The 535,745-nt window shown below is 40.0% G+C and overlaps 9 protein-coding genes, 1 long non-coding RNA gene, 1 other non-coding gene and 3 pseudogenes across 32 annotated transcripts; 8 read left to right on the forward strand and 6 right to left on the reverse strand.

The window, feature by feature from the left end:
* Window positions 1-360: 360 nt before the first annotated feature.
* Window positions 361-112,555, reverse strand: B4GALT6 (beta-1,4-galactosyltransferase 6). 8 transcript variants are annotated; one of them, XR_003516971.2, is made up of 14 exons: window positions 111,996-112,555; window positions 90,034-90,150; window positions 83,819-83,932; window positions 65,891-66,015; window positions 59,624-59,740; window positions 53,723-53,910; window positions 50,146-50,268; window positions 49,764-49,865; window positions 42,932-43,082; window positions 28,539-28,689; window positions 27,188-27,293; window positions 26,138-26,312; window positions 24,594-24,711; window positions 361-575 (listed from the first exon to the last, which is right to left on the reverse strand). XR_003516971.2 is itself a non-coding variant. In XM_027576514.2 (9 exons), exons 1-9 carry the CDS (start codon window positions 112,108-112,110, stop codon window positions 49,117-49,119), a joined length of 1,149 nt encoding a protein of 382 aa, XP_027432315.2. In that variant the 5' UTR covers window positions 112,111-112,392; the 3' UTR covers window positions 48,320-49,116. The 8 variants fall into 8 exon arrangements, 1 of the variants encoding a protein (XP_027432315.2); XR_003516968.2 differs by lacking the exon at window positions 361-575 and adding an exon at window positions 20,418-23,071 and having other exon boundaries at window positions 26,138-26,249; XR_003516967.2 differs by lacking the exon at window positions 361-575 and adding an exon at window positions 20,418-23,071.
* Window positions 16,868-23,689, forward strand: TTR (transthyretin). Its single transcript, XM_027576516.1, has 4 exons — window positions 16,868-17,021; window positions 18,122-18,252; window positions 20,276-20,411; window positions 23,425-23,689. The coding sequence occupies exons 1-4, from the start codon at window positions 16,953-16,955 to the stop codon at window positions 23,530-23,532; spliced, it is 444 nt and encodes a 147-aa protein (XP_027432317.1). The 5' UTR covers window positions 16,868-16,952; the 3' UTR covers window positions 23,533-23,689.
* LOC113912989 (protein phosphatase 1 regulatory subunit 14B-like) lies at window positions 68,492-74,176 on the forward strand. The gene is made up of 3 exons (XM_035723966.1): window positions 68,492-68,706; window positions 68,844-68,895; window positions 73,758-74,176. The coding sequence occupies exons 1-3, from the start codon at window positions 68,492-68,494 to the stop codon at window positions 74,106-74,108; spliced, it is 618 nt and encodes a 205-aa protein (XP_035579859.1). The 3' UTR covers window positions 74,109-74,176.
* Window positions 112,556-148,894: 36,339 nt separating the features above from the next.
* On the forward strand, window positions 148,895-149,823 carry LOC113912788 (RNA-binding protein 3-like). Its single transcript, XM_035723945.1, has 2 exons — window positions 148,895-149,452; window positions 149,771-149,823. The coding sequence occupies exon 1, from the start codon at window positions 148,957-148,959 to the stop codon at window positions 149,425-149,427; it is 471 nt and encodes a 156-aa protein (XP_035579838.1). The 5' UTR covers window positions 148,895-148,956; the 3' UTR covers window positions 149,428-149,452; window positions 149,771-149,823.
* Window positions 149,824-213,737: 63,914 nt separating this feature from the next.
* TRAPPC8 (trafficking protein particle complex 8) lies at window positions 213,738-301,712 on the reverse strand. 7 transcript variants are annotated; one of them, XM_027576494.1, is made up of 29 exons: window positions 301,078-301,709; window positions 294,058-294,252; window positions 285,636-285,725; window positions 284,648-284,822; window positions 281,696-281,849; window positions 279,485-279,578; window positions 278,386-278,639; window positions 277,928-278,043; window positions 277,067-277,217; window positions 275,057-275,157; window positions 273,680-273,785; window positions 258,577-258,708; window positions 253,994-254,218; window positions 252,952-253,060; window positions 251,050-251,244; window positions 250,077-250,207; window positions 247,803-247,877; window positions 247,180-247,306; window positions 246,610-246,764; window positions 240,133-240,575; window positions 236,713-236,860; window positions 234,415-234,511; window positions 233,157-233,225; window positions 233,010-233,068; window positions 230,777-230,950; window positions 227,329-227,430; window positions 223,910-224,055; window positions 215,733-215,822; window positions 213,738-214,785 (listed from the first exon to the last, which is right to left on the reverse strand). In XM_027576494.1, exons 1-29 carry the CDS (start codon window positions 301,232-301,234, stop codon window positions 214,551-214,553), a joined length of 4,305 nt encoding a protein of 1,434 aa, XP_027432295.1. In that variant the 5' UTR covers window positions 301,235-301,709; the 3' UTR covers window positions 213,738-214,550. The 7 variants fall into 7 exon arrangements, 6 of the variants coding, with proteins under 6 accessions (XP_027432295.1, XP_027432299.1, XP_027432297.1 ...); XM_027576498.1 differs by having other exon boundaries at window positions 301,580-301,698; XM_027576496.1 differs by lacking the exon at window positions 301,078-301,709 and adding an exon at window positions 296,597-297,247.
* Window positions 219,377-220,880, forward strand: LOC113912780 (annotated as a pseudogene). Its single transcript, XR_004819614.1, has one exon. The product of XR_004819614.1 is annotated as a tubulin alpha-1B chain-like (transcript).
* On the reverse strand, window positions 291,086-291,461 carry LOC113912990 (annotated as a pseudogene).
* A 21-nt stretch (window positions 301,713-301,733) lies between the features above and the next one.
* Window positions 301,734-336,117, forward strand: LOC113912781. 2 transcript variants are annotated; one of them, XR_003516960.1, is made up of 3 exons: window positions 301,734-302,829; window positions 331,927-332,064; window positions 333,341-336,117. It is a non-coding gene; the product is annotated as an uncharacterized LOC113912781 (long non-coding RNA). The 2 variants fall into 2 exon arrangements; XR_003516961.1 differs by having other exon boundaries at window positions 331,927-332,012.
* Window positions 336,118-356,674: 20,557 nt separating this feature from the next.
* RNF125 (ring finger protein 125) lies at window positions 356,675-402,768 on the forward strand. Of its 4 annotated transcripts, none has more exons than XR_003517105.1 (7): window positions 356,675-357,060; window positions 373,213-373,366; window positions 378,079-378,173; window positions 380,498-380,588; window positions 388,323-388,430; window positions 402,266-402,501; window positions 402,663-402,768. XR_003517105.1 is itself a non-coding variant. In XM_027577156.1 (6 exons), exons 1-6 carry the CDS (start codon window positions 356,897-356,899, stop codon window positions 402,443-402,445), a joined length of 792 nt encoding a protein of 263 aa, XP_027432957.1. In that variant the 5' UTR covers window positions 356,675-356,896; the 3' UTR covers window positions 402,446-402,762. The 4 variants fall into 4 exon arrangements, 2 of the variants coding, with proteins under 2 accessions (XP_027432957.1, XP_027432958.1); XR_003517104.1 differs by having other exon boundaries at window positions 402,266-402,542; window positions 402,663-402,731; XM_027577156.1 differs by having other exon boundaries at window positions 402,266-402,762.
* LOC113913455 lies at window positions 402,580-402,682 on the reverse strand. Its single transcript, XR_003517226.1, has one exon. It is a non-coding gene; the product is annotated as a U6 spliceosomal RNA (small nuclear RNA).
* A 7,007-nt stretch (window positions 402,769-409,775) lies between the features above and the next one.
* RNF138 (ring finger protein 138) lies at window positions 409,776-447,271 on the forward strand. Of its 3 annotated transcripts, none has more exons than XM_027576792.1 (8): window positions 409,782-410,050; window positions 410,622-410,822; window positions 427,307-427,472; window positions 428,672-428,787; window positions 440,285-440,341; window positions 441,168-441,279; window positions 442,786-442,893; window positions 444,905-447,271. In XM_027576792.1, the coding sequence occupies exons 2-8, from the start codon at window positions 410,713-410,715 to the stop codon at window positions 444,971-444,973; spliced, it is 738 nt and encodes a 245-aa protein (XP_027432593.1). In that variant the 5' UTR covers window positions 409,782-410,050; window positions 410,622-410,712; the 3' UTR covers window positions 444,974-447,271. The 3 variants fall into 3 exon arrangements, with proteins under 3 accessions (XP_027432595.1, XP_027432593.1, XP_027432594.1); XM_027576793.1 differs by lacking the exon at window positions 409,782-410,050 and adding an exon at window positions 410,163-410,293; XM_027576794.1 differs by lacking the exons at window positions 427,307-427,472; window positions 428,672-428,787 and having other exon boundaries at window positions 409,776-410,050.
* On the reverse strand, window positions 422,274-423,229 carry LOC118356271 (divergent paired-related homeobox-like). Its single transcript, XM_035723964.1, has one exon. The coding sequence runs from the start codon at window positions 423,227-423,229 to the stop codon at window positions 422,693-422,695; it is 537 nt and encodes a 178-aa protein (XP_035579857.1). The 3' UTR covers window positions 422,274-422,692.
* A 9,779-nt stretch (window positions 447,272-457,050) lies between the features above and the next one.
* Window positions 457,051-457,972, reverse strand: LOC113912863 (annotated as a pseudogene).
* Window positions 457,973-479,153: 21,181 nt separating this feature from the next.
* MEP1B (meprin A subunit beta) lies at window positions 479,154-501,472 on the forward strand. 2 transcript variants are annotated; one of them, XM_027575212.1, is made up of 15 exons: window positions 479,154-479,296; window positions 481,090-481,108; window positions 481,998-482,048; window positions 482,133-482,176; window positions 484,040-484,118; window positions 488,484-488,601; window positions 489,562-489,740; window positions 490,336-490,554; window positions 491,172-491,324; window positions 492,632-492,847; window positions 494,875-495,318; window positions 496,826-497,005; window positions 498,211-498,337; window positions 498,969-499,173; window positions 501,302-501,472. In XM_027575212.1, the coding sequence occupies exons 1-15, from the start codon at window positions 479,231-479,233 to the stop codon at window positions 501,311-501,313; spliced, it is 2,112 nt and encodes a 703-aa protein (XP_027431013.1). In that variant the 5' UTR covers window positions 479,154-479,230; the 3' UTR covers window positions 501,314-501,472. The 2 variants fall into 2 exon arrangements, with proteins under 2 accessions (XP_027431013.1, XP_027431012.1); XM_027575211.1 differs by having other exon boundaries at window positions 479,158-479,296; window positions 501,299-501,472.
* Window positions 501,473-535,745: the final 34,273 nt, after the last annotated feature.

Here is a 535,745-nt window from a genome sequence, read left to right on the forward strand (position 1 = left end):
GTATTTGAGGGAGTATATGGAAATTCTCTATACTCTCCACTCATTTTTCTATTAACTTGAAACTGCTCTAAAAAAAATAGAGTCTAGGGGCGCCTGGGTAGCTCAGTCGGTTAAGTGGCTGCCTTCGGCTCAGGTCATGATCCCAGAGTCCTGGGATCAAGCCCCGCATCGGGCTCCCTGCCCAGCAGGGAGCCTACTTCTCCCTTTCCCTCTGCCTGCCGTTCTGCCTACTTGTGCTCTCTATCTCTCTGTCAATTACAAAAAAAAAAAAAAAAAAAATCTTTAATAAAAAAATAGAGTCTATCCATTTAAAAAAATTTTTTTTAATTTCTAGATTTTTCTCTGTGGTTGATCCTCTCATAGATTTAATTAGGGACCTTTCCTGAACTCAGAGAACACATAAAAACCTTGATGTAGACCGTCCCATTCAGGTGTTGGAAAGGCATCCTTGAGTAGAAGAAGGTGGAGCCCAGGGAATCTGTTTCATTCACAGCTCTGGTTTCCTCACTGAAGGTTTGTGTGGCCTTGACTGGTAGAGGGCAGGTTAATTGCCCAAATCTTTCTCCACTTGTCATCTGTAAAATGTAGATTAGAAAACAAGACTATTGTAAGGATAAAAGGCACAATGCCTAGCACCCAGCAAGCCTTCCACTGATGCTCCCTGGGTACTACCCTGTGCAAGCTGCTGCACTCTCTGGACCTCAGTTTTTGAATCTGTAAAGTGGGAAGTTGTAAGGGAGATTATTGAGGTACCTTCCAGGCCAGCCATTCTAGGTTTCCATAATGGAGCAGCTAAAGAACAAGGCCTGGCTGAATGAAGGCAACACACTGAAACTAGGTATTATGAGCAACCATTCAAGTGGGGCAGGGGGGGAGGAAGGGATAGATATTTACTGAGAGCTCGTTCTTTGTTAAACTGGTACTTTCCACATCTTGCTTCCTCCAATCCTTACCAATCCCCTATTAACTCTCTTTCCCTGAGGAGGAACTGGAAACTTCTGCACTCACCAGAGAAGGTCGTAAGGGCAGGGTTTGAACACAGGGCTGTCTGACCCAAAGCTCATGTTCTTTCCTCTACACCATGCTACCCTTATCTACTTCGGGGAGACCCCAGCTTGTCTTCCACTTGCGGCAAGAAGAGGCATGGAGGTCCTGGGAACGACTTCACAATAACATGTGACTGCCTACCAAGATGTTCTCTGCAAGAACAGAGCATAATGAATCCTGCTTGCGAATAAGAGCAATCCCTAAGGTAAATAGAGATACAAATAACCAGAGTTCACAGCCACAGTGATGCCCCAGCAAGACAGCACTGAATGAGCGTCTGCTCTGTCTTTTCTGAGGAGTGTTTTCTGAGCCACCTCTCACTCCCCATTCCCTGCTGATCCAGCGGTTCCAGCCCTAGAGGCAGGAGGAAGCTGGGAGGAGAAGACCAATCTTCCTGAACTCGAATGGTAAGACATGCCTCCTTTTGTACATACATCATTTTCCTCGTAGCCCCCGACCCCGCACTTTCACTCATCTAGTTGGCCCCCTGTGGACTTGAAATTGCAACCCTTACACATTCACATCCAGATTATCCTTCTCAAAGGAAATCCACCATTGTCAAAATCCCCAGATAAACCATTTTTTTATACTGCTTTCGCTGAAAGTTCAAGCTCTAAATTGAAAGAACAAGCAAAGTAAAGTTGATGGCTTTGAATATCAAATCTCAGCCAAGAATCCAACCAAACGTTGTACCAGGGCTCCAAGGATGTCCCCTGCTTCCCAGCTCCCAGCTGCTCCCAACCGCCAAGCCCATTCCTCTTCAGAAAGTCATGGGCCTGTGCAGAAAGCCCCAGAAGGAGCAAGGAAGCCACTTTCGAGCAGGAGCCGCCCCCTCCCGTGAGCCCAGCTCAGAGCAGACTGGCCGCCTCTGAGGTTTGGGTCTTAATCTCTGACCCGGTTCTAAAAGCTGCACCCGGGGGAGGGCGGGGGGAGCATCTAGCACAACTGTGGGGCAAAATCAGGAAATAAGCAGCAAGAGAAAGCCAGAGCGCGTTCAGAGCAACTGTGCCTGAGGGTCCTAAATCCTGCACAGTGAGCCTGGGGACTTTAGACCCCTTCTTCCTAGGATCCCATCTTTTTTTTTTTTTAAGATTTTATTTATTTAGAGAGAAAGAATGAGACAGAGAGCAGGAGAGGGAAGAGGGTCAGAGGGAGAAGCAGACTCCCTGCTGAGCAGGGAGCCCGATGTGGGACTCGATCCCGGGACTCCAGGATCATGACCTGAGCCGAAGGCAGTCGCTTAACCAACTGAGCCACCCAAGCGCCCCTAGAATCCCATCTTGATCGGCCTCCCAGCTAAGGGTGGGGGGCATATTGGGGCTGACTCAGTATAGCCTTTTGTAGAAGAGTGACCCTCCTCATTTTCCGCCAGAATACTAGCAAGCCACAGAACAAGAGACACCAAACTAGCAGGATGGATGAAATGGGGGCATAAGGGAAGAGGGGAGAGCCAGGAGGGAAACATTGAGAAGGTGAAGATGGGGTCTAGAGAGGCAAGGATTCATGGAAAATCCCCTCTCAGTCCTCGGTCTTTCTGGATCTTCAGATCTTCTCTTTTACTCCAGCCCCCCACCAAAAAGCTTTCCTCCACAGAGTCTTCTTCAAACCCACAACCCAACATCGGCACCTCTCCTTTTCCCAAACATATTGGGCAATTTTATTGTGAACTCCCAGCCGAGTTCTTTACACCTGCTTCCGGTTTCTAGTGTGTGGACCTGGTTCCTAACACACTTTGCCGGCGAGAGGTTTTAGATGCTTGAGAGCAAGGTTATGTTTGAAACTTCGTCTGCAGCTTCACCACAAGATCTGCATCGTTCACTGAACTCCCTCCACCCGCACTCTGCCCTAGACGGAGGGGGGCGGGCATTAGCAGAAGATACCTCAAGACTTCCCCCCTTAAGACCACCCACTGTGGGCCTCATAGATCGGGCAAAGGACCTGCCAATCCTTGGCACAAACTACTAAAGGTGATTGAAGTTGTTATGTCATCTAGAAATGGGTTACCGTTTGTCACAAAAACACATGCACATTTGATTTATAAAATACAAAGTCTTTTCGAGGCAATGCTGCCTTTTTACTAACCTTTTGTCATAGATTTTTTTTTTTTTTCTAAATAGAGGTCCAGGTGCAAGAAATTTTTTTACCTCAAAAAAAAAAAATTTCTATGTCATATTAGAAAAGTTCTGATCACTGAACCACAAGCCAAATGCTGCATTTCTCCCCATTCAGTCGGGCAACATTCTCCTAACTAGAGCCCAGAGTCCAGATTCCCCATTTCTGAGCTCAACCTGCTGCAGAGTCAGTTCCTTTGAATGGATATTTTTGAGTTGCCAAACAGAAGCTTCTGAAATCACAGAAGCTCAAAGCCCAGGACAAAGTTTAAATGCTCTGATGCAACTGTCACCCTTCACCCATTTGCTGGGAGCAGTGTGATCTTAAGCAATACAATTTAACAGCTCTATTTTAGCTTACAATAAACAGCAAGGTGCAGTTCCAATCACTGTCCCTCCACAATGCTGATTATTCAGAGGCCCCTCCTTGCATGGCTGGCAGGAAACCATCAAGCTTCATCGTATTTCCCGCCATTAACAGAAACAGTAGGGCTCCTCTCCTTCCTTGATTCACTCTCTTTATTTCCACAGACCATGGGGAATGATAGCCATTTTTAGTATATGTGCTGCCGAAGTGAGCACAGGGGAATGATAGCCATGCAGCATAGTGAGCCCCACTGAAATAAACAGACACCACTTGAATGCCCTGGTACCTACTTATACTTCTACATGTGTCATAACCCAAGAGGCAACTACCAAGATAACTAATATTCCAAGTTCTGATAGGACTTCCATATTTGATGATGACAGGGATGGCATTTGGGACAAAAGTGAAATGGGTCTTACTGAGTTGCAATAGAGTGATTCCTACCCAAAAAGCTGGGACCTGGACCTGGAAACAGCCACGGGTTTGCAACTTCCTCTTAGAGTATTCACAACAAACCGAGCCAAAGATTGAATTGCTTAAACAAAAGATAAGGCAAACATGTCAGTCTGCCCATCCACCTCTACCAACTAGGCCAACATCGTGAATTACTGTGTGCCCATTAACTCTGCTGCCTCTCAAGAGAAATACTTCTTTGCTTAGCAGCCCTCACAGCCACGGGGGATCTGGACAGAGTTGAGGATGACCCTAGCATAGAGAAGTGGGGAGATACCTGGACGGCTTAAAAAAAGTGGTAGCACCAAAAATTCAAGCTGTCTCCTTTGTACAAGAGCCCCTGCTAAGTTTTTTCATCAATATCCCCTCAGCTGGCATGGCCAACAAAAAGGTTTCAAAAATCAACCAGGAGCAGGCATGTCTCACTTCTTCATATTTGTAACCGTCTTGAAAAATGGGCAGTGAGTTCACAGATGCCATGTGGACAGGCCTTGAGGTCTCCAGGTGGAAGCTAAGTGAGTGAGGGACTCTGGGGGATGGGCATGATGCCAGATGGGGTGGCTTACCTGTCTCAGGAGCCGGTTTCAGCCCCACAGCACCTGCAGGAATGGGGATAAGAGATTGCAGATGCTGGGGGCCGGCTGCAACTGTGTTGTTGGGAAAACTGCTAATCCAACACCACCAGCCACAGCCGACTTATCTTCATCAGGACTTCGGAGCGGGTCTCAGAACTAAATAGTGGGAAGAAGGCCAACTGCAGTTATACCTGACTCCAATAAAGCTATGGATATATTCATTTTGTTTTTCTATGCAGACATTTGTCCCAACTGAAGAATTATAGTGTTGGCATGAATATGCATTAAAAGAATAGAAGCTGAGCTGTGTTCCAAGGGAATTGTATTGACTATACAGGCAGCTAATGACATGGTTTACTTCTCTAGAAGAATCAGCACTCATTTTCAGAGTGACCTTGTAGTTTAAACTCTTTAAATTGAGAACACAATGAACAAGCTCCTCTGCTGAATTCACAAGTAACTAAAACACAACAGCAAAGCAGCACTAAGCCACTATCTGGGTAATTCTTCTGCCTGCTGAAATGTGGGTTGATCATTGTTCATGCATCAGTCTCCCTAAGCTGCTAATATCTGCAAATAATTCTTTCTATACCGGTGTTAAGACACCCTGACTCAGTAGAACGCATATGTCATAGATTATTTGCTTAACCTCTATCAACACAAAACTTTGGCAAAGAGGTTCTCATTTGCCTCATCGACACCTGGCTAAATGGATTTGTTTCTGAACAAGGTTGGAGGTCATCAAAGACGGCAGGTCACCACCCAGCCTAGCCCTTTTAATGTACCTAGCCAGCCCTGAAGCTTTCCCCTGTTAACTGACACTGTGAGAATTTGTGGTGTTGTCTTTGTGGTGTTCAAAGAGCCATAGAGTACTATGACTCCAATGTGTGATCAACTGACTCAAAAATTTTATCTTATAAATAAAAAAACCCTGAAGTCTGGAAAGATTAAGGGACTTGGCCAAGGTTACCCACCTAGGGGGTGGCAGATCTGTTAAAGAAAGCGGACTCTGGACTCCAAGGCCCAACCTCACTCCTGAACATGAAACTTCAGAATACAGCATAACCACCTGGAGATCTTGTTAGAATAGATGGTTGGGCCCCACCCCCAGAGTTTCCGATTCAGTATGTTTGGGGTGACTCTCTAAAATTTACATTTTAACAAGTTCCCAGGGAATGCTGACACTTTTGGTCTGAGGCCCAACACTTCAGGAAACACTGATCCAGGACGTGTGGTAGGGAAGAAGTTTCTCCTCTGACCCCAAAGACACAAAAGATTTCTCTAACAACTCAGAATAAAGCAGTTTGCTCCCATTTCCAAATCTGTTCTGAGGTAAGTAAAAAGTGAGGTGAAACTGTCTTCTAGAGTGCGTGTTCTAGAAGCAATCCAATCTCAAGGGAGCAGCCTGTCCTGCTGAACCATAGTAAAGAAGTTTTGGATTTGAGTCCATCATCAAAGATGAAGAAATGAATCCTCAGGCAAATACAGAAGCTAGTTAGAGGTCCATGGATGACCTCTGGGTGAAGATGGGCCCAGGCAAGCAGGCAGGGAAACAAAGGTACAGGTCAGGGGATGCAACCAGGAGCACGGGAGCTCAAACTCAGCCTGGCTCCGTCTGGCACGTGCAGCCAAGAACATAGGGAAATGGCAGTTAGATTGTTTGGCCAAGATCAGAAATGGCAAAAGTCAGTTATAGAAGGCAATGCAAGTGTTGATTCACTGAGAGAGAAAGCAAAACCTAGCTGCAGCTGGAAGTGACCTCGTCCGTTTATGGAATCATTTGAGAAGCATTTATTAGGCATTTCCCATGTGCACGTCCCGCACGAGGGACTGCGGATGCAAAGAGTAAGAAGGCATTGCCTCTTCTTTCAAGGCACTGTTGTTTCTGGACAGAGAAACTGAGTACCAAGTCTGACAAATGTCGTAAATGTTCAAGAGAGGTAGAAAGCACTTCCCAGAAGTAAACTTCTGCCTGGGAAAAACCTCTCTTTCAGGCTTTTCTTCCTTTTATCACTGACTGAATGTTAGTTGACCCCAGAGTTCCATTCTCGAACCTCTCATTGTTAATGGCTATCAGTGACCTCCAAATGCTGAAATCCAACCCAAATGCTCATGACTCTGAATCTCCAGCACCAGCCTGATTCCCACCCTCACCAAGCCCCATTTCCCAGGCTATTCCCAACCACCATCTGGACATGGACATCTGGCTCTCAACCCCTAAAACTCCATATGCCCCAAACTAGATTCACTTTCTTTCATATTTCTAGCTGTAATAGTGAAGAATTTGATCATCTAAATAGCCTCCCAAGCTAAAGTACTCCAGTCATCCTTGACTCTTCCTTCCCATTCATTTTCCATTCTTAATGGCACCAGAATCTCTTATTTCTACCTGCATAACTGTCTTTCATCTGGCTTTTTCTCTCTATGACCATGGCCTTCCCCAGCACTTTGCTAGGTTCCCAAAGCTCCCTCTTCTCTGAAAACTTCTGCCTCAAGCCTCACCCTCCATATAGGGTTGTCTTTCACACACTAAAAAGCCTCTGGGAGCTTTGTTTGCCCCCTCAGGCAGTTAGCAGTCTGCAGGAGAATGGACAAGGAGGGGGTAGAAGGGCACAGGGTGACAGTCACAGGAACTATCCGGTGCCCAGCTGGTGTTTGAAGAACCACAGCAATAAATGAAAATGGAGAAGAGCTAAGACTTCGCCATCTCTGAAGGCCACGCAAAGGACACTGGACTTTACTTGGCTGGCCACGGGGAGTGAGAGAAAGCTTTTGAAGAGATTGATGTAATCAGAGGTATGCATTAAGAAGATTAGTTTGGCAGGAGCTTATAGAAAAGCTTCCATGGAAAATGGATGAGCAGTGATGTTGCTGCAGAGCCATCTTAGTAGGGCTCAACTTGAACGGTCTCTTTGCTCTCTGCCTTTAGATATGCAAATACTCTTGTTCCCTAAGTAAGACCTTCGGTTTACTACACTGTTATTTTTATTCACTGCCCTATGTCTTTTCTGTCAGAGAGACACTCTCTTATCTTCTTAGGTTCTAAAATGGAAAATCATACCCCTCCATCTTCCTCAACACCCTGTCCCTCTGGTATCTTCCTGCTTAACTCTGTCTGTTGAACAGTGTCCCTTCCTTCTGAACCAGTGACACCACACCAGCCTGATTACTACTGTAGCATTGTAGGAGGTCAGTTCTCCACTTGAAGCCCAGCTGGCCTTCTCCCTCAAGGGCATTACCTGGGTGGATTTGCCAGTTCATGCGGGCCAACCAACGTCCAAAGTCAACTGTGTAAGCTCGGAAACACTGTTTCATCTAAAATCTCAGAGGTGGGACTTTTGGTGACCAAGTTCACAAATGCTGAACTATAAATAAACATTTCAGTGTAGTGATATTCCATAACAAACACAATGGTCACACAGGTCAGGATGACTAACATGTCTTCTATCTTCATGGGGAGCCTCCAGAGCACTATTCTTTACCCCAGGGTAAGTCCTGTCCATAAAACTACAAATATTCCATCCAAACAGCCAACATTACAATTTCCTTCCACAACTAACCAATCCGAGGGATGACTGCCATTCTCTTTCTCCACATATGCCAGTGGACTCCATTAGATTACAGCCAAGCGGTGCTGGACTGGGACTCATTCTGTCTCTTTGCTTGGGTTCTTGACCTCATTGTGCATAAAATTACATATAGAGGAAGTCAATAACATCGAAATGATACTCGTGACCAATGACCAGTGAGTTTTCACATGGACCTCCTAGTGGCAATGAGCCCCCTGACCTCATGGGGCAGAGTGCTCCAAGCTCACTATAATCGAACATCTTCTGAAGGTGAGCCAACGGGTCCCATCACAGAGGGAGGTATCTAAATCAAATACCTTAAAGTTGCTTATAATTTAGTTACTAAAAAAATATATGTGGGGCGCCCGGGTGGCTCAGTCTGTTAAGTGTCTGCCTTCGGCTCAGGTCATGATCCCAGGGTCCTGGGATCGAGCCCCACATCGGGCTCCCTGCTCCACAGGGAGCCTGCTTCTCCCTCTCCTCCCCACCTGTGCTCTCTCATGCTATCTCTGTCACTATCTCTGTCTCTCTCAAATAAATAAATAAATAATCGTAAAATATATATATATTTACCCATTTGATGGGAAGCAGCATCATTATAAAGATTTTCAAAAATTATCAGGAAGGTTTACGTTCTTGCTTGTAAGTAAAACTCAAACTTCTCAGGAAAGCACTGAAGAGCTTGCACAATCTAACTCTGAACTGTGTTTCTGGCTCATCTGCTTAGGCTTCTACAATCCATCATCCATACATTAGACACTGCTCTACTCTTCGTTCTCAGTCCATACCTGATACTCTTCCACTTCTGCACTTTGGCTCACTCTGGTTTCCATGGAGCTTAGTCCTAACAGCTCAGTGCTCAGACCAGCTCCCTTTTCCTTCACAAAGTAGGCTCCAGGGGCCCAATAGAATCGATAATAGCAACAACAAATATAACCAAACACTTATAACTAGGTTTCAATATGTCATGGCTGAAATTCCCAATCCATGTGTAACAAATGGAGTATACAGAATGCATAGGGATGGTCCCCTCTGCCCTTCGAGTTGCCAGGTAGGGCCTGGGGAGCTGGATTCACTAGGATCATCACCTCCAAATGGAGCAGACTTTTCCATTTACCCTAAGTGCTGTTACAGATCTTATCATTCTTACAGGAGTGGAAAATTGGCAGAAACACAGCATCAGAATCCTCTCCAGTCCGGACTCCATCAGACTTCAGGCTCTGGAATTCTTCCTACCCCTCGTGACCTGCTTGCTCTGTTGTCTCCTTTGCTATTCCATTGTCTCTTTCCTGGTCTTAACCTTTCTGTCTAGCCCTTTAAAACTGATGCTTCCCTCAAATTCTATGCCCAGTCCCTAATCCTGGATTTCAAATTTTCCTCTATTCCATGTACCACAGTATGTATGCCACTAACTTCTCCTTCTGCCCCATCCAGCATCTGCCCCTCAAATGCTTCCTTACTTGTATGGGAAAGAAATCACACACACTGCTCCTTTTCTCTTACCTAGATTATATTTATCTTTGATGGTAAGCTTAAATCTCACTTCTTTTTTTTTTAATTTTTTTATTGTTATGTTAATCACCATATATTACATAATTTGTTTTGGTGTTTAAATCTCACTTCTTACAGAAGCTTTCCATGAGCCTGAAAGTGACTTCCTCCTTCTCTGAATAAGTACCTACCTCATCAACTGTTTTCCATTGAATGGGAAATATATTTTCTTAATAATTAAATTATAAGCAACTTTGAGGGGGTGCTTGGGTGGTTCAGTCAGTTAAGCATCTGGCTTGAGCTCAAGTGGTGATCTTAGGGTCCTGGGATGGAGTCTCATGTCACATCCAGTTCCTCACTCAGTGGGGAGTCTGTCTCTCTGCCCCTCTCCCCCCATTACTGTCTATCTCTCTCTCTCTCTCTCTCTCTCTCTCAAATAAATAACATCTTTAAAAAATTAAAAAATAAATTATAAGCAACTTTGAAACATATGAACAAATCTTGATATTTCTCATGGAGATGACTAGCACATGGCACACATTCAGAAGATGCCCAATAGTTGCTTGTTTTTTAATCAGTTGATGAACATAAAATATCCCTATATTACTCATATTTCCAAAATTGAAAGATACATAAAAGTCACCAAAATATGGATCCTGAGCCATGGATCCTGGATGATGGCTCAAAGCTGATTCTAAAGGTGATATGGGTAAAGAGATAAAATCAGTTGAATAAATCTTTATTAATTCTAGCTGGTACAATGGACCCAAACCGCAGGGCAGTCTCTTGGTGAACTGAGCTAAGCTATCAGGAAATCACAAAGACATGTTTGGAGAACAAAGTAGTCTCTTCCATACTATCTTTCCAACAAGCCAAACCCTGATTCTTGCTTCTCTTTCACAGGATATGGCCACATAGGCCCATCCACGGGGCATGCAACCTCACACCTGTTTTGCTACACCAGCTGCATGAGAGCTGCAGAGAAAAAACAGAGAAACACCAAGAGAACTGCCAGCCAGATCAGAGCCTGGAATCTCTCCTGTCTATACCTCTCTCCATCATAAGTAGGGTTGGGTGAACTTTGAGTGGCTCTAGAAACCAAAACTCTAACTTCATCTAATAACTGCCTATGGGTAAAATCCTTAACAAATGTGTGATTGCTGAGGCAGATATGAACTTGGACCCAGGCATGGGTGTCTTGACTTCTAATCATCAGAGCTACTGACATAAGGTAAATTAAAGTCCCCCACAGAGAGACGGGGTCAGTTCTCGAACTTGGTGTGGGGCTGCGGGTGCTGCTTTCGATGATACAGTCCTGAAATACGGCAGCATGCAGGATAAGAGCTGTATAAGATTCTTATACTGGGGAGTTCCCAACTGTTTTTCCCAACTAGGTTAGGCACTGAGATTCAACCATGAAACTAAAATTACAATTAATAAAAAGTAAAATGTGGTCTAATTCATGTAACCTAGCTAATGTTTGCTTTGACCTGCATGACTGTCCACATGGACAATGAAAGAAGGGAAGATGAAAAGGCTTTTTAGTGGAAAGACATGGCAGGTAAGGTAGACACAAGCAGTTTGAGCACCAGAAAACTATACTCTATGGTGAAGTAAGGAAACTTTTCTAGGCTAGTCAGTAGTTTGGATAAAATGTTTTCAAAAAAATTAGTCAAGTTCCTTTGCTGTAATTCCTTGCTTACTCAGCAACCATCTGACTATTAATTAAATTGGTATTATGGTTTTAAAATGAGTCTTTTATGGTTTGCTTACCTTTAATCAAACCCACAGGGCTTATTCACCTTGAAAGGAGCTAACAGAATTGAATTCTCTACCCCGGCAAAGATCCAGGGCCCCGCCCCACGCCCACTCCTTCCCCTGAGACCCAGTCCAAGTACTTGGCCGGCCAACTCTCCACTCTGGCTAATCAGCTTACTTGCAATAATATTAATAAGTATTTCAGGGTCAACAGATTCCTGGCTAGCAGTTCACAGGCACCCTTAGAAACTCAATGAAGAAAAAAAGAGTTAATCTATTGTACTTTAAAAATATTAATAAATAAGTTTGTTCATTATAAGGGAGAGAGCAGAAGAACCTTAAATTAAGAGCAGGCCTGAGTTGTCTATTAACCACTGCGTATTCTATAGTAGGAGGAGGGCTGTTGTCATCAAATTAGTCTATTTTACCTCAATTAAACATCTACGCCATAGTCCCACGGTCAGAATGTGAGGAAAAACCGTATATGGCTAAGAAAAGACACAAATGAAGAATAAATGTCTCAATAATGCACCTTTTGTTTTCTGGCAATGGATCCTTATTGCTGCTAATATTCGCCCTAGAGCACAGTTTCTGCAGCAACCACTTAGCACTCCAGGAATGTGGTGACCTTCGACCTTAACTCATCCCTTTTGGTGGATCGCCTGTAACCACCTTTCTAAAAGAGCTTTCACAAACTCAAACTAACACGGGAAAGGCAAGCCCTCTTATCGTAGGGCGCCTGTGTTTATCCATGTGACCCTCAGTCATCCTCACAGATTGCCTCTCAGGCAGGAAACACTGGATTTTTCTTGTATTTGTCATTGCCACTTGTTCCGACAAGCGCTCCTTTGACTGAAAATGCATTTCCACTCTTCTTCTCTGTTTTCCTTCCTCCTTGCTCTTCTCTCACCTAAGAGGCACTGTAAGCTCCTTCTCCTGAACTCTCTTACGTTTCCTTTAGACCATCTTCCTTTGATGTGTAGGTCTCTGCCAACATTTTTCTTTTTATGTTAAAAATAACCTCCATCTCTGTAAGTTTACCGATGGTTCAACAATCAAATGCAGGCTACTCCTTGTACTCTGCATGACTCCACTTTCCCTCCACCTCCTTGTCTTGTTCAAATTCGAATTTTATTCATGATTTCCAGATCAATGACAGTTCAGAAGGCAAGCAAGTCCATGTGGCCAAGGACAAGATTGGAGGGCACACTAATGCAGTGAATGACAGAATCGACTATTAAATGGTGTCAATAGGATGGAGTGGAAGATAGAACAGGATGAGATGATAAGACATAAATATAGGTTCCCATATTTAGGTTAAAAGTTATAAATGATAACCACAATTGGATAGCGCCTCATACCTGCTAGAATGACGGTCATCAAAAAGAAACAGTGTGAGCCACAATGTGGAGAGAAGAGAACTCTTGTACACTGTTAGTGGGAATGTAAATTGGTTCGGCTACTAGAGGAAATAGTACGGAGGTTTCGCAAAAATTTAAAAATAGAATTACCATATGATCCAGCAATTCCATCTTTGGATACATATCTGAAGGAAATGAAAATCTGATCTCAAAGAGATATCTGCATTTCCATGTTCACTGCCGCATTATTCACAATAGCCAACATATAGACACAACACAGGTGCCAGATGACAAATGAATGGATAAATAAGATTGGTATGTAAATACACGGGATTGTTATTCTGCCAGGAGAAAGAAGGAAATCCTGCCTTTTGTAACAGCATGGATGGACCTTGAGGGCATTATGCTAAGCGAAATAAGCCAGACAGAGAAAGACAAACACTACATTGTATTTCTTATATGTGGAATCTAAATTAAAAAGAAAAGAAAAAAAAAGTCGAACTCAGAAACAGAATGTAGAAAAGTGGTTGCCAGGGCTGGGAGGTGGGGGAAATAAGAGGTTGATAAAGTACAAATTGCAGCTATAAGATGAATAAAGTCTAAGGACCTAATGTAAAACATGGGAACTTGAGTTGATAACAGTGTGCTAAGACAGTAGAACTTAAATGTTCTCACCCCTAAAAAAGATAAAGGGCGCCCGGGTGGCTCAGTCTGTTAGGCATCTGACTTTGGTGCAGGTCATGATCTCGGGGTCCTGGGGTGGAGCCCCTCGTCAAGCCCCGCGTTCAGCTCCATGCTCAGCGGGGAGTCTGCTTCTCCCTCTGCCCCTGCCCCCACTTATGTGCTCACTCTCTCTCTCTCTCTCTCTCAAATAAATAAATAAAATCTTTTTTAAAAAATGTAAATATGTGAGGGATGGATGTAATAATTAACTAGATGGTGGGAAATCCTTCCACAATGTGTGCATGTATCAAATCACCACAGCGTACACTTTAAATACTTTACAACTTGTCAAGTATATCTCCATAAAGCTGAAAACCAAACAAAATAAAATTTATACATGATAAAAGCATAAGGCAATGGATAATATATGGTGATTTTAGATCATTGTGACGAACAGGTCACAATGGGTAGCGTTATGATGAGGGGGCAGTCAGAGCTACTACGGTACAAATGCTCTCAGGGTTCCCCTTTGGCAGTGGAGCACCTTTGCCAAGGCAAGTAAGGGTCTCAATGACCCATGTGTTGGCCTGATCCCATCCGGGTCATGTGTCCCCATCAGAGCATCCCATTTGAAGAGAAACAGTGGCCAGTGGGAGTATGTCAGAGGGGGAAGTTCTGGGTGATACAGGTTCCAGAAACTGTGTCTGAAGAGGAATCATTCAAAGAAGTGAGAATATCTGTTTGGCAAAACAAAAGACAAAAACAAAAACAAAAAAACGAGCTGTGATTCACTATCTAAATGGCTGTTGGAAGACCAGCAATGGCTAACCCAAGTTGCCAAGAGGCCAGGTGGGAACACAGATGAGACAAACAAGGGCATGTGTAAGGAGAGAACTAAGCTTGAGCCCGATAGTGCCACAGGAAGTGTCACCTAGCCTCGGAGCTGGAGGGAGGCCGAGGGAGCGGTGATGTCTGAGAGGGAGAGCCCACTGTCATGTGTGAATGGGCGCCTAAAGCTGCCATCTTTTCTGATTTTTCAAAAGAAGCTAGAAACACAAATTTTTATGCAACACGTCTCAACTTTTAATTTTAGCAACTATTTCAAAATATTTAAAGCAACATTGCACAGCCCATCCATACCATGTCTTATGGGCGGCTGACGGCCCAGGATGGCCAGTTCACAGTGTCTGCAGGAGACAGTTCTAGGTTTCAACAGAACGTAGTGCTGAGATACAAGATGGACTTGGGATACGAGAGAATTTTCAAACATGTTCATAGTCAGGAAACAGGCCCTCCATCTAAGTTCTGAGCAACAGGAACAAGTGAAGAGAAAATTGGATGACAATATATAAGAGATGTTAGAGAAAGGGACTTCTCCTTAGCAGAAATGTTGAACCAAATTGTTATAACTATCCTTGACCCCAGAGCAGTGGTTTACAGTTTACAAAGAGCTTTTTTATCATCTCATATTAAAAATTACTAGAAAGGTCTTTTGAAGTAAAATATTAGATATTTCCATTTTACAAATGCATAAGCTGAGTATCTGAAGTATTAAATAACTCAGAGAAGGTCATCCTGGAAATGGGGTTGTAGAAGTAGGAATTGGATGATTCAGGTTATCTTTCTCCAAACTCAAAACTCTTTCCAGCACCACTTCGGAGTCAGACTCTAAGGCTCTAAAGATTCCATTTCTAAAAAAAAAAAAAAAAAAGATTCCATTTCTAGCTGGGCTCAGAAACAGATTTGCTCATCGTTGCTTTCCTGTGATCACCCCACCCTCCCCAGGTCTTTTGCGCATTTCCATATTCCTGAAATGCCTCCCTGTCCTTCCACTATTCCCTGAAAGCCATTGTCCTTCATGATCACTTGTCACCTTCCTTTCAGCTTGAATTCTGTCAGCTATGGGAATGCTCTCCCAGCCCCCGCTGCTCCAAACTGGACCTATCCTTGACATGTATTTGTCCAAAATTGTCTATCTTCTCCATGTCTCTGTAAGGACAAACCCATCCTAATGAATCAATGAACAAAGCCACAAACACATATATGTGCATTCATATACCCGAGTTGATACTTGATCAATGAATCATCGAAGAGTGATAATTTCTGGGTGTGTAAATTGGGAGGAGGAAGAGATTATGCTATCGACCACAACTTCTAGTTCTTACAGTCTCCTCTACTCCCTTCAAGAAATTTGATTGTGATTCTTTTTTTTAAATAAGCTCTAAGCCCAACATAGGGCCCAAACTCACAACCAAAAGATCAAGAGTGGCATGCTTCACCGAGTCAGTCAGGTGCCCTGGATTATGATTCTTGAGATTTAAAAGCCAGCTGGGTAGCCTTGTTTCTACACATCAATGCAGGAGAAGCAGTAAAAATATCTGGTTCTCTGGGTGCCTGGGTGATGCAGTCGGTGAAGCAACTGACTCTTGGTTTCAGCTCAGGTCATGATCTGAAGGTCGTGAGATCGAGCCCAGTGTTGGGCTCCCTGCTCAGTGGAGAGTCTACTTGAGATTCTCTCTCTCTCTCTCTCTCTCCCTTTGCCCCTTCCACTTATGCTGTTCTCGCTCTCTAAAATAAATAAATAGATAAATAAATAAATAAATAGTTAAAAAAAAGAATATCTTGTTCTCTGTATTTCAGGCTTTTTAATGCTAGTTTGAAATATATCATTATTTCTTGGGTTGAGATGAACCTAGTCTGGGAAGAACACAAAAACCAGTGGAGAAATTGCTGAGTAAGCAAAGCTTCCAGATGACTTAGTTTGGCTAAAATGTAGGCTTTTTATTTTTATTTTTTTAAAGATTATTTATTTATTTATTTGACAGAGGGAGACAGTGAGAGAGGGAACACAAGCAGGAGGAGTGGGAGAGGGAGAAGCAGGCTTCCTGCCGAGCAGGGAGCCCGATGCGGGGCTCGATCCCAGGACCCCGGGATCATGACCTGAGGCAAAGGCAGACGCCTAACGGCTGAGCCACCCAAGCACCCCTAAAATGTAGGCTTTTTAAAATATAAGCACTGCAAAGGGTTTTTCCTCTTGACTCCTGGACATATAACAAGGGCACTGATGTTTTCTAATGCACTGTATTTAACCCCCTGAGGCCGAACATCATTCCGTGTGAAATAAATTATTACAACTTGCATCTAGCATCTAAAACGAAAGACAAAATGTATAGAAAGTGAAAAAAAAAAAAAACCATGCAGAGAAATCTGTAAGGGAGAGGAAAAAAAAAAATTCCAAGAATGTTGCTGCCTCCCGCCAAGCAGGGAGAAGAATATATTTGTTTGGTTTTGTGTGTTTTGTTTTGGTGATTTAGCTGGTCAGTGACCTGCTAAGCATAAGAATATTTCATAGAGCTAATGTTCCTATACTCTAATCTCTCTAGGCAAGGTTCATATTTGTGCGAGTTACTTATTCTCTCTTTGTTGACTAAGTCAATAATCAGAATCAGCAGGTTTGGAGTCAGTTGGCAGGGATCAGCAGCATGGCTTGGGAGAAGTGAGTATAAAAGCCCCAAGAGGAGGGCGGCCCCCACACAGGCCCTTGCGTTCTCGGCAGGATGGCTTCTCATCATCTGCTCCTGCTTTGCCTCTCCGGACTGGTACTTGTGTCTGAGGCCGGCCCTGCGGTGAGTGTTTGATTCTGCCAAGTCCTTTTATGCAGACCCTTAGGTCCACTAGATGAAGTAGAAGTGACTTCTTTCAGCTCTGCCCGCCGCCTTTTGTTCCTAGGACAAGGGCACCCCGCATCGACTTTTAAATGTCATTGATTCAAACTTCAAAATGAGTCAAGTTCAGCAGAGCTCACGGAACCGGAGCTGGGACCCTGGGTGCGCCCCGCTATTGCTTTGGTGCACTGGGGGTTACAGGGCCTGGTTCCTCCGCTCAATTTCCTCAGATAGATGGTAGAAATAAAGACGTGATATTCGCGAAGCGACCAATATCACATTTTCAGAAATGCGTCCTTTTATAAGGTTTATTTCCCTTCTACTAATCAAAATGTCTTTATTGATTAATTTTTGAAAGGCTTGGCAGACAACATTCTAGTCAAATACCAAATTCTTAAGTCCTCTGGAAGAATTGACTAATGCTATTAAATGGGTCATGATATAGTCTGACGTGATTTTACGACTAGTAAGAGGGAATGACTACAGCAACAGCGGACTCAAGTGCTCTCGGAGAGAAACTAATTCTTTGGGCCTGTGGCACATTACGTCTTTTCAGTAATTCCACTCCAGTAGCGAGGCTTCACAAAGCAACTGTTCCCAGAGGGCTTATTTTCTCCCTTAAAACTCATTAGCCCCGTCCCGGTCGATCGCAGCACGTCCGGAGGCAGAAGCCAGCCTGGCTTTGGGAGCAATCGAGTCCGGGCCACACTGAGAAGGGGAGCTCATTCCCTCTCAACGCTTATATTGCTGGAAATGGAATTGGCGTGTACGTCTTGCCTTGTTCCAGATTTCAAACACCATCAAGGATAGATCCTGGGCGCCTGGGGGGCTCAGTCGGTAAAGCGTCTGCCTTTGGCTCAGGTCATGATCCCAGGGCCCTGGGATCGAGCCCCACATTGGGCTCCTGGCTCAGGAGGGAACCTGCTTCTCCCTCTCCCTGCTGCTCCCTGTGCTTGTGCTCTCTCTCTCTCAAATAAAGAAAATCTTAAAATAAGAAAAAGAATAGATTCTTTCACTCTTACCAGTTTTGTTGACCTCTCACTGGCCTTCTCTATGCCCAGGGCACTGGCGGATCCAAGTGCCCTCTGATGGTCAAGGTCCTAGACGCCGTCCGAGGCAGCCCTGCTGTCAACGTGGCCGTGAAAGTGTTCAAAAAGGCTGCTGACGAGAGCTGGGAGCCCTTCGCCTCCGGGTAAGCTGCCCAACAAGCCCAGTCCCGGGACCTCAGTCTGGCTGCTCATTCTCCCGCCACTTGTTAGAGAGATTGCCTCACACCATTCACGGAAGAATCTTCGAGTAGATTGAGAATGCAGGTAGGGGTCAAGTAGGCCGTGGGGAGGACGCCCTCCTCTTGCTTTGCTTCACCGGGAGTGCCCAGAAGGGACAGACCATACAGGGAAAAGAAGGAGCAGTGATCCACTGCCTTCTCAGGTCACAGACCACTTTAAGAAGGTAAGGAAAACTATGTTCTCCATGCCCAGATCTCACACACACACACACACACACACACACACACACACACACGTATATACAATTTCAAGAGTATCACAGATTCCCCGGTGCCCTTGCAAAACACTCAGGCTGAGTGTCCTTGGCTTGGAATTTTAGGCAAGATGTACAATTTGTGTTACTTTATTAATGAAAAGAAAGGAATTGAGGGACAGCCCTGACAAGGCACGCGTCTAGTTTATCCAGATCCTCCAGAACCCAGTACTTGTGCCTAACCACTCATGGAACACCCAGTCCGTGCCAGGCTGGAGCCTGGGGCACTCAGTAACAAAAGGACACAGACGAGAAAGATACATAAGCAGAGCACAGCCACGGACCATTCACCCAACACCAGGTGCAGCAGTGATTCTCACCTTCCTCGGGCACTGTACAATTTTCATAGTGTTTACCCACCTCCCTTAGCAAGAATTTCAAAGAAAATGCGCATTAGTAAACCTAAACCAACTCACGGAATGAATGAGCAGCCAAGAAACCCTCAGCACCAAACGATACTGCTAAGTGCTTCTGTCTTCAGGAAAGAAAATTTCTGTGGGTTTTAACTGAATCCCAAGAACCACACTGGGATTCGTCACCCATCGCTGGGAAGACCATTTTCGTTGGTGTGGTTTCAATTGAGTTTTTATTTGTGAATTCATTTATGTTTATCTAAAATGCCAAGCACGATGTGGAAAGTACTTAAGAGAATATTCTCAGCAAGAGATAGAATGAACACCAAACATATTCAGATGTTCATGTGAATCTTTTTTTTTAAAGATTTTATTTATTTATTTGAGAGAGAGAGAATGAGAGACAGAGAGCACAAGAGGAAAGAGGGTCAGAGGGAGAAGCAGACTCCCCGCTGAGCAGGAAGCCCGAAATGGGACTTGATCCCGGGACTCCAGGATCATGACCTGAGCCGAAAGCAGTCGCTCGACCAACTGAGCCACCCAGGCGCCCATGAATCTTTTTTTCTTCTGACAAGATAAATTAAAAAAAATGAAATATTTTCTTCCTAGAAAAGAAGAAAGGTGGAAAGGCAATGATCAGAGTTAGTAAAGACAATTTCCATTTTTATCTGTCAGTTTTTGAGGTCTAATGGAGGGCAATTTCTAACACCAGCAATGGAGCTGGTACCTCTATAGAAACAGAAGTTGCCTAGTTATTTTTTTTTAAAAGGAGTTGCCTTGTATTTGTTGTTACCAAAGGGTTATGAAAGACATTAAATATATAAATAATTTCAGGTACAGGCTCCTTATTATACTTTGGGATTCCCCCTGTGTGTTCAAGTGATACGGCCTCTGAAAGACACCCTCACACTAGGAGGGAAAGGGGTAAGACCCTGGTGTCATGGGAACCACAGAGTCCAAGAGGCCTTGGCCACTTCCAAGGGGTAGTTACGAACCTTCACCCAAACACCAACCCTGAATTGAAACGACCGTTTTTGAGTTGAAACATACCTATACCTTCTGTTCTCCTAAGAAAAATCTAGAATAAGCTTTTTGAAATCTTTCTGACAAATTTCCTGTCAATTTCAGTCACTAGAATTTCACCTTCCCTTCCTTCTCCTTTTCCTGAATATGTATACTTATATAAATGTATTTCCCCCCACATACACACTGCACATGTGTAGTGTGTGTGTGTGTGTGTGTGTGTGTGTGTGTGGTATCACCTTGCCATGGTATTCATTCCCCTAATGTCTAACTTAACCTGTAACTTTTACCTTCTAGGAAAACCAGTGAATTTGGAGAGCTCCATGGGCTCACAACTGCTGAGAAGTTTGTAGAAGGGGTATACAAGGTAGAATTAGACACCAAGTCGTACTGGAAGTCACTCGGCATTTCCCCATTCCACGAATATGCAGAGGTGAGAGCGTAGAGACACTCGAGTTGCTTTTTAGTATTTTGTTTTGTTGTTGTCGTTGATCCCAGGCAATGCCCAGTCTGCAGTCACACGCCATGGAAATGTCATAAGGAAAGCACCGAACTAGCACAGATTCCCTTTCCTATTTCTACAGCCAGAAAGCTATAGAACTCTGAAAAGCAAAGTTTATTTCTAAGTTTGGTGGAAACTCATTTAGTAACATGACCTGAATTGACATGAGGCTCCTTATTAACTTCTTCAGTTCCCCCTGACTAGGAATGGTTGCTTGCCAAAGAACTGTTAATATGTTGGATGACTAGCAGCCCTCCAGACCCTACCTAGGGTGCCCTGTAATGAAACAGAGATGTACCATTTTACTTCTCTAAAATCTGAAAAAAAAAAAAAAAAAACCCACTTCATTCCAAAACACATGGCTCCCAGAGGTCTGGAGAAGTGTTTGGGGCTAATGCATATATAGACAGCGAATTCAAGATAATAATGGCAACATAATAGATAACACCGGTCGGGCATACACCACATGCCAGACTGCTGTCTTTTCTATATTTAACCGATTCAGTCCTCCTCCACAGCCCATTGGAGTTGTTATTATTATCCTCATTTTACAGAGGAAGAACTTGAGGCACCGGGCAGTGAAATAACTCGCCCAATGTCTAGTAAAGGGATGAAGAGAAATAATGACCAACAGGGCCCAGACTGGTCTTAGCCTCAGGGGTGCCTCAGCTTTCTTCCTGTAAGAAGTCAGGCTAAAAACAATAATAATAAAGCCACCTTTGTAACCCTTGGTTCACACTCTAAGTTTTGCTTATGAGGCAGTAGGAACCTCCAAGTGATCCACGGGCCCAATCTCAGTGCCTCCTCCTTCTCCATAAATCCTTAAGTCATTTAAAACAGATGGTTGACATGGAAAGAGAATCCAGAACTCTGGTCAGAGTTAAAGATCAAATAATTGCATCAAAAATAGCTCAGCATTAAAGGGAAGCATCCTCTCTGCTTCAGTTGACATCAGATGGTTCTTTGGGGCGACAGTGTTGCCAGAAAAACCATAGGGGCCTGACTTCTGGGGCTCCCCATCTACCAAGAAGCTTGCCTTTGGCTGCTCCTCCTAAGTGGGGCAGCAAGACAAAGAGCCTAGTTTAGATGGTGCAGGGCTTAGAGGTGCCCACCACAAATCATTTGCGCCTAGACTCTCAGCCTCTACCCTAGAACACAGGATCAGGCCCCTTGGAACCCTTGTCTGCCCTGGGCTCAGCCTAATGAGAAGATTCACGGCCGTAGGGCCCACGATGCATTGCTACTAGTCATTAGATGTTAGCTTCCTTGTCTGTTCTTAGTGTTAGTGTTCATTCAACCAACATTTGGAAAATAAAAGCTTTCTATGTGTCCAACATTCTGCTAAATGCTAGAAATTCGTAAGCGAAAACACACGCCTGCTCTGGGGGTGGAAGGAGAGGGACTGATGTCAGGCATACTAAGTAGGACCATCAGCCCAGTGGATATGGGAAGTTAGAGAGAGCAGGTAGGCAAGCGCGAGTCCCAGGGCCTCCCCTCAGTGGTTGGTGCTGACGGGTCCAGCCATGAGTCCCTCCCCTGCCAACTTCTTCTGACCAAGACCCCCAGACAAATGCTGTTCTTCCGCATCAGCCACCTCCTCCCTCGCCGGAGACCCAGGTGGCCCTGTTACACTCACCAAGAGAGCTGGGAAATTACCTGTGGAACTAGTCGTCCTCTTCACTTCGTGGGATTTTGAGCACCGATTATGCCATTTACAGTTTTGAGGAAGAATCAAGGGGAGCTGGAGGCCAATGTCAGTATTAGAGGGAAGAAGCTTTTCCTGGGTGATGCCAGACACTTGGCCTTTAAGGAATGCTTTTTCTCCTTCAGAGATTCTTAGGTGATTGTTACCTCCTCTTGCCCTCAATGCTATTTTTATTTTCACTATGGTTCAATCAGATTTTTTTTTTCTCCTGTCCCCAAACAACCAAGGCTTCCTTTTGCCATATTAGGAACAAAACACATTTACCCAAGATGTGTCCAAAGCTCAATCCAAGGCCTATATACAAAATAAGTAAAATTAAAAACCTCCTCACCATCCCCCATCTCTCTCCTGAACCAAATTCCTCCTACTTGTCTCACTGGCGCCTAGACTATTGCAGGCCCTGAGCCTCAGAAGCTCTACTAAACCTGCCTGAAGTACATGACTAACTGGAACAACACTTTGGTCAACAATTTGTCCAATTAGGAAGCTCAAACGAGCTCCAACCCATGCGTGTATTTCAGAATTCCCACGTGACCTTCCACAGTCTGCTATCGTAACTAGAACCCGACACTGCTTTAATTCCATATTTCATTGCTTGTTACACATACAAACACATTCTTGTTCTTCGTGTTAGAAAATGCAAAGGAATAGAGGGAGGAAAACCTCTGGGTTTGGGGACAGAAGCCTTAACTTCTAACCTGGCTCTGTCCTGTATAAACTTGGGCCAAACACTAACTCAGAGGTCTGGTTGACTTGCCTGTAAAATGGGAAGAATGTTCCTGCCAGCTCTACAATTCCAGGTCTCTGATGTGTGGTGAGAGTTGCAGTCACTGTTCTTCAGTCTTCAGGCCACCGAATGCGGGTTACTACCTCCCTCCTCCTTTTTCTACCAAGAAAATCGACAAGAGCATTTAGGCTCTCTGTGATTCCCCTCAGTCAGGCTAGCGCCACCCAGATTTTTAGCATGAATTGGCAAAAACAAACAAAAATGAGAGAGAGACAGAGAGAGACCTGATTATACAGGCTGTAGAAAAGAAATCTTGTTCCAGGGGTTGCACCAGTCTCCCATGGAGTCTTCCCAGCATATTTGGACTTTTGCCTTTTGTTCAATCGGTTCCAGAAAAAGAAACCCTAAGATAAAATGAATTAACTTGGCACTGGACTTCCAGTGGTCTCCCTCTCGGTGACTCACATTTCTAGGCTCTGATAGAAACGGACCCTGTCTGTGCTCTCTCGTAGGTGGTGTTCACAGCAAACGACTCTGGCTTCCGCCACTACACCATCGCGGCCCTGCTCAGCCCCTATTCCTACTCCACCACAGCCCTCGTCAGCAACCCCAAAGAGTGAGGGACCCCGCCTTGGGTGGATCTGAAGGAGAAAGGACAGGATTTTGTGTAACCAGTAGTATTCCATTTTTATTAAAGCAGTGTTTTCACTTTATAAGCTATGCTAGAAACTCGGGCAGAGACAATAAAACATTCCTATTAAAGCACTTCTCATTTCATTTGAACTCGCTTTTTTATTCCCATGTTGTCCTCTCAAAAAAAAAAAAAAAATTTTTTTTTTTTTTTTAATTTAAGAGAGAAGCAAAGGAACTCAAAAAAGTCTCTGGCTGAATTCTGGAGGGAAGTCCCAGTTCTCAATGTCTTTCAAGCTAAGCATGTATTCGACATGGTCAGCAGCCATTAAAAAAACACATTCTGAAAAGGAGAAAGCTTTTGTGTCCTCTAACATTCAGTGAATAGCAAAAGACAAATTCTCAGGACCCACTTCTTTATTCTGTGCATTCCCTTTAAGTGCTTCACTGATTTTGAGGGCAGCGCCCAGCTGTACAGGGCCAGACCTGCAGTGACTCATGCTCTCCGATCCGGTTCTGACCAACAGCAGCCCGCAGTCAAGTGACTAGAAGATGTAATCAGAGAACCCTCACACCCCCAATTCACTCAGACTCATCCAAAATTCATGTACCGAGAAACCCTACATGCCAATTGCTATTTTAGGTGCCCTGAACATAAAGAAAGAGATCTAGTGCCCGCATTTCAAGAGCTCACAGACTTTGGAGAAGATGACGATGTCAACGTGATTTCACTGAGGCTCGGGTACAAGGCTCCGCGAGAGGAGGAAAGAGGGTGTAGCAAACAGCCAGGAGAAGTCAGACGAGGACACCGAATAAATTTCACTTCTGGATCTTGGCGGTTTACCAGCCAGGAGAGCGAGGGGTTATTCTAGGTCGAGAGAGCAGAGATTGCAAGGCCCAGACAGAGTGAAACAACGCGGTAAGTGGAGGGAGCAGACGGAGGTTGAGGACGTTGACGGGTAGGTGGTAGTAAGATGCGCGAGGCTGTGCTGTCTTAATAACAATCCCAATCTCCGGGACTCCGCAAAACCACGGTTTATTTCTCACTCACACCAAGTCCGATGAGGGAGTTCTTCGTCTGCTGACCTCCAGGGTGGCTTTCCTCCAAATGGTGACTCAGGGCCCAGGTTTGCTTATCTTGTGGCTTCAAGGGACACGCAGTCGGCTGACTGGAGGAAGAGAGAAAGTATGGTCTTCATCCTCCCATGTTGCAGTGACGCACAGGATTCTCATTGACATTTCCCTGGCCGGAATTTGTCACATGGTCTCACTTAGACACACCGAGCGATCTAGTTCAGTTCCTGGCTGGGAGTCATGTCCCAGAATGACTGCATTCTGGAGAAAAGCACTAATCTGTGTTGGTCAAGAATCATCTCTGCCACAGTAAGGTTAGGACGAGAGGGAAAGGAGACTGGAGCGAAAGCAGGCTTTAGATGCCACCTGCTAGAGCTGCAAATTCATCTTCCAGACAATATGGATCCAAGCTGGGAAACTTGGCACCAGGTGTACCCCATGTGGCTGGGGCAGGGATAGTTACTTCTGGGGCACAATCTCCAACCAGGGTTCCCCAGGACAACCTGGGTCTGACCCAAGGTTTAGGCCTAAACATACCTAAGCAGCCATTCCGTTTTCTGTCAAATTCAAATCTAAAATCTTGCCGTGCTCTAGCTGGCTGGGTAGAAGGAGGAAGAAATTTGAAGAAAGTGGAGTGTAGGCTTGGACTTTTTAACATGGATTCATTAAGCTTTGCCCCAAATCCATGTGGTAAAATCAATGCCCCTAATTCTGTTAACGAGATTAGCAAATCCTTTTTCTATGTATATTAGGCTAATCCACATCAAATTGCCATTTTTATAGATTAAATGGTCAAATATTGGGGCGCCTGGGTGGCTCAGTTGGTTAAGCGACTGCCTTCAGCTCAGGTCATGATCCTGGAGTCCCTGGATCGAGTCCCGCATCGGTCTCCCTTCTCGGCTGGGAGTCTGCTTCTCCCTCTGACCCTCTTCCCTCTCGCGCTCTCTATCTCTCATTCTCTCTCTCAAATAAATAAATAAAATCTTTAAAAAAAATAAAAAAATAAATGGTCAAATATTAGCAATTTTATAAGATTCAATCTAATACTTAAAGTGATTGTATTGGTCACTGACCTGCCTGTTATTTAATAAAATGCTACATTTCAATTTGGCCGCTGTTAAATAGCTATGGATTTTTATAGCCCAAGCAGATTGAAAATATGAATCTGTCATATATATATCTCTGAATTGAATTTAACTTTTTAATGTTCCTGCCTCATTTCTTCTTGGCATCAACAAATTGAATCTTGCCCAATGAAATCAACTCAATTTGACTTCCAGTTTAACGTTCAGCCTTCTCCTTCCTTTCTGAATGTTATCTATCTTCTGGAAGCTATGTAGCATCTTGGCACAAAGTGGAGTGTGTTGTCTGGTCCCTGAGAGTCCTCTGTCCCAGCTGCATCCACTGAAATGATACTTTCTTCCTTTGCTCTTTGTTATGTGTTAGTATCTTTCACGGCCACAGTTATGGGTTGAATTGTGCCCCCTTAAAAAGATATGTTGAAGTCCTAACACCCAGTACCTGTGAATGTGACCTTATTTGGAAATAGAGTACAGAGGCAGAGAATGGAGTCACAACCAGCCGTAAGCCAAGGACACCAAGGATTGATAGCCATTGACAGAAGTCTTCTCCCCTACAGGTTTCAGAAGGAGTGTGTCAAGTTGACACCTTGATTTCGGACTTCTGAGCTCCAGAACTGTGAGACAACAAATTCCTGTTATTTTAAGCCACTCACTTTACAACCCTGGGAAACTAATATAGCCTCCTATGTAGGGTATTCTTCCAAATTTTATCCTGGGTTTGTAATCAGTGAACTATGTCATTCTGAAAGTCAAAATCTATACTTAATATTTCTTTAGATTTCTTTTTTTGTTTAGTGATGCTGAACATATTGTCTTGTGCTTATTGGCCATTCAAACCTCTTGCGAACTGCATGTCCACATCGTTTACCATATTATGCAGGGGGTCTGTTTAGTCAGTATTGATTTATAAAAGCACACTATATTTGAAAGACATTACAAGCTGTATTTGAAAAGTAGTGTGACACACAGAGGAATAGTTATCTAAGTTGTAGAAAACCACATGAGCTGAGATACCTTGTTGGAAGTTGGTGTGATAATTGCAAAGAGGAGGGTGGGAACTGGGTCGTCACAAGCAGAGAGATGAAAAATCGTGGGGGATCATTGGGTGGGTAAGTTCAAGTTATAGAATCACTGAATGCTAGGTTTTAGAAGTCTTTTCGGGACAAGAAAGCTGAGCTACAGAAGGTTAAGTAAATTGCCCAAAACCATGCAGAGAGCTTTGGAAAGCCCTGCAAGGCAGAGAGGGAGATTTGTCACAGGAGTCCATGGGTTCCTGATTAATTCCGACCGTGAGGAGCTGCTCATCCAAACTCTTGAAATAGCAGAGAATGCTAATAAGAAAATTCTGCCAAAATCCACAAAAGCAACAATATGTGCTTCTAACATATCAACCTTGGTGGACTCCCATCAGCCCTACTCTCTTTCCCATAAAATTACCCAAGAGATTAGAGTATCTTAATTAATTCCACTCATGGCCTTTCCCACTCACCAGAAACACACGCATCTCTCACTTCCCTAAAACCAGAAGGATCTTCATCATGTTGTATCAATTTCCCAATAACCTCAGAAATAAGGATGTGGCCAAAGATTCCACCCTAGGATGGATAAAGTAGAGGAGGTGCACCATGGTGATTAACTTTATGTGTCAACTCGGTTAGGCTACGGTACCCAGTTTTTGGTCAAACACCATTCTAGATGTTGCTGTGAAGGTATTTTTTGACATGATTAACATTTTTTTCCCCTCCAGCTTCATTGGGATATAATTGACATATAACATCGTATAAGTTTAAATATAAAACATAAGGATTGATAAACATAGGTCCTGCGAAAAGATTACCACCAGGAGGTTAGTTAACACATTCCTCACTTCACATGGTGATCTCTTGTGTGCACGTGTGTGGTGAGAACTTTTAAGATGTACTCTCTTAACGACTTTCAAGTATATGATACAGTATTATTAACTCTAGTTACCATGCTGTACATTACACCCCCAGAACTTACTCATCTCATAATGGGAAGTTTGTACCCTTTGACCACCTTAGACGTGATTAACATTTAACTCAGTGGATTCTGAGCAAAGCAGATAGTCCTCCATAATGTGGGTGGGCCTCATCCAATCAGTTGATGGTCTTAAAAAAAAGGCCCCTAGAGGAAGAAGGAATTCTGCCTGCAGACTGCCTTTAGACTCAAGATGGCAACATCAACTCTTCCCTGGACCTCTAGCCTGCTGGCCTGCCTTGCAAATTTCAGACTTGCCAGCTCCCACAATCACATGAGCCAATTCCTTAAAGTGAATCATTTTCTCTCTAGATATATATGTATATTTAAATATAAATATAATGGAATTTTATATTAAATATAAGTGTGTTATAAGTCGATGTGTGTGAATGGGTGGAGGGTAAATGTAAACAACAGTGTCATTTAAAGGCAAGATATTCATTCTCATAAAATGTCCCTGCCCTTTTTAAAAATAGAAAAAAATACTGCTATGCTCTCCACATAAAGCATATTCAGATGAACATAGTTTGAATGAGACATTTATGTGCAACAATCTATTTCAAGATTAGCTCTGTTTAAAGACTTCCCTGGGCCGTGTATCATACCTTCAGGGAACCAGAGATTACCATTAAAATCAAAGAGACGTCCTGAGCCTTTGAAGCCAGACTTCACAGGTAAAAATTATTAATCTGGTCACATATAGACGAACTGATTAGTACATTTCCACCCACCATTTAACCTTTCTGGTGTTTCAGGATGCTACACTGCTAAAGCCAGGAGACTCATCTCTAGGGTAAAACCAGCCACTTGGCACTTTGAGTAGCATAGGAGAAAAGGCATACTTTTCCAGTGGTTTCCAGTATAAACCAAGAAGAGAAACGGAATATTCACTGCGCTCCCTCAACACATGTTTGTGTCTCTCGGCATCCTCTTCTCCTCGGGGCTCAGGGCCATGCTCTGCATCACGAGGACGTGGTTGGGGATTGATGCAGCCTGAGGACAAGAAGGGAAGGATCAGAGAAGAGATAACGAATGAATGGGGTCGTATAACTTCCCACAGTGGGAAGGCGAAAGCTGTGGACATGAGCCCAGTGAGGTTAGTATCGCTGCAGAACAAAGACCAGAGCAGGGAGGCCAGCCTGATGGACAGCAGCCAGCGTGCGAGGCTCCTTCTGTGCCACCCCAAGTGATCTTCAGTGCAAACAAGCATAGAGGACTTGTTCCTCTCATCCCAATGCAGGGTGTGAAGCAGAGAAGTGGCATGATTAAACTGGAATGCCAGATTATTGTTTCTCATTTAAGAAAAAAAAATCTATGCCCTACTGTGTGTGTGTGTTTTATTCCAGTATAGTTAACATGAAGTGTTACATGAGATTCAGGTGTACAACACAGTGATTCAACACTTCCGTAACTGAGCTCAGTGCTCCTCACGGTAAGTGTACTCTTCATCTCCGTCTTGTTTCACCCATCCCCCGCCCCCCTCCCCTCTGCTAACCATCTGCTTGTTCTCCATAGTTAAGAGTCTGTTTGATTTTTTTGTAAAGATTTTATTTATTTATGAAAGAGAGAGAAAGCACGAGCTGCGGGGGAGATGCCGAGGGAGAGGGAGAAGCACCGCTGAGCAGGGAGTCCGATGCTGGGGCTTGACCCCAGGACACTGAGATCATGACCTGAGCCATCCGGGCATCTAAGAGTCTATTTTTTAATTTGTCTCTTTTTTTGTTTTTGTTTCTTAAATTCCACATATGATTAAAATCATACGGTATTTGTCTTTCTCTGACTCACTTATTTCACTTAGGATTATCACCTCTAGGTCCATCTATGTTGTTGCAAATGGCAAGATTTCATTCTTCTTTATGGCTGAATAATATTCCATTTGTGACTTTTGTGTGTGTGTGTGTGTACCATTTTTTATCTATTCATCTATCAGTGGACAATAATTTGACTATTGTAAATAAAGCTGCAATAAACATAGGGGTGTATATATCTTTTCAAATTAGTGTTTCATATTCGTTGGGTAAATACCCAGTAATGGACTTGCTGAATCATGTGGTAATTCTATTTGTAATTTTTCGAGGAACCTCCATACTGTTTTCCACAGTGGCTGCACCAGTTTGCATTCCCATCTACAGGGCATGAGGGTTCCTTTTTGTCCACCCCCTTGCCAACACTTGTTGGTTTCTTGTGTTTTTGATTTCAGTCAGTGTGACAAGTATGAGGTGATATCTCATTGTGGTTTTGATTTGCATTTCCCTGAGGATGAGTGATGTTGAGCATCTTTTCATGGGTCTCTTTGCCATCTGGATGTCTTCTTTGGAGAAATGTCTGTTCATGTCTTCTGCCCATTTTTTAATTACATTAGTTGGGGTTTTTTGAGTTGTATAAGTTCTTTCTATATTTTAGATAATAACCCTTTATCAGATATGTCATTTGTAAATATCTTCTCCCATTCTATAGGTTGTCTTTTAGTTTTGTTGATTGTTTCCTCTGCTATGCAGAAACTTTTTATTTTGATGTAGTCTCAATAGTTTATTTTTGCTTTTGTTTTCCTTGCCTCAGGAGACATACCTAGAAAAACGTCGCTATGTATGCCCTGTTGTTTTAACTTCTCATTTTGAATTAATTTTCACCTCAGAGAAGTTGGAAAAACAGTATATAGAGCTCCTTACCCAAATTCTAATGCTAACGTCATACATGATCATAGTACAATTATCAAAACTGGGAAAACAACATTGATATAAGGCTTGCTAGTGGCATCCAATCTGTAAGTTTCTCAGTCTTTCCTTGCTGTATTAGATTCCTGGAGCTGCTGTAAAGTACCATAAACCAGGTGGCTTAAAACAACAGAAATTTATTGTCTCATAGTTCTGGGGCTGAGAAGTCCAAAATCAAGACATTGGCAGGGCCCCGTGCCTTCTGAAATCTGAAGGATAGGATCCTTCCTTGCCTCCCCTCTAGCTTCTGGTGACTTGCTGGTAATCTCTGGGGTCCTTGGCTTGCAGCAGTGTGTCTCCAGTCTCTGCCTCCTGCCCAAATCCACCAGGAGCACTTTGATGTAGTTGAACCCCTTGTGTTTATTACTCCTTCCAGCCAGAGAGAACACGCACCATGGGGAACCATAGAGTGTCTCACTGAGAGTGTTGGAAAGAACTATTATAGGATTGGGGCTTTAATTGGATGAGTTGAGAAAGAGTCTAAGGAAGTAGGACTTCATCGAGATTGGACGCTGTCTGAAAGTGAGGGCAGTTCTATGGGTGTCACAGAGGTTTATCTGTAGGGAGGGCAGACCAGAGAAGAGAAAGAACTGTAATTGGTAATAAAGCAGAAGCAGTGACTCCTTTCAATAGAGGTGAGGTTTGGTGCTTTGTGGGTTTCACTGTGATTTTGGTTTTTGTCTTCGTCATGGTCTCAGAGCAACCTTGATGATGTTGATGCTCTGTGATACTATCATGTCCAACGGACCACTGCCCTATGGTGAGCACCAAACTAGCTTGGGATAACACTGAGGCCAGTTCCCCCATGCGTGAGCTGCTTCCCCACCGCCCCCCTTTACCTCCATGTCTATAGAGGTATTTAGAATAGAAAATCAGCAGGTAGCAATGCTGGCTTCATTGTGGGAATGGGGAGAATTAGAGGAGCCTGTGACGTCTCGGGCACCCATCAATGGCTAGCAGATTGAGTGGATGAGCCAGCAACTGAGCTCAGGAATATGGGCAGAAGAGCAGATTCGTAGGCAGAGATGGTGAGTTCAATTTCAACCATGTTGAGCCTGAAGTAACCAAGCCACTTTTTAATCTCATACCTTGGGAGTTGGCATTGTGGGCACACATATAGGCAGAAAACAAAAATCGCCAATATTAAAATAACTCCAGAAACATTCAGATAGCACCTGTCCAACAGGGACATTTAGAGTATTTATGCCTTAAACTACATTTTGTCTGCAGAGAGAGTGCTTCCTAGGAATTCTGAACCTCATCCAAACCCTCATCTTTTTTAAATTTTATTTTATTATGTTATGTTAATCACCATACATTACATCATTAGTTTTTGATGTAGCGTTCCATGATTCATTGTTTGTGCATAACACCCAGTGCTCCATGCAGAACGTGCCCTCCTTAATACCCATCACCCAGCTAACCCATTCCCCCACCCCCCTCCCCTCTAGAACCCACAGTCTGTTTAAAACCCTCAATTTTTACAGCCATTCCTTCCTTCTACTTCCCAGTTTGTAGAACACACCCCTCCCTTAGCCCCATTCCTTCTTATTGCCTCTCAAAATGGAAATAAGCTCCCAATCAATTCCATTTCCCAGCTTCCCATTCACTGTGGGTTAGAGCGGCCCCAGTTAATTTAAAGCCAAGGCAGATGGCAATTCATCTTTGGCAATCAATGCAAATGCTGAAGGTCTGTTCTGGAACTGCCTGCAGCTAGCAGGGGAAGAGGGGCTCCATGTAGCCTGCTTACATAAACGCGGGACATGCAGCACTTCCCTCCAGGCTCAGCAGTCATCCACCTGCTGGCCCTGCCATTAAGGTCACTCCCCAGGAGGCCAGAGGCTGTGCAACCGGGTGTCAAGACTGCTGTGGAAAGCAGGGGTGGGCTGAGGGAGAGAACCCTGAGGCTGGCCTCAGAGCCCCAGGCAGCTTCTAGATGACCCGCGCTGAGCTGAATGAACACTGCTCCACAGCCTTCCCTGGCAAAGTGTTTTCGGAAAAGACATTGGAACATATTTTGAAGTATCTGCCGAGCAGGGTCCAGCACATAGTCAGTGCTCAGTAAATATTTGCTGCAGGATAAGTGAACGGCTTGACTCTGAGCAGACAAACAGTTCTCCTGTGAGCCCCTACAAGGTCTTGGGGTTTTACCCGGATGTTTTTTCCTCTCATATGGACATGTGAGAAATGGCACCATGACCTATCAATCTACAAGAAACGGACCAGTTTGTTGGGAAACACTGAAAGACTACCAGATCCTGGTTCAAAACCTGAGTGCCAAGATTCTGCCTCCTTGAACTGATTTCAAGAACTTAGTCACTGGGAACGTTTAAAAATAGAAAACAATCTATTTAAAATGTTCTTCTGCCTAGGGTCCGGGCCAAAAGAACAAAAGGGTCCCTTCATTCAAATTATAACTAAAGACTATTATTGAGTGGGTTTTGCTTCAGCATCCTGAAAGGCAGAGACCCACAGCCGTTCCAGGCCAGCCCACAGAGAGGCATCATGGGGTGGGAGCCCTGCATCGTGGGGGGTCAGGGCCCGACGCAGAGCTCGCGCTCATGAGCCTGAGATCAGGACCTGAGCCGAAATCAAGAGTCAGGATCCTGCATAAGAATTTGGCATCTTGTCAGGAGTAAAGGCCCTTCCTGCTTAGGGCAAATATACAGGAAAGTCCATGAAAGACCTATAATGAATGCAGGGGCAAATACACAGGAAAGTCCATGAAAGATCTATAATGAATATTCCAACATCCATTCCATCCATTCTGCTTCCTTTGAAGAGCAATGGAAATGCTCCTGGAGAAAGGAGTGGGTGCAAGGAGTTTATCTGTCTAAATCAGTCTCATCATCTTTGCCCCCATGTTTAGTTTAGGGGTGCTCGGGGACCTAACATAGTCTGATCAGAGGGAAACCTGGGACTTCTCTTTCACGGTGAGATAAGAATGTGACGTCTCCCCTGGAAGAGCCCGGGAGGTGCTGGTAGGCGTCCTATGAGGGGTGATCTTCAGGAGGGAGCCAGTTCCAGAAAGGCAGAAAGCACAGCTGAAGCATTTAATATTTCTTGAATTTTCACTGGCATTAACCAATACTTTATTTTTTAATTGCGTTTGAATCAGGGTTTTTTAAATCAATTTTTCTTTATTTATAAAAATAGCTTTTTAAAAATTATATATACTTTTTAAAAAGTTTTTTTAAATAAACTTTGAATTTTAGAACAATTTTGGATTTACTGATTTATTTATTTTGCTACTTGTGACCAAGAATGTCTCAAGGGGCGCCTGGGTGGCTCAGTCAGTTAAGTATCTGCCTTTGGCTCAGGTCATGATCTCAGGGCCCTGGGATAGAGCCCCATGTATAGCTCCCTGCTCAGTGGGGAGTCTGCTTCTCCCTCTCCCTCTGTCCTTCTCCCGCTCATGCTCTCTCTCTCAAATAAATAAAATCTTTTTTTTAAAAAGAATGTCTCAAATGATACAGCTGTAGAAATACCCATTGTCTCTTGGTAAGAGAAAAACATGTACCAAAAAAATCAGTAATGGTTCCAAAACAGGCTTTCTACATATTATTAAGTTGAAAGATTCAATCCCATGATTTGAGAAAAAAGTTAGCAGAGTTTTTTCAAAGATAATTATTTTATTATACTTTATGAAAAGAATTTAATGTTCAAGAAACTAAAATTATAGCAACACATAGTTGTACCACAATAGAATGTTCTTATTAATAGAATGCTATAAACATATTTATATAAAATTGCAATCAATGTAAAATTTTCTTTTTTTTTAAGATTTTATTTATTTATTTGACAGAGAGATAGAGAGCACAAGTAGGCAGAATGGCAGGCAGAGGGAGAGGGAGAAGCAAGCTGGGGACATGGGGCTTGATCCCAGGACCCCAGGATCATGACCTGAGCTGAAGCCAGCTGCTTAACCAACTGAGCCACCCAGGCGCCCCATTTTATTTTCATGCTTTAATTATGTTATCATGAACAATTTCTCATATTTCCATATAATCTTTATAATTTTTATTTTTGAAAAATTTACACCACCTTCAAAATGTAATATACTTAGTCTCAATTTTGAGGACTTGTAGTTAGTGCTACAATGAACATCTTTATGAAGCATACAGCTTTTTGCTTCTGTTGAATTGAGTGACCTAACATTTTCTAGAAGTATCTAACTCTTAGATGACGTGGAGCCTTGGGCATCAAACTGCCTGGGAAGTAGTCTTGGCTTCACCATTACAAGCTGTTTGATCTTGAACAGATTATATCAGCTTTTTATGCCTTGGTTTTTTTCATTTGTAAAACGGGAATAACCACAGCACCACTTCCAAAGAGTTATTTTAAAGACCAATTGTCATAATACATGTGAAAAGGTTTAAAACAATCCACAGAACATATTAAGTTCTCAAGAACTATGATATATTATTTGGAGTAATACTGGAGTACGAACATATTAATGTAAAAAATTCTATAACACTGAAGCCTTACCATTTCTCCTTATTAGAAATATTTTACCACTTTAGCAGATAGATCATTATGTCTCATGATTGCTTGAATTTTTATTTTTTGACTACAAAGGATGAACATTTTCTTGTATTTATTTTTTTTTAAAGACTTGTTTATTTATTTTAAAGAGAGAGAGCACAAGCAGGAGGGGCAGAGGGAGAAGGTCAGAGAATGTCAAGCATATTCCACACCCACCTCGAAGCCCAACACTGGGCTCAATCTCATGACCCTGAGATCGTGTCCTGAGCCGAAATCAAGAGTCAGACACTTACCCGACTCCACCACCCAGGCACCCCTATATTTATTTTATTTTTAATGTGTATTACCTATTCCATTTAATAAGCCATTTTTTAAAAATATGTCTAATAGTCTGAAAGGTCTGACTCATTGATTCATTTTAGGCATGTGTATTAGTGTATTAATGTATTGTCGTTGGAACAAATTACCAGAAATTCAGTGGCTTAAAACAATCCAGATTTATTCTCTTACAGTTCCAGAAGCCAGAAGTCTAAAATCAAGGTGTTGGCAGAGCTGTGTTCCTTCTGGATGCTTGGCCTCAAAGAGTGGTTCTCCTTGCCTTTTTAAGCTTCTAGAGACCACTTGCATCCTTGGCTCATGGCCCTTTCTTACAAGGAGCCTTGTGATTATACTGGGTCACTCAGATAATCCAGGATAATTTCTCCATCTCAAGATCCTAAATTTAATCACATCTGCAAAGTTCCTTGCACAGATTCTGGGAACTAGCACGTGGATATCTTTGGGGGGCAGGTGGGGTGCATTATTCAATCTATGACAACCCACATGTATTGGTTCTTACACACACACACACACACACACACGTGTGTGTGTGTGTGTGTGTGTGTGCTGAGCACCTGTGCTGGGTGCTGGAGCCAGACGGATGAAATAAGACACCAAGTCTGTTTTCAGGGAACTCATGTTATTACCAGTGGAGATGGGCATGAAAGAACTGAGAGAAAGAGAAAGAGGGGAGGAAGGAGGGAGGGAGGGAGGAAGGAAAGTAGAGAGAGGGAAAGAAAGTCAGCACTGCAGTAAAAAGACTGAAATGCTATGGCAGCCTAACAGAAAATCTTGCCCGGATTCCTGGGGGCCCAGAGGCGTCACAGAAGAGGGGACAACTGAGCTTGTCCTTAGAAACCAAGTAGGAGGCACCAAACAAATAAGGGAAAAGCCATTCCTGGGGAGGAGACTGAACTGAGATGTGTGAGAACATTAAACAGTCCGACAAAGGCAAGCAACTTGGTTTCATTCGAGGCAGGCTATTTCATACCAAGTAGCAGAGGACAGATGGCCTATGCTAAGACGTTAAAGAACCTGTGGGTAAAGGGGAAGCTGTTGTCAAGGTAAAAACAGGCAACGAACTGATCTGATCAGTGCTTCAATCCGTCCGCGGCTGGGATAGACTGAATGACGGGAACCTTACAATGGCCTGGTGGAGGAGTGGTAAATTCCATTTATCTTTCTTTTTGTTTTAATGGGCACCTAATACAATAACTAGAAAGGAAAAGAAATGAACTGGATAATGTTAAAGTTCCTTCCTGACCTAAAGTTCTGTGGCATCACAATCCCTATTCAATTGGTTCTCCCCGTGGGACTGGTAATTACAATACTTTAGCTACTAGGTATAGAGTAAAAAAAAAACTACCCTTACTCCCAGGACTTACAAAAGAAGTTTTTAGATAAGTAGCTACTAAAAAGTGTTATTAAAAAATTACTCAATTATTTCACCCGATGTATACTCCAAAGCCTTTGGATAGATTTTATTTCCTTACAAAAGCACACTATAAAAGCAATACCATATTCCTTATAACCTAAAAGCATCAAAACCCTTCAGACCACAGACTCAGAAAAACAATGTTTGTTGTTCTTTTTTTTCTTAATTTTAATAAATTGTTGGACTTTAAGGTTGATTTCTAGAGTCATGAATTAATTTCTACAAAGGTTTTCATAAGGCATATAAATTTCTGGGGTTTGTAAAATTTCTCATCCACTTCTTATTCCACGTCTTTAGACCCTCCAATTTCCTTTAACCACTTCCATGTTCTGATATATCTCGGAAGAGCAGCACTTAACTTTTGCTCTTCTGCCACTGAATCTCTTTCCTGTGACTTCTCAACAGATCCCTACTTTGACTCCTTCAAGGGTGGTTGTGAGGACCAGTAATGAGGTATGACCTGAGACAGGCTTAGAAAGTACCTGGGCATCATAAACATGTAGTGTGTGAAATATCTACATGATCTTTGTGGAAACTGAGCACATTATCCTATGAAATAGTCAAAAACTTGTCAAGATAATGGTCTTTAATTAAATAGTCTATCATAATGGAGCACCTGGGTGGCTCAGTTGGTTGAGTGCATGACTGTTGATTTGGCTCAGGTCATGATCTGAGAATCGTGGGATCGAGCTCTGTGTTGTTGGGCTCCACGCTCAGCGCAGTCTCCTTGGGATTCTCCCTCTCCCTCTCCTCTGCCCCTCCTCCTGCTCACGGACATGCTTTCTCTCTCTCTCTCTCTTTTTAAAGATTTTATTTATTGGACAGAGAGAGACACAGCGAGAGAGGGCACACAAGCAGGGGGAGTGGCAGAGGGAGAAGCAGGCCTCCCACGGAGCAGGGAGCCCGATGCGGGGCTCGAGGACCTGGGATCAGGACCTGAGCCGAAGGCAGCCACTCAACAACTGAGCCACCCAGGCGCCCCTCTCTCTCTCTTTAAAATAAATAATCTGTCATAAGTCTCCAGCATCTTTCTTCAGAAATAATAATAATTTATGGCCCAAAAGGAGAGAGGGAGGGCCATGGGCTAAGGCACCCCCACAGGTTCTACCTGAGCCTGTTTTGGCCTCAAGCAGTGGTTTTCCCAAACTTCAGTACCCATCAGCTTGGACCAAGGTCTACATCGGTGTGAAAAGTCCCGTGAGTACATCAACAGCAAGGTCCCATTGATGACTTAGGATTTACCGCCATGGTTTTCAATCCCAACTGCATTTTTGAGTCACTTGGGAATATTTTGAAGCATTCCCATACCCAGGCTCCAACCCAGACCAATTAAATCAATTCTCTGGAGGTGGTGCCCAAGTGTGATTACAGTTTAAAAAACTCCCCAATCAACTCTAATGTCAGTCAGCTTTGAGACCCACCAGCTGAGAGTATCGTCCATGTAAACAGTTCCCAAACCGTGGGAAATCCCTGCCTCAGCTTCCCAGGACTCCCGAGAAAAGGACCGATGGGGGCCAGATATCTGGGTGATTGTTCCAGAATATCCATAGCTCTTGAAATCCAACTCAAACCAAAGCTGTACTTGAAAGATTCTACATTCTGTTGTCTTGGGAAAAGTTGTTTGGAAAAAAACCAAACAAACTGAATCCATGCTCTAAGGGCCGTAACTGAAAAAAGTGTCACTTAGCACGTATTTATTGAACTCCCATGAGGAGTGCCAGGTAAAGATGAAAAAGAAATGGTTCTTTGTCTTCAAAGACATCTCACTCCAGTGGGGCTATTTTTATGTAGGTTTGAATACCCTTGATTATGAAAAGCTTGTCACTCTGATCAAGGTAATCAAACTTGATTTTAATGAGGTCAAAACCCTTTCTAAAAGATAAATGAAGTGTCTCAACAAGGGGTTCATTTAAGAAACACAAACTCAGCCCAGCTATCTTGAATGACGAGGGATTTATTTAAGGATTCATATGTATCTCGGGGAGCACAAATGGAACGGACACAGCTGGGCCTCACCAGGGACCGGGTCTGGAAAGCCAACAGGAACTAAAGTAAGTACCTTTTTATCTATTTTTGAGGTGCATGATTCCCAACATAGGTCTTCTTCCTTCTTGATGCAGACCAGCTTCTCTGCTCACCTAAGGAAATTTGGACTCAGTCCCCATCCCCAAATTAACTGCCTCAGTCCCTGTGTCCCTTCACATTCCTGAGAATCTGGTTGGCCTGGTTTGTGTATTATTGTGCTTTCTCTGGGCAAGGCTCTATCCACCCTTTGTCCAGTGAGCAGTGGCGAGCAAAGCTAGAGGGGGTGAGGAACTCCCCTCTTGAGGAGGTGGTTGAGGCGGTTTTCTGGGCAAGGACCATGAGCGGGGCTGCTAAACCCGCTGATATGGCCACAGAGGAGAAGTTATCATATTTGTCGCATTAACAATACAAACTAAACTGTCTACAAAAAAGAAAAATGCACGGTAAAAATGGGAAGAATAAAAGTTAAGCCTATAAAACATGCAAACACTGTATTAGCGACACTTACATAATGCAGCCATGATCAAACAAGAATTGTTTTCTTTATACTTGCTAAAGTTAATCATTAGCTAATGAAGAACAAACTCACTAGACAACATTTGCTCTGCTTTGCCCCAATACAGTTTTTTAAAAGATTTTATTTATTTGACAGAGAGAGAGAGAGAGAGAGCACAAGCGGGGGAGCGGCAGGGAGAGGGAAAAGCAGAATCCCTGCGGAGCAGGGAGTCTGATGTGGGGCTCGATCCCAGGACCCTGGGACCATGACCTGAGCCGAGGGCAGATGCTTAACGACTGAGCCACCCAGGCGCCCCTGCCCCAATACATTAAATTTGTTTCTGTTGAAAATCGATTTTAGGGTTTGCTGTAAATTCATTTTTTTATTTTGCAAAAATATTGACACAATGCTGGTTCCTAACTATATAAAATCACACTGGAAGAATCAGTCTCACTGTCAACCCCGTGGCCTTCACCCCACTGTTCCCCTCCCCTACACAGACCACCATTTTTGTTAGCCTGCCAGTGACTCTTTCGTAAAAGAGAAGCAAGCACACACATATATTTTTAGCTCCCCTTCTTTCATTCACAAAAGGCAGCATTTTATATAGTGTGTGAACCTTATTTTTTCCCCCCCACAGGACACTATCGGGCTGGAAACCAGTACAATCAGAACATAGAATTTAGGCCCCCTCTTTTCTGGCTGCAAAGTGCTTCAGTGTGTGGGTGACTAACTGCTTAGCTTCCATCTTTTGCTATTCTAAATAACACCTCCACGAATAAACTTGTACACGTTATTTCACATCTGTAGAGATGTATCTTTAGAATAGATGCCTAAAAAAAAGCTTTCTGGGACAAAGGGTAAAGGCTTTAGTAATTTTGCTGGATATTGCTGAATTCCCCTCCACAGGGGTTGTGACAGTTTGCATCCGATGTATGAGAGCACTTGGCTCGCCACAGCCTCACCAATCGTGTTGGTGAGAACTTCTGGATTTTTGCCAATCGGATAGGTCAGAACTGGTACTTCCACGTAATTTTCATTTGCATCTCTCTTACTGTGAGTGGAGTCGATCATCTTTCATATAGGGCACTTTACCTCTCTGGTAATAAAATTCTTAACTTTGAGGTCATCGGAGACTCACATGTAGTTGTAAGAAATGACGCAGAAAGATCCCTGGACCCTTTCCCCATCCTGCATGCAGTCATAATGCCATGTCACAGCTACCATAGTGACCCACAGTCAAGATACAGAACCGTTCCTGACCTTTCTTTGTAGGGGACATTGCTAGGAGTTGGACAAGATGGGGTGAATGCATTCCACTGACTTCCCCCACTAATTACCAAACAACAAAACCCCACCAGAAGACTGAAAGGTGGAGTAAAGAAGGCAAACTCCCAGGGGACACGGGGGCTTGACGAGAAAAAACCCAGGTGTGAGTTCTGGGAGTTTTGTTTTGTTTTGTTTTGTTTTCTTGCTCCCTCAGTATCCCAGCCTGGGTGCTAGATAGGTCTGCAGCCCAAAAATGCTGATAGCAGCCCCCCCACCCCTCTCCCCCGCCAAGCAAAGCCTGTTCTCTGTAGCCCAAGAGCCTAGAAGAGCACAGGCCATCAGGCAGACACCTTTCCAACATACCCGTCTATTCTCCAGAAAGCACTCCAGAAAAGCCAGGGCCATCTCCACCTAAACTGGCAATCATGTCCCCTCCACTCCCCACCTCCCCCTTCTCCATGGTAGAGGTGAGGCTCTCCCTCACAGAGCCTGTGGATGCAACTCTTTGGGAACTCCCCCCTTCTATATGACCTGTCCAAGACTTTCTCCCTTTTCCTACTGGGTTTCCAAGAAGGTTGTAAAATTCTTTAGAGGCAAAAGGGTGGCCTCCATGAGAAGCCCTTGGCAAGCATTTCCCTTGTTTGGCTGTGGCCTACATAGGGGAAGGAACTGCCTTATTCGCTCTCATGTCCTCAGCACAGCACAGTGCCTGACATAATAGCAGGTGCTTAGTAACTGCCCAGACGTACTGGGGTTGGAGAGACCAGAAACAAGGCTGCCAGAAGTTGCCAAGCAGGTTAAAAGACTGGTTAATTACTCTATGCAAAATGACATTTATACAAGGTCAAGGGATAAGAGAATAATGAAGGGGAAGTCTGGTTACCATGGTGACCCTGTTCTGCCTGAACAAAAGCATTCACAGGATTTCATAAGGACTCCAGGGAAACAAATCGCTGCCATGATTTTTTCCTGATTCTAACAACAGTGGTGGTGGAAGAGAAGAAAGAAGGAAAAACAGGTGAAGAAAGGGAGGAGGAGGGATAACTGTGTAAAATAAAGCCCTTAGAAATCAACTAAATGCATTTTTAAAAAGCGCCTCAGATAGAAATTATGTTCCACAGGTAAATTAACACCTTCTCTCTGGTATGAAGTCAAACAGGTGTTTCTAGCATCTACTCTCATTCCTTCTTTAACACAGTATAGTGTCTTGTGGCATTTATTTTATGGGAAGGATGACTTTCACTTTCCAGGTTTTTTTTTTTAATTTAATAAAAATTTTAGCAGTGAATTCTTCACTATTCTATTTCTTTTATACACTAATCTATAATTATTTAAAAAGATTTATTCTCTACCTCAAATTAATATACTATGTTAAGTAAAATTAAAAAAATAAAGATTTATTATTTGAGAGAGAAAGAGTGGGGGGGGGAGAGGCAGAGGCAGAGAATGTCAAGTGGACTCCCCGCTGAGCTGGAGCCCAATGATGTGGAACTTATCTCATGACCCTGAGATCAAGACCTGAGCCAAAATCAAGAGTCTGACACTTAACCAACTGAGCTCCCCAGGCACCCCTACATTAATTTTCTAAAGCTTAGTACTTTTAAATTTTAAAAATGTGTTGAGTAAAAAGATGGGCCTGGCTCCCTATTCATAGGTAGGTCGAAATGCATCTTGATGATGGCACTTAATAGTCCTAATTAAGGCACTGATCCTGCTGAACACAGCTCTGAGTAGGTAGGACATATGGAGTAATAGCGTAATTTAGAATGCTATGGAGCGTTCTGCCCTAACAGATGGCCAACAGTGTTGCCCTGACGGGATGGTCATTCACTGAGCGCTGTGCAGGATGCCAGGTATACAACAAAACCAAACGGCACCGACCACTGCCCTCAAAGACCTAACAGTCTTTGAGAGAAAAAGAAAACGCATAAACAAATTTAATAGCATAAGACACGCTTTAATAGTGCAGTACCGTAGGGCAGGAATGCAAGAGAGGGAGTGGCAAATTTTACTTGGGTCGGCCAGAGACAGCTTCCAGAGTAGCTTGAGTCTTTTTTTTTTTTTTTAAGCAGGCTCCAAACCCAGCATGGAGCCCAAAGTGGGGCTTGAACTCACGGCTCTGAGATCAACACCCAAGCCAAAATCAAGAGTTGGACACCCAACCGAGCCACCCAGGTGCCCCAAGAGCTTGAGTCTTTAAGAGATAGGTAGGAGACCCTCTGGTGGATGAGGGTAGAAAAGGTCAATGGGAGTAGTTCACGGGCAACTGGAGAATGAAAGAGGGTGTGAGAGGGATGGGCAGGGAGGTGTTGGTCCTGCTGAGGCCAGCAGAAGCCAGATCATTCAGGCTCTGCTCTGAGCAGCAGAAATATTTGGATCTTTTTCTAGAAGTAGGCAATGGGGAGCCACTGAAAGATTTAAAGCACGGTAGTATTTCAAAAGACAGAATTTCGTGTGTCAAGATGGAAGACAGATTCAAAACAGAAGGCATACCTTTGCAGTAAGACAAGACCAGGAGGATCCATGCAGTTGTTGCAGACACAAAACACCCTACAGACTGAAGAGGGACTTCAGAGGTGGAAATAACACGTTGATTGTACGGAGGAGAAAGGCGAGGGTGACTCACAGATTTGGCCTTGAGTTCCTAAGTGGATGGTAAAACAAGAGGAAGACCAGGTTTTGAAGATGGATATGATAAATTCAGCTTAGGACATACTGAGTTTTGAGTTTCTGTGGACAAGCAGGTCGAGATGACCCCTAAGTTGATAATGTGGGTCAGGAGCTAAGAATTCTCAGCTGGACATTTGGCTTGAGAGCCTCCTGCTTATACTTAGGGACACCACGAGGTTAAAGTTCTGTGAGTATATCTCCTGCTATATGTGGCTGTTTACATTTATCTAAGAGTTTAAAAAATCCAGTTCCTGGCTCATGCCAGCCACATTTCAAGTGCCCAACAGCCACATGTGGCTAGAGGCTACCACACTGGACAGCACGGTCCCAGAACATTTCCATCATTCTAAAACATTCCACCGGACAGTGTTAGCCAGTGGTCCTAGAAACTGAGTTACTGATCAGAGAGAAGAGAAGGGAGAAAGAATGGAAAGCAGAGGAGGAAGGGTCTTCCAAGGAAACTGGGAAGAAATAGGTGAAAAAGCCAAGCCCAAAAGCCAAGGTAGGATAAAAAAAGCAGTAGAGGCCCACATGGCATTTAATTTTTTCAGTCACAATACTGAGAGAAGCTACACGTTACTGAATGCCTTCCATAAGCAAAGTATCGTTAACAGGTGCTTCCACACTGTCTACCTAAAATCACACAAACCTCTGAGCAAACGGAGCCTGATTCCCACTTGCTACATTTCTCCTCATGACTATTACTGCTAAAATTTAATTTTGCACCTCTGCCAGTTTTACTAATTGTTTACATGCACTATCATGTATACACAGGGTAATCACTAACTTCATTTCCTAATGGAATCAAAGAATGCAATATTATCTTTAAAATATGATCCAAGATAACCTGCATGAAAGAAAAGCTTGTTACTCTTGAGCTGAAAACTGACTTAATTATAAGCAAAGTTTTTGCTCAGCATGTCAGACACTGGGCTCAGTTCTCTGTTAGGATTAGCTTATTTAAGTTCTTCAGCAATCCTCAGGTAGTTCCTATCATCCTCAACTGTAAGATCAGGAAACTGAAGACCACGGGGGTTTAAAATTTTGCTAAAATGTCACAGTGAACAATGGGGGATCTCTGAATTCAAACTCAGGTCAGTCTGATTCCAGAGTCTTTGCTTATAACCACTGCCTTCCACACAGTCCTATTAAAAGTTAACTGTAAATCCTCAAGATTCATTGTAGACAAACAATGATCTCAAGTATCCTTCTGATGCATAGGGTATACAGCTAAGAAACATTCTGTGCCTTGGGAAAAGCTTCTCCTATAAAGATGCTCTATTGGCCTAATACTGACTTAGTAAAATATAAAACCAGTGTTTGCAGAGGACACAATTGAGCACCTCATTTCATAGTACATAGGTTTTTCAGTTGTTTCCATGTCTGTTTTATTCACAGAAGACAGTAAATTCCACTAGTGTAGGTAATGTCTGATACTTCTCGGAGATCAAAGACTTCAACTGATGGAGTTAGGAGGATGAAATTAGCAACAGAATTCAGGTCCACCAAAATATGTTATAGGAATGTGTTGAGAAAGATACAAGTTTTATTTTTACAACCTATATATTTTTCTTTTAATTGTAGTATAATTTTGAGTGATATAGCACTATGTTCTCTGAAGGACCTTAAATTAAGAGCAATACAGTACATGCTCCTCAAGAATAGCCTTCTCTAAATAAAACAATTTGGGTCCAGAATATCTCCACAACCTTAAATCCATGTGTTTAAGACAGGACAAAAAAAAAAAAAAAAAATACATATATAAGATTAAACTGAGCTGGCATGTTTCATCAGAGGACACATTAGTACCATAGGTAGGAAACTGAGCCAGACTAAGCCAACTCAATTTTACGGCTCTGCATGATTTAAATGACTAAGTGATTATGATTTCACGATTGGCTTTGTGACATACAGTGTCAATATCCTGGTAGCTCATACTATGCATAAAAATTAATAATAATTCATTACACAAATACTTTGACAAAATTCATGATCTCACATTCCAGGCCCAGATACAAATCTAGTCCCTAGATATTATCTGCCTTAAAGATCTTCAATACTACTTGAGACCTAGAAAACAAGAAGGGGATTGACCACCAACACACCAGCTTAGTTTACTCAAGTTTGTAGGCAGAAGAAATGTTAAAAACGACTCCCGGGGCGCCTGGGTGCCTCAGTCGTTAAGCATCTGCCTTCGGCTCAGGTCATGATCCCAGGGTCCTGGGATCGAGCCCCGCATCGGGCTCCCTGCTCTGCGGGAAGCCTGCCTCTCCCTCTCCCACTCCCCCTGCTTGTGTTCCCTCTCTCACTCTCTCTCTCTCTCTGTCAAATAAATAAATAAATCTTAAAACAAACAAACAAACAAAAACGACTCCTTAAATATTCTTCTTGATACAGTAGTTTACTAACTGTACTGATGAAAAATATTTAAATATTACTGTGTCTTTTCTGAGTTAAAAACTATGAGATCACTAAATGTATTTAAACTGTTGCAAAGGCAGATGCAGGGTGGCTTTATGCTTCTGTTGCCATTCTCCTGCGACCAAGGTATTCATGAACAGTTTGCCTCAAAATTAGGAAAACGAACACAACAAAAAACCCAGGTAACCCCCAAAAAGTTCCTGAGCAAAAATAATTACAGTGTCACACAGAGTCTTTAGAACATTATATTTCATAAAAGACAATGATAAAAAAGTACAAACATTTCCATGAGGAGCAAAAAAAAAAAAAATGAGTACAAGAAATTATTAGCATTTATTTCAGTGCATTTATGTAGAAGCCTTTCAGATCTAATAAATAAAATAATCTTAAGTACACTTCCTCTTTCTGATAAACAGTATGGCCATTTTAGATCTCTCAATTGGCATACTTGTAAATACAAGGCAACAAATCTAGAGTACTAATATTTGTCTGAAAAGTACACAGAGAAATATAACAGATACAAGCAGAGGCCAAATAAAATGACACAAAATCTGCTTTCACTTGTAGGAAGCCTCCAAAAGAAGGACAATATCGTATTGGTTGTTTTTCCATTTTGCTTTAAAATGGATATCAATATTTTGGTTGGAAAAGGAGTCTAAGCAAGTTTTTAACACATAATTATGTATTTGCATAATACTGTAAATAAGCTTTCTGATCGAACAGGTTTTCACAAAATGTGAGCAAATTTAAATGCAGATTTTAAAAAACTACTCATGTGTACACTTTTCCCTCTCTTTTCTACAAACAGGCCCATTAATCATTACTTCTTTCTCGAGGTGAAAGGCACGACGTAACTTTCCCAGTTAGTGCCATAGGGACCTCACAATAGCTCCATGTCCACATATATGTGTTTCTTGACTTTGAAACTAAGAAATACAACAGATAAGTTATCAGAGGATGTCTTTATAATTTTAGAAAGGTTTCAACTTGCTTGATTTGATTTGTTCAGAAATAAAATACTTTTTCTGTTGGCATACCTCGCATTGCACTTGATACAGAATAGGCAATCAATACATGTTCCCTAAGAAATCTACCAAACATAATGATAAAAAGAATTTCCATTTGCAATGTATTTGTTAATTTTTATGGAACAGATTTATTTTCATAAAATGAAGATAAATGAGCAAAACTATCACTCTTCTGGAAACATATAAGTCATTCTTCTATAGGCAAAAAATCGATTCTAGGTATGCACTTAAAAAGCAAAACAAAACCAAAAAAGGGGGGAAAGCAAAAAACAAACTAATGAGATGATTTTCACAGGATGACATATCATATTCAAAACTGAAGAGAGCAAAATAACATTGCTCACTCATAAAACAAAAATGGCTATTAGACTTAATCTAAGAAAATAAGGCAGATTCTAGTAGAACTGAGTTCTCCTGAAACTGTAAAATGTGTATCAAAATGAGGATTCCAAATGTGGGCAGCTCCACATTAAAAAGCAAAAAATACGTTTTACGAGTAAGACTCAGAAACAGCCCTAATTTTCCCCACAGTTAAAATATGTTAAGTATTAAAAAAATATTTAAGTATTATTGGGTTAATTACGCTCTTATGCCCCTACTGTCTTGTTAGTGATCACAAATGTTAACATTCCCAACCAACTTTCATTTCACCAAATTAAAAAAACTGCATTGGCTATGAGACCAAAATGAACAGATATACACATTCAGAACAAATCTCTTACTTTTCAGAAGGTTTGATTTTTTTGTGACTTTGAGTACCACCAAAAAAATGGAAGATAAATATTTTGGAAATATTGCTAGAGAAATAAATATGGAAAATTCTGTATGCTATCATAAGGGAGAGTGATCAGTTTTTTCAAAGTATAAGAATTTCAATTACATTATGATTTTGTTTGTGGTCATCTGTACTACTAATATTGCCATAAAAGATGATACTTCAAAATTAAACTTAAACCTGAGATAAATAACCATATTTCTGTTTTAGATGAACAAACCATGAGGCAAATATTATCCCAACATCCCTCATAGATAGATTTCTATTGTTCTTCATTGTTTTTGAAGATTCACTTCAATAATTTTTGTTTTAAATTTGTGAAAATATTAAGATATTTTCCAGAATCTTTGGTTAACTATAGTTGATAATTTTCAAAGTAAGGATATTGTTTGGTTTTGCCATGAAAACTTCATCCAAATTTAAGATCAAGTAATATATTGGATGTCAGGTAGTGAGACCTGTTCTCAGAGAAGTGTCCTAGAACATCAATGCATTTAAATAACTGATTATATATTTTAATATAATTCTATTAAATCATTTCAGTGAGGCAATTTTAAAAATATCAGAAATGTAATTTCTTAAATGTGGAAAAAAAAATAGTTCTAATAAACCTGGCCAACATTAAAGGTTCCCTTCAAAAACCTGAAATTCTATGAGTCTGAGAATTAAACTTAAAATTTGTTTTTATCTACTAAGCATTTATCTTCATAAAAATAGAACATTTAATTTCTTATCTAATATTATAATTCATTTGTATATTGTAAGTACTACTGGGTTTTCCATAGCTCATTCTTTTAAAAAAATTGTTTTGATTTTTTTTTTAAATGAAAATTGTTTTTTGGCTCTTCTGAACTAGAAATAATGAAAGTGCTGTTCACTATAAATTAAAAAAAAAAATAGAGTGTACAAACACACACAACCTCAGGAAGATTTTTTGAGGCACAAAATTCCTGACAATTACACCAAAGATACATGAAAGACAGTTAATTAATATAAAGAGGTCCTTTATATCATGTTACGTCACAACGTTTAAGATTCTCTTGGTAATACTCATGCAATGTGCATAAACAATATGGTTGTGATTTAGCAAAATCTGATGGGATTGCAAGCAAGGAAAAAAACAGGTAATCCTGGTAGGAAGGAAAGTGGTCTAAGTCCTTTCTTCTTACCCTGTAAAACCCTACGAAAGCGATGACTTCTTCCACACAAAAGGCTGAAAGTCTAAAGCTCAAAACTAGTATATAACAGTTTACTGTAGGAATTGGCTGTCAATTATTGACAGTTCCTTCATTTCACACAAGGGTTAACCTTTGTTTAGTGACATAAATTTGCATTGTTTTCTTCCATGCAAATAAAAAATGTCTATAAAAGTCCGATAAAGGCATAACCAATTACATGCAAAACTGCAACACATCTTCTTTTTCAACAATTTGAACACGTTAATTTACATCACATATATACAAAACAGAATTTGTTTAAACAGAAATAAAGCATTCTCTTGAATTAAATTATATATTTTAGTATAAAAATTTTCTCTTTGTAGGGAGCGCTCTTAACTTCCATATTTCAGCAAGGGCATCGGGTGTCTGCAGGGCTCGCCGTGGGGGTGTGTCTCACAGAAGAGGATGGGTGATGGTCTCTAACCTCACACTGTAAACAAGGGCTGCTGGCTCTTCTCACGTAGCAGGGCACCATGACACATCCATTCCCTGACCTCCAGTAAGAGCAGACTCCCAGTTGATGATCCAGCACTGCAGTCTATTTTGCCATGAGAGCTACTTCTTTTAGTAGTCTTCAATTGGAGCTAACTCTGGCATGAGGTTTACAGAGATATTTGTATACAACCTATCAACCAGTATTTTTGGCGTATATATTAAATTGTTCAACCCATCAATGTACTGACGTTCTTTTGAGTATCTTAGTAATTTATACCTATGGTGTTAGAGAAAAAAATGAAAAACAGCAACACGTTCAAAAAGAAAAACTGACAACAAATATGCTCAAGGCTGTTCTTATTTAAAGCATTTAAAGTTTTTTCAATTTTTACTTTTCATAACATAATTAAAAATCTTTTAAACCATTAACTAAATTAGCATTTTTACTAGTCTTAAAATGCCTCCTGAAAAAATTATTTTGTGCACTTACAACTTAGACATCCTTAAGAAATAAAATGTTTTATGAAATAATATATCTTACGTTAAGGAAACACTTTTTATGTGAATAGCTAACCGGGCTCTTTAATATAACATCAATACATATGTATAGCTCTTTGAAACAAGCACAAAAATATTTTACTTCTATAAAGAAAAATAAGATCAACAGAAAAGTCCCTGCAGAAGATTTTTTGGGGGCTGCAATGTTTTTTTTAACAAATCTTTCATACATCAAGTAATTCTGAAACCTTGTTATCTGAAGGTGATAGTAAACTTACCGTCCTAAAAACTGGACTTCACCTCGATGGTGATGAGGAATAGACTTGTATTTTCCCAAGTCTCCCTCTGGTCTTGTTACATTATATCCAGCATAGTGAACTCTACAATACATAGAAATAAAAATATAAAGGAATAAACTGTGACTAAAAATTGATTACATGAGTTCAACTTGAAATGCAAAAGAATGCTATCATTAGAAAGAGGTCAAGAATTTCAGAAGGCACTCTTAATGAAGAAAGGCAGAAACACAAAGTAGGATTTAGAAACCTCAAAAATTTTCCATCCCAAAAAATCTTTTCTTGGAATAGCAAAGTGCAATCTAACTAATAGAACGGAAATTTATACAAATTCTATTATTAAGCAATTTATACCTCAACATACCTGTTCCAAAGGTCATCATCTTCTCCTCCCCATCCCCAGAAGGCATTAGGAAAACCATTGATCTTTCTAAATTGTTCCACTGTCAGTCCACTTACACCACCAAAAAACTCTTTATATGGAAGACTAAAAGGAAAGCAGAAGACAGCATTCTAAAAATGAAATCAAAACAGTTTGCCATCTGAAATCAAGTTTTCAGTCTTAATGTGCGCTTTGCAAAATATATTCTTATTTTCCATAGAAACAATTGTTCTGATTGAATCATTTTCTGGGAAATGTGAAGTACACCAAAAAAGAAAACATTTTCACAGTCTAGCAAAACTTCTAAATGTGTTAGGTAAAACACAGTGTAAAACACTTGTGGTAAATGAAATTTAATATTCAGTATTGTTACTTTGTAAGACTCACAACCCAGTGTTCAAAAATTGATAAGACTTCCACATCAAAGTAAACTTGATTAAATACACCAATAGTTGTCCATGCAATGTTAGATGCTGTTAAGCTAATAAAGTGTTCTAAATTGACTGAATTATAAATGTAATTTATTATGTACACCAGGATAAATATAAATTAGTAAATACAGCTCTAGCATTTAATTTTGAAATGACTAGCTGCCTGTTCCTGTAATAATCATACCTGTTTGGTATGATACCATAATACTCATGGATGTTTACAAATATATTATTTTTGATGTACTAATATTTAAATAAATGACTTTTTGATTGAGATATAATAAACTTACAACACTGTATTTACTTTAGGTGTACAACATAATGATTTCACACCCGTATATATTGCAAAATGATTACCACAATAATCTAGTTAATATCCATCACCACACACAGTTACAAAAGTCTTCGTTTTCTTGTGATGAGAGCTTTTAAGACCTATTCTCTTAGCAACTTTCAAATATATAGTGGAGTATCATTAACTCTAGTCACCATGCTGTACATTACATCCCCAGGGCTTATTTATCTTACAAGTGAACTGTGTACCTTTGAACCCCCTTCAGCCACCCTCCCCACCCCCACCCACCACTTTTGGCAACCACCAATCTGTCCTCTGCATCTATGAGCTTGTTTGTTTGTTTTAGATTCTACGTATAAGTGAGATCATACAGTATTTGTCTCTCTTTGAGAAATGACTACTACACTTTCAAATCTGGATTTATTTTCCTTACCTTTCCCTAACTCATACTCCAAGGAATTTGTCAAACTAAGTTGTTCCTTTAGATATAGATTGGTTTTCTGATCTCAAGATAGCATCCCTAGACTTAGTTCTGAATAAATTCCTGTGCCCCCAAACGTGCTAATGGGAAGCGGCAAGCCAGGGCTCCTACAGAGGCCAAGTCAATGTGGGAGGCCAACAGGGAAAACATGACCATGCACAGCATCCAGAAACCAAGCTAAGGGAATCCTGGCCAGGACGAGAGCAGAGCTGCCTCAGAGAAGGGGAGAGAGCAGATCTCACTGTTTTTGTGGGAGGACTCTCCTCTCACTCCCTGTAGGGAAGAAGTGCTGGGTGTCAGCTGAGGTCCGGTGTGATCACAGAAGACGGGAGAAGCAGCTCCTGCATGGAACTCACTGGGTGCACAAGAAAGCGATCTTGGCCCCACTGGCCAAAGGCACCCAAAGACAATCACAGTGTCCCAGGAGCTGCACAAGGCTTACATTTGGGAAGTAAGGATTCTAGTTATGGCACCAGTTGGGGTTCAGTAGGGCTGATAAGCATTCATGGCACTGTTGGGTTTCCCATGCCAGTTAGATTATTCTTCCCTAGGCTAGTGGTTTGGGAGAAACCTGAGATTAGTAGATAGGAAGATGTGTATATGTGTGTGTGTGTGTGTTTTCATTAACGTGTATAAATTGGCAAGCACATTAATTCCACTTATTGTTTTGCTTAAGTGCAAACAATCGATTGCACTATATCCAGAATGAAGAAAGAGTAGGTAAAAGGAAAGCATAACAAATTAACTAAAGAAGAGAAAACAGAAGCTCAACAAAAAATCCAGTAGGATTTCTCTCACACTGACCCAGGGGAGGGAGTCACCTATCTGGGGACCAGAGCTTTCTGGTCTGCAGCCACCATAGTGTGGGTGCCATTATGGGGCAGCGATGCTCCATCAGGCTTCACCCATGGCCCAAAGTCTACCCACTACCAGCCCTACTCCTTGATCTGCTGACATTCTCCCTCAGCTACATTCTGATTTCTACTCAAACTTCCAAGATACCCTACTAACTCTGGGATCAGTCTAGGTAGACAGAAGTTATCATATACAGTGATACTTAATGTTTTTAAGTAAGAGAAATTAATTTCGAATTCTTAGTTTATATGACCTATATGATGCTTTTTAGTGAAAATCAGTTACTCTGAATCTAATTTAACTAAAACTGAGTTTCCAAGAACCAGGACTAAAACCCACATTCTGAACTTGGATGATCTTCCCCAAGCCCACGGTAACACTGGACTTGGGAGTTCAGATACTGTAATAATTAAGAAAAGGTTTTCTCATTATAATGACCAGCAAAAAAAAAAGAAGAAGAAGAAGAAGAAGAAGCACTCCTTTCCTGTTCTAGTGCTGATTCACCTGGTCATGTCCTTGAGACTTTTGGCCTCCCCCTACTCTGTAGGTCGGGCAGCAGACAAAACTGTGACGTAGGTAACATCTCCCCTGCTCCAGGCTGTTCCGTCTTCTCTCCACTTCCAATAGCCAATGAGAACTGTGATGACATGCATGCTTCAATGTCAACTTAAGTTACCGTTAGAGCTCCAATGACTGTTTATGTTTCAAGGTATGTGCAGTCAGAGAGCAAGAAAGATCTGCCTCTTATTATTAAAGGCAAGACAAGAACCTATAACTTAGAAAGAAGACACACTGCAGAGAAAGGGCCTCCTTCGCACTAAAACAAGTCACTGGAGAAGGAGAAGCAGAAGGGAGCTGCCACAGGGCACCTGGGTGGCTCAGTCGTTAAGCGTCTGCCTTCGGCACAGGTCATGATCCCAGGGTCCTGGGATCAAGCCCCGCATGGGGCTCCCTGCTCAGCCAAGAACCTGCTTCTCCCTCTCCACTCATGCTCCCTGCTCATGCTCTCTGTTGCTATCTCTGTCTCTCTCAAATGAATAAATAAAATCTTAAAAAAAAAAAAAAAAAGAAGGGAGCCACCATGTGCTACGTGCACCTATGCAGGGCAGGCCCAGTGTGTGTGATCTCCTACAGCCCTAGGGACGGACTCTATTACTCCGATGGACGAACAAGAAAACCAACACGCAGAGACAGAAGGAACTAACCAAGTCCTATCACTGGTAAGTTGTGGAACCAGAAAGTTAAGTCTCCATTTGCTTGACACGGAACCCAGGTTCTCTTTCCCATCAACCCACATGCAAACCTCTGCATGAGGAAGCACCTAGATGGCGGACAAGTGACTCTATATCCTGGCTCCCTGTGAGGACCAAGTGGAGTGAAAGATACTCTTAGGCTTTTAGGCCCTCTCAGATCCGGCCACATTAAGAGAGCTACCACTTCAACAACATGATTTTGTAAGTATACTGTCTGCTATCAGGAGGAATGCATATTACTCACATATACATGTATTTATCCAGCTTTGCTGCAAAATGACGTGGCATTTCTCCACAACCATAATAGTTACGGTCATTTTCGGGTAGATGATCCACATCATGGAAGATGACGCAGTCCCAGACACTGTCTTTCATGGCCTCTTTGAAGCCCACATTGAAGAGCATTGCACGGTTAAAAGGCTGTGTGCCAGTCTTCACAAAGGAAAACAGAAATGTAGTCAGGCTTTGTCATCTGACTTTTCTCTATGGTTTTCTAAACTTGTTGAAGCATGGTCAAATAATAATAGTAAATACATCCAAATCAACTAGATAACATAAAAAAACATACATCATGATCTTCAAATATACTGTTTAGATTTACTTACTCCATTCTTTTGTACTTTGGTTACATATAAGAAAACACTGTTATCTAGTGTATTCATAGAACATTTCTGTTTTACTTCAAATACATCTGAATACAGATCATTTATGACCGGGAGAAAAAAATAAAACCATTAAAAATAATATAGGTTGTATTTTTTAGTGAAGCTTTCCCTATGTGTCAAGGCTAAGAGAAGCATGAAGTTCACTGGGACTGAACAAGCGGTAGGGCCTCCGCTTACGGAACACGGCCAGCGAGAGCAAACTCTACTGTTAATGCTTACAATAAAAACATTTTTAGAGACAAAAACAAGTGGAACTTATTACACAAAACCCACTTCCTTTATTACAACCATTTTCCTCTATTATTAAGAAAAATCTAGTAAAGTGCCCAGGCAACAAACACTTCCTATTTTTATTATCCTTGCTTATGATACAGACCAAGAGCACTTTAAAGGACAAGAAGATGGGAACTTATTACACAGAACCCAACTTCCTATGGAATGTCCACTTCCCTTTATTTATGAGGGAAATTATATGAAGGTGCACTGGCAATTAAATCGCTTCATTCTATATCTGAAGGAAATTAAAGAACAATTACCCACGCCTTGGCAGTATTTCTCAAAATCATTTCCAAACTAGACAACAAAACAGGACGATGACAGAAGCAAATGAGATACACAACACAGTCATCACCAGAGGGCTGCCTCAGGATTGAGAAATGACTAATTTTTAGTCCCGAGTCCTGCACTAACTTGAGGTAACAGAAATCACTTTACTTTTTACAGCTTCCTTCTTCACCAATGAAAAAGAGAATAAAAAAGAAAGGGAGTTAAATTATAGTGTCATGTGTCATACTGGCACATCAACATCAGTGTGAACAAACTCCTTCCCTTTAAGGTTTTAAAAATCGTTTTTTATTAAATGTGGACATAATATTTTATGGCTTATAATCAAAATAGTAAGTTCCATGTTTAACCCATCTTCATCTTCCCAAAGCAGAGCATCTCACCTCCTCTAGTAGTTTATTCCAGTACTTCTCTCCATATTGCAAGGTATTGAGAGTTGACATTTCCTGGTTTCATTAACATTAGACATTGTCTACTGACTTCGTACCATGGTAACTGAGGATTCCCACCACCACACTCACTGCCCCCCCATCCATTTTCCCAATATAGTTATACCATAATTTTTGGCTAAACCAATAGTATTTACATCATTAGGACTGTATAAATATTTCTTGAGTACAGGGGCGCCTGAGTGGCTCAGTTGGTTGGGCGTCTGCCTTCGGCTCGGGTCATCATCTCAGGGTCCTGGGATCGAGCCCCACATCAGGTTCTCCGCGCCAATAGGGTGTCTGCTTCTCCCTCTCACTCTCCCTTTCTGTTCTCCCTCTCTCTCCCTCTCAAATAAATAAATAAAATCTTTAAAATATATATATTTTTCTTGAGTGCCAAGTGAATTATGATTCTGTTTTCTTTTTCAAGCTGGGATTAATAACCAGCTTCCGTTTTCTTAGTTTTCTAACTGTTATTACTCTGTATAAAAGCCCCAATAGATATACCTTCTTATTAATAATTGATGTAACTCAAACACATCGCATCATTTATCAATTCTTTTTCCACCCCCCCAAGCCCAATCCCAAGTCCCACTGCCCCGGATTCTTGCTCCAGTCTGGACTGGTCTGACTGTGGGCACCTCTCATCCTAGGACTTCTTCGTTCCCTAGCATCACCCCTGTCCCTGACTTGGCTTTCTCCCATTTGCTGAGGCATGTCCTTCAGCAACTTCCTAAGTAAGGGTCCATGGAAAAAAATATATGTATATTTTTAGTCAATGAATGCTGGAAAAATGCAATCAGTCTACCCTCATACCTGATGGACATTTTGGCTGGGTAAATATTTCTAGATTAAAAATCACTTTCCCCTAGAATTAATTTATTTTATTTTATTTACTTATTTGTCAGAGAGAGAGTACATAAGCAGGGGGGTGGCAGACAGAGGCAGAGAGAAAAGTAGGCTCCCTGCTGAGCAAGGAGCCCAAGGTGGGACTCGACCCCAGGACCCTGGGATAATGACCTGAGCTGAAGGCAGACACTTAAGCGACTGAGCCACCCAGGCGCCCCTCCCCTAGAATTATAAAGGCATGGCTCCACAATCTTCTAGCTATCAGCATTACTAAGAAGGTTCCTATGATCCTGATATATAATCACTGGAAATTCTTCCTACAGAACCTTCTTGATACCTTCTCAATTTGTATTCTAAAATTTCAAAATAACATGCTTCACAGTGGATCTATATTTTATTCATGTATACATGTGAGTTCCTTCTATCTGAAGACATGTCTTTCCTTCTGGTAAATTTCCTTGTATTATTTCTTTGGTCATTTGTCCCCCCCATCCCTCCTCAGTTTTTTTCTGCTCTACTTTTCCAGAACTCGGAGTAGCCAAGTCTACTGCTAACTATGAGCAGGGAATTGTGACAGCACCGCACAGAAGCCTTCTCTCTGCTCCGGGACGTCAGGGCCTCAGCTGGAGGATCCGCCCCCAAGGGTGCTCGCTCACACAGCCAGCAAGATGATGCTGCCAAGCTGGTTTCCCCTCCACAGGGCTGCCTGAATGTCCTCATGACCTGGGAGCTGGCTTCCCTGACAGCAAGGGATCCAAGAGACCAAGGCAGAAGCAGCAAGGTCTTTCATGACCTGCCCTCAAAGTCACATGCTGTTGTTCTTCCAGTTTGGTTGCCCCTGCAAGTCAGCCCATATTCGTTGCAGGAAGAGACCACACAGGGGCCTGGTTACACAGTGGCAAAAATCCTTGCAGGCCATCTTGGAAGTGATTACCCCCGTGACATACTGGTACTGACTGATCTTAATTTCTTATGTTTTGGTTTTATTTTAGGAGTTATTTTCTTAAGTTTATCTTCCAGCCATTCTATTCAAAGTTTTGTTTTAGTTAGGGCATTTTCTTTTACAATAACATCCTTATTCTGACCACTCTTCCTTTATGATGTCCTATTTTTGCAGATTCATTATCTTTACTCTCTGTGGATACTGATTATCTCATCTCTCCTCACCAGAACAAGGGGCCTTGCCTTGTTGTGTTCACTGCTGTATCCCCAATGTTGAAAGAAGGAAAGGGCTTTACGGAGGTGATAAAGCAATGAGCTGGCCTCTTCCTTTGGAAATTTCTAAATATTAGATTAGGCATCTTTTCCCTGGGGCTAATCTGTTTCTCTAACAAAGACACTATTCATGCCCTGCCTCAGTTGGAGGGGCTGGGGGGATTCATACCTAACTGCTGGCTTCAAAAAACCAGACAGAGAAAAGGTCCGAGGGTCCCTAGGGTCAGTGTGCAAACTTACTTAACCTCTCTGTTCTGAGGCCCTCCAGCTGAGCTGGACCAGCACAGTCAGGACTTTCTCTGGTGTGGTTTCTCCAGAGGATAAACTTAAACTTTCATTTTTTACAAGACACAATGGAGTAATCACCTGGCAACATAAGCAAAGATGAGGAACTGGGAATTTGTTTTGTAATCAAACTTTTAAACAATCCTGTTACTTTAGCCCGGGAATTCAGTCCATCTGTGACATCTTTCAACTGCTAGGATCCACAGGACTTTGTCCAGCAAACTGACACAATGTTTGTCACAGTTACCCTCAACGAGCACATGGGTTTGAACACCCTCTGCTCTATGAAGGGACCCATTAGTGCCCCATCTGCTTCCTGGCTTCCAGAAATGTGCTGAACTCCCTCAACGACCATCTCTTTGTCCTTCTGGTTAAAAAACTTTTTTTTTTTAAGTTTTTTCTTTCACTCTCGTTTTTAGGAGTTTGAAAAGGAGAAGTGGTAAATATGTGTACAATCTTCTATATTTAACTAGGAGTTCCAAGCCTTTCTTCAATTGCTTAGCACTTCTGGGCACCAGTCCAGCAGAAAAATCACTCTCCTATTTCATATGTGGTAAAAACGTTACTACCTCAAAACCACCCACTATTAAATACATGGGCCTGAATTAGTATTGATCAAGGCTGAGATTTAGACTTAAGAGGTTTGTAAAATATGGATCTTAGTTGCTTTGTAAAGGTTGCTTCATCACATACACAAAATAATTCAGTGTTGCTGGACTCTCAGAAGAATATGCCCTCAAAAACACAAACACGGTGCCCTCTTCCATAGCTCAGTTGGTAGAGCGGAGGACTGTAAAAACAGACGCAGACAGCTGACCTCCCAACACATGAGGAGACTGAAGTTTCAAAAAAGGAGGCTAGCAGTTGGTAACTCTGACTTAGAGGTTTTTTAACTATGGCTACATGAAAGAGGCTAAAAATTTTGATTTATTATCAGGTAAAAAAAAATCGATTTTCATAGTATAGGTTGTTATATTAAAAGGTACATATGCATTGTATGTATCATTGTGCAGGAACAAATTACCTTAAAAGGGTGATCTATATACAGAGAAGTATATGTTGTAATAAATACCGAGTATTTCCAGGGGGAAAAATAGAGGCAAAAAGCTAAGAGCCGATCTAGAATAAGCCACAAAGGAACTGGGAAAACATATCATATATAATAATCTTAGGAACAAAATTTGAGTATGTTCCACAAAAAAAAAACAAAAACACAGAAGCATCTAATGATACAAGCCTGGTCACTTTCTGTATACTGATAAGTAAGGAAATCCATTTTTAGTCAGGTTTAGTGTGAGTAAAAAGAAGGAATATCAGGATAAAATGAGGTTATCAATGTCAAAACCAAAAGTACCCAAATTACAATATATTTGAAACACAAACAAAATGCACCATTTTAGAAATGCTACCTAAAAATCACTGATAAAATTCAGCAAGTACCCTAGTGCTTGGGAGGTGGGGTAGTGGAAAGATGAGGAAAGAAATCCAAGATGATACTTTAAGTATAAAACTAGGTAATGACAGAAGTGGAAAAAACCAAAAGTATGGTAAATATCCTCAAAGGTCTCAAGTAAGACTGAATGAAATTGTATATATGGAATACTGAGACATGAATAATAATTATAGAGAAAAAATCAGCTGATAATATAAAGAATAATTCAAAAATAATGCTTCATTTTAGTAGGTAAGACATGATGATTAAAAATTACAGGAGCACATCAACTGATAAATGGATTAACAAAATGTGGTATATGTAACATGCCCAATCCCAAATGAGAATTTGCCCAAATATAAAACCAAAGATTCACCTTAAGCTAAACATTTTTAATCCCACCATATCTAAGAGTTTATTAAGTTCCAGTATACTCAGTTACCATTTTGAAAAATATTCTCACCTAGAGACGCCTGGGTGGTTCAGTCAGTTAAGCGTCCAACTCTTGATTTCGGCCCAGGTCATGATCTCATGGTCGTGAGATCGAGCTCCACATCAGGCTCTGTGCTGAGCATGGAGCCCACATGAGATTCTCTCTCTCTCCCTCGATCTCTGCCCCTCCCCCCCACTCATGCACATGCTCTCTCGCTCTAAAAAAGATAAAATTAAAAAAAAATTTTTTAAATTAAAAAGAAAAATATTCTCACCTGTTCAATGACATAAAAGGCAAATTCTAGCCTCTGCTTCTGGAGCATTGGAATCAGATGCAAGAAAAAAATTGGAAGATGTTCATGGCGATTACGGAAAGGAATGAGAACTGCCACCTTTAAAAACAAAATAGTCACATATGTAAATAAATAGAGCAGCAAGCCCTAGAGGTAAAGATAAAAACTGATCCTTAAAAATTTCTGAAGGTTTAAGGGTGCCTGGGTGGCTCAGTTGTTGAACGTCTGCCTTCGGCTCAGGTCATGATCCCAGGGTCCTGGGTTCGAGCCCCGCATCGGGCTCCCTGCTCCGCGGGAAGCCTGCTTCTCCCTCTCCCACTCCCCCTGCTTGTGTTCCCTCTCTTGCTGTGTCTCTGTCAAATAAATAAATAAAATCTTTAAAAAAAAATTTTCTGAAGGTTTTCTAAAAGTCCTACCTTTATGGATTTTTCTCACCAGAGATCAACAGTGAGAAAACACAGACATGGCCCTTCCCTTTGTGCCACTTAGGGTCTTGTGAACCTGGGGAGGTATATGTGGGCTCTGAGGGCCACTCCTTAGATTATGGTCTTTATTCTAGCAATACCATGGGAGATCTTGGAAAGATTCATTCAGAGTGATAAAATCCCATTTGGGGATGGGCAAAGATTACCATGGAGAGTAGAGTGGAGAAACCCCAAAACAGATTCAAGGAGCTGGTTAGGACATTAACGCAATTAGTCAAGAGGCAATGGTAGTTAGAACTGAGGGGAGGGTGGAGAAGAAGAGAGGTACATGATTTTTTTTTTTAAGATTTTATTTATTTATTTGAGAGAGAGAGAATGGGAGAGAGAGCACGAGAGGGGGGAGGGTCAGAGGGAGAAGCAGACTCCCCGCCAAGCAGGGAGCCCGATGCGGGACTCGATCCCGGGACTCCAGGATCATGACCTGAGCCGAAGGCAGTCGCCCAACCAACTGAGCCACCCAGGCGCCCGGACATGAATTTTTGAAACATTTAAGAAGTAAATTAACAGCACTGGTTTGTGGATTGGATAGAAATCAGGGGAAGGGATGTGTCAAGAGTAACTTCTAGGTCTTAAAGTAGATCATAAATAATAAATTCATGGTTTTTCAACTGAATTTAAAAGAGATTCCAATTGAATATCTATTATCCTACATGTGGCTTATCTGCCCTAGAGTTATATTTGAGAAATATAAGGGCTATATCATAGAAGTTTCGTAATTATATTAACATCTTTCATTTAATCAAAATGCACAATTAAATTTTTGATATATGTTTATTTCAGTGGTAGGATAATACTGAGTTTAAAATGAAATTGATAATAAAATTACATTAAAATGTTAAGCTTAACAAAAAAAGTACTGTAAGCATCAGCAAAAAGAGAAATTTATCCTTTATAAACAGCCAAAGAAATGTGTTTCTTACATAATCTAAACAAAAGAAAAAACACATATATGGACATTAAATGGTTTCTCAGTAAATCAATATTTCTTCTAATAGGAAAAAAAATGTATTGGGACTCTGAAAACCAAGATTAAAACACATCTATATAAAATGTGTTCATATAAATTAAGAATAAATGAATATTATCAGTCACCACATATTCAAATCCTCTATTTCCTGGATCCAAACTTTGTCATACAAGCTAAGTTGCCCTACAATTTAGATTTTGCCCTTTAAAAAGATGAAATGTTTTCTAAACATGACTTTTCTTAGCAATTTCTGAGCTAAGCTGGGTTTATTGTAATTGTGAGTTTTCTAATACAAGTTGAAATTAAATGTTTTATACAGATTATAAATCCCCAAATCACTGGATTTTCAAAGAACAGTCAAAATATACTTAAATTACAATGTCAATGTGTCACTCTATATTCCAATTTTAAAATACAGTCAACCTGGTCATAACAGAAAATCTTGTAGGAACATTAAATCTGGGACTTCCTGAAATTTCACTTAATCAAATAATTTTTACCAGTGAATAAGTGCAAATAATTGAAAGGGCGTAGGTTTAGGACCTAATCCTCTTTGTAAAATCAGGACATGACATTAGATATAGTCAACAGAAAACAGTAGCATTTACTTGTGTATTTTACATTACCGGGATCATAAATGAGAGAAATTTTTCAGTTATTAAAATAGTTTTATTTTAAAAACCCCACAAAAGATAGTTTAGCAAAACTGAGAATGTCTAATCTAGAAACGCCACCCCTAATTTTCCCTTAAATGCTGATGAGGTAGCAGGAAGGCACAAGGGCCTCTACGACACTGTTCTCCTCACGTTCACGCTGTTTCATATTCAGTCTGTTGGTAGGAACTCAGAGGCTCTGGTGCCTCTGCCAGCCCCACTCTGGATCCCATTCCCGTCTGACTCTCCCATAAGGCACCTCTTGAACTGAGAGGCTCCCAGAGCAAAGCTACCCCACATCTAAGAGCCGCTTCCACCCTCCCAGTGACTGGGGACCTGCTGGTGGGAGTCAGTGTCCACTGCTGATGCAGCCATACTATCCCCAAATCAATACCACTCCCAAACCCATTAGGGACCCCTAGGTTCACTCTTGGGAGAGCAAACTGCTACAAAAAGTCAAAGGAGAGAAGGGAGTCAGATGGCGAGAACAGACTCCTACCACCGGCCTTATCTGAAGCGAACAGCGTGATAACTTCTGCAGGAATAAGCATCAAGCTTGCCCTTCCTCATTTTGAATTTGGCCACAAGTTAGCCACCTAGGACATAATGTAAATGGGCCATAAAAGCAGTTAAGGAGAATTATAGATATTTAGGAAAGAAGCTATTAAACGGCTGCTGAGTCCATATTAATTAAATACAATTACGGTGAGTGATGAGTTGAACATATAAGAATAAACAAAGACAAAGTCATAGTCCCTAATTCAGTCATTTGTTCAATGAAGCATTTAAAATATCAAGAGCTGGTTTTCTTTCTTAATCTTATAAAGAAACTGAGAATATTAGAAAAGAAATTACCAGTGTCTTGGCAAATTCAAAATAAACTAAATTGTTGTCTTAATAGCAAATAAATGTCCATATTTTAATGAGACGGCTATCAAATATTTTGACTATGCCTAAAGCAAAGTTTTTATTAAAATAAAGCTAAACAGTATTGTAAAAATTCATTTGGCATGTCCCTTCTTGTGGCTGTGGAATGACATTCTTAACAGTTTACAATTTATCATCTATAAAATGAAGATCTCAGTGTTCTGCAATAATCTATTTCGAGGGTTAATAACCTCTATTTCAGGACATTTCTTATGTGTACCCTAATTTGCTGTTTGAGCCACTCTCTTGTTGATGCACTTCCAGGGGAGACACACAACATCTGGTCATTATCTTCTGCAAAATAACACTTCATCTTCATGAATCTCTCCTCACCACCTCCTATTCAAGCAAAATTATCCCATTCAGTTTGAACTCACTTTAAACCACTAATCTTACTGAATTTATGCACCTATTTTTCTCACTTGCTTATTTTCTCTTATACTCCACCATGAGGAGATGAGCAAGAAAAGTGTTTACTACATACATTTTCCCCACCAAGTATTTGTCCTACTTTCAAACTTCAAGCACACCAGCAGCTCCGGTGTCCCTAAGCGACCCGACGTCACACTTTGCCTCCAGCCAGGGCGCACTGGTCTCTGCCACTGCCAAGGACGTACACAGCAGAAACCGCTGTGCTCTCATTCGCCTGCAGGGTTTCCAGCTCCCTCTTCCTCAGCCACCCCATTTCCAGTGTCTACGGAAGCTTCTCAAACAGGAGGCACTTGATAAAAAAGGCAGGTTCTTGTCCCTTCCCACCAATAGCATCGGAATGTCTGAGCACTACGTTCAAGAATCGTCATTTTTACCAAACACCCTGGGTGGTTCTGCACAGGTGGCTAAGACTCATCTCTGAGCCATCGCGGATGAGAAACAGAACCCCCCCCCACCTCTGAGCAGACACGCGCCACGGGTGGCTGCCTGGTTCTTTAAGCCTTTAGGTTTTAGACAGAAGAGGTTCAGACCCTCCCCACCCCAACCCCCAGAATGGAAAGGCAATGTCACAGGTGAACACTTCACTTTTACTGGTAGGAAAAGCATCACCATCTTCCCCTTCCAACCCCCCTTTCCAACCTCCATAAGGCCTCCAAGGTGGGCTGAATTTTCCACTTGAACCTCCAGTTTGAAAAATACCTGAGAATTGCTGAAATCACTAGATTTAGAAGATCTCAATTCCAATTAATTGGCCATCAATGAACTCAGTGGTATTTTTTTTTTTAAAGAAAAAGAACCTCAAATAATAAGAATCAAGTGGGTAGCACATGTTTAACATAACATGTTTCTCTCCCTCTCACTCAGCTCTGTTCCAAGACTGGAATGGGACATTAGGAGAATGTAAACAGGTTGGGGGCAGGGGGAGGAGGGGAAGAGTCCTTGCTTAATGAGTTAAATATGGCAAGTTCAAGTCACCTCTGAATGATGTCCAAATTTCCTCTCCTACCTTTAGCTGCATAGCTCAGAACTAGAAACTGTATTCTGAGAAGGGCTTGTGTCAAGTTGCAATAAGAGCAGCATTACCATATGGTTCCTAAATAAAATAAGCTTATTTTTAGATCCTTGAATTAGCTTTCTCCTGGGAACTCCACTTCCAATACTGTTACTTAGTCATTCACATGCAGTTTACGGTCTACTAAAATCTTTAAACAGGAACTACTTCTGTGTGTGATATACCTTTCTCCCAGGAAATGAGAAGAAAACAAACCATAAAACTTAAAATCCAGTGTCTGATATAGACCAATTAAGAAAGAACAAGAATACTTAATTTTTTCAATCCCGAATTATTTCATATTACCACACCGTGCGCACCTGAGCAGTATACTGTACCCCACGTAAATACTTCTGAGGGCCAGGCTCCAACGCTACCCCACAGCTGTTGTGATTGATTATGCTTTTATTCTCCCATTAGCATTCAATATACACACTCATCACCCAAGTAAGAAAAATCATTTATTTGCCTAGGACATTTTTTAAAGGTAGAACTGTGTAAATTAGGCCCTATTTTATCTACAAGTGTGAGAAAAATCAATCATGAAATATGAAGATTCACTTATTAATAGAATCAGACCAGACAACTGTAAAATAAATGTATTTGCCAAAATTTGTACTGGAATCCATTTAAGCAGCCTTACAACTTGTTTGAGGCAAAAAAAAACACATTTATTTAATAATTTGTCACAAGGCATTTATTTACCTCATAACCTCAGTTAAACAAAACTGGGTTTAGTGCTTACTTTAGACAAGATAATATCTCTGCGTTAGGAATGCAGATACAAATAACACACTCCCCCAAACACAAAGAGTTCAAGGCCAATTAAGTCAGAGGGCTTTTATCTAAATTCTTCTCAGCAGTGATTTTTGTGTAGGAAAAGACAAATATTTTAGAAAAATACTAATACTGAAGAGAGGAATTGAAAACTCTTCCCAAATTAAGGCTATATCACAATCCTTGAGGATAGAACGTTTGATTTAATCGTATGTACTTTTCACTTGAATTATGTGAATGCTACTTCCTACTCAAACATAACCACCTTACAGGAATATGCACTCACTAGCCAATTTCACAGTACTGTGAGCAACTCTGATTTAAATCATGGTTTTCAATTTATTTTAAGCAGCAGAGGCAGACCCATTCCATTCTAGTTTTTCAAACAAAACATTAATTAAAACTCTGACATGTGTCAAAAAGATAAAAAGCTAGTGCTCTGCCTTCTGAAACAGAGGAGAAGGACCCAAAGTTTTCCTTTTTGTGTCCCACAGGGAACTCTGAGCCACCTCTTTTAAGATTCTGGGGCTTTGAGGAAAGCCAATGTGAGCCCCACCTGGAAATCATGGTTCCAGGACTTGGTGGGGCTAGGCCGGCGGGTGACAGTAATCATTAGGGATAGCAGCACGAGACAGAGAAAGAGGGAAACAGGAAAACAGGGGGAAAAAAAATCTGTTTTCCAAGCCAATCTCAAATGAGGTTATTTATTAGCAGGATCTCCAAGAGACAGCACATGAACGCATATTTTGTAAACACATAGGTATGCTTAAAGTCTTCACAAGTAACACTATTAAATCATACTTGAACTGTGAATACCTACACATTAAACACAAAACTTCTGAGGTCTTACATTTTCAAGAGACAAATACATTTCACTGTATATTCTGAATCAAGCACACTTTTCCTCACTCAGACGCATAGTAACAATTACATTACTTATGAAAAAATTTACCTCACCTTCCATCTGGGTTTACAGTCTTTAGGCCTCCAGTGACCTCCTGGCTCAATATCTAAATCCTTGGAGAAGAGTTGATGAATTTCATCAAAACTGATTTCACTTACATTGACATTGAGGAATCCCCCTAGAAGGTCAAACACGTGAAGAACTGTTTTAATATGAAGCAAGACAAACAGCAGTCAGTAGGGTGATGGCATAACTTAGTTGCCAGGACAGTACAGTTTATTCCTCTTATCACCACATAATTGTTAGTATCACCCCCTTTTGGTTGTAGTCTGGATGATACATTATACCATCACTCCACTCTCTTTGGTAAATCAGCCAAAGTAAATCAAATTGTTGAAATCTTTTGCTCTGAGTACTACAGTGAATATTTTACTATTCTTTGGGAAATGTTTGCATGTCATTACAAATTAGCTTATTATTGTAATTTTACAACTTATTCAAGTCTTTTAAAACTACTCTTAATTTCAACATAATCAACATAGGCAGCATGAGAGCACAGTACATAAGAGTTAATTAAGCAGTTAGATTGGCAGGGAGCCGCCGAATCCTACGTTCTGTGCACTAGGGACATGACTGAACTTCTCTGTGCCTCAGCCTCCTTCTCTGTAAAAGCAAATGGTGATACCTGCCTCCCAGTGTGGTTACATCCACTAGATAAAATAGCACATGTGAAGGATCGAGCACAGCGCCAGCCACAAAGGTATGCACTCAACAGACCTTAGCTATTATTACTCTCCTCTACTTCACTCACATTTCTTGAGAGAATTTGCAAACACAACTCAATAAATTTATATTTTTAGCACCTACCCAGTATCCCCTTGATATGCAAAACTAGAAAACTATAGGCTTTTAAGATATTCCTGGTCTACTAGGCATTCGCTCTCTGAATTAACAAATATATTCCTGGAGGTGTTTTTACTAGTAGCTTCTCTGTTGTATACCACTGAAATAGGAATGACTCTTGGATGGAAAGGCATTCCCATTCACTCAATCAAAAACAGAACTAAGAAGTTACAGAACTAAGTTCTGTCTTACTCTTCATCTCATGAAATACGTACCAAGAAATGAGGTTTCCCACTTCAAGTCCTCTGAGCCTGATTGTGGCCCTGATTCCACATATAAAATCCTCAGCTCCTCTTGGAGAGAGCCTTTTCCCTTCCTCCTGTTGTTCTATATTCTAAGGCTTCACAGCTGCCTCTCCTTCCATCCCTCCCTTCTTCCCAAGTAGGCCGGAATACCACCAGCTTCCACTAAGCACTGAGGCATGCCAGAGAGAAGTATTTCAAAATACAAATGTCTACATTTCAAAGGGTAAGCTGGGAAAAAATGTGCAATCTTCTCATGTCTGCCAGTTCTCCTGACAATGTCTGTGGTCTTTTACAACCAAATACCCAACCTTTCTTATGACAAGATTCACCTAAAGGAAAGAGTAACCTATGAACTTGCAGAGAAAGGGCAGGTCACGACGTGAGACTGATCAGCCTAAGTACGGACTCCGCTGACAAAAACAGAATCTACCACTGTAATCAAATAAAATTCACACAAATAAATCTGATGAACTTAATGGTATGTGTGATTGCTAAAATGATAGTCATTAGGCTAAATTATAGGCAGTTTACAGAAGTCACCGAAGCTGGGATTTTTCATGCACCATGACACCGATTTCTTTGCCTATTTTCCAGCTTGACAGGACCTGGTCCAGCGGCAATCATCACGGTCAGCAGCTCTCTCCAGTCTCATTTAGGTTAGCTCTCATCTCAAACACGCATGCACTGGCAAATTAGGCAAGCCTTCTATCTCTCTCCTCGCTGGGGAGGGCGTCCAGTGGCCACCACTTTCTCTAATGCTCGAGGCACCCAGAGTTCACTTCCCTTCCAACTGCCCCACCACGCACATTCCTCAGAGTCCCTCAGCAGCCTTCCCATGTGGCTTTTTTTTTTTTTTTAATTGCTCTTTCCTCTGAAATCCCAATCTCTTACTGGCTGAAGGCCAAAGACGACCCAGTGGCATGACATTGTCATGCCAGGGGTCACAGCAACATTACTTTTGGGGGGGGAGGGGACAGGTCTCCAAGACAGGACTGCCACACTGGGAACACTGAAAGTATGATCAGAGAGAGAAGAAAAAGAAACATGAATTTAGTGGGGTGGGGCGGAGTGTGATGGGACAAACAACTCTGTTTTTCGGAGTTGCTACCAAGGCATTTCAAAGTATGATAATCCTACTCACACCTACCCAGAGTCCCAACATTTAGACAAGGACGTGACTTAGGATTCCTGCCATAAGTTCCTGCTTTGCTTTTCCCATGGCACCTTTTTAAATAATCACTTACAGTTAAGGCCACAAAAAAGTGAAGCGACCTCTGTCCCAGCCACCCTGTAAGTGACAGGTGCCGGCTCCCCTGCTCTGTCTCCTGCTCACTCCGCCTGGAACACGGGACTGCCCTTCCTCCAGCTCACTGCACCCCTTGCTTCTGGGATCTGTAAGTAATTACATCTTGTGACTCGACTTCCTTTGTGGGGCTGTACTGAAACTAACTTCAGTCAAAACTACCCCATGGGTTTGGGTTTCACTTCCCCAAAGTGGGAGCTCGAATGCCGAGGGAGCTATCTGCCAACCCCATGTGGCAGCAAGTCACAATCTGGGTAACTGGCAATGAGGACGAGACTGTGGGTGCAGTGCATATCCCCATACAAGGCCCCGGAGCTGCAAATGGCTTACTAACTTCCTCTCCCAGACCACTCATCTCCCTGGAAGGAGCCCCCGCTTGCTGGCAGTCTGTGGCACTGCTGTGTACCGCGGCGGCCAGGTATTGCCGCAAATCCCCACCCTGAATTGTCGCTGCTGTAGAAGTCAGACTCCCCTGCAAAACCAACCCCCAGCAGGCCCCACCTGAGGTAGGTGTATTTCCCATGAGTCTCCAAACAAGTCCCTGTTGTGTGTCAGGTCTGGAGGTAACTGGCAATACTGGTATGCGAAGTCCCAGCACTGGGCCAAGGTGAGTTAATACCCACGAACACCAGGGCTCTGCCTCCTTCCTCCAGGCAGGGACAGGGGACGCGGGCTATCAGATCCTAGGAGCAAGGGGAGTTCCCTCAGGTTAGTGCCACAAGGGGAGGCTGGCTGCTGGGCCTACGGCGTTCATGGTCGGGACTGGGGTGTGGAGCCTGGAAAGCCAGCCCCGACACACAACAGAGGCAGCGCTGCATGGGGCGTCGTGCCACACCTCCCACACTGCCTCATTCCTGGCTGCTATGGCCAACGGACCCCCAGCCCCATGGGGTATCAGGAGCCCACTTGTGGCGTGGTACAGCAAAACGAATTCTCACTAAGGGCGGGCCCCTGAACACATGGCAGCAGCTCATCCCCAGTTCCCAGAGGAGGCTGGAAAAACTACCAGACACTTGCAGGACCCCTGCTCAAATGGCTTGTGGGGCATATCATATGCCTCATCGCGGCTGCTCCCTTCTTGAGGTTTGGGACACACCAGCTAATGTCGCACTGGTGGAGGTGAACCCCGACCACTTGGAGGGTCGGTCGGGATAACCTAGAACAGGGGTAGCAGCATATGAGTCAGGGAAGAGGCAACCTCCGTCCCAGGTGCTCCCTATTACTATCCTTCCAACCAGAACGTCCAACCACCAGTGTGAAAAGAAAGAGACAAGTAACTATACAGGGTAGAAATGCCAAGGTTTTCTAGAAAAATCTGCCCATGGGGAGGGGGAGAAGGATGCTAATTGGCTCTTACAGGTCTTTGGAACCGGCTCCGAGCTGTTGATTTCAGCAGTTGAGATGTCTGACCTGGCCAGATTGGCCAAAGACCCCAAAATTCACAATTTGTACAAAAAACAAAACAAACCACCCAAGGTACTGAAGTCCTATTTTATTAGAGACACCCTAGAGAAGACTCCGGACTTGTCACCACAGCGACAGCACTCCCAAATGAATTGGGCTACCAAGGCAGGAGATGAAGACAAAAAAGGGAAGAGATTCTCAGGAAAAGACCTCCCCCACAAGCCTCCAGAGTCCACAGGGATAAGGAGAAAGCAGCTCTGCCTCTCCTAGCTTGGGTTTCTTCTTAAAGCTCCCCTCCGTGCCTCAATTATAAGGCTGTATTGTTATAATTCACTGCAGCATAATAGGCATTAGACCACATCAATGCTGTAGCTAGACATGAAAAAGATAATTTTCCCGAAGGCCAAATCTTGTTCGCCAATAAAGGCAAACGGCCCCTCTGCCCCTTCAGCTAGGAACCCAACAGAGGGCCCTAGGAGTTATAAAGGCTTCCAAGCCTCTTACTCTCCCTTGAGGAGTGGCTCCTCAACTAAGCTCCCTCCCACATACGATGACCAGCAGGCCCCTCTGTATGGGCAACTCTGGAGATCAGGGGTCTCTACTTTTGAGACAACTCAAATACAAGTCAGAAGCCTTTGCTCAGGTGCTGTGAGCTCTTCAAAAGACTGCCAACCCACCATGAGGGCAAACGCCATCACCACTTAGAATGTCCCAGCCCTGGTGGCAGGATCTGGGGTCCCATACTCTGACCTCTAAGAGTGGAAGCTGCTAAGGCCACTGCCCGAGGGACCCAGCAGTTCCCCAGAGCTTGTCTCTCTTCTGGGGGACAATCACCCATATATTTCTCTAATTATCCACTAGGACACACATAATAGTCCTCCATTCAAGCCTTCCAACAGTCTTCATATTTTTATACAATAGGCAGAAACTGGAGCTCATTTTGGGGGCCAATATAATTGCTAGGCATGTTACCAGGCTCAACAAAGGCTGTTTCCTGAGTTAGTGGCCTACCAAGCTCATTTACCGACCCTGTCCCCATTTGACCAGCAGAAGGGCCCGCCCCCATGCACCCCTATGGCTTTGCCTGGCCCCTCTCTATGCTGCTCAAGTGCTCTCATGCAGGACATTTTGCAGCACACTACGTGATACTTGGCAGGAGCCCCCCCAGTTCCCTTTGCAATCTTCCATGTGCCCAAGCACCAACACCACATGGATGAGTATGATCTCCACCTTGTCCCAAGGAGAACAACCCCCACGGTCTTGGGCCTTAAGACCCAACCATCCAGGAGGAACCTCCAACTTATCTTGGCTTCCCTGATTAAGCAGTTCATGTCCACTGTGGGTACAGTGCGCTGGGGCCGTCACACATACATAGCTCTCTCTATGTGCACTTCTTCACTCAACCTCCAATGCATTTGCCTCCATGCCAGCCCCCAGAGTCCTGTCTAGTCATACCAATGTACTTTAGACTTACAAATCACTGAACACAACACCCCGCAACCATCTCTCTGCTCCCTCACGTCAAAACCATGTAGAATCCAGCCCCTGAGCTGAGGTCTGCTGCTATCCCTCACTGGAACTGGGCTAGGTGCCACTGCACGGGGCACAAAACAAATTAGTAAAGACAAATACCAACCTGTCAGCCGCCCTGCCGAACACACGGGGCTGTGACACCAAAGACTAGCCCTGATACAACAACATGATTCTCTAGCACAGACAGTTCAGATAACGGATAACCATTCCATTTTAGGTTACCTACTGACCAGGGAAGGAGCTGTATGTGCTGGAAAGGGCCCCACCTGCTACAAGTATATTAATAATTCTGGAAAACTTCAGACAAATTTACAAAAGATGGCCCAACAGGTACAAGTATTCCATAATCTCATCCAAGTGTTTCATCAAATACCTACTTTAACCTTATCCAGAGGCTTTGGTTTATTTTCTTGGTTGGACCCCAACAAATGGTGAGGGCGGTCACAGACAGCATTTCAAATTGTTCTTTGTCTATTGATATTGTTGACTGGATTTTTGCTTTGCTCAAGTATTTCATGCACTGGGTGACCAAAACCCTGCCAGTGGTTAATATCGTCACTGTCCAGATAGTGCCTATGATTTTCCCTAAAGATTAATGCCTAGGCATCACAGGGTCAATTGTGATGAGAAAAACAACTATTGTTCTTCCGAAAAAACAACTCTGTTTTTCTGAATTGTTTCCTAGGCATTTCAAAGTATGATAACCCTGCTCACACCCAGAATCTGGACACTTAGATAAGGACATGAGTTTAGGATTTCCGCCATAAATTCCTGCTTTGCTTTTGCCAGGGCACTTTTTAAAATAACCACTTAGAATGAAGCCCACAAAAAAGTGAAGCAACCTCTGCCCCAACCACCCTGTAAGTGACAGGTGCTGGCTCCCCTGCTCTGTCTCCTGCTCACTCCGCCTGGAACACAGGACTGCCCTTCCCCCAGCTCACTGCACCCCCATGCTTCTGGGATCTGTAAGTAATCACATCTTGTGACTCGACTGCCTTTGTGGGCTGTACTAAAACTGTAACTTCAGTCAAAACAACCCCATGGGTTTGGGTTTCACTTTCCCAAAGTGGGAGCTCAGATGCTGAGGGAGTTACCTGCCAATCCCATGTGGGTGGCTTGTGCCTCCTCATTCAGCAGGTCATAATCTGCATATTCTTAAAACACCAGCTCCCCCTTCTCAACACATAGTACTGGGGCAAAGACCCCAGGCACAGGAAGTGAAGAGAAAGGGGCATATTACAGAGAATGGCCAGGAAGAGGCACTGAGCAGATGAGCTACTGGTGATGTGGTTTCCAAACAAACCTCAGGAGAGAAAACCTCTCAAGGTGAGTCTGTGGTCAGGGAGGACAGGGGGTCCTCCCCCCACTGCACCCACTGAAGCTACTTTCACCTCCTCTACATACTGGATGTCCCCTTCAGGTCCCACTCAAAGAAGAATTCCAGTGCTTTGAAACCAGGAGAGGACACATCTCTCTTTCCTTGTAGAGAAGTAAGCAATCAGCCAGGCTAGCCCCCTTTATTTCATTTGCTGAGATTTCAAGGGCAACTGGGGAGGAAGGACCCACTGAGCTCCACAGAGAACCCCCAATCTTCACACCGCACCTGTGCTAATCAGAGCTCTTCCAATGAGAACGTGTGCTCGTTCCCCAATTAGAAATTAAAAGCTCAAAAAGTAAATATATTTGCTGATATCAATGTATCTAGTAGTGCCATCAAATCTTGATTTTCACCGTTCGGAAGGCGGAACTGAGATTAGAAAGAAAAAAGCAGGGCCTCACCTGGGGTCAAGTGGAAGAATGAAAGTCAAGTGTAAGCAGTCCATTAGTCCTGGCAACAAAGCCTGCATGCCAAACTCTTTATGTGCGAGAAAAACTTAGTTGCATCATTGGTTATACTTGACATTCACTACAACCTCTTAATGCTGAATTAGCAAAACATGCAATAATGCCACACAGTTTGGAAACCTAAATGGGCCTGGGGACCGTTAGGTATGTGCAGGCCCAAACCACGGGCAATTGGTAGTGTGCACTGTAAGGTATTGCATGACATTACTTAGGATATTACTTTTTCTATTAAAATATAATTCTTAAAAGAATAGTCAATACATATGGATTACCCATATTTACATTTTTTCTTACATTTCAAGTAAAATTTAAGGCATATATTATCTCTAGCCAGAGAGTTGTTTTCCCTATAAATCAACAGCTTTCCATGACTACTTCACTCGGCTTAGGGTCTATTATCTATTTTTTGGTATCTAAAGCCTAATTCTGGATACCCTGGCTTTTTATCACCACTTCACCCTCAGGGTTTCAAATGGCACAGCCCAACGATCTGATGACAGTGTTGAGAAAGACCTGAATTTCCTGAAGAAATATCCCATAGGATGACTCCAAAGTCAAAAAATGACTTTTATGGCAAGAGAGCACATTCTCTCCCCGACCCTCTGGGCTGCACAGCTCGAGGCTATTTGGTTACATCAGTCATCTTGTCCCTAGTCACCCCACTGCCCCCTTTGGAGCCAACACTAGAAACCCCCTGGGCCTGCAGGCAAGGGCCCGGGCGGCGCGGACGACGAGGGCCCAGTGAGGTGCAAAGGGAAGGTCACGGTCAAGTACGACCGCAAGGAGCTACGGAATCGCCTCAACCTAGAGGAGTGGATCCTGGAGCAGCTCACTCGCCTCTACGACTGCCAGGAAGAGGAGATCCCGGAGTTGGAGATTGATGTGGACGAACTCCTGGACATGGAGAGTGATGATACCCAGGCTGCCAGGGTCAAGGAGCTGCTGGTTGACTGTTACAAACCCACTGAGGCCTTCATCTCTGGCCTGCTGGACAAGATCCAGGGCATGCAGAAGTTGAGCACACCTCAGAAGAAGTAAGGGTCCTGGACCCAGGTGAACGGTAGCTCCCACAGGACAATCGCTGCCTCCCGACCTCGTAGCAACAGCAATACCGGAGGGCCCTGCGGCCAGGCCTGGTGCCGTAAGCCGGGCTCCCCGTGCCCCTGGCCCAGGGGCCTCTTCCCTGCCCCCTCAGTTTTCCATTTTTGGGGTTTTTTATTGTTATTAAACTGATGGGACTTTTTGTGTTTTTATATTGACTCTGTGGCATGGCCCTTTAATAAAGCTAGGATATGCCTTTGGCGCCAAAAAAAAAAAAAAAAAAAAAAAATTCCCTATTCCCAATGGGGAATTACTTAGGCTTCTCAACTTCCGGAATTTTTTTATTTATTTAGAGAGAGCATGCAAGCAGGCGAGGGGCAGAGGGGGAAGGAGAGATTCTCAAGCAGACTCCTCACTGAGCATGGAGCCCGAGGCGGGGCTCAATCTCACAACCCTGAGATCACGACCTAAAACCAAGTGTCAGACACTTAACGCTGCCCAGGCACCCCCAAATCTAAGTATTCTTTTTTTTTAAAGATTTTATTTATTTATTTACATATATATTTTTTAATATTTTATTTATTTATTCATGAGAGACAGAGGGAGAGACAGAGGGAGAGAGGGAGAGAGGGAGAGAGAGAGAGAGAGAGAGAAGCAGAGGGAGAAGCAGGCTCCCAAGGAGCAGGGAGCCCGATGCGGGACTCAATCCCAGGACCCTGGGATCATGACCTGAGCCGACGGCAGACGCTTAACCATCTGAGCCACCCAGGCGCCCCCAAATCTAAGTATTCTAAACACAGGGTGGTTTTTAGCCGTGTATGACCAATGCCTGGACACCAGACGGATGAATGAACGAACGAATGGATGAACGAATGGGTAGGAGGGGCAAAGCTGGCCGTGTCCAAATTCTGTCTCACCTCTCTTTCTTCTGCTTCCTTTCTACCTGTGTCCCCACCCGCTGGCTCCATCAGGTGCTAAAATGCGCCTATAAGACATTTGTGCAAAAGGTGTCCCACATGTAGATGACCCAAAATAACAGCCCCGAGCCAGCCCAAGTTCTCATCCCCTAAACCTGCCCCAACACAGTTGTTAACACCCGATTTCCTCCCTTGCTTATGGTTTTCTCCCGCTTGATTCTGAATGATTAACTGAAACCTGCAGGTAACAGTCTGCTTTTTGTCCCCACCTTTGCCTTCTAACCCACCCAGTGAGCCTTTGTTCCAGCCCTGAAGGTCTCACAGCCTTTATCACACTCTTCCAAATGGTTTTTCTAGTCCCTAACTGTTGAGAAGCTGACAACCACCTCTAGTGTCACCATCCACAACTATTACTTATTTCCTCAACTCTGACACATGCACTCATTTATGTTTTAGCATCCTGACATAGGGACATACCCCACAATGTGTGCATTTAATGTACTGCTTCTTCCTTGTTCCCAAAAAGCCATCATAAAATTAATGGTGTGTCTTATCAAGAAAATACGGCATGTCAAAAAAAAGGAAGAAAGAAAGAAAAGAAAATATGGTATGTCATATACTCCTCTTATGATGGCAAATGTGTTTTCTGGAACCATTTCATTACCAAGAAATTTCCGTATGTGGCACCTCAGTGGTTTTTCTAGAATACCACCCCACTCCTCAAATGAACAAGCGTTCTTCCTTTCAAACTGTGTTAAGTGCTCACTTTCCTAGGTCTACAGTCTTGGAGCCAGGGATAAAAGAAGGTATTCCACAGACTTATACCTACACTTTACAAAAAAATGTTTACTTCCTTCTTTCATAAATTCACCCCCTCTGAAGTTTATGATTTTTAATCATACCACCTTTTTTTTTTTAAGATTTTATTTATTTGACAGAGACACAGCGAGAGAGGGAACACAACAGGGGGAGTGGGAGAGGGAGAAGCAGGCTTCCCGCCGAGCAGGGAGCCCGATGCGGGGCTCGATCCCAGGACCCTGAGATCACGACCTGAACCGAAGGCAGACGCTTAACCGTCTGAGCCACTCAGGCGCCCCAATCATACCACCTTCTAATATCCAGCCTTGTTTACTGACAGGGAGGCACTCTCTCCTCCCGGTCCATCATCCTTACAAACCCAGATCTGTATTCACCCCCTAAGCATCACTGTCACCTAGAATGATGGGCAGTGTCAGAGTTGAAAGCCAGTCAGCTCTGGCTTCAAGTTCTCTCTGCTCTATCCTCACCTTTCCCCCACCTATCTGGCCTCTAATCAAGCAGCTCACTAAATTTGGTGGTATGGCTAAGAATCAGCAGGCATGGCTGTTTAGAATGAAAGTTACTGGCCCCATTCTCAAAGCTGCTGTATCAGTAGACACCCCTGGATCATGTTTGCAGCCACCCAGCTCTATGGGAACACGTTTCAAGTGCTTGAACTGCTCACCACGAAGTCCTGCCTTCCACAGGAAGAAGCTAGAATCTACTCTCCCATCCTCTCTAGCAGACAGGAGCAGTCACAGGACCACCTGCACCAGCAGGAGTATTTAAATCAGAAGAGAACACCAGGAGGACGTGGGCACTTTACAAAACTACCTTTTGGTAAAAGCAGTGGCAGAAGCTTCCAGCTTTAGGGGCACCTCTGGTCTTCAGACCTGAGCACCGTGGTGGAAACTGTGACCTCTGCTGAGTGAAAGAGATGCCTCACAGGAGTCTGGGCCTCATCGTGGCTGCTCAGCCTCTAACCCTAACTCTGGGCCACCCAGGTTTTTTGAAGACTGCCCGATATCTCTTCACAGATTCCCTTTCCCCTTACATCAAGCCTAATTGTATTCTGGGGTTTGCAGCCAGGAAACCTGACCTTCTCTATGGATCTGGGGTTTGGCCTAGAGGCTGACGTTTTTTAACCAGTATCCCAAGCTGATTCTGGTATAGATGATCCCCGGACCACACTTAGAGAAACACAGCTCCATGAGCCCTACCCAATCACAGCCCCTTGTAAGAGGCTGAATGTTTGTGTCCTCTAAAATTCCTACCCTCGAAATCCTAACCCTCAATATGATGGTACTAGGAGGTAGGGCCTTTGGAAGGTGATTAGGTCATGAGGACAAAGCCTTCATAAATAGGATCAGAAGCTTTAGAAAAGAGATTCCAGAGAGACCCCTCGCCCTTTCCACCACGTGGGGACACAGTCAGAAGATGGCCATCTGTGAACCAAGAATCAGGCCCTTCAGCAGACACTGCATCTGCTACAGCACTTTAATCTTTACACTTCTGGCCTCCATGACTGTGAGATACGTACTGTTTAAGCCATCCAGTCTATGGTATTTTTGTTTTAGCAGCCCAAATGGACTAAGCCACACCTGTTCACTCACAAATACTCTTACTTCTCCTCCCTTCCTGACACCTGATCAATAACTGTCCATGCTTGAATCCTCTACCCAATAAATACCACTAAAGAAAATCACATAAGCACATACACTAATGTCATCATAAGTGATAGTTACCTAATACATTGCCTTGAACACAGTAATCCCTCAACAAAAACAAGTGTCACAATATTTGTGCATTTTGACCCCCCAGGGTGGGGGGGTGCTTTCTTGGCTAACCAGTTAGTCACCTTTAACTTGTGATTAGCTGACTCCACTCTTCATTCCCTACAACTTTTTATTTATTTTTAAGATTGTATTTATTTTTGACAGAGAGAGAGTGTACAAGCAGGGGAAGAAGCAGGCAGAGGGAGAGGGAGAAGCAGGTTCCCCGCTGAGCAGGGAGCCCGATGTGGGACTCGACCCCAGGACCCTGGGATCATGACCCGAGCTGAAGGCAGACGCTCAACCATCTGAGCCACCCAGGCGCCCCTACAACAACTTTTTAAATATCTACTTCTCCCTTTCATGCTGCTCAGTCCTTCTTGGTCAACCTCTCATATGTATGTGGCCTCCCACCTCATTAGGACACAGAAGCAACAGGCTCGAACCCCCTTAGCTTTCTCCACCTCATCTCCAAATGAAGTGTACTCTTGCCTCAGGGGAGAGGCGGTTCCTACTTTCCAAGGCTAATTCCTCGACCTCAGCATATTTCTGTTTCCTGTACGTGTCTCCACAATCTGGCTCCGTGGATACTTCCCTCCTGCTCCCTTATACTTCCCATCTCGTCTCTCTGTAATGCCTAAAACTCGCTCAAGTCCCCATCTTCCCAAGGAGTTCCTCCCTTGCCCTCACCTCCTCCAGATACCTCACCCCCTTCTGCTTCCTTTTCCCACCGAACTTTTTTTTTAAACCGACTAGTTTTTATACACCTTTGAGTCACTTCTCCAGACAGTACCTGTTGCCTCCTACCCTACCTTATCCTACTCTACTGAGACTGTGCTTGCTGTGGCCCGTACTTTCTTCATGCCAAATTCTATGGCTCTTCACAGGTCTTCCTTCCACCTGCTTTGAGGTATGTCACAAGACAGAACACCCCCTCCTGGAAACTCTCTTCTCGTTAGCCTCTGGGACACTGTTCTCTGACTCCTCTCTGCCCGACTGTTTCCCTTCTTCTACAGACGGATGCCCCCGTCCCCCCAGCAAGTGCAGGTGTTCTCCAGGGACCCACTCTCAGCATTCTGTCTCACTTCCTCTATTTCCAGCCTGGATCTCTCTGATGAAATTCAGACCCCACATCAACTCTCCTGAGCTCTAAAAAGAACAGGCCCAACACTAACTTCCTCATTAACTTCCCCATTCTCCAAATGTGATGTTTATCCTGCATTACTTGTTTCAGTGACAGGTGCCAAGCCAGAAACCTGCTCATGAACCCTGATCCCTTAGTTGGTCACCATATCCGGCCAATGGCACTCCTGGAGCCTCTCCTTGGTGCTCCGTCCTCCCTCCAATGCCACGGTTTCGGCACATGCTCTTGTCATTTCTCTTGGCCTCCTCAGAAAGCTCCTCACTGGGCTTTCAGATTCTAGTATTTCCCCACTCTTAGCCATTTTTCAACTTCTCATCAGAATAATCTTTCTGAATACCATCTTAGTCACATTATTCATCTGCTTAAAGCAGTGGTTTTTGTTTTTGTTTTAGCCTTCTTTGCCCCCAACTCTTTGAAAACTGTGCACCCTCACCCTCCAGATATGCACAGAGGCCATAAATCAACCCTTGGCATATAGGCTCAGGGGCTCTGCTCCCTCTGAGGCCTATCTCATGGATGCCCAGGGATTCACGGAACCCACACGGCCCTCAAGGCCCCTCACCTCCCTGTCCAGCCTCACTTCCCACACACCCCACCAAGCACCTACCCTGGTCACAGCAGACCACCCTCTGGTCTTAAAACACAGAACCCTTCGTGCTCTGACACCTACCTCAGCTGCCTACTGAACGATCTCGCAAGACCCAATTACAACACCCCTCTCAATGACATCTCCCTTCTCCTTCTAGAATGAACCACTGACTCCTTCCATCACACAATAAACCATTCATAGCAATGAGCACACTGCCTTTCTCTGAGCATGTTACCTGCGCTGGCTGGTAGACACAGGATCATAGTTAGCTTTGCTTCTCCTCTGCCTGTCCCTGGGAACAACCCAGGGCCACTACATGTGGTTTACTCCAAAATGGCTCCCATCTCTCGTTTAACAAAAACACATGCATGATGCTTTGTCACATTAAGCAGTCTTTGAGCTTCTCTTTAAGTGTATTTATTTACCTTCTCCCTCTTTGCTGATTTTCATTTGAATTATTTAAACTCATCTCAAAAAGTCCTTATAGCTTTTGTTATGTTCCTAAGTCTAGCAACTATTGCAATTATCAGGTTTAAACCCTAAAGAGAACTATGCCACAAACAGTAAGGACAGAATACATGAAAGTTGCCGCAAATGTATTCTATTTGAATTAAGAATTAAAAGATAGGAAAACTCTAAGTAAGTCTACCTTTATACTGCCAAGTATACAAATGACATTTTCTGGCTCTACTTTACACAGAAAAATCAAAACATCCACGCTAAGCACTTACTATTTTTAACCTCTAGATAAAGTGAAATTTCTACTTTACTTTGTTAGCATGCAGTCTCACATAAATTTTAAAAAAGCTGAAAGTGGGTTAAGCCCTCTGGAGAATCTACAAATACTAACACTGACAAAGAAGTCATTCATATTGTATAAATAATGCACATTAAAATAGATTTTAGAGTGTAATTGATTGAAGGTAAAATATTGCTGAAATCCATAAAATCAATTTTATCTGAATTCCAATTGGGAAAGTTCCAACTTTATGGCAATCCAGTGCTACTAGTGCCATTGTTACACTAGAGAAAAATTTTTAAAAAAAGTTATAGCTAGATAATCAAACACCAATTCTAAGCCTTAACTTCACTTCTGGTGAATATAGGAAAATTAAGTATCATTCATACTTGGACAGTTTTCATCGAAGGAGATCTTCTTCCTACACAGACTTCCTTTAACTATTATTTAGGAAAGTATTGTATTCAATTATTTTGTATGATATTATAATAAGATTTTACACTAGGTATTTTAGTACGCTGTTCTCTATTATGGATGGGAAATAATCCTATTAAAAATAAATTAGGGATGCAGAGCTAAGTATAGAACCCCTTAACTCCACCCATTTCTCCTAGGTTTCTCATTTCCTTGATCATTACAAAGTCTGGTTCCCTCAAGGCAGTGAGAAAGAAAGGGAATATCACACTAATGTCTGTCAAGCTTCAAGCTTGTATCCTTGCAACACTGTGAAGTTGATATTATAATCCCATATTTTACAGATAGGTAAAGTGAGGCTCTACTTTGCAGAGGTCACACGACTAAGTGAAGGGGCTCTCCAGGATGGAAGAAGTCTCATTACATTGGCTGTACCCACAACCCCTTTCTAAGCAGTTATTGGTATGTGGTCAGTCTTCTAATTGGACACAGGGTTGGTGCCAGACCCAAAGCCGGGAGCCCATGAGGAGGCCTTCTGTGACAATGTGACAAGCTGGCTCGCCAAACCAGCATGGTTCTCTCTGGTGAAGAACGCAAGACTGATGGAAGCAGTGACAAGGAAGAGTGGAAGCAGTGACAAGGAAGAGTAGCCCCAGGACATTCAGAGAAAAGGCAGCGCCCAGCAGCCCTGACACGACCTCACTAGGACTAGCACTACTGGGACAGGAGCAATTACGAGTTATGGGCCTGGAGGAGGACAGGGCAAGTAGGAAGGCCTGGCAGGCAGATGCTTTTAAACAGAGTTTAATTAGTACCCATAAAGCAGTAATTACGAAAATGGCAACTACACCAAGAACAGAAAGATTTCCTAAAACTATAAATCCTTGAATATGGAAATTATGAAAATGAAATTATTGTAACCAATATTTCAACAGAACGTTACTTAGTGGTTTCAGTCCTGCACAGACAAAAACACTCATTTTTAGAAAACCAAGGCTACAATAACAAAGTAATGACATACACAGCCACAAAAATCACAGCTTCCTTCTCTACTATAAGACAGCAAAGAGACAGCAAGATTAGAAGCCACTGAGAACTTTAAATACCCATGCCCCGTCAGGTTAATAAAATCACTTAGGGGGTGGGACCAAGAATTATAAAAGTTGCCCACGTTCAGTAGAGCCAGGATCTATTCTAGATCAGCAGGTCTCAAAGTGTGGCCTAAGGGTGACTAGCACCTAGGAACTCGTTAGAAATGAAGATTCTCAGACTCTCCTCGAGATCTACAGAGTCTGAAACTCCGACAATGGAGCATAACAATCTGTATTTTAAAAGACTACCCAGCTGATTCTGATGTACCCCAAAATTTGAGAACCATGGACTTGGATGACAATGAAAGGTGACTCTTTTTGATTATAGCTATAGAATGTCAACAACTTACCAACAATAAACTGAAAAAAAATCCTACAAGTGACAGGTGAAGGCTAATTTCCTCAATAAAGAATATTCGTGTAAAGACATGAAAAACACATTCAGATACTACTTTAGAACCCAAGGGTAAACAAGCAATTCACAAGGATGTTCATTTAAGTTTTAATTATATAAAAATTAACATGCAAGCTTATATAGAAAGCGTGTGCTTAAAATTAGGGGAGGGAATAAACAAAGGACAAAATGCCAGAATGCAAGCCCTGCAGCTTCAAAGCAGTTACAGTGGGCTTTTCAATGAGGACGCATTGTCTTCATAATTTTGAAAAAAATACACATTTAAAATTCACTATCTTGATCTCTATCCCATATTATACACAAAAGTTAAATACAGGGATGCCTGGGTGGCTCAGTCGGGTAAGCATCTGCCTTCGGCTCAGGTCATGATCTCAAGGTCCTGGGATGGAGCCCCATGTTGGAAAAGCCTGCTTTTCCCTCTCCCTCTGCTGCTCCCCCTGCTGATGCTCCCTGCTGATGCTTCTCCCTCTCCCTCTGCCCCACTCGTGCATGCTCTCTCTCTAGTGCTCATTCTCTCTCAAATAAATAAAAAAAATCTTTAAAAAAATGGTAAAATTGTTAGAAGGAAATAAGAGTATTTGTATGGACTTTAAGTAATAAGGAAAGCTTTCTTAAGACCAAAAAGCAAAAACTTTAAATAACATCACTGATACACTTGGAAACACTATAACCTTAAACTTCTATAAAAGATTCCATAAACAAAATGAAAAGACAAGCCAGGGACTTTGAAAAGCTGTTACACCACATACAGCAGACAATAGGTCACTGTTGGAATATATGTAAAGAACTTCCATCAATTAATATGAAAACCTAATTAACTAAGATGGAACTGATAAAGCACACGACTGAGTCACAGGAGAGAAAATGCAAAACTACTCACAAACACATCAAAAGTTACTGGAGGGGTGCCTGGCTGGTTCAGTCGGTTAAGTGTCTGACTCTTGATTTTGGCTCAGGTCCTGATCTCAGGGTCATGAGATGGAGCCCCTGCGTAGCATCTGGCTCAGCGCTCAGTGGGGAGTCTGCTGGAGATTCTCTCTCCCTCTCCCTCTACCCCTCCCCCTACTTGTGCTCTGCTCACTCTCCCTCTAAAATAAATAAATCTTAAAAAAAAAAAAAAAGCTATTTGAACCCACTAGTAATAAGAAAGGTGAAAATTCAAACAACGAGATATCACTTTTTATCTAACAGATTAGAAAAAATATTTTTATCAGATTAGCAAAAATTTTAAAGTCCATCCACATCAACATGGTACATTCAAGCTTTGCTGTTGGGGATATAAACTGGTCCAGCTGCTTTGGTGCTAAACCAAGCCAGCCTATATAGCAACTCCAGTTCTAAGTCTGAACCCCCAAACACATATGCACCACATGCAGAGAACCCTGTACCCCGCTGCTCCCTATAACAGTACTTTGTGGTAGCAAAAGAGTTGAAATAACCTAAATTTCCATCAGTAGAGAAAAAGGTAATTGAAATGTGGTACATTTATTCAAAGATGTACTATACAGTAGCTAAAAAAAATAAATAGATCCGTGTATCAAAAAGCAAGCAACTTATAAAAAGAATTATAATTTTAAGACCATTTATATAAATTCTTAAAACCTTTGCAGCATTAAAATTTTCTATCTAACCATCTATTTATGTAAAAAATAATTTTAAAATAACCTGTAAGAATACATATCAAACTCACAACAGAGGTTACATGCTACGTAACATGAACATTAGCACCCACAGTAATGATCTGAGCGTGATGTGCTCAAACCATGTGGTTTTTATTATTTTATTATAACACAAGCAAAGAGTTAAGTCAAAATTAAATGACACTTACGCATATAAGGCAGTTTCTCTGGGCAGGGTAGATATGGTGAATATGTGAAGTTTTCCGGAAGATATGTTGTTGTTTGAACAAGATAATCACTTGAATTATTGCCTTCAGGATAATCTTGGAGAGAGAGGAAAGAAGTTACAACCAAAAAACTGCCTTTTGCTTTGCTCCTAGTATGAAATATGTCACTATCACTGTCAGAAGACCTACAATATGCAATCTACAGAGGTACTTAAAAGCAATTATCTATAAAGAACCAGAAAAAAGCAAACGCAGCTGCAGAGGCTACTCTCCCATACACCCTTCACTGCTACTGGAAAGGACCTCTCAGCATGATTTCCCAAGGGAACTCGGGGACAAGTCTAGAGAGCAGCCTGGACTCATTTATGCACACATACAGAGCAGGCTCATCTGCAACCCTATGAGAACACCTGCTCCCATCCCTCCCCCCAGCTGAGCAAGATCAAAAGGGACTAGGAAAGTACACCAGGGAATCCCCTCCACTATCAATGGCCAAGGGTATCCTGGGTGACCACAGAGCTACAGCACAATGTTTCTAGTAAGCACCAGGTTGAGGGGTGGGAGTAATGTTTTCTCACCACCCTACACTTAAGAATGAGATTTACCCACTCAACTTCCGTAACGCAGTCCGTTTTAAATCTTTAAGTTCCCAACTCATAGGCTGCAGTCCTTGGGGAGCCCTGAGCTGTGTATTACATTAGGTCCGTCATCTTTAGATACTGCAAGTTTTACGGCATGGAGGGCACTGGTTAGAGCGCCACAATCAAATGTGGAGTTCAAATCCTTGCTCCGACATGTACGAGCTTTGTGGCACAGGGCAAGACGATGTAGTTTCTCTTCTCTGCTTACCGCATATAGCCATTTTCAGATTTCCATAAGAGAAATGCACAAATTGCTTAGAACAATCCCGGGCCCATATACCTATTCAATGGCTGGAGCTCTGAGCGACTGGTTCAGAGCAGTGCACATGACTTAACCCAGGACATTCAGAACCTTAGAAATTTTGAACTTGGAACCAAAAAGCTCATGTTTCAGCCCTTTCTGGAACAAGGTTCTGAGATGCAAGTCTGAGAACCATGACCAGCCAGTTTCCTCTATGTCAGAGGAAGCCAAAGAGAATGAGACCAACGTGCAGTAAGAGACAAGACATGGAAACAGCTGATTAAACGAGTGTCTGTGTCCTGGATCATAAACCACGTACCCACAGGAAATGAAGCTCTAGCAGACACTTTAGGAAAATGCAAAGGCATCCTTTCAACCTCGGTAATCTGCTCTGTTGATGGAGTTATTCCTATCTGAACTGGTCTGCAGGCAGAGATAAGAAAGAGAACAGGCATATGACTTGAAAGAGAGGCCTGTCTGCCAGTGACCAGCAAGCGAAAGGCGAAAAGTAAAAATCACACACCTTACTACACTGTAAAAGCTAAACCCTCTCCCTAGGGAAAGATGGTAGAATCCTGGCAATTGAATATGAAGTATATGAGAAGAGTCAAAGAACACTAAACACTGACCCTGCAAACCTTCTGCCTGACATAGATATTCACTATCATCAAAATGGACTTGACAGGGGGTGCAGCCTGGGCTCTAGGGCGGCACTTCCAAGCGAAGGCACGCCTGCTGGAAGGGACCCTGCAGAGGCTGCTATGCAGATGGTAAGGGGTTCTGGCACCAATGAGGAGACAGAAGCTGGAGGAGAAGGTCCAATTCCAAAGGACTGCATGGAAATCCCAGTTATGAATTTGGCAGGGCATGGGGAAGGTTTTAAGATAAGTGTATTTATTGCCAGGAAACCCCAAGATGATAAGGAGGGCCAAATGATGTACAACCGCTAAGGCCTATTCCAGGAAATGGGAAAGTGGGAAAGCCCCAGGGACAGAATTCTCCCAAGAGCTCTCTCCAGAGCAGCCCTAGAAAGCACTTCACAGGAAAATCCTCCAAGCCAAAGGGGTGGGGGCGTTCAGTGGGCAGTAATTGTTTTGTAAGCCCAGGGACACACCAAGAGCATAGAGACCCCTCTAGTAGTCCATACTCTGTATGGCCCCCATATACATCTGAAAGATTTAAAGATACTGAACATAAAATAAGTGTAAGTCCATTAAAGTTCTGATTCTTTCCTTAAGATGCTTTTTAAAAATATATCTAGATATAAATCAAATTTCAAGTTATATTCAAAAAATTTTTCTGCATTTATGGGGACTCCTACTATATTAGGTAGACAGTATAGTCCATGCATTGGTAGGCTCTAAAAACAGAAGATAAATAAGGTTGTCCCTGGCCTTTATGTATTCTGAAGGTTCATTTTCTTATAATCCTGAGGCAGACAAATATTAACATTCTCAAAATTCTCAAGTATTTCTTAATGTCATGTAGATAACTTTAGATAAGAGTATTTTCTTATTTCACATAATTTATTATTTCTTGTAATAAATGTTTGGGCCCCTTCTCTTAGGCATATGCTATGATTCTACAAATCTACATCCAACTCACAGAAATTGTAAGCTCTCTAGATATTTCTGCAAAACAAACTGTTAAGAGAAGTTCCCCCTGGGGAGGCTGGTGGCAGCAGAAGACCTAGAGGACTGTTTCACTTTTTATTTTAGTGCTAGAATGACTGAGTCTTTTACAAGAGAACCCATGTATCACTTTGATCAGTTTTTAAAGGACTAAATTAAGAAAAAAAAAAAAAACTCAAAGACATGGAATAACAGATATTCACTTCCTTTAAATAAAAAGTTTTGGACCTAAATGTGTTATTCTTGGCTAAATCATTACAAATAATCATAAGAATCAACTCACTGCCAGACTTACAGAAAAGTCTCTGCATTCCTTGGGTACTGGGTCCAGTGGTGCTTATGTCATCCCAGTGTATTATGTGTAAGTCTATTCATTCACCCCTGCCACTAGTCTGAATATCTCTTTTTTTAAATCAAATTGCCTTTGATTTCCAGTATCTAACAAAGTATCTACAACATGGTAAAAACTTACTGTAAATGAACACTTCACAACTGATCATTCAGCCAAAAATAATTTAAGCTTTTGGAGACTACACTATAATAAACCCACAAAATCATTATTCCCACAAAAGTGCTTGGGTCCATCAAGTATAACCACTGCTTTCAAAACCAGGAGTTTTAAAAGGTTATGCATGATAGATGCATTTGAGACAGATCTACCACAACTGCTTTAAAATGTAGACATTATTTCATCTAATGAATGGATGGATGAAAACAGAATGAGTTCTGGGCCCCCAGAACTTCTTCCTCTTTTCTAGAGCCATACCTGAAGAAAAGAGAAACACAGAATGAAAACTGCTGGACAGGTCCCCTCCTCAGCTCTCACTGGAACTTATATCACTTATAGGAAAAGGAGAATTGCACCAAATTGGACTCTCAAGGGCTTTGTTCTTCCTGCAAAGGGCAGCTTAAAGCAGGTACAGAAACTCAGTGAGAATTCTACTCTGTTTACCCCTGGCTTGCTGTGTCAGTCTGGCAGTGTCTGAGGATTCGGACCACACAGCCATCAAATGAGGAAGTGTGCTCGGCTATTTCTAACCAACCTACCAGTTCTAACACTGCATGACCCTTATCATCTGCTTCGGTAATTATTCACTGATTACATCTTGTTTCCTTAATTTGACTAACTCCATAGCTACAAGGCAAAGCATCATTTGATTATAAGAGTATGTGATTTCTTTGCAAAAATATTATATGTAGTATCTATTTACACTTGGTGCTTCAGAAAGTCAGGTACAAGATTAAAAACCCCTTTTTGAAATCAAATGTACTTAGAAATATCACAACCTATTGCCATCAAGTGTTAAATTTTAAATGAGCCAGTACATGTTAATCAAGTCTCCCCTAGAGTTCAATTAGCTCTTAGTACCTTATTGGCCATTATCTCCTTGTTGACAGATTATACCTATATAAGTCTGTGCAGAAATAAACAACTGCATTATAAGTAACTATGTATGCTTCCAACTCTCTCAAAGCCTTGAGATCCTCATACAAAGGGAGGATGTTCTTCTTAATGCTGTGTCTCCAAGTATCTAGGTAAGAGTACTGACTACATAAATTGTTCAATATACATGAACACAGCAGAGTCTCACAGTTGCCTACTCAAACTCCATTTTCCCTTTCTCCTTAGGTAACAGAATCCCAATTTCATTCAAAGCACCAGTGTACCCAGCTCAAAGACTGTAATTTACAGTCCCTACAACAAAGTCCTGGCCAATGTAATGGAAGCAGAAATACCATGTGAAACTTCTGGGAAGTCTCCTTAAAAGGGTCCCTCTGTTCTTCTTCTCTCTTCCTTTCCTCCTCCTTACTAACCCAAGTACAAATAGAAAGACTGGAGCCCCACAACAACTTTCGAAGACTATAAAACTCCATGACAGAGCAGAAGATGGAAGGCGTGTGGAGACTTTCTCCACCACGGCCCCAGACATCCAACTTGCGGCTCTCTTTTACATTAGCACATAGAGTCTCATGGGCTTAAGCTGCTGCAGCCAGGACTCTCTTACAACCAAACCTAATTCCTAGCTGATGGACTATCTCCTGAGAACAGTTTTACCACCAGTAAAGGAACCATGAGAAAAGTTTTCAAAGGTTCATAAAAGTAAGCCAACTCTAATCAAAGTAGGTAGTGGTTGTTTGGTCAGTACTGAAACTATGAGTTGGTAAGGGGAAAAGAGAATTTCCCTTTTTCTTGTCTTCCAGTTGTGGGGTATAGGTCGGGGGGAGAGTTTGTCTTGACCCAGTAATCAATTCTCCTAATCAAGCTCAACTGAGTTCCCACATAAAACTTATTCATGCCCCAGGAAAGGAACTCAATTATGCACAGATGTCCCGCACTCCCTTATACGAATACAGTAATCTAAGGATGCTGAGTATTTCTGTTCAGTTGAGTGAACTTTTAATGAACACTTTCACAATCAACTTATTCAACCAGGACAAGTCCTGAAGAAGCTTTTATAATGTTTAAACTGCTCCTAACATCGACCTACTATTCCAAAGACCAATTAAAGCAGAAGACCAATTAATGAAATTTTTTACAATACTATTAAAATATCAGGTACAATGAAATTCTTTCTAAAAGAAATTTTTTTCAACTTAAAGGGAGAAAACAAGAGTGTTTTGATTTGTGGCATCATAAAACAAATCAGGCAAATGACCAGAATGGATTTTGCAGAAGCATGTGCGAAATTAAATTAAGAATCAATTTGATACAGTCGTGAATTTTTAGAAGGGTAAACTATTACTTACCTTAACATACATTTTAAGAAAAAATATCTATGGTTGGCAGATAGGGGCTTCCCATTAGTAGTGTGTGTGTGTGCGTGTGTGTGTCTGTGTGTGTATCTGTCATTTACAGGGGCACAATGGCGAAATGTTGACAGGAATGAAATCTTTAACTGTTTAAAATGAGAATAGAGAGGATGCAAGAAGTGACAACCAGTTACTGAAACCTTTAAGTAACATCTAATAACACTTCAGGAGACACTGCAGAAACACTGCCCCATGGGAAGCTGAGCATTCTTAAATGGTAGTTCAATCTATCTGCATCAATTCTGCCTTCATTCAATCACTACTTTGGCCTATTACTTGGTTTTAACCTCACGTGATTCTGATGGACACTATACTTCCAGATAATATTTTTAAAAGACAAGAGCAGCTACGGATTTCCACTTTTATATAATTTCTCCTTAAGCCCCCTAAAAAGGCCATAAAATTATTAAGAATCTTCTATAATTAAAAACAGTAAGTATTTCCTAAACATAGTTGGAAAAACATTTTAGGAGTTAGAATGGGCATAAAGAGAGATGGCAGAATGACTAATATGGATAAATTTTTCTCTTTGTGGTTGATTTTTCTTAACTATGACAGGGGAATTGAAAAAAGCACAAGCTGCTTTTTGTATTTTATGTTTGCAGGAATTAACTTTAAAATAAAGAATTAACTTAAGTATCTTTGGACAAAACACCCATCACCTCGGTGAGAACACCTTTACATATCCTAAAACATGGAAAGCCCTGGCTCAAGCAGTAAAGGAATGTCCCAGGACGCTCAGGAGGGGATACCTTTATCTTTAACAGGAAGGCGTCTTAGAGGCAGACCCAGGGCCTGAGAGACGGGGGCTTACTTTTGCCTACAAAGGTAAAGAGTAGAAACAAAGGACGCTTAAGAAGCAAGCAATCTTACCTGTGCCATTGAGGGTAGTGTTTTTATTTGTGTAGAGCCTGATCATATGCCCTATTGTTTTCACATTTTCTCTCAACATTATTCCTCGAGCTTGTACCATGAAGAGATATGTGTTGGCTACAAAGAAAAGAGAAAATATCATAACTCAGTAAGCTTTTCTTTAATTTAATAAAATAATATTCAGACTGGGTAACTGCCCAATAAACCCAAACTGACTCAATTAGCATGTCCAAAGGGAAAACAAAAATATAAAATGACTATTTCCCATTATCAAAAACTTATAAAAACAGGGGTGCCTGGCAAGCTCAGGCAGAAGAGCATGCAACTCTTGATCTTGGGATTGCAAGTTTCAGCCTCATGTTGGGTGCAGAGATTTCCTAAAAAAAATAAAATCTAAAAAAAAAAAGAAACCAAAAAAACAAACTTGTAAAACTTTTTTAAAACAATAAAAATGAAAAATTCAAGTAGTAAAATCCATCAAATAGAATGAGACTAAATGAATATAATGAATTCCTTTATCCATAAGTGATTTTCTACCATAAAATATACTTACAAATTTCAAAAAGGCATTTTATTGCAAATATACAATCATATAGTATACTTTCTCTAATTCTATATTAACTCCCTCAAATCCAAAACTCCACAAGGGCAAGGATTCCTTATCTAATAGTAAATATATCATAAATCACCCTAATATCTAGTATAAATATGAATCTTGCAATGATCTTGTAAATTCTCAGTGTGTTTGGGGAAGGAGAGTTAGGGGGCAGAATGACCTAGAATCACTATCTATTTTGGTAATTTCTCTCCACTGAGTTAATTACTTAGAAGTTTTACACTCCCTTTCAGTCACAAATCCACCTACCAGGATTGTAAAAGCAGACAAAATCAAAATCAATGTGTATTTTCAAGTTGGTACATTTAATTCTTTGTGCTAAGTGCTTCAAAACTAGGCCCCTAATTTCTTCCTTTGGGAGAAACTGGTAAATTGCCAAAGATGACAAACATCTCTGCCTCTTGAGATGCTAGGACTCCTCAAAGCAGCTCAGAAGTAATCAAAAGATCCTTTCTTTCTCGGTCCTGATTCTGTGAGCACAATGCATAACTCTGGACAGCTTGCTGAATCTCAGTTTCCTCACCTAAAAAGTCGGTATTGCATTAGATGTTCTCTAAAGGCCTTTCTACTCTCAATTCTCCAAGAATACAGCCAAAAAATCATAAACTCCACTCATTCAAGAGGAGGAAGATCATTTTCATGGCAAAACCAAAAAACTGCAAGTCTCAGTTAATGACTTTCAATTTTAAAATAAGCTGCCCCTGAACACTGTAATGACACTCTCAAAAAATGAATGTTAAATTAAAAAATCTCAAATGCCAACTAATTTTCTGGGCCCTGCTCTACTTCCTTGAGATGCTACAGAGAGATAAGCAAAATGTGATGTTTACTACAACCTTTCCCATTTTTTAAAAGATTTTATTTCCTTATTTAAGGGAGAGTGAAAGAGAGAGAGAGAGTGAGAGTGCACAGCCACGAGTTGGGGGAGGAGCAGAGGGAGAGGGAGAAGCAGGCCCCCCGCTGAGCAGAAAACCTGATGAGGGGCTCCATCCCCAGAACCCCAAGATTATAACCTGAGCTGAAGGCAGATGCTTAACTGCTTAACCGCTTAACTGACTGAGCCACTCAGGCACCCCTCTCCTTTGCCATTTTTATGTAAATTTTAACTTACTCAAAGTACAAAAGACAGAATAAATAAAACTAATACAGAAGCAGAGTACAGTAACACTTCCCCTTTTACAGTCAATCCATAACAGAGAAAACAACAGAAATCCAAGCTTCAAATAAGTTTTAACCTCAATCATTTTTAAGAGCATGTCTACATCCTCTCTAGAAAGCAGTCCTATAATTAGATATAACTTGTTTAGGTTTAAATTTATCACACCAATGGGGCTACAAATAAATACAAGCTTTTATTACATTTTTGTTCTTGAGTGGACTTTTAAGAGAAAGAAGAAAAGAGACAAAGTGAAAAATGAAAACAAAAAGAACAGCCAACCCAAAATGTAGGAAAACATTCAGTAAAAGCCAACTAAGATTAGCAAAAGCCAAGATATAAAATTCAACTGAAATGATGCAGGGAAAACCATCAAATAGAAAACTAATGCCTACTGGTTTACAACACCTTGGATCATTGAATCCTAAAGTTATATATGAAATTTGTTCTCAGTGATCTATTATCTTGTAACATTTTTTTCTGCACCAAACCATAGAGAGGACCTATCATGGGGCAGCAGAACGAAGCAGCTGCAAACAATACTGGTCCAAGCAAGGATCTGCTAGGTAAGAATATCAGTGCACTTCCATGTGTCCTGGAAACGGAATTTTTAACACACCTACTCATATAAAGAATATTGTCTGACATCGTGAAGCCAAGTCAGATTTAAGCAGCAAAGAAAAGATCTGGTATAGAAAAGAATCATCAAAGTCAAATTATCCTAAAAACTTCCAAAACGTAACAAACCTGTTACAGGAAAAAAAAAATGACTGATGGCAACTGTGACAATGGTGAACCATTTACCAAAAGAATGCATTTACTATTCATTAGATGGATGGAGATAAAATTAAGGAATGCAAGACACCAAGCTCTCCAAAATGAGAATCTATTAGTTTATTTTAAATCATTTACAGCTAATTGAGTTACATTCCTTAGGTTAATGGTCCTCATGGGTTTAATCCCTAAAGATCAAAACCCATTAGGGAATGAAGCTGTTTTGTTTAAATAAAGTCCTTGTTAACAGGAAGAATGCAATGTGTCCAAGTATTGCAAGGCACACTAACCTAGCATGAGAATGGTTCCAACTGTCTGATTTCTAAACACCCTAAACTGTTAACCCACACTCAAATAACTGTATGACCGCTAATTACCATTAATATAAAATGTAACGTCTTATTGGCAAGCCAGCAAGTTAGAGGAAATCTTTGTCTAAAATTTCTATTCCAAGAAAAAGAAATTGCATTTCAGAAAACAGGGAAATCTTTCTCAGCTTTGCCCTTTGGTACTGAGACAATGCAGAAATACACTAAAAACTACCACTGCTTAATTAAAATCATGCCCTGTTCTCTAATCTAGTTAATTTGCTATACGCCCCTGCTTTGTGAGACATAAATTTAACTTATTTACCTAGGTCTGCTTTTGGGCGGTGGGGGATACCTACAACTTATAAAAAAAAAAAAAAAAAAAACCTCAAAAATCAAGTTTACAACAGCTTCTAGGCATCCTACCCTGGGTTTGTGAGGTAAGCGATTTATGAACTTGCCTTGTTCTCCGCTTAAGAAAACTAAGGAATGCACTTGCTAGTACTGTGTCTCCCCATCCCTTTCCACATCCAGCTTTGTTCAGTGAAAAAAGTATCCCAGCAAGGAGAATGTGACAGTCTGCACTGATCTAGAAAGCTTTCCTGAGCTTCAAAGGCCTCGGACACAACATGCCCCTGGTCCCAATACTATGAGACACTGCCGCAGGTCCGTTAACAAAAAGTAATCCAGTGAGGAGATTTTGAGAGGGAGATTATGTTGGATAGGTACATTGGAAGTGCAGGACTGGAGTTACGAAAGAAGGGCAAGAAATACAATTTGGGGTGACATCCATATAAGAGTGGGAACTATGGTGGTGAATTACCATAAGGAAAAATTATCCAGAAAAGGTATAAGAAAGTGAAGTTCAAATACATGAAAAGAGACCACAAAGAGGGTCACAAAGATAAAAGGCCCCAAGATGAATTAGTCTGAGCTTGAACACAGTGAAGAAGAGGAAGTCGTCAACCATATCAAACACCACGGAGGCTACAAAGGCTAAAAAATAAGAGCTTAAAAAAATAAACCACTAATACTTGGTACATACTCTTTGCCAGGCATCCTTAGAAGAGCTTTACATATACTAACCTAATTAATCCTTACAAGCAACCCTATAATGGTAGGTACTAATATTATTCCCATTTTACAGGTAAAGAAATTGGAACATGGAGTTAAGTAGCTTGCTCAAGGTCACATAGTTATTAGCTGGTGGTGGAGCCAGAATTCAAACGCCCCAGCGGTCTAGATTTTTACGACCATACAATGTAGCCTCTTAAAAATACTGTTAGGAGATGACTGTCAATCTTTAAAAGAAGAGTTTTTGGAAAGCAATGGAAACAAAAGGCAAGTAGGAAAGAGTAAAGTGGATAGTGACAAAGTAAAAGCAATTTTAAGAGAAGTGAGAGCAAGGTCAAGGAAGTTTTTTTTTAGACAGGAGAAATCTGAGCATGACTGTGGCCTAAGAAGAGGGAAGAAAGGGTAAATTTAAACTTAAGGCACTGGAAGAAATAGGAGGAAGGATGGAAAAGAACACTTCCAACAAGGGGACAGCATAAGCAGAGGCTCTGGGGTGCACGGGTGCACAGCACATCCAGGAGTAAACAATCTGACTTGAGTAGAGTTTGGCAGCAGTGAAAAATAATTTGTAAAGGTCTAAGTGGATGGATGGTGTGAAAGAACAGGAGAAAAGAGGGGAGAGGACTTGAGGTCATTGTGAAGATGAGAGGCAATGTCAACAATAGTGAGAAAGTGCCAGAAGGATAAGGTTAGAAGACTATAGTCTGGAGAGATGCAAGGGAGAGCGGATCACAACTACGAGGACCTGACGTGGCCACACAAGGGAGGATGGAAGACAAGGACCAGACTGCCTGACAGCCACCAACAGGAACATCCGTGGAGGACGAAGTGGGGCGGGAAAGTCCTGAACTGAGCACAGGCTTACCTAAGAGACACTGCAGTTCTGCTGCAGACCACCACAAGAAAGCACATATTGCAGTAAGTCAAGTCAAATAAATGTTTTAATTTCCCAGTGCATATAAAAGTTTACGCTATAGTCTATCAGGTGTGCAATAGCATTATGTCTTCAAAAGCAATGTACATACCTTAATTTAAAAATACTTTATTGCCAAAAAAATTTTAATCATGATCTGAGCTTTCGGCAAGTAATAATCTTTTTGCTGATGGAAGGTCTTGCCTCTTGATGGGAGTGTTGGTGGCTGTTGACCAATCAGGGTGGTGATTGCTGATGGTGGGGTGGCTGTGGCAATTTCTTAAAATAAGACAACAATGAAGTTTGCCACATCGAATGAGTCTTCCTTTCATCAATGATTTCTCGGCAGCATGCTAATGCTGTTTGTAGCATTTTATCCACAGTAGAGCTTCTTTCAAAACTGGAGTCAATCCTCTCAAACCCTGCCACTGCTTTATCAACTAAGCTTATGAAATCCTTTATTGTCATTTCAACAATCTTCACAGCATCTGCACCAGGAGTGGAAGCCATCTCAAGAAACCATGTTCTTTACTCATCCATAAGAAGCAGCTCCTCATCTGTTCGAATTTTCTCAGGAGATCGACAGCAATTCAGTCACATCTTCAGGCTCCACTTCTAATTCTAGTTCTCTTGTTCTTTCCACGACATCTGCAGTGACTTCCTCCACAAAGTCTTGAATCCCTCAAAGTCATCCATGAGGGCTGGAATCAACTTCTTCCAAACTCTTGGTAATGCTGATATTTGGACCTCTTCCCATCGTAAATGCTCTTAATGGGATCTAGAAGGGGGAATCCTTTCCAGAAAGTTTTCAATTTACCTTGCCCAGATCCATCAGAGGAATTATTACTATGTATGGCAGGTAAAGCTTTATGAAATGTATTCTTAAATAAGACTTGAAAGTCAAAATGACTCCTTGACCCATGAGCTCCAGAATGGATGTGGTTTTAGCAGGCATGAAAATACCAACCTCATTGTATATCTCCATCAGAGCTCTTGAGTGACAAGGTACATTGTCAATGAGCTGTAATATCTTGTAAGAAACCTTTTTTTCTAAGCAGTAGGTCTCAACAGTAGGCTTAAAATATTCAGTAAACCATGTTGTAAACAAACGTGCTCTCACTGAGGCTTTGTTGTTCTATTTCTAGAGTAGATTTAGCATAATTCTTCAGGGTCCTAAGAATTGGGGAATGGCAAATGAGCAATGGCTCCAACTTAAAGTCACCAGCTACATTAGCCCTACCTAACAAGAGAGTCCACCTGTCTTTTGAAGCTTTGAAACCAGGCACTGACTCCTCTTCTCTAGCTATAAAAGTCCTAGATGGCATCTTCTTCCAACAGAAAACTATTTTGTCTACATTGGAAATCTGTTGTTTAGTGTAGCCACCTTCATTAATTAACTAGACCTTCTGGATCACTTGTTACAGCTTCTACATCAGAACTTGCTGCTTCTACCTTGCTCTGTCATGTTCTTTCTTTAAACCTCATGAACCATCCTCTGCTAGCTTCAGACTTTTCTCCTGCAGGTTCCTTACCTCTCTCAGCCTTCATGGAATTGAAGAGATTTAGGGTCTTCAGCCAGGGCCGGATTAGGCTCTGGCTTCAGGGAATATTGTGGCTGGTTGGATCTTCTAACCAAACCACTAAAACATTTTCCACCTCAGCAATAAGATTTTTTCACTTTCTTCACTGGAATAGCACTTTTAATTTCCTTCCAGAACCATTCCTGTAGGGGCACCTGGGTGGCTCAGTCGGTTAAGCGTCTGCCTTCGGCTCAGGTCATGATTCCAGGGTCCTAGGATCGAGCCCCAGATAGGTCTCCCTGCTCAGCAGTGAGTCTGCTTGTCCCTTTCCCTCTGCTCCTGCTCTGTGTCTTTCTCTCCCTCAAATAAATAAAATGTTAAAAAAAAAAAAAAAAGACCATTCCTCTGCATTCACATCTTGCAAGACGCCCAGCCTTTTGCCTATCTCGGCTTTCACATCCCTTCCTCATTAAGCATAATCACTTCTAGCTTTTGATTTAAAGTGAGAGACATGTGACACTTCCTTTCAGGTGACCAGTTAGAGGCCACTGTAGGATTATTAATTAGCCTAATTTCAATATTGTTGTGTCTCAGGGAATATAGGGAGGCCCAAGGAGAGGGAGATTGATGGGGAATGGCCGTTCAGCGAAGCAGTCAGAACACACACTTTTATCGATTAAGTTTGCTGTCTTATAGGAGCACAGTTCATGACACCCAAAACAATTACAATAGTAACATCAAAGCACACAGATGACCATAACAAATATAATAATAATGAAAAGGTTTGAAGTATTACAACAATTATCAAATGTGACAGAGACGTGAAGTGAGCAGATATTGTTGGAAAAATGGCAGTAATAGGCTTGCTTAATAGAAGATTGCCACAAAACTTCAATTTATAAAAAATTCATTATCGGCAAAGCACAATAAAGTGAAGCATAATAAAATGAGATATGCCTGTACTAACTGCCAAAATCATGCCAGGATGCAGAATGTTGGTGGGCAGAGGCTTCTAAAGAGAAGGGAGGGGCCCCTGGGTGGCTCAGTCAGTTAAGCGTCCGACTCTTGGTTTCAGCTCAAGTCATGATCTCAGGGTCATGAGATCGAGTCCCTGTATTGGACAGGTGCCTGTTAGCATTTCTTGCCTTCCTGGGCTCATGGTCACATCACTTCAGTCTCTGCCTCCATCTGTACATTGCTCCGTGCACAGCACAGAGTCCACTTGAGATTCTTTCCCTCTCCTTCCCCCTCCGCCCCTCCCTGAATGTGTGTACGCATGTGTGTGTGCATGCGCTAACAAATAAATAAAATCTTTTTTTAAAAAAATAAAGAGAAGGGAAATAAATTAACATTTATTGAGTACCTACATTGGTCTTGTATAAATATATGTAAATATACATACATATAATTATATTTAATTCTTAAACCACCTGGATGTAGCAGGTTGAATGGGCCCACCCCCCAAAAAATATGTGAATCCTAATTCTCAGAAGCTGTGAAAACATTATCTTATTTGGAAAAGGAGTCTTTGCAGATGTAATTAAGGATCCTGAAATGAGGAGATCATCCCGGATTATCTAGGTGGGCTCTAAATCCAATGACAAATGCTCAGATAAGAAAAAGGCAAGGGATATTTTACACACACACACACACACACACACACACACACACACACACACACACACGCACAGGAAAGCAATCTAAAGTGGAGGCAGAGACTGGAGTGATGTGACCACAAGCCTAGAAAGGCAAGGAATGCCAAAGCACCTGAAGCTGGAAACAGCAAGGAAGGATCCCCCTCGAGAGCCTCCAGAGGGAGCAAAGTCCTGACAACACCTGATTTCAGACTTTGGCCTCCAGAACTACGAGATAATAAATGCCTATTGTTTTAGGCCACTCCGCGTTTGGTAATGTGTATGGCAGTCATAGGCAACTAGTACACCACCACATGGTGTGGGTATAATTTTTCCCCATTTGAAAGATCAGAAAACAAACTCAGAAGTGAGTTGCATAGATAGAATTTAGAAATACTCGGATTCAAGGACAGGCCCGAATGTCTGAGGGGCAGCAATGTGGAAGAAGCAATAGTTGAAAGTCATAGAGGAGAGGGAGGGGCAAAAAAAAGAAAGAGAGAGAGAGAGAAATCTTCACTGTAAAAAGTAATGAGGTAGTGAGAAAGGAGGGATAAGCCAGATCTCAACTGGTGAGAGCAGGAGGAAATCAGGAGGAGCACTAAAAGGTTACAGGACAGAAAGCAGTCTCCCATATTAGCTACAGAACATATAAAGAAATAATGTGGAAAAAAAGCAAAATACCACTTATACATGCCCCTGGATATTACCATAGATATCTGAATCTCATATCTCTGAATCTCTCAAACTCACAATAATCTTCTACGGATCTGTTTCAGATGCCTAAAGGTTTTCTTCTACTCACATCTAGCCCTTGTTCAACTAATTCCCAGAAATGACTCATCCAAGATGGTAAAGCTAAACGTATTATCTCTGGTAATAATGCTGTAAACCCCAGGATTAGGCCAGACTATATATGAAATATTGTTCATACTTTGCCTAGGACCAAAGTACTGCTTGGGTTAAAAACAAAAAAATAACAAATGTCTAGGCTGTGCCAGGCTGTAAAACAAACGATTCACTTTATGTCAAAGTACTACTGAAGCAGAGTATCTGACCATGGTGACAATTAATTCAAAGCCAGGTATGGGCTTAAGGCAATCTGTAGTGCAAATAAATACCAACCTATAATAACCTCCCCCCCATCTTTCAAGTGAGTCATGGGCTGACTGATGAATAAAGAGAATGAAAGAATTCTGCCTTCAGAATCCCATTTTATCAAGGAATAATGAATTCCACGATTATATACAGTATAGATCTATTTCAGATCTTAGCCAAGAGCTACAGCTTTGCTGATGTAGACACTAAAAATTAACAAGAAATTCTTTACAACTGGTGCTTTCACCATTTCCACTCTGCAGTTTAGCAGTTTTAAGTTATTTCTGGGAGATTATTTGTGTTTGAATACTGATCAAAATTAAATATTTTTAAATAAAATTGGACTTTTTCAACAGTCTTATTAAAGACGTTCAAGGTGGAGACATGTGTTTGTTCAATAGGTATTTACTGAATGCCTACCGTTTGCTGAGCAGTACCAGAAACTAAGGTGTCCGGGGTGTTCCTCTGTAAAAACCAAAATCCTGAAGAAGCACAAACTGCCTAAAACGTCAGAAGTACTTTCAAAACAATCAGATTGTCAGTTCAGGCTAGTTTACACTTAGCTGATAATTCTAAAAAGAGACCCCGAACCTGCCAATATGAAAACACTATCTTAACACAAGATACCGATCTGCTCTGTCATGTGTTAGTTCACTCTTATTCCCTTAAAATAAACACCTGTTTCTTTAAAGCAGGACAGGAGCTTAAAGAGTTAAGCATTACACCCCACACGGTAGAAAAGTAAAATTAGGAGGAAATGAGGGAATTGAGGAAGAAGAATACAGGGAACTAAATAGATTTTTTTAAAGCCAGTCAGTAAGGAAACTTACTTAATGAAATTACAGACTAAAAGATTAAACCATAAATAAACATACCCAGAAAACATTACAAAATTGTTGAAAATTAATGATTTCAGAGTACATAAGGTGAATGTGAAATGAATCTCTACCCTCTTAAGAATTCTATCATGAGAAAAAAAGTGGTATATGAACTACATGTTTTACAATCATTCCCAATTTCCTTGTGTTTCACAATTAAAATACCTTTTGAAATTTCAACTTATTTATTTTATGAAGGGAAAATGACTCTCAAATAAGCAGGAGAGAAGGGGACACTGTGGGAAATGAATTTCAAAGATTTCCAAAGCTAGTGGGTGCCTGGGTGGCTCAGTCAGTTGAGCGTTGGACTCTTTTGGCTCCAGTCGTGATCTCAGGGTTGTGAGATCGATGGGCTCCGTGCAGAGTCGGCTTGAGACTTTCTCTCCCTTTCTCTCCTTCTCCCTCTGCCCTCCCGCCCTGTGGGCACGAGCTCGCTCTCTCTCTCAAACAAATAAAATTTTTAAAAAAGACTTCCAAAGCCAGAGCATATTTTCAAATCAATAAACAAGGCACCTTATAATTCTCTGCCTTAGGTCTCTTGATTCAAACAAAAATAAAGTCCAATTTCTCTTCCTCTGAGTCAAACTGGAAATTGCAGAAGTCATAATTTCTGAGCTATTAACTTAATTATCAGGAAGGCAATATATATATAATGGTTTCAGTAAAATCACATTAACACCAGCAAGCCTAAAAATATTTAAAAATAAAACAAGACGTGGTGCCTGGGTAGCTCAGTCGTTAAGCATCTGCCTTCGGCTCAGGTCATGATCCTGGGGTGCTGGGATCGAGCCCCGCATCGGGCTCCCTGCTCGGAGGGGAAGCCTGCCTGCTTCTCCTTCTCCAACTCCCCCTGCTTGTGTTCCCTCTCTCACTGTGTCTCTCTCTGTCAAATAAACAAATAATCTTTAAAAATAATAATAATAATAAGACATATTTCAATCAAGATGACAGTTTACGGTAACAAATCTCATATATCTACCTACCTATTAACAATATTACAAAGGGACTTTCCTAGCCAAATGCTATAGGAAATGTTTTTAAATTGTTGGCTAAGATGCAGGGCTATATGCTTTAATCACTTTTACTGATCTTATTAAGTAAATTACAATGTGTCTTTCTAATAATTAGAAACACTAACAAGTTTTTTTTTTTTAGATTATTTATTTATTTATTTATTTGAGAGAGAGAGAATGAGAGATAGAGAGCATGAGAGGGAAGAGGGTCAGAGGGAGAAGCGATGTGGGACTCGATCCCAGGACTCTGGGATCATGACCTGAGCCAAAGGCAGTTGCTTAACCATCTGAGCCACCCAAGCGCCCCTAAACACTAACAAGTTTCTGATCAACCTCTAACTCAATCACAGAGTCACTGCACACTCACAAAGAAACACGTGGTCCTGGTTGTCTTAAAGGATGTTTTGTCCATTCTGTCCGTTTCTATTCTGGAGGAAAAAAATTCTTCACCATGACAGCCATCTCTAGCTCCAGTAAAACATGATGCTACAAACAAGTCAATCTGGTTTTTAAAAAGGTTACTTCTATGAAAGAGCAAATGATCTAAGATGATTAATTTCCAAAAAGAAACCTATCTAGCACTTGATTTTTTTTAACCCACCAGTTGGGTTATAAAGTTTATAAAGAAATAAAGTTCCCAGGGTCCAGAATTACCTAGGATGTGTATTAAAAATGAACCAAAATCAGAATTAGCATCTCTGGTAATAAAACCTAGGAAATAAGTTTATTTATGCAAACTACCTTAAGTAAGGCTTAAGCTCATTTATCTTTGAAAAACACTGCTTGTAGTAATTCTTTAAACATAACATTTGTAACAAGCAAAAAAAGTAGAAATCTTCCTTTTATATTAGTTTAACTTATATTAAATAGACCCTCTTTACACAGCTTTCTAATTTGTGCACAGTTCATTCAGACATAGCAGAATCTATATTTACCTCCTATTATGATGGTATCACACAATGATTTGGTGGAGCCAAAGACTTTTACTAACTCGAGTAATTAATCATGAAAACAAAGATGAAAGCAAAAAGCCATATTTATTATGCCTCTGGAGAAAAAAAAAGTTAATTATAAATTTCAGATTTAAAATTATTAAGTATGTTTTCCTAAACATTTTGCTATGCCACATAGCCAAAAATATAACTGCTGACGAACACCCTTGAAGCTAGCTTTCCTATTTTAACTGAGGAGCGTTTTTGCTGGAGCTTTAAACCAAACTTTGCCAAGTTCTGGTATGACCAAAAACAAGTATGCTCACGAAACATAACAAATCAAGGTGGCCCGACACAGGATTCACATACCAGAGAAAAACAAAATTGGGGTGTTACCTGAAATTCTCTAGTAAATCCAAGACACCAAGTAAAAATATCTAATACTAACTGGAGTAAACTCTTAGTTTTGCAAAGGCATGTTAATGGCATTGTAAATACTTTCAACCTTGAACTGGCCTGATCTTCAACTCAAATCACATTACCTGTATAGTATTGTCTTTGTTGTTATTCTGACAAAAGGCAGAAATGGAAAGAAGCAGTCTTTTAAATACTAAATTACCGCGTCCTCCAGAAATTAAAAAGAAAAAAGAAAAGAAAAACAATCAGAGGGAAAAGAGGGTGGAAAAGGATGGCAGCGATGGCAGGGGCAGGCTGCTCTGGTTAACCCGGCGGACTGCCGTCGGGGGCAGTGCTAACGAGCCAGCGCGGTCTAAGGCAGCAGGAAAACTGACCAGAAGGAGAATACTGTAAATGCAGAAATCAATGCTCTTGGGAACTCTCAAACGTGACCCACGAAAACCAAGCTCTAGATAAATTACTGCAATGCACCTTTCCACTGTCTCACTGCAGCCTCCCCACCCACCTCCCCACTTACCGAGGTTAAGACAAACATGAAACGCAGGCTTGAAAGGGAAAGGGAGTCACAAAAGGCAGTGTGGGTGGGGGTGGGAGAGACAGGTGGAGGAGCAGGTCTGCCCCTAGGCTGGGTGAGCAAGGGTGCTGCAGAGCTGAACACAGCCTCACTGAGTTTAAGAGGCCATCAGATGTCTATCCAGTCTCCTGAGCACCTTCTCCAGCGCTAATAGGTTGTCATCTACCCTCGGCCTGATGAGGCACCTATGAGGCTCTTATTTCATTGTTTATAGCTTAGTTAGAAGGGTTTGATTTCTTAAAATCTGCCTCTTTGTAACTACCCTCACTGCTACCTGACGCTATCCAAAGAAAGGTGCATCTCTCTCTTCTACGTGTTCCTTTAACCTAAAGAGCAGAGAGCTCATGTTTCCCCCAAATCATCTTCCAGGGCAACAATGACCAGGGCCTTCAGCTCCAGCACAGTGGAAGAGTCAGCTACCCCAAGGTGTACATTTCAGCTCTTCCCCAAAATTGTCTACTTCAGCTCTTCCAACAACAACATGTGAGACTGGGGCAAATGACAATCTTTGGGAAGCTGTCTTGCCTTCTCTCTCTTTACAACAAGGCTATTATTCCATGAGCATGGGGTTTGGGGTTGTGGCAGGGACAACTCTATGAAGCTCCAACAGTGGACAAAGCAGCAGACTACATTTGGAATCTTTCTCCTGGGACTTCTTTGCTTTGGCTCCAGAGACACCACGGCCTCTGTGTCCAGGGTTCCTGTGGCCCCGAGCCCCGGAACAGAGGATCAAACCTCGAGGCTCTGGTGGGGAGACCAGCGGCCACAGTTCTGACTACCAGAGCTGAAGGTCTACAAACCCAAGTGCCTGATAAGCTTTGTAGTACATTCTGTGATAAACAGGCTGGCCACAGGATGGGTTAGGAAATAATCCACCCTATATAACAGTGTCTCAACAGAAAAACCCATTCCATTCCCAGCTAAATTCCAACTACTATTTGGAATACCTACCACACCTACCATACAGAGACTACAAACCTAGATTAAGGGTTTCTCTTTTAAAAGTATCCACAGACATGGTTATTTTTGCCTTTCATAAACATTAAAAGGCAGTATGATAAACACTGCTACAGAATACATATATCACTTTTCATATTCTGCCATGTTGTTTTTTTTTTAAAGATATTTTTTACTTATTCATTTGAGAAAGAGAGCACAAGCAGGAGGGAGAGGCAGAGGGAGCAGACTCCCTGCCGAGTCAGGAGCCCGAAGTGGGGCTTGATCCCAGGACCTGGAGATCACGACCTGAGCCGAAGGCAGATGCTTAACCATTGGAGCCACCCAGGCGCCCCTCTGCCATGTTGTTTAATAGACCTCAAATTTATTCATGAAAGGATAACATGAAGAATAGTATTTAGCATTGTCAGATTTCAATGAATCAATTTTCCCTCCAAAAATACCGCATTTCCCACAAGTCCACAGGATTTAGATTCACTTATACTGAACCAATATAGCTTGCGTTACATATGGTGCTTAAGAATGGCAATCTGACTAGGGTCAGAAGTCTCTAAGAATACCTCCCATTCCCTTGAATGTAGACTAGACTGAGAGACTCTTTTCTAAGAAAACAGGGCAGGGATGCCGGGGTGGCGCAGTCGGTAAAGTGTCTGCTTTCTAGCTCAGGTCATGATCCTGGGGTCCTGAGATCGAGGCCCACATCAGGCTGCCTGCTCGGCGGAGAGTCTGTTTCTCCCTCTTCCTCTGCCCCTCACCCTTGCTCGTGCTCTTTCTTGCTCTACTCTCTCTCTCAAATAAATAAAATCTTAAAAAAAAAAAAAAAGAAAAGATGGCAAAAGTGATGGGGTCATGAGCTGCCCTATGGAGAGGCCCATGTGGCAAGAAGGGAGGGAGGCCTCCAACTAACAACCTGCAAAGAACTGAGACCCTCAGTCCAACAACCCTCAAGGAACTGAATCCTGCCCAAATCCACATGGGTGAACCACAACCCTGATCAACACTCAAGTGTATGAGGAGTGTATCAACACTCAAGTCTATCAATACTCTGTAACCTAGTGAGAGACCTTGAACCAGAGGCATGCAGCCAAACCATGTCCAGATTCCTGGCCCACCACGTCTATGAGATAATAATATATTTGTTCTTTTAAACCCCTACATTTGGGGTAATTCACAAAGTTACAGATAACTAATATACTGACCAATCCAATTTTCTCCAGTTTCTAATTCCCAACCCGTCCCTCCATATTCTCCCAAGGTATCTAACATATAACATCGCAATGGTATTGATGAGTCAGGTGGTAAGAGAACAAAGGAGCTGCCATACCAAGAGAAGTGATTTAATCAGAAACATTCAGCCACTCAACAATTCTTTACTCTGTGGACCAAGGCAGAAACCAAATCTTTTTTTTTTTTTAGATTTTTTTTTTAATTTATTTATTTGAGAGAGAGAAATGAGATAGAATGAGCATGAGAGGGAAGAGGGTCAGAGGGAGAAGCAGACTACCCGCTGAGCAGGGAGCCCGATGCGGGACTCGATCCCGGGACTCCAGGATCATGACCTGAGCCGAAGGCAGTTGCCCAACGAACCGAGCCACCCAGGCGCCCCAGAAACCAAATCTCTTAACTTAGGTTAGGAAATAGTTCACTCTATACTAAGATTTGGTCAAATAAACTGAGCCCCTCACTCTCAACAGATAACTCAGATACCTACCTAATCAAGTATGAATTCCCTCAATCTCCTCCTCCATATTCATCTAATTTTATCTACCGCAAACATCTTTTTTTTTAAAGATTTTATTTATTTATTTGACACTGAGAGACACAGCAAAAGAGGGAACACAAGCAGGGGGAGAGGGAGAAGCAGGCTTCCCGCCAAGCAGGGAGCCCGATGTGGGGCTGGATCCCAGGACCCTGGGACCATGACCCAAGCCAAAGGCAGACGCTTAACGACTGAGCCACCCAGGCACCCTGCTACCACAAACATCTTCATGTCCTCTTCTCCCATCTCCAAAATCAATGTACCTATATACTTGATTCCACTCTCTCTACCTGCTCTGATTCTAATCTTGTTCCCTTTAATCCATTCATACCAGTACCACCTAAATATTTCTGAAATGAAAATCTGATCGCATCACTCTCCTACTTAAAATTTAAGCTCAATGGTTTGACATTGTCCTCGGGCTAATATCCAAGTTCTCACACCCAGTTCACAAGGATCACTATTACTAGACCCATATTCATCTCTCTGGCTTCAGCCCACACTCCCCTCTGCACTCTATGCTTTAGCCCCTACGTTTGTTTGTTTGTTTAATTTTCCATTTCTCCCTCACCTCTTAACCTTCAAATCTTCCATTCCTGCATAAAATATTTTTCCCTCAAGCCTTTTAATTACCTAATTTAAGCTTCTGGCCTCAGCTTCATCTTCATCTTCTCCATAATACCGAAACCGGTTTAGTGCCACCCCACAACCCGTGTAGCAAATGGTATTTCACTCTACTCTAGAGTATTATTCTTCAGTTGTGAGGATTTCTCACTGTCCATATGATCTATGAAGACAGGGACCATGTGAATCCTGTTCGATGCTGAACCACAGTGCTTTCTGCAGACAAACATTTGCTGTATGAAAAAATAAATGAAGTCTTCCTAGATAGATCACATGTCGTAATCTGTTCCCTTTCTCAAATCTTCAAACCCTGTCCTCAGGCCTTAAACCTTTCTGTAAGCTCAGGTCTTCCCATCTTGTAAGGCTCCTTAGATCCTGCTTAGCCCTTCTTCCCACTAAATAAGGCACTTTCATGTGACCTTTGATATACTACCCAACTCAAGGCTATCTGACCAGTCAAAACAAAAATTGCTCTTGGAGTAGCTGTCATGGACCTCCTACTTACCAAACTGGTAATTCTCCTTCCAAGCATTAACCCATGTCAACACTTGTCTTGCTAATCATCATTTTTCTTTCATTCATTCATTCACAAAGGCCTCACTTCACTCATATCTCTCTTTCCCTTCATTTTCCTGTTCCTATCTCTCCACTTGCCCTAAACTGTTAGATTGCATCCATGGCTACCTTCTCTTCAACTTCCACAAGCTCTCCTTGAGTGGCCACCCAAAATTCCCATGGTGTCAACCATAATGACTTCCTATTTGGGACTGGTAAATGAAAAGGGTAACAGAGTCTCCTGGGAAACTTTTCAAAGTATACTTGGGGCTCCTCTATACTTTGATTTAACCCCTATCATCCCACGTTAAGAGTGACTCAGTGAGTCACTTCTGCTTGCAGAGTTAGTTTTATCAGTCAGGTGTGTTGGGAGAGAAATAAGTAAGGACCATTCACCTACCTGCTGAAAACAGCCAAATCTCTCTCCTGTCAGACATTTCTCCTGGGCTCCAAGTCCTTATGTCCATCTTCCTACCTACTGACAAGTTCTTCCTGGATATCCCACAGGCATCCTAACTCAATTTCTCTAAAGCCAAAATAGTTCCCTCCAAGCACATGCCTTTCTCTATTCCCTACGACCAGCCACCTGGTTGTCTAAGCTAGAATACAAGCATCATCTTATAGCTTCTCCCATTCCTTCAATGTCACTACTCCGATCCGCTCAACTCTGCCCAGATCCAACTATGACCTTAATCAGGTTCTAATCTTCTGAGCTACTGAAATAACTTCCTACCTGGTCTCCTTGCCACTGGTTCTGCCCTCTATCACCATGCTCCATGTTAAAAGAAATGCTGTAAAACAAAGGGTTGCACCATTCCCCTTTTCAAAACTTCTGATGTTTCCTACTACTCCCAGGACAAAAATCTGAGCATCGGATGAGTGACCAGCAAAGGAAGGCCCAGAGGAAAGAAACCCACATCAAAAGAACCCCTGAAAGGAGCCATGTAGGTCAGAGAACTTGGTGAGGAAAAAAACCAAGGACCTTTGAAACACAAAGCAAACTGTAACAGCTCAAAAAGAACACAACCAGGCTTACCCAGCCAGGGCCAGGAGGCTGAAGGGCTATGATAAGAAAGCTGCAGGGCAACTTGCCACCTTCTGAGCTAGCCAAGAGAAACCCAGGCAAAATGTCAGGGAACTCTCAGCAAGGACCTAACTAAGCCACCCTCTCCCCTAACACCTACCCTTGCACATACCCACACACCCTGACCACCCATTAGCTACACTAGTACCAGCAGAGCACAAACCGCCTAGAGGCCCAAATAACAAAGCACTTGCCAGGTTATTCCTTAAAGGGCCCATAGGAATCCAGACCAAAGTGCCCCAACCAGATTCCACATCTACTCAAAGAATAAAACGGTCTGTCAGCACATCTAGGAAAGGTCAAAACCTCTGGTGAGTCACATAGATGTGAAACCCCACTCCCAATGGAGTTATGCAATCTTCTCCACAATACTAACCCGTTGATCATAGGCACATCAACTTTTTTCTTAATCGTAGACAGCTTTGATAAACCTTTGTGAGTTAAGACCAGCTTCTGCCAGGAATTTCAGGGACCTCAACACCAAAACACTAGGCTGGGCAGGGGAGTCCCAAGACTTTTTCTCAACCTGGCTGATCTGCCACCCCACACCCTAAGTGGTAGCCAGAGGGAAATACTCCTATTTTCTAAGTACCATGCTGGTCATGCTGTCCCATTGCTTAGTCCAGATAAATCTTCATCCTCAATGGCCCGCTCCCTCTGGAAATCCTTAACCAGCCCTCACTCCACAACGCAGGCGTTCCAAGGACTGGCTATAGCTCTTTCCTGGTGCTCCTCCCATTGTAGCATGAAGGAAGTATCTGTGTCTTAGTCATCTATCTTCAATGTCTAGCCTACCTGTGATACTCCACTTGTGTTTGCTGAATGAACTCATAAGTCATAAGTTCATCTTCTCCTACGATGCCTTAGAAGGAAAATGTAATTATATTGTGTTGGAAGTAGCACTGAAACTAAACACTAAATGGAATTCCACTCTCAATCCAGCCATGTCTAGACCTTGGCGGGGGAACTGCACTCATTTTTTGCAATCATGCACAAAGGTGAAAGAGAATGAGAAACAACTAATGGCTCCTGACTCTACCAGGTAGGCTAGGGAAAAATCCGCCTTCCTGGGGGAGTGGGTGTCTGCAGATCAGTTTTCCTTGTTATTAAAGTTCCTAATATAAAGACTATCCCTGAGTTTCCTACATGAATTAGAAATTTCAAGGAAAATGTTTCAAATTACTCTTAAAATAATTCTTAAAATAAGCTTTGAGTTCGATGGGGCTCATTGTAGAGTAACACCCAAATAGACAAAAAAGTGTGGAACATGAGAAAACATTGAAAACTAAACAGACTATGCCGTTTACAACTGTGTGGTACTACCTGCTCAGAGGGAAGAGAGAGGGGGAGAGAGAAACACAGGTGAAGAAGGCTAAGGAAGAGGGACTAAAAGTGAGAAAAGGACTGCTTGGGGGAAGGTGCATGACAAAAATAGGTCTCTGGACAGAAAATGTAGGAAAACAAAATTAATGTCTACACAACAGGTTGATGTGGATGGAATAATATGGACTTTTTAACAGAAGACATTTGAAACATTTATTTAGGATAAATAAAAAGTGCTCTTACACCACGTATATTTTAGTCACAAGTTTTGCCCCAAGATGGAAACATGAGTTCTTTCAAGAAGTTTCTCTGTACATCTAATGTAGATTAGTTATAAGAATTTAGTTAGTTTGGGGTATATCTCATTAAGAAGAAATCTGTAATGAAAAGGGAAGTGTACATAAAGCATTTCTGTAGCATACCAATGTACTATGGTTATCCTAAAAATCAACTTGTGCACTGATTTTGCATTATGAGCGGCACTAGCCATATTTTTCATAAACTATCACTTTTACTTTAAAGAACTGACAAACTTGGTTATTTGAACTCCTGTATTTGATCTACATTTTCCCAAAAATGAACAAAGTGAGCCGGGCACTTCAAAAAAAAAAAAAAAAAAACTGACAGTATTTGTTGCCAATGATAAAATTTGAGCTTTCAGGCAAACGTGATTTTTGGAAAACTGCTTCCCAATAAAAGAGAAATAAGGGGAATTTTTTTTCCTGCTAAATAATACTGGCTTTGGGAAATAGATACAGCTTAACAAACTGATAGCACTTTATAAGTTTTGGTTTTCATTCTCCTTACTGGCTTTAATCATTTTTTTTAAGTTATAAATTTTAAGACCCACAAAAACAGTAGCTTAAACCGTGTCAACCTAATTGCCATAAGAAAATTGCCAAATTTTTATGACATATCAGTGATTATTCTATGGCAAACACTAAACTTATACATAAGTGAGAAAAATGTATTAGTATTTCGTATCAACTGAATTTTAAGAATCTACAGTTAATATATCGAGGCACCAAGGAAAAAAAAGGAGGACTACCAAGTAACAGAATTCTGATTTCCTTTGGTTAACTTTTTGAGTAACACAACTTCAACAAGTTACCCAAAATACCAAGAGGGTAAAAACACTGTTACCTAACTGCAAAAAACCTTTTTCTGCAAAACCTTTCAAAGTTGAATGTCTGATTAACTAACGTCACCCAAAGATTTCCAACCTTTAAAGAGCTACCTGACAAAGTAAAAACGGCTGTAGAATGAAGAGTTAATTTGTAAGACTGCCCAAATCGCAGAGGACTTTAAGAAAAGCCAGCCAAATAATTTGGCTAACTACTCTCAAGTCCACTGAACTACCACTGTCATTTCTACTACAGGCTCCCAGGGCTTTTTATTTTGCCTAAAGAAAAATCCGCATTAAAGGAAAATAGTATCTTAAAATATTCATACTTGCTTGAACTTTAACATCAAACTCCTATTTTGGAATACATCAAGGTTTCAACAATTTATGTCTTCTCAAGCATCATTATCTTAGTTTATACTTCTTACTTGAATCCAAAAATTTGATCAAGAAAAAGTCACATAGTAATTCTGTTCTAGGAAATGCAACAGTTTCCACGAGGTTTGCATCTTCCTTCTCCTCTGCAATTCATTACGATAATCTATTATCACACAAGACAATGCCCTGATACTAATTCCATCTCAAAATTCTGCACATGTTTTCACTGTATAAGAGGCCATACATTTTTGGCTGACCCAGGGAGAAATGGTTGGCTCAAAAGACTACTAGTGTCTAAAAAGAAGTAACAGGAGATACACACTATTACTAAGGGAACATTAAACTTACACTTTACAGTAAATATGTTAACATTAAATATATACCATAAATATTTAACATTAAACACATAATAACCAGGCAAAACTCAGAAAAAGTTTTGGAGATGCGACGTGTTTTAATATCCATACGAAGTTCTTATTTTTTATTCATTAGAATGCCAGAGTGGCACCTTTTCAACCAAAGGGGACTGAGTAATTAGAATATCAAATAAGCCAATTCAAGTAGATTATTTAAAAAGTATATCTGGCCCAAAATATGATAAATAGGTTAAAATGTTAAACTACAAACTATCCTGTGTAACTGTCATTTTAGTCATTATATTATCTCAGAAATCATCCTAACAGGTAGCAGAGTCTACCTATCCTTGAAAAGCAGACTGAAGAACGGAGCATTGTTTTCACAAGAAAACTCATCGCCTAAAAATTCCTGAAGTGTGGCACAAATGTTCACTGACCCCATTCTAAAAAAGTGACCTAGAACACAAGAATACATACATTCTTGAACTCAGTCACATTCCCTGGTGTTGGTTTCTCCTTCATATTTTTAAACCAGTTATTATATCTGAGGGTGTTTGAATAAAACTACGACTAAGCATCGAGTTTAGCCTTAAAGACGTGATATTAAATGAATAAAGCTGTCATGAATACTCAAGAAAGCGACCAGGGCATCCGGGGTCACCACACCTAATTTTGCTACGTCCCTTTAATGCAGTCTTTGAAGTTATTTAAACCGGCACAAACGAAACTCACGTACCAAAGCCATGCCCCGAGCAGTTTATCTGACACGTCTGAAATAACATTTTAAATAAAATGCTTTCTGCGGGGCCCCTGTTTATGCACCTTCCAAATCCCCTAAGGAAGACCCTGCATTTCCTTCGGTGTGGCCGTGGGAAGGGAGGGTGTGTCTCGGTGCTTACCGATGCCCGGAGCCACATAGACGAAGTAGAGGCAGGACGAGGAGAGCGAGAAGAAGAAGATGAAGGCGAGGAGGGAGCGATTGGAGACCCGCATCATCCGCTTGAGCACAGACATCTTCCTCTTCCCGGCCAGCAGCTCAGGCTGCGCTCTCAGGCCGGACTTGGGGGCACCATCCAGGCCCTAAACTTCCATGAATGTGCTAAGAACCCCGAGACTGCAATGGGGTCCGCGCGGGGAGGACCTAGGGGAGAGGGCCAGAGCGGGAAGGAGGAATGGGGAGGGAGCGGACGGAATGAATGGGAGGCCGGAGAGCCGGGGGAGGGGAGGCGCGGGAGGCAAAGAGGAAGGGGTGGAGGAGGGAAAAGGGAGGCAAGGCGCGGGGGGTGGGGGGGACCGGGGACCGCAGGACCTGAGGAGGCCCTGGAAGGGCAAGGACGCGCCTTTTATCCGCCCGGCAGCGGCGGGAGGAGGGGCTGCAGGTGGGGAGAGGCGCGGGCTGCGCGCCGCGGCGCCCCTGCGGAGAGGGGCAGCAAACTGCAGCACGCCCGGGCTTCCCCGCGTCCGCCGGGGTCCTGGACGCGAAGCCCCCGCGCTCAGGAGGCGGCCCGCCCGCGCTCGGCAGGCCTGCGCCGCCGCCTCGTCCGGGCCGCGGCGTCTCGTGCCTGCGCGGGGCTAGCGTGGGCGCCGGGGCCGCAGTCGGCGCGCGCGACGCGCGGGGGCCCGCGGGGGCCCTGGGGGCCGAGGAGCTGAGCGCTCGCGGGCGCGCAGCCTCCTCCTCATGCCGCGCCGGGCCCCGGCGCCCCGCGGCGGCCGCGGGAGCAGAGCGCAGGCGAGGGCGGCGTCCCGGCTAGCGGCGAGCGCGCCCCGACTCCGGCTCCTGCCACGGCCAGCTGCCCGCCCGGCCGCAAGGGCGGCAACCGCAGCAACATTACCGCCGCCGGCCCAGGGTGAGGCGCCCCCGCCGGCGCCGCCCCCACTCCGCCCCCGGACACCAAGCGTTGAGCAGCCGGGCGACTCGCGCTGCGGGCAGAGCCGAGGAGTCCAAAGAAGAGGAGGCCCGCCGCCGTCGGAGCCGCGTCTGGGTCGCAGAAGGGGGCGGGCCTGAAAGGGCGGGGGAGCCGCGGAAAACCGGGACGGGCGGGCGCGCCCGGAGACCCCCGCGGGGCTCCGCGCCTGTGCTCGAAACTGCAGGCGGCGCTGCCCGGGCACCGGAGAAAACCTGGAGGCCCCCACCCGCCCTCTCCCCTCCCTTCGCCCCAAACACCGCGCCTCCTGATTGGCCGGCGCCGCACCGCGCCGAGCAACCTGCCCCCTCCTCCCCCCACCTCCTCGCGCCTCGACCTGGGCCGCGGCCGCTTCCTGCGTCACCGCCGTCCCCGCCAGCCCCGGGACCCCAGCGCCGGTCGCGCTGCTCGGAGCCGAGGCACGGGTCTTGAGCCCCGGGTACGCACTCCCTCCTAGGGATCGATAAAGAAGGATGATGTACCTGGAGGGAAAAGGGTATCTCGAGGAGGGAACTTCAATGGTGTAATTTCCTCCCAAAATACACGCTCCGGGAACAAGATTTTTTTTTTTCGTCCCAGATTAATGAAACCTTCCAACCTTCCATCCCGTACTTCTTACAGAAACATACTGCCAGGATGTGTTATGGATCTACATATATCCCTTATAATGGGACTCGCCTTCTCATCTGAAGGTGAGCCCTGGGTAGTCCTACAGTAGCTCTATCCATTCAGGCGGGGCGGAAAAGACTTCTTTGCAGCCAATTGGCCGTTCAGTACTGCAGCACCAACCAGCTTCAATAGGCAAATTGTTTTAATTCCCCTCCTAGGCCTTGGTCTCCCCTTTGTTCAAAAACTGCTTCTTCCTGCTAGCTGAATAAATTAGTCCGGAGCCTTAGTTTAGCTATCTCACAGTTTGCCAACGTGTGTGTGAAGGTGGTTCAACTAATCATGTAGGAAGTGGCTGGATGCCCCCTACCGCCATTATTTGCTCAGTATTTCCAGATGCAGCGGTGTTGACCCATCACTGATTGCCAGCAAATCTGGCACTTTCTTAGCAAGACACCCCTACCTTGGATCGTCTCTTAAATACTACTATGTTACATGGAGGATGAAACACCTGGATTTATAATTCACTAAGGTCTTTTACTAAGTGTGAAATTCACGGCAAGCTACTACCCTCTGCAAGCCTCTCTCCGTGGCCCTCAAATGATGGGTGTGAGACCACCTTGCAAGGCTGTGTGTGGGGTTAAATGGGGTAACTGTGTAAAATGCCAAGCACTATCTCTGGCACATAAGAGATTTCCTCATATCCCATTAGACAGTTGACTGAATGGAATTGCCAAGTTCAAATTCATTTTTTAATATTTAGTTTTTTTGGAATTCCCTGGCTGATTGGATATTTAATGTGAAAGGAAATGACACTATTCTGTAACATTTTTAGATACTTAAGGGGAATGTGAAATACAAACGGAGCAATATTAAATGAAAATAAACCACACTTTAAAAAAAAAAACCTATACAAAAGAAAGAAATCCATGAATGGTCCAGAAGCAAAGAGTTTCCCTCTCAGACCCTGCTGACTTTTCATCTCTCTATTCCATGAGTTCAGCCATCATGCTGGTTTAGCAATGGCCAGGTCTCAGGCAAGGTTGGCTTTTTATAAGGAAAGTTTACTATGTAACTAAGAGGGAAGTATTAACATCGTAGAAATTGATTATTAATCTTATTGTAAGAAATCTGACATCTGTGTATAGATGTGCCTGGCTGGCATAGACAACTGCCATGGTTACTCTTTCAAGTTCACCACAGTACTTGTTAAAACTAATTGGTTGCTAAGAGAGTAAATCCTAAAAGGTCACATCACAGGAAAAAAAAATTGTAACTATGCATGGTGATAGAGGGTAACCAGATTTATTGTGGTCATCATTTCATAGCATATACAAATATTGAATCATGCTGTACCCCTGAAACTAATGTAAGATTATATATCAACTCTACCTCAATAAAGAATCAATTATGGAAAAAAAATTTCAAATTAAAAAAAAAGAAAAAGGAAAAGACTGGTTGGCTCTCCCCTGGAGTACAGCAGTGTACCAGAAAACCAGCTCAGTTGGTACACCCATTAGCACTCATCACTAGTCAGAGGCAGCCAAGCCTCTGGTGCCAGGGAGCCTGAGGTTGAATCCCAATCACTCTCTGATCAAGTGACCTCAAAGATAATCATACTACCTATTAAGGTTGTTGTAAGGGTTAAATTAAATGAGTTAATGCCTCTAAAGAGTTTGGGGGAGCCTGGTACCTAGTAAGCACAATTCAAATATTTGCTAATTTTTTTTAATCTCTCTTTTAGATCACACTCTGCCAACAGTAAGGGTGATGCTGGTCTTTTTCTGTTTAAAAACCAAATTTCCTACTGAGTCACCCATGATGTTTCTGGCCGTCTGAAGGATACCTCACGGTCTCAGCCCATTTGTAAAGCCAAAATCCATGAATACTCAGAGCTCAAGGAACGCTAACCAAATCTTTCCAAGCCAGATTATCAACTGATACTTCCTCAGGAGCCAGGTAAAGTCCACAGCAGAGGAATGGCCTTGCAGAAAGTTTCATTTTATAACATCAAAGTTTAGTTTTATAATATCAACAGGACTTTAAACTTATAATAATAAGACAAAACATACAATAGTAAGACACAAGTGCATCTCATTTAATTGCTGTGTTCTATATTTATTACTATCATGTGTTCCTTTTACTGTTTTCTGTCTATGAGAGCCCCCATGCTCTTAAATGTTGCGGTATCAAACTGAGTAAGTTAAGTTTTAACTAATGGTTTTCTATTTATATTAATCAGAAATATATTACTGAGATTGTGATTACAACAAAAAAGAAAAATGTACTTGTTTGATGAGGTGGATGACATTTTACTTGGTCCGTGCTGAGTGAGGATAAACAATATCCATGAAGTGTTTTGGATTTGCTCACAACCTTGGTAGTATAAAAATCAGTAAGTTTTTTTTCCCTATAAATTGGGGGGAGGGAAGGAATGAAAGAAAGCACATTAAACCTCACTTTTATGATCAGTTAGGGTTCAGACCTCCATATTACAATCACTGATTAAGTATAGTAATTTTATATATTTAAACACAGGGTCTCAGCACCTGAGATTCAGTTAAAGAAAATTGTTGGGTTGATGAATTCTACTTAGACAGGTGAATTTTTTTTTACTTACATAATTGAAATGTAGATTGTATAAGAGTTAGACATTGGCATGAGCTATAAAATGGAATAAATATTCCAAAATATTGTGGCACAGAAACTTTTTTTTTCTTTGAGCCCAACAAGGGGCTTGGATTCACCTCCTTGATATCAAGACCTGAGCTAATATCAAGCTAATATCAAGATGCTTAACTGACTGAGCCACCCAGGTACCCCCAGAAACTTCCCTTAAATAAAGCCCGTTTCCCACTGATTTCCATAATAAATATAGTCAGAGTTCTGCCGAGAAAAAAACATTAGTCCCTATATCTTATTTAGGTTATAATAAAGAAACTTTAAAATAAATGTCTTACATTTGAGAGCAAACAATCACTTTAAAGCCAGACTTTAATAATCCTATATATATGAGATAATACAATCTTTATAATAATACTTTATTGTGGTTAAAATTTAAAAAGAAAACCACTGGAGTGATAAGAATCCCTACTTCAGCAGTTGCCCCAATTTCATACCCCTCTCAGATTGCATAGCCCTTGCATCTGAAATCCAAAATCATTCTTTCTCATCATAAGAATGCATTATAGCATATTCAAACCACCTTCCCATCATTTTCACAAAATCCCTTTGGCATACATTTAGCAAGTATTATTATGTCACTTGCGATGAGGAAACTACAGCTCAGTCAGGTACAATGTGTGGCCTGAGTTCACATGGTAATGAGGTAGCAGCAGAGCCGGGAGGAGAGCTGAGATGTTAGCAGCCTTCCCGTGTCCCTTCCACAAACCACACCAGCTCCCGTCTTCACAGGGATTGCTTTGCCTATCAGGGCAAATGTTTTATTTAGTGTACTTTTCAAAGTTTTCTAGAAATAAATAGGTGCTCTCCATTTCTCAAACTATCTTTACTGATTTTGTCTCCAACATCTGTGTCACGAGGTATGTTGATTGTACTACCTGGTACATAAAGTTAAGGCCCCTCTGTCTGGCTCAAGCAACTGATAAGTCACAATGAAAAATTAATTTTTCATTATCCCTTCTTTCTCAGCATAGTGTTGATTTATTCAACAGATGGCTAGTTTTGCCTTAAAGAGACTCTGAGCTGCCAGGCCATGCCCCTGACTTAGCCCCCAGGCTAAGTATAGATGGAGAAAATCCTCTGCCCATGGCAGATGGAATTAGATTCTGTCGGGAAAACCAGACATTAGAGGTTGGGGAACGACAATGAAAAGCCAAGACAGAAGATTGAAAGAGCAGCTGAGTCACATACAAGGTAGCGCCTGGTGCCTTCCATGGAAAGGGATGTGATTTCAGCACCCATCAGAGTAGTTGTAGGAGGCTTCCTCTTCCTGCTTGAGGCTTCCATCTCCCAGGTCCCATGCAGACCCCTGAAAGCTGAGGGAAATCCAAGTATCAGCACGCATATAAGCCAGATGCATAGGACATGTGGGCCTTGTACATACCAGCTGAGCAACCCAGCCCTTGAGAGAGTCCTTAAACCTGGCTACTGAACAGACAAAACAATAGCCACATCCCCAGAGCTGCCTTGAATTCTAAACAGCAGTTAGTCCTGAGTAACTCTGAGAGATACCTTTCTTACTGACACACACACATATCCATGTTAAAAAGAAGGAAAAAAGAAAACCACTCCTATTACTTGACACAGTTCAAAAGATTCTGCTTTTTGTAGTCAAAATAGCCCATCCTCAGCCATTTAATTTTTAAAAAATCATTTCCTGAACATTACTCTATTTTGATGATATACAGTAGCAGCTCAGAACCTTGTATAAAAACAAGGCAATAAATAATTATTGAATGAATAAATCAACACACTTTTAACTTTTTACATAATTACATATATTCTTCTGGGTAGCGTGACAAGGAGTACAAGTTGGTTCATCTTAACTTACCCAGAGCATTTTATCAAAAGAGCCATCTTCATAGGTGAATGAATCATAAAAGTAGAAGATAAAATGAATAGATAAAAGCTAGTGTACTATTAAAGTGTTCTTCTATCATATCAAGAATCTTATACCTGTGGCAGCCAAAAGCAATAAAAAAAATAGAATTTAAAATACAGAATAACCTTTAATGAAGGACATTAGTAGGTAATTTTCTATCCATTTTTTTTATCCTGTTTAATATCACAAGGCTCAGAGGATTTTCTCCATCTATGCTTTTAGTGACTAAATCACCCTGGGGGGGGCAGGAAACTAGTTTTAGAGTTTAAATGGCTAAATATTGAAGTGAGAAAGAAAATTCAGGTAAATTTGATAAAGGATTTCAGTGCTTCTGTGTCTGAAAAGGGAATTTTGGAATGTTGACATCCTGACTTAAACTAAAATTCACAAGTTCATAGTCACCGGAAGGATTTAAGTCACTGTAATAAGGGATGTAAAAGCATAAATTTAAATATGTCAGAGTTAACCAAAAGAAAGATGGAAGCCAGTCTTTTCAGCCTAAAAAGTACAAATAATACCAATTCACCATGACCAATAAGAAATGTCCCAGAAATGCAAGAACCTAGCAACATTAGGCAAATTATTAACATAATCCAACATATTAGGCCAAAGAAAAAAAATTAGTATCTTATTTTCAAGTAGGTGATTGTATAAATATACTACAATTTAATTACCTTTCCTGTTATTTATTAATGAAAATTGCTTTTCAATTTGATCCAGTTACAAATAAAGCTAGTATAATGCACACATTATAAACAAAATTTTGTGCATTTCTATTGGCTATATACCTACTAGTCAAAATTCTTGGCTTCATGATATGGATATGCTCAGATTTCAGAAATAATATAACGGCAACCAATTCTCCAAAATGGTTTTACCAGCTTACACTCCCACCAGTAGTGTTTGAGGGTTCAAGTTCCTTATGTTTTCACCAACACTTGGTGTAATCAACCCTATTAATATTAGCATTTCAGGTTGAATATAGTGGTGTCTCATTTTGGTTTTAATTTTCACTTTCCCAAGGACTAACAACAAGATCGAGCAATTTTTCAAAACGTATTGGCATACAATATCTCCTATAGAGGCTAGAAAAGCATTTGATACAATCAAGCAATTTCTGATGTTAAAACTTCTCATAAAATAGAGATAAGAGGATATGGTTGTTTTTTTGTTTTTGTTTTTTTTAAGTAGGCTCCTTGCCCACTGTGGAGTCCAATATGAGTCTTAAACTCAGGACCCCAAGAGCTGAAATCAATTGGACATTTAACCAACTGAGCCACCCAAGTGCCCCTGTTCTTGTTTTTTAAAGACCAGGAGGCATTCTTATGATTAATGTAGAATCATCCTCATTCAAATCATGAATAAGACATGGACAGGCAAGAATTAGGCAATGCACTTGGATGAGACTATGAAGAGGTAAAAATAGTGAAAATAAAGTGAGAAAAATTATTGCTATTTATAGGTTTGTGACCACCAAACAAAGCATTAACTGGAAAACCTGTTAGATCTAATAGGGAAGATCAATAAAGAGCCAATGAACACAATATACACGCACTTAACCAGTTTAGCCTGGAGATACAGTCCTAGGAATCAGAGCTCTAACTGAACTTAGTTATATGAGGTCCTCTAGTTCCTATGGGGAAGTATTTTAAGTATCATACTGAAGCAATTTCTCAATCCTCTCAGCTTTTAGCAATGTTTAAGATATCCTTCAAAATGTTAAAAAAGACTTCTACCAATCTCCTAATTTTCTTTATTCTCTGCTTCCTCAAGCATTTCCTTGAAAGCATCACAAGTGACCAGAAAATCTGTCTTCTAACTTAGCTTCTGACCCTCCTTGTTCCTTTGTAGTAGGTAAAGAAAGCACTGTGGCACCATAACTTTGGAAATCGATTTATGTCAAAATTATTTACCAGAACTCAAAATGCAGGAGAAGCTAGAGCAGAGAAAACAATGTACATTGTAGAACCACTCCTCTCAGGATGACTGGGATATCACTCATTGGTTACATTTGGTAGCAGTGTAGTCCCTTAGTACCTCATGGGTTAAACATATGATGGCACTCAGAGCATAACCCTATAAACATAGCACCCAGAGAAAAACCCTATTAACAGGGTAATATGATAGATTATTAAATATATAAATGTATTGTTGTACACATAGCATATTCTATCTTTGAAAATATAAAGACAAATAGCAAGTGGGAAATGTAATGTACCTTATTATATTACAAAATGGGAAAAATTCAATCAACTTATCCCACACAAATATTAACCTATGAGTTAACCACAGCCCAACTTGCTGGGGCATTATCAGAGCCTAATTGACCTAGGGGAAAGGAAATTCCCAACTCCAGTCAGCTCTAGCCTTCCATGTGGGAGAAGAGAAATACCCACATCCAGCCTAAGATCTCAGTTGATCTACCAAGTTCCCAACTTGATCTATAGATTCAGTGCAATCCCAGTCAAAATCCCAGCAGGTTATTTTATGGATATTGGCAAACTGATTCTAAACTTTATATGAAGAGGTAAAAGACCCAGAAGAGCCAACACAATGTTAAAGGAGAAGAAGAAAGTTGGAAAGCCCACACTACCCAACTTCAAGACTTACCATAAGTAAGACAGTTTGATATTAGCAAAAGAATAGATAACTGGATCAGTGGAACAGAATAAAGAGCTCAGAAATAGACTCACATAGATATGGTCAACTGATATTTGACAAAGGAGAAAAGGCAATAAAATGGAGCAAAGATGGTCTTTAACAAATGGTGCTGGAACAAGTGGACATACACATGCAAAAAAAAAAAAAAAAGTAGACACAGACCTTATACTCTTCACAAAAATTAACTCAAAATGGATGAGACCTAAATGTAAAAGGCAATGTAAAAGGCAAAACTATAAAACTCCTACAAAATAACATAGAAAACCTAGATGCCCTGGGGGATGACTTCTTAGAACACTAAGGGCATGATCCATGAAAGAAATAATGGATAAACTGTATTTCATTAAAATCTAAAAACTTCTTCACTGCGAAAGGCAATATCAAGAGAGTGAGAAGACAAGCCACAGCCTGGGAGAAAATATTTGCAAAAGATACATCTGATAAAGGACTGTTATCCAAAATATACAAAGAACTCCTGAAACTCAATAATATGAAAACAGAAAACTCAATTAAAAAATGTACTGAAGAACTTAGCAGACACCTCTCCAAAGAAGATATACAAATAGCAAATAAAGATATACAAAATGCTCCACGGCATATGTCATTAGGGAAATGCAAATTAAAACAAGATACCACACACCTATCAAAATGGCCAAAATCCAGGGGCACCTGGGTGGCTTAGTCGGTTGAGCATCAACTCTTGATTTTAACTCAGGTCGAGCCCTGTGTCTGACTCTGCACTGGGAGTGGAGTCTGCTTAAGAGTCTCTCTCTCCCTCTCCCTCTGCTGCTCCCCCTCCCCCTCTCTCTCCCTCTCTAAAAAGCAAAAGCTAAAACTAAACATACTCCTATCATACAATCCAGTAGTCATCCTCCTTGGTATTTATCCAAGGGAGTTGAAAACAGGTCCACACAAAAACCAGCCCACAGACAATGGAATATATTATCCCAGATTGAAAAGAAATGAGCAGTCAAACCATGAAAAGACATAGAGAAACCTTAATGCATTACTAAATGAATATGACCTAGTGAAAGAGCCAATCTGAAAAGGTTACCGGCTGTATGATTCCAATTATATGACATTCTGGAAAAGGCCAAACTGTGAAAATAGTAAAAAGACCAGTAGTTGCCAGGGGTTGGGAGGGGGAAGGGGATGAATAGGCAGAGCACAGAGGGTTTTTAGGGCAGTGAAAATACTCTATATGATGCTACAATGGTGGATATATGTCATTATATATTTGTCCAAACTCATAGAATATGCAACACCAAGAGCAAACCCTAACGTAAAAACTATGAACTTTGGGTGATAATGATGTGTCAATTGTAGGTGCATCACTTGTAACAAATGTACCACTGTGGTGGGGGATGTTGACAATGGGAGAGGCTATGCAGGTGGGGGCGGGGGTATGTGGGGAAATCTCCGTACCTTCCCTTCAATTTTTCTGTGAACCTGAAACTGTTCTAAAAAAAATAAACAAAAGAGGCACCTGGGTGGCTCAGTCAGTTAAGCTTCTGACTTCTGACTTTGGCTCAGGTCATGATCCCAGCATCCTCAGTTTGGGCCGCCTTGGGCTCTGCGCTGCGTGTGGAGCCTGCTTGGGATTCTGTCTCTCCCTCTGCCCCTCCCTGCTCGCACTCTCTCTCAAAAAACTAAAACCAAAAAATTAATTAATTAAACAAAAAAGCAAAGCTTCTAAAATTAGGGCCAATTTGAAAATGAGTGCAACTCCTATTCAAAATCAAGTGTTTTATTAAAATAAATTTGCTTCCAGAAAAATGGAGACCAAAAAGAAGACTTAAGAAATGGAAAGGATAGAGGAATTCAGTATTATAAAGATGTGGATTCTCCCTGACTGTGACCATGAATGTTGGAGAATGACCAGGTTAGAGAGTTACAATCACTTATTCTAAAAATAGATGGTTTGAGACAGGACACACAGCAGTAAATGTGCTTCCAAAGCAAAAGACAACTCCCTAACTATAATATTTATTATCACTGCCAATTAATGTTTCTAGTATTCTTCATCTGACAAGGCATGAAAAATATGGCTACTGTCAAGGTGAGAAAAACAGATTAATCTATCCTTAAATAAAGAAAGTCTTTCCTTCAGGAAGCAGTAAGGTAAACAGGAAGTATTTCTAGACTAGTTCGCTAAAACATCTGAGGTAGAAAAGGTCAGCACTCATAAACAAGACTTGCCTTCCTAGGTGGAAGCATTATTGCTTGCACTAAGTATAATACTCCTTTGCTTACCCAGAACATAGATGTGTCCAGGGAAGACTGGACCACTTTGAACACACCATCCTCCTCAGGACTATGGTATACTAGGTGGGGACTGATTGCTCAAGTCTCTCCAGGCTCGACTGTGGGTTGAGAGAGCCTAGGTACGAAGGAGAGGATGTGAAGTGACTTCAGCTAGAGCCCTTGAGTATACCCCTGGTCAAATGAAAAGCATGTATAGGACTTCTGTTCACACAGATCATTTGCAGCAACTGGCAATTATTACTTAGTTGGTTTTGTTTCTGGTCCTGTTGTAAGTTTTCTTAGAATAACTTCAGTAAAAATCTTCCCTATTTTTGCTGTATGATAAAAATAGCTTAACCTAAAATCTCACTTGATCAAAACAATGAGCATTCAATGTGAAACTGATAATACAGAATAACAAATAAATTTGACCCCTCCACATGTGAGTTACCAGTCATCCCCAGACCCCATATGTCTTTAAACTGTTATCAGTAGAATAATTTTACCAATACGAATTGCATTGTGATTAATAAAGATATTTAAATATTCTTGATTGAGTTCCGGGTCTGCTTGTAAGATAACATTAAAGTCTCTTGGGAGCCTTCCTCATGTGTTAAGAACCAGGCTATCCAGTGGAGAGGGAATATTGATCTGATGAAATAGAAGTCTCATTAAAGTAAGATGGGAGTGACTTTTTTCCTATTTTTAGGAAAAATCTTTCTGGTAAGCCCTTCTCCACTCCCACAGAGAAAGGGGCTAAAACGATAAAAGTATACATGTAGCAGGAGGTGACTTGTTATTAAAAGCGAGTCTGGCAAAAGGTGGTTTCCAGTTTAAAGCAATGAAGTAAAAATAACTCTGCCACCTCTTCTCCCTGAAATCAACTGAAAATAACAAGGAATACAAGAAAAAGCCTCAATGATGCAAGAAAATACCTAAAATTCTGAACAATGATATATGAAGAAAGCCTGGGAATGTTGTCTGTCAGTCACGGAGAATGCTATAAGCGACTACCCAATGACCTACTCAGTCCATTGGGACAGCTCTCAGAGCGCCCAGTTCCCTCGGTGGTGGTGGGGCGCCTGAGCAGCAAAACAGTCACCATCTCCTCTGGAAGGAGAGGTGGTGTCTAGGCTGCGTAAGGAGCTTCTCTCCCCTCTGTTGACCATGTGGCAGGGGAAGTATTCAACCAGCAAAGCACAGGCGCACCATTTCTCTAAGAAGCAGGCTATCAATGTATCCTGTGGAGGCAAAACCCTGGATGACCTGCAGCCCTGAGCTGCCAATTTATATATGTTGACGGTTGTGAAAGCTAAGTCAAAGGTAAACATCCTGGAAAATTGTATCACATGGAAGTTCATGAAAAACCAGTGCAACTTCTCCTAACTTGCATTAGAATTATGCCACAGGGCAAAGTGGTAAAACAGTTTTCATCCGCAACGTCTTGTAATGCAGCTGACTCACGGGGGCATTCCCTGGCCCTTACCTCCTACCAGACTGGGAACAACTCCATTCCAAACAGAAATAGCCAAGAAGGGGCCACAATAAAACACAAGAAAACCAAGAGGAAAAAGAACATGATATAAGAAAGGTAGATACAACCACATACCAGAAAGATTATACCATAAATGAGGTCAAGATAGATTTTTTTTTTAATTCCAAAGAATTTTTATACACACACATTTATCTGGGATATATATAGTGAGAGAGAGATACAAGGGCTCAAGAAAGCAGATGCAAAATAATCTGGCAGAGCTCAGGATAAAAATGAAAGAGAAGAATAATACCATCACAAAAATCATATCCATATGGAGGGCAGAAATAACAGAATAACAGATATTGCTGAAAACACAAAAATGTGAGATAACAAGCTTAAAAAAACTGAGCAAAGTGAAATAATAAAGGAAAAAGTAGATATGAAAGACAGGCAATAGAATTCATCACCTGCACATTCGGTGTTGCTGAAGAAGAAAACGGAATAAATGCGACAGAAAAAAATTCAAAAATATAAATGAACAACCTAAAAAGAAAGAATATCTCTATTCATTATAGATTTTTTTTGGCTTTATTCCTATCAAATCTTGCATTTTGATTAATCAAGTTTTATTTCATTACGTTTCCCCCTTTACTGTTTTCTACATTCTGTTTCTATAACTTGATTACCTTCAAATTTTCAACATGAATATTAAATTTTTTATTATTTTTAAGTAATTCTAAAATTATCAGGTCTCTTTCTCAAAGATCAAGAGCAATTTAACTTCTCCCCAAACAGCCTACTTTCCATATAACATGCCATGCCTACCATTTTATTTTCATTGTTTTAAAACCCATCAAATGTCTTTTTTAAAGAAATTGTTGTTGCTGTTTTTAGGATTAATACATATTTTTTTCTGACATATTTTACTTCTCTTCTTACCATGGCTTCTTGCATCAGCTGTTTCATCTTCGTCCATGTTCCTTCTTAAGTATATCCTTTAGAGTCCTTACAGTAAGGGTCTGTGGTATTAAGCTATCAATCATTGTGTGTATAAATGTGACTTTATTTTGCTAAATGATTGCTAGCTTGGCATAGAATTATAGGTTGACAGTGATTCTTCCTTCAGCCTTTGAAGGTATTGGTTATTGTCTTATGGTATCTATGGTTGCTATTTGACTGATTATCATTCTTTAGTAGATAATTTTCCCTCCATCACTATTAGAATGTTCTCTCTTTGGGGATGTTCTGTGGTTTCATTATTATGTGTTTGAAATATGTTCTTATTTATACTGTTAGGGATTCAGTATGTGATGTCCTTCTTAAGTTCTGGAAAATTTGCAGTCATTAGCTCCCTGAATATTCTACTTCCCCATTCTTTCTATGTGCTCCTTCAGGAAGTCTGTTTGGCATATGTTGGATCTTCCCATTCCCCCTGCCTGTCTTTTAATTTGTCTTTCAGTTTTCCATCTCTTCATCTTTGAGTCTGCTTCCTTCTGAGTTACAGCCTCAGCTGATATTCAGTTCAGCCATTACATTGCCTTTCTAGTCTTCTTTTTGATTTTTTCAAAGTGTTTACAATGGAAGGGATGCCTCTGTCTTGTGAACTCAGTCTACCATCTTATAGGAGGTTGAAGACTTAAGTCAACATGTTCAAAGTTCATGCCATGTCCCAGAAGAAAAATTAATACGAACTAATCAACATTGATCAGTATACTCAGTAAACAGCAAAAAAGAGTCTCTGGACATTCGAGCAAAAAAGGTCAAGTCATTACAACAGGGAAAAAATTAACTGGCTCCAGACTTCTCTACCGAGTTGTTGAATTCTATAATAATTTTCAGAAATCACCAGGGGGGACAAATGTCATGCAATAATTTTATACCCATAGAAACTGTTATACCCATAGCATAAAGGCAACAGGTACTTTCAAATGTGGAAGAAGTCAAAAAGTATACTTCCCATGAGCCCCTTCTTGAAAAATCTGCTGTATAGAGAACTTCAGTTAGCAAAGAGCTGAATGAAGAAATGATGGTGGAGGAATGCTATGACCATTGAATCAATACAGACTACTACAACTAATAAACTCAGCTGCCAAAACAATAAAGCAGAGTAGAAATTCAGAATTAAATTCAAATGAATATGGAAATTCAATATATATATAAAAGTGGCATTTTGGGGGTGCCTGGCTGGCTCAGTCAGTAGAACATGCTACTCTTGATTTTGGGGTTGTGAGTTCAAGCCCCACACTGGGTGTAGAGATTTCTTAAAAATAAAATCTTTAAAAAAGTGGCATTGGGGTGGCATTTTTGAAGTCATGGGAAATGGGCAAGATTAGCCATTAAATGGAGAAGGAATAATACTAGCATCTGGAAGGAACTAGATCTACTTAATTTTTTATGCTAAAAATTTCCAGAGTTCAAAGTTTTAAACATAGAAGTATAGAAAGTAAAAACCATAAAAATACTGAAGAAAACAAGAAGAATCTTTCAATTGTCTCAAGATGGGGAAGGTCTTTCTAACAAAGACATTTTTTAAAAAATGGTTGAGAAGTGTTACTAAGCAAATATAACTTTCTTCATTGGAAATGTTCCCTAAGCAAAGTTAAAAATCAATGATAATCTGAAAACAAGTATTTGAAATGCATGAAAGAGACAAAGAATTAATTTCCTTAATATATAATAAAAGCACTTGTATATCAAGAAGAGATGGGGAAAGGAGCTTTCTGGGAAAAAATAATTTTAAATATAAAGTTGTTAAACTTTCACAATTCTTAGGATGCAAATTAAAATGGCAATGAGATACCACCTTTCACTTAATGGGTTTGGTAAAGAATTAACTGTATTGGCAAGATACTATCAGAGGCAGTACAAAACTAATACAAATCTCCAAGGGGGCAATTGTTGGCATTTACTAATATTTTAAGTGCCTATAGGCTTTGGTACAGCAGTTACTATTTTAAAAAAAAAAATTATTCTGCTGTTCTATTTGTACATAAGTGCAAAAATATAAACACAAGGTTATATGTTTGCATCAGTGTCATAAACAGGAAATAACCTAACTGCCAACATTCAGGGACAGGTAAATAAATTACAGCAGTGTGATTCAATACTATGCTTATAAAGGCCTAAGGTAGATTCCATGTGAGTTGATACATCCTGATATCTAAGCTCCAGAAAACTGCATAAATGGTGGTCCCATTTATATCTTTAGGATTCCACCAGGTCACATTCAAACTGGATAACCTGAGGAGTTCTCAAAGGAGACTGTTAATAAATTTGGGAGGGCGTGGTGGAGAAACCTCTAGAGATAATGCAAGGCATTATAACCACAAATAGACCTGAAGAGATGGAAGGAAGTCACAGTTACCAGAACTGGAATGAAAGTAGTTGGAGAGAGCCACCAAGGGGAACCTAGGATGCCCGGCCAAGGCCCCACCTCTCTCTTCCCCTTAGATCTTTCAACACAAAACCAGAGGTGAGCGAGTCTGAGGATTAATCCATAATGGAGCTCCGAGCAGAGAAAGAAAGGTAGAGAGTTGATCTGGAGAGGGAAATGGGAGATATGCAGCACTATGTTTTGAAAAGTGGGACTGTACTTGTACTTATATACTCAAGAATCTGGTATGAGGGTTCTTTGAGAAAGAGAACCATGGGAATGGGGTCTTTGCAGTATGAGGTGGAAAAAAATCATATTTTTTCTGCATTCTTTATATTACTGTTGACAGTTTTGTAACCTTATGCATATATTATTCTCTCAATTTAAAAACTAGCTGGTGGCAGAATTTCTTTTAGGGAGAATACTCTTGTTTAGCAAGCATCTTGGTAGGTCATCCTGGCTGAAGAAAGAGAGAAGAGAGAAAAAGAAACTTAAGAATAATTTGAAGAGGGTAAGGGAATGCAGGAATGAGTAGAAAGTGGGAAGAACTTTTTTTAAAGTAAGCTCTACCCGCAATGTCGGTCTCGAACTCACAACCCTGAGATCAAGGGTACATGCTCTACTGACTGAGACTGGCTCAGTGACGAAGTGATGAAGTTGAGGAGAGATACAAGGGGCACAGAAAATGCTGGATGGCTAAGACCTAAGGAGAAAAAAAGGACCAGAATGACACAGAACTCTAAGAACAAGCTCTTAATACCCAGTTTTGTATTACCTCAATCCTTCAGAAAAACCAACTATATTCACTGCTTGTACTTATGATATGTGGTTAGGGCGGGTGGGAGAGATTAAAAGGATGCTTCCTGTTCGGGCTATTTTAGGACTGAGAATAAAGAAGAATTACAGTTAGCCAGACACACACAAAAAAACGCATTTCATCCTAAACCAGAAATTGGGGCAGAATCTGACTTGGGAAAACATAAGCCCCTAGAAAGTCTTCAGTAATATAGGAGGGATGCTGATTTCTGCAATATTTGAGGTCAGAGACCAAGCCAGTTTTAAGAAACGAGTGAGCCTAAACAGCTAGAGCTCTAAGGATGCCTGGGGAGCTGTGTGATATATATAGAACTCGAGGAGAAGCAAATAAATGTATTCAAGGACAGGTCTGACTCAGGTATTCTGCAGATGTCTAAGAATTCATATGGAGAAATATGTAAAGCTTTGAGCTCAACGGCTTTGCATTGGCTCTTTTCCACATCAGCAGGGTTAAGAGGTTTAATTATTATTCTGGGAATTGATAGCCAGTGCGTTATGATTCAGAAGAGCCATTCAGACTTTTTCTATCATAATAAATCATGTATCCAGGCCCAGAATTTTAATTCTTCTTTGTGATCTCTGTTTCCAGCAAAAACATTAATGACAGCAACAAAAACTGAATATCGAAAACTGGTCCTAGAAAAGTTTTGTGGTAAATGATATGTCAGACTATCAGGTATACATAATAATAATAATTCATAATAATTCTACAATTAATTACTAATATGAAGAACCTAGAGGGCTTCAAGATACATAGGAATAATAGAATTGGTTAAGCAAAACCAAGATCTTTCGCAAAAGAGCCTAGGACATCTTTTTCATTTCAAAAAAATCCTGTATCTATTCTTAGTTTAGTTTTTGTTATGTCTTTTCCAAATATATAAACTCTCATAAATAGGCATTTGGATTTGCTTTTCTTTCCTTTCTTTTAAAAAAATGAATTGCATTTATTGAAGTATATAGACCACATAAATGCAAAAATTAGCAAACATATATTCAGGTGGATTCAGGATATTTACAAAAACTGACAAAATGTATGCAAACACACTGGATTTGTTTTTCTGAGACTGATGATGGATTACATCTTTAGAAGACATATATGTAGGTTTTTTTGCTCTCTTCCAACCAATAATACATATTTGTGAATTAACCAATTGGCTTAGGGATGCAGGCCATGGCCATTCAAGAGTTTTTTCATATTAAAGTTAAGCAACCTCTAAAGACCTCATTTGTACAATACATACAATAATCAATTGGGCTGAGTAGCCCAGAGTTTGGGAGATATGGAAAGAGTCACGTGTTTAGTAATTAATATACAATTTGAGAGAGATATAAGAGATGTATAGAGAAATATACATAGGCATTCAAAGTTAAATCTTCATAGCTATAACTATATTAATATTCTGTTCACCTCCCAAAAGAATTTGGCATAGACTGTCATTTAAAAATCACAAATACAACACAATGCCAAATCAGTCAAATAAGATAAATAAGACAAAAGTCAAGTAATAAATATGGTGCTAAATGAATATAGCTATTCCCAGTTTATAGATGGGAATATAGAGTAGAGCTGACCTCAAACTCAGATCTTTTTACTGCTTTATAAAATATATGTGACTTAGGGCGCCTGGGTGGCTCAGTCGTTAAGCGTCTGCCTTCGGCTCAGGTCATGATCCCAGGGTCCTGGGATCGAGTCCCACATCGGGCTCCCTGCTCAGCGGGAAGCCTGCTTCTCCCCCTCCCACTCCCCCTGTGTTCCTGCTCTCACTGTCTCTCTCTGTCAAATAAATAAAATCTTTAAAAAAAATAAAAAAATAAAAAAATAAAAAAATAAAATATATGTGACTTAGCATATATGGATCTGATATTTTTTCTTAACTTTAACAAATTAATGAGAATAGTAAAAGTACTTATACAATAGAGTACATTGGAAGATAGTATCTAACACTTGGATGTAAGGCAGAGAAAGTGCAGAGTGTACTTTCAATGTCACACTGGGGCATTATTTAACCAGCCTATTCACGGATTATTTCATTATCAGGGGTAACATTCCTTTGTTGGATTTTCATACAGAACTTTGTGTATGATTTGTACATAAATTAAGATTTTAGGCTCTGTGGAGTTACATGTTAACTTGAAGGTAGATACAGTGGAACAGCAAGTAATTTCTGTCAGGTAGAAAAGATAGCCCCAAAGGTGATATTCTTTTACTGCCCTCAAGATCAGTCTTATTCTAACATTCCTCTTATGTGTCTCTAAACACCCAGTTCCTCAAAATACTTTTTGAACCACTTTATTATGTTGCCAATTTGTTCATTAATGAGTTAATAAATCTTTAGCATATGTTCATTCTAAATTGGAATGAGAATCATGTTTTTAGTTTCTTGAAAATTATATTTATTTGCTTAAAAGGCATTTATTTGAGAGAGAGAGAGCACGTGCGCAGAGGGGAGGGGCAGAGAAAGTCTTAAGCAGATGCTGGGCTGAGCAGAGAGGCCAACACAGGGTTCAATCTCATGACCCTGCGATCATGACCTGAGCTGAAACCAAGAGTCGATCACTCAACCAGCTGCTCCACCCAGGCACCCCGAAAATTATATTTAGACAGGTAGTCATGATGGTTAAATCAGACAAGTCTAGAACATAGTAAATGCTCAATAAATATTAGGTTTCATTAAGTTTCATATCCTAATTCCTCCGACTTCATAGAAAAACGTAACACTGTTCAGAGGAAATACATACATATGTGCATATAAATGTATTAGTTGTGTATATATATACATCCGTACATGTATTATAATATATGTACAATATTGATGTATAGATCTTATACACAACACATTTACTATCAAGAACCTTATGCAACTTTAAGAGAATCTCCATATATTTCCTTATTCCTATGACTGACATTAATGTCTTCTAGAAATGTTGATATTAATAACCAGTAACAATATGCTCAAGCCTGTTTTTGGCTTAGTATCCCTAAGCTGAAAGTACGTAAACAGACCGAATGAGAAACAACAGCAGCATCGTAAAGGTAACTCGGAGAATTTGCGAAGAGAAGGTTACTGAGTATTCCGTGAGAACTCTAAAACACTAGCCATGTTGATATACCTAAATTGTACGAATTGCTTATCAACAAACATCTGTCTTGAGCGGACATTTCTTCATGTGCCCTGGTCTATACAAGGGAGATGGATCCAAGGAAGAAGGAAACTGCAAAGAAACATAAACAGGCACTGCTTGTATATATTTTTTCTCTCTTCCTAAGAGTGGCTGCACAGCATAGTGTCTGGGAAACTGTTTTCCTTGCAAATAAAAATATGAAAGTCAACTTTTTCTGAACTTTTTACTAAGGGACTCAAATCGATTAACCACACCCTTATCTGTGAGAAATAGTTAATTGATTGATTTTTATATTTCTTTTTTTATATTTAATGCCGCTTAGAAAACCAGAACCTATTTTTCCCTCTTTAATAAAATATTCACTCATGTTCCAAGACACTAGTGTTAGAACGTAGCAATGTATTTCACTAGCACCTGTAACCTAAACAAGGTATCTGGCTTGAAAGATGATCGTTTTCTTTCTTTCTCATTCATAGATGTTGATCAGCTGGCCTCACTAAGAGTTACAGCTTTTACCACAATGAAAAAGGTAGGCATAGAATTTTGTATTCTTCCCTGTTCTAGATGAAGAGGTTAATTTACAAGCTAAGTTAAACATGTTCTGCCTGTAATTTAGAATGTTTGAAAAGAGTAAGCTCGGGAAAGGAATGAATAAAACATTTTTCACAGTGGTAAATTATTTAAATGGTGTTAATTAAGTTAAGCCTCCTCAGAAGCTTCCCTGTCATTGTCATTTAAGGACAGGAGCTCCTAGGCAGTTTCTTATTTTAATATTTCCCCCCAATTATGCATAGTTCATAATAGACTCATTATAGAAATTTGAAAACAGAAATATATTGAGTGGAAGTGGAAGTCTCTAACACAACTTAGGATGCTGCTCACTGTTCTTTTGGATATTATACTTACATGCATACACATAACAAAGTATGCTACATAGTACATATGCTATATGTTACATTGCATATATGATATATGTTAAAAAATAAATGAGATCATCTTAAACCTGATCATGCTTTAACCTGACCTTTCACTCAACAGATTATGGACATTTATCAATGTCAATTCATATTGCTCTACCTTACTATGCTTTTTGATAGCTATATAGTATTCCTTCACATGGGTTCATCAGGAAGTAGTTTAGAGCATTAATTAGCCCATTTCAGTTTACATTACTTACACTCTTGTGAAGTATAGTAATTATCCTGCTGCCAATGTCCAGCTTATACATATTTAGATTCAGAAGGCCCAGCATGGGACTCAAACATATATATATATTTTTTTAAGATTTTATTCATTCATTCATGAGAGACAGAGAGAGAGAGAGAGGCAGATCGAGAAGCAGGCTCCCAAGGAGCAGGGAGCCTGATGCAGGACTCGATCCCAGGACTCCAGGATCATGACCTGAGCCGAAGACAGATGCTTAACCATATTTTTCTTAATTTAATTTTATTATGTTATGTTAATCACCATACATTACATCATTAGTTTTTGATGTAGTGTTCCATGATTCATTGTTTGCATATAACATTCAGTGCTCCATTCAGTACATGCCCTCCTTAATACCCATCACCGGGCTAACCCATCCCCCTACCCCCCTGCCCTGTAAAACCCTCAATTTGTTTCTCAGAGTCCATAGTCTCTCATGGTTTGTCTCCTCCTCCGATTTCTCCCCCTTCATTTTTCCCTTCCTACTATCTTCTTTTTTTTTTAACATATAATGTATTATTTGTTTCAGAGGTACAGATCTATGATTCATCAGTCTTACACTATTCACAGCGCTCACCATAGCACATACCCTCTCCAATGTCTCAAACATCTGTATTTTTAAGAGGGTTCAGAGGAGATTCTGATACAGACCAAATTTTGAGAACCACTTAGTTAACAATTTTCTTATTGATGTACATTTAGTTCTGTTTTTTTGTGTGTGCAAAACATTGTAAAAGTATTGACACCTGAAAACAAAAGAAATAGAAAGTTAGGAAGAAATAATCCGGGGCACTTGGGTGGCTCAGTCGGTTAAGCATCTGCCTTTGGCTCAGGTCATGATCCCAGGGTCCTGGGATGGAGCCTTGTGTCAGGCTCCCTGCTCAGCGGGGAGTCTGCTTCTCCCTCTGCCCCTCCCCCCAGCCCATGCTTTCTCTCTCTCTCTAGCTCTGCTCTCTCTCAAATAAAGTTTTTAAGAAAAAAAATTTTTTTAATAAATAAAAAATAATTTGCAAGAAAGAAATAATCTTATTTTTCTCTCTCTCCCTTTATTCTTTCCACCCTTTCTTCATTTCACCCCAGCCTCTGACTTTCCCACTTACTCCATGGAAGGAAAAATAGTAAAATATTGGAGTTTTGAAAAAAATAAAGTTAAAGGAAACTATGACAAGAAAGGAGATCAGTAGGAGATACTGGGAAATATTGGCAGAAGGAAAAACAAAATAATGTCATAAAGCAAAGAATACATTTATTCAATTAATATATTTAATTAGAAAGATGGAAAATGGTGATGGTAATGTAGAAGAAAGGCCATCCTCTGGTTTAGGAATAAGCAACTGAAAAAAGATGAGCCTAGGTTTGTCCTTCTAGATGCATCATTATGAAATAGGAACTCCTATTTTAAATACATTTTTCATTTCATGTATTTAAGTACCTATGTACTTAATTTTCAAAACTGTTGCAAATTTAACTTTAAGCAATAAAGGTGAATGGGACCAGCTCTAGACCTCATTCTCTATCTTTACTCTCTAGCTGGGTGATCTTCGACTAGTCAGTTTCTCCTGCATCAGCTTCCTAGCCTATAAAATGTGTATGCTAGATTAGACTAATCTATAGAAACCTTCACCTCTACTATTCTTCAATTCTGTGAGAGAACAATTTATTTCATTTTGTAATTAACCCCATTTCAGAAAAAGAGACTTTTCTTTATTCTAATTTAAAAACCCATGGGCACTGGGATATGTGACAATGAGCATTTACAGCCAGTAAATACACATCTCACTGGAACTTTTCTCATTGAAGGTGCATTACATACTATATGTTATTCTGAAACACAGAGAGCCAAAGAGAATTCATTAATTATAGAAGGGTTTTAATACTTCAATGTGAGTCAATCCACAAAGACTTTAGTAGGAAAATGATTTCTCTAGGATACCAACAATTTAAAATAAGTTCTAGGCAAATAGAAAAATTTAGGGTTGGGGCGCCTGGGTGGCTCAGTCGATTGAGCGGCTGCCTTCAGCTCAGGTCATGATCCCGGGTGTCCTGGGATCGAGCCCCGCGTCGGGCTCCCTGCTCAGTGGAGAGCCTGTTTCTCTCTCTCCCTCTGCCTGCCACTCTGCCTACTTGTGCTCTCTCTCTATCTCTCTGTCAAATAAATAAATAAAATCTTTAAAAAAAAATTTTAGGGTCAAACTCAAAGACTACCAACAGCAACTCAAGGACTTTTCATCTTTAGGAAATAAGAAATGAGTAAATGGAACGTGTGCTTTTCTGATTAAAACAGTTGCCTTGTCAGGATAAAACCAAACCACACAAGTATAAAATGAGGAAAGACTGCATAGGCTAAAATAAACAGCAAGTAAGTGACAAATATTTGAATGTCAGTGAACCATAAACTGATATAAACAAGCAATGTAGTGATCTCAAGATATCAGATGGGAAGTTCCTGCCTACTCACCAGCTTAACATCTTACCACAACTCACCTTGTAGTGGGTTGAATGGTGGCTCCTAAAAGATATGTCCACCCAGAACCTGTGAATGTGACCCTATTTGCAAAAAAGTTTTTGGAAATGTAATCTGCATTGTTCTAAATCCAATGACAAGTGTGCTTATCACAGAGGAAACGGTGAAGTGAAGACTGAACATGTCTATAATCCAAGTATCGCTAGTATCCATACTCCCTCCAAGCCACCAGGGAACAAACCCAGCTGAATCTTGATTTCAGACCCGGATTTGTGGCCTCCAGAACTGAGAGAGTAAGTTTCTGTTGTTTTAAACCATCTAGTTTATGACAATATGTGACAGCAACCTTAGGAAACAAATACACTCCTTTAAAAATACACAGTTGTTGGGGCACCTGGGTGGTACAGTCAGTTAAGCATCAGCTCTTTATTTCAGCTCAGGTCATTATCTCGGGATCATGAGATCATCAAGCCCCATGGCAGGCTCCATGCTCAGCAAGGAGTCTGCTTGAGATTCTCTCCCTCTTTCTACTACTGCCCCTCCCCTCCACCCCACCCCTGCTCATGGTCTCTAAATAAGTAAATAAAATCTTTAAAAAAAATAAAATAAAAATACACAATTGTCCCTTAAACAACACAGGGGTTAGGGATATGGACCCCCATGCAGTTGAAAATCAGTATATAACTTGTGACTCCCCCAGAACTTAACAACTAATAGCCTATTGTTGACTGAAAGCCTTACTAATAATTTTTTTAAAGATTTTATTTATTTATTTGACAGAGAGAGACACAGCGAGAGAGGGAACACAAGCAGAGGGAGTGGGAGAGGGAGAAGCAGGCTTCCCATGGAGCAGGGAGCCCGATGCGGGGCTCGATCCCAGGACTCTGGGATCATGACCTGAGCCGAAGGCAGACGCTTAACAACTGAGCCACCCAGGCGCCCCAGCCTTACTAATAATTTAATAGTCGATTAATACATCTTGTGTATGTTATATGTATTATATACTGTATTCTTACAATAAAGTAGCTAGAGAAAAGAAAATGTTATTAAGAAAATCATTAGGAAGAGAAAATATTTTTATGGTACTGTATTTATCAAAAGAAATCCATGTATTAAGTGGACCTGTGCAGTTCAAACTCCTGTTGTTCAAGGGTCAACTGTAGTTTCCAAAATTAACCATCTGCTCAGAGTTTTCTGAATATTCTATACACATGTACACATAATATAGTCCCCATATCCTTTACATATTAGGTGATGTTCGCCTAAACCTACTTTTATGACCTATAATAGTCAACCCCACCCCCACCCCCATATATCCTGTGAATTCCCATCCCATACAGAGTTCCTCATGGTTGGGGCTGCCATATCAAGTTGTGCAGGCTGTGTATTGCAGGTCATCCAGCCAAGGAGGTGAGTGAAGACTGCAATCCAGCAGCACTCTGCCCTCAAAGCTGTGCATCCTGCTGTGGGAGGATCAAAAGGAGATCCCCAGTTGCCTTGGTGATGCAAGGCTTCTTCTTCTTTTTTTTTTTTTTTTTCACAAATGAACTACCCAGTCCCAAAGAGACATCTTTTTAAAATTCATGCAAAAATGATATAACATCAGCAGTGGTCTTGGTCGTTCTTTTTGTCTGTCCTCTTGCCCCTGGCCCCATGGTATCAGCTTCCCCAAGACTGGTATCCACAAATAATTCCCAAATATCAAGCATCTCTTAAGCCTAGGAAGACTACTAAAGCACATAAAGCACAATTTCACCGTCACGTTCAGTTTTTTCCCTCATGTTACCCTCTCTTTTCCAAAATACCAAAATGTTTAATACACAACTCTGCTACTGATGTAAGCCATCCACAAACTCTCTCTGTGTACCATATTCTGGAAAATAAAATTTTTTCCATTCTTTTTATACTATTTTGTCTCTGAGCCTTTGAACATGCAGAACCTTGTGCTTAGAATCACTTTCTGAACCTCTTGTCTACCAGGTAAACTCTTATTCATATAGTCATCATCTTTCAAAACCCATTTCAAAATGAAAGAAATGGGATTATTAAAAAGTAAAGACTATACAATGCATATCCAAATTTACCAGTCATCATTTATCTCCCACATTAGCCTCTGTTCTCTCCTACATCTCCCCAACTTGATGAAAACTCTTTGAGAGCAGAGCCCTGATTGGTTGTTCCCATTGCATTTAGCTTTCCACGCTGGAACGTTTGTTTCCTAAGCATTTTTCTCATAACCAGATACCCTAAGAAGATTATAGTCACTTAAGTTTAAACTCCTGCCATTTTCCAAAATCAGTAACATTAAAAGTCATAATACACCTTCTGTTGGCCATCACATAGACATAAGCTATAGCATAAAGTCTTTTTTTTATTTACCATTGGATTTCTGCAATAGTTTGGCATTGCCATTGTTTTTGTAGCTTTATGGTACAGCCTTTTTCCTTTTGCTTTCCTGACATAGTATCTTTCAGGAAAATCACTTTCACTTTCTCCTTCCTAATTCCCTTTGTTATTCTCAAATTTGCATTCATTGCCCTGTTTTTTTTTAATTTTAAAAGATTTTATTTATTTATTTGACAGAGAGAGAGACAGCAAGAGAGGGAACACAAGCAGGGGGAGTGGGAGAGGGAGAAGCAGGCCTCCCGCTGAGCAGGGAGCCCGATGCAGGGCCTGATCCCAGGACCCCACGATCATGACCTGAGCCAAAGGCAGTCGCTTAACCGACTGAACCACCCAGGTGCCCCTCATTGCCCTATTTTTAAGGGCTTTTGGTGATGTTATGTTTCATCTAAATTTGATTTCTTTGTCTATTTTTGGCTCCTTTCCAATTCCAAATTAACTATGCCACTAAGCAGGGAAAGTGTGTTAATGAGTCAATTTCATCTTGACCGGCTCAAAATGCAGTTATTTTCTTGTAGGGTATATTAGATTATGATCAATGAGTTTAAGCCTGAAAACATATAAAAAGAAACTTTTATTTCCTCTATATAGGCTGCAGAACTTTATTTTTTATTTATTAAGAAAAAAGTGCATTGTTTCCAAGCACTGTTTTGTTCTCCCCAGATTCTTTAAAAACTGACATTCTTATCTAAATATAAAAATTATAACTCAGATGAAAGTGTTATTTTTAAAATCTTTTAATTTATTACTGAGCACAGATCTTAAGTGCTTTATATACTTCATTGTGGTAAAGCCACATAATGATACTATAAGGTAAGTACTATAATTAGCTTTTTTTTTTAAGATTTTATTTATTTTTGACAGAGAGAGAGGGTACAAGCAGGGGAAGCAGCAGGCAGAGTTAGAGGGAGAAGCAGGCTTCCCGCGGAGCAAGGAGCCCAATGTGGGGCTCGATCCCAGGACCCTGGGATCATGACCTGAGCCGAAGGCAGATGCTTAACCATCTGAGCCATTCAGGCGCCCCTATAATTAGCTTTTGTTACAGATTGGTAAACAGAATTGCTCAGAGAAAAAAGGATGAGACCAAAGTTGTCTGCTTAGAACATAATGATTCCAGCATGTAGTCCTACTCTGACAGTTTGAAGCCCCCACTTTCCTATACCTGGGCCTCCTTTTTCTTCAGAGGCACCTTCTAATTAATATTTTTAAAAAGCATCTCAGAGTTAGGAATTTAATTAATTTATTTTCATAAAGGTGAAACTTCATTGTTGTTTTCTTTTTTTTTTTTTTAAGATTTTATTTATTTGACAGAGAGACACAGCAAGAGAGGGAACACAAGCAGGGGGAGAGGGAAGAGGGAGAAGCAGGCTTCCTGCCGAGCAGGGAACCCAATGTGGGACTCGATCCCAGGACCCTGGGACCACGACCTGAGCCTAAGGCAGACGCCTAATGACTGAGCCACCCAGGTACCCTTCATTGCTGTTTTTCAAACAGGGATCCCAAAATCAAATGCCTGTGGCAACTAGGCAGATATTGAAAGCAGGTGGGGTATAAAGTAAAACAAAAGCAAAATAACCACTGATAAGCTCAGGTTAATTAGTGCCTTGAGGACTGTTGGCTTCTTTACCACATATCTTGTTATCTTCCAAAGAAGCCAGAAATTTAGGTTTTCACTTAAAATCTGCCAGTCATTAAATGTTAGCAACTAAATCACATCTTTTTGTTTTTCTAACTGTGCAAACTAAACGTGTCTATGTGGCCCACAAGCTGCTGGCTGGTGAATGACTCTAGTATAGGCTGATGTTGGCCCATAAACCACATGTCCAATATGGTAGCCAATAGCCACATGCAGCTATTTTAATTTTAATTTTAATTCAAATAAAATAAAACTTAAATGTCAGTTCTTTAGTTGAACTAGCAACATTTCCAGTGTTCAGTAGGAACATGTAGTTTGTGGGCACTGTAATGGACAGTGCAGAGCATTTCCATTATTCTAGAAAGTTCTGTTGAACAGCACTGAACTAGAACAACAAGAAAATCTGGGCTGTTTTTCTGTCACCTTTCATGATTCACCAACTGGTACTGCAGTGCTAAAGTTAACTGCTCCCCCCAGGCCCATTTCTACCTCTTCTCATCCACCTGAACAGAGAGAGGCCGCAAAGGCCACTCATCTGGCTGGGGATCAGTGTAACTGAGAACAAGTCAGATTCAGGACAGGCCTGGGGAGTGGGCAAAGTGTGTCCTTAGCCTCTTCCACACCCCAGCTCTGGAACTATAAGTCAGGCCACTATCCTCCCCTTTCCACAGAGGTCAGAGCCTGATATCCTCTTTATTCACTCTCAAAAATGTTGTTAGATGGTTCAAATACAGTAACATGTAAATAATGAATACTTACCTGAAGTTTCTATCCTTCCCTAGGATGTTTACATTTATAACGTATAAAATTCTAAGAGTGAGGGATGCCTGGGTGGCTCAGTACGTTAAGCAACTGCCTTCGGCTCAGGTCATGATCCTGGGGTCCTGGGATCCAGTCCCACATCAGGCTCCTTGCTCAGCAGAGGGCCTGCTCTCCCTCTGCCTGCCACTCCGCCTGCTTATGCTCACTCTCTCTCTCCCTCTCTCTCTTTGACAAATAAATAAATAAAATATTGTTTAAAAATAAGATAATAAAATAAAGTAAAATTCTGAATGAATGAAATGTCAAGAATGAAATGTCAAGCCTAGAAGAGATGGTAAGGCAGGATTTCTTATTCTCATAGGAAAAGACCATGATCATCTCCCTAGAGCATCTAAAATCCTGCCTTATAGGCAGTCATCTCATTTCCCTCATTTAATGGCAGGCCCCACTCAGGATCTGGGTCAGTAGTTTCTAAAGGTGTTGCTCATGAGAATTACCTGTGTAGGACTGCCAGTATTAGCAAGTAAAAATACAACATTCTCAGTTAAATTTCAGTTTCAGGTAAACAATGAATAACTTTTTAGCAGAAGTATGTCCCATATGCCATGCAATATGGATTGTATCTGAAAATCCTATACCTGTGGCCTTATTATAAAAATAGTATTGGGGTGCCTGGGTGGTTCAGTCGGTTGAGTGTCCAACTCTTGATTTCAGCCCAGGTCATGATCTCAGGGTCGTGAGATTGAGCCCCATGTTGGGCTCCACACAGTTGGGAGGCAGTTTGAGATTCTCTCTCTCCCTCTCCCTCTGCCCCTTGCCCCTTCCTGTCTCAATCTCTCTAAAATAAAATCTTTTTTAAAAATACTGTTTTTCTGGCTCCAATAATTCTTTTTTTTAAAGACTTATTTATTTATTTATTTATTTATTTATTTGAGAGAGAGAGTGAAAACTCGAGTGGGGGGTAAAGGGAGAGGGAAAGAGAGAGAGAAAAGCAGACTCCCCACTGAGTGTGGAGCCTGATGTAGGGCTCGATCTCCTGACCCTGAGTTCATGACCTGAGCCAAAATCAAGAGTCAGACACTTAACCAACTGAGCCACCTAGATGCCCTGCTCTGGCTCCAATAATTCTAATATTCATTAAGACTTAGGAACAATTGATCGTAGTTAATTCACCTGCCTCTGGGTAGTGTTTCAGTTCTTAGCCAAATCTCCATCACCTTTAGAACAGTCTTTTTAAATGGAATCAATCACAGTCTCCTAAAGCAAATATCAAGCTACACATGACTGTGGCCTTCATTATGCTATTTGATCCTCATGATAACCCTGTAAAGTAAGAAAGGCAAAGAGCCTCCCCATTTTGTCAATAAGAAAACTGAGGCTCAGAGACTTAAACTTCCCAGGCCAACCTGCTAGTAAATGGCAAACTAAGAATCCAAACTCAGGTCTTCTGGGTTCCAATTATAATGCTCGTTCAACTGTTCAGTGCTATAAGTGAAAGAGGGTGGGAACAACATAAGACAGAGACAGAAAGAGAAAGAAAGAAACTGAGACAAAGAGCTTCTAAGAATTTCTCATCCAAAGTATGGCTAACCAATTACCACTGTATTGACTCACAGCTTTCTAAGCCACCAAGTAACTAGGAAGCTGAAGGGGCAGACCTGGGACCCAGAGTTCAAAAGACCCCAAGTCTCCAGGTACTTAGGGGTCTGAGAGAGACTTCAGAAGTGGGTGATAGAACCAAAATAGTTCAGAAATTGGCTTTGGGACTGGTAATGAGAGTGATGACAGAGAATGCCTGAAAGAATGTTTTGTGCTCAAAACTGTTGTTAAACTGGGAGTAATGAAATACTATACCTGTAATTTACCTCCACCACCGAGCTCATACTCTGGAATTTCTTCACAGTAACAAAAATGAGTAGCTCTGCACTTGATCTGATCCCAAGGGCTGCAATGCAGTGAACAGGGTCAGAGACGGGTTACTGTCGGAGAAGGAGAGGAAGTGGGGAGAAACCACATACCTAGGCTGTTGGGCTGCCAAGGAGAGACAGCTACCCTGCCCCAACTGAATGCCAGGAGGTGGTGGCAGAAGCTGAGCAGCCTCTGAACCCAGCTCCTTAAGTTCTTTGCTACTGAAAGCAATTCCTTGAAGGTGCCCCAAGCCATCACACATCCACAATTACATAGAACGTTCATGTGCTACCAGAAGAGATTCATTCAGTTCTAAGAAATACAACTACTCAAGTGAACTTCCAAAACAAGTAGAGGAGTTATAGCACCATCTGTCCATTTTAGTACATGTCTCATGTTTAATCCTTTCTATGAGTTATTAATATACTGAATGTTATAATATTCCTGAATCCTGACAGTTGATTGAAAGGTACCCACTTCAGACACTTCAGGCTTGATATCATGTTCAATCAACATATGATGCACAGGATGAGAGCATATGCTCAGCATCATGTTGTAACTCAATGAATATTCTTAAAACTAAACAATTCATCCTTATTAGATTATAGCTGGGTGAATGAATTATTATTATAGACATTTGACTCTTATTAGAGACACTCAGATTTAAAATCATTTTGGAAGTAACTTTCTCTATTAATCTCTAAAACACTTGAATAGTACTCCTGAATAATACATAATACCATTATATTGCATGGAAAAATATACCAAATACTTAGATTTAGTGTCATCTTTCCTTTTTTACTCTTTCATGGTAATAAGATTGAGAATTTGTAAGCATACCAGGAATTTGAAGCACAATAAACTTAAGCATTATTGTCCATATTTGACCAGGGAGAGCAATCTAAAAAAATTATTTTCTCAAGGAATTTTTTTTTAAAGATTTTATTTATTTGACAGACAGAGAAGAGAAGGAAAACAAGCAGGGGGAGTGGGAGAGGGAGAAGCAGGCTTCCCGCCGAGCAGGGAGCCCGATATGGGGCTCGATCCCAGGACCCTGGGATCATGACCTGAGCCGAAGGCAGGCGCCTAACGACTGAGCCACCCAGGCGCTCCTCAAGGAATTCTTTTTCTAAGTTTATTTTTTTAGTAATCTCTATACCCAACATGGCACTCGAACTCACAACCCCAAGATCAAGAGTTGCACACTCTTCCGACTGAGCCAGCCAGGTGCTCCAAGGAGCTCTTTTGACGAGGTTTAAAATATCAGCCTCTTGAATTTGAAAAGACATCAGTTGATAACAGTAGAGTCCATGAGCTTATGTGTTGGCTGATTTGACATAGAAATAAAAGGGTTACGTGGAAACAAAAGGGTTAAAGATCAGATGGCCTCACAAGCTACTTCCAGACTCTTTTCCAGATCCATATTATAGTAGCAAACGTACACTTACCAAAATAAAGTATTCAAACAACAAATATTTGTTCTTACCCCAAAATCAGCATACACTGGAGTTGAAACAATATAGCAAGTGTGTTTTCTCTTTTGAGGAAAATTTCTTACTGGATTTATTCTGGTATTGTACCAAGAATAATAATAATGCTGCTGACTGGTCATCCGTGAGTCTTGCGCTTGGCAGTCAAAGTTGCTAGGTAACAAAGAGCATGTGCGCTCCGGGAGTGACAGGTCAGACGTCCAGGACCGAGAAGGCATAGCCTGTGGCAAGAAATAGGACACTCAGGAATGGAGACAGAAGGAGAAGGAGGGAGGGCTTTTAGAAACTCTAAGCATTGAGGCCCCCAAATCTGCTGGAGATAAATCCTGGCCTTTCTGTTGGTACAACTCTTGGGAATTCAGGTGTGGGAATAATAGAGCTGATAGCGATGCAAGTGAAAGATCTCCCCTTCACGTTCTGCTTATCAGTCAAGAATCGCAGGAAGGTCCTACAGCAAAATGGTAGAGCCATAGGTATTAAGAATTGTCCCCTTCCTCCCTGGCTCAAACAAGTTGCAACATTTGGGAATCTCCTGTTTTGACAGTGTCTGGGGTTTTTAGCCTCACTGCTTCTTTTGCAACAGTGTTTTACAATTTTTCTTAATGGGAGCTAGAGTAAAAATGCATTTTACTGGCACACGCACACGCGTGCACACACACACACTCTCACTCACACAAATGAAACAAACATTTTACTCTATATGAAGTTAAAAAGCAACAAAGCTAATATAAATGTGATTTTATTTTATTGCAACATTATATTCTACCTCTTCTTCATTTAATTTTTATAGCAACCTACTAAAATGATTTTTTTCAATCATGCTTTACAAATGTGAGTTTGAAATACTGAACAAAGGATTTTTCCCAAAGCATTAGTCTTACCACAAAGTAATATAAACAAAGGTAACAGTACTAGCACTCAGGAATATTTAGTATATGCTGGGCACTGCTTTGAGTGTACTTCAGATGATAACCCTGTGGCAAAGGTGCAATTTTTATTCCCATTTTTATATTTTATATGAGGAAAAGGGCATATAGAGAGTCGGTGGCTGCTCGAGATCACACAGCCAACAAGAAACAAACCTCCTATTCAAACCCAGGCTTTCAGTTCTGAAACTACACACTTACACACTACATTAAATTTTTCCACCCCTGTTTTTAAATAAATTCAAATGAAATTCTCCCCTAGTCCTACTCAGTTTAAAGGAGAGGACCCACAGAGCTACTTTACTTCACCTACCTAACTTCTTTTGTGTCCCCTGGAGATGTTTCAGCAGGGAGCGTAACTCTAGCCCCGGAGATATTGGTGACAATGCCAACCAGGAAGTGTTTTCTTGGTCTCCCAAATCCAGGATGTGGCACAATGAACAAATAAACAATCTAAGAAATAATATGCCACCAAGAGATACACCTTTTTAGCCTGATAGGCTCTCTGGTAACAGTTCCGTCCCACCTACCTACATGACAATGGGAGTTATCTTTACAAACACACATTTTAGCTTGTTACTCCTACCCTGAGAATCTTTCATGACTCTCATCACCTACTCAATAGTCTAAATAAATTATGATCATTACGCTCGGTCACAATCTTGCCCCTACTTAACTAGAATCTCACTCGGTAGTTCTCAATGCACAAACCTTAATTTCACATTCTTGCTTCTATATAAGCTCCTCTTTCTAGCTAAAATGATCTTTCCCACCTTGTTCGCCTGGATCTTTACCCCTACAAATCCAGTTCAACCAGAGCAAAATGTGAAAGTTTCACCTATATAGATATCAAAATGTAGACCTATAGACAGAAATAGAGTTGACTGGACAGAAGAGACAAACAGTGATCCAGGAACTGAAAAACACAGAGAAATGAGGGAATGCGACCTGGGGGTTGGTAATGAACACCAACACGGAAGAGAAGTGATTGAAAAGCCTGGTGACATGGTATTCAAGAGTGGGTGTTTAGGGAGGAGGTAAAATCATCTGAAGAAACAAAAGGATGGCAAAGAAGATACTTAGCACTCTCCTTGAGAAGCCTGCAGAGGAAGCAGTGTCCTAGAAGAAAAGATTTCTTTGAGAAATACATTGTTTTCAGAGGGCGCCTGGGTGGCTCAGTTGGTTAAGCGACTGCCTTCGGCTCAGGTCATGATCCTGGAGTTCCAGGATCGAGTCCTGCATCGGGCTCCCCGCTCAGCGGGGAGTCTGCTTCTCCCTCTGACCCTCTTCCCTCTCGTGCTCTCTATCTCTCATTCTCTCTCTCTCAAATAAATAAAATCTTAAAAAAAAAGAAATACATTGTTTTCAGAGGGAATTTAAAGTTTAAAGGGAACCAAAAAAAAAAAAAAATTCCAGTTCAATATCATAGCTATCATAATATTTAGCTATTGCTGTTACTAGTATAATAGCACAAGGTGGTTTAAGTAGCAAACCAGAACTTCTTTCAAAATGCTTTGATAAATATCTTCTAATGCTACCTTGGCCATGCTGCTCTCAAATATTCTAGGTAGGAGAGTAAATCTATTCAGCCTCCATGGAGAGTAACTTGATATGATGCTCACATCTTAAGTGTTAACTTGGCTAGGCTACAGTGCCCAGTTATCTGGTCAAACATTCATCTAGATGTTGCAGCAAAGGTATTTTGTAGACATGATTAACACCTACAATTAGTTGACTTCAAGAGATTACCCTCGATAATGGGGGTGGAATTCATCTAATCAGTTGAGGCTTTAAGGGCAAAAACTGAGGTTTTCCAGAGTAGAATGAATTCTGCTTCAAGACTGTTAACATAGAAATCCTTCCTGGAGAGTGATGTCATCAAGAGGGCAATATAGGTCATTCTTGATTTTAGACCCCCTCACCAAAAAACCCAACCAGCAACTAACCCATAGGCAAGACAACATTGTGAAAATTCCAGAACCCAGGGGTGAGTGAGGCTGAAGCACCACCATGGACCACAGAGACTGAGAAGGACCATAATAGAAGGGCAAGAGGTGCAATTCCACTTTGACCGTACGGCCCCTCCCCCAAGGCCAGCATAGCGCCACACCAAGAGGGTCCCCTCAGTGTATGTTCTCCAGTGGGAAAAAGGAAGCCCAAGGTGGGCATCCAACTTCCCCAACATTGCAGGACCGTTCCCGGGAGGCCCACTTGGGTCTCACCTCACAGGATCCCTGGGGGAAATCTGCAGGGCTGGACCACTGGGGGTGAGATAGAGACAGAGAAGGGGGTTGGGGCTTATGGAACTGAGTACTCAGATCTTGACGGACTGCATTCCTGTTGGCAGAGGCCTCTGAGTGGAGAACCCATCCAGCAGCCCTGTCCATCTATGAAAGCTGGGGAGATAGAGTAAGGGGGTGGGGAAGGAGACACACACCTAAACTGTTCTGAAGTGGATTGCCGGCAGGAGTAAAGCAGTGGGAAACATCTGGGGTCATCAGGGTGGAGGGGGATGAGGAGAGAGAAAGCAAGTGTCTCTTTGATTTAGGAAAGGAAAACACAGCAACTACCAGAAATGTGACAGATTTGTCAAAAGTATACGAAAGCTCCTCAAGAACAGGGCCCAAGTCTGTGTCTGTTCACATTATGTACCCTGTGCCTAGCACAGAGCCTGGAACATATTAACTATTTGTTGGCTGAATTAATAGTGAATGTATGAATAAATTAGCCATATAATTTTTTTTAAAGATTTCATTTATTTATTTGAGAGAGAGAGAGAATGAGAGATAGAAAGCACGAGAGGGATGAGGGTCAGAGGGAGAAGCAGACTCCCCGCCGAGCAGGAAGCCCAATGCGGGACTTGATCCCGGGACTCCAGGATCATGACCTGAGCCGAAGGCAGTCGCCTAACCAACTGAGCCACCCAGGCGCCCTAGCCATATAATTTTTTAAAAATCCTTCCTGAGTTCCCAGCCTGCCAGCCTGCTCTACAAATTTCAAACTCAGAACTACAACATCAGCCACTGCCTGAGTTCCCAGCCCGCCAGCCTGCCTTACAGATTTCACACTTGCCAGCCCCCATAATTGCATGAGGCAATCCCTGTTTTTCACCTACAGATGTAATCAGTGCATGAGTGAAATTATGCACGTACACGGTCCCACCATACTGCAGAAACAACTAAATGCCCTTTTACCAAAGTATTGCTTGAAAAATTATGGCACACCCATAGCTAGAATAATTTGCAGCCTAAACAAGAAAGTTCTCTATATTCTTACATTGGATTTTAACCAAGATAATATGCACTGAAAAAAAATTCAAGACACAGAATAGGGTGTTCAGATGCTACCACTCGGATAAAAGGAGGGAGGAAGTCAGGTAAACGCACACACTCATGCACATAAACTATCTCTGGAAGGGTATAGAAGGTTCTTTTGGCTGTTTCTGGGGAATAACACCACCCTTCTCTCAATCTGCGATTTGGTGCCATAGATCCTGAAAACAAATCAACTTGAAATGAAATAAAAGGGCACACATTATGAAAGAAAGGATACAGAATCCTGGGTGCTGTTTGCCCAGAATTGCTCGCGGGCTTGTGACTTCTCTGCCCTCTAGAGGCCAGTTAGAGAACTTGACGTGGCAGTTGTGAACCCCTCACCAGCCAACCTCCATCATCAGCGCAGGCCTGAAAAGGCTGCTCGCAGGCTGGCTCCCCCCTGGCCACAAGCCTGCACTTCAGCTGGGAGCAGTGGTTCCCACAACACTGGAACGCAATAGTCAGTGGCTATTTCAGCAGGAAGAGTCGGAGCTTGAACGAAACACAGCTGTACTGAGATCGCTCAGAAACAATTCACACATATTCAGAGAGTAGATCCTCAGTCACTAATGAAACACTGATACTTTATTACTCAATTGTGGTCAAAGATAGAAAACTAGAGAATAAAATGGTAGAATCACTATTCATTTATATTTGTGAGTATAACCTCTGACATATAAATCAATTACATAATAATCACGGGCACACACAAAATGGACCCAAACAAGACTTTTTAACCCCACGTTCTTACTGTAGCCCATAGCTGAATCATGAAAAATGGAAAATAAACAATTTTTTAAACTTCTTACTTTTTCAAAATTTAAATATATAATTTAACAATACAACAAACACCTTTCCATCGCTACACAGTCTCATAGGTATGTTATAAGAATGGATATTTACGAGTCTCTGCGCTCCTCGACCGTAGCTCTTCTTCTGGTCTTTTTGCTTAATTTGCAGCAGTCCTCAAATTCGCTGCCATGTCTTCTGAAGAAGGGAAGCTTTTCGTGGGAGGGCTCAACTTCAACACCGATGAGCAGGCTCTGGAAGACCACTTCAGCAGCTTCGGTCCTATTTCCGAGGTGGTCGTTGTCAAGGACCGGGAGACTCAGCGATCCCGGGGTTTTGGTTTCATCACCATCACCAATCCAGAACATGCCTCAGATGCAATGAGAGCCATGAATGGAGAGTCTCTGGATGGTCGCCAGATCCGTGTGGATCACGCAGGCAAGTCGGCCAGGGGAACTAGAGGGGGTGCCTTTGGGGCCCATGGGCGTGGTCGCAGCTACTCTAGAGGTGGTGGGGACCAGGGCTATGGGAGTGGCAGATATGACAGTCGACCTGGAGGATATGGGTATGGATATGGAAGGTCCAGAGACTATGGTGGCAGAAGCCAGGGTGGTTATGACCGCTACTCAGGAGGAAATTACAGAGACAATTACGACAACTGAGATGAGGCATGTGCACCTAATGTAGGTGAGGCTTAGATGTTGCCACTGAGCGGACCTCTGTCCACCAGCCCTGTCATGTTCCACTCAACCTTTCCTCCTGCCTGCACTTAGTTCACCTGGCCCACCTGACACCATTCCTAGGCCTCCTTTGCTCTCAGGTGCCTGTCAGAGCTAGTCTGCTGTTGGGAGGGGATGTCTAAAAACTTGTCTCCATTGTAATCTCTTGCTGGGCATGGAGGAGATGAAGCGGCATTGCTCAGCAATCCTTATCAACCCTGGGAGGTGAGCATGTGTGCCTCTGCCTTCCCAACATTACAATTCTCCCCCTTCTTACTGTTCTCAGATACACAAGGAATAAAACTTCTGGTCCAGGAAAAAAAAAAAAAAAAGAATGGATATTTACTTGGCTTTAGAATGTTTTACAAGAAAAATAATTCTTAACTGATCATGTCCTTGCTACTAAAATGCTTGTGTTTTTCATCACGATGCCGTGTGCTTCTAAATTAATAATCACTTTCGTTGTAGAAAAATGGAGTGAATTTATATTGGTCTTGGAAACTAATAATAGCATTGTAAGTTTATGAGATGATTTTAACAGAAAAAAATTATAGAAGAATATAGTTATTTTAATTGTAATATCACTAACTGTAGGGTGAGAAAGGGGGGTCCCGTTGTGGCGAACTATGTTATAGCTTGTTACTCACAGTTTCTTTTTGATCATTTTTTTGGTCTCTGAGGTGAAACGAGTTATTAATTAAAATTTGTAAACTCACACATGCATATTGTATATGTGTAGAAATGTAATCACACTTTATCTTGGAATTACATTAAACTGTTTGGAATCACTGTAAAAACATATTTTTCACATTTGCTTCCAACTAATTTCTTTTTAAAAACTAAGATGTATTTTTTTCTGATTAGAAAATCATGGCATTCTCATTATTGACAATTTCAAAATATGAAAAGTTTAACGATGTTACTAAGGTTAACTAAAACAATGAAATTGGCTGAAGTAAGTTCGTTGTTGTGCAATAAAAAAATTTTAAATCAATGCAAATATTCATAACCTGTAAAAGCTTTCTCTAAAAAGTCACCAGAGACTATTTATTTAATCCTGCTTTGATTGATGTTAAATTCTTCACAAATTATTACATAAGGACATAGTGCAATAGGGGTTTAAAAGAGGAAGAAGCAATTTATTTTATGTTCATTGTAGTTATCATGGAACAGTATTAAGTAGCCAGGAGCAGATGGGTTTAGGTACTTTGTAAATCCAGGGAAAGACACACCCTTTGATTTTCCAGTACATAAACTGTCACTGGATCTTCTCTATCTGACCATTAAAGGCTGCTCATCATCAAGGTTCTTTCCTAGACATTGTGTGCTCTATTAACTCTTAACACTGGTTCCTTGCACTCTCCTCATGTAGTCTCACCTGTATGCTGGTGACACCTGGGTCCCTATCTCCAACTCTGGGCTCTCCACTGAGCTCCAGGCTTGCTGGATCTTCCCTGGTCACATCAGATTCAACATGTCTAACAGTGAACTCACTATCGTTCCTCCAGAAGTTTTCCTTCATCAGTGTTCCCTATCACCTGCTTAACCAGATGCCAGTAAGCATCCTACACTCTTCTCCCTCGTCGCCTTCATATCCAATGTCTCAAGTCTGTCCAATTTCACTACCTAAATATTGTAAAATCCTCCAGCCCTAGATCAGGCCTGACCATCATTGTTTCAGCCCCTTCCTAATTATCCTTCCTGTCTCCAGGCTTGCCTTTCTCTGCATTTGTCCACAATGAAACCAGAATGATGGGTCCAAAATGCACTTCTGGGGAGAGACTATCACTTGACCTAACAAAATTTGGTCTATGAAAAAGCATGAAGCCAAATAATCCTACTCTATATTCTAGTATATATATAGTATATATATATATATATATATATATATATATAGTATATGTATATGTATATACACATATATGTAGTAATATATGGAGAACTTTGTGAGTGAATGTGTGTGTGTGTGTGTGTGTAAGTTTGTAAGGCAGTTTTTGACTTACAAACATCTGACATATAAGCATCTCTTACCTAGACATGGGTGTCTCATTCAGGAGTTCACCTCCTCAATTTCCTACTGAAAACAGCCCCCTCTTCCCCCCACACCTCCCCACCCCCACCCCCGTGGATTACATTCTGTGTGGGGAGCATCTCTCCCATGCCAGTGGTGCCCCCTGGGGGTCAGCAACAGAGCGGTGCTGACAGGGTGCCTCCCCTCTGCTGGGCTTGGGTGATTCCAGCTTCTTGTCTGCTGCTTGCAGTCTCATCCCTTTTACTCCCACTGCAGAGGACAACTGGAATCTCTGCTCCCTCCAGATTCATGAATCTGTCTGGAGTTCTGGCCCCAGTACTAGCATTATGACCTTAAACAAATTATCTCACCTCCCAAAGTCTCCATTCCCTGTTTTTTAAAACATACTTTTGGGGTTGTTCATTTTCTAGATTCCAAAATTGGTCCTTTGGTGGCTGTTGGTTCTGTCTAGCTGCCTCTCCTCCGATGGCTAGTCCTGCTCAAATATCTCATTATTTTTCATGTGTTGCCCATTTTAATAAATAAACAGTCAAGTGTTTTCCATGTGTGGTTGGTAGAACATCAGGCGCTTGGTTAAAAAACAAAAAAGCATGTTTGTAAGGCTTCATTATTGATCAAGATTCTCTTCGGATGGGGGCCCGGAACATGCATTTTAAACAGTTTCTCCAGGTGATTCCCATGTGACACAGAGTTTAAGAACCAGCAAGAGTGGGGCGCCTGGGTGGCTCAGTTGGTTGAGCGACTGCCTTCGGCTCAGGTCATGATCCTGGAGTCCCGGGATCAAGTCCCGCATTGGGCTCCCTGCTGTCAGCGGGGAGTCTGCTTCTCCCTCTGACCCTCCCCCCCTCTCATGCTCCCTCTCTCTATCTCATTCTCTCTCTCAAATAAATAAATAAAATCTTTACCAAAAAAAAAAAAAAAAGAACCACCAAGAGTTCCAAGGGTGCTGGTAACTCATGGGGGTTTGCTCAGATGTCATATAGATTGGTTTTCCCTGTTCCCTTCTCTTCTCACACTACCTGTCCCCTACAGGTGGTCACCAAGCATTCTCTGGGGGCTATTGACTTTGATTGGTGTTCCTCAAGTCTTTGGGCATTTCTTTCTGACTGTTCCCTTGGTTTAAAGGAACAGAAAAGATTGACCTATCTTGGCTAAGGAGCCCTTTTTACTTCCAACACTGTCTGGTAGACAAATTTACTCTCCAGATACTTTCACAGTGTATACATATATCAAATCACATTGTATACATTAAATCTATTATAATTTTACTTGTCAATTATCCCTCATTAAAACTGGAAAAAAATGTTTATCTTCCAACTCTGTTATTCTTGGCAATCTGTCATGAAGAAAACTTCAGGGGAAAAATTTTTTTTAAATATCAAGAGCCCCATGGGTAAGCCCCAGTGCCTGTACTAAGGCACAGCTTAATAAACCCTAGTGCCACAGGAAAAAAGAAGGAAAGAAAGAAAGAAAGAGAGAGAGAGAGAGAGAGAGAGAGAGAGAGAGAGAGAGAGAGAGAGAGAAAGAAAGAAAGAAAGAAAGAAAGAAAGAAAGAAAGAAAGAGAAAGAAAGAAAGAAGAAAGAAAGAAAGAAAGAAAGAAAGAAAGAAGGGAGGGAGGGAGGGAGGAAGGAAGAAAGAAAAGAAAGAAAGAAAGAAAGAAACAAAGAAGAAAGAAAGGAAGGAAGGAAAGAAAGAAGAAAGAAAGAAAAAGAAAAAGAAAGAAAGAAAAGAAAGAAAGAAAGAAAGAAAGAAAGAAAAAGAAAGAAAGAAAGAAAGAAAGAAAGAAAGAAAGAAAGAAAGAAAGAAAGAAAGAAAGAAAGAAAGAAAGAAAAAAAGAAAGAAAAAAGAAGAGAAAGAAAGGGGGCACCTGAGTGGCTCAGTCAGTTAAGCATCCAACTTTTAGTTTCAGCTCAGGTCATGATCTCAAGGTTGTGAGATCGAGCCCCACATCAGGCTCCACGCTCAGTGTGGAGCCTGCTTGAGATTCTCTCTCCCTCTCCCTCTGCCACTCCCTCCCCCTACCTCTCTCTCTGTCTCTCAAAAATGAAAAAGAAAGATAAAGGGAAGAAGGAAGGAAGGAAGGAAGGAAGGAAGGAAGGAAGGAAGGAAGGAAGGAAGGAAGGAAGGAAGGAAGGAAGGAAGGAAGGAAGGAAGGGGAAAAACTTCAGGGGAGTTCCTATCTATCTTTGCCAAAACCTATCCAGGCATCCAGTCCTTGCCCCCTAAGATTCAAGGAATTAGCTGGGACTTCAATATTAGTTCCACTTACTGTCTGGAGTCTTCTTTCATTTTAGTTCAGATCTCACTTCATCTGGAAAATTTTCTTTGTGGTTTATTGTCTGCAGTTGAGGACTTTGTTAGCTTCAGCTGTGCTATAATGTTCTGCTCTGTTACTGCTTCTTCAGAGGATACTCAGTGGTCATGGGGAAGATGTTTATTTGATCACGTATCAACACTGCCATTTTCCCCCTAGATGGCAGTTTTTAGAAGTCTCCTGATGGAATTGTTGCATTGCTAGTGATTTGTTCTCATCTCAAAGAACTAGTTACTGGCCAGAACAGGAAAGAAATGGTCAGGCTCCATTTTCATATGCCTTGAGGATTTCTGCAAGGAGTGGCTGCTATCTGGAAGGCATAGTGAGGCCCTGGGTCGGAAGGCATGCTGTGGACCCCCGGGGAAGGGTTTATATCCTCAAACCTGGGACTCAGATGGAGAGCTTGTGCCTACAGAGACTATCTGGGAGCAGCACGTGTTCGTGAAAGGCCGTGGAACAGGCAGATTTGAAACTGTTAGTAAACTTGGCCCCGAAAGGAGGGTCTTAGATTCTGTTCACTACTGACATCAGACAGTCTTACTTCTAATATCATTATTAAAAATAGCCCTTTTGATATCTTTTTCTATTTTACTTATAAGTAGGTTCTGATTCTTCAAAAGGTAAGGGTAGCATGTATGACGGCCGTGTTATATTACCATAGGCTGTCCCAGAAAAGCCACTGGGCTTTCTTTATTTATGGGAACAGCTGAATATGATCAGAAGTGGACTGGCCAGGCATTCAGGACCTGAGCTGCCAGGACATGTCTAACCTTCCAATCCTTTAAAAATAGGAACTGAAAATCCAGTCCTGTGTTTACTTATCAAATGTGGCATTGGCCCTCAAATTCAAACTGCTATCATATACTCAAGTTGCCTCACCCAGCTAATTTTAGGAGCTGACCGATGACCAAAGAAGGTCTCATTATAAAGTGGTATTTATTAATGGAGCTCCAGGACCCATATGGGATTTCCTAGGTACCTGAAACAGGGTAACCTAATAATTCTGCCTCTTAGTCACAAAGCTATTTAATCCAAGATTTTTTTTTCAAATTCATTTACCTAGGAAATTAGAGCATCGATTACAATTAATTTGGCAAGCAAAGACAGCCAGCTGCTCAAGTGAGATCCCAAATTTTGTAACAAATTGAATAACACTAATTTGTTTGTTGATATGATTATAGAATTAGCAAAATGTTCTGTTCCTCAGCATAAAAAATTAAGATCCAAGTTATTTCATTATGGCTGATCTCTGTTACAAGTTAAGTAAAATGGAGAATCTGTTGATCACAAACTCAAACAATCATTGTTAAAAATAAAGACCACTGGAAGTTTGAAATTTCTACCTGTAAGTTGTAATCTCCATGTGGCCCTCACTCTTTCTCTGTAATAGGGAGCCTACATCCTACTTGAAATAGTGCTGCTCCTTCTTGGACCTTTATTCTCAAATCGCCTCCCCCCCATTATAGGAATCTCATGTTTAATAGAATACTTTTTTTTTTTAGAGAGAGAGCGCACGTGTGCACAAGCTGGGGGTTGGGCGAGGCAGAGGAGGGGGAGAGAATCTTCAGCAGTCTCCATGCACCCCACGGGGCCAGACACGAGGAAGGGGCCCTCAATCTCACCACCCTGAGATCATGACCTGAGCCGAAATCACGAGTCAGACGCTGAACCGACCGAGCCACCCAGGTGCCCCTAGAATACATTTTCATTAAGGCCTTATATTGTATACTCTCTATACACATTTCCACAATTTGCAACAGCTTTTCGAGAGTCCAGAAAAATGCAAAAAAGAGTTTGAGTTTTTTATTTTCTCATCATTTAAATATAAAGGAGATTATTTTTCAGAAATGACACCTTTTGCTCAGAAAAATATCAAAGTGCAGTTGGGGGAAAGGGAATGTGTATTTTCTTGCTGCTCTTATTTCCTTAAAGAGAAAGGAAAGGTACTGAAGAAGTCTTCTAGCCTCTGCCCCTGCCTCTAATTCCCTGCTTGCCTTGAAACAAGGACAGACTTACCTGTTTGGAATTGGTGGGGGCAAAGAATGGGCTCACCTGGGGTTCTTTCTCAGTCTTCCTGAAGGTTCTCCCTTTCTCCTTCAGTTCGCTGGTGAGCCATGAACAGCCAGCAATGAATGCACCAGGGTGGGCTCTAGACCCTGTTGGAGGCGGGCCTGGGGGACAACAAACTCTGGTCTGCAGTGCCCAGGCTGTGTGACAAGCTGGGAATCTGTCTTCCTGCAGAGGTGAGTATCTACACCTTCAGTCAGGGCAGTAGGTGAGAAAGCTCTAGATTTGGCATCAAATCGGAGTATAAGAAGACCTACTCCAACTCAGCATACCAGATAATTATTTGGGGATAATTATTTGATATTGTTCTGTAAGCCTCAGTTAATTCCTGTATCTGCTTTGGTTTTTGTATTTTTTTTTTTTCAAATTTACTAGAAGGCAAGAAGAATAATTATATTTCTTGAATCGGCACACCCCCACTCACCACCCCCCACCCCAATTCCAATCACCAAATCATCTACTTTTGCCCTAAAGACTGGATTAAAAGACTACTGGAAATTATTTCTTTGTACTTTCCCTTAAATGATATTAGCCAAGGTGAGGAGGGGAGATTATTGAAATTCTGAATAAGCATCTAAATTCAACACTAGATGTCACTACCCTGATATCTTGAATTAGGTATTCAACTACTTTTTTTTTCCAATCTGTTTTATGTTCTTCCTAAAAATAATAGTAATAAATGCCAGATATTTTACTGTAGTTTATCATCAGCCAGATGATTATTTGGGGCGATGCTTCTTCTTGCCTCTTGCCTAGGCTCTCAGAGCATCAAGTCTGAAGTCTAACAACCACGCTATGGTCTAGAGCAATGGTTCTCAATCTGGGTTATGTATTAAAATCACCTGGGAGATTTTTTTTTTAACATACCTATGCCTGAGCGCCTCCCAGAGATTCTGATTTAAATGGCATAGGGTGGAGTTTCAACAGCAACATTCATCTAAACTTCATCAGGTGGTTGTAACGTGAAGCCAAGGTGGGGACCTCTGAGCTGCTGGTAACTGGCTCCTAAACTTGAGCATCCATCAGGACCACCAGCGAGGCCCCTCCCCAGACCTCTGAATCAGAATTTCTGGTATGGAGCCCAGGAATCTGTATTATTCAATGATTCAACTGAGCTCCGAATCAGCACTGGGGAGTCACCAGATCTGGTTTCCACAACCTCTATATTTTTAATGATCATTTAGACACATTATTATCACACCGGCTGTAGGATCTCCAGTTCAACTCCAATCACTTAACATCTGGATATTTCTAATGAGTCTGTCTTCTCCCTCTTTCAGTTCCTCTCGAAATTGCCACAAGATTTGCCCCCAAAATGTGACCTTGCTTGCAGATATTTTGCCAAAGGATACATTTTGCCATTTTGCCAGATCAGAGGTTCCTGCTGAAACATAAAATCACTTTTTAAAAAAATTGCTCCATGCTAAGTACAGAACTTTACCAAGCATTCCTGGCCCCCAGTCCATACCTAATCTTCAACAAATTGGGATCAGTCCTATCCCAGCTGTGGCCCTTACTCCTCTCTCTGACCCATCAGTATCTGTAGCTCCTTCCCTAATTCCATCAGGAGTCACCTCACTCCTCACCCCATCACTGATCCCCACCGCAGGGATACAAATCAATAGTTTGGGGCTCAGGGCTGGGGTGAGGATTGATAGTCTGCAGATTATGGGGTGACCTAAAAGCTTGGGAGTTTACTAACTACCCCCCTGATCACACTAAAATCTCTTCACCCCCTCCTGCCAATGCTCTATCAAAATCATCTCTTGCTCAAGGAATAATTCCAGGTGCCATATCCACCACTCTTTGGGGGGCAAATTGAACTGGGGGGATTGGGTGTGTCTGGTTGCAGAAGTGAAAAGGTACATCTTCGAGGGAGAAAAAGCTGATGGAGCGTGGGAATTAAAGCTGGCCATTGCTTCAGAGTAGTTCAGCTCACTGCATAGGACTTGCTCAGACTTTGTCACCATGGGGAGCCCTGTGATCTTGTGGGCCTCCCACTCTGGTCCAGCGAGAGTAGATTCCCGGCACCGCTCCAATGTCTCAATCACCCTGACTGCCCCTTGGTCAGCCTGATGACTCAGAGGATTCCCTTTACTTTTCAGAGCTGCACCCCCATTCCATGCAAACTCCCTTTAGGACATAATGTCTTATTTCCCTTGGGTAGCGGCCTCCTCTGCCTCTTCACTTATTTCTTTTAGTGCACAGACGTTTCCCAGTTTGCATGATTGCTACATTTTCTGACCTCTTGTGCACCTACCCCCTCTCATTTCCCTCTACAGAGCCTTCACACTATGTCCTTGAATTAATATTTTCTGATATGCCTTCTCCCCCAAATTTCTTCACTACTTTGCTTCCTCTTGGCAGCATAATCTGTGTAATAAAACAGATGGAATCTAGTAGTCTCTCTTCCACTGATTTGGGTTGTATGATTGAAGCACATTTTATCAATTTCCCATCATCTGCTGACAAGACACAGATTCCGTCCATGAGTGACTGAGAAGAGCAGTCTGTTCTCGTATAATAAAAACATGTTATACAGCATTTCATACCATAGTTCAATTTTGCAAATATAGCATAAATTCTGTATGCGCAGGCAAGAAGAGAAGTCTATTTTTATCTAAAGTAAGTCGATGCTATTTCTCAAGTAATTTTCAAGGCTTATAAGCCTCCAGAATCATCAGCAAGACCGACTGCAACCTATCAGTCATTAAGAAATGTCTCCATTACAAATGAAGTTCATTATTAAATCCCACAATAATTGCTCTATGACATTTTATAATTCAGTGGCACAAAGGACGATAATATGGAGCCAGAGAGTTAGTTGTAAATTCTTTCTCATGAACCCTGCTGTAATTTCAGACCATAACAACTAAAACTGCCATGCAGTTGGAATCAGACTGCAAGTTTCTTGAAAAGTATAATGATCCCTAACAATGTTCACCTCTTAATGAACCTTGAGAAAAAAGGATGAGACATCTTCCATTCTTGGTGCCTGGTACACTTAATAATTATTTGTCACATAATGTATTGAACCTTGATGCTTGTCTTAAGGTCATTCCATTCTCCCTAGAATAGTCATATGAGCCTCTCCTCTTTCTGGCACTAAAACCTAGTTCTTCAAGGGTGTGGAGATACTCATGGAGAAATACGGGCAAGTGGGAAGAGCTTAGCAAAGTGGGTACAGGGGAGTCAAAGGGAGAACCAGTTTAGTGGCCTAGGGGTAGCACATAGATTAGAGAGAAGGAGAGGGGAGGGAGTGAGTAGGAGAGCTTATGTGGAGCTTGGAACTCGGGGAGCGGGGGAGTTATTTAAATACTAGTATTAGTATTTAAATTAAATACAATTATATTAAAATTAAATGCAGTTATATTAAAACACAATATAAATGTCCTGCTTCCAAATTCTCAAGAGATGTTTGGTAAAGACCTGCATAGAGCCTCATTTGTGTTTCCTTTATATGCATAACCATTCAGAGACTGGCCTCACAAGGGACCAGGACATTTAGGTCCCACCTGCTGGGCTCTAATTTCCAGATGCCAGGAAATGTTTAGGTGGTGATTGTCTTTTAAAAACAGTAACAACATGGATGAACCTGTAGGGCATTTTGCTAAGTGGAAAAAGCCAGACAAAGACAAATGTTGCATCCGATCACTTACATGTGGAACCTAAAAAAGAAAAGTCAGATTCATGGAAACAGAGTAAGACAGTGGCCAGGGGCTGGGGCCCGTGAGGGATGGGGAATAGGCAGAGGTTCGAAAAGAGTACAAGCTTTCGGTTACAAGATGGATAAGGTCTGAGGATCTACTGTAGAACATAGTGACTATAGGTGATAATGCTGATGAGAGCAGAACTTAAATGTACTCACCAAAAAGTAAATACGTGAGGTGATGGATGTGTTCATTAATTTGATGGGGAGAATCCTCTCACAGCCTAGCTGCGTATCAAACCATCACGCTGTATGCTTTAAATATCTGACAGTTGGGGCGCCTGGGTGGCTCAGTCGGTTAAGCATCCAACTCTTAGTTTTGGCTCAGGTCATGATCTCAGGGTCATGGGATCAAGCCCCGTGTCAGGTTCCACACAGAGTCTGTTTGAGACTCTCTCTCCCTCTCCGTCTGCCCATTCCCCTGCTCTCACTCTAAATAAATAAATAAATAAATAAATAAATAAATAAATAAATAAATAAATAAATAAATAAAATCTTAATAAATAGATAAATATCTGACCGTTTTATTTGCCAATTATACCTCAGTAAAACTGGGGAGAATATAACACACGAGAAAAACGATCATACTGAATATGAGGGACCAAAACAAAGACATCTACAGAAAAATATTTTAAAATTAAAAATAAAAAGTTAAAAAAAAAAAAAGGTAAAGTTTGCAAGTCATCCGAAGTCATCCTTCAATAAAAACATGTGAGGTCAAATATATTTTACCAAAAAAAAAAAAAGAACACTTGTAATAAAGCTGGTGGTTGATTCTAAGTTCACCCTGAGAGGCCCTGACAGGAAAAGTGGTGAAATTTGATGTCTAAAGTTAGAAACTTTGTTCACAGTTATCAGCATAACCAGTCAAGAAGAAAAAGAGACTTAAAATAGCAGGGAGAATAAAATGGACCAAATAAAGTATGATTCTTATATCCAAACAGTGAAATCATTAGAGAAAAATCAAAATAACAGATCAAGACCAGAAAGGAAGGATTCAGTATTTGAAAGGAAATAGTAGCCAAAAGATCAAAATAGAATCAACATTGTAAAGGTTGGACAAAATCCAGTTGCAAACTAGAAAGTTATCGGGAAGGGTGCCTGGGTAGCTCAGTCGGTTAAGCATTTGCCTTCTGCTCGGTTGTGATCTCTGGGTCCTGGGATTGAACCGCATGTCAGGTTCCCTGCGCAGTGGGGAATCTGCTTCTCCCTCTCCCTGTGCCCCTACCCCCTCCCCACCCCAGCTCATGCTCTCTCTCTCTCAAATAAATAAGTAAAACCTTTAAAAAATTTTTTTAAAAAGAAATCCTATCATTAGTAGATGCCATTCTAGGTGCCTCACTTGGTATTTTATTTTGTTAATTCAAAACAAACATTCGCAGTGGAAATCACACCATTTTTCAGATGAAAAGCCCAAGGGTTACTTGCCTGATGGCATGTAAGTTGGTGGTGGTAGAGTTAGGATTTGAACACGGATGCGTCTTGTTCTAAAGTTTGTTCCTTACTACTTGTGGTCTATACCATTATTTTAGTGTGTTATGATAGTGTTACGGAACCTGGACTGGATCGCCCTACGGAAGAACCCCAAGCGGCACCCGGACATCTTGGAGGATAGGAGGTTTATTTAACACCGGCAGGCTCAGAGGAGAGGGACCTCCAAAGGTCTGAGCCCCAAGCGCAAAGGGGGCAATTTATACACTTCTATTTCTGCATACTTGGCACTTCTGGTGCATGCGCAAAGCGGGGCAGAGAGAAGGACCCGGAAGAGCCCTGGGGCAAGGACTGGGACTCTTTTGCTGGCTCAGTAGGCCATCTTAGGACACAGATTTTCCTTATCAATAGCAATACCCAGGTAAAGTTTATCATTATTAACTACAGATTATGAGAGAAAAAAAAAAGACTTTCCCTACTGCAGAAATACCAGGCAATGCTGCATAGCCTCATGCTGCTAGATGAACCCACAGACCTCACATCAAATCAAACACAAAAGTGATCTGAATACACTCCCACACAATGACTGCCTGAGATAGGAGAAGGATTCCTTTTAAAATAAGCATGGTGGGTGCCTGGGTGGCTCTGATGGTTAAGCATCTGCCTTCGGCTCAGGTCATGATCCCAAGGTCCTGGGATCGAGTCCCTCATCGGGCTGCCTGCTCAGCGGGGAGCCTGCTTCTCCCTCTGCCTCTCTCTCTCTCTCTGTCTCTTATGAATAAATAAATAAAATCTTAAAAAAAAAAACAGGCATGGTGATTTCTTCTAAACGAGCTGGAGAAAATTAAAACCAAACTAATCCAGCAATCCTAAAAATCAACCAATCCTGAGATATTAAAAGGGATAGACATAACCTTCTCCAAGGATACCATGATGATGTGCTCCCAGTTGTTTTCCTAAGGAAATGTTATTGAAGCTTTTTTAAAATTATAATTTTTTTAAGTTAGCTTACATATCCCAAGAAAAAGTATATTTTAGTGTAATCTTTCAGGAAAACAAAACAAACATTATATCTAGGAACACAAAAGCCAGCCAGCCACTTAGGCTTTGGATTATTTTCTTTAAAAAAAAAAAAAGTGATGGTTAGGAGAAATTGGGTAAAAGATAAAACATTCTGTACACTTCATGAAATTTGACTTGGGGAAAAAACTGAGGTTTTAAGAGGTTAAATTAGATAACCTTGAAGTCCATCTTGCCCTAGGACTATCCGGATGTTTTCAGGAGCCCCAGATGCTTGTGTTCCATGTATATCTCTAAGAGATGAGAGGAAACAAAAATAACCTTGCTCCCAGGACAATGGCGCGCTTCCGCTACAAAGTGGGTCACGGCATCAGGCTGTGTAACCTCCCCTCCACAATGTGCACTGCTTGCTGTAAATGGAGTCAAATGATACAGGCGTCACTTTCCATTACCCTAAAACATTCCTGTAGTGAGCTGCTTCTGAATGAATCATATGAACCCCTGAGTCCTCTTTAAGCTTTAGTGAAAAGAAATAAAACCTTTTCATAGAGATATAGGAGTTTCCAACATCAGACTAAGTTTGATTCTTAGAGCATTGACTTTCATTAGAAATTTGTTGTCTACAATATTAGCACTGTTTGGGCTAGAAGGATGTATTTTGTTTTCTTTTGTTTTGCTTTGATTTTTCCCTAATATTGATTTCTCACTTTTACCATAACCCTTCTGTTGAGGTAGTGGCAATTGGAATGTTGTGAAAAACACAGTGCCTTTTCTAGCGTTTATTAAAGAGCGATTCTCATGGCCCCATGAGGGAGATAACAGTGCCTCTGCTCCGTCTGTCCTCCTCCCTGGAGCCAAGGCAATTATCTTATTAAGGAATCTGACCACAACTTCCCCCATGTTTAAATCTTTAAATGGTTTTCCACCTGAAGGACAAAGGTTCCTCCTGATCTGAGGTCTTATGACACTTGGGCCTATCTGCCAACACATCTCCAAAGGCACTCCCTGCCCCAGCCATCTCAAACTACCTGTGGTCTTCACAATTAAGGATACTTCCAGGTCAAAAAGATTAGAATTTGATTTGGGGACGTTTGTCAAAAATATTAACAAGGTTTTTTGTTGTTTTGTTTTGTTTTGTTTTGTTTAAGATTTTATTTATTTATTTGACAGAGAGAGACATAGCGAGAGAGGGAACACAAGCAGGGGGAGTGGGAGAGGGAGAAGCAGGCTCCCTGCTGAGCAGAGAGCCCAATGCGGGGCTCCATCCCAGGATCCTGGATCATGACCTGAGCCGAAGGCAGACGCTTAACAACTGAGCCACCCAGGGGCCCCTCAACAAGGTTTTAAAACATTTGATTAGATAGGATTATGGGTCACTGTGAAACAATACTTAGTTACCCATTTAACCAAAGTGACAAAGACTTCAGGCAAAAACAGAAAGTTACATATTTGGGAAAAAATAAAACAACCCAAAACACCTTAGCTCTCTTAATAGAGAAGACTCAGTTGTCCTAAGTAATCCAAGAGCTATTAAAGACAAAGGAGCAAAGGCAAATATTTTGATAAAACATAGAATCTTCATTTTCTAGGCAGATTACTTAAAAGTAATCAAATCTCTTATCAGAAGCAGATCAATCGTCTGAGAAAGCTTTGTCCTTTCAGCAAGGAAAGAGAATTAAGTTCCAGTGTTACGTAAGTACACTACTGATGTTAAAGCTTATTTTTAAAACCCTTATCCTAACCATTCCGTTTTAGCCACAGCTTAATTATACAAGGTAACATTTTCTCCCTCTCCCAACTTTCTATGTCCATGGTTTGTCCTTTATTTTCATGTTTCCCATTCTGAAATAACCAGCTTTCCCTTAAGACAAGAATGCTTTCTTTTCCCTTAACAAAAATGCATCTCTGTACTTCATAGCTTTTATCAGCGAAAACCACATTTTATTTCTTTGCATACAGAGTTGTTTCCCTTATTATTTCTAGTAGCTTTAATTACATGTATTAATTAGTTCTTAAACTTTAGAAATTTTAATTTCTAGTAAAAACTAAGTAAGCAATTGTGAACTGTTATGCTAGCATGCTTTAGGTTGGCAAATTTATGAATACATTTTGTAACTTTGAGAAGCATACACTTACTGCACCATCTTTTTTAATGTGACACAAGACCTGTTTACTGACAGATCCAAATATCTTTAGTTCCTCTGTAATAAGAAGCCAAAAATAGATAAACTCATGTTTAATGACCAATGTTTCTGTATTTTATCTTATTTGGAAATGATCTAGATATTCAGTGAATTCCCAAAATTTAACTCAGCAAAACCCTAAGGGTGTAAGTTACAAAGAGATTTGGGAAACTACTTAAGTAGATATGTCATAAAACAGTCATTGCTGAAAATTTCACCCTAGAACTCTTATCCTACTTAAATCTATTTTATTCACTTAAAAAAAAAAACATTTTATTTATTTATGAGAGAGTGCATACACATGAGTACAAGCAGAGGGGAGGGACGGGGGTGGGGGTGGGGGAGGAACAATCAGACTCCCCGCTGAGCACAGAGCCCTACTTGGGGCGCCATCCCACAACCCTGAGATCAGGATGTGAGCCCAAACCAGGAGTAGGTTGCTCCACCGACTGAGGCACCCAGGCACCCACTTGTTCTTAACAGTCCTACTTAGATTCCTCATGAAAAGTTCATGAGACATTAAAGCAGTTAGCCATCATTTTAAATTATTTTTCTTGCTGACAGATTTTGTAACGAAGATAACATGACCTTATTTGACTTTTAGTAAATCTAGGTAGAATAAATGTATTATACTTAATGTTGATAGTTCTAAAGACATGCCTGTGTTAATTAAACCAACAAACATGTTAGCTTTTATTTACTGAAAATTATCCTAGACCATGCAAACTTGAATAACATGTGGGTTAGTTTCTGTATTTCTGTGAGTTTTGGAATACCCAATCCATATAAATGCTTGCCCTTCAAACCAAACAAATAGAGCTGTTTTACAAATTAATTTTGGTAAGGCCATCCAGAGGTAGAAAAATAGCACATATGTAACGTACATCCAGAGACACATAAACGGCGACCTTATAGCTTCCATCTTAAAACTTTAGCCATGAGTCAAATAGAACACAAAACCCATTAGTTTTTAAGTGTGTCTCTGGCAGACAAAGTAAGTTAAGTTTACCCGCTAAAAATTTTAACTAATACTGCTGAAGACTTTTAAGATTTGTGTTTGTCCTTGAGGAGTCATCTCGTGGAGCGTATGGACTAAATTTGGGCAAAGGAGATTTTGTAGCAGTTTGTATTTTCAAAAGGCTCCTCCCCCCACCCCCTGACTTTTCTTTTCCAGTCTTTGGAGGGGAGGGGGCAGTGTTTTAGCTACTTTCTGGGTGTTTACATTCTAAAGACATGGTAAGACTCACAACTTCAACGGACAGGGAAAGAATGTAAGTTTTCTCCTAGGAGTTTGGGGATATATTTGTCTATTATCAGAAGTCTAGCGGGTCAGGGGAAAGGGAAAAAAAAGTCTAGGATAGTTACTATTTAAATGTTTCCTTCTTTTTAGTAAGTGCAAAACAACTGTACTTCCTTATGTCCTGATATTTTAAATATCTGCAAAGATCTGAAGGCAAATAGGAAAGGGTCTGAGTGGCTTTCGAGTTGCTCTCAGAGTTAGGCTCTTGCTTCTCTAAAGATTGAAGTTGTAAATAAAAAATTGTAAAAAATACAAATTCTTTTATATTTGCAAGCTCTCTTTTAAGAGTTGGGTGGCTACTTCTGCTATAATGCTGAGAGATTGACTTGCCTACCCACCCATACTACTTTGAACGTGTCTTTTTATATCCAGGAGAAAGTTTCCTACTAAGGCGGAAATTATAAGATGTCTGTGTTCTGGGGCTTCAGGGTGTCCTGTGGTGTGCCTCTGAAAAGTCTGTATTGAGCGTTCATCAAAGGCCTTTAATGCTCTCCTGCTTTCGGCACCCACCATTTAACCTTGGCCCAGTGCACCTTAGAGGGCAAGCCTCTGCTGATGTTTCCCATAGCCCCTCTCCATCGGCCTCCAGTTGATCCTTTCCCTGGTCATTTGCAGGAAGACCCGGGAGAATTTCTGGCCACCGTTTCCATTGTGAGGGGTCCCCCCCCCGCCCCGCACCCCACCCCAGGGTGTCATCCAGCTTGTCTGATAACTACAGCATAATCATTAGTGGGAAGAACAGCCCTTAGCAGCCAAACAACATCACTGTAAGTCGGGTTGTGAATGGCCTTTCATCCATTTTAAGTCCTCTTTAAATTTGGTAGGGCCTTCTGAAAGTGGCAGAAAGGGGCTTTATAATGTATAAGATCTGTTGCTGCCCACAGGATGTGAATTGTTTGCAGTGGGGGCCCAGGATACATCTGCAAAGACATTGCAAAGAAAGGCCCCAAGCTGGCAGAGCCCCATCAGAGAGCCCTGGAAAACAGGAGGGGTCTCAAGGAAGCAGCGGCTTTACTGTCTGTCTCAGGGGATTCTGCTAAATTCACTTCTTGGCTTCCAGCACTTATACAAGTAACCCGGACATCTGGGACCTAGAGATTAGGCTGGAGTATCCTCTGTAAATCTTGCAGGGAAAGGGAAGTTAGAACCAGCAGCTGGGTGTTTAAAGGATTTTCTGGGCAAGGTGAAGGAGTACTGAGCATTAAGTATGCTGGGGAGATGGGCCAGATTTTAAGAAGGGGAATTTACGTTGGATGTGGACTTCAGTTTTTGTTCTAAGTTTAATTTCTGTTCTTTCACCTTGTTCAAAGAGTCCCTAAAGATAGCCATCATATTCCTTTGTATCAACTTTTCAACTTGGTCTTCCCATAAGACAATTGTTCAGGATGAGAGCTCTCTTTCAGTTGAAAGGATCCATCAGGGACGCCTGGGTGGCTCAGGTCATGATCCCTGGGTCTTGGGATCGAGCCCCGCATCAGGCTCCTTGCTCAGCAGGGAGCCTGCTTTTCCCTCTGCCTGCCACTCTCCCTGCTTGGGCTCTCTCCCTCTCTCTCTCTCTGACAAATAAATAAAGTCTTTGAAAAAAAAAGGAAAAGAAAGGATCCATCATCTGGCCATTGACAACTAGGATCTATTAATCTCAGTAGAGACTCAAACCAATAAGCTTTTTTACAGCTTAACCGTGGACTTAAGGGGCATCCCCAAAGGTGAGTACATAAGATGTCACCCTCACAAGACCCAGAAAGTTCACTCCCAGATTTAGCCTCAGAAACAAGGGCCTTCATTGTCACTGGTGGTAAGGATGGTGTAGTGGAAATGGTGCATCCTGTCTCTCACAGGAATGTGAAATGCCTCCAGTCACAAAGCTGCTATTCTGTGACACCAGGTGCTGTTGGAATGGAACTTTTCCAGCACTAATAAGACAACTAAGGTTGAGACCCTTTATGACAAATTTCCCTGAGAGCTGGCACTGCCAAAGAGAATGATGCTTGTGACTTCATGTCTCAGAAACTCCATCTATTCAACTGGCCACCAGATATACACCAGTACATGCACCTTCCAGATGGTGGGAACCAGAGAGAATGTTCTCACTGGTCACAAAGCCAACTTCTCAGGACATAGAACCATGAAAAGAAAATCCCACCGGGTTTTTACATAGGGGACCCACAGCACAGTTTGCCTAACCTGACACCAGTTTGGTGAGAACCATGAACACATCAGGCTGGGAGGAGAGGCTTATGGGACCTACGGCTGTGTTCTACCCCATGGTTTTCCTCCTTAGGATAAATGACACAACAGGCAGAGACAAAGGAAAACAAATGTCCCTCTCTGGGAGGAAAGGGATCAAAAGAAAAAAACAAGAGTACTCATAACAAATCTTTACCAGAGTTGCTATACCCAAGGAACTAGGTTCCACAAATATTTGCTCCTGCTAATCTAAATTTAGAAAAAGAAAAGGACCCTCACCACTCTCACATCCATCAGACTGCAGGCAGAGATCCAGGGGACTGGAATGGTACAAATTCTTACCTTCTGCTGGCTCTTGTCAGGGGTTCCAGAAACTTGCAGCTACAGTAACCCTGGAGTAAGCCATGTCCAGCTAGGGGACAGCTCCAATTGGGTGGCGAGACTGTAGGGGAAAAAACTTTTCCCTTCTTCCCTTCTTCCCTTCTAGGTTCTTCGGTTGGTCTAATAATTAAATTGATGTAAGACAGATTCACAGGGGTAAAAAAATGAATTTAATTTCATATGTATGGGAGCCCCAAAGATATGAGACTCAAGGAGGTGACCAAAGCAGGCAGCTTTTATACCTTTTAGATGAAGAAATAATATATTTATGAAGAATTGACAAGACAAAGAAGTTTGGGATTGGGGTAACAAATTAATGAGAAAGTAACAAGGTTTGTTTATACAGCCTTCTCAGCCTTGAATTCCCTCTCTCTGGTGATAAGGATACCTTTCACCCTCCTGGGATAGGGAGAATGTCTTCACATGGGAGATTTATTCCCTGCTGTCAGGGTGACAGAGGAGAGTCCGAGTATCCTTCTTATGCCAGCTGTTTCTCAAGTAACTTTAATTTAAAATAATCAATATGCCAAAGTGGCATATTTTGGGGTGGTATATTATGCTCCTCTTCATCAGCATGGCTTCAGGTTGGCATTTATTTAATTAAAAACATGTTTTTAATTAATTTCAATGTTAAACAAAGTCACCAATGATGTAATATTTTATTTGAAGCACTAATAGTCTCCCTCAAACTGGATTTCCAGGTGCTCCCTCCTTAGGATTGTCTATTTACATTTTTTTTTATTTTAAATCCCAGTATAATCCCATACATCACCCAACACTTAGCAGGACAAGTGCCCTCCTTAATCCCCATCACCTATTTTACCAATTCCCGCCCCCACCTCCCCTCTGATAACCATCAGTTTGTTCTTTATAGCTAAGAGTCTGTTTCTTAGTTTGTCTCTCTCTCTCTCTCTCTTTTTTCTTGGTTGTTTTTTGTTTCTTTCTTTCTTAAATTCCACATATGAGTGAAATCATATGGTATTTGTCTTTCTCTGACTTATTTTGCTTAGCATAAGACCCTCTAGTTCCATCCACATTGTTGCAAATGGCAAGATTCCGTTCTTTTTAATGGCTGAATAATATTCCTGTGTGTGTGTGTTGTGTGTGTGTGTATCACAGCTTCTTTATCCATTCATCTGTCAATGGACACTTGAAAATATTTACATTTCTAATAGAATCCCGATTTGGGAATTGACACCATTGTGAATGTGACAGGGTAAACCTCTCAGCTCCTACTCTAGGAGAATGGGTTAATGGCATTACAGTAGGGACATATTTAGGGCTTGTGTAACAGGAAACCCCGCTTATACCTCAGATCTTGACAAAAATTATTCTTCCCCACAAAGACATAATGAGACTTAGAAGAAGAAGAAAGAGTTCACAGGCACAAGAAGACTGACCTTGAGCAGTCAGTCACTCCTTAAATAGAGAGCCAGATAACTAGAATTTTGAAAAGCATATTGGAGAGAAGCAAAGACTTCTTAGTAAAAATAAGATAAAGATTCAGTTCCTGAAGTAAATGTTAGTATTTGCTGATGTCAAGGCTAAGAACTGTCTGCAAATACAAATCCATAATCTTGTACTTGAAACCCTTGGGGTAGCTGTGTTTCAGTATTCAGAATTTTTCAGATTTTACAAAGGAATACAGTGAAAACCCAACAAATATAGAACATTCCTAATAAGATCCCTAGCAATATCTCATAATCAAACACATTAAAACTCCTACTGTGAATTATTACTGATATTCACACTAAATGGTAAGGAGCGTGCATAGCTTCCCATGTGCTCAAGCATGGTTGTACAGTCAAATTAGGTTAGAATAGGGCAGTTTTGCTGCCAAATGGGCTTCATTTTAAGATCTTTTTTTTTCTTTGGACTGGACTTACAGATAGTAGACTAGGAAGAGAAAACTCTTACACTTATCCCAGAAGACAGACAGAGAGAAAGAAGCAGACTCCACACTGAGCATGGAATATTCTCTCTCTCTTTCTGGGATAAGCCAAATTAAGAGGTTTTTTTGGACTGGAGTTACAGATAGTGGATTGTTTACTTCTGTAGTAAAGAGACCTAATACAAGAAAGTGATACATTAGTGTAGCTGAGAGTAGGGAATGATGTGGGAAACAGGAAAATATTAGTAGAGTCAAAAAAGAGGAATACAGGGGCACCTGGGTGGCTCAGTCGTTAAGCATCTGCCTTCGGCTCAGGTCATGGTCCCAGGGTCCTGGGATCAAGCCCCGCATCAGGCTCCCTGCTTAGCGGGGAGCCTGATTCTCCCTCTCCCTCTGCCTGCCACTCTCCCTGCTTATGCTCTCTCTCTCTCTCTGTCAAATAAATAAATAAAATCTTCTTTTAAAAAAAAGGAATACAGACCAGAATGGAAAACTGACCATTTTCTTAGCCACAATGGCTGAGAGTTTTCATGATGTGGAATTGGAAGTTGGTTTCCGAATGCAGTTGGAACTGCATTTCTTTAAAATTACTTTGCAACAGGAGGGTGAAAATCAAGCCCTCTCCCACACCTTTGGGGGCCTAAGGTTGATAGATGCCCACCCCAGATTTCTTGCTCTTACAGAGCTGACCCTAAAAATTGCATGAGCATCTGACATGACCCCCAGAATAGGAAAACAAACACACCCTTTCATTTTAGAGCATCTCCTGGGCCTTTGATGAGCTTACAAGTGAGTATAATTAGGTGCTCTGTTCTTGAATATATTCCAAGGTAGAGTCCAAAAATAGCAAGTAGAACAAAGGGAAGCACTCTCCATTGTTTACTCCCTCAGACTCTAGTGTAGGCTGGAACAAGCATGCTGAGTATTTTGTAGATAGGAAAGGTGTATGGATTCATACTGGCAAGTCTGTGAGAACCAGTGTTTGTTCTTGGGAGCATGGGGTGTGTGTGTGTGTGTGTGTGTGTGTAATAAACATATTTACTAGTCTCTAGTAACTTTACTAACTAGTCATAGTTACCCATTGGAAGGATGGAAAGCTGATTTTATCAGCGTCTGACTGACTTACAGACCACAGAGGGGACCAGACTTGAAGTGGCAAAGCCCACAGCTGACGGTTCTGTGGGGCTCAGAAATGCAGAGTATACCTTGGCTTGTGTTGCTCAAATTCCAATTCCTCAGCTCCACCCCATCACTGGTGCCACTGAAGAGGGACTAGGTTGACTTGGGAAGTCTCCTGCTGATTACCACATCCCACAATATGCTCTGGATGGCAAGATGGAGGTTGATGAGAAGGAGCAGGCAACTTAGAACCAAATCATCAGTCCCTATTGGGGTTTTCTTAAAGGTGTGGTTTTTAAGAAGCCCCCTCAGAAAGGGATGTGAATTCAAGGACAGGTAAGGGATGTTAAGATTTGAAGGGTTCTACGAGGCGGACCACCTTTGATGGATTTACATTCTTCCACTTTTCAACTGGACTACTGGGAAAACGCAATGAAGCTCTGGATGGTGTGGAGGGCAGAGCCTCCTCCAACTGTTGCTCAGGAGCTCCAAGCAGTTACCAGTGGGGAAGTGAACATGGCCACAGCAGAGCTAGAAATAGTCAGAAGCAAGAGAAAGCAGATGATGATTTAAGAGTATGAATGAATCAGGGGCACCTGGGTGGCTCAGTCGGTTAAACATCGACTCTTGATTTCGGCTCAGGTCATGATCTCAGGGTCATGGGATCGAGCCCCTTGTCGGGCTCCATGCTCAGTGCAGAGTCTGCTTCTCTCTCTCTCTCTCTCTCTCTCTCAAATAAATAAATAAATAAGTAGATAGATAAATAAAATCCTTTAAAAAAAAAGAATACACGTGAATCAAATGTCCTCTTTCCCAGTATTCTGGAGCAGTGCTTCGCAAACTGTAATGTGCATATAAATCACCTGGAAATGTTGTGGAAATGTGGATTGAGATGTAGCAGGTCTCGGTAGGGCTTTATTCTGCATTTCTAACAAGCTCCCAGATAATGCCAGAAGCTGCTGTTCCTCCAACCACACGTAGGGTACGTCCAGATGGCGACCACTGAGAGGAGAGCTCTTGGATACAGGTGGGGGATGCAGCATATTTGGATCCATGATAGTTACATATTAATGTATGGTGAGGGAATTATGGTTCTTCAATCTCAGAAATCCTCTTTTGATCTTCATAAAAGATAAAATGTCTTCAGATATTATTGTAGATAGTTATCTGGAGCAGGCAGATCCATCTGACTATTTATTTCAAGATTCAGCCCTCCAGAATGGACAGAAATCTTTCCAGATTATTTTTTTAAGTATATATGTATTTTTATTTTTTAAAGATTTTATTTATTTATTTGACAGAGAGAGACACCGCGAGAGAGGGAACACAAGCAGAGGGAGTGGGAGAGGGAGAAGCAGGCTTCCCATGGAGCAGGGAGCCCGATGCGGGGCTCGATCCCAGGACCCTGGGATCATGACCCGAGCCAAAGGCAGACGCTTAATGACTGAGCCACCCAGGCGCCCCTCTTTCCAGATTATTGCCGTCAATGCTTGCTCTCGTCACATTAACAGAAGCAACAGTGGTTGGAAATGACTAGGATATTTGTAATTCCTAATAAAAGCTATAGAAAGGTCAGTACTCTCTGGGATAAGCCAAATTAAGAAAAAAGAAAATAAGAAATTCCAAATTGTAGGGAATTATCAAGTGTCATTAGTGAAGATTCTCATCATGGCACCATTATATCAAGAGAGCTACAAACTTCCTGTATGCCCACACAGGATTCAAATGCCAAACTCTGTCTACCCAGTAGATTTTGACAAGGCTTGCTTTTTGTTTTGTTTTTTAAGATTTTTTTTTAAAAGATTATATTTATTTGAGAGAGAGAGTGAGACCGAGAGAGAGAGAGGCCAAGTGGGCAGAAGGAGGGGCAGAGGGAGAGGGACAGGCAGACTCCCTGCTGAGCAGGGAACCCGATGGGGGGCTCGATCCCAGGACCCCGGAATCACGACCTGAACTGAAGGCAGACGCTTAACCAACTGAGCCACGCAGGTGCCCCTAAGATTTTTCTTTAAAGTAATCTCCACACCCAAAACGGAGCTCGCACTTACAACCCTGAGATCAAGAGTCACATCTTCTACTGACTAAGCCAGCCAGGCTTCCCTGACAAGGCTTGGTTTTATGGGTTTTTTTTTTAAATCCTTTTATTATTCTTTTTTAATAAACAGCCCCAGGGATAGGGGACTAGATGCGGAGGGTGGAGGTGAAGAGAAGCCCCAGTCCCATAATCCTTCCCCACATGGATTTTTTTTAGAGTGATCTAGAATAGGCCTTGCTCTAGGACATGATCCTCACTCCTAAGACATGGTCTTGATGGGTGTCATTCTACTCTGACTGGAGCTGAATTCCAATGTTTGATTTCTTACAACCTTGTAACTGTGTACCAGCAACTCCCTGGTAAACCTTCCCAATTCTCCATTGGTGCATGTACAGTCCTGCCTTTAGACAGACTCACAGGGATCCCACAGACACGTTTCCGGCCCCCTTTTGCACAGCTCTGTCCTCTCCAGTGCCGTGCCCTGCCGATTCCTGATGCATTAGTGGCCCCCAGACTCTGATTTCTGCCTCCTTAACTCAGCAAGACCACTATGCTCTGTTAAGGCTCCACCATCCTAGGCCATAGACCAGAAATTGTCCCTGAATAGAGACCTCAGATGCATATAGGGCTCACCTCTTGACTTCTCCTTATGTCAGGGATCATAGTCTTGCACATCTCTTACCTAGTACCTAGAACTGATACCTCATACAATTTTATCATTTGTTACAACAAGGGGGCGGATTTGGTACCAATAGCTACAGGCAGAAATCCTCTTTCTTTCTTTTTAACACAAGTCTTTTCATTAGGGTTGATCTTGTTTTTGAGAAAGATATTATTTATTTCCCAAATTTCAGAGTCAATGACCCAAAGGCTCATCAAGGTTTTCAACTTGGATGAGTTGTCTTTGTAAAATCAGCATAAACAGTCATCAAATTCTTTATCACCCACAGAAGTTTTAATCTGCTATATGTTTCAGAGAATGTACATATGCAGTACAGAAAACACTGTGGTGGCCTTATCCCTTCTTTAAAATATCATTACGATAAATGGAATCATCATAAAATATTTCTCAGACTGATATATATCACACCAGTAAACTTGTCTTTTGATGCAGCCCTAGCAACCAGATCAGTCAAAGTCGCTTTAACCCATACCTATTCCTTAATTCTCCGAGAAGCAATGGATCGTAAGAGAGGGAAAGGAAGCTGGTCAGGTAGTCAGTCAACGTGTAGGTCCTCAGCTTGAGGAGAAAGGAGTGTAGAAGAATGGGGCCAAGGGAGAAGGTGGGCCCCAATGGCAGCCAGCCTGTCAGCCAAACAGACCAGTGAGAGCCACAGTGGATGGACCGCAGCCCAGGTCCTTTGATGCTCTTGGAGGGGAAGGGAGGAAAAATGATCCAAAGCTGGGGCTACCCTTCCTAGCGCAGGAGTTTAAGTAAATCAGAGACTAATGATTATGACTGTTGCAGGATTTACATGTCCAAAAAAGTTGCATCTTCAACAATATGCTTCTTAATGTTCTTTAAAATAGGGGCACCTGGCTAGCTCCATTGGTAGAGCATGTGATTCTTTCTTTTTAAATTTTTATTGTTATGTTAATCACCATACATTACATCATTAGTTTTTTTTTTGTTTTTTTTAAAGATTTTTTATTTATTCATGAGAGACCAAGAGACAGAGGGAGAGAGAGAGAGAGAGAGAGAAGCAGAGGGAGAAGCAGGCTCCCAAGGAGCAGGGAGCCCGATGTGGGACTCGATCCCAGGACCCTGGGATCATGACCTGAGCCGGAGGCAGACGCTTAACCATCTGAGCCACCCAGGCGCCCACATCAGTAATTTTTAATGTAGTGTTCCATGATTCATTGTTTGTGCATAATACCCAGTGCTCCACACAGAACGTGCCCTCTTTAATACCCATCACCAGGCTAACCCATCCCCCACCCCCCTCCCCTCTAGAACCCTCAGTTTGTTTTTCAGAGTCCATCATCTCTCATGGTTCGTCTCCCCCTCCGATTTCCCCCCCTTCATTCTTCCCCTCCTGCTATCTTCTTTTTTTTTTCTTAACATATATTGCATTATTTGTTTCAGAGGTACAGATCTGTGATTCAACAGTCTTGCACAATTCACAGCGCTCACCATAGCACATAGCCTCCCCAATGTCTATCACCCAGCCACCCCCTCCCTCCCACCCCCCACCACTCCACCAACCCTCAGTTTGTTTCCTGAGATTAAGAATTCCTCATATCAGTGAGGTCATATGATACATGTCTTTCTCTGATTGACTTATTTCACTCAGCATAACACCCTCCAGTTCCATCCACGTCATTGCAAATGGCAAGATCTCATTCCTTTTGATGGCTGCATAATATTCCATTGTGTATATATACCACTTCTTCTTTATCCATTCATCTGTTGATGGACATCTTGGCTCTTTCCACAGTTTGGCTATTGTGGACATTGCTGCTATAGAGCATGTGATTCCTGATCTTGGGTTCATGAGTTCAAGCCCCACATTGAGCATAGAGAGTTTACATACAAAAAAAAAAAAAATCACACTAAGAATTGTCACCAACACAAGACTATCATGGCACAATAATCATAAAAGCCAAATATCACTCTGTTTTTAAAGATTTAGACAAAATTAGCTGAAATCTACATGCCCACATTTGTGGGAGGTCTAATGGTCTCCAAGAGTTCCAGCAAATTCTCCAGGGCTTTTCTTCTCATGGGCAATTCTGGCTCATGGTTCCTGCTCTGGCAGGACTCATGACTCTCAAAGATACCTCCTGTGTGCCAGGCTAGATGACAGATTCAGCTTCTTGCCCGTGGTTTACACACACACACACACACACACACTGAAACAAGGCATTCATGTGTATAACAGACTTTACTGGCATTTGGGGTCGACAGAGGTATTGACAAGACAGCAATTCCAAAACCTAAAAATTAAATAGGACCTGTTCTTAAAAATCTTTTTGCTACTTTGTCATGTTGTTCACCTGCCTCATTTTTCCAATACCATTCTCTTTGCAGAGGAGGCATCCTTCCCCCAGACAATCCACAGCAACTCAACACCCCTCACTTGATTATTTAAAACAACTAAACTCTTCCATACTCTTTGATGGCATCAAGGGGAAAAAAATAGTCCCCAAACCCGGAAATAGAAGAACTGTGTATTCTGCAGCTTCATTTGGATCCTGGAAAAACAATCATTGCAGGCAGTAGCCTGTTTGACATTCAGCTGCACTCCCTGGTGCTCTGCTTCTGCTCTCTGGCTGACTCCATTTCACCTTTTCAAATTGATTGGACTAATCAGCACCTCCGTTGGGGGATGAAATTTTGTTATTCCAGTGATTAGCATCACAGATGTACCTTCATCCTTCACGTGGAGATGGTTTTTCCTTCTTGTCTGGCAGACAACGTATCTGGCATCTGGGATCACATTGTCCCAGGCTTTTTTGTAGCTACTGACAGGGTCATGATATGAAATGAAACTGCAAACTTTTTTTACTTTGAAAAACATTAGCTATGTATGTAATCATTCTCTTTCCCACTTATTTAATACTTCCATTCTCCCTCCCTCTCTCTCTCCCTCTCTCTTTTGAACTTTACTGGCTCCCTTGTCCGGGCACATTTATGAATTTTAACATAAACTCAAGATTGAGTTTGTCTAAGAAATTTTGTTTCATAATCAGCTTTTCTAAATGAATGACCAAAAGGCACCTGAAAAGATGTTCAAAGTCATTATGCATGAAGGAAAAACAACTTAAATCCATGATGAGTCACTACTCCCCACCAATTGGAATGGCTAAATTTAAAAAACTGTCCATACTGAGTGTTGGTGAGGATGTAAAGAAACCAGACCTCTCATCCACTGCTGGTGGCAATATAAAATGGCGCAGACACTTTGGAAAACCCTTTGGAGGTTTCTTAAGTGGTTAAATTTATACCTTCTATATGATGCAGCCGCTCTCCTCTTAGGCACTGTACTAAGAGAGATGAAAGCATATGTCCACAGAAAGACTTACACACAAAAGTTCATAGCTAATAGATACCTACATTATGATAACCAAACCTGGAAATGACCTAAATGTCCATCTACAGGTAAATGGATAAACTGTAGTATATACAAAAATTGGAAGATTATTCAGCAATAAGGAGAAATGAACTATTGATACAGACTACAACATGGATGAATATCAGTACAATTCTGTCGAGTCAAAGAAGCCAGACAAACAAGAGTACATACTTATGATTCCACTTGTATAAAATTATAGGAAATGAAAACTAATTACAGTGGCAAAAAACAGATCAGTGGCTGTCTTGGGAGTTAGATGGGTTGAGGAGGAACAGGAAGGAGAATTGACAATGGGGCCAATCTTGGTGGAAGGGGTAAAAGATATGTTCATTATCTTGATTTTGGTGATAGTTTCCATGAGTACAGACATATGTCACAGTAAAAACATCAAATTATACACTTTAAACATAAACTTTATGTGTGTGTGTGTATTTTGTATATATAATTTGTTTTGGGCTCTGTAAGAGTTCTCAGGAAGTTTGGAAAATAACACTTGTTATCAGTTGAATTGTGCCCCCCCATTTATATGTCAAAATCCTAACCCTGGTACCTCAGAATGTCAGCTTTGTAGACAGCGTCTTTACAGAGGTAATCAAGTTAAAATGAGGTCATTAAGTTGGGCCCTAATCCAGTATGACCAGTGTCTTTATAAGTAACCACTCTGGAAAGCAGTATGGAGGTTAGTCAAAAAGTTAAAAATAGAACTATCCTATGACTCAGCAATTGCACTATTAGGTATTTATCCAAAGGATACAAAAACAGTGATTTGAAGGGGCACATGCACCCCAGTGTTTATAGCAGCAATGTCCACAATAGCCAAAATATGGAAAGAGCCCATACATCCATTGACTGATGAATGAATAAAGAAGATGTGGTACATATACACAATGGACTATTACTCAGCCATCAAAAAGAATGAAATCTTGCCATTTGCAACAACATGGATGGAGCTAGAGTGTATTATGCTAAGCGAAATAAGTCAGAGAAAGACAAATACCATATGATTTCACTCTATATGTGGAATTTAAGAAACAAAATGATGAATATAGGGGAAGGGAGGGAAAAATAAAATTAGATAAAAACAGAGAGGGAGGCAAACCATAAGAGACTCTTAACTATAAGGAACAAACAGGATTGCTGGAGGGAAGTGGGGGGTAATTGCATAATGGGCACTAAGGAGGGCACTTGATGTAATGAGCACTGGGTGTTATATGCAACTGATGAATCACTAAATTCTACTCCTGAAACTAATAATACACTATATGTTAACTAACTTGAATTTAAATAAAATCTTAAAAAAAAAAAGAGGGGCACCTGGGTGGCTCAGTCAGTTAAGCATCTGCCTTCTGCTCAGGTCATGATCCCAGAGTCCTGGGATTGAGCCCCACGTCATCAGGTTCCATGCTCAGCAGGGAGTCTGCTTCTGCCTCTCCCTCTGTGCCTCCCTCTGCCCCTCCCCCTGCTCATTCTTTCTCTATCTCTCTCTCCCCCCCTTTCTCAAATAAATAAAATCTTTTTTCAAAAAAAGGCACAATTTGAAGTCAAGTACATGCACAGAGAGAAGGCCATGTGACATGAAGACAGCCAGCCATCTACAAACCAAGGAGAAAGGCCAAGAACAGATTCTTCCCTCACAGCCCTCAGAAAGAACTAACCCTGCCAACACCTTGATTTCAGGATACTAGCTCCAGAACTGTGAGACAACAAACTTTTGTTTTGAGCCACACTGTGATCCTTTATCACAGCAGGCCTAGCAAATGAGTACAACACTGTTGTGTAGTAGAGAGACAATATTCTCACCTGGAACTTATGACTAGTAATGGCACTTTTTTTAAAGATTTTATTTATTTATTTGACAGAGAGAGAGCACAAGCAGGGAGAGTGGCAGGCAGAGGGAGAGGGAGACGCAGGCTCCCCGCAGAGTGGGGAGCCCGACGCGGGGCTCGATCCCAGGACCCTGGGATCATGACCTGAGCCGAAGGCAGACGCTTAACGACTGAGCCACCCAGGCACCCATGACTCGTAATGGCATTTTTGAAAGAGTCACTTGAACCACTCAGGGTAGGAAGCTAAATGTGACAAAAAGATTATATTTGGCTTGTGGAGATTAAACAACACTTTAAGTTATAAAGGAAAGTATGTCAGTGAGCAAGAGCTGATCCTCTGGTTGTGTTAGGATTTTCTCAAGAGGCTGCCAGGGAAAGAGGCACTGGAAAATAGAGGTGGAAGAGCATACCAGCTGACAGAATTTGACTTAGGAAGAAACATATTTTGTTTTTAAAGATTTATTTACTTATTTTAAAGAGAGAGAGCAAGAGCATGGGTTGGGGGGGAAGGGAGATGGGGAGGGACAGAGGGAGAGGGAGACTCTCAAGCAGACTCCCCCCCCCCACCATGGAGCCCAGCACAGGGCTCGATCTCAGGACCCTGAGATCATGACCTGAGCCATAATCAAGAGTCAGCTGCTTAACCAACTGGGCCACCCAGGGGCCCCAGGAAGAAACATATTTTTAAGAAAGTTATTTTTTAACGATGTGAGTGTGAATGTTAGATAATACTAGCCAAGTATTTTTTTAAGAGTTTATTTTTTTTAAGTCTTCTTTTTTTTTTCTTTTAGTAATCTCTACACCCAATGTGGGGCTCAAACTCGCGGCCCTGTAATCAAGAGTTTCACACTCTACCAACTGAACCAGCCAGGCGCCCCAATACTAGCTAAGTTTTAATGTAATTTGTTCTCCTCTGTATTTCATACAACATTATATTATGTTACTTGTTTGGAGTTTGACATACACTGATGTAAAAAAAGCCTGTAATTAAAATTAAATTAAGTTTAAATTTAAACTAAAAATTAGATTATCAAAAGTTAAATTGCATTGTGTTTATAACATGAAAAGTCAAAGAAATAAAAATAAAGATTTAAATTTACAAAAAAAGGCTTTCATACCCATTAATTTTGCTCTTTACTGTTTAAAATAATGAGCTAAAACAGATACAATTATTAAAATTAAACAACTTACATGGATGAGAATAGTAAACACATCATAAATGGGGAGCTTCATGGCAGCTGGCTTTTGAAAACAATGTTCTACTCTGTGTTTAATTCCACACTTAGCAGTGCCTGGGAGCTATCAGAACGCTAGTCCTGGCTCTCTTTGAAACAAGAAATTCAGCTTCATGACAGTCTCAACACCAGAAAATCTATCAGGTAGTTCAAAACAATAGCCATTAAATTTACGAAACACTTAATGTAACTTCTCTTCACTACACTTCTGTGAATCTCATTTTCTTTGTAGCAGTCAATGACTTTTGTTTGAAAAATATAACAGAACTTTTCAAAGTACCTGGCACTTCCACCCACCTCCCAGCTTATATGTATTCTTGAATTATGGATCTGAAAGGCAACAAATAAAACCCCTTCTCTAAATCAAGTGGCCATTTAGTCATTCCCCACACTCATAAGGATATTAAAAAAATAAAGTGAAATTTTCTAATCTTGCATTTTCTTTTTTTTAAGATTTTATTTATTTGACAGAGAGACATAGCGAGAGAGGGAACACAAGCAGGGGAAGTGCGAGAGGGAGAAGCAGGCTTCCCGCTGAGCAGGGAGCCCGATGTGGGGCTCAATCCCAGGACCCTGGGATCATGACCTGAGCCCAAGGCAGACACTTAAATGACTGAACCACCCAGTCTCCGCTAATCTTGAATTTTCTTTGGTAATCCCTAGAAGCTAGTGTGGTTTGAGCACAGCCTGAATTTTTCAAGAAATCTGAATGCAATAAAATTTGATGAATCCCAGGAAAGAATCATACATAAATTTCCTCCTACATGGGTCTGCTATTGATGAATGAATTTTCTACTATTAAAGAAAAAACTATTTTGGCTAAAACAAGGTCCTTTTTAAAATGTAAAACAAAAAATAAAAATAAAAACAAACAAAACAAAACAAAACACACTCCCAAGAAGACTCAACAAAGATCCATATTTAATGCCTTAGTTGATCAATGATAGCTGACAGAAGACATTGATTGGATGGAAAGATGAATAACATTTTACATCTGGCCAAAGCAGGGTTTCTCAACCTCACTACTATTGACACTGGAACTGGATAATTCTTTGTAGACAGGAGCAGGGAGGGAGCTGTCCTCTCTCTGCACAAGAAAATGCTTAGCAGCACATCTGTCCTCTAACCACTTCATGCCTGCAACAACCCACTCAGTTGTGACAACTAAAAATGTCTCCAGACATTGTTAAATGTCCCCTGGATGCAAAATTGCCCTGGATTGAGACCCACTGGACTATAGTTTTATTTGTAGTAAAGTCACTAATACATGCAAAACATTATGAGTGAAGAAAGCCTTGCATGAAAGGGCACATAATTCCATTTATATGACCGTCCTAAAACAGGCAAAAGTAATCTATTGTTGCGGGGAGGGGAACAGTGGTTACCTGTAGGGGAGTGGTACAGGGGTTGATGTGATGAAACATGAGGGAATTTTCTGGGGTGGTGGTAATCTATATTTTGATCAAATTTGGGTTATACAGACACATGCATTTGTCAAAAAATCAGCAAATGTACACTTAACATTTGTGCATTGAATTTGACCTACAGGAAAAATAAAACTAAAAAAATTTGAATTTATGTATACTGAAGTATTTAGGGGAAAGGATTCTTCCTTTTTTTTTAAGATGTATTTATTTATTCACTTGAGAAAAAGTGGGGGCAGGGCAGAGGGAGAGAGAGAATCCCAAGCAGACTCCCCACTGGGCACTAAGCCCAATGCGGGCTCCACGTGGGGCTTGATCCCAGGACCCTGAGATCACGACCTGAGCCTAAACCAAGGTCAGATGCTTAACGGACTGAGACACCCAGGCGCCCCTAGGGGAAAGTATTCCAGTGTCTTCAATTCACTCTGAAATGCATCAAAAAATAAGATGGATGAATAGATGATGGGTAGAGAGATGTGTGTTAAAGTAAAATGCTTATGGTAGTGTCTAGGTGGTGGTATTTGGTATTCATTTTAAATTCTTTCAGTTTTTCCAAATTTTTTTTTTGTAGTAAGATATTAGGGGAAAAATTATGCAACTGATTGGTGGTGTCATATCCTAAGCCAGCAGCTTCATAAACATTCGTGCTGATAAAGCCAGGCCTCTGTTCCCACACTTCACTCAGGTCTCCACCAAATGTCACCTTATCAGAGCTGTCTCTGGCCCCTTTCTGTAAAATAATGCATCCCCCCTCAAGTCCCTAACACTGTCTTCTGCATTATTTTTCCTTATAGTTCATATTGTTACCTGACATACATTTCCTAATTGTTCATCTCCTTCTGCTAGAACATAGGCTCTATGTGATTGGATTTAATGTTTTTTTTAAGATTTATTTATTTTGAGAGAGTGAGAATGAGAGAGAGAGAGAGAGTACATGAGAGGGGAGAGGGTTAGAGGGAGAAGCAGGCTCCTCGCTGAATAGGGAGCCCGATGCAGGACTCGATCCCGGGACTCCAGGATCATGACCTGAGCCGAAGGCAGTCGCTTGACCGACTGAGCCACCCAGGGATTCATTGTTTTATACACTATTCACTCCCCAAGTCTAGAACAATGTGTGACACATAGTAACAGCTAATAAATTTTGGTCGGATGAAAAAAGTGGTGAAAGAACCAAGCAAATTCCTTATGTGCAATTGCTGTGTGCAAAATGGTAGGCCAGGCAAATAAAGCAAGGTTGGCTATAATCTCTGTTCTCAAGGGAACTTCAGTCTAGTTGGGTGTCACAGGACGGTAATATATATGACAAATACAACATACAGTAAAGTAGCATATGCTGAGTGCCCAAGGAAAGCTACATAGAAGAGATTTAAACTTTGTCTCAAAGGAACAGTAAGGACTGGTTGGTTTCCTAGGAAGCTGTGCTTGTTACTATATATAAATACATCGGGATGCCACTTTCCAGGCTTGTGTAACGTATCTGCTATGGAGAGCTCATTCAAGGGGGCTGGCTTTGACATAACTAGGTTCCGGGGGCTTCCAAAGCTGGAAAGAGACAGTAAGAGGAAGAATTTGAAGGCAGGGAATAACTGAGAGAAGCATGTCTCAGAGGAAGGAATATGACTTCTAGCTCAGGTGGAGGAATTTACCTGGGACAAGGGGAAGAGCATTTCTCTGTCTGAGCTTGGAGAGAAAGAAATTAATTATCAGTGTAGAATTAAGTATGTGGAAGACAAGAAGACAATGGCGTTTTCACACTGCCACCACCAGTATATTCTCTCCCTGTTGGCAAATGTTTGGTGAGCGTGGTTTCAGAAGAAACGGAAGTGGAGAATATTGAAAGATACTGAAAGACATTGCTGTAATTCATGTTGCCAGTGGCATGCGGCTGTGACCTCAGAATGGGCTTACATCCTCTTTGTGTATTCACCTGACTCTGGCTCTGACACCCACAGGCCTACTCCCGTCAAAGTGCCTGCCTGCCTCTTGGCACGCGTCCCGAGGACCTGCCGCACGAGTCCCTCTGTGTCTTCTGATGGACCTTGTGAACTAGCCCCTGGTGGGGTCTGCTGTCCCCATGATGACCACTCTGAGGCTCCTGCTCTGTCCTCAGTTGGGGTGTTCTGTGGCCACTAATTGCCCAGAGGACAGGTGAGACCAAACAGTGGTTTTTATCAATTTTTAGTACAGTAGGAATCAGAAAATGGTGCAGAGGGGCGCCTGGGTGGCTCAGTCGTTAAGCGTCTGCCTTCAGCTCAGGTCATGGTCCCGGGGTCCTGGGATCGAGCCCCACATTGGGCTCCCTGCTCCACGGGAGGCCTGCTTCTCCCTCTCCCACTCCCCCTGCTTGTGTTCCCTCTCTCGCTGTCTCTCTCTCTGTCAAAAAATAAATAAAATCTTTAAAAGAAAAAAAAAGAAAATGGTGCAGAGACTACTGGGTTAACCTCAAGAAGTCCTGAGCACACAGCACACTGCCACATACCATCACGCAGGGGAGCGGGCTCCGCTTCCCACTGCAACCCCAAGCATCTCAAGGCACCCCACAAGACTGAGGTTGAGTCCTCAGCCACCCCAGAGGATGTCCCTCCACCCCCATCCCATCTTACCTCAGGATGATTGACAGTAGAAACATGTATTCTCTTCGGAGGGAAAGCTCCCCCATGCTGCCCTTGATGAGAATGCCGATCACAATCGTCAACAGGCCCCGAAGTCCAAAAACCCACCTTTCTTGACAGTCCCACTTCTGACAGTGCCATATATATGGACATAACTGAAATATCCCCCAATACATTTCAAGAAGGAGTTACACGTTACCCCCTGAGTGTTAGACCAGTAAATTACAACATAACAGACAGTGATTCATCCCTGTTCAAGAGTTACGTTAGAGGTTGGGCTTTCTCCCAGGCCATAAATGGAAAGACAGCAGAAGGCAAGTAATGATCGGCTGGAGGCAAAGGAAACTAGCTTTATCACGACCGTGGATGTACCGATGGCAGAACAGGTGAGCAGAGGATGTTGTCTGCATGGAAGGGGAGAAGTGGGGATTGATAATGAGAAGGGATGTGTCAGGGCTCAGGCAAGAAGAAGAAACACTGACTCTGAGAGACTCAGTCAGTCATCAGAAAGTACATTCTAGAAGCTGTGGCTTCTAGAATATCAGGGATGCAGACTGCAAAAACAAGAAGATTGCAGAGGAAATTCCCAGGTGGGACAGGCCTAGGCCCTCTTCAGCTTGTGACTTGCTAAATTACACAAGGAGGCCACTGGGTGGAGGTGGCTCTGATGGCGGCCGCTCGTCAGCAAACCAAAATGGAACCTTGTAAATGTCTCAGGGTTACAAAATCAAAACACTAAGGAGAGCCGATCACAATGTGGGCTTTAAGTGATAGCAATCAAATAATTTCCTTCCTTTGCTTCCTTTCCCTTGGCTCCCGTCAGTGGAGTGCTCCTAACCCTCCCAGTTCAGCGCTGCCTGATTCCAATCAATTTTGCTCAAATAAACTCTTAAAATGTTTAATATGCCCCAGTGTATCTTTAACACTCTTGAGACCTCATATTTATCTGGCTTCTGCTTTACGGTTCAGAGAATTCCATTGGCGGCTCATCTGTTGCCATCACCGGTGAGGCCACCGCTAAAGCACCGGAACTGATGGAAAAACCCGATCTTCAGGTTCCAAGTCAAGGAAACCTCCCCTCTAGGACCGTTGGTCCAAAACTGATGCTTGTCTCACCAAATCTGCCCTTTTTGTCAAGCCTCAGCTTGTCATTTCTCTTTCCTGCTTGCTTCTGGATCCTTACCCCTTGCATGCCTCTTAGTTTGGCGCAGTTCCCCCTGCTGCTGTACCTGGATCATTATGGGGAGTACGAAGCAAGGTCACAGTGGCATTGTCCTCTCCCCTCCCCCCTTGTGATGCAAGCACTCTTTGCCTTGGGCTTTTCTATTTGGGCACAAATGAACTACAGAATTACAACACCTGTTACTTGTCTCTTTAGTTGTTTTTATACATATAATTACTGAGACTCTAGAACTGCTACATAAAATGGTTTATGCCACTATATGACATTTCAAAATAATATGAAGTATACCATTGTCCTTGTTTTTATTTCATTTTTGTTTATCAATTGAAGTGTACTGGAGACACACTGTTAACATTGGTCTCAGGTGTACATGTTTCTTTCCTCTTATTTTTTTTATTTATTTTTTTAACATATAATGTATTATTTATTTCAGAGGTACAGGTCTGTGATTCAACAGTCTTACACAATTCACAGCACTCACCATAGCACATACCCTCCCCAATGTCTATCACCCAGCCACCCCATCCCTCCCACCCACCCAGACCCCTCACCACTCCAGCAACCCTCAGTTTGTTTCCTGAGATTAAGAGTCTTTTTTGGTTTGTCTCCCTCTCTGGTTTTGTCTTGTTTCATTTCTTCCCTCCCTTCCCCTATGATCCTGTCTTGTTTCTCAAATTCCACATATCAGTGAGGTCATATGATAATTGTCTTTCTCTGATTGACTTATTTCGTTCAGCATAATACCCTCCAGTTCCATCCACGTCGTTGCAAATGGCAAGATCTCATTCCTTTTGATGGCTGCATAATATTCCATTGTATATATATATATATATATATATATATATATACCACATCTTCTTTATCCATTCATCTGTCGATGAACATCTGGGCTCTTTCCATAGTTTGGCTATTGTGGACATTGTTACTATAAACATTGGTGTGCACGTACCCCTTCGGATCACTGCATTTGTATCTTTGGGGTAAATACCCAGTAGTGCAATTGCTGGGTTGTAGGGTAGCTCTATTTTCAACTTTTTGAGGAACCTCCATACTGTTTCCCAGAGTGGCTGCACCAGCTTGCATCCCCATTTCTTTCCCATTTTAGCGAGGAGTCTGCAGGCGAGAAAAGCCGGGGCGCAGGGGTACAAGCACACATGGCTCCAGGGGTCCCAGACAGACCAGGGTCGGCTGGCCACTCCCCACTGACAGAATCCAAGGGCAGAGAGACTTCAGTGAAACAAGAAAGGAACTTCTTTCAGGGAGAACACCGCGAAAACAGCGGACTAGTGTCTCAAAGACAACCTCAAGGGGCCAAAAATGCTTCCAGGTTTCTATAAGGAAGAGCTGGGGCAAAGGAGGGTTGGTCCCCGCAGGTGGGCAGTGAAGGTCTACTCCATCCAGGTCTTGGACTCCAGCACAGGCTGGGTCTTGCTGGCTCCCGGCAGCCCTTACCACTGAGGGGGCAGTTTCCATGCCCACCAGGCCATGCTTTGCCCTCAGGGTCTTCCTTGCTTGCTGATTTTCCTTGCTTATTTTCTTGAGTCTCCTTGACCCTGAAACTTAGGGAAAAAACCTGCAAAGTGGAGAAGATACTGAAAGACCAAACCAGCATGCTAAATGCACATTGTTTCCCTCAGAAGTCATCTGCAGGTCTGCACTGTGAAGCAGTTTGTCAGCCTGGTGTGAGGACAGCCTGGGCCTGAATGTGGTGAACTGTGCCGAAGAAAAACATGATGCACTTATCTTCCCTTCCTTTGGGTCTCAGGCAGGTTTTGACATTCTTTTTGCCTGGAAGACCAGCATTTAATGGCCCTGGATTTGCATAATGACTATGCTAATGTAGCTTCTGCTGTCCCAGCTAATTGCTTTAGAATACTTCTGCTGCATCTGTTGGGTCTTTTTTTTTAAATTTGACAGAGAAAGAGATAGCGAGAGAGGGTACACAAGCAGGGGGAGTAGGAGAGGGAGAAGCAGGCTTCCCCGCGGAGCGCGGAGCAGGGAGCCCGATGTGGGGCTCGATCCCAGGACCCTGGGATCACGACCTGAGCCGAAGGCAGACGCTTAACCGACTGAGCCACCCAGGCACCCCTGCATCTGTTGGGTCTTGCCACTTTCTAATAGTATCAAAATCCTCAATCTCAGCCAAATCCACATGACTCAAATAAATTTTGAAACATGGGGTTGCGTGAGACACCCAGAAATCCCAAGATTTGCCTGGGGACATGTACGATGTTCTATCAGAAAGAAGGTAACAATCCAGAAAAGACACATAGTCATAAGAAAATTCTTAGTTTCTATGTCCTCTTTCATCTCTGGGATGGGCTTTTGAACACAGCTTTGTTCCCTGGTGCTAGAAGCATCTTTCTATGGTTAGAATCTAAAAATCTGCATGCCACACAAACACCTTCAGGTAACCCTGACAACTCTTCCAGGCAACCAGAGAGAAGGGGCTTGATAACTACCAGCAACAAAATTAAAATTCTGGACTAAGCGTGGTCTTGTCCATTTGCCATTTTGCTCTGTCCCTATAGCAGTGCATGCACAGAGCCCTCAGCGCCACCTAGGCTGGGTTGGTGTTCATATTCCATGATGGTCACTTTCCCCCTTAGGTGGAGCTGGGGCTTGTCCCAGGAATGACAGAAAGTTATCATGTTAAGGGGAAAAAATCAGTAGATCTGAATTCCAAACTTGGGTGGGCCACTGACAACTTGTGTGACCTTGGACACTTAGCTCTAAGGGTCATTTCATAATAATAATATAATAATAAACAATAGCTACTATATAATAAGAGCTTAATATGTATCAGGGCCTATATCAAATACCTTACATATTTTAATTTTCAAATATATATGTAAAACAATAAAACATATGAAGTCAAATTAAATAATTCTAACAACCCCAATGAAGTAGGGCTGTTAGTGCTTCATAAATGCCATTCAGAGGTCAAAGGTGAATGAATTAATATGTCAAATAGCTATCATCTAATACATCAATTTTTATTCTGATTGCTTTTTTTTTTTGCTGAAACAGATGAATACCTTTAGCTCTATCTGATCTATAAAAATACTTGGATTAACCTAAAATATTCAAGTATTTAATTTTAAGCAATAGAATATAAAACTTGGTGGGGTGCCTGGGTGGCTCAGTCGGTTAAGCGGCTGCCATCGGCTCAGGTCATGATCCCGGGGTCCTGGGATCGAGCCCTACATCGGGCTCCCTGCTCAGCGGAGAGCCTGCTTCTCCCTCTCCCTCTGCCTGCCGCTCTGCTTACTTGTGCTCTATCTCTGTGTTAAATAAATAAATAAAAATCTTAAAAAAAAAAAGAATATAAAACTTGGTTAATGGCATTACTGGGAAATTTCAGAATAGCAAAGATTTCCTGACATAAGTCAATGGCTCATTTATTAATACACATAAATTCCAGTAAGTACAGTAAGAATAGCATCTTTGTGAGTTGGAATAGGGTTTAGTCTATCATAAAATATAGTTCAGGTTTATTTCACTATTAAAAAAAAAAAGAGCCATTTGAACCCTTAGTGGAACAATCAGAAATGTAGCAAGCTCAGATGAAGGGATAGCCAAACATTGTTACTAAAATTAAAGTGTTTTTTTTTTTCATTTTGTCAGCAAATTCGTGTTGTCAGAGTTTCCTGGAACTGGGAAATAAGGTTAACCTTTGAAAATCAAACTACTAAAATCCATTACAATGAGTGAGTTTAGTCTGCTGGAAAAATGACTAATCTATAGAAAATTTTTAAAAAGTGAGTGGTTGAGGACATGTGACAAATTACATATCTATCCAAAGGATCAAGATACGTCTTCTGGGAAATGTAATTTTACCAATGTATTTGGAAATTTAACACAAGCATGCTGCAGTATCATTAGCTAAAAGAAATTAATCCAGCTAGGTTTATGCTAAAGATTTAAGTAATTTAGAGTAGTGACAGAATCAGCTAAATACTGTAATACATGTGTATATACACCTTATACGGGAACATAAAGAAAATGGTAGACATGACTCCAGAATAAGTGAGCAAACGTCTTCAGCAGAAATTAGACCTGGGATCACGAAGTTCTTTCTTCTGAAGCAGGGCAATTTGTTTGACCTAGGCCAAAACCTAAGGAAAACTAATCCTTCATAAGGACGGCAGACAGGTTTCAACGTGTATGTTTAACCCTGATTATTGGTTATGGTTACCTGAAACACTGCACTGTGAAGGATTCTGGAGTTAGCACATTCACCATGAGCACAGATGGTGTAACGGTGGCATGTAGACCATCGATTTATCTTCCAGATGGCAAATGATGACCTACTTTATCTCTAAAAGTTATAAAAATGTACTTCACTCACTAAAGTCATAAAAAATTAAGCATTATTCTGATTAATAATTCAGTTTCCCTGTGTGCTGATTTTTCGGGTCCCTCAACCACTGTGAGGAAGCCCAGGCTACACGAAGAGGTCACATATAGATGTTGCAGTCAACAGCCCAGTTAAGGTCTCAAACAACACCCAGGGTCAACCGGAAGACAGACCTGTGAGAGAATGAGCCTTCGGTGAGTCTAGCCCCTAGCGCTCAATCTTTCAGCTGAGGTAACCAGCCATCATGAAGCAGAGACAAGCCATCTCCTCTCCTTTATCTGAAGTCCTGACCCACAAAAACCATGATAATAACTTTTTATTGTAACAAAAATTTGGGTAATTTGTTACTATAGTGGTCTTGAATATTAACACTAGAAACTAATATCCCTCATTAAAAAGTAATAAATTAGTATTTTAATTAATATATCTATCGTTTGTGAATTTGAATAACATGAGTCATTTCCACTAGAGACTACATATTTCTGGGGTATTCATAATCAAGTTGCCAATATGTCTATAAAGCTAAAAACCAGCTCTGGGTTGTGGTGATTCCATGGAGTGCCTAAAAAACCCAACCTGAGCTGGGTTTTAAAGTGTCACTTCTTATCACACTGTAACAACAGTTTAAAAATAGATTTAAAAAAATTGGGGGGCACCTGGGTGGCTCAGTCATTAAGTGTCTGCCCTCAGCTCAGGTCATGATCCCAGGGTCCTGGGATTGAGCCCCGCATAGGGCTCCCTGCCCAGCAGGGAGCCTGCTTCTCTCTCTCACACTCCCCCTGCTTGTGTTCCCTCTCTTGCTGTGTCTCTGTCAAATAAATAAATAAAATCTTTTTAAAAAATAAATAAATAATAAATTATGAGAGTTGTGGTATTTCCACCATAAATAAGGGACTAAAGGTAGTTACTTCAGCAGACAAGAATTAAAAATTATCATACCATCTCACATGGGGGAAGAGTCACACTAAATATAGAACATTTTGGATGCATAGGAAGCCAAAACAGGAAATAAGAAAAAGGAAATAACAAGCTACAGACCAGGTGTGAGCCTCCCCAAATGGAAAGATTCATGTGAAATCTGGGAAGCCTGGAATTGCCTTACCTGTCATTTGAGCACATACAAACTACAGAACAATTGTCTTCATCTGCAAAGAACTTCTGATTATCATCAATAGCGTTGTGATGCCAAGAAATAAATGTCTAGCACAGGTGTTATGTAACACGAGAGGTTACAAATATGGTTTCTAAGCCTATCCATATTCCCAGGTTCTTGGCTAGCAATCCTAAAAATTCCTTGATATAACACTTTTCTTTTTAAGACTATATGCTATGGATAATTTTCCAGGTAGAGTACATTCTAAAAGTGTTTTGCTACTCTTAATATTACTCAAGAGAGCATCTTAAATGTTTGGGGTACCCCGCAAGGGACATAATGGCCTTCTGTTGGGAAAAATTCTCCATGTGACTTGCATTTCTGCATGTCTTGTGAACATTACCTGACCTTTTGTGTTAGACCACAATCTTCCAGAATAGTTGTATAGTGAGCAGCCTTGGAAGCTAGCATCCAGGAGAACAAAGCGATGTCCCCGTGTGCAGTGAAGGTAAGGCGGGCGTACTTGCAGCCCACTGCAAAAGATGTAAATATTTTATAAACAGCAGTTTGAATCGATGTTGCCCCACTGTCAACCAGTAAAAGCCCACTGAGACAAATGAATCAGCGAAGACCGAACTTCACGCTTTCGTTTAAATTAGGAAAATGGGGCATTTGGGCAATTCTAGCTGTTTAGATTCTAGCTTGTGTTCTTGTTAACTGCAAGCCTTCAGTTAATTCTTATTCCAGTGCTATAGCTTAGTATCAGCTGTGCTTTGGGGTCTTAAGGAAGGACATGCGTTGGCCCACACTTAGGCCAAGTGGCATGGGAGAAGCTGCAGCCAAAGAGAAGTGTATTACTTGCCCAATGACAGACATGTTCCTAGAAGTGAGAGCAATGTCTGTCCAAACAAGCCCAGCCAGGATGGCCCATAGTAGAAAAGCATCCTTGGAGATAGTGGAGGGGACCTGGTCAAAGACAAGACTTTAAACGAGTATGGAAGGTGGAGAATTTGGGGGGATAATTGGTGTACAATAGCAATGCTAAACCCAACCAAATTAACTGCTGTATTAGAAACTGGGCATAAACAATATATTATGGCACACCAAATCAGACTTACTGGTAATGGCTATACAGTTGTATTAGGGTTATAGTCAGTAAAAAATATCAATGGCTTAAATAAAAATAAAGTTTGTTTCTTTTTCACAAAAGTCCAAGTAAAGAATCCTAGGCTACTATGTAGATGCTGCAATCATTAGGACTATGGGCTTCTACTAACTAGTTGATCCATTCTCAATACATGGCTTCCACCTTGTGGCTAAAGATGGCTACTCTAGCCCCAACCATCCTAGTCTGCATCATGGCCTTCAGCAAGAGTAATGATAGAAGGAAGGCACATCCCATTCCTTGAAGGACGTTTCCCAGATGATGCACAGAACACTTTCAATTACTTGATTAGATTTGCACGTTAGAAGAAAACTCTGGCTATAATTTGGAAACTAGATTGGAGGCGGGGTAACATGAGGATTAGATCCATTAGATAACTTTCGTAAACCAGTCTAGTCATCACAGAAGCCTGGAGTCTTGGAATAGCAATGGAAAAGGAGTAAAGTAGACAGATTCATGTGATCAGAGATAGTATTAACAAGACATGACAGTTTATTGCCTGTGGAGAATGAGGGAGAGGAAGAAGTTAGGGACACGTCTCTGCATCTTGGCTTTGGTGTGTGGCTGAAGCATAGTGCCATAAATGAGATAAGGTAGGAGCATCAAGGTACGGGAAGGTGGGATAGCTCAAAACATGCTGAGTTTGAATGTCTAGGGCTAAAGCTCAGAGAGAAATTTTGGTTGGAGATATAAATTTGTAATTGATCATCATGTTCAAAATGGTGGATCTAAGCTCACCTATAAAAATAATTGTAACTGGGGCACCTGGGTTACTCAGTTGGTTAAGCATCCAACTCTTGATTTTGGCTCAGATTATGATCTCAGGGTTGTGGGATCAAGCCCCGCATTGTGCTCTGTGCTCAAGTGGGGAATCTGCTGGAAATTTCTCTCTCTCTCCTTCTGCACCCCCATTGGTGCTTGCATTCTCTCTCTCTAAAATAAATAAATCTTTTAAAAATAAAATAAAAATAATTATAACTGACAAATGTGAGTTTGTGAAAAGCATCCAATTCCAAATTCCTATACAGTAGACCTAAATTTACATTTTAAAATAATTATAATAGGTAGATGAGTGTTTGTGTAAAGTAGCTATTTCCAACTTTCTATATATAAGAACATAAGCATTATTACATTAGTTATATTGTTACATTAGCAATAATAATCTATTTTATTTATTTATTTATTTTTAAAGATTTTACTTATTTATTTGACAGAGAGAGACACAGCGAGAGAAGAAACACAAGCAGGAGGAGTGGGAGAGGGAGAAGCAGGCTTCCCACTGAGCAGGGAGCCTGATGCGGGGCTTGATCCCAGGACCCTGGGATCATGACCTGAGCCGAAGACAGACGCTTAATGACTAAGCCACCCACGTGCCCCAATAATTTATTTTACATGTGATACCTGACTTGCAATTAACCATTTTCTGATTGATTCAATACATTAATGTGAAATATGCTGCATAAAAAATTTACTAGGCAGACGGTACTAATTTATAAAATATTAAACTTAACAAGGAGTTTTGAATCTCCCCAAACTACAATTCATTTTAGGCTAACAGACATTTTCTAGATTTTAATTAACTTTCCTTGAGTCGACAATTCTACTCTTCATAATAGAGGAATAGCTTTCTAGAGAATAGCATCAGTCTTACCTCTCATTTATTATAGAAGAATATTTTTAAAATTTATCTTGTTACTCTGGAAATTTTTTTATTATAAAGCTATTTCTGTGTTGTCTTTTTATTAATTCATCTAGTCCTGAGCACCTTTAATTTTTAAGTGCTTAATTATGCATACTAAAAATTCAGGAGAAAAGTCATTTTCCCTGTGATTATCTATGATAACTAACCCAAGATTCCATGCAAGCATGGAAATTAAAAATAGGAGTAGAATCAAGCCTCTCCTTTTAATTGAAAGGTCATTTTGTGCCAAAACCAGTCTACTCGTTAACAAACGATTAAACCCAACTGTTGATGGTTGAATAAAGAAAAATGAGCTTAAAAAGGAGTCTCATAACAAGCATCAAACGTATTGAAGGATAGCATCAAATGTATTGAAGGATAACCAGAAGAGTGTTCTGTCATGAAAGTCTCTCTTGTTTGAGTTTGAATCAAAGAAAAACAGAGGAGGTAGGGCTGGACAAGAAATTACACTGACAAGCCTTTTCTGTAAGGAAAAAAATCTTGCAATGAGGCAGAGTGGAGAAATATTCACAAGGAACTTCCACAGCTATTAACTTGGCTACAAAATAGCAAAGGCTAAAATTATTCATATATATAACCCTCGATTATAAGGACAATTATTGCAACACACACACATGCACACAAAATTATTGCCACACAGCATTAACAAACATACACAACCATCTCTCCATGAACCTCTTGTAACCTAGTTGGTAAAGGAACTCATTTCTTTTGAGGATGACGTTAGAAACCAGACTAGAATATACATGAAAAATCCTAGAAGGAAAAAGGAAAAACAAGAAAAATACCTGAATAATGTTGCCATGACAGAATATGTGACCAAAGATATACCCATCAGATTAAAAAACACTTAATGAAGCAGTCCCCTCTACATAACAAGAGCATGAGGCCAAGAGATATAAGATCACAAGATGAGAAGGACATGAACAAAAGTGGGAAATAAAAATATACAAGTGAAGCCTATATTGGAAGCAGCACAAAAATGAGATATTGCTGAAAATACAGGGATATTGAGAACAAAATTGAAAAAAATCAAGAGAAAGCAAACGGAAATGAACAGAGTAAAATTCCTTATGAAGAGTATAACCGCCTCAAAAATTCTGCTGGGTCATTTTCGTTGTATTACCGTCAGGAAATGGCCAATATACAATAATAATGACATGAAGAAACCTAAATTGTTCTGCATAATGACTGAAATGGGACTCCTGTTTTCATTTTCACTGATATCCCAAATCCCAAGAATAATACAAAAGGTGGAAAGTACTCCCGTATTCCAAAGGCAGTACTAAACAGTCTTGTGCAAGATGCACAGAGGAGCCAGTCAACATCCAGTTGACTCAACATGCCCCTCAAGGGTATGAAAAAAAGGGTATGTCTAGAGGGCTTCTGTGGAACTTCTCAGACACTGACCTGGATCTCATGGAGACTATAGGGAAGAGAGGTAAAGGTCAGGCTCATGGATGGAAAAGCTGAAAAGCAAGCAACTGGCTAGTTCCTCCAATAGAAGAGCAAGGAGAGAGGTGGCTGCATTGGGAATAGTCTGCCTTTGCAGTTTGTTGGCACTAAGTACCAGATATGGGCCACCCAGGTGCCGCAGGTGAACCCCTTTTAAATTGCCCCTAGGTGAACCCCTTTTAAATCCAGCTGCCAGGGGGAACCAGGGTGGGTCAGTCAGTGAAGTGTCTGCCTTAGGCTCAAGTCAGGATCCCAGGGTCCTGGGATTGAGCCCCTCATCGGGATCCCTGCTCAGCGGGGAGCCTGCTTCTTCCTTCCCTCTGCCTGCCACTCCCTCTGCCTGTGCTCTCTCTCTGTCGAATAAATAAAATCTTTTTTTAAAAAAGGGATTCACCTAGAGGGAAATGGGAGCCATCAACAGCCACCCAAGGAGGGGCACCCACATTAGGCGAGAAATCTCTAGCAACGGCAGTTCTCCCAAAAACACAAAACATTCCCTGATAGAGTCAATGTTAAACAATGGCGAAGACCAGAGAGCCGGGAGAACATCAATGTCAGATTGCCACAGTACCAGTGAGGTGAGACCTTTCTTAACCCTTGTTTCTCCTACTTAATTCTCTCACCAAATTCTGGAAGATTTGGAGGCAGCCAAGTATACCAAGACAGAAGCAGGGGAGACACGAAAGAAAAAGGGGCAAGTTGGCCATGCTCCTCTCCAGTTTAAGGCTTCTTAGTAGAGAAACAAAGGTTTAACTTTATGAAATTCAAGAATGCTGGTTGTTAAAGTGCTTGGAATAGAAGTGTTGAATCACCATATCACACCTCTGAAACTAATATAACATTACGTTAACTATACTGGAATTAAAATTAAAAACTTAATTTGGGGTGCTTGAAAATTTTAATTATTTCTTTTAAGGCTGGGTTTACCAAGAGAGTTGTGTGGTTTTTTTGTTTTGTTTTGTTTTGTTTCATTTTAATTTTAAGTAGGTTCTATACTCAAAGTAGGGCTCGAACTCCCTACCCTGAGATCAAGAGCCTGAGATCAAGAGTCGCATGCTCTCCTGACTGAGCCAGCTAGGTGCCCTGGAAATTTTAATTATTAAAATTGAGGTTGTTCTTGAGATTTAAGGTGACTGGAGGGTATTGACTGAAAGTATTATGGCCCCGAATTTCATTCAATTCACCTGGGTGGGTTTCAGTGTGTGTACTGGGGAGGGGAAGGAAAAGAAACAGAATTGTTTTCTGCAGCATCCTACGAGTCTGTAAGTCCATAAGACATGAATATTGCATTTCAGGAGGCAGACGGAAAGGGAGAGAGCGAGGTTTGGTAGCCAGATGATGAGATGGGAGCTGGGAAAGTAAGTCAGTGGAAAATGATGCCTGGGGTAAAGGTCCTCAACAGACTGCTGCCTGGATGTCACCTGCCATTGTGTTGTGCTCCAGTATAACAACCCTCCATTGCCACACAAATTTGAGTGTCTGTGAAACGCAGAGTTTGGGTCATTGGCACTTTACAAAGTGAAACAATTGGGCATTGCATGAGGAAATGGGACATGTTTTGTCCATAAGTTCAAATGAGTGACATAAAATAGTTCCTGAGACACAGAACTCGTAGATACAGAGAATAGCTGGGTGGTTGCCAGAGCGGGGAGGTTAGGGTGGGTGAAATGAGGGAAGGGGATCAAGAGATAACAAACTTTCAATTATCGAATAAATAAGTCACGGGGATGTAATATACAGCATGGTGACTATAGTCAGTAATATTATATAGCATATTTTAAAGTCGCGAAAAAGTACATCTTAAAAGTTCTCATCCCAAGAAAAAATTTTTATAACTTTGTATGGTGACAGATGGTAAGTAGACTTACTGTGCCGATCATTTTGCAATGTGTACAAATTTTTTTTAATTGAAATATAGTGGACACACAATGTTACATTAGTTTCAGGTGTACAACATAATGATTTGGCAGACAAGTCTATGCATTATGCTGCACTCACAAGTGTGACCATACAACTCTATTCCAATATCATTGACTATATTTCTCATGTTGTACTGTTCATCCCTGTGACTTATTCATTCCTTAACTGGAAGCCTGTACCTTCCACTCCCCAATACTGAATCAATATGTTGTACACATATCAATTATATTTCACTTAATTAATTCCTGAGAATCTCTGTGAGAATACTCCAGTTCTTTGTTATCAAGGGGAATGGATCCAAACATGTCATTTAGAGGCAAAAATAGATTGTTGATTGTTGATCTAGTTAATGTGAAGATTATGGTAATTACCAGTGACAGATGGTAAATATTGATACCAAGCATTCATTCAGGAGATAATTCTAAATCTTATCATTACATTCATAAAAATGTCACATTCCTGAGGAAATGTAAGAAATGAACATTTTTGTTGTTAAATATGCAAATTCATGATTCCCTACTCAGATCTGCTTAATTAAAATATCTGGCATAAGGTTTGGAATTTAGCTTTGTTTTTAATTATTGTAATTTTAAAATAAAGCTATTTGCATGGATTGATAGGTAAATTGTGACAATATAGAGTAAAAGGAAGTCTCCCCTCACTCCCTGCTCCCGTTCCACAAGTATTCCCTCCCCTTTCCAGTTCAGAGGCAACCATTACCAGGTTCTCCTCTAACCTTCCAGAAATACAGCCTAAAAAGCATTCATTTTTCCAAATATGTATTTAAATAGCTGCCACAATCAACTCATGTTGGCTTGGAGGTTATAATCCATCCAAATTTTAGAGAGCAAACCTAATTTAACATTTGCAATGCTTTGGGGAACTTTTTTTTTTTTTACAAAATAAGGTTGTTAGATTGTTTGTTTTAAGATAAAATACTACACTTTGGTGCAGGAAACCAACAAATAATAAAGCTCAAACTGAGTTTTACTAAACTAAGGCTATTAAGTAAAGGCTTATGGGCAGAATTATGTCACATGCTCCTTGATACATATTACAAGTCTTAAGCTTCTAATGAAAACAGAATTATTTTCCTTATAAGCAAAAACATACAGAGAGCCCTCAAATATCAAAAGATGACTGGATTCACACACACAATAACAATTACAGTACAAAGGGTGGATACCTACCACATTAACAAAAAAAATTTTTGGATGAGTCCAAGATGGCAAAGGAGGCCTTAGTTTTGTCTGGTCCCAGGAATTCAACTAGAGAGATAGCTATCAAATCATTCTGAACACCTGCAAACTCACCTGGAGAACTAAGAAAAGAATTGCTGCAATTCTACAAATAGAAAAGCGACCACTTTCTGCAAGGTAGGACATGCAGAGAAGTGAATCTGAGGTGATATATAGGAAGATAAATCTTGTGGGGAGAGAGCCTCCAGCGGGTGTGCACCACAGGAGTCTGCAGGGTTTGGAGACTCCAAACAGGGTCATGTGCCTGAGATAGGAATGCTGGGTCATAGGCTGGGTAAGCACAGAGTGTGGATGGAGAAAAGGGAGACAGAAGTGATTGACTGCTTTTCTCTGAGGGCTCACAGAGGAGCAGGGCCATGAGCTCTTGGCTGGGGCCAGAGATTGGGAGGCTGCCATTTTCATTCTCATCCTCTAAAGCTGTGTGGAAAGCCTTCAGGAAACAAAAGCCACAGAGAGCAAAGCCAAGCAGATTACTTAGCCTGGCCCTGTGGCAAGGGCTGTGCAAAGACACCTGATAATCAGTGCAATAGGCCCCTCCCCCAAAAGATCAGCAAGAACATCCAGCTAAGACCAAGTTTACTGATCAATGAGAACTGCAAAACTGCAACACTAGGGGAAAATAGTATATAGAATTCATGGGGTTTTTTCCCCATGATTCTTTAGTCTTTCAATTTTAATTTTTTTCTCTTTCCTTTTGCAATTAATTTATTCTACCAACTTTTTTAAAAGTCTTTTAATTTTCATTTTTACAGTTAGATGCTGTCCTCTCATTGTATTTAATTTTATTTTTGTACATATATAAGTTTTTCTTTCTTTGCAATTCTGGGATCTAGTTTTCTAACAAACAGAACAAAATACACACAGGATCCAGTGTATTGCTCTGTTCTGTTCACCTGATTATGTTCTTTTTTTAATTTTTTAAATTATTTTTTAAAAATTTGTTTGTTTTTTGGTTTCAGGTCTCTTCTGTTTGTTTAGTGTATATTTCTCTGGGGTTGTTGTTGCCATTTTAGTGTTTTGCTCTCTTGTTTATCTATTCTTCTCTGGATAGAATGACAAGACAGAAAAACTCCCCTCAAGAAAGAGAACAAGAGGCAGTACTGACTGCCAGGGACCTAATCAGTACAGATATAAGTAAGATGTCAGAACTAAAGTTCAGAATAATAATTATGAAGATACTAGCTGGGCCTGAAAAAAAGCATAGAAGGGGCGCCTCGGTGGCTCAGTCATTAAGCGTCTGACTTCAGCTCAGGTCATGATCCCAGGGTCCTGGGATCGAGCCCCACATTGGGCTCCCTGCTCAGTGGGAAGCCTGCTTCTCCCTCTCCCACTCCCACTGTTTGTGTTCCCTCTCTCGCTGTGTCTTTCTCTGTCAAATAAATAAAATCTTTGAAAAAAAGAAAAAAGCATAGAAGGCACTAGAGAGTCCCTTACTGGAGAAATAAAAGAACTAAAATCTAATCAAATAAAAGGACTACAATCTAATCAAGTCAAAATCAAAAAGGCTATTAATGAGATGCAATAAAAAATGGAGGCTCTAATTGCTAGGATAAATGAGACAGAAGAGAAAATTAGTAATATAGAAGACAAAATGATGGAGAATAAAGAATCTGAGAAAAAGAGAGATAAACAACTGCTGGATCATGAGGGGAGAATTTGAGAGATAAGTGATACCATAAAGTGAAACAATATCAGAATAATTAGGATCCTAGAAGAGGAAAGATAGAGAGGGGCAAAAGCTATGTGGGAGCAAATTATAGCGGAGAAGTTCCCTAATCTGGAGAAGGAAACAGGCATTCAAGTCCAGGAGGCACACAGACCCCCCTCAAAATCAATAAAAATAGGTCAACAGCCCAACATATAATAGTGAAACTTGCAAATCTCAGAGACAAAGAGAAAATCCTGAAAGCAGCTTGGGACAAGAGGTCTGTAACCTACAATGGTAAGAAACATTAGATTGGCAGGAGACCTATCCACAGAGACCTAGCAGGCCAGAAAGGACTGGCATGATACAGTCAGGGTACTAAAAGAGAAAAATATGCAGCCAAGAATACTTTATCCAGCTAGGCTGTCACTGAAAATAGAAGGAGAGATAAAACCTTCCAGGACAGACAGAAACTAAAAGAATTAGTGATCACTAAACCAGCCCTATAAGAAATATTAAAAGGAATCCTTTAAGCAAAGAGAGAGCCCCAAAAGTAACATAGACCAGGAAGGAACAGAGACAATATACAGAAACAGTGATTTTACAGGTAATACAATGGCACTAAATTCATATCTTTCAATAGTTACTCTGAATGTAAATGGACTAAATGCCCCAATCAAAAGATACAGGGTATCAGATCAGATAAAAAAGCAAGACCCATTGATATGCTGTCTGCAAGAGACTCTTTTAGACCTAATGACACCTCCAGATTTAAAGTGAGGGGGTGGAAAACCATTTACCATGCTAATGAACATCAAGAGAAAGCTGGGGTGGCAATCCTTATATCAGACAAGTTAGATTTTTAAACCAAAGACTGTAATAAGAGATGAGGAAGGACACTATATTATAATTAAAGGGTCTATCCAACAAAAAGGTCTAAGAATTACAAATATTTATGCCCCTAACATGGGAGCAGCCAATTAAATGAAACAATTAATAACAAAACACCCCACTCACTGCAATGGACAGATCATCTAAGCAGACAATCAACAAGGAAACAAGGGCTTTGAATGACACACTGGGCCAGATCGACTTCAGAGATATATTCAGAACATTCCATCCTAAAGCTTTTTTTTTTAAAGATTTTTATTTATGGCGAGACATAATGATAGAGAGAGAGCATGAGACGGGGGAGAGTTAGAGGGAGAAGCAGACTCCCCACTGAGCAGGGAGCCCGATGCAGGACTTGATCCCGGGACTCCAGGATCATGACCTGAGCCGAAGGCAGTCGCTTAAACAACTGAGCCACCCAGGCGCCCAAGAATACACATTCTTCTTGAGTGCACATGGAACATTCTCCAGAATAGATGACATCCTGGGTCACAAATCAGGTCTCAACCAGTACAAAAAGACTGGGATCATTCCCTGCGTATTTTCAGACCACAGTGCTTTGAAACTGAAACTCAATCACAAGAAGAAATTTGGGAAGAACTCAAATACATGGAAGCTAAAGAGCATCCTACTAAAGAATGAATGGGTCAACCAGGAAATTAAAGAAAAATTTAAAAAATTCGTGGAAACAAATGAACATGAAAACACAACTGTTCAAAACATTTGGGATGCAGCAAAGGTGGTCCTAAGAAGGAAGTATACAGCAATACAAGTCAAGAAACAAGAAAGCTCTCAAATACACAGCCTAACCCTACACCTAAAGGAGCTGGATAAAGAACACCAAATAAAGCCTAAACCCAGCAGGAGAAGAGAATTAACAAAGACTGGAGCAGAAATCAATGAAATAGAAACCAAAAGAAAAGCAGAACAGATCAACGAAACTAGGAGCTGGTTCTTTGAAAGAATTAGTAAGATTGATAAACCCCTGGCCAGACTTACAAAAAGAAAAGAGAAAGGACCCAAATAAATAAAATCATGAATGAAAGAGGAGAGATCACAACGAACATTGAAGAAATACAATTATAAGAACGTATTATGAGAAACTATATGCCAACAAATTAGGCAGCCTGGAAGAAATGGATGCATTCCTAGAGATGTATAAACTACCAAAACTGAACCAAGAAGAAATAGAAAACCTGAACAGACCCATAGCCAGCAAGGAAACTGAAGCAGTAATCAAAAATCTCCCAACAAACAAGAGTCCAGGGCTGGATGGCTTCCCAGAGGAATTCTACCTTACATTTAAAGAAGAATTAAGGGTGCCTGGGTGGCTCAGTTGGTTAAGCGACTGCCTTTGGCTCAGGTCATGATCCTGGAGTTCCAGGATCAAGTCCCGTATCGGGCTCCCTGCTCAGCGGGGAGTCTGCTTCTCCCTCTGACCCTCTTCCCTCTTGTACTCCGTCTCTCATTCTCTCTCTCTTAAATAAATAAATAAAATCTTTAAAAAAAAATAAAGAAGAACTAATATCTATTCTTCTGAAGCTATTTCAAAAAATAGAAATGGAAGGAAAACTTCCAAACTCAATGAGGCCAGCATTATCTTGATCCCAAAACTGGGCAAAGACCCCACCAAAAAGGAGAATTACAGACCAATATCCCTGGTGAACATGGTGCAAAAATCCTCACCAAGATACTAGCCAATAGGATTCAACAGTACATTAAAAGGATTATTCACCTCAACTAAGTGGGATTTATTCCTGGACTGTAAGGGTGGTTCAACATCCATAAATCAATCAATGTGATATAATACATTAATAAAAGAAAGGACAAGAACCACATGATCCTCTCAATAGATGCAGAAAAAGCATTTGACAAAGTACAGCATCCTTTCTTGATTAAAACTCTCCACAGTGTAGGGATAGAGGGAACATACCTCAATATCATAAAAGCCATATACGAAAAGCCCACAGTGAATATCATTCTCAATGGGGAAAAACTGAGAGCTTTTCCCAAAGGTCAGGAACATGGCAGAGATGTCCACTATCACCACTGCTATTCAACATAGTATTAGAAGTCCTAGCCACAGCAATCAGACAACAAAAAGAAATAAAAGGCATTCAAATCAGCAAAGAAGTAGTCAAACTCTCTCTTTTTGCAGATGACATGTTACTTGATGTTGAAAACCCAAAACATTCCACCCCCAAATTACTAGAACTCAAACAGTAATTCAGTGAAGTGGCAGGGTATAAAATCAATGCATAGAAATCAGTTGCATTTCTATACACTAATGAGACAGAAGAAAGAGAAAGTAAGGAATTGATCCCATTTATAATTGCACCCAAAACCATAAGATACCTAGGAATAAACCTAACCAAAGCGGCAAATGGTCTGTACTCAGAAAACTATAGAACACTCATAAAAGAAATTGAGGAAGATGCAAAGAAATAGAAAAACATTCCATGCTCATAGATTGGAAGAACAAATGTCTATTTTTTTTTTTTTAAGTTTACAGTTTACTGTTTATTATCCCTTTAGGTGATGACAAGTGAGGCTCATTTTGAACAAATGTCTTGGGTAGGTTTAATAGATAACAATTGCCCTCAAAAGGTTAGAGGCAGGTGAGGGTCAGCTCTTTGACACAACTTTTCTAGTAGGTTTTAATGAAAGCAACCTTGGAGCACATATCTTAACACTTATTAAGCAAATATGTATAAGCCAGCATGTTCATACATATTTTGTAAGCCCAATAAATATTGGTTTAGGGGATCTAGCCACACAGGTTCACTCCAAGTCAGGTGCAATCTACATATTCAATGCAATCTCTATCAAAATACCATCAATTTCTTTTCACAGAGCGGAAACAAATAATCCTAAAATTTGTATGGAACAAGAAAAGACCCCGAATAGCCAGGGGAATGTTGAAAAAGAAAAGCAAAGCTGGTGGCATTACAATTCCAGACTTCAAGCTCTATTACAAAGCTGTAATCATCAAGACAGTATGGTATTGGCACAAAAACAGACACTTAGATCAATGGAACAGAATAAAGAACCCAGAAATTGACCTTCAACATTATGGTCAACTCATCTTCGACAAAGCAGTTAAGAATATCCAATGGAAAAAAGACAGTCTCTTCAACAAATGGTATTGGGAAAATTGGACAGCATGCATAAGAATGAAACTGGATCATTTTCTTACACCATACACAAAAATAGACTCAAAATGGATGAAAGACCTAAATGTGAGACAGGAATCCATCAAAATCCTAGAGGAGAACACAGGCAGCAACATCTGTGACCTCAGCCACAGCAACTTCTTGCTAGACATAACTTCAAAGGTAAGGGAAACAAAGGCAAACATGAACTATTGGGACTTCATCAAGATAAAAACTTTTGCACAGCAAAGGAAAACAGCCGACAAAACCAAAGACAATTGACAGAATGGGATAAGATATTTGCAAATGTCTTTATCAGATAAAGGGCTAGTATCCAAAATCTATAAAGAATCTTGCCATTTGCAACAACATGGATGCAACTAGAGAGTATAATGTTAAGTAAAATAAGCCAGAGAAAAACAAATACCAAATGATTTCACTTATATGTGGAATTTAAGAAACAAATGAGCAAAGAAAAAAAAAGAGGAGAGACAAACCAAGAAACAGACCCTTAACTATTGAGAACAAGCTGATGATTACCAGAGGGGAGGTAGGTGGGGGGATGGGTGAAATATGTGAAGGAGATTAAGATCCACTTGTAACAGCCCAAGTGTCCATCAACTGATGAATGGATAAAAAAAGATGTAGGTGTACATATACAATGGAATATTACCCATAAAAACGAATGAAATCTTGCCATTTGCAACAACATGGATGGAACTAAAGGGTATTCTGCTAAATGAAATAAGTCGGTCAGAGAAAGACAAATGCCATATGATTTTCCTCATATGTGCAATTTAAGAAAAAAACAAATGAGAAAAGGGGAAAAAAAGAGAGAGAGGCAAACCAAGAAACAGATTCTTAATTATAGAGAACAAAGTGCTGGTTACCAGAGGGGCAGTGGGTGGGGGGATGGGTTAAATAGGAGATGGGACTAAGGAGTGCACTTGTGATGAGCACTGGGTGATGTATGGAAGTGCTGAATCACTATATTGTACACCCAAAACTAATATAATACAGTATGTGAACTATACTGGAATTTTTAAACATTAATAAAAAAACTGGGTTTTTAAACATTAATAAAAAAGCTGACAATACTAGCTGCTAGCAAGGATGAAGAGCAATAAGAACTCTCATTCATTGCTGGTGAGAATGTAAACTGGTACAGCCATTTTAGAAAATAATTTGAGTTTCTTACTAAGTTAAACATACACTACCTGCACATTCATGACACAGTAACCCCACTCCTAGGAATTCACCAAAAAGAAATCAAAACTGTTTTCACATAGAAACATGAATGTGAGTGTTTATAACAAGTTTATTTATGATCTCCAAAAACTGGTAATAACTCAAATGTCCTTCAACTGGTGAATGGATAAACAAACTTGGTACATCCTGGAATTCTCAACAATAAAAAGAAACTACTGATACATACATAAAACAATGTGTATGGGGGCGCCTGGGTGGCTCAGTCGGTTAAGCGTCTGCCTTTGGCTCAGGTCATGATCCCAGGGTCCTGGGATTGAGCCCCACATCAGTGGGGAGCCTGCTTCTCCCTCTGTCTGCCACTCTCTCTGCTTGTTCTCTCTGTGTGTCAAATAAATAAAATCTTTAAATAAACAAACAAACCAAAAACACAATGTGTATGCATCTCAAATGCAGTATGCTCAATGAAAGAAGCCAGAGACAAGGGTATATATACTGTATAATTCTATTTATATGACATTCTGGAAAAGGAACACTTAGAATACAGAACAGGTCTGTGGCAGCCAGAGGCTGAGGGTTAGGGGAGCGGATGACCACTGTTACAGGTTGAATTGTGTCCCCAAAATTCAGTGTTGAAGTCCTGACCCCTCAGTACCTCAGAATGTGACCTTATTTATAAATAGGGTCATTGCTGGTGTCATTAGCTAAGATGAGGTCATACTGGAGTAGGGTGGGCCCCCAATCCCAAACAACGGGTGTCCTTATAAAAAGGGGAAACTGGGACACAGACGTGCACACAGAGAGAACACCAGGGGACGATGAGGGCAGAGACAGGGTGGTGCTTCTACACACCAAGGAACCACCAAAGATTGCCAGCAAATCGCCAGAAGCCAGCAGAGAAGCATGGAACAGATTCTCACTCACAGAGGAAACCAATGCTGCCAACACCTTGATCTTGAACTTCCAGCCTCCAAAACTGTGACAAGAAATGTCTGTTGTGTGATCCAGCCAGTTTGTGGTACCTTGTTACGGCAGCCCCGGCAAAATGAAGTATAAGGGGCAGCAGGAGGGAATTTGGGGACGTGGTGGCACTGCTGTGTGTCTGGACTGATGGTAGTCACAGGACTACATACGTTTGTCAAAACTCAAAAGTATACACAAAAAGCAATTAATTTTACAGTATGTATGTAAAGTGAACAAAAAAATTTAAATGTAATAACCAGAAAAATGTGAACAAAAGATCTCACTGCTTGGTCTAGTAAATGTACATAGCAAAATATTTTCCTGTATCTTTCAAAATGAAATTCTGGTTCTTCACAAATGCAGCATTCATACAGTTGTTGTCTAAAGACTGCTATCTCAGCTAAGCTAAAAGTTAATATCTTAAATTAACATTAGGTATCCCTGCAACCAGTGCCCAGGATAGTGTTTCTAGCCCTTAGAATAGTGCCAAAAAATTAATATTTAGAATTCTATCTATTAGTATCTGTTGGATAAATGACACATTATAACTTCTATACTTGCAATCACCTTTAATGACAATGTTGGCAAGAAAGCACAATACAGAATCAAATCCAATGTTTCCACTTTCCTAAATCCCTTAAACTTCTGGTCATGGGTAAAAGGCTCGGTTGCATGCAATTATATGAATTCAGTTTTGAAAGCTCATTTTTAGTAAACTAAATGCCACGATTATGAATATTATTATTTATAAAGCATTCCATACATGTTATATTAAAGCCATTGAAGAGTTGTTGTATATTGGCACTGCTAATCATGAAATTCACTCAGGTTGTATAATAGGCAAAAGGTAATTTAATCAATTCTTCAATTCAAGAGCATTTCTATGGTGCATCCTGCACTGCTATAGGTATTAGGGGTGATATGAAGGAAACAAATCTCATAGTTAATGTGCATGAGGCCCAAGCCCGCAATCAAAATAAAGCCTATAATCTTGAACAAAATTGGAAACTTAAAATAGTGTAATGGTTGCTATAGATAGAGTAGATTATGGGTTTATGGTTTATATAGCCATTTCAAACTGCATCTGTTAGAGAGCCTTATGAAAGGGCATTCTCAAAGGGAATTTAAGTAAATCATATTTTAAAACATTTATTAATTACTGTCAGTCACTGAACTAAGACATTTATGGACTTAAGTCATTTGATCTTCACAATGACCCAGTGAGATGAGAACTGTGGTTGCCACACTCTACCAATGAGAAAACTAACATGGCTAGTTCAGTTACTTTACTTCTCCAAGGTCTCATGTTCAGTAAGGACTAAAGCTATGGATTCAAACCCAGGTAGTCTGATAGGGGAGCCATTCACAGTAGATCTTCCGAGGCAGTCTTGCTTGCAGAGGTTCTAGCCTATTATCCACAAGGAAACTCAAAAGCCCCAAATTTATAGACCCTTACTTTACTGCTTTAAACTCCTTTTAAATACCGTAAGTATTCAAGTAGTACACTTGATACCTCAGTCCTGGCATTGATCTTGAAATCAAGATTTTAGTTTATAGTACTGCAACTTCTGCTTTAAAATGTTAAGATTATTTATGCCAACTTCTAACGAGTGCCAGATTTTGACTTTTAGGTAACTGTGAGATACTTCAGAAAGCTGTCCAAATGACTGAATCAAGCTGGTAAGTTTTCCTATTCTCCCCAGCAGCCTGAAGTCCCTTTTGGCTTCAGTCATCTTGCTCTAATGTTATATCCCACTAGGAGGAATTCTGCAGGTACTTTGAAACCCAAACATACAGCTTACCCATGTATGATTTAGCCAAAATGTATTGGACACCAACCGTGTCCCATTTAAAACCCATTTTCTCACTTAATATATACCATAAAAGAATCCTGCATTATAAGGAAGTAAAGAGGGTCACCTGGGGGTATCATTCTTGTGGTTGAGCGGCTGTGGCTCAGGTCATGAGGCTCAGATCCTGGGATCGAGCCCCACATCGGGCTCTCTGCTCAGCAGGAGCCTGCTTCTCCCTCTCCTCTGCCTGCTGATCCCTCTGATTGTGCTGTCAGATAAACAAAATCTTCCATATACATAGAAAAGTAAAAAGGTTAAGAGATTTGTCCACAGCCAACAAGTAGGGTTGGAAGAATTCTTTAAAAAAAAAAAGATTTTAAGTAATTCCTACATCCAATGTGGGGCTTGAACTCACAACCTGGAAATCAAGTCTCAGCACCCCCAGATTGAGGAGTTCTTCTTACCCTCATCTTTTATCAGAGGTCTTGTTGGTTTAACAATTTCCCACTTTAGCCTCCATTTTAGATTGCACTATGACAAATTAAAATGACTTTCTGATCAGTAAAACTTTACAGGGTCTTAAGATATTAAAAGCTGCAGGTGCCTGGGTGGCTTAGTCAGTTAAGTGTCTGCCCTCGGCTCAGGTCACGATCCCGGGGTCCTGGGATCAAGCCCCACGAGTCTGTTTCTCTTTCTGCCCCTCCCCTGCTTGTGTTCTCTTTTTCAAATAAATAAAAAAATAAAATAAATAAAAGCTCGGGTGCCTGGGTGGCTCAGTTGGTTAAGCATCAGACTGTGACAGCTCTGCGCTCAGCAGGGAGTCTGCTTGAGATTCTCTCTCCCTCTCCCCTTCCCACAGCTCTTTCTAAATAATCTAAAAAAAAAAAAAAAAATAGCTCACCAAAGACAGGGTGATATATAAATTAAGTTTGTTTTAACCACCTAGGAGTAGTTAAAAAAACATCTGAAGTACCTAACCCAGGGGTGGTTAGTCATTGAAAATCTCATCAGTCCAGAATCCAAAAAATGGCTATCAAAACCTTTCAAATATCAGCTGTCTCACTTAGCAATACAGAGTTTTAACAACATAAAGGTGATATAAGTGGTGTTCAAGATATGTATATTGGCTAGAAATACTAAATATGTACAAGTTCTTCCACAATTACATGGAGAGGGTTTAAGAATCTAGATAGGCCAGTAGCCCATACCCAGTGGAGTGGCATTCTTGGCCTAGGGCTAAAATTCAGTCCTGGTTCAGGTCACTAAGCATCAAAGAATTCTGTCACCTGATTTCAACCTGAAGATTAGCTGAATCTTGCCACTCATCATCACATCTGAATTGAGTAAACATTTCTTCCAAAAAAGTAGGGAACTAGAACTTCTCTAAGCATCTGGGAAAGCGCCTTATGGCTGCTTTATGAATGTGCAGTATTTGGACGTGTAGCAGAATGCACTGTAATGTACCAGTCAGCAAATAGCCTGAGAGGAAGGAAAGCTAAGCTAATATGAACACATATTCCAGTGTGCCTGGAACGACCCAGTTTATGCCTGTTTGTCCCACTGTAATTATTAATAGTGCCTCCTTTCACTCTCAAGTTATCTCATTTTGGGTGAAAACTTATGTGGTCACCCTATCTACAGCTCAATTCTACCTATACCTAGCAGAGAGGACAAATACCTGCCCAAAAGAATCCAATTATTGTGAATAGCAAAACTAACAACACCAAAAGCTAGTAAGATTTGATAGTTACTTATGATCAGCAGCCAAGAAATAATAAAGTGACAGGCAAGCTGGGATTGAACACCAGCCGCAGCCTAATTATTTACTTTAACCAACTGAGCAAATGAGCTATTGTAAATGGAATTTTTCTTTCAATATCCTTAAGTAGAAAATTAATCTTTGAACAATCTGTCACATTTTAGGGGCATATGTTTAAAACACTGGCCTAGTCACCTAGAACTTTTGAAGAAGAATAAGATTTCCATGATGTGACTAAAAACTAGATAGTAACAAACTTAATAAAAATCTGCAGCCAGAAACAGTGCTTCTCAGGCTCCCTAAGGCCATGTTTCCTAAAGCGTGGTATACAGGTCCCCTCTTCAGCATCAGGGCTTGTTAAAACCACAAGATTTAAAAAAAAACCAACAAACCTCAACAACAAAAACAAGATTCCATACTCAAACCAGACCAACAAAATTGGTCTAGGCAGGTAGACCATCCATTTCTGGGGAAATAGCCTCTGAAATTACATTTTTAGTAGCAAATGATTATGCCCATACACTTTGAGAACCATTGCCCTATTGAGTCCTAAAGACACTTCAGCTCCTGGCTAACTGCAATGCGGATATCAGTCAGAATACTAACTTTTCTTTATGGTCTATGCCCATACCCAGAGGTATGCTGGTAAATATTTATCAAATTACAAGCAAAAAAGCTTTTTAAGCAGATACAGAGTCTTCATAGCACACAACTTACAAAAAATAATATGCAGTATTCTATATTGCAAATACTATACAGCCCAGTGATCCTCACAGAGGGCTTTTGTTGAGTTTTGCCAAGCTCTTGAGCTACTGACCTATCTTGCCATTAACAAATGAGAACAATTCCAGTATGAATCTTGACTGATATTTTTGTGTATGTTAAGGGGGAAGAGGAAAGTGAGAAGATAATGCTAATCCTCACCTGATGTTGTTCATCAATGACATAAGCAACTTCTTTGCTGACCTGGATAATAGTTTTCAGGTACTGGAGGAATATTTTTTCCAAATATTTGTGCTATTCATAATGTAAAAGCTACCTTCATACAACACTTTTAAGCTTAATCTGCATTATTAACATTTTCTCCATTGCTTTCGGAGATCTAGAGTAAACAGCAAAAATCAATACATCAAGCCCTAATACGTAGCATTTGATGCCCCTGGGGTAAATATTCCACTATGGGCAATTTCAAGCTTTGCCAGAGCAAGACGTCATTGAATGCAGAGTTGGGGACAGTAGCAAAAGACCCAGAAGTGCAAGCAGCTGTGGCAGAGAGGTGCGCAACCCTGCTCTTAACAAGGGTTGTTCTGCACCCATTTGAATCTTCAATGTTTTTGAATTGGAAAATGAGGTCTTTTGAGTTTCTCCTCACTTTTGTGCAGGTCCCCCTAGAGGGTTGCTGGGATGCAGACTAGAATAAACTGTGGCAGCCAAGGAAGGCACCAGGGCTGGGGCTCCACCTGTTCCCGACTTGGCTGAGCCTGTCCTCCCCCTTCAATTACAAAGGCCTCCCTTGGAAACACCTTCTCCTCCTCCTTCATCTGCACGGACCAAGGTTCTGTAGTAAAATTAAGATCTGCTTCTCCCAGCCAAATGCCCCTTCTCTGGTTAAAAAGTTACCTTGAAATCAGACTTTCTAATCAACAGATAGTAATAGTCTTCAAAGGATAATCCTCCTGGAATGTTTACTGAACCAAGACATACTATTCAAATGCAAAAAAGAATATTTTTTTTTTGCCTTTCACAGAAACATCTCAGATGTGTCCCTTTCTGCCACCAATTACAGCATAATTAATTCAATCACTAAGGAAGGGAAGAAATGTTGAAGTTAGGAAAGTGACTTCTATCACAGCTTACAAATCAAAACAGAAACATAGGGGAGAAAGGGGAACACATTACCTGCAATCTCCTCTCCTGAGGCCAAATACCACAGCCCATTAACCCTGGGAACGAGCAATAGAATATTGTCAAACAGGACTGACCCTAAGCAAAAGTCTGTGACCGGTAAGTTTTTCTTTGGCTCCTTCAGCTCCCTGCCCCCATTCCTGCTCCTCCCACCTGCACTCCTCACTTCCCTTCTAAGTACTGTACTGGCGTCCCATTCCAAGTAAAGCCTTGCTCTCACAAGCTGCAGGGCAAATCTTATCGATTATGGTAGGTTATCAGGGTACTTACAGGTATTTGCATTTTAATGGAGTTTTCTGGAAATCAGGCCTAGGGGCATGAATCTTAATGGAAAAATTTCAGTTGAGATTGAAAAGTTCTTGGGCAGCACAAGCTTCAAAATACTCCATACTCTTCCAAGTAGCCAATTTATGAGATTACTCCTGTTAGGAGGCATTTCCTTAGTTGCCTGATGAATAGACCCTGTCCCTTGTTGCTCCTCAAGGCCCCACTACAAAGACTGTCATCAGAGCTCTAGCTGCCAGATCTCTTGTTGAGTACTTTTACAGTAAGGGGAGAGACTTGCTTTGTGTCAGAGTGACTTCAGCTTGCCCTTAAACCCTGAATTCCCTTGTCTCCTCTCCACAATTCCTTCTGGATTCCTGTCTTCCCACCTCTGCTTTCCACAAAGGCTTGTAAGTAGATGCTTGAGACAGCTTGTTGGAATTCAGTGCTAAATTCTCCACTTACAGATAATTTGAAGTTAGGAGTATTCTCTGTGTAGTTATGTCCAAAGTATCAGTTAGGTGTGGCTTCACTTGCTTTTTTTTTGATTTGTATATTTAATTGCAGAACGAATGGAAGGATTAAGACTTAGGTAGACACCATTATCCTAGGGCCACCTGGAAATAAACTCCTCAGTTTTATTTGTCTGAAAATATCTTTGTTTCACTTCCATTCTTAAAAGGTATTCTTGCTGAGTTTAGAATTCTGCCTTAGCAGTTTGTTTCTTTCAATGCTTTGAAGATACCCACCCCAACCCCCAGGCCCATTTTCTGGTTTCCATGATTTCTGTCGAGAAGTCTGCTATCAGTTGTGCTACCACTTGTCTTCTGTATTCAAGACTGTATTCCCCCCCCCTTAAAAAATTCCCAGCAGTTTCACTACGTGGCATCCGGTTATTGTTTCTTTATATTTATGTTGTTGGGATTTACTAAACCACTTGAATCTGTAACTTGATGTCCATCTTGGAAATTCTCAGAGATTCACTTCAAATACTACCTCTGCCCTACCCTCTCTCCCCTCTTTCTGGGACTCCAAATAAACATAAAACTTTCCCACTGAACCCAGTAGGTCCCTTACCTTCTTGTGCCTATTTTCCAAACTTTTATCTCCTTGCTTCAGCTTAGATGATTTCTCCTGACCTGTATTTCTTGTTTCAGAGTGCATCAAATGTAAGGCTCTGCCTTTCAGTTGCTTTTAAGTAGATAAACACTCCCAAGGCAAAGTAGCCCCAAACGGTGGTCTCTTTTCTCTACTTCTCCAAGATTTTGGTCCACTAATAACTGACTATACTGTTAACACTTTGTTTTTAGTAAGATGTTTTCTTGTTTTTAGACTCTACTTTTCTTCAGCAGGAAGGTTAAATCACCTCATCTACCATACCCAGCATCACAGTCTATAATGTGGTTATTTTCAATAGTTTAGTAAGCATGATCTTCCTTTTTCCCAGGATATAAAACAATTATCCAAATTTGTAACTGGGCATCAGACATGACACATTTAAAGGCAAAATTCATTTGCTTGTGTAAAACATGGCCACCAAGGACTGTAGGAACAAAAATTGTATTTCATGTTTGGAAACAAAGCTTTCTCAGGAAATTGGTTTGGCCTGCTGTAATTACTATGGTTGGCATTCATTTTAAATAAAGAACATGTTAAATCCTCTGAATTAAAAAATAAAAGCATCTAATAAATCTATACAGTGAATAGCATGTCTTTATTCTATTTACACTTGTTATAAATATAATACATTTTTGAAAAGCTTATTTTTAATTAACTTGAATAGATTTATATTTTAAACAGATCAACTCAATTGTTAAAGTTACATAATAAAGAATATGATAATTTAAATGACAAAAAAATTTCATATTGTGAAATAGTGCACCCTATGCTGAGATGAATGAGGAAAAAAAAAGTCAAACTCCTTTCAAAACTATATTCAAAGCATCAGAAAAATTTTTTTTCTTTTTACAAAGTTATGTATAAGCCATAGGAACCACCAGATACTGAAGTATGAAGACTCTATAACCAAAGTTCAAAACTGATTTTAGAGAATTGTGTGAGGCAAGACAGGAAAACTTGTATTTAACACTCTATAGAACTTCACAGTAAAGCTGGAATTTATAGACTAATGGCTTAACAGGAGTACTGCCAACAAGGCCTTTCCTTCCTCAGAATCATCTGGTAATATTCAGATACCATCAATAAGTTGTAACAGCAGACTTAGACACTGGTTTTTAAGACAGGGCTTAATAAGGTGCATGGATATGTTGAAACTCTGTATTATGAGTATGTAAATTATTACCAGGGTTTAAAGAAATACAAAAAAAGAATGTAAAGATTCTCAGTCCAACGTGCTTTGCATCATCAACACATTGACAAGTCGAAAGTATTTTGCAGCAATCCGACACCAACCTCCATAACAAGTTAGGTACTTCAAATACTGCTGTTAAAACCCATTCAGTAAGATAAAACTGATTCTTGTGGCTTTCAGTACAAATGTGCAAGTTGTCACACATTATTGATGATGATCAGGGCAGGCATGGAGTTCTGCTGACTTGTTTCAAACACTGTAACTTGGTCCGATAACTTGGCAAATACCCTAGGCGTTCCAAGGTTATAAACACCTGTATGAACAAAGCATGCTTTCAGCTGCAAACTGTGAATCTCCTGGCTTTTAAGCTGAAGTTTATATTGTGTTTGTCCAAGCCATGTAAATGATCCATGGATTTCCAATGCTTCTGGACTATGTGGGAGAAGGAAAATGGTAAGTTGGAGGGTTTTTCTTTATAAATTTTTTCCCGAAGTTCTAGTATCGGATCCCTTTCACCTAGGGATTCTACTTCTAGAAACTACTTCATGAAGCGAACTGTTTATTAATAATGACAATAATGGCAATAGGTAGTATTACTATTGCTATAATAGCTAACATTTGTTACCAGTTACTATGTTCTAAGCACAAGTGTTATCTCAATTAATGCTCACAATAGCAGCTAGTAAAATTATGGAACCTGATTTTAAACCTCAGCTTTTAACCAAATGGTTATCCATAACATAAAAATAATTTGTATATGGGAATGCTTATAATACTGAAACTGTTTATAATGCTGAAAAATGGGAAGCAACCCAGAATCTACCAATAAGGTGTTATTTATGACACACATAATCAATCATACACAGAACGTGTCTGGATTCCAGAGAGCTGCTCCAGATCCTATTTGGGGTGTTATATAATAATAATCCATATACACTTCACATTACTTTTCTAAAAATCCAAAAATTTCTGAATTCCAAAAAGCATCTAGCTCTTGAGATATCAGATATGGGAGTATGGACCTGTATTTTTTTGTTAAGTATTATTTTATAATTACAAAAAAAAAACTTCTATTGCAAACTTGCTGATTTTCAATTTTAGAGTTCTTTATCACCAACAAACTTTCATAAAAATTTCTGTCTCTGATCAAAACAATTTGCTTCTTTTGGAAATCGCTTGTCATTCTGTCACCACTATAATGCAGACAATCCTCTGTAACTCCTCTATAACGCTTCTGTAATGTCAAACACAAATCCAGGGCACACCTGAGTAAACTTTCTCTATTTGTGTTAGGTCATTATGTGCATAATTCAAAATGCTAAATTGTTCTCACATCAATCCTAAACTACAAAATAATCTTGCACCAAGTGAATCTTTACCTTGTTGTTTTATGCCGAAGATCAACTATTACATCGACATCAGCCTTAGAACAATTAGACAGTAAAAGGGTGACTGGTACTAAACAAAGGCTGCGGAAGGAAAACAGAGAGGTTAAGCTGTGCATTTTCTTTTTAAAATCAACTTTCTTGAAAATAACACTTACGAATACCTAACAAGCTCCTTAAAAACAATTAGATTCAAGTAAGGGAAAAAACTGAGTTCCAAAATCCAAAAAGACACATTATTTGTGTAAATAAGAAGGAAAATATGTTCCTACAATGCCTGAATGCTAAATATCAGAATATACACATCCACAAAACCATTTTGTTTCCATTTATTAGAGCTACTCTTAAAAAATAACAAGTGTTTCTTGGTGGTTATTTCTCAAAATGAAAAACAAAAATTTATAAATAATCTCAACTAGGAAAGATCAATGAGGAAAAAAATAAATCGTGAAAATGCCAACAACTAATCCTGTTCTCCTTATGTTTCTTGAAAATCACTTCATTTTGAGAACTTGGCCTTGATTGACATTTGCTTTTCTACCAAATCTGCATAAAAGCCACCATGTTTTAGAGAATATGAAAATTATTTCTATAAAGCAAATTATGAGGAAAGCCTTTTTAAGTGGACACATTTACTCAGGTAATCCAGTTTCTGATATTGCTTTATAATTAATAAATTACTAAAGCATTTAATAAAGCATAGAATGGACAGGCAGTGACAGAAGAGGACATTATGAACAGACTGGTATTAATTTCAAATCAAGAACATAATAAACATAACCTAGGCACAAATGAAGGCTGGTTACATATTATTATTAATATTTTACTCTATAAACACAAAGAATAAAGAGATAGTAAAAAATAAAATACAGTAACCTTATAAGTTCACACAAAATAACCTTAAAATTCTGCTCAATGTATTTAATGCTTTCAGAAATTTTAATCCTTAGAAATATTTTCCAAACAGTACTGCAAATAACAGATTTCCCTCAACCAAAAAGCTCAGATAATTTCAAAAACCTATCCTTCAGCTGTGCCACTGCTATGCCCTTACCTCCCTCACAAACTTCTCACAAGGAAAGGAGGGTAATAAAGACTACTGAGTAGGTTTCCAGTCTGAAGCGCCTCCTTAAATTAAATCCAACTACATAATTTGTAACACAAAGCAAAACCTCAGGAACTTTTGCTATTCTGTTCCCATCTGATCCTCAAATGTTAAATGCTCCATTTATCTAAATGCCTCTAGAAACATGAACATCTGGATATTTCCTAGCCCCAAACCAGATTCATCATCTTCACTCCTTCTCTTCCTGCACTCACCGTTTCGGTGGATAGCACCCCCATCTATCCCAGCAAACCTTAAGCATCATACTAAGTGCTTCTTCCTTGGGAATGGGTGCTCCTGCCTCGCTAGTCCCCATTCCCAATTTTCTATTATTCTTCACAAATTCCTGTCAATTCTTTCTTCCACACATCTCTGAAACCTGGTTACTTGATCTTTTTTTCCTTACAAGTTCAAGGCCTCTTGTCTTTTGATGTACTACAACAGCCTCTGGATTAGCACCTGATACAATCCATTCTCTACATGGGGTGTTTCTCATATCTGAACTGTGTTTCCCACACTTGTATATGCACCAGAATTACCTGGTGGGCATGTTAAAAAAAAAAAAGACTACTGGGCCCCACTCCCAGTTTTGGTTCAGCAGGTCTGGGGAATGGCCCAAGGATTTGCATTCTAACAAGTCCCCAGATAATGCTGAGGGTGCTGGTCCGAGACCACGTTTTAAAAACCACTTTATACAACAGTCTTTCAAAAACGCTAATCTGATGAGCCACACAGAGACCAAACTGCTGAGAACTATTCCCCCGCCACCAAATTTAGTGTTATTAAAGGCATGGGTTCTACAGTTAGACTAAAGTTTAAGTATTAGCTCAACAATTCTGTATCTCAGTTTTCTCAACTGTAAACTAGGAACAGTAATTGTAACTACGTCTTGGGCTCATGATAGTGATTAGGTAGGATCAAATACGCTAAGTGCTGAGAATAATGCCTAGCACATGTTCAAAAGCTCCATAAACATGTCTAATGTGACTTCTTATTTTGAAAGCTATGGCAGCTAAACTCAGTATGTTTCACATCTTTGTTGTGTCTGGTCACATATTCTTTCTCATCTTCTTATTCCTGTACGGTCCGTGTGCTACTTGCCGTAACCAAACCTCCTCCTGACGCATCCTGTCCCACATTTCTCTATTACATGAAGAACACTCCTCCAGATCCTCAGTCTCTTCTCTTTATGTTTCTGTATCTTACTTTAACTGAAATTTGGCTGCGTACACAGCTTCCCCTATAGCCCTCTTGACAACAGATGTTCTTCCAACATCTTCCACATCTCCGGTCAGAATGTATCATTAATATAGTTCCAATACCACTTCTTGATGATTTCTTCCTATCTCCTCTGTCAAAACACCCATTTATTTGTCATAAACTACTCCACAGTTTTTCATCTTTTTTTATGTCCTCATACTGACATACTAAGCCCAGCAACAGTAACTCAGTACAGCAGATTCTCTGGAGGAAGGGGAAAGGATGAGTATTTTGAAATATCTTCAGTAAAGATGAGGGAAACATCGCTTCACCTCGCATTCATCCTGCGTCTGTGAAGCAGGGGCATACCACTGCTCTATGCATCTCTTCCATATCATCTATTGGCTTCAGTTATTAAAAGCTTCGGCAGGAATTTGCTTTCTTCTCTTTAATCCCAAGACTTGTCATCATGTGGACAACTTTACTAAGCAGACGACTCATTCAACATCTTCTCAAATTTAGTACTATTCAAAACTCAGCCATCTACTTTCCATGACCACACTGTGATTTTTTTTTTAATCACCTAAAATAGCCACGTCTGAAATAATACTCTGTCACTCCACTCTCTGACAATTATCTCCCATCTCTCCGGCTTTCTCACTCAATACTTCTATTCTTAGTGTCACAGGGATGACCAATCACTTTGGCTCTCTATTTCAGTGTTTCTCAATCTCAGTTAGTGTGGTATAACTGTAACTACTGTTTAGCAGTTATTCACTCCCTTCACCCTTCCCACTGGGGGACTGTGGATCATCCTTGTTGATTGTGAAGGTGAGGCTAATTGGCCAATGCAGTATTAATGTCTTTGATGCAAACAGAAGCCTTAAATGTCTCACAATATGGTTCACATTTGTACTCCAGAGATACGCCATGAGAACATATCCAAGTAGCTGCTGCCCATTTGGACTGAGCCCAAAATATATGTGGTACGGACAAGAACCCAACCAACCCACAGCTTGAAGATGAGCTTCAAGCCAAATGGTAGTTGACCTGCAGATCCATGAGTGTGAGATGCCTTGTAGGCTACTGAATTCTGGAGTGGTTTGTTATGAAGCATTACTGTGGCAACCATGACTGATACGGACGCATGCTGGTATTATCTGAAGACATTTAAAAAATACAAATGCCTGGGTTCTATTCCCAGACATTCCGAGGAAAGTGGCATTGAGCATTTGGATTTTCAAAAATTCCCCAGGTAGCTCTTCTCCCCCGGACTCCTTGGTAGTCTGTCAGCGGGAGAACCTTGTCGCCTTCCCCTCGCCTCTTCCCGCCCCGAGGAACCCTATAAGTCGCAGTCATGCATGAGTGCATCTCCATCCACGTGGGCCAGGCTGGTGTCCAGATCAGCAATGCCTGCTGGGAGCTCTATTGCCTGGAACACGGCATCCAGCCCAATGGCCAGATGCCAACTGACAAGACCATCGGGGGAGGAGATGACTCCTTCAACACCTTCTTCAGTGAAGACGGGCACCGGCAAGCATGTGCCCAGGGCTGTGTTTGTAGACCTGGAACCCACGGTCATTGATGAAGTTCGCACCGGCACCTACCGGCAGCTCTTCCACCCTAAGCAGCTCATCACCGGCAAGGAGGATGCTGCCAACAACTACGCCCGAGGGCACTACACCATCGGCAAGGAGATCATTGACCTTGTCTTGGACTGCATTCGGAAGCTGGCTGACCAGTGCACAGGTCTTCAGGGCTTCTTGGTTTTCCACAGCTTTGGAGGGGGAACTGGTTCTGGGTTCACCTCCCTGCTGATGGAACGTCTCTCTGTCGATTATGGCAAGAAGTCCAAGCTGGAGTTCTCCATTTACCCAGCCCCCCAGGTTTCCACAGCTGTAGTTGAGCCCTACAACTCCATCCTCACTACCCACACCACCCTGGAGCACTCTGATTGTGCCTTCATGGTAGACAATGAGGCCATCTATGACATCTGTCGTAGAAACCTCGATATTGAACGCCCAAACTACACTAACCTTAACCGCCTTATTAGCCAGATTGTGTCCTCCATCACTGCTTCCCTCCGATTTGATGGAGCCCTGAATGTCGATCTGACAGAATTCCAGACCAACCTGGTGCCCTATCCCCGCATCCACTTCCCTCTGGCCACCTACACCCCCGTCATCTCTGCTGAGAAAGCCTACCGTGAACAGCTTTCTGTAGCAGAGATCACCAACGCATGCTTTGAGCCAGCCAACCAGATGGTGAAATGTGACCCTCGGCACGGTAAATACATGGCCTGCTGCCTGTTGTACCGTGGCGACGTGGTTCCCAAAGATGTCAATGCTGCCACTGCCACCATCAAGACCAAGCGCAGCATCCAGTTTGTGGACTGGTGCCCCACTGGCTTCAAAGTGGGCATTAATTACCAGCCTCCCACTGTGGTGCCCGGTGGAGACCTGGCCAAGGTGCAGCGGGCCGTGTGCATGCTGAGCAACACCACAGCCATCGCTGAGGCCTGGGCTCGCCTGGACCACAAGTTCGACCTGATGTATGCCAAGCGTGCCTTTGTTCACTGGTATGTGGGGGAGGGCATGGAGGAAGGAGAGTTTTCTGAGGCCCGTGAGGACATGGCTGCCCTGGAGAAGGGTTATGAGGAGGTTGGAGTGGACAGTGCGGAGGAAGAGGGTGAGGGTGAAGAGTACTAAGCTGTCCGCTGCGATTTTACACTCTGTTGTCTTGGGACTGTCCTATTTCTGTTCTGGAAGCTGTCTGCTGTGGCCCTAACTTGTCAATAAAAGTGATGTTTCTGTTTTAAATGTCAAAAAAAAAAAAAATTCCCCAGGTAATTCTGTGCAGCCAGGGTTGGAAAAAAAATGCCACATTTTATCCTTATCTAACTTGTCTTGTTTTCACATACTTCCATGCACAGTTTTATTTAACTGTGCTGTTTTGTTTTTAACCCACTACTCTACTTCAGCTTGATCATTTAGGTGGTATGCCCCTGCTTCCCAGGCGTGTAAGATGAACGGGAGGTGAAGTGACGATCAAACCTGTCCTGCCTCACATACTTCCCTACACTGCCTAGATTCGATGAGTCTTTTTAACCCCAATCAAATCATGTGGAAACTCCTAAATATCCTTGCCAATAAAGCACAGCCAAGGTTTCAACCACTAAGGTTAAAAAGAAGCACTGTGGAATCTAAGATATTCAGGAAGTACGTGAAGCAGGATGGGTCTGATAAACAAAGTAGAACAACTGCTTAAAATGAAACATCAGGGAATCAAAACTGCCCATGAAAGTACATCAAGTCAAAACAGGTTCAATAGGGATAAAACATAAAATTTTTTTCCTCAACTATGGCTGCACTTTAGAGCAACATTAAGACCTAGACAAAAAAAGTTTTATAAATAACTTAAATGGTTAAAATTTTTAAAAATCTGACAACAGTGTTGGTAAACGTATGGAGCAAAGGGAATTCCCATATACTGCTAGTGGGATGTACAAGTTGGTTAAACTACTTTGGAAGAATTTGGGAAAAAAGGCAAGCACACATACACTAGGAGATTATACACACGATTATTCACAGAAGAATTCAAAATAGCTCAAATATGAAAATAATCCAAAAGTCCATCAATAGTAGAGTAGATAAATAGATAAATTGTTCCGGTATGTTCAAACATTCATAAGGCAATGAAAATTCTATTGCTTCATGCAATAGTTAACAATTACTAACATATTAAATGAAAGAAGCCAGACATAAAAAAAATATACTCTATAATTCCACTTATATAAGAAGTTCAAAAAATGCCCCAAGCAAATCAAAATATAGAGTTGTATACTTAGTTGGAAAAATTATAAAGAGAAGCAAAGAAGTGACTATCAATATTGGGGGCACACAGGGTAGTGCCTGGGAGGGAATACACAGGGGGCTTCTGTGATGCTAGCAGTAGCATAGAAGTGATTATTTGGGTGTTAACTTTGTGGGAAAAAAAAATCACCATTGTCATACATGTTGTTTTTGAGCACTTTTCTGTTGTATATTTAACATAGAGAAGGTTTAAAAGCAGTTAGCACCATTTAAGTTACTTTTTAAATATGTCTGACGTTAAGTCTCTGTCAAGATCTTAATTTTGCCCAGCAATCTGTGTGTCCTTAGCCAGCTTCTTCTCATTCCTCTCAGAAGTTACCCTCAAATTTTACTTCTCAAATGTTCTATCCTTTATTCTCTTATCTCCTATATTACTTTGCTCCTCGAAATACTCCCTAAAATTGGAGGCACTCCATAATGTGTGAATACGTTAAAATTTCTCCCTACTTTCTTCTCTCCCTGTTTCAATAGTAAGGAGATCCCTTCTGCAGTCCAAAGCTAATCCTGTAATTCTTTGGAGTGTTATCTTTCCATCTATTAAGGATTCTGTTATTCTCCCTATATCCCATCATTTCCTTCAAGACCATAAACATAACCATATCTTACCTAGTAAGAAAACAATATTGAATGGATATTCCTGGATCCCTGTTCATAGCCCAGCTTTCTGAAAGGGTGGTCTACACTAGTAGACTACACTTTACTTACTTATACTTCCCAATCTCTCCTCAACTTATTGTATCCTGAATTCCACTCCCATTATATAGTAACATTCTTCTAAAAAACCATTAATGAGCTCTTGTCAGATCCAATAAATAATTTTCTGGTCCATTTATTACTTGACATTTCTGCAGCAATTTAAACAATTAAACCATTGTCTTTCCTTGAACTGTTCTCACTCAACTTTTGAGATACCACTTTCTCCTCATTGGTCTTTTCTTCCTAATTACTTCTCAACTAGTCTGCTTTGTGGATTCCTTTTTCTTTAGCTTTTCTCTCCGATGTCATTGTTCTGCAGGTCACTGTTCTCTTTTTGTTCTATCCCACCCCATCGCCACCCTTATCCCGGGTGAATTTTTCACCAAAATTCATACCTTCACTTATCACTTATAGACTGGTTCTAACAGATGTCTCTCCATCTTTTCTTATACCTGCAAACTAGCAACTTTTTGAAGTGTCATCTGACTTAGGACTTTTTATTTTTAGAATCTTAAGTTTATATAATCAAGCTACTTACCAAAATTACAAATACAGATGCCCCCTGAACAACGCAGGGGTTAGAGGTGCTAACCCCTACACAGTCAAAAATCTGTGTATACCTTCTGACTATCCAGAAACTTAACTACTAATAGCCTACAGCTGACTCAAAGCCTTACCAATAACACAAACTGTCGAGTAACACATATTTGGTATGTTATATGAATTATATTTTATATTCTTACAATAAAGTAAGCTGGAGAAAAGAAAATGTTATCAAGAAAATCCTTAAGAGAAAACACATTTACAGTATTGTATTTGTCAAAAAAGATTATGTATAAGTAGACCCACATAGATGGAACCGCATTGTTCAAGGGTCAACTGAACATCATTCTCCAAGAAGTTTAGCATTTAGCACTTAGTAAAGCTTCATAATGCTGTCTAAATTTGAACTGTTTGATGAGTCTATACTACAGTCATTTCTTACATTTAATTTGTGTCTAAAACAAAACCAAAATTATATTTTTTCTTGATTTTGACTTAATGATAAACGTGCTCACCAAAAGGAAACTTTCAGCAACTGAGGTGTTGAAGGCAGTATCTACCTCTAACCACAGCTGCAGCATATAGTGATCATAGTAAAGGGTAAATTATTTAAGAGCAATTTCCATAGCCTCAATATTATTCTAAATTTCTTCTTCAATACTGGGGTTAATGCCATTGTTAAAATAAATAAGAGTGTGTGCGTGTATACGCACACGTGCACTGTAGAAAAATTTTAACAAAAATAAACCTCAGACCTTTTTTGATGAAATGGATGATTAAATGATTCTGGATAGTGAAGACTCGTTTTAATGAGATTAGAAAGCTGCTCTACGGATGGTCTTAAAGGAACTGTAGTGTTTTCTGGCCTGAAAAATTTTAATAGTTCCATTTCTGGTGGCTCCTGAGAAAAGAAAAAAATATATATGACAATAAAAACATTGTCTTGTTAAAATATAGCATATACAAATAAAAGAAGTTAAAACCAGTTGAGATAAAGGAAAGCATGAACAACTTTTTCTGCTGTTATTTAAACTAACAGAATCATCTGCGATACAATTTAAGATAAAGAATCTAGGATCAGAATCATTTATTCATTCCCTATGTATTATGTGATGGAGTTAGACTTAAGTTCCAGCAACTTCACATAAGGTATTCAATACTTTAAGACTGAATTTCCTTATTTGTAAAAAGGGGTTCATAATAATTTCAAAATTTGTTGCGGTTATTACTTAGCCACAGACTAAGCCACAGACATTGAACTGTATAGCACCTGTCTTAATAGTTGAAGAACTAAAATTGCTTTAAAATTTCATTTTGAAAATAGACTGCTGTGTTTTGTGGTTATAGTACTTCATCTGTATTAACTGAAGGTTAATCACGCATGTAAAAGTCTCAATATAGCCAGTGCCAGGCACACCGTAAACATTTCAATAAATATCATTATCACCTAAATGAAAACAGAGAATATCACCCCCTTTCTATTATTATCTTTTTTAACCATTTTTCTCCATTTTTCTTTACCATCCAGGAAAATTTTGATTTTTAATTTCCTGCTAGCCTAGTTGGGATTTTGATCTGCACTAGGGATTGGCAAACTATAGCCCACGAGCCAAATCCAGCCTGCTTCCTGTTTTTGTAAAGAAAGTTTTATTGAAACAGTCATATCCATTTGTTTACATACTGTTTATGGTTGCTTTTGGACTCCAACAACAGAGATGAGTAATTAAGACAAAGACCTTCTGGCCAGCACAGCCTAAAATATTATCATCTGGCTACTGACAGAAAAGGTTTGTTGATCCTTGATGTATACAGCTGTAAAAGCAAGAACTAAATTTGCTTTTGATTTAGAAGTCAGAGAAAAGTGACTAAAGGTCTACTTTGGAGGAAAGAAGACAACAGAAGCAGAATTTCTGGGGTGCTACTTATGTTCTATTTCTTGATCTGGGTCCTGGTTAAATTCAATGAGCTATTCAACTATTCTGTATTTATCTTACACTTTAATAGAAAGTTCAAAAAATGTATTATTGTTTAATATATTCTAAACATCAAAAAAACCAAGGTATTGTTTGAGACTTCTAAACTATACTAAATAAATTTCCATATGCCACTTATTAGGTAGAAAACACATGAACAATGGCCATAAAAGGATACCAAAGGTCTGAGCTAATTTACTGAGAGAATATTTAAAAGAGTTTCCCCCTCTCCCAGCTTAAAAGTAGCAAAAAGTATTTTCACAACCAACGCTAAATATTTGTCCAATAATTTGACAATAAGGATCTGATTCATACCTTATGACAGTTCCACCACAAGAGAGGCAAGGAGTAAAGAACTATTATCTTTGTCTTGTAAGTGAGTAGTAAGCTAAGGTTCATCAAGTTATGCAAGTAATTTGGTCATCAATCTCAAAGTCTTTGGGCTCCAAATCTATTATTCACAGTATTATGAAACTGCCTTATCTCCCAAGCTCAGTTAATCATATAAAGAGAATAAAAAATATTTCAAAGGTGAAATACAGAGAAATAAAAATGATGCCATTCATGGTATGTAAAATGAAAATATAACATGAATAAATTTTATAGAAATCACTTTTTCATTTTCTAAGTGCTAATTTTGCCAGTGTTTGAGATGTTCCAAATTATCAAAAGTTTATAACATATACAACTAAAACTTGGGACTTCTGTATTAATCAAAGGTGAAGACACAATTTTTTAATTAAATAGATTTGGGGTTAAATTTGATATCTTCATTAAAACTAGTGGAATATTGCCATTTGTAAGCATTGAAGTAAAAACTGATTCAAGTCATAGAATTGCCAATGGATACTAAAACTAGTGGACATAGGTTTGATAAGAAATCAGACATTTACATAGGTCCAAATTATCTCCCCATAAATTACTTATTAGAAAATGAAAGGAAAAACAGTAACTTTACTGTAGAAAAATACAGTGGAGACCACCTTAATCAAATGACCCATCACTGATAATGAAACTAATATCAAGTGCTTTTTGATATAATACACTGACAAGGACATAACATCATTTCTGTGGTATTCCTGCCAAAAATGTATAACCTTAATCTAATCATGAAGAAACACAAGAAAAACCCAAAGAGGTATTATTCTACATTAAAATAAATGGCCCATGTTCCTTAAAGATGTCGATGACATAATGATAGATCAAGGCTCAGAAACTGTCCAAGATTAAAGGAGACTAAAGAGACATGACAAGCAAATGCAACTCATGATCCTGGACTGGCCTGGGTAGGAAAAAAAAATTGTCAAGCATATAATGGAGACCTCTGATGACATCTGAATACGGACTAATATGAGTACTGCATCAATGTTAAACTTCCTGAGTTTAATAATGGTGTCTGTGATTATATAAGAGACTGTCCTTATTCTTAGGAATACTCGTGAACTAAATGGGGGTAGAGAAGGATGTCTGCAATTTACTTGGGAGTAAATTAAGAAAAAAAAATCAATGTGTACATAAATAGAGGGAAAAAATGATAAAGCAAAGAAGGTAAAATGCTAACCACTGGTGAACCTTGGTGAAAAGTGTAAGAGAGTCCTTTATACTATACTTGCAGCTTTTCTGCAAGTTTGAAAATTATTTCAAAATAAAAGTTTTCAAAAATAATGAGAAAGCTTGAAATTAAGATCCAATATTTATAAACACAATACAAGGTCACTGTTTGAATTACTGGATGTGCTTAACTTTTGTTCATATATACTATGAGAACTTTTTGGTAAGATGAAACAGTATTTTAGGAGAAATCAGAAAACACATTAAACACTATTACCAGCTGCTGCACCACTCCATGTGGCATACTTTACATTTTATGCTTTGCCCTTCCTGGAGTTCTGCCGTGGTATAGGCATGTTTCCCTTCCTCTCAAGTAAATTAATTCTTTTTATAACTATGAATTCTAGAGTCAGTATAGAATATTTATTAGAAACCTCAAGATCACAAGTGTATCTTAATACTCTTACGAGATGCTAATAAATTTCAGTTTATGTTCATTTCTCATTTTAATTAGTCTTCTGCCACCAACCCCCCCACTCAAATCTCAATATAAAAGCCTGCACAAGCCAGACCCCTTCAAAAACCCAAAAACCAACCTAACAAAAAACTCCACAGTTCACAAGAAGACCCAAAGAAAACTCTGTTATTACCTGTTTCTGAGGACATGAAAAGGCTTCTTTTCCTATAGTGTGAAGAATAACATGATGCTGACCTTCCAAAATAAGCTGCTTACTATCTTCCACTACATAAGCCTAAACATACAAAGCACAAAAATGTTACCTTTCTTGGCAGTAACCTCAAAAGTAATGAATGCAATATTTGATGGAAGGGAGAAATATTATGGCTACTTAACAATTATCAACACTATGGATGTGTCAGAATTTCTATATTTATTCATTCAATCAATAGAGAATCTTTCAAAATCTGTTTTGCTTCAATATAACACAGTTGGCCTGAATATTTAAGGGACACATCTTAAAATCTTTTTCAATGTTCTCTAGAGCTCTTAAGAAACTAGTCCAAAAGAGCAGTGCTATAACACAAGCCTTTTTGTTACTGGACTGCCGATATACAGGCAACACATTTTTTCTCATAGTCTTGCTTCTAATATGCCTCAGGGTTTATCACCTAGTAGAACAAAACCAGTGAGTACAATCATGAATCTTATAAGTGAAAATGTCACACCCTTGGATATCTTAACCGTAAGTACATACACTTAAAAAAAAAAAAAAGGCTCATTTCATCTGTATCAAAACACTGGTTCCAGCATATAACTCATCACCCTCTTGAATTGCTCCTGCCCCAGAGAAAATGTTATATGTAAATGGCTCTGATATACTGTTATCATCACATTATGCAAATACAAAGGCTTAAAAATTTTTTGACAAGCCAAATTTTTTTACTATTAGATTCAACAGACATAATATTTCTCAGGCAAAATGCTATAAAAGTTTCTAAATGTTTTCATTTCATATTTTCAATCTGTGTACTTATTTTATCATGGCTAGTTTTGCCACCTGTACACCACAGCTGAAGTAGTGCTGCACAAAGACACAGGACAGCCCGGGACCTGCTCAGTGTGCGTTACTACACAGCCCAGCGATGCTGTAGTTAAACACCTGCTGGGGTGGGCCTTTAGCCGAGAGGGTGAATGCTGACAGGGTAAAGTTGTGAGACATGTCTTATGTTTTTTCCACTGGTCTCATGGGATTGAACAAAAATCATCCATAGCCTTGTCAAATTCTATAATGTATTCTCTCTGAACAAAGGCTTAACTTTTTAAAACAAACCTTTATATTTGGTTAAGACTGGTTAGGAATTGTTCTGTGTCCCTTTCCCAATTATTTTTCACAAAAATGCTGTCTGAGCTCTTCGTTTTTCTCCTGCATCCTATTTTACTGAAAGACTCTTAATGCTTCCTGCTCCCTACTCCACAACTTAAATGACTTTTCAAGTTTCCTTTCATGCAGTGCTTTTTGGCATTATCTAGACACCTCACTAAAGAAAATCTACCACTTTCTCAAATGAGTATGTGTTAAACTTATCTTAGATACTAGCCACAATCAACTAAATATCCTATTTTTTATTCTATTTAACTTCCATATTCTAGCCAAGGAGCATGATAACTTAGTTTTCTTCTTCATGTAATCAGCAATACTAGTAGTAGTGGGCTGCTATTCAGGGCAGTTTTTTCCCCCAGCCAAAGTAACTGTGGACTTAACAATTAATACAGAGTACAGATACATTACTCAAAATCTTGTCTCAGAAATATTTCAAAATTGTTACATGGCAGAAATCTATGGAATGCAGTCACACACCTCAAGGGTCTAGTATACATTTAATGAGTGGTTGGTTTGCATTAAGGGGCAATACCGCTGAGCCTGAAAATAGAAGCCTCTTGATCCTAATCTTCAAGAAGATTTGATTTCAAGCTAAAAATGTGTAATTGATCTTTTTAATATTAAACACCTAAATCAACTAAAGTACCATTTTGTTTAAATTTTATTGAAACCCATGCAAAAAAGAAAAAAAAGAAAAAAAAATCAATAGAGGGAAAAAATGATAAAGCAAAGAAGGTAAAATGCTAACCACTGTCGAACCTTGGTGAAAAGTATAAGAGAGTCCTTTATACTATACTTGCAGCTTTTCTGCAGGTTTGAAAATTATTTCAAAATAAAAGTTTTCAAAAATAATGAGAAAGCTCAAAATTAAGATCCAATATTTATAAACACTTTATAAACCTTTCCACCCTGTTCAGGTGAATATCCTAGGGCAAGATCCTTAATTACACTGTAGAAATGTCTTTTAAAAAGTAATATGTAATTTTATTATATATTATATGTAACATAATCTATATATAATTACAAATTCTTATAATATATGCATGAAATACAAAAGGGTGCACTGTGAAAAACAAGCCTCCTCTGTTTTAAAGTAAGTAACTTTAAGGAAGACTAATGTCTAAACCATCTCATTCTGGTCTGCCATGTGTGGATCTTATCTGGATGTGATTTTTAAAAACTTAAAATATTTTCAGGGTGCCTGGGTGGCTCAATCTCTGGAGCCTCTGCCTTCAGCTCGGGTCATGATCTCAGAGTCCTGGGATTGAGTCCCGAATCAGGCTCCCTGCTCAGAGTGGAGTCTGCTTCTCCCTCTCCCTCTGCCCCTTCCTGTTGTGCTCTGTCTCTCTCTCTCTCAAATAAATAAAATCTTTAAAAGATAAATAAATAAAAACAAAATATTTTCAAATAATCTGGAAAAACAAAGCAAACCAACAAATAGATAATAATTCAGAATTATTGTTAATTTGGTTGGGTGAGATAAAAAATACTCTGGGGTTATGTTAAATAAGAGAGTCCTCATCTGCTAGAAGTAAATACAGAAGCATTTACAGATAAAATATTATGTTATTAAAAAAATACTACAGCAAAAAATAAAGGAAGGTAAAAATAAAAGAAAACAAAGGAGAGGGGCTAGTGGAATAGATGAAAAATGAATAACAACATACTAGTGACTATGGAGGCTGAGTAATGGGTACCTAAAGGTTCACAGTGCTATTTTTTCTCTTTTTGGTGTTTGAAAATGCCCATAATAAAGAGTTTAATAATGATACTTGTCTTCATGGAGCTTATCATATCTACAATGGTCTCAGTACCACTAAGAACTAACAGTAACAAAGAAGAAAGTTATCTAATTTGAATGAATACTTTCTCTAAGTAAAAAAGTCATTATGGGGGGCGCCTGGGTGGCTCAGTCGGTTAAGCGTCTGACTTCAGCTCAGGTCATGATCTCAGGGTCCTGGGATCAAGCCCTGCATGAGGCTCCCCACTCAGTGGGGAGTCTACTTGTCTCTCTCCCTCTGCCCTTCCTCCTACTTATGCACATACACTCTCTCTCTTTCTCAAATAAATAAAATCTTAAAAAAAAAAAGATTTAAAAAGTCATTATGGAACTGTTAAAAAAAGTTATAAAATAACTTAAATATTGAAACTGAAAATTTTACACAGAAAAAATATAATACCAGCTTACATTTGTTCTTCAGCTTAAGGCTGAAGTATCTACAAGCAAGGCTTGCTGAAGTAATTTAATAACACATACCTTCCATAATACGACAATATTCAAATCCACCTCACTGCACTTCTGAATTAATCTCACAGCATCCCCTATTGACTGTTTTTCTGCGTGCACAGATGGCTGGGCTTGTGGTTTCTTTAATTCAGAAGATAAACTTCGGTAAAAGAAGTCTGCACATGGACTTGCTGAACTTACTATCTGTTAAAAGAAAATCATTTATCTACATAAATGTTTTCAACTAAATACACTCTGCCAAAATTTATATTTCTCTATATATTTCTATATAACCAAAAGGCTTATTCAATAATTTCTTGTCAATCTGTCAGTACAGGGAGGCCGTAAAACACACGAACACAGTTAAACACCTAAAATATTTGGTACAAATTACCCTGAATCTTAAAGCTATTATCTCAAAGTAATTAAACTATACTGCCATGACATTAGGTTTGACCTTCCAAGTATCAAGGGAGGATAATGGGTAGTTCTAAGAAAATGCATAAAAAATAAATTATTGAAAAGTAATATTCTTTGTACTATTAAAGTAACAGAAATGTTTCTCATTCAAATACTTAGAACCCTAGACAACGTCCAATGAAACAGAATGCAAATGGAATTACTGGTCTTAATATGGTTTTTATACTTGAAGGGAGAGAACATGAAAAAAATTTTTTTAAAAATTTTAAACGGAATCAGAACTACAGGATTTCCTTTAACAGAATACTGTGTTTCATAGTAAAATCTCTACACTTAAGATTCCCTGCATTATAGGCTATATTATATAGGTGCTAAGTTTCAAGTTAATTATTAAATATTAATAAATAGATGTTTTCCCCTTTAAGAGTGAACTATTTTCTGGTAAACAATTGTCCCTATAGGTTTCTCAGTAACCTGTAGTGCTTGGTGAGTTCTATTTATTCAACCAGATTCATCAAAAGGGAAAATGTCTTTGTTTCTGCCTTCTTCGGTACTCCTATACAAAATTATCTGGCAACAAATACAGTAAAAATTACATTCTTAATATAAGGGTCTTAATTATGTCTCTAAGGATTTTAAGTTTCAAAAAGAAATGAACAGAACAAGCAACTGAAATCATGAAACCTAAATTCAATCATTCAAGAGGCACAGTGTTGCCAAAAGTCACAATTGTTTGGGAATTACTGGGCTTTTGGTACACTGAGATATTCTAAGTAACTATTTCTTCAAGTAGTCAAAAGACAGCCACAAAGAATGTGTCAGATGAAGGCAAATGATAAGAGAAATACAAAAGTGTAAGAATGTCTAGGATTATCAAAGAAAAAAACACAAAGAAGAAATAGTAACTGAAACAGTAGCAAAAATAACAGTAACAGGGCACAACTACACGGAATTTTACACCCTTGGTCCAGTATTTCTCAAAGCAGATCACCAGATCACCTCTTCCGATTATCTGCAGAGCTGGTTGAAAATGCACATTCCTAAACCCACCCAAGACATAATGAGCCACAGTTTTGGGGGAGGCAAAGCCTTCATTTTTACAAAATTTTCTAGATCAAAAATAGGGTCTGCAGACTGATAACCTCAACATCACCTAGGAGCTTATAACAATTTATTATACATATTTTTTATTAAGTAAACTCTGTGCCCAATGTGGGCTTAAATTCATGACCCCAAGATCAAGAATCACATGTTCTGCTGACTGCACCAGCCAGGTGCCCCAGCTTATAGCAATTTAGATTCTCAGGTCCCATCCCAGGCCTACCGAATCAGAATCTGCATTTTAACAAGAGCCCCAGATACTCATATGTACAGTCTCTGAAAGTTTGAAAACCACTGCTCTAGGTGATTCTTACAAATAATTAAGTTGGATTATCACTGTCCTAGACAAAAATCACAAAAAAGTTTATAATTTGGATGTCAGAACCATATGATACACCAAAATCCAGACGATTATCACCTTTATGTTCCACTGTGACCACTTCCCCTAATAAATAGGTTCCCTTGTATAATCCGGTTTCATTTTTTAATCCCAAGGATTATACTTTTTACCTGTGATACTCTCAAAAGGAAGTTAGTTTTAAATAACTAATTAAAATGGTATAATCCATATAGCATTTCTGCTCTGTTTTGAAACATGAAGATAAGTTGCAAAACCCAACAAAGTTGACATTTCATCCACAAAAGATTCTGGGGATTACTAAATCAATAGTTTTGCCAAAACAGTCAGATATTCTAAAACTGTGACTTTTAAAATCAAATGCTATTGTGCTCATTTGCATACCTGTTCATTTCCAAAGATGATATCTGCAAAGGTATATTTTTCTGAGAACTGTGTGGCAACTGAAAAACAGGAAAACAAACTAATCAATATCATTGGCATGAAATATAAAATGACCCTTAGGAAAGTGTGAAAATAAAATGAATTTACCTTCTTTTTCCTTACATCGTATTGCCTTGAAGCAAAATTTTCCCTTCTCTCTACTGGCAAGTTTGGCATCTAGAAAGAAAAGAAAAAATTTCAAAGATCTTTCTTAGCTGCTTATGACATGGTAAAACTAACTCATTCAAGCTTCCTTAGTCAAACTGAAAAATAATTCACAATTATAAATAATGTTTAATGAAAAAATCTTTCTTTTCATCTCCATAAAGCAAATTTCAGGTCTTAAAAAGGATGAAATTCAATTTTCTTGAAATACATGTTGGTATGTGTGTGTGTGACATTACAGATTAACAAAAGTTTAAAAGATAAGAACCTGGGAACCAGGGAGCCCACAATCCCACCACTCTATCATTTCTTCATTTCCTTTCAGTATTTTTTATATGTATGATTTATATCAATATTATTATATGCACATACTGTGCTATGATGCATTTTCTCAGTATTGTGAACACTTTAAAAATGTTAACATATTTTAATGACTAAAAAATAGTCTGAGTTATAATTTACATTAAATCCACACTGATTTTTTCCATATTAAACATAACCTTGCAATACACTGCTCTGTTTTCAATGTATGGACTTTCATGTATTCTGAATTAATCCCTTTGTATAAATTCCAAAAATAAGGATTACCAAAAGACTAAAGAGGAGTTTAAACATTTTTATATTTTTTGAAATATACTGTACAATTCTCCAGAAAGAGCAAATATCATTTTGCTAGCTTCACTCCACTCTTACAAACACTTGGCATTCTCATATTACTGCCAGGATAATAAATTGACAGAAATATTCTGGAAACCAATTTGTCAATATATATCACAAGTATGTATATTCTTCTGTTTGAGCATTATATAGGTATGGAAATACATAGAAAAGTCAGTCAGTCACTACAGAGGTACTATTATACACAGAAAAACAGCAAAGAAAAGAAAAAGACCCTTCCATATTCTAGTCTATGTGTTTCTGTATTGTTTGAAATTTTGAAAGTGATCGTGTACTCAGGCACTGATTTTCCAATTGATTAAAGAAAATGCAAACAGAAAGATGTGGAAGGAAATAAAAAGATGGGAAAGAATGAATTAAGAAAGGTAATTTGATTCACAAACTAATGAAAACACAATTGAATGCTTTAAGGTTAATTATTAAAAAGGTGCCAACATATCTTATGATATTATAGTACTACTCTGAAAAAAAAAATCAAGCAACGAAGATGTGAGAATTCACTATGAAGGAAAAAGTCACAAACCTTTGTTTTCAGAGAGATTTACAGATTTCTGTAACTTCCAGTGTTTGCTACCACTTGATACTTGTACTATATGGAATTCCTTAACACCTGCTTCACTCTATCAAAAAGAAATAAGAGTCATTCAGGATTTAGGAGCACAAACTTAGAGTGTTCTAATGAAAACAATATTCTGACACTGCTACCAAAGTACTGATTAATATAAGATGAAATTTTTATTCTGAAATAAACAATATATATTTCAGAATGCTTAAGTTATTTAAATCCTTCCTTAAACATTCTTTTTTTTTTCTTTTAAGTAGGCTCCACACCCAGCATGGAGCCCAGTGCCAGGCTTGAACTCACCACCTGAAGATCAAGACGTAAGCTGAGATCAAGAGTCGGATATTTAACTGACTGAGCCATCCAGGCACCTTCTCCTTAAACGTTCATAAAACAGAGAAGTCAATATTCTATCCAAAAACTGTATCTAACTATAATGTACACCAGTGGCAAATTTTAAAATACTGAAAGGTATTCAGTTATTAGAACCTATCATAATGAGTTACTGGTAGTATTTACTAGACCAAACAGTATTTGTTATCAATTTTTTTTGAAGATTTACTTATCTATTTTTATTTTTTTTATTTTTTTATTTATTATTATTTTTTTTTTTACTTATCTATTTTTAGAGAGAAGAGACAGAGAGTGCGTGTGCAAGCACAGAGGGGAGGGGCAGAGAGAGAGAGAGAGAGAGAAAGAGAAACTTAAGCAGACTCCGCCCTGAGCTTGGAGCCTGAGAGCGCAGCTTGAGCCTAAATCAAGAGTCAGAGGCTTAACTGTCCACACCACCCAGGCACCCCTTGTTGTCAATTTTGAATCAAAACTGTAGCATTTTCATTTCTTCTAATCTTTCTGAGATATCTCATTCTCATTAAGGCAAAAACAAACAACAAAAACAAATCAGAATCCCAATATACAGCCCATGCACATAAAGTTAAACTGTACATAATTTTTTATTCTCCTGAAATTATTAAAATCTTAAAATTTTAGGGACGCCTGGGTGGCTCAGTTGGTTAAGCATCTGCCTTCGGCTCAGGTCATGATCCCAGGATCCTGGGATGGAGTCCCATATCGGGCTCCTTGATCAGCGGGGAGCCTAATTCTCGCTCTGCCTGCAGCTCCCCCTGCTTGTGCTCTCTCTGACAAACAAAATCTTTAAATAATAATAAAATCTTAAAATTTTATTTTTACAAATGTTACTTTCGTTGAAGATCAGAAAAGTATTAGCATATAAACCCCAAATATCTTAAAAAGAAGCAACCTTACAAGTTTATGAAGCCAAAAGCAAAGGACATTCAGAGTAACACTTCAAGTAAGTATTTGAACTAAATCAACCTGAAGCTAAGATGTTATTTTAATCATGAGATCTCAATTCCCTTCTTTAATATGCATTTTTATACAGTATTTAAACAGAAATGGTAAAATGTTTATGCTTTATATGAAGAAAATGATGCTCTCAGAAATGTGTAAGTGAAGGTTACCAAGTTAATATGGAATGTGAAATCCTAACACAACTTTGTAAATTTAGTTATATCAATAGATTCTCAATGGTGAGATTAGAAAGCACTTTATTAGATCTCTGTGGTACTGAATTACTCACATATGGGGCTATATATCATACGAATATATTAATGCCAGCAGGTCCTTTTTAGACTTAAAATTACGAAGTTAGGGATGCCTGGGTGGCTCAGATGGTTAAGTGGCTCCCTTCGGTTCAGGTCATGATCTCAGGGTCCTGGGATTGAGTCCTGCATCGGGATGCCCCTGCTCAGTGGGGAGCCTGCTTCTCCCTCTCCCTCGGCCTGCTGCTCCCCCTGCTTGTGTGCCCCCTCTCTCTGACAAATAAATAAAATCTTAAAAAAAAAAAAAAATATATATATATATATATATATATATATATATATATATATATATATATATAAGGGGGGTGGGGGGATGGGTTAGCCTGGTGATGGGTATTAAAGAGGGCACATTCTGTGTGGAGCACTGGGTGTTACGCACAAACAATGAATCATAGAACACTACATCAATAACTAATGATGTAATGTATGGTGATTAACATAACAATAAAAAATTAAAATATATATATATATAAAAATTATAAAGTTAATGGAAAATTAAGATGTTTTCACACCGTTGTAGATGAACATTCCTAAATTCCTAGCTTACGCTATCTTGTGGGGGGAAAAATTCTTCCCTAAAAACAAAGGAAACACTTCAATATAATTAAAAATAAAATTTAGTTTTAAACCAACTTACTGTATTGGTATTTTCCACATCCACAAAGACTAGCATATTGCCCCCTCGGCCCTCCTCATCTTCAAGAGAATTACTTCTGCAGACAGTAGCTCGTACATTCAAAGATCGGCTGGTACAAATAACTGCAGTGTGTCTTAATATTCTGTGACTAAAGAAATACAAAATTGCAAATTTAATGGAAGAACCTCTCCATGTGTTAGGATTCTCTAATTCCAAACAAAGCTTTTAAAACCTAATTGCTCTCAGGACCATTTGTACTCTAAAACAAAAACAAAGAATACAATACAGTAAAATTATCTAGTTGGCATAACTTCATTTCAAATTTTCTTCTCAGTTTGGAAGGAAACTAACGGTCTCCCAGACTCTAGGCATGTCTGCTCACCAAACTCATCAGTATAGCACATGAAAATAATTTTCATGTAGCAATGTCCTAATTATGCCACTTCTCTGACAGTGGTTTCAAAGCAACTGATCCCTTATCAAGGAAACCCCAAACTTTCACCAGGCATTGAAGGCCCTCCACAATAGAGCTTTTTACATTTCATTGTTAATTCCCCTTTACTACTACTTTTTTTTAATATTACCTCCTAAATTTCTTTTTTTTTTTTTTTTTTAAGTACAACTGAAATACAATGTCCCAGGAGTTTCAGGGATAAATCATATTGATTCAGTATTTGTATACACTATGAAATGATCCCTTTGATAAATCTAGTTACCATGCTGTCATAAAAAAGCTATTGTAATATTACTGACTATATTCCCTATACTATAGATTACATCCATGACTTATTTTAGAAAGTTTGTACCTCTTAATCCCCTTCACCTGTCTCACCCGCCCCCCCAACCCCCTCCCCACTCTGATAACCAGCAGCTTCTTCCTTGTGTTTGAGTCTGTTTCTGTTTTGTTTTTTCGGATTCCACATATACGTGAAAAATATGGTCTTTCTCGGTCTTATTTTACTTAGAATACTCTCTAGGTCCACCTGTGTTATCACAGATGGCTCGATTTCATTCTTTTTTATGGCTAACATTTGTGTGCATGTGCATGTGCACACACATGCTGCATTTTCTTTCTCCTGATACATGGGACACCTAGGTTGCCTCCATATCTTGGCTATTGTAAATACTGCTGCAATGAACATAGGAGTGTATACGGTGGTTTTGTTTTCTTCAGATAAATACCCAGAATTGGAACTGCTGGATTGTATGGTAGTTCTATTTAGTTTTTTGAGGAACTTCTATACTGTTTTCCATAAGTGGCTGTACCAATTCACATTTCCACCAAGTGTATGTGGGTTCCTTTTTCTCTACAACCTCACCAATACTTACTATTTTATCTTTGGTAACAGCCAATCTGACAAATTTGAGGTAATATCTCATTGTAGTTTTGATTTGCATTTCCCTGATTAGTGATGCTGAGCATCCTTTCATGTGTCTGTGGGCCATCTATAGGTCTTTTGAAAAATGTGGACTTAGATCCCCTGTCCATTTTTTAATTTTTTATATTAAATTGTGTAAGTTCTCTATATATTTTTGATGCCTGATTTGCAAATACCTTCTCCCATTCAGTAGGATGTCTTTTTGTTTTGCTGATGGTCTCCTTCATTGTGCAAAAGCTTTCTAGTTTGATGTGATCCCATGTTTTAGTTTTTGTTGCCCTTGCCTGAAAAGAGCCCCCAAAATAGTGGTAAGATCAATGAATGTCAAAGAGCTCACTGCCTACGTTTTCTTCTAGAAGTTTTATGGTATCAAGTCTTACATTCAAATCTTTAATCCATTTTGAATTTATTTTTGTGTATGGTTTAAGATAATGGTCCAGGTTCATTCTTTTTGCATGTAGCTGTCCAGTTTTCCCAATATCATTTATTGAAGAAACGATCTTCTCCACTGTATTTTCTAGCTTCTTTTGTCATAGATTTAACTGACCACATACACACACATTTATTTCTGGGCTCTCTATTCTGTTCCATTGATCTGTGTCTATTTTTGTGCCAGTATCATACTGCAGTGATTACTATAGCTTTGTGGTACAGTTTGAAATCAGGGAGCATGATAGCTCCAGCTTTATTCTTCTTCCTCAAGATTACATTGACTATTTGGGGTCTTTTGTGGTTCCATACAAGTTTTAGGATTCCTTGTTCTAGTTCTGTAAAACATGCCATTGGTATTCTGATGGGGATTACATTGAATCTGTAGAGTGCTTTGGGTAGTATGAACATTTTAACAATATTAATTCTTCCAATCCATGAACACAGTCTATCTTTCCATTTATTTGTGTCATCTCAATTTCTTTCATCAATGTAAAAGAGACCTCCTTGGTTAAATTTATTCCTAGGTATTCTTTTTTATGCAATTGTAAATAGGACTGTTTTCTTAATTTCTCTGATAGTTCATTATAGAACTATAGAAATGCAATCGATCTCTGTATGTTAATTTTGTATCCTACAACTCTACTGAATTCATTTATTAGTTCCAATAGTTTCCCCTTTACTTCTTTTACACATATTTTACACTGTGACCAAACTATATTGTTTATATTTCCTAATTTACAAATTTTCATTTATATATAGTTACTCCCTGGAATACCCACTACTTTCTTGCCTATCCCCCTTGATATCCAAATTCTGAAATCTTTACTTTCTTTGGAAGCTCATTTCACCACTACTATATTCCACAAAGCCTTCCCTGACTGCTTGACCAGAGTATGCTCTATTGTCTTCTGAAGGGGAATTAATATTTACTGAGCATCTAAAATGTCCCCATGCTTATAAATACTGTATCATTTTGTCCTCACAGTCTTAGAAGATATTTAAATATTCCATTAATAAATGGAGTAACACAATTATTCCTAGTTAATTTTATAAAAATGACAACGGCATTATCACAAATAAAATAATATGTTGTTTAATTATAGTCCACCGACCCTTGTGAGCACCAAGGTTTGATTTCTTCAGTGACCCTCATTATAACACTACCCTAATCATCTATTCTACAAATATATACCTTTTTCCCCATACATTCTCAGGGGTCAGGAGAGGGCACAAGAGAAAAAGGAAAGGTAAAACAAAATAATTCTCTTGAAACAGGATGACTATAGCAGGTTGTCTTCATATACAAATGGTACCTGTGAATTTCATTATTATGTGGTAACTTTGGCCAGAGTACTTAGTCGTATCAAAGAATCATAAAGTTTATAGATAGAAGCCACTAAAAAGATTAAGGTAGCCTCATTTTTTGTACTTTTGGCTACTTAGAACTTATATTAGGGACAAGCTCAAATATAAACATCATGTATAATTTGGAAGGGGATAATTTCTTAAGAAACGATGACATATGTTAACAAATATCAAAATGTTTATTTGAATTTGTCCACATACATTAAACACAGAGGTCAAATCAAGAAAGTTTAATAATACTCACCGTATTTTAGGCTGCTTTTTAACACTTTCATAGTAAAACAAAAAGTTAATTTCATGGACACCTTCTTCATCTGGCCCACGTAACCACATTGGTAGCTGAACTGAAGCTCCAGGTAGAAGAACGGTGTCAGGAAGGGGAACAGGAATCACCTCTGGCTGACTTCCTATGCCAATGCCAAAGTCTACAGAGGAAGCTGATGATATGAGTGCTGTACATTCAGAGGTAGAATCTGTCACAACAGTCTTGTAAGCACTACAGTTCTCAGAAGCTGTGGGACTTAGTGGTGTTAGAACAGCTGTGTTACCACCAAAAGTAAAGAATTCTGGACGTTTAGAAACAACCTTCAATCCAGTAAGAGGACATTTGCTGACATTGACAAATTCTACATATGCTTTTCGGATTTCTCCACAGAGGAGCCCTGTAGGAAAATGTATAAAGAACACCTGCATTGGAGGGAAAAAATATTATTATACTGTCTGTTAAAAATTCCGAACCTCTAGTGAAAAACAATTTAAGATGCTGTATTTCTTTACGAAAGGTTTACAATTATTCTCTTTGATATCTCCCTGAATATATGACAATTAACAACTCCATTTTAGAAAAGACAAGACAGAGACCAATGTTATTCAGTAGCAGATTGCAGAGTTATGAATTAAAAATAAAACATCAGTGACAAGTGAGCTATCAAGAAAACTTTGACAACTGTGTAGACTATGGACAAGTTACAAGTAATTTAACATGGCTATGTAAATTAAATGATTATCAGTTGAAAAGCCCTTATCAATGTCAACTTGCAAAACAATTCAACTATTTTTTATTCATCATTAAGATGCAAAGATACACCAGAGATCTTAAAAGGGAAGAATGTGCAGATCCATGATTCCATATCCATAATTTTAAAACCCAAAAAGCTCTGAACAACCTCAAACTTTTAGTAACTCACATGGGAATGAAATCTGATCTAACAAAGGCTTTTTATACCCTTTCCCATTCATGTGGTTCACTCACGCAATATTAATGTGCTTGATTTCCAGATGCTACCACAAACCCAATAGGGGTTACATAACACTTTGGATATAAACACACACACACACACACACACGCACACGCACACGCACACGCACACACACTCTTTCTAAAAATTAAGGATAAAAAAATGATTTTCAACACACATCTGGCCTCAGGATTTCAGATAAGTGAATGTGAAGCTGTACTAGAGAGGTAGAAATATGGGCTAACAAAATCACCTAGTAAGTTATTTTCATTTAAAAGATGCTTAAGTGTAAATATCAGAAGTACACGGACAGTATCTAAGAAAGGAGGAATATAAAGGTACAAGTATGGGAAAAAAAGGTTCTAATAAAGTTATGGCTGGCATTCCCACAGGAGTTATTAAAATCCAGTGGAAATACTTATGTTTCTTTCTCTTTTTTTAAGATTTTATTTATTTGTTTGTTTGAGAGAGAGTGAGAGAGCATGAGTAAGGGGCGGGGAGAGGGAGAGGCAGGCTCCCTGGACTCGGCTTGATCCCATGACCCCAGGACCACGATCTGAGAAGAAGGCAGACGCCTAACTGACTGAGCCACCACCGGAAATACCTATGTTTCTTAATCTAAATTTGAATGGAAATTCGCTATGGCCATAGTCTTAAGGAAGAAGATAAATTCTGTGGACAGCAGAAGCTTTAAAAACAGGTATGAGAAAATAAGGAATTAATGTAGCAATCTAAAACATAGGTTAAGAAGAAAAAAAATAGGCATAGGATTATATTAAAGACACTGAGTATGTACTGATTAGCCAGTGTCAAACTTAGTCAAATAAGTTAAAATTTGTGAAGTAATATAAATTCTGAGATATGTTAAAAACAGGTGAAAAACTACCACAAAGACACACTAAAATACACAGACACCTGAATACCATCAAGAAGGCTAAGGCATTGGCTAGATGGGAAGGGTGCTGGAATTAGCAGAACAGTGATGCACCGTGTGTAGATCTTCATCCTCACTCTTGTCTTGGTAAACACATTATACGAGATTATTTCATCAGACACTAGACTGGTCACTTCTTTCACTACTCCCTTAAACACTTTGAATTGTATAAAACACTTCTGACATAAGATATTAGAAATAGGAATATGCCATGAAATCTCTTATCAATATTAATGTCTATCATTGTTGACCTAAATATAATAAAAGGTCTTTTTAACTGACTTCATACTGTGGTTTGTTGGATTAACCAATTTCTTATGCATCTTAGTAGAAAATACTGAGTGATATTTAAGGAAGTGAACATCAGTGACTTGAGGCTTTCTACTATGTCCTCCTTCTTCTCCTTATCAAGAGTTACTATTTATTCCCAAACTTGCTTAATTAAATTATTATATAAACCACTTCTATCTTTGCCTGAAATTATTGCTTTCATTTTTAAATAAACTCTACTCTAGATATATAATGTACTTAAACTACTTAACAACGATCTTTAGATTCTCACTCTAATGAAACCAAAACTGGAAACTTAAAATGACAACTTATGGATGTGGGTGAATGCATGACAGACAGACAAAATTCATATTAGGAAACCTGTACCAATACAAAGAACTCATAGAAAAGGCCTCGACCTAAATCCACCCCCCCCTTCAAAATAGTGAATAAATGTGTACATTTGTATGTTTTCTTAAGGTAAAATATTTAGGGTATGGACTTATTGTGGTTTTTTTGTTATTCACTTTACAAGCTTTTTTGTTTATTCAACAAAACACCAGTTGTTATTATGTAGCATAAGAGGTCCTCTGTTAAAATACCCTCTTCAAGGAGAACTGCATCTATAACAATAAAGTTTTTTAAAAACTCATTATGGTATACAAGAAGAAAAATTAAGTACAGAACTAGCAGTATAAAAAACAAAATAAATTTAAAAACTACTGAGTTAAACATTTAAAATCATATATCATCTGGTTCAACTTACCCCATTTCATAAGAAAAGAAACTTTCCAAGGTCAGATAATTAGAGACAGGGCTCAGAAAGTCTAAAAGTAAGTCTCTATACATAATATGTCATCTGAGAAGTACTGCACTTAAAAACCATTTGTACTTTTGCCAATCTTTTTTTTTTTTTTAAAGATTTTATTTATTTATTTGACAGAGAGAGACACAGCAAGAGAAGGAACACAAGCAGGGGGAGTGAGAGAGGGAGAAGCAGGCTTTCCGCCAAGCAGGGAGCCCGATGCAGGGCTCGATCCCAGGACCCTGGGACCATGACCTGAGCCGAAGGCAGACACTTAACGACTGAGCCACCCAGGCGCCCCTACTTTTACCAATCTTACAAAGACCATTGTAATATGGTACAATGAAAATTATAAGCTAGTAAAATCATAAAAATGAAGTATTTTGGTGTCCTCTACTGACTGATCTCAATTTACCCAGAGTAGTCAGAATCTTCCCTTTTGAAAGTAAGCTCTAGCAAATTCTTATGTAAAGAATTCCAAGCAAACTGTTTATTAATTAGTGATTTCTAACCTAAAATGATGACTAAACCTAAAATAAAATTTGGATCCCAACTCATTTCAATCCATCTTCAGCCTTAGAACTCCTAGGTGTAGCAATGCAAATCATAATAAAAATTCCATGCATTACTATGGGAACTTGACAAGTTTGGATAAAATGGTGCAAGTATTAAGGAAAAAGAAAAAAATTAAAGATTATGAGAAAGATTTGGTTAAGAAAAATAATAAAGCAAGAATATAGTATTGACACAGAGAGATGAGGAACTATGATCAAACAGAATAGGTATCATCCAAAAAAACCCCCAAAACCAAAAAACAGGTATGCATACTTTCAGGATATTTAATAGTGTATTAGAAAGAAGGTATAGTGAGTTGCCAATATTCAATTAATGGTAATTAGGACCAGGAACAAATAAAGTTTGATTCCCTACCCCTAGACATTCAGAAGAGTATTATTCCCCTGGATTTAAAAAAGAACATAGACATGAAAAAATAAAACTATAAAAGTTCTGACTACAGAAGTCTCTGTAAGTCTAAAATGCAGAAGCAACAAAGGACAATCAGATAGGACTTCATGTATGTTAAAAATCTTAACATGGTGAAAGACACCAAATCAATATGTGTGAAATATTTATCAACCAGAAACTAGCATTGAAGTCAGTCTATAAGTCTTTTTATTTGCCCTACACAACTCTTTAAATGAAACATAATTAAGCAAATGTAAAACTTGGGCAGAATACATGCAGCTCAGCAATAACCTCCCCTCAACACACACACACACGCCACCTTTTCATGAATAAACCTACCCTGCCCCCACTGTAGGTATAGAATTAGTGCCCAGAAAAATCATCCAATGAGAAAAGGGAAATGATACCCAATTCAAAGGATATAACAGGTAATCATACGGACATACGGAAGGAAAAAAATCGTAAGAACTAAAAACACGAAGACTGATCATTTTATCAGACATTAGAGAAATGTAAATAAAGAATGTCATTTTTATGGGGCGCCTGGATGGCTCCGTTGTTAAGCATCTGCCTTTGGCTCAGGTCATGATCCCAGGGTCCTGGGATTGAGCCACACATAGGGCTCCCTGCTCTGCGGAAGGCCTGCTTCTCCCTCTCCCACTCCCCCTGCTTGTGTTCCCTCTCTCGCTGTGTCTCTATCAAATAAATAAATAAAATCTTTAAAAAAAAATGTTTTGGGGCGCCTGAGTGGCTCAGTCATTAAGCATCTGCCTTTGGCTCGGGTCATGATCCCAGGGTCCTGGGATTGAGCCCTACATCGGGCTCTCTGCTCCACAGGAAGCCTGCTTCTCCCTCTCCCACTCCCCCTGCTTGTGTTCCTTCTTTCGCTGTGTCTCTGTGTGTCAAATAAATCAATAAAATCTTTCAAAAAAAAATGTTTTTCACCAACCTTAATCATGAAAGTTAAAAAAAAAAAAAAGGATAATATCCAGTATGGCAGAGATGTGAGGCAACAGATTCCCATTCTCAAGCAAAGTGCAAATTGCTACAGCCTTGCTGAAGGTAATTTTGTAGTATGTTGCAAAATGTTTTATTTATATACCCTTTGACCCAGCAACTCCATTCTAGTCTAAACTAGAACATGGACAACATATATACATAATGTGACTTACTGAAGAACTGTCAGTAATGATGAAAAGCCAGAACTACACTCAACAGATAAATGGTTAAAATACATTATGATATATCTAAATAAAGAATGCCATATGTAGCTATAAAAGAATTTTGGGGTGCCTGGGTGGCTCAGTCGTTGGGTGTCTGCCTTCGGCTCAGGTCATGATCCCAGGGTCCTGGGATCGAGCCTCGCATCGAGCCCCGCATGGGGCTCCCTGCTCGGCGGGAAGCCTGCTTCTCCCTCTCCCACTCCCCGGCTTGTGTTCCTGCTCTCGCTAACTCTCTCTCTCTCTCTCTCAGTCAAATAAATAAATAAAATCTTCTAAAAAAAAAAAAAAAAGAATTTTTACTGAATGAAAACAAAGACCAAACAAGTAAGGGTAAAATATGCAGTATGATTCCATTTATAATTACTAAAACTATATATGAGTGTACAACGAAAGGCCTGAAAAGAGAAACACCAATTTAATATAACTAGCACTTTTAGAAGGTAAATGGCTAAGTTTCTAACTCCCCTACCAAGAAAACCTGAGGATGAGGGAAGACAGACCTCCTGCCAGTGTTTGTAACACTGCATGACCCTGCCATTGGTTTGCCTCTCAGGTAGACAACTGATCCAAGGTAGGCCAGATTTCTCTCCCAGAAACGTGAAATTTGTAATAAAGTGGCACAAAGACTAGAAAAGTTGTTAGACTAAGGTCATATCAAAAGTAATGCTTTCTAAAGGCTTACAAACATTTGCTGCTACATTTCCTGGAGGTGCCAAGTCCTTATTCTTCTTTGAGACTTATTGTTCTATAATACTTCAGTTTCTCAGAGATGTTCCAATATCCTTCAACTAAATAATAAACATTTTCTCTTTTTTGGCTTATGCTACACCTAGCCATCAGTTTCTATCTTCTGTAACTAAAAAGGCTTTAACTTAGAGGCATGAAAGTAGGGTGAGGTGGGAAACAGAGACAATGAAGGGAATATTGTTTTTTTATTCATATACTTATCTATTTTGCTCAAACTTTTTATAAGCATTAATTCCTGTATTATTTTTGTACCTTATCAAAAAAAGCCACTGATTTTAATAAACAAAGTCATTGATTTTATTAAACAAAGTGTTCTTTAAATGTATTTTCTCAATTTCCATTAATATTTTGAGGTTTATATTTTATAACCTGGCTGTGATTTATCTTTGTGAATTAGATCTATTAAACTTAGCTTAATAACAAAAAGTATGGTTCAATGTAATATCAGTAACTTCAAAGTCTAAGATTACTTTACTGAAAATATTATCTGACCTTATAGACAATTTATTAATCCATGAAATTTTAAAAAGTGAAATACCTCCAATAGTGGCATTTCCTCCGTGATAATGGGATCTAAACGTCGATCAGGACCATACTTAATAGATGTTTTCTCTTCTTTTGTATTGTTAAGTCGAGGACCTTGAATTTCTAAATCTTGTCTCCCTCGGACTGACATACTCAAGGAATGCTTTCCTGAAACAAAAAACAGTCAATGCCCTAAAGGAATTTGAAATGTTAAATGACATCAATTTAGCTTGAATACTGTAACTTTCAGATTATTTCTAGAAAAATCCTAAATAATTACTGAGTAGCATGGTTAATCAAAGAATTAAGAGTACTTTATTTTTATGTTTAACCACACCTACTGTATGCTGATTAATTTCTCATTAGGATTTACTTATTTTGCAGATACAAAATACATTAGAAGGGAATAAAGTTATTTTTGAAGCAATGGCAGAGTTTAAAATAACCCAAATAATCTGACTAAATGCCTTTGTTAAGGCACATTAAACCTATTTTTAAAAACACCTCATTTTCATTTCATTCATTTATTCTATGGAGATTTAATTATTAGTTTTGTATCTGTTTAGCAATGCTATAGTTTTACCTGTGTGACATCTAGGAAGAGCATCAATGCCATCTACTGTCACGCAGCCCTGAATAGTGCCAAGATTATAAACAACTCCCAGAACATGCAGCTCCCCTATGTGATGGGGAAAGAGCTTTAGTCTCGCCTGTGGAGATATTTAAGTCACTCTTATTATCTGTTTTCATAATATCTTAAATAGTGCAAAACCTAAATTTTGTAATACTGCAAAAATATAAACTCATGACCTATAGTTTTGAATAATCAATTAATTTCTTATATTGGAAAACATTTTCTTCAAAAGAAAGTCTGTAAACAGGCCTGATCTACATTAACACTTGCAAGTCAACAAAAACCAAAATATTCTGCTCAAGCAAATATTATATGAAATTATCACACCGACCACCTTCAAAAAAGCAAAAACTTTTCACCAGGCTTCTTTGGAAATTAACAAACCAAAGACCACTGCAAATCTACTCTTCCCACCAATTTCCTCTTGTGCAATTCCTGTTTCCCAATCTTCCAAATTTTACCTTTTAAGAAAACTAGAATATAAAACAAACTGAAAAAATTGATTTTTATTAAAATTTGTTTGCATCTTACTTTTTGAAAGGCTTAAGACAAAAAAATAATAAAATAGTTACCACTTTGGATTCTTCACTATTAATTAAAAATTCTGAAATAACTTCAGTTCCAATCATTTCAGGTTCACCTGTTACCTGAAAAATAAGTTATTTTGTAAAACATACATTCTAATGACTAAAGTATCAGAATATTAACATTCCTATACATCAGTACTTAAGAACAATAACAATAATTATAGTTAGTATTTACTAGGTTCTTACTATGTGCTAAGCAAGATGCAGTGTTTTACTTTCACACCTGGAGTAAAGCCACGCAAGTAGCAGAATGAGTGATATATACATTTTTTCATTTCATTCAGTCCAATTCAAGTAAGGGGGGTAAGTGACCTACTCAAAGTTGCAGCCAAGAGGATAAAACTTCAAGAGATAAAAGTTCAGTTACTAATGGTCAACAATGGCCAAAATGGCCATTTAATCTTACAACCAGAGCAAATTTCTCCATTTTGTACTCTCACTAGCCTCTTTTTCCAAATTGGCCAATTACACAAAGTAATGGCACCTAAGCAAGATGCATAAAAGACTAGTGGATAATAAGGGCTGTAAGAGAGAGCAAAAAAAGGCCTGTGGCCTCCAAATTTCTGTAAGAGACTACAATCTCTGGTCATGTAACAAAGCAGAGTTAACTGACTTACACTTGGGGTAAAGCTGGTCCTCATAAACACTGTTTTACTTTTACCATGAAGTTAGTCATTTCACACAATAAATAAAAATTACATTTCCCTAAGTTCCATTTCAGCATCTTAATCCATGAGTAGAAGCTTATGAAGAAATCCAAAGACTTTGAAATTTACAGGAAAAAGTGTAACAATTATACACAATGAAAATTTTCACTCAACTTTAATAAACCTCCTTTAAAATCTAATATATTAAACAGACTAATATATTTAAAAAAGCTAATGGATCTTTAAAAAAAACCTTTCCCAAGAGTAAACAGTTTATACGCTTCTAATTTGTATTCCAGACATCTAAAAAACATTAGAAAAATTAATAAATTTGCTAAAATTCCAGTCAGAATAGAGTCTACAAAATCTCAATCTTTCAAACTATTCACAATGAGTGTAAATAATCACAAAATGTCTTTAATGGATTTAACTGACAAGACTCTAAATAAGGCAATCTTTAAAAATCAAAACACTTCAAGAAAAATAATTTATACTAAAGTTAGTATGACATACATCTTCTTTCAAGTTCTCCCTCTGTAAATCAGTGCCAAAATGTTGGGATATTTCCCAGTTCCAAAATAATATTTACCACATTTCTAAAGCATATAGTTAGGTGGTATAAAAAAGCAAAAGTTATAGAGTAGATATTGGTGAATAACATATAAATGGGTAAAAAATGTACTGTCCCAGTTCTTTCTGTTACAATCAGCTTGGTAACAAAAATTATTTGTTCAAGTCATTCCTGCTTCAAAAATAACTATCCTAGATAAAGAGTTTATTACAGACCTGAATAAGAAAAAGATAAATACATATATATAAAGACAATCCACAAAAAAAGGAAATATAAGAACTTCAACTTCACCAGAAATTAATGACATGGAAAATAATAAAGTAAAATAACATTTTTCTTACCTATCAAATCAGTAAGATTTTTTTTTTTTAATAAATAATAATACTTAATGCTGCAAAGATGATATGCAACCCCATGTGCTGTTAGTGAAAAGCTTGTTGGTATGACCTTTTGGGAAACTAATAGAGTACCAAAATACTTATTCCCTAAAATGTTTTAACTTCATGCCCAGGAATCTTTACTATAGAATTTATCAGGATAAAAAACTATACACCCAAATTTTCACCACTGTATTATGATGATAGTAAACAAATGGAAACTTCTAAAACAACTATCAGTGGAGAGATATTAGAAGAGCTTACAGGCCATCCATGATGGAATATTATAAAGAAATGAAATATGGAGACATTTTAATATCAAAATATGCATATGAATCAACACAGAATGAAAAAAAACCAACATACACAATATGATAGAATCTAAATATGAGAGAAAACATACAGATGGAAATGACTAGGAAGATACAGAAAAGTGTTAAAGTGGTTATTTCTAAATACTGAGAAGACAGTTTTATTTTTATTCCTTATGTTTTTTATATACTCAATTTTCAACAATAAGCATATGTCATACTTTTTATAACTAGGGCAAATAAGCATAAAAAAGAATAAGTACAACTCAATGAACAGAAAAAACTGAAATGTTATGCATCTGTTAAGGCTATTACTGAAACATGCTTATTACAAATACCTTTTAATAACTTACTAGTTCTTTAACTTCTTCATTATCCTTTCGACTACTATCTTTGGGTTGAAACTTCCACAGCAATGACAAATCAGTCAACAAAAGTGGAACCTTCAAAGGATTTCTAAAGGCCACTTCCACTGTTACTGGTTCTACAAAAGAAAGGCCTAAATTAATAACTTTAATAAACCCCAACTATGCTTTGATTCTCTAAACCTATACCTAAACCTAGTCTAAACCCTATTCTTCAATTCTCTAAACATACCTTACTTTCACAGCTCTGCATTTCTGCCTAGACTATCTTTTACCATCTTGTACATGTCCATTTATTCAGGATTCAGTTTTAAAATGACTTCCTCGGGCGCCTCGGGGGCTCAGTCGTTAAGCGTCTGCCTTCAGCTCAGGTCATGATCCCAGAATCCTGGGATCAAGTCCCGCATCAGGCTCCCTGCTCAGCGGGAAGCCTGCTTCTCCCTCTGCCACTCCCCCTGCTTGTGTTCCTGCTCTCACTGTCTCTCTCTGTCAAATAAATAAAATCTTTAAAAAAAATAAAATAAAATGACTTCCTCTAGGGGCACCTGGGTGGTTCAGTCAGTTAAGCGGCTGCCTAGGCTCAGGTCATGATCTCAGGGTCCTGGGATCGAGCTGCACATCGGGCTCTCCAGTTAGCAGGGAGTCTGCTTCTCCTTCTCACTCTCCCTCTGTGCTCTCTCTCAAATAAATAAATAAAATCTTAAAAAAAAAAAAGACTTCCTCTAGAAGATTTCCCCCCAATTTCTTTGTACTAACACCGTCATTCTCTCTTCTATATTCCAGTAGCATACTGTATATACAGTATTAGAGCCCACAATGCCTGGTTTGATAGATGCAGCTCACTAAGTTATGTTTCCTAATTTATTTTTTCATGCCCGGCTTCCAGTGATTTTTGGCAGATAGAAAATTACTTGTAAGTAAAACAAACAAAAAACCATGAATAAAAATTCAAGTACATCACCTTCTACAACTGCCAGTGGAAATCTTGAGTTATCTGAATAACCGTTCAAACAGTACTGTGTGGGGTGGAAACTGGATGGAATTACTCCTCTGTTAACCACAGCTACAACCTGTTCTTCAAGTTCTCTCCACTGCTGAGAGGATTCAGAATCATATTCTTGATCAAGACTTACATGAGTAGCTGCTTGCTTTTCACCTAAAAAAAAAAAAAGTCACAATTAAGCACACATTTATTAGCACCTGCCCTCAAATGAAACACATTTTAAATAAAAATCCAAAGTAGCCAAATAAGTATATATACATACTCACTCTTGCCAGTTTAATTATCTGAGAGAAAAATATCCTCTTACTAACCCTAGTCTAACTGGAATTTGACTTATAATATTGATGTTCTTTTCTCCTTAACGCTGAAAGAATGTATTTTCCCTAATACTGCACAATTTTATATGAAATACCTCAAACATACAGAAACACATTACTCTCCTTCATCTCCACTAGCACTTCTTCCCAGAGTTCTTCCAAAGCTGAAATATAGTGTTCTCATCCATATTTTTTACTTTACCACATATTACTGTATACATAAACGATGTATGCATTGTATGAATTGGTTTATATGCTTGAAATTTATATAAATGGAATTACGTTTGATTGATCATTCTGTAACTTTTTTTCACTGAACATTATGGTGTATTATTCATATTGAAACATGTAGAACAATTTCACTCATGTCCTACAGCGTGAATCCATTATATAAATATGCCAAAATTTATCAATTCATCTCCTCTATCATCTTACTTTTTTTGCTATTAAAACCAATGCTGCCATAAACATTTTGATAAATATATATACATAGACTTTTTTTTTTTAAGATTTATTTGAGAAAGAGAGAGAGAGGAGCAAGGAAGGGCAGAGAGAGTCTCAAGATGACTCCGCATTGAGCATGGAGCCCAATGCAGGGCCTGATCCCAGGACGCTGAGACCACAACCCAAGCCGAAACCAAGAGTTGGACACTTAACCAACTGCACCACCCAGGCATCAATTAATAAATATTTTTAAATAAAATATTAAACTAAATCTCAATGAGAAACATATTAATAAGCTCAAATATAAGAATGCTTAGAACTGGGCGCCTGGGTGGCTCGGTTGAGCGACTGCCTTTGGCTCAGGTCATGATCCTGGAGTTCCGGGATCGAGTCCCACATCGGGCTCCCGGCTCGGCGGGGAGTCTGCTTCTCCCTCTGACCCGCCCCCCTCTCATGCTCTCTATCTCATTCTCTCTCTCAAATAAATAAAATCTTTAAAAAATAAAAATAAAAAAAAGAATGCTTAGAATTACAAAATTTACTTTAACATATTTATACTCTTGGCCCACTACTGCCATTCTAAGGCTCAATCCTAAGAAAATAAGCCTATATTTTAAAAAGTCTTACAAGAACAGCAGAATATTGGCAACTGTTCTCTGCTTCTAAGAATATCTGAAATCTCCATAATAAAAACTTAAGAAAAGTTTTATCCACAAAAATGTCCATCACAAAATAATTTTATGTAAGGAATGAAGGAAATAGTCCAACTATATAACAAGCAAATATTAAGGTACTTTATTTATATGTACTGAATAGAATATCTTACTGACATTAAAAATGTTTAATAAGACTATGTAATAACATGAGCATTCTTTATACTATGTGAAAAAACCCATTATAATTATAGCTATTTTATTGTTATTTTTAGCTTGTAGAGCTGGAAGGTACACCACTGAAGTAGTGGTAGGATGGTTAAGTGATTCGGTACAGAGTTATTTATTTTCAAATATTCTTTAACAATTACAACATCATTTCTTAAATTAAAAAACACTTAAAAAAATAGTCACTAGGTAACAAGGCCAAATAAAATTTTACGAACCATCTGCTGGTCGTCTGTCGTGGCCGAAGAAAACCCGTGTTGCTGAACTGTTAATATACGGTAAAGGTAGCTGTGGTAAAGGACCATCTGGTGATAGCTGACTTACATTCTAGGAGAAATACAGAAGAAAAAGAATTTTTTGAGAAAATTCTACTTTCTTTATATTTGCCTCATTTTTTTAACATGCAAGGTATTAAAAATATGTTAAGCAAGAATATTAAGATAAAGAATTGCTAGTTTTACTTAATTTATCAGCCTTAAAATTTTAAATAACATTTATCCTGGCCAAGAGAATCTTTCTAAAGTTCCTCAGTTAATGAGCTCTCTTTGGATGTGGAAACGTCCAAATATTATTTTGCTATGCACTTTATTTTCTGTGACTCATTACAGCATCCTATCTGTCAAAATTCTAACCCATATGATCTCAAATTTATAAAGTATGAAAGGGTATTTTCTGCAGGATAGATAAAATATTCATTATTCACAAGTCTTGAGGAAAAATTTTTAAAATTTGAAAAATAAATTTTTCCATAAAACAATGTTTTGTATGTTATTTTCTAACCTCCTGTCTCAGTGAGGTATTTTTCCTTCCTGTTAATTTTTCTGGGTTAGACCATAATACTATGTCCACTTCCCACAGACAGATACCTTTTCATCTTTCATAGGTAAAAGAAAGTAATGTACTTTTTCCAAAGGATGGTATGAGGACCCAGTATATTATAAAATCAGTTATGATGCCAAAAAAATAATAATAAAGAAGAAGCAGTCCAGAAAGCTTGTGGCATCTTTTTTTTTTTTAAGGTCCAAGAACAGGCACAGATCAAATGTTTACTGGAATATTAAAATTCCCTTTTAAAGATCTGTAGAAGGGCAATGCAACCCAGATCTATGACCAAAGGGCATACTGCCACACTTTATTATGACAGATAATTACATAAATTTTAAGAAAACCATTTTATTAAACAACTACTAAAGGAGTTTTTTTTTTTACTAAAAATAATGACTTAAATTTTAATATCTACTACTGAAAATAAGTATTCACCTTGTAAACATAAAGATACTCTCTGAGGAAGGCCCCTTGTTGAGCAGCAGATTGTTTACTTTCATTGATTAAAATATGCCTAAAAGCAGACACAGCATTGTCCAGTTGCCTAAGGGTATACGACTGGCGCCCAATAGTAAAGTTAATGTGATCCTCTGCAAGAGACCAGCCTTTTCCCTTGTAAACTTGCATGGCTTGACAATAACAGCGTAAAGCATGCTTTTTCTGAAAGAAAATAAACAAAACGAAGTATTAAAATCCAAATTTCTCTTGGACTAGAAAAAATAAACACACACACTATCACGAACCTGGTAACTGGTGTTTCTTCTAACAGAGACTAGAATGATGAGAAAATGAAACTAACATTTATGAAGACCCCTTTGCAATTATTACTAAAAAACAAGAGGTCCTGAAGCAGGCAAGTGACTGCTTTGTCCAACAGCAGGAAGTCTAAGAAGGCAAAAATAATCATGACTTTATGAAAAACCATCCGGGAGTTTTCAGAGCAGTAGCATACAGAGTCATGAATTAGTCAGGTTGTTATTTAAAACTGAGAACTATCTTACTAATTTTCTTATGGTCATCTCTGTACCACTGCACTGGGCTGAATGCTAACTAAACTACTGTTTCGTTTGGTAGTAAGAGTATGGTATATTCTTTTCTTTTGCCCACTGCTGCATCCTGCCACACCTGTGAGCAGATGTTTGGCATTAATTACCTATCACTGCTACCCTCTGAAGTCAGACAACCTCTATCTTAAACCTGGGATTTGGTACCAAGGAAGAGGCTTCACTCCACTAAACCTTCTACTTCAGAGTATACTCTTGTACCTACTCCCCTCTCCTGGGTGGATTATAAACTTTGTACCATGTATATCCAGGACTGCTTGTTTTTTAAAGAAATGTTTTCTTGGTATATAGTTAAAGCAAATCAAAATCATGTGCCACTTAATAGCATGCAGTTTAAAAACTCAGTCTCTCTTCTGTGATATTCCTACAAAGATACCCAATTTGAATCTCATCATGAGGAAACACCAAACACACACCAAACAAATTGAGGGATACTCTATAAAAATAATTGGCCTGTAATCTTCAAAAGTATCAAAGTCATAAAGTCAAAGGATCCTTCTGAACAGGATCCTTATGCTATAAAAGACATTTATGGGACAACTGTCAAAACCTGCATAAGGTCGGAGGATTAGCTAGCGGTACTGTATTGAGTCCTTGATCTGATTGTTGTATAATGGTTATACAGGAGAAAAAGTCTTGTTTCTAGGAAATGGGGAATATGTCCTAAAGTATTTGTGGGTAATGAGGCACCAGGTAGACAACTATCAAATCACTCAGCTAAAGTGTCTGAACAGTACTTGTAACTTCTTTATAAGTTTGAGATTGTTTCAAAATAATTTTTAAGTTATGTTTTCTTGAAAAAACACCCCAATCTCCATATTGCATTTAGTAAAAAGGAACATTTAGTAAACATTTAGTAAAAAGTCTAAAAAACTAAGATACAGGGGCGCCTGGGTGGTTCAGTCGTTGAGCATCTGCCTTCGGCTCGGGTCATGATCAAGCCCCGCATCGGGCTCCCTGTTCCGCAGGAAGCCTGCTTCTCCCTCTCCCGCTCCCGCTCCCCCTGCTTGTGTTCCCTCTCTTGCTGTGTCTCTCTCTGTCAAATAAATAAATAAAATCGTTAAAAAAAACAAAAACAAAAAAACTAAGATACAAAGAAACAACTTAATATGTCAAAATGTTGAATTCAAGTGCATTTTTTAGGATTTCTTGGAAAAGCATCTAAAGAGATTTAAAAGGTAACAAGGATTTAAAATCTGCCTTTTAAGGGCGGCTGGGTGGCTCAGTTGCTTGAGCGACTGCCTTCGGCTCAGGTCATGATCCTGCAGTCCCGGGATCAAGTCCCAAATCGGGCTCCCTGCTCAGCGGGGAGTCTGCTTCTCCCCCTGACCCTCCCCCCTCTCATGCTCTCCCTATCTCATTCTCTCTCTCAAATAAATAAAATCTTTTAAAAATATATAAATAAATAAAAAAAATAAAATCTGCCCTTTTTATTTATTTATTTTTATTTTTTTTATTTCTTTTTTAAAGATTTTATTTATTTATTTGGCAGAGAGATACAGAGAGAGAACAAGTAGGCAGAGAGGCAGGCAGAGGGAGAGGGAGAAGCAGGCTCCCCGCTGAGCTGGGAGTCCGATGCGGGACTCGATCCCAGGACCCTGGGATTATGACCTGAGCCGAAGGCAGCCGCTTAACCAACTGAGCCACCCAGGCGCCCCTGCCTTTTTTTTTAAAGATTTATTTATTTATTTGAGAGAGAGAGAGAGAGAGAGCACATGAGACGGGAGGGTCAGAGGGAGAAGCAGACTCCCCGCCGAGCAGGGAGCCCGATACAGGACTCGATCCTGGGACTCCAGGATCATGACCTGAGCTGAAGGTAGTCGCTTAACCAACTGAGCCATCCAGGCGCCCAATACAATCTGCCTTTTAAAGTAAAAATTGAAACATTGTCCCGGGGTATACTGGACAACACAAACAGACCCTTCTCTAGCACTTTCTTAAAATTTTTTACTAATTTTAATCCTTGGTAATGCCAGTTCTTTTTTTTTAATTGCCTTTTACTTGTTGATAATTCTTAATGGAAAACTAATGGTAAAAAAAAGGAACTATTAAAAATGCTGGGGACAAGATAAGTGATTCAGTCCCCTCAGAGAGGACTGAGAAATGGCCTTTCTATATACACATATGATCTTCTCTAGTGTCCTCTCATCCCTGCCAACAACACACATTTTAATGGAAATGTCATGAAAAGTTGGTGTGTCTCAGAAACAACTTGCCCTTAGTCACAACTATTTGTGTTCTATGTCCTACCTTCCAAGGAAGATACTATTCTTGACCAGCTACAATAGGACATATGTTTGTTTTTTCAAAAGAAAAGCATTTCTAGTTATACTTTCAGTTTCTACATATTGTCTGAGAAAGAGATTTTCTGGATGCAGGGTATATAAAGAGTGGTCACAAAATATAAAACTGGGTACCCTGGAATCATTAACACCAGGAGATAACTACAGTTAAAGATGATTAATAAGAGGGCGCCTGGGTGGTTCAGATGGCTAAGCTTCTGCCTTTGGCTTGGGTCATGATCTCCAGGTCCTGGGATTGAGCCCCGTGTCCAGCTCCCAGCTCAGCACGGAGCCTGCTTTTCCCTCTCCCTCCACTTCTCCCCCTGCTTGTGCTCTGTCTCTGTCTCTCAAATGAATAAATAAAATCTTATAAAAAAGAAAAAGATGATTAATAAGCCAAAGAGTAAGTGTATGTCAACCTACTATAAATGTAGCATTTTTAATTCACATGCATTTCCTAGAAGCAACATGCCCTATAATTTCAGAAGATGAAATATGAGCAGCTATTTCCAGTTCCAGTGACATCATCATGTTCATAAATGAAACTATTCCCAAAAGCGGACAAAGATGTGGAAAAAGATGACTTACTTTTAATAAGAGACAATGGACCATTCCCAATGGAGTACTTAACTTTCATCCCAAGCAAAGGGAACCACATGCGTATTACATTTTGTTAATTTCTAAATAAAAACACTTTTAAACGACAATAAACAATGGGATAACATGTTTCAGATGCATTTGCATTTACTATGGAAGGAGGTGAAAAATGATAGTTTAAAATTCTGTTCCACTTTAGAACCTGAGAAATTCTAGTTGATGGAGTGTATCAATTATTATAAAAAGATATATAATTTTATAAATATTTTTACAGTTTTGCATCTAATATAAAGCAAGTTCACCTATTTTCTAATTGCCAGTTTCCAAAAATAGAGGGAGGAACCCAATCTTGAAATACTTGTCTTTTAAAATCATGGCATTTTGGGGGCACTAGGGTGGCTCAGTCATTAAGATCTGCCTTCGGCTCAGGTCATGATCCCAGCCAGGGTCCTGGGATCGAGCCCCGCATCGGGCTCCCTGCTCTGCAGGAAGCCTGCTTCTCCCTCTCCCACTCCCCCTGCCTGTGTTCCTTCTCTCGCTATGTCTCTCTCTGTCAAATAAATAAAAAAAAATACTAAAAAAAAAAAAGGCATTTTTACATGAAACTGAGAGTAATTTCTGAACACTTGTTTCTTTGCACCTCTGTAATAACATACAATTTAAAACACTGACATGTTTGGTTAGCACAGACTGAAAAATAAAAGTATGTTCATAAAAATTCATTATTAGCCAAATTTTTTTAAGTCCTTATATTCCCCTACCATACAAAAAGCTCTTTAAGAAATAAGACCATGGTTTTATGGGTCCATGCTAAGCTCCTTGTATAGTCCCAGGAACACAGGGATGATTCTTCAATCCACACTTACCTATGTTTATAGTAAACCACCACCACTTACTGCTGCTACCACTCTGCCTCTAGCAATTCTCCCTCCAACTAATACTTAAAGGGGCAACTGGGGCTGGAGAAATGCCATACAAATGACATACATTTATAAAATAAATAACAAATTATAACAAAAATTAAATTATTTATTACAATTTTTTTTTTTTTTTTTTTTTAAGAAAATGCACTCACCTGCCCGGCTTTACTAAACCGATGGCCTGCCAATATCATGTGAAACGCGTATTTTCTAACCATGGGACTCTTCATGTTTATAAAGCAATGTGCCGCCTGTTCCAAAAGAAGTGCGCTTCGAAGATCAGAATCCTATTGAATGTTTAAAAGAAAATAAGGTTTCACAAAATGAAAAGTAAAAAGATAACAGGTAAGAAAACATTTACTTTCAAAAAAAAAAAAGAAAACATTTACTTTCTAAAAATAATCTATAGCACTGTTTAATGTAAAAGTATCTGAGGGCAGAGATCAAGTGGCAATCCAATCTCGACGATTCTTTCTTTGAATAAGCACAAATTTTTCTCAAAATCCTTCAAAAAATTCCCTATTATGAAATATTTTCTTTTCCTTTTCATAAAGCCAAATGTCTGGTTATGATATGCAGCATGTAATAAATCTCTGAAGAAATGCAATCCCTTTTTAAATGGCAAAAAAAAGTATATAAACTGAGAATTTAATACAGGTATCCTGATTACAGATAAACCAGAAAGGAGAGCACAGAAAACAACAGATTCACACTAATCTAATTTCTTCAGGAAACTGATCTGAGATATCCAATAGCATATTTCCATCTATCCAAGAAAAAAAGGAAAGATAAAAGAGAATGTGTGTAGATTATGAAATAATCTAATCTACTGCTTTATCCTCTATTAAGTTTACTGTATCTAAAAGCAATTCTCAATTTTTGCTTAATTCAAGAATACCAAAATGACTGCTTTTCATTAAAAAGTTTAGGTTTCCCCTTCAAAGATTATCACCGTCTATTAGCATTATTAGTAAATGGTACAACTCAAATTAGTTTCCACTTCAATGGACTCCTACCTCAGTATCTACAAAAACCACATACCACATTAACATCTTCACCCATAAGGATAACCTTTCAAATGAAAGAGCCATCATCACTTTACAAATAACAGAGAAAGTAGTGAAGGATGCTGATCAAGTATCAACAACATTTTCACCAAAACTTTCTCTAGGTTTTCAGCTATTCTCAAGCTGAACTTACCATGCCCTTCCATGTGTTCTGCTGCCATTATTTTCCCCAGGGAGAGTTGAAAACAGAAAACATTTACTTTAAATGCAATAATGTCAACAAATTATAGTTACATCAAAAAAGTGCTCATAGATCATTGATTATTATAACTATCTCTGCAGTAATTACAAAATTAGAGTGGAAACAGATCTGAGGAAACAATCTAGAAAGCATTCAGTAAATGGTAGATATTACCTATTTCAACCCCCTTGTGACAAAAACTAATGATCAAATGTCTCTGTCCAAGTAAGATCCAAAAGCTAGTAAGTGGGAAAACCAGGAATGTATAATTGACACGCAGTTCTTAACCAAAGGTTTACGTAAGAATTACTTAGGGGAGCTAGGGAGTGCATTTTTAGTTTTTAGGAAAATGTTTTCTTCTTTGAAAACTACTTTTTTTCCTTAAAGAATAAATGTTTAAAAAAAAAAAGTGAACATTTTTCTTCCCCATTTCATGCCTCATCTGACTTGCCATCGGTAACTACAATTACCAGGTTCGTGTTATTGTGTGTCATTTCCTCCTCTCTGTATCTGTGCTTTTATGTTAAATATATACTGTTTTCTAGAAATACACATACTTTTTCACACATAAATGGTATTATACAAAATATTCTTTATCTCCATTTTTTGGACTTAATATAGTATCATGGATATCTTTCTAAGACATCTACATCTCTTATTTCTTTTAAAGCTACATTGTATTCTATTATACAAATATACCACAATTTATTAATACAGTCCCCAGTGGACTAATACTGCTTCATACTTTCATTACTTTTGTTACTACAAAAAAGTGCTTTGAGTGATTATATATTTTTATTAGATACATTTCTGGAAGTAGAACCACTGAGTTAATGAAAGCTATGTATATAGTTCAAATTCTAATCGACAGAGCCAAACCGCTACAAAAAAAAGTAGTACCAACATATAATCTCATCAACAGAGAATGAGAGTGTAGGTTTTCCACTCTATTCAGCCAAAAATTATTTAAAAATTTTTTTACCTCTTTATTAAAAAAAAAAAAAAAAAAAAAAAAAAAAAAGACACTTTGCTCCTCAACATACATTTAATAGTAAAGCTGGTAATCTTTTCATATGTTTAAGGGTCTTTGTATTTTTTCTGTGAATTGCTCATTTATACTCTTTTGTGAATGGGTTTTTGTGATTATGTGGTTTGTAAGAGCCCTTTGTACACTTAATCAATATTAGGCCTTTGTCATACATTTGCAAATAGTATCTCCCAGTTTTGACATGAAAGAGTTTATTCTTTAGTAGTCAAGCATACTAACTTTTGCCTCTATGGCCTCAAGATATTGCGTCAAACTAAGAAAGGATGTTACTCCTAGATTTAAAAAAAAAAAATCCTTTCCTATATATTCTGCTATATATGTTTCATTTTTTCATATTATAACTTAATCAAGCTATTATTATCATACAGCAAGTAAGATAGGAATCCAACCCCAAACAGCTAGATGTCACAATACCATATAGTGAATAACCTAACATTCCTTACTAATTTTAAATGACACCTAATCATATTTATATGATATATTTAAATTCTCATTCTACTCCATTACTCTTCCTTATCACTGTAAACAGTTTCAATTTCTGTAGCTTTATAATACATCTTAATATCTGGAACAAGCAATTCCCTCTAATTACTTCTTCCTTTCAGAATTTTATTTAGGCTTTTCAATAGTATTTCACAGTCTTTAAGTGCTATAAATTGATTCCTAGTATGTACACACAAACACATGCAGTCACATACAGACATACAGCATAAATACATATTTTTTTAATTGCCTGTGAGGCTTCATTAAGCTAGAAAACTTGGAAGGGCAGCAATCCTGGACATTCAAATTAAGATAAGGAACATGCCCTAGATAACTTTGAGGGTGTGTAAATGATTCTAATGTACAATCCAATTGAGACCAGCACAGTAAACCCTCAGCATTGTCAAATTTAATACTCAAGGGCTGACCAATTTAGGAGAGACCAGGAGGTCCACGGCATATATTTTTCGCTCTTGCATCCAGCATGGCAGTTGTCTGAGAAAGAACTTATCTGCTGAACTGAATGCCCTACTCCCATGACTCACTGCAACTTTGTTCTTCTGTAGTCCCTGTCTCTTATAGTGACACCTAAAGGAGAAAATATATTACTTTAAACCAAAAAATAGCCCTGAAAAAAAATGACAACTGCCCTCAGTGTTGATGGAAGAAAAATGAAAGAATTTCACAAGGTTGTAGTTTTATCTAGAAAGCAGAGGCTTTTAATGAGTTGAAGAATAAAGTTTTATTTTAGTGGTGGTTCATACCTACAATATGACAAGTATTACATATGCTCTACAAGGAACTAAGAAAAAAAAATCTGTGATACTATTTCAACAGGAATTCCAGCCTATGAACTTTGCTCATAACCCAAGAGAGAATTTTAAAAACTGCAACATTAACTTAAAATATGAGGATAAATATTGGGGGGGGATCATCTGAGGTACAGGATTCAATAAACGCTTCCATAAGAACACAATGGATGTGGACACTGTTGCATAGACTTAAATAAATCAAATCTCAAGTATGGCTTTCAGATTTTTTTCTTTGTGTAACTGTAGTACGAAAGGTGCTATGAGCTGATCAGTTTACCACAGGAACAGTTCCTCCCAAGGTGGAGAAACTTGTAAAAACTGTTATTACTATCCCTGATAGTAAAAACCCTGACTTACTGTGTTTAAATGCAGTAACAGACAAAGGGGCTATTATGACCAGAATAAAATGTTCAGCACAGACACAGTAGGGAAAAAGCATCACATCTTAAGCACCAAATTCAGACCATCCTATGTGGCGGTAACTGTGGCATGTTTTATCATTACCTGGGTTTGCTCTGTCATCCTGAGAATCCATTACAAGAATAAAATCCACTTGACCATAAATTTGCAGTCCAAAAAATAAAGCCAAAGTACAACTCCTTCCACCCAGGCATCACAGCTGTCTTTTCCAAAACAGTGCTAGCAGAAATCTGGGAAACCTAACTCACTAATGTGAAGAGTATGTAACTCTGTTGTTCCCTATCCTCAAGACAAGTGCACTTTTCACGTATTATAATCATACAATAAATACAATTAGTAGTTAAAATTTAACATAACTTTACGCATACTATGCCTAGTTGTCTTTGCTTTCAAAGAAATATCTGAAAGATATAGCACAAAAAAACCACTGGGAATGACAATTTCTGGGGAAACATACCACCACTCATCCCACCTCTCACCCCAAAACAATGACTATAAGTTTCTTCAAATTTGATGACAAAACAAATCATCCAGGTTTGAAAAATTTGTGAAAGGAAGAAAGAATAATGACAGAAAATAACAAGGTTGTAATGCAGACAGAAGAATTTGGTCCAAATTATTTTTATTCAAGCTCCTAAAACCATAAATTCCCTTACATTCACCTAGACTGAAAAACAGCAACATATTCAAACCCAAGTTAAGATTATTTATTACAATACAAAACATGAACACACTCAAGAATCTATATTCACTTCTACTAAATAGTTTATGTCTAGCAACTGTTCATACTGGCCAGTGTCCATGCAATATCAATTATTCGACATTGTTAACATCATCCCTTAACCTAATTAGTTATATCTTACAGAAACCTTTTTAGAATAATTAATGTTCAGTTCAAAAAACATATGTAAATTATATACCATGTGCCAAGGCTAGAGTCAGGCACCGAGGATAAATATGTAGAAGACAACACAATTCCCTACCCTCAAGAACTTAAATATAATTTCTAATAAAATATGACAAGTCAGGTATTACAGCATTATATGAGAGGGGAGGATAGAGACAGTTAGGATAACCTGGGGTATTGCAGATGACTATCTGAAGGACATGACTGATTTAAGGACTAGCAGACAAGGGACCAAAGAGGAAAAGGGCCACAGTCCAGAAGGACATTACAGACATGAACCAGGAGAGCAGGAAGGGGGGGGGAGGGAAGTAAATTATGTTTAAGAAATTTAAAAAAAGGGGCGCCTGGGTGGCTCAGTCATTAAGCTTCTGCCTTCAGCTCGGGTCATGATTCCCAGGGTCCTGGGATGGAGCCCCACATTGGGCTCCCTGCTCTGTGGGAAGCCTGCTTCTCCCTCTCCCACTCCCCCTGCTTGCGTTCCCTCTCTCGCTGTGTCTCTCTCTGTCAAATAAATAAATAAAATCTTAAAAAAAAAAAAAAAGAAATTTAGGAGGGGCGGAGCAAGATGGCAGAGGAGTAGGAGACCCGGATTTCGTCTGGTCTCAGGAATTCAGCTGGAGACGGATCAAACCATTCTAAACACCTACAAACTCAACAGGAAATCAAAGAAAAGAATAGCAACAACTCTGAACAGAAAAGCGACCACTTTCTGGAAGGTAGGACGTGCAGAGAAATGAATCTCAGGCGATATTCGGGAGGATAGATGGCGGGGGAGGGGGCTTCCATTCGCCGCTTCTGGCAAGTGATAGAGCCGCGGAGCACAAAATCAGAACTTTTAGAAGTCGGCTCCGCTGAGGGACATCGCTCCAGGGGCTAAGTGGGGGGTGGAACCCTCACGGGACAGTGTGGTCACAGAAAGACCAGGGGTGCCTGAGTGCGGCAGAGTTCCCAGGTATCGGTGCAGGGAAGCCGGCTGCAGAGACGGAGCAGAAGTGTGGGCTCTCAGCTCGGGGTTCCCATAAACTGATTCGGGGCACAGTCGGGCCACTGCTCCTCCAGCAGGAACCCAACAAGCGGCAGATCCGGGGTGACTCCCCTTCCTCCCCCAGGAGGAGCAGCGGGGGAGCAAACGGCAGGGATCTGCTGGGTTTGGAGACTCCACACCGAGTCAGGTGCCAGAGATAGAAACGCTCGGTCACAGGCCGCGTGAGCACGGAGTGCGGCCAGAGACCGGGGAGATGGGAGTGAATGACTGCTTTTCTCTGGGAGCGCACTGAGGAGCGGGGCCCCGAGTTCTCGGTTTCTCCCGGGCAGAGATTGGGAGGCCGCCATCGTCAGTCACTTTCATCCTCCAAAGCTGTTCGGAAAGCTGGCAGGGAACAAAAGTTCCCAAGAGCAAACCTGAGCAGATTATTTAGCCCGAACCAGCAAGGACGGGACAATTCCACTTCCGGCAAAGACATCTGGGAACCACGGCAACAGGCCCCTCCCCCAGAAGATTAGCAAGAACTGCCACCCAAGACCAAGTTTACTTATCAATGAGAACGGCAGAACTCCAGCGCTAGGGGAATACTGCACATAGAATTCATGGCTTTTTTACCATGATTCTTTAGTCTTTCAAAGTTAATTTTTTTAACTTTTTTTTTAATGCTTTTTCCATTTTTCAACCAACATCTTATCAATCCCTTTTTTAAAAAACATTTTTATTTTTCATTTTTAGAGTCATACTCTATCCCTTCATAGTAGTTACCCTTATTTTTGGCATATATATGTAAGTTGTTCTCTCTTTAAAATTTTGAGATACAGTTTCTTCTAACAGATCAAAATATACCCTAAATCTCTAGTGTATGGCTTTGTTCTAGTTTCCTGCCTGATCATATTCTCTCCCTTTTTTTTCTTAAATCTTCTTCTTTTTTCAAACAACTTATCAATTCCTTTTAGAAAATTTTTTATAATTTTCATCTTTACAGTCATATTCCATCCTTTCATCGTATCAACCCTTATTTTTGTACATATATAAGTTTTTCTTTCTTTAAAATTAAGGGAGGCACTTTCTTCTAACAGACCAAAATACACCCAAAATCTAGTGTGTGGCACTGATCTATGAACCAGCCTGATCATATTTGCTTATATTCTGTTTTTTTTTGTTTTGTTCTGTTTTTGTTTGTTTTTATCTTTTTCTTTTTTCTTACTTTCCCTTTCTTTTCCCCCAAATTCAGGTCTTTTCTGATTTGTTTAGAGTATATTTTCTGGGGACATTGTTACCCTGTTAGCATTTTGTTCTCTCATTCATCTATTCTCCTCTGGACAAAATGACAAGACAGAAAAAAATCACTTCAACAAAAAGAACAAGAACTTGCGAGGGAACTGCTCAATACGGACATTAGTACAATGTCGGACCTAGAGTTCAGAATCATGATTTTAAAGATACCAGCTGGGCTTGAAAAAAACATGGAAGTTATTAAAGAAACCTTTCTGGAAAATTAAAGAACTAAAATCTATCCAAGTCAAATCAAAAAGACTATTAATGAGGTGCAATAAAAAATGGGGGCACTAACTGCTAGGATAAATGAGTCAGAAGAGAGAAGCAGTGATATAGAAGACCAAATGATGGAAAATACAGAAGCTGAGAAAAAGAGAGATAAACAACTACTGGATCACGAGGGCAGAATTCTAGAGATGAGCAATACCATAATATGAAACAACATTAGAATAATTGGAATCCCAGAAGAAGAAAGACAGAGGGGGGCAGAAGGTATATTGGAGCAAATTATAACAGAGAACTTCCCTAATTGGGGGAAGGAAACAGGCATCAAAATCCAGGAGGCACAGAGAACCCCTCTCAAAATCAATAAAAAAAGTCAACACCCCAACATCAAATAGTAAAACTTACGAGTCTCAGAGACAAAGAGAAAATCCTGAAAGCAGCTCGGGAGAAGAGATATGTAACCTACAATGGTAGAAACATTAGACTGGCAACAGACCTATCCACAGAGACCTGGCAGGCCAGAAAGGACAGGCATGATAGCTTCAGAGCACTAAATGAGAAAAATATGCAGCCAAGAATACTATATCCAGCTAGGCTGTCATTGAAAATAGAAGGAGAGATAAAAAGCTTCCAGGACAAACAAAAACTAAAGGAATTTGCAAACACGAAACCAGCCCTACAAGAAATCTTGAAAGGGGTCCTCTGAGCAAAGAGAGCCTAAAAGCAACATAGACCAGAAAGGAACAGAGATAATATACACTAACAGTTACCTTACAGGCAATACAATGGCACTAAATTCATATCTTTAATAGTTACCCTGAATGTAAATGGGCTAAATGCCCCAATCAAAAGACACAGGCTATCAGATTGGATAAAAAAACAAGACCCATCGATATGCTGTCTGCAAGAGACTCAATTTAGACCCAAAGACACCCCCACATTGAAAGTGAGGGGGTGGAAAACCATTTACCATGCTAATGGACACCAAAAGAAAGCTGGGGTGGCAATCCTTATATCAGACAAATTAGATTTTAAACCAAAGACTGTAATAAGAGATGAGGAAGGACACTATATCCTACTTAAACGGTCTATCCAACAAGAAGATCTAACAACTGTAAATATGCCCCTAACATGGGAGCAGCCAATTATATAAGGCAATTAATAACAAAAGCAAAAAAACACATCGACAACTTACAATAATAGTGGGGGACTTTAACACCCCCCTCACTGAAATGGACAGATCATCTAAGCAAAAGATCAACAAGGAAATAAAGACTTTAAATGACACAATGGACCAAATGGACTTCACAGACATATTCAGAACACTCCATCCCAAAGCAACGGAATACACATTCTTCTCTAGTGCCCCTGGAACATTCTCCAGAATAGATCACATCCTAGGTCACAAATCAGGTCTCAACCGGTACCAAAAGACTGGGATTATTCCCTGCATATTTTTAGACCACAATGCTTTGAAACTAGAACTCAATCACAAAAGGAAAGTCGGAAAGAACTCAAATACATGGAGGCTAAAGAGCATTCTACTAAAGAATGAATGGGTCAACCAGGAAATAAAAGAAAAATTAAAAAATTCATGGAGGGTGCCTGGGTGGCTTGGTTGGGCGACTGCCGTCTGCTCAGGTCATGATCCTGGAGTCCCAGGATCAAGTCCCACATCGGGCTCCCTGCTCAGTGGGGGGGTCTGCTTCTCCCTCTGACCCTCTTCCCTCTCGTGCTCTATCTCATTCTCTCTCTCTCAAATAAATAAATAAAATCTTAAAAAAAATAAATTTAAATAAATTTAAAAAAATAAAAAATTCATGGAAACCAATGAAAATGAAAACACAACTGTTCAAAATCTTTGGGATGCAGCAAAGGCAGTCCTAAGAGGAAAGTATATAGCAATACAAGCCTTTCTCAAGAAACAAGAAAGGTCTCAAATACACAATCTAACCCTACACCTAAAGGAGCTAGAGAAAAAACGGCAAATAAAGTCTAAACCCACCAAGAGAAGAGAAATAATAAAGATCAGAGCAGGAATCAATGAAATAGAAACCAAAAGAAGAGTAGAACAGATCAACGAAACTGGGAGCTGGTTCTTTGAAAGAATTAACAAGATTCATAAACCCCTGGCCAGACTTATCAAAAAGAAAAGAGAAAGGACCCAAATCAACAAAATCATGAATGAAAGAGGAGATCACAACCAACACCAAAGAAATACAAACAATTATAAGAACATATTATGAGCAACTCTATGCCAGCAAATTAGATAATGTGGAAGAAATGGATGCATTCCTAGAGATGTATCAACTACCAAAACTGAACCAGGAAGAAATAGAAAACCTGAACAGACCTATAACCACTAAGGAAATTGAAGCAGTACTCAAAAATCTCCCAACAAACAAAAGCCCAGGGACAGATGGCTTCCCAGGGGAATTTCACCAAACATTTCAAGAAGAATTAAACCTATTCTTCTGAAACTGTTCCAAAAAATAGAAATGGAAGGAAAACTTCCAAACTCATTTTATGAGACCACCATTACCTTGATCCCAAAACTAGACAAAGAAAAGGAGAATTACAGACCAATATCCTTGATGAACATGGATGCAAAAATTCTCACCAAAATACTAGCCAATAGGATCCAACAGTACATTAAAAGGATTATTCAACACGACCAAGTGGGATTTATACCTGGGCTGCACAGCTGGTTCAACAACAGCAAATCAATGTGATACATTAACAAAAGAAAGAACAAGAATCATATGATCCTCTCAATAGACACAGAAAAAGCATTTGACAAAGTACAGCATCCTTTCTTGATCAAAACTCTTCAAAGAACAGGGATAGAAGGTACATACCTCAATATCATAAAAGCCATCTATGAAAAACCTACAGCAAATATCATTCTCAATGGGGAAAAACTGAGAGCTTTACCCCTAAGGTCAGGAATGCAGCAGGGATGTCCACTATTACCACTGCTATTCAACATAGTATTAGAAGTCCTAGCCACAGCAATCAGACAACAAAAAGAAATCAAAGGCATCCAAATCGGCAAAGAGGAAGTCAAACTCTCACTCTTTGCAGATGATATGATATTTTATGTGGAAAACCCAAAAGACTCCACCCCAAAACTGCTAGAACTCATACAGGAATTCAGTAAAGTAGCAGGATATAAAATCAATGCACAGAAATCAGTGGCATTTCTATACACCAAGAACAAGACAGAAGAAAGAGAAATTAAGGAGTTGATCCCATTTACAATTGCACCCAAAACCATAAGATACCTAGGAATAAATCTAACCAAAGAGGCAAAGTATCTGTACTCAGAAAAGTATAAAATACTCATGAAAGAAATTGAGGAAGACACAAAGAAATGGAAAAACGTTCCATGCTCATGGATTGGAAAAACAAATATTGTGAAGATGTCAATGCTACCTAGAGCAATCTACACATTCAATGCAATCCCCATCAAAATACCATCCACTTTTTTCAAAGAAATGGAACAAATAATCCTAAAATTTGTTTGGAACCAGAAAAGACCCCGAATAGCCAGAGGAATGTTGAAAAAGAAAAGCAAAGCTGGCGGCATCACAATTCCGGACTTCCAGCTCTATTACAAAGCTGTCATCATCAAGACAGTATGGTACTGGCACAAAAACAGACACACAGATCAATGGAACAGAATAGAGAGCCCAGAAATGGACCCTCAACTCTATGGTCAACTAATCTTTGACAAAGCAGGAAAGAATGTCCAATGGAAAAGACTGTCTCTTCAACAAATGGTGTCAGGAAAATTGGACGGCCACATGCAGAAGAATGAAACTGGACCATTTCCTTACACCACATACAAAAATAGACTCAAAATGGTTGAAAGACCTCAATGTGAGACAGGAGTCCATCAAAATCCTAAAGGAGAACACAAGCAGCAACCTCTTCGACCTCAGCCGCAGCAACTTCTTCCTAGAAACATCGCCAAAGGCAAGGGAAACAAGGGCAAAACTGAACTATTGGGACTTCATCAAGATAAAAAGCTTTTGCACAGCAAAAGAAACAAGTCAACAAAACCAAAAGAAGGGCGCCTGGGCGGCTCAGTTGGTTAAGCAACTGCCTTCAGCTCAGGTCATGATCCTGGAGTCCCGGGATCGAGTCCCACATCAGGCTCCCTGCTCTGCGGGGAGTCTGCTTCTCCCTCTGACCCTCTTCCCTCTCGTGCTCTCTATCTCTCATTCTCTCTCTCTCAAATAAATAATAAAAAAATAAAATCTTAAAAAAAAAAAGAAAACAAAAAAAAAAAACAAAAAACAAAAGAAAACCAACAGAATGGGAGAAAATATTTGCAAATGACATATCAGATAAAGGGCTAGTATCCAAAATCTATAAAGAACTTATCAAACTCAACACCCAAAGAACAAATAATCCAATCAAGAAATGGGCAGAAGACATGAACAGACATTTTTCCAAAGAAGACATCCAAATGGTCCACACACACATGAAAAAGTGCTCAGCATCACTCGGCATCAGGGAAATCCAAATCAAAACCTCCATGAGATACCACCTCACACCAGTCAGGATGGCTAAAATTAACAAGTCAGGAAACGACAGATGTTGGCGGGGATGTGGAGAAAGGGGAACCCTCCCACACTGTTGGTGGGAATGCAAGCTGGTGCAGCCACTCGGGAAAACAGTATGGAGGTTCCTCAAAAAGTTGAAAATAGAGCTACCATATGATCCAGCAATTGCACTACTGAGTATTTACCCCAGGAATACAAATGTAGGGATCCAAAGGGGTACGTGCACCCCGATGTTTACAGCAGCAATGTCCACAAAAGCCACACTGTGGAAAGAGCCAAGATGTCCATCGACAGATGAATGGATAAAGAAGATGTGGTATATAGATATATATATATATACACACATATATATATATAGACACACACACACACACACACACACACACACACACACACACACACACACACAATGGAATATTATGCAGCCATCAAAAGGAATGAAATCTTGCCATTTGCAATGATGTGGCTGGAACTGGAGGGTATTATGCTGAGTGAAGTAAGTTAATCAGAGAAAGACATGCATCATATGACCTCATTGATAAGAGGAATTCTTAATCTCAGGAAACAAACTGAGGGTTGCTGGAGTGTTGCGGGGTGGGAGGGTGGGGTGGCTGGGTGATAGACATTGGGTGCTATGGTGAGCACTGTGAATTGTGTAAGACTGTTGAATCACAGACCTGTACGTCTGAAACAAATAATACATTATATGTTTAAAAAAGAAGAAGAAGAAGAAGAAGATAGCAGGAGGGGAAGAATGAAGAGGGGGAAATCGGAGGGGGAGACCAACCATGAGAGACTATGGACTCTGAGAAACAAGCTGAGGGTTCTAGAGGGGAGGGGGTAGGGGGATGGGTTAGCCTGGTGATGGGTATTAAAGAGGACACGTTCTGCATGGAGCACTGGGTGTTATATGCAAACAATGAATCATGGAACACTACATCAAAAACAAATGATATAATGTATAGTGATTAACATAATAATTTAAAAAAGATAAAAAAAAAGAAATTGAAGATAACACAAATAAATGGAAAGATATTCCATGATCATGTACTGGAAGAATTACTATTATTAAAATTACCATACTTCCAAAGCAATCTACAGATTCAATACAATCCCCACCAAAATACCAACTGCATTTTTCACAGAAATAGGACAAATAATACTAAAATTTGTACGGAACCACAAAAGACCCCAAAGCAATCTTGAGAAAAAAGAACAAAGCTAGAGATATCACAGTTCCAGATTATAAGACACACTACAAAGCTATAAAAATCAAAACAGCATGGTACTGGCACAAAAATGAGTCACTTTGACCAACGGAACAGAGTAGACAGTCCAAAAATAAATTCATCCTTATATGATCAATCCATCTATGACAAAGGAGGCAAGAATATACAACAGGGGAAAGTCTCTTCAATAAATGGTGCTGGGAAAACTGGACAACTACATGGAAAAGAATGAAACTGGATCACTTTCTTACACCATACACAAAAATAAGCTCAAGATAGATTGAAGACCTAAATGTGAGACCTGATGTCATAAAAATCCTAGAAGATAATGCAGTAATTTCTCTGACACTGACCATAACAGCATTTTTCTAGATATGTCTCCTAAGACAAGGGAAACAAAAGCAAAAATAAACTATTGGGACTACATCAAAATAAAAAGCTTTTGCATAGTGAAAAGAAACCATCAAAACAAAAAAGGCAGGGGCGCCTGGGTGGCTCAGTTGGTTAAGCGACTGCCTTCGGCTCAGGTCATGATCCTGGAGTCCCGGGATCGAGTCCCACATCGGGCTCCCTGCTCAGCGGGGAGTCTGCTTCTCCCTCTGACCCGCTTCCCTCTCGAGCTCTCCATCTCTCATTCCCTCTCTCTCTCTCTCTCTCTCAAATAAATAAATAAATAAATAAATAAATAAATAGAAATAACTTTAAAAAAAAAAAAAGGCAACCTACTGACTGGGAGAAGATATTTGCAAATGATATACCCAATAAGGGATTAATATCCAAAATATATAAAGAACTTAACGACTCAACACCAAAACATAAACAATCCCATTAAAAAGTGGGCAGAGGACCTAAATAGACATTTCTCCAAAGAAGACATACAGATGGCCAACAAACTCATGAAAAGACGCTCAACATTACTCATCATCAGGGAAATGCAAATCAAAACCACAATGAGATATCACCTTATACCTGTCAGAATGGCTAAAATAAAAAAGAAAAGAAATAACAAATATTGGCAAGGATGTGGAGAGAAAGGAACCCTCATGCCCTGCTGGGAATACAAATTGTTATGGCCACTGTGGAAAACAGTATGGAAGTTCCTCTAAAAAACTAAAAATAGAAATATCATATGATCCAATAACTCCACTAGTGGGTTTTTACCCAAAGAAAATGAAACCACTGATTCAAAGAACTATATGGACCCTTATGTTTATTGCAGCATTTATTTACAATAGCCAAAATACGGAAGCAACCCAAGTGTCCACTGATAGACAAATGGATAAGGAAGATGTGGTTTATATATATACAATAGAACTTTCACAGCCATAAAAAAGAATGAACTCTTGCCATTTGCAACAACATATAGAAGGTCCTAGAGGGTATTATACTAAGTGAAACAAGTCAGACTGAGAAAGACAAAGACCATATGACTTCATTCATATGTGGAAACTTAAAAACAAAACAAATGAATTAAAAAAAAGCAGAATCAGACCTATAAATACAGAGAACAAACTGAAGGTTGCCAGAGGGAAGGGAATAAGGAAATGGGCAAAACAAATGAAGGGGAGTGGGAGATACAGGCTTCCAGTTATGGAATGAATAAGTCACAGGAATAAAAGGCAGCATAAGGAATATACTCAATGATACTGTAATACTGTTGTATGTGACAGATAGTAACTATACCTGTGGTGAGCAGAACCTAAAGTATAAAGAAGTTGAATCACTATGTTGTACATTTGAAACTAATGTAACATGGTATGTCAACTATACTCAAAGTAAAAAATTAAAAAACAAAAAAAGAACCTAAATAAATCAATATTGCTATGCATAAGTCAAAATCTAATTCATAAAAGATGTACATGTTGGTACTTAATAATAATGTAGACTTAAAATATAGAAATAAAATTAATTCAACAAATAAGTAACCATACTGTAAAGTCCCAAAAAGAAATTTCCCTCTACTCTCATGTTTTGCACACTCTCTCAAAAAAAAGAAACATTTTTTAAAATTTATGAAACATTACTGAAGTAAATACTACACATTTTTAGTACCTCACTAGTCAACCGTATTAGGAGAGCTGCAGCCTCTGAATATTTGCTTTGGCTTTTTAAGATTTCAGCACTAAGCAATACACATCTCTCAGCCAATACCATATTCCTAAAGAAAAAAAAAGACAAGAAAAATATAATTAGCACTACAGTAATACCTTATTACATCACAGTAACTATGTGTTCTCACAGAGGGCTGTATCTGCTGCCAGAATCTCTAAATACATTCTAGAATAGATTGTAAAGTTTAAGAGGTGGGATCCAAAACTGGCTCCACCACTTATTAGCTGCGGCCCTAAAGCAAGTGAAACTCTTCAAGTTTCACTCTCCTCATCTGTAAATGAAGATAGTAATCGTACTAGCCATTTCATAGATTTCATTGTTATGAAGATTCAATGAGTGTGTAAATTATTTTGGCATAGTGGCAAATTCCGGGCACACAAAAAAATGTTAATGATTATTAGTGCTGTGTTGTAAACGCACTGCTATTACTACTATCACTACTCCTTAAACAATATTGTAAGAGACAGAATTACCTCTCTATCTGTCTTCCAACCCATCCATTCTACATAGAACAGTCAGATCAATCTTTCTGAAAAATAACTTTTATTACATCAAGCCTCTTACAGAATATTCAAGAACTCTCCATTTGCTACTACATAAATTTTAACTACAGCTTAACAACAATGATAAATGAGAATGAAGGCTCCCCACACCAATACCTTTCAAACACCTTTTCATATACATCCTCTAACCTAGCCAGGACCCTATTCCCTTTCACCAGTGATGATGCATCCAAAACAATATTTCTGCCAATCACAATTCCTGAAATGTCTTCATGGCTGTCAAATCCGAACCACCTTTCTTTCAGATCCATTCCTCAAAAATCCTATGAAACCTCTCTGACCACTTTCTGGATCAGTTCAGTCTCCTCACAGGTGGCAAGTTCTAACTCCTATGGAGTTCTGACAGAGCTCATTATGTGTACAAAACACTTCTCATTTTCTTCCCTGGACTATTATTTAACTCTTTGTGTTCTGCCTATTTAACAAGAAAAGTTCAAAATGGCTAACCCCTGGCTTAAGAGTAGTTTAGGTTAGAAATGTCCCCACAATAAAATCACCCTCACTGTAACATATAACGTCAACATTACATATAACAAATTCCTAACCACAAATCCAAACAAAATAGGAAGAGAAAGGACGTAATAAAACACTAGTTTTAAAAAATCACCTCATCTTGTCTCTGAGTATATTAACTTGATTCGGGAGCTTGTTTAAATTTAAAGCATGAAAAACAAAGAACCATTTATACCTAATAACAATATAAGTGTTAAATTTACCTCTAAATGGATAGAACATAAACATTCTAGTCACCTACTTGCAGATATCCCTATATGTCTGGATTGCTGTATCCATGTAATGCGCAGGGTATGGCCTAGGTGCTCCTGGCTGAAGAAAAGCGGACACTGCTGCCATTTCCTAAAGTAAAAGACATTATTTATACTACTTCAAAAGGAGAAATATTCTTATTATTAAGCATTTGGAAGCCTACAAATTGGACTGAAGTTTACTGGAGCTTTTTATGTATGCAAATGTATAAATTTCATGGATTAATGCAGACTTAAAAAATAAGTTTTTATAGACTACAAGAATTTTCAGGTATTCATATGCTATAGGAGATATGACTTTATTTTACAGGGTGAAACTATTTTCTCTCATATAATTGCTACTAATACCTCTACCTAAATGATTTAAATATGGTATTTATCAGATTGTAGATAAAAATGAAAAAGCTTACATACCATAAAACCATAGAAATCTTTTGCCGTACCTTTATAAAATTCTACCCATATACAAATATTCAATTAGCAGTTACATAATGTACATGTTATAAATTCATACCTATGTTGTATTTATGAAATAACATTAAGTATTTATGATTTCATATTCATATAGTCATTATTTTAGATGAGGTTAGAGAATGTCTGGCCAAGGACAAATCATATAAGTTTTTAAGCACTTCAACTCATAAAGATTTCAGTTCCTGAACAAGGTTTTCAAAAGTTAGCAGACGTTTTTCATTAAAAATATTATAGAAATAAAAATATAATTTTGCTATTTTAGCTTTACATTAGTTACCTATTTTAGTTTTATACATACATAATATTAAAACAAATGCAAAATAAGTGGCAATTTTTAAACGAGTGTCTACATGATCATTTCCAATGAAATATTTATTCTTATACATTTTTGTTCTTCACACTTTTGTTTACAAGCTTATATATTTTTAAAGTGATTATGTAGAAAGGAACAGTGTTAATTTTACTCTTTTCTACACACAGAAAGCAGATTATGCATTTATGTATGACAACTTTTTTAAAAAATGTTATAAGGCGCCTGGGTGGCTCAGTTGGTTGAGCGACTGCCTTCGGCTCAGGTCATGATCCTGGAGTCCTGGGATTGAGTCCCTCATCGGGCTCCCTGCTCAGCGGGGAGTCTGCTTCTCCCTCTGACCCTCTTCCCTCTCGTGCTCTCTATCTCTCATTCTCTCTCTCTCAAATAAATAAATAAAATCTTTAAAAAAAAAAAAGGCAAACAAGTAAAATTCTTTCTTGGAGCATAGTTAAGCAGTCGGTTAAGCATCCAACTCTTGATACCAGCTCAGGTCATGATCTCAGGATGAGATGGTGCCCCACATCAGGCTCCCTGCTGGGCATGGAACCTGCTTAAGATTCTCTTTCCCCCTCTTCCCTGTACCCCTCCCCCCCATTTTCGCTCTCTCTAAAAAAAAAAAAAAAAAAAATACTGCCACACCAAGGTTTACATATCAATTATAAAAACTAACATAGTTGATGCTTACAGCTCTTTACATACAAAGGAGTATGCTAGACACAGCACAGGCCTTATACCTTATCTAACCTTATGCCATTAGGATTCACATTTTAACAGGCAAAAAATTGAGGCTTAGAGATGTTCAATATTTGCCTCAGATGACAGTCTGTCTCACACCAAAGTACATGTTCTTAACTGATATATATAATCATACGTTAAAAAAAAAAAAATTTAAGCAATTTTAAAAGATTTTTCAATAGGTCTAAAAGTTTCTGCTAAAATAAAGTTTCACTCAATATAATAACTGAAATTCAAATTAAATTTTCCATACACAAAAATTAGAATGTACTAGCCAAAGCTAAGACATCAACTCTCATATATGACATACTTAAATATACTAGTTTGATGAAAATCCATCAACTCAGCATAAACTAATTCAAAACCTATAAAGCATTATATCCTCTTTGAGTACAACTTCATCCCTAGGTATTTTGCTTGCCGTTTCATAAACATAAATTTCTAAATCATTTATGATAACAGAAGAAATTATACCAACCAAGGCACCAGCTGCATAAAGCATTGCTTGATCATTAAGAAAATCTTTCTTTGCAGTATGATAGCAGCTATAAGCCAAATCATAATGCTGCACCAAAAAGCATAAGTCAGCCATTTTTCGGATTTGAAGCTCTGGTGCTTCTGGTGGATACCTGTAAATATAAAATAAATTTAAAAAGTAATTTGTAATTTATGATCTCTAAACCATTAAATATTATAAAATGTCTTAACAAGCTGTTCAACTGTCTAAAACATTAGGAAAACGAATCTGGTCTTACAAGAATTCTATCTCCAACAAGAGACTGTCATTTCTCAGAGATATTTGGAAACAATTATATTTATATAATTTATAGCCCTATACTGAGAACTTCTCAACAGCAGGCAAGCATTTTCTCTATAGTCAAGTTATGAAGCAAATGGTTAATTCTAGGTGACTAACTTTATATATAACCAAGAAAAACATAAAAACCCAAAATGAATTTTATTTTCCCTTAAAACAAGATTTTATATTAATGAAAACTGTCTAAATGTATGCCATGACTCAGAATCACTAGACCATATTTTACTTTAGATGAGTTATTAATGGATACTTAATCTAACTTCATCTTTTTACAAATAGGGAAAGAAACCCAAAGTAAGGGACTTTCCCAGTTCTTATTTATTTTTAGATATCTAATTACCTAATGGTTTAAAAAAACTTTTTACTATAATTAACTTATAGTCACTGTTCTTATCTACTTCAGTTTCAACCAATATGAAACTAAAAATCTAAAAAGATAATCATTTTTTGCCGGACATCACAGAGTCAAACACCAGGCAGAGTTAAACACAGGAAAAACAAAAACAGTAATATTTTACTCACAGCAATCCAGATGTATTTTTCAGCTCGTTAATGCTTTTTTCTGGAACTTTACTGCCACTAAACCATTTTTTAGTTGCAGAAAATAGAGATCGACTTAAACCTTTTCTTGATATTAGCTACCAAAAAAGATTGTTACAAATATGAGAATTTAATAATTTACTTTTACATACAAAAGAATTCTAAATAACTAAAAGCTTTAAAAGTGAGCAAATATTCATTTTAACAACATCGATTTAAAGAAAATTGTTCAATATACTAGCAAAATCCTTAGTGTAAATGAGTAAGTACCTTCCAGGATTTAACAAAATTTCATCACTAACAGTGACACCAAAAAATCCTAATATTGATCTATCTTAAAAAAAAAAAGTCAAATACTTTAAATAACTTACACTACTATATTCCCAAGTTTACTCTTCGCTGAAATTTTAAAAATACTAATCCGAACAATTAAAGCTTACCTGATCATTTAATTGCCGAATTGTTTTCTCTATATGGGGCAAAAGGCCCCGAAACGTGAACTCTTGTATAAATTGTCGAATTCTATCATGATCAGTAAGAGTTAAACATGCACCATGAATAATTCCAGTATTTGCTTTCTTTGTTTCATGTAATGAAGCAGATTTTACATGATCTGGGCCATCAATGCTGTTAGAAGGGTCACTGGATGAGTCCAACTGAAGTGGGTGAGCTCTAAAGTTATTTGGTAAGCCATCTACTGAAAAACAGATCTTTCTTTTACTCTCAGAATGCAAGAGAAAATTGTGATATTACTACCATACTGCTAAAGAAAAAAAAGAACAATGTTGGAACCCTTTATCTTTCTGTATATCTTATAAGTCTAAGATATAATAAGATTAACATTTTCCCTCCTAAAATTATAGAACTTGGGTTAATACTTGTTACACATAATAGAAATTTAAAGATTCATGTAAATAAAAGAAAAATACAGTGTTAAAATAATAGAGTCATTCTAAATAACACAGCTAATAAAAATTTTTAACAAAAGAAATTTTAGAGCTGTCACCATCAAAACTGTAATTTAAAATACAGAAATAAAGCTCTCAAAATCATGTCAACTTTGGGAATAATTAATGCTGCACACAGTATCTTCCCCCTTGCTTTCTACAAATAACTTAAAAGAAATATGAGGGGCGCCTGGGTGGCTCAGTTGTTAAGCATCTGCCTTCGGCTCAGGTCATGATCCCAGGGTCCTGGGATCGAGCCCTGCATCAGGCTCCCTGCTCTGCAGGAAGCCTGCTTCTCCCTCTCCCACTCCCCCTGCTTGTGTTCCCTCTCTCGCTATGTCTCTGTCAAATAAATAAATAAAATCTTTAAAAAAGAAAACAAAAAAATAAAAGAAATATATTACTCATAAATTTTTAAATGTCAAAAAAAGTCAAACTCAAATGATCCAAAAAATTCTTCAAAGGAAAAGCTAATCTACCCATTTTTTTACTATGAAAATTTCCCTCATCTTTTATCTGTAAGGATTAGCATGTTGTGAGAACAGTGCATATTTCCAATCAAAAGAGAAACTTAGAGAAAGTATATCAAGACCTTTGACTTCGTTATCTAATCCATCCAATGAAAGCAAGTTACTATCAGAATTCTTATTTGAAGTTATAGTACAAGGGCCATCTTCATATGATTCCTATCAAAATAAAATAAAAAAGCATTAGCAGTTATAGTTAATCATTAGTTTAAGATACCACCAAATCCATCAACAACTTCTGCTAACTGTAAGCCTCATCTACTTGTTTTAGCAAAACACTCTTTCCAGTCCTTCAAATTCTGAACTTCTTCCATCTTATCATTCCAATCCACACCTCCTATATTCCTAACTTCCCTTTCACATTCAATCTACTACCCTAATTCTTCTGACTTCAAATGATCTCTATCTCAGTTTTCCTGCTTACATATGGTAAGTACATGCCCAAATGAATACCCATAGAACCGTCTGAAGTAAGAAATAAATGCGAAGAGAGATGCTAGTCAGGAAGGGGAAAATAAAAGGGATGTTATGGAATCTCCTGGGTCATGGATACAGTGTTAATAGGCTGGAGTAATTCTGAATACATCAGAGTGTGTTAGAAAAGTATCCAATGCGACGTTTATTTGTACAAAGGCACTAGTTTCTCAGTCAACGAAAAAACTTAAAATAAAAATACCCAGCCAACGATAAATAAATAAATAAATAAATAAAAAATACCCAGACTACTCTGAGAGTAGTAAATCTGAGGTACTATTCTGAGTGTCTTGCTTTCAGAGAAATATATAAGCTGGAACTTAACAGGATAAAAGTGATTAAGACAAGAAACAGTCTGAAACCACCATTCAAGAAAGAGCTGAAAAAACCAGGTATAGTTAGCCTGGAAAAAATATAAAAGGAGACATGGGAACTATATTTTGAAAGTTGACTAAATGAAAAACTGGTCCCAAAGGACCAATGAGTACAAGCAAAGGGAGATGATTTTTGGTTGATCCTCCAGCTGTTCAGACATGGAACAGGTCACTTAAGAGAGTGAGTACTAGATGAGGTTATTCATAGGTAAAGGAAATTAAAAGTATTAGGTTAGATTTGATAAGCTTTAAAACTATCCTCCAATCCTAGGTTTCTAGCTATAGAATTTCTGATACCTCTGTCTTCTGTTACAAGTTCTCAAACTGGACAATCTGACCTATGCTTCCCTTCCTTAGGATGACTGGACTCTAAATTCCTTTTTTCAGTATTGTTCCTATTCTGAGTGTGGCCCGGAAAGACCGTATTTTAAAATAAAACTCCTTCATATTCAACTGGTTCTTTTTTTCCCCACTTTTCCCCAGCATTATCTTAAAGTAAATATCAGTATAGCACTATATCTGGATCAAAAATTCCATATGTAACATAGAAAAATAAGGTAAACAGACTATTAAACAATATTTATATTGGGACATCCAAAATTACATAAACTATAATTGATATTTTTTAAAATATCACAAAGTACACATGTAGTTTAAATGTACAAAATACAAATACATTTTCCATTTACTTATGAAATCCCCCTTCTATACAGAAAACAGTCAACTCTTGATTATCTGAACTAAGCATGGGAAATGGTCACCTGACTACTACCAAGTGGCATACAATTCTATCTAAAAAGTTTGACAGACCATGAAAACTTATACCTACCCACTTCAACCCATAGACAACAATTAACATTACTCTAGAATTCTAGATTAAGAAAGGAGCAAATTAGGAAGAAACAACACTTCCTGAAAATTCAGAAGGAAAGGAAATCAAAAGAAAGTTAGGGAAAAAAGCCCACCCACCTAAAAAGTATGAGCTCCAAAAGGTGGCCATAAGAACAGCATGTTGAAAATGAAGGAAGGCAACCCCAGAGCATGTGGATAATAAAGAATTGACTGTAAGCATTCATAAGGAATTAAAATGTACAAGTAAAAAATTCTATTCTCTGCATGTCTAGCCAATCTAATTCAATTCTTAGGTAATTCACTTTTCATCTTTTAAGAAAAGATCAAGTAACACTGATGTTATATACCTGAAAGGAGTATGCATAAGGGATTATGTATTAGTTAAAACAGTGTTAAACCACTGAATTAAGAGCTCACATGCTGATGGATCAGAACTAGCCAGATTCCACAAAATAAATATTAACAATTCTACTAGTTAGATGAAGACATAAAAAAAAATTCTACAGTGATATCATTATGTCATAAAACTGAAATACAGCTTTTGTGGTTTGCTTCATTGTTGTTTTTTACATATACCTGGTTTTGAATACTATTTTTCTGGAGATACTGACTCCAAGGATCTGGTATCTGTTCATCTGATGCTCGATTAGATGTTCGAGAATTAATTTTAAGTAAATAGCAACCCTGAGTTCCATATTTCTGTTTCATTTCTTCATAAATTGATTCAGCTCTAAAATAAAAAATGGAAAAAAAGTTTGTAGTAAATGGAGAGCATACCTTAAGCAATAATAGATAGTAAAATAATGTAAAAATCATCCCCAAGAAAGGCAGAACAGAAAATCAGAGATAAAATAGTAAAAAAATTAAAACAAAGATCATGGTCCTAACTGAAATTTAGCTAGCTTGGTTATCACCTTAAAACAGAGTTACCAAGGGCGCCTGGGAGGCTCATTGGTTAAGTGACTGCCTTTGCCTCAGGTCATGATCCTGGAGTCCCAAGATCAAGTCCCACATAGGGAGTCTGCTTCTCTCTCTGACCCTCCCCGCTCTTGTGCTCTCTCTCTGTCTCTCATTCTCTCTCAAATAAATAAAATCTTTAAAAAAAAAAAAACAAAACAGTTACCAAAATGTGCTTCATGGAATAAAATTTTGCAAGATACTCCTACATTATTCAAAGAGAGGGTTCTGGTGGTCAAACCAGTTGGAGACAAAGCCAGGAGACCACGTCCAAGCCTCCCATTTGCAAATAATGTCTGCTGTGAATTTCCAAAGAATGGCTTCAAACTTATAGATCAGGAACTCTTTCAACTATGACAACCAGGCTTTGGGAAGTAAACTTTTGGAAATTCCATCTTACATAACAAACATTTATCCAAAAAAGTGCTAAACAGAAAAGTATAGCACCCCAAAACTTCGAAAACATCTTTCACCTCCACAGTTTACCCTTCCCTTGTCTTCAAAGGGACACAGTTCAAAGGAAGAAAAAGAGAAAATTGAAGAGCAGCCAAGGTATTTATTGCGTAAAATCCACCCTTTTTTCTTGGAAAATTTATAATAACCAGATCTATGAGTTACATCTCAGACGCAACAAAAAGCATTTTTATTTCCATGCTTTAACTAAACTATGCTAGTTGGTAGGTAAAAAGATAATTCAAGTGGTAAGACAGCCTAAGAACCAAACAGCATATTCTGATGAAAAATGAAATTTTAGTACATAGAGCCAACCTAATTTAAACGGTATCTTTTTAGTTAATTAGCCATCTAGTACAAAAAAAAAAAAAAAAACCAAACCCAGAAATCTTATATCATATTCAAATGTAAAAAATAGTACTAAACAAATAGCAGGCCTGACAAATTATTAATTCATATTTATACACTATAAAATTAAGACCGGATAAATAGGGGCACCTGAATGGCTCAGTCCTTAAGCATCTGCCTTCGGCTCAGGTCATGACCCCAGGGTCCTGGGATCGAGCCCCGCAATGGGCTCCCTGCTTGGCAGGAAGCCTGCTTCTCCCTCTCCCATTCCCCCTGCTTGTGTTCCCTCTCTCACTGTGTTTCTCTCTCTATCAAATAAATAAATAAAATCTTAAAAAAAAACTGAATAAATAAGTTATAAATTTGTATAAACAGATACAAGTATAGGTGTATGTATGTATATACACTTAAGTACAATAAACTGCTCACTTTACCAATGATACTGCTTAACATACGAACAACTGATCTAATCCTGAATTACTTAAATATCCTAGTTACAACTATTCAATATGAAAGATATATACCATATTGAACTGATAGAAATTAATTTTAATAGCCAGTTCAAATTATTTCTATTTATACAATATACCTTATCCACAGGCTACAGACTGTTTATGATTTCAAAAAAATCCCAAATAATAATTATTCCTCAGAAAAGTTTTTTTGGTTATAAAGGAAAATTTACAGGGTGCCTGGCTGGTTCAGTAGAGCATGCAACTTTTTTTTTTTTTTTAAGATTTTATTTATTTGACAGAGAGAGAGCACAAGCAGAGGGAGCAGCAGAGGGAGGGGGGAGAAGCAGGCTTCCCACTGAGCAGGGAGCCTGATGTGGGGCTCAATCCCAGGACCCTGGGATCATGACCTGAGTATAAGGCAGACGCTTAACCGACTGAGCCACCCAGGTGCCCCAGAGCATGGGACTCTTGATCTCAGGGATGTAAGTTCAAGCCCCACACTGGGTGTAGAGATTACTTAAAAATAAAATCTTAAAAAAAAAAAAAGAATAAAAATAAAAAAATAAAAAGAAAGGAATATTTATTTAAAAGATAATGGTATGTGCTCTAGAACAACAGCAAGAAACAATTATTTTACTGCATTTCCTAAATGGCACTGAGAAATCACAGTGACAGTTTGAAACAAAAGATTAATTTGATCCACATCTTCAATCAAAAGTCAACATAAACTCCAAAACCATAAAAATAAAACTGCATTTTATGTTATCTTATTTTTCAAGACTTATTTTTAAAGATAAGTTAATCATTTGTTCCAAAGATAAAAGGACTATGCAACTCACTAATAATGATTATTAAAGAGCACATAAGAAAGAAATGTCTCAATGTTTTTGAGACTGTGAGAATATCAAGGCTAAAAATATAAAGTGACAAGAGGGTGAAGAGTGAAAAAAGAAGTGTCTTTAAAAAACAGTCAAGAAGTGAAAAGTCAGAGAAAAACTGGGAAGGAGAAAAGAAAAACACAGGAAATAATTTAAAGTAAGAAATAACAGCTAAGACCTATAGGTGTAAAATGGCAGGCACTTTTGTACAACATTGTAGTAACAGAGATATATAGTGAAAGGAAAGTTTGGATATGCACATGAAATCTAACATAAGATGACTGTTGTCAAATATAACTCTGGAATAAAAGATATAGTTATTAATAAGCTTTTACTTTCTTAGATAAAAAATACATCTAAAATTTAAACAACCCATGTCCAAACTAATGTTTAGTCATTTAACAGGGAAAATTTTAAATTAAAAAAATAAAGCTTACCTCTGTTCATCTCCTGCACTTACATCATGTAAAAGTACATAATATTTAAGGGTATTTGGTATAAACCACTTGGGGTAGGAATAGTCACTGTTGTGCTGAATTCGATGCTGTTCTTGTGATAACTTTGAAAACTGTTCCACAGGTTCAGCTTCACTAGATGATGCTACCAACATACCTTATAAACCATATTAAGGTAATTATTACTTAATTAAGGTAATTATCACTTATCCTTAATAGGATAATATTTATCCTGTTAAAATAAAACTTTAAGGAGATTTTTCAAGCTAAAAAAAATCTGATTTCATAGATTTTCACTGCAAACACAAAATAATTCCTCCAACATTTCCAAATAATTCAAGGTTTTAAATCTTAGTTTTTTGTTAACAGTTTTTTAAGTCATTTACATATATAAGGGAATCCATGAACATAAAAATAAACAGTATTAAAATTATACATCAACATCCTCAACAACTCTGCTGAATCCTGTTCCTCCCCAATCCATCTCACTGCAATTTCCTATCTATCCTACCTCCTAACTTCTCTCTGCAACTTCATTAAGAAAACTAAAAAGCTATAATGGTCAGAAGAGGTTAATAGCTATAAAACGGGTTACTAAAAAAATGGAAAACTGTCTCTAAATATGAGCTTCTGCATAAGCAATTAATTTTGAGGCAATCAGCAAAAGCAGTTAACACTGACAGTTTACCTTTCCTCTTTGTAAAATGGCTTAGAAACTTATTAAATGTGGAATATTTGAGCTGGAGAAAAGTATTCTTACTTTGTATTAAAAAATTAACTTCTTGCAACCAATCTTGTATCTAGAGTGCCATTTAACAAAAACAACAACAAAATCTTGAAGCATCATCAATAAAAAATAATTTCGCCATTCTCCATATCCTCTCAATAATTTTGCCTTCATAGAACTATTTCTGAGATTGATAACTTCCAAAACATTTCATTTTAAGAAAACGCAAAGGTCAAAGGATACATGCTAAATAGTGGTTCAGAAATTCATGATCTGATGCTGGCATCGACTGAAGAAAGGTCTCTCTATAAGACTCAAACCATGGAGTAGTAGCTAAAATGAACAATATATAAAACAGTTAAAATTCCTCAAAAGAATCAATTTACAACAGACAATATTTTAAGTCCATACTCCTAAAAGGTGTGAAAGATAACTCCCAGCAGTAAATAAGCATTTTTCACTTGTACTTAAGGCTATAAAAATTTTTCACCTCTTCTTTAAGATTTCACCTCTTCTTTAGGGTTTATATATATATGTATTTGCAAAAATAAAATTGACTTATTCCTAAACCTATACAATGATCCCAAAACCTACTTACCTATTCATCCTTTAAATATTACCTATATGAGTAAAAAGATTCTAGAACTAAAGTTTCATGCCTCTGCCACTAGTCACGTTGTCACAAGTGGCTCTTCTTCATAAATATCATTTCAAAGCAATGGTTTCTCAACCAAGAGTGATTTTGACCCCCAGGAAATATTTAGCAATGTCTGGAGATGTTTTGGATTGTCACAACTAGGGATGGAGACAGGTGCTACTGGCTCCTAGGGAAATACATCAGAAATGATGCAAAACATCCTACAATGAAAAGACTAAGACAGCTCCCCACAAAAAAGAATTATTTGGTTCAGAATGTCAATAGTGGTAAGGTTGACAAGCTCTACCTTATAATTTGATTACTTGAGTATGACAATAACAAAACCTTTTAAATGAAATTTCAAAGTATACTTACCTTATTATCAAATATAAAGAGGTGTATTTTCACTTTTTAATAAATGTATATAATGCAATCCTTAAAATGTCAAACCTCTTTTGTTCCATGCTAAGCATTCTACAATTTTTTTTTAAACTTACTTAAAGTTAAGTCATTAGACTGGTCATTTCACAAGGTTTAAAGATACTATCTAAATCAATTTTACTAAAAGACACTCGATTCCGGGCCCCTGGGTGGCTCAGTCATTAAGCATCTGCCTTTGGCTCAAGTCATGATCCCAGGGTCCTGGGATTGAGGCCCGCATCGGGCTCCCTGCTCCGCGGGAAGCCTGCTTCTCCCTCTCCCACTCCCCCTGCTTGTGTTCCCTTTCTCGCTGTGTCTCTCTCTGTCAAATAAATAAAACCTTCAAAATAAATAAATAAAGACACTCCATTCCTAGCTATTTATGCTGATTACCAAACCTTTCATCTTAATCACTAAAAACAGCAAATATACTTTGTTCACATTATAATACTATATTAACCAACTGGAAGGTAAAGGGGAAAAAAAACCATTCATCTTGACCAAATAGTAATATCTAACCTGGTGCCATGTATATATATATATGTAAAATTTTCACTCCAACAAACACCTTATGAGAATAACTCATATATTGTTTAGGAGGGCTATCACTGTAACCATTTCATATTCATTGCTATGAGAGAAAAAGCATTCCCAGAAATATTATCATCTATATGAAAAGTGGCAAAAATTGGAGAATAAATGACAATACTAGTCTCTGTTACAAAAACCAATTTTCTAACCAATATCCTATATCTTCCCCCCCAAAACAGTGAAAATTAGTCTGTCTAGAAAATTATTGTATATTTTCACTCAGCACCAAGGATAAGAAAATTTGGTTAAATAGGAAGGAATCTTTACAGATACGGGGAAATGTTCTCTATCTACTTTATTTTTCTAGTTACTTTGCTGCTTCGCTGCTGCTTCAATTTAACAAATAATAGGTAAGTTGTAGATACATAAAAAGGTGTTTGTTTCATGATGAGGTTGAGGAGTTTTTCGTTTTTTTTTTTTTTTGAGGAGCTCTGAATAAACAAATTAAGTCTTCCAAAATGGCTATTCACTGTAACGCTATCTGTAATAAAAGACTAGAAAGCCCATACGCTCATTAGCAGGGGACTGGTGAAATAAAATATGGCACATCCATTAAAGGATGCACCATGTAGCTGTATAAGAAGGGGGAAAATCTTTATATATTACTATGAGGTGCTCTCGTGTGTGTGTGTGTGTGTGTGTGTATTTGTTAAGATTTCATATATTTATTTTTATTTGAGAGAGAGAAAGAGAGCATGTGCAGAGCACGGAGGGAGAGGGAGAGAGAGAATCCCAAGCAGACGGCACCCTGAGCATGGCTCCACCTTATGACCCTGAGGTCAAGACCTGAGCCAAAATCAAGAATCAGAAGCTCAACCAACTGAGCCACTCAGGTACCCCCAGGATGTATTTTTAAGTGAAAAAAGGCAACAACAGAAAAGTATACATTTTTGTATAAGAAAGGGAAGAAAATATACAGCCACACACGTATTTGGTTTACACTGTCAAAGAGAAACTACAAAAGGATAAATTTAATAAATGCAATTATACATAAAGGGAAAAAAGAGAAAAGAAAAGAAAGGGGAGAGGATAAAAGCCAGCCCTCCGTGAACGTACTGTGTTTTATAGTTTTGACTTTGAAACTATATAAATGTCTACATAAGTAAAAATAAAAATAAAATCTAATCAGAAAGAAAAAAAGCAGGGGCACCTGGGTGCCTCAGTCCGTTAAGCGTCTGACTCTTGATCTCAGCTAAGGTCTTAATCTCGGGGTCGTGAGTTTAACCCCCTCTCCATGCTGGTCATAGAGTCAATTTAAAGGGAAGGAAGGAAGGAAGGGAGGGAGGGAGGGAGGGAGGGAGGGAGGGAGGGAGGGAGGGAGGGAGGGAGGGAGGGAGGGAGGGACACATACATACACAATGGTTGAAATAATACTTTCTAATTACTGGTGCAAGATACCAGGTACTCAACTAAGGATATAAGGATTGAAAGAAAATTTTTAAAATATATATAGTAGAAGTGGGTTTTATCCTTCAGAAAGGTCACACTAAAGTTGATACAGTAAGTTTTCCCTTTAGCCACATGTTTCCTTGGGGGGCTAATTAAGAAGTCCTCCTTCAGTTTTTCTACTGAAATAATCAACAGCATCCTTCCTTTTTTTGCTTTTTCAAATGATATTTTTGCAGAAAATGGGAAAAATGATAGGTTAAAAGATTTTTGTTAACAAAAGACTTATTTAACACTGACAATTCTCTCACCTTAAAGATTATCTTGTACTTATTTTGAAATGAAATCAGCATTTTGCTCATACCCCTTTTCCATCTCCACATGTTTTGTTTGAAATTGAAACAGCAACCATGTTATCCTACCAGTTAAAGTTTTTCTATGCAGAATGTACTTTGTCTTGGTACGAAAGGGTAAAGAAGGAAGCTAGGAGCTGAAAAACATAACGCTCTATCCTCCACCCACACTCACAAAATGCAGCTTTCTCTGTCTCTTTTTTCTTCCCTTAGTGCCAGTAACTTGGGACACAATCATCAGTGTGCCCAATACATATCTAACAAAGGTTGCCAACAACGAGCTAGAGACCTAGCAACTCTGGTCCTTGTCGCATTAAAAACCATTAAGAGAAAAACACTGGATATCCTAAATAAAAACATATGAACATCATCTGTATATTACATTTTTTCCCTTCCTAATCATTCACAAAAGCTGAAATTGCCAGCAAAATCACTATTCAAAATAAACAAAAAGAACTAATAAATATTAACAAATTCCAAATAATGTTGGCACTGACAACTATGGAACTTTAAACTGTCGTAGATACACTAAAACATATCTTCAGAATGAAAATATTCAAGGGAAAAGAATGAAATAATTAAATGTTGTATAATTATTTAATTCAATAAAGGTACAGCCTCAAGGTCAAAAATATTTGACACTAATCAGAAAACATGGCTTAATTCAGAGGATCTTAGAACAGGAAAGTTATAACAAACTAAAACTAGAACTATTATGTAAAATTTATTAGCATTTCTCGAATCATTAAAAAACTTTAATATGAATAATTAAATACTAACTTCTTCTGTTTCAAAAACTCCCTTGAGAACTATTTTGTGACTATTTCCATTCAAGTCTTTTCAGAAAAATCAGCAAACATCAAAATATTCTAAAGAGATGTTTATTTATGCCCAATTTTTAAATGTTAAACTTCTGACACCACAGATTTTTTTAAGTAAATTGTCCTCTTTTTAAACTATACTCCTTTTGGGTGCCTAGATGGCTCAGTTGGTTGAGCAACTGCCTTCGGCTCAGGTCATGATCCTGGAGTCCCGGGATCGAGTCCCACGTCGGGCTTCCCGCTCAGCTGGGAGTCTGCTTCTCCCTCTGACCCTCTTCCCTCTCGTGCTTTCTATCTGTCATTCTCTCTCTCTCAAATAAATAAAATCTTTCAAAATAAATAATAAATAAATAAATAAACTATACTCCTTTTAACCCTTAGTATATCAAGAAAAAATAGTCACTGTCATTTACCATTGAATCTAATTGATCCTTGATATTTTATTGTATTTTTTATTTACAGAATTACAAATAAAGGCACACTAAAAAAAATTAGAAATTTTTTTTTAAGATTTTATTTATTTATTTGACAGAGAGAGACACAGCGTGACAGGGAACACAAGCAGGGGGGCGTGGGAGAGGGAGAAGCAGGCTTCCCGTGGAGCAGGGAGCCCGATGCGGGGCTCGATCCCAGGACCCTGGGATCATGATCTGAGCCGAAGGCAGACGCTTAACGACTGAGCCACCCAGGTGCCCCAAAACATTAGAAATTTTAGTAAGAGTTTAAACATAGCAAACTCAAATTTGTATTCCCAGCTTTCCTTGATTTAAAGACACACATGCCTCAATTAGGCAATGTCCCTTGAATACAACTAACTGTTCATGGTCATTCATTAACCTGGAACATATCCATCATGTAAACACTGATTCCAGATTCAAATACATCTCTAAGTTCTAGTTTATCATTACTTCTTTTTTTAAAAATATATTTTATTTATTTATTTGAGAGAGAGAAAGAGAGAGAGAGAATAAGCACATGAGCAGAGGGAGAAGCAGGCTCCCCACTGAGCAGGATGGCTCAGTCAATTAAGTGTCTGCCTTCAGCTCAGGTCACATCCCAGGATCCTGGGATTGAGGTCCGCATTGGACTCCCTGCTCAGCAGGGAACCTGTTTCTCCCTCTCCCTCTGCCTGCCACTCCCCATGCTTATGCTCTCTAATAAATAATAATTACGGGTACCTGGTTGGCTCTGTCTGTAGAGCATGTGACTCTTGATCTCAGGGTCTAAGTTCAAGCCCCACGTTGGGCCTAGTTTACTTAAAAAAAAAAAGGCAATTACTAAGTCCTAAAAAAAAAAAAAAATGATAAGAACTGAGCCCAATATTTGGCTTTGAAATAAAGAAGTGAATAATATTTAATCTTAATATTGTAGACAGTAAATATTAACCAAATTTCTGTTTTAATAATCACAATAGACATTTATTTAAAGTAATACATTTGCAGCCCCTTTAGTTCTAAATTGTATATTTCAGGTTTATTCAACTTCTTAAAAATTTTTGAGGGCAGCTGCAACCAAAGATTTCAACTCCATGTTATTTCTTTGCCTATTCTTCTCTTTTCTTTCCCAAATAACTTCTTTCAGATATGGTTCAAGGTAGAATTTATCCTCCTCATATTTTGTCTACTGCTCTTTAGGCAAGATCTGATGCCTCACGGTCAGGTCCAGTGCCCTCTTAATGCGAAACATCCTGTCGTTCTAAAGGTTCTCAGGAAGCCTTCTTATGGCCTCTTTCACATCGTCATTCTCATATATTGTATCATCTCTCATTAACCCGTTTATTGAACCCTGCAGCACTGTAGTACCACTTTCGAATACCCTCCAGCCACTGGCTTGATGCTACAACAGCAGGCCTGCTAGCCATTTTGACCCACGACTACAGCATTCTTAACCAAAAATTTTGAAAACTACATTAGGAAGATGGGAAAAGGACAAGAGGGAATAATTAACCTAAATCTTCATCAATTATAGGGCGCCTGGGTGGCTCAGATGGTTAAGGGTCTGCCTTCAGCTCGACCCAGGGTCCTGGGATCGAGTCCGTGTCAGGCTCCCTGCTCAGCGGGGAGTCTGCTTCTCCCTCTGTCCCTCCCCACACTCGTGCTCTCTCTCCCTCTCTATCTCTCTTGCAAAAATAACTAAAATCTTTTAAAAAAAAGAAAAACTTAAAAAAAAATCTTCATCAATTATAATGAGAAATCAATAAATAACATTTAAAATTGATTAAGCCATAGCCAGCCATATAGAGATAGTACTTAAAAATACTAAACAAAGGGACACTTGGGTGGCTCAGTCGGTTAAGCATCCAACTCTTGATTTCAGCTCAGGTCATGCTCTCAGGGTTTGTGAAATCAAGCCCAGCATCAAGCACCACACTGGGCTCTGCACTGGGTGTGGAACCTGCTTGAGTTTCTCTCTCCCTCCCCCTCTGCCCCTTCCCCTGCTGGTGCTCTCTCTCTCTCTCTCTCTAATAAATAAATAAATCTTAAAAACAAAACAAAACAAAACAAAAAACGCTTAACTAAATACCAGAGGAAACCACTAAAAGAATTGGTGGGGCAGGGACGCCTGGGTGGCTCAGTCGGTTAAGCATCTGCCTTCAGCTCAGGTCATGATCCCAGGGTTCTGGGATGGAGTCCTGCATCAGGCACCCTGCTCAATGGGGAGCCTGCTCCTCCCTCTCCCTCTGCCTGTAACTCCCCCTGCTTGTGCTCTCTCTGTCAAACAAATAATAAAATCTTTAAAAAAAAAAAAAAAAAAGAATTGGTGGGGCAGAGACTCAGGGAGCACATCACGGTTGTTTTCTCCTTGTAAGTCTTTTCAGCATTTTATCTATGTGCACATATCATTTTGATAAATTTTTTTTAAAGTAAAAGGTACTGTGGGCTTTAGAGGTTAGGAAGATATTTGCAGTATAAAAAAAATATTTTTGTTTTTTAAATATGATAGTTAATCCCGCTCTGTGCCCCCTTAGCACTCTGGCATATCAGATATGCCACATCCCTGTCATAGTGTATTATGATTATAAGATATTGTAAATTAGAATGTATTATGATTACTGATTTAGATGTTTATCTCCCCACCAGATTATGAACTCATATAACGTCTTATTCATCTCTATCATTGCAAAGCAAGGCATATAGTAGGAAATCAATTATTTGTTCCAAGAATCACAAAAGTGTTAAAGACCCTATGAAACAGAATCACAGGATTAAAGTTCTAGGAAAGGCCTTAAGAAAGAATCTAAATAAATTCTCGTTATCAAAAAATGAAACCAAGTCTGAATAAGTGACTTATTCAAATTATCCAATTAACTAATGACTACAGTAGTATAAAAACTTAGAGGACTCTCTGGCATTTATTGTCCTTCACATTTCAACATGAATTTTCCCTGGTGACAGGGGAAACAACAGTTCAAATTCCAACACTTACTCTCAGAAATACCCCAAAATTTTGTCTTGTGTTAAAACATATTATGCCAGGAACTGCTCAAAATACGTAACCTAAAATTCAGATTCTTTTAATATGTAAAAGATAACCATAATATTCTAAACTTAAAAAAATCAAATTAACTTTTGCTGGAATTAAAGCTAATAACATAGAAAGATATCTAAACCAAATAATTCTACAAACGTTTCTAGCTATACAAGTGCGACGAACTAACTTCACGACCTAAAAGATACCACTTAAATTCGCTTTGAATGTTTAAAGAAATGCAAGCAGGTGCTAAAAGAATTAGATTATAAATTATACCAACCTAAAAAGATTATTTTATTAGGTTGCTGAAATATCCTGATTAGATGATATACTTTTAATCTTTTCCCTCTAAAAGTCTATTCCATTTCCCTAGCCTTTTTCATACTAGAAGAGTCACACCAAACATTGCCAACTCATTTTACATATTAATATATTTTACCTACCAATCTTATTAAGAAAACATTTTACCATTTAAATCAGATTAATAAACACTTAAAAAAGATTAAATATTTATTCATGTTATAAAAATTTCTTCAACTTAACACTAAGCTGGATAAAAAGTAAAATAAACTTACTGCTCTTTATTTTAGTATTACTTATGTCACAAAAAAATGTTTTTTGTCTACTGCTAGTTCTTTCATTCAAGAAATATTTACTATGCTTATGTTTTAGACATTACTTTAAGCACCGGAAAGAAAACAAAGAGCCTAAATCCTGCCCTCATGGAGCCTTCTATTAACTTTACAAGGAGAACTATAAAAACATTTTCATTGTAAAAAAATAAAATGAAATCATGAAGTTCATAGTTGGCTGCCTACTTGACTGTAACCTCCATAAAAACAAGGACTGTTTTTTCCACAACTGTATTCCCAGCCCCTAGCACCCGGTAGGCATTTAGGTGTTTGTTGAATGATTTCCAAGATACAGAACTGCTTTTTCTAACAAAAGAAAACTTTACTTAAATAATAATAAAACTTACTACATACCACTGATGTTGAGGTCATAATCTCCTGCTGTAATCACATTAGCTACTAATCCTTCCGCAGGCTGACTGCCAGAAACAACATCATTCAAAAGCTTCCGAATGGCTCCAGGCTGAGGTGGTTGGGTGATAATGTTGCTTACTGCTATCTTCAGATTTTTGATTACATGAAGCTGATTATTAGGATCTCTCATATGAACTTTTAAAAAAAAAAAGGAAAAAAAGTTGGAATTAATTCTACACAATGCATAACAACCCAACTATAACAACAATAAACAATTGGATTAATACTTCACAAAAAGAATGCTCAAATCAGAAAACAGAGGGGGTACCTGGGTGGCTCAGTCAGTTAAGCATCTGCCATCTGCCTTAGTCTCAGGTCATGATCCCAGGGTCCTAGAATCAAGTCCCATATCCAGCTCCCTCTCCCTCAGCCCCTCCCCTCTGCTTGTGCTCTTTCTCTGTCAAATAAATAAGAAATAAGAATTTTTGGGGCGCCTGGGTGGCCCAGTTGGTTAAGCATCTGCCTTCGGCTCAGGTCATCATCCCGGGATCCTGGGATCAAGCCCCATGTCAGAGCCTGCTTCTCCCTCTCCCTCTGCTCGCTGCTGCCCTTGCTTGTGCGCCCTCTCTCTCTAATAAATAAAATCTTTAAAAAAAAATTTTTTTTTTAAAAAGGGGGGTTGCCTGGGTAGCTCAGTCAGTTGAGCATCTGCCTTCGGCTCAGGTCATGACCCCAGGGTCCTGGGACTGACCCCGCATCGGGCTCCCTGCTCAGCAGGGAGCCTGCTTCTCCCTCTCTCTGCCTGCTGTTCCCCCTGCTTGTTCTGTCAAATAAATAAAATCTTAAAAAAAAAAAAAAAGAAAGAAAAAAGCAGAAATTCCAAATGGAACAGTCTTCCAGAAATACAACTGACTTAGACTACTTCCTTATATACCAAAAGGGCTAGCCAGACAGTCTAACCTCCCACAATGCTGCTACTGCTCCCAATTTTCCTATTTGTAGGTCCTTTCCTTCCCCCTGTGTTTGGACTTGCCAGGAACCAATCCCCATCCATACCAAAACCCTCATTCTCACCTCACCCTCAGACCAGTGCAGGGCAGTGTGACCTGTGAGATCTGTGGTATCAATGCCAAAAACAGTAAAGGGGAAGAAAGGGAAATTAAGTGCTGCATGTGGGCTTCCTCTGCTTCTCCTAGTGTATTGCCTGCATTCTCAGCCCTATTCTACCATCAAAAAAGTCAGTGCCCACCCTGGTGCAGGATGTTGATAGTAAGCAGGCTGTGCAGGTGCTAGAACATGAGGTATATGGAAACCCTGTATTCTCTGCTCAATTTCGCTATGAACATAAAACGGCTCCACAAAATAAAGTCTTCTTAAAAAAACAAAACAAAAAAAACCCCATAATGCCCAGATCCCTTCTCCTACCCCAGTATCTCCTTTTAAAAATAGACAATCTTTTAAAAATAGTATATATGGTATAAATATGTGTACTTATAAGAATAAATACATATGTAAAAAGTATACATGCAAATTCCATTATGATTGCCCACGATGAAAGGTAGGAAAGGGAACTTCAATGGTATAATGTTTGATTTCTTGTTAAAGGAAAGGAAAAAATACAATGTAAATATGACATAAAGATTAATATTAATTGGTTCTGCATAATGGGGAGCTGGGTAGTAGGAAATTCGCTTCTCTGAATTCATTTGTTTTCTAATTTAAATAAACACACACAAGCCTCTCTCCCTAATTAAACTTCGCAGATAGTCTATGAAATAGAGAAAATGAAAAATATGAAAATACCATGTTGTATTTCTGATATTTTAAGAATATATTGTGTAGGGGCACCTGGGTGGCTCAGATGGTTAAGCGTCTGCCTTCAGTTCAGGTCATGATCTCAGGGTCCTGGGATCGAGCCCTGCATCGGCTTCCTGCTCAGCAGGAAGCCTGCTTCTCCCTCTCCCTCTACTGTTCCCTGTGCTTGTGCTCTCTCACTCTCTCTGTCAAATAAAGAAATAAAATCTTAAAAAAAAAAAAAGAATATATTGTGTAAGTATTCTCCCTAAAGTTGGTCTATAATTGTTAAATAACAGAAGTAGCCATGTGTGTATTAAATGTCTCTCAAAATTTTAAATTGGCTAATTTTCTTTTAGTATTCCTAAGTGTTAACACAAAAAAAGACATTCTAGGGGTGCCTGCCTGGCTCAGTCCATAGAACACTGACTTTTGGTTTGGGAAGGGGGGTTGTGAATTAGAGCCGCACGCTGAAGGTAAAGGTGCTTAAAAAAAAAAAAAAAAAAAAAGACATTCTATGTTCAGAAGTGATTTATTAGGTAATCCTACTAATAAATCCAGAAATGAGTTAACAGATGTGGCAGCCAGCTTCTGAAATGGTCCCCAATGACGCCATATTTTGTGTTATACATACTCTTGTGTAGTCCCTTCCCACATCCCAGGGTTGGCATATGTGACCAGTAGAACACAGTAAAAGCAAGGGCATATTACTTCTGAAATAGCATTATAAGAGTACAGCTCTTACCTTGGGTTCTCTCTTTCATCACTCCCTTTGACAGAATCTAACTGCCTCGCCATGGGGACACTCAGGGAGCCTGTGGAGAGGCCTACATGGCACAGGACAGAGGTCTCGGGACAACTTCTAGTGAGGAAATTAGACTTGCCAACAATCCCATGAGTGAGCTTGGAAGCAGATCCTCCAGCCCTTGATGACTATAGTCTCTGCCGACAGTTCCACTGCAACCTCAAGAGAGACCCTGAGCCAGAACCACCCAGCTAAGCCACTCCCAGATTCCTGAGAAACTGAAAGATGATAAATGCTTTTTTTTTTCCCCACCCAGCTAAATTTTGGAGTAATTTGTTACACAACAATAGATAAGTAAAACACGGGAGTATCACAAAACTAACCTAATAAAAAGGAAGATAAAGAGCTAAGAATGATTAAGAGAAATGCTCTTAAAAAACTCACACACAAAAAATTCAAAAGCTCGGCTTAATTAAGAGTACAACATCACAAAAGCTGACTTTATGTATCACATAACATCTCAATTTCAAAATAAAATCTAGCTCTACCACTGTCTTACTTATATAAGTTACCATATAATTTCTTGAATACTGTTATTATGAAGTAACATTTCCCAGTATGTGCAGTTCCATGGAATACTTTTTCCTCAAGCTAGTTAAAAGTTATTTTAGAAATATCGATTCCAGGGCGCCTGGGTGGCTCAGTCGTTGGGCGTCTGCCTTTGGCTCGGGTCATGATCCCAGGGTCCTGGGATCAAGTCCCACATCGGGCTCCCTGCTCTGTGGGAAGCCTGCTTCTCCCTTTCCCACTCCCCCTGCTTGTGTTCCCTCTCTCACTGTGTCTCTGTCAAATAAATAAAATCTTAAAAAAAAAAAAAGAGAAATATCGATTCCAGGTTCAAATAAATTTGAGAAATATAGGATTAAGTTTTTAAAAGGTCTCTTTATACCAGGTGTTCCGAGAGCCTTTAATGTGCTAAACGACACTGTAATTCTCCCAAACACATCTACTCAAAGGAAACTTATTTGATCACAAAATTCATTTCCAGAGAACTTATAATACATCGGGTGTTCTATGGAACATATTTTGAAAAATGGAATGATATTTTTTATGTTTTTACCTAGCACAAGAAACTTTACTGTATAAAGCAAACCTCAATTGCTGGGTAAAAATCATAACCTGTACAAAAATGACACAAACAATATATATATATCTAAATTTTGAAAACTTGACTTGAATTTACCCCCTCTGGTACTTGAAGTAGTTAAGCTTGATGAAAATTTTTTTTGATGAAATACTAACTTTTTAAAAGAAACTTAAGAAAACTAGAGGCAGTTAAGTATCCTTCAAAGGTCCCTCAGAAAATACTCAAGATTTATATAAAAATTACATTCTATTCTTTTTAAACCCTTAAATTTAATCCATTTTAAAATAATAATATATACCTTTTGAAAGTAAAAATCAAATACTTACAAAAGTTGGTGTTTAAGTGAAATTTTCTTAAGTCTTATGTCTAAATGATGTGTTGAAAACTGCTTAGAATTATTGAAGAACTATCACTATGACAGCAAAACAGTAAGGTGTGGTTAAGTAATACTACCACCACTACTCTTTGAATGGATGGCCAGTGGAAATTTCTCAAGCAGTATTAAGATTACAAACTTTGTGTTGAAATGACAAATATATATTCTTTAAGTTTCAAACATGTATCTAGCATAATGATCATAAAAATATATTTAATTACTGTTATTTAATACAAATAAATACTTGTTGGGTTTTAAAAAATGTATCCAAGGAATCTAGAATGGTTCTCCACTGCCTATTAAGGCACTACACACGCATGGTATTCAAATTTGTTTTCTCAACCCTCCCAGTACAGCTTTAAACCATGTGCTTCTCTACTGACATCTAAAAAAAAAAAAAAGTCCCATGGAAATACTCAACAGTGTACGTTGATAGCTCAGTAGTCAAAGCAAGGTTTGACCTCAAATACCCGCAGGCCAGAAATGGAGTCCAGTAATTTTTTAAACATTCCTTTCTCCTCCTAAGGAAATTTTAGCTGTTTTGGTTAGTTGTATTCTTAAATTACGTGCCTGAAGTTATATTCTCATGCCTCATTGCCTAAAGATAAGCTAACTTCGAGGAATCCCCACACTTGAGACCAAAAAAAAAAAAAAAGTAGCCTTTTCTGGATGGCAAAGAACCCCAAAATTTATTTACCAACAAAAAAAATTAAACCACAGAAAAATTAAGTCTTTTCACCAAATTTCTAATGCCACCAAAGTCTATGCCCCAATCTTGAACTTTGAAATCGTTATCAACTCCTATTTACCCTTATAAACCAAACAATTCTAATCTCCCCGATTTGATACCCTTGCTCAAGAATCTATGACTGCTATACACTTAACCATTAGATATGAAATCCAAAATCCCTTTCCTAGAATTCAAGACCCTCCCTCATCTGGGAATTTTCCCTTACTATCCTGTACTCTGATAGGGACAGTTTCCTTACTGTTCCCCAACCACTCAATCATAATTTACACCTTTTGCCCATGCCATTCTAACCTCACCCCCTCAACAGGGAATGCTGGCACTTTTCCTTTCCACCAACTCTCTCCTCAAGGATGAAAGTCCAATTCATTGTATTTCTTCCCTAAATCTTTTGCAGTTTACAGAAGGAAATCAGAATACTGAAGTGAGCCCCTATTCACTGCACCATTCAATGCAGAAGGAAGAAGCCAGATGTGGTCACTGGGCAATTGAAATGTCTAGTCCAAACTAAAATATAAATGTCTAAATGCGCACCAAAGTTCAAAGAGTTGGCAACAGAAAAAGAATGTAAAATACAAAGATGTTTTATAATGATTACATGTTGAAATGCTAACTTTAGAAATACTAAAACTAATTTCACCTGTTTAACTTTTTTTATAATGTGACTATTAAATAATTTAAAATTGTGTATGTGACTCCCATTTTATTTCTACTAGATAGCACTGCTCTCTAGTGTGAATAAACAATTCTACTGCCAGGAGATAAGATGCCCTAAGAACACCTTGAGTCACACTGCCTGTTTTTAAATCTTTCCCACATGGAAGACTGTGGACAAGTTAACATTTCTATGCCTCAATGTCCTCAAATTTAAAATGGTGATAAGTTAGCTACCTCATATTATTCAATGAGAACTAAAAGAGAAAGCTAAATACAGCAGGTATCAGGTATTAGTATTATTCTTTATTAACAAAGCAGGAAAGGGCATACACATCAAAGTCAAACAGATTCTCACATTTTTTTAAAGACTTTAAGAATGTAGGGCACTTTGTTGTTCTTGTTGATTTACTATAACACTGGAGGAGCTGAGACTGATGACTAAGGCACAAGCTGAAGAATCCCAAGAGTTCCCAAACTTTTTTTGGACAGCTCCTGCTCTCCTTTAAATAATAAAGTGAACTTACGGAGCTATTCTCCCAAAGAATACACACCTGTGGCATGTAAATACATAAATTTATGGCACAGCGCTTTTTGTGGAGAAATCATCATAACCAAATAAACATCATAGTCGTTCGCTTGACACAGCCTTGTTATAGAACCCTTCATTTTATACAGCCCTTAACAAAGAACTTCACCTATACTTTTATGTTCTGTTCAGAAAGGCAGAAGTATCATTGGTTAAATACTCAGGAGTTTTACTCTGCTTATTTCTCCCTAATAAAGAACCTAAAGGTGGAGAAAACAGGTAGCTCTTAAATAAAAGACACATTTCTCCTGTTAATTAAACTTTTATCTGAAAAGCTAAATTTTAGGACTTTTCCATTCCTATAAATCTATTCAACTCCAACAATCTAGATTAATTACAACTTGTCCTTACTTCCTCGTCCATCAAGCAAAATGCTATTACAAGTTATTATTTTCATAACATTTTTTGGGAAGACGTTAAATGTTATATACCTACTAAAATGTTTATATTTTCAAAGAAAATACATGAAATAACTAAACAGAAGCTTAGAGACAGACCCCATTACCCGAAGAATGTAATATTCAAGACAACTTTGAAAGTCCAGTTTAACACCCAGAGGAAGATGATTCGTCTTCTTTACTAAGACATCGGTTTAAGAGGCAGCATCTTCCTACCCTTACCCGCCTTGCAACTCTCTAATTCCCTCCCTATGGCCGTTGAAAACCGTCTCAACGCCCTTCTCTGGGGTTCATGTTTTTCTTTCCTCTAATTACCGAGCAGCTCGGCTTGTCCCGGGAAGAAGGAAAGTGCCCAGAAAAACTGGAGGTTAGGACCGCGCTGTCTTGACAACCTCACTCATGGCCCCTCCCCCAGCCGCCGCCGGAGACACCGCGGGGCCCTAGCCCCAGACGCCACTCTACCGGCTCCAAGATGTAAACATCGCCCTTTTCTTCCCTGCCCGCTCCCAACTTCCTTCTCCCGGCCCGGCTTTGAGGGAGCACAGTGAAAAAGGGAGGAGACCACATACCCTCCGAAGTGAGGCGAGAGAAGGGCTTAAGCAACTCCGCGAAGCTAAGGTGATTGAGACGAGTGAGCCGCTCGGCTTCGTCGCTGCACAGAGCGGCGACACAGGGGACGAAGGAGTCCGGGATTAGCTCCTGCACTGATTGTACACACTGGGCCATCGCCGCGGCACAAGCAGCGGCGGCGCCCGCCCTCCGGCCCACTCTCAGAGGCTGATCCTGCGGCTGCAGCAGCTACTGCCGCCGCCCGCCGGCCTAGCCCGGCCGGGCGGGGCCCCGCACTGAAGCCTTGAGACCAATAGAAGGAACAGACGCCGCTGCCTCGGCTCCCGGGCACACAACACCGACCCCTCCCCGGCACCGCCGCTCCTCAGGGCTCGCCCCGGCGTCCTCGCATTCCACCCCGATAGGTGGAGACGCCGACAATCGCCAGTTAATCCTCCCGACGGCAAAGCCTTGGTCACTGCCCGACCGGAACCGCCATATTGAGGCCGAACCCTGACCCACCGGCAGTACCCGTCCCGACAGGCCCCGCGCTCGCCCTTCACGTGACGGTATTAAAGGAGTCGATGGGGGCGGGGGGAAAGAGCCGAGGAGAGGGAAGTGAAGAGCGACGGAGGCCGGTGGGAAGGCTGGCGCCGGAAATGGTGGGGTGGGTGGACCCCTACGGGGAGGGGCGGGGCTACCAACGCGGTGGGCGGAGCCAAAACAGGAGTCGCGCGACTTTAGGCCTGGTTTTCAGGCGGGCCATTGGCAAAACCAAGAGAGCTGCTGGGGGGCGAGCGCACAGGTCAACGTTCGAGATCCGTCTGTCACAGTGGTGGGGGTGCTCGCTCGCCTTCCACGCGAGCCGGCTCTGTTTGGAGCCCCCTAGAAACAATAGGCAAATAATGTGGCTTTCGCTCTGCTTCCCGAGCTCCCGGTAGAACGGCAAGGGGCACCTGCTCACGGAAGAGTGGTTCCCGTGGCGCCGGCCTGAACAGACCTGGTATCACTTGAACACAAGCATGCTTTTAGAAGAGGACTACCACGAACGAACGTGGACGCAACCAGTGAACAGAAATGTGTATGCTGCCATTAACGCGAGTGTAACGGAAAACTCGCGCTACTGCGTTTTTGTTGGTCGCAGGGAAAGAGTATGCTTGCAAACGTCTGAGTCTGTCGTCCGCAGCCTCGTCCTTTATTTCACTATGCCGGGAGGTTTTCTTCGTAGCCGTAGAGGTGAGAAGCCAGTAATTGTTTACCAAATGGAGTCCTAAACTGGCTTCCGTTCTTAGCATTCCTTTTTATAGATTGTTCTTTACGTAAGTAGAAGTGAATGAAAGGGATTCTACCATCGTGTCACGGAATTGCTTGAATCCCTTCTGAATTGTTTGCCAAAAATATAAAGCAAGGAAAAATACAACGCTCTATCGCGATTTTATGGTACCCTGGCTTTCCCAACACGAGTATTTCAAATTGTCGGATTGTTTGGCGCCTTGAGGTTTTTACCGTAATAAGAATTTATAACAAGCAAGAGGTATACCTTCCTCTTGTAAATAGAGAGATGGGAGGTAAGAAAGGACAAAAGGACATAATGACTTGACAGCTAAGCCACAAATCAGTTTAGAAAAGATAACGTGCAAGTTGAGGATCTGGAAATTCATTTTAAAACTATTTGTGCCTGAGCACCTCTTGGAAATTCTTGTATCCCCAGGAGCACGCATTTCCTTTTGAATACCTCAGATCTCAATCCCTTATGTGAGAATCCCGTACAAGTGAGTATGACTCAAGTTATATATATATATTACATATATTTTTTTCCTTTGGTTAAGAGGACTCCTCAGTGCAAGCATACTATATTTAGCACTCAGCTCAAAGTAAGAATTAAAAAGGCAACATATTTTTTACACTAAAGTTAAAACTAGTTGTATTAGGCTCTCTGAGAAAGGACTTTGAAGAGTAATTTAGCCTGAATGAATTTTTTGAGATAGTTATATTCCATAAAATTCACCCCTTTAAAGTGTACATTTCAGTGGCTTCTAGTATATTTGAAGTGGCACAACCATTGCTTCTATCTAATTCCAGGACATTGTCATCACCCTAAAAAGAAGCTTGGTACTCATTAGCAGTCCCTGTCTACCCCTCACCCCTTTCAGCCCAGGGCAATCACTAATTTACTTTCTGTCTTTATAGATTTATTTATTCTGAACATTACATATAAATGGAATCATACAATATGTCACTTTTTGTGTCTGACCTCCTTCACTTAGCATAATGTTTTCAAGGTTCGTTCATGTGTCAGTATTTCATTCCTTTTTATGGCTGACCCGAAATGGATTTTTGTCTTATGCATTGACTTTACAGTCTAACACCACATTCACACATAGTGTTTCCAGTAAGTAACTCACTGTAAAAAACTATTTCTTCCCATTCTCTCCTCGTCTTCTAAGGTGTTCATCTTCTAAAGTGTTGTCCTCATCTAAAGTTTAATGCTGAGTCACTGCCACATCTGCTTTCCAGGCTGCAGGATGGAGAAAAGAGAATGGAAAAGCACATGATTAATGGTTTAGGATCAAATTGTATTAGTGGCATTCAAAAATTTCACTCACATTCCACTGGCCTCAGTGAGTCTCAGGATCACACATATCTCCAACAGAGACTGCAAAACATAGGCTTCTCTTGTTAAATGAAGAGGAGGAGAGGGAATATTATTTAAAAAGTCAAGGGTGGGGCACCTGGGTGGCTCAGTCGTTAAGCGTCTGCCTTCGGCTCAGGTCACGGTCCTGGAGTCCTGGGATGGAGCCCCACATTGGGCTCCCTGCTCAGCGGGAAGCCTGCTTCTCCCTCTCCCACTCCCCCAGCTTGTGTTCCATCTCTCACTGTGTCTCTCTGTCAAATAAATAAATAAAATATGTAAGTAAATAAATAAATAGATAGATAAATAAATAAAAAGTCCAAGGGTGTCCACCACACTCTATTAGGAATGAGGTATCCTGCGGAATGTATTTGTATGGGGTCCATGATACCACACATCTCTCGTTTCTCTGATTCCTCTGGACACTGGCCCTTTTTTATCACACGTCCTCTCGACTATTCACTGTGTCCAGGAAAAATTAGATGGCTATGATTGTCCAGGCTTTGGCCATGTGCCCACCCTTGAAGTCAAGAGGATAGGGTCTATCACTAAAAGAGAGGCAACTTGTTGGACAAAATAGTAACAACACAAACAACTAAGGACCTTTTTTCCAGTATTAAATATGAGAACCAGCTTCCTTCTCTCCCCAAAATAAAAGAATGCTGTAAAACCTGCTAAGCCAATGGGCTTATATTTATATCTATACTGTGTTATCAGACATTCATTGATTGTTTTATTTTGTGTGTATGGTATTGCCATTCTCTTCTGATGGCTGGTAAAGTCAAGTTTAAAGAACACAGACGCTGAAGTCATAGAGGGGGTTCAAAGGAGTGCTACCACTTGTGAATAGAAATAATATCACCTTTATTGGTCACTATCTACCAAGCACAATGCTTGATGTTCTCTACTACTTCTGCTTCTGACACAAACCCTGAGAAGTACATGCATTGCCAATTTTCAGATGTAGAAACTGAAGCACAGATCAGTTAATTAATTTGCCCAAAGATAATCAGCACTGGAGCCAGGAACAAAACCAGCACAGTTTAACCCTAGAGACTTGATCACTAGGATAAATTGCTTTTCCATGTTTCCTTCCTTTGAAATCACCTCCACAAGTTTTAGTTTGCAACAGCATACATAGTTTTAGCAAGAAATCTGTGGCTTTTGACAAGTCCCTTATCTTTTCTGAGCCTCACATTCTTATCTGTAAGCTTAGAAAATTGGGGCTAGAAGATATCTTGTATTTGTTTCAATGTGAAGATCTGAGAATCTTTCCACTATTATTAAATTTCACTGTGTCAACAATAGATGGTGCTATTGAGTATTGGCTTTAAAACCCGGTAAAAACCACTCTTAATTACTGAGTGCATAGTCATCACATAGGTAATACCTACCTGTATATCAGAGCTTTAGAGGTCAGGGGATGCCAAGCATATTTATACGTTAAAAGTTTTTTAAGCTCAAAGATTTTACATTATGTTACTTGAAAACCCTAGGGGGGAAAACGACTTAAATATGTAATCCATATATTGGCCCACATTTTTTATTTTATTTACTGCACTGGATGTTTTAAGATTATTTATTAATGTTCTAAAATTAACATGACACCCATTTCCTGATTATTTTAAAGATGAATCATAACTGCAGTGTTGTACTCCAAAGCCCATAATTCTATTTTTATACTTAGAGGTTTTTAAGCTCCATATGAGTCTTCTCTAATTAAATCTGCAGGTAAAAATCTTTTATAAATATTTTTCTCCCTTATGCTTCTAAAATAAGGGATAATATTAATGTTTGCTTTTTTTTTACTATTTGCTTTTAAATGAGATATTAATACTTCCAAAAACTGGGTAAAAATGTAGCAAAAATCCATATTATACTCAATGGTGAAATATAAGAATCATTTACTTTAAAGTCAGGATAAAACAAAGATGTCCATTATCACTGTTTCTATTCAATACTTCTCTAGCTTTCTATAAGAGCAGCTAAAGAAGAAAAAAATAAGCAAAATTTAGAGGATTTCAAAAGGAAGAAACAAGGGGCCCCTGGGTGGTGCAATCAGTTAAGCTTCCAACTCTTGGTTTTGGCTCAGGTCATGATCTCAGAGTCGAGATTGAGCCCTATGTTGGGCCCCAAGCTCAGTGAGGACTCTGCTAAAATTTCTCTCTCCCTCTCCCTCTGCCCTTCCCTGTACTAGTTTGCTCTGTCTCTCTAAAATAAATAAATAAATCTTAAAACAAAAACAAAAGGAAGAAACAAAATTTTGCTCATTTTAGGGGTGCTTGGGTGGCTTAGTCAGTTAAGTGTCTCGCTTTTGCTCAGGTCATGATTCCAGGGTCCTGGGATCAAGCCCTGTGTCATTGGACTCACTGCTCAGGGGGGAGTCTGCTTCTCCCTCTCCCTCTCCCCCTCTCCCTGCTTGTGCTCCACCCCCTCTCAAATAAATGAATAAAATGTTTTTTTAAAAAGTATACTCATTTGGGAATGATATAGTGAACTAGATATATATAGGTACCTTCATCATATATATGTGGCTATTCATCTCTTCATTTGCTTTCCCAGAAGTAGAAGGCAGAACTCATATTTTTAGCTCCTAGACTTAAGGCATCATCATTTGACTTGGTTTTGGTCAGCTAGACATATACTTGCAAGAATTCTATCTGAAAGTGTATTGTGTGAGAAAACATGTTTTTGGAGAACTTTAATTTATGCTCTCATTGGTAGTGGCAGAGGCACCATAAAGATGTCAATTCTACCAAAATTAATCTATAGGTTCAATGCAATTTCAATCAGAATACCCACAGAGATTTTATGGAATTTGACAAACTAATCCTAAAATCCGTATTTAACAGCAAAGGTCTAAGAATAGTTAGATAATTTTGAAGGCAAATACCAAGGGATTTATTCTACCAGCAAGCCAGACATACTAAGGTTATAACACAGTTATTAAAAGACAGGCATAGTTGAGTAGGCCAATGGAATAGAATAGAGAGCTGCAAGATAGACCAACTTGAAACATGAACAAAGCAATGCAGAAAGGATAAATTATTCGAAAAACGGTGCTTTAATAATTGGTTATCTCTGGAACAAAAACCCAATTCATTCAAAAAATCAGATCAGGTAGAGAAAAGATGCAAATAATAGTAGCAAACCTTACTTGATGTTTATTACATGCCTGCTATAGTTTTAAGCATTTTACATATGCCAACTCTTCTTCCTTCTAACAGCCCTATGTAGTAGACATGGTTAATATCATCCATTTTATAAATGAGGAAACTGAGGCAAAAGAGGTTAGTTAAATTGTCTCAGAGCTGTGATTTGAACTTAGGTAATCTGCCTCTTGAATCTGTTTTAATATGCTGTACACTGAAACGCTATATGGCACATTTTTTTTTTTTTAAGATTTTATTTGTTTAATTAGAGAGCAGGGGGAAGGGCAGAGGGAAAGGAAGAGAGAGAATCTCAAGCAAACTCCATGCCAAGCATGGAGCCCCATGCAGGGCTCTATCTCACGACCCCGAGATCATGACCTGAGCCAAACTCAAGAGTTGAATGCTTAAGCGACAGAGTCACCCAAGCACCCCTGGGAAGGGCAGATTTCTAAAACAAGATTCCAAAAGTGGATATCCTAACAGAAAAGATTGATAATTGAATTTAAGAACTTCTTTTCGGGGCGCCTGGGTGGCTCAGTCGTTAAGCGTCTGCCTTCGGCTCCGGTCATGATCCCAGGGTCCTGGGATTGAGTCCTACGTCGGGCTCCCTGCTCGGCGGGAGGCCTGCTTCTCCCTCTCCCACTCCCCCTGCTTGTGTTCCCTCTCTGTGTCTCTCTCTGTCAAATAAATAAATAAAATCTTTAAAAAAATAAAAATAAAAAAAGAACTTCTTTTCATCAAAAGACCACAAAGATAGCAAAAATACAAGCTACAAATGTGAAAAGATACATATTTACACTAAAGAACTATGATTAATAAGAAAAAAAGGAAACAATACAATGGAAAAATAGACAAGTGACAGTCATTTCACAAAAGAGGAAGCTTGAACTGTCAATAAACATTTAAATATTCTCAAAGTTAAAAAAAATGGGCAAAGGATATGAATAGATGGTTCTCCAAAGAAAGATAATAAATAGGCAATAAGCACATGAAAAGAAGTTCAACATCATTAATCATCAGGGAAATGAAAATCAAACCATACTAAAACACCACTTCACGCCCAGTAGGATAGCTATAATCAAAGAACAAAGAATAGCAAGTGAGAGAACGATGTGGAGAAATTTGAGCCTTCTGGGGTGCCCGAGTGGCTCAGTCGTTAAGCGTCTGTCTTCGCTTGAGTCGTGATCCTGGGGTCCTGGGATTGAGCCCTGCACTGGGCTCCCTGCTCGGCGGGGAGCCTGCTTCTCCCTCTCCCACTCCCCTTGCTGTGTTCCCTCTCTCACTGTGTCTCTCTCTGTCAAATAAATAAATAAAATGTTTAAAAAAAAAAAAAGAAAGACATTCAAGCCCTCTTATACTGCTGGTGAGAAGGTTAAAGTGGTGCCGTGGTCTGGAAAACAGCTCCTTAAACAGTTTCTCGAGCGCCTGGGTGGCTCAGTTGGTTAAGCGACTGCCTTCGGATCAGGTCATGATCCTGGAGTTCTAGGATCGAGTCCCGCATCGGGCTCCCAGCTCAGCAGGGAGTCTGGTTCTCCCTCTGACCCTCCCCCCTCTCGTGTGCTCTCTCTTTCTCAAATAAATAAATAAAATCTTTTAAAAAAAAACAGGGTTTCTCAACTACTAAACAGAGTTACCATATGATGCAGCACTTTTACTCCTAGGAGAAATGAAAATGTATGTCCACATAAAAACTTGTATATGAACATTCATAATGGTATTATTTGCAATAGCCTAAGAGTGGAAACAGTCCAAATGTTCATCAACTGATGAATGAATAAGTATATATCATGTAACAGAATATTAATATTACTGATACATGTTACAAAGATGAACCCTGAAAACATGCTACATGGAAGAAGCCAGTCATAAAGGACCACATATGATTCCATTTATATGAAATATCCAGAATAGGTAAATCTATAAAGATAGAAAATAGGTTAGGGGTGGGGGCAGAGAGCAGAGGAGGAATGGAAGAGTTGGAAGGTTATGGCTAAGGACTGCCAGGCTTCTTTTTGGGGTAATACAAATATTCTAAGATAATTGTGATGATGATGCATAACTCTGTGAACGTGCTAAAAAGCCACTGCTTTGTGTAATTTAAGTGGGTGAATTGTATGTTACATGAATTATATCTCAATACACTTGTTACTTTAAAAAGTGCACCTGCAATAATTTGCAATTAAAAAAAAGAGAGATGAGGAAAAGCATTACAATTTGTGTTATAAAGTCTGGTAACAACAAAACCATAAATGGAAAGAAATTCTAGTCATGGTTCTTCCAGTGTCTAGTTGTAAGATCTTGGAACACTAGTCACTTACCTTTATGATCTCAAGAATCATCTCCTATAGATTAAGGATTGTATCAATGCTAGTAACTCATGATTCTAAACAATTGTTCTTAACTTTTAGGATCACAGATCTCTTTGAGAAGTTGATAAACATCAGGAGCATTCTGTAAATCAGAAACAAAGCGCTGTTAATTACTATTAATATTTAATATTCTGAAAATTGAGGCAAATGAAATAAAAATAAATAGTGTAAATATTGGGAAAGAAAAACAGGTTGTTATATACTCAGAAAACCTAGACAAATTTTACTGAAAAAAAACCCATGAGAATTAATAAAAGTATTCAAGAAAGGGTCCTAAATTCATAAAATCAATAGCAATGAACAAGAATAACCTAATTAGAAAATTTTTTTAGGGTGCCTGGGTGGCTCAGATGGTTGGGCGTCTGCCTTTGGCTCAGGTCATGATCCCAAGGTCCTGGGATCGAGTCCCGCATCAGGCTCCCTGCTCAGCGGGGAGCCTGCTTCTCCCTCTGCCTCTCTCTCTCTGTGTCTCTTAATAAATAAAACATCTTTAAAAAAAATTTTTTTAAAGATATCACATTCAAATCCATACTCCTGAATTAGAAGGTTATCTCAATCAGTGAAAATTTCAGTTATTTTTCAGATATTTGGGATTTTTCGGATCTGTTTCTAGTATTGATTTGTAACTTAATGCCATTGTGGTCAAAACATTGTATGAATGAATGATTTTAAATTATTGAGAGTTGGTTTAAGGCTCAGAATATGGTCTGTCTTGGTAAATGTTCTGTGCATACTTGAAAAAAATTAGGTATTCTGCTTTTGTTGGGAGGGTGTTTTCTAAATGTTAATTAGGTAACATTGATTGGTCATGTTCTTCAAGTCTTTTATATCTTTGCCTTGTATTCTTATATCTATCTGTTATATTTATGTTATCTTATTATTATCTGTTTATTCTTAGGGCTGCTGTAACAAAAAATTCTAAGATAATTGTCACAAACTGAGCGACTTAAAACAACAGAAATTTATTTTCTCGCAGCTTTGGAGTCTAGAAGGCCAAAATCAAGGTGTCAGCAGGGCCATTCTCCCTTGGAAGGCTCTAGAGCAGAATCTTCTTCCTCTTCCCTTTTCTAGCTTATGTTGGATACTGACAATCCTTGGCATTCCTTGGCTTGTGGCAACTCTAGCCTCTGACTGTTACCACGTGGATTTCTTCCCTATGTCTCTGTGTCTTCAAATCTCTCTCCTTATAAAGACATGACTTATTGAATTTAGGGCCCACTGTAATTCAATATGACCTCATCTAACTTGATTACATCTGTGAAGATCCTATTTTCAACTATTTTCACATTTATAAATATAGAGGTTAGGACTTCAACACATCTCTTTCCTGATGCATTTGAACCCACAGCACTGTCCTTCTGTCTATTTTCATATCTTACATCTATCCTCTGTTTCTTTAGACTTAAAGTGGATTTTTTGGTTTACATCTATTAATTATTGCGAGAGAAATCTGAAAATCTCTGACTGTAATTGTGTGTTGGTCCATTCCTCATTTCAGTTCTACCAGTTTTTGCTTTATGTAATTTGAAGCTCTCTATTTGGTGCATTAACATTTGGTATTGTAAGTCCTCTTGATAAATAGCCTTCTTTGTTAAGAATGCACACTATCATTGCTCCTATTCAGCATAATACTGAAGGTCTTGTTAGCATAGTAAGGAAAGAAAGAAATATATGGTTTATGGATCAGAAAGAAAAGTAAAATAAGTCATTATTTGGCCGATGATATTATTTTTTTAAAAGATTTTATTTATTCATGAGAGACAGAGAGAGAGAGAGAGAGAGAGAGAGAGAGAGGCAGAGGAAGAAGCAGGCCCCCCAAGGAGCAGAGAGCCTGATGGGGGACTCTATCCCAGGACCCCAGGATCACGACCTGAACCAAAGGCAGACACTTAACCATCTGAGCCACCCAGGAGCCCCGACGATATTATTTAGAGAGAAAATTTTTTTTATTATCATAGAAAAATTATTTACAACAGAAAGAGTTCTACAGGTTTGCTAGATAAAAGATCAAAAAATCAATTGTGCTTTTACATATCAACAACAGATACCTAGAAAATAGACATTTGAAAAGATACATTTTTCAATAGCAATTAAATATTTGACCTTATTGGAATATATATATAATATATATTTATGTGTATGACACATATAATTTTTAAAACATGGAAGTATTTTGGGAAGAAAACTACAAAACTTTATTGAAAAACTATTTTTTTTGAAAAACTAAATAATTTAAAAGAATACTTAAGTAAATAGATATACTTTTATTATGGACTCAACACTGTGAAGATGACAGTTCTTCCCAAATTAATCTGTAAATTCAATTCTAAAATTAAGAATATGAGGAATCACAAAAGAAGCAATCAGTAAATTTTACTACTTCAAAATTTAAAACTATTATTTAGCAAAAAATGTAATATTCAGAAAATAACATGACAGGAAGAAAGATTTATCATAAACATAATAAAAAGCAAATATGTTTTGGGGTGCCTGGATAGTGTAGTCAGTTGAGCATCAGACTTTTGGCTCAGGTCATGATTGCATGAGTTGTGGGATTGAGCCCCACATCAGGCTCCACGCTGAGTGCGGAGTCGGCTTGGGTTTCTCTCTCCTTTTCCCTCTGCCCCTCTCCACATGTTTCTCATTTATAGTTTCTATAAAGCCTTTCAGTGAGAAACATATTTGCTTTTTGTTATATTTATGATAAATCTTCCCTTCTATCTTTTTGTTTTTATGTATATCTCAAATCAGTCCCACTTCTTTCCATCCTCAGTTATTGCCTCACTTTCCTGTTTCATTACACCTCACCTCAATTTTTCAATAGCTCATTAATTGCTCTTTCAGAAACTTCCAGTCTTGCCCAGCTTCAATTATTCTCTAGAGTGAACTCTCTAAAATGCATATCTAAACATGTAATTCACTTCCATAAAAATTGTCAGTGACTCCCTATGGGGGGCATGACATAGTAGGATATATTTTGACCTCACCTACTATGTCATAGTCCTGACATGACATAGTAGGATATATTTTGACCTCACCTTTGTCCTCCCACCAGTCTCTTGCCCCTCAAATGCATTCTGCTCAAATTTCACCTTCTCATGAGATACAATTCTGACTTTCAAGTTTAGCAATAATGTGTACTTCTACATGTCTCATAGCATACTTTAATATAAAATCTATCTCATTGTATAATCATTTGTTTTCTTATTTGTTCCCGCATCTAAATTTTTAGTTTTTTGAGAGCAAGTACAAAGTAGGCACTCATTTCATCACCCATGTAAGATGAGAGAAGGCTATAAAGAGAGAAATCATGGAAGTTTTACTTGGCAGCTCTGTAAATTAATGTCCCACTTTTGAAAAGCAGTTTAGTGGCATGTATCAAGAGCTATGGAAGTGTTCATAGTCCTGCATAAATTGGTTTAGAATAAGGCCAACAATCCGTCTATAGTCATATCATGACTACTGAAAGTTTCAACCAAGTGGGCTGCTCTCCATGGTTCTGAACTATACTTGACCATCAAGACACAAGTCTAGTTCACTAATATCTCCTGTGTAATCTTCAGAGATGTGATGCAGAGTAGGAAAGAGGAGGCATTAAGAAAAGAAATGTAAAAGACAGATGAAGAGAGATTATTACAAAGGCATAATCACTTAGAGATTCAGGTAGAAAACAGAGATTTATTTTGAGATTATTTTCAAATAGTTTCAGCTGCAAAATTCCACTATAAAGGAATCACTGCAAAGGAACCAATAGAGTGAAAAGACAACATATGAGATGGGAGAACATATTTGCAAACCATACATCTAATATATCCTACAACTCAATAGCAAAGAAACTAATAACTAATAAAATGGGCTAAGGACTTGAATAGACATTTCTCAAAAATATATATAAGTGATCAACACGCATATGACAATGTGCTGAATGTTACAAATCATCAAGGAAATGCAAATCAAAACCAAAATGAGGTAACACCTCATACCTGTCAGGATGGCTATTATCAGAAAAACAAACAACAAGTGTCGGCAAGGATATGAAGAAGGTAGAACTCTGTACATTGTTGCTGGAAATGCAAAATGGTGCAGCTACAGTGGAAAACAGTATGGAAGTTCCTCAAAAAATTAAAAACAGAATTGCAACATGATCCAAAGATCCCACTTCTGGGAAATCATACAAAAACATTAAAGTTAGGATCTTGAATAAATGTTAGCACATTAATGTCCCACATAGCTCTATTCACAACAGGCAAGATGTGGAAATAAACTAAATGTGGGGGCACCTGGGTGGCTCAGATGGTTGAGCGTCTGCCTTCGGCTCGGGTCATGATCCCAGGGTCCTGGGATCAAGTCCCACATCGGGCTCCCTGCTCAGTGGGGAGCCTGCTTCTCCCTCTGCCTCTCTCTCTTTCTCTCTCTCTCCTGTCTCTCATGAATAAATAAATAAAATCTTTAAAAAAAAAAAAGGAAATAAACTAAATGTCCACTGACTGATGAATGAATAAAGAAAATATAGTATATACATAGAGTGGAATATAATTCAGCCTTAAAAAGAAGAAAATTCTGCAACATGCAACAACATGGATGAATCTTGAGGACATTTTGGTAGATGAAATAAGCCAACCACAGAAAAACAAATACTGTATGATTTCTCTTATGTGAGTTATCTAAAAATTCACAGAAGCAAAGAGTGAAGTGGTGGTTGACAGGGGCGGAAGGGAGGAAGAAATGGGGAGTTACTAATAAATGAGCATAAAGTTTCAGCCAAGCAAGATGAATATGCCCTAGAGATTTGCTGCACATATGGTCATCAATAATATATTGCACACTTAAACATTTGTTAAGAGGATAGATCTCATGTTAAATGTTCTTTTTTTTATTTTTTTTAAAGATTTTATTTATTTGAGAGAGAGAGAATGAGAGCTAGCATGAGAGAGAAGAGGATCAGAGGGAGAAGAAGACCCCCTGCTAAGCAGGGCGCCTGATGCGGGACTCCAGGATCATGACCTGAGCCGAAGGCAGTCGCTTAACCAACTGAGCCACCCAGGCGCCCTCATGTTAAATGTTCTTAAAATAAAATAAAATTTAATTTAATTTAAAAATAGAATAAAAATGAAGTTGTTTGCCTAATAATACAACCTCAAAATATACAAAGCTAATATTTGAAGGATTAGGGGAAAAACAGACAAATCTTTTTAATAACTGATAAAACAAGCAGAAAAGGGTCAGTAAGGTTATTTAATATTTGAATAAGGCAATTAACAAAATTGACCTAATCATTACATAAAATATAGTCCAACAACTGTAGAATACACATTCTTTTCAAATACACATGGAAAAATTATTCAAATAAATCGTATGCTTGTGAGAAATCAAGAAATCAAATATTGGGTGCCTAGGGGCTCAGTCGGTTAAGCATCTGCCTTCAGCTCAGCTCATGATCCCAGAGTCCTGGGATGGAGTCCCACATCAGGCACCCTGCTCAGGGGGAAGGCTGCTTCTCCTCTCCCCTTGCTCCTCTCCCCTGCTCATACTCTTTCTCTGTCAAATAAATAAATAAATCCTTTAAAAAAATCAAATATCAAAGATTACAATCATAGAGAGTATGTTCTCTGACTACAAAGAAATTAAGCTAGAAATAAATAACAGAAAGGTAAATGTGAATCCACAAATGCATGGAAATTTCATACTTCTAAATAACTCCTGGCCAAATAAGAAATCAGAATGAAAAATATTCTGAGCTAAATGCTAATGAAAATATATCATTTCAAAGTTATGGAACTCAGCTGAAGTAGTGCTTAGAGGGAAATTTAAGACTTAAATATTTAGGGCGCCTGGGTGGCTCAGTCGTTAAAGCGTCTGCCTTCGGTTCAGGTCATGATCCCAGGGTCCTGGGATCGAGCCCCGCATCAGGCTCCCTGATCCACGGGAAGCCTGCCTCTCCCTCTCCCACTCCCCCTGCTTGTGCTTCCTCTCTCTCTCTCTCTCACTCTCTCTCTCCCTCTCTCTCTCTCTCTCGCTGTCAAATAAATAAATAAAATCTTTTTTAAAAAGACAAATATTTAGGGCGCCTGGGTGGCTCAGATGGTTGGGCATCTGCCTTCGGCTCGGGTCATGATCCCAGGGTCCTGGGATCGAGTCCTGCGTCGGGCTCCCTGCTCCTTGGGAGCCTGCTTCTCCCTCTGCCTCTCTCTCTCTCTCTCTGTCTCTCATGAATAAATAAATAAAAAGTTAAAAAAAAAAAAGACAAATATTTACAAATAAGAAATGCTGGCAGTCAACTATTTAAAGAAGCTAAAAGAAAATTAGCAAATTAAATCTAAAGAAAATAAGAAGGAACCTAATACAGATAAGATCAGAAATAAAAAAATAGAAAACAAATTGGGATAATTCAACAAAGCAAAATGTTTATCTTTGAAGTTTTTATTAAATCTTTTGTAGGGTTGCCTGGGTGGCTCAGTCGGTTAAGATTAAGCATCTGCCTTTGGCTCCGGTCGTGATCTCAGGCCCTGGGATTGAGCCCCACTTTGCAGGCATCTCAGCATCTCATTGGGCTCCCTGCTCAGCGGGAAGTCTACTTCTCCCTGTCCCTCTGCCTGCCCCTCCCCCGCTTGTGCGCGGAAGCACGTGCGTGCACTCTCTCTCTCTCAAATAAAATCTTTAAAAGAAAACAAAACCCTTTGCAAGATTTAACAAGAAAAAAGATAGAAGGTGCAAATATAGTCATGAAAAAGCAGACAAAAAGATGTGGAAGACATTAAAAGGATAAAGAGAGAATGAATTGTGTCAATACATTTGAATATTTAGATGAAACAAATCCCTTACAAAATGGAAACCAAAAGAAACAGAATATATGTATAATATTATACTATTGAAGAAATTGCATCTGTAATTTAAAAAAATCTCACAGAGCGAACTTCAGTCCCAAGTGGCATTATTAGTAAATACTATCAAACATATTCAAAAAAATGTATCCTAAACTCTTCCAGGTAAGTGAAAAAGAGAGAACACTTCCCAGCTCATTTTATCTGACCACCATAACATTGGTATCAAAACCTGACAGTCAATTACAAAAACAAGGAAACTCTGGTTTATTCATAAACATAGGTGCAAAAATTATAAATAAAATATTAACAAATCAAATTCATATAGATATAGGTGTTGACACAATGACCAAATTGGGTTTATTCCAAGGAGTGTAAAGTTCATTTAACATTTGTAAAACCAATCATTATAATCTACCACAATAACAAAACAAAGGAGAGAAATCATTCAATAATTTCAATTGATCCCAAAAAGCATTTGGTAAAATTTAATATCCTTTCATATGAAAATACCTATTGATGCTAAAAACTCTCAGCAAATATGGAAAAAGGATACACTATCTGATAAGAGGTATCTACCAAACTCCTACAGAAAATATATTTGGTGATGTAATACTCAATCTTCTAAGAAAAAGAAAAGGATGTCCACTATCGCCACTTTTATTCAACATTTTACTTGATATAAACTATGCAATTAAGCAAGAAAAACAAGTAAAAGCCACAAAGAATGGAAAGAAAGAGATAAAACTGTCATTATCCACAGATGATATAATTGTGCACATGAAAATCAGAACTTTGCATCAACCAGTAGACTCAATAAGTGATTTTAGCAAGGTTACTGGATATAAGGACAAGTTTATATAAAAATCACATGTATTTCTACATACTAGAAAAAAGACAACATAATACAATCTAAAAAATTAAATAATAAAATGTTAAAACAATGTAACTTAAAATTGCATCAAAAGACATCACATACTTAAGGAAAAAATTAATGAAAGATATCCAAGACCTATATTCAGAAAATAACAAAACATCACAGAGAAAAATTAAAGACTCAAATAAATCAAGGTTGTGCTATCCTTATGGATTTGAGAACTCCATATTTTATTTATTTTTTTTAAGATTTTATTTATTTGAGAGAGAGAATGAGAGAGAGAGAGCACATGAGAGGAGGGAAGGTCAGAGGGAGAAGCAGACTCCCCGCTGAGCAGGGAGCCCGACACGGAACCCGATCCCGGAACTCCAGGACCATGATCTGAGCTGAAGGCAGTCACTTAACCAACTGAGGCACCCAGGCGCCCCGAGAACTCCATATTTTAAAGATGACAGTTCTTTGCATATTAAAGTTTTTTGCAGAAATAGAAAATTTAGTAAAACTGATTCTAAAATTTTTATCAAAGGGGTGCCTGGAGGCTCAGTTGGTTAAGCGCCTTACTTTGGCTCACGTCATGATCTCAGGGTCCTGGGATTGAGCCCCACATTGGATTTCCTGCTCAACAAGCTGACTCTCTCTGTCAAAAAATAAAATCTTTAAAAATATGTATATATAATTGACTTTTGTATATTGACCTTTTACCTTATGACCTTGCTAAACTTTTTTTTTTAAGATTTTATTTATTTATTTGAGAGAGAGAATGAGAGATAGAGGGCACGAGAGGGAAGAGGATCAGAGGGAGAAGCAGACTCCCTGCTGAGCAGGGAGCCCGATGTGGGACTCGATCCTGGGACTCCAGGATCATGACCTGAGCTGAAGGCAGTCGCTTAACCAACTGAGCCACCCAGGCACCCTAAACTTTTTTTTTTAATTCATTGGTATATAGCTTTTTTTTTTATATTTTATTTATTTATTTGTCAGAGAGAGAGAGAACACAAGCAGGGGGAGCTGCAGGCAGAGGAGAAGCAGGTTCCCCGCTGAGCAAGGAGCCTGATGTGGGACTCAATCCCAGGACCCTGGGATCATGACCCGAGCCAAAGGCATCTGCCTCAATGACCGAGCCACCCAGGCATCCCTAAACTCCTTTATTTCTAGCAGATGTTCTTTAGCATTTTATAAGTAAATAATCATATCATCAACAGACAAAGATAGCATTATTCATCCCTGATATTCATGTTTTATATTTATTTTTCTTTTTTTTTAAAGATTTTATTTATTTATTTGAGAGAGAGAGAATGAGAGAGAGAGAGCACGAGAGGGAAGAGGGTCGGAGGGAGAAGCAGACTCCCCGCGGAGCAGGGAGCCCGATGCGGGACTCGATCCCGGGACTCCAGGATCATGTCCTGAGCCGAAGGCAGTCGCTTAACCAACTGAGCCACCCAGGCGCCCCTATATTTATTTTTCTTTCCTTAATGCAATGACTAAGACTTCCATCACAAGGTTGAATAGAAGTAATGAAGAAGAGTGTCCTTTACTCGGTCCTGAACTTTAGAAGGAAAACATTCAATATTTCACCATTGATTGTGTTCAATCGTTCAGATGTTAAATGAATCATGAACGGGTATTGAGATTTTTTTTTTCTGGTATTGAGTTTTTTTTCTGCATCTATTGAAATGATGTTATTTTTATTCTCTATTCAGTTAATATGGTGAATTATACTGATTTTCAAATGTTACACCAATTTTGCATTCCAGGGTAGAACTCTACTTGATCATGATGTATTATCCTTTTTGTATATTATTGGCTTTTATTGACTAATTATTAAGAATTTTTGAGTATGTGTTCATGAAAGATGTTAGTCTTTAATTTTATTTATTTTTTATATTTGTCTGGTTTGTGGTTATGCTGGCCACATAAAACAAATTGGTAACTGTTCTTTCTTCGTCTATTTCTAAAAGAATTTATGTAAGATTGATGTTCTTTCTTGAATATTTGAATATTTACAAATGAAACTGGGGCTTTCTTCATGAAAAGGTTTTTGATGAAAAAGTCAATTTCTTTAATAGATACAGTAGTTCTCCCTTATCTTTGGTTTTGCTTTCCATGGTGTCAGTTACCTGCAGTCCATTGCAGTCTGGAAGCAGATGATCCTCTGACCATATGTCAGAAGGTTAATAGTAGCCCAATGTTATGTCACAATGTTTACATCACTCATCTCGCTTCATCTCATCACATAGGCATTTTATCATCTCACATCATCATAAGAAGGGTGAATACAATATAATAAGATATTTTGAGAGAGAGAAACCACATTCACATAACTTTTATTACAGTATTAGTATAATTGTTCTATTTTATTAGCTCTTGTTGTTAATATCTTACTGTGCCTAATTTATGAATTAATCTTTATCACAGGTGTGTATGTATCAAAAAACCTAAGATACATAGAATTTGGTACTATCTTCAGTTTCAGGCAGCCACTGTGTGTTTTGGAACATATGCCCTGCAGATAGGGGGGACTACTGTATAGCGGTATTCAAATATTATTTCATCTTTTTCAGTTTTGGTAAGTTATATTTTTCTAGGAACTCTTTCATTTTATATAATGCATCAAATGTATTGATAAAATGTTTTAATAGTATCTTTTTATTGTTACTTTAATGTCTATAGGATCTATGGTAGTAATTCTTGTATCATATTATTAGTGGTAATGTATTATTTCTTTTTTTCCCTTGATTACTTTTCTAAGGCTTGACTAATTATGCTAATCTTTTTAGCATTACTAGTGAATAATGTAAAATCAGCTCTTAAATTTATTAACTTTTTCTATTGTTTGAAGTTTCCTATTACATTGATTTCTGCTTTTTGCTTTATTTCCTGCCTTCTATACTTTTAGGGTTTGCTTTGCTCTTCTTTTTTAAGATTGTTAAGGTGGAATCTTAGATCATTGACTTTAGACCTTTCTTCTATTTATTAATTTTTTTTTTTAAGTAAACTCTATGCCCAACGTGGGACTCAGACTTATCACCTGGAGATCAAGAGTTGCATGCTCTACCAACTGAGCCACCCAGGTGCCCCAGACCTTTCTTCTATTTAACATAAGAATTTAAAGCTATAGGGGTGCCTGGGTGGCTCAGTCGGTTGAGCGTCCAGCTCTTGATTTCAGATGGAGTCATGATTTCAGAGTTGTGAGATGGAGCCCCCCATTGAGCCTGGCATTGGGGCTCCATGCTCAGCAGTGAGTCTGCTGGAGAGTCTCTCTCTTCTCTCCCTCTGCGCCTCTCCCGGTTTGTGCATGCTTTCTCTCTCTCTCTCTCAAAATAAAACTTTAAAAAAATAATAAAGAATTTAAAGCTATAAATGTTTCTCTGAGCACTGCCTTAGTTGCATCCTCCCCAGAATGGATATCCTGTATTTTCATTGTTACTCAGTTTGAAATATTTTTCCAATTTCCCCCTGTCATTTCTTATTTGATCTATGGATTACTTAGAAGTTTGTTTTTTAACTTCTAAATATTTGAGGTTTTCCAAGTATTATGGATTGAACATTTGTGTCCTCCCAAAATTCGTATGTTGAAGCCCTAACCCCCAGTGTAGCTATATTTGAAGATGGAACACTAAGAAAGTAATTAAGCTTAAAGAAGGTTTAAAAAAAAAAAAGTTAAATAAGGTCATAAGGGCAGGGCGCTGATCCAATAGAATTAGCGTGTCCTTTTAAGAAAAGACTTCAGAGATCCCTCTCCCCTCTCCTCTCTCTTCTCATGCACCCATATGAGGACATAGCACGAAGTTGGCTATGTACAAGCCAAGAAGAGAGGACTCACCAGAAACTAAATTTGCTGGCACCTTAATCTTTTTTTTTTTAAGATTTTATTTATTTGATGGAGAGAGAGAGTGAGAGAGAGCATGAGCAGAGTGAAGGGCAGAGGGAGAAGCAGACTCCCCAGTGAGCAAGGAGCCCGACGTGGGACTCGATCCCAGGACTCCAGGATCATGACCTGAGCCAAAGGCAGACACTCAACCGACTGAGCCACCCAGGCGTCCCATGGCACCTTAATCTTTAAACCACCTATTCTGTGGTATTTTGTTGTAGCAGCCTGAGCAACCTAATATACCAAGATCTCTTGTTTGTGATTTCTAATTTAATATTGCTGTAGTCAAATAGCATTTTCTACATGATTATGATTGACTCACTAGATATTTTTTAATGAGTCAACATCTTTGAGTCAATATTCATGAGTAAACATGAATTTGAAAAGAAATTTGAAAGGTGCAAGCAAAGAGAACAACTCTATAGTTGTTAGGTGTAGAGTTCTGTCAATATCAGTTAAGGTAGTTGATAGTTTAGTTCACACCAACTATCGTGACAAATACTTTTAAGAGGTTTCTAGTATTTTTAAATAGTGGCAACTAATAATTGATTTTGCTCTACACTTTTTCATTTCTGTATGTAATAACTCAATTAATTTCATACTGATAGGTGATTTTAGGGTTTATATTTTGGACTAAATCCAAGGCATGCATGTTGGAAAATTGAGTCCTCATGTCTAAGACCTTTTCTCCTCTGAGACAAATATTTAGAAATCAATGTACTAGCCTTGCTTTCTGCTGATGGGCAGTAGTGACACTGAACTCTCAAGTTTTGGCTGATAGCAGCTTAGAGTAAACATCTTAAGAATAACAGTACTTTTCAGGGGCGCCTGGGTGGCTCAGTCGTTAAGTGTCTGCCTTCAGCTCGGGTCATGGTCCCAGGGTCCTGGGATCGAGCCCTGCATCAGGCTCCCTGCTCAGCGGGAGGCCTGCTTCTCCCTCTCCCACTCCCCCTGTTTGTGTTCTCTCTCTCACTGTGTCTGTCAAATAAATAAATAAAATAAAATAAAATAACAGTACTTTTCAGACATAAAATTTAAATGGAAATTTTGTGTAATAGTGAAATGACAGGATCTAGGGGGTCCTTATTTTGGGGTAAAACACTTTAATAGCACTTTCTATTATCTATTTTAAGGGTCAAACACTGTTTCTAACACTGTAGAAAATTGAGACAATTGTTTGGAAAATTCAGTTCTTTCTTCATCCACTTTTCTTGCTGATCCCACAGTTTCCAAAATGAAGCAAACCAAATAAAACACAACCAAGTTAGTCATAGTTATTTGGACAGTTCAGACCAAAGGGGTCATTTGGTTTGAATTATATGGTTTGCTTTCCCCAATGAATCCTTCTACCTTGCCTATGTATAGATAATTGTCTTAAGGTTGCTAGCATGGAAAAACAAATGAGTACATTTTCCAGAAGGTAAGATGACTCAGGTCACTCATTTAAACTCACCTTGGAATAACTCATCTTGCATTTAAAGCTGTGTACAGGGGCACCTGGGTGGTTCAGTTGGTTAAGCATCCAACTCTTGATTTCGGCTCAGGTCATGATCTCAGGGTCGTGAGATGGAGCCCCGCGTGGAGCCTGCTTAAGATTGTCTCTCTCTCTTTGCCCCTCCACCCCACCACTGTCTCTCTCTGTCTCAAAACAACAATAACAACAACAACAAAGCATAACAATAATTTTTAAAAATAATAAATAAAGCTGTGTACATAAAAATACCAAAGGGTACAAGGGTTAATAGTATCTGTGATCCAAAGTTGGCTCTGGGTACTTACTTACTTTTGCTTGCATATTATTGCTTGCATATTTATGCAGTGCTCTAAAGATTATAAGAAGACTGAATCCCTGATATTGTTTTTGTCTTTAGAATCTTGAGCAAGTCCCTTAATCTACATATACCTAAATACTCTCATTTTTTAAAATGAAATTCTTTCAGTAGGGCATTCCCAAAGGTCCAAAGATCTAAAATCTTTTCCCAATACTTCAAAATATATGGTAAGATTAAGGAAACTTTTGCTTGAACTCTTAGAATTCCAAGTAGAAATCTCTGAATAATGATAGCCCCCACTTACAGAGCACTTACCAAAGGCTAGACGCTGTTCAGAGTGTTCTACATGCATTAGTCCATTGAAAATTTGCAACAATTCTAAGAAGTGGGTCCTGTTATTATCCTGACTTCACAACTGAGGAAACCAAGTCACAGAGAAACTGATTCACCCAAGAAGTCCCATGTAGTAAGTGGTAGGGTTGGAATCTAATCTCTGACAGACTCTGACTCCACACTATTATCTACTATGTGCTATACACCTTCTGTTGCCCTGAATCTTTATAATAGCATAACTTGTATTTCAAGTTTCTCCTCAATAAATACTTGATAAATGAATCTGAATTGAATTTTTTTTTTTTTTTTTTTTTTTTTTTTAGTGAGAGAAAGTGCTAGTGGGGGAGGGGGAAGGCAGAGGGAGAGAGAGAATGTTAAGCAGGCTCCACACTCAGCATGGAGCCTCACACAGGGCTTTATCTCACCACCCTGAGATCATGACCTGAGCTGAAATCAAGAGTCGTACACTTAACTGACTGAGCCACCAGGCATCCCTAGAATTCTTAATAATAATGTGTTTGAAAAATAATAGAGTTGGCATTTTCTAAGTAAGACTACAAGGTATGAAGAATATTGATTTAAAAATAATACTCAGCATTTCTGCTTTAGTTTGAGGAATACTGGCACAAGCTTTAAAAACGTAAGAACAAAGATTTATTAGAATACACCAGAATAAACTTATAAAATACATCTTGGACTTGCTGTTCATGGTTTTAAGCAACTGAGTCAATGTCCTGGCCCAGTTTACCTCTGGACAGTATTTTGCTACCACAAAACTAACTCTAACCTTCCAACATATGCAGTGGGCCAGAATGGTGAAGTTTGGGACATGATCTTTGTACAAATTACTACAAAAATAAAATGCAGAGGTTATTACTGATACCCACTAAATTCACTGGCCTTATGAAGATATTTGATACCCTGAATTTTGCGGTCATTAATCAGGTTTGGGATTCCAAAAATTTGAAGACTATTAAAGTTTCTACAGTGTTAAAACTGGTCCCATTAAATGACAAAGAACTTTGAAAAATAGTATTTCAAATACTATTCAAAATACCACACAATTCATGGGGCACCTGGGTGGCTCAGTTGTTAAGCGTCTGCCTTCAGCTCGGGTCATGGTCTCAGGGTCCTGGGATCGAGCCCCATGTTGGGCTCCCTGCTCCGCGGGAAGCCTGCTTCTCCCTCTCCCACTCCCCCTGCTTGTGTTCCCTCTTTCGCTATGTCTCTGTCAGATAAATAAATAAAATCTTAAAAAAAAAAAAAATACCACGCAATTCAAAATAGTATTTCAAAAGTAGTATTCAAATATGAAGTAGTATTTTTACCATCAGAATCTGTAGGCTTCTCTATTCTTCAATACCAATGGACTGAAATCTGAGAATATACAATTCTCCTTTTGTGCATCTAAATGCCTTCTGGAAAGGAAAGGACTCTTACTCTTTCCAGTCTCCTTGCATGGATCTGTGCTTAATTTCACTGCTCTGCTGAATGCTGACCCCCTTGCTTGCAGAGGCCCTGCCAGTCCTTCCTGTCGCCTTCTGCAGAGCTCCACCCTCCTATCATGCCCCCCCCCCTTATGCCATATGCCCTCATTGGCTTTGCCCTGTCACCTACTCCCCACCCCCTCACTCAGGGCATGCATCCACAAGTGACACTTTATTGAGCCACTCTGCCCACACACAGGATGTGATACACATGAGATGCGATTCTCATCCTCCTTCTGAAAGTCAGAGACCACTCATCCTGGAAATTGATAACAGGTTTTCTTCCGGAAAATTGCAGGGCAAGTTGAACTCAATCTATCTTAAGAAAATTCTCTTAAAGTTTCAATTCTTAAAAAGCCAAAAGACTATATTTCTGGCTGTGCAAGTTATACATATCTTGAAATTATGTCCTTGAGGTCATAAGAAGAAATATTTTATACTACAAATGCTTGGAAATAGACATCAGAAATATGAATGAGACCACGCACAGCACTGCAGTCGGTTTAGAGCTGTGAGTAACGTGGTTACAAACAATAGCCCGAGGTTCTGTATCTACTTGTACCAGCTAAAGCTTTTCAGATGTATCATAGAATTGCGCAGTGTGGCCTCATTCCTTCATTGGATTCTGGGTTTCACACTGACCGATCAAAGGGCAAGAAGAGACATAAAAATCTAATTTTCAAAACAGAATTAAAAGCTACAGTATTCCAGCCAGGTGATAGTTTAACCTCTGCTTGGTTGCCTCTGATGATCGAGTACCAAAGCAAAGGTCTAATCCACATCTCAGCTTGAGCTGAAACATGCCTCCTCATGACTTCTACCCTTTGTCTGGATTTTGCTTACCAGAGCAATATATAGCAAAAATACTATCTCCTTTTACATATGCAAAGAGAGCCAGCTAGCTACTGCATGCCCTTATAATCTGCTCTTCTCTAAACTAAAAATGTACACCACTTTATAGTTCCATTTAGGCATGGTTTTAAGTTCCTTTTCCATGTTCCCCTCATTTCTCTGAGAACACATTCATTTGTCTGTATTGCCCTAAAAATGCAGTGTTATAATTGAACAGCATTCCAGATGTGATCTGATCAGTATAAAGTACAACGCAATGATTATCTTCCATCATTTGAAGAGTATACCTTATTTTTTATGTATTTTTAAAGTTTGGGGGTTTTTTTTAGTAATCTCTACCCTCAGCTTGGGTCTCAAACTCACAACCCCAAGATCAAGAGTCACATACTCCTCTGACTGTATCAGCCACACGCCCCTGGAGAGTATACCTTTTTAATGTCATTTAATACGTAGGAATTTTTCTAAAAATAAAGTTTTATAGTGACTGTCATGTATGTTGCAGGCACTCCAAAAAGTATTTCTGAATGTTGTTAAAAGAATAGCCAGCATTGGGGCACCTGGGTGGCTCAGTCGTTAAGCATCTGCCTTTGGCTCAGGTCATGATCCCAGGGCCCTGGGATCGAGCCCCGCATCGGGCTCCCTGCTCAGCAGGAAGCCTGCTTCTCCCTCTCCCACTCCCCCTGCTTGTGTTCCCTCTCTCTCTGTCAAATAAATAAATAAAACCTTTAAAAAAAAAGAAAAAAAAGGATAGCCAGCATATTTTGCTTATTTTGTATTTTGTTTTTATGTGTATGTGTATTTTTTTTAAAAGATTTTATTTTTACACCCTTTTTAAGGAATGGTTGCATTAGCGTCGGTAAGCGCTTCCACTTAATTTTAAGTCAGTCTATCAGCTGCTCAGAAGTGATTCTTGCCTGCGCAAAATTCCACTGGGTAGGACTTATTCAGAGCATGAATATAATAAGAACTGAGACCAGCTACTGTGTGGTGGCAGCACCTATAGATATCATGGGCCTTCTCCAAGGGTACAAGGGGGTTATTATTGGGGAAGCATCCCAAATAGAAAACTGGCATGATCCATTTTCTTTTTTTTTTTTTTAAGATTTTATTTATTTATTTGACAGAGAGACAGGGAGAGGGGAAACACAAGCAGGGGAGTGGGAGAGGGAGAAGCAGATTTCCTGCCAAGCAGGAAGCCCAATACGGGGCTCAATCCCAGGACCCCAGGATCACAACCCAAGCCAAAGGCGGACTCTTTAACGACTGAGCCACCCAGGTGCCCTGGCATGATCCATTTTCTAATGTAAATATGAGTCATAGATTTACTTATTTATTTTTGAGCAGAGTAGATGTTTCAGTAAAATGAAGGAATGTTTTCTGTAGTAATGATAGGGATCAGGCGTGAGAATATCCTTCTCAAAATTCCCTTGGGCCAAGATTGGACAGAGTTAAGGAAGCACCATTTTGTCCAAGCAGGTGATTGCTGGGAACGGGATGTAAAAATTATTTGTTCACCATTATATCTCCAGCAGTCGATACAGTGCTTGGGAAAGAGCAGACTCTCAAAAAGACTTTGGAAAGTAAGTCAAGAAGGAAGGAAGGGAAGAAAGGCTGGAGAGAAGTTTCAGGATTACTGTGAAGATTAAGAACAGCAGATAAAGACCCAAATACTGGTGCAAAAATGGGACTTTCAAAATCAGCATCCAGGGGCGCCTGGGTGGCTCAGTCGTTAAGCGTCTGCCTTCGGCTCAGGTCATGATCCCAGGGTCCTGGGATCGAGCCCCGCATCGGGCTCCCTGCTCAGCTGGAAGCCTGCTTCTCCCTCCCCCACTCCCCCTGCTTGTGCTCCCTCTCTCACTGTGTCTCTCTCTGTCAAATAAATAAAATCTTAAAAAAAAAAAAAAAAAAAAAAAAAAAAAATCAGCATCCAACCTCCTTATAGATATCATAACTGGAGACACGGAGGAGTCAAGTAACTTGTCCAGGGTGACAGATCCTAGTCTGGTTAGTTACTGCATCACCCCTCAATGTTAGGCCTCAGCTCTTAAGCCAGCGCTCCTTTCCCAATACCAGCCGAGCCACAAAAGGAATTATTAAGGAAAGGCCCTGGGTTCTTGCATTCTGGCCCCAGACTAGTTACCTTAGCATGTCCGGATTGGAGGAATCTTGAGGTCTTGGCCTTCTTTGTACTATTCAGGGCTAGACAAAAGGGGATCAAAATTGGGAACAGGACTTAGCACTCTCAAAGAAGACAGCTTGCAGGTAGAAACTGGAGGCCCTGACAACACAGATGAAATCGCGCTTCTCCCCAAACCAGTGCTGGAGGAGGTTCATGCTATCTCCAGAACACAGAGAAAAGTTCTGCAGCCAGTCTTTGGTTTGGTTAACCAAACAGAAATGTTTGGTTAAATGAGCTTCACTGCAAGACTTCTATACTAATAAGAGTTTTGGAAACTCCAAAAAGCAAATTGGTTCTCAGACATTGCCAAATGTATTTGGCCACAAACCTCTAACTTTTTCTAAAGATTTAATGGACTTAACTTCCCACTCGGGGACAATGGTTTTCAATTTTTTTTTTCTGTGACTTCAGGTAGGGGGATAGATTTCGTGTGTCAGAAACCAGTACACACATGCTTGTGAATGTAACACTGACAGGAATGTTTATAATACTTATAATACTTAGCTCTTCTCTACGTGCTGTGCCTATTTTCTATCCTGCTTTTCTTGCGTTCCCATGAATCCTGGATTTTGAAACCCAGAAAACGGATTTCACAACCTACCTGTGGGTCACAATCTACAGTTGTAAACTTCTGCCCTAATAAGTACCGGTGTGTGATTTAGTCATTTCTCCTCTGTATCCTTTTAAGCTTCCTCTTACCTGTAAGCTGCAATATTGTTGACTGAATCAAAGATCTACCTGGGATGGATCCAAATAATAGAGTGGGGTTAGAAAATCTTCAGCCATTTCATTATGGTTACACTGAAGCATACCTTGAAGGAAGCATAATTCGTTTTTTTTTAAGATTTTATTTATTTGAAAGAGAGAGTGAGCGGGAGCAGGGTGAAGGGCAGAGGGAGAAGCAGACTCCCCACTGAATAAGGAGCCCGATGTGGGACTCGATCCCGAGACTCCAGGATCATGACCTGAGCCGAAGGCAGTCGCTTAACCAACTGAGCCACCCAGGCACCCAGGAAGTATAATTCAGAAAACCAGGAAACAGAATGAGCATAGTATCAAAGAGACCTTAGTATCACCTTTTGACCCATGAAGTGAAAAAAGAGTATCTATTCAATGAATAAAAGAAGACATAGAATATTGTCTATAGCATGTTCCCATTTGTATACAAAAAGGGGTTTATATATACATCTATATGTTTGATGTGCATGGAGTATGCTTGGAAAACACCCCATAAACTGGCCACAGTGGTATGTCATTGGTGGGTGTTACTGTTGGGATACCCTTATTTTTCACTGTGTATCCTTTTGTACTGTTTTAATTGTTTTTACCATAAACATGTATCACTTTTCCAAAACAATAATACACTGCTAGCTGGATAAATAATGAGAGATGAGAAAACCTGAAAAACCAAGAAACTTCCAGTGTTGCTTTTGTAAGCCACTGCTAGTGATGGTATCTATGGGAAATAAAAGGATAGCTCTAGGTTCAAATCTTTTTTTTTTAAGATTTTATTTATTTATTCATAAGAGATAGAGAGAGGCAGAGGGAGAAGCAGCTCCCCACTGAGCAAGGAGCCCGATGCGGGACTCGATTCCAGGACCCTGGGATCATGACCTGAGCTGAAGGCAGAAGCTTAACCATCTGAGCCACCCAGGTGCCCTCTAGGTTCTTGGAGGTGTATGTATGTGCTATAGTGATTGACCTTATTAACAAGAACCATCTCTGCCTAGGATATGTGTTCTCTATTCTACCTCTTCCCCCAACATGTGGCATTACAAAAAAATACAAGAAGAGGGCTCCAAATATATTTTCTCAGGGTGATGCAGGTTGTCCATTTTGCCTGCAATGGAGTAGAAGCACCAGTGACAGAGAAAAACCAAGGAACTGAAGAGCAGGACTACCCTGAGAGGGCGGGGCTCCGAGAGGTTGGGGGCGGCTACCGGAGTTTGGGGAAATTCAAGGGGGATAGCAGCTGCGGGTTTTCAAACTTTTCAATATCCACGAGAATCATCAGCGGCACTCTTTAAAATGTTTAAATTGCTAAAAAAAAAAAAAAACCCAACCAAACAAACAAACAAACCCTGCGGGCAGAGATTCTGATACGGCGAGGTGAGTCTTAGGAGTCTTGGAATCAGTTCCCTTTTCTGAAGCTTCTGAAATAAGGCTCAAGAAAAGGGAAGCATGACAATCCCCTTGAGAAACAAACACACACACAAAGACAAAACAAGAACAAAACCCTAAGATCATTTCTGCTATATTTATCACTGACATATGGACTGCTTATAAAAGAAAAAGGTCTATTTTTCTCCTTAAGATTGTTAACCTGGAAAGTAGATTTTCTTAAGTGACTTAATACATGTAGAGAACAATGCCTGGCCCAGAATATGGATAAGTATAAGCTATTATTATGAATTTCTTTTTTAGGAACCATAAAAGAACAGTTTTTATGTAGATGAATCAACTCTATAAATGATGCTGGGATGGACTGCAAGAATGCTAGTTTTCCAGAAAATGAACCAAGCAAATAGTTACTTGAGAAGCTATTACAGTATCTAAAATAATACTTCTTTTTTTTTTTTTAAAGATTTTATTTATTTATTTGACAGAGAGATAGAGAGCACAAGTAGGCAGAGCGGCAGGCAGAGGGAGAGGGAGAAGCAGGCTCTCTGCTGAGCAGGGAGCTGGACATGGGGCTCGATCCCAGGACCCTGGGATCATGACCTGAGCCGAAGGCAGCCGCTTAACCGACTGAGCCACCCAGGCACCCCTAAAATAATACTTCTGATATTCATTCCAGTGTTGGCGGAAGGGTGGTTCCCCACACCAACAGGCAATTCTTGGGACACCAACTGGATGTCAACTCGATTCTGACTTATCTCAAGGAGATAGCATCAGATCCCACCAGTTAAAGGTTTAGTCCTACATACACATTACTGATGAACTCAATGGCCCGTGGTGATGGATTCAACTTCCAGCTTCTCTCCTCTTCCCCAAGGTTGGGAGTGGCAACCAGCTAGCTTCCTCAGGTGCTTTTCAAAGTCATTTCATTAACATAACAAAAGGCGCTTTAATTGTTCTCATCACTTACAAAATCCCAAGCATTTTAGGAACTCTGTGCAAGCGAGGGGGATAAAGAACAAATATTTATTTCTTATTATAAATCACAAAATCACAGTGACCAGTTTTTTTAAATTAATGATACAGTCCTATTTAAAACAGTTGTGAAGAAAATGTGCAATTGGTTTAAAACTTGTATCTAAATTGTCATCAATGGCACATTACAAGCAACAACATTATTAAAAGTACATCTTCACAAACAGGCAAATGTACCTATGATTGTTTTCAACTTTATTTTGTTTTCTTTTTTTTAAGATTTCATTTATTTATTTGAGAGAGAGAGAGAGAGCACGAGTGGGGTGAGGGGTGAGGGGCAGAGGGAGAAGCAGACTCCCCACTGAACAGGGACTTGAGACTTGAGACTCCCGGATCACGACCTGAGCTGAAGGCATACGCTTAAATGGCTGAGCCACCCAGACACCCCTTACTTTGTTTTCATTTGCAAAGTTGTTGAATACCCAGGCACTGATCCCAGTTTGGTTTTAAACTTTGTTCTAAATGCTTGAATAATGTCCCAGACTCTGTCTCTTTATTTTTTTATTAACATATAATGTGTTATTTGTTTCAGGGCTACAGGTCTGTGATTCTTCAGTCTTACACAATTAACAACGCTCAGCATAGTAGATACCCTCCCCAACGTCCATCACCAGCCACCCCATCCCTCCCACCCCTCATTCTGTCTCTTTTTTAAAGCAACAGCCTTTCAGCCTAAAGTGAGTCACTCCTCCAACAGATGTGAGTTTCTAAGTTGCCAAAACCTGCGGGCCCAGTCAGCGATCCTAGTTTCCTTGAGAGTTTCCAAACCTGCGTAATCCTGTAGATAATATTGTGTTTTATAAAGTCCCCTTCACTCCCAAGAGAAGAAGTTCTTTCAGTAAATATGCCACACTCATAATTTAGAGGACAGCAAAAAAGTTGGCTTTCAAAATGTTCAGCACGGGGCGGGGGGCGCCTGGGTGGCTCAGTCGTTAAGCGGCTGCCTTCCGCTCAGGTCATGATCCCAGGGTCCTGGGATTGAGCCCGCATCGGGCTACCTGCTCCATGGGGAAGCCTCCTTCTCCCTCTCCCACTCCCCCTGCTTGTGTTCCCTGTCTCGCTGTCTCTCTCTCTGTCAAATAAATAAATAAAATCTAAAACAAAAAACAAAAACAAAATGTTCAGTACGGTTCAAACTGGCCTAGCATCCTCCGCGGGTCCCTCCCTCCCTTGAGTGCAGCCCAAGATGCCTCATTAAAAAATATATAGGCATCCTCATCTTTATAGCACCCTTTTCAACAGGTTGTCTAGCTTCAACTTTGTTTAAAGCCAGTGAAAAGGAACTCATTACTCCATGGAACTTCTTCCTATTTTTAGGAAACTTAGTAATTAGAAGACCTTTGCTAACGTTCCTTCTAAATGTGCCCATAGGTGCCTACCCAGACCCATGTGTCTTTCGAAGAAAACCAGAGTGAGCACATCGCCCATGCGCGTTGCAGCTTTTCAGCTTTATGGAGGTAGCTGTGCTATTCCTTTCCACCGTCTTCGTCTTTTCTCTGGCTCCTTCAGGTGGGAAGGAATTACGCATTAGGAGTTACTATAAATGTGAATCTAGTTGTACTTAATCTACTTTATATAGACTCAATAACCAAAAAAAAAAAAAAAGACAGAGAATTAGAATGCATTTGCAACCTAATGGGAGTCTTTTCTTTTTTTTTTAATATTTTATTTATTTATTTGAGAGAGAGAATGAGATAGAGAGAGCATGAGAGGGGGGAGGGTCAGAGGGAGAAGCAGACTCCCTGCTCAGCAGGGAGCCTGTTGTGGGACTCGATCCCGGGACTCCAGGATCATGACCTGAGCCGAAGGCAGTTGCTAAACTGCCACCCAGGCACCCCCTAATGGGTTTTTTCTTAAAAGAGGCAGGTATAATCTGTTCTTTTTCAGTAGGTACCCTTGGGTTATAGATCATTTTTAGTGGAAAGGAAATAAAAAAAATGGTGTGGTGCCTGCATGGCACAGTTGGTTAAGTGTTCAACTCTTGGTTTCTGCTCAGGTCCTGATCTCATGGTTGTGAGATCAAACCCCATGTCGGGCTCTGTGCTCAGCATGGAATCTGCTTGAGGTTTTCTCTGCCCCTCACTCATGTGCTCTCTCTCTCTCACACACACACTCTCTCTCAAAAATAAATATTAAAAAACAAAAAACGTGGGTGCTGAAGTTTTGACAATGAGGGCAGATAATAATTTTTCTGGGATATATAGTTCTCTCAAATGGTCCACCAGGTTTTGAGTTTCTTTCTTTTTCTTTTTCTTTCTTTCTTTCTTTCTTTCCATCAGAGAGAGAGAGAGAGAGCACAAGCAGGGGGAGCAGCAGACAGAAGGAGAAGCAGGCTTCCAGCTGAGCAAGGAGCCTGATGCGGAACTCCATCCCAGGACCTTAGGATCATGACCTGAGCCGAAGGCAGCCACTTAACCGGCTGAGCCACCCAGGTGTCCCCCAGGTCTTGAGTTTCTTTTTTTTTTTTTAAAGGTTTTATTTATTTATTTGACAGAGAGAAACACACCTAGAAGGGAACACAAGCAGGGGGAGTGGGAGAGGGAGAAGCAGGCTTCCCACCGAGCAGGAAGCCCGATGGGGGGCTCGATCCCAGGACCCTGAGATCATGACCTGAGCCGAATGCAGATGCCCAACGACTGAGCCACCCAGGCGCCCCAGGTTTTGAGTTTCTTGAAGGCCAGGACTATGTCTCATTATTCTTGGTATCACCTGTGCCTATTATAATACTATGAACATTATTGGCCTCAATAAACGCTTACTGAATGGAGTTTATTTGAATTTCCAGAAGCAGAGAGATCACCGAAGAGCAATACAGACCAAGAAAAGGGGACTAAACTTACTTCAAGGAAGATCTTTTAACCGGACTCTTCTGATCTTATCCTCCTATTTAACAGAAATGCCCTCAAGGAGATGAAACTATACTGATAAGCCCTTTGGTGAACATGCCTAGGGACCATCCCCCACCTTAAAAACTCTACCTTTTGAAGTATCAGTATTCTGATCACCCAAAAGCAATGGCATCCTCTGTGTCCTAATTGACATTCTTCCCCCTTCAAGTCAATGTGTGTCTTTAATATGGGCTTCTAGGGAAAATGCTTTTAACTCAAGGAACAATTAGAATGGAAGGCAAAGATGTCTTGGGAGGTTTTGGTGTCATGGTGCCTAAAACTAGGAGTCAGAAAAACCCAAGTTCTTGACTTGGCAGAGAGATGACAAGACCCCCCAGGAGAAAAGTTGGGGTGGGTGGGGAGTTGCTTGGGAGTCACAGCAACACTGGTTTGCTAGAACTCCCCAAAGCATTCTGACCCAAAGACCTACTTCGTGCAGGGCTGGGAGCACTGTAAATAACAGCACACATGGAACTGGCAGCACTCTCTAAGGGCAAAGCACCCGTGTCTACTGGACCCTTATTTGAGGACTGTTTGTACTTTAACCAGATAACTGGTTAATAGCAGCATTCGCCCTATCGCATGGAAACATGGCTATTTTCTCAGAGTAAAACAGGCACTAATCTTGGGACGTGGCCCAACTCACTCCTCTGGGAAGGGGGCGGGAGATTCTGACTCAGCTGACAACAGGAGTCCAGCCAGAAGGGCAAAGGACAGTGTCCTCAGGTAAGGCACTCCGTGTGTAGGGTATCTGTTGTTTGGTGGTGACCTCTACTCACCAACCAGCCTGGATGTCAGCGACAGGCTCTTGGTCCTCAAGGAAAGAATAAGCAAACGTAAGGCAAAGCTCCAGTCCCAGGAGAAGGATGGGTAGTTAGTCTAGAGTAGTACTGCATGAGGCCTGTTGTCTTAATATAAATATAAATAGCATCCCCTTTCGTCCCCAGTAGGTTCCTACTTAGGACAATAAATCATGTCATTCTTGGCATCAAATGCTTGGAAGGATACCAGGAAAACAACTTTTGCAACAGGAACCACGGCAGAAGCAATCTTTAAAAATTGGGATAAAGGGAGGCCTGAAATGGAAACTGTGGCCCAGGACCACCTGTGAGGGCTTGAGCAGACTGCTCTTGAGGTTACTGGGAATCTCAGAGTCAGTACAAACCACATCCACATCAGAATAGCTATAAGGGTCTGTGTCCTTACTCACAATGACCACTGCCATCCTTCAAAATGCAGGGGGGACATAGTCTTCCTACATCGTGTTTCTACTGTCAGCCTCATAGCTGAGAATGACTGGTATTTACTTAACCTATTAAAGTAGTGTTAACTATGCCTGAAGAAGAGAAAGTTTCGCACTGGGTATTCTTCCCAAATCTATGGGCAAGACCCTGTGCTACATAATACAGAGATTACAAGTTGCTTGTAATCTAATTGGAAAGTTAACTATGAGTTTTAAGTGGAAGTCTAAGACAGCAACAGAAGAGTTATCACAACATAGCGCCCAGCTGATAGTCAAACCAGTTGTGTTAGCTGTGGTCTTTATGACAGTTCAGAGACAGTAACCAGTTCAGGTTGAGATGAAAGAAAACTTATGAAGTAGGACACCCCAGTCATTAAGGACTTATTTCTTGTCAGATATTTTCACATATGGATTCTTTTTTTTTTTAAGATTTATTTATTTATTTATTTGAAAGAGAGAGAATGAGAGAGAGAAAGAGAGAGAGCACATGAGAGGGGGAGGGTCAGAGGGAGAAGCAGACTTCCTGCTGAGCAGGGAGCCCGATGTGGGACTTGATCCTGGAACTCCAGGATCATGACCTGAGCCGAAGGCAGACGCTTAACAACTGAGCCACCCAGGTGCCCCGTCACATATGGATTCTAATGTCTCAGAACAACCTTATGAAATGGGTATTAGTACCTGTAATCTACAAAGGAGGAACCTGAGGATCAGAAGGTTTAAGGAACTTGTTCTGAGTTACTCAGCCAGGAAACAGAAGAGAAAGCTTGAACCCATGTGTCTGTAAAGGAAAAAAACAAAAAACAAAACCTACTCCTTCTGTGTCACCCCTACTCTCAACACATCTGACACCAGATGTGTGGGCTTTCCATACACCCACCAATTCTGGGACACCACCTGGGTGTCCCACAATTTTATTCCATTCTGACAGTATCAACCTGGGAATAGTGTCAGATCCCACGGGTTAAGTAAGGGCTGTCAAATGATAAAAATAAAACAATTTAGTAACAAGTTTGATGTCCTTTATGCACTGGAAAGCAGTCCATGGTTGGGAGAGTCCAGTGCCTCCCAAGCAGTGGAGCACTCTTCCCCAGGGCTGTTTGGGAAAGAACGGTTTTTAGAAAATGTCAGGAGAGGCAACGTGGAAACAGGGCATGATTGGCCAGGAGGTCAGGGATTTCCTTATAAGACTAGCAGGTCAGTCAGAATAAGGAAAAAGTATTTGGCTTAAGTTGATTGGCTGAGGTTGCATATCTGCCCTTATTTAGAACAAGGAAATAATTACAGTTTCTTGGCAGTTGAGAATTGGCTGGTGGGATATACAGCGATTCTGGACAAGCAAGCATTTACAGGGATGCAAAAATTATCTAAGTTTTAGTTTGCTGATGTGGTACCCCAGGCCAGACTGGCTCCATCTTGGGCCTCGCCATTTATTTCAACAGGTCTCAGTCCCATAAGACTGCCCCCCACCCCTACTTCCCTTGCCAATCACAAGTCCAGCTTGCTACCTTTGCTTCTGACTGACCAGCTACAAATTGGAGGTTCCCACAACCCCTCCTCAGGTTTGGTTAATTTGCCAGAACAGCTCACAGAACTCAGGAAAATAATTTATTTATTAGATTACTGGTTTATTTCAAAAAGATATAACTCATGAACAGCCAGATGGAAGAGATGCATGGGGCAAGGTATGTGGGAAAGGGCTCGGAGCTTCCCTGCCCTCTCTGGACACACCACTATCCCCAAACCTCCACGTGTTTACCAACCCGAAGTCTCTCCAAACCCTGTCCTTTTAAAGCTTTTATGGAGATGTCATGACATAGGCATGATGGATTAAATCATTGGCCCCTGGCAACTGATTCAACCTGCAGCCCTGCTCCCCTTTCTGGAGGTTGGAGGGTGGTACCAAAAGTTCCATCCTGTAACCATGGTTCCTCTGGCAACCAGCCCCCATCCCTAGAATAACACGTCTATGTTTATGTCACCTCAATAACATAGGCTCATGTGTGGTCGAAAGGGGCTTGTTATGAATAATAAGACATTCAGTTTTATGGCTCTGGAGCTATTTCAGGAACCAAGAATAAAAGACCACAGGTGCTATAACAAAAGATGCTCCCAGTGCTCCTATCACTTAGGAAATGCCAAGAGTTTTTGGAGGTCTGTGAAACGGAAGCAAGGATGAAGACCAAATCTATATTTCCCATTATAAATCACAGTATCATGGTTATCCTACTTCAACATTACTGCTTTTTCCATCAAGAGGGCCACAAAATCCAGTCAGAGGCCTCTAGTCAGGGTGAACAGTGTGAACAAGTGCTAGGAGGTCTAAAAGTGGAGTGGAAATTTCAAGAAAGTAGAAGGGTGGCATCCCACCAAAGAAGTTCAGTAAGAAGCATTTAAAAGGCCTTTAGAAAGCAAGGACTTTGTAAAAAGTTTTTAAGTAGCAGCCCAAGGAACACTGGGGAGCCTTTCTTGTTTTGGGCCTGGCCCTCCATGCCTGCAGCCCAAGGTGGGGCATGGAGTTCAGGGTCCTGGGTTGTCCACTCAGGTTGCAAGGCCAGGGCAAGTTATCTGCTATCGAAAGAGAACACAGGGCGCCTGGGTGGCTCAGTTGGTTAAGCGACTGCCTTCAACTCAGGTCATGATCTTGGAGTCCCGGGATCGAGTCCTGCATCGGGCTCCCTGCTCAGCGGGGAGTCTGCCTCTCCCTCTGACCCTCCCCCCTCTCATGTACTCTCTCTCTCTCATTCTCTCTCTCAAATAAATAAATAAAATCTTAAAAAAAAAGAGAGAACACAGTGGGGCACTTGGGTGGCTCAGTCGTTAAGCATCTGCCTTGGGCTCAGGTCATGATCCCAGAGTCCTGGGATAGAGCCCTACATCGGGCTCCCTGCATAGCAGGAAGCCTGCTTCTCCCTCTCCCACTTCCCCTGCTTATGTTCCTACTCTCACTATCTCTCTCTCTCTGTCAAATAAATAAATAAAATCGTTAAAAAAAAAAAGAACACAGCCTAAAATTAGAAGGAACAGATAAACTGCAAACTAGAAAAGCAAACAAGCGATACTAGTGTCATGGAGTGCAAAGAACAAGGGCTTTAGAGTCAACTGGGTTTATTTATTTATTCATTTTAAAGATTTGATTTATTTATTTGAGAGAGAGAATGAGAGATAGAGATCACGAGAGGGAAGAGGGTCAGAGGGAGAAGCAGACTCCCCGCCGAGCAGGGAGCCCGATGTGGGACTCGATCCCGGGACTCGATCCCGGGACTCCAGGATCATGACCTGAGCCGAAGGCAGTCAACTTAACCAACTGAGCCACTCAGGCGCCCCAGAGTCAACTGAGTTTAAAATCTTGACTCTCCCGCTCATTATACACATGACCTTGGCCGTTCACTTAACATATCTCAGATTCAGTTTCCTCTTTTGGAAAATGTATCAACTTTACCATGTACTTTGCGGTTGACTTCCCCAAATTCTTTTTACCTCAGCTGATCCACCTAAGACAATCATAAGAATCCCATTCTCTTTGCTAATGATTGGGCCAGGGATGATGGCTAAGGAGATATGAAAGACTGCGGGCTGAAATGTGTCCCCACAAAATTCATATGTTGAAGCCCTACCCCACAATGTTTCAAAAAGCATATAAGTAGCCCCCACTACCACCAGCACCCATTCCATATAACTAGGGAATTGAGCTTCAGAACACAGCAGACATATACAATTAGAATTGCAGAGGAATGGAAACAGAACCCTGATCAAACATTGCCTGAAGCCAATACTACTTTTACACTTTTTAAAATATGAACTAATACAATTTCTTCTTGTTTAAGCAGGCTTGAGCCAGATGTCTGTTAGTTGCTGACTACAGCAACCTAGGTTTATTATGAGGGTAAAATCAAATTATGAAAGTGAAGACCTTTCTTACTCCAGCATGTGGTATATACAAATAATAGCTATTATTATTTTAGGCAGACAAGTAATTTGCAAGTCACCCAATGTAGTGGCCATGACTGGGAGATCTATCTGGATATACAGACATTGCCTATCAGTGAGTAAGGGTTATGGTGCACAAAACCACTATGGAAAAGGAGAGAACACTGGAGTAAGAGGTAGATAGTTGACCTGGGATTTGTCCCCGGCAAAGCAGATTTAGGTTCTGGTTGATAGGGAGGAAACCAGCAGAAGGAACAAAGTAGAACTAACATAAATGGTGAGACCGGCGGTCTCCTTCCTAATTTCCATTTTTCAGCTAGTTTTCCTATGGTCCTAGCAAATCAAACAGCCAGCTCTGCTTTAGAAATTTCCTGAAGTCCTTTCTTTGCCCTCACTCGATTTCCCATTATTAGTTTCTCCAGAATATGCTCTTATATAAACTCTACTCTCCTGTTTAAATGTTTATACTACTTAAGCAGATAAAAAACAGTAAAAGTAAAGGAGCTCCTTTAGTTGTTATTTAGTTGTACTTTTCTTTAGATTCAAGTGGCTTAATTACAGATTAAAAGCAAAAACAATAAAACATCTGAAAATTACTTCAAAACCACATTGTTTACTTGATGGTAAGCAGTTTCTACACAAAACCAAAGTTGCCAGGAAGATAGTTGCTCTAGGCCACTGGACAGCTCTTCCTTGAATTGTTGTAGCTGGTAATTAAGCTGGTATACATGGTACGATTGTTAGTGTTTTCTATTTTTATCAGTTGCTCTTCTAAATTCTGAAAAATGTTCAGTCCTTGAACTACTTATGAAATCATTTCCTTGTTTTTAAGAAGCACGTAAAACAGATTAAATTAGCTATTATGATCCTAAAACAAAAATTAAGGAAAGGTACAGGTTTGACTGCAAGGATATTCATTGCAGCAGTATTTATAATAGCGAAAAAGAAAATAACCAAATGTCCAGTAATAGGGAATTCGTTAAATCAGTTATGGTACATGCATAAAATGCCATGAAAATAGGCAGTAAAACTATATAAATTCTCATGTGTCCATAAACAACAATATGAGCAAATGAAAATATTCTATGTAATTATATGTATTAATATAGAATCAGTGATAGTAACCAACAGAGACAGGGGTGCCTATTAAGAGTGTAGGTAAGGGGCGCCTGGGTGACTCGCTCGATTAAGCATCTGACTCTGGATTTCGGCTCAGGTCATGATCTCAGGGTCATGAGATCCAGCTCAGCATCGGGCTCCACCACTGAGTGTGGATCCTGCTTGGGATTCTCTCTCTCCTTCTCCCTCTCCCCCCCCCACCCCTGCCACTGGCTTGCACGCTTTCACTCCCTCGAATGAATGAATGAATGAATGAATGAGTAGGTAAGGATATCAGGCAAACAACCCTGTGTTAGACAGAGAATTGGAGCAGCCCTGCAAGGGTATACAGCAACAGCCAGCAAAGGGTGGTACAATCCGAGGAAGAAGGTATTGTGCACCACCAGTGACAGCACCCCATGGGAACAGACTGCTGCAAGCATATGTGGGAAACCTCACGATAACCCCCAGAAGCCCTGATGCTCATAGAAGAAGGGGTGGGAAAGCTCCCGCCTCACTGACTGCAGGGCTGAGAATCAGTGAAATTGTTAATATGTTTCCATGTGCTTATAAACAGATAAGGCTTTGGAAAACTTGACACTTTTTACTTTTCCCATAAGAAACAGTTTTCAGGACACAACATAGTTGACCTATTCATACACCTGAAAAAGTAAACTGTTTTCCATCACTTTCAAATAATTTAGAAGACTTTGTTTGCTTATAAAGGTATGTTCACATTAATATTATGATTCCATTTCTCAAAAACTCACTGTATTCCTGCATTTTGTGCTAAGTATGTAGATGGATGAGAGAAGAAAAGGTTGCATTCCAAGCAGAGCTCATTTTATTTATTTATTTTTAAGATTTTATTTATTTATTTGAGAGGGAGAGACACAGTGAGAGAGAGAGAGAGAGCACAAGCAGGGGGAGTGGGAGAGGGAGAAGCAGGCTTCCCGCCGAGCAGGGAGCCCGATGTGGGGCTTGGTCCCAGAACCCCGGGATCATGACCTGAGCCGAAGGCAGACACTTAATGACTGAGCCACGCAGGCGCCCCAAGTAGAGCTCATTTTTAAAAGTATCAGCAAATATGGAGTACCCGTGAGTGACTAGATACAATGAACTTCCCCTTGCTATTTAACAAACTTTCATCATGTTCTTAACATGTTTAAGACCTGCTAGATGTTAGGTCTGTAAGGTTGAATGAGATCGGGTCCCTAACTGGGAGACAAACAAGGCACTTGATAATTGCATTTTAGGTAACCCTTGTCATTAATGATTTCAAAATCAGTATTTCTGAAATGAACAATGAGCCATCATATAATAGTGATATAAGTAAGGCCAAATAATTAATTTGCTAATTGTTCCTCTAAGCTGTTGATATAATCCCCTGCTAAGCCTTTACCTCAACCTTACTCTAGAATAGATCATCTCCCTTAAGCAATTTTGGCTAAAAGTACAGCTGTGGATTCTTGAGTGTGACTAGAGGAGATTAGCCTGCAAATTTTTCAAAATTCATTAGCGGTTTATATATCTTGCCTCTTCAACCAGTTGATCCAGTTAAATTGCTAATGGGGCAATATATGGATCACTGCCCAACATCGATTACTTCACTTTTCCATTGGATAGCAGCCCAGTGGTTGAGACACTGATGGCCTCTGTAGTGGTATACCCAACCTGATAGACCCAGCCCCTTTCCCAATTATTAATTCAGGGTCCCAGGCCTAAGTTATTTGGAGCATTCTTACTTTAAGTGTGACTTAATTCAGGGGCGCCTGGGTGGCTCAGTCCTTAGGCATCTGCCTTCGGGTCGGGTCATGATCCCGGGGTTCTGGGATCGAGCCCCACATCGGGCTCGTTGCTTGGCGGGAGGCCTGCTTCTCCCTCTCCCACTCCCCCTGCTTGTGTTCCCTCTCTCACTGTGTCTCTCTCTGTCAAATAAATAGATAAAATCTTTTAAAAAAAAGTGTAACTTAATTCAAGCCAATAAGGGAAGTTTGTTGTGGGGCTTTGGGGGAAGTGTTTTTTAATATCTTATGACCATTCAATCTCCAAGTAATTCTATGACCTGGAAAACCTACCATCCAGAAACAGGTGGCTTAATAGATATAGCCCCTAGGAGGGGATTTCTGTGCAGATGTTCACCCCAGATATGGCCACAGGGGACATTGCATAGAAGAGATCCTCCCAGTGGCCAGAACGAGGGCTCCACAAAGGCAATAGAAAGGGCAATCCTCTTGGGGGCACAGCCTCAGGCTGCCAATGTGGTTAAGCAAGGACCTCACCCCTCGCATGGCAGGGAGCTCTTGCTATTCCTGCCCTGGATATGTGTTTGGAACTGTGTCTTGCTGCCCAGCCTCCCATTTTACAACTTTTTAATCAGTTGTCATGCTCTTTGTACACTGGGGTTTGGGGGGTGATTTATCATTCAGACACAGGCCTCCTGAGGACCTCTAGCTGGAATCAATAAAGAGGACAACACAATGCCCGGCTTGCTGAAGCTGGTGCCGATACCACAACTCAGTGTCTTTGGGTTGAGTCCTCTCTTAAGTGGGTCCTGTAGGAAGACATATGTGGGGGATGCTTCAGTGCACTGCACAGATCTCCCCTCCACGACCGAAGCACTCATACCAGGACCGATGACTTCTAGTGGCTCATGGCCAGGTCTCACCCTAGAAATCATCCTGCCTCCGTGTCACACCTGTCCTCAGGGGAAGCCTGCAGCCAACATTCCTCACAGGGGGTAGGGTGGTGGAGTGAGGGGCGGCACAAAGTCTTCAAAGAAGGACAACGCACTGCCCACCTCTCCCTTTGGGCTCTGTTACAACTGCATCACAGTTCAACTCCTCCCTCTGCCCAATCCCAATCTCACTCACAGTGGTTGACTTCGAAGTACTGCTCCATAACTTGACTGTACCTAAATTCTTATCTCAGAGTCTACTTCCTGGGAATTCAACCTCCAATAAATGATAATGAGAATCTTTTTTTTTAATCTTTAAATTTTTATTGTTATATTAATCACCATACATTATATCATTAGTTTTTGATGTCATGTTCCATGATTCGTTGTTTGTGCATAACACCCAGTGCTCCACGCAGAACGTGCCCTCTTTAATACCCATCACCAGGCTAACCCATCCCCCCACCCCCCATGATGAGAATCTTAGGAAATACTTAGGGCTTACTATGTACCCGTCACTCTTCAAAATGATTCACGTACATTAATTCACTTAATTCTCACAACCCATCATTAACCCTGTCTTACGGATGAAGAGAATGGGGCACAGAGAGGTTCAGTAGGCTGTCCAAGGTCACACAGCTGGTAAGTGTCCAAGCTGGGATCCAAGCCTAGCCATTCTTTTTTGAGAGTTCTGTTCTGCCTCTCAACCCCTTGGGTAGTACTTACTGTGTGCCAACCATCTCCAGACCCAGGACCACTGCTGAGAAATTCAGGGCCAAGAAAAATAGCAAGTTACCACAAGAAGCAGATCACCCCAGGCTCAGCTTGCACATGGCCACAAGGATTACCGACTCCGGGAGCTCCCTGGCTCTTCCCTGACCTCCCTGGCTGCCTCAGAAGGGACGATCATCCGCCTTATCAAGGCCCCTCAGTACAGACCAAAGACTCCAGGGCTTTTTTAAGCAAAGAATGTGACAGGGGCAGCTGCTGCTGAAGACTCAGAGGAAAGCCAGAAATCAGAAGAATCCCAGGTAGTCTTGTCTCCACAGCCAATGTTGTTCATGCCCATTGCTTCTCAGCAGGGAAGAGGAAGGTGCGCGTTTAAGGATGCTAGTCGAGCCCCAGGCACCTTGGTCAGACGTTGTGGAAGAAACTCCCTCGTCTGTTCTACGCCTGCCCTACGGGAGCAGCCGTGATCTTCATAACCTCCATCCTGCCTCCAACATTCCAGATGTTGGTTCAGGAACTCAGGCCTCCCCTGAGCACATGCACTGCCCTGGCCACAGGTATCGTAGCAAGAACTGAGAGCCATGGAAATGCACTGGGGACAGTAGGAAGGCCTCCTTAAGTCACAGGTGGCAGTTGTCTTGCTCCTGGCCTAGGAAGAAGATGGCATGCAAGGAGGCAAGGCAGAAGGAAATGGCACTGCTGCCTCTGGATTAACTCAGCCCAGAGGCCTGCACTTGCTCTGGGCCTGTGGCTGCAGGAGCCGGGAAGTCTCCTTCCCAGTCCAGCCAGTGTGAGAGTCGGATTGTCCTTGCTCACAGCGGATCACAGGGGCATCTGTGGACTTCACTCACACCGCCTCCCCTCCACACCGATCGCCGTGTTTCTGAGACAGACAACTGGGGAAATGCTTAGAGCTTTTATTGTTTTTTTGTTGTTGTTGTTATAAAATATTAGTTCAGACGCTTGTAGCAAGTGACAAGAGCCGACTGTAACTGTCTTAAGCAAGAGAGAGAACTTTTCGGAAAATTGACGCATTTCACAGAACCTAAGGACAGAGTCACCGCGGGGCCTCGGGAGTAATGCAAAGCCTGAAACATTGTGCAGAGTCCAAGGGTCCTCATTCTCCGTCTCTCTCTGGTGCCTCTGCCTCTTTCTCACCATGCAAAGGCTTTCTTCTCTATCCTTCAGGCCACAAGGAAGACCATGACTACACATAGCTTCTGTAGCTTCCATGCTCTAGCTAACGCAGAGAGAAATGGACTCATTTCCTCTCCTCCCGCCGTTTCTCCCTCCTCCAGCTTGTGAAGTCTCTCTGCCCAAATTTCAAAACTCCTATAGAACAAAATTCCGAGCCCAGCTTGGGTCAGGTAGACACCCTTGAACTAATAAACAGTGGCTGGTGGCGGGGGGAGGTGCGTCGGGTACAAGGTCACATCTAGGAAAGTGGTTACTCTTGCTGAACCGAAAGGAGAGAGTGGGCGGGGCAACAATAAACCGAAAAGACGTTTGCAGCAATATTCATATGAACCACAAAGAAAGGGAATACGAGAAAATGAAAACTGTTTTCCCAGGGCTGTGGGATTATTTATGAAATTATTATTCTCGATTTTGTATTTTAGAACAGAATACATAGTGTGGCAGTTAGAAACCAGGGCCACACAAACGTGTGTCTACATTCCAGCTCCAGCACACACAGGCTGCATGGCCTCGTGCCAGTTACTTCATTCACTTCAAATGGAGAAAGTAATACCTGTCCAAGAGTGAAGGCTGAATGAGTTCCAATAACAAGAAAACAAACAACCCAATTTTAAAAATGGGCAGAGGATCTGAATAGACATTTTTCCAAAGGAGACATCTGGATGGCCAACAGACACATCAAAAATGCTCAACATCAGTCATCAGGGACATGCAAATCAAAACCCACAATGAAATATCACCTCACACCTGTCTGAAAGGCTATTATCAAAGGGACAAGATATAACAAGTATTAGTGAGGGGCGCCTTGGTGGCTCAGTCGTTAAGCGTCTGCCTTCGGCTCAGGTCATGATCCCGGGGTCCTGGGATCGAGCCCCACATCAGGCTCCCTGCTCTGCGGGAGGCCTGCTTCTCCCCCTCCCACTCCCCCTGCTTGTGTTCCCTCTCTCGCTATGTCTCTCTCTGTCAAATAAATAAAATCTTTAAAAAAAAAACAAAAAAACAAGTGTTGGTGAGGATGTAGAGGAAAAGGAACCTTTGTGCCCTGTTGGTGGGAATGCAAACCAGGGCAGCCACTATGGAAAACAGGATGGAAATTCCTGAAAAAATTAAAAATAGAGCTACTATAAGATCCAGCAATTCCACTTTTGGGTATTTATCCGAAGAAAAAGAAAACACTTATTGGAAAATGTATATGCCCCTCTGTGCTCATTGCAGCATTATTCACAACGGCCAAGATATGGAAACAACCTCAGTGTCTGTCCACTGATGGATAAATGGATAAAGAAGGTGTCATTGGGGCTCAGTCAGTTAAGCATCTGACTCTTCAGCCCAAGTCTTGATCTCGGGGTTGTGAGTTCAAGCCCCGTGTCATAAATTGTCGTATGTCAATTAAACTTCAATAAAAAAAGGGGGACATTTTCTGCTGCTTTGTCTGAACCAAGCCATAAGTCACTGGCACGGTGAGAAACGGTCTTTCCTTGGCCTGTAGGGGGGAGACTGAGGAAGGCGCAGTCCTCCCCTGGGGAGGTGGGGGGGTGCCCCAAGCGGCGAGGCTTCCAGGGCTGCATGGCTGCATTGATTCACTGTGAGGGAATTTTTTTGTTGCAGTAGCAGAAACATTAGCAGCATCTCCTTGAGAGCCATCTGGCATTGATTTTTCCACTGTCTCCTGTAAGAGGATTCTCCAGAGCCTTAAAGAAAACAATGATTTTTTCCCTTACCTCTGCAACTGCTGACCTAGAATCACGTGATTTTTCCGTATTCACTTCGATACCACGGAGACCCGCTAGACAGAGGATACCACTTCCCTGTGGAAAAGGCCATTATTTCTGAGTTAGGCCTTCTATGTGCCAGGGGCATGGTAGTTCCGTTTAAATTTTTTTCGCTTCGTTTTTATTCCTACAATTTTGTGTTTAGAGTCGAGTTAATCTTTGATGAATGTGAATTTTTTTAAAAGATTTTTTTTATTTATTCATTTGCGAGACAGACAGAACAAGCAGGGGGAGAGGCAGAGGGAGAGGGAGAAGCAGACTCCCCGCTGAGCAAGGAGCCCGACGCGGGACTCGATCCCAGGACCCTGGGATCATGACCTGAGCCGAAGGCAGACGCTTAACCATCTGAGCCACCCAGGCGCCCATGAATGTGAATTTTATATTACTTTAACATAAACATAATTCCGTTTAAAGCCCTCTTGTCCTTCGTACGACTGCTACTCTACAGATCACTGTTAATAACTTCAGTTTTTGGCCAGCCTTCTGGCTATTCGTTCTTATTCAACAGCGGAGTTCCAGATAATTCTCTAAAGCAAATCTAATAAAGCAATATTGTCATTAAGTCTCCTGAGTTTGTTAGTTTACGTATTATGGTTAGCAATTGTACATAAAGGTGAAATATAAGGCAAACTTATAGCTGCTTATTTTTCTTTAAGTGGAATGGTTTTTTATTAGACTCGTATGTAAATTACAAAATTAATAGCTTCAAATTTGACAGACTGTATCGATGCATTTCTGATCACAAAATTGTTCACCATACACATGTTGGCATTTTAAGAGCAGCCAGTCTCATAAGTTGAATGGTAGGTGGCCAGTTTTATATTGGAATCAATTAGAAGAAGAAAATAGGCCAATACAATTCATTAGAGCTATATACATATATTAAAAACAATCGTGGCAAATTCTTAACACACTGTATCCAATTACCCAGGGCCATGAAGAAGGATTTATGGATTTAAGTTAATTCTCTTTATACGATCTTTTCTATAATCTTGGATATTGTGCTTTTAATAAACTCATAACCAGTGATGACATGTTGTTTTGGCATATTGTACTGAGGTTGGAGAAATTCTACCCTTTTAGTAATCCCAGTTGAAGTCATAAAATTAATAAACTTCATCCAGTGTCCACTGATTCACAGCATCTGTTCCTTCAACAGCTTTTGCTCATTGTAAAGGGACAGAGAGTGACTCCATCCAGCCATCATGCCACCTGCCCTGGTGGGGCACCAGCTTTGAGAAAGGTTTGTGCACCTAGGACGGCATCTGGACAGTTGCCTTGCTCCACGTCATCATCCCACCTGATCCATGGGCGTGCACCTACTTTTGTCCGTGGCCTCTAAGTCCCACATGGACCATGTCTCTCCACCCTGCCCCACTTTTCTAGCTGTTGAAACAAAAGACCAGGGCACCTGGGTGGCTCAGTTGGTTAAGCGACTGCCTTCGGCTCAGGTCATGATCCTGGAGTCCCGGGATCGAGTCCCGCATCGGGCTCCCTGCTTAGGGAGTCTGCTTCCCCCTCTGACCTTCCCCCCTCTCATGTGCTCTCTCTCTCTCTCTCTCAAATAAATAAATAAATAAATAAATAAAATCTTAAAAAAAAAAAAAAGAAAGAAAAGACCAAATAGAAACAGGGAGAGGGGGAGAAGAACACAAACAACACACAAAATGTGGTTGCTCTAACACTTTCTTATAGGCAATTTGCTGTTGATGTCAACATCTGAGGACACCACAGTTCTTTCACATGGTACCACTGATAGAGGTTTTTTTAAAAAATATATTTCATTTATTTGTCAGAGAGTACAAAGCAGGGGGAGCAGCAGAGGGAGAAGGAGAAGCACGCTCCCCGCTGAGCAAGGAGCCCGATGTGGGACTCGATCCCAGGCAAACGCTCAACCGACTGAGCCACCCAGGCGTCCCCTGACACGGGTTCTGATAGGATGTCAGAAAATGAAGCCCACAACTCTTAACCACGATGCTATTGTTTGAAGAGAGGTTGATCTTTTAGCTGGAGTCCCAGAAGAATAGCTCTTACCACCAAGCTTCCCCGAAATTTCTGCATAAAATCTCTCTACTAATTGTTGTTGCCACTTCAGATCATTGGAGTTAAACCTCTACCATAATTTCTGTTTGTTTATTTTTCAACTGACCTATGTTTCCAATCTTGAGGGCATCGGCTAGAAGTAAATGTGTGTTAGGCCTCTTTATTTGCTTGAGTTTTCCATTTGTAAAATCAGTATAATAAAGTTTACATCTGCTCTATTCCAGGGACATCTTCAATATTATAAGATACGTTAAGTTACCAATGATGTGCCTTAAAAAATTCCAGTCTGCCAGTTTTTGCCATATCCTGTTATTTTCTGGGATTTGGGAATTCAGAATGTTAAACTTCTAACATTAAAAAAACAAGCAGCATAAGCAAAACAGACTCAGTCTGACCTATATGTCTGCTGGTAGGATGGAAAAAATTGGTACCATGTTTGTATGATGGTCAAAAGCAAAGACTTTTAGGAGGCTGAAACAACATGACTATATAGAGATTGTTTGGCTTTGGGCAAGTTTCTCTCTGAGCTTAAATTTTGAAAAGGGGATAAGAAAAAACTGTTTTCATAAACATTAAACTATATACACACATATGTATGTAAATGCACATGTATTTATACGTATATATGTGGTTGAATTGTTATCGACACATACATACACAACCATATACATATAGACTGTTAAACACTGTGTGTAACCCATAGTAACCAATTAAAATAGTATCTGTTGTTCTTTTTATTATCATCTGCTAGCTTAAAGAAGCCTTCCATAATAGGAACATATTTACATATACTCTTATATACTGATAAAATATACTTCTACCATAGCAGGAGGGGAAGAATGAAGGGGAGTAAATCGGAGGGGGAGACGAACCATGAGAGACGATGGACTGTGAAAAACAAACTGACGGTTCTAGAGGGGAGGAGGGTGGGGGGATGGGTTAGCCTGGTGATGGGTATTAAAGAGGGCACGTTCTGCATGGAGCACTGGGTGTTATGCACAAACAATGAATCACGGAACACTACATCAAAAACTAATGATGTAATGTATGGTGATTAGCATAACAATAAAAAAGAAAAAAATATACTTCTACCTCCTCCCCAAATGAAAAGACATCATTTATCTATATTATTTGCTTATAATGGCAGCACAGGAAGCAATCACGTTTTTTGGAATTAAAGCTAAAGCATAAACATTCTCCCGTGATAAAAGATGGCTCGTTATATGGGTAATAGAAGGATGTCCAATGGCAAACTATTTATATAATTATTGGTGTCGTGCAAAATCACAAAAAAGATCTTATATTTGTATGCAATTAATCACAAACTGTTTTGTTCTATTTCTTCTAATTTGGTTTTAAACTACTATTTAAATAGGGGCACCTGGCTGCCTCAGTCCATAGAGCATGGACTCTTGATCTTCTGGTCATAAGTTCTAGCCCCTTGGGGGGTGGAGGGATGGGTTAGCCTGGTGATGGGTATTAAAGAGGGCACGTTCTGCGTGGAGCACTGCGTATTATGCACAAACAATGAATCATGGAACACTACATCAAAAACTAATAAAAAAAAATAAGTTCGAGCCCCCCATTGGGTGTAGAGATTACTTTAAAAAATTATAATAAAGGGCGCCTGGGTGGCTCAGTTGGTTAAGCGACTGCCTTCGGCTCAGGTCATGATCCTGGAGTCCCGGGATCGAGTCCTGCATCGGGCTCCCTGCTCGGCAGGGAGTCGGCTTCTCCCTCTGACCCTCCCCCCTCTCATGTGCTCTCTCTCTCTCTCTCATTCTCTCTGTCTCAAATAAATAAATAAAAATAAATAAATAAAAAATTATAATAAAAAAATAAGTTACTATTTAAATCATTTATTGTTACTTTTATTTTCACCATTTGTGATCTTGCCTCCCCAAATAGCTCGTAAATAAGTCGGTTCTTCCCAAGTACTTAATGACTTAATTTTTCTTTCAAATGTGTCCATTTGAGGTGCTGAAGGATGCAGCTCGAACGCTTTCACCTCGCTGGGAATGTTTACTTATCTGCAAGATGAGAGGACTAGGTCAGACGCCTTCTGTGACCCTTTCCTGTTCCAAGCATGTCATGACTTCACAGTCATTGAAGTAAAACATCCCAAATGTGGACTTGGTTCAATCATTACATAGTTGTGCGAGCCACTAAAAGTCACAGGAATATTCACTGAGTCATTCCTGGAGAAATGCACACACTTTGAGGACATGCTGTCGTGGGACTGTTCACAACGCAGGAAACTGCGATGGGCAGAATAGCTGCCGAAATGTTATCTGGGAAACCTAGCAACGACTGGGAGTAAGACCGGCCAGCTACAATATTCAGATTGGAAAAACCAGCTATGCTGAAACCAAGGCAGAAGATCCAGGCACTTGCCTGGCTCCTCTGGTTGAACTCCTGGGTCTTTTCATTCGATAGGACTTCATTTGTGATGATGTCCTTCTCCCCTGAAGAAGAGAAGAGTGCCTCATTTTACTATCAAACAACAAATGGTGGAGGTGTGCTAAATACTATTCAAGATCACTTCTTGGATATTTATATTTCTGTAGAATACTCTGAATCTTTATTACTCTCTGTAGGTTAATGGGTAGGAAGTTTTTTAATGGTCTTGGTAAATTCAGAAGTATGTATGTTTCAGTGCCAGGGTATGAACCAGTGTAATGTCTCCGGTATTGTGGAGGCATGGTCATGGTTGTGGACAGATTACATTAGGAATGAATGTAAGTGACTGCTTTCCTCCTACCTGACATCTCTGTTCTTGTCAAAGTAACCCGAAGTGTCTGCTGCCCATCGTGTGGAATCATATTTCTCAAAGAATGGTCCGTTGACCCCTGCATCAGAACCAGCTGGGCGACTGTTAAAAATGCAGCTTCTGGGCTGGCTCAGTCTATAGAGCATGCGATTCTTGATCTTGGGGTTGTGAGTTCGAGCAGTCAACCTCCCACAGTGCTACAAGTAAACAGTATCTGTGTTTTTCAACCGAGGAAACTAAGACCAAAGCAGTAACGTGCCAAGGTCACTCAGGGAGCAAGAGAAAAAGCTAGGATCTTGAAAATGCACTGTACTGCCTTCCTTCAGTGAGAAATATATAATGCTTTTTCTCCATGAGAGGTATACCTTATATTGATTTTTGTTTTGTTTAATAACATCCCTTTCTTCAATAGCTTCCTTTTTAAGTTAACAGTGTCTTAGAGATACCTCCATATTATCCACAATAGAGGAAGGCCAGGACTGTATGACGTTCATAGACATGAAGAACCAGATTTCCTGGATGGGACTCCCAACTCTGCTTTTTACCATAAATGTGATCTAAGGCAAGTTTTCAAGTTATCTGTCCCTCTCTTTCTTGGAAGTCAGGATATTAGTTACCTATGTCCTAGGGATATTATGAAGATTAAATTAGTTAACACAGGGCAGCCCTCTCGGCTCTCCTCCCTTTTGGGGAGATTTGTACTATCTGCACTTCACTGTACTCTCAATAAACTTTGCTTTGCTGCCCACCAAAACAAAACAAAACAAAAAAATAAATTAGTTAACACATATAAAGCACTTAGACTGATATCTAATATATACTTAAGTGCTATAAAATTTTTGCTTGTTCTTTTTAACAATTACATTGCCTTCCACAGCATGTGTGGACTACAATATATTTAATCATTCCTCTATGAATGGAAATTTTGTTGGCTGCAAATTTTTGGTGTTATAGACAATGCTACAAAGAACTTTCCTGATTATGCCTTCTTGTGCACATGTTTGTCCACACATTGGTTCAAAGAGTATAATTGTTGAATTAAAGGACATATGTATGTAAAATTGCTAATTTTTATCTATCGCAATGGATACACACAGTACAAATGTCAAAATGTGCAAAAGATCATATAGTAAAAGTATTTCTTCCCACTCCGTGTGATATCAGAGATATTGATCATAAGGCTTTGAAATTTCCTTTATACTAATCTATACTGATGCTATCTAGGACCTAGAATCTGAATTGTGAATTTATTTCTGGCTGATACCATCATCATCATCATTATTGTCACCTTCATAAGTTTATTAAGACCCTTATGAATAATATCAGATGTTTCATTTTTACCTAGCCTCCCATATTCCATTTTCCTTAATTTTGTCTTATTCTTTTCTAAGATTCTTAGTGCTTCTTATCTCTACACAAACTCCTTAGTGAAAAGCACATGGATTTTATTTTATTTTATTTATTTTATTTTTTTTTATTTTTTATTTTTTAAAAGATACACTCATTTATTTTAGATAGGAAGAGAGAGAGCTCACAAGTGCATCAGTGCAAGCAGGGGGCAGGAGCAGAATGAGAGGGAGAAGAGCAGACTCCCCGCTGAGCAGGGAGCCTGACATGGAGCTGGATCCCACCACCCTGAGGTCCCGACCTGAGCCAAAATCAAGAGTGGGATGCTTAACCGACTGAGCTACCCAGACACCACAAGCACTTGAATTTTAAAATAAAAGGAGATCTAGGATTAAAACATTGTTTTGTCACTTATTTGCTATGTGGCCTTTGCTAAGTTAAATTCTCTGAGCTTATAAAATGGGAACAATAATATCTACCTTGCAAGATTAGTATTGAATTACATATATAAATATATGTCTCATCTCCTACATGTCAGGTACTTTACATCCATTATCTCTAACTCATGAAGTAGTCTCCAGCAAGATAAATAGGAAGGCAAATGCAGCAGGCAATGAGAAAATCAAGGAGATAATATGAGATGGATGTGGTATAGACAGTCACCAAACTAAGACCTGAACTTTAACTTAGAGGAAGTTGAGAGTGGTGGGTATTGGCAGGAAGTGTTCAGGCAGAGCAAAAAAGCATGCGTAAAGGCCCTGAGGTCAGAGAGAACTTAGTTACTCAAGGAATTGAAAGAAGTAGAGAAATTTAGGACCAGGGAAAATAAGGGAGAGAGTGATAGCAGATGGGGTAAAAAATGGTTATTCGGGGAATCCTTATTGTCAGCCTATCCAATTGCCTTATCCTCATCTTTCTTGGTAAAAGAACCCCCAGTTGTATTGTTCAGATAGTACTTCAGTCTTTGGCTAGTGATTGGTTTAAGGATGGTCATGGGAACCTATCTGGATCAGTGAGATATAAGGGGAAATCTGCAAAAGAAGGCCTCTAGGAAACATTTTCCTCCCATATAAAAGGACAGAGGTAGAAGGAGAATCTCCATCTTTCCTTTCTGGTCTTGGAGATTGTTTTGTGTAGATGTGATCGTTGGAACTGCTCTTGCCATTTTTCTGCCCTGAGGAAGGCAGTGTTGAGACACCGGGGATAGCAAGAGGCTGGACACCTGAGGACATCACTAAACTACTGAGCCAATTCTGGAAGTGCTCACCTCTGGACTAGCTTACCTTAGATAATATCCTTATTGATTCAGGCAGTTTTAGTTGAATTTCCCTACCACCAAAGGCATCTTAATTTATTATATTTATTGAAAGAGAAAGATCGCGCAGGACTTTGTAGATCCTATTAAAGATCTGGAATTTAATTTTAAGGGTTATGGAGAACATTAAAAACTTTAAGCATGGGATGAATTTTGCTTTTCAATAGATCACTTTAGTTGCAATGTGTGTAATAGATTGGACAATGGCAAGAGTGGAAGCAGGTGTAGCAGGAGTAACAGGTAGAAACTACTGCAACAGGCCACAAAAAGAATGCAATGATTTAAAATATGTGCTGGCCATGGGGATAGAGAAAAATGAACCCATTCAAGAGCTACTGAGAGATACACTGGAGGCAGAATTGTGATTGTGATTGTCGTTGATTCAGTGTGAATGAGGAAGGGGAAGAACTCAAGATGGCGCCCAGGCATCTGGATTGAGCTACCAGCTAGATTGTAGAGCCATTTACTAAGAGAGGGATAAACAATTGGAAGTAGAACAGGGGGTAATTTACTATCATGAGTTCATTATTGGACAGGTTGAACTGAAGGTGCCTGAAGCAATCAGGTGGTAATGTCAAGTAAGTAGTTGGGCATTTGAGTGGCCCAGGTAGAGATAAAGACTTGGAAGTCTTTGGAACCAAGATGGTAATAGAAGCTATGTGTTTTGAGATTCTTAGGGAGGGAGCAAGGAATGAGAAAAGGTCCTAAGACAGAATCCTAGGACTTCCAGCACTTAGCTTTTCCATGGAGAAGAAGAGGCCAGCAAAGGAGATGGGGAAGAACAGCCAGAAAGAAAGAGGGAAAGCCAAAGAGTTTCTCCAAGGAGGGAGTGCTTTATACCGACAAATGTAGTTGAAAGGTCATGGAAGAAAAAGACTAAAAAGATTCTATTGGATTTAGCTACATGAAGGCCACTGGTGACACTGGTAATAAAGCAACTTTTAGACAGATGGAAGTGGAGTGGTCGGTTCAGACCCCAGGTTGAACTGGATAAAGAGAGGATAATTAAGAAATGGAGACACACCTGGTGGAGAAGCAGGTCAAGAAATTTGGCAGGAGCTGAGGGACATGTGGAATCAAGGGAGGGGTTTCTTTTTCTTTTTTTTTTAAGATTTTATTTATTTTATAGGGAAAGAGATCTCATGTGAGCGTGTGTACACATGAGTGTGGGAGAGGGGCAGAGGGGAAGAGAATCTTAAGCAGGCTCCATACCCAGCATGGAGCCCAATGTGGAGCTCCATCTCATGACCCTGAGATCATGACCTGAGCCAAAAGCAAGAGTTGGACGCCTGACCGACTGAGCCCCCCAGGTGCCCCTGTTTTTCTTTTATAGGGATGATGGGGCACCTGGGGGGGCTCAGTCGGGCAGGTGTCCAACTCTTGCTTTCGGCTCAGGTCATGATCTCAGGGTGGTGAGATAGAGCCCTCTGTTGGACTCTGCACTGAGCGAGGAGTTGGCTTGTCCCTACCCCTCCCCTTCTGTTCCCCCATCCGCCCCCACTAGAGCATGCACTCTCCCGCTCTCTCAAGTAAATAAAATCTTTAAAGATAGGGATGGCTCTCTTTCCTTCACCTCTATATCCCATTCATTTGCAAGTCCCTTTGGGTCATTCTCATAAATGTATCCCAAACCCAGATAACTCCCTGGTTTGAGTCATTACCATCCTCACTTGGGCTAACTTAGTCTCCTCTGATTGGTTTCTCTGCTTCCATTCTTATTTTGTTCTTAGCTTTTTGAAACCACAAAACAGTCATAGTAAATGAAATCATGGTTTTGAAATAAAATCCAAACTCTTGGTCCTGGCCTATGAGACTGAATATAATCGGGCCCTATCTTAAGGGATCCCGTTCTACCCTGCTGGGCCCCTGTGCTCTGTCTCCACATGGCTTCTTTCTGTTCTTTGTTCCTTGCTCACTCACTGGTCCCAGTGCTTGGCAAGCTTTTTTCTGCATCTTTGAATGGCTGACTCCTTTTCATTATTCATGACTACTCAAATGTTGCCTTATCCAAAAAGTCTTCTCTGACCTTCTTATCATCCCCACTCCCATCCTCAGTCCCTGTTTTACCTTCTTCATGGCTCTTATCATCTGAAATGATCTTGTTCATTTATTTATCTGTTGGTTACTTATATCTTCTCATTAAAAGTAAAGTTTGGGGGAAACTGGGTAAAGTTTATGGGACTATTATGTATTACATGTATTATTGCTTGATGTATAGTGTGGATCATATATTACTATGTGTTATGTATAAATGATAAGCATGTGAATCTGTAATTATCTCAAAATAAATGTTTTTGGTTTTGTTTTTATAAAGTAAGTTCTGTGAGAACTGGGATTTTGTCTCCTTGTCAGGAACTGTGTTCCCATCACTGGCATGCAGTTGGCACTAAAGAAATCTTATTAAATGTGACTTTTTTTAAAAAAGATTTTATTTATTTATTTATTTATTTATTTATTTATTTATTTATTTATTTGAGAGAGAGAGAGCGCACAAGAAGAGGGAGAGGGGCAGAGGGAGAGGGAGAAGCAGGCTCCCCGCTGAGCAGGGCGCCTGATGTGGGGGCTTGATCCCAGGACCCGGAGAGCATGCCCAAGCAGAAGGCTGACCCTTAACCGACTGAGCCACCCAGGAGCCCCACATGTGTAACTTACAAAACGATATATTTGGTCATGTCTAAAAGAGAATGGGGCAGGGAGTATGATCAACAGCAGGGGACCCTGAGCCCAGGAAATCCGGCTCTCCAGAACCCTTTCCACCGCCCCATTATACCTCTCCATTAATGGAGTATTGACTCCATGACTGCAGTCCTGGTTAGCACTGTCTTAGGACACGCTCAGTCATAGATCGTCTTTGTTGCCTATTATGATTACAACAGTGCAGGGCAGACAGGACCATCACCTTACAAATGCGTTCTGGTTCGCATAAAGCACCACCAGACCCACACTCTCTCGAACATGCAAGAATGGGTAAGGAGGCTGCCTGCGAGAGCCCGGAAGGCTCACAGCGGGCCCAGGTCCTCCGCTCCGCAGTTGAGGTTTCAGGTTTCAATCCTCCCAGGAGCCCGGGCTGTCGCAGCGCGCACAGTGCGGCGGCCGCGTCCGCCGGCACGTCTCCACGCGAAAGCCAATTCCAGGCGCTGCCACGCACTCGTCTGCCCTAGACGGAGGTTGGGCGCCGCGGCTGAGCCTGCTGCTAGGTTGCTCTAGCTGGGCGCGCGGGGAGGCGGCGAGCACAGCTGGGCCGGGACTTCCTTCCTCCCTCTACCGCAGGACAACAAAACAACCCGGCAGCAGGCGCTGAGCCCTTGGCAGCTGTCTGGGCGAGAGGCGCAGCGATGGGCTCTGTGCTGAGCAGCGATAGCGGCAAATCCGCCCCCGCCTCGACCGCCCCGCGGGCCCTGGAGCGCAAGGGGGACCCCGAGCTGCCCGTCACGTCCTTCGACTGTTCCGTGTGCCTCGAGGTGTTGCACCAGCCCGTCCGGACCCGCTGTGGCCACGTGTAAGTGCCAGGGAAGCTCGGCTTGCGCGCCCACTTCTGGGGAGGGCGAGGTTGGGGGAGCCGAGGGCAGGGGGGATTTCAGAAGCCAGCGCCTGAATGGAGCTGTTGCAGGGAGACACCCGGACCCGTCGAGTCCAGGCCACGGGGAAAATGACCGGTCGGAAGGTGACACAGGATTTCAGGAGGTGAAAACAGCAACAAGCGGGCCCTGCAGCACCTCCCGCCCCTCCGCCCCTCCGCCCCCCCCCATGCCCGTCGTCACTTGCTCCCGACGCCCAGGTGTAGAGCCCAGGGATGGGGTTCCCAGGCGCGGGACCCGCCAGGAGCCAGGACTCCCCAGCGCGGGGGTGGTACTCTTGGCTGGACAGCCAGCACCCGCTTGGGCACAAGGCAGTGGGCTCCTGCAGAGCAGTTATCCCGCTGAGCTCTGTTAATCCGAAGGTGCTTCCCTCCCCCACCCCTCCCCCCGCACCCCAGGTCGGTTTTGTTTTGCCGGTGCTCTGCACGTGTTCCAGAACGCCCACTGAGGCTAGCCCCTTGAGCAAACAAAGATCTGTGCAAACTGGCCTTCCACCCCCACCTCCCTTTCCTAATACAAACACTCAGGCCCCTCAAAGATCAACGCAAATTGGAACGTCCAAGTGACTCTGTGGTCGTAGGAGTTTAAGTACCCGCCAGGTTGGGGCTGGGAATTGAACGTTAGCACCGAGCCCTTGAGTGTAGCCCTTTAAAATCCCACCACGAAGTGACAGGAGGTTGTAGACTACCTGTCTTACGCAGCGCTTCCCTGAATCGATGGAAAGTATAGATAAAAATGAGTAGTTTCTTAAAAGAGTTTAAAAACAAAATCCCTATATAAAATTGGCACGTCCTTAATTTGTGCTTGAGTAACTAGTAATGGGAGTTGGATCTGTGGATTCGTGTTCTCTGTTTACGTAGTTTTCTTTCCGTGGCTGCATGGGTGTGCGACCGAGTGTGTGCGTGTTGGGGTGGGCGGAGGGGGGGAGTTGCATAGAGCGGAAGCCCACTTAATGTCTTCTTTGGCTGACCGTTTAACTATAGTTTGATGAAGCACCAGGACAATACCGCAATGGCTAGTAAGTGTTTTTGGTTTACCAGGGAAAAAAGACCGTATTATAAATGCAAGGGCACAAAATGGTTTTCAGAGGACTTAGGTGGTCCTTGACTCCTAGAGACTAGTAACCGAGAAGCACCACTCAAAAGCAGGGTATGATCCAGGAAGAAAAATGCAGCCCACACAAGTGTTTAAATAGAGAGTGCCCTGGGCATTATTTTGTGGCTGTATTTCCAAGGCCTGTTGTTTCAGCTTTGTACTTTAAACTCCAGCCTAACTGACCTCCTGACTGATTACTGATGTTGTTTCCCAGCTGTCCAGATGTAGCTCATTGACATAAATCCCAAGGCCAAGATGGAAGAAGCCAAATACATATTGATTAGTTCAGTGCGGTAATAACCTCCTGATAACTATGGGTAAATTTAGTCTGTATGAGCATTAAAACTTTAAAGTTGCACCAAAGGTGCACAGTGGCCATCAAGTCTTGAAGGTTCCTTTTGTAGAACTGAATTGGGTGACTTTGATATTGGAGATTGTTACCTGATTGGGGATTGTTTTCCCTGGTTTGGATGTTGAAGGCTATAACTTACTGTTTGCGGTGTTTTTGCCTCTGCTAAAGGATAATATAAATGTGTAAAAAGTTAAATCTTTTGTTTAATCTTTTTCTTTGTTAGAGTTTGAATAGGAAATGAGCAACTGGAAAAATAGTCATGAAGTAGCACAACTAGGGCTGGACGAATGGCCTTTCCTCACTTTACTGTTCTTTGTTTTGACAAATCTGTGTCCATTGTTCTGGCTGTGGGCAGAATTTCCATATTCCTCCTTTTGGCAAATTTACTTGGGCCCCTTCCACTTTATAAAATGTTAACTGGAGTTCCTTCTGCACTGGAGATGGTGAGTGCTGTTAACACCATTTATACTTCCTAAATGAATTGTTCTCTTCCATTGACCTTAAATTGGAAAAATGAAGAAATGCAAATGAAGTCTCTCTATGTTATCCCATACTGAAGCTAATTTCCAGACTTGTTGAACTCATTTGTTGATGCTGATTTCTGTTTATAAACCTATTTTGAGTCAAGCAAGTTATTAATAATGGCAAAAATACATTGAATGAATATGTATGTAGCACTCTATAAATTATAGAAACAGTGGGCTTGAGAGAGCAGGATTTGAAATTCAGCCCTGCCACCGACCCGCTGTGTGACCACCACGTTGCTTAATCTCTTTGATTGTTTCTTCATTTGTAAAATAGGGTGAAAAATGGAATTTTTGTGAGTATTTAAAAAATGTAAAAGTAGCCCATCATAAAGCCCCAACACATAATTTCTATTTCCTTTAAAGTCATTCCACAAACGAAAAACCCAGGAATGGGTATTATTTCTTATCTATATTTCTTTTGGAATAAAACTGGGCCACAAAAGATAGATCTATGACATTTCTAGCCTTCCTTTTAGCTTGGTTCTTTTTCCTTTGGTGGCCTTTAATTAAGTTCTATTTTAATGTGCTGTCATTTCAAATTGACTTTATTCATATTTCTGTATCAGTTGTTAAAACAGATTTTGGGGAAAAGGCTTCCTACCTCTGCCTTATCTTCGGTTATCAGTAGGTGGGGGGGAGGGAGTAGGTAAGTTGACACCGTATAAATGAAACTGAAAGGGAATCTGATTTACATTTAAAATAAGTATTTATAAAGAAATGTGTTGACCAGTTGGGTATGATAAATAAAGGGGGAGAAAGGAGTGTAAGGCAACTCCCTAACAGGTGACAGAGATAAAGGGGGGCAGAGTTCAGCCCCGGAGGTAATGAACTCGTGATGGGGCTTGTCAAGTGTATAGTAGTCTGATAGGGAGATACCCAAATGGAAATATCCCGAAGGTACTGTGACAATGGATTTGGGGAAAGGTCAGAGCTGGAGCTAAGGGAGTTATCTAAAAGCATCAAGAGGTTGAGAATGGATTTAACAAAGCTAATAGGTACAGACTGGAGCATACTTGAAGGTACGAAAAGCCACATCTTCATTGAACTGAGTTGGATTAAATTGCTCTAAGTCACAGAATTTGCCTAATTTTTAAAATGAAACTGTTGAGGATCATTTTGAAGGGCTTTCAGGTAAGCGGATTAAAACTTGCCATTTGTGGTCAAGTTACAACCTGCATCAAATTTGTGGTTCTTTAAGTAGAGTCTGAGAGTTTCCTGAAGAGTTTTCAACTGACCCAGAAATATACATCAGTGCTTTCATTCTTTTTTTTTAAATATAGTATACTTTATTTTTTATTAAAAAAATTTTATCAAGGTATAATTGACCTATAATATATTAGTTTCAGGTGTTCAACATAATGATTCTATCTGTATATATTGGAAAATGAACACCACAGAAAGTCTAGTTAACATCTGTCAACATACATAATTACACATTTTTTTCTTGTGTTGAGAACTTTTTAAGATCTATTGTCTTAGCAACCTTCAAAATATACAGCCCAGGATTATTAACTATAGCCACCATGCTGTGCATTAGAGCCCCATGACTGATTGATTTATAAGTGGAAACTTGTACCTTTAGACTCCCTTTCACCCATTTTGCTGCCCCTTCCGTTCTTACAGAAAGTGTGCAATCCCAAAGACTTCTTTTTTCTACATAAGATTAAAGCCATTTGTCTTATTTATTATTACAGATATTTATTACCTACTTGTATATTATCTGTTAGGGCGGGTTCTCTCGAGAAACAACCAATAGTGTGTGTGTGTGTGTGTGTGTGTGTGTGTGTGCGCGCGCATGTGTGAGAAAGACTGATTTTAAGGAATTGCTTTACATTATTGAGGATAATAATCTCTTTACTTAAAGTCAGCCGATTATAGATGTTAACCACATCTACAAAATACCAGCACAGCAACACCTAGATAAGTGTTTGATTAAATAACTGAGTACCATAACCTTCCCGAGTTGACATAGAAGACTAACCATCACATCTACCAGCCGAGTTTTTTTTTTTTAATTTTTTATTGTTATGTTAATCACCATATATTACATCATTAGTTTTTGGTGCAGTGTTCCATGATTCATTGTTTGTTCATAACACCCAGTGTTCCATGCAGAACGTGCCCTCCTCAATACCCATCACCAGGCTAACCCATCCCCCTACCCCCCCTCCCCTCTAGAACCCTCAGTTTGTTTTTCAGAGTCCATCATCTCTCATGGTTCGTCTCCCCCTCTGACATACTCCCCTTTACTTCCTCTCCTGTTATCTTCTTCTTTTTCTTTTTTCTTAAAATATGTTGCGTTATTTGTTTCAGAAGTACAGATCTGTGATTCAACAGTCTTGCACAATTGATAGCGCTCACCATAGCACATAGCCTCCCCAATGTCTATCACCCAGCCACCCCATCCCTCCCACCCCCAACCACTCCAGTAACACTCAGTTTGTTTCCTGAGATTAAGAATTCCTCATATCAGTGAGGTCATGTGATACATGTCTTTCTCTGATTGACTTATTTCACTCAGCATAACACCCTCCAGTTCCATCCACGTCGTTGCAAATGGCAAGATCTCATTCCTTTTGATTCTACCAGCCGAGTTTTTAAGGGTTATAAAAATCTGGTTATCAAAAACAAAAATTAGATCAATATTAGGCTTTCTTGTAGGCCCTTTAGGATTATACTAAGAAGTCTGGCTGTTAGGCAACTATGCATTCACCTACCGGTTGCTTAAGCAGACAGTAGGAATCCGCACAATGTTCTTTAAAATAAAATCATTTTTGGGGCACCTGGGTGGCTCAGTTGGTTGAACAACTGCCTTCGGCTCGGGTCATGATCCTGGAGTCCCGGGATCGAGTCCCGCATCGGTCCCCCTGCTCTGCGGGGAGTCTGCTTCTCCCTCTGACCCTCCTCCCTCATGCTCTCTATCTCTCCTCTCTCTCTCAAATAAATAAATAAAATCTTAAAAAAAATTTTTTTTAAATAAAATAAAATCATTGTTCATTCACTTCATCCTTATCGTTCTGGTTGGTTATAGGTTGTTTGGTTAGATCTGCTCTCGCATGGAGTGCTGTCATTTATCGATGCAGCAAATATGCCCTGTTCTGTGCCGAGCATGTAGACACATATGCTTATCATCCTGGAGTTTGCATTCTCATGTGGCAGGTGGCCGATAAGCAAGATTCGAGCATGGAGTGTGTCGCTTGTTATATAGTGACGGGTGTGAAGGATTAAAAAAAATAAGCAGGGAAATGGGATAGGAAGTATGTGGGGGAGTTGCAATTTAAAGATATTTAGAGCAGCGCTTCTCAAATTGTCGGCTGTAAAGAACCAGTGAGGTTTTGTTCGTTTTGTCGTGTTTTTAGCCCATCGCTGACCGATACTTTTATAAAATAAAAAATGTATTATGGAAAAAATGAAATTTAAAAATACCAAAGATATAGAAAATACAAGCCCTCGTTTTTAAAATTATTAATTAATTCAACAGACATGAAGGTATTCTGGAAGTTTTTCTATACAAAAGAGTTGACTGCTGGATTTAGTAATGTGGAAGCTCTTTGGTGACCTTGCGAAGAGCAGTTTTAGTGGGATGGTGGGCGCCCCCACCTAACTGGAGTGGCTTCGTAAGTGATCACAGGAGCCAGGGACAGGGAGCATAGAAGGCCCTTTCACGGAGTTGAAGCAAAGTGAAGGAGAGAAATTGGGGCAATAGCTGGAAGGAGAGGAGCGATCAAGAGGGGGTTGTTGTTGTTGTTTTTTTTAAGATTTTATTTATTTATTGACAGCACAAGTAGGCAGAGAGGCAGGCAGAGGGAGAGGGAGAAGAAGCAGGCTCTCCGCTGAGCAGGGAGCCCAAGGCGGGGCTCGATCCCAGTACTCCGGGATCATGACCTGAGCCGAAGGCAGCCGCTTAACTCACTGAGCCACCCAGATGTCCAAGAGAGTTTTCTTTAAAAAATTTTCTTTTTCTTTTAAGGGAAGAAAAATGGAATATTCTGTATGATTACAGAAATGAGCCAATAGCGAGGGGGAAACTGATGCACAGAAGAGAGAATTTCAGGAGCAATGGCCTTGACTAGGAGAGAGGAGCTGGGACTTAAAGCGGGGCATTGGGGGCCAGGGGGAGGCTTGGCCTTAGCAGGAGAATGGACGGCTCATCCATTTCAAGGGATGTAAGGCATTAAATGGGCAAAGATGCAGGGAGTTGAATTGAAGAGGTGGAATATTGTGGAAATTCCCATCTGATTTTCAGTTATCATTGACATATTACTTGACCTGTGACTTAACTTTAAGACGAAACTTTGAAGTTTAAATATGAACATCCAGGCCCCTGATGCTAAAACCAATGTATATAGCATTCTTCCTCCTCCCAGTGTGCTTGGATAAGCGTCACTTAAAATGGGATGGTTAGGGGCGCCTGGGTGGTCATTAAGCGTCTGCCTTCGGCTCAGGTCATGATCCCAGGGTTCTGGGATCGAGCCCCGCATCGGGCTCCCTGCTCAGAGGGAGGCCTGCTTCTCCTTCTCACACTCCCCCTGCTTGTGTTCCCTCTCTCGCTGTGTCTCTCTGTCAAATAAAATCTTCAAAAAAAAAAAAAAAAAAGGGATGGTTAGAGTCTTTTGTACCATCAAGGTCCAAAAAGTCTGGAGAGCCTTTATTCTAGGAAAGGAATGCTACTTTTTACATTGCTACTCCTTCAAGGTCTGGCGCTTTAAGAGTAGGTGTTCAATATTCATTGAATTAATGGATGATTCTAAAATACCATGCAGTTGGAATACCTGAGTGACTGCCTCTCAAGCCGGGACGGCCACTGCATAGTGCCAGCCAATGGATGCTATGTGGTTGAGTAATAGATAGGAGTCCCATGATAGTTTCCGAACTCCTTTCTTTTTATGGGGTTACTCATCTGTCCCTGGATTCCTGAGAATTTCAGAAGGATGTAATTAAAGCTGGCCTGAAATTTGCCTCCTCTGGTGGTTGGACTGCTCTGTGTTTACTTAGTAACATTAGTATTGTCTCAGGCAAATTAAATAGTAGTGATCTATTAAATTATGTATTCTCTAACAAACAGAACCTAAATAATGTAGCAGATGGAGTTTTATGCCCAGATTTTCCTTAGAACTTGGCTACCAGCCCCATGGGCCGGTAGCATTACAGAATCTTGGACCCCATCTCCCACCTACTAAATCAGAATCTGCATTTTAGGGCGCCTGGGTGGCTCAGCCGTTAAGCGTCTGCCTTCGGCTTAGGTCATGATTCCAGGGTCCTGGGATCGAGTCGCATATCGGGCTCCCTGCTCCGCAGGAAGCCTGCTTCTCCCTCTTCCATTCCCCCTGCTTGTGTTCCTGCTCTCATGCTCTCTCTCTCTCTGTCAAATAAATAAATAAAATAAAAATCTTTAAAAAAAAAAAGGCTGTTTAAAAAAAAAGAATCTGCATTTTAATAGGATGTTCAGGTGATTTATATTCGCTTTAAAGTCTGAAGCACAGCTCTAGCAAACCCTGTTTCACTGACAGTAAAATACAGCAAGTTGAGGACCGCGTTTGGAGGTTCTAGAGGGGCACCCCGCTAAGATTTTAAGTTAAAGGAAATAAAATTGTCTTGAGGAGGTTAAATTTTAAATCAACACATAATGCGGTGTAAAGATATGCAGAGTCAGGTTTTGGAGGCTGAATGATTCCCAGGATGAACTTTGAGTGGAACCTACAGGGGCAGTGGGCGGCTGGAGGGTTTGCTGAATAGCTGCACTCAGGCCTGCCCAGGCCGATCCGTGTAGGTGAGGGAGGGTGTGTGTGTGTGTGTGTGTGTGTGTGTGTGTGTGTGTGTGTGTGTGTGTGTGTGTGTGTGTGTGTGTGTGTGTGTGTGTGTGTTGCCTTACATTGGAATTTACTCTTATCACTTGGAATAACAATAACAACTTCCCTTATTCTGTTTACATTTTCAAGCTCACCAACACCCTCATTCAGCTTCGTATCGGCGGAGGGTGTGTGTGTGTGTGTGTGTGTGTGTGTGTGTGTGTGTGTGTGTGTGTGTGTGTGTGTGTGTGTGTGTGTGTGTGTGTTGCCTTACATTGGAATTTACTCTTATCACTTGGAATAACAATAACAACTTCCCTTATTCTGTTTACATTTTCAAGCTCACCAACACCCTCATTCAGCTTCGTATCGGCCTCCCCACAGTGAGGCAGCCTAGTGTTGAGAACATATATAAAATGTTAGATCGGCCTCATGTTGCCAGTGGCTCTTGCAGAGTCCTATTTGGGGACCATGTCTGAGTACTTACTTTGTCTGTCTAGCCCAGGACCCCATGGAATCCCTAATGCATCCCTTCTCTCCTTAAATTTATGATACTCAGGGTTCAGTTTTAGCTCTTAAGATTGACTACCAAATTTTACCCAGTGTCTTCAGCAAGCCTTTCCTCATTCTTCTACAGTGCTTTGCTGACCTCTTCATTATGTAAAGGGCTTTTATTGATAGTCACTTAATTTAGGGAAACGGGTTAATAAAGTTATCAGAGGGAGCGGGGTATTGAAGTTTCCGTCTGGTTTCAAAGTTCTTAGAGTCATTATCCAGTTCCTAATTCATGTCTTCAGGAGCTGCAAACTCCAAGTGATGTAAATGAACGTGGAGGGTGAGTCCTCCACAGGATGAGATTGGCGGTGCCAGCCCACGTGACCACATGGGAATTGAGTCCGGAGTTGGAGGAGACTAGCTTTTAAAAGAAGCCAGAAATTTGGGTTTAGTTGTAAAATCTGATTTTTTTTTTTTTTAATTTTTTTAGGTGGAGATGGGGAGAGAGAATCTTAGGGAGGTGCCATGCCCAGCATGGAGCCTGACTGAGCCACCCGGGCACCCTGCAAAATCTGATGTTAAAGCAATGGCAACTCACTCAGACTTTTTGAAAACATTGAACTGGTCTTAAAAAATGTAATTGACTTCTATCCTCAGCTTCTGTCTTTCACCTAATTTCTCCTCATTGTGATTGTGTCTTTTATGATTCATCATTCTCAACTACCTTATGAAGGTGGAGAGGGGGCAGACAAATAGGAATCCCTTATCTCCTTAGGTTTGTGTTCGTTTCTATCCCTTGGGCTCTTTCAGAAGGACCTAACACTCTTCCTTATTAATGCAATGTTGGGCCCTGCCAAGAAAATTCTCCTTTGATCCGTTCCTCATAACTGATTGCGTTATTTCAATTTACTGAGTAACTGCTGTGTGCCTGGGGTAGTGTAGGAGGTAGGCCTCCAAGATTCTGAATGGTTCTGAGCAGTATGTATTTCTGTGATCTGCTTCATGCAGTGTTGTTGTTTCTGGCCTGTTGTCACGGGGGCATTTTTGTTTTGTTGTGTTGTTTTTTAGCTTTATTGAGGTGATACAGTACAATTCACACAAAATGTTTGACACATTTTGGTAATTATATAACTACCTCCACAGACGAGATCTAGAACAGTCAATTCCATTGCCCTAAAAAGTTCCTTCAAGTCCTTTGTAGACGATCCCCTCCCCAAACCCCTGGCTCCAACAACCCCATCTGCTTTCTGTCACTAAGTTTTGGAATCATACAATAAGTAGTCTCTTGTGTTTGACTTCTCTCACTTAGGATAATATATTTGTTGTCATTTCGTATGTTGTAAGTCTCTTTGCCTCACTTCCAAAATAAATCTTAAATCTGTCCACTTACACTGCCTCCTGTTACTTTGTTGGTCTAGGGCCATCATCCTCTCTTGAACTGGCTCTTAGAATGGCTTAAACCTGAGCTCCTCACTGCTTTGGCTCTCGTACTTCTGTAAATCTGTTCTTTACACAAGAACCAGAGTGATCTATGTAATCTAAATCAAATTGTGTCACCCTCCTATTTAAAACCCTCTAGCGCCTTCCCATCACCCTTAGTTATGGCTTTATGCTCTGTCTCCTGCCCACTTTATGCCCCCTCCTACGTCTCCGCGTACTCTCCCTGGGGCCCCCTGCCTCTCAAGCATGCTGGCTTTCTATACCTCAGCAGGATGGCCCCTATCTTTTGTACCCTTTTTTTTTCAGTTTGGAAAACCATTCCCAGATCTTCTTTAGAGGGGTGCCTTCAAATATCATCTCAGGCACCACCCATCTCAATGCTCCCCTTGCCCCATTCACTCTATTTTCATTGTCAATTGTTTTCTTCTTCTCAAAGCATTTATCATTTTTTTAAAAGATTTTATTTATTTATTCGACAGAAAGAGAGACAGTGAGAGAGGGAACACAAGCAGGGGGAGTGGGAGAGGGAGAAGCAGGCTTCCTGCGGAGCAGGGAGCCCGATGCGGGGCTCGATCCCAGGACCCTGGGATCATGACCTGAGCTGAAGGCAGACGCTTAACGGCTGAGCCACCCAAGGTGCCCCAGCATTTAGCATTTGTCAGTCTATTTGTTTACCTGCTTATTACCTCCCTCCCCATTCTAGAACTCTGAGAGCAGGGACCTTAGGCACTGCCACAATTTCAATCCTGGCATGAGTAGCTGGCAAAAGTAAGCTATGGCTAAAAATTTCGCCAGTGTATGAATGCTTACATGGGTGGGTCTAGGGAGGTTTGTGCAGTTTTATACATTCTCTTATAGTCTTCTCTATAACCATGGATTAACTATTGTTGCTAGAAGCTACGCATATCCAGTTTTAAATGGTTTGTATTGTCTCTCTTCAGCCTTTTGTTATATTCTAGATTGTTCTGTGCTCTTTACGTTTGTTTAAATAATCATAAATGCAGTGCAATGTTTTCCTCACACTGAATTTGGATGCCCTTAAAATATATATATATATATTTTTAAAGATTTTATTTATTTATTCATGAGAGACAGAGAGAGAGAGAGAGAGAGGCAGAGGGAGAAGCAGGCTCCCCGCTGAGCAAGGAGCCCGATGCGGGACTCGATCCCAGGACCCTGGGATCATGACCTGAGCCGAAGGCAGACGCTTAACCATCTGAGCCACCCAGGCGCCCAAAAAATATATATATATATATTTAAAGATTTTATTTATTTACTTGACAGAGAGAGAGACAGCGAGAGAGGGAACACAAGCAGGGGGAGTTGGAGAGGGAGAGGCAGGCTCCCCGCCGAGCAGGGAGCCCGATGCGGGGTTCGATCCCAGGACCCCGGGATCATGACCCGAGCCGAAGGCAGACGCTTAATGACTGAGCCGCCCAGGTGCCCCAGAAAAACATTTTTAAAAAATATTTTTCCTCTACCATAGATCAGTTTTGCCTGTTCAAGAACTTCATGTAAGTGGAATTATACAGGCAGTGCTCTGTTGTGTCTGGCTTCTTTCACTCAGTATGTCTTTGAGGTTCCTCCATGTTGCTGTATATGTGAGTAATTTGTTATTTTTTGTTGCTGTGTGGTATGCCGTTGTAGGAATATGCCCCAGTTTGCTTTTTCATTTTCTTGTTGATGGACACCAGGGTTATTTCCAGTTTGGGGCTGTTATAAATACACTCCTTATTAATATTCTTGTACAAATAGATATATGTTTTCATTTCTCTTTATTTAATGAATACATGGGCCTGGTATTGCAGGACCAAAAGATGCCTATATATTTTGTTTTATAAAAAACCAGGGCCCCTGGGTGGCTCAGTCATTAAGCATCTGCCTTCGGCTTGCATGATCCCAGGGTCCTGGGATCAAGCCCCACATCGGGCTCCCGGCTCTGCGGGAAGCCTGCTTCTCCCTTTCCTACTCCCCCTGCTTGTGTTCCTGCTCTCACTGTCTCTGTCTCTGTCAAATAAATAAATAAAATCTTTAAAAAAAAATCTACCAGACCATTTATCCCAATGATTGTAACTTTTTTAAAGAATCATTTATTATGTAGGTAATATGGTCATAGGGTTCAAACTTGAAATTTGACAATGACAATACTCACCTCTTCTTTCTCGTTCCCATTTCTCCAAAACACTAGGTAAATATTCTTTTTTATTTTTATCACATACCCACCTCTTCTTTCTAGTTCCCATTTCTCCAAAAGGTAGGTAAAGTTTCTTTTTTCTAATCTTTTTAGATGTTTTTATACATCTATAAACCTATAAATAGCTCATACTATATAGATAGTTCTACACTTGGCTTTCTTTTTGTTTGTTTTATTTAAATTCAAGTTAGTTAACATATAGTGTATTATTAATTTTGGGGTAGAATTTAGTGATTCATCAGTTGCATATAATACCCAGTGCTCATCCCAACAATGCCCTCCTTAACGTCCATCACCCATACCCCATTCCCCACCCTCCTCCCCTCCAGCAACCCTGTTTGTTTCCTAGAGTTAAGAATCTCTCACGGTTTGTCTCCTTCTCTGTTTTTATCCTATTTTTTTTTCCTTCCCTTCCCCTATGTTCATCAGTTTTGTTTCTTAAATTCCACAAATGAGTGAAATAATATGGTATTTGTTTTTCTCTGACTGACTTATTTTGCTTAGCATAATACATTCTAGTTCCATCCACGTCATTGCAAATGGCAAGATCTCATTCCTTTTGATGGCTGCATAATATTCCATGGTGTATATATACCAATCTTCTTTATCCATTCATCTGTCGATGGACATCTGGACTCTTTCCATGGTTTGGCTATTGTGGACATTGCTGCTATAAACATCGGGGTGCAGTATATCATTTCGAATCACTATTTTTGTATCTTTGGGTAAATACCTAGTAGTGCAATTGCTGGGTCATAGGGGAGCTCTATTTTTAACTTTTTGAGGAGCCTCCATACTGTTTTCCAGAGTGGCTGCACCAGCTTGCATTCCCAACTACACTTTGCTTTCTAAGAGGTTTTATTTGTGAGTTACCTTGTTTTTGTGCCTTGTTGTATGGCATATATATATATATATATCATACACACACACACACACACACACACACACACACACACACATTACCTAAACCTGAATAACCCTGTATGGATTCTAATTAGACAATTCATTTAATGTTTGATCACTTACATACTTTTTATGCTAATGTACTAGAGGAAGGATGTTAAATTCTCCAGTTCACAAGACTTGAATTTGATAATTGTACCTTTAAGGGGAGACTTTTAATCTCAGATTTTTTTTTAAAGATTTTATTTATTTATTTGAGAGAGAGAGAATGAGAGATAGAGAGCACGGGAGGGAAGAGGGTCAGAGGGAGAAGCAGACTCCCTGCTGAGCAGGGAGCCCGATGTGGGACTCGATCCGGGGACTCCAGGATCATGACCTGAGCTGAAGGCAGTCGCCTAACCAACTGAGCCACCCAGGTGCCTTCAGATATTTTTGAACTAAGCCGTTCTGCAATCTTATTTCTGCGCCCCGAAAAGCGAGACTTAAGCTGCAGTAGCATCCATTCCTCTCCTTATTGGTAACACTTTAAAAAATCATGGTTTTTATGTACTCATAACCAGCAAGTTCGGTCTGTCCCAAAACACCTTAGTCTTGATGTGTTTTCTCCATTTAATAATTACTTTTGTTAAAATGGGTACAGCTAATTGATCTATGTGATTTGCAACTAATATTCTCATAGAATGCAATAATGTCTGTCTAATGCTCATTTGAGAGTTTCATGCCACATGTAACATCATTGTGCAAACATAAGGGAGTTACAGTGAAGGACTTGATTTTTTTTTAAATGCCTTAAATGTGCTACTTTTCATGTATATCTACTAGGCATTTCCATTGTTATAGTTATCAGTTGTAAATGCAAAAGCACTACAAAATGACAGTAGAAATGTACTCTGTGCAAAGTTGGCTGGTTTATACAGGTACATCCATAGTTTTATAGTTTTGCTGCTTCTGTTTGTCACTGGGAGGAATGGAGGTGACTTAAAAAGGACTACAGATCTTTCTTGACTCACAGTGGGGTTATGTCCCAATAAATCCATCCTAAAAAGTAAGTCAAAACGCATTTAGTACACCTAACCTACCAAACATCATAGCTTAGTTAGTCTGCCTTAAATATGCTCAGAACACTTAACGTTAGCTCACAGTTAGGCAAAATCATCTAACACAAAGCCTATTTCGTAATAAAAGTGTTGAATATTTTGTGTCATTTATTGAATGCTGTACTGAAAGTGGACAACAGAATGGTTGTCTGGGTACAGAATGATTGTTAAGTGTATCAGTTGTTTATCTGCATCGCTGACTGGGAGCTGCCCAGCGCAGCAAGGAGAGGATTTCCTGCCTACCGGGAAAATCTCAAAATTCAAAATTTGAAGTATATTTTCTCCTGAATGAGTATTGCTTTTACATCACTGTAAAGTCAAAAAATAATAAGTGGAACCATTGGGGTAATTGGGGACCTTACACGCATACTTTGAGCTCCTTCCAAAACCGTTTGAGGTGCAAAGTACTCCTGTCTTCAGGCTGTGTAAATTCGGCAAGTTGTTACATGTCTCTGAACCTCTGTTTGCCTCCAGTCAAGGGAGGAGAGAGCAGAGCAGCATGTTAGGATTACTCTGAGAGCTAAGCAAGAGCATGTCGATCAGTGCCCACCACAGGGCTCAACACCAATATTCGTCTTCTGTTTGTATTGGTATAAAACTCGAGTAAGTTGTGAAGGAAGACTTTTGTTGACCGAGATAGCAAAGTATCATCTGCTTGCTCCTAAATCATGTGAATGAATAATTCATGTCAGAACCCTAAATGTTGTATGAGGATTACAGCTTGACCATTTGGACCACTTGTAATAAATACCCTTCAAGACTACACTCTGAGAACCACTTCTTAGGGACTCAAAGAAGTGCAAGGGCAGATTGGGTCTTGGAACTTGCAGGTAATCACTTGAAGCACAGAGAAGTGAAATACAGCATAGGACTCAGATCTTGTCTTCAACAGGGGATTGTGGGCACCTTGACTGAGGTCCCACCAGATTGTATCTCATATAAGAGGTGTAGTTCTTGCAGAGTGAAATCAGGGTGCTATTTGCAAGAGGAAGTGGACGCTGGACCGGCCTAAACATCAAGCAGATGCCTCAAGAACAATGCAGGTGTCAGCATCCTCTGTGTGTATAAGAATTTTGTAACAGATGTAGAAGAGAGTTCTTTTAAGCATCAGTCATGGCTAATATAATTGAGAGTTCAGTTTGGGAAATTTCAATGAACTCTATACCTATGATATGTGAACTTTTCTACATATATATATATATTTAAATTTTTAAAAAAGATTTTATTTATTTATTTGAGACAGAGAGAGAAAGAGAGCAAGAGGTGGGAAGGGGCAGAGGGAGAGGGAGAAGCAGACTCCCTGCTGAGCATGGAGCTCAATGTGGGACTCGATCCCGGGACCCTGAGATCATGACCTAAGCCAAAGGCAGACGCTTAGCCGACTAAGCCACCCAGGCGCCCCAGTATATTTAAATTTTAAAAAGCTTAACTTTTGCCATAAATTAATATTCCCAAATAGATAGTATATGGTGAGCACTTTAAGAGCTATCCGGCCACGCTAATGTGTATAACTTATCTAAATGTCATTTTTACTTTTGTGTGTACTTAGTCTTCAACAGCTCCTATAAATAGGTCCAGATTTTCTGTGAATTCTATTGATTATGTTAAGATTTTATTATGATCATCTTTAAATAAGCCAGAGAATAAATTTCTTGACCTGGAGGACATTCCTAATGGTGCTCATTTTGATTAGATAATTTTCTATACCTGGGGATGACATTAAAATTATTTTGTAAGGCTGATCACGTGCATGGTATTTTGCCTCCTGGATTTCTTGCTATTTTCTTATCTCACATACAAAATCACACAGAGCAAAGACCTATTCCCCCCCCACCCCACATTTGGGGTAAAATAGGATTAGAGAAAAGAAAGAACACATTAGCTGTCCTTTGGGTTATAGTTTTAATTCGGCTTATAGGAATACTCTTTTCATCACTTTGTGCCCTCTGTTCAAATGCACGCAGTGAGTGTAGTGAGAACGTGTGACTCCAAAGCAGTCTTACTGGGAAGGTAAGAAGCTCTCTGCCAAGTAGAGGATGCAAATGCACTTTCAACTTGGCAGTACAGCCAGCTCCTAGTGTACAAGATATCATTAAAATACACTTTACACAGAGGGACACACAGTGCTGGCTCCCTTATACCTTAAAGGAAAATAACGTATTCTTGGTTTGGTTGGGGCAGATTCTGCCGTTCCTGTATCGCCACCAGTCTGAAGAACAATAAATGGACCTGTCCTTATTGCCGGGCCTATCTTCCTTCAGAAGGAGTTCCAGCCACCGATGTAGCCAAAAGAATGAAATCCGAGTACCAGAACTGCACCGAGTGTGACACCCCGGTATGTGGCCCTCTCTCTGTGCTCACGGTTACTGGCTTAGCCGGCCGAGAAAGTTGTCACGCGGCCAATCATTTCACCTGTGCCTCTGACTTCATCCTGCCCGGTCTTTCTGAAGTTTAATGTCCCCGCCTCTCCCCTGCCTTTTCACCAATTTCCTCTGTGTATGCTGTTGTGAACTTGGCACCCGACTCCTGCTGTCTCATTTTTCAAACAAATGCTTTCACCGACCACCTCCCTCGTGTCCCTTCCCATCACTCCCGTGACCATGCCCCCCCATTATGTGGCCTCCATTCCCGCTACTCTTGCAGCCCACCCATGAATAATAGCTTTATTATTAAATCCAGTGGCATAATTCCTCCTGTATTCTGGACTTCGCAGTATTTCTGTCAGGTGACCCTGTCCCCCTTGTGGCAGGTTTCCTCCTTTGATGCTGTACTAGGCTGGTTAGATCATGTGAAGTCTTGCCGGCCATGGAAAAGAGTCTAGATTTTATCCTAAACACAATAGGGAGTTATGGAAAGAGTGTACTCTTTTGATCAGGTTTATATATCTATTCTTTTTAATTTTTTATTGTTATGTTAATCACCATATATTACATCATTTGTTATATATCTATTTTTAAAGATTTTATTTATTTATTTGCGAGAGCGCACCAGCTGGGGGGGGAGGGGCTGAGGGAGAGGGAGAAGCAGACTTCCTTGCTGAGCAGGGAGCACGATACGGGGCTCGATCCCAGGGTCCTGGGATCATGACCTGATCCAAAGGCAGATGCTTAACCATCTAAGCCACCCAGGCGCCCCAGATCGGGTTTATATTTTTAAGATAAGTGCTCTCTCGTGTGAGTGGAGAATGGCTTGGAGGGGGCTAGAGCAGGGTTGGTGGAGCCAATTCAGTGGCTATTGCGATGGGTCAGGTAAGGAAGCTGGATTAGGGTGACAGCGTTAGACAGGGAATAAGAGGTTGTTTCAAGGGCGCCTGGGTGGCTCAGTTGGTTAAGCGACTGCCTTCGGCTCAGGTCATGACCCTGGAGTCGTGGGATCGAGTCCCACATCGGGCTCCCTGCTCGGCAGGGAGTCTGCTTCTCCCTCTGACCCTCTTCCCTCTCATGCTCTCTATCTCTCATTCTCTCTCTCAAATAAATAAATAAAAAATCTTAAAAAAAACATTAAAAGAAAAAAGAGGTTGTTTCAAGGGGCACTTAGGAGAGCGAATTGAAGGAAATTGGTAACAGACTGGATGTGGAGCTGAATGAGAGTATAAAGTGTCAAAAATACCTCCTGGGTTTCTGACGTGTGTAGGTGCAGGCGAAGGTGCTGATACGGGGAGCGGATTTGGAGAAGAATCCACAAAGTTTTAAGTATGTTAACGTTTGGGCGCCTGGGTGGCTCAGATGGTTAAGCGTCTGCCTTCGGCTCAGGTCATGATCCCAGGGTCCTGGGATCGAGTCCCGCATCGGGCTCCCTGCTCAATGGGGAGCCTGCTTCTCCCTCTGCCTCTCTCTCTCCTCTCTCTCTCTGTCTCTCATGAATAAATAAATAAAATCTTAAGAAAATAAATAAATAAATATGTTAACATTTGAACTGCTAAGGGGAAGATACTATTATACAGAGTCCAGAGTAATCAAAGGAGAGATTATGTGTTAAGGGTCTGAATTTTTTTAGAGAACCTTTCTTGATTGTTAATCTACATTACAGCCTGTTATGCTTTCTGAGTACCCTGTGCTTTGTACCCTCTTTGTACTATTTATCACCGTTTGGAATTATAAAGATTTTATTTATTTGAGAGAGAGAATGAGAGAGAGAGCACATGAGAGAGGGGAGGGTCAGAGGGAGAAGCCGACTCCCTGATCAGCAGGGAGCCCGATGCGGGACCCGATCCTGGGACTCCAGGATCATGACCTGAGCCGAAGGCAGACGCTTAACCAACTGAGCCACCCAGGCGCCCTGCTTTTGTGATTTTTAAATGTATGTCAATTATCCCCACCACAGTTAAGTTCCGTCAGGTTAAGGACTATGTCTGTTTTATTGGCAACTGTGTGTGTACCCAGCACTTTGAAGTGACTGGCACATAGTTAGTGCTTAATATATTTTTTGAATATTTAAGACTCAAGAACCTACTCATGGCTGTCTGACTACAAAATTTATGCATGGTCTTTGGAGTCAGACTTCCTGGGATTACATGTGAATTCTCTCACTCATTATTTGTGATGTGGGGACGTTATTATCTAAGTTTTTGTTCATGTTTTTGTAAAATGAGGAAAAAGATAGCATTCATGTCACAGAATGGTGAATAGTTGTAAGGGAAAATGATAAAATATATATGGCTTTTGGCACTGTCTGGAACATGGCAAATGCGCAGAATAATAGCTTTTTACATTCCTAATAATAGATTATTACTTATTTTTACTTTGATATTTTTTGTCATCATATAAAATTCAACATGCACAAATCAAACTCACCCTAGTATTCTGTCATCCAGTTGTTTTTTTTTTTTATCCCACCTTTGGTGTCTGTCAGAAACGCGAACATTCTCTCAATTTTCCCGGCTAGAAATCCCCTTCCTTTTTTAACCCTGATCATTCACAGATATTTTGATTTTTCCTTTGAGGTATTTCTTATATCTGTCTCTTCCTTTTTATGTTATTCCTCTTGCCAGGACTATTGCCATATCCTCCAAGAATAAGGAGAGTCTTACTCTTCAGAGTCCCAGCCGGATCTCCATTCCACGAGGCCCGGCCTTAGTATCACAGTTTCATATCTACTTGTCCAGGTGTGGTTTTTGTCCCCCCTCTGTTAGATGATAAGCATCTTTAGAGCAAGCACAGTGGCTTATGTTTCTTCTGCCATCTCTCACAGTGTCTTACATAATTTTGTGTCTAGACAGTCCATGAATTTATCAATTCATTTGTCAGTATACAGTTCCCAGATTTCTAATTTGTATCAAGAATGCTTATCTTTGGGGCGCCTGGGTGGCTCAGTTGTTAAGCGTCTGCCTCCGGTTCAGGTCATGATCCCAGGGTCCCGGGATCGAGCCCCACATCGGGCTCCCTGCTCAGCGGGGAGCCTGCTTCTCCCTCTCCCATGCCCCCCTGCTTGTGTTCCCTCTCTCACTGTGTCTCTCTCTCTCTGTCAAATAAATAAATAAAATCTTCAGAAAAAAGAAAAAGAATGCTTATCTTTGTTGTTCAAGGAATACAAAAAGGAAGAAAGAAACTTTTAAGAAAAGTAATAAAGCGATGTGAGAGAATTGATGTGCAAAGTTGCATATGAAAGCTTGGGAAAACAGTGTGTTTTAAGACAGCTACCTCGATGGGTCCTAGGTGGATATTGGTAAAACGGATTTGTTTTCACTTTTCCACTTGCTTTTATTTTTGTCCTTTGTTAAGCAATCATAACAGTTTCCTTGACCGGGTAGATTTCATGTTTGAGGTTTAACTTCCGTAGCTTGAGCAAAACGAAGCAGCGTGGGTCGACCACCTTACCACAGCTATACAAAGCTTCCTTTAGCAAGATTTTATCAGAGTTTCTAATGAAATATTTAGTAGCATATGTGTTATTTAGCCACAGATCCCTCATGGTTAGGATCTCTGAATGTATATCCTGAGGAACAAGGGCTCTTTATTCTGCCTTGGTAAAAATGGACTGTTAAGAGCTGTCTTTTATGTTTGCTCTTAATGGGGCCATTAAGTATACTGTGTATTGTGGATTCATTTAATACTGCTGGATATATTATAAAACCATGGTATTTATATCTTTCCCTGAGGCACAGGATTTCCTTTTACTTACTATGGCCATCTTTAAAATTAAAATCCATCTATTGGTTCTTTTTATCTCTCTTGTTTTCCTTTCCCTCTGTCTCTTCTCACGTTTTTTTTTCCCCTCCATCTTGGTTGCACTCTTTCCTCTCCCGTTTATCTTTCTCACTTCTTACCATCACCAGGTTAGGTAATGGTGTCCAAAAAAAAGTAAATTTGAGTTAATATGTCTTTCCACTTTATTTGTTGTTGTTGTTGTTAAAGATTTTATTTCTTTATTTGAAGAGAGCACAAGCAGAGGGGAGGGGCAGAGGGAGAGGGAGAAGCAGGCTCCCCGCTGAGCAGGAAGCTCAACGCAGGACTCTATACCAGCACCCTGGGATCATGACCTGAGCTGAAGGCAGACGCCCAATGACTGAGCCACCCAGGCACCCTGTCTTTCCACTTTAAAAAAACATACGCTTTCTAGGGGCGCCTGGGTGGCTCAGTTGGTTAAGCATCTGACTCGTGATTTTGGCTCAGGTCATGATCTCAGGGTCCTGGAATCGAGTCCTGCATCAGGCTCTGCACTCAGCATGGAGTCGGCTTGAGGATTCTCTCTCCTCTCCCTTTGCCCTTCCCCTTATTCACTCGTGCGCGTGTGTGCTCACTCTCTCTCTCAAATAAATAAGTAAATAAATATTTAAAAAATAAAAGTAAAATAAAAAATACATGCTTTCTAGAAGAACAAACTCAAGAACTCAACATTTGTGTCTTCTAAGTATTAGAGACATTTGTAAAGTGTTATTCTTGATAATGCCTTAACTTTGTTGTACTCTTGTCATGAATATATCCTTTTAATCAGCTGACCCATTGCTATGACCTTATTTGCAATAATGAAAGTAATAAAGCTGGATCACATAAGACTTCATTGAGCCCTTTTCAACAGGGACTTTATTTTGAATTTGCTTTTATATAGGTTTGCCTCAGTGAAATGAGGGCACACATAAGATCTTGTGAGAAGTATATAGATAAGTATGGACCGCTGCAGGAACTTGGGGAGACGGCAACCAGGTTTGTTTCGACACAATGTAATTGAATGTTAAACTTGATATGCCTGTAAAGAAGTTAATAGGCTGGAAAGGTTAACCTTCTTATTGTGAAAATATGTATGGAGTTCTGTTCAGGCTCTGAACCATAACACCTATTTATTGGTAGTCATTTGTTAATGGCAATAATTATGAAAGAATTTTGCTTTCTCTACTTGAAAAACGTTGCATAAGGGGAACCGAGTATTGGAGAGATTGGGAGAACTTGCCCAGACAAGTTTGTATTAAGGAACATCCAAAAATAGAATGTGGAACTGTTCAAGTTCTGCAAGGCTCTGCTTTCTGACTAATGGCTTGAAGTAGGTCCTGGTTCAGAGCCTCTTCTTTTTCACCCTTCCACTGCCACTGCTCAGTGCCCCAGCTCATTTCCTCTGGTTTTGCTGGTTTGGCTTTAGAAGGTAGGAAGTGACATCTCAGTATATAGTCTAACAAGGAAGAACAGGCCTGGGCCAGGCATCCTAAACCCGATACATTTTTGGTGGGTAATGTTTTATGGGGCTGGAGGAAGGGTGGAGGTAGTAGTAGGGGCAATGGAGAATATTGACCATTATTTGTTGTTCCCTAAAAAAAAAAAAAATGAAATGAATCTGGGCATGACCTATCCTGTAATTCCAAAGTTTGGAGTCTCTCCCTCCCAACAAAATAAGGAAATGATTTGTGTTTCCCTGCATAGGCTAATGGCTTGGAAACCATTAGTGGTATTCCGTAAGAGTGTGATATTTTTTCTCTATCCTGAAGGAAAATGTTAGTCTTACTTATTTTAAGAAAATACACTCAAAGCTTAAATTTCCTAACCTGAAGTCTAAATGATTGCCCTGCTTCCTTTTGTTTTACTAGATATTGCTTTGCAGATGTATCCATTATTGTAGGATTAGTTTTATACCTTGATGTTATAAATTTTAAATGAGGATTTTAGCTCAAAACAGAGTATGAATTCTGTTAGATTGGCTGCAAGGACCAGTAAGAAGGAAGGATAATAAATGGGTTAAGAAAAGGTATGGGTTTGACTGCAAGGTTGATAGGCTTTATGAAAATTTAAAAATATATGTGAGCTAATTTAAATTAAATAATTAGAATTAAATAATAAAGAATTAAAATAACAAAATGAGGAGTGTTGTTGATTAATCAATCTTACAGGATAGATTGATATTTGCATTTAAGATAGAAATCTTTGCTTTATAAAAGAACTTATTACTACATAATTGAAATTTTTAAAATTCTTATACAGGGAGCTTATCTGGAGTACAAGTGTCAGGGAACAGGAAGTTGTATCTATGATAGAAAGTGAGCAAAAGGGGCGCCTGGGTGGCTCAGTCGTTAAGCAACTGCCTTCAGCTCAGGTCATGATCCCAGGGTCCTGGGATCGAGCCCCGCATTGGGTTCCCCGCTCGGCAGGAGGCCTGCTTCTCCCTCTCTCACTCCCCCTGCTTGTGTTCCCTCTCTCACTGTCTCTCTCTCTGTCAAATAAATTAAAAAAAAAAAAAAAGAAAGTGAGCAAAATATTCCAAGCCTCCATATTGTCCCTATGAGTTTAAGGGCAGCACTGTCCAATAGAAGACATAGGTAATTTTATATTTTCTCATAGCCACACTAAAAAAGTAAAAAGAAACAGTGAAATTAATTTTTAGTATATTTTATTTAACTGAAGCTAGCTTAAATATTATTATTTGAACATGTAATCGATATCAACATTATTCAGATATTTCACTTTTTTTTTAAATATTAAGCCTTTGAAACCCAGTGTGCATTTTGTACTTCCAGCATAACTCAATTTCAGTAGCCACGTTCCAAGTGCCAGTAGACATATGTGGCTCCTAGCTCCTGTAGTGGACAGCACAACATAAGGGACAAGTACTCCTTAGATATACCAGGAGTTACCTATGGTGGTGGAGTTGGAGAACACGTAACACCCAGTTATGGGACCTGAATTAGGAAAGCGGGAAAGAAAAAGAAACAAGAAAAAGTAACCCAGGGATAGCTGGGTGATGTGATCCCCCAGTTTCCCAGTTAATGGGTGCTCAGATTGCACTTCTTTTCCAAAGAGAATAAAGTGCTTCGTGTTCATTATATATAACTGTTTCTCTGCTGTGTCCCTATGAGGATACTTACTTTTCTCTGCCGTATCCCTATGAGGATACTTACTTTCTCATCTGACCATTATCAGGATGGAAAAATAATGTCAAATCAGGAAAAACGAGGGCTGGGAACTAGATCCGCCTACATTCTATTTTCTACCTCTAGTTAAATGCCAACAACTTTAGTAATTTTTGTATTCTATGCAATTTCCAGGTGTGTGTGTCCATTTTGTCAGAGGGAATTGGATGAAGACAGCTTGCTGGATCACTGCATTACTCATCACAGATCAGAAAGGAGATCTGTGGTAAGCAATTTCGTTACTATTTCTGCAGTGTCTGCATTTAATATACACTAGAAATCCATTTAATAGGCTTCTATTTATAGATATGTTATAAAGGATAGTTTATGCAAGGTTGTGATAATTCCGTGACTATTAACAATATGTGAAAGTGTTGAATTGAAAGTGCTAAGAATTACTAATGTGCATTCTTTCATTTATGAACTTAGACATTCTCTCTTACACATAATTATGGGCATAATCAACTAAGAAGATCCAAAACACATAGCTAAGATCCAACTCTAGCATACTAACTGTGGTCACATCCTAAGTAAAAAACATTTTTTAATAATGCAAATAGGATTATCATGACAATTTACTAGAAATGAAAAGTAGAAAGTTATTCATCTTATTCATTCTATGGTTTATTTCATAGTCTGAGTATTTATCCATATGCTTGCACATTAAATACACATATTGCTCATCATTTCCTAGGTTCACTGTGATGCTTCCTTTTTTTATTCTTTTCAGCCTGGCATTTTAGTTCTCCTTTGCCGTGTGGCTTTGATAATTTTCATTTTTTGTATAGTTGTGAGGGAAAGCAGGGTGGTGCTGGGTACATCCTCATTTACTTAGCCCTTTTACTATTTTTTGTACACTTGTTACCAATTTTAGGATTTGAATTCATATTGTACATTTGAACTTTTCCTTCTATTGGATTTTTTCCTAAGAGGAAATTCCTTAGATTTATCTTCTGGGACCAAAAAGTGCTAAAGATTTTATTTATTTATTTGACAAAGAGAGACATAGCGAGAGAGGGAACACAAGCAGAGGGAGTGGGAGAGGGAGAAGCAGGCTTCCTGCGGAGCAGGGAGCCCGATGTGGGGCTCGATCCCAGGGCCCTGGGATCATGACCTGAGCCGAAGGCAGACACTCAACGACTGAGCCACCCAGGCGGCCAGTGCAAACTTTTTAATAGCTCTTGAAATATACTTCTAAATGCATTCCAAAAAGGTTAAGTCAATTTATATTTGTGTCCGCAATTTAGGAGTAAACCACTTTCACCTTAACCTGGCTAATATTGGGTGCATTTATTTTAAAATTAAAGTAAAAGGCTTAGCAGATATAAAATGATACCTCGAAGATTGTTCTGAATTTTATTTTCGTTTTATGGTATAAATATGTATATGTATATATTTTTATATATGTATGTGTGTGTATATATTTATATACACAAATATATGTGTATGCGTGTCGTTTATATAGATAGGAGTTTTGGTGTGTTTTTTTTTGTTTTCTTTTGTTTTAAGATTTTATTTATTCATTTGAGACACAGAGATAGAGAGAGAGAGAGAGCATGAGCAGGGGGAGAGGCAGAGGCAGAGGGAGAAGCAGGCTCCCTGCTGAGCCAGGAGCCTGATGCAGGGCTCGATCCGAGGACCCTGGGATCATGACCTGAGCTGAAGGCAGACGCTTAACCGACTGAGCCACCCAGGCAGACCCAGGAGTTTTGGTTTTTTAAATTTGAGTTTTAAGGTTTTTTTTTTTTTCCCTATAAAATCCTCTTGGAAAGTGATGAGATTGAAACGTAGTTATATTGGATAGATAGATGATAGATAGATATTTACAAACAAGGATAATTCTTATAACAATCATAGAAGATAGGTGTGATCACTTCCATTATACAAATAATAAATTGAGGCTCAGAGAGGTTACCCAAGTCTTGTAAGGTCACCAACTGTTAAGTAGCTGAGCCACAATTTGAACACAATAGTCTAGCTCCAGAGCATGGTGGACCCCTGTGCTCTACTAGCAGGTTCACAAGAGAAGCCACACAGTAGAGTCAAAGTATTTGTTATTGATCCTAATGGTTTAGGGGTTTTGGTTCTTGGAATGGCTTGATATGTGTTGGGAGAGCAGGGGAGATTATCATGGGCCTTTACTGCTCTAGTTGTTCTGTGGGAGGAACTGGGCTATGGAGCTGTTTTATATTAGGTCCCTGGGGAGCTAGAGGAAGTTAGAAGGAAGAGTTAGGATGGCATAATAGTAGCGACCATTTACCCAGTTCTAAGTGCTTCTTTGTCTCCTAGCAACCGTAAGAGGGTATTATCCATACAACCTGAGCCCTAACCACAGTACCCAGTGCTGCTCTGGCTGGAGGAACACCAGGTGCTTTGGACCATGGTCTTGGGCTGCATCATAGCAGCATTCTGGGGCAGGTCATGTACTGGTCTGTCCACTGGTACTGTGTCCCTGCCCCGGCAGAAATCCAGTCCCCACGCTGCTCAGTTTGGCCATCAGATTGAAGGTGGCTCGTGGAAGCTAGGTCTTCCTTGATTTAGAGGTAATAGAAGGAACTGAAGAAAGTGGATCTAAGGGCAGAAATAAACCAGGAATGGTGGGATCAGATTGCCCATGGAATTAATAGTCAAAAACCTAGGCTTTGGAGGAGATGAACTTTGGTACCAATCCCAGCAAATCCCACCAATGTCTTTGCCTCTGTTTCATCATTTGTAAAATGGGGATGATAATAATGATCCCATTTTCACAAGGTAGCAGTAAATGAGTCAGGTGATAATGGTGGGCTACTACCATTGTTGCAACTACATAAAACCAAGCTAGTGGAGATTTTGAGGAAGCCATGTACTCTCACAGTTGGGGAACCCAAGCCAGAAGGGTTGGGGAGTGAAGTGGTGAATTTCCAAAGACCAGGATGCTATCGTGGCCTTGAGGCAGGAGCAGATTGTTCACAAAATCCGTGGTTCTGTAATACATGAGGGCTGTCTGTAGGTGGTCTCTAGAGCAGAAGACCTTCAGTTTTCCTGTTAATGTTTCATGCTTGAGTAGAAACTCGAGCCATGTGTCACTCTGAAGGATCTAGAACCACTGGAATTCCGGATATACGCTTTGGTTATGAAACGGCAGGAAGTAGATACTGTGGCATATTTGGGGTTCACGTGCTTAGGAATCCCCGGTGGGGGCATGCTGGTGAAAATACCCCAGGAGAAGTCCTAAGTCCAAGGCTGATTCTGGGTTGGTGTGGAAGTTAGCAAGGAATTATTGCTTTGAGGGGCTGGGTTGTTGGGTTTGCTTACAGATAAGATCAGTGACCTCATCTGACTTAATCTGGTGTAAGAAGTTTCATGGCAGTTAGAGATTTGAGCAAATGATTCTGCCTTCTAGATAAAATTAGATAATTCAGAAATCGAACCACAAGCCACTAATCTTTTCTTTCCGAGTTGCTCAAGACTGGGGTAGTAGATTAAGAACATCAAGAAATTGTGACTTTTCTTACATGCAGCTTTAAGAACCGACAGCTCCTTTTTGTCACATAGTAATTATATTCTGCCATGTTGTATTTTTTATTTTAGAGAGAGAGAGAGCACTTGTGGGAGCAGGGGGGAGGGGCAGGCAGAGGGAGAGGGAGGAGAAAGAGGCAGAGAAGCAGACTCCTCCCTGAGCTCCGAGCCTACACAGCATGGGGCTTGATCCCAAGATCCTGAGATCATGACCTGAGCTGAAATTGGGAGTTGGAGGCTTAACCAACTGAGCTACCCAGGCGCCCCTGCCATGTTTTATTTTTTGAAAATTTGCCTCTGTGGAATATTAAACTCAAAGGAGTCCAGTGACATAAGCAGCATGCTTCAGATTGAATTGAGAGACCACTTTTGAGAGAAATTTGGTATTTTGTTTTGGAAAAGGAAGATGTTTCAGCAAAAGCCACACTTTCTGGCTATTCTCTCCGCCCAGAGTGCTCTTTCTTTCAGTGGTTGGCTCATATTTATCCTTTAGAACTCTGCTTAAATCTTTCTTCCTCAGGGAATCCCTCCCTGACATCCAAATTACTTTCAGCTCTTGCTTTCCTCCCCTCTTTTTTTCTCATTTATCACCATTTGTAATTGTGTGTTCGTTTCAGGTCTGTCTCTCCCTGTAAGGTACCAGGGTCACGAAGTCATGGAACTTCTTTGTTCAACACTGCCTGCCCACCTCTTGGCAGAGAACCTAGCGCATAGGAGGATATAGTGATTATGAAAAATAAGATATTAAAGGAAAACATAATTCCATTCACCCAGATTCAAAGGTTCCAGTAGTCTCTTACTTTCTGCCTTGCTTCCGAGATTCATTCCTTAAGGGAAGGGACAGGACTTTTATTGGTTTGGAACATAAACTGTGGTGACTAGAGCCTGAGCCACCTGCGCCACAGTGGTTTATTTCTGTGGGTATTTAGAATATCTGTGACTCGACTGGGCAGTGGGAGTGTATGTGCATAAATGTTTTGGAAGGAAGGAAAAAATCTTTATTAAATTTGCTTTCAGACTCTTGCTAAATTAGATGTGCAATCTGGTACCTTAATTTTGGTTACATTTTTGCCTGTAATTATTTTCAGTGCATGTCTCTTTTCTCTTTTTTTGGATTCAGGAATTTTAAATTTCTTTCCCAAATGGCACTTGCCATCAGATAGTTGCTGTGGAGGTTAATCTAAACCACAGATAGAACTGGGTGTCCCTTGTAATAGGTGTTCTGAAGGATTGAAGTTGGTGGTAACTTCTGATATGGTGGCTTGTTTTCACCTGTGGAGTTCACCATCAGATAAAGTCCATACTGAGATGAGGTCAGCATCTTTTGAATATACACTGTGCATTGATTGATTCCTAATATGAGTGTCATGGCCTGGGAGCACTGAGTGGAGGTGCATAATAAAGGATGAGCTGATGTTAGCAAATTGGCAACGTTAGTGAGAGTATAGGTGAACACTTAGGTACTTGGCGATGATTAGTCAGCCTCTTACCATTTCTTTCTCCTTCCTATTCTTACCCTCTCCTCCCTCAGGTCAGATCCCTCACTTTAGGACACAAAATAAATCCTTAGAGTAGTATAGATGTTCACCTTTGTTTTCCAATGTCCTTCTGGAAGAAATCTCTTGAGTTACACAACTAAATATGTACAGCAGAAGACCGAAGTCTCCACTAGCTCCTTTCAACATCAGACTAAAAACAAAAACTACTTTGCTTAAAGTTCCAGGTTTTCTGTATCTTTCTCCTTCACTAGATCTGGAATCTCCTTCATCGTTGGGTCAGGGCTTAGCATCTCTGTACCTCTGACTCTTGACATGGGGCCTACAGAAACCATAATAGGTGCTCAAATAAATATCTATTGAGCAGAACTGGTCCCAACTTAACCCTTGCAAACTCATCTCCTACCACTTCCCTCAACATGCCCTACCTTCAGCTTCCCAGAGCTTTTCCCATTCCCTAAGCAGGCCTGTCCTTTGTGCATTGATTTCTCTGCCTGTGATGCTTCTCACTCTGGCATTTGCTGGCGCTTTCTTCAAGACTCATTTCAGTTACCGGCAGCTTGGCTGAAGCCTCTCCTGATTTCCTGGGCAAAATTAATGATTTCCTTTTTAGGTCTTGAACTGCCTTTTTGAGTATAACACTTGACTATATGGTGTAACATCTTGGGTATAGCACTTGCTTTGCAGTATTGAAAGTATCTGCTTATGTGATAACAATAGCAACCATTTATCATTTGTGCCAAGGACTGAGCTAGTATAATGACTGAGCTTCATAATGTTAAATGACACCTTTTAAATATACAAACAGCTCTGCAAATGAGCTAATTCTCATTTTGTAGGATAAGATTAATTACTTGCCAAGGCTAAGTCAGTGAGAGGCAGAGATGAAATTGGAAACTATTTTCCAGGTACTTGGGCATGCAGGAGCGAACAGGACACGTGGAGTTTCTTCCTCATGGAGCTCCAACTATTCACGAACAAGGATCAAATAGTAGTAAATACATGGTGTTTATTAAATGCCTAGTATGTACCTGGCACATGGAGGACATTCTCTCTAAACGTCATAGCTACTCTACAAGTTAGGTGGTGGTATCTCCACTTGACCGAAGAGAGAAGTTCATGTGCTGAAGGTCAGTCACACAGCTCGGTAGAGCTGGTGCTGGGATTTGAAAGCTCCCCGACTTCACAGGCCATGCAACACAACTGTATCTTCACTGGTTTGCATATTCCAGGTGCCCAACACATAGTAGGGGTACTGTAAAGAGTACTGAGTGAACAAATTTCTATAACTAGTGTCCCTTCTTTCACATTACAAAAAAATTAATGTTGCTTTTTTGTTAAAGTATTTCTTGGTCTCAGCTGTGTTCTCATTACTACATAGGGGTCTATCTTGGGATAGCCAGTGTTGCCAAGTAACCAAGATAGCTAGAGCATTAGAAAATCATAAATGACTATCAAGCAATAATAACTGAAATGATGTAATTTTATTAAAAATAAGACACATAATAATGGACTAGAGCAAAATTCAGAAGTTAAACTATGTATAAATATTGAGCATACTGAAACTGAGACCCCCCCAAAACAATAAGAATTACATAAAGACCTCATTTAAATTTAAAGCAAGATGTTACCATCCAAACAGATAAATTAAGCACTGTTATAATATGAAAATAAAATCGAATTATCTATTAGGAGGCCTAGATCCCAGTTCTGATACTATACAGTGGTATAAATTTAAGCTAATTTTTTTTTCCTTTCTGAAATTGAGTTCATGAAAGAAACAGGACAATAATTAATTCACTAGGTTGTTGTGAGGATCAAATAAGAATACTACCTAATTTAATGCCTAACACATACCTGGCCCTCAGTAATGATTCTGCATCTCGTATTTTAAAAAATGAAAATGTGAAGAAATAGAATTTTAAAAAACCCTAGGATAGGGCGCCTGAGTGGCTCAGTTGGTTAAGCGACTGCCTTCGGCTCAAGTCATGATCCTGGAGTCCCGGGATCGAGTCCCACATCGGACTTCCTGCTCGGCAGGGAGTCTGCTTCTCCCTCTGACCCTCTTCCCTTCGTGCTTTCTATCTCTCATTCTCTCTCTCTCTCTCTCAAATAAATAAATAAAATCTTTAAAATAAATAAAAAATAAAAAACCCTAGGATAAATTATAATAAAGCAGTAAAAAAAAATGTAATAAAGTAGTGTATTTTTTTTTAAAGATTTTATTTGAGAGGGAGAGCACACGTGCATTGGGGGTAGGGGCAAAGGGAGAGGGAGAGGGAGAAGCGGACTCCCCACCAAGCAAGGAGCCCGACATGGGGCTCGATCCCAGGACCCTGAGATCATGACCTGAGCTGAAGGCAGACAGTTAACCAACTGAGCCACCAGGTGCCCCAACTCTTTATCATATACTACTTTAGGGGTATATGTTACACACAAACCCAAAAAACTGAGTTCATGCAAAAACTGGTGAAATCTAAGTAAGGCTTGTAGTCTAGTTAATTGCCAATTTCTTGGTTTCGATAATGTACTGCAGTTATAAGGTATTACCACTGGGGAAGCTGGATGATGGAGTCATGGGACCTCTTGCATTATTTTTGTAATTTCTCATGAGTTTATAAATACTTGAAAATGAAAAAGGTTATTTTTTAAAGCCATTAAGTATTTCAAGACGGAGGCAACTGATTAAATAAATTATGCTACATCTACTAACTGCAATATTGTTTAAATAATAGATTGATAAATATGAAATAAATAGCTATACTGTTAAGTACAGGAAATGCATATGAAGAAATAAATGCAATTTTATTTGGTTAATATTTATGCAGTTTTTAAATATTATGCTGAGGAATGGCCAATAGATTCATAAAGTTAAAATTCACTTGTTGAATGGTTATTTAATTTTTTAATTCTGACATTGATTATTTTAAATTCTTTCTTGAACTCTTGATTTTCTTTATTTCCAGTTCTGTCCACTTTGCCGTTTACTACCTAATGAGAATCCAGGAAGCTTTAGTGGCAGTTTAATAAGACATTTGCAAGTCAGTCACACTTTGTTTTATGATGATTTCATAGTAAGTATATTTTTTTACTTTTACATTATGTTTCTATGTGGCGTGTGTTAAGCTTACCTTTTTAAATCCAAGCGAATAAAATTATAGCAGAAAAAAATGTGTATGGACCTGAAGTTAAGTATCAGCATTAAGTAGGAAATTATAAAAATATAATGTTTATAAACCTGACTATTGATATTATCTGCCTTAGACAAAATGATTTTCTTTGTGATCTAGATTGTCATTGTATAAGGTACTAGATTTCACTTTCGAATTATTTTAATTTCTACTCTGGTCCCCTCCCTATATATAGTTTTAATTTTTATGAAGTTGAAAACTTATGTAGCTGAAATGAGATGAAATCACATCAGTGTTGAAATGGCCCAGAGTTTGTTCTGCATCCGTTGCTATTACAACACATTCAATGGCTAATAACAGTTATGTAGTAAGACACACAGGCCTCATGTTTTATTTAAACTCCATGAGACACAAAACTCATGTCTATTGCATGTTTTTAAACTGAAAAAATTGTATTATGAAAAATTATAAACATACAAAAGCAGACAAAACACTACCATGGACCTCCATATTATCAGTAACTACTCATCAATAACTACCAACTAATGGCCAATCTCATTATATTAAGCATTTTTTTTCTGTTTTATTGAGAAATAATTGACATGTAGCACTGTGTAAGTTTAAGGTATACAGTATAATGACTTGACTTATATAGTGTGACATGATCACCACAATAATTTTAGTTAACAGCCATCGTCTCCTATAGATACCAAAAAAAATTTTTTTTGTGATGAGAACTTTTGGATTTACCTCTTATCAGCTTTCAAATATACCATACATTAGTGTTAACTGTAGTCTTCATGTTGTACATTATATCCCCAGTATTTAATTAACTTATAAGGAGAAGTTTGTACCTTTTGACCCCCTTCCTCCCATTCCCCCTCCCACAACCCAATAATTTTTTTGGAGGGGGGAGATGGAAGAAAAGTTAGATGTGGTATGAATAGTTCTAACTTATGACTGTATTTCCCATGATCAGGAATGAGAATAACAAGCGAAAAGTTAATGTAGCCTTTGTTCTGCTTTGCTCCATGTGTTGCCATGTGAGGGTAATGTGTTATCTCCTGAGTCCCTTTGAGCAAAGGGCTATTGCCTATTATGGAAGGAAAATCCCTCATAGCCATGTTGTGAAGTAGTATATTTTATTGTTACCGCTATCTAAATACATGAAATGTTAAGGGCTAAATTTAACTTTGCATATAATTTTCACATGATTTTTGACTGCTGTCTTTTTATGCAATTTCAAGATAGAAATTAATAATTGTTGAGGATCGTCCCTTGAAAATGTTCTCCCTGCTTTCTGATCTGCCCACTGTGGTTATCCAGATTCAACACAAGGCGCTTGGGTTCTGACCTGGGTTTGAGTAACAGCTCTGTCTCAGTCACAGCTCTGTGACTGTGGGCAAGGTATTTAACCACTGAGCCTGTCTGTTCATGTGTTAAGTGAGGAGATTAAAAGCACTTCCTGCCCAAAGCTCTTGTTGAGGATTAAATGCAATAGTGCGTGTAAAGTGATTTGCACAGTTTGGGCAAGGATGTTAGGCCATCTGGAGTTGGGGAGAGGATAAACGGAGGTACTAGGACCACTGGAAGAGTTGAGCGGGCTCCAACACTCAAATAATGTCTTTTCTGGCCCCTGAAGCACACAGGGCCTCAACAGAGGCTGGTTCTGGTCTCTGTGTTCTCAATTTTTTACAACACACAGGGCTGGCTTCCTCTTTACCTTAGCTCCATAAGATGTTCTAAAAACCAGGTTGGTTTCATATCTGTCCTGGCTGTTCATGTTCAGTCCATTCTTCTCAAGATTTTCCTCATTTTATTCCTACAGCAACTTCTGTGAAGTGACTGTTGTGTTACTATCCTCACTTAGCTATGAAACACCTGAAGCTCAAAGGTTAATAAATTGCCAAAGAAAAAGCCAGGATTCAGTCCAGATCTTGTGCTCTTCTGGGCTTTATGGCTTTCCTTTGGATTTTGTTGATTTGCCTTTATGCTTTTATGTTTTAGAATGGATTTCCAAGAGACTATTTTTTTTTTCGATTTATTGCAGAAGAGGAGATGGATTGCAGAGAATAGGGCTCTTAATCGTTTTTGTTTTATTTACAGAATGTGCTGACTTAAAGTTTTGAAAGTCATTTTGACCATAGGGAGGCAGGGAGAAAGAGAGTTTTGTGTTCAACATATATTTCAGAAATAGATACTCAGTAGTACTCTGAGATTGCTGATTTCTAGGGGAATGTCTAGACTTTAATCCATATTACATGTTTATTTGGAACATAGCACCCTCACCACGATTTATAAGGTTGACTAAAATTACTAATTTAAATTCCGAATCAAGACTATTTTACTATGACAATAACTAGTTAATTGTTAGGCAGTAAAATTAAATAGAAAATGCACTAGCCCCAAAACAGAAGTCCTGGGGTTTATGACAGTTTTTGTGGAAACTTAGGTCACTAAATTCAGGGCTCTACTTTCCTGCAAAATGGGGCACTGCCTTGGCCCGTTTCCTCCAGTTGCTGAAAACTCTCATCTCTGATTATATGTTTCTAATTATTTTTCTTTATTGTAGGATTTTAATATAATTGAGGAAGCTCTTATCCGAAGGGTCTTAGACCGGTCACTTCTGGAATATGTGAATCACTCAAACACCGCATAATTTAATTAAGAGGAAAGGGAAGGAGACCATAGAATTGCACCATTTGTTAAGATGCTGCTTGAACAATTGGAGGGCAATTGTCAAGGTTCCATGGGCAAAGATGTACAACACTGTTATACGTTTGTCCATGTTTATTGTTATATTGCGTTTTAAAACTACTTTCATTTTGATGGCTTAAATTTGTTTAACATTCTTGAGTTTTTTAGACACTTAACAACAAAAAGTAGTCTCCATCAGCCATTAATATATGGAAGAGGACATAAGGCAGGATATGTGGGTGAAGGATCTTTATTTGCAAATTGGATGATACTATGTGTAATGCTACATATTAATAACTACTATCATGGTTGAGCAAGATAACTAATCTTTGTTCTATCTAAAAAGATGGAGAGTGAAACCAAGTGTGGACATTCAAGGACATATGAAATCTGTGGTAGTGCTCATCTAATCTCTAATAGAATAATATGAGTAGCCTTGTATTGGAGTAGAGGAGGAAAATTTTGGAAGTCAACAAAGTCCACTTAACCAAATTGTAAAACATAATACTGTAACAAAATAAATTTTGTGTTAGGAATGTATACTTAATTCTTTGACTTTTTATAACTATGCACAATAAGAATTTAATATTATATTTTTCAAATATTTGTAGCTTATTATTTAGAAATATTTCTATAATATAGGCAGTTTTCTTAAGAACCTTCAGCTGATATTTATAGTAGAAGTGTTCACATCCATAATTTTTAGTGGAAAACCCTAAGGGCTTTGCTTTTTTTTACTTTTTTCCTTTAGAAAAAATACAAAATATAAATACTGAAAACCAAACAAAATGTAGCTTTTTACATCATTATAAGGAAACACTGTTTTAGAACTTCGCCAGCCATTCTGGTTGTCCTCTGTGTGTCCAGTCACAGTTATCAACCATCTCCCCAAATTCCACAGAAGTAACTAATACCCATTATAATCACTGCAGTGATTATACCCATTGTAATCACTACAGTGATACCCATTATAATCACTTCCTTGCATTTCTTTATTATTGCCCAAGTGTGTATCTCTACACACTGCATTTTAATCTTATCCATTTAAAATTGTTTTATTGGCTACATCTTTTAAATCTATAGGTTCTCCCTTCTTTCTTTTCCTTAGAATTTACTGAAGAACTTGGTCTCATGGCCTATAGAGTTTCCCACAGTCTGTATTTTGCTGGTTGTGTACTCATGGTGCAATTCAGCACATTCCTCTTTCCTCTGGATATTGACACATGGATCCAGATGTTTGAATAGGCTCAGGTTCAGTCCTTTTTGGCAAGACTATAGGTCATGGTGTGTTCTTTCATCAGAGGGCACATAATATCTGGTTCTCTCTATTTGTGATATCAGCTGAAATTGATACTCAATACCTAGATCCATTGATTTACTGTGAGGTAGAAGATATTCTAATTCTATCATTTCTCTTTCATTTATTAACTGGAACATTTTTATAAAGAGATGTTTCCCCACATGTACTATTTGGTTAACCATTGGTCAAGTTTGTACAGGAAAGGGAAGGTAAATATTTGTATTTTCCTTTCATGTACTAATTTTCAAGAAAATAAACTTGTTTCCTATTACCTTCCAGAGATCCCTTCCTTTTTTCGGTATTACGAACTCATGGGTTCAAACATATTTGAGAGGCTTCAACCCATTTCAAATATTACCTTATTGAAGTTCAAATTGTCCCATCTTTGGCCTTTGGGAGACTCACCAAGTTGCCTCTGAGTCATTTTGACATTACACTAGCTGTCTTTATTAGCTTCCTTGCTATCTCAGAAGACAAGATATTCTAGGCTCAACTTGTGTGTTTCCTGCCCCAGACCTGGAATGAGCCATTTCTCTGAGAAGTCTGGCTCCTTTTAGTGAGAAATGGTATTTCAAAACCATAATCAAGGCTCTAAGGATGCTCACTGCTATTACATTGGCCATTGTTCCTAGGAGAGAGCTAGAAATCTCTATTTTTTTAATAAGATAAAACACTTTGTGAGTTTATTGTGAAACTTCCAAATCAAATTGAGTACTACAGAGTTTTTACTTAATCCTTTCTATTACAACTATATTTCCATTTTCTATAGTGAGAATCCTGGTTTTCAAGGACACAAGGCATGACAGAGTTAGAATATCCCACAATTATTCATTTCCTTTATTTACCATACACATGCAGCAGCCTCAGAATAACAATGCTAATATGACCACCACCCATATGATTACTGAAACAATTGAAATTTTTTCATTTGCTCTTCCCATTCTCTGTTTTTAAAAGTCATACTATATCAGGATTTCCAAAAAATACTGGTATAACATACTATACTCTCTCCCTTCTATCCCCCATTTAGTCTTAGTTCTTCAAATAACTGTATATTCAGTGCTTGCAGCAAGTGGTTATCTGATGGCTCTATTTCTCATATCTGTCTCTTTAATGACAAATCCGGGATGTAGAATGACGTCTCTAGTGTAAGCAAGCAAAGGAAGCTATGAAGACTAGTGATAACAACTGAGGATAAAATATTTGGCTGTAGTTAGCTTTTTAATTGTCATCATTTATGAACTTTGTTCCTTACACATAAATGTAGTCATAATCACAGTGCCCCCAATTCTTTATAATAAATTATCCATTCATTCTTTAAAGACTTGCTTACTATTCTGCCATCCACTGTGAGATGAGAAAAAAGTAAAACCAGATGAAATCTTAAGGGCCTTCTTCCCTCCCTTTTAGATACTGGTTTCAAGCTTGCTTTTTACAGCTGCAGACAAGTAAGAACAGATTTTTAGTTTCACAAGCTCTTGTCCTGCAATTTGGATGGGTCGTCCAATAAAGCAAAACCCGCTGGACAACAAGTGCAAAAAGGAATTTTTCAGAGATAATCAGACTGAAAATCTAGTCCCTAAAAAGTAAAACAATATATTTCTGAGCATGAGTACAGCAAGTAAATCTTCGTTAGTTCAGAACCACACAAAAGGCGTCTTTAAATCTGTAAAACTTGAAATAACTTCAAAACTTGAAAACCTGGATTTTAAGTAAAGCTTTAAAAAGTCATCTACCACTATTAACCTCAGTGCAGCGATACTTCAGCCAGTCCCTGGAATCCTCTTGGGATAATTTTGCCACCTACAGGACAAACGAGGTGCTGGCCGCCTGAATTATTTTGCCTTCTGAATTATTTTGAGTTCTGAAAGGGTGAAGTGCAAATATTCATTGTTTTCACTGCGCCTTTAGCCTTTTATAAAAAGGAATTTATCGGGGCGCCTGGGTGGCTCAGTCGGTTAAGCGACTGCCTTCGGCTCAGGTCATGATCCTGGAGTCCCGGGATCGAGTCCCGGGATCGAGTCCCGCATCGGGCTCCCTGCTCGGCGGGGAGTCTGCCTTTCCCTCTGACCCTCCCCCCTCTCATGCTCTCTCCATCTCATTCCCTCTCTCAAATAAATAAATAAAATCTTAAAAAAAAATTAAAAAAAAAAAAAGCTAAAGTCTTCTAACCCAACAAAAACCTATGGAGAATCAAAAACTAATGATGTAATGTATGGTGATTAACATAATAATAAAAAATTAAAAAAAAAACCACCTGTGGAGATTTTCCTTCATGTACTTTTTCACCCAAGTTTCTAAAATGTAGGTTGAAGATTGGATAGTGAATCTATGATAAACATAGCTTCAGATCAGATCTCCTAAGAGATCCTGTCTCCAGTGATGTTGCTTCATTTCTTTTCCTGGTGCTAGGTGTCTTTCATTTTGAAGTGAGCTTCCTCCAGCTATTGAAATTTTACGGTATCATCATTTGTACCTTTGAACACTGAAGTTATTTTGAAAAAGTCACTAAGAGATTTGTTCTTTTATTATTCAATTGCAACACCAAATCTGTATCATGATCAGAATTTAAAATGTACAATTCTTTTCCTGCTGTAAATATGTATTATTGTTAGAAATAAAGAATGGCAGGACCATTGCTTTCATTAAAATATCCACTGTGTCTGTTCTTAAATATGGATCTTGATAATTTTTTACAAACTTAATTAGCTTTTTAAATTGTCATCATTTGGCAATAGCTGTCACAAACATATACCTTCATTTTAGGCCAGTAGTTCCCAAATGGTGATTTTGCAATGGCTAGATACATTTTTGGTTGTCATGACTGGGGTGTGCTATTGACAGGGATGTGGGTGGAGGCCACGGATGCTGCTTAACATCTACAATGCATTAGACAACTCTCCACAGCAAAGAATTACCCTGCCCAAAATGTCAATAGTGCTGAGGTTTAGAAACCCGAATTTAGGCCAAGGTAATGGTGAGCATCATGGAGTTAGTACCGGTTCTGTTTCTAAGGGGCTTCATTGAAATTTAAAAGGTAAGATGTAAATGGACTCTATAAATCCTACTCCTTACTAAATACATATGAAATTTTGGGTGGCAATAGCTATCATATGTACCCCAGATCAGAATACGTTCAAACATATGAAAGCTTTTTGGATTTTTCACAAGAAGAGGTACAGGCCAGAACATAGATGTTATTGACATGACCTCTGATGGCTGTTTACTGAAATTAAGATAGAGGCAACCCAGAATGGGTTGAGAAGACTTACCTTTACCACCTAGATTATCTTTACTGAAGAGAAGACAAAATACTGCAGAGGGACACCTACATCTGAGATCCTTGAAGTTAAGAAATACTTAAATTTCTACCTTATTACTGGAAAATCATCTGGTTTTTTAATCATGGTTTCAGAGAAGGCCACACATGGGTCTTGATTAAGGCCAATCATTGCCGCAAAGCAGCCATGTGAGAGCCCAGTGAAGGTGAGAGATTGATCAAGATAGATTAGGTCATGCTGCGATTACAAACAACCCCAAACCCCAGCGTTCACCCAAAGTCTACTGTGGATCTTGGCTGTTCTCCAGACAGCTGTTCTCCAGCCTCAGAATCCCAGATTGTTTTGATCTTGTGGCATTTGTATATTTACCACATGCTTACCCAGTCACCCCTTACCACAGTGGGCTGGAGAGTTGGTTACATAGGTCATTTCCACTGACGTTTCATTTGCCAAGGCAAGTCATGGCCAGATTTAATTTCAAGGCATTGGGGGAAATGCCATCATAGGTAGAAGAGGACTGGATATTGGGGTATAATAGTAATGCCAGTCATGGAAGTAGAAAGCCGGGAAGAACTGGCAGAGACCAGGAGGTCCACAGGGAAAAGGTATTAAAAACACGTGTGGAGGGGCGCCTGGCTGGCTCAGTTGGTAGAGCATGATCTCAGGGTCATGAGTTTGAGCTAGGAGAGACAAAAAGCCAAAAGAGACTAGCTTTTTAGAAACATAAACTCCTATTCGTTTTGCCATTGTAATTTTTTGCTTAATTTTACTCAAACTTTAGGATCATTTTACCAAATGAATGATCTTTCAGTTTCTCAAACATAAAACAATAATTTTGCCTTTTGAGTCACTTACTCCTTTTCATTAAAAGAAATGGCCAAGTGTGTTCTCAGTCCCTTACACATGTATTTTCTCAGTAACTTATTGTGTACTTCATCAGAACCACTCGGGTTACTTGTTACTACATTTTTCTGGGCCCTCCCCAGATGTACAGAATTAGAATGTCTGAAATTCTGATGAATTCATCAAGTTATCAAAATGTATTCAAATCTATCCATTTCTCACCATCTCTGTGATTACAGTTTTAATCAAAACCATCCTCATTGTTTGCTTGGATTCCTGCAGCAGACAGGCCTCCGTGTCTCCACTTATACGACATTATGTTCCATTATCCATATAGCAGTCAGAGGGATCTTCAAAAGCATAAATCTGATTATGCCCCTTTCCCTCCTCACTGCTTAAAATGCTCCCAAGGCTTCCCTTTGTTACTAGAATAAAATCCAAATGCCTTCCCCTTCTCTTCAAAAGACTTTCATGATCTGGCCCCTGCCTACCTCTCCAATTTCATATCACCCCACTCTTTCCCTTGATTCTTACATTTCGGCCGCACTGGTCTCTAGATTTACTAAACACGTCAAGGTTGTGGTGGTCCCTGTACCTTGGTACTTTCTGTTCCTTCTGTTTGAAAGCTCTTCCCCCATAGTTTGTCCTCTAAGTCATTCAACTCTCAAATCATATGTCATCTTCTCATAATCTTTCCTCATAATTCAAGCCAAAGACTCTTCCCCGTTTTGTTATTAGTCTATTGTAGTTTCTTCTTCTTTTTTAAAAAGATTTTATTTATTTATTTGACAGAGACAGCGAGAGGGAACACAAGCAGGTGGAGTGGGAAAGGGAGAAGCAGGCTTCCCACCGAGCAGGGAGCCCGATATGGGGCTGAATCCCAGTACCCTGGGATCATGACCTGAGCCAAAGGCAGACGCTTTAACAACTGAGCCACTCAGGCGCCCCTATTGTAGTTTCTTCTTAACTGTTACTAGAATTTACAATTAGCCTACATGTTTATTTTCATTTTTATTGAGTGTCTCTCCTTTCTAGAATATAAATTCTTTGAGTGCTGGTATACACCACTAAACTACCCAACATCTTCATGTACATTTTAAAACAACATCTAAAACAATGGCACATGGTAGCTACTTAGTGAATATTTCTGCTATCTTATCAATCATTATAGTTATTGATGATATAAAGATAGGTAAAAACATGTTTTTATTACATAAAGATCCTAAGAATGATAAAAAAAATTATTAAAGCCCTAGTAATCTGCTGAAAGTCTTTATGTAACAAAGCAGAAGTGTAAGTTAATTATAAGAATACCTCAATAGGTGAGTATCTTTTAGTTCAGGCTGTTATAACAAAAAACCATAGACTGGGTCACTTCCACAACAGACATTTATTTCTCACAGGTTCTGGAGGCGGGGAAGTTCAAGATCAGGGTATCAGAAGGTTCAGTTCTTGATAAGGCCCCTATTCCTGCCCTGTTGATGGCCACCTTTACATAGCAGAGACAAGCAAGCTCTGTTGTCTCCCTCCCTCCTTCTCTCCTCTTTTATTTATTTGAGAGAAAGACCATGAGCTGGGGGCGGGGTGGGGTGGCTAGAGGAAGAAGGAGAAGCAGACTCCCTGCTGAGCACCACAGGCTTCCATCCCAGGACCCTGAGATTATGACGTGAGCCAAAGGCAGACTGAGCCACCCAGGTGCCCCTCCTTCTATTTTTTATCTATCTATCTATCTATATTTATTTTTATGAGTATTAATCCCATCATGGGGAGATCCACCCTTCTGAAGTCATCTAAACCTATTTACTTCTCGACATAGTTAACTCCAAACACTATCACAGTGGGAGTTAGGACTTTAACATGAATTCTGGGAGATAACATTCAGCTATAACAATAGATATGCAATGAATGTAAATATAACAATGAAGAAACACTGGAAAGTACACATATATAAAACATGCAAATATTACCGGTTATCAGAGATATCAACTTGAACACTTATAATGAAACCATTTTTCTCTCTTAATACAATGTCTGGCATAGTGTGATCTCTCAAATATTTTTTGAATCAGTCTGTCAGCCAAATTTCTCAATTGATAGTTCTTCGCACAAGAAAGATGTGGTGGAGCTGGTGCTCTGTGGTGGTGGTAGTGGTGAGATTTATACATTCCAAAGGAATTTGGTAGTGTTCTCTTACCCTTGACACAATAATTCTACTTCTAGAAATATTTCCTGGCACTCTAATCCAAAATGGAACCTATATGCAGGATCATATTTATTGCATTGCCATTCACACTAACAAAAAAAGAGAGGGCATAAATTAGAGTCCAATATTTTTTTAAAGACCTCTTTTTTTGTTATTATTATTATTATTATTTTAAGTAATCTCTATGTCCAATGTGAGGCTTGAACTCACAGCCCAAAGATCAAAAGTCATATGCTCTACTGACTGAGCCAGCCAGGCGCCCCAAGTCCAATAGTTTTTAAAAATGTGGCTGTTTGATTGACACTGTCACTAAATATGTGAATACATCATTCAGTTTACTGTCAGGTCAGCCTGGGAAGAATTTTATATCTAAATTGTCACAGTTAGGGGCACCTGGGTGGCTCAGTCGTTGAGCGTCTGCCCTTGGCTCAGGTCATGATCCAGAGGTCCTGGGATCGAGCCCCTCATCGGGCTCCCTGCTCCGCGGGAAGCCTGCTTCTCCCCCTCCCACTCCGCCTGCTTGTGTTCCCTCTCTCGCTGTGTCTCTCTCTGTCAAATAAAATCTTTAACAAAAAAATTATCACATTTAAACTCTGTCAACTATGGTTAGTTTTAATTTAACTCCCAGAGAGTTAAATTATTTCCAAGCTCTTAAGAAATATTTTATTGTTCTAGTCCTCCTACCCCCAACACATGTTTCATGCCAAATGCTCATGAGACTAGAATTTCCTTGAGGGCAGGGGATGGCATTTCTCTTTACCCTCACAGAGCCTCACTATAAACTCAATCAATACATGTGTCTTAGTATCCTAGGGCTGTCATAATAAAATACCTTATACTGGGTGGCTTAAACAACAGAAATCTATTTTGTCAGGGTTCTGGAGGCTGGATGGTCCAACATTAAGTTCCATCAGGGTTTGGTTTCTAGTGAGAGCTCCCTTCCTGGCTTGCAGATGGCCACCTTCTTGCTGTGCTCTCACATGGCAGAGACAGAGCACGAACACTCTTACAAGGGCACTAATCCCAGCATGAGGGATCTGATATATGATATATATATATATATATAATTTAATATACCTCTAAGTGTATTTCACTTTGTCCCTTTGATATTTTTAATAATGTATGCAAAAAGGTCAAAATCTGGGACGCCTGGTGGCTCAGTCGTTTTAGTGTCTGCCTTTGACTCAGGTCATGATCCCCAGGTCCTGGAATCGGGCCCCACATCGGGCTCCCTGTTCAGCAGAGAGTCTGCTTCTCCCTCTCCCTCTGACCTTCTCCCTCTGACCCTCCCCTCTGCTTGTACTCTCACGCTCTCGCTCTCTCTCCCTCTCTCTCTCAAATGAATAAATAAAAAAATCTTTTTAAAAAAAGTCAAAATCTTATAAGTAAACTCATACTGTCCTTTGACAGTATTTCAAAAGCGTGTTCTCCAAATATTGTCTTGAGGCATGCTAGTTTGAAAACTGTCTTAAAGAGAGAAATAATAACTTTCTAATCAAAAAATTGTAATCATCTAGTCCAACTCTTAGAAATAGAAAATAGAATGGTGGGGCACCTGGGTAGCTCAGTCGGTTAACTGTCTGTCTTCAGCTCAGGTCATGATCCCAAGGTCCTGGGATCGAGTCCCACATCGGGCTCCTCGCTCAGTGGGGAGCCTGCTTCTCCCTCTGCCTGCCGCTCCCCCGCTTGTGTTCTCTCTTTCTCTCTGTCAAATAAGTAAATAAACTCTTTAAAAAAAATTTTTTTTTTTAAGATTTTATTTATTTGAGAGAGAGAATGAGATAAAGCATGAGAGGGGGGAGGGTCCGAGGGAGAAGCAGACTCACTGCTGAGCAGGGAGCCCGATGCGGTACTCGACCCCGGGACTCCAGGATCATGACCTGAGCCGAAGGTAGTCGCTTAACCAACTGAGCCACCCAGGCGCCCTTTAAAAAAATTTTTTTTAAATAAAAAAGAAAATAGAATGGTGGTTGTTAGGGGCAAGAGGGAGGGGGAGTTGTTGGTCAATGGATATAGAGCTTCAGTTTTTTAAAAAATTTTTTTATTAATATATAATGTATTATTTGTTTCAGGGGTACAGGTCTGTGATTCATTAGTCTTACACAATTCACAGCGTAGAGCTTCAGTTTTAAAAGATGAAAAAGTTCTAGAGACCCGTTGCATAACAAGGTGCATATGGTTAACACTAGTAAACTACGCACTTAAAAATGGTTAAAATGGTAAATTTTATGTTATTTTTTTTACCATAACAAACAAACAAACAAATAAACAAAATTGGTGTGTGGGTAAACCAAATACCATGGTGTATATATAATCCTGTGCCACCCAGTTTGGAAAATTATAATTGTCAGTGAAATTTAGGAAAGAAGTATCATCTCACTGGTAAAGTTCTTGAGATTTCAAAAATAAAGTATTTAAATATAGAGACTGAACAACTCTCCTCCCTGTTGCTATTTTTTCCACCCACTGGTCTCTCTCCAGACTTGGGATAAAGGTTAAGGCACACAGTAGATATTTATTGTTTTGAGTCACCAATCTGGGTTCCTATCACTCTATTATAGGATTTTTGAAGGAACTCTTAAGACAAGAAGGCAGTTTTTGTTCTTATTGTTTGTGCTGTTGTTAATGTTGTTTTTCACACTGACTATCTTAAGCTCAAATAATTTAGCATTTGGGGACCACTATGAGGGAAGTATGCTTGAGGCCAAAGTGAATCCAAGAAAAGCAGAGCCAAGAGGAAGTGAAAAACTAAATCCTGATGATATCTTTTGAGCGTCTGGCTTCAAACACACATCATCTTGGCTTTACCACTGGAATTATGTGAACTAGAGAATTCTATTTATTGCTTAAGCCATTTTAATACTTGGATTTCTATCACTTACAGTGCAAAGAAACTTGACTAATATGGATTCCTCGCAATACTTTTTCTGCATTCTTAAAGTGCATTTCCCCCATTACCTAGCTCAAGTTGGATTCTGTAATATACAACCTTAGAGTCCCAAGTAATATAGACATCAATACCAGAAGTGGGATCATTGTTTTAGATCATCAGAGAAAATGCAGAACTAGCTGAGCCGTGGCTCAGTGTGGGGTTGGGGCAGTACAGCCTCCAGCATTGTAGGGTGAGAAATTTAAGATTCTGTATGTAGATATAAAGCAATTGCCAACACTATATCCTTAAGTTTCTTGCTTAAGGCATTTGGCTATGAAGGGTAAAGCTTTAGAAAACTTAGCAGCAAAAGATCAATGGGTCAGTCTGCTAGTTATCAGTCTATTAATTCAAAGTTCCAAATTTATTCTTTTTGCTTGCTGTGTGAAAATAGATTTGGGCCCTTAAATGATTTTCCTTTGCCAGCTGGCATAATAATAGATCTTTCCAACAGAGGGCACTAGAGAGAAATTGCAGGAGGAAAAGGGTTTTGTTTCCCAGTTCTGGTTTGCTTGCTTCCCGTAGCGCCAACCCCAGCTTCTGCAGTGCACAGTGGCCAGCAACATCCAGCAGACTACATCTTCCTCCAAAGTCCCCCTGGATGGTTTTGTAAGGGGGATGGAATGCCTCCATGAGACATGTCTCTGTGAACAGCTTTCCCTTGCATCCTGGAGGATACATTTCCAGCAAGTTCTACCAGCATGATACCACAGAGACTTCTCTGCCATCCAGTGAACCACAGCTGGGTCCTCTCCAGCAAGGTCTGGATCTCCATCCTACTGGTGGTGGGGCCCTTCTCTGGGTACTCTATTTCAACTCTCTTTTATTTATTTATTTTTTTAAATATGGAATGCTTCATGAATTTGCATGTCATCCTTGTGTAGGGGCCATGCTAATCTTCTCTGTGTGGTTCTAATTTTAGGACATGTACTGCTAAAGCAAGGATTCAAGCCTATATTCTTCACCGTCTTCTTTACTTCTTATACCAATCCCCTTTTAGAGTGAAAAAAATTTTATATTAAAGTTTCTCTGGTCAAATTACTGTGTGATTTCTCTCTCCTGATTGTACCCAGACTGATAAATCAGATTATGCTGATTTTTCCTGAGGACCTTCAATAAGGTACGACAAAAAATTTGCACTCACCCATCAAGATTTTCCTGAATGTGAGCAGAAAAAAAGGGGAGTTGGGAACCAATAATGTTGAGGTCCAATCAAGACAGACCGAAGTGCAGAGAGGTCGAGTTCTCTGACTTGCTTCACCTTCTCCGTGTAAGATTGAAATGTTGACTGAGGAAGTGGGAGATCCTGTCAACTACAACGGGGGGGGATTAATGGAGAATGGGGGGGTACCCTGATACATGGGGCTACACCCCAGTGCCTCATACTGGATCCCCTCCTGACAAACAGAAGGACACTGCCATTGCAAACTACACTGGCCTGGAATTCAGTTTGGGGGCAGGGTGCTATTCTAGAAGAGAAAGAAGAGTTCTCTGCCAGTCCAGACAGTTTCTTCACCCACACTGTCCTGAAATAAAGTTTGTCAAACAAAGTGCACTGTGTATGTGTGGAGCCCAGAGTTGCTGCTAATGAACAGAAAATCAATGAGTATAGCCCAGCCTTGGCTCTTCCACTGAGCAGCCATGCTGACCTGATAAAGTTTTTTGGTGTTTAATTTTAGGAAGTTGCCATAAAATGAAACTGATAGACAGGTGACTATGGTTTTATTCGAACTGTAGCACCAGCAAAAACCACACTATGTAACAGGCCTGTGATGCACTGAAATCAATGGCACAGAATGTCCTAATTCCTTAGATGGCCTTGGGCCATTTTTGCATCCCATACTGTTAACAAGTCAATTGCAAATGAAATACACCCTTCTCTTTCCCCAAACAGGTTGTCTACTCTCCTGTCCTTTTAGGTGTTCCCTTGGTGATAGGAATGATTCCAGCAGGCAATATCAGAGAGCCACATTAGTTGACAGTAGAATTCTCACCACTGTCAAGTCAACAAAATGATGCCAATGAGACTCAGTGATTCTCTGCTTTGCTTCATTAACTCCGTCCAGCAGCAAATATCCTGTGATTTCTTCCCCTCTGTCCATGTTCTATATGGAAGTTTTCATAGTAGCTGTAGTTACTCTGCATTGTGGTACGTAAGAGGTGGTTGATAGGGATTACATTTATGAAATAGTCTAAGGCTGTAGGATCATGAAATATTACAACTGGATCAGATTAAGACTCAACTAAAGAAATAAATTACTTGGAGACACTGGACTGGAAAAATAGTGGTCTCATGACATTAACTCTAGGAACATAGCTGGAAGGTACTTTGGATTGTGTCCTGAAGAAGAAGTAGTATATGTGTATGTATTAAGGAGGAATGGCTGGAATAATTGAACTTTATGTATAGAAAGAAAGGTGTATATTTCTGCTGGAGGGTTCTTCTATTTCTCTAAAAATTAGGCTTTGTTTGCTTTTTAAAACTGGTGTCAGGCTTTTGCCTCTACTGTTATGCTGGAACTAATCTTGTTATAGTTGCCCTTATCCGAGCTTTGTGCCCAGAGGATGTCGATAAATGTGTGAAGTAAAGGAGGTGGGGGGGGGGGGGGGAAGGAAAAAGAAAAAAGGTGGGGGGGGAGGGGGAGGAGAAAAGAAAGAGAGAGGTTTTAACTTTAAATTTACATATTTCCCTCAAAGATGAAAAAAACCCAGCAACATCGAAGAAAAGTTGAAATGTGAGTTAATTTGTTGGACTCTATTGCCATTTCTGGTCTAATAGCATAGTTTAGTCCATGAAACAATTTTAGCTCTGCTTCCGAGGATAGCATAGTTTAGTCCATGAAACAATTTTAGCTGCATTCAAAATATGTTTCATTTTTGGTTTGGCTTCTCTACCGACTGGCTTTCTCTGCTTGGGCAAAGGAATAGGGTGCTGTCCATCATGTTAATATACCTTCTACGGTAAGGCAGTAATAGAGACTGACTAGAAGAGAGGGATCTCAATTTTACCTTCCTGGGAGAGACTGTAACTGGCACAGGTTGGTACTATATCCCCTCCATTTTAGTCAATTGTAGCATGGAGGCTGGATTCTACAGGATAAATAGGGCCACTAGGGCTGCTAATAGGAATATTAGTAACAATGACAGATGTCCATGGTACGTAAAATACTGCTGATAGGAAATTCGGTATTATTAAATAGCATGAAAAATGCATATTCATAATGACATTTACGAAAGAGTTGAAATATAACCGTCCCAAATTGGGGTGGACTAAAAAAGGGTCAATTCGCTTATTTTTCCATACTTGATATTATTAATCTCACTTTGGAGTTTCTGTTTGTGTTAATTTGCAGAGTTACTAGGAGAGGATTTAAACTCACAATGACAAGTAACTCCGTCCCCTCTCTCTGGGGAAGACGAACCACTTCCGCAGTATTTCATCCTCCTTTGCCTTCCTATCTTCTCCTACATACAGTGTTGATTCTGTTCGGAAAATCCATCGGGGGCCCATCAGGAAAGAGAGCTCTCAGTTAGTAGTTCAAAAGAGGATGTTTAATATGGAAAACAATTACAAAGATATCAGGAGAACTGAAAGACCATATGTGAGAGCAAGGCAAACACAGAAGCCACTGAGAAAAGGCAGGGAGGGACTGCCCAGCAGGCTCCGGGACCCGAGAGGGAAGGGTGGTCTTCCAGAAGTTGAAAACCTGGAAGAAATGAAGCCACAGCCAGAGGCAGAGAAGGAGGGAGAAATGCCTTAGCTGCTTCCTTCTAGTGTCTCACCAGTGTCTGCCATTGGCTGAGTATAGACAGAAGTCAGTTGGCAATGGAAAATGGGAAACCGTCTGTAAGGGTCAGCTCCAGCAATACACCTGCCAGAGCAGGTGACAGGTAGGGAAACAGATCTGATGGTCAACCAGCAAATGTTTGGCTCAGAGTCTTTGAGCTACAAGTAACAAAAGAGCCAACTTTTGGCTGGTTTCAAGGATGGTTTCAAGTAGAAAGGCTTAACAGGAGGTAGGACAGTTTCAAGCTTAATTAGATTATTAGTATGGCTCAACTATACTGAGGACCTGCCTTCCTTCCATCTTTCCGCTCCTCCATGGTCAGCATATTGGCTTATTCTTAAGTGTGTTCTTTTCACAGTTTCATGATGGTTGCAGAGTCCCAGGCAGCACAGCTGGACAAGGAAATATTCAGATCTAGCATGGAAGTGTTTATTCCTATTTTTTGTTTTTTAAATCAGCGAAGAAAGGCACTTGCTGAAGCCCCTCAGAAGAATTCCCCTCATACATCCTTGGTCATAACTGAATCATGTGCCCAGGCTTAAACTACTGACAAGAAGAAATGACCCATTCAAGTTGGTTCATCTCCATCATGGTATTTCCCCTTGAGTTGGGAATGTCCTCCTGAAGGACACAGCCAGGAAAAAAAGAGAAGATACCTGAATAAAAATCATGATTTGTGAGAGTGGGGGAGGGGAACAGGGTTTATAAGTGTTTGTTGATAGGAACATTGTGCCCTGTATGGTTTCCCTTTCATATTTTTATTTACTTGACCTCCTTCCTACTCAGCCTGAGGCATCCCTCTGCCTGTGTGTGTGTTGGGGTGAGGTGGGGAAAAGAAGAAATTAGGATTAACTCATCAGGAATGTAAAGAATGTTGCTCTTTTTTAAGAACATTTCCAAAACAGGCTTAAACAATTAAATTGTATGTCTTCAGCAAATAGGTTATTTATGTACATGGTCAGGACTAATGTTAAAAATATTTAACAACTGGAACCAAATGGGCACTGGCCACTCAGGCAGACTATTGCCCAATCAGAATGGGCAAGCTGAAAAGGACTAGCAGAGCTGCACTGGTGCAAACCAGCTGAATGTTGACACTGCATATGGTCCCAATTAAAAAAGATACTAAAGGGTAGACAGGGAAACACGAGCCTCCCTCCCATTCCATCCCCCAGCTTCCCAGTTCGCTTCTTCAAAGGCAAGCAGCCACTTTTACCAGCAGAACAGACTTTTGAGGCTCTGTAGTAAGACAAAGCCAGGCTTTAAGAAAGAAATTAATTTTCTAAATTCATTTATCTCCTCCTTTAGTATGTTAATTACCTGGCCACGCGGACTTGGCTGAAGAGTTTTGCATATGGGGGGGAGGGCGGCAATTGGCAGGAAGCAGGAGGTAGAAAGGTCCATTCTTTCCAGTCCAAGGGTTTGTGGTTGGAAAAGAAAGGTGGAATAGTGGAAAGGTGTATTAGATAGGTTGAGGGGAGTGGTGAGGGTCGGGGAGCTGAGAGCACACTGCCTTATTGGTTGTGCAGAACCAAGCTAGGGGTCACCACTTTATGCAAATTCAGTGACATGGGATGTTTAGAAGGAATGACTCTCCCTCCCAGAATGAGAGAGGAGAGGGCCCCAAGGGATGCCACGGACAGTAGCTGTGTTGAGAGTAGAGCAAGACGGGCCTTCCATGTTGAGGATCAAGAAACTGAAAAATGATTGCAGTAGAGATTCAGAGGGTTCTATAGTGTTGGTGAGGCTGAATCAACCAGGGAATGCCACAGGACCTTGACCCAGCTGAGACAGGCAGGAGTAGTCTTTACCAGCACGTACCAGCAGCAGAATGCCCAGCACACATTGCATCTCAGAGATGAGTCAAAATTAGCCTCCCTGCAGAACAGTCCAGCAAGAATTCAAAGGAGACCTTACGGATGTCAGGACTGAGATTCTCCAATAATGTCTCAAGTTCATGTCAGCTATCCCTTGTCCTCCCTCTGATCATTCTAGATGTCATTTTAAGGGGGGCAGACTGAGAGAGATGGAATATTAAAAGCTTAAGTGTTTTAACCAAAATGTAAAATAATTAAATTATTGCAACAGACTAAGTTTATCAAGTTGGTGTAATATGCAGTTTTCCCCCTATTATCCAAAGGCTGAGTATATTTTATTTACACAGCTGAAGGTATTTTGAGTAAATCTGTGACATTGCCATAAAAATATCAATTTTTCTTTTTTTAAAGATTTTATTTATTTGACAGAGAGAGACACAGCAAGAGGGGGTACACAAGCAGGGGGAGTGGGAGAGGGAGAAGCAGGCTTCCCGTGGAGCAGGGAGCCCAATGCGGGGCTCAATCCCAGGACTCCGGGATCATGACCTGAGCTGAAGGCAGACGCCCAACGACTGAGCCACCCAGGCGCCCCTCAAGTAATTTTTCATATTCTGTCAAAGACAGCAGATTGTGTCTTTTGGCCAGTATGGTTTATTTGTCTATGCTTAACACTCAGAGGGTAACCACATTTTCCTTATACCCCCATTTTTTATGGATTTCCACATACTGATAACTATATGCTTACATGTACCCTCAAAATGACTTCTTAGAATATATGAGGAAGTAACGCAAACATGTTGGATTAGAGCATGAGTAAAGCTGCCAGAGAAAGAGTGAAGCAAATAAAATTAAAGTCACAAAATTAATGTTCTGGTTAAGGATTGCCAGTGTGTAAAGGGAAACACTCTATTCAACAGAAAATACACTTTACTTCCTAAAGTAGTCAAAATGAGGGAGATATGATTGGAAATCTATTATCAAAAGGGTGAAGTTCAAAATCCAAGAACCATTTTATAAATAAATTTGAAAAGTACCTGGACTACTGCTTTTTGGTGTGCCTCCTGTCAAGTGCTCTTTCTCCTCCCAGGAAATCTGAAGCTAAAATTAGCTTTCCTGCTCTGCTTCCACTAGTCTTTCTAGGGAGGAAAGGGAACAAAAGTACAAAATGTTGTAGTTTGGTAAAGGGAATTAGCTGTTCATTGGACAAACAATTCAGTGAGTATTTTTCTAGGAATTGTCATTTTAAGATGCACCCTAAGACCCATTTCCTTCATCAGGTTTTCTCTAAACCCATACCAATCTAGTCATCCCACTTCCCATCCTCATTATAGCTACTGTTTATGAAAAACAATACTTTGGCAAATACCATTTTTTGTCTTTTTATATTGTTAGACACCCAAGAATGTAAACTAGTTGAGAGCGAAGTTCATGACACCAGCATAACATCTAACAGTTCCAAAGACAATGTAGACAAAAAATGAGAGAATTGAACTATTCAATGGCTTCTGTTTATTATTCACTGAGACTGTGGTGGAGAGCTTCAACAAAGCCTGGTAATGAAATTTTTTTTCCTTCCTGAAGCGAATTGAGGATGCTTTATGATGTTCCAGATTTTCCTTAGCTCCTTTCATGTGGTTGTGACCCCATCTTACGGATTTATCAATTGTGTGGATATATCTGGGAACCAAGGACCCATTTAAAAAATTGAAACATTTAAATTAGTGAATAACGTTGGTGAAATGCTTAGATCCATGCTTCTACCTCACTTTTCTTCAAAGCTATCAAAAACCAAAGGTGTTGGTGGTAGAAGACTGCATCTGCGACTGTAACTCGTCAGACTGTTAAGGGCGAAAGTTCAAACCCTCTCAAGGGAGCTTATTTTTAATTTTTCTTCCCCAAAGGATCAAAATCCCATAACGGAAATTACTTGCTTCGTAACATATCTTGACATGCATTCTGTCAAGGGCAAATAGTAAGGACCATACCGTTTAGCATTAGACAACGATATTTTTTGAGGAAAAATTCCTGAAAAACCCAATGTATTTTTTTTAAAGATTTTATTCATTTATTTATTAGAGAGCAAGAGAGAGAGAAACAGCACGAGAGGGGAAAGGGTCAGAGGGAGAGGCAGGCTCCCCGCTGTGCTGGGAGCCTGATGTGGGACTCGATCCCAGGACTCCAGGATCATGACCTGGGCTGAAGGCAGTCGTTTAACCAACTGAGCCACCCAGGCGCCCCAAACCCAATGTATTTGATTGAAGCGGTGAGAAATGGAGTCCCGCCGGAGGGAGACTGTGGGGGATGGGTACAGGTGGGCACCCAGCTGTTTATGTCACAACCTGCTGCGGGAGACACGCGCCGGTTGCTATGGAGGCCGCCCTCCTCACCCCGCCCTCTCCTCACTCTCTGTCCCCCTGTTCGTCGCCCTCTTGTGTTCGGTGACCCCCCCGAGCTGGCTGCAGGCAGCGCAATGCCACAGGAGAGCTGCTGGAGAGGGCGGTGGGATCCCGGTGCACCATGAGCCTCCGGCCCGGCCCCCTTTCGGGCCGATGAACACTGAGCACTCCGCTCACTATTCCCCTCCCCGCCTCCGCTGCGAAGGCGGCAGCGGCCGGACAAGAAGCCCGGGGACAGCGCAGGGCCACTTCTCCACCAACCGCGCCTGGAAAGCAGCTCTCTCAGCGGCGCTTCTCCGGGACTCCTAAGTGAGCCGCAACGCAAGCGGAGTGGAGGGGCGGGGCGGGGGCGGTGTGGGGCGGTGTGGGGCGGTGTGGGGCGGTGTGGGGCGGGGCAGGCAGCCGCCAAACTGGGTGGGTAGAGGCCGGTAGCGGGACTGCTGCGCGGGCGGAGGGCGGAGGGCGGAGGGCGGAGGGCGGAGGGTGGGGGCAAAGGAGTCGGAGGCGGAGAAGATGGCCGGGGGCGGAACCGCGGCCGCCTCGTGGAGCCAGGTAAGGCAGCGGCCTCGCGCGGGAGGCCGCCGGCTGGGGACGGCTGGGCGGTCGCCTTCCTTCCCGGGCAGAGGGGCGGCCTACCGCCGGCTCCGAGCCGGGGTGGAAGTGAAGGTGAAGCCACTGGCTGCTCTCTCCACCGCCGCTTCCCGCCTGCAACTCCCTTCCCGGCCTGCCCCAGCGGGAGGAGCAGCCCCAGGGGCCGGCCGTCGCCCGGCGCGTGCGGCCCTAGAGACTCGGAGTTCGGCCCCGCCCCATCCCGCCCCGCCCCCTTCCTGGCGCGAGCAGCTTCCTGACGCGATTCCCCTCCCCCTCCGGGTTCGCGTAGAGAGTCGGGCCCCGGGCTGCCACCGCCAGCTTGGCCGCTGTCGCCGCCGCTGCCGCTGCCGCCATCTCCTTGATTCCCCCCATCCCCCACCATGGCCGAGGAGCTCTCCGCGGCCACGTCCTACACCGAAGATGATTTCTACTGCCCTGTCTGTCAGGAGGTGCTCAAAACGCCCGTGAGGACCGCGGCCTGTCAGCACGTGTGAGTAGACGCCTCCTCCCCCGCGCGGAGCCGGGTGGTCGTTTAGGCCCCGCATGCAGCTCGGCTGCGGCCTGGCGGGAGCAGAGCCCACCGCGACCTGCCCAAGCGCCCCTCGGCACGGAGGGCGCGTTCCGGCCCGCCCTCCTCCCGAGCTCGGGGCCAGCTTCCTGGGCCGGCCCCTCTGCCCGAGCCCCCCGGCCCCCGGGTATCCCTCCCTTGCTTTCGCGCCCCCGGGGCAGTGGCCAGGCTCGTCCCGGTCGTGTCTTCAGGCCCCGGAGGCCCCCCTCTCCTCCAGGCCCGGGAGGAATTGCAGGGAACGTGGAGCCTTTTTGTTTCCTAGCAACCTGAGTGAAGGCTGGGGTGTCGAGTGTCAAAACCGGCCGAAGGTGCGAGCACCAGCCTGCTCCCCGCAACTACCTCCTCTCTGTGACCTGCCCTGCTTTTAAAAGTTTTCCCTTTGAGAACCCTGGGCCCATTCTTTCCAGGTCCAAGAAGTCTTACCTAAGTTACTTTCAACCCTGCTTCACAAATCACCCTTTAAAATTCGGTACATGTTGGAATGATCTAGAATGGGTTTTCTTCTCTCATGTTAGAACTGACAGGATTTCCGGGTATTGAAGTGATAGTTTCCCTTTGTTTTACCCTTCTGCTTATTACTTGGTTACTACGAAGGTGGAGATAGGAAAGGAAGATTGCTGTTTCATGGAATGAACTGAAGATAAGGCAGTAACTCCAGGGGTGAGGGAGAACACAAAGGGATTAGGTGAGGTGGCATGGTGCTGTTTGATTTGGCATATTTATAGGAAGAACTTCGATAATTTTACAGACGGCTAGAGTGTCAGTAAGGGTTGGCAGGAGCCCTTCTTGTAAAGATATATAGCACATCTGACAAACCTGGCTGCTGATCAGAGTCCTTGGGGAACTTTTTAAGTAAACATACCAATACCCAGGCTCCATTCCAGATTTACAAAAGAATTTCTGGCAGGTGAAGCTTGGAAATCTTTATTTGAAAAAATACACTCAGATTTGAAAGTTCTGTGTGCTTGCATAATAGCTGAAAAGAGTGGAACAAGTTTATAAATGTATTTCTCCTTTGACTTTTTTTTTTTTTTTTTTGGAGAGATAGGTTCTGTAATTTTGTAAAGAATGGATTGAATTTGGGGTTCTTCAGATATTTTATTATTGTTTGATAGTCATTTTTCTCACTCTGATCCTCAATCTTGACTGCACTTTTTAACCTTATTCCTATTCTGCAGTTATGTGAGCTAGGAGTATGTGATTTCATTATAGGAATTGTGCCAGTTAATGTTTTGCTATGTTATGGGAGGTGAATGACAGTCTGAAATTGCTTTGTTATTTGATTCAACAAATGCAGATTGTTAAGAGAAATATTTTGAGATGTTCAGTGCACAATGTATAACTTTTTGGCCTTTAATCTGTCAGTATTCATTATTGTAACTTGATGCCTTTCCTGTGCTTGTGCTGGCAGTGGGTGGACAAAAAGGAGGGTAGGAGGTCAGAGTGAGAGGAAGTAGATGTTTCTGGACAGAATCGTTTCAGTTACTCTTTGGGTCACTGACCTCATAGAACTCATTGTAATCTTTAAGCTCTCCTCAAAATTCCATGCAGTTTGCTCTAGTTTACTTCCCTTGTGGGACATTTTAAATCAGACTGTAATGTGGCTTGACATCAGCGGTATGGAAAAGAGTGGACATGATTGTTGAGGACCTTTTTCTATAATCATCTCATTGGACTTGCATGTGGTTAGACTGGATATGGAAATGGAGAGTAGATTTTGTTGATACTGCTTTATCACCCTTCTCCATCCCCTCCTTTATCAACCCATCTCCTACCCCTCTGTCCCCCAAACACACATAGTTGCTCTGAATTAAAGAAGGCATAGGGGAGAAAAGTTTTATTTGGAAGGGATGGTAATGGTAGAGCAGGATCTTGATTGACTGGAAGGAGTTTGGTGGGGAAATACAATTATTTAAAATAATAAAACTTACTATGTCATTTGCTCTTCCTTTTTCACAAAGGACCAACCTGTGCCTTAAAAAATATTTATATTTAGCTACAAAATCAGTTTTTGTTTTTTTTTATTTTTTTTAAGATTTTATTTATTTATTTGACAGAGAGAGACAGTGAGAGCAGGAACACAAACAGGGGGAGTGGGAGAGGGAGAAGCAGGCTTCCTGCTGAGCAGGGAGCCCGATGTGAGACTCCATCCCAGGACCCTGGGATCATGACCTGAGCCGAAGGCAGACGCTTAACGACTGAGCCACCCAGGCGCCCCAAAATCAGTTTTTGATTCATAGATAGCAAGAAATGAGGTGATAAGGGCTTTGGGTCACTATGGATCTGTTAGAAAATGAAAAATTTTCATTGCCATTTCAAGGACAGCAGAAGATTTGCCCACTGACTATTCTAATGGAAGGAACAAGTTCATTATCATTAGAATAACTTCACCATTTTATAAATTTCTATATAATCCCCATTTATTCCTTCAAACAGCAATTGTTGAGTGTTTTCTGTATGTTAGGTACAAAGAGTACAAAGTGCTGTTTCCCTGGGGATTGTTAACAGTCTAATGGAGAAGACCTAAGCATGAATGTGACTGATAATGGAAGTGATTTAGGAGGAAAATTTTATGTGAGCATGGAGAGCAGTTGTCTAAATCAGCCCATGACTAAAGGGGAGATTTCCTGGATGTAGTAATACTTTAGGTCAGAATTGGTTATTCAGGGTTTGTTGGGGAATACTCTGATTGGATTTACAGCATATGCAGACACAAGGAGGGGTTACAGAGGATGACTGTTTCCAGGCTGAAGCCAAAGGATGAGTGTAGTAGAGATAGAGTTTAGAGGTATTGGCAGGAACTTTCCGTGTAAGCCAATTTGAGCTTTTTCTTGAAAGCCATAGAGACCTATTCAGTAATTTTTGGCAGAGAAGCAGCATGATCACGTTTCAATTTTAGAAAGTTTGCTTTAGTAGCAGGACCCAGCTTGGTGTAGTAGTGAGACTAGTGAGGAGATGATTCATTGCTGTGTCAGAGAGAGAATGGTTAGAACCCGAATTAAGGTAATGATAGTGGGAATGGAGAGGAGAGATTCCTGACATTTTGAGGAAATCAGTGTAAGATTTGATGATGCCCAGTAGTTGAGTGTATGTATGTGGATCTGGAATACATGGAACTAAAGCTGTGAATATGGATGTAGCCACTGAGGGAGGTCTGTAAGTTGGAAGATAGCAGAGGGCCTAGATAGGACAAGTGCTGGAGAATGCATATTTAAATCTGGAGTGGAGAAAAGTACAGTCTGAGAAGGAATGGACAGGATAGGAAGAAATCTAGCATAGAGTGTGACTGTATGGAAACAGAAGAATTTTAAGGAAGCAGTGTTAGTTACCTTAGAGTGATCAGATGTAGTATTTTAAAAAGCAAGTAAAGCTGAATTAAGAATATTAAAGTTGAGGAGTGCCTGGATGGCTCAATGGGTTAAGCATCTGCCTTCAGCTCTGGTCGTGATTCCAGGGTCCTGGGATTGAGCCCCATGTCCATGTCTGGCTCCCTGCTCAGCGGGGAGCCTGCTTCTCCCTCACCCTTTGCCCCTCTCCCCTGCTCATGTTCTCTCTCTCTTTCTAATAAATAAATAAAATCTTTTAAAAAAAGGAATATTAAAGTTGAGCAGGTATTCAAAGTAAGGTTTCAGAAGAAGGTACAAACTGGCATAGTAAGATATTTCTTCCGGTGTTTTCATTTGTAATCTTCAAAGGCTCTTTGAACCAAACCTCTCCTCTTTCCTGTTTTGAGTGGTTAAGGGAATAACTTTTGTACATGGTTAAAAGTAAGCTCCATCACAATGAAAATTACATGTAATAAGTTGATGCCTTGCCAGACTCTTAAAGATGGAATCTTTTTTTTTTTTTTTAAAGAATTTATTTATTTACTAGAGAGAGAGAGAGAAAGAGAGCAAGGGGCAGGAGGAAGGGCAGAGGGAGAGGGACAAGCAGGTTTGCCGCTGGGCAAGGAGCTCAATTCTAAGACCCTGGGATCATGACCTCAGCCGAAGGCAGATGCTTAAACGGCTAAGCCATCCAGGTGCCCCTTAAAGATGGAATCTAATCTGTTGTGGGGCATCTCTGTAAGGAGGCATCTTTAAAAATGAGCTAATATAAATCAGCTTTCACTTATTGGGCATGTAGGCATGTGCTTATCGACTTGCTTTGGGTTGTCCAGTTCCTAAATTTTCAGTTTATATTTCTTATCATTTTATTTTATTTTATTTATTTTTAAAGATTTTATTTATTTGAGAGAGAGAGAGAGCATGCGCACTCGCGTGCACTAGGGAGTGTGGGGTGGGGAGGGGCAGAGGCAGAGGGAGAGGGAAAAGCAGGCTCCCTGCTACGCAGGGAGCCTGGTGGGGGACTTGGTCCCAGCCAGGACCCTGGGATCATGACCTGAGCCAAAGGCAACTGAGCCACCCAGGCACCCCACATTTCTTGTCTTTTTAACAACTTTATTGATACCTTGTTGTTTGAGCAGTCATGCTCTAAATAAATAATTTTAAAATTTCTTCCTTGCTATGGACTTGTTATATTCTTAAAGCCAGACATGTAGGTTCTTGCTGATTTAATAAATGCTGCTCCAGACTGTCTTTTTTCTTAAGGATTTTAAGACTTTATCCAGATTCTCTTGACAAATATTTATAAAATGACATAATTAGAAAACAACTATGCTATTTACTTATGTAACAGAAGGTTGACTTAGTTTTAAGTCTAAAAATCTCTGATTTTTTTTTTCTCTTAAGTTTGTTGTTTTGGGGAATGATTTTGACTATAGACTAGAAAGATAAAAGGTGCTAGATTTTTTAAGTAAGATGTGTATATATATATATACATGTATATGTAGGCGTGTGTGACACACATGGAATATTATTCAGCCATAAAAAAGGGTGAGATCTTGCCATTTGTGACAACATGGATGGACCTATAGAGGTATTATGCTAAGTAAAATAAGTCAGACAGAGAAAGACAAATACCATATGATTTCATTTACGTGTGGAATCTAAATAACAAAACAAATGAACATATAAACAGAAATAGACCCATAAATACAGAGAACAAACTCATGGTTGCCATTGGGGGATGGCCTATATAAGTGTAGGGGGGGATTAAGAGGTACAACTTCTAGTTACAAAATAAGTCCTGGGGATGAAAAGTACAACATAGGGAATATAGTCAATAATATTGTAATAATATTGTGTGGGGACAGATGGTGACTACATTTATTGTGGTAGACATTGAGTAATGTATCCAATCACTATGTTGTACACCCAAAACTAATATAACATTTTATGTCAACTATTCTTTAGTAGTATAAGAAACCAAAAAACCCATTTTCAAGAATACCAAAAACTTACTTTGATAATTGCAACTTTCTTTCTTTCCAAAATTAAAATAGTTTTATTTTTCTATTTATAAATGTGACTTAATACAGGGTGCAAAAAGATGTAAGGAATGAAGTGAAACAGTCACAGCACCCTAATTCTTTCTAAAGGTTGGCTGGCTGATTGATGGGTTTAACTGATTTATGTATTTTTATCTTTCTGTCATCTATCTATTAATATTTGATTGACTAGGTGGGATGATATTACATGTGCTGTAAGAGAGAACCCCAAGCGGGCTCCATGCTTAGTGTGAGCCCACTGGGGCTCAATCTCACAACCCTGAGATCATGACCTGAGTGGAAATCCAGAGTTGGACACTTACCTGACCGAGCCATCTAGGCGCCTATAACCTTTTTCTTTTGATAGTCTCTTTGGGACATTTGTCCTTATAAATTTTAACTATTAAAAAAATGCTGGATTTTTAATTAATTAATACTAAAATCAGGAGCATTTTGGATGGGAAAGTTTTTCTCTTCCAATGTCTGTTGATCAGCCTTTTGTTAGGAGAATGGGTAAGAACAGAAATTCATCTGGCATCTGCTAGTTTAAAATTGAAGGAAACTTAAAAATAACCTTTTAAGTTGTTTCTGGGTAATGTACTATCCGAAAGATGCAAGCTCCTTTGATATATCAAAATAGTTTTAGTAATTTTGATTTGCATCTTTTTCCCTCCCCTTCTACTTTGTTTTGAAATAGGTTCTGTTTAGCAAATTCAAGTAGTCTAGCCAAAGGGAGATGAGAAATACGCAAATTTTATATCTGGGGAAACTTGGTGCTTGGTGGTGCAGAGGAAGGAATGGTAGAATTGGAGATAAAAGACCTGAATAATTTTCCTTTGCACTTTTCGCATTTTATAATCATAACATTTACGGAATCAGATGATTTGACTAATGTCCTTCTCACTGTAAGCTCTATAAAGGCAGCACCCTACATCTCTTTTTACCTACTGGAGTCTACCAAACACATTTAGTATTGAGTAAAGGAATGAATGAGTTTGTCTTGGGAGGCCATAGCTTATTAGCTGTATTACTTTCTCAAGTCATTTAACTTCTTTTCAGCCTGTTTTCTTGTCCATAAGATGGGTAGAAGCAACATACTTCAGGATTGTTGCAAGGGCCAAATTAGGTAATGTTTGTGAATAATAATAATCTTGTTTTACAGTTTTCAAAAGCTATACAAGCATAAAATTACTGTTTGATAACTATAGCATCTAACACAAAAAGCTAGATTATAATCATAAATGGAAAGGTTTCAAGTTTTTTGGTTCAGATATTTAATACCAAAGGAATTATTATGAATGGAGTATATTGTAATTCACCATTTTACAGGTACAGCAGGAAATAATGTGTTTCCCACAATCACTGTTACCTTAGATATCCTTCCAGAGATGTATATATAAACAAGGTTATAAATATTTTTTGTTTTTCTCAGAAAGAACAGCATTCTATATGCATTCTTTTGTACCATGCTATTTTCATGTTATTTTGGAGATCATTCTATATCAATACAGATATACATATTTTGGTTGTAGTTTTCTTCATTTATTCAACCAACATTGAGTGGCCATTATGAGCTAGTAGTATTGTAGTTGCTAGGGCTATAATCAACAAACCTGACTTTATGGAACATATTTAGTGTTCTAATATTACATTGATGTATCTTTTTTTTAGAAGATTTTATTTATTTATTTGTCGAGAAGGAGAGGGTATAAGCAAGGGGAATGGCAGGCAGAGGGAGAAGCAGGCTCCCTGCTGAGCAAGAAGCCCAATGTGGGACTTGATCCCAGGACCCTGGGATCATGACCTGAGCCGAAGGCAGACAAGCTTAACTGACTGAGCCACCCAGGCGTCCCGATGTATGTTTTTTTTTTTTTTAATATTTTATTTATTTGTCAGAGAGAGAACACGAGAGGGAAGGGGCACAGGGAGAAGCAGGCTCTGCACTGAGCAAAGAGCCTGTTGTGGGACTTGATCCCAGGATCCTGGGATCATGGCCTGAGCCAAAGGCAGATGCTTAACTGACTGAGCCACCCAGGTGTCTCTGTTTGATGTATCATTATTTATCCAATTTTATATTGATGAACACTTAGGTTGTTGCTAATCTTTTGCTGCAGTGATTAAACTTGTATAAATACCATTTCACATGTGAGAGTTTTTTCCTGTAAGATAAATTCTCGCAAGTGAAATTGCTGGGTCAAAGGGTAAATACAAGGGAATTTGTCAGCTCTGTCACACAAGGATGATTGCAGCTCTAGGGGAGTGTTTTGTACATGGCAGGTGCCTATGGTTTTGATTTGAAAACTGGATTCTGTCATTGAGTTAAGTGATTTAACAGTTTTGGGATTAAGGTAAGTTGACATTCATTGCTTTAACAAATATTAATGAATGCCTCCTAGGTGCTCAGCTGGCTTATAGTGCTGGGCATACAGTGGTGAACAGATAGATATGATACTTGCCCTTGAAGCTGTTGTTGGTAAGATGTATTTTAATTCAAATAAACACTTGGATAAACTTGTAATTACAAACTCTCAGGTTCTGGGAGAGAGAGAGAGAGAGAATAAGAAGGAGACCAGATCTGGGGTGGTTGATGGGTGGATGGGTAGGTAATCAAAGACCCTTTCTGAGATCTAAGTGATGTGTAGGTGTTAATTTGTGGAGGGCTGTATTTGTGTATAGAATATTCTGGGGAGAGGGAACATTCTAGGCAAAGACCCCGAAGTAGAGGGAACACACAGGGCCTTGTATTTTAATGAAGAAATATCTTTTAGCCTTCAGCCTCTTACAGGTTTCTAAACTTTTCATTTTTTAAGCCTTAGTTTCCTCAATGTAAAAAAAAAAAAAAAGACCATTTAAAATATTTACAGTGTTATTTTAAAAGAACTCAAGATTATAATATAATGTATCTGGAACTCTGCCTATCACATTTTAAGTACTCAATAAATAGTTACTGTTGTTTGTATAAATATAATCCTTGCCACAAAATTGGGGTAACTTGCAAAATGCCCTTAGTACTATAAAAGTATATCTGTATTCCAACATCTTTGCCTACTTTTTTTTTTTAGCATTTTATGCTAATTTAATAAGGTTTAAAATGGGGGCGCTTGGGTAGCTCAGTTGGTTAAGCGTCTGCCTTCAGCTCAGGTCATGATCTCAGGGTCCTGGGATTGAGCCCCTTGTAGGGCTCCCTGCTCAGTGGGGAATCAGCTTTTCCTTCTCCCTTTGCCCCTTCCCCCCGCTCCTGGGAGCTCTCTCTCTCTCCCAAATAAATAAAATCTTTAAAAAAAATAAAGTTCAAAATGGTGTCTATTTTTTAAAATATTTTATTGAGAGAGAGGGAGAGGGCATGCACAAGCAGGGGGAAGAGGGAGAGGGAGAAGCGGACTCCCCGCTGAGCAGGGAGCCTGATGGGGGACTCTGTCCCAGGACCCTGGGATCATGACCTGAGCCGATGGCAGATACTTAACCGAATGAGCTACCCAGGCGCCCCTCAAAATGGTTTCTAGAGGTCACTTTTTTTTTCTTCTAAAGTTTATTTATTTATTTGACAGAGACAGCGATAGCGAGAGCAGGAACACAAGCAGGGGGAGTGGGAGAGGGAGAAATAGGCTTCCTGCCGGGCAGGGAGCCCGATGTGGGACTCGATCCTAGGACGCTGGGACGCTGGGACGCTGGGATCGTGACCTGAGCCGAAGGCAGACGCTTAACGACTGAGCCACCCAGGCGCCCTCTAGAGGTCACTTTAAAATCTAGTTTTTTTAGTTGCTAGCAAGGCTGTATGCATTTTTCTATATTAAATTTATATTTTTACTATTCACAGAGTGCTCTTAAGTATATTGTGATCATTTCTTTGGCTATATTTCAGTGATTATTGTATATTTATTACTTAAACTTTAAATTGTTTTTCTATTTAGTGCTTTCCTTTTGTGTATTATTACATCTTATACATTCAGATTTAAGATATTTGATTCTCCTTAAGGTTATGATGATATTCAACTTTATTTGTTGAATCTCTTAAAAATTTTTTCCAACTTTTGGACCCACTTGGAATCTGAAATATTTAGTGTGTGTGCTTTTGAATCTTAATTTGCCATTCTTATTCATTTCACTTCAGTATTTCTTCAAGGGCATTCTTTTTCCACTGTTTTAAAAAACCTTTTTAGTATATTTGACTTCTTTTTTAAAATTTTTGTTTATTTATTAAGCTTTTATTTAAATTCTAGTTAGGCAACAAACTGTAATATTAGTTTCAGGTGTACGCTATAGTAATTCAACACTTCCATACAACATCCATTGCTCATCACAACAAGTGCACTCCTTAATACTCATCACCTGTTTAACCCGTCCCCCCGCTAACCTCCCCTTTAGTAACCATTAGTTGTTCTCTAGTTAAGAGTCTGCTTCTTGGTTTTCCCCTTTCTCTTCTTTTCCCCATGCTCATTTGTTTCTTAAATTCCACATATGAGTGAAATCATACGGTATTTGTTTTTAGTATATAAAGGCTAATGATGTTGAACATCTTTTTGTGTGCTTATTTATCATCTGTAGAGTCTTAATGTAAAATCTTGTCTCTTCATGTCTTTTGCCTGTGGTTTAATTAGATTGCCTTTTTATTTTTTTAAGATTTTATTTATTTATATATAGAGAGAGAGAGCGAGCATGTGCACAAGCAGGGGGAGCGGCAGGCAGAGGGAGAAGCAGACTCCCCACTGAGCAGGGAGCCCGACGTGGGACTTGATCCCAGGACCCAAGCCGAAGGCAGATGCTTAACCGACTGAGCCACCCAGGCACCCCATAGATTGCTTTAAAAAAAAAAAAAGTATTTATTTATTTGAGAGAACGACTGAGAGTGAGTGGGGGAGGGGCAAAGGGAGAGAGAGAATCTCTAGCAGACTCACTGCTGAGCATGGAACCCATCACATGGGGGTTGATCTCAGGACCCGGAGATCACAACCTGAGCCAAAATCAAGAGTAGGAAGCTCAACCACCTGAGCCACTCAGGCACCCCTAGGTTGTTTGCTTTTTCACTGTTGAGCTTTGAGACTTCTTTATATATTCTAGATACTATACTTTTGCTAGATAAGTGATTTATAAATGTTTCCTTCTAGTCTATAGTTTCTTTTTCTTTTTAGTAGAGTCTTTTTGCTTAGCAAATGTTCTTAATTTTTGTGAAGTCCACTTTATCAATTTTTTCTATTTAGGATGTGCTTCTAACATTAAATCTAACTCTGTATTGTGAATATTTTCTCCTATTTTTTTCCTAAAAGTTTTGTAGTTTAATGTTTTACATTTAACTGTGTATTAGTTTCCTAGGGCTGCTGTAACAAATTAGCACATCCTTGGTGCCTTCTAATAACAGAAATTTCTTTTCTTTCTTTTTTTTTTTTAAAGATTTTATTTATTTATTTATTTGCCAGAGAGGGAGAGTATAAGCAGGGGGGATTGGCAGGCAGAGGGAGAAGCAGACTCCCCGCTGAGCGAGGAGCCTGATGGGCGACTCCATTGCGGGGATCATGACCTGAGCTGAAGGCAGAAGCTTAACCGACTGAGCCACCCAGGCATCCCCAGAAATTTATTTTCTCATAATTCTGGAGGGTAGAAGTCTGAAACTAATTTCATTGAGCCCAAGTCAAGGTGTGGCAAAGGTGTCCTGAGGTCCTGGAGGCCACACCATTCTAGCCACACCATTCTAATCTCTCCTTTCATCTGAACATGGCCTTCTCCTGTATGTCTGTGTCAAATCTCCCTTTGCCTCTCTTACAAAGACACTTGTGATGGCATTTAGGACCCATCTGGATAATCCCAGCTAATTTCCCCATCCCCAAATCCTTAACTTTAATCAGAGCTGTTGTAATATAAGGTAATATTCACTTGTTCTGGGCATTAGAAAGTGAATATATTTTTGTATGGCAATTTCCCAGTTTACTACAGTCTGACCTGTTTCAAGTTAATTTTTTTTTTTTTTTTTTTTTTTTTTTAGTCTCATTGTATATATTTATTGAGATATAATTTAAAAGTTGTCTCCAGCTTTACTGAGATATAAGTGTAAGGTGTATGATGTGTTGATTTGATACATTTATATATTGCAAAATGGTTACTGCCAGTGGCATTAGCTGATGCTTCCGTCCTGTCACATGATTTTTTTATTGTGGTGTATGTTATACAATATTACAGTTGTGTCTTTGGATGAATTTATACATGCAGGTTCCTGCCATCTGAATTACAACATGAAACATCCCCATCGCAATACTTTGTTGAGCGACTCTTGCCACTCAGTTCCACCCCACGGGCACTTGTGGGTCTTTTTTTTTTTTCACGAAGCCCGTTTCTGAAATGCCTCCATGTTGCGTAGATCCTGACTCTGTCTCTTGTCTGGAATCACTGAGAATCGTTACAGTAGGTGACCTTTTGTGTCTGGCTTTGCTCACTAAGTTCTTTGTGGAGATGAAGAACCCAAAGAATTAGCAGTGAAGCTTGTGGAAAGAATTTGGGATTCCGTAATGGGACATAGGGAGTAGATGTTAGGATCTCGGCAGCAGCCGAAATGGACTATTTTGTGGCCAGAAGGATGGTCTGAGAGAGCCTTAAAATTGGAGCATATGCTGAGTTGGAAGGAAGGTATGGGGTGATCTGTATAAACTAGGGAAGCAGGGTAGGCACCATCGGGGGCTCCTGGAGCGGCATCCGTGTGTCTCTTGGAAGAGCGGGCCTTGACTTCCGCCCCAGCTAATTGCTGTTGTTTGGCTTTCTTGACTTTTGCTCTGTGGTTCTTGAACCAAACCTGCAGTACGGTGGGATGTATCTCCAGTTTCGAGGCCATTTCTTTCTGAAGGCTGGGAGCGGGGTATGGGTTCTTGCTGAACAAGAATTCTAAATCTGCCAGTTGTTTCTCAGTGAACATGGTTCGTTTCCTTTGTGAATGTTTCTGATCCTTTCCTTTAGGAAGGTCCCCTGTGCCTGCCATCCCATCTAGCTGGATCCCCATGCTCTGGTCCTGTGTCTCAAGTTAATTTTTGTATAAGGTGGCCGACTGAGATTGAGGTTCATTTTTGTGCCTATAGACGTCCGATTGCTCTAGCATCATTTATTGAAGTCTATCTTTTCTTCCATTAAATCACTTTTTGCACATTTGTTAATCGTTTTTGCTTTAAATTTTTATTTTTTTATTATTTTTTTTAAAGATTTTATTTATTTGAGAGAGAGAGAATGGGAGATAGCACGAGAGGGAAGAGGGTCAGAGGGAGAAACAGACTCCCCGCTGAGCAGGGAGCCCGATGTGGGACTCGATCCCGGGACTCCAGGATCATGACCTGAGCCGAAGGCAGTCGCTTAACCAACTGAGCCACCCAGGCGCCCTTTAAATTTTTTTTTTAAATTTTAAGTAAATTCTGTGCCATACATGAGGCTTGAACTCATAACCCGAGTTCGAGTCATGTGCTCTACCAGTTGCTCCAGCAGGCACCCCAATCATTTTTGCTTTTTAAGATGTATTTTTGCCAGTCTTTAAGACATTTCAGTATCTATTTAATAAAGTCCTGTTTTGCCTTTATTACTTTATTACGTGTATTTCCACTAGAAATTTTTGTTTCTTCATTTATTGTTTGCATTTTGAATACAAAGTCCTAAGCTAATTTTAAACCTGACTACTTTTTTTAGTTTTTTATATGAATATTTTTCATTTTTTGACACTATCAATAATCTTTAGTAATGTAATTAATATTTGGAGAGTTTGTGTTGTACAGTTGTTATGTGTTATAATTTTGGGGGCTAATTGAGTATTTTCTAACAAAACAGTTTTGTCTTCTAAAGTGATTTTTATTTCTTGCTTTTCTATATTTTATGCCTTTAAGTCTTCTTTTTGTAGCCATTGCCAATATTTTTGAAAGTGGCAAATAGAAATTACTGTATCTGTTTCTCCTTTTTAGTAAAAATTCATTCAACATTTAAGCATGTTTTGTACTTTATAAAAAGAGAATCATATAGTTGTGCTCTTTTACATCTGGCTCCTTTAGCTTAACATTATATTCATCCATATTTATTCTCACTATAGTATCTTATAGTTTTAATTTTATGAATATGCTACAATTTATTCATTCTTCTGTTGATGGACGTTTGTATAATTTTCAGCTTTTGGCTATTACCATAGTGTGGCTGTGAACTTTTTAGAAATTTCTTCTGATCATATATTGCAGTTCTATTGGGTATAAACCTTAGAATGGAATGACTGGGTTATAGTGGATACTGTCAGTTTACCAAATGGTTGTATCAGTTTGCATTCTAATAGATCAAATGGGAGTTTAGGTTGGCTCACATCCTCCTCAACACTTTGTATTTTCCACCTTTTTCATTTTAGTCATTCTGGTTGGTATGTGGTGTTACCACATTTTTACTATTTTAGTTATTGAATCAATGAGTGGGCTTTAAAACTTTGCTTTATTTTATCCCCTTCCTGTAAATACAGTGTTCATTTGTGCATCTTGGTTGTTCAAGATCTTTTAATATTCTATGTTTATGTTTTATTTATAATTAATTGTTAAATTAGCCAGCATATTGACTGATTTGCCTTCTAATAGTGTTCTACTTCATTTCTTTCAAGTATCATTTTTATGCATGATTATCTCTTTGTAATGAATTTTGCTGGTATGAACTTTTGTTGACAGTTTTTTATTCCTTATTTATTTATTTATTTATTTAATTTTTTTATTTTTTAGATTTTTTTTTATTTATTTATTCATGAGAGACAGAGAGAGAGAGAGAGAGAGAGAGAGAGAGAGAGGCAGAGGGAGAAGCAGGCTCCCCACTGAGCAGGGAGCCCGATGCGGGACTTGATCCCAGGACCCTGGGATCACGACCTGAGCCGAAGGCAGACGCCTAACCATCTGAGCCACCCAGGCGCCCCTGATTCCTTATTTAAAGAGAAAAGTTTAGCTTAATAATTTGGTGACAGTTTTACCTTCATCTTTTTATTTTTTCTCTTTGATAGCTTATTAGACTTGGCTTATCTAGTATTACTTAATCTTTTTCTTTGGCTCTTCCTCTCAACACTCCTTTAAATGTTTATACTTCTCTAGATTGTTTCTTTAGTGTTCTTTGCACTTGCACTGCTCTCCATATTTTTCTCCCTGATTTCCAGATCTGTATTTCCAATTGTTCACTGGATATCATGCATTGAGATTTTTGTAGGTACTTTGAACTTGCACCCGTCTTCCTCTGTCAGACCAACTCTTCCAATATTTCTTAACTTGGTTAATCCAGTTGCCTTTTACTCAGTGTTCTAGGTCAGAAATTCTTATCTTTCTTATCCCCCCACAAGTAATTGTCATAACATTCTGTTGATTTTGTTAACATAAGAGGCTCCCTATATACACAATCAGGAAGTGAGAACTGTGTCTCAGAATAGAGATCCTCTGTTCTCCTACCCCTGCCTTAGTGCAGACCTTTCATGGTCTAGACTATTGCCCCAGTTGGTCTTGCCTTTTTTTTTTTCCCTGACTCATCCTTCTTTTTTTTTCTCTTTTATAGTCCCTTTGATTACAGAATGCAAACACTGACTAAAACAAAGAATTTAAGTTAAAAATTTATTATTCAAAATTTACAAAATATATAGACAATTAAATTTCAGTTTTTAACAATTGAACTTACAAATGATGGTTTTGTAACTGTAGTTTTTATACTTTCTGAAATTATTAAAGCTCTAAGTGGCACTCAGACTTTTGGGATGCCCTCTCTTTAAGGATTTTGATAATACTGACAAATTGTTACCCAGAAATTTAGAGTACTCATTTCTTTATATCTTTTCTAATACTGGTTATTATTTTTAAAGCTAGTTTTTAGTTTGACAGCTGAAAGATGGTATCTCAGCCGTGTTTACTTTGCATTTTCTTGATGAATTTTTTTTTACTAGGATGAATATTTTTAATATTTTAATTTGTGGTCTTAATTGGTAATCATATCAAATGTATGTTAGTGAAATTAGCTACTGTTTATGGTGTACTTGTAACTGTCAAAAATACTGTGATAAGCATTTTACTGTATTACCCATTTTAATCCTTTGAACAGTAGTTGCAACTGTAGGTATTTTATGGTTGAGGAAACTGATTGTAGAGGGGAAAAGTGACTTGTTCAGTGCTAATTAGGAAACTCATTTTCTGGGATCTGTTATTACACTATTTGCTCTCAACTTTTGTTAGAGGAAGAAGATTGAATATTTGCATTTATAGGGGATTGGATTAAATTTATGTGTACTCTGGACCCCAGATGCAGATGGCTATGATTTATCTAGTTTTTTTTTTTAAAGCAAAATGATCAAGTTTGGTATTTGATAGCCTTAGGAGAGAAGAAATAAAGATTTTAGTGAGTTTGGTTCTAATTAGAATGTTTAGAGATAAATTTAGAGCTGGAAGTGTCCTTAAATATTTCTCAAATTCTGTTCCGTTTGCACACTGTTGTGGGAAATTTTCATATTTCCTCACAACATAAGTTTGGGTAATACTTAACGTTTTCCTTAGCAGAGAAACTTTGTTTATCCTAGAGCTTCCCAAATCAGTTTGTGCACAATTTTGTGGAAATAGGTGGTGGACCTATTCACAGCTTGTGGAATATCTCAAAGTACATCAGTTTGAGACAAAAGCTGATGTGGTCTATTCTTTCATTTTATAAGGGGAGGAAATGGAGATCCAGTGTTGCGCGATGTGTTGCCTAAGATCACACTACTACAAATGACACAGGATTAGCCAGTCGTTCCTCTGTACCACGCTTCCTCTGATAATGTTATGTAGTGTTAATACTTCTTATTCATATATTATGTTAAAAAGTTTAAAGCATAATTGAGTGTAGTTTCCTTTATATTCCCATTTAGTCCAATTATCAGCCTTAGACTTGGAGAAATACATGTATAGTTTTTAAAATTCTGCAAGTTATGTACATATGAATAGCCTAACTCATTTAGCCTGAATATAAATCTATAACCACTTGAGTGTGTTTAATCATAGAAATGAAAAGTCTTTTTTCTGTAGTTAACATGTAAAAATGTTTGGTTTAGTTTCTGTAGAAAATGTTTCCTGACTGCAATGAGAGAAAGCGGAATACATTGTCCCCTCTGTCGTGGAAATGTGACTAGAAGAGAGAGAGCATGTCCTGAACGGGCCTTAGACCTTGAAAATATCATGAGGAAGTTTTCTGGTAGCTGCAGATGCTGTGCAAAACAGGTAGAGTAAATGTGACATAGCTCTTCTTTGAAAATGAAGATTCTACTCTACTTTGAAAATCAAATTCCTGTTTGAGTTTTCTTGGTAGGTGCTGGTTTGAAGTGAAAGAAGTTACTTAAATTGGGTAGAAAGGCCAAAAAATCTGATTATAGATCTTAATAGATCATAATCTTATTGAGAATAGAGACTGAAAGATACAGTCTGTGAATTTGTCATAATTTTCTGCATGGCGTTTTTCTCAAAGTAATTGCTCATTAATTACCTACTAAATGAACTAAAATGAATAAACTGGCATTTAACTCATTTAAACCCCATTTTGGTACAAATTGTGATAGTAGCAGCATCCTTATTGCAATTTTGTACATAGAAATGGGCCAAATGGATTTATGTAGTCAAGGAACTCTCTAGCTGCCCACTTTACTTGTGTATTTATGTGTTTAAGAAATCACAGAATATTTTGCAGAAAACTAAGTTTTAAGGAACAGGTGAGAAAATTAGGTGTTGGCAAATAACTGGTATTAATTCTCCAGTCTGGATTTTATTTCTATTCATTTGAAGAGGGAGTGAAATAGTGAGGGGTGGTTAGCCTTTGAGTATATCCATGTGTTCATGGATATATTGCAGCCACTTTTTCAAACAGCTAATAAAGTCAGTGAGCAAAACCAGTTGCTATTTCATGCATTCACACAAGTCAGATCTGCTTTTCCATCTCTTTGAGGGAGTTGTTAACTGACAGGGCAATGAAGTGAAGCTGGAAAATACACTTGAGAGATTCAGGCTCTACTCCTCAGTGAGAAACTGAAAAATGTTCCAGGTGTTAACCTGGGAACGTAATTTTTTTTAAAGCACTTTCTAACTCTGCCAGGTTGCAATAAAGAATAAAGAAATGCCCAGTACCATAAGGCAAACTTATTACTGCTTTTGATGTACTTTTTTTGGTCTATTTTTAGTAGCATAGTTTCAAGTGTAAAATTATTTGTTAGTATTTTTTGCAGTGAGTTCACATCTGCATCTAACAGACAGAAACTTATTTTCAGCTTCTACTTAAGAAATCATTTACTTAAAAAAAAAAATCTTGTTTAAATGGAATATTTAGTTGGTTATGTTTATCTTGCTTTTCTCCTATTGACAGTATCTCAGATCTTATGACTTCTATTTGAAATTGAAAGTCACATTACATTTTGATCAATAATTTACAGATTAAATTCTATCGCATGAGACATCATTACAAATCTTGTAAGAAGTATCAAGATGAATATGGTGTTTCCTCTATCATTCCAAACTTTCAGATCTCTCAAGATTCAGTAGGGAACAGGTAAGCAATATTTATTCTTTTTTTTTTTTAAAGATTTTATTTATTTATTTGACAGAGAGACACAGCAAGAGAGGGAACACAAGCAGGGGGAGTGGGAGAGGGAGAAGCAGGCTTTCCGCGGAGCAGGGAACCCAATGCGGGGCTTGGTCCCAGGACCCTGGGATCATGACCTGAGCCGAAGGCAGACGCTTAACGACTGAGCCACCCAGGCGCCCCAGCAATATTTATTCTTAAAAAGTGAATTTTTATAGTTGAAATGGAATTGTTTGGGGAACTATATGATAAGGTGTTTTTTGTTTTGGGGTATGTATGTGTGTTTAAAGTATTTTGCCAAGTAACAGATCTATAACATTTGTCTTCAAGCTTGTTTAACTCCTGTAAGATTTCATCTGGGAGAGCATCTTTATGATATACTTAAGCTTATGTCATTTAAAAATAATTTTAAAAAAATCTACATTCCTTTGAATAAAAAACAGAGTTGAAGGCTGTTTTCTTTTGCAACTGAAATTGAAAACTAAAAATCCCTTTCAACTAAAATCTTTTTTTGTTTTGCTATCTGAGAGAGTTGTTCGAAATTTTAATTCTCATAATAAAATGTCATATAAAAGTGAGATGTATATTAAATTCTTAGTTCTATTTTAGTCCCCCCCTTTTTTAAACTAGATTTTGGTTTGCTTTTATCTTATTGCCTCCGATGTATATATATTAAATATTTTTATGAAATGTACTTTACACAGAGTAATGACCAAAATGTACACGTATGATTTTTAAAATAGTGATAAAACAAATAACCAGTTACCCACTATAACCCAGATTAAAAAGTAGAACATTCTTTAGGGTCTTAGAATCTTCTTGTGAGCCCATATCCTTTTGAACCACATACTCCCAGAGGTAACCATTCTCCTCTTTTTAGGTTATTCATTCCCTTGCTTTTCTTTGTAATTTTACCACCTATGCATGTATCCCTAGATAAGGAAGTGCTTAGTTTTAAACACTCAAATAATAGCAAGTACACACGTAGTTGTGTAAGGAAAGGCAGGATTGGCAATAGTGTAGAAAGGCTACCAGGAGACTGTGTTAAGCAGAGTCTCTTAAGATTTCATTTCAGTAGCATTTCATTTCATGTGTTGCTAATTTTCAGTAATTAACCACTCTTAAGCACTCATACAGTAAGCTTCTCTATTCCTCATATAAAACTGTTCTGGTCTTTAGTAATTTTTTGATTGCCTAGTCTGCAATTCTCATTTTACTTGGCTTAGTGTCATTGAATGAAATGGGTCACTCCTATTTTGTAATTTAAAAAAAAAAAACGACGTTCCTTCATCCCTGTGCTTCCTTTGTTATTGTACTTCTTTTTTTTTTTTTTAAACTTTGGTACATGAGCATTAGTAAATTTTTTTTTTTTTTAAAGATTTTATTTATTTAACACAGAGACACAGCGAGAGAGGGAACACAAGCAGGGGGAGTGGAAGAGGGAGAAACAGGCTTCCCGCTGAGCAGGGAGCCCGATGAGGGGCTCGATCCCAGGACCCTGGGATCATGACCTGAGCTGAAGGCAGACGCTTAACGACTGAGCCACCAAGGCGCCCCTATTATTGTACTTCTGGTACATTTAAATTACTCAGCAGTTTGTTATTAACCCAATAGATTATTCTTAAGTGTGAGGTAGTGTTTGTCTTGTTTAACATTGTATCTCCAGTTCTTAGCAAAGTTCCTGGTATGTATGATTTGTGTAATCACTGCTTGTTAAAGGACCAGAGTTTCTTCTCAGAAGTCTTGCTGCCTTCTCCCTTACTTCTCAGATCCAGTTTGATTCCTGATAGCGGTATTCCTCATCTGTGCTTTTCTTCTTTGTCACTTCCCTAGCTCAAGTGTTTATTGTCTCTCACTCGAACTATTACAATAGTCTTTTTGTTGGTGGTCCTCCTCTAACCTGTCCTACATACTATTGCCACAGTTGATATTTCACAGGTGCAGTTCTGATCTCTTTCTCCCTTTCCTTATACCTTCCTCCTTGTACCTTGTCCGTGACTTAACATGGCCCCTGGTAGTGTTTCTCATCCTGAATTGAATGGGCCAGTAAGGACTGTGAACTACCTAAACTGTATTATTTGTACCATTTCCTTGCCATCCTTGATAAGCAGTATAAGTTAGCGGTTTTAAAAAAATGAACTCTTGGAGTCAGACTGGCTGGGTCCCAGGCTCTTTGACTTACTAATTGTATGATTTTGGCAAGAAACTGCACCTCAGTTTTCTCATCTGTTTTCAAAAGGGGGATGGTAATAATACTATTGGTACCTCATTGGGTTGGGAGCCAATAAATAGATTAATAAAGGCAAAGCATATTGCCAGTCACTGGACTTTTTCTTCTCTTTGAGGATTTAGACCAAGCGTTAATCACTCTGTAAAATCTTCTCGAGGTCCTCTAGAATTTCTTCCTTTTGGTACGGCTGTTCTTTATTTTCCAACTAGGCCCTCTGACACTTTATTATATTTATTTGTTTACTGTCTTTTTAAAATCTAGAATGGGCTTCTTGGTCTTACTCCTTTTTATATCCTGTGCAAAATTCTAATTGTAATGGAAACATTGGGTTTGTGTATGAATTATTAGTACAGAAATTGGTGAAGGAAGGAAAAAGGGTTTTTTTTTCCCTCCCTTTTTGTTTTTTAATGGCAGGAAATAGAAGATAGGAAGCCAATATAGTCAAGGTCTTGGAAGGAGACAGATAGTATGCTCAAATTAGGTATTTTGAGGAAAATTTATTCCAGGGACTATTTTCAAAGAATAAGGTGTTGGGTACACAATGTGAGCAGCTGGAAACACAAGTAGTGAATGATGTACTCTGGGTCTGCAAAGCAGGGGAGGGGAGGAAGTAGATACCAGAACTTGGAGAAAGTAAGCTGTATAGAGAGAGCAGTTAGGAGGAATGCAGCCAGCTGAGGCAGTTTTGCTAGGAAGGAGTCTGGGAAATAAATATCCTAACTCTTCTCTTGTTTTACCCTCCCAATTGCCTGCTGGGCTGAACCCAAGTGGGAAGCAGGGGAGCCTATTGATGCAGGTTAGCCTCTCAGTGCACAAAGCATGGTGAAAAATGGAGGAGAGAAGATCTGGAGAGGCAGAAGATACCCAGCATATAAAGATCTCAGTTAGTAGCCAAATATATTGTAATATCCTATCAGCTATGTTTCATAGCTTCCAAGTAGCTAGTTCAAAGAAGAAAGCATCCATTATGTTATTAACATAGTCTGCGATATTGTAAACAAAATCGTTTCTAATGAAAAACACAGCTATTCCTGATACTAAAAGAAATAATACTGAAATGATTTTGCCCATAGCATCCTCAAAAGAAGAAACTGCAGTTAAACGTCATCTTTCCTGTGATAAATACAAAACAAGTTATATGGGGCTGTAATTTAAAGGCCTCCTTCAATGTAACATATGATAATTCCTTATTGTTGTTAAAACTTTCCTTCCGGGGGCTTTTCTCTGATACTCTGGCTTAATCTAGGTGTGGTGGTAGAATGGAGAGGATCTGTATATTTATGCAGTTCCCCATGAAGATTATTGCTAGCAGCTAAGCTTTTGATGAACAACTTAGTTTGGAGAATTTAAGGTCTTACTCTTTGTCGAGTAACTGGAGAACAGGTAACATTTTATATTGCTGATTAAGAACAGAGCCATATAATAAATAGCTGAGCAGGATTTGGTGGCATTTTATGAAAAGTCATTAGACCACTCCGGAAAAGTCAGAGGACTACCTGAGAGTAGAGCATGTGTTTTCTCAGAATACAGTTCACACTATTCCCTCGTAAGTACAGATGGGTGATTTAAACTCAACTCCATGGCTGTGGAAATTCTTAAAGTGGTGTTTGCATGTACCTATCTCAGCAGTAAAAAAAATTTCAAAATAAATCCATAGATCATTTTATTAATTCAACATAGATTTACTGTACTTTTAAACTACTGGGCGCGTACTCTACATGTTCTAGAATATACAGGGATGAGTAAAACAGACACCCTTTTCTCTATATATAAATAGTTTAACAAGCCAGGGTAAATTAAACCAAGATAAACTAGCCCACTAGTTTCAGTCAAATCATTCAGGGTAGAACTATTTACTATTAAGTAATAAGTGTTGGAGGTTTTTGAACAAAATTATTGCGTTAGTATGGGGTAGTTTGTCATGATAATTATATAGCAGTGCTAGTTTAAGGCCATTTCTACTTAATAACAATAACATTGTTTTAACAGAGTGTATGCTGTTTTCTTTAGCCTCTAGGAGTGAGTAAGAGGAGGAGAGGGAGGGAAGATGCAGATAATCGTTAAGATACCAGACACATTTTATCTTCCTTGGAAATTGTTTGGTTTGGTTGTAGGCTTTTCTTACTAATTTTGACTGTTTGTAAATATTAATCGGTAGATATCCATAGATGCATACAGTTTAGTCCAACTACAGCTCTTCACAAAGACTGAAAGAATGAAAGTTAAAGCAGTCTTAATGTTATTCCTAACAGATTTCTCTCCAAGATGTTGAACATTTTAAGTGGCTAAATAACTTTTTTTTTTTTTTTTGAGAGAGTGTGTGTACGGGGCTTGGAGGTGGGAGGGCAGAGTGAGAGGGAGAGAGAGAAAGAATCTTAAGCAGGCTCCACATCCAGTGAGGAGCCCAATGAGGGGCTTGATCTCATGACCTGAGCCAAAATCAAGAGTCAGACCCTTAACCAACTGAGCCACCCAGACGCCCTGCTAAATAACTCTTTATTAAGGAATCTGGTACGAGTCATTTCCTTATTTATAAGAATTCTTTATATATTGTAGATGCCAATCCTTTATTCCATGCATTACACGTGTACATACATATACATATACATATTTTTACTCAGAATTAAATGTGGGTTTTTTTTGCCGTTTTGTAAAACACATAAACATAGACCTTGAGATTTTTCTTTATATTTTTAAGACATGAGATATTTTAGTATTTTGAAAACTTTGTTTTAAGAAGTATTGCAATTTAATTTAGCATTAAATGGCATAGTCATACATAATTTTAATTCTTTTTTCTTTTTTTTTTTTTAAGTTTTATTTATTTAAGTAATCTCTACTCCCAACATGGGGCTCACAACCCCAAGATCAAGAGTTGCACATTCTTCCAACTGAGCCAGCTAAGGTCCCCTTTCCTTTTTTTTAAATTTTGGAAAGGATACTTAACATGAGCTAGCTAGCTATCCTCTTAACAGATATTTAAGTGTGTAATATAGTATTCTTATCTATTGTCGCAATGTTGTACAACAGATCCGTAGAACCTATCTTGCATAACTAACATTTTATACGTGTTGATTAGTAACTCTCCATTTCAGTCTCTCCTAGCCTCTGGCAACCACCATTCTGTTCTTTGCTTCTATGAGTTTGACTATTTTGCATAGTTCATATAAGTGAAATCATGCAGTATTTGTGTTGTGACTGGCTTATTTAACTTAGAACATTCTCAAGGTTCATTCGTGTTGTCATTTGCAGGATTCATTCATTTGCGGGATTTCCTTTTAAGGCTGAATAATCAATTGTATGTGTATACCACATTTTCTTTATCCATTCATATCTTTGTGTCTTTATACGTTCACAAGATTGTTTCTGCCTCTTGGCATTTATGAATAGTACCACAATGAACATGGGAATGATTTCAATTGTTTTGGATAAATACCCACAAGATTGCTGAATCATACGGTAGTTTTATTTGTTTTTTTTTTGGTGGGGGAACCTCCCTACTGTTTTCCAAAGTCGTTGTACCATATTTGCATTCCCACCTACAGTGTACAAAGGTTCCAATTTTACCACACCCTCACTAATACTTGTCTTATGTTCTTTTGATAATAGCTGTCATAACAGGTATGAGATGATAGCTCATTGTGGTTTTGATTTGCATTTCCCTGATGACTAGTGACCTTGAACATCTTTCCGTATACCTGTTGGCCATTTGTATATCATCTTTGGAGAATTATTCAAGTTTTTAGCCCATTTAGTAATTGGGTTGTTAGTTTCTTTGCTATTAAGTTGTAGGTGTTCCTTATATATTTTCTTATATATATATCAGATACATGGTTTACAAATATTTTCTCCCATTCCATAGGTCGTCTTTTCATTTTTTTGGTGGTTTCCTTTGCTGTGTAGAAGCTTTTTAATTTAGGTAGTCCTACTTGTCTATTTTTGCTTTTGTTTCCTGATTGCAAATGTCTTTGCTCAGTTTTTGACTAGTCTTGTTACAGTTTCTTTTGACATACAAAAATATAATATCTTTATTTGTATGTGTATATATATGTTTTCTGTATGATTTTTGCTTTTTGTGTCCTGCTTGAGAAATCTTTTCCTACGTCAATGTTATATTTTCTTCTTTAACCCTTTAAAGCTTTGCTTTTCACATTTATTTTGGATGTATAATGTGAAGTAGGAAAACTTTTCCCTATGTGATTAGCCATTTGTCCCAGTACCATTTGTTGGGTCAGTTTTTTCTCACTGATTAACAGTGCCATTTCAGTCCTACACATCTCTGTTTTCTGTTCTGTTGGTTCATTTTTTTATTTCTCTAATATCAGGCTATCTTAATTACTATGGCTTTAAGAATAAGTCTTAATGTCAGGTAAGGGAAGTTTCCTTTCTTGGTTTACTTATAAAATTTCTCTTGTCCCTGCTGTTCTTGTTCCTTTGATATTCCATATAAATTTTAGGATCAGACTTTTGAGTCTCCTGAAAATCTCTGTAGGGATTTTGATCAGAAGCATTATAGAGTTTGAATTTATTGAAATCAGTAGATTTGGAGGGAATGGACATCATGTGATCCTGATTTCTTCCACCTAGAAATACAGCCTGTCATCCCATTTTTTTGTGTGATTTTTTTAAAGATTTTTATTTATTTATTTGACAGAGATAGCGAGAGAGGGAACACAAGCACGGGGGAGCTGGAGAGGGAGAGGCAGGCTCCCCACTGAGCAGGGAGCCCTATGTGGGCACGATCCCAGGATGCTGGCATCATGGCCTGAGCCGAAGGCAGACGTTTAATAACTGAGCCACCAGGCGCCCCTCTCCCATTTTTTTAACGCTCTCCCATTTTTTTAAAAAAGATTTTTTTATTCATCTGAGAGAGAGAGAGGGCACGGGTCAGGGTGGTGAGGCACAGAGGGAGAGGGAGAAGCAGGGAGCCTGCTGTGGGGCTCCATCCCAGGACCCTGGGATTATGAGCCGAACCAAAGGCAGACCCTTAACCGACTGAGCCACCCAGGTGCCCATCTCTTTTTTTAAAAGAGCAGTTTTAAAAAATGTCCTAAAAGAATTCCATTTAGAGCATGTGTAAATATGTTTTATTATATCTTTTCCTAGTAAAACTTTTGTTATACAGATGGATCTTTTTTCCTGTTTTGTAATCTAAGTGATTACTACTAGTGAGTAGGAATAGTACAGATTTTTACGTTAAGGTTGTATTTAGCAACTATTAACTTATTAGTTCTGATAGTTCCAAATAATTTATGTGTAGATTCTTTTAGACTTATTATGTGGGAAATTATTTTGTTTCATTAATGTAATTTTATTTCTTCTTTAGTGCTTCATGTCATAATTTATTGCATTAACTAGGATCTCTATCCAGTATTAAATAGCAGGCACCTTTTTCTTGTTCCTGATTTTAAGTAGGAATGCATCTAAAATTTTACTATTAAGTATTATGTTTACTGTAGTTTTTTAACATAGGTATTTTTTGTGTGTCATAATGATATCACTCTGAATTTAAGGTTTCCCCATTAAATGGTTCTGTTGAAATCGGAATCTTTTATGGAATTAAAAATTATATACATTTGATATCATTCCCAGATATTCTGATACTTAAAGTGTAGGCATATTTGTATTTTTAAAAGCATTGTGGGGACGCCTGGGTAGCCTAGTTGTTAAGCGTTTGCCTTTGGCTCAGGTCATGATACCAGGATCCTGGGATTGAGCCCCTCATTGGGCTCCCTGCTCAGCGGGGAGCCTGCTTCTCCCTCTCCCACTCCCCCTGCTTGTGTTCCCTTTCTCACTGTGTCTCTCTCTGTCAAATAAATAAAAAAAAATCTTAATAAATAAATAAATAAAAGCATTGTGAGTGATCAGGACTTTTTTTGTTTTTGTTTCCATTATGGACGTTGAATTTTATTGGATGGCTTTTCTGCATCAAATGAAATGATCGTTTAAAAATTTTAATTGATAGGGGTGCCTGGGTGGCTCAGTTGTTAAGCGTCTGCCTTCGGCTCAGGTCATGATTCCAGGGTCCTGGGGTCGAGCCCCGCATCGGGCTCCCTGCTCCGCGGGAAGCCTGCTTCTCCCTCTCCCACTCCCCCTGCTTGTGTTCCCTCTCTCGCTGTCTCTCTCTCTGCCAAATAAATAAATAAAAATCTTAAAAAAAAATCTATTAAAAAAAATTTTTAATTGATAAAATATGGTGCCCAGTGATAGATTTTCTGTTGTTGAACCCATTCATGCATTTGTGGAGTAAATGAGTAGGCTACCAGTAGTAGTAGCCCAGACATGATATAGGCTGATTAGGAAGGGCTGGATTGATGATAATGACAGTTATAATGGAAAATAGAGAACTGTAATGGGAAAGGGAAGGGAGAAAGCATTTGAAAAGGGCATTAAATTTGGTACTAAAATGTTTTAAATCACTTTTGTGATTGTATACCCCATCAGTGAAAAAAATCAAGCATGCATTCCTAGTATATGTATGTTTATTTAAAAACTATGCATGTGGGGCACCTGGGTGGCTCAGTTGGTTGTGTCTCACCCTTGGTTTTGGCTCAGGTCATGGTCTCACGGTTGTGAGATCCAGCTCTGCATTGGGCTCCTTGCTCAGCAGGGAGTCTGCTTCTTACCTCTTCCCCTCCCTCTCCCTCTTTCTCTCTAAAATAAATCAATAAATCTTAAATAAGATAAAATAATAAAAACTATGCATGTATTTTACAGTACTTAATACTTTATATACATTTAAAGCATGCAAAATTTAAGTGAGATAAAGATGAAATCGTTACTTTTTTTTTATTTATTTTTTTTAAAGATTTTATTTATTTGAGAGAGAGAATGAGAGATAGAGAGCACGAGAGGGAAGAGGGTCAGAGGGAGAAGCAGACTCCCCGCTGAGCAGGGAGCCCGATGTGGGACTCGATCCCGGGACTCCAGGATCATGACCTGAGCCGAAGGCAGTCGCTTAAACCACTGAGCCATCCAGGCGCCCTGAAATCGTTACTTTAAAAATAAGTTTTGCGTTACTTTAAAAATAAGTTTTGCTTTACTTAATGGTATGTTTTTATTAAAGTTTTAGTAATACTTTTACTAAAACCAATGTTGTTGACTATACTTTCTAGAATTTTTTTTTAAAGATTTACTTATTTTAGAGAGAGCACGCACACACGTTCATGAGTTGGGGGGTAGAGGGAGAGGGAAATGGAGAGAATCTCAAGCAGACTCCCTGCTGAGCTCAGATCCTGTCACAGGGCTCAGTCTCATGACCCTAAGGTCATGGCCTGAGCCAAAAATCAAGAGTTGGATGCTTAACTGATTGAGCCACCCTAAAATTTTTTTAAATCTTAGTTTAACACTGTGACATAATCAAAGATTTGTAACTAAGTTCTCTTTACTTTGATACTTGATTTTGCTGACTGTCATGGTCAAAAAAGATATCTACCATACAAAGCTATATATTCAAATGGAAGAAGTATGTCATAGGTTAAGCTTACTAAACTTTTCAGTTCCATTCACTGAATGTCAAAGGAGCTTTTGTTGAAATTTTCATCTTCCCTAATGATGTTATAGTTGTTCTTATAAACCAATCAGAAGTTGTTACAGTGTTTTTAAAGGGCACATTCAAAACCCAGTGTTATTTGGAAGATTTTATTTGTTTTTTATTTTTATTTTTTTTAAGTAAGCTCAACACCCAGTGTGGGGCTTGAACTCAAGACCCTGAGATTAAGAGTCGCATGCTGTACTGACTGAGTGAGCCAGGTGCCCCTATTTGGAAGATTTTAAAACCAATTAGAAAAATCTGTTACCAAGTTTAAAAATATAGATACGAGATTTTTAAAAAATAGGTGACACATACTATTTTTGGTGCAAATTCATAACATCTCTTTAATAAATGCAGTCTCCATAGTTTGAGTTTATTTTAAAAAGATGTTTAGTCTTCACATTGTTAAAATGCCCCCTTTACCTGAAGAGACAGATTAGTATCTGCTGGAAAGCTGCAGAAAATAGTGGTTTACTAGTCTCCTCTTTGGGTGTGAAAACTGGGAAGCTTGCTTGCTGGCTAAGCATAGGATAGATGTGTGTGGAGAGATAACATGGTTATCTTTATAGAAAGGACTGTCATTGGGAGGGTGTCTACACCAAATACAACCTTGTTGTATGTAGCTTTATTATGAAAAACAAATAAAAAAAAGAAAATTCAAAAGGAAAAGAACATCTATTAGGCAGCTGGTATAGTAATGCTTGTTTTTTTATAAAAGAAAAATGAATAAGCAGTTTTCTAGGTTTAACAACTCTTTTAAAAATTCCGGTATTGAGATACAAGAGCAGACTTCTGTATGGTGCAGTTTTTTGACCACTACCTGTCTCATTTCTTTTAATGTTTCTGCCATTGAAAGGCCATTGTTCTATAAAATTGACCACTTTGATGAAATTCTGTAATGCATAAGTGGCAGTCCCCATTTGGAATATACCCACTCTTCCCTCTGGATTTCTCTAATACTGCATATGACATATGGCTCCAGCACAGGGTCCCATTGAGGATGTCAAATTGTTCTGTATATTAAATGTTGGAAAGCCTTGTTCCTTTTTGGAAAATATGAACATAATGAACATTTTAATATTTTCTTAAACCTACTCTACTTTGGAGGCCGCAACTTTAAACCACATTCCAGTTATAAGTCAGAAAGTTCACAGACTCTTGCTTCTACCCCAGCTTTCAAAAACTAGGTAGTCTAGGTAGAAGAGTCTCTTTGAAAGTCTGAAGAACCTGGGGAAATATTATCATGCTAGGGATTTAAGATAATTCTGCAAAATTCTATATTCTCTATATATAACTGCATAAATTAATTTTAAAGGTATAAATAAAGATTTAATAAGCAGTTTTCTTACCAGAATTTATTTAAAAAGTAATGCTATAATTATTTTATAGTTCAGAACTATTTGAAGTTCAGGCTTGCTTTTTTTTTTTTAGAGAGAGGGCGTGTATGTGCGAGTGGGGAAGGGGCAGAAGGGGAGAGAGAATCTCAAGCATGGTCCATGCCCAGCGCAGAACCTACATGGGGCTTGATCTCACAACCGTGAAATCATGACCTGAGCCAAAATCAAGAGTTGGATGCTTAACCTACTGAGCCACCCCAGGCATCCTGAAGGTTCAGGCTTTTAAAACAAATTCAGACTAGTCATTTTATTAGCAATTCCAATACTTGAGGTATTAACTTTTCCCCCTCTATGCTTCTTAAGTAATAGGAGTGAAACATCTACATCTGATAACACAGAAACTTATCAGGAGAATACAAGGTAAGCTTTTGAAAATTTTGCTACTTTAGTACATAATATCTGTCACTTTGTAATGGATTTTTTAATTAAAATTTTTTTATTCAATGAAATCATCAGACATAATGCTAGATTAGCAATTAAGAAATAAATGCTACGATGCTTTTATAGATCACATTAAATTAGAATAGTTTAGATCTCCTTTTTCACTGTGGTCAGGTTTCTTCCATGCATAATTTAGGTAGAGATGTCAATATTAACTGTCCCTTGCTGAAATTCTGAGGTATTAAACTTCAGTAATGCGATTCAAAATGTTTTGAAATGTCAATCATTCTGATGGTTGTTGCTTTTGTGTTCACTTCTCCTGTGAATTTTGTATGTTAGATTCCTAGAGACTGGGATAGACTAAGTATATGACCTTGATGGGAATCTTTTTAAACTTTTAACTAGAACTTTTGAGTTCTAGATAGAACTATGGTGTGGACACCACAGGGTATTTACAACTTTCAAGGGAGTTACAGTGACTAGATCTATTGGCCTTACACGAATGACTAAATTTAAGTTGTTTGGATATAACTGCTTAATACATGGAACAGCTAGATTTGTTTTTGTTTAGGCCAAAGGCACCATGAAAAAATGTATTGAAACATTTTAAGGGTACTGTAAACTGAGATTGTTTGGGAACATCTGTTTTAGATCATTTACTGAAAATAGTTTTTTCAACATGAAGGAATCTTTGAATAATAAGTATACTTTTAAAAAAAGAAAATAATTGGTCAAAGGATAAGAAAGTGTCATTTTTATGTTATGATTTCACCTTAAGTACATTTCATTTGAAATTATTTTATAGTTCTTCTGGGCATCCTACCTTTAAGTGTCCCTTGTGTCAAGAATCAAATTTTACCAGACAGCGTTTACTGGATCACTGTAACAGTAATCACCTGTTTCAGATAGTTCCTGTGGTAAGTACCTGTGTTTAAGACAGTCTTCTACTTAAATATGCTGTTCCATTTATTTCACTTCATGTGTATAAGGGAAAGTATTTGATTTAAATTTGGACAGGGCATTATCATTAAGGTAGACTTTTGTCAACAAAAAATTGATGACCATGAAGCAAAATGAGAATTTAAAATTCCAGTAACTCACTTACAGAAAGGGAGATGCTTATTGTAAGGGTAATGTAGGGGGATAGTCTGGAGGAGAGTGAAATGATGAAAGGTGAACTGGGGATTTATTTGAGGAGTGGCAGAACCAACCTCTGTTGGGGCCTCTCAGTTTCTTAGTCTGTAGGATGCAGGCAACTGGATCTGGTCTGATGGATCTGCTGCAGGTGAAAGCACTTATAAATAAGAATAAAGTCAGTAGGTATTTTTAATTGTATCCTTGCAGAATCTAGTATATGAATGCATAAAGCACGGAGTGAAAAGAATCATACTTTCTTTTTGATGCGTGCATATCTTTTTGATGCCATTTTGAGGCTGTGTAAGAAAGGGGTGAGACCTTTTTGATGAATGAGGGAGACAGAGTGGAGTGCGGGATTCCAGCATTGTGTTAATGGTCCTACAAGTCCTCTTTTGGAACATGAGTTACACAGGTAAGTGATTTCAACTGTGGACGGTACGGGAGAAACTGAGCTGGAAGAGATACTTCCTTTTCAGCTGTATATTTTGATATATAAATATTTTATTCAGAAATAAGAGTAGAAGGAAAATTTTACAAATAAGGATTATAGGTATTTCTAAGCAGTTTTAGTTGGTTGTGAAAGAATGTGCCTTAACTACTGAAGCTACCCTTAAACATAGCACTTACATAGCACTAAGGGAGACAAACCACCTATTCTGCTCATTAGGGGAGGGTCAGTTACTGAGAAGCAAATACAATTGCCAAAGATCTCTCCAGGAAAAATCTCACATTTAAGGTATTTCATTTGTTTTATATTGCATTGGCAAATTTTTGTTTCTGCATTATTTTCAACACAGCACGAACTTTGGCTAGAGTCCAGTTACCAAAGGTTTCTTCTTCTTTGTTTTGAGAGTATCATCCATTCACTTTTTAGCATGTCCTTCACTTAAAACCTTAAGGATACGATTTAAAGTTTACTTCACTTTCATTTTACTTATAAATTAAGCTAATAATTATAGTTAATTGTGACTCAAATGAGATCACATACTTGTTAATGTTAGCAACTATGGTATTATTAAAGGTTGGGTGTGATGTTTCTGTTCAAACAGTTGTGTGGTCGGAGATATAAATAACAGAATGTAAATATCTTTTTATTGTGTTGTTAGATTAGCATAATTTATCTGAGGTAATTTGGTCAGGAAATGATACTGTCTTGAAATTTGGACCTTAGAAATGGTTTTCATGTAGACATTTTCAGTAACATAAGCTTGTGTTGTTTTAATACTTTCAATAATTAGTATGTTTATTTTCATTATTTTATACTTAAAACATTCTGTTTCTCATAGACATGTCCTATTTGTGTGTCTCTTCCTTGGGGAGATCCTAGCCAGATTACTAGAAATTTCGTTAGTCATCTAAATCAAAGACATCAGTTTGATTATGGAGAATTTGTGGTAAGTGAAATTCCTTAAGCTTAAGAAAATACCCTGTAAATATTCAAGTTAAATTAACTTTTTCAATCTAAGACTTGAGTTTTGAGACAAGCTATTGTATCATACTGGATGGTTATAGAGCAAGTTTGGTTGTTTTTTTTTTTTTTTTAAGATTTTATTTATTTAATTGACAGAGAGAGAGACAGAGAGAGAGGGAACAGAAGCAGGGGGAGTGGGAGAGGGAGAAGCAGGCTTCCCGCGGAGCAGGGAGCCCAATGTGGGGCTCGATCCCAGGACCCTGGGATCATGACCTGAGCCGAAGGCAGACACTTAACCAACTGAGCCACCCACCCAGGCGCCCCTGCAAGTTCGGTTGTTTTTATAATAATATAGGTGAACTTTGGTTTGTGGAAGTGGTAAAAGTTAAATTTACTGTTCACCTCCTATTCTAGAGAGATAATTAATATGAGAGCAAACCCCCAGATAGACAAAATGATGATTTATATGAAAACTGTCTAGATTTAAGGGATAATTGTACCTGCTTAGAGAAGTAAAACTGGTACAACAGATGAAGGAGAATATATTTCTCATGTAGTATAAGTTGCTTATTCTAATAGGTTTCTCATATCTATATATGAGACATATTCTTTTTATTTTTTTTAAAGGTTTTATTTATTTGAGAGAGAGAGTGAATGAGAGAGTGAGAGAGATCACGAGGTGGGGAAGGGACAGAGGCAGAGGGAGAAGCAGGCTTCCCGCTGAGCAGGGAGCCCGATGTGGGCCTCGATCCCATGACTGCAGGATCATGACCGGAGCCGAAGGCAGATGCCCAACTGACTGAGCCACCCGGGCACCCTGAGACACATTCTTTTTAAAAATGAGGGAGCATAATTATTAAATAAAGCCAGGTTGAGTAGATTCTGGTGTTAGTTGATGGCTTTAACAGGGCATGAGGGAAGTTACATAAAAACAGATCCCTAAAGCAAAACATGGGGTTACTTTCTACCTCCCAAATGTGTCATGATAATTTTTTAAAGAAGTTAGATGACTTTTTATGGTGAAATTACATTTTATTCAACTGCAGTGAATTAAAACCATATCTAATTCAATATTAATCCTGATAAAGAATGGCTGATACTTATTTTCCAGTTTAGGTAAGCACAGGTATGTGCAATTCTGTCAATGGCATGAACAGAATTTACATTTTTTCTCTGCTCTCCAGTGTTGAAATTATATCATTATTGATAAATGTTTTTTTTATTTTGTGGAATTTGCATTTTTAGTCATGCTGTTTTAAAATAACAACTCAAACATAATGTAAAATTTAGGTGTACTTTATGATTTTAGCATTTTTATGAAATGTAGATTCTCAAATTCTCATTTTAAGAAAGTTTATTATGGAGAACTGTGATTTGGAAAAACAAAAATATATTTTCTGAACCACTTTTGATCTAATTGTCCAGTTGTTTTATTTTGCCACAGAAGAGTATGTAATTTTAATTATTTGAGATTGTCAAGTGGAAGCCTATTTTAAAGCAAACCCGTAGGACATAACTTATAGCAAGTAGAATTAAGTGAAGGAGAGTGGTGTAACTAAGATTGAGTGAGCTATAGTTTTTAGCTATATGTTAGGATTAAGAAGCTGCTGTTCAGTTCTCTTAATTCAATAAATGCTTATTTTCTTTAAAATGAATTTATTTTTAGACATTTGACATTCTTTTCTAGAGATGACAGAATTTATTGTCAATTAAAATTGTGGGTAACCTTTTAACTGTACTTTTAATTAATGACCTCATCATAAAGCACTATAACTCAAATTTCATTCTCTGCTGATCCCATTTGTTGTTTATCAGTTATACTTAAATAATTACAGCTGAACTTAATTACTAAGGTTCAGGTATTTAAATCTTATATTTTAAAGGATAGCATAAATTGTAACATACACCATTTCAAGTGTGTGTAATGTATTGGGCAAAGCATTGAGAAGTGGAATATGTCTTTCCTTTTGACATGTTAATGTCATTGTTTTTAGAATCTTCAGCTAGATGAGGAAACCCAGTATCAAACTGCTGTTGAAGAATCTTTTCAAGTAAACATCTGAAGGCTATAGAAATCTCTGCATCTTTGTACCTGCAAGTGCCATCTTTAAGGGGAAAACTACATGAAGTCACCGTTTCAGTAACTTGATGTGTCTATTAATAAAAGTAATTCAGTCTATTGATTTAGTTTTTTAATTAAAAAAGGTGGGCCATCTAAAAACTTGGTCTTCTTGATAAATTAAAAAATGAAAGTTGGGACATTATCTTTAAAAATATTGAAAAGATTATATTCATTAATGTAATGAACAAAAGGGATTCCATGTTGTACTTATCTTTTTTTATATTACACAGTCTTGAATTTTTCCTTATGTTGCTTTTGGAATTTGTTGCAGTTCCTCCCATTGACCTTCTTGTACACAGGTAACACACAGTAGCACATTCTGAAAGATGTGATTGATAGAAACCTACCAAATCTGAGCCAGTTACCAGAGTTGCAGAATGGAGACTTGAAGTGCTAAATGAAACAATCCAAAGGAAACTTTTTTAATACAGATTCTAGCTGAAGAAATTCAACTATAAGAAAATTGTATTTATATAATGTTTAGTATTTTTGAAGACTAGTGAGATTTCTTTAATAATTATAACTCTTTAAAAAAGTGAAAGTTCATTGTAAAGATATTTCCTTTTTGTCTTAGAAGGAAATACTAAGAGAAAAAATTATTCTAAGAAATAATTTCTTAGAATTAGTGGGCGGTTGGTAATTTCAAATCCTGTTTGTTTGGCTGACTAATTTGTAAGCCCAGAGTATATTAAGCTGAATTACAGCTCTTTGGCCTCAAAATTTTCAATAGCCAGTATTTCTCCTTAGCTAAGATAAAACTTTTATTAGAAACTTCCAGTTGGTGATACCATATTCTACATGTATATTTAGATGAGAGGTTTGGCTTCATCTCAGTTTAGAAATTCATTGAAAGCTAAAGGTGTATATGTATACATGCATACACTTTTGTATGTGTATATGCACACGTTTGCATGCAATTTGTCAGGGTATATACAGAATTTCTATTAAGATTTTAAAAATGGACAAGCAATATGGGATTGAGTGTCTGATTTGATTAACATTTTATATATCACCAAATTTTTAAAAAGTAACAGCCAAATGCTAAGTGATCTAGTTGGCTACTATCACACCTTAAAAGTTGAATTTACACACACATAATTACCTTGTTTATATGGTGCTCATTTGTTATTCTCAAAGATAATGCATGACTATGAAGTAATGAGATGGATGCTACCAACCACTGTTTCACTACTTCTTAGTCAAAACTGGGTTTGTTCTTCGTATTTATTCATAAGAATCATAAAATAATTTGTATTAGAAGCTAAATCAGAGTAAAAGAGGAAGAGTGTATTAGCTGACATTCCATACTAATATGCATTGTTTATGCTTTCTTTAACTAAAAGAACATAAAAGAAAATCTCAGAAGTAGTTTGCTGCTAATATATACATATATTGTATGAAAGGGTATATTTTGGTTTTGTTAAAACCCTTGTTGACTTTTCTACAGTGAACATTTTTTTTAACTTGATTTAATAAAAATGTTAATTTTGCAAGTGGAGTTTTGTAAAAACCTTTTTCAGTCAAACAAAATGACTATGGTAGTAATAACAATCACCAAAAAAGCCATACATCTTGATGAACATATGCCTTTGTTCTGTCATTCAAAAGAGTGATGTTTACTATGTGCTTGAACATTTTCTCTGCAGTTACATGAGTGTAATTGTAAGAATAGCTGTTTAATGAACTCTTTTTAAAATTTTTGAGCATAGATTTTTCCAGTTTAAAGCAATAACTTTACTACTTTCTTTCAGAGTTAATACTTCCAGTATATCAAGTTTTAAACCATTCTGAGATTTGAGAACTTCTTTAAAGAAAAATTGTAGTAGAGATCATCTTGATGAAATTGTGTTTTGAAGTTTGTGGATTAATTAAATATCAATAATAGTCTTGTGTGTCTTTCCTATAAACTTTTCATAAGGAAAATATTGACTATTTGCTATTACCTGGGAACTCCTCAGTATGGAAATGTTTGTTTAAAATCTCACCTTTTGTCAGTGGATTAGGAATAGGGACAGGGCTTTACAGATTTACAGTTTAAATTCATGAGAAAGTCCTTATTTTTAATATGCTTATAGCTGAGTCAGAATAAAGGAGGGAAACTATTGATTGCTGATACCTAAATTTCACAATACCACTGCTAGGAAAGCTATTTCCCTCAGGAAGTTACAGTTTATGTTGTTAAACAGAGTCTTATTTGAGATGTATTGCTTTATTTTTCAATTAAAAGTGGTTTTCTCCTATTTGTGTGTCTAATTAAAATTTTGTCTAGAGGCAAACATGATAGCATTTAGTTCTTGTAACTCACCCTGGGAGACATGGAGTAGATAACCCATTATTTTGCACTTGAAAAAGTGGATAGGAGAAAGCTACCACATGCTGATGTTATATGTTGGATTTAACTTTATAAACCTATTTTATCTTTATTTCAAATGTTTATTTATAAGGCTATTTTGTCAAGTGTTACGTAGCAAGATTTTTCAAGTCCTGTTAGCAACCAGGCAGAAAGCTAGTTAACTGGTTAATAAACATTTTTATATGGAGAAGTTACCCTTAAGTAAGATACCAGGGTCGTAAGAACATATTGCCAAATACAATGTCATATACCTTTTGGGTTGCTTAATAAGTATTAATTATGACCTTCACTGAATCAACTTGTATAGAAATCCATTAGGGCTGCTACTCAAAAGAATAAACCTTTTGAGGAAGCGATGACATTCTAGCCTTTGTGACCCAGAAAACATGTAAATACATGCAGTATAAAACTCATGATAGAAATACGAATAAAGTACTCATTCCATGATACCACTTAGTGTCAATATAATTTTCTGATTTTGCAATACAATTTTGAAAAAAGCGTGGAATGGAAAGGAGTTATGTTAATACAGGAGCCTCAAAAAAATGGGTATTACCACCTGCATTCCCCCGCTCCCCCCAATCTGACAGCAATTGTCCAATCCTGGGGTTGAGAGAGGTGACAGTTGCCACACTCCCACCCCTGAAATGAGAAAGATAAATGTGTGTATTCTGTTATGTACTTAACTGGCAAACTTACATTAAACTATACCGTACAGTTTCCTATGTTCATAGGAATTCCTGAGAGTATAATGGTGAAGGATATACCATTACAGAATTCTAGATGAGCAGGGCACGGGAGTGAATGTCGATTAGACCTAATCAGATGAATTATAGCCATTCTGTGGAGAGGAAGAAGGAACATATGAAATGTGAATGAAAGGAATTTCCTGGGTGCCTGGGTGGCTCAGATGGTTGGGTGTCTGCCTTCGGCTCGGGTCATGATCCCAGAGTCCTGGGATCGAGTCCTACCTCGGGCTCCCTGCTCTTTGGGAGCCTGCTTCTCCCTCTGCCTCTCTCTCTCTCTCTCTCTCTCTCTCTCTCTCTCTCTCTCTCTCTCTCTCTGTCTCTCATGATTAAATAAATAAAAATCTTAAAAAAAGAAAGGAATTTCCTACCTGTCAATGTGGCAAAATAATGTTAAAATAATGTGCACAAAGTGAGCAATAGCCTGAGTAATCAGGGCTTAGATCAAGAAAAAACATTAGAATCCCATAAATCCCTTTATTTCTACTTGCAGTCATAACTCGTCACCACCACAAACTTAGAATACCACAGGTTGTTTTGCCTGCTTTTTAGACTTTATAGAAAACGAAGCACAGTAAAAATTCTATCTGGCTATTTTTGTTCAACATTGTTTTTGAGGTTTTTATATGTAGGTTTTAATTTAGTCAACAGCTACCCTACAGTAACTTGTCTTTTGTCCAGAACAGAAAAGCTAAACAGTAGCTTTTGTGAATTTGTGAATGTTAGATACATTGCAAGTGGTTCTTTTCATGTACGTTGGCACCTGAAGGTGCCAACCTATGTAAAAACAAACTGTCTGGCTCCCCCTCCCTCCCTCCCGCCCCCACAAGTAACGGGAAAGACAGGTGAAGAAAGGAGCCAGTGGCCTTCACAGCTCTTACCTAACCTTTTTCCTAAGCTGCATTGTTTATGCTTTTAAGATTTACTTTCAGCAACTTTCATATATACAGTATTATTAGCTATAATCACCATTTTGTACATTACATCCCCATGACTTACTCCTTTTATAACGAAGTTTGTACTGTTTGATCACCTTCACCCATTTTTGCCCATCTCCATCCTCTGGCAACCACCAGTCTGTTCTCAATTTATGAGTTTGGTTTTCGTTTTTTAGATTCCACATACAAGTGAGGTCATACAGTGTTTGTCTTTCTCTGACCTTATTTCACTTAGCATAATGCCCTCAACTTCTAACCATGTTGTTGCAAATGGCATGATTTCCTTTTTTGTGGCTGAATAGTTGTGTGTGTGTGTGTGTGTGTGTGTGTGTGTGTGTGTGTGTAGACACAGGTTGTTCCATGTCTTGGCTGTTATAAATGCTGCAATGAACACGGGAGTGTGGATATATCTTTGAGATTCTGATTTTATTTCCTTTGGATATATACCCAGAAATGGAATTGGTGGATCATATGACGGTTCTATTTTTATTTTATTTTATTTTATATTTTAAAGATTTTATTTGAGAGAAAATGAGATAGAGCATGGGAGGGGGGAGGGTCAGAGGGAGAAGCAGATTCCCCGCTGAGCAGGGAACTGATGCGGGACTCGATCCCGGGACTCCAGGATCATGACCTGAGCCGAAGGCAGTCGCTTAACCAACTGAGCCACCCAGGCGCCCATGACGGTTCTATTTTTAATTTTTTGAGAAAACTCCATAATGTTTTTCATAGTGGTTGTACCAACTTACATTCCCACTAAGTGCACACTCCCTTTTCTCCACATCCTCGCCAACACTTGTCTTCTTTAATTTTTTAAAAAGATTTTATTTATTTGAGAGAGAGAGAGAGCGAGCAGGGGAGGAGGAGGGTCAGAGGGAGAAGCAGACTCCCTGCTGAGCAGGGAGCCCGACGGGGCTGGATCCCAGGACTCCGGATCATGACCTGAGCTGAAGGCAGACACTTAATGGACTGAGCCACCCAGGCACCCCTATTATGAGCATTGTATTAGAAACCACATTTTCATCAAAATTGTTCAAGAGTATATGAGTATTGATAGCAATTTATATTAGTTATAACCTCTAAAATGTTTTTCATAATTTAGGACCTTCTGTATGACTAGTGAATTTTCTTTTTTAGGTTTGGCTCATTGTCGCTACATATTTTGAATTTGAATTTTGGCATTCAACACATTAGCTGTCCCTCCAAGCTGGATAAACAAGGCCTTCACCTTACTGCACATGACAAAACCAGCCCAGGAGCAAATCATTAAAGACTGCTTTATTCAGATTTCATCTATTAATATTGAGTATGGTTATCAAACCACTTATGAATGTGCTTAAATATTCTAGTCTCCAGCTCTTGCATATTGTTCACAAGGCTAACAACTCTTGATCTACCGGTCCATTAAATGTGTTAAAATATGAAATGTATTTAGTTCAATTTGATTTAGTGAATATACAGTGGGTCATTTTTTAAAAAATTTTTTTAAAGATTTTATTTATTTGACAGAGAGAGATAGAGCAGGAACACAAGCAGGGGGAGCGGGAGAGGGAGAAGCAGGCTTCCCGCCAAGCAGGGAGCCCAATGCGGGGCTCGATCCCAGGACCCTGGGATCATGACCTGAGCCGAAGGCAGACGCTTAACAACTGAGCCACCAGGCGTCCCTACAGTGGGTCATTTAATTACTATTTTCTTTTCTAATTGTTTATAAGCCAGCTACTCTAGAATTTTGTCAAGCAACTTAACTCTTCACTGGTAATTTCTCTCTCTCTGGAAAACAGCTCTATCAGGAATGCTTAAAGGGGCTACATGTGGGATGTTCTATGGTCTTCAGTTGTGATAGGTGTATTATTTCAATAGAGCTGGAAGTTTTTGTTTCTTTTGTTTGTTATTTAGGTCTTGAATATTAGGAAGGACATTCTGATTCTGAAGAAGTATTTCTTGTACAAAATTTGGGAGCAGTTTGATCCAGATAGGGTTTCTTAGGTACTGAGTGGTGCTTATTGAGGGCCTACAATATCATAACACTTTTCAGTGCAAACATGTCTAAATAGAAGATTCTATCTGCAGGCTTATTCCTTTTATATTCCTGATAAATGGCCCTGCTGCTGCTTATGTGATGTGGCCAAATACGTTAAGGAGGCAAGTTGATCTGAGGTTTGTGAAAGCTATAATACAGCAAAAGTTATATTCATTTTAAAGCAGTTTGAATTGGGTTTAAGACATCACATCATTTAATGCAGGGGTGGAAATACATGAAATCAATGGAGGCTGTATCTTTGTTATTCTAAACCTAGGATTTACTGGGGGCACTTGACTGGCTCGGTCAGTGGCGTGTGTGACTCTTGATCTGGGAGTGGGAGTTCGAGCCCCGCGCTGGGCATAGAGTTTACTTTTAAAAATAAAATAAAATAAACCTGGGAATATTGGTTTCCTTGTCTCTTGTCTTGCCTTTATCATTGCTCAAGGATTATTTGCGGTAGTTCTATTATAACATCACAAATTGAAAAGTGACTAGTGTCATAACCACCATAGATTGATATTCAACCCACCTTGAGAATATGACAGGGCTGCCCCCCATGGGCTGTATGTCTTAGGTTATCTGTGGAGCCAGGTCCAAAAATCAAAATCTTGAGGTGAAGCCAGAGGTCAACTCATGGATGACTAGGTCAAAAGCACTGAGCCAAGAGGGAAGACACAAACTACAATGAACTGGTTGGGGGATGGAGATGCTTCTAGTCAAAGAAGCAGACCCAGAGCAAGAAAAGAAGGAATGAACTGCATGAGTATGCTGTGGTGTGAGTTAGGTTCAGGTAAACCTTAGCAGAAGGAGATCCTCTGAGCATAGGCACTCCTTTCATTCTTGTCACGCTCCCTAGAGATTGGACGTGAAGCTTTCATGTGGGAGGCTCTCAGCCATTATCGTGGGATTGTCATTTTTACACTGAGATGCAGTTTATCTGGAACTAGAGAGATGAATTCACACGAAGTAGCTATTTACTTGTACTCAGGTATCTTGAGCTTCCATTCTCCAGTAGCCATGTTTATGGTCAATATTTTCCTGAGAAGAAAAGATGGAAGTCAGATTTGTATCCCGAGAACCTTAATGTTGAAATGTCCCTTCTTTCCTGGATGGCAGTCTCAGAGATGGTACCTGTTTATTCGATAAGGACTCAGTCCTGTCACTTCTCTTTTCTCACTGCAGACTTAATCCCTTATCAAGCATCTCATGTTTGTATGTCGGTGATCCTATTTGTACAGGTTTCAGGTACCATCTTTGTTAACCAATCTCAAATTTTCATCCACACCTCTCCTCTGAGCACCGGACCGGTGTATCTGAGATCTCTTCAGCGTCTCTGGTTTTGGGGTGCATAGGAATCGCCTCGAGGCCTTGTTAAAACACATTGCTGACCCCAACTTCGAAGTTACTGTATCAGAGGTCTGGATTAAGAATTAATTTGTAATTAATTTGTTTATACCCCTAACAGAGCATTACAATTAATTTGTATTAAATCTCTTTCCCAACTAGACCAGTTATTTTCAACACTGCCTGCACTATAGGATCACCTGGAAAACTTTGGAAAAGCAATCATACCAGGTTCCATCTCCAGAGATTTGGATTTATTGGTTTGGGGGAAGGCCCACATGATTCTAATATACTGCCAGTGATTCTTAATCACTGCACTGGGGATGCCTGGCTGGCACAGTCGGTTAAGCATCTTGACTCTTGGTTTTGGCTCAGGCCCTGATCTCAGGGTCGTAACATTGAGCCCTCTGTCAGGCTCCATGTGGAGTCTGCTTAAAACTCTCTGCCCATCCCCCCAACTCATATGCACGTGCGCTCTCTCTCTCAAATAAATAGATTGTAAAAAAAAAAAAAATTACTGCAGCAGACCAGACTATGAAATTTTTGAGGGTGTGATCATGGTGCTCACTTGGTATTGCCCAACTCTTAACACACAGTGGGCAATCAGTCCGTGTGTGTTGAACTGTTTTGTGGCAGTAAGGAGAAATGGCATGGACTCTCCCTTTGCTGAGGGACTAAGATGTTGAGATGGATGGAGACTTTAAGAAACTGGATTCATTTTAGATACTTATTAAGATGCATGATCAATAAAAATTAACAGACAATATCCAGCTTTTCCCGTAAGTGGCCTGAGGTGGTCTCTGAAAATGGCTTGCTATTCACCTGACCCAGAAAACCCTACGAAATCATGCAAGCAAGAGGTTCAAATCTTCATGTCACTTTAAGAACACATGAGAGGCTGCCCAAGCCATCAAGGGTATGCATATCTGAAAGGCCACCAAGTATCTGAAGGGTGTTACTTTGCAGAAACGATGTGTGCCACGCCGTCCCTATAGTGGTGGAACTGGTAGGTGTGCCCAGCCCAAACAGTGGGGCTGGACACAGGGTCAGTGGCCCAAAAAGAGTGCTGAATTGTTACTGCACGTGCTTAAAAACGCAGAGAGTTCATGCTGAACTGAAAGGTTTAGATGTAGATTCTCTGGTCATTGAGCACATCCAGGTAAACAAAGCCCCCAAGATGAGGTGTTGAGTTTACAGGGCTTGTGGCCGGATTAACCTACACATGCGCTCTCCCTGCCGCACTGAGATGCTCCTGACTGAAGAGAGCAGATTGCTCCTAAACCAGACGAGGAGGTTGCACAGAAGAAAAAGATATCCCAGAAGAAAGTGAAGAAACACAAACCTACTGCCTGGGAGTAAATTTTGCATAAAATAAATGCAAATAAAAATTTTAGGGAAGACTGGGTGGCTCAGTTAGGTGTCTGCCTTCTGCTCAGGTCATGATCCCAGGGTCCTGGGATCGAGTCCCACATTGGGGGGAGGTGGTCTTTGCTCAGCGGGGAGTCTGCTTCTCCTTCTGCCTGCTGTTCCCCCTGCTTGTGCGTGCTCTCTCTGTCAAATAAATAAATAAAACCTCCAGACAATATCCAGAAAAACTATAGAAAGCATTTCATTAAGAGATTTGAGAAGGATCCTGAAGGTTTAAAAAGGAAAGATAAGGAATAAACTATGTATTCAGAGATGCTGAAGAAGAGAATCATGGAAGAAAAATAGTTAAAAAATACCATCCTTATGTTTATTAAATACTTATAATTTTAATGTACTTTGGGGCCCATTGTTTTGCTTGAGATTCACAATGAGGGCAAATATCATTCCCATTTTACAGATGAGGAATCTGAGTCATGGTAGATGAGGTTGGGTGATGGTTCTGGTGACAGTAGGCAGAACTAGGACTAGAACCTAGTCCCTAATTCTTAATCCAATGCTCTTTCCAACACGCTGGCTGTCTAGAAAGGATGAATCACTTGAGTTTGATTGTCTAGCAGAAGACACTTATTCCGTTTCCATTTATTCCATTTAGTCCATATTCCCTTTCTTCTACATGTCTGGGTCTCCCCTCCTAGGAGACCTTCTCTGGATCCAGGTCTCTGGAGTTATCTATCAGCCACCAAGGCCCTAAATGATATATTTTTACATGCCTTCTCTGTAATTATCTCCCAGGACCGAGACTCGGGACTTTATTGTACTTATTTGTTCAGTGAACGATTTATATTTAATGAGTGATTTGTGTACGCCAGGATCTGTTCTGCATGCTGGCAGACAGTCGGGAGCAGAAAGACACAGTCCTGCCCCTATGACATTTTAGAACAGCAGGTGAGAGACAAACTTGAAATATTGACACACACGAGTCCCACATTGCAACTGTGATAAGTTCTACCAGGAAGAGGCTCAAACTCGCAGGGTCTGATTATGTCCCAGAGGTCCTAGAAAAGATCCCAGTTCAAACCAGTTCTGAAGAAGTAGGTATTAACTAGATAAAAACATGGGTAAAGAGCTACACTAGTTCTTTCAGTCTTTTTCAGCATTGCCAACTCTTTTCAAACTTCAAAAATTTCTCAGACCTCCCCACGTGATGAGTGGCAGATTTTGAATGATGAAGTATCCAGTGTGATTAATCTAGCAATGACACTAAATGGATTTATAATGCATGAATCACTCGACACTTACATACATTTGAACCATATTTCTTATTTTCGTGGGATATTAATTACTGACTATATTATATAGACAACACTTGCTACTGTGTGCAGCCTCCTTATATTCTCCAAGGCTTTCAGGGTTGGTGCCCATGGGTTGTCCTTCCCTGAGCTAATTTGTGGGCATCTACTACTGGACAAAGAGCAAGTCCTTTCTCTTCTCTCTTTTACCCTCCCCCACTAGGTACCAGAAGTGTATTTTCCAGTAACTTCTTGCAGACATCCGTCGCAGCCAGCTTCCAGTCCAGTTTCAGGGGATGGGTAGTTGTTGCTTGAGACCCAGTAATTTTGAAATGGGAAAATTATATTAAAGAGAGACAAAACAAGCATTGGGTAGTGCAGTGGTTGGTCAAACTGTAGGTATCTCGGGAATCCGCTATGGTTCAGTGTAAGATTTCGTTAGAAAAAAGGGAAGAGGAGCAGTTCTCCTAAGAATGTTTAAACCAGCCTGTTCAAAGCAAGATTCTGGGGTGCTACTCGGGCTGTCAAAACTCTGGGAAAGAAGTCCCAGGGTGGTGCTGTGGGAGCTCGTCTCCCCGGAACACTGCTGTCCTTCCTTCCCTCCGCCGGGACTCTCTAACCTCTCCCCACCTTCTTGACCTCCTGGCTTACCCTCAGCCGGGGTTCTTCTGGGAAGGCATCCCTGACCCCTTTAGAGAGAGTCCAGTGCTCCTTCCCAGTCCCCAGTGTAGGGGATTGCATTCTAGCGACTGCCCTTAACCCCGAGCGTCTCTTCACGAGGCTGGGAGCTCAAGGAGCCGCTCGGAGGCGCCCCGCAAACACCTGCGAGAGGAATTTGTCATTGCTTGTGGGACGCCGCCAATTTAAAATAAAGATTACGCGGCAAGTGGGGGTAGGAGAAAACGTTACTTACGTGTAGACTCCAAAGTCGTGTGCAACCCTGCCGGGAGTTTAAGCTCTTGGGACAGTTGTTATCCTGAAGGATATAAAGTATTGTGATGCATGTTCATGATTCTGTGACAGGAAAACTGGCAGCTCTGGGGGAAGGAAGCACATATTTCTGCTTTTTAATCTGTCACATAAGTAACACACTGCTCCTAAATGCCAGGTGGAGTTTGCTCTAGGGATGAAACCCAGAAGGGACGAGGGTCGGCATCCGATTAGGAGTGCGGGCGAAGGCTGGCGGACGCACGTTCATGGAACGGCCGCAAGGTGGCAGCTTAGAACCGGGACATTCCGGATCCAAGGCTCGCCCACTGAGCGCCTTGCAACACTCTCCGCAGGGGACAACGGAGGGCCGGTATCGTGGAGCAATTCGAAAGGGGAAGAGAGAAAGAGATTGTAGTACTTACTGCGTATATAATTTTGTTTTATAATTTTGGTTTTTTATATATAATTTTGTTCATAATTTTATTTTTTTGAAGATTTTATTTATTTACTTGACAGAGAGAGACACAACGAGAGAGGGAACACAAGCAGGGGGAGTGGGAGAGGGAGAAGCAGGCTTCCCGCGGAGCAGGGAGCCCGATGTGGGGCTCGATCCCAGGATCCTGGGATCATGACCAGAGCCGAAGGCAGACGCTTAACGACTGAGCCACCCAGGCACCCCAATTTTGTTTATAATTTTATAAAATTTTGTTTCCCTTAGAATCAAAGCCCGGCCCACACGTACAAACCCAGGCACAGAAAGTCTCACAAATGCACACTGAACCCGCCTCATTCTCAGGAAGCCCCACAGTGAGTCTGAGCTGTTCCATGCCTGACTTGGCTGTCCCCAGGCGGCCCTCACTTCCTTTGACCATGTACCATGTGCTTTCGTAGACTATTTAAAGACTTCCTGAGGGTAATTGTGCTTTTATTTGATTTTCACCTAATGTATTCACTTTTTTTTTTTTTACTTTTACAAACTGTTTATTTTCCGTCAACCTTTTCCATTTCTATTTCCATTTTGCTTGCCTTTGTGGAAGAGCAGCTTAAGACCACTCAGTGGTTGTTCCTACCCATTCAGTGGCCTGAGCAATGGGAGCTGCAGACCAGTCTTCAGTGGCCGGCTGGGTGCTCCAGTCTTCAGTGGGGAACTGCTGAAGAGGCACCGAGGGCACCTGCACGCCTTCAGACCAGTCTGCGACTTCAGGCTGAGTAGCAGTGAACTCAGGAGCTGGAGCCGTCCATTCACCCCGAAATTCCTCCTTGGTCACAGCCTTCTCAGCAGTGGCCTGCTCTTCCTTTTCAATCTCTTCAGGATCTCTGTAGAAACAGAGATCAGGCATGACCTCCCATGGGTGTTCCGGGGACATGGTGCCACGCATGTGCAGAACTTCCCTGGCCAGCATCCACCACATCAGACCCACTGAGTGAGCTCCCTTGTTGTTGCAAGGGATGGCGATGTCCACATAGCGCAGAGGAGAGTCTGTGTTACACAGAGCAATGGTAGGCAGGTTAACATAAGGTGCCTCTGTAAGAGGCTGTGGTCAGCCCTGGGATCACTAACCACCAGAAGTCTCGGCTCCTGGAAGGCTGCCTGGATCTGGTTAGTGAAGGTTCCAGGAGTGAAGCGGCCGGCAATAGGAGTGGCTCCGGCAGCAGCAGCAAATTTCAGCGCGGCTCGCTGGCTGGTATTCCTGGACGATGTGACAGTGACATCAGCTGGGTTTTCAATGGCAACAATGGCACGAGCTGTCAGCAGAAGCTTCTCCCAGGTTCTCTTCAGATTTATGATGTAGATACTATCACTTTTCCTTTTGTAGATGTACTGTTCCATTTGAAAGTCAAGGTTGGTGCCACCTAAATGGGTTCCTGCTGCAAGAAATTTGAGGACATCCTCCTCCTTCATTTGCAGGACATCAAGGGCTCCGGACATTGTGAAAGTTTCCCTTTAAGTTAGGGTGGGAACGCAAAACAACGCCATAGGATGGGAACACAAAACAACGCCATATGGACCCTTCCCTGGGTAGCTTGGAAAGTAATGTATTCCCTTTTGAACTTAACCCTCTTACAATAGGTTACTCTACCCTACTTATGAAAATATGCTTTTATAAATGCGTATATAGATTATATATAACTATATCTTGTGAGTTATAAAAATATATGACATACACTGATGAATCAGGGAACCAGTGCTTTCCATCCTTCCTTGCATGCAGGAGGTGCTCAACGTATATTTACTGAACTGAAGAGAAACAGAGATAAAGCGTCCAGGAAAAGGAAGGTGCAGACTTAGCAGTCAAGCAAAAATTCAACACCATGTAAAGGTCATAGAGGGTGATAGTGTAGAGCATCATACACTATTCAACATACTGTAGACGGGTAAAGAGCAACAAGAGAAAAAGAGAATGCTCACTTCTCTGCCTCTTCTCTGAGCAAACCTACCACATCCAGAGGTCTGGGAGACTCAGGATCTCCTCCTCAGTTTTGATCCAAACTGACACACCATGGCCACATGTCCTTCTAGCGATTTGAACACTAGTTCTTCTAAGATGACTATGAAACTTTTATGAAAATAATCCCATGAAGCTGATTACTAGAAGGCAAAGTTTTGAGGGCAAACATGTAGTTTGAACTCCTATTTCCAGTACTGAGCACAGAGTAGGTACTTAATAAAGTCTGATTACAAACCCAACCTGCCCAAAAGGAAGTTGAAAAAATAAGCACTGAACCACATGAATATAGGGAATTCCTGGAGTATTTAAAAGGAAATGTTATTTATAGTAAACCATTTGTATACCACTTAAAACATAGCGTTTGTTAAGTATCTGACAAATGAAAATTACATTTTAGCAAAATCATCTTTCCTCAGACACAGGTGCTAGGCTGAAAACAATGCCTATAGATAGGGCAAAAGTTACTATATTATCCTGCCTTCAAGGAACTTGTAACTTAGTGGGAAAAGATTACATGTCCATAAAAACATGTTGAATGAATAAATGCTGTAGAATCCCGGAGGAGGGAGAGATCACTTTTTTGATGTTGAAACATTCACAGAGGAGACGGCTGTTGACGTGGACTTTGGAACATGAATCACACCTAGATAATACGGGGCAGGGGTGGAGGGCATTCTTGGAGCAGAGGGCCAGGAACAGGCTCAGGGAGGTATACAGAGTGGACAGAACAGAAGTTCATGGAGGGTGTGGCAGGAGATAAGGCAGAGATGCAGAAGGGACAGAGCTGAGGACTCCCGAGGGGACAAGCCAACCGACTGTTCTTTACCCCAGAGGCACTAAAGGTCTTTGAAGAGGGTAATGACTTGGTGGAGGCTGAACTTCTGAGATTACACAGTGTATGTTGGTTTGGGTATGATGAGAGATGTAGATGGTGTTTTATTTTGGTTTTTGTTTGTCTTTTAAAGATTTATTTATTATTTGAGAGAGAGAAAAAGCACACAAGCAGCAGGAGCATGGGGAGAGGGAGAGAGAATCTCAAGCAGGCTCTGCCCTGAGTGCAGAGCCTAACCTGGGGCTGGATCCCAGGACCTCGAGATCATGACCAGGGACAAAACCAAGAGTCAAATGCTTAACTGACTGGGCTGCCTGGGCACCCCTTATTTTATTTTTAAAAATTATCCAAACAATCTGTAGCTACAGTGTGTATATAAATGTTCAAACATACTACAGCCAGTAGATTTATCACACAAATATAACTGGATCACAAAATAAATATGAGAATCACATGCTATTTTAAACACAGTATTTTTAAATTCAGATGTTACTGGGGAATGGATGATAAATGAAGAAGAACAATGGCCATGGCTTTATTTGGAAGTCCCAATCCAAACCCTACCTAGAGTGCTGAGAGCAGAATCTTAGTGTTGAAAGGGGCTCTCTGTGGCCAGCAATAGGTGCACTGCAGGTGGGAATGCAAATTGGGTGCAGCCACTGAGGAAGACAGTTTGGAGGTTTCTCAAAAAATTAAAAATAGAACTACCCTAGGATCCAGTAATTCCACTGCTGGATATTTACCCATAGAATACAAAAACATTGATTTGAAAAGATATATGCACCCCTATGTTTACTGCAGCATTACTTACAATAGTCAAGATATGGAAGCAGCCCAAGTGTCCATCAATAGATGAATGGATAAAGACCACTACTCAGCCATAAAAAGGAATGAGTTCTTGCCATTTGCAACAACATGGATGGATCTAGAGAGTATAAAGCTAAGTGAAATAAATCAGTCAGAGAAAGAAAATACCACATGAATTCACTCATATAGGGTATTTAAGAAACAAACAAAGAAGAGACAAACCAAGAAACAGACTATAGAGAACACACTGATGGTTACCAGAGGGGAGGTGGGTGGGGGATGGGTGAAACAGATGAAGGGGATTAAGAGTACATTTACAGCGACGATCACTGAGTAATGTATAGAACTGTTGAATCACTATATTGTACACCTGAAATGAATATAACACTTATGTTAATTATACTGGAATAAGAAAAAAAGAATGACCAAATGGGGCGCCTGGGTGGCTCAGTTGGTTAAGCTTCCCACTCTTGGTTTCAGGTCAGGTCATGATCTCAGGGTCATGAGATAGAGCCCCACACTGGGTTCTGTGCTCGAGGTGGAGTCTGCTTGAGATTATTTCCCCCTTCCTCTCCCTCACCCTCTGCTCCTCCCCTGGCTCATGAGTGCTCTCTCTCTCAAATAAATAAATACAATCTTTTTTTTTTTTTTTAAAGAATGACCAAAAGAAAAATACCTGCTGCAGTGTCATAGTATGGGAAAGGATTTCAAGATATCATCTAATGTAGTTTAATCAGTTAGATGTAGTTCATCTAATATAATGTCAACCAATTCGCTGAGCACATATAATATACTGGGTGTTTGGATTTGATGTTGTGAAAGTCCTGAGGAATGGTCCTTGGCTTAAGCTGGGTCAGAGAGAATTCCCTGGAGGTGATGATGCCAAAGCTGAGAGTGGAAGGGTAATCAGACATCAGCATGGTGGTACTCAACAGTTTTGGGGGTGTAGTTTTGGGGAGCATTATGAAGGAATAATGCATAATGCTTGTATAATTGGGATATAAAGTACCAGGTTGGAAGGGGCAGGAGATGTAGCTGAAGATGTAAACATAGCACGGAAGGCCTTGAGTGCCATGCTGTATAGACTGGACCACAGAAATGTTTACTCCAGAAAGTAAACATTGCATTTTGGACAGATCACTCTGTACATGTGGAAGAGAGATTCATAGGGGGCCATGTTGACAGAAAGGATCAGTTAGGAGGCCAAAGTCCAGAAGAAAGAGATGCCTGAGGAAGTGAAAGGGTACAGTAGGAAGGATGATAGAGGACAGAAGGGAGGAAAGAAAGGGTTTCCAAAATGTTGAGGAGGGCATACGAGGAAGAGGAAGAAATTCAGAAAACCAGCATTCTGGTTGATGTGCCCAGGTGGAAGGAGCCCTTAACTGTGACAAGCTTGTAGAAGATGGAGTTGCCCAGAGAAGACCAAAGTGAGTTGAGTTCTAGACCTGCTGGTGTTGAAAGCTGTCCAGGAAGAGTTGGATCTTGAATCTGAAGCTTACGGAGAGGAGTTCAGTGAAACCGTGGCAACAGATTAGATCAGCAAGGCTGACGTGTAATGATATTTAATAGCTGTTACAGTCATTACCTACTTTCTGGGAGTTCATATGTATTAACTTATTTAGTTCTCCCAACAATCCATTCAATTGATACTTTTACCCTGTTTATGTAGAAATGAGAAATTAGGAATAATAAAGAGGACTTCTATAACCTCTCCCCCAAATCTACCTACCTGCCTCATGTACTTGGTCTGCTGGCTTCAAGTATTTGGTTTACCATGGACGAAAGTCACTCTTCTCAGAGCACAATCCCTCCACTTAAGTACTAGATCTCATCCTTGCTCACTGTGGACACTGTTTCAACAATTCTTCCCTCTCTCCCTTCATCACAAAAATTCCCCTCTCCACTAGAGCATTCTTGCCAGCCTACAAACATACAACGATTTCTCCCAGTTCAAAGAAAGACCAAAACTCTCTCTTGATGCCCATCCTGCTTTCTTGTTCATGTTCCATTCTTATTCTTCCTTTTACACCTCAGAAGAGTTGCTTCTATGCATTGTCTCTAACTTCTCTATTTCATCCTTATTTGAACTCACTCCCTGTAGCTTTATTGCTTCCAGTCTGCCAAAATTGTTCTTAGCAAGTGGCCAAAGATCTCCATTTGGCTAAATCCAAGGATCAGCTCTCAGCTCTCATCTTTTGTGACCTATCTGCTGTGTCTGCCTCAACTTACCACTCCCTCTTTCTTCCTGTTACTTGCTTTGGAGGCTACCTCAGTCTCTTACCTCTCTGGTCACTCCTTCTTAGCATCTTTTGCTCATTCCTCATCTCCCTGAGCGCTTAGCAGGTAGGGTCTCAGCACGCAGTCCTTGCAGCTCTTCTCTCTTCTACTTTACTCCTTGGGGGTTTCATCCAGTCTCATGGTGTTAAACACCCTCTGTATGTTGCTAATCCCAGATTTATACCTTTAGCCTATACCTGTTCCCTAAATTCTATATTCATAGATCCAACTGTCATCTTCAATTTGATGTCTAAAGGAAAACTCAAACTCAGCTTGTCCAAACTGAACTCTTGATCTCCCTCTTCCCACCCAAGCTTGGTTGTCTTTCAGTTTTTGCAATTTTAGTTAATAGCACCTCTAATGTTCTGGTTGCTCAGCCCAAGAACCTGGACTCATCCTTGATTCTTCCTTTTCTGCCATATCCCATATCCACTCCAAGTTCTGTTGACTCTACCTTCAAAAGATGACCAGGATCCCACCTCTTTGTTCCATCCCCACTGGTACTTCCCTGGTCTAAGCTGTCATCTGCTCCCTGTTGATTTGTGCAAAAACCTTTTAATAATCCACCTTTGCTGACCTTTCAGGCTATTCCCAATATAGCAGCCAGAATGATCCCGCTAAGACTGATTTGATCTTGTTATTCCCTTGCTCAAAATCATCCAGTAGATGCTTATATCACACAGAGTATAAGCTGAGGTCTTGGCAAAGTCTTACAAGCCCTGTCCTTGACAAACACACACACACACACACACACACACACACACACACACACACAATTACCTTCTTGACCTCTTGGAGCCTCCTATAGTGTCTCAGATGCCTGGGTCAAGGATGTGTTTAGCTTCATGATGAAGGCTGCTGGCTTCTCCTGTAGGACTTCCCCACATCCCTGAAAACAGAGGCTTGGAGATGAAGAGAGATCGATGAGAATTCTAGTCCATCCTTCTGGTTTCATCTTGCTTCCCTCACTGCACATTCATCTTCCCTTGCTGGCTGCCTGCCGTGCTGACCTCAGGCACCAGAGCCAGACACGGAAGCAACAAAAGTTTTCAGAATTGCATAAAGTCAAATTCCTATAATAAATCCATGTGCATGCGTGCGTGCATGCATGTGTGTGTGTGTGCGTGTTTCATGCTGGGAAATGTTGAACAACTAGCTTTCCAGGAAAAAAAAGAAAACCCAGTCAGTAGCATTTGCCAATTTCCTTGGTATAAATATTCCACTCTGACCATTTTACGCTGCTGATGTGATATCGCTAAATGGGGACTGAGGAAGAGCTGCTAGCAATGAGCTGTCTCAGGCCAGTGCTCAGCAGCTCCTGCGCACCACTGGGAGTATGTCTTAGTGGTTTTGCTTCTCTGCATCTTGTCTAATAGACCTATTTAAATTTTTTCCGTAGCTCTCAGCACCTTCTACCTTGCTACATATTTTAGTCTTCTGCTTCTTACCTCGGAATGTAAACTCTTTCAGGGTAGGGAGTTTTGCTCGTTTTGTTCACTGCTGTCTCTTTGGCTCTCAGAACAGGTGCTGCACTTGATAGCTGTCCGTATGTATTTATTGGAGGGGGAGGGAATGAATGAAGGAATGTAGTGTGGGACGAATGGGGCAATAATAGAACCAGATGTGTGGCAGACCAAGAACCTGAGTGAGATCATTGTCAAGGTGTCACCTGGTTTGATTCAGTTCAACAAATATTTGTGGATGCCTACTATCTGCCGGATATTTTGCTGTTGGGGCACATACAGAGTAAGGCCCGGTTGCTAATCCGGCGGAATTTAGAGGGGTTGGAAAAGAAGGGAGAGAACTCACTGTCAGGGGAACCAGGGACATTGATGAGGAAATAGGGGTGCGTGGGTGGCTCAGTTGTTAAACGTCTGCCTTCGGCTCAGATCATGATCCCAGGGTCCTGGGATCGAGCCCCACCTTGGGCTCCCTGCTCGGCGGGAAGCCTGCTTCTCCCTCTCTCACTCCCCCTGCTTGTGATCCTGCTCTCACTTTCTCTCTCTTGTCAAATAAATAAATAAAATCTTTAAAAAAAATGAGGAAATAGTCAAGGGTGCCCAAGGCAGCACAATGGACCAGGAAGACAGTGATTGAAAAACTATCCTCTGAATGGGGCAATTAGGAAAGGTACAAGGGCTTTCCCTTGAGAAGCACCCCCCGGTATCTCCTTTCTCTGGAGGTTATAGTCCCAAAGCTCTTTGGCCATGTTCCTCTGCAGCCATGTGATAGAATTAGGGTTTCCAGCCAGCCAACCCTTCTGGCGTGGACTCTTTGAAGACAGGACTGCACCCCGGGGCTCAGGCCAGTTCTTAGCGCGTGTAGGGACACAGCACGCATTTGATGAAAAATGAAATGACAAGGAGATTTAAAAAAATTTTAGACATCCCAGCTATTTATCTCAGGCTTTTCTTAGAGTCATTTGATAATATTTCTTAGCATTTTCTGTGGAAACTTAACCAAAACTGGACTGTTAATAATCCTAATTTTGTCCTTCAGTTCTCTAAAATGGAAACCTGCTTTTGGGATCAGAAAGAAATATTAAATGGTATTTTATAATGAGACCAGTCACATTTGGGATTCATAGCCAGTGGATTTGCAGCCCAATTTTTGAGTCAGGAAATACCACTGTCAATGTGACTGATCACTGGACCAGGCTACTTTCCTTTGTTCATGCTCCTAAAAGGTGTTGTTTTATAGAATCTCGAAGTTTGAAGCTTCGGCTTCCTATCCATCACTCACTAAATTCTGTCCTGCTGGTTTCAGAAACATGTTGTCTGGCCAGAGATTCCGCCCTTGACCGCCTCCTATGAATGGTACCCCTTGGTTGCTCTAGGCCTCCTTCCTTTCAGTCATATGCCTCCTGAGGGCAGTACCACTTCCTCACGTGGCATTCTAGAACATGTCTGACACTTGTCTTGTCTCCCATGAGAACGTGAGGGCCATGAGAGCAAGACTTCATCTGTTTAGTTCACTGCTTGACCCCCAGCACCGAGAATAACACTGGTGTAAAATAGGGACAGGAAATCTGTGGACTGGATAGTTGTGAGCCTTCTGGAGCAGCAAGCCGATTTGTCCTTTTTATGGGCATTTTTTTTTTTTTTAGAAAGAATTTCCAGAAATGGATAAAGTTGAGAACATAAGGGCTGATACTAGGACTGTGTGGTACATGACATAACAGCCTCATCTTTCTCTACATAGATGGACAGATAGCTCTCCCACGGCTCCCCTGACCCTTCAAGCTTCCAGCTCTTTCCAGTTTGCCCCTCTTCCCGCCATTACTCTTCTGTCCAGTAGAGTTATAATTGACTTCTGCCTGTAGAAAGAGAACTCCAGGGGTGCCTGGGTGGCTCAGTCTGTTAAGCATCCCAGGGTCCTGGGATCGAGCCCCGCATCGGGCTCCTTGCTCAGCGGGGAGCCTGCTTCTCCCTCTGCCCGCCCCTCCCCTTGCTTGTGCTCTCTCTCTCTCATTCTGACAAATAAATAAAATCTTAAAAAAAAAAAGATAACCCCAGTAGTATACATCATTTTCTTATGTAAGGTTAATCAGTTTCCCAACAATTAGCAATATTTATTTCAGCATTCCTGATTGCCTCTATAAATGACTGTCCCTCAAATTCTTCTTGAAACTGGTTCTTAGTAATTAAGTGTATTGATACTTTAGTAATTAATTGAATAAAATCTCAAACGTGTGCATTTGTATTTGTGTGTCAGTCATAATTTTACTTTCTTGAAAATTATACTTTAGCAGTATAGTGCCTTAACAGACAATGTGGGAAATGTAATTAAAGCAGAATTCTTTTGCCTACAATCTTTAAAGGAATTAATCTCTATAGGTCATATATGACTATAAAGCAATTCCACTCTGCAGAAGCCAGCAATCTTAAATATCTTAAACCCAGGAAAGATCATAATGCCCAACCCCTTACCTTAAAATAAAAACAATACTGTTAAAGACAAATTTTCAGACAATTTGGTCATGAGCAGATATCAAAGTTTTTGGCATTCTTTCAAATGGAAAGCTGCTTTTGGGATCAGAAAGAAATATTAAATGGTATTTTATAATGAGACCAGTCACATTTGGGATTCATAGCCAGTGGATTTGCAGCCCAATTTAGGAGGCTAATTCAAAGATTTAGTCTTGGTAGGGGCATTTTATAGAAAAAGAGAACATTTCTATCATCCTCTTAAGATCAGATACATCAGTTAAAAAAATTTGGTAAAAAGGCACCTGGTATTCCAATGGTTGGATGAAAAACTCTAGATTCCCCAGACAAATCTTAGTCCTACTAATCTTCATCAGCAAATGGCCTGGGCATTTTATTAAGAGTGATAACTTCTTCCCAGGAGGAGGTTTTTCCCAAGTCCAGGTCTGGGACAATTTTTTGTTTACACTCTTCTTACAGTGAAGCATAAGAAAGTACACTAAAGTTCTGAATTTCCCTTGACTTCGTTAGTGCTTTCAAATAAACATAGCAAATTTTCAGTCCTTTTTGAATGTTTTTCTTCTTTTTTATGGCCCTGAGAAAATACTTAGTCCAGCTGACTATAAGGTCCACAGTTAAACACAAAAGGCCCTTTTATTGCACCCATGTTTCGATTCCTTTCCTCAGAGTTGAATCTTACTGGCATCTTCTTGTGTATTTCTTACAGATGTCCTGGGCACAGACAAGCAGACCTGTCTACAACCCTGATTATCTTTCTCCATTTCATCTCCAGAGACGGCCCCTCCAAACTGACCACCTACCACAGCTGAATGTGCAATGATATCCAGATGGAGGAAGAAGAGCTAGGACAATTTCTCCTCCTAGTGACTTGTCAATATTCAGGGTGACAAAGGGCTTGTCCGGTGCTTTTTCAGGAAGCCAGACAGAGCATTTCTGATGGAAAGAGGAAAAGCCAAGAGACACGACCCAGAAGAATTCCAACTCGTGGAGGGCCAGGCTGTCTCTATTAGAGGATCAGAGAGCTGGACAGAGGAGAGCCCAGCTGAGGTCCCAGTGAACCTGAAATGGCCGTTTGCAAAACCCTGAAGGAGTTCATGAGCGCCGGGACTTATTTTCATGAGGCCCTGCGTTCGATTCCCGGGCATCTCCACCAAAACAAGTACAAACGGAGGGAACTCTCTTACCTTTCTGAGAAGGTGAAGTGCCAGGGCAGGGGAATGAGGCCAACAGTAAGGGGTGAGGAAGAGTGGAGGGATGGTTGGGAAGCCTTGCGGGTATGTGTCTGGGGGATGGCAAAGGTAGGAGTGCTCCAGAGGCCCAGATTCTGAGGCTGTGCTCCTCTTGAGGGCCAAGAGGACAAGTTCACCATTTCAAGCCAGTGCAGTTTTGAGACCTCTGAAGGCCTGGGTGCGTTCTCTCCTTTGAAGCCTCACCATGCATCCTTCCAAACAAATTAAAATGTACTGAACTTACCAACATTCCACATTTCCCAAGTATAGTTTTTTCCCCTATAAAATAGTGGGTGTATTTATATAATTCTACTTCTGAAAATATTTGGCTGTAACTTTAATTTTTTATTGCTTTTCTTCCTAATCATGTTTACTTGCGATTTCTTACAAAGTGAGAAAATCTGATCTGTAGTTTTTTTCAAATGCAAAAACATTTATGCATATTAAATGCAATGACAGATGAATTTCACATATGAGATTTGGTACATTTAATTAGGCCTTTATTAATTTCACATCTGTAGCTTTATTTTTAGTCTAGAGCAAAAAATGTTCCCCCTAGGTCTGTCTTAAGCATTTTTGTAGACAGCATTGTTCAAGCTCATTGGCCCTAGGCCCTGTTTCTATGGTGCCTAATGGATAAAACAGCTTGCTTACAGTCTTTGGGCTTGATGGTTTGAGCTGCTTCCTGGAAATGTCATGAAAAAGCTGCCTATCCCTTTGTGAGAATTCAGTGTGATGTCCATCCAGGGAAGATGAGGTACAATGGAAAGAGGCAGCTCTCACCTTAGTTTTTTGTTTTTTGTTTTTTTTGCATTTTTTTATATTTTTTAAATTTTAACTCCAATATAAATAACATACAGTGTTATATTTGTTTGAGGTATGCAATATAGTGATTCAAAATTTCATGCATCACCCGGTGCTCATCGCAACAAGTGCCCTCCTTAATCCCCATCACCTGTTCCTGCCCCCCCGCCCCCCCCCCCCCCCCCCCGGGAACCAGCAGTTCTCTAAAATTAACAGTCTGCTTCTTGGTTTGTCTTTCTCTCTTTTTTCTCCTTTGTTCATTTGTTTTGTTTCTTAAATTCCACATAAGAGTGAAATCATATGGTATTTGTCTTTCTCTCACTGATTTATTTCACTTAGCATAATACTCACTAGAGCCATCCATGTTGTTGTCACCCTGACATTTTTGGGCCATGGATGCCTTTGTTAGTCTGATGAAGCTCAGGGACCCCTTCTCAGAATAGTGTTTTAAATGCATAAAATAAAACACGTAAGATTACAAGAAAACCCACAATTATATTGAAATATAGTTACCAAAAAGAATGTTTGTGATATAATAATACATGATTTTATTAATGTGGGAAATGACAAGACCTAGCTGTGGGCAGAATAACTACCATCATTCAAAGCAGCAACGAGTATACACAACATTTTGAGATATCAACACTTATTATGATCTGATACGAAAATATTTGTTAATTTTATTGGTGACAATCATAGGTACTGATACTACTACTTGGGTTTATTGCTTATTTTGCAATGAAGGGAAATGTTACATTTTAATTAAAGGTTACTGAAACTGAGATGCAATTGGTTTATGTCATTCTTTTTCACATCAGATTCACAGAACTGAATTCTACCCATGACTGTGGACATCAAGTTAGGATCAATGGAGGGTAAGGGGTTCTCCATCATCATGAATTATTATGTGGGAAGATTATAGATACCAAATGACTCTCAAGCCTGACAGATTCTGGGGCTGAGTCTCTAACTCAGCCCCAGTTAGACAAAAAGTATCAGTTAGACAAAAAGTAAGTGCGTTTGAGTATTTGAGATGTTCAAAGAGATATCCAATCTCTAGTTCAAGGCCAGAGCTAGGACTCTGAATTGTACTCTCTATTCTTTGGGTAGATGATCCCCAGACAGCTCTCCTTAGGTATCCTACCTTAGAAATTTTTAATTTCTTCCTAAAATTTATTTCATCTTTAGCTCTAAAGTTCACATTTCACACCAAACCACCACTAACCCACCTTCCCATCCAACCGTCCATCTTTCTTTCCATCCATCCATCATCCATCCATCCATCCATCCATTCAACCATACATTTAATAATGATATTATGAGGGGCGCCTGGGTGGCTCAGTCGTTAAGCGTCTGCCTTCGGCTCAGGTCATGATCCCAGGGTCCTGGGATCGAGCCCCGCATCGGGCTCCCTGCTCCGCGGGAAGCCTGCTTCTCCCTCTCCCACTCCCCCTGCTTGTGTTCCCTCTGTCGCTGTGTCTCTCTCTGTCAAATAAATAAAATCTTTAAAAAAAAAAATAATGATATTATGATGTGAAGATATGAATCTGTAAATCGTCTCCCTTGCTCATAACTTCATACAGGGAAATATCTACATTGGTACAAAGGATTATCTATGATAGAAATATCCTCTAGGATTATTAAAGCAAATCAAGTCACTTCACTATGCAGGACTAGTTTTAGGGCTAATTTGTGAAATATGCAGGCTATTTTTGGCTCTTGGTCCTCAGTCCTGAAATCTCTAATGCTTGGCAGTAAACTCCCCCAGCCCACATGTAAGATGATACTCTTTTCCATGATTGCTCATTATCTTTTTCCTCTCTCCTCTCTCAGATGAAGACGGAAGAGCAGCCTGTACTTCCTGTCTGCTTTGTCAGAAAACAGCAATGACTAATCTGCTGTGTCTGTGAGGCTTTGTTCTTTCATGTTCTAGGCTGAAGCTTAACCCTTCAGAACTTTCATCTAGAGAGCCAACTCCGTGGAAACACTGACAAGTGGCTTCAATTATGACACTTGAATTATGGCTCTTGAAGCAATGTTTTTCTTTCCCTTTTATTCTTACCCAAACGGCAATGAATCATGTATCACCTACTTCATTAGCACCTTGCCCTTCTGGCCACACAGAGCAAAGTCAACAGCCTGAGGGCCCAGAACCCACAGCAGCACCTGTCAAAGCACGAGACCGTGGTCACAGAACAGCTGAGCACTACTTTTCTATCTCTAAAGGTTCCCACTATGTATGTGTGAGGAATCTCACCACCATGGCGGGGGATCTGAAAATCCAGTGCTCGTGACACTATTGTTATGACTCTCTTCCCCAACCAAGAGCATAGTCTGTGGTTCAGAATGATGGGGCGCCCCCTCTCCCTGTTAGCTTATCAGGTGGGTTGGTGACCAGTAACCCTGCCAAAAACCAGGCTGTCTGTCATCTTCTCCCCATGGACTGGCCCTAGCGTCCATCTTCCCATTTCAGTTGGCTTCCTGTATCCATATATAGACCATGAGCAAGTACTTCACTGCTTGACTTTGGTACTTGGTGCATACCTTTCTTTATAACACTGAGCGGGTCGAGTCCTTACAGTTGATGTAATGCCAAGTTGATTTAAATGCCCCTATAGACTATTCAAGAGCAGGGATCATGCCACTCATTTTATTTCTCCACCGACCACAGTGCCTGGTTGTGGCTCTCTATAAATATTTTGGAATGTATATGTTAATTAAGGTATACTTTAGTTTTCTCCAAAAATTTCCTTTGTTCATGAACTCCCTTACCTACACATCTCTGGTCCATATTCTAGTTTGGTCTATATTTTAGGCACTAACTTTACATATATAATTTTTAATGCACTGATCATGCCCGTTTAAAAAAAAAATCTGTTATGCATAAGAAAGTTGAGACCCAGAGAGTTTAACTTTCCCATGTTCAGGTAGCTGTTAAATTGCTGAACTTTTTTTTCTTAAGTTTATTTATTTTTTTTAGTAATCTCTACACCCAGCCTGGGGCTCAAACTCATGACGCCGAGGTCAAGAGTCCCATGCTCTTCTAACTGAGCCAGCCCCGTGCCCCTCAAGCGCTGAACTTCTTATCTAAGGGCTCATACCCCAGTCTTTCTGAGTCTTGTTCTACCTTCCCCTCAGTATAAGGCAACAGTTCTCCAAGTGTGCTTCACAAGCTCCTGAAATGTCCCTGAGATTCTTGTCGGGATCCACAGGCCGAAACTATCTTCATAATAATACCGACCTTTTGGGCGTTTTTTTATTTTTACTGTGTTGACAGTTGCACCTTGATGCAGAAGCAGGGGTAAGAGTAGCCATTGCATTGTTCAGTGCCATACCTTTGCAGGGAAGACAACCATGGGCTCACTTTAAAATGTCCTGATGAAGCTATACAAATTAATTTTATTAAACGTAGGCCCTTGAGTGCACATCTTTTTAATAGTCTGTATGACCAAATGGGAAGTACACACAGAGCGCTTCTGCAGAATTCCAAAATATGATCTATGTCTTGAGGAAAGCATTTGTGTGATTGCTTGAGATGTGACCTGTACCTGACGCTTTCTTCATAGAATACTGTATTTGCCCGAAGAACAACTGATAGACAAACTATGGTTATTCGGCATTTCACAGAAATTTTCTTGAAAATGAATGGAGTGAGCTTAAACTATCAAGGAAACCAACTGACAGTATTTATTGCCAATGACAAAAGTTGAGCTTTCAAGAGAAAGAATTTTGGAAAACCCGTGTCTGTCACTGTGACTTTGATAGTTTCCCAAACACTTACAACCTTAACTTTTCTGATGAGATTCGTGGTGAAATTAACCAGAAGATTTATCTGATAAGAGATATGAAATGTGTTAACATTTGGAAGATCTAGATTTTCTAAAAGACAAACACTGTTACAAATCATGCATAGATAAAGAATCCACTCAAAAAACAAGACTAGACCAATGGATTTTAATATAACAGAGTACAAACAGTTCATCAATGTGATTTTTAAAAAAGATTTATTTATTTATTTGACAGAATGAGAGAGAAAGCGCACCAGCAGGGGGAGAGGCAGAGGGAGAGGGAGAAGCAGGCTCTCCGCTGAGCAGGGAGCCCGATGCGGGGCTCGATCCCAGGACCCTGAGATCATGACCTGAGCCGAAGGCAGATGCTTAACCCTCTGAGCCACTCAGGCAGCCCCATAAATGTGATATTTTAAAAAAAAGATTTTATTTATTTATTTATTTATTTAGAGAACACAAGCGGGGGTGGGGGGAGGGCAGAGAGAGAGAGAGAATCTCCAGCAGACTCCGTGCTGAACACAGAGCCTGACATGGGGCTCGATCTCATGACCCAAGATCATGACCTGAGCTGAAATCAAGAGTTGGACACCCAACCAACTGAACCACCCAGGCACCCCCATTGATGCCATTTAAGAAACTACAGCTTGTAGAATTTAGGTGTAGAATTTAAGAGCAGCCACAGTTATCTAAAAAGGCTATTAAAGTACACCTCTTTTCAACTACGTTTCTGTTTGAAGCTGAATTTTCTTCATATGCTTTAATTGTGACAACATATCGGAATGGGTTGAAAGCAGCAGATCTGAGAGTCCAACTGTCTTCTAGTACGCCAGACATTAAGAGATTTGCCAAAATGTAAAGCAGTGCCACCCTTCCCACTATTTTTTTGATTATGTACTTACTTTTCATTAAAATATATTACTGTGTTAACATATAATAGGGTTAAAATTATTTTAATGAATTAGTAAATATCTCAAAATTTTTTCCAGTGTTAATTTCTAATAAGGTCCATATTGATAGATAAAATAATAAAATTTCTTTGTGGGTCCTCAATCATTTTTCATAAAGAAAAGGGATTTCAAGGCAAACAGTTTGGGATGCTGTGGAGGAATGCACGCATGTCAGGAAGGGACAGGAGCCAAACACATACGGCAGAATGCTTGGAAGTCTTTCCCATTCACAGGAGACTGCGGTACAATCGGTCATACATTCCATCTTTTCTTTCTCAATAAGTTTTGTGATTAAAGTGGCCAAGGCTGATTGTTATGGCGGGTTAAAAGCTTGGACCCCAAAACACAGAAGGAAGAAAGAAGATTATCTTTCTCTCACATTTCTTTTTTTGCTTCTGTCCAGCAAATCTCGTCCCACCACATGCAGTGAATGCTTCCTTGCTGACCCCCATGCTCAGAAGGAAGCCGTGTGTTCATCCCACAAGGCCCCAGCGTGTGCTCTGTGCGGGACCCTGCGTCCCCTTTGCTTTTCCCGTTGCCCTGCAGGTAGTGTCACGCATTCCTCGGAAAGTAGCCGTCATTTTAGCACATGTCTGGGTGGCTTTTCTCAGCTGACACACACAGTAAAACAAAACTAAACAAAACACAAAGTCATTGCAGTGGAAAACAAGCTAGATGGTATGTAGTTTTAGGCACATAGAAGGTATCACTGGCTAGTTGTTAAAGCAGATGGATTGAATTCTGGTGATTGTATATAAGAGGCCTATCACAGTGTCACCTTAGCTGACCCAAAATATCCACTGCTATGCCCACTTTACATGTTTTTGAGGAAAAGCACTGGGATTATGATAACTGAACTAGCTGCTTTTTCCATGGAACACCATATTTCACTTATCGAACAACTGACAAACTATGGTTATTCAGTATTTGGCAGACATTTTCTTGAAAAGAAATGGAGCAAGCCTACACTGACTACACTCTTACTGAGGAATGACTTTTTAAACCATGTGACTTTTGGTCACATGTAATCCCACCCTCTGGAAGTACTCCTTTGTCACTTTGTATATCAGTATGATTTGGCCCAACCAAATCATGAAGCAGTGATGTGTACATGGGAAACTCATAATAATGTATCACAACAAAGCCTCGCATTACTTCCTGGAGCAAATACCGGTGTCCCCACTATCTGAACGGAGAGCATTCCTATGAAATCTCTCATAAACCAAAACGGTGTAAAGCGAAGAAGTGATTACCGTTCATTTAGATGGAAAAGATTTTGAGCATTCCAGGACCCAAAAAATAACCTCTCTTAGGCTTTTCTTCTCTTTCTTTCTTTCTTTTTTAAAGATCTTACTTATTTATTTATCAGAGAGAGTGCGTGAGCACAAGCAGGGGGAGTGGTAGAGGCAGAGGGAGGAGCTGACTCCCGGCTGAGCAAGGGGCACGATGCAGGACTCGATCCCAGAACCCCGGGATCATGACCTGAGCTGAAGGCAGACACTTAACCGACTGAGCCACCCAGGCGTCCCTCTCTTTGGCTTTTCTGATACCTTAGGACACATCTTGCAAAGGGATGCACAAAATAAATGGAGATAAAGCACTGATGCTGGCAGACACCACTCAAAGCTCAGGCAGATGGGTGTGGAGAAGCGGAGAGCAGGTCCCGGGGAAGGAGCTTGGCGGGGCCACTCGTGCTGCTCCGGGGCACGCTGCCTCTGTAACCTCGTGGCAAGACAAACACTGGATGCGCTAAATGCTATTTTTGCTTTTCACCTCTTTTCATAAAAGCAAAGATCCTCTTCGGATTTCTTTCGATTAGCGAAAACAGGGACTCATGTCGTCGGTCTTCTGTGTAAATGAAGTGGTGTAAAGTGAACTTTCAAGAAGTGAGGGATACCTGTATTCTAGTTGGACAAAAATATGCAGGATGAAAACATGGGGTGATTTCACTGGCCTCTCTGCCAATAAAAAATTTTGTGTGCCTAGCGGCGATCAGGTAGGCTATACAAACAATTCATAGACTGATTTTCAATAGTCTTGTCCATTTCTTTCCACGAACGTGTACCAAACGCCCGTTAGGTGTGAGCACTAGAGCTACACAGGTCACTGAGACTGCTTCTACGTAGTTACTTAGAGGAGAGCAGATTTATAAGTAAAGAACTATAGTCCTGGGCAATGAGTGCCACATTTAAGTGCAACCAAAGCACAGAAAAAGTGAGGTATCCCTTCTTCCAAGTGTTTGCAGTCCTAAGTTATGGGCAGAAAACTAGACTTGAGTTTGAGGGAGTTAAAATTCTTGAGCAGTCCAGTGGAGTAGACATACAGGTATGAATTTAGGAGCAACCTCACATGTCACTGCATCATAGAGCCAATGGATGCCCATTCTAGACCTTGTTCTAGCTTGGGGTGAATTTTTAATGACACTAAGCCAGCTGAGCTAGAGGTTGCCAAACCTTCCAGGCCACCTGCTGATCCTTTAGTAGTGGTGGGAGGAAGCTGTGAGCTCATCATCCTGCTGCAATTCCCACCCCCACCCCCTAACCACTGTTTGTGGGCTAGCTCCCAGCCTAAGAGCTCCCTGGATAAAGCCAGTCCAGAGCGGTGCCTGGCTGGCTCAGTTGGTAGAGCATGTAACTCTTGATCTTAGGGTTGTGAGTTCAAGCCCCATGATGGGTATAAAAATTACTTAAAACAAACAAAAACCCCCCACCTAGTCCAGAGATTTAAAGTAGGATCATGTTGGGTAGGAATAGAATTGTTCCTCACTGCCTCAGTCAACTGGCTTTGTGGAATCTGAAGAGTCGGTCACTCCTGGTCCTTTGATAATTTCCTAGTATTAGAGACGTGACTGTATTGTTATTCACGCTCACCATGAACTATAATACATAGCATCTTTGTCTTCAGCCAAGGGTGTGGCTTCAAGCTGAGCCAATTGTATTAAGTGACAATAATAGCCACCTTTAGTGTAACCAATAGCTATCCCATAAACAGGTGATGGTGAAGAGTCTGGCAAATAAAAGAGAAGCAAAAAGGTAACTGATGGTTCCTTTTTCTGTGTCAACTTGGCGAGGCCACACTATCCAGAGATTTGGTCAAATACTAGTCTAACTGTCACTGTGAAGCTATTTTCTAGATGATACCAACATTTAACTCAGCAGACTTGGAGTAAAGCAGATTTGCTTTATTTATGTGGGTGGGCCTCATCTAATAAGTTGAAGGCCTCAAGAGACAAAAGACCAAGGTTTCCAGAAGAAGACAAAATTCTTCCAGCAGACTGCCTTTGGATTCAAGCTGCAACATCATCTTTGCCCTGGGTCTCCAGCCCCGCCAGCCTGCCCTGCAGATTCCGGTCTTGCCAGCTTCCAAAATTATGTGAGCCAATTCCTTAAATGAATTTTTCTATCTATATACAGATCCTATTGGTTCTGCTTCTCTGGAGAACCCTGACCAACGCAGTAACACACCACAATTTGGAAAAAGTGAGGTAAGAGATGGTAGTTGGGGAGGGGCTTAGAAGAATGTGACTTATTCTGCTCAATCGCAGGGGCTACAGATGTCTCATGAGCTCTTCTGTTCTTTAACTGGCTGCGCCCCTAATGAATTTGTGTTCTCCCAGCTCTCTGGGGACTCCTTTGGTCACCACACTATCTATTCTCTTCCTTTTTCCTGTATCCATTTAATTTCATTTAAATTCAAATATATGCACCTCCCGAATATGTTATAGATGTGTTGATAAGATTTCATAAAGAGCTACCATTGGGGAACGCATGAAATAACTTACAAAAACCTTTTCTTGTTGTTTTTGGATGAGGAACTGGGTGAAGGAAACAGGTGTTATGAGAGAGAGGAAGGCTTCTGGATCTTGTGTTGCAATCTCTGTACTTTTCCTGTTAGAAAGCTTTTTACGTTCAGGATCTGCTACCCTCGGGTCTAGAATTTTCTTTTGTTCCATGGGGATTTTGAGGATCCCATTCCTGAGAGAAATGTACTTTCCTGGTGGTTCCAGAGCAATCCGTGAAGCCAGAATCTCAAGCACCGTTTGTGATAACTCCCTGGGAGAACAGAAGAGGACCAACAACGAGAGGTGGACACCGTTTCCTGGGATACAAGTGAGGGGAGCTGGAGCTGTGTTAGACCAACCCTGTGTAGTTTCTGCATTAAAGAGTTTTATTGACCATTCCAGAAAGAATGAAATGTAAAAGATATCCATTAATTTTTGTCAAAACACATTTCTGGAGTTGGATTTCAGCCATGCCCCTATGCCTGTCCATGAGATTCCTAGCGAGCCTGTCCATATGCTGTATTAGGGAGAGTTCGAGACAGACTACAGCAGTCCTAGGAATGACTGCTTCCTACGTCCCTGCTTTCAGTTTCCTAACTTCGAATGTGAGCCGTCTGTTCCAACACATAGCTTGCAGTCAGGGGTCTCAGTTACACATAACTCACCAAAAGCAGATATGCATGATAAATCTTTATTTTTCTGTACCAGTAATTTTTAGTTTGGGTCCCCATCCACGTAAGTGGGAGAAATTTAACTGCAGCCAGTTGAGGATTCCCGTCTTTTACCCTTAAGCTTGTGCCTAAGCTTAATAGCCCAAGGCCCCCATCTGGTCCCAATGGCATCTGTCCTCACTGGCATCCTCTGAAACATCCACCCCTCTGTCCGATCCTTGGTTGTCCTTCCATGCAGCCCACTATGGAGACGTTCGTATTCTTATCCACATGGCCCTTTAAGCCTGGTGGCTTTCTCCGATACTTCCGTGCCACTCTTGTCTCAAAGGAGTTATTCTCTTCCTCTGAAGACATGCTTTCCTTTGTAGAGTGTTCTTGTTTCCTTATAGTTCTAGTCGGGGTCACACAGGCCCATTTGATTTTGGATTCCACAGACTATCTGCAGGATCCCAGGGAGCAAGTGAGGAATCGATCCTACCTACCATTTTTAACTTTCCCTCTGAACACTTATCCTACCCTCAGAGGGTGGGAATGACTTGTTGAATTCACAAAGAGCATCCTCCCAAGTCCTTTGTCTATACCACTTGTCTTTCCATACCCTTTCTATTAGCGCAGAGTGGGGCAAAGACCATTCCTGAGTGGAGAAGGAAGTGCTGAGGGGAAAACTGGTGTCCCAAAAACATAATACTGCATCATCCTTCAGTTGAGAGGGAGATCGTGGGAACACAGAGAGTAAGTTGTCTTTAAAGAGAAGTTATCCCAAGGAAAGAAGGAAAAAGAGAAAGAATCGAGAGATGGGTTGGGAACATTAGTTTATCAGGAAACAGGTGACCATTCTTAGCCTTTTACCCTAGCCCTTGAGTTTGTTTGATGGGAATTTTCAGGAGTGAGATATGTTGCTATTTTGCTACTTTATATCTAATTATCAAATATGTCAGATTTCTAGCACATAAGTGGATTTTGTAACTCAATGAATTTTTTTATTAAATGAATGAACAATAAAAAGCCATGGTCATAACTGGGTATATGAAATCAGCACAGGGTTAGATGAGCAAGAAGAGCTTCACAAACGTTACTGTTTGAGGGATATCTGGGTGGCTCAGTCATTAAGCACCTACCTTCGGCTCAGGTCATGATCCCGGGGTCCTGGGATCGAGCCCCGTATCGGGGTCCTGGGATCGAGCCCCGTATCAGGCTCCCTGCTCAGCGGGAAGCCTGCTTCTCCCTCTGCCTCTGCCCCTCCCCGCTCGTGCTTGTGCTCATGCTCTCTGTTTCTTTCGTTCAAATAAATAAATAAAATCTTTAAAAAAATGTTACTGTTTGAAAAATTGAGATTAAAAATTAATTTGATATTTTCTTTTTCTCAAGTGGCCATTAATAATCCTGGGGGCAAGTATGTGTATATTAGATAACTTATTTCATTAACAGGATTCAGCCAGGCACTTGGATACTGAATGTTGACATAAAAAAAAAAAAAAGCCAACCAACTATTCTGCAGAGCTGTGTTCAGGATACTGGACTTTAACTCTTTTGACTGCAGGTACTACTACCAGGGTGAGCTGACCTGCAAGATGGCTCATTGAGATCAAAGGCTAGAAGTTATGATGTTTGCCTTTTGAAAAGTAAATGATATTCTGACTTTCATAGTTTGCGGTTCCAACTGGAAGTGATAACATGGATTCATGGTATCTGCCTTGGTTTCTTCTGTTCTCTGCTATTCTCCCCGTGGTTCCTGGCTTGGTAAGGAAACAGTTTTGGAAAATGATTAGATAAATTGGGGGCCGATTGCCTGTTTGTCCATTTCTTGTTTTTTAGGAATTTCAAAACATTAATGAAAGGAGTGTTTCTTTTGGGGCCAGCAAGGGACAGGCAGGGTCATAGGGAGTGAGAAGAAGCCCCCCAGGGGGAAAGAGTCGGGGACATTGACATAAAGTTATATATTTCTTTCAGTTTCATTTTTGTGTAGCAAGTTTTCTTTTGATAACATGGAAAATGCGAAATGTGACAACCATTCCATTTTTACTGCTGAATGAAACGCATACTGCTGTTACCATGACATGAGACACGAATGGAGTGAATGATGAATGTCACTGGCAAAGCAAACACTTACAGTTTTGTAGCATGGGGTTTCTCATCTGCTTCTTTGTCCATTTCAACCAATCTTGCTACAGTGACAGGTAGTTTGTACCACAGGCTAACGCAGGGTTTTAAATGAAGTTTCAAATGCCTCGGGGAGAGGCGGGGACTTTAGTTGGGATTTAAAAATAAGTGATTATATTGAGTTGATATTCTGTAAATGGGATCTACAGCATTGAGAAAAAGAGATACCATTTAAGACACGTTAAAATTGAAGTTATGCACCAATATTTTTCCATTGGGTGCCTTGGTATTCGTCTATGAGTGTGAGACAAATGAGGCACTTCTTAACGTCAAAAAGAAGGGTAAACTATCCGATCAGTTCATTCCCACTGCTTGCCTAACAGTCCATAGGATTTTGGTATTTGGCTATGTAAGCCATACTAACCAGTTTTACAGACAGTCTGAGTTTCGGGAGGGTGAGCTGCATTACTATGAGTTGGTGGAACCAGGAATATGACCCACACCTACTGTCTGCCAGGCCCATGAGCTTTTTCACTAGACTCCACTAAGACATTTCTCAGGTTTACTTACGTTTTTCTATTGGGCAGGTATTCTGGGTTTTTCATGTGATCACTTGTAGAACCTATTTTCAGAAGTTTGCCATTTTTTTTAAAAGTTTTTTTTTAATTGCAAAGTATACCCATTGATTTTTTTTTCCTTAAACATTTGGTATTGTCTTTGAAAGCAGAGTGTTGAGAAAAATGTGAAAGAAAAACATGATTAATGAGGTCTTCAATAAAATTTCTTTAGAAGGGATTGTAATAAATTACAATAATTACAATACAATAAATTACAATTACAATGTTTCAACAATAGGGATAAATTATTAGGTTTTTCAAACATTGCTCCCTGAATCCTTTAGAGAATCATTTTTAAGGTGAATGTTTATCTGAGGGCTGGAGTCTTATGTTCTGCCTTCTTTTCAATCTGTGAAATTGGTTTCTTGTTTCTTTCACCTTCAAATTCATATAACAGCCAGTTTCATTTTTTTTTTATATGAAATAAGAAGACCCTTTAGTCAGAAAGTTATTATAGACTACAAATTAGCTGTCTTGGATATAAGCCAGAAAGTAATACATAATATTAATAAAAAAAATACAAATTGGGGCCCCTGGGTGGCTCAGTCGGTTAAGCGGCTGCCTTCGGCTCAGGTCATGACCCCAGGGTCCTGGGATCGAGCCCCGCATCGGGCTCCCTGCTCATCGGAGAGCCTGCTTCTCCCTCTCCCTCCACCTGCCACTTTGCCTACTAGTGCTCTCTATCTTTCTGTCAAATAAATAAATAAAACCTAAAAAAAAACCCCCACAAATTGCTAGATACAAATTGGAACCGAGAAGATCATTTATGTCATGGGCGTCATAATAATGCCTTTTTTTAATGTGTTTGTTTCTCAGCCAACTCGAGAAAACTTTGGTGAGTCTATTTTGAGTTTTTGCTTCAAGTTATAGTAAAAGAAAGTTATGTGGATAATAGAACAACAAAACATAAGAACTAAGGACGCATTTAATGTGAAGTACAATGCATAATTGCATAAGCATAATTTTATAATTGCTTTGAACTTTAATCAAACACTGCCTTCTTTTGATTCATTGAGGAATGTTTTATTGTTCCTGTTCCAGGGTTTCACATACCAAGCAAAAAAATGGTGATATAGGAAAGTCCAAACACAGTGACTAACACAAGACATCCCATCAATGCTTGCCATTATTACTTTTGCTATTTTGTATAAACTGAGAACTGATGTCCATCCTATTCTGTTGTACACTTAGAGATTTGGCTATATTATCCACTCTTTTGTAACTTAAAAGAGTAATTCAAATTTAAATTAGGAATTTTGCTTGAGGGTTCCCAGGTATGTTACTAGCAAGGGATATATTGGGCAGACTGGACTGGTTTGACCAAATTTAAACCTTTACTTCCTATTTAATCTAATCATCTAGTCTTTAAAATTAAGTTTAATATTATATAGAATGATCAATTTCTTATTCCTGAAGTCATCTGGCATTCAAGGGACATGGATAAGATAAGAACATATGTGCAAAAGCCCCATAGCCCCAAGCCTGGCTCATGAGAGGTTCTCAGTCAATCAATCAATCAATCAATCAATCAATCAATCAATCAATGTATATTGAATCAGAACCTGTTCTCCATCAGTCAAACAATCAATCAGTGTACATTGAATCAGAACCTAGTAGTCACTTACTAAGGCAAAAGAAAGTTACTTACTTTTAATGTGGTAATTGATGAAGATTGTCTTCTTTCATAAACATAATGTTCAATGTGGTTTTCTTTGTTCCTTTAGTTAAAGATGTAGATGGTGGACTCGATCAAGATATATTTGATATCAATGAAGGTTTGTGGATTTTTTTTCACATTTTTTATTAAGTGGAGAGTTCGAATCCAGTTTGCTAACATGAATTTTTATCTTCCCTCATAGATTTGGGACTGGATCTTTTTGAGGGGGACATCAGACTTGATGGGGTGAGTTGAAACAAAGCAAGGAAGAATCTTCTATTAATTACTGCAAACCAAAATACAGAATATCTGAGAATGATTGGGCAACATGGGCTTTGTTAAGCCCGACTGTCTCTAAGGATACCAAGTCCTGGTGACAGATTTATTTAATGAATATATTATACTCTGAGAGACTCCCATAATAGTGCCTTCATCAGCCATTCCTCAGATTTCTGTGTGGTCAATGCCACCATCACCCACCATGTATGCCTTGGTCTTACTGATCTGATGGATTTTCATTATTGGAACAATATGATGTTTTCATTTTTAAATAGAACCTCACTGATTTAATCTAGTTGAAGCAAAATTAAACTGAATTTGTAAACGTCAATGAATTGGGCTTTTTACCATAAAAGATAGATTTTGTGACTTCTATCCTGACAGCTAAAAATAGTGTTGCCAAGTAAAGATCCTCCCAAATCTATGCATGAAGAGTACATGGTACACAGATGAACATAGGTACCTTACAGATAGTTTAAGTCAAACCTCCACTGGGAATGTCAACTCAAGAAGCAGAGCTGCAATATCCAGTGGTTGGTCCTGGGCTCTTCTGTCTGTACTCTTTCTTGATTTCACCTTGTGACAGGGTTTGACATGTCATCTCTATGCTGATGCCTTCAGATATGTGGCTCTCACCCCTTCCTTCTGCTGCACTCCAGACTGGTCTATCCAGGTGCCAATTTGTCAGTTCCGTTTCTGTGTCTTTGAGGTGCCTCAAATGTAAGGTGTCCTAAACTGAACTCAGATTTTTCATGCAAACTGCTCCTCCCAGATCTTCCCTCTTAGCAAAGTCATCCCCCTACTCCCCTGAATAAGTAAAAACTCCAGGAGTCACCTTTGCTTCTGCCCTTTCTCTCACCCCACCATCTGGTCCACTGGCAAGTTCTGCTATTTCTGTCTGCAACGCATGCCCCAAATAACCCACTTTTCTCCTAATTTGTCTTTCTATTTCAAATATTGCTCCCCTATAATCTTTTCCACCCTGTCCCCACCTCCCATCCCCCTCATAGCCAAGTGGTCTTTTAAACAGGCAATGACACCATTTCACTTCCTGGCTTGAAACTCTTCAGCAGGGTGGCTCAGTCGGTTAAGCATCTGCCTTTGGCTCAGGTCATGATCCCGGGGTCCTGGGATCGAGTCCCGCATCAGGCTCCCTGCTCCGCGGGGAGATTGCTTCTTCCTCTCCCTCTGCTCCTCTGCTCCTGCTCTCTCTCTCTATCTCAAATAAAGAGATAAAAATGTTAAAAAAAAAAACAACAAAATTCTTCAACAACTTCCTACTGCATTTAGAATAATATCCAAATTTACCCACAGCCTTCAAGACCTGCATAATTTAACTCCTGCCTATCTGTCCTCCCATCTCCCCCACTTCTCTCTTATCTCATCTCTTTTTTCTCCTAATTCATGAGGCTACTGGCCTCAAAACAGATTAGAACATATCAAGTCTTGGGGTGCCTGGGTGGCTCAGTCGTTAATCATCTGCCTTCGGCTCAGGTCATGATCCCAGGGTCCTGGGATAGAGCCCCGCATCAGGCTCCCTGCTTGGCTGGAGGCCTGCTTCTCCCTCTGCCACTCCCCCTGCTTGTGTTCCCTCTCTCGCTATGTCTCTCTCTGTCAAATAAATAAACAAAATCTTAAAAAAAAAGAACATACCAAGTGTTATTCCCACCTCAGAACCAGAGCAACCCTCCACGACTATTACATGTATCCTGCTTAAACTTACTTATTTTCTTGCATTTTAAATTTCATTTATTTTTTGATTAACTATTCATTGTTTCCCAAGTTTTTGCCTGATTCATCAAATTAACCCTTCACATTTATTTTTGACAGGCACAAGATAGAAATTCTATCATTGGAGAAGAATACAGATGGCCTCATACCATTCCATATGTTTTAGAAGATAGCTTGGGTTGGTATATACCTTGGAGTATGTGTAACTGATGTATGTTCCTGACAGAATATAATCACAGTATTTCTTTCTTTCTTTTCTTTTCTTTTCTTCTCTTTTCTTTCTTTCTTTCTTTCTTTCTTTCTTTCTTTCTTTCTTTCTTTCTTTCTTTCTTTCTTTCTTTCTTTCTTTCTTCCTTTCTTTCTTTCTTTCTTTCTTTCTTTCTTTCTCTCTCTCTCTTTCTTTCTTTCTTTCTTTCCTTAAGATTTTATCCATTCATTTGACAGAGAGAGAGAGAGAGAGCACAAGCAGGGGGAATGGCAGGCTGAGAGGGAGAGAGAAGCAGGCTCCCCACGGAGCAGGGAGCCCGATGTGGGGCTTGATCCTAGGACCCTGGGATCATGACCTGGGCTGAAAGCAGATGCCCAACTGACTGAGCCACCCAGGTGCCCTATAATCACAATATTTTCAAGGGTAGGCTCGCATGGTCTTTAAGGGTTTGTTGCTTTATGGAGCCATGAACTACTTATAAAAATAAGCAAAATGAACAATGAAAAGAACCTAAATGATTTTGTCTGAAATAGTTGCTGAATTCTGACCAAGAAAGGGATTAATGCAACCAACATTTATGGAGAGCCTACTCTATATTGGGTGCTGGGGACATAAAGGTCAGGGAATTAGTCTTTATTTGAAAGTAGTGGTTTCCCATATGTTCAGAAATTACATACGAGTTAAAAACATGAAACAAAAAAAATATTTTAGGACCTGGCCTAAATCCATTAGCAAGTTCTGCCATTTCTGTCTTGCAATGCATGCCCCAAATAACCCACTTTTCTCCTAATTTGTCTTTCTATTTCAAATATTGCTCCCCTATAATCTTTTCCACCCTGTCCCCACCTCCCATCCCCCTCATAGCCAAGTGGTCTTTTAAACAGGCAATGACACCATTTCACTTCCTGGCTTGAAACTCTTCAACAGGGTGGCTCAGTCGTTAAGCATCTGCCTTCGGCTCAGGTCATGATCCCGGGGTCCTGGGATCGAGTCCCACATCAGGCTCCCTGCTCCGCGGGGAGACTGAGTTTACCAAATAAAATGTTTACCAACATTTTATTTTACCAAGTCAGGAACTTACCCAACTACAAGAACCCACTATCTTTATCATCATCTTTTCATAAAATAAAGAAAATTTCAATAGTAAAAAGTCAGAAGAATCCAATCCAAAATTAAGGACAGCTTTTCTATAGAAGAAATTTAATTGTAAATGGAAAACTCTAAACATGGTCCTCATTTTATTTATGGTGCTAGTTACCAGAATCACTTTGGGAACTGTCTTTTGGGAAACTTTTCTTAAAGTTCATACATTTCAGTGGAGATTCAGATATGCCAAGAGTTAATTATAATAGAATGGAATAAACATTTTGCTTAGTGATACGTTCAAAAGCTATGGGAGCACATTGGAGGAGCATTGAACTCAACCTAGATATAAAGGCATATGCATCAGGAAGCAGCTGACACTGCAGCAGGGTGGCCATGAAAATTATGCAAGTTGTACACAATACATCGGTGCCTGGGTGGGGGGCAAAGTGGGACTGAAATCAAGTTTGCATTTTGTTCATCAAGAGGCATTTGTTACTTTGTGTGCTACTTTGTGTGTGTTACTTTGAAGTGCTATTTATCTACCTGCCAAATCAACACTTGCTGCGTCTGCCCCGATGAGGTGCTTCTTTGTAATCTGCAGAAAGGCATTGTGTGGGCCAGTACCCCCTCTGGGGGGTGGCAAGGGAAGGGTGCTCTAGGCAGATGGGTCACTATGTGCAAAGGCATGAGGAAAGGAGAAAACCCTTAACTGGAATTTAGATTGGAAGTGGGGAGTTAATGAGATTGAACAGGTAGGCAGGATCTAGATTGGAAAGGCTTGAGTGTTTCCCACGTTAAAGAACTTGGTGTGCCTATTGATGGTGATGTAGGACCTCCAACAGTTTTAACGTGGATGTGAGATTGTGATCCTGCTAGTTGCAGTGTAGAAGATGTATCATCAGTGAGGCAAAAAGAAAGTAAGGAGATCAATGAGGAGATGATAGAAGAAATTCAGGGAAAGACTGAGAGTTTCTGAACCAAGACTCTCTCACTGAGGATAGACGAGAATGGACAATTCTAAGGGAGACTTAGGAGGCAGTTGTTAGATTTGGTGATTGACTGCAAGAGGTCAAGAAGGAGGTGGGTCTCGGTAAAGAGTTCCTGGTGCCCAGGATTCAGTCTTAGGCCACTGGATGGATGGTAGTGCCTGTATCAAGGATAGGGAATATATCTTGAAGAGGGTGGAGTAGAGAAGTGTGGTGGAAATTAGCATTTGGCATGCAGAGTTTGAAATGTACCAGGCCCACTGTGCTGGAGAGATCATATAAATTGTTGTATGGCCTGGTCATTAAAGATAGAGAGACATTTGGGTGTTATTAGGCTGTGGGAGATGGTTGAAGCCGGGGGGTGGGGTATGGATGAGCACCTTGCACAATGCCCTGCATATAACAGGTGCTCCTTAGATAATTGGATCTTATTGAGTGGCCCAAGAAGATTGTATTGAGGGAGAAGATGGCCGAGATTAGAATTCAGCTCAGGAGGACAACTTTCTAGAATTGATATAGAATGGGGCATCTGATAGAAGTCATTGAGAAGGGAGGACTGGCCAGAAACATCGATGAAAAACCAAGAGTAGATAGAAAAAGCCAAGAAAAAATAAAAAAATTAAAATAAAAAATAAATTGATAAACTTATATAAATCAAACCCATTAGGTAAAAAAATTCAGTCCAGATCTTACCATCCAAACTGTGAACATTTTTACATGGGTATCACTATAGTGTTTTAAATATTTTTAAGTTGTTTTGTTTTATTTTTTATTTTGTTTATTTATTTATTTGTTTGTTTGTTTTAATTTATTTTAAAGTAAGCTTTACGCCCAGTGTGGGGCTGAACTCACAACCCTGAGATTAAGAGTCGCACACTCTACCGACTGAGCCAACCAGGTGTCCCTGTTTAAATTTTTTGATCTGCTTTTCTTACTTAATATTACAGCATCATTTTGTGTTAGTGTTATAACATAATTAAACTCCAAATTTTTATAGGTCATATTTTAATTCTATGATTTTGGGATTCTTTCTTATTTGGAAAGTACTTTACCTCTGTTTAATATTGTAGCATTGAACTTGCTCTCTATGCTCAAAGTGAGAAGAGTATTTCCACGCATTTCTGAAATTTAAACCATCTTCAGATGACTCCAAGGAAATCACTAAGCAAGGCCACTTTTACAGGTAGCAACAGAAAATGCCTGTGAAGGGTTAGTAAATAGCTATGAAGCATTCACTGGAAGTGATTTCTGGCTCTCCAGAAATACATGAACCTTATTAAATTATCAACATATTAAATTCTGCTTTAGTCCTTTTGCTTACACTTCAAGTGTTACCCACTATTAGATGCAGCTCCCCTGAAAGTGGTAACACTTGAGCTTCTTTCCTGAATGTCTTTGTTGCATTCATGCCTCTGAATTTTTTGAGCTCCATGTCTATCCAACCTATTAGCATCCCTCTTCATTCTGAAACAATGGTTATTTCTTTTTCTTTAAAGATTTAATAATTTATTTGACAGACACAGAGAGAGACAGACAGGAGCAGAGGGAGAGAGGGAGGGAGAAGCAGACTCCCCGTTGAGCAGGGAGCCCAATGCAGGGCTTGATCCCAGGACTCCGGGATCAGGACTTGAGCCGAAGGCAGACGCTTAACCAACTGAGCCACCCAGGCGCCCCTGAAGCAATGGTTCTTAAGCCTAATTTGGGCCCTGAACTCACTTGAGAAGCTCACGAACAGTCTCCCCAGGAAACACACTTTGCGGATATAGATATAGACTGACACAGATATAGATGATAGATGATATAGATGATATAAATAGAGATATAGATACTTCACATACAAACATATTCATGGACTCTCCCATCTCAAGGTCCTCAAGTTAAAAGCTCTGCTGTGGGGCTTTAAATACATACTATAACTTCTCAGATGAAGCCGTGACAATGAGTGTTCACTTTGGCTGCCTGTGATCCAAGGTATATGTTCTTCGAGGTAAGGAAATGTCTTTTTTGTTGTTCTGTAATGTGCTCTTTAAAGGTTCCAGAGAAATAAAAAACAGGGCAAGATCAGGGATTTGAAGAATAATCAAATCTTGTATATGATACATACTTAATTTGTACAGAATACTAAATTTGGTAAAAAGAAAACGCTACACATTCACGAAGGGACTGACTCATAAATAATATATTGCATAGCCTGTTTCCATGGTGAATCATTCAATGGTGATAATTTTAATAAGTGTATTTCTTGTTGGTTTTCTTCCATCAGGAATGAACGCAAAGGGAGTTATCCTTAATGCATTTGAACGCTATCGCCTAAAATCATGCATTGACTTCAAGCCTTGGGCTGGAGAAGCTAACTATATATCAGTGTTTAAGGGCAGCGGGTAAGGCGGAGAATTTGTTTTCTAGGGGTTCAAATGAGAACATTGCAGCTGTGAGCTGTTCCAGCAGTTGTCCTAGGCCCTGACCTTGAGGTGGGTGGGGGGCTTCCTTAGCCATTTGCTGGAGAGTAAAAGACAAACTGCATTTAGTGTCTCTAGCTATAAAAAATAATATATATATTTTAAAGATTTTATTTATTTATTTGAGAGAGAGAGAGAGAGACAGCGAGAGAGGGAACACAAGCAGGGGGAGTGGGAGAGGGAGAAGCAGGCTTCCCACGGAGCGGGGAGCCCGATGCGGGGCTCGATCCCAGGACCCTGGGATCATGACCTGAGCCGAAGGCAGACACTTAATGACTGAGCCACCCAGGCGCCCCTAAAAATAATATTTTCATACATGCAACCATATTAAGACAAGGAGGGTGGGATTGCATGCCATCCATCCCACAACTCAGGGAACTTCAGCCATTCGTAGCTTACATCTTCCTTCTTTCCCTCTTCCAGTAAAACACGTGTGTAGGTGCGTGCATGTATGTGTGCACTCATGTGTATCTCAATTTATTTTAACCTAACTACACTTACTACTTGAGTTAAACTGACAGTGTTATTTGCCTGGAGCTCAGCAATTCCGCGTGGTTGCTATACCTATAAAAACCTTATTAGCAGTCATCCACATACCAAGGACAATGTGAAAAACTTATAAATTTCCAGGAAAAAATCAGGACTGGGTTGATTGGGGGATGACTTGCTCCTATATAATAGTTGATGCCACGGCCAGATCTCCAAATATCATCTGGTCTGTAAGCTTTCTCATACCTTGCCAGGGTTAAGAGAGAGATGTAATGTCCTGATTAGAAGAGTGAAGGATCTAGGTGGGTAACTGAGTGGACTGGGCACTGGGGATTTTACTCTGAGCCATCATGAGAACACCCTCTCCCCCTGTCCTGTGACCTCTCCTGTAAGCTGCTGGTCTTCAGTGGGAAACAGGCATGTGGGGAAGCAAGAACTCTCCATCGGGGAAAACTGCGACAGAATAGCAACAGTCCAACACGAGTTCCTCCACGCACTGGGATTCTGGCATGAGCAGTCACGTTCTGACCGGGATGACTATGTCAGCATAATGTGGGACAGAATTCTGTCAGGTACATTTCTTTTGTTTTCTTACAGTTTTCTTTTTCTATTAAAAACTGAATTTCTAAGCATGTGCCATCTCTTGCCAACTGTTAATAATGGAAAAACTGATGTCTTGATGTTTTACTTCTGTAAGCTTTAGAGATCAGATCCACCTCACTATTTCCACAAAATCATCCCATTTCAAGTTGCCATCCATTGCCCGTTAGTGTGATCCTAAGCAACTAGGTATCCTCTCTAAATGCATTTGCGTACTGTATTACTTGCACACATGTTCCAGTAACCGTGAAATCCCTGACTATGTCAGTTCCTTCTGATGACTCCTGTCTGTGCTATCATTCCCGGGTGCCTCCCCACCACGCCTCTCAAAGGCCTCTTACCTCCATCTCCATCTACTGTGGGTGCCCCCACCCTCCCATCAGCACCTGCCAATGATCCTGACTGTCCCAACACCACCTTTGAGAATCTACCTTTCTATTAGCTGTTCTTAGAGCCTTACACTACATGTTAATGTCCAACCCTGGGCAGTAATGGAAACTTAGAAGAAGGTAAGCTAAATGTTGTGAGCATCAAGTAATTAAAGATCTTTTCAAATTTATCATTTAGGCAGAGAGCACAATTTTAACACCTACAATGACCAAGTATCAGACTCCTTGAATGTTCCCTATGATTACACCTCTGTAATGCACTACAGTAAGACTGCTTTCCAGAACGGAACAGAGCCAACAATTGTCACAAGAATCTCAGACTTCATGGATGTGATCGGCCAACGAATGGATTTCAGTGACCATGATCTCTTAAAGTTGAATCGACTATATAACTGCAGTATGTGGCAGGTTCTTTGAAATGCCTTCTGTGTCTCTCTGCCATGTAGGAAAAATTATGTGCTGTGCCATTTTGCTGAGCATTGCTGGCTTTTCTGAAATGATGGTTTGATAGTTGTTTGATAATTATAATTTCATAGTTGAAGTTTGATATTAAGAAAAAAACAACAACAACATAAGAGCACCCAAATCCCAATCCACAGCTTAGAAGCCACATGTTTCTTCTCAGAAGATCTGGCCTTCAGATCTAAACACAAATTGGGTCCTATAGTAACATGCCCCATGTAAATGTTTTGAATGAAGAGCTGTCATACAAATGGGATCAAATAATCTGTGTTGCAGTTTAATAATCTGGGTAACTAGAGGAGTGTAGACTCAGGTTGCTATACATTAGATAATTAAAGAAAAATGTCTTGGGGCAGACAGCTTATTCAGATACACAGAGTTGATCAATCCCTTGGTTTTGCAGATATTGAGAAGTCTTCAACCCCCAGAATCAGCAAGGTGTCCCCTTTAATGCCATTCTGGTATTCCTAGTACTTCCGTGGCAAACTCAGTTTTTATTACTTGGATTATCATGTTGGAGGAGTGTCAGTAATTGTTGCTTTGCTTTTGTAGCCACTTCCCTGAGCTTTATGGACTCATGCAATTTTGAACTGGAAAATGTGTGTGGTATGATTCAAAGTTCAAATGATAATGCTGACTGGCAATGGGTGTCCCAGGTTCCCAGGGGGCCAGAGAGCGATCACTCCAGCATGGGCCAGTGCAAAGGTAACAAGAGTGAGATATTTCTGGATTTTACACTTGGTGACCCCAGCATTTTCCTTTGCTATGATAGACTGGGATTTTATCCCTAATTTCTATCTGAATTATTAATGATAACCCATTTGGTTGCTACTAAGGATACAGTTCTATGCCTTATAAGGACATGGCTCATTTCTTTGCTTTTCCTCTTTACTTTTCTTTTCTTTCTATAAGTCAGAGCTGGGCTCTGTGAAACCTCTCCCTGTCTGTGCCCACAGCAGGAAGGGACTGTACCTCCTGGAAGGGCTCTTATGTCCAGGTAGTGGGGTGGTTTTCTCAAAGCTTACGAGATATAAGAGATTTTCCAGTGAACAGCACAAGGCCGTGAATTAATCCGTTTCAGAATTTCAGTTGGTTGTGATTACACCCCCCTGTTATAAAAGTCCTGAAAATGAAGAGACAAAGACCAATTTATTTAATTTTATTCAGATGAGTATCCTTTTCCATCATAATTTTGTTTTAAATTAAACAATCATTTATTTGGCTACAAGTACTCCATTTTTATTTATTTGCTCATTCCTGGCAACAAAGATGTATGACTAGACTTCAGAACTCAGGGTCATTGCATGACAGCTCAGCCAGTCTAGGCAGTCGTTGGGGTCCCTAACAGTGAAGAGTGCTTTTCCTTTTCTTTTTCTTTCTTGGAGGGCTGGGGGCAGGAAGGCAGATGTTAAGGGTACAGACTTGCAACTAGTAGTAAAGAAGCTCTGGAGATCTAATGCACCGTGCAGGGAATATAGACAGCAATATTATATTCTAATCACTAAACTTACTGAGAGACTAGAACTTATTTATTCTGACCACAAAAAAAAAAAGAAATGATAATTATATGACATGTTAGAGGTTGCTACAGTGGCAATCATATTACAGTATATAAATGTATCGAATTAATATGTCGTACACCTTAAATTTACACAATGCTCTATGCCAAATATATGTCAATAAAAATACCCTTTTTTTAAAAAATGCAGATTTGGATAGTGGATAGTGGTCCTCCATAGGCCAGAAGGAAGGAGGAAGGAAAGGAGGGAGGGAGAAGATGAGAGAGAGAGAGAGAGAGAAAGAGAGACACGAGGCCAAGAAGGTGATACTTTTTTTCTGAGTTTGAAAGCTATAGTAAGGATAAGGTGGCCTAAGATCTCTTTTATCAACTGCCTGCTCGTGGAACTGTACTTAAATACCCAGCACAGTGCTCCGCACGCAGTGGGTACTAAGTAGACGCATGCCTATACCTCTTATCTGCTTTGTCAATTCTGCTTTTGTTTTCTGAACAGGTTCTGGTTTCTTCATGCATTTCAACAGTAGCTCTGTAAGCGTGGGGGCCACGGCCCTGCTGGAAAGTCGAACATTATACCCTAAAAGAGGATTTCAATGCTTGCAGTTTTATTTATATAACACTGGAAGTGAAAACGACCAACTGAACATCTACACCAGGGAGTATCCTGCAGGCAATGTGGTTGGTACTTTAACGCTTGTGGAGGAAATAAAAGGTACAGTATCAACATTCTTATGGTCTCAGTTCAGAGTGAAGCAACTCTTTTAGTCTGTGGCACTGAGGAGGTCAGTTCTTGGCAGGTAATAAAAATACATGGGAGGAGGGCTGCCTGGGTGGCTCAGTCGTTAAGCGTCTGCCTTTGGCTCAGGTCATGATCCTAGGGTCCTGGGATCGAGCCCCACATTGGGCTCCCCGCTCCACGAAAGCCTGCTTCTCCCCCTCCCAACTCCCCCTGCTTGTGTTCCCTCTCTCACTGTGTCTCTCTCTGTCAAATAAATACATAAAAAATCTTAAAAAAAAAATACATGGGAGGGGTGCCTGGGTGGGGCAGTCAGTTGAGTACCTGGCTCTTGGTTTTCTGCTCAGGTCATGGTCTAATGGGACATGGGATCGAGGCCCACATTGGGCTCTGAACTCAGTGGGGAGTCAGCTTGAGATTCTCTCTCTGCCCCTCCCCCTACTCTTTTTCTCCCTCTTTCCCTCTCCCTCAAATAAGTAAATAAATCTTAAAAAAAAAAATACAAGGAAAACTAGTTTAGGCAAAATGGGAAGTTACTGGTTCAATGTACAGAGATCGTGGGATGGACGCGGGAGGAACTGGCCTCAGGCAGGGCTGGACCTACCCCTGAACATGCTCGGGGACCTTCATGTTATCTCAGATAGGCTTTGTCCACAAAACTGGTGCTTTGGATATTCTACTTCCCAGCTTACATTTTTATCAAATGTGCCATCAGACTGGAAAAGGGACTCTTCCTCTAATTTCTAGCTTAAAAAAAAAAATCCTAGTGAAGAATTCTAATTGTTACGATTAGTTACAGTTAAGTGAAACTTCTGGAGCAATTCTTGAGTAGAGAGAGGGCAACACTCTATTCCAATCATCTGTCAGAGAGGTGGGTCATGTTGACCAACTATAAAAGCAGGTGGTTAAGAAATTTCCCTGCTGCCAATTCTGTTACTGTCTGCTCCACATATTGACCACTTGGTTTGAATGAATTGAGTAAAACCTATTATAAAATCAATCTACATTATGCTCTATGTCATACCATTTTCCTCCCGTAAACAGTAGCACAAAAGGTACTTAAGAACGTGCTTGGGAGTCCAGAATTTAAACGGATGGTGCTGATCTTAATGTAGTGGAAGTGCTCATGAAAGATTTTTGTTCAGTCCAGAGTCTACCCATAGATAATGGTATTTTCTGTAATTTGGATATTTCTAACTTATTTTCACATGATTGTGTTTCACAGTAAGTGCCAATATATTCAAGTTTTAAGTCATTGTGTTAACTACTAGTTTGACATGAATTCCTGAGCTGGCCTCTACCTGGGGGATTCTGAAATTTTTAAAATGTATTGCTGCTTCTTATTTGGGTATGTGATATAAGAAAATAAGACAAGACAGCATAACCTGTGCTACTAGTTAGGGGTAGGAGGTGATAGTGAAGGAGGAAGTGTAGGATGGGGAGAAAGATGATGGTATCAAATAGTAACATATTTATAACGTTGAGTCACTAGGAAATGATCTAAGGAGTAAATGGTAAACGTGGGCTTTCTGGGGTTCGGTGGATTCTTGTTTAATACTACCAAAACGCTGATGTAAAATTTTGCATGTGAAGGAAGTATTTCAATCAAACTATAAATGAGGCTTTGGCTGAGCCTCACAGGAATCCTGGATACAAGTGTAGATGTTGGGTTTAGCTAACATAGAATGGGAGGTAACTCATATATAGGGCATGGAGTAGTCCTAAGTTAGGTGTGGTTGTTTAGTCAGCCTTCTCTGGGAAAGGGTGACCTAGCTGAGAAACAAGGAGATAAGCTTCCAGATATTCTGGAGGGCAGTTTGACACCACAGAACTTCCTTGAAGGGGATGGGCCTGGGCTGGCGAGGTAAGAAGATCATACTGCAGACCTGTAGGCATCAATAGCCCTAGGATGATCATTTGGCCTATGAAGGTTAAAAACTCTAATGTTGATTTGCACATGATTCTCAGTCCTTTGCTTTGGAATAATAATGTCTCTTTTGCAGAGATACCGATTGGGAGCTGGCAACTTTACCATGTAACATTGAAAATGACCAACAAATTCAGAGTGGTGTTTGGAGGGGTCAGAGGTGCTGGTGCATCACTGGGTGGCCTATCTATTGATGACATCAATCTTTCAGAAACACAGTGCCCTCATCATATCTGGCATATAACAAATTTCACACAGTTTATTGGCAGCTCAAGGGGAACTCTCTATAGTCCTCCATTTTATTCTCCTAAAGGTTATGCCTTTCAGATTCACTTGAATCTAAGCCATTCGACTAATGCAGGAATATATTTCCACTTGATCTCTGGAGCCAATGATGATCAATTACAATGGCCATGTCCTTGGCAACAAGCCACGATGACACTCTTGGATCAAAATCCTGACATTCGACAGCGTATGTCCAACCAGCGGAGTGTAACTACAGACCCATTTATGACCACAGGTTTGTGACTCATTTTCTTTATTGCTAATACATGATCATTGCTCTAGGAGGGATGGATGATTTGGGAATGAGAGACTGCATGGTCAGATACCTAAGGAGTATTGAGCCCCAAATTTTAGGAACAGAAGATAATGAGTGGAAGGGCTTCAGCAGTTGTGGGGAGAGTCCCCCAGGCAGGACACTGTCAGGATGTGAGGTGGGAATATCTCTGAAAAATAGAGAAGATACTGATGTTATTCCTGGCAATTGATCATACCTGAATTCCCAGTTGTTCAAGGAGTGTTGTTTTAGAGTCTGGCATGCCTGGGTTCTAATCCAAAGTTTGCTTCTCATTAGCTATGTGATACTGAGCAAATAGTATTTTGGAGCCCCAGTGTCCTCAGCCATAAGACTGAGGCAGTAATAATAAGCACCCCCTTGCCACCAGGGCTGTCAAGCACAATTCAGCTCTTATAGAAGGGGTTGGTTCCTGATGAGAAGGAAGACATTGAACGGGTGCTCTGGAGTGTTGGGAAGGCTCTGAGAAGGGATTATAACTTCTTATTAAAGAGTTCTGGAGGACTTGCCAATGGTGACATCATTCCCCATCTTCCCAGTCTCAAAAAGGAACAGCTCCTCTTCCCCCCAAATGATCACATTTCTAATTTTAATAATCCTTTGCCCTCTGGGACCCTCACAAAAAGTGAAATTGTGGCAAGGTGAATATTATTGCCAAATTTGAATTCTATATTCGAAAAAAATGGACCTCAGTGACATAGGAAAAAAGAAACCACTAATCTGATAGGAAAAAAGAAATATTCACAAACAGGATTGTAGGGACTCGATGTTCAGAATTTCTTCACTTTGTCCCCAAAACATATTTCCCTGAACGAGCCACTGAAAATGGCTCAAAGTTGGATGGGTCACCACCTTCTCCCAGAAGCAGTACTTCTCATTGTCTTCTTTTCCTGAAGGATTTTGCTCTGGTAGGTGAGTAATTCAGCTAATGAGATGAATTGTTCTATGTTAATATTAAAAACTCTCTCAGGGCGCCTGGCTGGCTCAGTCGGGAGAGCACCTGACTCTTGACCTCGGAGTCATGAGTTTGACTCCCCATGCTGTAGAGATTACTTAAAAAGTAAAACTTAAAAAAAAGTCTCAGAAACGTATTGATTTAACTTGGTGAAAAGGACTGTCTATGACTCAAGAACTAAGGAATGATTTTAATGCGCAGGGAGTTTCTATACTGGCCGGTCAGTATAGGTGTTATACCCCACCCGGGAAGCTTTTGGTATGTGTCCACACCAATCCCAGAATGTGGTCTTCCTTGCTAGGCAATCTCATTTTCTTTAGAACAGTATAAATGAACAAGCTTCAGTGATTTGCCAGGGAACACATCACAGGTCAATGGCATCATTTAATTATTTTGAGCTCTATCCTAATTGTGTTTCACATTGCCTGTTCTTTCCTACCACCAAAAGCTATGATGATGCTAAACACAATCCATTAATATAAATTGCTTTTTCAGATAATGGAAACTATTTTTGGGACAGGCCTTCCAAAGTGGGAGAAGTGGCTTTTTTCCCTAATGGAACTCAGTTTAGAAGAGGTCAAGGCTTTGGAACCAGTGCCTTTATAACCCACAAGAGGCTGAAAAGCAGAGATTTTATAAAAGGAGATGATGTTTATATCCTACTGACAGTGGAAGGTATGTCAGCAAAAATCGTTTTATATAAGCTATTTTTGTTGTGGCCATTGATTATTTACCATGTTCTTCTGGGTTCCATTTTTAGGCATAGGAGCAAATGGGCATGAGAGTGGGATTTTTTTTTTTTTTTTGGTATGAATCATTAACAATATGAAAATAACTTAAATAAAAACAGTGACCATTCCTGGATAAAAAACTTAATTACCACCACATGGAGCCATGGAAAATTTAGGCCAGAAATCTTTAGAAACAAGTGGAAGTATAGCTATTGTACCCTAGAATTATATGCTGGGTTCCGGAAATAGAAATATTACACAGCACATGAAATTAAACTGGAAATGAACTGTCTTTATTGTGTTTTTCAAATATATGCACATACATACATATACATATGAGCATACAAGCATGCATATATATTTCTTACGTATCCTATATAAGCGCACACACATACGTTTTTTCAGTGGTAGCATTAATCTATTGCCTTTTAAAATTTCTTACCCATGGCACCTAAGAAATACATTTTCCAGGAATACTGCTGGTTTCCATGTTTTATGTGGCACCATTTTAACTCATTTACTATTAAAGACCCACTTGCATCTCAGTAAATCAGCATCTTGTTTGTGATGAAAGGTGGTGCAATTAAAACCCATGAAATTTTTATGTCAGTGTCAATTAGAGTAAATCTAGATGATACTTCTTGGAAAAACTTATTCAAGAATAACTGTGTCGAGGGAAAAATCGTCTTCTGTAGCAGAGAAAAAGTCACATGTTCATCAATTCAGTTCAACCCTGTTTGGAGGACAAGCAACAGAAAGCACCGCAAAGAATAGAGCGCCCTGGTTGTTCAGGGGACCTGGTGGCTTGTGTCAGATATCCCCCAGTTTGCACCCCTCTAGCAAGAGACCTGTGACCTTGGGCAAACCCATCAACTGCCTTGCATTGCTGTGCTTTGGTCTCGGTGTCTGTCCCTCGAGGGTGGGTTATAAGGGACTGGGTGTCTTGTAGCTCACGCAAGCCCAGGCCCAGGTAAGCATGTGGTTCAGTTGACAGCCCCACAGGCTGGTCCAGCTTCAGTTTGCATCTAGATTTCGATTTTAATTATTTCATTGCCTGTGGAACCTAAGCATCTATTTTGAAACTTAAAGATCAATTACTTGTTAAAGTCAAACTGATTTCCATCCCTACCCTCCCTCTGCCCTCCTTAGACATATCCCATCTTAATTCTACACCAGTTCAGCCAACCGCAGGCCCTATCGTGAATGACCTTTGCATGAACTTTAAATGTGAGAACGATGGCATCTGCATTGTCCAAAATGGAAAAGCCGAGTGCAGGTAAGGGGTCACTTGGATGAGATCTTTCCATTCTCTTGTTAAAAAGTTTATCCTTTCCACATTGTAGGGTTAAACACTGATATCTTACATGAATGGTCAGTTGGTTCTCATCTCAAAGCCGTTCATGGGATATTTACTTTTTGCTCTCCATTTAGGACTTTGGATAGCTACAAAACAGTAAAATTATTTATGAAGAACTAGTACATTATATTGTAATTGCCTGAAAAATTCCTTATGAGTTATATGTCTTATGAAGTCCTCACAACAGTCTGGTGTGGTGAAATGGAACTGTCCCCATTTTCTAGATGGAGATAGGTCTCAGACATTCTGGGATGAATTTGGCCAAGGGGTACAGGGGGGAGGTGGAGGGACAGAGACATGAGAACTAAATTTTCTCCATTATCTACGCCACCTTCCTTTCCCACCTTAGGGCCACTGTTTTGAGTACCAATGAATAGTAATTCCATTTCTTTTCCATTGGCCTTGCCTGGCCTCCTGGAACTAGTCTAAACATTCCCCTCTGGTTGAGTTCCATATGTCAATGACCAGAATGTTGATCCACACCTTCAATGGTGAAGATTTTCAGACTGAAATATCAACTTGTAACTCTGGGTCACATTCCGATGTGCAGGTGTCTTTCAGGGGAAGACTGGTGGTACATGGGGGAGAGGTGTGAGAGGAGAGGCTCTACTCGGGACACCATTGTCATTGCTGCATCTTCCACCGCTGCCATGTTTGCCCTGATGCTGATAGTCACCCTCATCAGTGTCTATTGTATCAGGAAGAAATATCGTAGAAGGGCAAGTTCAAATACGGCAGCTATGACTCTGGAAAACGTAAGTTGAGTCTCATATTTGGTAATTCAAAACTTATTGATGAAATCATATGAAGAAGAATTAGGACGTTCTTATACACTTAAAAAAGAATCTATTTTCTATGGTGGATAACAGGTTTGAAACCATGAGTTCCTGTTACCTTCACAATAGGTCAACAGTTCTTAAATTGGAGTCCATGAGGGCTTTTGGGAAGGAGTTCATATCCTTCTGGAATTGTATCCAAACCTGTGTATGGTTGTACATTTTTTCTAGGGTGAGGGTCTGTGACTCTTCTAAGTCCCAACCTTCCTGGTAGAGGGGACAGGTGAACTGTGAGCGTTTTTGCTCTGAAGGTCTTTTGGCGGGTGGTTGAGCTCAGGCTTGTAGGAAGGGGGTGCCGACCTATTTGAGGCTTTTCCATTTCCAATCCATCTGGCTCCATGTGCAGTAACTAACTCTCAGGCAAGATTTTCAAGTAGAGGGATTAAAGTCTTGCCTCAGAGGGTCTCTGAAATGGCAATAGACTCTTGAAACTGCCCTGTCTCAGATTGGCTTTCCTGGAGAGAGTGTTCCTGGGAGCATGGAGTAACGGAGTAAGGGAAGCTGGACAGGGCAGAGGGTGAAGGTACACGGAACACGGCGATGGGGTTGCTGCAGAGGCCTAGGCCCTGCTACGGAGCTGAGATAGTGTCCTGAATTTAGGCAAGGGGGCCAAGCCAATGTACTCCCCCCGTCAACAGCCGTTGGATTGGGGTTGCCCCTGGGAGGAAGTGGACAACTGGGGGAGGTAGTGCCCCTCGTGGCAAGGGCATGTCTGCACGAAAGCCTTCCTTTTGAAGGGCAGGACTAAGCAGTAGCCCCAGCACCCACTACATATGCAGTAGTAGAGCACAGAGACTCCTAGTCTCACACACAAAAGAGCAGAAGGAAAATGGTGTCAAGTCTGAACATTGTTTAAAGGTGAAGCTATAAAATTCTTTCAGTTCTATTTCATTCAAAATAGAGTCCCTGAAAATTACTGGTGAAACTAAAGAAAAAAACATGCCCAATGAGGGTAATCTCTGAAACTAGAAATACTGCAATTAGCTAAATCAAGAGCATATTTTCTGAAGAAAAATGGCTATTCAAGACATACTATATTTTACAGTTATGATTTTTTGAAGTGGACAAACTGGTATTGAGACACTAAATTTGTTCACAAAGTTAGTCAAAAGATGGACAATGATAATGAACAGAAAGCAAATAGTTTTATTCCCACACACTGCTGTCATATTTCCTCAACAACAGGAAGTGTTTACAGCTAATCATAAAGCAATGGCTCAGTTACTTCCCAAGCTTATTAGAAAAGTACTTAAAATGTATACAGGTGTTTTGTTGTGGTTTAAAAAAAAACAAGTATTTCCGGCTTACTTTATGATTCAAAATAAAAGGGACAGATCGGCCAGTGACCTTGTAGGCCAACCTGATGAAAGCTGTATCTGCAGGCATGGTGCCCTGGGCCAGGTGGGATGCACTTGAGGTTTGGAGTAGTGGTTAGGGAAGAGAGGACACATTAGCTAGTAGAAAGGACTGCCAGTTATTCTTCTGGAAATTGGAAAATGTAGGTGTTATTAAAAGGGCTGACTTATGAAGCAAATATTGGAAGGAGTTAAAGAAAATGATAAAGAGAAGAGAGAGAAAGAAGGAAGTTAAATCAAGAAAGGGGAGAATTATCAAAGTATCAGGGACCTTAACGGTAGGGCCGTTAAGTAAACACACACACACACACACACACACACACACACCCCTAACCACCACATTCCCAAGAGCAAGAAATAAACTTACATTTTCCCCAGTCTAGGCATCTCTACAGTTAATTCACTGATAACGGAACCTCCAGATCTAGTTTAGGTCTTAAATCAGAATGCTCTTCTTTCTGAGGCTACAGTGTGTGCTCGTCCTAATGGTTTAGCATCTGAATTCCGCTAGCCAGACGGGCCAGTGCATCTTCCTGGAGACCTGGCTGGGGCAGCCCACCAGCTGGGAGGGATGCCAGGAGCCTGTTGATGGCACTTCATTTAAAAATGAGACTGCTTCACTGTGATTCACTGAAATGACAGTTTTTAAATTTAGAAATTAAATCATCAATTGTTCTTTCCCCTTTTAGCAGCATGCATTTTGAAGATTAACTCAACAATATGGCCAGCAAATGAAATTAAAAAGGATTCCTCATCATGGATTTCACCTAGAATCCATTCCAACTGCCTTGTTCTTCTATAAATGGATCTTCTCTGTAAATAGCTGGAAATAGTATAAATCATTATTTTTGGTGAACATCTAATTGGTGAAATATTTGTGTTTTTGTTTTTAAAGGAGGGGAAGCAATTCTGAATCCCAGAGAAGTGTAATATTGTCTCTATAAAGGAGCACAGTAACTAGAGATAGCTTTCCAAATTACTGATCCTTCCTTTGGGGGGCCAAGGACAGCGGCCTCACAAGTGGATTGCCTGGGCACCCACTGGAAACACCCAGTGGGAATGATCTACATGCCATCTAAGCATTTGCGTGTGGCCCCGTCCCAGTGTAGAGAGGGGTGGTAGGACAGCTCCCTCTCTCTCTGGGAACACGTGCTCCTCTGGCCAAAGCTGGCCACTCTCTTGTTTTCTTCCACAGACTCTTCAGAAAGTGAGCTGGGTTTAGAATTTGTTTGAACGTGTACCTGCAATTGACCAGAAAATTTTTTAACTCCCAGAACAGTGGTTCTCCAAGTTCTCCGTCTCAGGAGTGATCGAGGGCCCCAAAGAGCTTTTGCTTGTGAATTTCACATTTATCAGTACTTACGGTATTAGAAATTCAAGCCAGGAAAATGTAAAACTATGTGTTTCTTAATCATTAATAAATAATAAACCCAATGTTTACATGTTAGTATAAATAATATTTTTATGAAAAAATAACTCTTTTTCAAAACAAGAAAATTTAGCAAAAGGAGGGGTAGTGTTTTACACTTTTTTGCAAATCTCTAATGTCTGGCTTAATAGAGAACAGCTGAATTCTCACATATGTGTCTGCAATTCGGTCTGTTGTGATATGTTATTTTCATTGAAGGGTACAAAACAAATCTAGCCTTACACAGATATGTAATTGGAAAGGGGAGGTGTATTTAAATAGCTTTTCAGGTAATTGTGGATATTCTTTTTGAATAGTTTGTTAAAAGTTGACAAATGGTAATTTCTTAAAGGTTAGCTGCAGCTGGAACCTGAGACAGTATCAACGACCTCTTGTACTCCGTCTAGTATCATCCACTGGCCTATCTTGTATTTTGAATGGATCATCTATGCATGATTTTGTAATATTGTGTATTGATCGTGTAGAAAATACCTTACTGGTTCACTGAGTTATGAAGTGCTTACAGTTTGTGGCACATTTCATTATACAGTATCAAAACATGACATTAGTTAATATCACTACTGATCTTATAAAAAAAAGTCTTTAAGTCTCGGGAAGTTGACACTCAGGTGGCAAAAGCAAATTTTCCAAAATTCAGATTTTTTGCTTGAAAGCTTAAATCTTATCATTGGCAACAAATACTGTTTTCTTTGTAGTGACACGCTCACTTCAATTTTTTAATTCAAATTTTATTTTAAGATAATTATAGATTAACATGTAGTTGTTAAAAAAAATAAAAACAACAGGGAGAGATCCCTGTACCCTTCTCGAAGTTTCTCTCAATGGGAATGTCTCACAATGCTATAGTACAATGTCACAACTGGGTTATCGACAGTGTTACAGTCAAAATACAGAACATTTTCATTAACACAAGGATCTCTCAAGTTGCCTTCAAATAGCCACTCCATTTGCCTATTGTTCCTACCTGCTGTTTAACCCCTAGTGACCATTAATCTGTTCTCTATTTCAGTAATTTTGTCATTTAAAAAAATGTTATAGTAACAGAACCACACAGTATAGAACCTTTGGGCATTGCTTTTTTTTTTTTTTTTTTTTTTTTTAACTCAGCATAATTCTCTGTAGATTCATCCAGGTTGTGTATACACTGGTTTGTTCCTATTTATTGTGACTCCATGGTATGGATTCACCACAGTGTAACCATTCATTGTTGAAGGACATTTGGGTTGTTTCCAGTTTGGGGCTATTACAAATAAAGCTGCTGTAAACATTCATGTATAGGTTTTATAGATACACAAGTCTTCCTTTCTCTGGGATACATGCCCAGGATAGCAATTGCTGGGTTATATGGTAATTGCATGTTTAGTTTTTTAAGACACTGCCCAACTGATTTGCAGAGGGGCTGTACCCTTTTACATGCCCACCAGCAGCATATGAGTAATCCAGTTTCTCTGCATTTTTACCAGCTTTGGGTATTTCACTCTCTCTCTCTCTCTCTCTCTTTTTTTAAATAGACTATTCTTTTAGAGTACTTTTAGATTCACAGCAAAATTGAGCAGAAAGTTCAGAGTTCCCATATACCCCTTCCCCCCCCACATACCCACAGCCTCTCCCACCGTCAGCATCACGAGAGTGGTAAATTTATTTGTTGTCAACAAACCTACACTGTCGAAAGTATGGACTTCAGTCATACTTTAGTGGACTTTAGTCCATATTTTCCATTAGGAGTCACTGTTGGTGTGGTACCTTATATGGGTTTGCACAGATAGATAGTAACATGGATTCACTGATTATAATATCCTACAGAATAATTTCACCACCTGAAAAATCCTTCTGTGTTCTGCTTATTTGTCCTTCCCTCCACTTAACTTCTGGCAAACATTCATTTTTTTACTGCCTCCAGAGTTTTGCCTTTTCCAGAACGTCATTGAGTTGGAATCATATAGCATGCAGCCTTTTCAGATTGGTTTCTTTTACTTGTCACTATTTTTATTTTAGCCATTCTGAGAAGTGTGTAGTGATCTCTTGTTGTGGTTTTAATTGGCAATTCCCTAATGACTAATGACATTGAACGTCTATCTCTATCTATCCATTTATCTATAGTGTTTTTGAGTGTATCTCTTTGTGTAGCTTTTATAGTGCTTACTTTATTACAATTTTCATATGCAGAAGTATATAAAAAATATATGGTTATGATTATATATTATATATAGCACATGTTATATATAATATATACTTATTTATATATAAATATGTATAACTATACTGAAATGTAATATATAAATTCTATTATATATTCTTATATATAAATTATGTGTAAGTATATATAAATGTAATAAATATAATTTATATTTTTAAAATTTATATTTATATACAAAAAAGGATACTCAATGGTTAAGCTTTCATAAAGTTAATAATGTTTACTGCTTCATTAGGGACATTCTTAAGCAAAATTGGCTTTAAAATTATGTGTTTAGGGGCACCTGGGTGGCTCAGTCGTTAAGCGGCTGCCTTCAGCTCAGGTCATGATCCCAGTGTCCTGGGATCGAGCCCCGCATCAGGCTCCCTGCTCCACAGGAAGCCTGCTTCTCCCTCTCCCACTCCCCCTGCTTGTGTTCCCTCTCTTGCTGTCTCTCCCTCTCTGTCAAATAAATAAATAAAATCTTTAAAAAAATAAAATTATGTGTTTATTTATTTATTGCAAGTGTACAATAGTAAAATTATAATGACTTCCAGTGACAGTTTGGTACCCCTGCCTTGATTTGTGCTAAGACACCAGCAGTTTTACCTATGACTACTTTTTTACCCCAATTTTTTTTATTGTGGTAAAAATTTGTAAACTATAAAATTCTCATGATGCCTGGCTGGCTCAGTCCCTAAACCATATGACTCTTAATCTCAGGGTTGTCAGTTCAACCCCCATGCCAAGGCTAGAGTTTACTCTAAAAATAAATAAATATAGGGGCCCCTGGGTGGCTCAGTTGGTTAAGTGTCTGCCTACGGCTCAGGTCATGATCCCAGGATCCTGGGATCGAGTCCTGCATTGGGCTCCTTGCTCAGTGGGGAGCCTGCTTCTCCCTGTCCCTCTGCCTGCCGCTCCCCCTGCTTGTGCTCTCTCTCTCTCTCCTTGTCAAATAAATACATAAAATATTTTTAAAAAATAAAAAAATAAATACAGGTGGCACCTGGGTGGCCCAGTCGGTTAAGCATCCAATCCTGGGTTTTGGCTCAGGCTGTGATCTCTGGGTTGTGGGACTGAGCCCTGAGTCGAGTCGAGCTCTGTGCTCAGTGGGGAGTCTGCTTGAGATTCTTTCCCTATGCCCTTCCCCTCTACACTCTCTCTCATTCTATCTCTAAAATAAATAAATAATCTTGAAAAAATATATAAATTTAAAAAAACTATAAAATTCACCATTTAACCATTTTAAAGTGGCATTTAGTACATTTAAAATGTTATACGACCACCACCACTCTGTAGTTCCAGACATTCTCATTACCCCCAAAAGAAAATTATCCACTAAGCAGTTATTCTCCCTTCTCCCCTCAGCCCCTGGCAACCACTCATCTGCTTTCTGTCTTTATGGATTTACCTAGTCTGGACATTTTGTATAAATGGAATCATACAATATGTGACCTTTTGTGTCTGGCTTCTTTCACTTAACATGAGATTTTTAGGGTTCGACCATGGTATCAGTCCATCCTTCCTTTTTATAGCTGGATAATATTCCGTTGTATGAATATACCACACTTTTTCTCCATTCATCCGTTGATGGGCATTTGGATTGTTTCCACCTTTACCTATTGTGAATAATGTTGCTATGAACCTTTGTTCTCTGCTATGAACCATAGTTTTTGTTTGAACATCTAATTTTTTAAACATTTTTTTTTATTAAATAATCTCTATGCCCATTGTGGGGCTTGAACTCATGACCCTGAGATCAAGAGTTGCACCCTCCACCAACTGAGCCAGCCAGGTGTCTCTGAACATCTATTTTCAATTCTTTTGGGAATATATCTAGGAGTAACATTGGTGACTCATATGGCAATTCTATGTTTAACCTTTTGGGGAACTGTCATATACTTTGCATGGCAGCTACACCATTCTACATTCCCACCAGCAATGCTTGGAGGGGTCCAATTTCTTTACATCCTCATCAGATTTTTATGGTTGTTGTTTTCTTTAAAAGTCATCTCTACACCCAACATGGGGGTTGAACTCATGACCCCTGAGATCAAGAGTCGGATGCTCTACAGACTGAGCCAGCCAGGTGCCCCTATTTTCCATTTTTAAAAATTATAACAATTCTAGTGGATACAAGGAGGTATCGCATTATAGACTCACAAATACTTTTGTCCCAGAAGTTTAAATGTCACCATAGAAGAGGCAAATAACATTTTAGTATTAATATGACAATATTTTTATCTCCATGACCCCATGAAAAGATTTGGGAAGTTGTTAGGGGTCTGTGAGCCACCCTTTAAGAATAGCTGCACAAGTTAAGTGCAGGCAGTAATGGTAGACTTTTCTTTACACAGCTAGTGACTTTATTTATTTATTTTATTTATTTTTGTAAACATTGTATTTATTTATTTGAGAGAGAGTGAGCGAGAAACAGAGAAAGAAGGAGCAGGGGGAAGGGCAAACAGAGAAGGAGAAGCAGCCTCCCCGCTGAGCAGGGAGCCCCACATGGGGCTTGATCTGGGGACTCTGGGATCATGACCTGAGCCGAAGGCAGACACTTAACTGACTGAGTCACCCAGACACCCTGGTTAGTGGCATTTTAGATGATTTTTCTTGGCTGCTTGCCTTTCAGAAGGGGCAAAGTTAGGATAGTAGTTAAAGACATGAACTTTTATATCAGATAGACATGGATTTGAATCCTGGCTCAGTAAATAGTTACATAATTTTAGGACACTTGCCTAAAATCTCTGAGCCTCAATTTCCTCAGCCATAAAATAGCTACATATGGGAATTTTTATGTGGTTTAATAACACAATAAGTATAAATTGTTTGGTGCATAGTGGGCACTCAGCAAAGAGTAGCTATGCAAAGTAAGTAGTATTAAAAGTGTGATAAAATTTATTATCTAAACAGGGCAATTTTGAGGGTGAAGAGTGTTGTCAGAAAGGACTATGGACAGGGCACCTGGGTGGCGGAGTCGGTTAAGTGTCTGACTCTTGGTTTCGGCTCAGGTCATGATCTCAGGATCGTGGGACAGAGCCCCACCGCGGGCTCCACGTTCAATGGGGAGTCCACTTGAGATTCTCTCCCTTTCCCTCTGCTCCTCCCCCAACTCCCACTCTCTCTCTCTCTAAAATAAATAAAATATTAAAAAAAAAAGAAATGACTATGGACAGCAGGCTTTCCTTGTCTCAGACAAACCTGGGATAAAAGAAGTTGTAGGCAGTCCCTTTAGCAACGGAAGAGACAGTATTGCCCGCGTGCTGCTGGATAAGGATGCAGGCTCTGGACACCACACACTGGTTGTATGACCTTGCACAAACTACTTCATCTCTCTCTGTCCACCTCTGTACTGAGCAACAACAATACTTTTCTCAGAATGTTGTTGCACAAATTAGGCTATATGATATATGTGAAACGCTTTAAACAGTTCCTGGTACACCATGAGCACTTTGTAAGCAAGAGCTGCTATTGTTAGAAGAGGAAATGCAAGGGGAGGGAGGGTTAGGAGGCAGGAGGAAGTATCCTGGAGGATAATTGGTTATTTTCAGTAAACTGGCTGGAGTAGTGAAGGGATTAATTCAGAGTAATTTTTGGTAAGCCTCTAATTAGCAATTTTGCATTTGTGTATGTGCTTTTCCTCATAGTCCACGTTCATGGCAGTTTACAATAAAAATCCTGCTTAAGAAAATTCAGCCCTTTAAAGGTTGATCTCGTTGTGGTTTTCTGTGCAGGATCTTGACCATTTGTGTTGCAAGCTTTACTGGTCTCCCAGCTGTGACTACTCCATAATCACAGATTCCTAAATTGAGATGGAGATAATTTTTCAGCATTTTGTATTTTTTAAAAAAAATATTTTATTTATTTATTAGAGAGAGAGAGAGAGAGCATGCACAAGCAGGGGGAACGACAGGCAGAGGGAGAAGCAGGCTCCCCACAGAGCAAGGAGCCCAATGTGGGGACTCGATCCCAGGAACCTGGGATCATGACCTGAGCCGAAGGCAGACACTCAACCAACTGAGCCACCCAGGCATCCTGCATTTTGTACTTTTTATTCTAAGACAAATAGAGGCAATTCTTCCAATTTCTTATATGTGAATATAATCATATTACTCATAGGAAGTACATGAATATATCAGAAAAACAAGGGAATAAACAGGTATATATACACTTTGGTAAAGTGCCATTCATTAATATTGTAGGGGCCCAGGGCAGGCTGCTCCAAACTGTGCCACTTTGGCATAAAGATTATTTCGACTTAAAAGTAATAAACACCCAACAGATGCAGAAAAAGCTCTCTGCCTCCCCACTAACTGCCTAAGTTTACACTGGAAAGGAGAGCCTGCGACAGGGACAGAAGTATTAACAGAGGCCCCCCTTTGCCGAAGAAACTCATCTGCATAATAGAACAATCTTGTTTTTCCAAATGTCCCCCTTCAACTTGGGCCCCTACCTTTTTCCTTAGCTTCCTGTTGCCTCATTGTCTTTGGAATTTAATGTCCATGTGGACTCCTGAACAAACGTAGGCTGCCTCTTAAATTTGATTTTCTCCTGGTAAACTGTCTCATGCCAATTTGATTCTAAGTCCAGCTGGGAGGTCTTCCTCCCCAACAATACTGTGTAGCTATATTAGGTCCAAATTTTACTTACATATATACACACACGTATATTAATTACATATTACCTATCATATATTATATATAATCTATCACTGGCTACATAAATGCTCATTTCGGATCAACCCAGGAGGCAGAAATAGGCCCACTGGAGATGGATAGCTCATAAACTTTTGGGACCTTGGAGATCAGCAGGATTGGAAGAAGAACGAACCTTCCTCTTGGAAGAAGGGAACTAACATTTTGTGGGGGGCCTTACTCAAGGCTCTGTGTAAGGTGTTTTATATATTTAATTCTCAAAAGAGTCCTTTGTGATAGGTGATATTATCTGTAAAGGCCACTTTTTGGCAAACAGCCTTGAGTAGTGGAATGTAGAAAGGGCCCACAGGGACACCCCACCCCACCCCACCCCTGCCCCCCCACCCGCCCCAGCCAGCCCAACGCTGACAGGCCCGGCCCCACCCACTGCCTGGGGCAGACAGCTTCTCCTCAGCTCCCTGGCGGTGCAGTCAGTCAACTTCCATCTCTTTTGTTCTGCCTCAGGTGAATTCTTGTCACCACCCCCACCAGCTTTCACCTCTTATCATCCCACATTGGAGCCTTCATCTGACCAAGACACCCCCAATTTTTTTTAGAGTTTGTTACTATTTTTTTTCAGATTATTTATTTATTTGAGGGAGAGAGAGTGAGAGAGAGCCCAAGGAGGGGGGAGGAGGGAAGGAGAGGGAGAAACAGATTCCCCGTGGAGCAGGGAGACCCATGTGGGGCTCGATCCCAAGACCCTGGGATCACGACCTGAGCCAAAGGCTTAACCGACTGAGCCACCCAGTTGCCTGAGATATCCCCATTTAGACACCACATTGTCCTTATTTGGCAGAGAAGAAATATCACTTCTAGAATTAGGTCAACTGGGCTTCAACTTGTGCTTCCCTTCTGCTGTGTACATGGGGTACCACAGGTGGCTGGCTGTACCTCAGGAGTGGTCGATGGTACATCTAATCTATCTTTTAAGTTCTGTATCTAATAGGGAAACTGCATGGAAATCTTTAAGGTTGCCAACTATCGAGCAGAGCCAAACCAAATCAACCATCTACCCTCAGAACAGACAGAAAAGAAATTCTACTGGGAAGTGTGTCGTGATGTAATGATTGACAATAAAGAAATACATATTTGGTCTTCCTCTGGTTCCTGCCACAGAGCTCCTAAAATCCCTGGAATTTCCTAAATGATGAAAGTAGGAAAGGGGTCTTTTGCTCTGTTAATGAGGTGATTTTGGAAAATAAGGGTAGGCGCTGGTTGCCAGGGGAACTAACCAAGATTAGGCGGGAGTTTCAGTCCTATTCTGGCTTCTGGGCATGGCGGGGGTCGAATCAGTCACCAGTGGCCAATGACTTCATCAGTCATGCTTATGTGATGAAGCCTCCCTACAAACCCCAAAGGACGGGGTTTGGAGAGCTTACCGGCTGGTGAACATGTGGAGGTGGGGGGAGACTGGTGGGCTCAGGGAGCATGGAAGCTCCGGGCCCCTTCCCCACACCTTGCTTTATGCTCTATGCATCTCTTCCATCTGGTTGTTCCTGACTGATGTTCTTTCATAATAAACTGGTAATCTAGTAAGTAAGATATTTGAGTTCCGTGAGCAGCTCTAGCAAATTAATCAAACTTCAGGAGGGCGTCGTCGGAACCTCTTGTCTATGGCCAGGTAGATAGTGTTGGAATTGAGTTGAACAGTAGGACGGTATCAGATAATTGCTTGGTGGTGTGGGGACACCCTCCCCACCCCCTACATAGCAAAATTAGGAGCAGAATCATTAGTTTGGAAATATGAGGTAAAAATCTGACGCGAAATTTGACTGAGACTACAGAGAGTCTCCTCAGATTGAGGAATTTGCTTTACCAAGGAATGCATTCGACTTGCCAATCCAAGGTCAAGGCCTCAGACCTGAGGCCTTTGTCATCTCTGCTTCTCATGGCTCTTGACCTCCTTAAGACTTCAGATCTGGGTTCCAGATTCTAAAGTTCAGTGAGCCCTTTTGTCCCAGAGCTGATGACCATAGCAGCTTCTGAAAGAGTACCTTGAGATCTTCCTCCTTCCTCTACGCCCAATGTGCTGCTTGAACTCACAACCCTGAGGTCAAGAGTTGCACGTTCTACTGACCGAGCCAGCCAGGCGCCCCTCCTCTTTAATTTTTTTTTAAAAGATTTTATTTATTTATTTGACAGAGAGACAGACAGCGAGAGCAGGAACACAAGCAGGGGGAGTGGGAGAGGGAGAAGCAGGCTTCCCGCGGAGCAGGGACCCCGATGCGGGGCTCGATCTCAGGACCCTGGGATCATGACCTGAGCCGAAGGCAGCTGCTTAATGACTGAGCCACCCAGGCGCCCCCTCCTCTTTCATTTTTTAAGTGATGAGTTTCTTTAGATGTGTTCCAGCAACTACATTAAGATGTCTAAACTGTAAGGAGAAGCTTTAAAAAAAAGGAATCTTGTGCATCTTTCATAAACTACCTCAAGTGTGTAGAGTCCAGTGTTGAGTTAGCTATGTGGGGTTTTTAAAATTTTCCTTTTCTAAGTATTTTCAAATATGACATGATCTTTGTGGGTTTACTTGCGTTCTTACTCTAAGGATGACAATAAAAAGATTTAACTTTTTGTCATCATCTTCTGATAATTGCATAACAAATGAAACAAAAGTCATTCCCAAGTCCTCAAGAACTTACCTTTCCTGGGTGATGTCCCTTCTCTGGGCCATGACTCAGTCACCATAAACCTTAATGATGGTGACCTGTTACACCCTAAAGCAGCTCAGATTATGAAACATTTCTTTTTAGCTGGAGCCTTGGAAAGCTAGCTCGCGGCCCTGGTAACACGTGAGCCTATAAGGCCGCCGGACTGTCAGCCACGTGCGGTCAAGGCTTCTTATCTGTCACCTTTACTCACAGACACACCCTCCTCACAAGGCAGTTCTTGGCTTCCAGAGTTTTGCAGTAGTTCATGAATTAATTTTCAGTCTTTCTGGAAGTTCTGAGCCAATAATAGGATACTATACAAAATGAAGTTAATATCAGAAAAGGGCCGAATACATGTCTCTCCTTGGAAGCTCTGACAGTCCCAAGAAACTTATATATTTTCTACTCTTTTTTTTTCTACTCTTAATCTTCTGTCCAATTTGTGTCTTCTTTTGCCTGCTGCTGCCTCTCTGTGTCTCTCTTTCTTCAGGTGACTGCTTCTTGGGCCATTTATAATGACAATAGGAGAAGGAACAGGGAAAAGAAAAGCTAAAGAATGGATGGCTCTGAGTGACAGAATGGGAGTATTTTCTAAGATAATGCTCTGAGACCCCACTGACTCATCATCACATGGAGCTCCCTGCTCAGCAGGGAGTCTGCTTCTCCCTCTGCCCCTACCCCTGCTTGTGCTCTCTCTCTCTCTCTCAAATAAATAATTAAAATCTTTTAAAAAAAAACCTACCATCAGAATTTTTGAATGGCAACTGAGGCTTGTTTTCTTTTTTTTTTAATTTTATTTTTAAGTAATCTCTACATCCAACTACCAACCTACAAGTAGCCTACAAAAAGGACTCCCATCCCCCCCATTCGTGGGCTGCATTATTCTTGAAGACTTCATGTAGAGAAAGTAGGTAATGCCCCCCCCCCCCGCCCAATTTGGTGATTCCAGAAGTATGTCCTAAATAGTTATTCTTTAGAGATCTTTTTCTTATTTATTAAAAGAAATGAAAAACTGCTGCTCTGTTCAGCATTTGAATTTCTAATAGTTAATCGCATATTGTTCTATTTGATCTTAAAAATTGTAGAAATGATTAAAATGCTAAATTTAAGAGTAGAGATAGTCTTAAATTTTTTTTCCCCTTAGGTAAACTTTATAACCAATGTGGGGCTTGAACTCACAACTCCAAGATCAAGAGTTACATGCTCTAATGACTGAGCCAGCCAAGCCCCCCAGAGATAGACTTATTAAAAAGAAAAACAAGGGGCACCTGGCTGGCTCAGTCAGAAGAGCATGTGACTCTTGATTTTGGGGTTGGGAGTTTGAGCCCCCACATTGGGTGTAGAGATTACTAAAAAATGAATAAACTTTAAAAAAAATGAACAAAATGTGCCTTTTTTTTTTTCAAAGATTTTATTTGACAGAGAGACACAGTGAGAGAGGGAACACAAGCAGGGGGAGTGGGAGAGGGAGAGCAGGGAGCCTGATGTGGGGCTCGATCCCAGGACCCTAGGACCCTAGGACCCTGGGACCATGATCTGAGCCGAAAGCAGACGCTTAATGACTGAGCCACCCAGGCATGCCTAAAATGTGCCTTTAAAAAAAAAGAGGGGGCACTTGACTGGCTCAGTCAGTGGAGCATGCGAGTCTTGATCTCTGGGTTGGAGTTCGAGCCCTATGTTGGGTGTAGAGATTACTTAAAAATAAAATCTTTACAAAATAGTGAAAATAAAATTAAAAAAAGAAGAAAACAAGAAGAAAACAGTTGCCATTCAAAAATTCTGATGGTGGGTTTTTTTTTTTTTAAGATTTTATTTATTTATTTGAGAGAGAGAGAGAGAGCACAAGCAGGGGTAGGGGCAGAGGGAGAAACAGACTCCCTGCTGAGCAGGGAGCTCAATGCAGGGCTCAATCCAGAAACCCTGTGATCATGACCTGAGCTGAAAGCAGATGCTTAACCGACTAAGCTACCCAGGTGCCCCAGACTTCCGATGATAGTTGAGAAGGAAAAACAAATTATAAAAGAAACAAAGAAATAAACATTTTAATTTTGTAGGTTTTATGAGTTTATTGTTGGAAAATTCAAAGGACTCTATCAAAAATTATCAGAGGTAATAAGTTCTTATAATTATATATTTAAATAAGTATGCAAGATTATTTGTACATGGGAATGCTATAATGCTAAAATATACAATGAAAATGAAATGATAATTTGGATTCTGTACCCAATTCCAGTCTGTGTGTGTGTGTGTGGTTGTGTGTGTGTGTGTATAGGGATGGGGGATTGCACACACAAATAAGCAATTCTCAAGACATCAGCTGGTGTCCTAGAATTCAACTCAGTTTCAAACTGTCTACCCAGAGACAGCACCAGATTCCACAGGTTAAAAGCTCAGTCCTACAAGACTGCCCCTCATCCCCCAAGTCAGATGCCTGTTGCAAGCCCAGGTTAATACTTGTGCTTCCCGCTGAGGGGCTGTCGATTGGGGGTTCCCATACCTCCACTCCAGACTTGGGTTTGATTAACTTGCTAGCGTGGCTCACAGAACTCAAAGAAATATTTTATTTACCCGATTACTGGTTTATTATAAAATAATATAACTCAGGAACAACCAGATAGAAGAAATGTAAAAGGGCAAGGTATGTGGGAAAAGGCGTGGAGCATCCCTGCCTTCTCTGGGCATGTTACTCTCTCTGTACCAGGTTCACCAACCCAGAAGCTCTGCAAACCATGTCATTCTGGGTTTCTTTGGAGGCTCCATTACATAGGCATGATTGATTAAATCACTGCCAGTGATGGTTTAACTCAAATTCCAGCACCTCGCCCTTCCCTGGAAGTGGGGAGAGAGATGGGACTGAAGGTCCCAACACTCTAATCACACGATCGTTCCCCATACAACAAGTCCCCACCCTTAGGTGCTTTTCAAAAGTCACCTCAGTAACATAAACCCAGCTGTGGTGGAAAGGGACTCAGAAATAAGACATCCATCTCACCATGACGGCTCTAAAGCAATTTCAAGAACTGAGGACAAAAACCAAATATTATGACAAAAATCACACCTGTTCCTCTTATCAGCTCAGGAAATTCCAACAGTCTTGGGTGCTCTGAGTCATGAACCATAGACAAAGACCAAATATAATGAGAAATATATTTTGGTCATTCAGATGATTTCTTATGAATCATATTATCACTGATTCCTTTTTTTTTGTTTGTGCAAATATTGAATTATTGATAATTAACTCAAGACACACAACATTTATAAAATCATAAGATTGTCACAGGCAAAATAAAAGGACAAGAATAAATGTACAGATGTATAATATTCCCAGTTGAGAATTTTAAATACAGAAGACAAATAATTCCTAACTGAATGTAATACATAGGTTTATGCATCATTCATACATTATCAGTGGAAGTTATAACAGAATAGAAAATAGAACTTGACAATTTGATAGTCACCTGGAGGACCAAAGAACTCAATATGAATTTATAAATATGTATATATTTACATAAAATTGTTCTGTCATATTTGAAACATTTTAGAAAGTAATAAAAACCAAAACATTATAGTACCGGGTTAAAAGAAGATAAATTGCCCAGGGGATTCTATTCCATTGTTCATATATTGTAAAATTAATGTATGGTGAAACAGAAGCAAAATGACAACTGGGGAGAGAGGTTGGGGAGGGGGGGGTTGGTAATTCTGCTCTCAGCTTGCCTCTCTGCTTCCCTGTCTCCACGCCTGAGCTCCTGCCATTCACTTGGCTAAGTGGGTTCCGGGCCTGCCAGGTCTCTCTCTTCTCTCTCTGCACATCATTGTGTTGCTATATCTGGTATCTGGCCAGAAAGTGGTATTATCTTAGGTTTTGGGGTCAGCCTTTAGTTGGGACATCCAAGTTGCATGCTCTAGCTCAGCTTCATCACATGGAGACACTGGGAGTATCGGACATGAACTCACTTCTATCAAAGCAGGGCTTCCTGACCTATAATTTCTTTTTTCTTTTTCTTTTTTTAAAGATTTTATTTATTTATTTGACAGAGAGAGAGACACAGCGAGAGCGGGAACACCAGCAGGGGGAGGGGGAGAGGGAGAAGCAGGCCTCCCGCCGAGCAGGGAGCCCGATGCGGGGCTCGATCCCAGGACCCTGGGATCATGACCTGAGCCGAAGGCAGCTGCTTAACGACTGAGCCACCCGGGCGCCCCCTGACCTACAATTTCTTGGAGCAGTTTTCCGATTTCCTAAGTTCTTGTCTGGGACACTGTGGTAGAAGGGAAGGTTTGGATGGATATGGCTGATGAAGGTGGGTCTGACTGTAATACAATATAAACTCTCTGCAAATTCTTCCCAAATCATTGCTAAAGAAAGATTATTGTGGCAACTGGATATCAGGATAGGGAAAAATTAATTTAAATTTATATTTATTCTATATACTGCAATGAATTTGAAACTGTTCAGAGGCCTAAACATTAAAAAGTACATGAAAAACTAGAAGAAAACAGACTAGCATATGACGTGCCATGCCCTAGCCTGGGCAATAAAATATGAAGTCAGATTTAGAGTCACCTCAACATAATAAAGGCCAGACGTATATGGCAAACCCACAGCTAACCCATTCAATGGGGGAAGATGGAAAGCTTTTCCTGTAAGATCAGGAACAAGACAAGGGTGCCCACTCTCACCACTCCTATTCAACATAGTACTGGAAGTCCTAGCCTGAGCAGTCATGCAAGAGAAAGAACTAAAAGGCATGCACATCAGGAAGGAAGAAGTAAAATTGTCTCTGTTTGCAGACGATGTGATCCTATTTATAGAAAATCCTAAAGATTCCACCAAAAAAACCTTTTAGAACTAATAAATGAATTTGGTAAAGTTGCCGAATACAAAATTAAGACACAGAAATCAGTTGAGGGGCGCCTGTACTCTCTCTGCTTGTACTCTCTCTCTCTCTCTCTGTCAAATAAATAAATCAAATCTTAAAAAAAAAAAAGAAATCATTGAGTTTCTATACACTAACAACGAAATATCTGAGAAAACCGAAAAACAAAACAAAACAAAAAAACAATCCTATTTATAACAGCATCAAAAACAATAAAGTCCTTGGGAATAAATTTAACCAAAGAGGTAAAAGATTTGTATACTGAAAACACTAAGACTTGGTTTAAAAAAATTGAAGAAGACACAGATAAATGGAAAGATATTTAGTGTCCATGGATCAGAAGAACTAAAATTGTTCAAATGTGCCTAGCACCCAAAGCCATCCAGAGATCCAACGTAATCCCTGTCAAAATTCCAGTCACGTATTTTACAGAAATAGAAAAAAAAATCCTAACATTCATATAGGATCACAAAAGACTGTAAATTGCCAAGGCAAGCATGAGGAAGAACAACAACACTGGAAGCATCACACTTTCTCTTTCCAATGACACGATAAGACTATAGTAATCAAAACAGTCTGATGCTGTCATCAAAACACTAATATTTGATATGGTAGTCAAGAATACTCAATGGGGAAAGAATAGTCTCATCAGTAAATGGTGCTGGGAAAACTAGATAATCACATGCAAAATGATAAAATTAACCCCCTATCTTACACCATGCACAAATATTAACTTAAAATGCACTAAAGACTTAAAAGTAAACCCTGAGGGACGCCTGGGTGGCTCAGTTGTTAAGCGTCTGCCTTCGGCTCAGGTCATGATCCCAGGGTCCTGGGATCGAGCTGCACATCAGGCTCCCTACTCAGTGGGAAGCCTGCTTCTCCCTCTTCCACTCCCCCTGCTTGTGTTCCCTCTCTTGCTGTGTCTCTCTCTGTCAAATAAATAAATAAAATCTTAAAAAAAAAAGTAAAACCTGAAACTATAAAAAACTCCTACTAGAAAATATGGGGAAAAGTGTTTTTGATAGTGGTTGCAACAAGTTTTTGGACCTAATACCAAAAACACAGACAACAAAGACAAAAATAAATGAGTGGGATCATACCAAACTAAAGAGCTTCTGCACAGTAAGAGAAACAATCAATGAAAAGCAAGGCAACCTATGAAATGGGAGAAAATATTTGTAAACTATCTAATAAGGGGTTAATATTCAAAACGTATAAGGAAATCATACAACCCAATAGCAAAAAAAAAAAAATGAGATTAAAAAATGGGCAGAGGGCCCGAATAGACATTTTTCTAAAGAAGACATGCAAATGACCAAAAGGTACACAAAAAGATGTTCAATATCACTAATCATCAGAGAAACGCTATCTCTTTTGTGCACTGTTGCTGGGAATGTCAATCAGCGCAGCCACTCCGGGAAACAGTATGGAGGTTCCTCAAAAAATTAAAAATAGAGCTACCATGTGATCCAACAATCCCGCTTCTGGATGTATATCCAAAGGAGATGAGATCAGGATCTTAAAAAATATATCTGCACTCCCATGTTTATTGCAGCATTATTCATAATGCCAACATCTGGAAACACCAAAGTATGGAAATGAATGGATAAAGAAGATATCGTGATGGTGGTCAGAGGATACGAACCTCCAGTTATAAGATGAATAAGTCCTGGGAATATAAGGTACAGCACAGTGATTATAGTTAACAATACCGTATTATAATACTTCAAGGTTGCTAAGAGAGTAGATCTTAAATGTTCTCATCACACACAGAAAAATGGTAATTATGTAAAATTATGGAGGTGTTAACTAACTTTATTGTGGTAAACATTTGGCAGTATATACGCGCATGAAATCCTCACATCGTATACCTTAAACTTACACAATGTGACATGTCAGTTATATCTCAATAAAACTGGAAAGAAAGTAAAAGGAGAAAAGTAATAAATTGTATTTTTCCATCTTTTGCCTCCATTTGCTTCTGTGGGACCTCCCACCACTTCTAAGGCCTCCACAATAGTTTTTGAGAATTTCCAGAGGCTTTCTCACGTGAACTCAGCTGCATATGGCATCCATCACTCGGCCTTTCCTGCTCCAGCTCCCACCGGTGTTTCTTCTGCTCTTATGGGTTGGATTATGTCCCCCAACCTTCATATGTTGATGTCCTAACATCCAGTCCCCCAGAATATGACTGTATTTGGAAACAGAGTGTTCGTAGATGTAATTTGTTAGGATGAGGTCATACTGGAGTAGAGTGGGCCCCTGAATCCAATATGACTGGTGTCCTTACAAAAAGAGGAAATTTGGACATAGACATGCACACAGGGAGAATGTCACATGAAGATGAAAGCCAGATCTGGGTGATGCTTCTCCACACCAAGGAACACCAAAGATTGCCGTAAGCTCCCCAAGGGAGAGGCATGGGACAGATTCTCTCTCATAACCCTCAGAAGGAAACAACCTGCACCTTGCTCCTGGAATTCTAGCCTCCAGACCTGTGAGACAATATATTTCTGTTCTTTCAGCCACCCAAGTTTGAGGTACTTTATTACATCAGTTCTAGGCAACTGATACACTTGACAAGTGTTTTCTGGAATCTAAGCCCTGTTAAGGCAGACACCAAATGTGCCTTGTTTGTCATTGTGCTCCGCAGGTTTAGCCTGGAGGCTGACCCACTGTGCACAGTCATTCTTTACTGAGTGAAAGCCTAAGTCCCTGCTAGTACTGCTCATGCCCACAGACGCTGGTGGGGCGGGGCGGCTGTGTCCTGTCCTGTCATGTGCTGAGCGGGACACTGCTGTTGGGAGGGTGCCCTTTCACCTGCTGTTGGGAGGGTGTCCTTTCATGGAGTCTTGCTGCTGAGCTATGCTGGAGCTGGCCCGTGTTCTCTGAAACCACGCTAGACTGCGAGGCAGTGTTCCTGGTGTTGTGTAGGGATCTTATGTAGGGATCATTCTTTGGGTCTGTCCTTTGCATTTCGGTTTTCCTAGCGTTTTGCTATGAATCCGTGAGAGTGTCCCAGAGAAAAAATATTGGACTTACTCATGACGTGCAGAACTCAAAATACCACCTCGCCTCCAAGAAACCTGGTATTGTTTCTTTTTTAACCAATCATGGAGCCTGCTCGCTTCCCCCTTATGGTGCTCTCTCGGCAAGTGCCTTGGTGGCCATCGGTGCCAGTCTCTTGGTTGGCCCACCCCACCTGCGCTCTAGACTTGTCTGTTATATTGGATTCTACCTACGAGGACTGTGTCAGTGAAGCGGTGGTCCCAACTCACATTTCAGCTCCCAGGGGCGTCCGTGTGTGTTGGTAGGACACTGGAACTTACGTTTATACATTCACCAAGAACCTGTTTTCAATGTCTACTACTGAAGGCAACTGCGCAATCCATTTCCTCCAACCATCCATTCATTCAACAAACAGTTTCAAATTGAAAAGCGTTGGTTCTTAAAATGGCAAGCTTCATCACCTAGATAGCTCATTTCCAGACGGCAGTGAATGGATAGTACTCTTGGACCTCAATGTCCTAGAAATAGGCTATGTTAACTGAGACACTGATTTCATTGGCCTGTATCTGAATTTAGAGTCTTACAAAATGCCTATGTAACTCACCCTACGACGTGACGCAATGCTTGCTGAGACTTATGGAAAACATCCAGTATTCTTACCCACGGAGTTCTCATCGGTATCGTTTTACCAGCAGCCCCTGTCTGTCTTTTTTTGACAGCAAACCGAAAGAGAAGGACTTTGAAATCAGAAAGAAAAGGCATATATCTGTAGAAATATGGGTTATTGCTATCCTTTGAAAAAATTTAACCTAAAAATTCGATGTTTCTCCTTCTGTTCAAATCCAATTGTCCATCTGCTCCGCATTCCTTGCTTCCCCGTGGCTCACTTTGCACCTTTTCCAGGGCTCATTCACACTTGTCATTCAGTCGTCTGTCCTTCCAAATCAGCGGCAGCCACAGTCTAATTTAACAGCGAGATGACAGGCTGTTCCTCTGGCTTTAATGTAGGCTAATTTGAACAATCTGCAGTCCTCTGTTTATTTTATTTTAATTTTCAGCCTTCTGCGGATGCTGTCTTCCGGCCCAGCAGACGACATTTTTGTTTCTAAGCTCAGTGCAGCAGATGCTCTGTTGGTTTTCCCATAGAGAAGGCAACCAGGAAGGCTAGAAGCATGACCGTTTTGGGGGACTGGTGGAGCCCGCACCGGCAGAGCATGTTTCTGTGACAGCAGGGCACCTTTCTCTGACCTTGTTTCCATTTTGATACTGAAAACACGAGCGAAGAGAGGCACGATCTTTTTTTTTTTTTAAGATTTTATTTATTTATTTATTTGTTTGACAGAGAGAGCGAGAGAGCACAAGCAGGGGGAGCAGTAGGAGAGGGAGAAGCAGACTCCCCCCTGAGCAAGGAGCCCGATGCGGGGCTCGATCCCAGGACCCTGGGATCACGACCCGAGCCGAAGGCGGATGCTTAACCGTCTGAGCCACCCAGGCGCCCCAAGAGAGGCACGATCTTTTAAAATATGGGACGTTTGCATGAAAATATTCTGGAACCCATGGCAGGATACTAGGTTTTAGGATGCAGGAGGTTCCGATTCAGCTTTACATTCCTAGCCTTTCCCTCCTCTCCCCCCCCCACCCCATTCCACAGTCTCAGGACTACACAGGAAATATCTGTGGAATTCAATCGAATAGATTAGTACCATCAAAGACATGGTAAAAGACAACCACACTTCAAAGAATTATTTTTTAGACAGAAGCTTTGAAGTAGAGACAATATCTCATTTGGATCATTGTTATTAGCTTGTTAGGCCTAAATAATATTTAGGGTACTTTTTTCACTTGCCTATTAATTGTGCCATTTTTCCTCTTCTCAGATTGTCAGTCCTTCCATTTGACACAAAATGTTAGGAAATGAGCAAAACACATCATCCCAGATTTTAATTTTTCATGACATTTGAACGAAAAAAATCATAAACTTAGAGCAAAAAGACAACACCCGTCTATAATCCAGAATGCATTTTATTTTCTTACACTGTATTCTTTATTGTTTAAAAATTATATTCTTATAGTTTGATATCTGTGCAGACTTAGCCTGGGTTTCGTGGTTGTCCCAAGCCTTGGTTCTGCCTCATCTGAGGCATCAGGGCATGGGGAGGGCGGGTCGGTGAGGATGGAATGAGCATTCTGTAAACTTGACTGTGGCACAATACTGGATATTGATGGACTGAGGGCTAATATGGGTGCAGGAAAAGCGGGTGGAATATGAAGTTTCAAGAAAGCAAAAGGGGCCTGATTTGAGAAAATTCTGTGAATTTACCATTCGTTCATCAACAATATTTTTGAGCATATTATTCCAGGCACTGGGGCTTCAGCAAGCAATAAAACAAAGTCTGGCTTTCTTTGAGCTTATAGGCAATGCCTAAACCAACAAGAAAGACAGATTTTGACAAATGTTAGGCAAAGGTTAGAGAAAAGTGAGTGATTGACCTGGTGGCTACGCTATTTAGGATATCTGGTTAAGTCTCTTGAAGGTGACGATTAAGTGGAAATCCGAATATGTCACAGCACCAAATGTGGAAGGTACTAAGGTATACTTGGAAGCAGGTATTCTTCAGGAATTTTTTTTTTTAAGATTTTATTTATGGGCGCCTGGGTGGCTCAGTTGGTTAAGCGACTGCCTTCGGCTCAGGTCATGATCCTGGAGTCCCTGGATCGAGTCCCGTATCGGGCTCCCTGCTCAGCAGGGAGTCTGCTTCTCCCTCTGACCCTCCCCCCATCTCATGTGCTTTCTCTCTCATTCTCTCTCTCTTTCAAATAAATAAATAAAATCTTTAAAAAAAAGATTTTATTTATTTATTCTAGAGAGAGAAAGAGAGAGAGAGTGCACAAGCAGGGGGAGTGGCAGGCGGAGGGAGAGGGAGAAGCAGACTCCCCGCTGAGCAGGGAGCCTGACACAGGGCTGGTCCCAGGACCCTGAGATCATGACCTGAGCTGAAGGCAGACGCTTAACCCACTGAACTCCCCAGGTGCCCTAGGAATACTTTCTAATGAGTCCTTATGACCATTCGAGGGAAGTGTTGAAAGCTGAAGTCGTGCTCTTGAAAACTTCACCACCATTCTCACCTGTGTGGTATCTTTCTCCTCTGCATCTCCTTTCTGCTACCTCCTGGGGCTACCCTCTCAACATTCTATTTAGACGTCTGTCATAGAGCCTAGGGCACGCTGAGGCACTGATTTCTTTACATGTGTATCCTCTTATTCTTCCCTGTACACCTCTTGAGGACAAGCTTTGTGTCTTCCCCTTTTCATCTGTGGCTGCCAATCCCTGGCATGGAGTAAGTACTTAATAATTGCATATTCAATCACTATATTATTCTCATCTCCACAGCTAGATAGAAAGGCAGACCGTGAATCCTGTGTATTTTTTTTATATATATAGTGTTTTATTTATTTAAGTAATCTCTACACCCAATGTGGGGCTCAAACTCATGACCCCGAGATCAAGAGTCGCGTGCTCTATCGACTAAGCCAGCGAGGCGCCCTCACATGTGTTTTTGACGCCCCCCCCCCCCCGGCAAGCTCCCAGCAGCTGGAGACTTGTCGTAAGTAGTGGGGCAAGATTTGCCAATTGCAGGTCCTTAGATGCAAGCACTTGAAAACCCCACTTGGCTTTTGAGTCTTTGCTCAAAGGGTAAAGTGGAAGATGGGGAACAATGTAGGCAAGAGGGAGATTTAGACAATAGTCCCCTCTTTAAGGGTGTTTGTTGGATTTTTGACTAGATCGACTTAGGGCTAGATAAAGGGGGAGAGGTAAGGAGATAAGTGGGGAATTTGGGGAAGGGGATTGATATATTGGACACAGGATATTTGTTACAAAGTTCAAATGATACTCTCAAGGATAAAAAATGTTTCTAATAAAAGGCAAGCACATTTTTATACAAGAAAATGATGACACCGTAATTGTGCTAGTTTGGCTTTTTGTTTTCTTGCTAATATTACATCACCGAGTCACACAAGCGTGGTGAGGAGGGGACAATAAAAATAAATTATCAATGCACTATTAACTCAGCGTGCTCTTACCTATTAATAAGACATTGATGTCTCCTCTTATGCGTGTCCCATCGAGAAGCACTTTCTCATTACATCCAAGCGGCATACACAAAATGGCTTTTCTAATATACTCATGCCTGTGGATGCTTGGTGCTAAAGACTTGTTTAAATGGTCAAAGATATCCTATTTAAGAAACAGGAAACACTTACATTGCACATTATCAACATTAGAATAGGATCTCATTATCCATTAGCTGGTATTTGTGCGATTTATAACTCACTTTAGATTGAGTTTTGCAGAATTTCATGATCTTTGCCACATCATCAGCTGAAAACGTAGGTGCTATGTCTGCTCATCAGTTTGATATTATTAGCTGGGATTATGGCCTTGTGTTTTCTAGGCTGCAGAGATCTTTTAAGAGATGCTGCTAATTAACTATTAAATAAACACTTGGATGAAGTTATCTTCATAACAGATAAGCTACTTGGAAATTGCTTTCAGTAAAATGGAATGAGTTAAATTTCTTTCTTTCTATTTTTGTTAACCTTCGCCTGTCTTCTCTAAATCTCAGACAGAACACTATACTGTGTATTTTTTTTTTTTTTTAGTAGACTGTGGTCTCTTAAAACTTTTGAAAGAAGGAAAAAGAGATCTTCTCTGAAATGGCCTATGGGAAAATCAAGATGCTTCCAGTGAGTACCGACGCTCTGTCTGCTTTGAGACAAATCTGGCGCAATGCACCTGCGTGTTCGCATAGGGGAAGAAGGAAACCTAACAGAGGCAAATGTTTCATACCATGAAAAGTATGGTATGAAAATTCTCTCTCTATGTAGAGAGAATATATAATATATGTAATATATATATAATATATAATTCTCTCTAAATTATAATTTAAAGAGAATTATATATTCATTAAGTTGCAGTTTTATTTATTTATTTATTTATGCCATTTTCATTGAGAAAAGGTAAAGAAAAAAAAAAAGCTAGGGAAATTGGGTGCCTAGCTGGCTCAGCTGGTACAGCATGCAACTCTTGATTGTGGGGTCGTAAGTTCGAGCCTCATGTTGGGTGTTACCAAGAACAACAACAAAAAAACCCCGAAAAAAATCTTAAAAAAAATTGGGTGCCTTGTACTTTTATAGAGCTATGGCAGATTATTTCATTGGACTGAAAACTAAATGCAGGCTTCAGATTTAAAAACAAAAAAGGTTCCTTAAATGATTAGGTAAACACAGGTATCTTGAGACATTTAATATTTTTGGCAAATATTGATCTTCCTTTAAAAGAAAAAAGACTTAAGAGTTTGTTGGTAAAAGCGGATTGAAATGGTTAATTTGTTTCCATTCACTGATCCAACAACAAATAGTTACGGCATCTGACCAGAGAAGGGCAGGCTGAGAGGCAGGCAGGTGGGCCAGTCTTGGGGGACCAGGACTAAGATAAATAAGACATGGGAGCCTACAATCTAGTGACAAAACGGGAAGGTTTAGATCCCAATTCACTTTCTAGAGGAGAATGGCTCTTATGGTACTGAGATGAGGATATGCATGCTGGCTCAAATGGTATTGAGGACAGGGTTGTGGGGAGGCATCAGGGCGTAGAGATCAGGAGAAAGAAACTGCTATAACAGTGGAGAAGAAAAGAGAGGAATTTGCTGAATTTATTTTATTTTTTTTAAAGATTTTATTTACTTATTTGTCAGAGGGACAGAGAGGGCACAAGCAGGGGGAGAAGCAGGCTCCCTGCTGAACAAGGAGCCTGATACAGGACTTGATCCCAGGACCCTGGGATCATGACCTGAGCCAAAGGCAGATGCCTAACTAAATGAGCCACCCAGGCATGTCTATATTTGCTGAATTTAAAACCACTAACCAACTTATGCCCTCACCCACCCTGCTCACCCACGAAATAGCCAACAGATGCTACCGAACACCCACTACCAACAGCAACTCGCTGTGATGGTTGCTGTCGGGAGGAGTAAAGACATAGAAGACCCAGCTCCTCACTCAGAAGAAGTCTAAACGCCAACCCTTCCTTCCAGTGAAAAGGTCAATCCCTGGTGGGTCATTATCTTGCCATTTTACATGACAAATAATGACAAAGCATCTCCTTTCCTCTTTCTGCTAATACATAAGTCTTGTTGCTTTTTTTGTTTTTCGTTCGGGCTTAACTTTCCTCTTTCAAGGAAATAAAAGTCCGGCTCTTGCTTCTTAAAGGCAGTTTTATTTCTTCAATACTGTTCCCGAGACTCTGTTTAGGCTTTTTGAAGTCAGATCAAGTTAGACATTAGTTATCATATACCTAGAGGCAGACTGACTCATCAACCCTCTTTTGTGGAAGATACCACCTCTTTTTCTCCTCTGTCCTGCCTTGTTGCATTCCATTCATGGGGATTGTGGTGATAGGGGTTGTTGGGATAAATACATTTTAGGCTGGAAATGGAAGAACAGGACAAAATAAATTAAAAACTGCAGATTTGCCTGGAGCTAAGGGTAAAGAAATCCGTTTCTTTATTATTTTTGTTTCTTGCTTAGACTTGCAGGTAAGTCTGTTTATATCAGCTTGTCAACATCCAGAGATTTCAAAAGAAATTTCCTTTTTTTTTACAACCTGACAATCCTGAGATCAGGAGCCGCACGCTCTACCCACTGAGCCAGCCAAGTGCCCCAAAAGACATTTCTAATGGAGAAGGTCTCCAACTTAGCTCTGATTGAGTTTTGTTCCTGTTCTTAGGTATTTCCTTCCATGTGACGGACCAGTTAGATTGGTGGTTGCTGCTTGTGTGCATGTGTGTTGGTGGGGGGTGTCCTTTGTGGTCACGTGGCTGATTCCTACTATGGCGTAAGTTTAAGTTCTAGAACCTCAAACAAACTTGACAAAAGGACTGGTTGGTAAGAGAAAAATAGATCTTGGGCTTCATCAGAGTCTGCACTGGAGGCCTGGGTCTCGGCTCTGGCTGTCTAAAGAGTTTCTCTAGTCTCTGGTTGGACCTTGTCAAATTCTTTCACTCATCAGCCACTATTTTAACCTACCAGCCAACTGGGCGCCTAGTACCGGTCCGTATACTGTGTTATATGTTGAACGTACATAAATTAATAAGATACAATTCCTTTCCCCAAGGCCCTCAAAGACTCTTTAATTGTCTTGCTGTTTCTTTTTTTTAATTTGTTTTTATTTATTTATTTTTTAAGTAGGCTCTACACCCAATGTGGGGCTTAAACTCGACCCCAAGATCAAGAGTCACACGCTCCACTGACTGTATCAGCCAGGTACTCCAACTGTCTTACTTTAAAAAGAGTTTGCTTTAAATTCCTCTTTATATCCATTTACGATAAAAGAATGAGTCTAATTTCTTTTTTTACTATGTTTGATATAAACTTGACATCTCCCCCTAGGCAGGAGTCAGGGAAGGGTGTGAGCAAGAATGAGAGAACACTTCTAATGTTTTAGCATTTTCATATATGTTTATGTAAGTCAGTAAGAAGGGCAAATGTACTTATACTAGCAGGCAACTGCTTCTTCTGAACTAGAGAAAAGCTAAAAAGTACAAATCACATACATCTGATTTTTATCCTGTTTGCCTGAGATCAGCTACATAGCTTTCTGGGCTCTGTGCAAAATGAAAACATGAAGCCCCTTGTTCAAAAATTAATTCCAAGACAGCAATGGCAGAGCATTGGCCTGAGTGTGGGGCGTATCCAACATCAGGCCCCAAGAGACTGCACAGGTTGCATGCTCAGGAACTGGCCTTGGACCTATAGCCCTATGGGGTGGAAATCCCATGTTTCTTATATCCTGCCAACAGCTTAATTATGAGTGAATCCCATCGCCATGAAGAGCTAAACTAGGTGATCTCAAGGTACTGTCCTAGATCAGCATTTCCAAAGCATGATCTGGAGAACGTTGGAGAAATGTTGAGTTAAATATAGTCAAACAAGTTTTTATTGAAAATTTCTCAGAGCCTTTAATATGCTAATATGCATTACACATTTCCAGGAGGTGAAATTGTATATGCAGCGTTTCTCAAAAAATTTTTTTTGATGGGTTTGAGACAATTGCAAATATAGGCAGGAATAAGAATGTGATCCCAGAGCTTTAGTGCTCTAACTTGTTCTAGAGCTGAGTTCCATCCTCAACTTCTGACTCATGTATCAAAAATCTCTCTAGCAGGATGGCCTGCATTCTTGCAGCCAGAATTGGGGCAATGAATACGTATTGCACAAGGGCCGATGCAGATGCTGCCAGTTGCTTATTCAATATCTGAGCTCTTCTGCCTTGCTCTGAGAGCCCTGATTAGTTCAGGGTTAGAAATACTCACCTATGTGACTCTTGCAGTTTGGGCGGTCACGTGCCCTGGTTTTAGCCACTCTATGGAGTGGCGCTTCTGGGAAATACGATTCCTGATTAAAAAGGGACAGAGTCAGTTGGCATGTGTCTTTCACTCTTCACACTCCCGAGCCTTCTTTCTGCTTGGAAGTCAGGAAAAATACTTTGTGGGTACAGGATCCAAGGCATCATCTTGAGGATGACAACCACCGGTGAGGGCAGTGGAGCAGGGGACCAGAAGGATCCTTAGGTAGCTGCACAGGAAATAAGCTGCCTTCTTTGGGCTTCTTGTTCCTTGAGAAAAACAATCCTCACTCAATGAAGCTGCTGTAGCTGGGTTTTAGTTCTGGGCGGCCAGCCTCGCCTGAAGCACCCGAAGCTGACGCGGCAGCTCCTTCCCTCCCTGCTCCTCGGGTCCTTTTCTATCCACCCGCCCGAGTGGACAGCATGGATGCCCGTTCAATCCCACGTCTCCCTCACTCCCCTGTCCCACTGGGGCGCTCAAGGCGCTCTGGGCACAACCTTGGCCCCACCGCCCTGGACCAGCTGAAGTGCAGTCTCTAGCGCCCCCAGGAGCCCTCTGACACTGGGAAATCTCAGGCTCATTAGGTTGAGGAGGCCCCTGTGACTGGTGGACGGACAGCGGGCTATCCCCACCCAGCTAGTCTACAGAGGGATGCTGCCTGATGGAACTCCTGTTTCGTTGCTCCAAGCTGGAGGAGGTCCAGCAAAGATTATAGCCTGAGCACAGTCATTAGTCATAAAATTAATATTCCATTTATTTATTCTATGACTCAGACGCTGAGTCAAGACACAGTGATGTTTTTCCCTATTTGCTCCCAGAGTGCCTTCTATGCGTCTCCTCGAAAGACGTGGGTTTAAACCCAGGACTGGCCATTTACTTGCTATGTGATGGATGTCTTAGATGAGTTACCCTTTTAGACTCCGTTTCCTTGTCGATAAAAATGGGAATAACAGTAGTAGTTACTTCTTGTTGCTTCTGTGTAAATTAAATGAGATAATGCATATAATTTCCTAAGTTCCAATGAATGGAACACATTAAGTACTCAATAAAAGCTTTTATTACTGTGCTAACTGTAAACCATCAGCTTGTAGACAGAGAATGTGTCTTATTCACTACAGCAGGTTTCTCACTCAGGTCTGTGGTGAAAACTTAATATATGCTCAAAAAGCACTTGCTAAATGAATGGATGGCCAGAAGAAAAATATAAGTTATTCCCATCCCCACCTTCTTTCTCATTTCTAAACGGGTTTAGTTCTATTTCAAAACCAAATTAAGTCTTTGAACTAAGTGATATCGCATATGTCAACTCATTTAATTTCCATAATCACTCTGAGAGGTGATTGTTCCCATTTCCATTTTGTAGGTAAGATAATGAGGCCAATAGTCACACTGATTATAAGGAGCAAAGCTCTGATCCAAATTCAAGACTAAGTGACTCCAAAGGTGTAAAATTATCCTCACTAGAGGGGGCGCCGGAGTGTCTCAGTTGGTTAAGCAACCGACTCTTGCTCTCAGCTCAGGCCATGGTCTCAGGGTCATGAGTTTGAGCTCTGCACTGGGTTTCACGCTGGGCACGGAGCCTACTTAAAAAAAAAAAAAATAAGAAAGAAAGAAAAAGAAAGAAAGAAAAATAAACCCTCCTTCAGGATAAAGGATGGAAGCATGTGAGGGAATATAATCATGCCTCCGTGGGTGGTATTTCAAAGCTTTTGCAGGGCATTTGGGTAGCTAAGGGTGCAGCTATGAAGAGGTCTGTGGTTCGTTATTTCCTTATGGGTTTAGACTGTGAGTCTTTGAGAGCGCATTTGTCTATAGCATGTGTGGGTGTATGTGTATGTGTATTTACCTGCTGGACACCTGGGATTATAAGAAGGCATACCTGTAACTCATGCTGATGAAGCAGCCTGTGCACTGAACCTTTATGGTGCTGCTGGGGAGAAGAAGGGCCAGAGGAAGACAGGAAATGCCCATATGCACCTTTCAAGTGACACCTGTTGGCAGAAGCAGCTGTCTGACCAGAGGTGGTGCCCAGGAGCCCCAGGCGGTGATGTGTAGCAGGAAGTGATCCTGTGGCCGTGGCCGGGCAGCACACAGTGGCCAGGGCTGAGACTCAGAGAATGCCTGAGTGTTGGTCAACCGAGGAGCAAATGAGACACACTTTCCCCTAAACACACTGGGCATGTGTCTTAGGGGCATGTCAAGAGTGGGGGGTTAGATGATAAATTTTTTTTTTTTGATAACTAAAAGTAATTTCAAGCCTGATTTTAGCATTCATACATCTGGTATTGAAAAGGCAAATTTTTACTGCTTGGGAATGATGGTAGGCACTTCCCCCAAATTACTTGAATTAATGAACCCATCCAACACCACACCAGGCGCCCTTCCTTCTTCCACTTACCTATGAGATCAATCCAATCTCTCCAGTGTTGTTTGCCTGATGGATCTCTTTGGCTGTGATAAGGACACGTTTATGAAATCAGGTTAGAGAAAGTTTTAAAGCATCCTCACGAGCTAACCGGAGATAGAATAAGAGAGCATGCAAGGAATTCAGGGAAATGTGAAACTCGGGCTAAGTCTGGGTGAAGATCTAAGAAGGTCCAGGAAAAGAGGTGTGAAAAGAGACCCAGAACGGGGGAAGGTGGAGTAGACAGGGTCCTTTATTTCAGTGAACAGTAAGACCCGCACTGGTGAGTGAGGAGAGCAGCTGAGTTAGGTGAGGAGATAAACAAGTCTGGTAGGGGGATAATCTACAGCTTGGAACACGGCTTCTGGAATTGAACATGGGTATCGAATCCTTGTCTCCAGCAACCACTGCCCACTTGCCCTTGATAATCCTCCTACACCAAAATCCAGCCCTGACACCAGATGAGAGTCAGGAGGAGACAAAAACCTATGGATGGAAGATGAATGCTCTAAAAATGGCCAACATCGGCACCATGGTAAGACTAAAAATATGAGGAAAAAACATGTCTCTCAAAGGAGACGGCAAGGGTTAAATAATAGCATTTTCTTTTTCATCGAGCATTAATTCTGGTGCAATATACCTAGTGGTTAACCGAATAAGGAGAACATGTACTTCATTTTCCCCTTCCATATTTCAAACTGTTCTTTCATAGTTAGTTATCTGTGAAAGATAAATGAGTTATCTCAACCTTCCAAATAACAAACTATCAATGATTAACTAATTCATGGATCCCAGTACTTTATGTTACTATAATAGTGTTATCTCTACAGGTTGTCTTTTTCTTTCCTCCAGCACAAATAATTTCCACATCTTCCTATCATCCAGGATAGTTAGTATAGAGAAATCTCACTTCTTCAAAATGTGCCCCAGATAACTAGCATACAACCGCACTGAGGCCCTGGTGACAAGTCAAGAGCTGTTCTCATCACAGGAAAACTAGGAAGAACATGAACAGCCTCGGGCCTGAGAAAGAATGTAATAGACAATGGCCCGACTCACAGTTAATCACATGGAGGAATAGGTAAGCTTTTTAAAAAACTGTGATATAACTAACTTACATACCATAAAATCGAGTGGACAATTTGAGTTGCAAAATGAGGCAGAAAAGGAAGAAGCCGGGACCGTACAACGTAGAAACCAGAACTTCTCTGGAGATCTCTACATATATGAATAAATCATGACAGTGTTTGAGGGTTTTTAAAGTTTTGTCCAGGACTCAGACTCTGAGTGGGTTCACGAGTAATCCTGGCTCAAGGATAGGTCAGATAGGTCAGATCACCTCTCTGGATTGCCTCTGCTTCAATGGTAAAATGGTAACTTACATAGCTAGACTTTTTCCATTTTAGAAGGGGCCAGCTAGGGTATATATGAAGAACTGGCATCATTCTATAGTCTTCGCATAGATGAGAAACCAGAAGTGAGAGCTTTTATGTGTAGGCCAGGGGTAACATAAAAAGAAACACAAAACCAGGAGAGCTGACCATTTTACAATGTGAAGACAGTGTTTCTGTGTCACAACTCCCAGAACAAAGCCATTGTCCCATGGCCCCTTCATCTCCAATCACTGACATGTGGTAAAAACAGGTAAGTGTGGTTATATGAAAACTTGGGCCATCATACTATTTGAAGATGGCAACCTAAACTCAAACTGAAATTATTTTATTTATTTAAAATTTTATTTTAGTTTTATTAAAGTGTAGTTGACATACAATGTTACATTAGTGTCAGGCGTACAACATACTGATTTGTTAAGTCTATATGTTATGCTGTGCTCATGAGAAGCGTGGTTACCCTCTGTCACCATACGTCACGGTGACAGTGCCATAGACCATATTCCTTACGCTGTTCCCTTCATCCCAGGGACCTTTGCAATCCATAACTGGAAGCCTGTACCTCCCACTCCCCTTGCCCATGTTGTCCATCCCTCCACACACCTTCCCTCTGGCAACGTGCATGTTGTTCTCTATTTATGGGTCTCTTTTAACTTTCTGTTGCTTGTTCATTTGTTTTGTGTTTTTTAGATTGCACATGTAAGTGAAATCATATGGTATCTGTCTTTCTTTTATTTCACTTAGCATAATACCCTCAAAGTCCATCCATGTGTCACAAACTGCAAGATCCCATTCTTTTCTATGGCTGAGTAATATTCCATTATATATGTGCATATGTGTATATATGTGTGTATGTACACACACACACACACACACACACCCCATTTCTTCTTTATCCATTCATCTATCAACAGACACTTAGGTTGCTTCCATAACTTGGCTATTGTGAATCATGCTGCAGTAAACATAGGGGTGCATATATCTTTTTGAATTAGAGTTTTTGTTTTCTTCAGATAAAAAAACTGAAATTACTGGTAGTTTACTAGATTTGTAAACTGATCTCCTTAAAAGTTGAATTGAGACTTCCTCACCTTGTCAAAAGCCGCACTACTGAAAATAGTAAAAAGCACAGAGAATGAAGCATAAACACATTGATGCAAGAGCTGAAGTTTGATGTTTTCTTTGTTAAAGTTTATCTTTTCTTTGTTCTTCCTTCCAGGACCAACTAGGTAGGTTCATGGTTTGATTAGGGTGAAGGAGGATTGAAGGAGATTTACTTTTGCAATCTTATCTTGGAAGTCAGCTTTAATGTAATGATACTTGAAAGATTTTGTTTCTGGTTGAGGGCTTTGTTGCTCAAAACCAACCAATGGAATTAAAAAAAAAAAAAAGGAAGTACAGCTTTTTTTTTTTTTTTTTTACTGATGGACACCATTCACTTTCAAAATTCCAGAGACTCAGAACCAAGAAGGGACAAGGCATCTGACAGGTTAGTTATGCACTTTGAAAATTCCTCTACCTCTTCTGCAATGGAAATATGCATAGTAGCCAAGGGCAGCCCACCCCAAAATGTGCCCCTTTAGCATACTGATTATCCTAAATACTTAAGAGGCAGCTGGTACAAGAAGGACACTCAGACCCTCCCCTGTCCCCTGAAAGCAGGAAATATGTCTCCCATGAGAAAGTTATGCTCCCTATGCCAGGAGATCAAGAGATATCCTTATCACCAGAGATGGGAAATTTAGAGCCAAGAAGGCTGTAAACAAAACAAAACAAAACAAACCAACAAACAAAAACCTTTGTTACTTTTTACTAATTTACTATCCCAGTCTAAATTCTGTTTAGAATTCCCTACTAATTGAAACTTTCCAAATTTAATTGATTCCTTACAGATTTATTGTCTCTTTGTCTAAAAAGTATAAAAACTTCCAGCCTTGGTCATTTCTTTAGGTTTCAATTTCATTAGTGGCCCTCTGCGTGCACATAATAAAAGTTTGGTTTTTTCTTCTGTTAATCTGTTCAATTTCAATTCTTAGTCCAGCTGGAAGACTTCGAAAGGTAGAGGAAGAATTTTTCCTTCCCTACATATGGCTTGGAAAAACGACAGTGCTCCACTTTCAAATGTCTTATCTTTTTTGAGCCACTTCTTTCTGTTTCCATGACTTCAGGATTCCAATGTGTTTGGCTCAGGAAAGTGGAAAACTGAATGAGGGGAAGATGGAGACCACCAGTACAGGCTGGACTTAAAGTTTTACTCTTTGCCTCACTGTTGTACTCCATCTGAGTTGACTGGAGTTAAGCCTTGCGTAGTCATTAGCTGATTGGAAAAGCCCGACACCCTGCGGTCATGTTTAGTACTACAGTTGCTTCTCTAGCTAGCTGTCCCAATTTATAAACTTTTCCTAGGGGCTGGCATGGCTGGATACAATGGGATGAAAGGTGTGTGTACTCTGTGTAAGTTGTTGTTGTTGTTGTTTGTTTGTTTGTTTTTTACATTTTTTCATTTTATACCTGTCTCACTATCTCCACAGAGTCATCCCTTTCGATCAAAAAGCAAGAGACATCTCAGAGCCTCCATTTTATAAGCAGGACAGGTTTCTCTTGATTTTCAGCTAGCACTGGCTGGGTAGCATCAGTTCAAGATCTTAGAAGACAGAAAAGTTGGAGGACCATGATAGGAAATTCTTTGCACTAAAAAAATTAATTTTTAAAAAAGTAATCTTTATGCCCAACATGGGGCTCCAACTCAGGACCCTGAGATCAAGAGTTGTATGCTCTACCAACTGAGCCAGCCAGGTGCCCCCATAAGAAAAAAATCTAATTATTATTTTAAAAAGGTAAAAGTCGAGGAAATTGGGAGACAATGTTGTAATAGAATGAATACAGAATGGGGAATCAGGAGACTATTTCTAGCTCTGATTCTGTCACAAACCATATGTGGTCTGAGGGAAGTCATTTACCCTCCATGTGCTTCATTCCTATAAAGTTAAGAGGTTGGGGGTGTCTGGCTGGCTCAGTTAGTAAAGCCTGTAACTCTTGATTTTGGGGTTGTGAGTTTTAGCCCCATATTGGGTGTAGAGATTACTTAAAATAAATAAAGTTAAGAGACTGGATGAGACCATTTTCAAGGTTCCCTCTGGCTGTAAACTTCTGTGATCTGTCCATGGATGGTTTTTCTATGCCCTGCACAGTTGTGCTTCTGAGCACACAGAAACTGCTCTTTCTCTCTCTCTTTTTCTTTCTGTCTCCTTCCTTCCTTCCTTCCTCTCTTTCTCCCTCCCTTCCTTCCCTTCTTTCTTTTAAAAAGATTCCATCTTTAAGTAATCCCTACACCCAACGTGGGGCTCGAACCCACAACACTGAGATCAAGAGTCAAACGTTCCACCAACTGAGCCAGCCAGGCGCCCGACTCCTTATTTTCACCCACTGCCAGTAGTCCTAAGATCAATCGTGGCTTGGTCATTCTACCGTATCTACTACTCAATTGCCTGTGTCTTTTAGAACCAATATTTCACTCAGTCGATGGGCACATACTGATCTTTTTTAGTTTGTTTTACATCCATTAAAGAATTGAAGTCATTGGCTTAATTAAACTGTTAGAAGAGAATGAATTCATTGGCAAATCATATCCATTAAAGAACTGAAGTCATTGGCTTAATTAAATTGTTAGAAAATGAATTCATTGGCAAATGATGCAAACGATCTGGGACCTCTGAACAACTTCATATCTTGCCATCTTTTAAAAAAGTCTACTCAGAAGTCTTAATGATAAATACGTTTCATTTGTGTCATTTTTTTTAACTTTACTGTTATCTTGATCTTGATGGCACAAAGCCTGGCCACCAGCAGGAATGTGATGTTATTCATGCTGTCATTCAATAGAACCCCAAATAGCATCTACTTTGAAGACACAACAATGGAGACATAAGCCCTGATAGGAAGAGCTTATAGCTTACAAAGGGACAGGAAGCTAGGCCAGCACAGAGGGCAACCTAACTGGCTTTGGGGAATGGTACTGGTAAATCCAGAAGGAAGTGTATGACTCAGCTAAGCAAGAAGGGACTGGGAAAATTCATTGCAGTGAAACAAGAATT

This window comes from Zalophus californianus, chromosome 14 (assembly GCF_009762305.2).
Source record: "Zalophus californianus isolate mZalCal1 chromosome 14, mZalCal1.pri.v2, whole genome shotgun sequence".
In the NCBI taxonomy this organism is placed as follows: domain Eukaryota; kingdom Metazoa; phylum Chordata; class Mammalia; order Carnivora; family Otariidae; genus Zalophus; species Zalophus californianus.

Bases quoted from the DNA above. Each gene is read 5' to 3' on its own strand.
- LOC118356271 (XM_035723964.1), bottom strand. From the start codon at position 423,229: ATGGCAGGCACAGGGGACCTTCCTAAAGGAAAGGATCAGAAACATTCA.
- TTR (XM_027576516.1), top strand. From the start codon at position 16,953: ATGGCTTCTCATCATCTGCTCCTGCTTTGCCTCTCCGGACTGGTACTT. The intron at 17,022-18,121 runs GTGAGTGTTTGA...CTCTATGCCCAG, and splicing joins TGTCTGAGGCCGGCCCTGCG to GGCACTGGCGGATCCAAGTG. The intron at 20,412-23,424 runs GTGAGAGCGTAG...GCTCTCTCGTAG, and splicing joins CATTCCACGAATATGCAGAG to GTGGTGTTCACAGCAAACGA.
- MEP1B (XM_027575211.1), top strand. From the start codon at position 479,231: ATGGATTCATGGTATCTGCCTTGGTTTCTTCTGTTCTCTGCTATTCTC. The intron at 491,325-492,631 runs GTAACAAGAGTG...TTTTCTGAACAG, and splicing joins CAGCATGGGCCAGTGCAAAG to GTTCTGGTTTCTTCATGCAT. The intron at 492,848-494,874 runs GTACAGTATCAA...TCTCTTTTGCAG, and splicing joins GCTTGTGGAGGAAATAAAAG to AGATACCGATTGGGAGCTGG.
- TRAPPC8 (XM_027576494.1), bottom strand. From the start codon at position 301,234: ATGGCCCAGTGTGTACAATCAGTGCAGGAGCTAATCCCGGACTCCTTC. The intron at 258,709-273,679 runs GTACTAAAAATG...AACATTCAATAG, and splicing joins TAATACGGTTGACTAGTGAG to GATTCTGATCTTCGAAGCGC. The intron at 240,576-246,609 runs GTATTTCACTTT...CCTCCAATGCAG, and splicing joins AGGAAATGCCACTATTGGAG to GTGTTCTTTATACATTTTCC.
- LOC113912989 (XM_035723966.1), top strand. From the start codon at position 68,492: ATGCCGAGGGAGCTATCTGCCAACCCCATGTGGCAGCAAGTCACAATC. The intron at 68,707-68,843 runs GTATTGCCGCAA...GTTGTGTGTCAG, and splicing joins CTGTGTACCGCGGCGGCCAG to GTCTGGAGGTAACTGGCAAT. The intron at 68,896-73,757 runs GTGAGTTAATAC...AGCCAACACTAG, and splicing joins AGTCCCAGCACTGGGCCAAG to AAACCCCCTGGGCCTGCAGG.
- RNF125 (XM_027577156.1), top strand. From the start codon at position 356,897: ATGGGCTCTGTGCTGAGCAGCGATAGCGGCAAATCCGCCCCCGCCTCG. The intron at 373,367-378,078 runs GTATGTGGCCCT...GCTTTTATATAG, and splicing joins GCACCGAGTGTGACACCCCG to GTTTGCCTCAGTGAAATGAG. The intron at 380,589-388,322 runs GTAAGCAATTTC...CTTTATTTCCAG, and splicing joins GATCAGAAAGGAGATCTGTG to TTCTGTCCACTTTGCCGTTT.
- LOC113912788 (XM_035723945.1), top strand. From the start codon at position 148,957: ATGTCTTCTGAAGAAGGGAAGCTTTTCGTGGGAGGGCTCAACTTCAAC.
- RNF138 (XM_027576792.1), top strand. From the start codon at position 410,713: ATGGCCGAGGAGCTCTCCGCGGCCACGTCCTACACCGAAGATGATTTC. The intron at 410,823-427,306 runs GTGAGTAGACGC...TGTTTGGTTTAG, and splicing joins ACCGCGGCCTGTCAGCACGT to TTTCTGTAGAAAATGTTTCC. The intron at 442,894-444,904 runs GTAAGTGAAATT...CATTGTTTTTAG, and splicing joins TTGATTATGGAGAATTTGTG to AATCTTCAGCTAGATGAGGA.
- B4GALT6 (XM_027576514.2), bottom strand. From the start codon at position 112,110: ATGTCTGTGCTCAAGCGGATGATGCGGGTCTCCAATCGCTCCCTCCTC. The intron at 83,933-90,033 runs GTAAGATTGCTT...TCTCTCTCCAAG, and splicing joins CACTACCCTCAATGGCACAG to ATTATCCTGAAGGCAATAAT. The intron at 53,911-59,623 runs GTGAGAATATTT...TCCTTTGTGAAG, and splicing joins CCTTTTATGTCATTGAACAG to ACTGGCACACAGCCTTTTAA.